We start from the raw sequence: 576,716 nt of genomic DNA, 5'->3' as shown, positions 1-576,716 counted from the left end.
CCCCCTTTGTTGCACCGATTGCGTAGCGGGGGGGTCACAAGGGGTTTGAGGGGTGAAGGTAACCCCCCTCTATGGCGAACCTACCTATGGTTTTGTGCATGATTTTTCACACATGGTTTTGGACGCAATGGTTTTTGGTCCATGGTTTTGGACGTGATGGTTTTCGGTCCATGGTATTGGATGCTTCGGCATGTATAAATATGTATTGTAACATTGAAAGGAACATAATGAAAAATCAAGCTGGTAGTCCCGGTTTTGGGATCCAGCGGAGAATCTCTATGGATATGTATTTTATGTGTTATGCTCTCGCATTGTTTATTTTCTGTGTTTTAGAATTCGTATGAAGGTAATTTCTGTACGGGGTTAAAATCTACAAAGACCCTCAAAACATAAATGCGAGAACAAGAAACAAAAAGAATAAAACCATGAAACACCAATAGCAACACAACACCACAAACAAAGTGGCAAGGCCTTACAATAGACATAAACAAAGCCGCAATCAAGCACAACAAATCATAAAAAACCAAAAGCACAAGTTCAGCAAAAAACACGATGACTCAATCCCCATGGATCCCAAGGAAAATTCAACCTGATCCTTCTTCAATATTTCACGGTAGCCCCTTTTGCCATGCAACCCTTTGCATCATACTGCCATAAACACATAATTGTCAGCGCATAAATAAATACAACAATATACCAATTATCTTACCTTTTTGTGCCAATCACACCGCCTTGTAACTAAACACATCCATGCCATCTCTCAAGGGACTCTAATTCCCTTGACGAATCCAACTATAACTAGAAACTAGCTAATATACCTGTCAAGTACATGTTTTGAATCTAGCACATATCCACATAATGTCAAATGAAATCAAGGTTAAGAAGACTTCTTGTATGTAAAGCTCTCATTTGTTTGGATTTATGGTTTCAAAACAAAGCCAAAGGAATTCTTACCCAATTCCTTTCCTTTATGATTTACCTTGCTATAATTGAGTCTTACTATGTATTGTCACATCACCCGACTGTTAGTTATATAAACGCATCAACTATTACCTTGTCATGCTAATACAAAGCATGTTTCCCTGCAATTGTTCACACATGTTAATCACATGTTGCAAATATCAAGACAACATATCTATTAATTTAAAATCAACCTTTACCAAGCCTAACAACATGTTACAGTCCACAATCAATTCACATTCATCGATCATAATACGTAATGCTACAACTATCACCTTCTTGTACATATCAGTTGTCTCAACACATAATGTGTCAACACAACCATCTTAAAACAAAATCATTACCTCATGTAATCTTATAGACACATACTCATGTCATGCAATTAATCAAACATTCAAACAACAGATAGACGACATAATAGACACCAAACACTCAAACACCAATAGATGACATAATCAAACATTCAAACACCAAGTAGACAACATAAGTAAACTCATACCTCAATGTATCTTAGGGGAGGCTATCATGTTTGCATAATCAATCTAGATTAGCACGATATAACTTCACAACATATCAGTTCAAACATAAATAAGGTCATGATATCCATAATAGTAACTAGCTAGCACGTTCACATCATAAACTCATAAACAATTGTCATTCATGCCTAACAATCACATATGCATAGTCAGTCTAGATTAGTATAACACCATATCACAAATATGTCGTCTCATACCTGAATATCGTAGCCATAACCATCTGTATATGCCAATATAGGTTAACACAATACATATAACATCAAGATCTTAAATGTAATAGCCCTCAACATAAAATTAACTAACATATAACAACAACAATTTATCATATAACCTACTCATCAACAACATATAACATAATCATCAAGTTAACTGACATAAAACAATAAGAAGTTATTACCATGCATGACTATACAATACATGTTCATATGATTACACTAATCAACTAGCATCTACCATGCATGTAACCATAACAACAATAGAATGACAAGTATATAAGTAACCCTAATTCTTATAACAACCATTAACCACATACCTGCATGCCCAACATACAAATCTATATGACGATCTGCTCTTACCTCGAAGTCTAGTGTTGCAACCTCGCTTTGATGATCTACATCTCCTGCTCTATCTCAGCCAACATATTAGCATCATAACATACCAATAGCATCATGATGACCTAATTGCATACAATGACCTCACGATGCATTTCTAACCTACTATACATGCATAAACATAACCATGACAATGCATGCATAACAACATGTAGACATTGACATGCATAACAAATGCATATACATCCGACATGCATTCATGAAAAACACATTCTAACAACAACATCACCAACTTGTACATGGAAACACAACTGCAACAATGACCACCACCATGCATACACAACAAATACATAAACCATAAGAATAAAGAGCACATATGCAACTTACATGTATGCATGAAAAACACATTCCACCCATCTAGTCCAAGTGTTGAACCATGCTCTGATACCACTCTGTAACACCCTCCTCCCACATCTACCCAAGTAGTTGGCCAACCAGGGTAAACATGTGATGAGAGGCTACTATGATATGATTCAACCTTTTGGGTCACCTTAAGGAAGTGGAATCGGAAAAACACAACCAAATTGGCCATCCACACATCCAATAGAACCTCCAAGAGATACCCCACCTTTCCAGGTGACCAACCCCTGAGGAAACTCAGTAGTTCAAGGACCTAGAGCCCCAGTATCTCCTTTGCCAAGCCCTCCAAGCAACTGAGGGTCCCAGTTGCTACCATGAGCCTGTATGACTGTGACTATAGCCTTTTTCTACTTGTTCTATGCGAGCAACTGCGAGATTTAAGACTAAATTCCACAGCTAGGACCCAGTGATTGCCCAGAACTTCATGAATTTCACAAAAATGAAAAGAAATGTAAGATAATGATGCCAATGCAAATTCCTAAACAAGGACTTGACTGGACCCCTACTATCCATGACAAGCATTTCGTCAAACATATCACAATTATGCATTCTATGGGTTTAAACAAGAGATATGAGCATAAGGGTCTCATACTAATCTAATAATCACTAAGAAGCATTGGTGCCTTATCACATTAGCTGCATTATCATATATTATGTCATATATTCATTCTCATTCATTCACAATCAAAACGTGATGACAACAATACATTTTCACTGTCATAAAACATATTCATAACCGACATATAAACAACATAAGTAATAAGGATACAATAGCCAAATAATCCACATATAAACCAATAAATTTGCATATGAAATACCAAGGAGAAGGAACTCTTATTAATGAATGCATAATGCAACCAGGGTTGGGACTTCCATGTTCCACCTGTCCATAGATTGGCTAAGCCAAATCTATCTTCATCCAATCACCTCCTATGCCATATTCCAAGCATGAGTGTGGGACTCAAACCAAAAGAACCAACCAAGGATTCCTGAGGCTAAACCACCTCAACCTCATCAATAGAATTAGGATTACCGCAATCCTCACTGGATCACTAGGCCATAAACAAGCATGGATGCCATTGGATTTCTCCACCTGCACCGTGAGGAATTTTCATATCTCCTAGTTTATAGGATTTATCGCAACCCACGGTCTAATCTAGGGATCACTAGCCCATAATCAAGACACCACCCTCCGAGATTTATCATATATCTTGCCATTCACTGACAAGGATTTCTAGGGTTGATCAATGGCAACCAACTCTAGGCTTTACTGTATATCCCAACACTCACCAATCAAGGATTCCTAAGCCCATCGAGGCACACAATACCTAGCTTTATCGCAACCGATAGTCCGTTTCAGGAGTCACTAGGCCAGTGGATTTACCGCAATCCAAATTCTGGTTGAAGGATCACTAGTCCATGTGTTCTTTCATTTAGAGATCCACCTCACTCAGATTCGAATCCATCTGTCAATCCAACTCAACCAAAACATGAGAACCACATCTCACCATGTCTATCTAGAAATGGCAAGGCAAGGCTGAAGAACACCTATCACACCTAGAAAAAACAATGTCCATGACAATAAGATAACCAAGAACACACATGCATAACCATGCATGCCAAATATAGCAAGGAAATCACACATGCAAATAGATACATGTAAGTAAACCCGTTGAAGTTGCTTGATCATGCTCTTCCTTCGTTGATTTTTGCTTCCTCTTTTCTTTCCTTGCCTTTCTTGATCCCATGTTGAAGTGCTCCAAGAAAACTCTAAGTGTCCAAGAGTGAGAGAGAGAGAGAGAGAGAATACAGAGAGAGCTCCAAAACTGAACTAACAAAAGGTACCAACTGACCCTCATAAGCATTTTTATTAATGAGGCCTCTATTTTCTTCATTTTCCATTATTTTCCTTCAATTTCCTCCTCACATGCAACCTGTCACCTTTCACCTTCATTTTCTCCTAATTTCCATTATTTTCTTAAATAAATGCCACTTTGTCTTTCCAAATCCTTTTTCATTGCCTTTGCCAATTTTCTTTAGCCATAATAACCAAATGGAACACGCACACTACAATGTTTTTTCCCAACATTCAGCTTGGAATAAGTGTCCCATGATCGTGGTCTTATAATTTTTTACATGGATTTTTAACCATGGTTGTTATAGGCGGAGTCTTAATACAGGAAGGGCAAGTAGTATGTTATGACTCCAAGAAGTTAAAAGAACATGAGGTGAATTATGTAGCTCATGATTCAGAATTGGTTGCACTCATTCATGCTTTGAAAATTTGGAGACATTACCTCCTTGGCAGAAAATTTACACTCATGACAAACCATAGTGTACTCAAGTATTTCTTTGGGCAACCCAAGTTGAATGCTAGGAAAGTAAGATGGTTGGTGTTATAGGTCATTTTTTTGCATCCAATCAAATGATCCTGAACCTAGATCTATAATCATCCATTCACACTTTCCATCAATCCCCTGCAAATCCAAAAGCATTCTCTTTCTAGAAGTTACAAGAATCCTGGATTAGATTAGCTAAAAATCCCATTTTAGTGGATAATCACACTTAAATTTAAGACAGACTGTGCTGATGCAGGTTGCACACATGGAAACTGTGCTGACCATCACATCTTGCTTTCCAAAAAAGTGCGATGATAGTGGGAAATGAGTAAAAAATAAAAATTAATTTTGAAGTTTCTCTTTCTAGAAGCTTCGGAAGTGGTTTCAACCATTTACTGTTGGATCAGATCTTGAACTCCTACTATTGAGGTCTTATCTCTTATCTCCTATAACTTACCTCCCTCTAATGTGGATTTAAGACCTAGAATGGTAAATCCCAAACCACCTCATTTACCCTATAAATTCACTACCTCCCATAGAGTCTAGGTTGGCTTTTGGAGATTGAATTATGCCCTTATGCTTCTTATTTGTGTCTAGAGGTCCATAAACCATCCATGTGCTTGAGGTGTGATTGAAGGCTTACTATTGTAGAAAAGGAAGGACAAGATAACTGGGAGAAATTCACATGGTCAAGGCCTACAAGGGTTGTAATCTTTTGATCCAAAATGGATCCAGTTTTGCCTCCAGATCAAAGTATTCAAATGCATATGAAAGTAGGATCAAGTCGAAGTGCTCATCGATATGATTTCAATAGTGCGAACGGCACGTAAATCCAAGTCCGGATGAAGAAGTTAAAGCCAGTCAAAGTTTTTGGAAAAATTAGGGCAAAAGTCAAAAATTCAAAGGTCAACAGTCAACGATCAACGGTCAACAAGATGATGTCAGCAAGACACGTGTCATCCCGGGAATACACCACTTGTCCAAGATGATGTCAGCAGGTTGATGATGTGTCGCAGTGTGATTGGTTGATATGGGCCAATCTGGTGCTGACACGTGGCAACCCAGATTTTGCCTAATGTGGCCTTATTTCCAAAATTTTTGGGATCAAGGAGGATTGAACCCTTGACCTCCCAGAATGGCTAAGTTTTCACTGAAGGGCCGCACCGAATGGGCTATGATAGGTCTAGTTAACAGAGTTGATGAAGTTGTATTTATTGGTTATGTGGGAAGTGGTCGGAAAAATGCCGAACAGTCGGGATCAACCCCATGACCGCCGAACCTTGATAGATTAGTTATTATATAGTCCGCCGAACATATCATATAATCCATATATCACCGCCAATATATACCAAATATAATGTATTACCATAACCAACGGTGGAAGGGTAGGCGGGGGTTTCGAACCTCCAACCCACCAAAATATTATTTGTGCAAGCACTTTCACACATTCGGCTAACCAAAATGCCAAGGGCGGAGCTTGGTAAACCAAGCCTCTAAAAATTTATTTAAAATTTATGCATGTGCCAAACCAGCCAAACCACCAACACGTAGAACGAGACAGTTTTTATCAACAGAAAGTGGTTTTGCAAGGGCAGAGGCAATTTTGGATTTCTCCAAGGGGTCTGGAGGTCACAGTGGCCAAATATGGTCAAGTTTATACTTTTTTGACTCGAAATTTCGAGCTGAACGCAATGGTGAGGTCCATTTTCTCATTTGAGTCTCTATTTTGGAGCTCATACATGTAAAAGAATTTTGAAGACAAAATAAACGGTCAGCACTGGAAGCTAAAGGACCAGGAGACGTAGCTAGGAAGTCTGGTGAACTCCTTTATTAAATTTTGCTATGTAGATGTGATTGAATGTGTTTTCAATTCTTTTATGTGTTTATGTTATTCGCAATCTTTTCGATCCATTGCACTAAGTAACATAAGAAAACTTCACATAAATTCTATAATACCTTTTTCATTAACAGATCAAGTGGTATGAGAGCAGCAAGGTTTTTAAGGTCTAACAAGATTGTGTGAATATTTGAATGCTTACTAGGTTAAGGCTTCGATGAGGTGAAGGTGAACTTGTTGAGGTGAATCCAGAGATTGGAAGGGTCTTTTCACAAAGAAGGATGGTGGATGAAACCCACTTGGGTCAGAATCTCAATTCCTGGATAGTTTCATGACGATATGTGCAATGGTGGAAGAGATGTATCACAAGTTTAAGAAGAACAAAGATGAAGGCACTCCATCACCTAAAGACCAAGAAGATAGGGAAAGGGAGAAATGCTTCATCTACCATCTCCTCTGTCATCACCATCATCGTCATCATCATCCTCTTCTTCTCATAAATCTAGTCCTTCTAAATAGAAAAAGAAGAAATCCTCTTTGATCAAATTAGATGTAAAATTTGATTTGCCAATTTATGATGGAGAACTTAATGCTAAAAAGCTTGATAATTGGATAAGACAAATTGAAGTGTATTGCAGGGTGCAGAAAGTTGTTTCAGAAAGGAAGAAGATCCAGCTTGCTAGCCTTCGACTTGGAGGAACCGCACTTGTATGGTGGGAAGGCAAGACACAAGCAGATCTCAAAAAGCATGGTAAAATCATTTCAACTTGGAATGAATTTGTTTTTGCTATTAAAAAGCAATTTTATCCTTTGGCTTATATGCAACAAGCAATGATGAGTTGGAAAACACTACATCAATTAAAAGGTCAAAGTGTTCAAAGTTATACTCAGGAATTCCGTAAGAGAGCTTTAACATTAGGCATATCATTGGACTCACTAGAGACATTGTTGAAATACATAGGTGGTCTTCATAGTTATTTGAGGCATACCATACTTATGTTTAATCCAACTAGCTTAGATGATGTATCGGTCCAAGCAACTCATCTAGAAGCTAGAGGCAAAAATGTAACCCATGATGTTGGGAAATCATCCAAACCTATTGAAAGAAAGAATAAAGACAAGAAGAAACTTAAATGGAAGGAGAAGAAAACAAACACTGTGAATAAAGATAAACCTTCATGCACTCATTGTAAGAAGGAAGGCCACGATGAGGCACACTGTTGGTCATTGCATCCGGAATTGAAGCCTAAGAAGTGTTGAAAATGACAACAAGAAATGCTAAAAATAGCAGTTCGGGTACCAGTGTTGGACATAGCAACAAGGAATTAAAAATGGAAGTGCTAAAAATATCATTGCTATAAATAGCATTTCAGGATGGATTCCAGTTTTAGTTAGTCCCTGAACTAAAATTGAGAAGTAAAATTTGAATTTGATCTTAGTAGTTTTTTGTAAAATAATTAATTAATTCATCTTGAGTTAATTAGTTGGAGAAAATCAAACATGAAGTCTATGTGAGGACATGCAACAGTTTCTCCATTGATTGAGGATTTATCCATCGATTAAAGAGAAAAGGATGAGTTGTAATATTGAGTTGTAATTAGTTAGCTCAATTAACTGAGTCAAGTCCAGTTAGATTAATTCAAACAATTTGTTGAATTAGTTGTGAGTTCAGTTAGTTAATGCTTGCATGCATGTAACTGCTGCACTTCAGATAACTGAATATTCTCTCATAAATAAATCATGCATGTCAGTTTAGTCAGAGACCCAGTTGAGATCAGAGGAAGGGACAGTGTACTATCAGTTGGAGGGTTTTTCCTATATAGGAAACTCATCCATGCGGAAGGAATTATCTCCTTCAGGTTTGTGCAGTTATTTCATAGGTCAGAGCAGTGTGTGAGGGATTATTACACACAGGTGGCAGCTTGAGGATCCACAAGAAATTGCGCAAGGAAATAAGAGGCTTGGAGGGCATAGGAGAAGGTTTGTGAGAAGCCTTTGACTGTCTATGAGTAGCAGTTGTATTGCACAGAGAGCAAGATAGCTTGTGAGATGATTCTTTTTGTAATATGAACATATTTCCACTTGTATGATAATACAAAGATTGGGGTTTTAGGCTGAGGCTTTCCCCGGGTTATTTCTTCTATGTTATGTGTGATTGATTTCTCATTCTCAGTTATATGTGTTCTCATTGATCTTTCACATATTCGATTAAGCTTCCGCAAAGTTTGATAGTAGAAGTAGATCAAGTATTTTTCTTTAGTACGTTGCATAATCTATTGATCTACAATGGGAATTTCTACATGGTATTGGAGCTAGCTGATTTGTAGAAAAATTCTACATGGTATCAGAGCTAGCTGATCCATAGAGAAATTTCTACAAGAAGTTTGGGAGTAAGGAGCGGAAGAATGTTGCTACTATTCAAAAGGACTTGGGATCAAATTCAGGTGACAAGACAATGATTACAGCTACAGGTATAAAAGGTAAAGATTCTAAAGCATCTACAAGTACTTATTCACATTCTGTTGATAATGATAATGAAGAGAGGAAAAGAAATGAGCTATTTCACATTAGAGTCATTTCCAAGCATACTAAAATTGATACTTTATTTGATAATGGGTCACAAGCTAATTTGATTTCTAAAGCAATTGTAAAGAAGTTGGGTCTAGAAACAAAACCTCATCAAAAGCCATATCCATTAGGTTGGGTGTGTGATAAAACTAAGCTACAAGTTACGAAACAATGTAAACTTCGTTTTGCTATTGGATTAAAGTTTGTAGAAGAGGTTGAGTTAGACATAGTCCCATTGGACATATGTGGAATTGTATTAGGAAGTCCATACTTGTACGATAGAAATGCCATATCTATCGAACTGAAAATAAGTATCAACTCACTAAGGATGGAATTGAATATATTGTAAGGGCTCATAAACTCAACGATAACTTCTCTCTCATAAATTCAGGATAGATGAAAAGAATTGTAAATTCAAGTAAGTAATTTTTACTTATGATTGTAAAAGCAAAGGATATTGATAAATCTGATGCTTTCCAAGGCTGTAATCCTAAACAAAAAGCAGATCTAGTTAAAGTTGTTTCTGATTATGATATTTTGTTTCAAGAGCCTAAAGGGCTTCCATCCAAGCGAGAGATAGAACATGAGATTTATTTGTAGCAAGATGCTCCACTACCTAACATTGGAATGTACAGGTTATCGGCTCTAGATAATGTAGAGATAAAGAATCAGGTATAGGAGTTTCTCAATCAAGGGTTTATTCGACCAAGCACATCACCGTGCGGATCACCTATTGTTTTAGTACAAAAGAAAGATGGTTCATGGAGAATGTGCATTGATTTCAGAGCATTAAATAAAATCACAATAAAGAATCATTATCCTCTTCCTCGTATTGATGATTTGTTAGATCAGTTAAAAGATGCAGTTTACTTCTATAAATTAGACTTGCGAAGCAGCTACCACCAGATCAGAGTTGCAGAATAGGATGTATGGAAAACTACTTTTAAAACAAAGAAAGGACTCTATGGATGGATGGTTATGCCTTTTGGCTTAACTAACGCTCCAGCTACATTCATGCAAGTCATGAATTATGTATTTAGACCATTCATTGATGATTTTGTAATAGTCTATTTAGATGATATTCTTGTTTTCAGTAGAACATGGGATGAACATGTAAAGCATGTAAAGCAGGTTTTAGATGTTTTGAAAAGAGAAAATCTCTATGTAAAACTGTCAAAATATGAATTTGGCAAAACATCTTTGAATTATTTGGGTTATATTGTAGGGGTGGTGAACTGAAGATAAATCCCTCTAAGGTCGAAGTCATTGTAAATTGGCCTAAGCCCAATACTGCTATAGAAGTTAGAAGTTTCTTAGGGGTAGCACAATATTGGAGAAAGTTTATTGCTAACTTTTCTTTGATTGCAACTCCTTTACATGCTTTGACAAGTGTGAAACAAGTGTTTCAGTGGGGAGGCAAACAGCAGAAAGCCTTCAACACATTGAAGGAAAGGATCAGTACAGTACCAATACTAGCACTACCAGATCTTCAGAATCCATTTGAGATCAAGATAGATGCAAGTGAATATGCCATGGGGGCAGTGTTGATGTAGCACAGAAAGCCTATATGCTTTCATTCTGAGACATTCACATCAACAGTAGTTAACTATCCTACATATGATAAAGAATTGTATGCATTAGTTTAGAGTGTTAAAAAGTAGAAATTTTACATAATGGGTAAAGAAACAATCATACACACAGATCATCAACCACTTCAATATTTACACTCACAAACTAAATTGAAACCATCAAGAAACTATCGGTGGATGGGTTTTCTACAGAAATTTCATCTTGTTATCATATATAAGAATGGCATACATAATAAGGTTGCAGACATGTTATCAAGACCAATTATAAATGCATCCACAATACTTAAGCATAATTCAGTAATTCATGAAAGTTACATTGAACAATACGCTCAAGACATAGATTTTAAGGATGTATATGCAACTTTAAGCCATGGCAAGCAGGTAGAAGAATTGGATTATTTCATAAAGGACAAACTCTTATATCATTTGGGAAAGTTATGCATTCCACAAACTGAAAGAGGTAATATAATTCGAGAAGCACATACTTCTCTCATATCAGGTCATTTTGGTGTAAGTAAAACAGTTGCACAATTACAAAGATTCTGTTATTGGCCACAAATGAATGAGACAGTTTCTAGATATATTAAAGGATGTACTATGTGTGCTACAAGCAAGCCAAGTAATAGAAAATTAGTCTTGTATACTCCACTTCCAATTCCTTCTCGTCCTTGGGAAAGTGTTTCCATGGATTTTCTTCGAGGATTGCCAAATTCTAGAAAGGGTCATGATTATTTGTATGTAGTTATGGATAGGTTTAGTAAGATGTGTATTTTGACACCATGTAATAAACAAGTCATAGTTGAACAAACTGCAAAGTTTTTCTTTCAAAATGTATGGGTTCATTTTGGGTTACCCACTTCTATTGTATCCGATTGAGATTCTCGATTTGTTGGGAAATTTTGGTCAAGTCTATGGGAGTTAATGGACACAAGGTTAAAGAAGAGCACAAAATTTCATCTACAAATAGATGGTCAGACAGAAGTGGTCAACAGGACAGTGATACAGTAAGATCGAGGATATTGTAGCAAGCATCCCAAACTTTGGGATGAGCATTTGTGTTATGTGCAGCATGCTTACAACCATGCAAAACATTCTTCTACTCAGAGATCTCCTTTTGAGACTTGTTTTGGTTTTATACCAAAGTCTCCCTTGGATTTTGTCTTTGGTAAAGACATAGCAGTTGATGGACATAGTGATGTGGACAAAGCAACCAAGTTCATTGAACAAATCCAAGAAATTCACCAGGTAGTACAGGAACAGCTGGAAAGAAGCCAAGCAAAGTATAAGGCGTGGCATGACAAGCATTGAGTTGAGCATAGTTTTCAAGTTGGTGATCAATTCGATACATCAGCAAAGAAAGACTTCAAGGGGAAGGTAAGAAGTTGAAACCAATTAGATATGGTCCTTTCAAAATACTTGATAAAATTGGTGAAAATGCTTTCCGCCTAGATCTACCAGCTTATATGCAGATCTATTCCATCATAAATGTTGAAAACTTGTGATTGTATGAGCCTTCATTGATTGAAGATCTTGAAGAGAAAGTTCAGTTACCTTCCATTGAAGATCTTTTGCCCGAGTATCTCAATGAGCTACAAGAAGACACAGTTCTTGATAGGAGGATAAGGACTTCGCGACGAGGAAATGTTGAGTATCTTCAAGTGGGACTAAAAGGTACAAATCCAAGTAAAGCACAATGGATAGAGATTGGAAAAGTGAAGTAACTTTATCCTCACTAACTCGACAACTAAAACCAATTTTTGGTGGTCCAAAAGCTTCCAGTGGGGAGGAGTGATCCAAAATGGATCCAGTTTTGCCTCTAGATCAAAGTCTTCAAATTCAGATCAAAGTAGGATCAAGTTGAAGTGCTCATCGATATGATTCCAATGGTATGAATGGCGCATAAATCTGAGTCCAGATGAATAAGTTAAAGTCAGTCAAAGTTTTTGGAAAAATTAGGGCAAAAGTCAAAAAGTCAAAGGTCAACGGTCAACAGATGATGTCAACAGGACACGTGTCATCTCGGGAATACACCACTTGTCCAGGATGATGTCAGCAGGTTGATGATGTGTCGCAGTGTGATTGGTTGATATGGGCCAATCCGGTGCTGACACGTGGCAGCCTGGATTTTGCCCAATGTGGCCTTATTTCCAAAATTTTGGGGATCAGGGAGGATTGAACCCTTGACCTCCCAGAATGGCTAAGTTTTCACCAAAGGGCCGCACCAGATGGGCTATGATAGATCTTGTTAATGGAGTTGATGAAGTTGTATTTATTAGTTATGCGGGAAGTGGCCGGAAAAAGGTCGGACGGTCAGGGTCAACCCCATGACCACCAAACCTTTGATAGATTAGTTATTATATAGTCCACCGAACATATCATATAATCCATATATCACTGCAAATATATACCAAATACAATGTATTACCATAACCAACGACGGAAGGGTGGGTGAGGGTTTCGAACCTCCGACCCACCAAAATATTATTTATGCAAGCGCTCTCACACATTCGGCTAACCACAATGCCAAGGGTGGAGCTTGGTAAACCAAGCCTCTGAAATTTTATTTAAAATTTATGCAGGTGCCAAACTAGCCAAACCACCAGCGCATAGACCGAGGTGGTTTTTGTTAGCAAAAAGTGGTTTTGCAGGGGCAGAGGCAGTTTTGGATTTCTCCAGGGGGTTTGGAGGTCACAGTGGCCAAATATGGTCAAGTTTATACTCATTTGACTCGAAATTTCAAGATGAACACAATGGTGAGGTCCATTTTCTCATTTGAGTCTCTATTTTTGAGCTCATACCTGTAAAATAATTCTGAAGACAAAATAAAACAGTCAGCACTGGAAGCTAAAGGACCAGGAAACGTAGCCAGGAAGTCTAGTGAGCTCCTTTATTAAATTTTGTTGTGTTAATGTGATTGAATGTGTTTTCAATTTTCTTATGTGTTTATGTTATTCGCAATATTTTCGATCCATTGCACTAAGTAACCTAAGAAAACTTCACATAAAGTCTACAATACCTTTTTCATTAACGGATCATCTTTTCTTGACTTTATTAATACAAAAGTGCATTGTTTCTCCTATAGTTATGTCTTATTTATGCATATGTATAACATGAATACCTGACTTCTTATATGTTATTTTGTATGTTTTGGTTCTATTTATTTCTTTGGATGATTTGTAGGTTCCACTTATAGAAATTGGAGTTGGAGCTAGAGCTAAGAAGCTAGGAGAAGGAGGAAGCTTGCATTGGATTCCAAGTAGGTTTTGTTCCCATATTTCAAACATATCTAAGGAAAAGCAGCCCAGTTTTGTCTTTTTTTTATAGACTAATCCATTAGTTCTAGGGAGATTTCTTCTGTCCACAAAAGGAATTTATCCACAAAATAACTTGGTGACTCCACTAGGGAATGAGATGTTCTTTAGTGGTTTTCTTTTCCTAGCCTTTTAAGACCTCTGAAATTGACTCTATTTGGCTTTTCAGATTGTTATTGGACTTAGGAAAAACTCTATTTCAAGCTTGGTTAGGCTTTTCCTTTTGTATTTTAAGCGAATTAGCCCCATCACACTTTTTGTTCTGAGATAGAGCATTTTACTGCATGTGTCACTTTATATATGTGCGATGACTCGCACAGGTTCTCATACAGTACCTACAATGATCCTATAAGTGCAAAAAAAATCATTTTCCTTGCCTTTCTTTGAATTATTTTTTGTTTGTAGTGTCTTCCCGAGTCTCTAGTCTATGTAATGTCTCTGTAAAGTTAGCAACTTGTTTGAAATTTAGTGCAATTTCCTTTTTTATGAGAGTTTGTTTATTTTTGTTTCTTCTTATCAATTAGGGTTTTAATCATTTGGCTTAGTTATTGATTTATAAAAGGATTTTCGTATTACAGTTCTAATCTAATTGGATTCCTTTTGATTCAATAATCTAGTCATCTTTTCATTTTTGTTTATACTTGCAAATTGAAAAGAAAAAGAAAAAGAAAATTGTTTTCTCATGCATTAGGGCTTTGAGTTTTTGAATTGGAATAGTAGAATTTGAAGATCTTGTTTGGAACTTATTGTTTTCTACATCATTGTTTGAAACTCCTTCCCTTATTTAGATAGATCTTCATTGAATGAAAAATAGTTTTTTCTCATACTGGTTGCATTTTAGGAGTTCAAGTGAATTCATTTCAATCTGTGAAACTGAAACTTTAATCAAGATCAACATTAAAATTTCTCACTGAACCTAAGGAGCGTTTGAAACATTAAAGAAACATTTAGTGGCTTAGGCTAGAAGACTTGATTCGATGTCTCTAAACATAGGATTTTTCATTACTTCCTAGTGTTACATCCCGGGGATGGTTGATTTTCCACGTATGTCGGAGTATATCGGAAAGTTCTTCCACGTACCTTTAGGTATATAGGACGATGCTCCACATACAACGAGTATATCATAATGTCGCCATCATACGGTTACGCATCAGACATCACTACTACAAATTGTGCTTCCACATACCTCCAGGTATATTTTGGAAGTCCCTATTAGGTTGCAAACCTACCATAGGTAACTAAGTCGACTGCCTTGTTAATTGTGATACATTGAACACAACATTCGGGGAGATTTCCTACATGTACTTAACTGTATATTTCAATTCATAGTGGCTTGGTAATCCTTTTTATGCCTAGTTACCCCTTTTTATTTATTTGTGTTTTTACTTTTCAAAATCAATTAATTAACCGTAGAAGAACACCTTCATTGTTTGCGTAGAATACAAACATTTCATCCTTTACCTCTAGAGGAAACACTTCGACGTCATAAAAATAATAAAATGCAAACTACCAAACATGCTACATTAGAAGCTACCCCATTTGGAACTACATCCAAAATTAATCAATCAAAATCATCACTTCCTATTAATATCGAACCTAAAGTTACATCCTTAGAAATTGGTGAGTTAAAGACAGTTGAAACTTCTTAACCATAAGTTTTTGAGACTATAGAACCTGAAGTTATATAAAGTGAAATTGTAGACTCGTAAATCTTACAACCTGAGGTAATTCAAACTAAGAAACCACAAGTTACCAAAATAATCACTTTACAAACTTATTCCTACACTTACTGCCTTTCTCTTATCCTCAACCTTTGTCTTCAAGCGCTAAAGAATAACCACTTCCGCCTGGTTTATTGAGTATAGAGGAAACCATTGAGGAAGAGCCTACTCAACCTAAAACTCATGTTCACATAGTAGGAACTCCTCTCTATCAAACTCTTCCTTTTATTACCCCTGATACTCAACTACAGGATCCTTTACATCAAAATCTGTTGAAAAATGCAATAAGAAAATCCTAATTTAATTTTGTCCTTGAATTAAATTAGGAATTAAAGTGTAATTCTAATTCTCATATAAATTTGTAATAGTTAACTAAGATAATTTGACTTATTTGACTCAGTTAATTTGAGTTGGGACTCTATCTAGAGTCATGTAGAGTGGTTCCTAAATTTTGGGGGCCCAGGTTGAGTTCTTTTGAGTTGTAATTTTTAATTCAGTTTAACTAAGTTAAATTCAATTAAACTAGTTCCAACGGATGGAGGAATTAGTGGGAGATCCAGTAGTAGGTGTAACCTATAGTAGTGGGGTGTAACCAACACTGCTCAACCAGTAAACTGAAGATTCACTCATAATTAACCCATGCATGTCAAATCAGAGAAAGACCCAGTTGAGATTGGATTTTAGGGATAATGTACTATCAGTTGTAAAATCATCTAAATTAAACTGATGGTGCATGCAATCAGAGGAAGGACTATGATGGATTGTGTAGTTATGGATGAGGAATTTCCCAATTAAATATGGGCTAATTCCCTAGGAAACTGCGCAAGGAAATAGGAGATTGGTAGGAAACAGATTTGGCGAAGTATTGGTTGGAGATTTTTTGTGAAGCAGTGAGATAGATTAAGATTTTGCAGAGGTTGCTCGGGCTTGAGAAAAGAATTGTAATCTTCTCATATTTTTTTATTAATGCAATATACAAATATAAGGGGTTTTTAATTGTGGATTTCCCCAGAAAATTATTGTGTTATGTGTAATTGAATTCTTTATTTTTTATGCTTCATGATTTCATCGATCGTTTATTGTTTCCACTAATGAGTAGGGTAGATTCAAGTCAATTTTTTTAGCATATTACAATTTGTAGTTTGAATCTAAAATGAATTTATACATGGTATCACAGCTAAAATCACTATAGAAGAGGATAATGTGATTTTTTCTTTTGTAGGAGAAATTAAATTTGCAGTATCATACTTCAGAGCAAGCAAGATGTCGTTCTATATATTGAGACTTGAATATGCCCTTGAGGGTAGTTCAAACCATATTTCTTGGAAGGATAGGATGGAGGTAGTGTTGGAAGACAATGATATTAAGGAATTCATATACAAATACATTCCTAAGCCAATTGATGCTTAGGATCTGGAAGAGTGAAGAAAGTGTGTGGCAAAGGCGAGAAGGATTATCCTAGAAGGAGTTCGAGATCATATTGTATCGAACCTCCAAAGGAAACTCCATTTGCAATGTGGAAGGCCTTGACATACTTGTTTAAAAACAATAGTGACCATAGGAAGCTAGCACTGAAGGACGAGCTCAGAAAGATCGAGACGGAGAAGGGCGATATAATACCGAAGTACTTGACCAAGTTCACCCAATGTCAGGATGAGCTTGGAAGTGTCGGTGTTATAGTTGCTGAAGATGATTTGGTGGGCCTAACACTTCTAGAACTTCCCAAGAGCTGGCACATTTACCATGACTCAATTAATGGGAGGGAGAAGCTACTAGAGTGGGAGCAATTGTGGTCTGACTTGGTACAAGAAAAGATTCAGTGGAACACTGGAGATGGATCCTCGTCCAAGCATGATGATGAGGAGAATTGTGCCTTAGTTAGAAAGGAAAAGAAAGGGAAGGGAAAGTCATCCCATTCCAAATAAGATTCTAGTCATGGTGGCAAGAAGAAGGACATGTCAAATATTAAATTTTTTCATTGTCACGAGCTGGGACACTGTGCCACAAAGTATCCGCACAAGAAGGTCGGTAAGAAACCCTTAGGCGGAGCGGCAAGTGAATCTCTTGCTTCAAAATTTGAACGGGATGTCACCCTCATCACTTGCATGGTGACATCAGTGATGAGTGGTGTGTGTTATCTAGATAGTGGAGCCTCATTCCATATGATTGACAACAAAGAACTCATCAATGAATTGGAGGAGAAGGACCTCCAGATGCACACCGAGATGGGAGATGATGGGAGGTATAGCGCGACCAATATCGGTACTATTACATTTCAAAGGGAGTTCGGTACTCCTCTCACATTGAAAGATGTCATGTATGTTATGGATTTGAAGAAGAATTTAGTTTCATTTTCCATGTTGGAGGACCATGGATACGATGTGATATTTAGTAAGGGAAAGGCTTTCCTTTATCACATAACCTCAGGACAGGTGAAGGAGATTGAGGTTCGAGTGAAGAACCTCTAGAAATTAGATGTAGAAGACTGCGCTGCTTTGAGCATTAAAGCAGAGAAAGTGCGAAGCCAAGACATCCGTGGGTTGTGGCATAGAATATTGGGTCACTTGCACCAGAGAGCTTTAAATATCATGTAGAAATTTCTACAAGACTTCCCAAGGGTACACTAGAGAAATTAAACACATGCAAAGGGTGTACATTGGGGAAGTACACCAAAGCTTCATTTCATGACAAAGAAAGTCGAGCATAAGTGATCCTTGATTGATTTCACTCAGATGTGTGTGGACCGTTCTCGAAAACATCCACGACCAAGCACAGGTATTATGTAATATGTGTTGATGATTTTTCCCGTAATTGTTGGATTTTCTTCATGCAAAAGAATGATCATATGTTCGCTAAATTTTGTGAATTTAAAGCACTTGTAGAGAAATATATTGGCAGAAAAGTTAAAGCTCTCAGAAGTGATAACAATAGAGAATATGTGTCGAATGAATTCAAGAACTTATATGCATCAGAAGGCATTTGATGGGAGTTAACAGCACCTCATAACCCACAACAAAATGGCGTGGCTGAAAGCAAGAACATAAGTATTGTGGGAGCGGCATGGGTGATGTTACATAATCAAGGCCTATCGTTGCACTTGTGGGTTGAAGCATGCAACATAACTGTTTATTTGTAGAACAAAAACCCTCATCGAAATCTTGAGATGAGTACACTAGAAGCAGATTTTTCAAGTAAGAAATCAGATGTGGCACACTTCAGGATCTTTGGTTCATCAATCTACTGCCATGTTACCAAGGATGCATGGAAAAATATAGAGTCAACAACTCAGTTGGGTACATTTGTGGGGTACATTGATACACCTCACAATTATCAAGTGTACCTTCCATCCAACAGGATGACAATGGTTTGTAGAGATGTGAAGTTTGATTAAGAGAAGGCATTCATATGTTCCCTTGAGAGGGAACTTCAGTTACATGAAGATGAGGAGCTTTTAGCTCCTAAGGAGGAACCTTAGGATGATGTGGAGAAACCACATGGAGAGGAGCAGAGAGTGGAAGCACCCACTCATGCAGAGACTTTCAGAGATGGAAGGAAGTGCAACAGAGAGGCTGAAAAATCGATGCAAGATGCTAGAGAGAATGTGGGAGCTCCCACATCACAACGCAGGAATAGGAGGTCACCAGATCGGTACACTAGCTACATGGCTCTTATGAGCAAGAGTGTAGAGGTTGAGCCATCCTAATTTGAGGAAGCAGTGCAGTAACCAGTATGGCTTGATGCCATGGTTGAGTATGACTCCATTATTAGAAATAGTGTTTGGAAAGTGGTCCCAAGACTAGTAGACAAGTTACTGGTGAGTTCTAGATGGATTTACGAGTTGAATCAAGCAAGAGACGGGAGTGTGGAGAAACAAAAGGCCAAATTTGTGGCTAGAGGGTTCTCTCAGGTGGAGGGAATTGATTACGAGGAGACCTTTGCTCCAGTGGCAAGGTACTCTTCAATCAGATTTATTCTATCACTGTCAGTGTGGATGGGATGGAAGATACATCAGATGGATGTGAAGACAACATTCCTCAATGGCATGATTGAGGAAGAGGTGTATATTGAGCAGCCGAAAGGATTTGATACCTTCAAAAGAGATTCGCATGTGTTCAGATTCAAGCGAGCATTGAATGGACTAAAATAAGCACCCCATGCTTGGTGCACTATGATTAACAGTTATTTCATCGGGTTGGGCTTCACTAAAAGTGAAGTAGATGCGAACCTTTACCATATTGTGGTTGAAGGTAAATTGTTTATTATAGTATTATATTTTGATGATTTGATTCTAACAGGTGTGTTGTAGCAACTACAACCACCCTCCAAAATTTTTCCTTAGCATGTTTTGGAGCCTCCCCTACCAACCTTACACAACACTTTATCTTGCTTCGTCAAGTACTCAAGCTTCAGTAATTTCCTCACACAAAGGTAGCTGTGGATCATTGTCAATCCATTCCCCTCACAGGTTGCTCACTTAGACTTGGTCTAGCTGCAGGCTAAGCATCTTCCCCTTGAAAATTGCGCATTCCTGGAGGGCAACCATCCGTCCCTCCAGGAATTGCATAATCCTCTCTGACAGCCTGCTGGTCTCCAGGATTGCGCAATCCTTCCATCCAACCCTCCCAACAGGGTTTGCACAATTTTTCTCAACCGTAGGCTGTTCAGCCCAGGATTTGTGCAAATCTGGGCAGCAGTCAGCTGCTCTACCCAGGAATTGTGCAATCCCCTTGGGCAGTCAGCCCAGCTTACAGTCAGGAAAATGCATTTTTCTCAAGCAGTTGAGCACTGGCATGCATGGACAGTCTGGTTAACTAGCTCCACCCGGGACCGAGGAAGCTTGACTTGCATGCATACATGACTTGATCTTCCTGAAATAGCAAGAGACAACATTCAAGAGGCATCTCATGATTTAGGGATCTATTTTTAGCAGCCAGGGGTTACATGAAAAGTTGTTTTAGAAGTTTCCCTCCAAGTGTCATTTTTTCCTAGATTTGTGGTATGTGCGTCATGAGACCAAACTTATTTATTCAACACATTAGAGCTCATTCATTCACATCAATCTTGGAGCTATGACATCCCACAGCACATCCAAGACTCTTCAACACATCCGTCTCGGCTATTCACAGGTAAGTGGCCTCAACTTGTCTTGTTTAGCATTTCTATCGCTTTTTGTGTATTCGCTTGTGTGAGTATTTTTGCTTGATTTCTTTGAATTGAACGCCTATTGTCATTTACATATATTCTAGATTTTCCTAGCTCTATTTCAATTTTCATTGCTATCTCACTATTGTCGCATGCATGAAATTGTTTTGCATGGACGTTCACCCAACTGGCGAACGACCTCACCCACATGCATGTTGATCTGTTTGTTGAATCTTCCATTCATGTTTTGCATGCACTGTTTATCAATTCTGCTATCACTTAGTGTCGCCATGCATTTCATCGACTTACTTTCTTTCAGTTTCCCATCGGCAAGTCGAGCCAACCTTGGCCCGGTCTCTACCTTCACCAAGGCTGCATTGCACAATCTGGAGAAGGAAGGCTCACCTTCCTCTCCAAATTTGTGCATTTTGGCCTAGCACTGGCCTCCTGGACTATTTTTCGCATTCCTGGAGGGTAGTGGCTGCTTGGCCCAAGAATTTGTACAAATCTATCCCTAGGCCAGCAGTCCTTCCTAGCTGGGATTGTGCATTGCGCAATCCCAACAGCCAACTGCCCAACTGGATTGTGCATTTCGCAAATCCAACAGCTAGTCCAGCCTCCCAACCAGTCCAGACTGCCTTTTGCATAGTTCTGGAATCCAGTCACTCAACCTCCCAGTGAAATTTCCGCAATCTTGCTCATCAGTTTCCCAGGTATATGTTGTGTCCTTCCCCAAATTTTCTTTGTTTTCACTGACATATTTCTTTCCAGGCATGCTGCTTGTTTCCAGGTCTTTCAGGTGTTCATCTATCTTAATGGTTTCCAATAGAACAGGATCTTAGGACACTTATGGTATGGCAGCTAGAGCAGCAGTTGAGCAGGTGTCCTCTGGTCTGTCGATCTATGAAGATATGAAGTTGTATCTAGACAAGGACATCAAACTGAAGTGGCAAGAGGTGAATGAAACATTCACAGGTACTTTTGGGGAAGACCTTGAAGACCGTCAGGTGTACATGAACATTCATAAGTCTGGCTTATACCGGATTGCACGCAGATACCCCGCGTTCCCATGCATAGACATGATTAACTGGATCGTCTCTCACACTGACACCGAGACGATGACCTTGAACAACATCAGTGGAAAGAAGCTTGCAACCTTCTAGGCACGAGATTATGATGAGATGTATCAGATGGACGAACCCATGACTGTCATGACCCCTCTATTCAGCTTGCCCAACAACAGAGGCCACTCCAGAGACATTCTGAAGGATTGGATAAAGGAGCCAACTCGTTTCAGGATGACACCCAATCAAATCTATAAGACAAAGATATTGAGGAAGGCATACCAATACTTGGTCATATTCGCATGTCGACTGAGTGGCCAAGCAAGCACTGAGACCTTCCCTGGTTGTGCTAGACCAACTAGCTAGGGAAGGAAGACCATGCAACTAGTCCAACATACTAGCTCATCAGCTGAAGGATAAAGTCACGAAGGCTTGACAGTCACTCGAAGGAATGCATGCAGAAATTTACATGTCCACCTACATTCTAGATGCAGTCTGTGCTTGACATGAGTTCCCAGGCTTAGAGTGGGCATGGTCACCGACGGACACTGTTGTGAACATGTATTTCAAGCTATTCTCCAAATGCAATTTCAGAGGAGTAATTATACGGCTGTTTGACCATCTTGTCACCCTAGTGCACAGGTTGATATTCAAACAGGATCCACCCTTCATGTCAAAAGAAGCGATGAAGGCATTGTTAGGCATTGCAGATTGGTATGCCTCACCAGATGGCACGTTCATCCGAGTGTTCTATGCAGAGAAGCCTCTACATGTTCTGCCAAAGTTTTCTTTGGACGTTCTTGTCATGCAGGAAGTAGTGTATCATATCTCCGCAAGGTTAACAACTAGGCTACATCGGAAGAAGAAGGCACCTTGGACCACTCTTCCATTGTGGGTTGGGTTATACGAGATCTGGAGCATCATGCAAGTGGATGTCAAAGTTGAACACATGAAGAAGTACCCATTCGACCTCCAAAGCTTCAACCCACATGACCCACATTGCATTGTGAAGGAACATTGCATGAGAGTTCAGCTCAATTGGATCCATGGGGCATGTCATTGGGCCGAGGAGGACTCACGGAGGTATTGCTTCAATTCCTGTAGACCTAATGAACAAGTCAGTTTTGCCATAGAGTGGTTAGCACATCAGCATGAAGCAGCATCATAGAGAACACCAACGGTAGCAGCAACAACATAAACAACAGAGCCAAGCATACCTGTGTGTGACAAAGTGAAGAGAAAGATTGTCGATCACATGGAGGAGGAACAAAGCTGCAAGTTACGAGTAGATCCACTTGTAGAACAAGAAGTTATGGCTATTCAATAGAAGAAGCAGAAGCGCAACAAGCGAATTGTGCGAAGGAAAAGGGATAGGAAGAGAATGAAAGAAGCAGAGAAGGAGTTGCATGAGCTAAGGGGGCAACTCTGGAAAGAACAAGAGTTGCGCCAACATGAGAAGGAAGCACAACAGTAGCAGATTCAGCAGGGGGCACATTATGTGCAGACAGACGAAGCAGTGCCCATACAAGTAGTTGATTCTTCTGAATAGTTGGCATCAGGCAAACAAGGTGAACCCTCGCAGGGGCAAGTCTTTGCTCATGAGATAGAATGGGCTCTTGAATAGTTGGATGCGGCCATGGAGAAGCAGGGGTTGGAATATGACACTGACCTCATGCCTCACCGAAGAGAGGTCGACTCACCTGCTTCAATGCATCCAGACGATGAGCAAGTCTCGGATGACCAAGGAGGCACTGAGATCCTTGGTGGTCAACCGGAAGCAGAGAAGTACAACATCTCCTTTGACAAATCTCATCACAGAGTTGTGCAGTCCCATAGATACCGACTCTGGAAGACCAAACATCCCCTGCGCAATTTGAAGAGAAATTCATCGTGACTGATGTGCACAAGCATCCAGCTGCATTGGCCAATGCAACTAGAGTGTATGCCAAATCCACTAGCTCAAGTGTTTGTTTTCTCATAGCTGAGAATGAGCAAATGGCGAAATAACTATAGGTGGCCAAGCAGGGAGGAGACTTGGTGACAATGTCCGCCCGAGATGAACTAAAGAAGGCAATACTAGATGAAGTGTTGTCCTTGGACATAGTTATGCGAGCATTGTACTCTAAGTTTGGTACCATGCTTTAAGCAGTCATTCATCTCAACGGATGGCAGCAACGATGTGCAAGAAGAGTACGCATCTTGAAGAACATACATACTGTCATTGATAACATAAGATCATGGATGATGAAGTACAAGGGAGCCCCACTTCACTTGCCAAAGGTGATGAAGGCCAATGTGTTCGACCTGTAAGCACATATCCAGAGTCAAATCTAGAACTATGAATACCTACTACAACTCATCACTAGCATACAAGCTTCCCATGCATGAGTTTTCAAAATCATGTAGGTTACTGTGCACACTTATGTGATCCCATCACTTGGGAACCTCACTCAAGGGAAGACCAAGAAGCAGGTCCAACAGGAGCTTGACTCATACTTCGACGAGCTGATGTGCACTGCCACCAGTCGAGACTTACCTATCAGTGCAGAAATCATGCGCAAGTACGTTGTTGGTCCAGCCACACTAAATACAATGATGTGCATGCTCATAGACTAGTTGGATAGAAGAGCCTGAGCAGTGTACCCAGATGCTATGGAGGCAAGGTTCAGGTTTCAAATGGATGTCACAGCAGAACACACAGACACTCTCAAGGACTACCAATCTTGGCATCAATATGTCATTGTTGATCAGCGTGAGGATGTCGAGCAGTTGGACTTCTATGGTTGTCTAAGTTCGAATGATGTCTAGTGTGGCTTGTCTAAGCCATTTTTCACATGGGTACATGTGAGTTGTAATGTTGAGTCATGTCAAGTGTAAGTCAAGTGTCAAGAGTGGGTATAACATTCATATAGTTGGTGAAGAGTCATGAGGGCAGTTGAATGGTCACAAAGGAGAATGTCAAGGGTCACCCCACCCTTTGCTATAAATAGTCCCTTATAACTCATTTTATAGGCTTTTGGTCAGCCAAGCTTCTACTAAGACTATCTTGAAGAAGGCTTGGATAGTATGGTAACGTGCCTTGGCTTCTCCACTTCATGGAGCTAGTACATCTCTTTGGAGGAGCAGGCGGATGTGGATGTAATGTTCCACTATTAGGGCTAGCAGGTTTACATGGATGTATTGTATGATTGTGAGTTACACTTCTTTATATAATAAGAGCCAGCACATTTTCATGCATATGTTGTTATTGTAGTTGGACTATTCCGGTTGCCTTAATGATATATGTTGTTTAACTTACATACTTGTGTATGAACTGATTTGTATGCAATTATATGAATCTTGTTGTTAATGTGTTGCATATGTTATTAATGTTGTCACCGTCCGTGTCGACTACTTTGCCAGACACCAGAAAGACCTTTCTCATAAACCTTACTATATCAACCGTCACACTCGTCTCGGACTGATCAGTGAGTGTTGTTCGTGTTATCTTACCTCATATGTTGTGACTTCCGCATCTGAGTGGATTGCTCCGCCGGAAGCTGTGCATGTCCTTTATGTGGTGTGTTCCTAGCCGAGTTGGGACTGATCCCTTTCAACTTGGAACTCACCTTCACCTTCCTCTCCCTTCGAAGTTTTGGAACCTCTCGTACACATTCCTTGACTCTCTACATCAGTCACACCCTTGCTATTGACAGACTTATCTTACTTGCCTCTATGTGACACCTAGGTCAAGGCATTACCTTACGACCCACTACTGGGACTCATACACCAAACGGTCTGAGGTCGAATTGGGACTTCTTACCAGGGAGATCCCCTTGACATGTTGGTGGGTCGAGCCTAATGACAAGCAGTGTCCTCTCATCTAGTTTTCAACCTTTGTATATCTTTCATGGAGTCTTGCATTCTTCTTCCCCCGAGGTGTTTTTCGAATCGTGAAGATGTCTCCATCTCAGGGAAGATTTTCAATCTCTTGTCTACTCACACATATGATGGTGAAGGCGAAGTGGCCTAGCCTGAGCACTTACATAACTTTCTTTCCATGATTTATGAGGAAGATGAGTTTACTAACGAACAAGTTGGGTTACTGCTTGCATACACACTTCGTGAATATCCATTTCGTTGGGTGCTCAGCCTACCGACTAACACCGTGCACTCATGTGAGCACTTCTGTGATCTTATTGAAGACACGTTCTATCATTTTGATCTAGACCATCTTGACTAGAAACTGTTACAGCAACGGAGGGCTCTGCATGAATCCGTTATTGATTTTTGGCAGCGCTTCCGTGACTTGTAGTTTCAAGCTCCGAGGAGCTAGATGAAGTTCGCTTATCTTTGGGACCGGTTCGAGTATTGTCTTAAGAAATCTGCCCATCCCAAGAGAAAGCTTGATGTCAAACCTCGCTCAACCTTCTCTGTTGGTGGAACTGCGCAATCCCTTGTGGGATAAGGCACTGTCTCAACAGACTGTCCACCTCCCTCTCATTCAACAATTTCACCATTGCCTTGTGATGTTGAGGATCATGTTCACACATCTATTCACCCTTCGCACCCTCCCAACATCACTTCATCTTCGTACTTAGGTGTTCCTCCGGATGATGTTGTCTTGTGTTCGTTCATTCCAAACTCTTCACTTGTTGTGAACAAGGAACAACCCACTGACGGAGTTGGTGTTGCACAACCAACATGCGTTGTCATTCATGAACAGTATGAGTGGGAGCTTGAACATCAACACTCAGCGAAGGATGACTCCCTTCCGTCCGAGCCCCCTCCATTCTTTCCTAGCTTCTTTGGTGAACCTGCCATCCATGATTTTGTATGTGTGTCTTCATCCATGGATGCACCCATTGTTGATCACTCGCAGGAATCACCGGATGTTAGTCCATCATTCAAAAATAGAGAGGATAAGTTATCCATTGAAGATCCACTTGATCCTTCATCTGTCTTTTCCAGAAACACAGAGGATGAGTTCGTTCGATTTTCATCTACCCCTCTGTTTGATTCATCTGATCATGAGGATGACGAAGAATTCATTGACTTTTTTTATCATAGCAGTCGTGATCCATTTGCTTCCAATTTTTATCATGATCATGAATCTATCGTAGTTTATTTTTTAAAGCCATCAGTGTATGATGATCTACTTGATGAGGAATTTGAGACACCCAAGACTTTCGAGGCACTTCAGCCTAAGCTGATGGTTATGTCAAGCCCTTGCTCTCTTGGGGTTAGTCTCACTTCCGATCATGAAGCTGTTCAATCACCCAAGGCTCCTCATTACTCATCTATATGCATTGAAGATCCATCTCACTCACAGATCACACTTCCTCCACTTGAACTGCATGATCCCATTGCTCATGAATTAGAGGAGTCTTACATTGCAAGCACTCATTTGTGACACAAGTCATCTTTGTTTCTTTCGTTTTCTTTCTTGTCTCAGTGAAGAGTTTTCTTTTGCTTCAAAGTTGCACGTAGTGTCACACAGCACCATGACAAGTCCACGGACTATCGGTCATGCACATGCAATCGCTTATGTCCCGTGGGCACTTTGAAACATGAAGTGCGGCTGTCTTCACTGTTATATCCTTCTTGTATGCTGGTCCGCACAACTGGGTTACTTGCGGACTGAGCCTTCACCCACATGGGTCTACCAATGTGTCGGTGGCTACATTGGAAGTATAACTTCATGTGATTAGGCCCATGCACAGTTAGTGTACGAGTAGGAGTAGTGTTTGCTTTCAGTTTTTTGCTTGCATGCTTTTTTTCTTTCATGCTTTGTTTGCTTGTTTGTTTGCTTTCTTTGCTCTCATTTTTACTTCCGCTTTTGCTTGGCTTTGTTGTTAGTTCGTTCACTTGCTTCGTTCGTAGGTTAGTTCACATCAAATCATGTGTGACTCATTAAACGAGCTAGATAAAGTACAAGAGGGTTTCTATAGCTATCACTATTTGGTTATCTGTCATCTTATCTCTGTATGATGAACTTGTTACTCTTAGTCCATGATACGTTGAAGGAAAATACGTATTGTTCGAAGTGAACCTTCCTGAAAACACAATGCTTGCGCGCTAACTAGTGTCACATTCTCTAGTCGATTGTTTTTTGGTTAACCCTTGTCAGCTCAATCAAGTAGAGTAAGGTGAGGGGGAAAACCTTAACAAGCACGTCAGAGGTACAATAAACTACTTCTTTGCTGGAACAACCTCTTCTTCTCTCAATAAGTTGAGATCCCTCTTCCACCTCTAAGATGAATAAGTGTTATGCACAGTGAAAATGAAAAAAAAAAATGTCAAAAAATTCAAAATGAAAAATTAATAAGGCGAAAGAAGAGAAAGGCTTCCTACGCAGGGAGGTGATGTAAGTAACTCCGTCAAGGTACTGACCAAGCTCACTGGCAGTGGAACCATGCTTGTGTTCCTATGTGTGGAGCAACACCGGAGATGAAACTAAGACTCTGACGACTATACCACTTGTGCACCTATATACCCCTCAACCCCAATCAAAAAAACTGTGTTTCCTTGGCTTGGAATGTGTGTCAATCGTCCAAGAGTCAAGCATATGCTACATCTTACATCAAGCTAGTGTCACGCCAAGATGAGCTAAGAACTGAACAATACTTTCGGAGGTGTTAGACTCGTTTTCACAAACAAGGTCCATTCAGAGAGTTGGAGTTCTACCAGTGTGTCACCAAGTGTTGTAGCGGCTACAACTATCCTCCAAAATTTTGCCTTAGCCTATTTTGGAGCCTCCCATACCAACCTTACACAGCACTTTCTCTTGCTTCGTCAAGTACTCAAGCTTCAGTGTTTTCCTTGCACAAAGGCAGCCTGTGGATCATGGTCGATCTGTTCCCCTCACAGGCTATTCACCCAGACTTCGTCCAGCTGTAGGCTGAGCAACTTCCCCTTGAAAATTGCACATTCCTAGAGGGCAACCAACCTTCCCTCCAGGAATTGCACACTCCTCTTTGACAACCTGTCTTTTTCAGCATTTATGTCGCTTTTTGTGTATTGTCTTGTGTGAGTGTTGTTTGCTTGATTTCTTTGAACGCCTACTGTTGTTTACATATATTCTAGCTTTTCCTAGCTCTGTTTCAATTTTTGTTGCTATCTCACTATTATCGCATGCATGAAACTGTTTTGCATGGATGTTCGCCCAACCGGCAAACGACCTCACCCACATGCATGTTGATCTGTTTGTTGAATCTTCCATTCATGTTTTGCATGCACTGTTTATCACTTTTGCTATCACTTAGTGTCACCATGCATTTCATCGACTTACTTGCTTTCAGTTGCCCATTGGCGAGTCGGGCCAACCTTGGCCCGGTCTCTACCTTCACCAAGGCTGCATTGCACAATCTGGAGAAGGAAGGCTCACCTTCCTCTCCAGATTTGTGTATTATGGCCCAGCATTGGCCTCCTGGACTAATTTTCGCATTCCTGGAGGGCATTGGATGCTTGGAGCAAGAATTTGTGCAAATTTGTCCCTGGGCCAGCAGTCCTTCCCAGCTAGGATTGCACATTGCACAATCCCAGTAGCCAACTACCCAACTGGATTGCGCATTTCGTAGATCTGTCCACCAGTCCAGCCTCCCAAACAGTCTAGACTACCTTTTGCACAGTTATGACAACCATTCACTTAGCCTCCCAGTGAAATTTTCGCAATCTTTCTCATCAGTTTCCCAGGTATGTGTTGTGTCCTTCCCCGGATTTGCTTTGTTTTCACTGACATATTTCTTGCCATGCATGCTACTTGTTTCCAGATCTTTCAGGTGTTCATCTGTCTCAATGGCTTCCAAGAGAACAAGATCTCAGGACACTAATGGTATGGCAGTTGAGCAGGTGTCCTCTGGTCTGTCGATCTATGAAGATACGAAGTTGTATCTAGACAAGGACATCAAACTAAAGTGGCAAGAGGTGAATGAAACATTCATAGGTACTTTTAGGGAAGACCTTGAAGACCGTTAGGTGTACGTGAACATTCATAAGTCTAGCTTGTACTAGATTGCATGCAGATACCACACGTTCCCATGCGTGGACATGATTCACTGGATCGTCTCTCACACTGACCCCGAGACGATGACCTTGAATAGTGTTAGTGGGAAGAAGCTTGCAACCTTCTAGGCATGAGATTATGATGAGATGTATCAAATGGACGAACCCATGACTGTCATGACCCCTCCATTCAGCTTGCCCAACAACAGAGGCCACTCCAGAGACATTCTGAAGGATTGGGTAAAGGAGCCAACTCGTTTCAGGATGACACCCAATCAGATCTATAAGACGAAGATATTGAGGAAGGCATACCAATACTTGGTCATATTCGCATGTCGACTAAGTGGCCAAGCAAGCACTGAGACCTTCCCTCAGAGTTGGGTGGTCGCGCTGGACCAACTGGCTAGAGAAGGAATACCATGCAACTGGTCTGACATACCGGCTCATCAACTGAAGGACCTATTCACAAAGGTTCGATAGTCGCCCGAAGGCATGCATGCATAAATTTACATGTCCGCCTACATTCTAGATGAAGTCTCTACCCGACACAAGTTCCCAGGCTTAAAGTGGGCATGGTCACCTGTGGAGACTGTTGTGAGTACATATTTCAAGATATTCTTCGGACGCAGTTTCAGAGGAGTAATCATATGACTTTCTGACCATCTTGTCACCCCAGTGTACAAGTTGATATTCGAACAGGATCCACCCTGCATGTCAGAAGAAGTGATGAAGGCATTGTTGGGCATTATAGATTGGTATGCCTCACCAGATGGCACATTCATCCAAGTAATCAGTGCGGAGAAGCCTCCACATGTTCTGCCAAAGTTTGCTTTGGATGTGCTTGTCATGCAGGAAGTAGTGTATCATATCTCAACTGGGTTAACACCTATACTGCAATGGAAGAAGAAGGCACCCTAGACCACTCTTCCGTTGTGGGTTGGGTTATACGAGATCCGGAGCATCAAGCAAGTAGTTGTCAAATCTAAATAGATGAATAAGTACCCATTTGACCTCTGAAGCTTCAACCCATATGACTCACATTGCATTGTGAAGGATCATTGCATGAGATTTCAGTTCAATTGGATCCATGGGGCATGTCATTAGGCTGAGGAGGACTCATGAACGTATTGCTTCAATTCCTGCAGACCCAATGAACAGGTCAATTTTGTTGTAGAGTGGTTAGCACAGCGGCGTGAAGCAGCATCACGGAGAACGCCTGTGGTAGCAACAACAACATAAACAACAAAGCCAAGCATACTTGGGCGTGACAAAGTGAAGAGAAAGATTTTCGATCGCATGGAGGAGGAAAAAAGCTGCAAGTTTCGAGCAGATCCACTTGTAGAACAAGCAATTATGGCTATTCAACAGAAGAGGCAATAGCGTGACAAGCGAATCGCACGAAGGAAAAGGGATAAGAAGAGAATGGAAGAAGTAGAGAAGGAGTTGCATGAGTTAAGGGAGCAGCTCCGGAAAGAACAAGAGTTGCGCTAACATGAGAAAGAAGCGCAACAACAATAGATTTAGTGGGGGCGCATCACATGCAGACAAACGAAGCAGCGCCCATACAAGTAGAAGATTCTTCTGAACAGCAAGCATCAGGCGAACAAGGTGAACCCTCGTAGGGGCAAGACTTTTCTCATGAGATAGAACAGGCTCTTGAATAGTTGGATGCAGACATGGAGCAACAGGAGTTGGAATAGGACACTAACCTCACGCCTCACCAAAGAGAGGTCAACTCACCTGCTTCAATGCATCCAAATGATGAGCAAGTATCGGATGACCAAGGATGCACTGATATCCTTAGTGGTCAACCAGAAGAAGAGATGCATAACATCTCCTTTGACGAATCTCATCATAGAGTTGTGTAGTCTCAGAGAGTACCGACTTCGGAAGACCAAACATCCCTTCTGCAATTTGAAGAGAAAGTAATCCTAACTGATGTGCACAAACATCTAGTTGCATTGGTCGATGCAACTAGAGTGTATGCCAAAGCCACTAGCTCAAGTGTTCATTTTCTCATAGCTGAGAATGAGAGAATGGCGAAAGAAATAAAGGTGGTCAAGCAAGGAGGAGACTTGGTGACAATTTATGCCCGAGCTGAACTGAAGAAGGCAATATGGATGAAGTGTTTTCCTTGGACATAGTTATGTGAGAATTTTACTCCAAGTTTGGTACTGTGCATCAAGCAATCGTTCATCTTCACGGATGGCAATTGCGATGTGCAAGAAGAGTACGCATCTTGAAGAACATACATATTGTCGTTGATAACATGTGAGCATGGACGATGAAGTATAGGGAGCCTCGCTTCACTTGCCAAAGATGATGAAGGCCAATGTGGTCGAGCTGCAAGCACGTATCAGAAGTCAGATCCGAAACTATGAAGACCTACTGCAACTCATCACTAGCATACAGGCTTCCCATGCACGAGTTTTCAAAATCATGGAGGTTATAGTGCACACTCATGTGATCCCATCATTTGGGACCCTCACTTAGGAAAAGACCAAGAGCAGGTCCAACAGGAGCTTGACTCATACTTCGATGAGCTGAAGCGCACCGCCACCAGCCAAGACTTGCCTATCAGTGCAGACATCATGCACAAGTACGTCACTGGTCTGGACACACTAAAGATGATGATGCACATGCTCACAAATGAGTTGGATAGAAGATCCTAATAAGTGTACCCAGATGCTATGGAGGCAAGGTTTAGATTTCAAATAGATGTCACAGCAGAACACATAGACACTCTCAAGGACTACCAATCTTGGCATCAATATGTCACTATTGATCAGCATGAGGATGTCGAGCAATTGGACTTCTATGGTTGTCTAAGTTCGAATGATGTCTAGTTTGGCTTGTCCAAGCCATTGTTCACATGGGTACATGTGCATTGTAATGTTGATTCATGTCAAGTGTAAGTCAAGTGTCAAGAGTGGGTGTAACAGTCATAGAGTTGGTGAAGAGTCATGAGGGTAGTTGAATGGTCACAAAGGGGAATTTCAAGGGTCACCCCACCCTTTGCTATAAATAGTCCCTCATAACTCATTATATAGGCTTTTGGTCATCCAAGCTTCTACTAATACTATCTTGAAGAAGGCTTAGACAATTCATAACGTGCCTTGGCTTCTCCACTACACGGAGCTAGTACATCTCTTTGGAGGAGCAGGTAGATGTGGCTATAACGTTCCATTGTTGGGGCTAACAAGTTTACATGGATGTATTGTATGATTGTGACTTACACTTCTTTATATAATAAGATCCAGCACATTTTCATGCATATGTTGTTATTGTAGTTGACTATTATGGTTGCCTTAATGATATATGTTGTTTAACTTACGTACTTGTGTATGAACTGATTTGTATGCAATTATATGAATCTTGTTTTTAATGTGTTGCATATGTTATTAATGTTGTCACCATCCGTGTCGACTGCTCTATCGGACATCAGACATACCTTTCTCATGAACCTTGCTATATCAACCGTCACACTCGTCTCGGACTAATCCGTGAGTGTTTTTCGTGTTATCTTACCTCATATGTTTTGACTGCCACATCCGAGTGGACTACTCCACCAGAAGTTGTGCATGTCCTGTATGTGGTGTGTTCCTAGCTAAGTTGGGACTGATCCTTTTCAACCTAGAACTCACCTTCACCTTCCTCTCCCTTCGAAGTGTTGGAACCTCACATACACATTCCTTGACTCTCTACATCAGTCACACCCTTGCTGCTAACAGAGTTATCTTACTTGCCTCTGTGCGACACCACAGTCAAGGCATTACCTTACAACCTCCTGCTGGGACCCCTACACCAAACGGTCTGAGGTCTAATTGGGACTTCTTACCGGGGAGATCCCCTTGACATGTTGGCGGGTCTAGCATTGTCAACAAGGTGATGAGAAGCTGATAAAATATTGCAAAGAGGATCTTGTAAGAGAATTCGAGATGAAGGACTTGGGGCTCATGCATTAATTTCTTGGCATGGAAGTATGGCAAGGAGATGAGGAACTATTTTTCTCTCAGGGCAAGTATGTCAATGAGATTCTGAAGAAGTTCCACATGGAGAGCAACAAACCCATGGAGACTCCTCTAATAGGTAATTGGAGGAAGGAGGATGCTACTTCAGGTGAAGTAGTGGAGGCTACTATTTATAGACAGCTTGTGGGTTCACTTATGTATTTGGTGAACACACGATTGAACATGTGTTTTGCAGTTAACCAACTTAGTCAAGCCATGGTTAAGCCAACCAAACTTTATTGGAAGGCAGCTAAACATGTGTTGAGATACCTCAGAGGCACCACTTAGTTTGGTCTTTGGTATAGACGGACAAAGGGAGTGAAGCTTCAAGGCTTCATAGATGCAGATTGGGCAGGGAGTCCATCCGACAGGAAGAGCACATCAGGGGGAATCTTTAGTATTGGGTCAACAACAGTTTCTTGGTACAACAAGAAGCAGAGATCATTTGCACTCTGTTCAACAGAAGTAGAGTACATGGCTTCTAGTCAAGAAACTTGTGAGGCTATGTGGATGAGGAAGAACCTTGTTGGGTTATTTGGTAAGTAGATGGATCTGACCGTGATTTACTGTGACAAATAGAGTTGTATCAAACTCTCGAAGAATCCATTTTTTCATGATCGGTCCAAGCATATCGACATTCGGTATAACCATCTACAAGATTGTGTGCATAGGAGAATCATGTTGCTAGAATACATTCCTAAAGAGGAGAATGATGTAGATATTTTGACAAAGGAATTATCAAGATGAAAATTCGAATTTCACAAAGGCAAGATTGGGGTAGCAGATAATCCCTTTCTTGTTGAGAGGGAGTGTTGAAAAATGTAATAAGAAATTCCTAATTTAAATTTGTCACTGAATTAAATTAGGAATTAAATTCTAATTCTAATTCCCATAGCAACTTGTAATAGTTAAATAAGTTAATTTGACTTAGTTGACTCAGTTAATTCAATTTGGGAGTCTATCTAGAGTCATGTAGAGTGGTTCCTAAATTTTAGGGTCCCAAGTTGAGTTCTTTTGAGTTGTAATTATTTAATTTAGTTAAACTAGTTCCAATTGATGGAGGAATTAGTGGGAGATCCAGTATTGGGGTGTAACCTACAGTAGTGGGGTGTAACATGCAGTAGTGAGGTGTAACCAGCACTTCTCAACCAATAAACTGAAGTTTCACTCATAATTAACTCAATCATGTCAAATCATAGAAAGACCCAGTTGAGATTGGAGTTCAAGGACGGTGTACTATCAATTGTAAAATCATCTAAATTAAATCAATGGTGCATGTAATCAGAGGAAGACCTATGATAGATTGTGCAGCAATGGATGAGAAATTTCCCAATTAAATATGGGCTAATTCCCTAGGAAATTGCGCAAGGAAATAGGATCTTGGTAGGAAGTAGATTTGGCTAAGTATTGGTTGGAGCTTGTTTTTGAAGCAGTGAGATAGATTAATATTTTGCAAAGGTTTCTTAGACTTGAGAAAAGCTTTGTAATCTTATCATATTTTCTTATTAATGCAATATACAGATAGCGAGGGTTTTTAGTTGTGGCTTTCCCCAGAAAATTATTGTGTTATGTGTGATTGAATTCTCTCTCTTTTATGCTTCATGATTTCATCGATCGATTATTGTTTCCACTAATGAGAAGAGTGGATTCAAGTCATTGTTTTAACATATTACAATCTGCAGTTTGAATCTACAATTAATTTATACAAACTCCTTGATTTAATTCACTCTTGAACTCCCCTTGGAAAACTCATCCACACACTCCTTTGAGAGCTCTAACTATGATGGAATCAATGACAATCACCCAACCTGTATCTTTCATTATGGGTGAATCGACTAAAGTTGCGACAACCTATATGTTCGTCACTTCACTAGAAACTCACATATATGGTGGTCCATCAGTACCACCTGGATACTAGCCATTGTCAGGAACATTTTCTGATGTGTCGACTAGTCCTTGGACTTCTCATTCACCTTCATTATCTGGAATACCATATGTTTTATCTTTACCAAACACCCCACCACCTATCCCACCTATTGCACCCAAAAATCCTTTGGATCAACAATATGGATTGTTTCTCGGTGAATTAGGACACCCATAACAACCCACTCCATATTTTAATGGGTACTCTCCCCTTGGGGGACAGTGACCTCCTTTCACTCCTTATCCTCTTGCTAGGGGACAACTTGTTGTTGGAATGTTCCCACCTACTGATCAGATGTTACAAGTTTGTGTTCCATCTATCATGATTCCTCTTCCTATTGGTGCTCGATTTCTAGGAATGGTTGCCATTGGAATGTTACCCTACTTGTGTCCGGTCAACCTATTTAGGTATTCACCCAAGTTCCAACCTGACAAGCTGTCTAAGCCATGCCTCAGGTTCCTACTTGTCAACCTATCTATTCTATATCTCATATTCGTATCAGTTAACCTGTCCAAGTCCCACTTCAAACAACTCAACCTGTTCAAGTTGTATCTCGAATACAAACTAGTCAGCTGGTATAGGGAATCTCTCAAATATCATCTACCCAAACTATTCAAGGCGTATTACAAACCTCATATAATCGACTTGGTCAAACTATACCACAGGTACAAGTTAGCCAACCTTCTAGAGCATAACACAGGTACAAACCATCCAACCTATTCTAGGAATTATGCAAATTCCATCTGGACAACCTTTACAAGGCATACCAAAAATCCTTGTTGGTTGAACAAAAACCATACCGCAAGCACCTTACAAAGGTAAATACATCCAAGGGAAGCCTTTCCAACCTTATCAAGGTTTTCCTAGAACTGGGAAACCTGGTATGGGCTATCTTGCTTTTCAAACTCCTTCTTATCCTAGTGGAATGAAAATGCCAATGGCTCAAACCATTCCATATTATCGAGGATATCCCCCACTAGTAGTTAACATTTATCCACAAGGTTACCAACCCCTACAAACGAACTTCAATAGGCAGTTTCTATTTATCGCAACATTAGAATTACCAAATCTCTCCCAGCTTACCAATGATCTAATCTTTCTCCTTGGTGGTTGGATATTCCAGCTAAATTGTCGAGTGATATTCCCAAGTTCAACGGGAATCTTGGAGATGACCCATTAAACCATATAATGAATTATCATTTATGGTGTTCCTCGAACTCCTTAAATGATGATTCCATTCGTTTTCATCTTTTCCAATGAACTCTTATTGGCCCCATAGCAAAATGGTATGCCAAATTACCAAGAGCTTCATTTAACAACTTCAACTCATTGGCAACAACATTTCTAACTCATTTTCAGTTACCAATATGTTATGAAACCGGTACGAAACTTTTGACATCCCTAAAGCAATCCGACTCTACTCACATATCAGATCATATACAAGAGTAGAGATGTCGTCTTCGATTGGTCAAAACCTATATTTCATATTAGTTGCTAGCAAAATGGTTTGTCAAATCATTACTACCTGACATAACTGAGGGTGTTTTCAAAGGAGGAGTCGTTACCAAAGAGAAAGTAAAAAAAAAAAAGAGAATGAACAGTAAATAAAACCAAAAAGAATTTATTTTTTTATTAAAATAGAGAAGAATTGTAAAAGCTACATTGTGACGGACAACATGTCATTTTACAAAATGTGACTTGTTACTTATAGTCTTTTTTTTAGTTACAACACCATGAGTAAATTCCATAGGTGGGTAAACATGGGTGAATGAATACCATGGGTAGATTCAACTTACAATACCATGGGTGGATGTCACTTACAATACCATGGGTGAATGAATACCATGGGTAAATGCCACTTTCCATTCAGATCATATTTAGACCTAGTTTATACCCAATCAAGCACGCTCTACCAAACAATATCCAATTCTATGTGACCATATCATATTGTTCCACCTCCTCCCTTGAAAGAATCATATGCCACTAATGGTGTGATTGGTTTTGTCAGTCAACAGTCAACAAACAAGCCTTCTGGTCAATCTAACTCGAAGTTTGATCTTACTACGACCAATCAAAGCTCCTCTCCTAATGCTCCTATGAATACTTCTGAGATTAATATTGTTCAATATACCAAAGGAAAATCTCAGCAACCTAGAAGTAAAAAGAAGGGTAAAGCCAAGGCCAAACAAGAAAACCTTTCACAAGACAGACAAAAAAATCATTCTCATCTGCAATGAAGATCATTTCACCAAGGACTGTTGCATCGAGCATAAATTAATTGATTCTTGAAAGCTACATCTACTACACATGTCGTGTTGACAAACCCTTTCCTAAACCATGAGACGAATATGGTTGCACAAAACACATCCTCCTCTTCCCAAAACACTTCCACCATACCGATGTTAACGGCTACCCAAAATAAGGACTGCCAAGAAAATTTCTTGGTGGCTACCAGGAATAAGGACTATGGTAACCCGATCAACTCAAATAGAAAGACCACTAATCAACCTTCTAGTTCTACTCCACCTACCTCTAGTCCTCTACAAACTGAGAAATCTGTTGCTAAACTAACGATCAAACCTCCTCCCAAGGGAATTATTCATAAATCATCATTTAACCCCTATGCGAGAGCTGCATAGAATTATATCATAGTTGAGGATCTAGCTCAGGATCCTTTGGCTATGTCAACTCTCGAAGTTTTGCAGAATTGTCCTCCATAGAGGAAATCCTTATTAGCAACAATTGAAGGAGTAGATCCTTCAAATTTGGGGGTTGTCATGTTTAATCATGAAAACCATATGCCCAAACTTCCACCTCAACTTGCATTCATGATCCAAGTCGATGTTAGAGGAAACCATATTTTTCGCACGATAGTGGATGAAGGTGCCTCTACTTGTATCATGTCACTATCATGTTGGAAAGCCTTATATTCTCCATCGCTTAACCAATCACCAACGACCTTTAAAGCCTTTCACAGATGAGGGTTCAAACCTTATGGGATCCTAAACTCATTATAAGTGGAATTAGCAGGTAAGACAGTCTTAGTAAGTCATTGATGGGCCGTTAGATTATAACATCTTATTGGGTCGTTGTAATGACCAAAAGTCGCATACGCAACGGAAATATTTAAAATACTTCAAAGACATAAATGTCCATTGTAAGACATGTAACTTTATATTGAATATTATACATTGAATTGATGTAAGATATGAGATGATTACAAATGAGAATGAGGGTATGCTTATATACCGTAGGAAGATGCCCCTTCATGAATGGTTATGTCTCTAAAACATGTCTTGTCATTACTAACTAACTAATCTGAATGGAAACTAGCATCCACCCATGGTATTTATCCACTAATGGAATTTACCCATGGTAGTGACATCCACCCATGGTATTTTCAGTGGCATCCACCAATGGTATTGTCAATGGCATCCACCCTTGGTATTCATCCTCCCATGGTATTTATCCACTCATGGAATTTACCCATGGTATTATAAGTGACATCCACCCATGGTATTTACCCACACATGGAATTTACCAATGGTATTGTAACAAAAAAGGTTGTAAGTAACAAGTCGCATTTTGTAAAAGGATAGATTGTCCATCACAATGTAGCTTTTACAATTCTTTTAGATCTTGCCCCCCCCGCCCAAGATCCGGATCGGTGGTATCAGATTCAAGTTACGACTCCATGGGAAAGAGGGTTTGACGCCTATTTCAGTTTCAAAGTTTTACAACAATCTTCAAAAAACTTCATGTATGTGCTACGACCTCCACAAAGCACTTTCTTGGGCAAAGTGGGAATACATTTTTTTCATTTTTTTGCAAGATTTTTTTTGACGTTGCGTTTGCAAATCAGATCTAAAACTTTTGGTGAAAATTTTACAAAAACAAATAACATATCTGAATTCCTTGCGAAAAAATAATCAAATTTAAAAAAAAAAATCCATCAAATCGGAGTCGAGATGAGGGAGATATCATTGATTTAAAATCAACTATGTTGCAAAAAAAAATTGACGACAATTCGTGGACGATGACTCTCTTATCATTTTTTACAATTTTTATGCAGAATTTCAAAAAACTGATTGTAGATACGATTTTCTCTTAAAAAATCAACCAATTTCAAAAAATAAATTGGTCAAATCAGAGTTTGGATGAGGGAGATATTGTTGATTTAAAATCAGCTATTGTTTCAGAACTTTTGTCATAGCAGGACAACTACAGTGCCAATTGGAGTCTCTAGAGTGTCCAGATAGGGATTTTAGTCACCTGGGAAGATGCAGAATATTCATTCTATTTCCAAAAACAGGTTATAATAAATATTTGAGTTTTATTGACCAATTTATGCTCATTTTAAATTAGTTTTATATCTGGAGCAACATTCAGAGCGAGTTCCATTTCAAGATGTGCCCTCCCACCCCTCTTTAGTAGGAACCTTCTTCACATTCATTAGTTTCAACATAGCAACATCCATCTTTGGTTCTTTGGAGATGTTCCCTCCCACACCAAGCTACGTAGACACCTGCTACTTCATCAATAGTCAACATCGAGGTTATACGTCAACCACACAAAACTCTTGTCATCGAAGTCCATTTGTTAGGCCGCACACTGTTAGTATCACAGTTGGTCACAAACACGGGTATCTCTATCCTCAGATCTTCATTTTTCATGGTTATGGATCATCCAAAAACCCACTTTTCATCGAAGTCCATTTGTTAGACCACACACTATCAGTATCGCAGTTGGTCATAAGCATTACAGGGTATCTCTATCCTTGAATCTTCGTTCGTCATGGTTATGGGTTAACCATACAAAACCCTTCTCTTAAGTGGTTCTTCATATTCAACAAAGGCTTCTCACAAGGAAACTTCATGGAATGAGTAACATTTCTTATTAAGAAGGGAGGAATGATCTAAATGGAAACTGACATCCACCCATGGTATTGTAAGTAGCATCCACCCATGCTATTCATCCACCCATGGTATTTATCCACCCATGGAATCTACCCATGGTAGTGACATCCACCCTTGGTATTCATCCTCCCATGGTATTTATCCACTCATGGAATTTACCCATGGTATTGTAAGTGACATCCACCCATGGTATTCATTCACCCATGGTATTTACCCACGCATGGAATTTACCTGTGATATTGTAACAAAAAAATGTTATAAGTAACAAGTCACATTTTGTAAAGGACAGATTTTCCATCACGATGTAGCTTTTACAATTATTCTCTATTTTAATGGAAGAAGTTTCTTTGTGGTTTTATTTATTGTGTGTTATCCTCTTTTCTTCTCGCATTTCAACTTTTTTAGATCTTGGGGGTCTCTCCCCAAGATCTGGATAAGTGGTACCAGATTCAGTTTACGGCTCCATGAGAATGATGGTTTGATGCATATTTCAGTTTCAAAATTTTGCAACAATCTTCAACAAACTTCATGCACATGCTACGACCTCCACAGAGCACACCCTTAGGCAAAGCGGGAAGATTTTTTTTTTCATTTTTTTGCAAGATTTTTTTGGGCGGCGAATTTGCAGATCAGATTTGAAAATTTTGGTGCAAAATTTACAAAAACAAATAACATATCTAGATTCCTTGTGAAAAAATACTCAAATTAAAAAAAATGTCTGAATTGGAGTCTGGATGAGGGATATATCGTTGATTTAAAATTAGCTATGTTGCAGAAATTTTTGTGACGACAATTCATGGACGGTGAATCTTTTATCATTTTTGCAATTTTTATGCATAATTTTATAAAAATAATTGTAAATCTGAGCTCCCCTTGAAAAATCACCTAATTTCAAAAAAACTATTGGTTGAATCGGAGTTCGGATGAGAGAGATATCGTTGATTTAAAATCAGCTATTTTTTCATAGCTTTTGTGATGACAAGACAACTGCAACACGAATATGAGTTTCCATAGTGTCCAGATAAATATTTCAATCACATGGGAAGATGCAAAATAGTCATTCTATTTCCAAAAATAGGCTATAATAAATATTCTGAGTTATATTGACCGATTTATGCCCATTTTAAATTAGTTTTTATATCTGAGCAACATTTGGAGCAGGTTCCCTTTGGAAACATGCCCTCCCACCCCTCTTTAGCAGGCCCCTACTTCACATTCATCAGTTTCAGCATAGCAACATCCGGCATGGGTTCTTTGGAGATGTGCCCTCCCACCTGAGGCTATGTAGGCACCTACTACTTCATCAACAATTAGCATCAAGGTTATGGGTCAATCGCACACAACCCTTGTCATTGAAATCCATTTGCTAGGTTGCACATTGTTAGTATCACAGTTGGTCACAAGTATTACATGGTATCTCTATCCTTAGATCTTCATTTTTCATGGTTATGGGTCATCCACAAACCCACGTTTCATTGAAGTCCATTTGCTATGCCGCGCATTGTTAGTATCATAGTTAGTCACAAGCATTATAGGGTATCTCTATCATTGGATCTTCGTTTATCATAGCTATGGGTTAACCACACAAAACCCTTCTCTTCAGTGGCTCTTCATATTCAACAAAAGATTTTCAAGAGGGAACTTCACGCAATGGAGACCCATTGCTTCTTCAGGAGGGAGGAATGATCTAAATGGAAATTGACATCCACCCATGGTATTATAAGTGGCATCCACCCATGATATTTATCCACCCATGGAATTTACCCATGGTAGTGACATCCACCCATGGTAGTGGTAGCCACCCATGGTATTGTAAGTGCATTCACTCTTGGTATTCATCCTCCCATGGTATATATCCACTCACGGAATTTTCCCATGGTATTTTAAGTGACATCCACTATGGTATTCATTACCCCATGGTATTTACCCACACATGGAATTTACCTATGCTATTGTAACAAAAAAAGGTTATAAGTAACAAGTCGCATTTTGTAAAATGACAAATTGTCCATCACAATGTAGCTTTTACAATTATTTGAACAGTGTAGCTTTTACAATTATTCTCTATTTTAATAAAAGAAGTTTCTTTGTGGTTTTATTTTCCATGTTCTATTCTTTTCTTATGACATTTAAATTGTTTTAGATCTTGAGGGCCTCCCCCCAAGATCCAGATCAAATGTATGTCATTCGAAAGGTCTCGACGAAACAAACCCAACGATGCTATTTATTTTAAGTTCTGAGAAAGTTGAAATGGGTGGGAAAATTTAGACCCTATTTCCATAATAGTACCATGGAGATTGGGTCAGCATAGTGACAATCTCCTTCTAACTTAGTTGGGGCAGCGGATTAGGAGGGGGTGCATTACACCTGTTATTACAACTATAAACTTAAAGCTAAAAAGAGCAACGTATAAGTGAAAGGAAAGTAAACATAAACCACCATCCAACCATGGGGAGTCCCATTCCTCTACTGCAAGTGGTTCTTTGTTGCTTCCCAGTGAGCAGCCTCAGTTTGAAGGGAGGCCCAAATGACCTTCAATGTATTGTAGATGCCCATAAAAATCATGTATAGAAAGTTGAATTCCATCAAGTATAAGGATGATCTCCTCCTTGGCTTCATTATAGTTCGATAGAACACTCCCCAACAACATCTTTAGGTATAAATAGATATCCACATTGTACATATATTAACTAAAACAACTACAGGTGTGGCCAGCATCAGGAATCCAATTAGTGATTTCACTTTCCACCTTAGTATCAATTAAGAAACCACGTTCACTGGAAATTTTCTATTTAGCCTCAACAATTCCATCTTAAAAGAACTAGGGCGGATGAGAGTAGAAGAGCCTCATGGAGGATTTTTCCACCAACTAGGCACCTTTGCCACTTTGGTCCTTGTAATAGGTGATACAACATTGGCTTTGGGCATGCTTCCATGGCATTGCTTCCAGCACCACAAGAACCAAACGAAGTACAATATTTAAGGGGTTAAGGCAAGAAATAAAAGCAGGAGGTTGTGTAAGAAAACCAAAAAAGGTGAGAAATGAAGCTAAGTGAGTGAAGACGAGAGAATGGAGCCATGAGGGATCAAGAGAGCAAGGCATGAGGAGAGTGACTCAGTGGCTAGGAGAAAGAAAAGGCTTTACAACAAAAAAATGAACAAAGAAGAGGCGAGGAGGCAATGCCTATAGCATAAGTTGGAGGCTTTCAATGAAGAACAAAGAGTGAGAGTGGTAGAACCAATTGAGAAATGATGAGAGGACAGAGCCACAGGGTTTGAGAGAGTGAGGAACAAGGAGAGGGTAAGAATAGCTAGGTAGGGTAGAAGGTAATGCAACTAGAGATGGAAAGTAGAGAGTCAATAAAAGATAAGACCAAAAAAAAAACTTACCTAAGGAGCATGTCAACCAAAGACCAAAAAGAAAAACTTGTTCTATAAGGAAACAGTGGACCAAAGCCAACAAGCATGGAGATTGAGAGAATTTATCCATAATAATAGCAATTTCATGCAATAAACTCAATGTGCAAAGGAGTCGGGAGCCGTAAGTGGCTATAAAACCTTCCACATTCAAAACTTGTAAAATGAAATTACCCTTGATGTGTGCAAAATTTCACGTTTGTATCAACTATGCATCCCACTTTTATGAGAATGAATAATCAACCTGACGGAAAGGGGAGGTAGAAAAGCACATTAACAACACCCGCAACCCACCACTCTCGTTTATAACTATCATACTAATTCTCAAACATAGCACCATTAAACGAGAGTCACCACTCTTTTGAACTTACATTATTCTTTTGTGTGTGAACATCGGTCTCACATCCAAGACGTGATGCTTAGTTGATGGCACTAGGAATCACGTAGCCACATCTATCACCATCAATGCTTATTGGGACAATGGAAGAAAGTTATTTCTAGTCTCCTAGGAACTACTTGAAGCGGAACCATAAAACAATATAATTACAATAATTATATAACTCTACATATGATTATAATAATCATAGAACTTTGGTGAATCTAAGTGTCCATGAATACCATGGGTGGATAAATACCATGGGTGAATGAATACCATGGGTAAATGCCACTTTCCATTCAGATCATATTTAGACCTAGTTTATACCCAATCAAGCACGCTCTACCAAACAATATCCAATTCTATGTGACCATATCATATTGTTCCACCTCCTCCCTTGAAGGAATCATATGCCACTAATGGTGTGATTGGTTTCGTCAGTCAACAGTCAACAAACAAGCCTTATGGTCAATCTAACTCAAAGTTTGATCTTACTACGACCAATCAAAGCTCCTCTCCTAATGCTCCTATGAATACTTCTGAGATTAATATTGTTCAATATACCAAAGGAAAATCTCAGCAACCTAGGAGTAAAAAGAAGGGTAAAGCCAAGGCCAAACAAGAAAACCTTTCACAAGACAGACAGAGAAATCATTCCCATCTGCAATGAAGAGCATTTCACCAAGGACTGTATGCATCGAGCATAAATTAATTTATTCTTGAAAGCTACATCTACTACACATGTCGTGTTGACAAACCCTTTCCTAAACCATGAGACGAATATGGTTGCACAAAACACATCCTCCTCTTCCCAAAACACTTCCACCATACCGATGTTAACGGCTACTTGAAATAAGGACTGCCAAGAAAATTTCTTGGTGGCTACCAGGAATAAGGACTATGGTAACCCGATCAACTCAAATAGAAAGACCACTAATCAACCTTCCAGTTCTACTCCACCTACCTCTAGTCCTCTACAAACTGAGAAACGTGTTGCTGAACTAATGATCAAACCTCCTCCCAAGGGAATTATTCATAAATCATCATTTAACCGCTATGCGAGAGCTGCATAGAATTATATCATAGTTGAGGATCTAGCTCAGGATCCTTTGGCTATGTCAACTCTCGAAGTTTTGCAGAATTGTCCTCCATAGAGGAAATCCTTATTAGCAACAATCGAAGGAGTAGCTCCTTCAAATTTGGGGGTTGTTGTGTTTAATCACGAAAACCATATGCCCAAACTTCCACCTCAACTTGCATTCATGATCCAAGTCGATGTTAGAGGAAACCATATTTTTTGCACGATAGTGGATGAAGGTGCCTCTACTTGTATCTGTCGCTATCATGTTGGAAAGCCTTATATTCTCCATCGCTTAACCAATCACCAACAACCTTTAAAGCCTTTCACAGATGAGGGTTCAAACTTTATGGGATCCTAAACTCATTATAAGTGGAATTAGCAGGTAAGACAGCCTTAGTAAGTCATTGATGGGCCGTTAGATTATAACATCTTATTGGGTCGTTATAATGACCAAAAGTCGTATACGCAGCGAAAATATTTAAAATACTTCAAAGATGTAAATGTCCATTGTAAGACATGTAACTTTATATTGAATATTATACATTGAATTGATGTAAGATATGAGATGATTACAAATGAGAATGAGGGTATGCTTATATACCGTAGGAAGATGCCCTTTCATGAATGGTTATGTCTCTAAAACATGTCTCGTCATTACTAACTAACTAATCTGAATGGAAACTAGCATCCACCCATGGTATTTATCCACCAATGGAATTTACCCATGGTAGTGACATCCACCCATGGTATTGTCAATGGCATCCACCCTTGGTATTCATCCTCCCATGGTATTTATCCACTCATGGAATTTATCCATGGTATTATAAGTGACATCCACCCATGGTATTTACCCACACATGGAATTTACCAGTGGTATTGTAACAAAAAAAGGTTGTAAGTAACAAGTCGCATTTTGTAAAAGGACAGATTGTCCATCACAATGTAGCTTTTACAATTATTCTCTATTTTAATAAAATAAGTTTCTTTGTGGCTTTATTTATTGTGTGTTCTCCTCTTTTCTTCTGGTATTTCAATTCTTTTAGATCTTGGGGGCCTCCCCCCAAGATCCGGATCAGTGGTATCAGATTCAAGTTACGACTCCATGGGAAAGAGGGTTTAACACCTATTTCAGTTTCAAAGTTTTACAACAGTCTTCAAAAAACTTCATGTATGTGCTACGACCTCCATAAAGCACTTTCTTGGGCAAAGTGGGAATACATTTTTTTCATTTTTTTGCAGGATTTTTTAGGGCGTTGCGTTTGCAAATCAGATCTAAAACTTTTGGTGAAAATTTTACAAAAACAAATAACATATCTGAATTCCTTGCGAAAAAATAATCAAATTAAAAAAAAAGAATCCATCAAATCGGAGTCGAGATGAGGGAGATATCGTTGATTTAAAATCAGCTATGTTGCAAAAAAAATCTGACGACAATTCATAGACGATGACTCTCTTATCATTTTTTACAGTTTTTATGCAAAATTTCATAAAACTGATTGCAGATACGAGTTTCTCTTAAAAAATCAACCAATTTCGAAAAATAAATTGGTCGAATCAGAGTTTGGATGAAGGAGATATCGTTGATTTAAAATCAGCTATTGTTTCAGAACTTTTGTCATAGAAGGACAACTATAATGCCAATTGCAGTTTCTAGAGTGTCCAGATAGGGATTTCAGTCACATGGAAAGATGCAGAATAGTCATTCTATTTCCAAAAACAGGTTATAATAAAGATTTGAGTTTTATTGACTAATTTATGCTCATTTTAAATTAGTTTTTATATCTGGAGCAACATTCGGAGCGAGCTCCCTTTCGAGACATGCCCTCCCACCCCTCTTTCGTAGGAACCTTCTTCACATTCATTAGTTTCAACATAGCAACATCCATCTTGGGTTCTTTGGAGATGTTCCCTCCCACACCAGGCTACTTAGACACCTGCTACTTCATCAATAGTCAGCATCGAGGTTATAGGTCAACCGCATAAAACTCTTGTCATCGAAGTCCATTTGTTAGGCCGCACACTGTTAGTATCATAGTTGGTCACAAACATGGGTATCTCTATCCTCGGATCTTCATTTTTCATGGTTATGGATCATCCAGAAACCCACTTTTCATCGAAGTCCATTTGTTAGGCCACACACTGTCAATATCGCAGTTGGTCACAAGCATTACAAGGTATCTCTATCCTTGAATCTTCGTTCATCATGGTTATGGGTTAACCATACAAAACCCTTCTCTTAAGTGGTTCTTCATATTCAACAAAGGCTTCTCACGAGGAAACTTCATGCAATGAGGACCACTGCTTATTAAGAAGGGAGGAATGATCTGAATGGAAACTGACATCCACCCATGGTATTCATCCACCCATGGTATTTATCCACCCATGGTAGTGACATCCACCCTTGGTATTCATCCTCCCATGGTATTCATCCACTCATGGAATTTACCCATGGTATTGTAAGTGACATCCACCCATGGTATTCATTCACCCATGGTATTTACCCAAGCATGGAATTTACTTGTGGTATTGTAACAAAAAAAGGTTATAAGTAACAAGTTACATTTTGTAAAATGACAGATTTTCCATCACGTTATAGCTTTTACAATTATTCTCTGTTTTAATAGAAGAAGTTTCTTTGTGGTTTTATTTATTGTGTGTTATCCTCTTTTCTTCTCGCATTTCAATTTTTTTAGATCTTGGGGGTCTCTCCTCAAGATCTGGATAAGTGGTACCAGATTCAGGTTACGGCTCCATGAGAATGATGGTTTGACGCTTATTTTAGTTTCAAAGTTTTGCAACAATCTTCAATAAACTTCATGCACATGCTACGACCTCCACATAGCACTCCTTTAGGCAAAGCGGAAAGTTTTTTTTTCATTTTTTTGCAGGATTTTTTTGGGCGACGAATTTGCAGATCAGATTTGAAACTTTTGGTGCAAAATTTACAAAAACAAATAACTTATCTCGATTCCTTGTGAAAAAATACTCAAATTAAAAATAAATAAATAAATGGCTGAATTGGACTCTGGATGAGGGAGATATTGTTGATTTAAAATTAGCTATGTTGCAGAAATTTTTGTGATGACAATTCATGGATGGTGAATCTTTTATCATTTTTGCAATTTTTATGCATAATTTTATAAAAATAATTGTAAATCTGAGCTCCCCTTGAAAAATCACCTAATTTCAAAAAACTATTGGTTGAATCGGAGTTTGGATGAGAGAGATATCGTTGATTTAAAATCAGCTATTTTTCATAACTTTTGTGACAACAGGACAACTGCAACACGGATATGAGTTTCCATAGTGTCCAGATAAATATTTCAATCACATGGGAAGATGCAGAATAGTCATTCTATTACCAAAAATAGGTTATAATAAATATTCTGAGTTATAATGACCGATTTATGCCCATTTTAAATTAGTTTTTATATCTGAGCAACATTTGGAGCGAATTCCCTTTGGAAACATGCCCTCCCACCCCTCTTTAGCAGGCCCTTGCTTCACATTCATCAGTTTCAGCATAGCAACATCCGGCATGGGTTCTTTGGAGACATGCCCTCCCACCCGAGGCTATGTAGGCACCTACTACTTCATCAACAATTGGCATCAAGGTTATGGGTCAATCGCACAAAACCCTTGTCATCGAAATCCATTTGCTAGGCCGCACATTGTTAGTATCACAGTTGGTCACAAGTATTACATGGTATCTCTATCCTCAGATCTTCATTTTTCATGGTTATGGGTCATCCACAAGCCCACGTTTCATTGAAGTCCATTTGTTATGCCGCATATTGTTAGTATCGTAGTTAGTCACAAGCATTACAGGGTATCTCTATCATTAGATCTTCGTTTATCATGGCTATGGGTTAACCACACAAAACCCTTCTCTTCAGTGACTCTTCATATTCAACAAAAGATTTTCAAGAAGGAACTTCATGCAATGGAGACCCATTGCTTCTTAAGGAGGGAGGAATGATCTGAATGGAAATTGACATCCACCCATGGTATTGTAAGTGGCATCCACCCATGATATTTATCCACCCATGGAATTGGTAAATTCCATGGTAGTGACATCCACCCATAGTAGTGGTATCCACCCATGGTATTTTCCCATGGTATTGTAAGTGGCATTCACCCTTGGTATTCATCCTCCCATGGTATTTATCCACTCATGGAATTTACCCATGGTATTGTAAGTGACATCCACTATGGTATTCATTAACCCATGGTATTTACCCACACATGGAATTTACCTGTGCTATTGTAACAAAAAAAGGTTATAAGTAACAAGTCGCATTTTGTAAAATGACAAATTGTCCATCACATTATAGCTTTTACAATTATTCGAACAGTGTAGCTTTTACAATTATTCTCTATTTTAATAAAAGAAGTTTCTTTGTGGTTTTATTTTCCATGTTCTATTCTTTTCTTATGGCATTTAAATTGTTTTAGATCTTAAGGGCCTCCCCCCAAGATCTAGATCAAATGTATGTCATTCGAAAGGTCTCGACGAAACAAACACAATGATGCTATTTATTTTAAGTTTTGAGAAAGTTTAAATGGGTGGGAAAATTTAGACCCCATTTCCATAATAACACCATGGAGATTGGGTCAACATAGTGACAACCTCCTTCTAACTTAGTTGGGGCAAGTGATTAGGAGGGGGTGCATTACACCTATTATTACAACTATAAACTTAAAGCTAAAAGAGCAACGTATAAGTGAAAGGAAAGTAAACATAAACCACCATCCAACCATGGGGAGTCCCATTCCTCTACTGCAAGTGGTTCTTTGTTGCTTCCCAGTGAGCAGCCTCGGTTTGAAGGGAGGCCCAAATGACCTTCAATGTATTGTAGATGCCCATAAAAATCATGTATAGAAAGTTGAATTCCATCAAGTATAAGGAGGATCTCCTCCTTGGCTTCATTATAGTTCGATAGAACACTCCCCAACAACATATTTAGGTGCAAATAGATATCCACATTGTACATATATTAACTAAAACAACTACAGGTGTGGCCAGCATCAGGAATCCAATTAGTGATTTCACTTGCCACCTTAGTATTAATTAAGAAACCACGTTCACTGGAAATTTTCTATTTAGCCTCAACAATTCCATCGTAAAAGAACTAGGGCAGATGAGAGCAGAAGAGCCTCATGGAGGATTTTGCCACCAACTAGGCACCTTTGCCACTTTGGTCCTTGTAATAGGTGATACAACATTGGCTTTGGGCATGCTTCCATGGCATTGCTTCCAGCACCACAAGAACCAAACGAAGTACAATATGTAAGGGGTTAAGGCAAGAAATACAAGCAGGATTTTGTGTAAGAAAACCAAAAAAGGTGAGAAATGAAGCTAAGTGAGTGAAGACGAGAGAATGGAGCCATGAGGGATCAAGAGAGCAGGGCATGAGGAGAGTGACTCAGTGGCTAGGAGAAAGAAAAGGCTTTACAACAAAAAAATGAACAAAGAAGAGGCGAGGAGGCAATGCCTATAGCATAAGTTGGAAGCTTTCAATGAAGAACAAAGAGTGAGAGTGGTAGAACCAATTGAGAAATGACAAGAGGACAAAGCCACGGGTTTGAGAGAGTGAGGAATAAGGAGAGGGTAAGAATAGCTAGGTAGGGTAGAAGGTAACGCAACCAAAGATGGAAAGTAGAGAGGCAATAAAAGATAAGACCAAAAAAAAAAATTACCTAAGGAGCATGTCAACCAAAAACCAAAAAGAAAAACTTGTTCCATAAAGAAACAATGGACCAAAGCCAACAAGCATGGAGATTGAGAGAATTTATCCATAATAATAGCCATTTCATACCATAAACTCAATGTGCAAAACTCAATGTGAAAAGGAGTAGGGAGCCATAAGTGGCTATAAAACCTTCCACATTCGAAACTTGTAACATGAAATTACCCTTGATGTGTGCAAAATTTCACGTTTGTATCAACTATGCATCCCACTTTTATGAGAATGAATAATCACCCTGAGGGAAAGGGGAGGTAGAAAAGCACATTAACAACACCTGCAACCCACCACTCTCGTTTATAACTATCATACTAATTCTCAAACATAGCACCATTAAACGAGAGTCACCACTCTGTTGAACTTACATTATTCTTTTGTGTGTGCACATCGGTCTCACATCCAAGACGTGATGCTTAGTTGATGGCTCTAGGAGGCACGTAGCCACATCTATCACCATCCATACTTATTGGGACAATGGAAGAAAGGTCTTTCTAGTCTCCTAGAAACTACTTGAAGTGGAACCATAAAACAATATAATTATAATAATTATATAACTCTACATATGATTATCAAAGAACTTTGATGAATCTAAGTGTCCAGAACACATTGGAGCAATTCCTGCCCACTGTATTATGCAATTCAATCGGTGGATACCTCTGGGAGTTTATGCAATTCAATGGGCGGATACCTATGGGAGTTTGTTTATCGAAGATAAGAGTAATTGGGAGAATTTTGCTTGGATTGTTGGGGATGCCACAGCTCACCGTTCCTCCAATTTCTCCTTCACTTCTGGATCACGGAATTTGCCGCAAGACAATCCCCATAAAACAGCAGTTATCATCGGCTAAGGAAGTTATCTGGGGGAATTCTGCGGGTGATGGGTAGGCTTGAAAAGGAGATGGGTGGCCTTTGTACCGCAGTGGGAGCCAATTGTTTGCTTGTTTATTTTCCCGGGCGAATGATGCAGTTGATGCAGCTGTTGTTGCTCGGCCCCGGGAGATTAGAGAAATTGAAGCAAAGGGGCAGGTGTGGTCACAGGAGGAAAGGGAGGCGATGGAACACCATGTTTCAGGTGCTTCCCAGGAAGAAGAATGCGGGCATCCACGAGGAGGCCGCAGAGGAGGAGCCTTCTTCGCCCGAGGTCACATGCATGGGGCAGGTGAGAGATAAATCGAAGCAGCAGAAGGGGAGAGAGAGGTTGAAGAGATGGGGTGGTCAGGTGTTTGGTTTCAGGAAGGCGGTTTGTAATGGGTTGAGAATATTGGGTCTAGAGTTAGACAGTTTTTTACCCTGCAGCAGATCAAGCCCAAAGGAGGAGGAGCATGGACAGCAGCAGCCAGCTTGTTGGGGTACTGTGCTGGCTAAGTGGTTCACGATTTTTCAGGTAGGGGAGGAGAAGCAACATGGGAAATTGGACCTGGAAGCCAGAATACAAGAGAAATCTGGAATTGATGGACCCATTCGAGCTATTGAAGAAGCCATATGTGAAGAAATCAGGAGTAAAGGTACCCAGCTGATGAGAAATGGATCCAGATAGCCAAATTTGGGGAAGGAGATGCTGTGGGTTATTGCAGGAAGATATGTCCATGGTGGTGTTGATGAAGAAATGAAGAACCCATTTTGTATTCCCCCAAAATTCTGGATGAGGTGCTGTATGAAGAAAGAAAGAAAACATTTTGTATTCCCCAAGATTTGTTGGTGAGATGTAGATCTGAGCCTCTAAGAGTATACTTATACTCCAGGCTTTGGATGGCCCATTCTAATGGTAGTGATCCCCATGAACCCTGAAAGGTCTGTGTTTTTCAGCATTCAAACAAAGGTAAGATGGCTTCCCCTTGAACCCCAAAAGGTCTGTGTTTTTCAGCCTTCAAACAGAGGTAAGATGGCTTCCCCCGTCAACCCCAAAAGACCTGTGTTTTTCAGCATTCAAACAGAGGTAGGTTGGCTTCCCCATGAACCCCAAAACATCTGCGTTTTTCAGCATTCAAACAGAGGTAGAACGGCTTCCTGTTATGGAGATGAGGCTTCTGATAAATAACCTAGAGGAGTTCATGATTCAGAAGCCACAGCAGAGTTCAAGAACTCCCTCTCATGCATTGTCAGCCAGAGCTCACCAAATTTTCCCTGGAGGTATGCAATGAGACATGGGTGTCAAGCAGAGACTTCTTACAGAAGCCTGTGGTGAACCGAAATGATGACAGGAGGAAGTTGAATAAGGAGCGCAGTGGTCAGAAAGGGTAAACCAGTAGTGCTGTGTGGATGAGTAAAATGCTTGGAGAAAAATTCAGGCCTTTTGAAGCTTTCATGTTAACAAGGTGCACGCCTGAACCATTCAAGCTTTATGCGAAGCTTTTGCACCAGAAGCATGCCTATATTCTGAAGCATTCTGTAAAGCTTTCAACAGAAGCAAGCATAGGAAGGTTTAGCAAGGAGAGCAGCGGTCAGAAAGGGTAAGCCAGCTGTGCTGTGTGGATGAGTAAAATGCTTGGAGAAAAATTCAGGCCTTTTGAAGCTTTCATGATTTTGCACCAGAAGCATGCCTATATTCTGAAGCTTTCTGTAAAGCTTTCAGCAGAAGCATGCATAGGAAGGTTGAGCAAGGAGAGCAGTGGTCAGAAAAGGTAAACCAGCAGTGCTGTGTGGATGAGTAAAATGCTTGGAGAAAAATTCAGGGCTTTTGAAGCTTTCATGTTGACAAGATGCAAGCCTGAACCTCAAAGCTTTATGTGAAGCTTGCATAGAAGAAATTTAGTAGTGAAATGACAGTCAGACATCAGCATTAACCATGTTCTTTCTATAACATGTATGTTAATTATGTTGAAATTAACAAAATCCATAGCTCTATATAAATGTGAGGAAATGAAATACCACTTCACATATAATTAGCTACCTCCTCTTTATCCATATATTTGGTTGTATTTTTCAGATGCTCATGGTATATTTTCTAGAAGTGGTATTTTCCCGTATAATGTACAGTCGATTAGTTTTAACAAAAAGTGTTAATTTAAGATTAAGTTTGTAATGTATCATAGTGGTATCTAATGGAAATAATTTTGTTCGAAGGATTATATAATTTTAATTGTTTTTAAAATTAAAATGTTTATTTTATGATACATGTTATATTGTCAAGATTTTAAAAAATTATAAAAGTTAATTAAGAAGGACATGAAAATATTGAGCATCCAATATGTGACATGACAACCCCCAAATCATGACACAAAAGACACGTTATATATATCTATGTGTGTTGACAAAACTTCTATTTAGAAACCAAAACATGTGTATCATGATGATACACATTCAATCATACATCATGCATGCAATCATCAATGATACAACTAGTACGAACTACTATCAAGAGTATCACCATCATTAAAAGTGACAAGCTATAGCACTGGCTCATTAAGATCCAAGTTGGTCAATGCCAAGTCAACATAGCAATCCAAACCCATATCATTAGGAAACACATCCCATATATTTGTCTGGCCTTTCAACCACTATTCTCTCTACCTGTAAATAAAACAAAGGTTGGTGTGCACATACACCATTATCTCTACCCTGGACTACTCAAGCTTGTTCTTCTTCAAACTATATAGATTCCCATGTGCTCCATTGTTCCTCTCACAACAAGAGGATGAAGTAACTTAAGAGAGGAGCATCATGGCTAATTGTTGTAGATGAGGGTATGTTGTCCCATGAGTTTCCCACCAAGCATGGGCTTCTTAACCCTGTCTCTAATTACATTAGAGCCTCCAAATCTCCCAGTGCTAGTGGAAAACTATGCAAAGGCATCCTCCACCTCATTAAGGGATGCTCTATCTTAAAATATTTGTCTAAATGCATCCTTCCTCCCCTGTGAAATATCAACATCCGTGTGAGGAGGGAATTTGCGTGGAGGTCCACCATTGAGCCACCCATTACTATAGTATTTTGGATTCAACGAGTAAGCCAAGTAATGCAAAGGTGTGCAATTCTTGTCCAATTTGCTGACAAAAATATCATGTATGGTGGTGAAGGCCTCCACTAATGTCTCATACTTGGGGCACTCATTTTGAAAAATAATGGTCCTCACAAACTCAATCATGGAATCCCACCCCTTATAAACCTCTCTTAAGATGGGTTGGTTTATGTCTGCAAATCGTAACAAAGCAATGGTAGGGTCCATGATCTTAATAGTAAGATCTACCCTCTCCTACCAAGCATCATCTATCACTGTATCATTGAATTTTTGAGGTTGCTTCATCTGTCTTTCTCTAAAAAGACCAAAACTATGAGATAACCATGGCCCTAAGAGTGGTCTTCACCTCCCTCAACCTCTTCAACATGATGAATGCAGAGCAAACCATGTATCTACAATATTCAACAATGACAAATATTTTCTTTTTGTAGATTGTGAGGGCATTGGTATGATTTTGTACAAAGTTGCAGATATGACACGAATCTTCAATAAGTTTTCCAATCCATGGAACATCAAAAGCAATAGATTTAAGTGTTAAATTCAAAGAATGGACAATGCAAGATGTCAAAAATTGTGGATATCTACCTTCCACAATCATGCCAACAACCTTGTAAACAAATGCATTGCCTATTATGATTTGCATACAAGAATCAACACATATATCTTCAATAACTTTAATGAACAACTCATCCATATATTGTGCATCCTTGTATTTTCCAAGAGCATCCACCACTTTTAAGAAAACTTGTTCATTCAAGGAAGACACCATGAAGTTGATGAGTGGACAACATGTTGCATTTTTCCATCCATCAGAAATGATACTAACCCTAGATGATGACCATGATGATTTAATAGGCTCAAGCATTTTATCCACCTCCTTTTTTGCCTTAACCAACAATATGGTTCTAAGCTTCTGTGGACTAGGAGGCACATACCCTAATGGAGTCCCTTAAGCTAAAGATCGACACATCTCAATAAATAAAAGTGATCATGCAACATTAAATAATATGATGTTGAGATAGAAAAAAAAAAAATCTGATGGTAAGATTAATCTCTTCTCACCTCTATTGTTGAAATATCTTGTCCATTGGACCAAGTGCCCTCCTTTTTGTTGCTTGACTTGCACCCCATTAGAACTCCCAATTGGGTAAATATTTTTCCTCAATAATGCAAGAGGATCCTCATTCTTGTTTTTCTTAGATGATGCAACCACCATTGCCACACCAACATGGTCCTCTCTTTCTAGTTCTTTCCTCTTAGATGCATCCAATGCTGAACAAGCTCCAAGTCCATAAGATGTGCCTAACAAATGCCCTTTCACACAAAAATATGTGCTTTTAAATTGATGGTTGCAAAAGATGCATGCCCAAAGCATTGTCTCCTTCCTTTAAATTGTTCCCTGGCCCTTCATGTCTTCTAACATATTCCACGAGGGATATATATTCATTGAGCCTATTGTCTTGCTAAAAGGATGTTTCTCTCAACATTTGAAGTTATTGTTGCAACCCCACCCACAACAGATGAAATACTTGCAGAACCTAATGAAATTGAAAGTTGTGGTGGGGGGGGGGCGTTATGCGAATTATCAATGGGAGCATTCCTCCCCTTCTTTTGCCCCTTTCTTGTTTCCCTTGACTAAGACATGATTGTTTTGAATATAAATAAAATAGATTGTTGTAAGGTTGTGCTTGTAAACAAAAATGGATTGGCAGACCGTTGTAACAAAACTAAAAAAAAATGGAAGAGAAATCCACTTATGTGCACCTTAAATCTCCTATAGAACTCGACTTCCTCCTTTGTTGGTCGTCTGCATGTTCATACAACTCCAAAATAGCGAACAATGGTAACAGAAATCAACCTAAAACCGACTTTTAGAAGTGCGCGGGGTCAATTTTCATCTGACACGTGTCACAAAATTGGGACACGATTTTGGCACATACCTGACATGATTCAAACTCGTTTCAAGCATGTGTCATTATCATGTTATGCCCAACACAAAAGATTTGCGACATGGCCAAGGGGAAGTGTCATGTTAGCACAACCATATAAATTAAATGGTTGGTACATCAAAACACTTTTTTTATGATACATCTCCTAAAAAATATAAAAATTAATTAAATTATAACTTTTAAATTATTACCAGCTAGATCCATCTTAAATCTGAATTTACCAAACACGGAGAGGGATCAAGTCTGTAGTTAAGATAGCTCTAAGTTGATACTCTTGCATTCATAATGGATATCCTTAAGGCTTTACATATGCTTTATCATAACAAATGCATTCCATAATAGATTTCCTCAAGTCTTTGAATAGACTCATCATAACAAATAATATGGACTTGTAAACCATGTTAATTTTGTAGTTTAATTTAACTTTTTTATTTATAGTTAAAACTATAGTTATTATAATTATTGTTTTAATAATTTTAAATATCAAGAGATTTGTGCCTTTTTTTTTAATATATATATATATATATATATATATATATATATATATTTTAATTTTATTTTTTTTTTGTTCAGAGAGAAGTTTTTTTCAGATTAATCACATATGTCTTTTGGCGTCAACTTTTGAAACCCTCAAAATGTTTATGTTGACATTACAACATTGTTATAAGAGGGATCAAATTTTTTTTCACACTAAAAGAGATTTACACATAAAGAGAGAGATTTGATCCCTTTGGGTTCTTGGTAGATTTGGAGTTAACATGGATCTAGATTGGTTTAATTATTAGCCTTTAAATAGGCCACATTATGTTGGCATTATGATTCAGGTGTTGTCCTTGATGGCAAACCCATTCAGGTGATAAATCAAGAAGGACGCAGGAAATATGTTCAGCAAGTGCGTCCCCGCAGGCATACCATGCAGAACCCGCGTCCAGGGACGCAGGCCAGCCGTTCAGGAGGTGCGTCCGCCCAGTGCACACATTTCAAGGCAGAGAAAAGCACGTGGGGGTTTCTTGTGTGGTATCTAGCCGACGGTTTTGTGTTTCTATGGTGTCGGCTCGTGATATTGTTCCATGTTTTGGGGAGAAGCTTGCCTATATAAAGCAGAGGAATTCATTTGGATTAAGCATCATCTTGGTTGAATATCTCTTGGTGAGATCTAGTCCAGATCTATAAGGGCGAATCTTCTAATGGACTATGATCTTTATGGCGCATGATCAGATCTGTGGATCTGAGAGTTTGGGTTGGTTCTGAAGTCCTCATATTTCTTATATCTGAAGGGACGCAAGTTCAGTGAAGGGCAAGTGCGCCGGGACGCAGTACAGTAAAGGCTCAGGTGCGTCTCTGAGGCAAAGGACGCGGCGCGACTGTGTTATTGGGTGCATCTCTGAAGCGAAAGACGCGGCGCGATAGTTATTCTGGGTGCGTCGGTCGCAGCAAAGCATAGAGGAACAGTGCGTCTGCACGCAGAACAGCAGAAGGTAGACTGCGTCCAGTCGCCGGCCACAGAAAGAAAATATGCGTCCCTGTCTTAAGATGATCTGTTGACTGTATATTTCTGTTCATAAAGTGTTCTGGGTTGTCTCTGTAATTATTGATCTGATATCTGTAGTAGACTGTATCTGTTGTATACTTGTTGATCATTTGATTCTTCATGAAAAGAAGTAGGGGGTTGTAGCTCCCTTCCAGGAGAGACTGGAAAACGAGAGAGAGTTGTAGCTCTCTGCATGTTGCAGCCTGCGTGCTGGTAAAGGACTGCACCAGTACAAAATCATTGTAAAAAGAATTTCTTGAAAGAAGATAGAGACATATTGCAGCAGGTGGTTTTCTCCCACATTGGGTTTCCACCTTACATCTTGTGTTCTTTGGTGTGACTGTCTATTTTCTTTATTCATGCTCATTGTTTTATGGTACTGATATGCAAGAATAATTCAAAAGATCAAATAAGGAAGATTTGGTAAATTGCTAGATAATACTGATTCACCCCCCCTCTCAGTATTATTTCCAACAATTGGTATCAGAGCAGGTCCTTCAGAAAAGCTTGATCGCTTGAAGGTAGATCGTTCATCATGAGCAACTACGAGAGAGAAGCATCAATCAGGCCACCAGTTTTTGATGGGACAAACTTCAATTATTGGAAGGTAAGAGTTACTGCATATCTTCAATCTCTTGGTACTGAAGTTTGGGACATTGTAGAAACAGGCTATGCTTTTCCTTCAGCTACTCCTACAGATCCAGCTGAGAAAAAGAAGTATGAAACAAATGCAAAAGCAGTCAGTACTCTATTAGGAAGTATATCCCAAACAGAATTTATGAAGGTAATGCACTTCAAATCAGCAAAAGAAATATGGGACAAAATGATCACAAGCTATGAAGGAGATGAACAGGTAAAACAAGCTAAACTTCAAACTCTCAGGATTCAATATGAGACTCTCAAGATGTATAATGATGAAAGTGTGGCTAATTATTTTCTTCGGGTAGATGAGATTGTAAATTGTATGAAAAATTTGGGTGAAGAAGTAAAGGAGTCTATAGTAGTTCAAAAGATTCTAAGATCATTATCCCCCAAGTTTGAATCCAAAGTATCTGCAATAGAAGAAAAAGAAAATCTCCGTGTTCTTACTATGTCTCAGCTACATGGAATTCTAACTGCTTATGAAATGAGAAAGGGAGGACCATCAGACAGAAGGGAGGCTGCTTTTAAAGCATCAGGCAAAGAAGATTACTATGAAGCAAGCCATGATCCAGAAGAAGAAGAAGAAGAATCAAATTTTGTCAGAAATCTTCAAAGAGGTTCTGGAAGGTTCAGAGGTAAGCTACCTTTCAAATGCTTTGCTTGTGGAAGAGTAGGTCATTATGCTGCAAAATGCTCTTATAAGGATAAAGGAAAGGAACCAGTTAGATGGAACAAGAAACAAAGTGCAAATAAGAAAAGCTACTACACCCGTGAAGATAGTGATGGCTTATCAAACAGTGATGAAGATGAACAAGGTAATAAATATAGACTGTTAATGGCATTTGAAGATGATGATTATGAGGATGCTGTAGATGTGGATAACCTTTATGATGAAATTACTAGACTCAAGAGATGTATAGAAGAAAAGAACATGATTATTGATACTCTACAATTCCAAATTGATGAAAAGGAAAAACATCTTGAAAAATTAGAAGGTGAAATTGTTGGTCTTAGAAAAGAAATTGAGAAAACAAAAACTATTAATCTCAAGTTTGTCAAAGGATCTGAAACTTTGGATGAGATTATCAGTGTGCAGCGGTCTCCACTAAATAAGACAGGTTTGGGCTATAATGGAGAAACTTCTCAAGCATCCACTTCAAAAAGTTATCTTGATGCAGCAAGAAGAAATGAGCAAGAGCACAAGGAAGATCATCAGGTAAAGCAGGGACAAATGTCAAACAGAAACTATCAGGGGCAATCCAGCTTAAGGGTGAACAAAAGCCACAACCAGCCACAGGTAAAATCTTCTCAATTTGGTTCAAGAATAGATGAAAATAGAAATTACAATCAGTTGGCTGGTAGATCCAATAATCGCAGAAGCTTCTTCAATGGACAATGCTTTTCTTGCCATAACTTTGGTCACAAAGCAGCTCAATGTGTTGCGTATAAAACAATCATGACTAGGGAAGCTCAAAAACAAAGAAGTATGACAGGGATTGCAAAAAGGACCTATAACAACTTTTCAGCTCTTGAAAATGAAGTTGAATGTTCTATTTGCAATAATTTTGGACATGAAGACTTTGAATGCAGAAGCAGGTTTCCGGAAAGAAAGGTACAAGAACAGAAAAAGGAACAAGCCTCAGGCACCAAAACATGGAGAATAAAGGAACCTCAAACAGAAAGATGTGGGATAGCATTTTATGCAGAAGGACAAGAAAATCTATGGTACATTGACAGTGGATGTTCGAAGCATATGACAGGTGATAAAGAAAAACTTGAGTCTTATTCTAATTTAGAAAAGGGAAAGAAAGTCTCTTTTGGAAATGATACTCCTGCAACTATAAAAGGAAAAGGTATTGCTCCTTTAAAAGAAGATGTTAAGGCTGGAAATGTTTTGTTTGTTGATGGACTGAAGCATAATCTTCTAAGTGTCAGCCAGATGTGTGATCAAAGAACCGAGGTTATATTCAGATCAAATGGATGTCTTGTTCGTGATCTTGATACAGGTAAAACAGTTCTCAAAGGAAAAAGAACTCCAAATAATCTATACATATTTGATGAAGGACAACAACAATGTTATCTAAGCAAGGATGAAGAGCACTGGTTATGGCATCGAAGGTTGGGACATCTAAGCTTCTCACAAATAAGGAAAGCTTGCAAATATCAGGCAGTTCGCGATCTTCCAGATATCAAAATTCCTGACAACACCATATGCAGATCATGTCAGTTTGGAAAACAAACCAGAACTAACTTTCCAGAGAAAGAAGGATCAGCCAGCATGCCTCTTGAGCTAGTACATACAGATGTATGTGGACCATTCAGAAAAAGAACACCTAGAGGAGAGGAATACTTGATATTATTTATTGACGATTTCTCCAGGTTTGTTTGGTTAGGACTTATGAAGCACAAAGATGAAGCATTCGAAAAATTCAAATCCTTCAAAGCTTTGGTTGAAAATGAATCAGGTCACAAAATTAAGTGCCTCAGATCTGACAGAGGTGGGGAATTTACTTCAAATGAATTTTTCGATTTCTGTGATGAACATGGGATAAGGAGAGAATTCTCTACAGCTAGAACTCCTCAGCAAAATGGAGTAGTTGAAAGAATGAACAGAACAATCCAACAAATGGCTCGTGCTATGCTCGATGAATCAGGAACTCCCGCAACCTTCTGGGGTGAAGCTGCACATGCTGCGGTTATTATTCTCAACAAAACAAATGTCCGAGTGAACAGCACTCAAACTCCTCATGAGCTCTGGAGTGGTAAAACTCCTTCGGTAAAGCACTTCAAAATCTTTGGGAGCAAATGCTATATCAAGAATACTGAGGAGCAGCTTGGCAAACTTGATCCTAGAGCAGATGAAGGTATTCTTCTTGGCTACTCTCCACATAGCAAAGCATACAAATGCTACAATAAAAGACTTGGCAGAATTGTTGACAGCATTGATGTAGTGGTTGATGAGAAGGGATACATTCCTAGGCAAATACATCGTGAAGACATCGAAGAAGATGAAAGCTACCCTCAAAGACAGAATGATGAAGAAGAAGAACCGCAAGAACAATCTCAAGAAGAACCTCACGAAGAAGCAGAAGAACGAACAAGAATAGAAGAAAAGACTCCATCCAGATATGTTCAAAAGAACCATCCAGAATCTCAGATCATGGGACAGAAAGAAGCAGGTATACAAACTAGAAGAACAGTTGCAGAAGCTTCAAGTTATTTGGCATTACTCTCCTCTACTGAACCACAAAATGTGAAAGAGGCATGCAAAGATGAATGTTGGGTGAAAGCAATGGATGAAGAACTTGAGCAAATCGAAAAGAACAACACTTGGGAGCTGGTTCCTAGACCAAAGGATAAGAATGTTATCGGAACAAAATGGGTCTTCAAAAATAAATTGAATGAAAATGGAGAAGTAATTAGAAACAAAGCCAGACTTGTTTGTAAAGGGTATGCACAGCAAGAAGGAATAGACTTTGAAGAAACTTTTGCTCCTGTTGCAAGACTTGAGGCCATCCGAATGTTCCTTGCTCTCTCAAGTTCTCAGAATTTCAAAGTATTTCAAATGGACGTAAAATCAGCCTTTCTGAATGGAGACTTGGAAGAAGAAGTGTACATTGAACAGCCAGATGGGTTCATTCTTGGAAATGATCCAAATCTTGTATGCCGATTGAAAAAGGCTCTCTATGGTCTCAAACAAGCCCCAAGGGCTTGGTACTACCGGTTGGACAAATATCTTCATCAACAAGGTTTTTCAAAAGGTTCAGCAGATAGCAATCTATATATAAAAATTGAAAATGACAAATTGCTAATACTTGTTGTGTATGTAGATGACATTATTTTTGGCAGCAATGAAGAAGCTATGAGTCAAAGCTTTGCCTCAGTCATGCAGAAAGAATTTGAAATGTCCTTGCTAGGAGAACTGACATACTTTCTTGGTTTGCAAATCCAACAAAAGGAAGGAGGAATCCTTTTATCTCAAACCAAGTATCTCAAGCAGATTTTGAAGAAATATGGCATGGAAGATGCAAAACCAGTATGTACGCCCATGGTCACAGGATGTAGTCTCAGTGCAAATGATGAGTCTGCAGCAGTACATCAACCAACCTACAGATCTATGATTGGAAGTTTACTATATTTAACAGGTACCCGACCAGACATCATGCATGCAGTTGGAATAGTTGGAAGATTTCAGGCAAATCCAAAGGAGACTCATCTTCAAGCAGTGAAGAGAATTTTCAAATATCTTCAAGGGACTCAAAATTATGGCTTATGGTATCCTAGAGATACAGATCTCACTCTTCATGCTTATACAGATGCAGATTGGGCCGGAAGCGTGGATGACAGGAAAAGCACAAGTGGTGGTGCGTTCTTTATGGGTCCCAGACTGGTATCTTGGTTCAGCAAGAAACAGAGTTCAATTGCCTTGTCTACAGCTGAAGCAGAATATGTTGCTGCTGCATCTTGTTGCACCCAACTCCTTTGGATGATGCAGACTTTGCAGGATTATCAAATCACTTGTACACCTCCAATCCCTATCTTATGTGACAACACAAGTGCAATCAGCATCTCAAAGAATCCGGTTATGCATTCAAAAACCAAGCACATACCAATCAAGTACCATTTTCTCCGGGAACAAGTACTTGAACAGAAGGTCAAGTTGGAGTATGTTCCTTCGAAGGAACAAGTTGCTGATATTTTCACCAAACCGTTGCCCAGGGACACTTTTGAATACCTCAGGCAAAAGCTGGGGGTTGTTGATGCATCATCCTATTATTGATCATCTTCCTATTGGTGGTATAGGCTCAGGGGGAGCACATAATGCATTGTTGGCATTATGGAGAAGGAGATCTTGGAAATAGCTGCAATATGTCTCTATCTCCTTCATGATGGATTTCTGGTTACAGATCTGGAGAAGCATGAGCATAGGGGGAGCATACCCTTTGCCCTTGATGTCAAAGGGGGAGAATGAAGCTGAAGTTTATATGGTTGCCATCAAGTCCAAAGGGGGAGATTGTTGGCATTATGATTCAGGTGTTGTCCTTGATGGCAAACCCATTCAGGTGATAAATCAAGAAGGACGCAGGAAATATGTTCAGCAAGTGCGTCCCCGCAGGCATACCATGCAGAACCCGCATCCAGGGACGCAGGCCAGCCGTTCAAGAGGTGCGTCCGCCCAGTGCACACATTTCAAGGCAGAGAAAAGCACGTGGGGGTTTCTTGTGTGGTATCTAGCCGACGGTTTTGTGTTTCTATGGTGTCGGCTCGTGATATTGTTCCATGTTTTGGGGAGAAGCTTGCCTATATAAAGCAGAGGAATTCATTTGGATTAAGCATCATCTTGGTTGAATATCTCTTGGTGAGATCTAGTCCAGATCTATAAGGGCGAATCTTCTAATGGACTATGATCTTTATGGCGCATGATCAGATCTGTGGATCTGAGAGTTTGGGTTGGTTCTGAAGTCCTCATATTTCTTATATCTGAAGGGACGCAAGTTCAGTGAAGGGCAAGTGCGCCGGGACGCAGTACAGTAAAGGCTCAGGTGCGTCTCTGAGGCAAAGGACGCGGCGCGACTGTGTTATTGGGTGCGTCTCTGAAGCGAAAGACGCGGCGCGATAGTTATTCTGGGTGCGTCGGTCGCAGCAAAGCATAGAGGAACAGTGCGTCTGCACGCAGAACAACAGAAGGTAGACTGCGTCCAGTCGCCGGCCACAGAAAGAAAATATGCGTCCCTGTCTTAAGATGATCTGTTGACTGTATATTTCTGTTCATAAAGTGTTCTGGGTTGTCTCTGTAATTATTGATCTGATATCTGTAGTAGACTGTATCTGTTGTATACTTGTTGATCATTTGATTCTTCATGAAAAGAAGTAGGGGGTTGTAGCTCCCTTCCAGGAGAGACTGGAAAACGAGAGAGAGTTGTAGCTCTCTGCAGGTTGCAGCCTGCGTGCTGGTAAAGGACTGCACCAGTACAAAATCATTGTAAAAAGAATTTCTTGAAAGAAGATAGAGACATATTGCAGCAGGTGGTTTTCTCCCACATTGGGTTTCCACCTTACATCTTGTGTTCTTTGGTGTGACTGTCTATTTTCTTTATTCATGCTCATTGTTTTATGGTACTGATATGCAAGAATAATTCAAAAGATCAAATAAGGAAGATTTGGTAAATTGCTAGATAATACTGATTCACCCCCCCTCTCAGTATTATTTCCAACACATTAGACAAGAATATCTTAGGAAAAATATGGGTTGAAATCCAAAAATGTTATTTTATTTATTTATTTAGTTTTATTTTGGCCAAGTCAAATTGTTAAACATTACCACATCTCTACCATATTGCTCCTATTGGCACAATTAATTATAAAAAGAATATATATATATTAAACATGTATACATTTAAAAAAAAATATGAAACAAGATTCTTAACCATGGAGATTTACCTCTACTTGACAATGGACATTTTAATTTGTAAATAAGCTTTGTTACAATACCATGGCTTATTAATACCACAGTTCCAAAAAACCGTAAGTCACTTCATATCACACATGTTCATATGATATTAATTTTAATTAATTAATTTAATTAAAAGGGTAAAATTAAATCTCAACCTTTGATTTGGGTATACTACTAAAAATATTCTAGAATATTTCATGGAGTTAAATACCTACTATTCAGCTAATAATTATTAATAATTAAATTAAAATTGTGGAAGTCAGAAATAGACACACACTTAACTATTAATTTTAAAAAAGTTAAACACACACACACATATATATATTTCAAAAAACTTATAATAAGATTCTTAATGATGGAGATTTTACCTCAACTTTAACCAAATGTGGTTCATCCTTGGGACAAATATGAAAAATTTGATATTCAACTATGTTAAAATTAACAAAATGATATGATTACAAACTATTGCTTTGAAACCTTAAATAGAAAAAGGCTTAACAACTAGAAGTTAAAAAATATTATTAAATTGATAACCATTAAAAAAAAGAGAGTCAAGGTAAAAATTAATATAAATAATTCAACATAAAAATATTAAAAATAAAAATAAAATATATATAATAAGGAGAGAATTGAAAGAAAAATAAAGAAATTAGGAGTTAAAAGTAGAATTAATGAAGTTAAGAAATAAATTAATTAAACTAATAAGGAGTGTGAAAATTATCCACAAAATTTTATTGATTTTTTTAATGATATTAATTTTAATTAAATTTTCCCCGGATGCGGGTGGTTGCTAGACACATAGAGACTAAGGCTCGTCCGCAGGGCAGGTGTCCGCCCGGACAAGCCACGCATGCCAGGAGGACACACCCTAACTACACCAGCACGCAGCATTTAAGGAGGGCAGTTAAGGTTGATGGCAGTGGCGTCCCGTCGACATTCATTGCGCGTCTTGAGAAGCGAAACATGGTGCATCATAGCTGTAAACTCTCGGACATTCTCCCGCATTTCCCGTCTGCTCCTGTTCTGGTCCTGAAGGAGGTGACGGAGGTTCATCGCTTCGGCTCCCACTCAGGCTCTGAGAGCGATTGTGCCAGTTTAGCAGCCACAGAGTTAGGCAATTGGCGGGCCTACGTGCAAGCTAGTTGCGAACCCGAGAGTTTGGTGGTGCTGCGTACTTGGGAGACTGGAGGTGTTACAAACCCGGATCTCTCGTCGGCTCCTGTTCTTGTTTCGAAGGAAGTGGTGGAGGTTCATTGTCTCGGCTCTCATTCAGGCCTTGAGAGTGACGGTCAAGGTTCTGCAGCTACAGAATTGGGCAATTGGAGGGCTAGAATTCGGTCAGGCAGTGAACCTGTGCAAATAGTGGTGTTGCAAACCAGTCATCCGCAGTTTCGTTGGGGAATTGAACGTCCTGTACAGAGGAACAGTATGCAGCGTAATCGTGGAAGGGGTAACAGTGGAAGGGGCGGCTACAGTGGAAGAGCCCCTTCGACTTCTTCCTCAATTGAAGAAACCTCTGAGCGCAGAAGACCGAGAGGAAGGCCCTCGGGCAGAGGCAAAATGGTGGAACCTCCTGCGAGAATGGATTGTGGGCACACGGAGCACCCAATGGTTAGATACCGCCTTCCTTGTACCTTGGCCAATTCCACTTTTTTCGTGACTGTTTCAGTGGAGCACTGCAACAATCCTTGGGAAGATGATGAAGGCAATCCCCGTGCCAACCCTCAGCGTGTTCCTGGGATTGTTCCCACTGTGGAAATGGAATTCCCTGCTGTTGAGATGCTGAGGCCCATACATGACCCGGGAGCAGGCCCGAGTGAACCTGTTCGTGACTATGGTGCTGGCCCAAGTGACCGTGGAACGCGCAATCCTGGTAAGGCTATCCTCCAGCCTCCCTGCTGCAAGACGGAGGATGAACCGCAGACAACTGAGGAAGACTAGCATGCCCAGCTCGCGCTCCAGGTTTTACAGCAAGAATTTTTCTCTGTCAGCTCCCTTCGCGGTCATATATGTGTCTGTCACTCTGTCACTATGTAATTGTGTCGGTTATCTGTTATCTCTGTTCTGTGTTGGTGTTCTTCACGTGTTTATGTTGTTTTTGTCCATGTGTCAGCTACATGAGTGTTGCTCTAAGTTTCCATCCTATGTAATCCTGGAATGAATACTCCTGAGTCTACTGTCAGTCCCAGGACAAGTCTTACAGGGCCGCGGCCCTGTTGTAATTTTGATGATGTAATTTTGCTCTTGCTGTAATATAATAGTTTAGCCTTACTTAGAAAAAAAATAAATTTAATTAAATTTTATTAGATCATATATTTTATTTTTTATTAATAATAATTTTGATTAAATTGTATTGTATTACCAATTTTTATTTCTAGATCATATATTTTATTTTTCATTAATTTTAATTTTAATTAAATTGTATTGTATTACCAATTTCCATTTTTATGGATGTTAATTTTATTTAAATTTTATTAAGTTAGCAAATTTATTTTTTATTACATTAAAAAAATATATTTTAGAATATATTTTATTTAATATTTTAATATAAAATATATATAATATAAATAAACAAATTTAATATAATAATATTATCATTATTTTTTATAATGAAAAATAATATAATCTCATAAAATTCAATTTGAATTTATCAAATATAAAGAAAATCGATACATTACAATATACATTTCACAAATTTTCATATTTCAAAAAAATTACCCCATAACTCAATTTACATATTTTCTTTATTTAAATTGAAAATAAAAATACATACATTCATTGCAACTAAAGCTATAAACTAAATCCATATGCAATGAGTCTAACCATGAATTATATCCATATACAATGAATCCATGACTTTGTCATATATTGACTCTATGATTTCTCATGGCTATGCAATTAAAGCACAACCACACACAATTGCCCAATTAAAGCTCAATGCTCTCATAACCCCTAGGATGCATAATGCTCAAAACTCTTTGAATTGTTTATTCTTTCTCATATATATTTATATATTTAAGGGCCATCTTAATCAGATTGCTCTGTATACAATCTATTTGAAGCTTCCATTGCCACATAAAGGTTTAGAAAAATTAAAGTTCCCCAGTCCTTAAAATAGAATATTGCTGGAAAAAATAAAATTGTGTGTAGGTTAATAATATAATTCTTGGTCCAATCTAGGAGAAGCTTCCATCCTAACTCTAGGGTGGCTTTAAAAGGTTGAGACAGATTTAGGTTTTTTGATTTAAAAATGTGGTAAATATATTTAGGGTCACTTTCAAAATTGTTAGTCCCATTGGTTTTGTCAAGACAGTGAAAGAGGTCAATGGACAAAACCAATGTGGTGGCACAAAACCCCTTGACAAAAGCACAAAGGTCAAAGAAAATACTTATAAAAATCAATAAATTAGTTATATATGAATGTTTTTTAAACTATATTTGTTTTTTAACTTACATAATTACTTTTTCTTATTGGATATATGTTTAATTTGAACGAGCTTTATGTGGGAAGGAGACAAGGATCATTATTAGAAAGGACTATTGTACGGAAATAAAATGAGAAAGTCGATGTATATTGAAAAATAATATCATAATAATTTAAATATAATTTTGGAAATCAGTGAGTTACGTTTTAAGAAAAATGAATGAAATGAATTTTAATAATTTTTATATTTATTTTTTTAATCAGTTTTTGTTTGAAATTTATTCAAAATATGTTGAATGATAAATTTGAGTTGTTTTTTAAAGTTTAGTAAGATTGTATTTTCATTAAATCTAATTTTTTATTTCGATGAGGGGATAGCATAAGAGTTGAATCCAAGATTTCAAATTCGATGAGATTTCATTTTCACAATCATTACCAATTAAACTATCTCAAACAAACAACAAATTTGAATTGTTTTTTTTGGTAAGTAAGCATCCACAGGGGATTTGAACCATTGACCTATCAGAAAGAGTGCCTTAACATTGCACCGATTCACTGTCAATCCAAAACCCGATGAACTAATAACAAATTTAAATTATTAAATCTATAAAAAAAAAAAAATTAATATTTTTTTTAAATATATTTTTAATAAATTTTATCCAAAATCTAATAATAAATTTAAATTATTAAATCTGTATAAATCAAATAAAAGATGATAGAACAAATGGAAGACGAAGCTCTGCAGGGGTATTCGGAGCCAGAGATGGATGATTGGGAACAATACTTACCTGATCCTGGACACACCCGCGGTCGAATGTCACTATACAAATAGTCGCTGCATGTGTATTGGGGGATGAAACGTTTATTAGCTAAAGCCATGGAACAGGTGGCTCTCGAGATGGCAGAGCTGATTCAGGGAATTCCTACTACGAAAAAGGAGCTGAAAAACATTCAACTCATTCTCATGATGCAAGAAAAGAAGATGGACGATATTGTGCAGCTGTTGCAGGCGGGAGGTTTGGGGGTCAAGCTGGAGAAGGAGGGGCAAGAGGATCCAAAGCAGTAGCTTACAGTAGCAGCAGTCATATGTTACAGCAGCAGTGCAGCGGCTTTTTTCAGTATGGTTGGTTTTCTATGTTTTGTTTATATATATGCTGATGGGCAAAGACTCTAAATTGTTAGTAAAACTAGATGTTTATATTGCATGGATAGAAAGACTGGTTACATTTTGTTTTTGGATGGCTTTCAAACATTTCAGATGGTAAGCCTGGTTTCCCTTAAGGGCGGGCGATGACCTGTCCATGTTTTGTAATTTTCAAATGGTTTTATAGTAATGGCAAATAGAGTACCGCACTAGCTTACAAAAAAAAATAAAAATTAATTTATAAATATATATTAATAGAAAATTCAAATCACAAATAATAATAATAAAATTATATCATTTAAAAACAATGAAAACAAAGTTGCTCAACACTTAAATATTAAAATAATAATTTATAATTTTCTAAATATTAATATATAAAATATGTTTTTAATTATTTATTTTTAATAGGTAGAGGTTTTATTTTCCATGTATTTGGATAAGAGTAAAACCTCTGACATTGTTGTTAATGTGCAAATGTCAAAACGTTTATTTATATTTATAAATTTTCAAGTTCTAATATTTTGTTGAATTGAGTTTTCTGTGATCCATATCAATTTATGAGAGATTCTTCAGCGTAAATCACATAGAATATCATTTGTCGACACGTTTCAAACCAACTAGTGTGGTTCATCGTCAGGACAAGCTGAAGAAACAGATCCAGCTTAGCATGTTAAATAGACTGAACAGAGTCTCCAACAGCTAATTCGACCAACGGCTAATTTTGACTTTAGGACCAGGGTCAAATTATTAATATTATTATTACTATTATTTATTTATTTATTTATTTATTATTATTATTATTATTCATTTTTAATAAATAAAATAAATCTAATTGGTGTTAATGGTTAGTTAAAAAATTAATTAATTAATTAATTTAATAATTAATAATTATAAAGATTATAATAATAGGTTGTTAATAAAAGTTTGTTAGAATTAATAAAAATATAAGAACGAGGAACTTAAAAAATAAAAATAATTGGAATGAGGTAATAAAAATAAAAATAAATAAATAAATATTAATGTATGTAAATTAAAGAAGCTAGTTATAAAAAGTAATAAAATAAATAAATAAATTAATTAATTAATAAAATAAATTAGTTAATTAATAAAATAATAATAATAATAATAAGTAACAAGAAAATATTATCAAGTTAAAAAAGTTAATTAATAAAAATCATAATCCTTCAATATCTTTAATAAAAATCTAATATCTTTTTTATTTTAAATATTAGGATGTTTAAAATATATATTTATAAAGCAATTATGGATAAGGGTTTTCTATTAAAATGACATTTTAAAAAGGTTTAGTTATTTCAGTTTTGGATTTTTCCTTATAAATGGGATGATATAAAGGTTGTAATTTTTTCTAATTTAAGTATAATAAATTTAGTTTTTTGAAAAATATTAAAGGAATTTAAATTGTGTGGATTATAAAATTTAAATTCATTATTTTAATTTAGTTAGAAGTGTTTTTTAGTGATTAAATTTATTTTGTATTTAAAAATTTATTTTAAGTAATAAAATATTATAATTTCATTTAAAATTGTATCACTAGATTTCAACATAGAAAAATTAAAATGTCAAATAATTAAGTTGCACTTGAAAAATTTAGTCTAAAGATTATAATTATATCAAATTTAAGATTTCAACAAATTCATAGTAGATTGACATAACTCAAGCATAGGATTCCAAGAAATCCTGTCAGATTTACATTTCAAATTTGGGATTCCAACAAATTTCTACCAGATTTATATAGCTCAAACTTGTGAGTCCAACAAATCCTTGCCAAATTTACACAACTCAAACTTGTAATCTTAACAAATTCCTATAACATTTTGAGTAATATCAACATGAAAATATAACTATAAAAAAACCAAAACTTCCAAAATAAACTACACTTCCAAAAAAATTCTTCATTATTATAATTCTTATTTTTAAATGACCATCAAAGAGTTAGATTATACTTTTTTAAAATAAGTTATTCAATATTATAACTTTTATTTTTAAATTAAAAATAATAAATAATATTATCATTATTTATATTTAAAAAAAATTACTCATCACAATAATTTTTTTACTCATAAAATTTAAATTTAATAAAATAATAATGACTCCTCTCAATATTTAAAATAAAATTAATTAATTAATTAATTTAAAAATATAATCTAATTATCTTACCTTCGATAATTAAAATATACCTAAATCATTTAAATAAAATTTAAAAATTCTGATTTTCAAATTCAACCATTACTTTTAATTATCATTCTTTATTAGTAAAGATCACTGTATTTTTTAAATTTTTTATTTCAATATAAAAACTGAATAGGTTTCGTTTTCTATCAGAGTGTACTTAATTTAAGGAAAAATGTTCAGAAATTTCCCATCCCAACTCACAAAAATAATCTCATTAGATTTTTCTATATATACTAAGAAAGCAAGGTCAATGTTCATTTATGGTTCCAATGTTTGACTATGCTCTCACCGGGCATGAAAAACCTTGGGATGGGCATTTGACCAGTTTTTCTTATATATATTTATAAAATTAAACACATCGGCCACACTACATGGCGATGATTTATTTTATTAACTTAAAATTCTTTTGAATTTGATATAAAGGATTTCTTAAAGTTTTGTTTCTCTCGTAATTTTAAACCTATATTAAAGAAACTCCTAAGCATAATTATTATTATTTTTTAAATTATTATAATTAAATATTTATATTTAAGATTTTAGTTTTACTTATTTTTAATTAACCATTTATATATATTTTAAATAGAATGGCTAAAACCATTTATATGTAATTTTAGACGTTTCGATATTCTAGTATATCTATGACAAAATTTTCTTGGCTCCGCACGCTTAGTGGACCACAATTTTACATTGGAATCTCCTATATGCTCATGCGAAATTGTCCCAAAAAGGGTATACATATAATTTGCAATACATAAAAACACATGAAAATTAAAAAAAAAAAAACCAGAGGGCCTAACTTCTGTTGTAGGATCCAGATTTCCTTCTTTGTTGTGAGACATGTCTTCACCAATTACATTGACACCAACTTCAGTTGCCTGGTCATTGATTCCTTATTTTGAATTGTTCAACTTGAGTCCAAGTTTGCCTTTTCTGAGGGCATCCCCACTAGCATGCATTTTTCAGCATAAGCAATTCAACCTCCAGACTTGCAAATTTTTTGCCCATTCTCAGTTGCAACCATTTGCATCACTTCTCCAATAGATGAAACTTGGGTTCCTTCTCACTTTCCACCAACTCCAACCTTTTGGTTGAAATTTCCACCATTCCCATTAAAACCTTGAACATATTTTCAACAAATTGTTTCTAACGCTCTAGCTCGATCTTAGGAGCATGACCTTCAGAGGCGACCATTTGCAATATTTCCAAACTCAAACTACGAGACCACTATAAAAGTCGTGGAGCAGAAGAAAATGATGAGGAATTCCCATAGAGCTCATGAATATATAACAATTGTTCATCATACCTCTAGTGGCGATGCCTACAAATGGAAACATTAATTATAGATGAACTCATATTCGAGAACCTACAAATGGAATGGAATTTTCCATGAAATTAAAGACCAAACCAAGAGAGCAGAGTGAGGCATTAAAGCCCGACATCATGGAGAAGTGAGGTCAGATCATCGACATGGATTTATATGTCAATTCCCATTTAAAACGAATAAAAAAACCTAGCCATTTGTCTGATCAACAATATCTTAACTTCAAATGATGAGGTGTGTTGTACTCACCACCTCCACGCATTGTAATCGACTTCATGCCTGTGCCAAGTGTGGGGACAAAAGGACTGTTATAACTCTATAAACAAGACCTTCGAGTCAGATGCATCTCTCGCGGGTCAGGGAGTGACCTAATCGGTTTGCCAATTCATAAGAAAACATGTGGATGTGACTCATGGAAGCAGGGAAAAAATCCTCTGGCCTTGATTTAGTTCTATTATACCTTGCCCAAGCGCTACCCTGCAATTAGCAAGTTTGTTTGCTTCCACATTTAGATGTTTGAATATGTGGAAGAGATAAATATCCTCAAAATTTTCCAATTGCAAAGCTATCATATTCGAAATAGTGGTATTGGGGGGATTTCAAACTTATATTTGGAGATTAGCCTTATGATAATCATTGAATCCCCTATGACCTTTATTCTCCTTATACATTTTCTTGTGGCGAGCTCCATACCTTTCCATAAAGCCAAAAATTTATCCTAGTTATTTGTTGTACATAGACCCCAAGCATATCTGATTTTTTAGTATTCTTTGGAGAAAAATATCACCCCTCCTCCGGCCACCAAAATATATATATATATATATATATATCTATATATATATATATATATATATATATATATATATATATATATATATAATTAATTAAATTAAAAATTTTAAAATTGCAATAATAATTGTATAAATAGATATTTGAATTTTCACATATATATGATGTTGAGAAAGAATGTTTATTAAAAGCAAACTTGTGTGTGTGTGTGTGGAGAGAGATGATTAACGTCTATTAAAACTGAAGAAAGTAAGAGATCACATGGAAATTTTTTGAGTTTTATTTATGTGCTCAAAAAGCATTAAACAAAAGCATAGATCACCCTAGTTTTGTTGATTTAAAAGGTCAATAAAATTGGTGGCTTGACAAATATTTTGAAATTTAAGTCGAATGTGAATATATATGGGACACTTTAGAGGGATATAACAACATATGAATGTGGCAATAATAGGAGCGAGCGGAGAAGCTAGGGTTGGAGTTGAAGATAGGGTTTTGGATTCAGGGTACCATGGCGGGGAGTGCAGGGGAGAGTGTTGCTCCCTCCTACAACCAAGTAGTCTCAGGAGGAAGTCAGGACACGGGAAAGAAACATTTCAAAAAACCTCTGGACAAGATCTCAGAAACCAGAAGTCAGGGGACATCTAGAAGAAGCGATAATCAGGATCAGGAAGGGAATCAACAGGAAACGAGAAAAGAAAAGGAGAATGGAGGCAGTAGTGAAAAACCGGCTTCCAAAAAGACTACTGGAGTCTGCAAGCCCAAGTCAGGCATTATTCCTCGGGTCGTATTGAGCAACCCAACGATACAAGCTCATAGAGATCATATGACGGAGCATGCAATCATATGCAAGTTCATGGGGCTATGGCCGACAGAAAGGGCTTTACATGTCTGGATAAGGAGCCATTGGAAGCCAAAGGGAGAAATACATTTACATCTAGGTTCTAAGGGCTTTTTCACAGTAGTGTTCGCAAGCCTAGAAGACAAAGACAGAGTGTTTGAAGGGGGACCCTATTTCTATGCTGCGGCAGGACTCTACATGTGGTCATGGATGATGAACTTTGTCCTGGAACGTGAAACACTCACATCAGTACCAGTTTGGATCAGACTATATTCCCTTCCTCTCGATTATTGGTTGTCGAATCTTTGAAAACCATAGGCAACAAGCTAGGACATTTTCTAAAACTCTCAGAGGCAACTCTGAAAGGAAGATATACCTCCTTTGCCCGAATATGTGTGGAAATGGATCTATTTGGAGCCCTACCGGAAGCGATCATTTTAGAAGTATATGATGAAGAATGGGTGTAGACAGTGGATTATGAGCACATATCATTTATATGCCGCAAATTCCATGAACATGGGCATCTATATAGAGATTGCCCCACAATCAACAGGGAAGATAACCAAAAAACCACTGGGGAGAGAGACCACGAGGGTTTCACCAAAGTCGGGAGTAAAGGAAAAGGAGGAAAGCATCCACATAAGAAGGAAAATGAAGACAGACACACAAGACAAAACAGCTTCAAGATCCTGGAGGAAGAAGAGGGGAACAAGGAGACAGTCTAGGACATGGAGAATGTAACAAAGGAACAAGATAGGGTAGCTGACATGGAGGATATCACAGTAGACAACCAGAAAAAGGATGATCTACCAAGCCTAATGGAGATCAGTAGGGACTAGGAGATGACTCCAAGTGAAGCAGGAACAGAGGACCATGAGTTACAGGAGATTCTGGATAAGGAAAATCTAGATCTAGAGAAATTTCTGGAACAAGGAAAAAAATAGGGGTGGACTCCCTGCCAAAAGAGGACTATGATAGAGTACAACAACTCTTTCTCTGGAGGTCACAAGCGAAGGGAGCTGGAGTCAAAAGAAATCATGAAAGCCAGGAGCCAAGTGGGGTCAAGATGATGGAGAATCCTTAGGCACAATCTCCAAAGAACTTAGGAAGGAAAAGAGGAAGAAAGAGGCAGAATGAATTGCTGAACGAATGTGGAAAACTGTTGATCAACTCAGGTAAGATGAAAGATCTTACCAGTTATTCCTTTACTAACCTTTCTTAATGAAGTTCACAACCTGGAACATTAGAGGAATAGGGAATAGAAGGAAACAAAGAAATCTTAGTAACAGAATGAAAGAAGAAAAACCAGACATGGTTTTTATTCAGGAGACAAAATGTTCGATGGAAAAGATAAGAGATATTCATAATAAGTGGTTATTCAAATATGAGTATTTAGAGGTTAAGGCAAATCACTCGGCGGGGGGATTCTCACTTTGTGGGACCCACAGAAATTGGGAATTTTAGATGCTGAAGCATCCAGGAACTATCTCTCCCTAATATGTCAACCTGTAGGGGACAAGGAGATATACATGATTACAAATGTTTATGGACCTCAAAAGCAAGTAGACAAGCTCAAGCTTCTCACTTCCCTGGAGGAACTAAGAGCAAGACATCCCATTTTGCCCTGGATCATTGCAGGAGATTTCAATATGATAAGATCTCTTTCGGAAAAAAAAGGAGGCACTAGACAACTAGGCAAAGACTCCATGGCCTTCCAGAACTTCATTATGAACATGAGGCTGGTGGACATTAAAACAATTAATGGAATCTTCACTTGGAACAACAAAAGGGGAGGGGCCCATCAAGTTGCTTCCAAACTTGATAGATTCATGATTTCAGAGGACCTCTTTCTCTCAGGACCTGCCATGACAGCCTCCATTCTACCCTTTGGAGGATTAGATCATTGGCCTGTACAGCTAGAAGCCACCTTTATGGGCACTCCGAGAAACAGACCTTTCAGGTTTGAAAATGCCTGGCTCTCACATCCTAATTTCACTAATAACGTTGAGACATGGTGGAGAGAGGAGTTGAATATTTAGGGCACAAAGATGTATATGCTCTAGCAAAAACTCAAACATGTCAAATCCCGTCTTAAGGTTTGGAACAAAAATGAATTTGGAGACATCTTCAAAGCTAAAAGAGAAACTGAACTGAAGCTCCAAGAGATCAATCAAATCATCATCACAGATGGCTTCACTGAAGAGTGGAAAAAACTAACTGACTCTCTGTAGGAAGAATGGGAGAATCGATGCTTACAAGAAGAAATTTTCTGGAGGCAGAAATCAAGAATACAATGGATTAAAGAGGGAGAAAGAAACACAAAATTCTTCCACAAAACCACTATGGCTCACAAGGCACACAACAGAATCACAAAGATCAAAGATTCTCAAGGCATTGAGCTTGTTTCTCACAGTGATATGGAATCGGTCCTTGTTCAGCACTTCTGCAACATTGCAAAGGAGCCTCTAGAGGACAGATCTAGGTTCATTGACCATTTCACTCAGTATATCCCTCAGCTAGTTACCAGAGAGGACAACCACAATCTCAACAAGCCAGTTTCAGAAGAGGAGGTTAGTGAAGTGATTAATGAAATGCAGAGTGGAAAAGCACTAGGCCCAGATGGATTCAATGTAGACTTCTTCAAGGCTTGTTGGGAAACTGTCAAACATGATATCCTCGAGGTTGTGGAAGACTCAAGAAGATCCAAAAAGGTTCTAAAGGCTCTGAATGCATCCTTCATAGCTCTTATTCCAAAGCAGGAAAATGCCATGACTCCGGATGGTTTTTGGCCCATAGCCTTATGTAATGTGGTGTATAAAATTATCTCCAAAGTAATAGCCAATCGACTCAAACCACTTCTACCCTCTCTCATATCGGAGGAGCAAACATGCTATGTGGAGGGAAGACAAATCCTCAACAATATCATCCAAGCTCATGAGGTGGTACACTCTCTCAAAAGCAACAAACAAGCTGGCATGATCATTTAGTTGGACCTCACGAAAGCCTATGACAAATTGAGCTAGGCTTACATAAGAGCAATTCTAAAAGCCTATGGTTTTGATCAGAATTGGATAAGATGGGTTATGGCATTAGTTACCTCAACCAGTTTTTCCATACTGCTTAATGGAGCTCCATCAAGGACCTTCACTCCCTCCAGAGGGCTCAGACAAGGAGATCCGCTTTCACCATTCCTCTTCGTCCTCATGATGGAAGGGCTAGGTAGAGCGATTAAAATGGCAAATGTTGAAGGAAGAATTCAGGGTATCAAACTCACCGCAGATGGAGAGGCAAACACCCATCAACAATTTGTAGATGATACTATGTTGCAGGGCATACCTACAGTCAGGGAGGCCAGAGCAATCAAAAATATCTTAAATGACTTTGCTATGGCAACAGGCACTGAGGTAAGCCTTAACAAGTCCAAAGTTTTTTTTGTAGAAATTTTGAATAATTTAACACATATTCACAGAGATTATCCTGATCATACAATTATAAGAGGAACATGTATAATACATAATCTCCTCTACGTTGATCATCAATTTACAGAAGCAGAAACATTCACAGGCACACATAGAAGCATCAATCAAACTCATTAACACAGTATGTATCCCGGGGAAAGCATCTCGCTAAAAACCCCACACTATCTGTATATTATATTGATTGAATCATGTAACAATACACATCATAATACTTCTCACAAGTATCTCCACCTGTTACACACAATACAGCTCAGATCTGATCTCCAAATCTATTCCACTGCTTGCCCGCCTCCACTGCTCAATACCTGCTCAAGAACTGATGAGAATGGCTTCCCAAACTCGTATTTCACCTCAAAATAGTCACTCACACTTTGTTGGATGTCAGCAAAGGCTACAATACTGGGCAAATACGTGAGAAAACTCATTGGCATACTCAATCCCTTGATTGTGCAAGATCTGGTGCACAACTATAGTCACAACTGATAGCAATCTGATTCTCTACCACCTGTCCCTGTTGAATTGAACATGCACTGACATGCAACTGAGTTAACTGATGTATTCTATAGTTGCATTATGAGTTAATAACTTGTGAATTAATTAATAACTAATTCACCCAACTCATATCTAGTCTATTGATCAGTTAGACTAAATACAACTAGTTTAACAAAGCTAAACTGAACACAACTCCATCAACTGCACCTCCAGTCCACTAAACTCAACTCACTTGAGTTCTAACTGAAGTCATGCATGCAACAACTCAACTGACTCATAAGAAAAGCGTATTTCCTTCTGACAGCTACATCTATAGCTCAAATTGAAGTGCTCCAAGAGAATAAGATCAAGTTTATAGTCCAAATATTATTATGAGATAATAATATTTGACTTTTCTATTTTTGACAGCTAGTCTAAAAATAGACTTTGATCACTCACACTGTGATCACTCACACTTTCATCAAAAATAGAAGTCCATCTATTTTTCCCAACTTGACCAATCATCCATAAACAACAACCTGCAATCCATAGACATGATCCATATGTCTAAAAATAGACTTGCACCAAAAAATAGCCTGCGGGCCCACTTAGTGAAGGCGACTCTTTTCACTAAGCTCCATCATCTTGTTGCAATCTCAACAAGCATTTCTTGTTGCACACTTTTCAACACTCCCTCTCAACAAGAAAGGCTTCCTCTCAAACCCGATCCTGTAACTCTGGAATGTTCTCCATGCAACACATCTGGCCGGTCCACTTGCTCTGTCATCAAAGTCTCTGACTGCTATTGCCTATGTCGACTGAAACTCTGCATCTCTGTGCTCTTCAGTATCTGACTGCTCTAGCCTCTGTCACTTTGATCTCTGACTGCATCCGTGCTGCTGCTGGTTCTATCTCCCAGCATTGCATCCGCACTACACCTCCCAACTGACCTCCCTGTTGGGATAGAAACATCCTCTGATGCTGAAGCTCTACCTGCTGCTGACAAGTGCTCCCTCTCTGAAATCTGCGCTACTGCAACATCTCCATGCATCTCGCACCATTGCACACCTCTCTGTGCCACCTAGCACTGTGCAAAACACTTGTGCCTCTCGCATTGCTACAGCCTGCTAGCTATGTGCTGTCCTGGGATTCCCTGCACTGTCGCTCTCTCTGCCGCTCCATCCACATCTGTCTCTACCCAATCAGTCAGTTCCTGCTACTACACATCGGGGCTCCCGTAGCAAGGTCTCATCCAAGAGGTTGGGTACCTCAAGGATCCTGCCCCTCCTCCTTGGGACAATCAATCCACATCACCCCACCTCCTACCTGGAGGTATGCCTGCATGCGATCCTTCAGCCCATCTGGCTCGAAGTTTCCCCCTACTGGAGGTCTCTGGATGAGTAGATGTCTCTACTCTATCTCCTCTCAGCTTCCCTTGTTGTGGCTCCTCCACAACCTCTTGAAGCTGCTGCACCAATCGTGGCTCCTCCACAATCGTCTGAGACTTCTTCTGGCTCTGCATGTTGAGAGGTAATATACGCTCCCTCTCAACCACCAAGTCTCCATCAGTTGCCTCGCTGCTCAAGGCTTTGCATGCATCTTGAACCTCAAGAGCATACAGGTTCTTGACCCGTGAACTAATCTGCTTCACCTGTCTAGTGATGATGTGTCTAAGGAAAACCTTTCCCTTACTAAAGACCACATCATAGCCTCTGTCTTCCAACATCGCGATCGACACCAAGTTTCTCTTCAGTCCTGGTACATACTTGACATCGGTCAAGGTAAGGCGAGCTCCATGCTCCCTCTGAAAAATAACCATGCCTACACCTGAGACACTATACTTCTCATCATTACCCATCCCTATGAGTATCTGGAGATCTTTCTCCTCCAAAGTACTGAACAAACTTTTGTCACCGGTCATGTGGAAAGAAGCTCCACTGTCAAGAAACCAACCACTTCCCACCATGGATGAAACCATGCATGCGAAGAGTGTGAAGTCCAACTCAAACTGTGAAGCAAGTGAGGCTGCCTCACCTTCAGATCCTTCCCCGGATCCCTTCTTGGACTTCTTCTTTGGGAAATTAGTAGCATAATGACCCAACTCATGACAACGAAAGCATCTCACCTTCGCCTTGTCAACATTCTTCCCATCATTGGAAGAACTGGATTCGGAAAGAGAAACCTTCCCCTTCCCCTTCTTCGCCTTACTCACTAAGGCACAGTTCTCCTCATCCTGCATGGATGAAGAACCGTCTCTGGTGCTCCGTCTAATCTCCTCTTGCACAAGATCTGACCAAAGTCTCTCCCATCCTGGCAGTTTCTCCCTTCCATTCACCGAGTCCTGGTAGCTATGCCAACTCTTAGGAAGGTCAAGGAGTGCTAGACTCACCATCCTCATCCGACAGTCACCCCCACACTTCCCAGTTCATCCCGGCATTGGGTGAACTTCGTGAGATACTGGGGCATATTGTCTCCATTCTCACACTGAATGTTTTTGAGTTTATCTCTTGCTTTGGAATTAAATTCGAATTCCACCAGCTCAAAACTCAACCGCTTCCGATCTAGAATTCGTGAGAACACAATATTTCTTGTACAGAGATCGAATGTATGGGCATTCACCGGATATTTCACCTTCCAAAAGAAGGATGAATCTAGAGGCTACCTGGCCCGATTACAGACTCTGCCTAAAGAAATAAAATGTAAACACTACCTGAATAATAGATCGATGATCAATCCTCGCTTGATATCCTGTAAAAATCTCTTCTACAAATCAAGCAGCTCCGATACCATGTAGAAACTTTTTCTACAATTATCTAGCTCGCTCTGATACCATGTAGAAATTTTGAATAATTTAACACATATTCACAGAGATTATCCTGATCATACAATTATTAGCGGAACATGTATAATACATAATCTCCTCTACGTTGATCATCAATTTACAGAAGCAGAAACATTCACAGGCACACATAGAAGCATCAATCAAACTCATTAACACAGTATGTATCCCGGGGAAAGCATCTCGCTAAAAACCCCACACTATCTGTATATTATATTGATTGAATCATGTAACAATACACAACATAATACTTCTCAACTGTTACACACAATACAGCTCAGATCTGATCTCCAAATCTATTCCACTGCTTGCCTGCCTCCACTGCTCAATACCTGCTCAAGAACTGATGAGAATGGCTTCCCAAACTCGTATTTCACCTCAAAATAGTCACTCACACTTTGTTGGACGTGAGCAAAGGCTACAATACTCGGCAAATACGTGAGCAAACTCATTGGCATACTCAATCCCTTGATTGTGCAAGATCTGGTGCACAACTATAGTCACAACTGATAGCAATCTGATTCTCTACCACCTGTCCCTGTTGAATTGAACATGCACTAACATGCAACTGAGTTAACTGATGTATTCTATAGTTGCATTATGAGTTAATAACTTGTGAATTAATTAATAACTAATTCACCCAACTCATCTCTAGTCTATTGATCAGTTAGACTAAATACAACTAGTTTAACAAAGCTAAACTGAACACAACTCCATCAACTGCACCTCCAGTCCACTAAACTCAACTCACTTGAGTTCTAACTGAAGTCATGCATGCAACAACTCAACTGACTCATAAGAAAAGCGTATTTCCTTCTGACAGTTGCATCTGTGGCTCAAATTGAAGTGCTCCAAGAGAATAAGATCAAGTTTATAGTCCAAATATTATTATGAGATAATAATATTTGACTTTTCTATTTTTGACAGCTAGTCTAAAAATAGACTTTGATCACTCACACTGTGATCACTCACACTTTCATCAAAAATAGAAGTCCATCTATTTTTCCCAACTTGACCAATCATCCATAAACAACAACCTGCAATCCATAGACATGATCCATATGTCTAAAAATAGACTTGCGCCAAAAAATAGCTTGTGGGCCCACTTAGTGAAGGCGACTCTTTTCACTAAGCTCCATCATCTTGTTGCAATCTCAACAAGCATTTCTTGTTGCACACTTTTCAACATTTTTCTTTAACACTAATATTGATATTCAGAGAAATATTACCAAAATTCTTGGATTTCAAAGAGAACAGCTACCTTCCAAATATCTTGGTATTCCTCTTATTGACAAACCGCTAAGCAAGAAAGTGTGGGAACCAATTTTAAATAAACTTCAGGACAAGGTCAAAAAATGGACATGCCGATCACTAAATTTGGCAAGATGCCTTGTGCTCACACAAGCGGTCTTGCAGGCCATTCCCATTTTTATGTTTTTAGCTCTTCCTTCTCCTTAAGGTATTAAGCAGGTAATAAGAAGCATACAAAGGGACTTTCTGTGGGGCAGAGGGGAAGAGAAAAAGAAGTGGGCTTTAGTAGCCTGGGACAAACTCTGCAAGCCCAAGAGCCATGGTGGATTGGGGCTTCATGATCCTGAGACCCTCAGCAAAGTCTCGGGAGCCAAGCTTTGGTGGAGATGGATTAAGGAACTGAATGCCCCCTAGGCTAAGCTTTGGAAACAAAAATATGCCAAGCACTAGCAGGAGAAGGATCACATTAGAATGTCAGGGAAAATTAGGGGTTCCCATATTTGGAACCTTGCCTGGGAAAATAAAAACATTGTTCAGCACCATTGTTTTTGGGAAATTCGAGCAGGGGATCTTGCTCGATTTTGGGAGGATAACTGGCAACAGGAACCCAACCTCTATAGGGATGAATTTGCAGATCTCAAAAATGACACAAACAACAAAGGTATGGTTCTGGTAAAAGACTTCTGGGATCAGGGAAGGAATAATGGAAAATGGAGGGAGTGGAAGGATCTAGGATACAATGATGAAAACCAGCTGAAAACCAAGGCAGAAGCCCTAACCTAGGAGCTAGAGCATAGAAGGATTCTTGTTTCTTCCTCAACAGATCAATTCAGATGGGGAAAGAACACTAAAGGCAACTTCAAAGAGGCCAAACAGGAAGTCACAGGATTTAACTTTGTGAATACTGATCAGATCTAGAAGAAGCTTTGGCAAAGTCCGCATTGGATGAAAATAAAGCTTTTCATCTGGTTAGTGCATCAAAGGAATATATTAACTTGGGAGAATCTCCTCAAGAAAGGCTTCATTGGTCCTTCCAAGTGTTACCTTTGTGGCGCTCATGAGGAGACGATTGAACACCTTCTCAACCTCTGTCCTTTCACTTCAAAGGTGTGGGACTGGGTGGCTGCTATTTTTAGACAAACTGATAGGGATAGTCTCAGCATATCCAACACTCTAAAGAACTGGAGGAAGAACTTCTCAGGGAATGAGATAGTTAATAAAGCTTGGATTCTGGTTCCAGGTTTTGTCATTTGGCATGTGTGGAAAGAACGCAACAGTCGAATCTTCAAAAACAAAACACACATGCCCCAACACATAATTGAGCAAATTCTAAGGCAGCTCAAAGACACAGTAAGAAGCTTGCTGAGGACCCTTCCTAAGGATCCTCCCTTGCCCCATGAGGAGAGAATTTTACTTCACTTGGGTCTCTAGTCTATTAATCCTCTAGGAATAATGAAGACAATGAGCATTCTAAACACGTGTGCTACCATCTAGAAGCTTCCTCCATATGGTTTCTTAAAGGTTAATATTGATGGAGCAGCTAAGGGCAACCTAGGATTAGCGGGCTTTGGGGGTGCCATAAGAGACGATCAGGGACAAATATAGATAATCTTCCATGGCCACTTGGGGAAGGCCACAAACAACATGGTTGAGCTCATGGCATTAGAGAAATGCTTGGAAATCCTGGTGAATTCAAGTTCACACAATGTTATAATTGAAGCGGATTCAGAATTAATTATTAGAGCTGCTAAGAAAATTAGCAATGGAACCTCTCCAGACAAAGTGTCGAAGCACTGGAAGCTCTTGCAGGTTTTTTACCGCATCTATTCTCACCTACAAACCCTTAAAACTATCAAATTTTCTCATGTGAAAAGGAAGGCTAACATGTTAGCGGATCGTTTGGCGAATGAAGGAGTCACAAATAGGGACAGGGATTCTAGGTATGCTTGGGATTCGCTTCCCCCAGGTAAATTGCGGGAGGACTGTCTATGTCACGCTACCCAAGATATGGAACTATGGACTAACAAGTTGGATCAGAGGAACCCTGAAGACCAACGGGAGGTTGGAGGACTCCACACAGTCTAACCCACCATGGTTCAATTATTCCAAGGTCCGGATCCCCTTTGATTGAATGATGAACGGTTTGACACAGATTGCTCCACAGGGTGGGGTAGCCCTCATCATTTGGCTTAGGTGGTGGTTGATAGAGAATCCAGGTGAACAGGATTGGCTCAGGTACAGCCCAATGGAAGGAATCAAGGGACAACATGTGGTGAAAGGATGTGTTTGTTTTTATGCGAGTCAATCGGTCCAATACCACAAGCAATATATCGAGCGGGGTCTGAATGGTTTCTGGTTTTTCTATGTTTGGCTCTGATTCCACTCTTTGAGCGACACATGGCGGAACAAGGAGAGAGAAAACTGCCCTCATCAGGCGATTAACTCTCGCGTTTCTCTACTTCCGATATCCACGATGACCGTTGGATCTTAATCAGTGGATCAACGGTGGCGATTGTTTGTGCATTTTGGTCGGACCCGAAAAATGTTTAGAGTGTTATGCTTTAACTTCCGTCGGGTCCGTTTGTCAATTTTCAGTTTGACTTGTGGTGGGACCTCTTGTGGATCCATGGCGAGTTATGAACTTGCCCTCCAAGGTTTTCTTGGCTCCCTGTGCTTTGTTTGGTGGTTCTCCCCAGTTTTCCGGTTCAGGTTCTCTTAGTTTTGGGTGATTGGTGGGTTTGGCCTGCTCAGCTGACTGTTGAAGTTTCGCAAAATGGGTGTGGCTCCTTGTAATTTATGTACATTTGACTAAGTTTAATGGAAGGTCCTACTCTTACTTGATAAAAAAAAAAGAATATATATGGGACACTTTAAGAGAAGTGTTTTTCAACTTCAAACCCTACTAGTGCCACAATGATAATAATGTCTTTCAACCTAGGGTATTATGGGAATTGGACAACACCCAATTTCACAATAGATTTCATCAAAAGTTTTCCTTATTTTTAACAATGATTATTTTCTTTTTTACATAGCCCAGAGAAAGAGACACTTTTGATTTTAAAGATAGGGTTGATCACCTCCTTATAATATCTTGGTTTCTTTTTTCCCTCCAACTCTTTATCACCCCACACGTTCTTAAATTTTAACATAATATATTTTGAATGGTATCCTTATGTAAATTAATGATCTCCTCATTGACATATAATTTATTTTATTTTTATTTTCTAATGCTTTTAATATAATTTTAGGTGACTACATTTTCCTTATACCAAATTGCAAAACATCTCACTACTCTCATGCAATTATCTAATACTTTTAATATAATTTTACGTGATAACATTTTCCTCATACCAAATTGTAAAACATCTCACTACTCTCCATCCAATTCTCTTATATGAAAAACTGAATTTAAAAAATACAACACTTTTAATACTTTGCTTTGTTATCATAAACATAATAAATTAATTCTTAAAAAAAACCTATATAAAATTAATAACAAGTCATGAACTCGCTATAAGAAAGTTCATCCTATCACTTACGGAAATTGAATATAGATGGAGAGATTCATAATCATTCCTTCCAACTGCTTAAAATAAACTCAATTCACATATTTATAAATTATTATCTTCATATTTGAAAAATAAATGCATTATATTATATAAAAATAGACTATTTCATCAAAATCACCCCTACTTTATTCTTAATTTAATTATCTATTCATAAATTTATAAAAAAGTGAAACATTACAGGTAGCATAAAAAACACTAGCTCAAACATATAAATTAAATGGTTATGGATAGGGATCAACCCATGATATGCATAAGACATTTACCCCAAGATGCATCTCACATTGTTGATATTTAAAAAGATCATAAAAATTAACTAAGTTATATCTTTATTTTAAATAATTATGATTACAATTAATTATAAAAAATAATTAATATGATTTTTGAGATTGTTTTCTAGATTAATCACATCTTTGTCTTGATGATGAACCATAGTAGTACGTTGCCCATAAAGGGTGATTATGTGATTAATCCAGGAAACAATCTCAGAAACAAGATGAATCACATAAGCCTAAAATCAAAGAGAATTAATATGTGTTAAATATATAGACATTTAAAAAACATGTAACAACAAAAATTTAATAAAACAATAATATGCAATAATGGACATATCATTTTTTTTAAATTTAATTTTTTTTGTAGAATTTTCTCTACAAATCATCTAGCTCACTGATATCATGTAGAAATTTCACCTACAGATCAGACTGATATATGTAATGTACTAAAGCATAATACTAGATCTACATCTACCATAAACTTTGCGGAAGCTTAATTGAACATGAACAACATCAATAAGAACACATATAAATAATATGGAGAAATCAAACACACATAACACAAAAGATATAACTAGGGGAAAGCACTAGCCTAAAACCCCATCTCTGTATTATCATACAAGTGGAAATATGTCTGGATTACACAAAGCCTTAGCTCAGAAGCTATCCAACTCTCAGTACAATCCCTTTGCTGCTCATAGACAGTCAAAGGCTTCTCACAAACCTTCTCCTCTGCCCTCCAAGCCTCCTATTTCTATGCATAGTTTTTCCTGGGTCCTCCAGCTGCAACCTGTGTGATTCTCACCTCACACACAACACTGACCTCTGAAATAATTGCACAAACTTGAAGGAGATAAATCCTCATCATGGATGAGCTTCCTTTATAGGAAAAATATTCATCCAACTGATAGTACACTGTCCCTTCTCTGATCTCAACTGGGTCTCTGACATAACTGACATGCATCAGTTATCCATGAGTGAATACACAGTTATCTGAAAATAACAGTTGTCACATGCATGCAAGCATCAACAAACTGTATCTCATTAATTTAACAACTTGTTATATTAATCTAAGTGAACTTGACTAAGTTAAATTAAGTCAACTAATCCTCTCAATATAGAACTCATCCTTAATTCCTCAATCAGTGAAGCAAATCAAGGACACATTCCCCAATCAGTGGAGAAATTATTGCATTCGAATTTTACTTCCTATTTTAGACCAAGGACTGTCTAAAAATAGGAAGCCAACTTGAACTGCCAAAAATAGAACTTCTATTTTTAGCACTTCCATTTTTCATTCCATGTTGCCCAATCCAGCACTGATGCCAAAATGCTATTTTTAGCAGTGCTATTTTAGCACTTCTATTTTTAGCAATTTCTTGTTGCCAATTTTCAACATTTTTACTCTTTTTTTTTTTTTTTCTAAGTTATAACTTTATTTTAAAAATCAAATCTACCAAACTAGAGTGATCAACTCCAGAGTTAATTTTTAATTTTAATTATATATAATTGAAACATCTGTTGGGTTGTAGAGTTCTAGAAATTATTATTTTTATGATTAATTAAAAAAAATTACCAACCTAGTTCTATCTTAAGTCTGGATCTACCAAGGGTGCCGAGAGGGATGAAATATCTTTTCAATCTAAAAGAGGTTTGCATGTCAAAGAGATTTTTATCCGTACGGCTTAGTAGATCCTGAATTAAATGGATCTAGATTGATTTAATTTCTCCCTTTAAATAGGGTATTCCACATGAATACCATGGGTCTTTTTTATTTTTATTTTATTTTTACAGGGTTATTTTTATTTTTATTTTATTTCGATGGAGTTCGTTACACCATCTCTACCATACTTGGTTGGAGTAGAGAGTGTCTATTAGCCCAATGATATATATATATATATATATATATATATATATAAGCAATAAGAGTTTAATGATGCTTGTGCAGACAACATTTTTTTAATTTAAATTTTCAACTATTTGAAGTAAAAGGGATATAAGTATCTTTGAGATAACTTTCAACCCTCCATCTAGAGTACTAAAAATATTTCATGGATATTCCATGGAGGTTAAATCTCGACTATCCACCTCATAATTATTGATAATTAAATTAAATTTTGGAATCCGTTATCCAAATAAACACACCTATCTCAGTCTAATCAGTCAAGAGGTAGGGTTTAGCTTTGACCGAACTATTTCTTTTTCAAGCCCATTACTAAACATGTCATATTATGACACAAATGATATTATATTTTCAAAACAAACATCTTCTTATTGAATTTAATCATAGTGTATGGTAAAATGATATAATTTGATGAAAATAGTTTAGATTTACATTAGTCACATTGTGTCACATACAGAAATATTATTACGTTGCTAAATGTTTGGAATAAGGTTTCTAGAATTTTAATTTAATTATCAATAATTATGAGGTCCATGAAATATTCTAGAATATTCTTAGTAGTATTCATAGATCAAAGTCTAAGATCTATCTCAAAAGTAGTTATACCCTTTTTTCCTAAGTAAATTGATTAATAATAATAATAATAAAATCCCATGAACATGTGTCATATGAAATGAGTGATGGTTTTTTGGGCATATGGTATTGATAAGTCATGGTATTGAAACAAAAACTATTTACTAGCATGACCATATAAATTAAATGGTTAGTAAACGCTTATGGGCATCAATCCATAATAAGCATTAGAATGGTTAACCATGATTCATCTCACATTGTCCAAATTAAAAATAAAAAATAAAAAAATAAAAAAAAAATAAAAAAATAAAATAACATAAAAATAAAAATAAAAATAAATACATAAAAATTAACTAAATCATAACTTTATTTTAAATTATTATTATTATTATTATAAAATGAATTAACATATGAGTTAAGCATAGATAAAATTAAAAACATGTAACAATATTCTTAACCATGGAGATTCACCTCACTTTATCAAGGAAATTATTATCTTATAAATAACTTTTGTTATAATACTATGGACCAATGTCGTGGTTTATCAACAACATATGTCCAATATGACGTGTTGATCTGATATTTTCTTTAATTAATTAATTTGAGATCAATTAATTGAAAGAGCATAACTAACTTTAAAATATTAACCTTTGACGTGGGCATACTGCTATTAATATTTTGGCATATTTTATGAAGGTTAAATCTCTACCATCCACCTAACAATTATGGATAGTTAAATTAAAATTTTGGAAGACATATTTTGAAATAGACATGCCTATTGACATAACAAGTTAAGAATCTCCATGGTAAACTAGGGATGAATCTCCATGGTTAAACTAACGTTACATATTTTTTTAAGTAAATATCTTTAACTTATATACTAGCTCATAAATACTTTGAGATAAATTAATTAAAATCTTAAACTTTGAATTGATAATACTACTATGACTATTAAATCATATTCCATGGACGTTAAATTTCTACCATCCACCTAATAATTTCTGATAATTAAATTAAGATTCGGAAGGCCTGTTTTGAAATAGACATGTCTATTAGTGTAGCCATATATATTAAATGGTTGCATGAATATGCATCAATACATGATAATGATCAAAACACCTACCCTATGGCTATTGGCCTAATTAATTTTTTTATAATAATAATAATAATAATAATAATAATAATAATAATTTAAAAGAAATGTGTATTTTTATTTATTTTTTTACGAATTTTTTAAATCTTTGTAATGTGAGATTGTAACATCCATTCATGAGACACAACATTTTTTTTTGGAACATAGTAAAACATTGGTTTCAAAGTTATCATTATGTGAATTTAATTGCTCACCATATATTTTATAATATATGCCATGGGCTTAATACTTAGGTGAAAACTTATCACATCGTGGTCCAAGCGACACTATATATTTGTGTTTTCCGTTCAGAACATAGGCTTCGGGGGGTAATATCTTTACATACTTTATACATATAATGGAAATATTTGTGTTGAGTTGTCGCTCTACCATTTCCTACATTTAATGAGTCTGTTATAAGAGGGCTTCTAGACTATTCCAAAGGCACTTGAAAATCCTTACCACAAACACTTGGGGGTGGATTCGTTGTTAATTATTGGATTGGATCTGATGGTCGCTATGGTCAAAAGTTAGTTTGGGTTAACTACCCCTTACCCTCGGACAGTACCTAGGCCCATTCTACTTGCTCGACTTCATTGTGGCTTCAAACCCTACCTAGATATGTCACATTATTCTGCTTGCAGTATCAGTTCCTCAGGTAATTCTCGCACCTTGGTTACTGGAAAACTTAATGAATTTATTTTACAAAAAGTTTATCTGGGATTTATTAGCAGTGAGGAACTGATTACAAGTCGGAAAAGGGATGTCTCAGTTGTACACACCTTTCTTCTATTTTGACCTTTCTCCGCCAATCTGCCGGATAGGTAAATTATGACACCCTACTCTTATCACTTGCAATTCTTTTCATCTTAAGTTTATTCCTGAATGTTAATTCTCCTCGACATGGTACATGAAGTTCTGATTTCACCAGAACTAACAATACAAGTAATGGAATGTTATCGACTTGGCCTTTAGAGGAACCTTATTTCTATTTCCACATGGCATGTTACTAATTTATATTGTTCTGTTGATTCTGAATGTAGCTTCCTCTCTCTTGAGTGAATGAATATTCCGTTTTGGGACAAGGGTCTTGGGGTTTTGTAGGTTGTGCACCGACCTCTAGTACTCATGCACCACCCTTTCTAATTACAGGTTCCCATCGTTCTCTTATAGTCTTTTCTTTGATAATCTAAGGTTATATAATCCTCTACAATTTTGATGCTTTCTCTCGGAGTTAGATTTCTCTGTTGTAATGTTGCATTAGAATAGTTGAAGACAACCCTCCAAGCATTTAAGTTATTTTAACTCATGTTTCATCTCATGAACAGAGTTTCCAGTAGGACTTGTTTACTCTATCCTGTGCAATTTATTGGGCGTAGTTGTTCTTTGTACTTAACTAGATTACAATCACTGAATCACCTTACGCATAGTGAATATTTGTATCTTCTTCCATTCTGCTTGCGCTTGGAAAATAATGGAAAATATTGTCTTTCTTTTTAATCTGTTGCGATGTATTTCCTTATTTCTATTATTACAGTAGCATGATTTAGGGTTGGTAAAACCTTAATTTAATTTTTGCAAAATATGAACATGCCCATGAATACAATTTAACAGTTTTCCGCTTTGGTTAAGCCATGCATCTACGGTTGCATTTGTTTCTCTCAAGTACTATTTTTTGTTGTTGTTATATGACTCTTGAGTAATATCTTAAAATGTAGTTGTTATTATGGGTTTAGTTTGTTGACTCTAGACTGTACATGCAATTGTTTGGTTTTCCAACTTAGCCTTATGTTTAGCTAACACCAACAACTATTTGCTTAGCAAACAAATTACCTTCTAATATTGTTTATGAGTTTACACTTCCAACATGTATTTTCAGTTCTATAGTTGAGCATTCTCTTTTAGAATCGTATCAGTATTCAAATTACAGTTACTCTCATAATTTGGAATTCAAGATTATTTATATTTGCACTTATATTTTATTTTCCACCGTCTAATACAAATATTTAATTAGGTTCTCAATGTCTTCACTAAGAGAGTCTATCGATACTTGCTGTAAGTGAAACCTTACAGATACTTAAGTGTGTATATGGGTTGAAAACTAGACTGTTCCAATGACGGGCTCTAGTTCATCGGTTGGAACTAACCGATTCTGAACCTATTTGTTTTATTATTACTCTAGTGGTTATAAGTTTCCCTCACCACCTAGGTTTTCCCTGAATCTCAAGTTCTCTTCTTCTACTGGTATCAACTACAGTCAAACATTCTTTAAATTTAACCTTTATTCTCCACATTATGTAATTACATAAATTTCCCACATAGAAATGGGAATGACATTTATGGTTAAAGACCCACAAGTATCTCTTTTCTTTTACAAAATCATGACCTTATCATGATCACCAAATAAAAATAGGAAAAAATATTCTACAACTTACTCTGTCGTAGTATCTACAACTTGTCATTTCGTATATTCTCCTTTCATAGGCCAATAAAGCTCTAAAAAATTCATTCATTCTTCTTCCATTTCATTCACCGTCCATTCAACAAATTCACAAATCATTAGAAATTATTTAACCTTAAACATTAAATAATTCACTAAAAATCTGGAAAGTTTTATCTGTACTTATTTGAATAGAATTAGGCAGCAATGGAATTCCACTAGGAGAAAGACCACTCCTCCCAACCAATGAGATTGGTAATCACGTCCAATTCTCCCCCCGAGCCTTTTCAATTTCTAGAACAATATATTGGATAGTGATCTATCTGATTTTATCCTCAAGCATTAAGAATACACCAGTCTAGCCTAGGAACTCACAAACTACGAAGTCTTTCTTTGGGTTTCCACTGGTAACCAACCAGCTTAAGAATTCCGCAACCGGTAATGTTTTTCCACCCTCAATAAAGTCTTTTCTGAGGGTCACAAGCTTACAACTGACTATCCTCTCTTGCACCTCCTCCAACCAGGTGCCAAGTCTTCAAAGTAGCCTTAGGTTTTCTTCCCTCTCACCCTCTTAGCTTCTTTGTCTCAACTAAGATTATTTATCTCTAGGGAGAGGAACAACTCTCTTCTAACTGTCTGATAAATGAAAATTTTCATCTAGGGTAGTTTTTAGTGAATTCCAAGGCTTGCCTTAACCATTTTAGAACAAATTAAAAATACAATTTAAACATTAAAGTTTTCTACTAGGCTTTCCACTTAGCCCATGATTTACCAAGTTTGTGCCATAAAGTAATTAAAATATTTACTTTTCACTGAGGGGTGTTACATCTTCCCCCCTCGAGCGAAACATCATCCTCGGTGTTTCTTGGCCTTCAAAACGATCTACAATATGCTTTGCATATCAAATTTTATCCTTATATTCCAGGTATCCTCTCCTGGTTGAAGTGTTAGGTAACCACTTGCTTTTGTAGCATAATTACCTCCTGATCGAGAATGCATAGAAGTTTGACCGAAATTGCTCCATCCAATTGACTCTACATTCACAACCATTATGGTTATTAGTTTTTCCATCAATCACTATTTAAGAATGTATATATAATGTTTCAATATTCGTTACAAACAATATATGTTATTACTTTTATACCCAACAAGGTCATTAGCATGCATTACAACTCAACAAGGTCAATAATTATGCAATTAATAAGAGTTAGCAACATCATTATAAACTCTCCATTGTAAATTATTTTACTTACCCAATGGCTATGTCCATTGACAAAGACCCCACCATGTTGTTTCATTATAGGTCTCAGACTACAAAGTTACGAGTTGTGTCTACACTATTTACTTTAGCAATAGTAACATGTTCAACACCATTTTCTGTTCTAGGCTTTTATGAGAGATTATAACTAGTGAATTTTGTACTAAATAGTACTACTATACTACTATATTAATTCAAATGTTACATATGCATTAGTCATACATAAGTATGGTTTAAGATAACTTCTTGTTCCTTTCATATTCAAGATCGCCATAATTTTGTCTACTTTATCTACGTAAACTTAGTTATGCCCACTACGTAAACTTAGTTATGCCCATCTTGGGCTACTTTACAATTTTTCTTTAGTGCAAACCAAAGGTCATCTTTACAATTTTTCCAACTTTGGCCCCATTATTCTTTTTTATATCAATCACAACACAATATTACCAAGTTCTAGGGTAATTACTTCACTTACTGCTTAGTAAAAAAATCTTATGTAGGTGTAGGAAATTCAATATTTAGGATAAACTTCATAATTGTTATTCGTGCAACTTTAACTTATATCATTAACCCTTGACCTTAGTGACAAGTAAATGAGATATTTATGTAAGGTGGCTTGTCCTTATGCAAGTAGACCCATCATGTCCATGTCACTTATCCACTAGTTGCTTCAAACAAAGAAAAAAAGAAAAATCATGGTTATAATTCAGTCGATTTTGTTTACTATATCCTTTTCCTTCTTACCATTCCCAGTAAGTTGTTGAGGTTGAAAGCACACACGGTAACATTAAACTAGCTTACTATAACCACTCAAGGGCCTGACCTTTAATAGCACAACATACTTACAATCCACAAAATCTAATCAAAGAATTTACATTACCAAATCTTACCACCATTTCTTTTCGACATGCCTCATCTATGAGTTTCCTCAATTCTTTTCTCAGGGGAATGCATTCCTCTCAATTCCACAATTTATTAACTAGGGTACCTGGAGGTCCTCTTATTGTCGAAGTGATACCAACTATTTTTTTATTAACACCTCGTATATTCATGCTTCTCAGCTGCCTCAACACACTATGTTAGTGTGGTTATCTTGACATAATAATTTTATAATCATATGTTTGTTCTACCCAATTCCTTGACGAAAATTTATTTCTAAAATCATTGGAAGTTCTTGAAGGTACTTATAAGGGGTACCAATTGTTGGTGGCATGCTACACTTTCTATGCAACACATCATACAACTACAAGCATAAGTAACACTTGTGCCAATATGTTATCAACAATTTTCCTTATCATTTGATTAAATGACACATTTTCTTGGATTACCTTACTCGAATGTTTCTTGTTTCAGATCACATCACACGTATGCTCATTATCAATCCTTCGTGTCACATTAAGACAAAAACCTCGTTAGAATATTAATTATGCATATTCATTTGTGAACCTAGCACACATACACACACACATATATGTTTCCTCGGGCCTTTTAAAAAAAAAGTAAAACATCGGAGTTTTTCTTGTCGTAATTTATGATTGTATCATATATATGTATATATGTTTTCCTACAATTCTACTAAATTTCCCAAGGTATCTCACTTGCATCTGTTCCTGTTCATCTCAGTGTACAACAGTCATTTCAATTAATCAAAACTCTCTTGTCATCCTGATTTTGGTTAGACTTAATTTTTCAAATTATGATGCTATTATAAAATAAATCAATTAGTGAATCCTTCCATGATTTGATATTACAAGTCTATAACTCATACCATTTCTCCCACCCTTATGCCCTTAAGGTACATGAAATTGAAAAGTTGTTAGCGTTCATTTTTTTAAAATTATTTTAGGGATCATTGCATACTTTTCCCAAAAAATTCTATATTCTTGAAATTAATACTTATTAAATTTAATGTAAAGTTTATATCCTTTTGAGTATCAACAACAATATTCCGATGTAATTTTGTACTTATTTGATGTCTTGGAGTAATGAAAATACTATTATCATAACACTTTCAACTTAGAAGTCTCATATATAGCACTTACTTCACTATTTCCAAAATTAGTCTCCTTTCCATTCCAAACTAATATGATAACTTATCTTAGCTTACTTCTTTTCCACTAAATTTTAAACATATATTTTATCTAGTGATTTTATTAAAATTCTCAATTACTTGACTTTTACAATCCTACATGCTAGGATTTGTGCCAATTATTCTACTGCTATAACTAGTCTTTCTATGGCTCCACTTTGTTCATGGAGAGACTTTCGAATGAGTAAGTTTATTAATTCTCTTATTAATTTGTTTTCATCAATCATGAAATATGTACCAGCCAATTATCATTTACATATAAGTTCTATCCTTTTTTTTTTCCATCATAGTCGATTTCCATCATGTTCTTTTTTGATGCTTGGGTGGAAGCGATGTCAGTTATCCTTACCAATAACCCAAAGTATCTCCAATCAATTCCATATTCATACAGGCTTTCCATAATTGTAAGTGTCCTACATCCCATTTCAACAGTTATTTAGTTTAGCCAAATTGCCTCCTCGATACACCAATACACCATATACTTGGATTTATGCATTTCAAGGTTTTCAATCCCTTCCATTCCTATATGCACTTTATTCTGCACATACCCTTTTTTTTTACACATACAATATACTTATTATTGGGAGTGTTTCACAATGTCACTATAAATTATTTCCTTTTTAAATTGCTTCTATTCACAAGTAATATTGCTTCTTCTATTAGGATTGAGAACTACCAGGTATTCCTTTTCATTCACTCCCTCCACTAGGTTCTTGGTCAACATCCAGTATATGCACGAGGAGGTAGTTGATTCCTAATTAAGTAGTTTCTTACCAATGATATCTTTGCTTCTTTTATACTTTCCTCTTCTTCAACTGTCCATGTTAGAAGTTTAATTTAAGACATATAATTATATATCGAAACATAATATATAATACTGCCCTTTTTTTTTCAAAAAAGGGCTTGCAACTAAGAACATATAATCGTCTTGCAGATAACCCTGATCTTTGTAGGGTAATTTCATATGCAACTCCCCACCTTCTCATTAAACACACCCATATGATACTTTATAATTGGTTGGATTCAATACTTCATTTATACATGTATGTGTCTCTTAATTATTTACCCATGCACTTCCCTATCATTATAAATCATAAACTTCTCTCTATTCATTATCCCACAATCAAATGGTATGTCTTATGCAACCAAATCACAAAATAGAAGAAGAGATAGATCAACGACTTCAAAATTAGCCTCTTCGAGGGGGAAACCTCCTTTACATTATACAAATGAACAATTCTTGGATGATTCAAATGACGAAACCTCCTTTCTATACATAGGAGTCTAAGGGGTCACAATATAATCAGAGTCGACACAACATTAATAATGTAAGGGCACAACAATAACAATAGTGGGATTCTATGAGGAATAATAATAATAATATGGGGACTACATGGGCACACCAATAACAATAAGGGGGCTACACTGACAATAACATTGAGGGAATACACTAGTATTATAGGGACCTAACATGCCCCTCTCCTTAAAAAAAGTGTTGTCATCAAAGCTTGAGTAGTTCTGGATGCTTCTGTATAAAATTCTCATCCTCCCATGTGGAATCTTCAGCAGGTAAGTCCTTCCACTTGATGAGATACTCTAAAATTGATCAATTTTGTAGCTGTCGAGTTCTTGTTTCTGTGACTATTTCAGGTTCCAATATGATTTTTCCTTCCTCTTCAAGTTTTGGAAATATTGTTTGAGTTGGGAGATTGTTGCCTAAAACCTTCTTTAAGTATGAAACATGGAAAACTGGGTGCACTCGGGAAGATATAGGAAGCTCCAATTTGTATGCCATAGTACCAATCTTTTGCAACACCTTGTAAGGACCATAATACTTTGGTAATAATTTATTATTCTTTTTAGCTTCCTTGAAGGACATTTTTTGTATGGTTGTAGCTGTAAAAATAGCTAGTCACCTACATCACCTACATCAAAACTTCATTCATTGTAATGTTGATCTGCCTGTTGTTTCATTCTATTCTGCGCCAAAGTGAGGTTATCCTTTAAGAGTTGGAGACCTTGTTGTTGATGCTCGATGTGATCTTCCACTGTTTGAACCTTATAATGATTATCCAAGACCTTTTGGAGTTATGGAGAAATAGATGATTTCGATTTTTTAACCTCCAGTGAACATAATTGTGCAATTATGCCCCGTTGTTCTTTCTTTAGAAGCTTTGTCATGCCATTAAATCTTATTATCTTTCCTGGTTTCCCTACAATACACCCTAATTCAACTTCCTTTCCTTCCCAAAAAGAATTTAAGAAAAGTTCTTGGAAATTAAAAGTTATTGTACCCAAAGATTGTAACCATTGGACTCCGAGTACAGCATCAACACCACCCATTGGAATGGAAAGCATTGGATGATTCAATACATATTCTCCCATGGATAACTTTATATTATGACACTTTCTAGAGCAATTTATGGTTCCTCCATTTGCAACCATCACTTGACACTCTGGTGCTGGATATAGGAAGCAATTCAATTCCTTGGTTGTCTTACAATGAATAAAAAAATGGGTACTACCCGAATCAATCAAAACTATTACCTTTTTCTTCTTGATATGTCCTTCTATCTTGAGAATTTGAGGAGTGGTAATTCCTATCAATGCATTACAAGATATGGTCAGATTCATTTATTCTTTCTCTAGGGTTGGTTCCTGGTGTATATCCTCTTCTTTTGACGTTTCTTGTTCCTTTTCTTCCTCCTCTTCCCAATCTATGTAAATTAATTTTTTCTTAGCACACTTATGACCTTTAGTGTATTTTCTATCACAATTGTAACAAATCCCCTTTTCTCTTTTTTCCTCCAATTTTTGTGGTGTCAACCTTGTAGGTTGTGGAAGGCTAGGAGCAACAACACTTCCATCTTTATAGTTATGAGTGGTAGGCTTCCTTGTTGCCATAATTTTGCTTTCAATTTTTCTTGCCAACTTGAATGCATTCTCCAATGAATCAGGTTCCCAAAGGCGAACCTCATGTTGGATGTTATCCTTTAAAGTCTCTATGAAGACATCAATCCTATGCTTTTTTGGAATATCATTTACCCTTATATTCAATTTTTGGAAGTACTCAATGTGCTCTACCATTAAACCCTTTTGTTTGAGATTTATCAATTGGCTAAAGAAGGTGTTACTCTTTGTATCCTCATAATGTGCTATCATTTCCTCCATAAAAATTGACCAAGTGACAATTTGTTTACGAGAGCAAAGTCATCGATAACATACAAACTGATTGGGTTCTAAATATAAAGTTACAATACGTACCTTTTGTGTGTTTTGCACATTATTGAGATCAAAATATTGCTCCATTTGTAGTATCCATGTTACGGGATCCTTGCCATCAAACTTCCTCATATTGACCTTTAGAATATGGAGGTTCTTCAATCCAAAGTTAGATTCTATGAAATCATGATTAACATTTCTTTTGTTCTTTTTTTTTGTAAGCTTAGGTAGGACCCTCTCATTTTCCAGTTTTTACATGTCCGTTATTCACCCCATTTCCAAGGGAGGTAGCACAAGAATCGAACCCAAGATCTCCGGTTCGGTGAGACTTCATTCCAGGGCCATTGCCACTTGAGCTACCTCATGCGGACAATATTTCTTTTGTTCTTATCATGAGTTTCCTCTACTACCTTTTCGCCATTAGGAATCCTTTCTTGTAGCAACTTTGTTAAACCTTCCTTTAGACCTTCCATGTCTTTCTTTAAATCTTCCATGTTTCCTTTCATTTTTTCTTCTATACCATCGATCTTAGCTTCCATGCCATTCTTCAAACCATTGATCTTAGCTTCGATTCCATTATTCAAACCATCCATCTTAGCTTCTGTTACTTTTTGTGAGAGTGAAATTTGTTGCACTTGGTCTCATAGTTTTGATATATCATATTGCATTTCTTCCTCTTCTTCATGTGTCATGGTAGAGATTTCGGGTTGCTTACTAGGTGTTTCCATTTTCTTTCTTTGGGGCACCAATTAATGATAATTATGCTTCACTATGCCCTTTAAATCACTTCAAACTAATTTTTCAAACATGCAAATTTTAAAAAACTACACACATTTATTTTTTCGCTTTGTAGGAGCTCAATATTGAATCTGTTGTATCTCTGTAATTTCAGATCTCCAAGGTCTGAAATTTTATCCTGTGGTAGCCTTTTGAGTCTTTCCTCCAACCCCATAGTCAGACCAATATTGGATTCTTCAATAAATGGTTATGCAAAATCTCCTACGATGACCTGAATATGGACTAGTTCAGTAGAGCAAAGTTGTACGAGATGCCATGTGTCACTGTTTCAACCTTCAGCCTTGAAATTTCTTCACGAAAAAATAAATTCCATGCAATTTTAGTCACTTTTTACAGAATTCAAATCTGATGCCTGAAACGCAAGTTATGACGATTTTCCCTAGATTACCTGTTTGAGACAAAAATATGGAGCCCAAAAAAACCCTAACTTTCTCAGAGAATATCTCCTAAAATATAGAGAACCAAGATTTGAAATTTTTATAAGATGTTCTCTGCGATATTGGCTCCACATGGTAAAAATTTCAGCTTCTGAATCCTCGTAGAAAAAATGTTATGATGACTTCCCTAGGTCACCTGTTTGAGACAGAATTTTGGAGCCCAAAAAATCCTAACTTCCTCAGAGCATATCTCCAAAAATGTAGCGAACCAAGATCTAAAATTTTTACATGAAGTTCTCTGAAATTTTGTCTCCACGTGGTAATTTTTTTAGCTTCTAAAGCCTCATAGAAAAAAAGTTATAGAGAAAATTCCAAGATGACCTGTTCGAAGAAGTGAAACCCTAGAATCCAAAGCTCTAATACCAAATGTTATGCAACAAACTCACAAAATAGAAGAAGAGATAGATCAACGACTTCAAAATTAGCCTCTTCGAGGGGGAAACCTCCTTTACATTACACAAATGAATTTTTTTTGAATGATTCAAATGACAAATCCTCCTTTCTCTATATAGCAGTCTAAGGGGTCACAATATAATTAGAGCTAACATAACAATACTAATGTAAGGGCACAAAAATAACAATAGTGGGTTTCTATGGGGCACACTAATAACAATATGGGGACTACATGGGCACAAAAATAACAATAAGGGGGCTACCCTAACAATAACAATGAAAGAATACACTAGTATTATAGGAACCTAATAGTATGATTTACTAATTAACATGAGTTAATGTTTAAGTTGTCAAAACACACCCATCAGATCAGTTCTTGTAGGTAAGAGTATCAAACAATAATCCAATCGATATTCAATAGTGTATCTTTCATAATAGATTTTTTTTTTAAAGTACCCATACTAGGACTCTTCATTACCTTGGTTTTATAACACAACAAAAGACCATTGGTTTTCTCATTTGTTGGTCATTGCAAGTGCTTAATTAGTAGTTTCTGCCTTCAAATCCGCAACACTGTCTAAAACAACAATTTTTTTTGTGCCCACATTTGGTTTAGGTAAGGGTACGAAATTTGGTCCCAATTCTCCATCACTATGGAACACAATAGAGTTTTGGTTACTATTTTCCCTTAAGCAAGCCACAATGTTGAAACCTGCGACTTTAATACCACTTGTAACATTCATTCATGCAACACAACAAATTTCTTTTTTTTACCATAGTAAAATGTTGGTTTCAAAGTTATCATTATGTGAATTTAGTTGCTCGCCATATATTTTATGTCATGGGTTTAATGCTTGGGTGAAAACTTATCACATCATGGTCCAAGCGACACTACTATATTTGTGTTTTCGATTCAGAACATAGGCTTGGGGTAATATCTTTACTCTCTCTCTCTCTCTCTCTCTCTCTCTCTCTCTCTCTATATATATATATATATATAATATGGAAATCTTTGTGTTGAGTTGTTGCTCTATCGTTTCCTGTATTTAATGAGTCTGGTATAAGAGGGCTTTTGGACTATTCCAAAGGCACTTGACAATCCTTCCATAGGCACGTGGTGGTGGATCTACAATTAATTATTGGATTCGATTCAATAGTTATTATGGTCAGAAGTTGGTTTGGGGTAACTACCCCATACCCTTGGGCAGTACCCAGGCCCATTCTTCTTTCTTGGCTTCGTTGTGGCTTCAAAACCTACCTAGATATGTCATGATATTCTACTTGCAGTATCAATTCCTTGGGTAATTCTCACACCTTGGTTACTGCCAAATTTAATGAATTTATTTTACTCAAATTTTATCTGGGATTTATCAACAATAAGGAACTATTTACAGGTTGGAAAGGGGATGTCCTAGTTGTACATGCCTTTCATCTACGCTGACGCTTCTCCACCAATTTTCTGGCTAATAGGTAAGCGATGACTCCTTACTTTTATCACTTGCAATTTTTAACGTCTTAAGCCTATTCTTGATTGTTACTTCTCCTTGACATGGTACATGAAGTTTTGATTTCACCACAACTGACAATACAGGTAAGGAATTCTATCGACTTGGCCTTCAAAGGAACCTTATTGTTATTTCCATTAGACTTGTTGCTAATTTCTCTTGTTGTGTTGATTCTGTAGGTACCTTCCTCTCTCTTGAACGAATGAATATTCAATTTTGGGACAAGGGTCTTGGGGTTTTATAGGTTGTGCATCGACCTCTAATAGTCACATGCCACCCCTTCTCATTACAGGTTCCGATCGTTCTATTATAGTATTTTCTTTGATAATATAGGGTTATACAACCCCTGACAGTTTTGAAGCTTTCTTCGGGAGTTAGATTTCTCTGTTGTAATGTTGTATAAGAATACCTAAAGGCGACCCTCCGGGCATTTAAGTTAATTGATCTCATGTTTCATCTGGTGAACAGAGTTCCCTGTAGGATTTGTTTACTCCATCCTTTGCAACTGATTAGGCAAAGTTGTTCTCTGTACTTAACTGGATTATGGTCACTAAATCGCCTTACGTACAATGAATATTTGTATCTTCTTGCATTATGCTTGTGCCTAGGAAATAATGGAAAATACTGTCTTTCTTTTTACTATGTTGCGGTTATATTTCCTTGTTTCTATTATTACAGTAGCATGATTTAGGGTTGGTAAAACCCTCATTTATTTTCTGCAAAATATGAACATGCCCATGAATATAATTTAACAATTTTCTGATTTGGTTAAGCCATGTGGCTAGGGTTGCATTTGTTTCTCTGACGTAGTGTTTTCTTGTAGTTGTATGACTCTTGAATTATATCTTAAAATGTAGTTGTTATTATGGGTTTAGTTTGTTGACTCCAGACAGTACATGCAGACGTTGGGTTTTTCGGCTTGATCGTATATGTAATCGACACCAACAACTATTTTCTTAGCAAGCAAATGACCTTGTACTATTGTTTATGAGTTTATACTCCCAACATGTATTTTTGGTTCTCTAGTCGAGCATTATCTTTTAGAATTGTATTAGTATTCAGTTAACAGTTACTTTCGTAATTTGGAATTCAAGATTATTTATATTTGCACTTATATTTTCTTTTCCACCATCTAGTACAAATATTTAATTAGGTTCCCAATGTCTTCACCAAGAGAGTCTATCGATACTCGTTGTAAGTGAAACCTTACATATAAGTGTTTATATGGGCCGAAAACCAAATTATTCCAATGACGTTCTCCAATTCGTCGGTTGGAACTAATCGATTCAGAATCTATTTGTTTTATTATTACTCTAGTTGTTATAAGTTTCCCTCACCACATAGGTTTTCCCTTAATCTCGAGTTCTCTTCTTCTACTAGTATCAATTACAATCAAACATTCTTTACATTTAACCTTTACTCTCCACATTATATAATTACAGAAATATCCCACATAGAAATGGGAATGACATTTTTGGTTAAAGACCCACATGTATTTCTTTTCTTTTATAAAATCATGACCTTATCATTATCACTAATTATTCTACTACTTACTTTAACATAGTATCTACAACTCATCATTTCATATACTTTCCTTTCATAAACCAATAAATCTCTAAAAAAAATATTCATTCTTCTTCCATTTCATTCCGTGTCTATTCAACAGATCCACAAATTATGAGCAATTATTCAAGTTTAAACATTAAATTTTTAACTAAGAATCTGGAAAGTTTTATCTGTACTTATTTGAATAGATTTAGGCAGCCAGGGAATTCCACCAAGAGAAAGACCACTCCACCCAACCAATGAAATTGGCAATCATGTCCAATTCTCCCCCCGAGCCTTTTCAATTTCCAGAATAGCATAATCAATTTCCAGAATAACAAAATGGACAGTGACCTATCTGAGTTTTTCCTCAAGCGTTAAGACTACACTAGTCCAGCCAATGAACTCAGAGACTAGGAAGTCTATCTTGGGGTTTCAACTGGCAACCAACCAACTCAAGAATTCCCCAACCTACAGTGTCCTTCCTCCCTCAACAATGTCTTTTTTGAGGGTCACAAGGTTATTGACTATCCTTTCTTGGACCTCCTCTAGGTACCAAGTAATCAAGGTAGCTAGAGGTTTTTTTCCCTCTCATAGTCTTGGCTTCCTTGTCCCAATTAAGATTATTTATCTCTAAAGAGAGGAATAACTATCTTCTAACTAGATGGTAAATGAAAATTTTCATCTAAGGTCTTTTTTAGTGAATTCCAAGTCTTGCCTTAGCCTTTTTAGAATAAATTAAAAATAAAATTTAAACATTAAAGTTTTCTACGAGGCTTTCCAAGTCTATGCCATAAAGTAATTAAAATATTTACTTTTCAGTGAGGATTGTTACAAAGATTTATCACAAAAAAATATTTACTCATCACTGAGGGGTGTTACATAGATTTATCACAAAGAAATATTTACTTATGATTTGATATATATAACTCTGCTAGTTTAATTAAAATTGTGAATTTATATAATTTTATTTAAGTAAATGACTTGAAATATTTGATTTTTGAACCAATAGAAATATTTTGTTATTTAAATTGTATTTGTTTAATGTAAAAATAAAGTAAGATTCTAAAAACTCCTTAATACTTCAATGGATTGTGTAAATAGACAATTTAAAATTATGATTTATCCAATTTCAACTAAATTATCTATTAAACAAAACTAAAACAACCGTCTTATTAAATTATTCAACTATTGTTTTTAAATTTAAAATGTTTAATAATTAAAATAACATTTTTCTTTACACTATAACAAATTTAAGGATTATCGGCCTGGAGTATGCCGTAAAACTGCTTCTGCTTGGCTAAGAGCTCGTCTTCCTCGGACGTAAGGAAACAGGTTAACGGCCCAAGACCCAGAGGCATCTGGCAGGAGTGATGAGCCTGCTCCCTTACGGACCACCAGCGGGTTATTTCAGGTGGCGTGGTTTTCCTATCTAACTATGATGAGTCAAACCGACATTCGCGGATAGCAGCCAGAGATGGCTGTCTTCACTGTTGGTTTTGACACCTGAGTTGATAGGTTTTTCCACCTAGGTGAAAAAAAAACAAATTTAAGGATTAATGATAATGAGTCAACTTCTATTCAATATCACAAATTTAAATTTTGAATAATAGTCCTACCTAAACTTAAACGTAATAATGATAAATGAGCTTAATATTGATAATTATCCACCACTAACTTAATGGTGATAGTTATCCACTACTAATTTAGTAACTAAATTATAATAATTGTTTTATTATATAAAATCACAAATTAAAACCCAAAATCTCCGAAAATGACCAATTAAAATTAATAAATTCCAATTTGAAAAAATAAACTTTAACCCGGGAAGGGCCGTCGCTTCTATCTTTTAGCGGCGTCGAAGGGAAAGATGAGGCTGGTGACTGTGAGAGAGAAAATCAGTGGGAAGAGCCTATAAAATGATTCCAGCCAACACTTGCGCTATTTATAATGCAATTCAATTGCCGGGTACTTCTCGGAATTTGTTTATAGAAGATAGGAGCATTCAGCATTTTGCTAGGATTTAGGGGATCAGGGAAAGCCGAAGCTCCCCGTCCCTCCAATTTCTCCAGTAGCTCTTCATCAATGAATCCGTTGTAAGAGATTCCCCATAAAACAGCAGTAATCATCGGCTGAGGAAGTTAGTGGAGGGCATTCTGTGCAGGGTGTGTGGCTTTGAAAAGGAGATGGATGGAAGGAAACAAAGGATACCCGAGTGGGAACGACTTGTTCGTGTGTTTTCCTTCCCGGGCATCAATTCGAATGATGCAGAGGTCGATTCTGAGCCCCGGGAGAATAGAGAAGTCCAAGGAAAGTGGCTTCGGTGGTAGCAGGAGAAAAGGGGGCCATTCGAGCCCCATGTTTCCGGTGCTTCTCAGTCGCAAGAATGTGAGCAGCGGCGATTTGTCGGCAGAGGAGGATGAGGAGCCTTCCTCGCCCAAGGTCACATGCATAGGACAGGTGAGAGTTAAATCGAAGCAGCGGAAGGGGGCTGAGAGCTTGAAGAGATGGGGTAGTCTTATGATTGATTTCAGGAAGGAGGTTTGTCATGGGTTGAGAAGCCTGGGTGTAGAGTCAAGCTGTTTTTTCACATGCAGCAGATCATGCTCAAAGGGGGAGGAGGAGCATGGGAGGCAGCATTCAACTTGTGGGAGCACTGGGCTGGCTAAGTGGTTCATGGTCTCGCACGAAGGAGATGAGAAGAAACATGGGAAATTGGACCCGGATGCAGAAGAACGAGAGAAAAGCGTAGAATTCATGGACCCATATGAGGAATTGAAGAACCCATGTGCGAAAAACAAGGAGAAAATGTACCCAGATGATGAGGAATGGACCCAGATAGGCAAATTTGGGGAAGAGGATGATGTGGGTTATTGCGGAAGAAATGGCTATGGTGGTGGTAATGACGAGGAAGAAGAAGAACCCACTTGTATTCCCCCAAGAAATGCCCTTTTGTTGATGAGGTGTAGATCTGAGCCTCTGAGAGTATACTCGAGGCATTGGACGTCCGATTCCAATGACAGTGAACCCTATGAACCCACAAAAGGTCGTGTTTGTCAGGATTCGGACAGAGGTAGGATGGCTTCCAGTTATGGAGATAAAGCATCTGATAATGATAAAGAGCCTAGAGAGGTACATGACTCAGAAGCCACGGCAGAGTCCTTGCCTCAAGCACTGGTATTGATGCGTTGCCAACCAGAGCTCACTAAACTTTCTCTGGAGGTATGCAAGGAAACATGGGTGTCAAGCAGAGACTTCTTAAGGAAGCCTGTGGTGAACCGAGATAATGATAGCAGCAACATGATCAAGGGGAACGGTGATCAGGAAGGGTCCTCTAGTGGTGCAGAGGGAATGCGTAAAATGCCAGGAGAGAAATTCAGCCCTGCTGTTGAAGCTTTCATGTTGAAAAGATGTAATTCTGAACCTCTCAAGCTTTCTGTCAAGCTTGCACCAGAAGCATGCCTTTGGAAGAGAAGAAATTTGGGTCAGCCACTGGCTCTCAATATCTGACGAATTAACTCTGGAATTTGCAGCTGCTTTTAAAGAGTTTATGTACAGAGTATATGGGGATAGCTATGGGCCTTATTCCACAACAATGCATGAAATAAGTGATGAGATCAGGTTTCCTTGTGATTACAGAAGTTGCCAACCAACTCAACAGTTCATATTTGGGAAGATGTTGCAATTTGCCCTTGTTAGAGAAAAACTGTGTGGTAGTCTTGAGTTTTATACAGATATTATACCGTGTTAGAGATCTATATCATTTTGTAAAAGGGATATTACAATTAGAGTCATGGTGTTCTTTTGTCCGCAAGGTTGTATCCCTCCATAAGAAGCGTTTTTTTGATGCTGGTAGACTGCTCTACCTTCCATGGCACTCAATGGGTGAACACTTCGTTCCGGGGTTCGTGAACATAGACAAAACAATCCAATTTGAGATCTTTCATGCCTCTGCTGCGCAGGTTTTAGGCCGGAGTGGACATACTGCCTGGAAAAAAGCCTGAACAGAAGAATATACTTTGTGCAGGTTTACTTCTTAGTTAGTAGATAGTCCCGTGGTGGGGCAATGGAATGGATTGTTATATGTTATTGAGTAGAGACTGTTATATAATAATTAGACAAACCAATATTACTCTCTGGATCTTTGGACAAATGGGGTTTTCGCTTTGCAACAGTTGACATGAGTATTCTTCCACTGCATCTAGATGGAGATTTTGTGAAAATCTTTCCAGTTGGAACAAAAAATGCATTCTGTAATTGTTTTCTATTTGAAATTGGTTATATTCACTGTAAATGCTGCCACATTCCATACTTAAGTGCTAAAATCTCTGGGATTTCAAGTTTCTGGTCACCAGAACCATAAAGGAATGAAAATGGACACAAGTATTGATATATTGGTTCCATCATTCCAAATATAGTTTGTGTTGGTTTTTGATACCTTAAGACGCTGGGGATCGATTTCTAATTCTCGTTTAAGTTGACTCCATCCTTATTGAATTAGATTTGTCTAGATTCTTATCTACAAGGGCACGTTGTGTAGTGTTGTGTGTGTTGTTGTGCATCTCTTTCTGTGAATCTCAAGTTACTGTACAAATGTGGTTGCCTTGTAAGCTTAATGAGCTTGGAGTTACGCTTTAGGAAGCATACAGTTACAATTGAGACTTAAGATCTGCCATCTTAAGATCAATATCCATTTTCATGAGCTGTATTTTGATAGTGTTTGGATAAGATCTATTTTTATAAATAACCCTCATGACTTACATGTTAAGTTGTATAAATAATCCTTACGACTTACATGTTAGGTTTCATGGAATTCTTACAGCTTCATATTTATAAAATTTTTATAATAGCTTAACTGTATTTTGAGCTGAGGCTTATGCTTTGTTGCAAAGCAACCATCACTTATGCTATAGCTTATTTAGATGAATGAACAACATCATTTAATCGATTTGTCAAGAAGGAATGCTGGTTTTTCGCGGCAAAGGATGCCTATGTCATCAATGAAGTCCTGTGATCCTCTGAATGATTCACTGTTATTAGAAACTTCCTGTTTTCTTGGTTGCCTAATCCATCTGGATTTGAACCAGTAACCTATTCCAAGGAGTGCACTTACCCATTCACAGTCAATCCAAACCCCCTTAGAGTCTGAAAACTCTGCCAATATCAAAATTAATGTCAATCCTACCATGCTTTCCCACCTGCAAACCGTGTTACTAATAAATATTAAAATCAAGCTCTTCACCCTCTGGAGACAAACAAAAACATGAACGGTTGGCTTTGCACATTATTGATCGGCTGTTTTGAATTGGGGATGGTGTTTAAATACAACCTGTGTGTTTCACTTGTATGATAAGTCATAGTTCATGGCTTCATGGACTTGTAAAGCGGGGACCAAAATTATAAATTTCTCCTCTCAATCGTCACTGAGAGCCAATTTCATCATGTTATATGATGTAACTTCATGTTTATGAAGCATGTATGTTTTCACCATGGATATTGTGGATTGTTTTTGAATGATGTAAATATTCCAGACTAATTTTGTTTCATATTTGACTGCCTCATATCATTAAACAATTCAAGTGGGTTTCAAGGAGGCTGTCTAACTGCATGCTTGTCATGCTTAAGCATCTGAGTTATAACGGATTGCTTTTAAAGAATTTGATTATTCAGTGCCATGCTTTGACTCTAATGCAAAGGAAATGATTTTCACTCCCACTAATCAATAAGAACAATTCAAAAGAAAGATTTGCATGGGAACTTTTCTTAGTAAGCAGCCATTTGAGATCCTATTCCCATTGATTATCTACAATTCAAAAGAAATATTTATTTCATGGAAGCTCTCCACAGTGAGCAGCCATTTATTCCCATTGATCAATATGAACAAGTAATCACAAAGAAGGCAACTTCCCCGGGCTTAAAGAGCAGAGTGATCTTGGAGTGAAGAAACTGGTTTAGATCTCTGACCCTAAGTTGTGTTTAGGATGCAAGTCCATGAAGAAGAACGGAGCTAGCATTCAAAGTACTATTCTATAATGTCAGGAGAAGTTTTGCTCCAGTACCTATACCTATACTCTTTTACAGTTTCACATACACAAGTGGAACTAGTGTTAAAAAGGGAAACGGTATATATAGTTGTGCTGTCTTCTCACCATTTGCTTTATAATATGTATAGAGTACAATTGTTCCTGTTGGATGGTGTGAAATTGACTGATGCCTTGGGTCAGTTGGCCTATTTATTTGTCCAAAGTTTCCTTTGGCAGTGCATGAGGTGCATGTGACAAGAAATACTTATGGCTTGAATTTTGAAGCAATCTCCTGCCAAGTTTGGACCAACCACTCATTCCAGGTGATTTGAATTAGTTTTGTTTTGGAGTCAGCCACTTGAATTTGTTTTTAGTTTGAACCCAACCTCTCACTGTAATTGATTTCAATTTGTAATGTGTATTTGTTACACGTTGGGTACATGAAGGAAAAATGCCATGAAACCAGTTGATGTATAATGACAATACCGACATAACTGAGACCTTGTGGGTTGACATATTCCATCATATCAGGTCACGTTACTCCCCTCGGAAACCTTTGAGCTTGGCTTGAGCTGACATGTATGATGTTGTAATTTTATAATTTAGTGCATAGGAATACAACAATATGGATTAATAGTTGCATAATTCTGGGATACTATGTCGAGACAAACAAGATTTTTTTGGTCTTTCTTACTAGTAGATTTTGGGAATATTTTGAAATCCAATAAATAAAAATAAACAAAAATCACCCCAAGTCAAATAATTAGCTCCTTTATTCAAAATAATATTTTGTAAATCTACAATAGTTAAATTAACTGGATTTTTCAGACCAAACATTAATAGATGTGTAACTATTTTGTAGGTTTGCTGACAACATGATATATTATGTGAAAATTATTGTTGAAAGAGAATGATTGCGAGACAAATGGATAAATTGCCCAATTTTCGTGCCACTGGGGACAGTACATTATTGCAAGTATGTATGTTTCACATTGAATGAGGCAGATGGGTGCAGAGACAAATCAAATCAGGTGCAGGTGCCATTCAAAAACGCCATATTGGGATAACATAGCGCTGAATTTGAGCGTGATGCTTTGGCCGTTGGAAGGTGCTAGTAGTAGTGAAATGCAAGCGATTTATGTGAGTTACAACAAATTAAGATGCAACTAGTTTGATTTAAAAGGACACTGTTACACGGAAGTGACAAACAACAAACTACTCTTTCCTGTGAATTAAGTTGGAGTTTTATTTTGGGTAAAGACTGACTGCACTGAAAGGGTAGTTTGTTCAGAAAATGTAAGGACTGAAAGGGTAGTTTGTTCAGAAAATGATGAATATGTGGGACACATACCCGTGCACCGCATTGAGTGGTGTTAGTTCACTGGGTTGACAGCACACAGAGGCACACAGAGGCCGTTCTGACGAGTACTAAATCCTGCTGCTCTTCCTAGGACTTGTCCTTTTGTAAACCACGGGTATGGAATCTGAGAGGGTATGGAATCTGAGAGCTGAAAATAAGTCGTTTGCTAATTGGAATGGGGGGTTTTGGCATTAAATGAGAATGAGAGGGGCTGCTCGCTCACGGTTGGATTTTGGATTTTGGCAGACTAGTAATTTAACGATGGACGTATATAGTTTCGATGAGTGTATATAGTCCTGCTCAATTATGGGCGTATACAGTGTCACTCATTTAATACTTATGGGTAATTTATTTATTTGTTTTCGACTCTGAAATTCGTTTTCCGATGGGCAGACCAGACGTATATAGCCTCAATGAGCGTATATAGCCCGGCTCAACTATAAGTATATACAGTACCACTCATTTAATACCCATTAACAAATCACTTATTTGTTTTCTACTCTAAAATCCTTTCCAAATGTTCCATTTCAAAAAAAATAGCAGCTACCAACCTCTACTTAAATTACATAGTGAGTTCATTGCTATATTGGGAGCTATACTGTTCCCTGGGTGATATACTATGGGGGCAGAGGGTAACTCAATGTTGAAATTTAACATTATGCTTTATTTTGAAGGTAAACTGATTCACAGTAAATTAAAATTGCAAAATTGCAAATTATCTATTTTTATATGTAGAAATTATTAAAATTTTATATATATATAATTGAAAATTAATAAAATTATAAATATGCTGAAATTAATAAAATCTTATATATAATTTTAAATGTTTAATATTTTGTAAAATTTGTAGATTAGATTAAGGAGATGATATTTTAAATATTGGAAATTTAAATATTAATATAAAACTGATTATTTAAATTTTTAAAATATATTTTATTATTTGAAAGAAAAATAATTTTAAATGTTTTTTTTAATATTTTTAATAATAAAAATAGTTTATATATATATATTATTAATGGAAAATAATGAAGTTTTAAAAAAGATTATTTTAAGTTTGTATTACTTACAATTATGTTGAAGGCATTTTTTTAGGGAGTGGTTATATTGAGGGTTTCGTCTTCTATTCATAATAGCCACTGAAACCCTCTCTCATGTCCAAACAAATCATTATTGCCCTTCCTCATCATTTGTTGATTCGACTGTGGAGACTCATAGTGGTTAAATTTGATGGGTATTTACTCCTATATTGTTTTGTTAACTCTCAAATACTTGTAATTTTAGAATCTGCATGTCATCATTGACGTTTACTTAATTTTTAAAATCGTCAATTTGATTGGTGTGTTCATTTTACATGAAACTCTGCAACTACTTAGATGAATAACTGAAAATTAAAGTCTAGTTAACTTTCATCGAGATACAAAGTTTCTTAACAATTCATAAGCAATGTGATAAAAACACAGATAAAAACACATCACACAAATTGACACACTTGGTTTTCTTAGGAAACCCAACAAGGAAAACCTGTTTATTTAATGTGGTATTTTATTCATTGTCTTGGAGCAATTGAATCTACTACAAAGCAATCTGTCTCTCTTGAGAAAGTGTTTTGCTTCTCTCACAAATCTCATTTAATATAGTTGATCTCAATTTGCCTTGATCACTGCTTGATCTCGACCCTGTAGCTCGCAACCAATCCTTTGTTGCCTCCTTGATTTGCTCTGCAAATTCACCGATCTCTTGCTCAATCTTGCTCTTCCTTGCGCACTTGGCAACACTATTCTCTACACAGTTTCCCTATTTCTTAGCACGCTTCAGGTCCTATTTTCTAGCGCACTTGTGCCCTATTTCTTAGTGCACTTTATGCCTCCTATTCTTTAGGACCGAACTCCTATTCTCTACACGCAACCAACTCCTAAATCCTTACGCACTTGTTCCTCCTATTTCTTTGGAAACAATTCACGCACTCTCCACAATCAAGACTCTTCTAACAAACTCGTGACTTGTCTTGTCTCACAAACCTTGTGCACAAAACTTATGAATTATTTGTGCCTTCATCCTCCTCTTTATAGGGCCAATTTGAACATGCAAGGAGGCCCAATTCAAATTTAGAACTCGAGTTCTTGATTGACACGTTAACTGAAAGTTCTTCTCATCCTTTCTTCAATCAACATTAGAGCTCTTAACTCATCCTCTCCCCAATCAACGCTAGAGATCTTAATTTTTTCTCTCTCCAATCGATACTAGAGACCAAATCACTCTAATTGAACTTGTAACTGCCACCTCGTTCTATAGTCAAATAGATGAAGACTCCTCTTTAAATGAAGCTCCAACTCTACGCATGCTAACTTGATGATTTTTCCAGTGAAATGGAAATAACTCATCCTAACTAAGTTTACTCATGAAGACAATTTGAGGTCTTCACTGGCTAAGGCACAAGCTAGAAGACCTTACTACATTTTAAACACTCCCTCTTAGCGAGGAAGATACTTCTAGAAGAACCCCGTCCACTTGGCTCTGTCTTCAGCACCACCATGTTATCTGTCGTTGTAGCTACTCTCTCTGAAATAGAAGACTTCCTTGCTTCCTACTTTGTTATTTTATCTAAGGATCGATTCCCTCCAACCCTGCTCCTATGACCCGAGTCTATCACCTCAATTATAAGTGCCATGTACCTTGTGTATCTTTGTGGCTGCTTACTCTACTTGCATGTAGAGCTAGGAGGTTCAACATGCTCCTAGGCCTCCTGGATCAACTTGTCGGCCCGCATGGATCTCTTTCTCCCTGTGTCAGGAGTCTCTAACTAAGTAGTTTCGTGCTCTTGTTTTGGTCTCTCCTCCTCATCATTATGCTGTGCATCCTATTGTGTGACCCTCTTGCCAGTTGGTTGAGACTCAATTTGTGATCCTCGTTGAGGATCCTGCTTGGGAGAAAGTGGCCCCTCCTTAGGTATTGCAACCTGCTCTCGCTCTTAGGACTCCCTCAAAGTGATGTCCTCCTCAAACCTCACGTCCACCTAATAATTGTCTTCTTGAGTGATGGAATATACACCTTGTACGCTTGAGATGTCTCAGTGTAACCCACGAATATGCCCTTCTCTATTGTGGGCTCCAACTTCTTCCTGCTATCTTTGGACACATGGTAGTAAACTTTTGTGCTAAAGATACAAAAGTGTGAAACATCATGCTTCTTGCCTGTGAAAGCCTCCTCTGGTGTAACTCATCCAAGAACCCTATGTGGACTGTTGTTCTACATAAATACTACAATGTTGCATGCATTTGCCCACAAGAACATAGGAAGTCCCTGATCATGCAACATGGTCATGGCCGCTCCAACTATGTTGTTGTTCTTCCTCTCAGCCACCCCATTCTGTTGAGGGTTATGAGGTGTTTTCAACGCTCTCTTAATGTGCTCCTTAGCACACAAGTCCTTAAAGGCATTGGAGATATATTCCCCACCATTTTCACTCCTCACTGCTTTGATCTTATTCTCGGTTTGGTTTTCTACTAAGGCCTTAAACTCCATGAACTTGGTTAAGACCTCATCTTTCTTCATAAAAAATATCCAAGTTTTTCGAGAATGATCATCTATGAAAGTAACATAATACATGTGTCTCATAAGTGATGGAGAAGAGAAAGGTCTGCATACATTTGAATGCACCAGCTCCAAAATCCCTTTGGCTCTATTGTCTTGGCCCTGAAAAGATGACTTGGCATACTTTCCAAGTGTGCATCCCTTGCACACTCCATTCTTGTCAAGACTATACTGTGGTAGCCTTGTGGCTATCTATTGTAGGATCTTCAACGCCCCATGATGCAAGTGTCCCATGCACCTGTGCCAAATTTCTCCTACATATCTACTTTGCACACCTATTGCCTTGCTGCTCAAGGATGAACATCTCTCAACCTACAACTTGTAGAGATTCTTCATCCTCACACCTATCTACTTTACTGATCCGGAAGCTAGATACTTGAGATAATCATTACCTCTGCTGAAGATGACATCATAACCCTTGTCCTCTAGGGTTTCCATTGAAACAAGGTTCTTTTTCATGCCTGGAACATAGGGGACATCTCTGAGATGGAGAGAGCTCCCAAACTCCCTCTCAAAGCTGATAATACCAACTCCCCTAGTCGCGTACTTTCAATTGTCTCCTAGCTGAATATGAACTTGCATGTCCTTCTCCTCCAGCTGGGTGAAATACTCCATATTCCCAGTCATGTGGAAGGATGCACCAGAATCAATATGCCACGTGCTATTTCCTTACTGAGCTTGCCATGAGAGCTATCAATAAGAAGTCTTTCTCTAACTAAGAAGCAAACCCATCTACCTCAACTGATGTAAACACATGATCCTTACTGGACCCCCTCTTCCTATTAGGACACTTAGTGGCATAATGCTCGAACTCATGGCAAATGAAACACTTGATCTTACTTAGATCCTTCTTCTTCTTCTTCTTGTCCTTCTGACTATTCTCGACCTCTCCTTGGCCCCTTTTCCCCTTGGCTTTACTACCTTTGCCTGCAAGGGAAATTTTCTCCTCGTCCTCTTCCGGAGGTGATCTCCCAAATTTCGTTCCTCTCCAGATCTCTTTTTTTTTTTCTATGTTAAGACTAACCTACGAACCCACGGGGGATTTGAACCGGTGACCTATCGCAAGGAGTGCCTTAACAGCGCACCCATTCACCGTCAATCCAAAGCCCCGTGGGCCTCTCCAGATCTCTTCTTGAACATAATCACTCCATAGTATTTCCCAACTGGGAAATATTCTCTCTACCACTTACTGCATCATAGAAATTTTCCCAGACTTATGAAGTCCCAAAAGCACAAGACTCACAGGGTCACTTTCTACTACAGTCACACTACACCACCTAGCTCATCCCGAACCTGGGTGAACTTTTAAAGATACATGATGATGGGCTCTCCTTTGCTCATCTGGATACTCCTTAGATTCTCCTTGAGAACAAGCTTCTTAGGATCACTGGAACCCTGATACAGATCTAAGATGGCTTTAAACATCTCATATGTTGGCTTCTTCTCATGGAGATGAGGAATAATATGATCTCTGATCCCCTAAAAAATTATCCTCCTTGCCTTGGTGTCATTCTTGTTATGTTGGATCAACTATTGGGCATCTTGAGGTTGAGATATTACCCGCTTCACATACTCGAGCACTCCATTATCTTCCAACACCATTAAGATCCGCTCTTTCCATGAGCATAAATTTGAGGCTCCCTCTAAACTGTGATCTGACCTTAGTTCTTGGAATGCCATAATGTTGTCCAAATAACTACACTACTCTTCAAACTCTAGTGCAAGCCTTCTTCTTTATCTACATTGTCCACTAAATGATCAATTTGGTGTTGGTCTTTATACTAATCTCTGCTTTGATACCATGTTAAATTTCCATGAAACTCTACAACTGCTTAGATGAATATCTGGAAATTGAAACCTAGTTAACTTTCACCAAGATATAAGTTTCTTAACAATTCATAAGCAGCGGAACAAAAAATCAGAGATAATGTGACATACCCAACCCCTCGAATGCTGTTAGAGGCATGGGGTAAAATTCCCTTTTTTATTTTTTTTTTCCACTGAATTGTAAATAGGCTTCCTGAATCATCATCAAAACATCACAACTAGAGATTTCACTCTGCATGCTTACACACACACACATATATATGGCCTTGCCAAATGCAACGACCTCTACTTTCCACATCAACCTTTCAAACATAGCAACCTTATCCCTCTAGAGTGGGTCCCATTGGACATGTGACCCCGCTTACCTTAACCTAGCGATTGATAAGATCATTCCTTGTTACTCTTCGGGATCTCCCTTCCATACTTACAAGGATGGTGGGACCACACAACCTTCTTCCTATTAGTCACTCCCACTACTTATACCACATCATCCCGCCCCTTGGATCTCGATGCTCTCCTTTGTGTGCCTTTTGGTATCTCTGAATTCCGAGCCTACATGGACCGGTGGGTCTCACCTCCACACATTAATTCTCCTCAGTTCTCCATGCGGCTAAGTCCCCACATCATTCCATTGCCTAGGCCTTGACGTCTATTTGTACACTACCCCTTAACCTGTCGAGTGGGTCCCTTAGGGACACAACATCCCTCTCTTTCCCACACACCTTTGGGAAGTTTTGGGATCTCACCAACGAACTCTCTTGTCACGTGGCCCACTTCCCCACTAATAGTAGCCTCTGCCAGTGCGGGCCCTGCCACACCCCCACCCTACATCATCCCACAAGGTTTACTCGACACTTCCCTTCACTGCTCCTCTTGCACCTCCAGGTGAGAACTATCGGGCTTACTTGGCAGGTAGGTCTTTCCACACTAATCTCACTGTGCCTGGTGTACATGGAGCCCCTCCTCGCCCGAGCCCACCAACTCAACTTCGACCAATGACATAGCAGATGGGCACATGCTGTCCCACTTTCCTGTCTTGGTACCTTCTTACTCGAATCCTTGTTCATTCCCCTAGATTGTAGTAGTGGTTTGAAATGTCGTGGGTCCACCAGGAAGTGTAACTAGGTTTGGTCTTCATTAATGTACTTTTGATATTTGTACTTATTCAAGAAAAGAAATATTATTCTTATAATATATATCAATGAGTTTCTTACTCATTGAAATAGGTCTAGCACATGTTAAGTGCTATAGGTGAGTCAAATAGTCAAAAGGAAATGTTGAAGGCCTTAAGGGCATGTTACACCATGTATTAGGGTCAAGAGAATACATCCAAGCAAAGTCAAGTACCCTCCTATGCAAAGGCACCTTCAAAGAAGCTCCTTTAAGCATGTTACACCACCAAAGATGCCATCCGAAGCAAACACAACAAGCCGGCCTAAAAGGAGGGACAATCCTCTATATATATAGGTTGTCCACTCCATCAAAACACACTCACTTACCTATGAAATCGGCACAAAAAGTGAACAAGTAGAGGGTGAAAAAGAGACGAGAAAGGGAGCCTCTATTGCACCATCGAAGGAAGGAAGAACAACGAATCTTAAAGGATTGTTTCTAGGGAAATCTATAGTCACACATGGGAGGACAGGGAAGGTTGCCTGTGGTCATAACATTAGAAACCCACAGTTGGCATATCTGTCCAATTGGGCTAGGAAACTAGACCTATAAGGTCTCCCAATGAAGCAAAGGAGAAGGACACACAAGCGAAGGAAGAAAATATCTTACCATATCAAGGAAATCACCACAAGTGAAGAAATCTATGGCTGCAGGACAATCATATCAAGTCTACACCTACACCTTGAAGAAAGAGCTCATTTGGTCAAGTAGAAGAAAGGGATCATCACAAGAAAATGGACTTATCAAAAGGTGTATCTTCTAGAGCAAGTGCAACAAGGTCTATCAACAATTGAGATAAGAACGAAGTGCTGGAAGAAGGAGGTCGAAGTGCTAGAAGGAGGAAGTGTCGAAGAAACAAAGTACCAGAAGGAATTGACTTGTGCTTGGAGGATATTCAAGTCAGGGGTCTAGGGTTTGTCATTGATCAATAATAAGCTTCAATAAGAGAAACTTACTAAAGGGTTTTCCTCTCAAGAGAAGAGAGGCTTTGGTCCTGGAAGAGAGCTAGCATCTTGTGTCCTTGTTCTTATGTTTTGGTAGCAGTTTGATGAAGTACACACACATGCATTAATAATAAAAAGAATAAGATTAAGTTAACAAGAAAAAGTAAAAAGACTCCACAAATTGTTATCAAGTAACAAAGAATCACACTACACCTATTTTCCTTTGATTCTTCAACATGGAATCAAAGCTAAGGTGACAGATCAAAGAAAGGGAAACTCAAGAACACTCATCAAGGAAATACATCTACAAGGTTGAAGCATCAAGCCAAATCTACTCAAGGAGAAGAAAAGCCTTACATTAAGGCACCTACAAAGAAGAGCAGATCGATGCAGGACCTACATGAAGCGACAAGTCATCAAGCAAATCTCATCATCAAGCAAGTCCACTTGGAGAAGGAAACTTGAAGAACATCAAGATCTTAGGAAGGCAAGCCATCAAGTCTTCAAGGAGAAAGAAAATCCACTACATTTGAAAATCTATCAAGTAAGTATATGTCCCCTTCTGAATATACATCAATTTCTTTTTGCAAGGAAATAAACAAATTGGTAGGTACCAATAACTTTCTTGCATGGAAGAAGAGGATTGATTTACTTCTCAAGGAGAATGAACTCCTAGAACATGTCAAAGGGAATATCACTATCCCTGCTAAGGAACAAACTCAAGCCTTAGCTAAGTACAATAAGGATGAGACAAGAGATCAAAGGATTCTAATAGAATCAATCAAAGACTCACTCATTCCTTATGCCTCCAAATTTGAAACATCAAAAGAAATTTATGATAAGATAGTAGAGCTATTCTCGATATCCACAGTTACCAGAGAAGTAATATCTCTAAGGAATGAATTGTACAAGATGAATATAACAAAGGAAGGTTAGCTCCCTACTTCATGAAAATCTCTGAATGACAGATCAACTTCAAGAGCTTGGGGAAGTTATGTCTGATAGAGAGATGACAATTGTAGTACTAAATGCTCTACCCGAGGATTGGGGCAACTTCACATCAAGCATACATGCCAAGAAGGAAGCAACCACACTTAGTGAAATGCGGTCTCTATGCAGGACAGAGGAAACCAGACTTAAAGTAAAGGAAGATGTGGGATCAAAGGAGAAAGAATTTTCTACCATGGCCAAGAGAAAGGGAAAATTTGGCAAATTTTTCCACGAAGAACAAACAACAAAGACATGTCCAAAATCCAATGCTATGGATGTCAAGAATATGGACACTACAAAAGGAACTGTCCTAAGCTTAAGAAGGACAACAACAAAAAAATAAAGAGGGAAGAATCTCACATGACTCAAGAAGTGAAAGAAGAAGAAAAGAAGAAAAACAAGGAATATCCTTCGGATCTCTACTATGACTAAGTCAAGCTCTTTACTTCAAGTCTTCTTTCAAAATTTTGAGTAGGATAGGAGCATGTAGGAATAAAATAAAATTGCATAGCTAGAAACATCTTCTAGAATCTAGAAACATGAAGTACATAGAATTATAGATACTCATGTAGAAAGAGCATTTATAAATGAGAACAAAATGCATAGTTAAAACTATATTCTAGAATATAAGAGCATGATGGACATAGCTCAAGATATTCATGTAGAAGGAGCATACCTAGAATAAGACCTCATCCACTATGAAATAAATTGATCATGAATAAGAATCTTAGAATACCTCCACCATAAAAAAGAAAGAAACATTTGCAGGGTAAGGGTCTTCAAGATCCTATGATGGAATCTTCAAAAGAATATTCATGAATAAGAAGCATATGTCTCATTGGGAATCCCATTCATGGGATTCAAGAAAAGGATGATATGCAGACAAGCTAAGATGAAGCAAGAAGGGCCACACCAAGGACAATCGAATGATCAAAGGAGAATCAAGATGAGGTATGTATGCATCAAAGTTTAGTCATGTTATCATTTGTATATTATTGAGTCATGTGAATAGTTCCATAACATGATAAAGTATGAAAGAATCTCTTTCACCAAGGACATGCTCGAAGGCATGTACTCTAGTGCAATGAAGGTCAACAAAAGAATATGCTCACTGACGAAGCAAGAAGAAATGCTGACTAGCCCAGGAAGCAAGCAATGAAGAAGTTCTCTCACAAGAAGCATAAGATGGTTTACCTATATATCTAAGAAGAAGAAAATGAGGAAAGATATCAAGCATGTGAATAACACCATGATCACCGAGAATCACTATCTGACAAGATACTTTGAAGATATCTCCCGAAGGAAGGCAGGACAACTCTGACAAAGGAAGGAAGGACCCTTGACACCTATGAAGGCCTTGGAGCTATAAAAGATGCAAATAAATTATTCTACTCTACGAAGATGTCATGATGAAGAATCCATCTAGCAAAAGAAAAAGCAATGTCAGGATGAAGTCATGGTGGGCTACTAGGTCGAAGCATGTAAACAAGCAGGTACAACGAAGCATCCATGAAAAGAGTATTCCGAAGCATATACAAATGACAAAGGAGTAGCTAGATGATAAGAAAACCTGATGTATGGCAAGAAAGCCACTTTCCACAAAGGAAGAAATGACATGAAAAAACAAGAAGGAAAGTGATCAATGGATGGTGCCCTACCTAGAAGAAGTTCGAACAAAGACTTCATGACATCAAAGAAAGGAAAGAGATCAAGCAGCTGAAGGACCCACGAAGAAGAAGTTGTTGATGAATGAAAGAGTCCCTAGTTAAGAGGGAGCTCTGAAAGGTCCCTGATCAAGAGGGATTTTTGGATCACCCTTGATTACAAAGAAGTGACAATTGTGTTTTTCCATTTCATGGGTCATACACTAGACCGGGACTAACAACCGTAAGTCTAGATGAAGTCCATGAATGGAAATATAGACACAAGATAGACACAACACTCTTGTCTTCACTTGGGAAGAAAGAATGGGAGGATTAGGTAATCATCTGGCATTCGATACTCTTTGAGGATTTGTAGGGCATCCAAGACAAGAGTAGGCAAGAGGACCGATATTCTTTGAGGGCTAGGAGCCCAAGATAAGAATATTCCTAGAAGGTCATACTCAGTGAACACCCGGGTGGGTATGTACCTTGAGAGAAAATGATGAATGTGTCTATAAATCATTGGTCTCGCCAACATTGTAGCTCATGATCTCATGAAGAGATGGAGCTGTTAGTCAAGGCCTTGCATTATGAAAATGTGATTGATATGATGCTATAACAGATCGATTGCAAATCCAGTTTCTCTTATGTGAATTCTTTAGAAATTGATAATAGCCAAACACGTTGTAATATTGTATGAATACCTCCCTATTTAAGAGGGAGTGTTGGAGGAAATGTAACTAGGTTCGGTCTTCATAAATGTACTTTTGATATTTGTACTTATTCAATAAAAGAAATATTATTTTTATATTATATGTCAATGAGTTTCTTGCTCATTGAAATAGGTTTAGCAAATAGTCAAAAGGAAATGTTGAAGGCCTTAAGGGCATGTTACACCATGTATTAGGGTCAAGAGAATACCTCCAAGAAAAGTCAAGTCCCCTCCTATGCAAAGTCACCATCAAAGAAGCTCCTTCAAGCATGTTATACCACCAAAGAAGCCATCCGAAGTAAACACAACAAGTCACCCTGCAAACTGTCCTCAACTTAGCCTTCTAGTTGGCCTAAAAGGAGGGTCAATCCTCTATATATAGAGGCTCCCCACTCCAAAAAAACACACTCACTTACCTATGAAATCAGCGCAGCAAGTAAGCAAGTAAAGTGTGAAAAGGAGACGAGAAAGGGAGCCTCTAGTGCACCATCGAAGGAAGGAAGAACATCGAATCTTAAAGGAGTGTGTCTAGGGAAATCTATAGTCACACATGCGAGGACAGGGAAGGATGCTTGTGGTCATAACAATAGAAACCCACAATTTTCATATCTCACCAACTGGGCTAGGAAACTAGACCTATAAGTTCTCCCAATCAAGTGAAGGAAGAAAAGAGCTTACCATATCAAGGAAATCACCACATGTGCAGAAATATAGGGCTCTGGGACAGGCATATCAAGTCTGCACCTACACCTTGAAGAAAGAGCACATTTGGTCAAGTAGAAGAAAGGGATCATCACAATAAAAGGGACTTATCAAAAGGTGTATCTTCTAGAGAAAGTGCAACAAGGTCTATCAACAATTGAGAGAAGAACGAAGTGCTGGAAGAAGGAGGTCGAAGTGCCGAAAGGAGGAAGTGCTGAAGAAACAAAGTGTCGGAAGGACTTGACTTGTGCTTGGAGGATATTCAAGTCAGGGGTCTAGGGTTTGGAATTGATCAATAAGAAGCTTCAATAAGAGAAACTTACCAAAGGGTTTTCCTCTCAAGAGAAGAGAGGTTTTGGCCATGGCAGAGAACCAACATCTTGTGTCCTTGTTCTTATGTTTTGGTAGCAGTTTGATGAAGTACACAAACATGCATTAATAAGAAAATGAAGAAGATTAAGATAACAAGAAAAAGTAAAAAGTCTCCTCAAATTGTTATCAAATAACGAAGAATCACACTACACCTATTTGCCTTTGATTCTTCAACAACTTCCACTATCTGTACCATATCATCCCACCCCTTGGATCCCGATGCTCTCCTTTGTGTGCCTTTTGGTGCCTCTGGGGTGAGACTTCTGGGCCTACATGAACTAGTGGGTCTCACCTCCACACATTGATTCTCCTCATTTCTCCATGTGGCTAAGTATCCACATCATTCCAGTGCCTAGGCCCTAACGTCTATTCATACACTACCCCTTAACCTGTTGGGTGGGACCCTTAGGGAAACAACATCCTGCTCTTTCCATACACCTTTGGGAAGTTTTGGGATCTCACCAACAGGCTCTCTTGTCACGTGACCCACTTCCCCACCAATAGTAGCCTCTGCCAGGGTAGGCCCTGCCACACCCCCACCCTACATTATCCCACAAGGTTTACCTGACACTTCCCTTTGTTGCTCCTCTTGCACCTCCAGGTGAGAACTATCAAGCTAACTTGGAAGGTAGGTCTTTCCACACTAATCTCACTGTGCCTCATGTACATGGATCCCCCCCTGGCCTGAGCCCACCAACTCAACTATGACTAATTATATAGCGGATTTGCACATGTCATCCCGCTTTCCTGTCCTGATGCCGTCTTACTCGCATCCTCCTTCCTTCCTCTAGATTGTAGTAGTGGTCTGACATGTCATGAGTCCACCTTCGACGAATCACAGGATCGTCAGGCTTGGGTTTCATCCAGCTCATCTAGACTGATGTCATCGCACTCAATCCTTTTGTTGCACAATACAAGTCTCCAACTAATCCCTCTAAGTGGAAGTTTGCAGGCCACACTATCAGTTACTCATCCAATCGCTTGAGGAAAAGCCAAACATGCCAACATGAGGCTTTCAAAACTAGGGATTTGATCGGTGCAAGGATAAGGTTTTCCATGTTTTCATTATAAGTTTAAGGATTTCCTTCCTGTGTCGTATAAAGCTTTCTCTTGACTCTACCATGGCCTGACCAAAAATACCCTGTCAAACTTTGAGTTATGAGCCCGCTCAGGATTTCGACCGGCAACGTGAGAGCTCACATCAACTCATCACATATCACTTCTCACTGGTCATTCCAACTAGGGCTTTGCCAAAAGGGTTCAGTAAACACTGTGAATGACATCACCACTCATTGACAACAGTGATGAAAGTGGCTTGCTAATGCACCCCACAGTGCTACCTCTTAGCTTGGGAGAAGGCCTCTCCAACGAGTTCCTGGATATTCGATATTCCTTGTATTGAAGTAGGGAATTCTCCAGCGTGCCGGCGTAGGCACTCATGCAACCGTGTCCTGCCATGGGTCTGTAGTGAATCCCTGAAGGGCTTTACCTCTCCTTCCACACGATAAGGATTTATGACTTCAATGCAAGACTGCAAGAAACTCTATGGCGCTAGGCAAAACCGTTTGATACCCTACTAGTGACTCTAGGAATTTAGTGGAAGAAATCCAGGCTACTAATAATGCAAGGGGGACTAAGTCTTGACACAAAGGATTCAACTATCATTGTACTTAAAAAATAGAGTAACTATTCTCGCGTTTAAGCAACACTTGCTATGTAAAATCATAGGCTTGTAGCTATACAAATAGTTATATGTATGTAATATCCCTGGTGAAAATTCCATGTAATAAAAGATAATAAAGGAAAAATAATAACCACGGTTGATGGGATACTTATTCCAAGATGAATGTTGGGCAAGGCATCCTAGTGTGGGTGTTCATTCGTTTATTAATGGCTAAGGAAATTGCCAAAGGCAATGGCAAAGACAAAATGGAAATTTTGGCACATTTATTTATGAAAATAATGGAAATTGGGAGAAAAGGAAGGTGAAAGGTCACAGGTTGCATGTGAGGAGGAAAATGAAGAAAATAGAGGCTTCATTCATAAAAACGCTTCTAAGAATCAATGCATAGAATTTTGTAGTTCTCTTCTGGAGCTCTCTCATTATTCACTCTCTCTCCCTCATTCTTGGATACTTAGAGTTTCTTGGAGCAGTCTTGGAGCATGTGGCATACTTGGATTTTTGGAGCAAGAAGGAAAGGGAAGAGAAGGAAGGTGTAAGAGGACATCGGGATCAGTAGCTACAACGGGTTTTGCTTGCAGGTACCGAGTTGCATTTATGTTTTCCTCACTAGTTTTGGCATGCATGGCATGTGCATGTGGTTTTTTGGTCATGATCTGTCATTGGCATGGAGGATGGCCGAGGCTGATAGTGAATTTTCCTAGCCTTGCCATTTCATGGAGAGCCATGGTGATTGTGGATTCATTTCCTTGTTTTGTTTTGGGTTGGTTCTCTTGTTTCCTTAGCTTAGGTTGAGTTACTAGTTCCTGGAGCACTAGTTGGAAAAATTCTCTGGAGCCCTGTGTCAGCTTGGGTTGAGTTACTAGTCCTAGAGCCTTGGTTGGACAAACGTTCTAGAGCCCTTGGTGGGTTGAGTTACTAGTCCCGGAGCCTTGGTTGGGCAAATTCTCTAGAGACTAAGATAAGCTGTGGGTTGAGTTACTAGTCGTGGAACTTGGTTGGAACAAATGCTTTGGAGGCCTGGAAGGCTTGGATATAGACCAATTTGATGATGCTTTTGTGATGTACGACTGTGAAATGGAATCATTGTTTGATGGGTTGAGGTGGTTGACCTCTAGGAGCCCTAGATGATTTTGGATTGATGTGTTATATGAGATCCCACATTCATGCTTGGAATATGGCACGAGGTTGAATGGTTGAAGAGAGATTTGGCTCATCCATTCTATGGTCAGGTGGAACGTGGAAGTCCCATCCTGGGTTTGGATTTTGCATCATAAATATGAGGTTATTTCTCCTTGTATTTCTATGAGTATTATACTGGTTTATATGTGGATTATATGGTTATGATTTCCTTAGTATTTCTGCTACTATTATGCTGGTCATGTATATGTATTATAACAGTAGCTACGTATGTCTCTCATCATGTTTTTAATTGTAAATGAATGAACAATGTATCTATGACCTAATGGATGAAATGGAAGATAATGTGTTGAGGCATCAATACCTCTTAGCGATTCTTAGCTAAGTATGAGAACCCTATGCTTATATATGTTATTTACACTTGTAGATTACATATTCATTATATGTTTGACGAAATCTTTATCATGGCTAGAAGGGGTCCAATCAAGGTCTTGTTCAAGTAATTGTACTTGTACTATCATTTCCCTGTTATCTTACTATTTTGAAGGTGTCATTCAATTCTGAGTAGTGACCTAGGCTCTGGGCCTGAAAAAGTGGCTAAAATCCTGGGGATGTTGGCACAACACTAAGAAAACCAGTCCTTGGAAGTTGGCATGCATTGTGATGAGAGCATCCAGAGCCTCCTGGACATTGGAAGGCCTATAACATAGGAGTGTCCAGGGGTCAAATGGTCCAAAATCTCAGTGGGACCCAAGGGCTGGTTAGTAGAAAGGCTGGGATGGTTCCTGAGGGTCCTAATGATGATGTTGAAGGTCTGTATAGCGTGTTTCCATTGGTTCCACTTCCTTAACGTGACTTAGGAGGTCAAATCATATAATAATGGTCTCTCGTCGCATTTTTACTCTAATTGGCCGGTTACTTGGGTAGATGTGGGAGAAAGGTGTTACAAAGTGGTATCAAAGCATGGTTCACCCCTCAGACTAGATGGGATGTGTGTGTTGTTCATGCATTCATGTCGGTTGAATGTGTGTATCTTATGCCTATATTTCGTCTGCTTGTTGCATTTGCATGGTGTTGATCATGGTTGTAGTGATGTCGCCATGTGGAAGTTGATGGTGTTGTTGTGGGATGCATTGTCATGAGTGTATGACTAGTTACATGTCATTATATGTCACTTACATGTATCATTATTGTATGCTTGGTTACATTCTTGTATGCTTGGTTACATGTATCATTCTTGTAGGCTTGGTTACAAGTATTGTTCATTTATGCTTGATTATATGTGTTTATGCATGTGTGTGGTGGATTACGCATTGCTTATGCATGTTAATGTTTGCATGTGGTCAAGTGTACAATGATGTAATGGTGGTTGTCATGCATGAGGTCGTGGTATGCGTTGTTGATAAGGTCATGCATTGATGAATAGACCCTAGCTAGAATGATGGTTGCATGGTTATATGCTTATGTGCTATGTTCTATATGCTGTCATGATTATGTTATACATGTATCACACTGGTTTGCTGATCTTGCAGACAAGATATCCTCCCCGAACTATACTAAGGTACATTGGTTTATTGTGATTTGGTTTAGCTGACATGATATACCTTGCAGGAAGAAATATCCAATAGCTAGCAAGGTGGTAGACTACAAAGACTCTCCCTATGAATGAGTTGAGTAGTATGGTGTTGGGAATTCTTCTGATTTGGAAGATTGTTGGACACTCTGGATAGGAGAGGGGATAGACACAGGTACCATTCTAGTTATGGTTCTGACAGGCATAATGATCAATATCATTATCATCCGCAGAGGAGGAGGATAGGGGATACTTACCAGATGAGTTTAAGGAAGCAAAGGCACCAACATTTTATGGAAAGATGAAGAAATTGCAGGATGCAGAGGCATGAGGAAGTTCTTAAGGTTGCATGACTATTCAGAGAACATGAAAGCCATAGTAGCTACATTTAGTCTCAAAGGTAAAGCAGACACTTGGTGGGAAGATGTGAAGAATGTTAGAGGTATACATGAGGAAGACTTGACTTGTAGTGAGTTTGAGCGACTATTCAAGAGGAAGTATATATTAGAGAGATACTTTGATAACATGGAAAAATAATTCTATGAGCAAAAGATGAGATCTATGATAGGTGATGAGTACATTAGATAGTTCTCAGATCTACTGAGGTATGTGCCTTACCTCAAGGAGGAGAAGGCCAAGATTCATAGATTCACTACTAGGTTACTGATGGCATTCAAAGACAAAATTGAGTTTGATGAGCCTAGATCATTGGATGAGGCCATTCGAAACCTAAAACATTGCTACGAACAATCGAAGCGCAAGTCTGAGACTAAGCTAGACTGGACAGGTAATGCAAAGAACAAAAGGAAAATGGGACAAGAAGTGAGTAAGACCACATGATTCACGTAATAAAGAGAATGTTGCACCACCTAATAGGTTCAATACATCTGACAAAGGACATGGACATCGATCTGAGGAGCAAGATAAGGAGCTCGTGCAGTGTTGGACTTGTGGAGGGGATCATCGCAAGAGAGATTGCCCATAATATCAGGGTGGTAGGCCTCAGATATATAGTGCGCAGGAGGCACAAAATGTTGGGGATGTTGGTCAGAGCATTCCTCGTATTTATGCAGCATTGGATAAAAAACAAGCAGACCATCATGCATCTATCATTGAGATGGATGGTAAGCTTTGTGATCAAGTTATTTCTATTTTTATTGACCCTGGATCTAATTATAGCTATGTTAGTCTTGACTTGGTGGATAAGTGTGGTTTGAGTAAGGAATTGCATGTATAATCTTGGTTAGTGCAGTTGGATACATGTACAAAGAAGTGAGTTCATCATTGGGTAAGAGCTTGTGCATTTGATTTGAATGGTATGCCTACTGCAACACATTTGAATGTATTATTGTTGGGATCTTACAATATGTTGTTGGGAAAGGATTGGTTGTACCTTCATAGAACCAAGGTCGATTGTAATCACAAGGCCATTGAGTCCTTGGATGACAATGGAGAACCAAGGTTCTTACAAGGAAAGAAGAAAGCCACATCAGTTAGGATGGTGACAACTATGCAGGCAAAGCGCAGTTGCAGGAAAGGGTGTATGTTATTCACAGTGCACATTTCTAGTGACAAAGGTAAGGAAGTTGAGGATGCAGATGTTTTGAGCAGGTACCTAGTTCTACAGTAGTTTCAGGATGTATTTCCTGAGGACATTTTAGAGTTGCCACCTCATAGGGAAGTAGACTTTTCTATTGAGTTGGTGCCAGGGGAAGTTTCGACATCCAAAGCACCTTACATGATGAGCACACCTGAGTTGGTAGAGTTAAAGTTGTAGCTAAAAGAGATGCTTCACAAGGGATACATTAGGCCAAGTGTATCACCTTGGGGAGCACCGTATTGTTTGTGAAGAAGAATGATGGTACTCTCAGATTATGCATTGACTACAGGCAATTGAAAAAAGTGACCATCAAGAACAAGTATCTATTACCAAGGTTTGATGACTTGTTCGACCAGTTAAAGGGAGCAACAATTTTCTCAAAGATTGATTTGAGATCCAGATATCATCAAGTACGCATCGAAGAGGAGGACATTTACAGGAAAAACTTCGAGACTAGGTATGGGCATTATGAGTTTGTTGTAGTTCCATTCGGTTTGACTAATGCTCCAACTACATTTATGTGCTTGAGAAATAGTGTGTTGCGCATGTACTTGGATAAGTTTGTTATTGTGTCCATTGATGTCATATTGGTATATTATAAAAATTAGGAAGAACATGTTGAGCATTTAGTAGTAGTGTTGAGGTTGTTGAGAGAGAATTAGTTGTATGCTAAGCTCAACAAGTGCAGTTTCTTCCAAATTGAGGTACATTGCTTGGGACATGTTGTCTCCAAGGAGGGAATTGCAGTAGATCTAGAAAAGATAAGGGCCATCATGGAGTGGGTAACTCCTAGGAATGTAGATGAGGTGAGGTCTTTCATGGGGTTAGCAGGTTATTACAAGAGGTTCATTAGGAACTTCTTACAAATTTCTTATCCTATCACATCGTTGCAGAGAAAGGGTAAGAAGTTTGAGTGGACAAAGGACCGTGAGACTAGTTTTGAGTAGCTTAAGAAGTTGTTGACACATGCACCAATGTTAAATATTGCATATCCAGAAAAAGAGTTTATAGTATGCACATATGCTTACAAGAAAGGACTTGGTGGAGTTCTTCTATAGGATGGACATGTGGTCTGTTATGAGTCACGAAAAATGAAAGAGCACGAGAAGAAATACCCCACACATGATCATGAGTTGGAAGTGATCATACAAGCATTGAACATGTGGAGACACTATCTTTTGGGCAGGAGATTTGTGTTGATGAGTGATCACAGTGGGTTATGGTATCTATTTTACCAACCAAACTTGAACGGTAAGTAGGCTCGGTGGTTGGCCACGATCAGTGAGTTTGATTTCGAGATCAGATATATCAAAGGTAAAGAGAATAGGGTGAAGGATTCTCTTAGCAGGTGGATACAGATAAATCACTTAGAAGCTATGAGATCCTATGGGACAAATTCACATGATAGGATCTTGCAAGAAGGTCAGAAAGATGTCAGGTATATGGAGATTATGCACAGGTTGCATCAGAGTACAGGTACATGTGGGAGTACAGGTATAGGTGCAGGTGCACAAAATGTGGACTATTGTCTTACAACAGATGGATTGGTTAGATTCAGAGGCAATATATATGTGCCAGATAGTAGTGAGATCAAGAAAGTGATCTTGAGGGAGTTTCATGAAAAACCATATTTAGGTCACCCAGGTTATTAGGAGACACTGAAAACACTAAAGAAATTTTATTATTGGCCGAATTTGAAGAAGGATGTAGCAGAGTTCGTGGCTAGGTGTTTTGATTGTCAGCGTGTGAAGGAATACTGTAAGAATCTAGGGGGACTGCTATAGCCGATTGCGATTCCAGAATGGAAATGGGAGGTCATTTCCATTTAATTCATCACAGGTTTGCCGAGGGCAGTGAGACAACATGATTCCATCATGGTAGTGGTGGACAGGTTGACAAAGGTTGCACACTTCATTCCAGTGAAGTGTACATTATCAATGAGTGATGTAGCACAGGTATTCATCAAAGATGTGTTCAGATTTCATGGTGTTATGAAGAAGATTGTGTCAGATAGGGGTGCGAAGTTCACTTCTAAGTTTTGGAAGGAGTTATTTGTAGGTTTGGGCACAAAGTTGGCCTTCAGTACAACTTATCATCTACATAAATATGGACATACAAAGAGGGTCAACATGATATTGGAGGACATGTTGAGGATGTATGTGATGCATCAACAACGAAAGTGGAAAGAGTATCTTCCACTAGTAGAGTTCGCTTACAACAATGGGTATCAAGAATCTTTGAGGATGAGTCCATTTAAGGCATTATATGGGAAGAGTTGAAATACTCCTATCAGTTGGAGTGATCCAGTTAACAGGGTGTTGATTGGACTAGACATGTAGGCGGACATGGAACAAGAAATGCATGTTATAAAGAAGAATCTAAACGTAGCACAGGATAGGTAGAAAAGTTATGCAGATTGAACAAGTTGTTTAAGGAGTTCTAGGTTGGGGAACATGTGTACTTCCGAATCAAACCGAAGAAGAGCTCCTTACGGATTAGATCATGTGCCAAGATGGCACAGTTTTGTGGACCCTTCAGTATTGTTGAGAGGATTGGGCCAATAGCCTATTGACTTGCACTGCCTCCGATAGTGAAAGTCCATGATGTTTTCCATGTTTCGTTTCTTAAGAAATATGTTAAAGATGTTGATCATGTGATTGACTGGTCTGTATTACACGTGGAACCAGATGGATAATTCCAACCAGAGCCTCAGTTTATATTGTAGAAAAAGGTGCTCATGCTCTGGAACCGAGCAATTAGGTAGGTTAAAGTGCAATGGAAGCACTTTGGGCTCGATGGAGCTACATGGGAGATGGTAGATCAGATGCAGGCTATGCATCCTTCTTTGTTTTCCGGTTGAGGCAAAGCAATTTTGGTATGGTGTTTGGGTACATGTTTCAGTGATATTTGGTATATGTGCATATGCATATGGATGTAAAGACTGCCTTGAGCTGTGTTATAACGTTCCAATAAGCGGTATGGGTGTCATGTCATTATGATGTTATGGTTGTTATGTTTTCATGTTGGTTTTCTTCTCAGTAGGTTGATCATTGTAAATACTGCAACGAGCTAAGTTAGAAGGCTCCATTAGAAATATGTTTTTCTTACAAAAATATTGTGGTTATAGGTGTTGTTGAACACCGAGGATGATGTTCTCCTAAGGGGGAGGGTTTTGCAACAACCCTGGTGAAAATTCCATGTAATAAAAGTTAATAAAGGAAAAATAATGACCACCGTTGATGGGACACTTATTCCAAGTTGAATGTTGGGAAAGAAATTCTAGTGTGGGTATTCATTGGTTTATTAATGGCTAAGGAAATTGGCAAAGGAAATGGAAAAGAAAAAATGGCATTTTTGGCACATTATTTATGAAAATAATGGAAATTAGGAGAAAAGGAAGGTGAAAGGTCAAAGGTTGCATGTTAGGAGGAAAATGAAGGAAAATAATGAAAAATGAAGAAAATAGTGGCCTCATTCATAAAAAGGCTTCTGAGGATCAGTACACAAACTTTTGTCAGTTCAATTTTGGAGCTCTCTCATTATTCTCTCAAGAAGGCAAAGGAAGAGTAGGAAAGTGCAAGAGGATGTCAGGATCAACAACTACAATGGGTTGTTCTTGTAGTTACCTAGTTTCATGTATGTTTTCCTCACTAGTTTTGGCATGCATGTGGTTTGTTGGTCATGATCTGTCATTGGCACGGAGCATGCTAGGGATTGGCAATGAATTTGCCTAGCCTTTCCATTTCCTAGATAACCATAGTCATTGTGGATTTATTTCCTTGTTTTGTTTTCGGTTAGTTCTTTTGTTTCCTTAGCTTGGTTTGAGTTATTAGTTCGTGGAGCCTTGGTTGGACAAACACTCTGGAGCCTTGTATCAGCTTGGGTTGAGTTACTAGTCCTGGAGCCTTGGTTGGAAAAACGCTATGAAGCCCTTGGTGGGTTGAGTTACTAGTCCTGGATCCTTGGTTAGAAAAAACGCACTGGAGCCCTAGAAGGCTTGGATATAGACAAATATGATGATGTTTTTGTGATGTCCGACCATGAGGTGGAATCAATGTTTGATGGGTTGAGGTGGTTGGCCTCTAGAAGCTGTGGATGATTTTAGATTGATGTGTTCTATGAGATCTCACATTCATGCTTGGAATATGGGACGAGGGTGAATGGATGAAGAGAGATTTGGCTCAACCATTCTATGGTCTGGTGGAACGTGGAAGTCCCATCCTAGGTTTGGATTTTGCATAATCAATATGAGGTTATTTCTCCTTGTATTTCTATGAGTATTATACTGGTGTATAAGAGGATTATATGGCTATGATTTCCTTGGTATTTCTGTTTCTATTATGTTGGTCATGTATATGTTTTATGACAATAACTATGTATGGCTGTAATCATATTTTTACTTGTAAATGAATGAAAAATGTATCTATGACCCAATGGATGAAATGCAAGCTAATATGTTGAGGCATCAATGCCTCTTAGTGATTCTCAGCTAAGTATGTGAACCCTATGCTCAGATCTATTATTTACAGATGTAGATTACATATTCGTGATATGTTTGACGAAATGCCTGTCATGGCTAGTAGGGGTCCAATCAAGGTCTTATTCAAGTAATTGTATTTGTACTGTCATTTCCCTATTATCTTATTGTTCTGAAGGTGTCATTCAATTTTGGGAAGTGACCTGGTCTCTGGGCCTGAAAAAATGGCTCAAATCCTAGGGACGCTGGCACAACACTGAGAAAAATAGTCCCTAGACATTGGCATGCCTTGTCATGAGAGCATTTAGAGCCTCCTCGATGCTGGTAGACCTATAACATGGGAGTTTTTAGGGGTCAAGTGGTCCAAAATCTCAGTGGTACCTTGGGGCTGGTTGACAGAAAACCTGGGACAGTTCCTAAGGGTCATAATACTGATGTTGAAGGTCTGTATGGTGTGTTTCCGTCAGTTCCACTTCCTTAACGTGACTTAGGAGATCGAATCATATCATATTGGCCTCTTGTCGCATGTTTACCCCGGTTGACTGGTCACTTGGGTAGATGTGGGAGGATGGTGTTACAATGCATGAAGCCACAAACCCCTCCAAGTAGACAGTTTTCCATGTAATATTTTAATAATAATAAAAAGGGTCTATATGCCCAAGGTTTCCATGTTGTATTCCAGGCCCTTATGGATCCTTTCGCAGCCTGTGGAAGTCATGGCGTCTTTAAGTTATTATCATATATTCTGTTAGCAACATTGTTATATATTTCATAAAGAACAAGATTCCAGTGTAGAGGTGTGGCATAATCTCTATTATCAAGTTTATTCATTTACATTTTGTTGCATATTGTAGGTTATGAAGACACTAGAAAATGCTTCACATAACACCTCTTTCTAGTCCAAAGGCACATGCTTAAACAATTCATTTAAAAACAACAATAGTTTCAGAAATGTAACACATACATATATCTATGCATATTTTTCATAACCATAAAAGCCATCTCCACATAGAGGTGTGACTACATGCTCATTACATCCAAAAAAATATTACAGTGGAGAAAATCTAGAGCTATTTCAACAAAAAATGCGTCATAAAATAACCAACGTGTAGAAAAGCACAAATGGTTACTTATATTTAAATTTACAAGGAAATTAAGTTTGGGAAAAGGACTCTCCACCCAACCATAGACAATTGCAGCCACACTTACTTGTAGCTTTCACCCCTGAGCTAGATTCCAAAGACCGAGGGGCTTGCTTGAGGGATTAGAACATCGATTTCGCACTGAAATAGGGAATCTAGATGACCTCTTCCTCAATCCCACCAGTTGACCACTGCCATCTTCCTAGCACAAGGAGTCCAGAGGTTCTCGCCTCACCATAAGTGCATACAAAGTGATTCTCTCCCTTTCATGGAGTACAGAATCAACTATAACGATAATGTAGTAACCATAGTTCTTAAATCAAGTCTTCCTTTGATGATGCTTCAGTATTGGCCTCTTCCCAAGCTGTCTAGAGCTCTAGATTATGTTATCTCAACCCACATCATCCAAAGGACATAAGTTGTTATAGGGCTCCATATATTTCATCCCAACCCACAACCTTCAAGGACTCAAGTTGTTATAGGGCTCTAGAGACTTTGTCTCAACCCACATACTCCAAGGACCCAAGCTGTTACAGGGCTCTAGAGACTTTGTCTCAACCCACAAACTCCAAGGACCCAAGTTGTTGTAGGGTTCCAAGGATCCTATCTCAACCCACAATCTCCAGGGAACCCAAGATGTTACAGGGCTCCAGAGACTAGCAACTCAACCCATAGCCTCTAGAGAACCAAAGAACAAATCCCCTTATCTTCTCTTCTCCTTTGTTCTCTGTTTCCTGCTGATTGAAGAAAAGTTAACTTTTTTTGTTGCTCTCTTATCCTATGTTCTATCCTTCCTCTAACATGAACTCAAATACCATTCTTTTCCTCCTCCAACCTCTTTTCCTGAGATGACATTTACTGCCCTCTCCTCCCTTTCTTTCCCTGTGTAGTTCCCCTCTTAATTTCTTATCCCTTTTTCCTTGTGAAGGTTCCCAAGTGCATGGGTCTATGTACCTTCCTTGCAACTCATTCAATTTTAAGAACCCATTCATTAATTCATACACCAACCAAATTTTAATGGTTGTCCAAAAATTTAGTTTTTTTGCAAAAGAAAACCTCTGAAACATCCCTAGGAAGCAATACTCCTCCTCAACTTTGGAATCCGTGTCCCTTTGACTCAACCCTTTTTAAATCTTATATTTGTAAAAATATTTACAATGAATTTTATGAGAGAACCATAAGTTGGGTTGTCCCAGACCCCTCCCCCTTGAGGGAACACTGGCCCTAGCGTTTTTTTGTCCATACACAATACTAGAAATAAAACACAATTACATACTAGTTTATGGAGCTTTACATACACAACTCTATACAATATTTACAATCATATACACATTTGCCTTAACCAACAAACAAAAAGGGATAATTAGCTTTGATGGCATCAACCATTTCCCACGTTGCTTCCTTTGGCCAAGGTGCTTCCACTGCACTTTGACTTGCTCTATGGCTTGATTCAGAGCATGAGACTCCTTCTGTCTAGAATGCATGTTGGTTTTGGATGGAATAGTTAGAAATTAATTAACGAAGCAATGAAATACATAAAATATTTCAGAAACACAAATACAAATACACATACAACAAAAGAGACAAATATCTACGGGGTTCATCTAATTTGGGCCACATCCACCGAGAAACAACCAATCCTTCATTTTAGATTATTCAGCAAAATGAAGAGATACAACCCACAACAAATCCGCTGTAATTTCCTCTTCGCTCCCACACAACCTCCTCTCTCTCTCTCTCTTAGAATAATAATAAGCACAACCACAATACAATTCCCTCATACAAATTGAGGGTTACCTTCTAAGGAAAAAAAAACCCTAAATCAAAATAACCTCTACTGTTAGATCATTCGCGTAATGAACGACCTAGATTAACTACAAAATTAATCTTTTACAGGGAAAAATTTCATTTATTTTTAGCTTCGAGGGCGCTACCCCCAATCCCCCCAGGGTTCGCTAGCCCACAGACTCGCCAATCGAGGGGGATGGTCCCCCCACGCCCCCCTGTGTGGAGGGGTATACAATATACATGGGTATACATCCAACTGAAAACCATGGAAAATTTTAGGGGCGAATTTTAGCCCTTAGGCGAAATTAAGGGGTTTTAAATTTTTAGTGGGCGAATATTTTGTATCATAGTAGGAGTTACAACCTTCCATTCGCCCTAATTTTCAAGAATAGGTTTTATTTAGGTGAATCCTATGGGCCAACTACCATATTTATAAAAGAGGTATGGTAAATTAATAAAAATATAAATAAATGAGAGGTATGGTAAATAAATAAAACATTTTTTTATATTTACTCCATAAGTCACCTTATATACATGCAAGGGTGTAAACAAATAAAAATATAAATAAAGTGGAGGGATGGTAAATAAATCAAACCTCTTTTTATACTTACTCAAAAGGTATGGTAAATAAATAAAAATATAAATAAACTAGAGGTATGGTAAATAAATAAAACCTCTTTTTATATTTAGTCCATAACCCTCTTTCTATTTATGAAGGCTCAAAAAAGAGGTTTTATTTAAGTGAATCCTATGGGCCAAATACCATATTTGTAAAAGAGGTATGGTAAATTAATAAAAATATAAATAAACGAGAGGTATGGTAAATAAATAAAACATTTTTTTATATTTACTCCATAAGTCACCTTATATTTATGAAGGCTCAAAAAATGCGTTATATTTATGTGAATCCTATGGGAAAAATACTATGGGCCAAATACCATGGGCTAGATTATTATTAATACCATGCAAAAAAACATTATTAACCCTAATATTATTATTAGTAAAAATAAAAATGGCACATGGTATTGACCCATGGTATTCAGGTGGAATGTAGCCTATTTAAAGGGGGGAATTAAACCAGCATAGATCCATTTTTACTCTGGACCTACTAAGCCCCAAGAGGGATCAAATATCGTGATATGCAAACTAACATAGAGTGAAAAAATATTTGATCCCTCTGGGGGCTTGGTGGATCAAGAGCAAAAATGGATGTTGTAATTTAATGTATGTTAAACATTTTAACTTGGTTAAAATAAAAAATAAAAATAAAATAAAAATCAATTATTAATTTTTATAAATTACTAATAGTAATTTTTAAGCTCCAGGTTTATGATAATCCATGGTATTGACCCATGGTAATACCATGGTATTCATGTGAGCATAGACTATTTAAAGGGGAAATTCTATCATCTTAGATCCATCTTAATTCTGGGTCTACCAAGTGCTCAGAGGGATAAATAGATTTCATCCATCTAAGAGTGGTAGATGTGGAGTTAAGATGGATATAGGTTGGTTTTTATGATAATGAAGATATTAAATAGACTTAGGAAATTATATTGTAAAAACATCTTAAGGTGAATGGTTAAAGCTACATTTAGTCACTTCACAAAATTTAGTAAAAAATACCAATATCTCCATTAATATTGGTTTTTCTGATTTAACAAAAAAATTCAAAACAGTGAAACCTTATCACTCTTTCTGCATCACCCTTGCAGAAGATTTCCCACCATTTTTCAAACATTCTCAATCACTCTTTCTGCATCACCCTCGTAGAAGATTTCCCACCATTTTTCAAACATTCTCAATATGATATCTTCATGAAAAAGTTTAGGTACTGATGTTGGATTAGTTGTTTGAAAAATAAGCTGGTTTGTACAACCTTTCATCTTCTATGCTATTCTTAGTTTGTCCTAATGATCTATAGGGGTTGGAGCCACTGCACCATATTTTCCTAAAAGGTGGAGATTGTTCACCAAAAAGGAAATTAATCTACATGTTACAATGCTATTAAAAAATGCGAGACATATGAGGGTAGTGAATTATGCTAATAAGCAATTTGGATTGGGAGAGCATAATTAAATTTTATTATTTAATTGAAGATTTCAAATTAAAATAATAATAAATCTACATTTATATATTCATATATTGATTGGAAGGCTTCTCACAATGGTCACTTCTTTCAATTAGATCCCCTCCAAGCCCTTGGGATACCTAATACTTTCTTATATAATATAGTTGGGGCTTGCTACTTGTTGGCGTGTTGGGGTAAACAAACTTGATGTGTTTTTTTTATCTTGTTGTTGGAGTCTATGGAATAAGAAAGAAATTTGATAAATTGAAAAAAGGGGTAGCTTGAAAAAAGTTATAGAGAAAAGATTAATCTCTCCTACCTTGACAAAACTCGTGGTCAATATACCTACAAGAACTTTGTTGTGGAATATTATCAAAACTAATAGAAGGATATGAAAGAGTGTATTGTAAGAACCTTTACAAACACAACCACTGAAACTTGGAACATTGTTTGTAGGAAGAGAAAATTATGTTTCCTTTTTCCAAACATGTATGTTAGTATATTACAGTTTAATGAATATGTTTTCTTATTATCATATATGGTTTCATACTTTAAAAAAACATTCGCCAAGACTTCACAATGTTTTATTATTTAGTAAAAGATTTGCCAAGATCTTACAAGATTTTATAATTCAGTGAAAGATTCTCCATCACTGTACAAGATAGTATAATCTAGTGAGAGATTCGCCAAAAAAATTATATATACATATTATATTATTGATAAAATCGCCTCCCATTTTTCCTAGGTATCATGGGGATTAGCCCATTTATTATACATATAAATTTAGGGTGGTTCTTAAAATTTTCCCTGTTGAAAACAAATACCTCTGAATCAGGAACATAATCAAGCTCCACACCCAACAATCTCCCACTTGGAGATTGATTATAGCAACTCCACCACTGCTTCATTTGGTGAACAATGCTTCCACTTTGGATCTGGCTGTTTCTCATCTTCACCATCATACTTGAAGACCAATTGAAACTGCTCAGAATCTTAGTTTCTCCATAGTTACAATTTTTGCTAACAGATCTATAATATTCTGGCTAGTGTGTATCTTTTCCAGCTTCAACTGTCCATCTTCTAACACCAATCATATGAAATGGTACTTCATTTTTATATGTTTAGTCTTGGAATGAAAATCTAAGTTCTTTGCAATATGAATGACACTCTGGTCGTCACTTTATAACTTTCCCATCTCCTGCTTCTTTCCCATTTCATCCATAAACCTTTATAACCAAATCATTTCTTTACTATCCTCTTGTAGGAGCAACACATTCTTCTTCCGTTGTTGAAAGTGCAACAATGTTTTGCAATTTTGAAACCCAACTGATAGTTGTTCCACCTAGAGTAAACACATACATTGTCATTCTCCTCCTATTATCTATATAACCTACCATATCTGCATCAACATATCCATGTAGAGTAATGTTTGAACCACCAAAGCATAATGCTTGATTTGTGGTACCTCTCAACTACCTGAGAATCCACTTCACTTCCATCCAATGTTATTTTCCTAGATTGTTCATATACCTGCTTACAACTCCCACTGCGTGTGCAATACCAGGCCTTGTGCAGACCATTGCATACATTAAGCTTCCAAATGTTGATGCATATGGAACTTTACACATATAATGCATCTCTTCCTGGGGCTTGGGACACATCTCCTTGGTTAGTTTGAAATGGTAGGCCAAAGGTGTACTAACTATTTTTGAATTTTTCGTATTAAATCTTTCCAAAACCTTTTCTATGTACTCTCTCTGAGACAATGTTAATTTGCAATTTTCCCTATCTCTAGTTATTCTCATACCAAGGCTTTGTTTTGCAGCACCCAAATCCTTCATTACAAATTAATTTTCTAATTTTCTTTTGAGCACATTTATTTCTTGCATGTTAGATCCTGCAACAAGCATGTCATCTACATACAATAGAAATATAATATAGTTGTCATCATTTTGTTTTTTAATATAAACACAATGGTCAGAGTGACATCTAATATAACCTTGTTCAAACATAAATATGTCAAATTTTAGATACCACTGCCTTGGTGCCAGTTTTAATCCATACAATCTCTTCTTCAATTTGCGCGCTAATTTCTCCTTCCCTTTGACCTCATACCCTCGTGGCTGCTGCATATATATGTCTTCCTCCAAATCCCCATGGAGAAAGGAGGTATTTACATCTAACTACTCAAGATTCAAATCTTCTACTGCCACTAGACTTAAAATAGTTCTGATTGAAGTCATTTTAACAATAGGAGAGAACATTTCATCAAAGTCTATACTTTTCTTTTGTGCAAACCCCTTCACCACAAGTCTAGCCTTATACCTCTGTTTTCCACCATCTTCTTCCTTCAACCTATAAACCCATTTATTTTGCAATGTTGTTTTACCTACAGACATCTTGACAAAGTCCCAAGTCTGGTAATGCATCAAGGAGTCCATCTCTTCTTCCATGGTTTTCTCCCACTTCTTGGTTTCTACCTGCATTGCTTCTTCATATATTTTCGGTTCACTAGAATCAATCACCAGTACATAATATAATGAAGGAGAGTATTGTTGAGGGGGTCTACTTATCCTAGTAGATCTTCTAACACCACTTTCAGGTGTTTTAGGTGTCTGTTCTTGTTGTGGTTGTTGTTTTTGTTGTGGCTGCTGATCATTATAATTTTTAGGCACCTTTACTTTTTCTGTGATCTCATCAAGCACTGTGTATTCTTTGCTTTCATTTTCCTGTTTCTTTCCTGCATATGATCCTTATACAAGAAATTTTCATAGAATATGACATCTACACTCCTAATGAATTTGTGATTTTCATAGTCATATAAGCGATAACCAAAATCATTAACACCATATCCAATAAAGGTACATTTCTTTGATTTTGCGTCAAGATTTGTTTTATTTTCTTTATTAATGTGGACAAAGGCTTCATAACCAAAAGTATTTGAAAAATAGTAGTTTACCTTTTTACCTGTCCATGCCTCCTCTAGAATACCACCATCCAAGGAACTTGAAGGCCCTATGTTTATTAGATAAACACTAATAGCTACAATACCTGCCCAAAATTGTAAAGGAAATCCTGCATGCAATCTCATGCACCTTGCACGCTCCATGATTATCCTGTTCATCCTTTTTGACACACCATTTTCCTGTGGTGTTTCTAGAACTATCTTCTTTCTGGGAATTCCATGCTCCGAATTGTAGTTATCAAAATATTTGCTGCAATATTCACCTCCATTGTATGACCTAAGACACTTCAATTTATTTTCTATCTCATTCTCAACCAAATCTTTCCATTTCTTGAAAGTATAAAATACATCAAATTTATTTTGAATACAATAAATCCAGGTTTTCCTAGTTGCATCATCAATAAAAGTAATATAATAGCGGAGATGATTCCTGAGCAGGTCCTGATAAATATGTATGCACAAACTCTAATTTTTCACTCTTCTTTTCTTTCCCAGCTCTGATAAATATGACTCTCTTCTTCTTTCCATAAACACAATTTTCACAGAAATCCAAATCAACATGCTTCAAACCTGGGAACAAATTTCTTGAGTGAAGAGTATGCATCCCCTTCTCACTCATGTGCCCAAGCCTATAATGCCACAATGCATTATCTAATGTTGTGGAGGTTAATGCACTAACAGAATTAGAAATACCATTACATAAATACAAATGTACCAGCCTTTTCTCCTTTTGCTATTAGCAGGGGTCCTTTAGCGACCTTCCAGGTTTTTTCTATGAATGTAGTTACACAACCTTCACCACCTAACTGCCCGTTGAAATTAGAATTTTCTTTGGATCTTGAACGTTCCTTACCTCCTTCAATAGCCACTGGTTTCCATTTTTTTTCTTTATAAAAACCTTACCCATTCCAATGATTTTACAGGGTTTATCATCACCCAGAAAAACCTTTCCTAAATCTCCTTGAACATCGTAATGAAAATGTTTCCTATGTGGCATGGAATGAGGCCCTTGACTCTAGTACCCAGACATCAATAATATTCTCTAATGAAAGAATCAAAGCATCTTGCAACAAATCACCTATCACGTTCACTTCATGATTTTTCTCTTGTTGTCCATCTCCTTATTTTCCCTCTCGATATTTGTAGCCTTTCTTCCCTCATTTCTAGCACAGTATCCCTGATCTGGATTTGGATCTACCTTTTCTTTATTTACTATGATTTCTTGAGCTCCTTCCTGTTTTCATTTTTCTTCCCCTAGTCTCTGCAGTCAAAGAATTACTTGATGTCTCACCAAAGATTTTCCGTCGCATTTCCTTGCTAAGGATGGCACCAACAACATCATCAAAATTTAATGTACTAGATCCAGAGACAAAGTTACTAATAGTCATATGTAAGCCATTCCAACTTCCTGGTAATGAGAACAGAAATAACAGATCCCTAACTCCATCATCAAAATTTATCCCTACAAAAGTTAACGCTGCGCTCAGGAGGCCAGCGCTGTGCTTAGAAGAACTGCGCTGCACTTTGGAACTGCGCTCAGGAACACTGCGCTGCGTGCAGGATAGAGTGCCCCGAAATCCTTCAAAACTCTCCCAAATTTCATTTTTTCAATTGAAAGCTTGATTTTACTGACTTCTAAGCTAAGGAACAAGTAAGTACACCATCATCATCCCTCTTTTGCTTTTCCAATTTCATCTCATGTCAATGATTCTTCAAGTTAGGGTTTGTAGCGAAATTTGCATGGGAAATGATAGGGTGAAAATGGCCATCATTATTTTTGATTTCTAAAACATGTAAAATGATATCCTACACCTGCATACATGTTTAATAAGCCATTTTAACCATTTTACCCACCTCAAAACAAAGTTTTAACACTCAAAAAGCAAAACCCTAGCTCATTCCTAGAGGTTTTTGGGCAAGTTTCATTATAAACCCTGTTGTTTCTGCCTGCAAGAAAATCATTCTTCCACTGTTTCTCCACTCATTTTCATCAGCTTCCAAAGTCCTTTCACCTTTCCCAAGACCCCTCCATCATTTTGTCAAAAAATCACCTTCATATCACTTCATTTCCATTCACACCTCACATTTTATTTTTCGCTTCCTGCTGCTAGGGCTTTGTGTCATCATGGAGGCAGAATCTTCGCCAGAAAGAAAAAGACAACATAAAGGAGGGAAGATCCTCAGATATGAACCATCAGACTGCAATACAATCAACTCCTATCCTTTCATCAAACAATGCTTTGAGGATGTCCATTGCCTGGAATTTTGCAAAAGGGTGAGCGAGGTGGGATTTCATGAGCAATTAATAGATTGGGTGGCAACTCAACTGAAAGGAGAAACTGTTGTCATTGCTAGTGTTGAGTTCAGTTTTTTAGTGGCCTCCATCTCAATTGCAACAAGGTTACCGGACAATGGTGAATATTGGTTCAAAGGAATGAGCCTAGATCTTGAATACTACAAGCCTTTCTTAAAGACGCCATACAGAGAAACACATACTCACCTCATGCCTTTTAGATATTTATTGGAGAAATACGCCCCTTTGATGAAAACTGTCATGAGATTCTTCACTTGTGAAGGTAGATTCTCCAGGTTGTATGCCTATCATATTCGCCTCCTGATGCATTTCACCTCTCAAAATCCACTCAACATGTGTAATTATCTATTTAGGAGCATTTACCAAATGTTTGAATAATACAATTAAAGGACAAAGAGAACTCCCCAAGCTTGTTTCATCACAGTCTCATCAAAACCATTGTCCTTCACCAGCTGGCAGAGAAAGGTATGGCTTGGGAAGCCTTTTTGGAAGCAACCTTGAAATGGCATGAGAAAAATGCAGCATCTCAGTCTCCTAGTGCGCCAAAACAACAAACAGAGGTGGGGTCATCTAGCAAAACAATGGAGAAGACTCAACTACCCAAACCTGAGGTGACTAAAGTGTATAAGAAAGGGCAGAGGCTTGTGTTTTCTTCTCACAGAGAGAAAGGGGCCAAGCCTTCTTCATCAACAAAGCATGAACCAACATCAAAAGAGAAATACATAGTTGAGCATGAGTTTGAACTAGTTGATCCAGAGACTAAGGATCAGACTTCAAACATGCGACAGACAATCAAGGATAAGGACTATCAAATCAAGGAGCTAGCAATCAATTTGGAAAGAGAAAAATATGTCATATCATTCCTTGAACAGGAAAACAGTCAACTCAAAGCAAAGGAGTTGATCCTATAAAAGGAAAAAGCCAAGTTATTGCAGCAAGTTGGCAAAGGTAAGGAGATCACAGAATCAAGCGAGCCTAAAGCATCAAAGGGGAGAGCAAAAAGGAAAAGACCAAGAACAAGAGGCCTCAAGAAGGCTTTGCAAGAAGAGCAAGAACAAATTCTGTTGAATGAGGACCTTGACCTAGAGGATAGGATTGCCCTAGAGGTTCATCAAGATAAGGAATATTGGCTAAATAGGGTAAATGAACACTTGGAGAAGCTCTTTGAGAAGGAAAACATGGATAATTAGTTGCTCAGACACATGCTGCACCACTACTGATCTCAAAACATGATCGCCAATGTCAAAGTAAAGCAACTTGAAAATAAGCTCAAGGAGGCCAAAAAATACCCAAAGGATGAGGGGAACTTAGAGATGATTGTTGAAGCATCAATGAAGCTATAAAAAACATGTTTCTACACCTTCCCTCCAATTTTGAGAAATGATCATTTTGAGTTTTTTGAGAAATTTTGGTCCAAATTCAAAAATTCAGCTGCTCCAGAAGCGCATCGCCTTAGCGCTACGATTTTTCCTCAGGCCTCCATTTGAGGAAATTTATACATTTGTAGAAATATCTTTCCATCCTCTAAAAACCCATTTGCTCAGATTTTGCAGAGGTGGCTCAGTTTTGAAGAAAAAGGAAAAAAAGTGGCAAAAAACTAGCATTCTGGACCATTTTTTGACAGGCGCTGCGCTTCTGGAGCGACCTTGGGAGAATAGACTTTTTAAGGCCTTTCCATGGTCAAAATTTAGAAATTCAAACTGTTCTAGAAACTAGACTTGAAGGGCTAGTTGGCCGTTCTCTCAGTTTTGAATTTTGACCCCTTTAAATCACCTGAAAATCAGCTCAAATTTGGCACCGCGCTTCTGCACTTTTCTATGTTTCAAATTGTAAATTACACTGTGTAAATTTCTAGTTTCTAGTTTGACTTAGTCAAAGTCAAGATTCTCTATGTAATGGCACTAGTTTCAAGGCTAGGTGATGTAGGCATGAATAAATGTACATCATAGGTTGTTTTTGATGTTTATTAGGCCTCATAAAAGAAGAAAACTCCTAAACAAACTCTCCATGAAGTGTTTGAGTTTCACCTTCTCACTCTCACCTGTTGGTTGAGAGAATCTTGGAGTCAGTTCCTCCACCAAGGAATTCGACTCCTGAAGGTGGGAAAGTGGTCTAGGAGAGTCTATATGTATCATTTCTCCTCAGGAGAAGAAGGTTTAACTTTTTGTGAAGGAAGCTTGCATATGAGACAGGTTGCAGCTATTTTCAAGGAACTCTAGCCTAGTGAGTTCGTGGTGCTTGTACTTCATTCTTTTTGTTTTCTAATGATCTAAACATATTTATCTACATTATATCTCTTCTTTCTATGGATGCATTACAATAAAATACACGAAATTCTTGTTTTTCAAGCTCTGTTATATGGTTTTCATAGTTATGTGTATGTCTTCTTAAGCTAATGAAATCATGTTTATTTATGCTTATTAGTTTCTTCCACACTATATCCTCTATAATACACTAAAAATACTCAAAATACACCATGGCTTATGATATCTAGCTCCTTCTCATATTTGCTCCTGCACTCCTATAGCCTAGACCTATTTGTGGCTCCAAACCCTAAGTTCAGCAAACCCTAAAACTCAAATTTTCAACAAAAAAAAAAAAATACACATATGTAGCCTAAAATTCATTTGATTTAAAGTCATATCACTGATAAGAGACTTAGAGAGATCCCTCTCATGCTCAATAGGGCTAGCTACTGAGCTAAGGTGGTTTGAGGTTACCCTTCTCGATTTCCTTTTCAGCCTAGGAGATTGTAAAGACTAACATTTTTGGTGCCATTGCTGGGGAATGATGGTTAAATTATTCCTGGGAAATATCTTAAGAGCTTTCAAAGAACTGGTTCTGTACTTCTCAGTTTCTAGTATTCAAAGATAGGCTGAATTCATAAATTTCATCAGTTTAGGGTGTATACATTTTGGCTTCCAAAAGGCATACCAAGTCAAACCCTGACCCAAATCCACCCTTTATTGTTGAAGATCCAGAAAGACTGCTCATAAAACTTAGATTACCCATCAATAAAAGTGCAGTTCATAAAATTAAAAGAACAACTTCTCTACCTAAATTTTTTTCGCCTTTGAGCAAATTCCTTTTGATGAGTAGATAGAATTATCTATTACAAGGTCCAAGTCTGACTCTTGTATCTCTGAAATAACATTAGAACCTTTAAAGGTTGAGACTCACTGTATATATTCAGAATATTTTTCTGCTAAAACTGATCATGAATTGTGGTTGAATTTTGATAAGCTTCAAAGCCTTGCTGATCAACTCTAGATCACTACTGAAAAAGATTTTGTTCAATATCAACTTGAATACTTGGCCACAACTTCATCTTCTATTTCACCTCCAAGCACATCTGCTACATCTCCCAAAGTTTTAGTTTCATCATCTTTCATACCTCCCCCATTTGTTCCATCTTTTCCTCTAAAACCAATTGTAGTAGTTCCATCATCCTCATTAGTATCATCACCCTTCCTTACACAATCCATTGTAGCACCTCCACTATCTCCAGTAGTCATGGCAAGATTTTCACCTCTTTTACTGCCTACTCAACTTGCTTCTTTGCCTCAGAATTATGGTCAAAGACTCCCTTTGTTTGATGGAAGTGTAGAAATTACAACTCAGCAACATGTTGACAAGTTAATAGATTTCATTGATTTAGAAGAAATTGATGAGGAGAATGCCAAGATGAAGATTATAGCTTAGAGTTTCTTAGGAGATGTTAAGAAATGGTTTCGAAGTATGGCTGCTAATTCTATTAACAATTCTCAAAGATTTATTTAATTATTCTTATCTCGTTGGGAAGAGAAGAAAAATCCATTATAGATATTGGATGAGTATAACTCATTGAAAAGGAACCCAAATGAAACAGTTCAAGAATTTACAACAAGATTCAATACAGTGTACAATTCCATACCCAATAATATGAAGCCTCCTCCTAGTTTGGCTCTTCTTCATTATCCTGATGCTTTCGATCCAGACATGGCCTACCAGCTCAGAGAAAGAGACCCCACTACTCTTGAAGAGATGTAGCAGAATGCGGTTAGTGTCGAAGCCAATTTGCTCATTAAGAAGTCAAAATCAAAGCCAGAGAGGGTAGAGAAGAAAGTTGTCTTCAAAGAAGAGCTTGCATCATCTTCTGATGCAAATCTTGACAATCTACTAAAAAATATGGAGAGGATGATGGATAGAATATCCGTAATTGATTGACAAGTTGAAGCTTCAGTGAGGAATCCTAACTTTCGCGAACAACAACAATAATAGTTCAGAAATCGACAGAAAGAGCAGCGAAACCAAGATCCTCAAGGTCAAGTAAGAGCTCCATTCCAACAAAATTACACTGAAGGTCAGGAAGAAGATGAAGAAGAAATTGTAGAAGCAAATCACTTCTTTCAAGAAGATGAACTGCCTACTTTCCTAACAAAGGAAGATCAGTTTTCTGAAGACTCTCTCATACCAAGTGATCAACAATTTGTGTTCGCAAGCGAAGATCTGTGGGCTATTCAAATTGAAGAGTACCAAAGAGGATATTAGAATGCCCTCAGTCATCTCCAAAAGCAGTACAATTTGAGGAATAGAAATGTACCTGTCACTCTAACTTAGAAAAGACAAAATCTACAAAAGGATGCACCAAGCAAAGAAACCACTCCTGTAGGCCAGAATAAGGACAAGGATATTATCATACTAAATCGGGATAGAACAAATGAAGCCTCCACCAGCAATGTGAGGAAAGATAAATAACTGCAAACTGAAAGTCACAGGAAGGAACCTCAAGCTAAAGGCCAAACAAAAAGGAAGGACATCACTGCAAAAGAGGCATAAAAACAATCTAATATTTTTAGTTTGGAGAATGAAATTTATAAATTAAAAATTGCCATTCCCCTCACCGAATTGGTAAGGAATGACAAATATAAATTTCAGATTGTAAAGATGCTTAAGGTTTTCCAAATGTCTGATACAATTAATGTGGCTGATGATGAGCCATCAATCCTTTTTGGTCCAGCCTTAGAAGGAGCTCCTGAAGATAGTGAGATCCCTCCTTTTTATATGAGTCTTAAACTTCAAGATTTTATCCTTCATAATGTTATGCTAGATTCTAGTGCCTCCCATAATCTGATGCCTAAAGCCATCATGGATAAACTAGGATTGAACATCACTTGACCTTACCATGATCTTTATTCCTTTGATTTTGGAAGAGTGAAATGCCTTGGTCTATTAAAGACATGGTAGTGTCCTTGGACCAAATCCAAAACAAAAATGTACTCATGGATGTCGTAGTTGCCGATATTCCTCCTAGGTTTGGCATGTTGCTTTCAAGGTCGTGGGGAGCAAAATTAAAGGGCACTTTGCAACTTGACTTTTCATATGCCACTATCCCTGTTTTTGGACAACTACGGAAACTTTATAGGGAAAAGAAGATGAAATTTATGATCAACAATAAGGAGAAGCTAGTTAATCATCCTATACGTGTTGTTCATACTAATCTTGATTCTTTCATTCTGTTTAGTGATATAAATTCTGTTGATGATGAAAGTCAGCTAGTGGAAATTTTAGAAGTTCCCAAGGTAATGAGCAACATACATGAAGCTATTACTACAGAAGGTAAAGAGGTTGGTGAAGAATGTATGCAGCCTGCAAATCCTATTGAGGAAATTCAAAGAATAGGGCAAAAACCAGAAAGTTTTGATATAGGTGTTCAAAATCCTAAAAAGCAAAAAGTTTAGTCCTCAGAAATCCTTTTTCTAGATGAAGAAAATGGTCTTTGGACCATGGAGTTCGATGGTGCATCGGGAAGAGGAGGAGCAGGTATTGGTGTCTGGATACATGGTCCATTACATTAGTCAAATAAAATCCCTCGAAATGTGAGAATGAGTTCTTACAAGTTGGGTTTTGAATGTTCAAACAATGAGGTGGAGTATGAGGCATTGATTGCTAGCCTCAAAATTCTGAAAAAGTTGGGAGCAAAGAAGATTTCTGTTTATGGCGACTCCGAATTAGTAATCAAGAAAGTCAAAGGGGAATACCAGGCCAAGCACCCAAGAATGAGAGCTTATTGCAATGTTGTACTTGATATTCTCAAGACTTTTTCAAAATATACTTTATATCTTATTCCTAGAACTTAGAATGTCATAGCTGACTCACTCGCCAATGCAACAAGTATGGTGAAGATTTCTATTCATCCTAATCAGAAGTACTCCATCCATATTAAACATCACCCAACTGTCCTAGATAACATGAGATTTTGGCAAGTGTTTGGCGATGATAAACAAATAGATAATTTTCTGCAATTGGAGGGAGAATTTCAGAATTCTCATATTGATGATGCATACAACTTTGATGATCCAAACATCCACTCAACTGACATTGAAGTATTACAGCTCAAGGAAAACAACATTCCAAGAGGCTTGGTGCCTTTGGAAGAGTTATTTGACAGAGATGATGTCGCCAAGAAGCCCACCATGGTTCCTACAGAAAAGGGAGTTGAAGATGTAAACATTGGCACAACTCAAAATCCTAAAATGGTCAAGTTATCAAAGTCCTTATCTCCTGAAACAAAGGGTAAGTATATGTCTTTAATGAAGGAATTTGCTGATGCATTTGCTTGGGACTATTCAGATCTGAAAGTTTATGACAAAAGTATCATTCAACACACCATTCCTATAAAGCCCGATAAAAAGCCATTTCGCTAGAAATTGAGGAGAATCAATCACAAGTTGCTGCCATTGATTGAAAAATAGGTAAATAAACTTTATAAGTCTGGAATCATAATCCAAATTCGGTTTTCTAAATGGATGTCTAATCTAGTACCTGTGAGAAATAAGACTGACGAAATTCGTCTGTGTATTGATTTTAGAAATCTCAATAAGGTGTCCTTGAAAGACAACTATCCCTTGCCCAAGATGGATCACATACTACAAAGGGTGATTGGATCCTCTAGGATGTCATTGTTAGATGGATACTCTAGATACAATCAAATTTTACTACACAAGGATGACCAGCTCAAAACAACCTTCACAACGCCATGGGGTACATTCATGTATGCCAAGATGCCTTTTGGGTTGAAGAATGCAGGAGCTACTTTTCAACGGGATATGGACATAGCTTTTGCAAATGAAAAAGATGTATTTCTGGTTATCTATTTAGATGATCTTACAGTGTTTTCAAAATTTGATGAAGATCATTTGCATCACTTAAGAATTGTTTTTCAAAAATGCAGAAAATTTGGCATCTCACTTAACCCAAAGAAGAGTTTGTTCACCATGGAAGAAGGTAAGCTACTAGGACACATCATCTCTAAATATGGCATCCGCATTGATCCTGCAAGAGTGGAGGCCATTCAACAACTAGACTTCCCCAGGAACAAGAAAGAGATTCAGTCTTTCAATGGGAAAATTAATTTTTTGAGAAGATTTATTCCTAATCTAGCTGAGCACTTGAAAGAAATGACAAACATGTTGAAGAAGGACAGTGAGGTAAAGTGGTATTTGGAGGCTAAGAAATCATTTCATGCTGTAAAGTTTGCATTATCTACTGCTCCTATTTTGATTAGCCCAGATTATACTTCAGACTTCATCATCTTTTCTTTTGCTTTTGAGCATACGTTAGCAGTAGTCCTAATGTAGAAGAAAGATCAAAAAAATGAGCAGCCTATAACATTTTTCAGTCACACTATAAGAGATGTAGCACTGAGATACAATATCATTGAAGCAGACATTTGCGCTGGTAAAAGCCCTCAAGGATTTCTGAGTTTATATTCTACATTCTCATACCATTGCTTATGTTCCTACTGCAACAGTAAAAGAAATTCTTGTGCAGATAGATCCTGAAGGCAGAAGAGGAAAGTGGATTGCAGCCATGCTGGAGTCATGGAAAATTTTAGGGGCAAATGTTTGCCCTTTGGCGAAATTAAGGGGTTTTAAATTTTTAGTGGGTGAAAATTTTGTATCATAGTACATTTTTACAAATCGCGTCAAATTGCCCACCTTATTTTAAGGGAAAGGGTAAAAAAGGTAAATTTAGCCCTTGAAATTAGGAGTTACAACCTTCCATTCGCCGTAATTTTCAAGAATAGGTTTTATTTAAGTGAATCCTATGGGCCAAATACCATATTTATAAAAGAGGTATGGTAAATAAATAAAACATTTTTTATATTTACTCCATAAGTCACCTTATATAAATGCAAGGGTGTAAACAAATAAAAATATAAATAAAGTGGAGGTATGGTAAATAAATAAAACCTCTTTTTATACTTACTCAAATAAAGTGGAGGTATGGTAAATAAATAAAACCTCTTTTCATATTTACTCAAAAGGTATGGTAAATAAATAAAAATATAAATAAACTAGACGTATGGTAAATAAATAAAACCTCTTTTTATATTTAGTCCATAACCCTCTTTCTATTTATGAAGGCTCAAAAAAGAGGTTTTATTTAAGTGAATCCTATGGGCCAAATACCATATTTGTAAAAGAGGTATGGTAAATTAATAAAAATATTAATAAACGAGAGGTATGGTAAACAAAGAAAACATTTTTTTATATTTACTCCATAAGTCTCCTTATATTTACATTTACGAACACTAAAAAACACGTTATATTTATGTGAAACCTATGGGCAAAATACTATGGGTCAAATACCATGGGCTAGATTATTATTAATACCATGCAAAAAAACATTATTAACCCTAATATTAGTATTAATAGAAATAAAAATGGCACATGGTATTGACCCATGGTATTCACGTGGAATGTAGCCTATTCAGATGGGGGAATTAAACCAGCATAGATCCATCTTTACTCTGGATCTACTAAGCCCCGAGAGGTATCAAATATCGTGATATGCAAACTAGCATAGAGTGAAAAGATATTTGATCCCTCTCGGGGCTTGGTGGATCAAGAGTAAAAATGGATGTTGTAATTTAATGTATGTTAAACATTTTAACTTGGTTAAAAAAAAATAAAATAAAAATCAATTATTAATTTTATTAATTTTTATAAATTACTAATAGTAATTTTTAAGCTCCAGGTTTATGATAACCCATGGTATTGACCCATGGTAATACCATGGTATTCATGTGAGCATAAACTATTTAAAGGGGAAATTCTATCATCTTAGATCCATCTTAATTCTGGGTCTACCAAGTGCTCAGAGGGATAAATAGATTTCATCCCCGTAAGAGTTGTAGATGTGGAGTTAAGATGGATATAGGTTGGTTTTTATGATAATGAAGATATTAATAGACTTAGGAAATTATATTGTAAAAACATCTTAAGGTGAATGGTTAAAGCTACATTTAGTCACTTCACAAAATTTAGTAAAAAATACCAATATCTCCATTAATATTGGTCTTTAACTTTTTCTGATTTAACAAAAAAATTCAAAACAATGAAACCTTATCACTCTTTCCGCATCACCCTCGCAAAAGATTTCTCACTATTTTTCAAACATTCTCAATATGATATCTTCATGAAAAAGTTCAGGTACTGATGTTGGATTAGTTGTTTGAAAAATAAGTTGGTTTGTACAACCTTTCATCTTCTGCTATTCTTAGTTGGTCCTAATGATCTGTAGGGGTTGGAGCCACTGCACCATATTTTCCTAAAAGGTGGAGATTGTTCACTGAAAAGGAAATTAATCTACATGCTACAACGCTGTTAAAAAATGTGAGACCTATGAGGGTAATGAATTATGCTAATTATAAGCAATTTAGATTGGGAGAGACGTAATTAAATTTTATTATTTAATTGAAGATTTCCAATTAAAATAATAATAAATCTACATTTATATATTCATATATTGATTGGAAGGATTCTCATAATGGTCACTTCTTTCAATTAGATCCCCTCCAAGCCCTTGGGATACCTAATACTTTCTTATATAATATAGTTGGGGCTTGCTACTTGTTGGCGTGTTGGAGTAAACAAACTTGATGTGTTTTTTTTTTTTTTTTTATCTCGCAGTTGGAGTCTATGGAATAAGAAAGAAATTTGATAACTTGAAAAAAGTGGTAGCTTGACAAAAGTTATAGAGAAAAGATTAATCTCTCCTACCTTGACAGAACTTGTTGTCAATATCAACACCTACAAGAACTTTGTTGTGGAATATTATAAAAACTGATAGAAGGATATGAAAGAGTGTATTGTAAGAGCCTTGACAAACATGACCACTGAAACTTGGAACATTGTTTGTAGGAAGAGAAAATTATGTTTCTTTTTCTAAACATGTATGTTAGTATATTACAATTTAATGAATATGTTTTCTTATTATCATATATGGTTTCATTCTTTGACAAAACATTCGCCAAGAGTTCACAATGTTTTATTATTCAGTAAAAGATTTACCAAGATCTTACAAGATTTTATAATTCAATGAAACATTCTCCATCACTGTACAAGATAATATAATCTGGTGAGAGATTCGCCAAAAAATTATATATACATATTATATTATTGATAAAATCGCCTCCCATTTTTCCTATGTATCATGGGGATTAGCCCATTTATAATACATATAAATTTAGGGTGGTTCTTAAAATTTTCCCTGGTTGGAGTATGACTTGGAGATAAATCCTACAAAGCTCATCAAAGGACAAGGGTTATCCAAACTCATGGCCGAATCAAATCTCCATGCACTAGACATCAATTTGATTGCTGCACTATCTGAGGAACAAGAAGTAGACGACCCTTTCCTGCAGGTGCCTGATATGTTCATGTCCTCACCTTGGTATTTCAACATTGTTTATGTTTTGCAACACTTGAATCCCCCTCCAGAAGTCCCCAAAGGTAAAGCTAGATCACTGAAACTGAAAGTTTCACTGAAACTGAAAGTTTCAAAATATTGTATTCTAGATGGTGTTTTATTTTGGAAAGGTCTCGGAGGTGTGCTGCTAAATTGTTTGGTAGAAAATGAAGCTAAAGATGTAATGAAGGATTTTCATAAAGGATATTGTGGTGGTCATCACTTTTGGAAAACTACAACAAATAAGATCTTAAGAGCTGGCTTCTATTGGCCCACCCTATTTTCCAATGCATACAAAATAGTCATGTGCTGCCATGAATGTCAAATTTTTCAAGGAAAGAGGAAACTTTTGCCATTACCACTACAAACCATTTTAATTTCAGCTCCTTTCCAGCAATGGGGTCTTGATTTCATTGGCGAAATCCATCCTTCATCTTCAACACAACATAAATGGATATTAATAGCCACATACTACTTTACAAAGTGGATTTAAGCTATCCCAACCAGACAAGCTACTGATTCTGTCATCATTCAATTCCTGGAGTCTAATATTTTGTCTAGATTTAGATGCCCACAGAAAATAATTACAAACAATGCTGCTGCTTTCAAATAAAAAATAATGGTGGACTTTTGTGCCAAATATCATATTGTGCTAGGACATTCTACTGCTTATCATTCGCAAGGGAATGGTCTTGCCGAATCTTCCAATAAATCCTTGGTTAATATCATCAAGGTCCTAGAGGTAAACAAGAAGAATTGGCATAAAAAACTCATCAATTCCTTGTGGGCGGACAGGGTCGGCACTAAAAATCAATAGGTATGTCTCCTTTTCTGCTGGTATATGGAGTTGATACATTATTTCCTTCATCTCTTATTGTCCCAGAAATGAAAATTCTATAGGAATTGGATAGTGAAACTAATGACATACAAAGGAGGATAAATAAACTAATTCATTTATAACAGACAAGAGAATAGGTTTTTCAGAACACATCCAAACTCCAGGAGAAGATTAAAAAGATTTATGACCACAAAACCAAGGAAGACAATTTCAATCTGGGAGATGTGGTTCTTCGGTGGGATGCTAGAAATGAAGAAAAAGGAAAACATGGTAAGTTTAAAAACTTATAGAAGGGGCCCTACAAAATTTCTGCCTTCAGAGGAAAGAATGCTTTCTTGTTGGAAGAAATAGATGGAAGAGATTATTCAGGAGGGGCGACCAATGGTAGGCTTCTCAAGCACTACTATGTCTAAAAAGTCCTGAAAATTCATCATCATTGTACATATCGGTGCGTATTTTACTTCCATCATTTTAGATGGATGTCATAGAAGTTTGAAGCCCGAAGTGAAGGCCCTAAGGCTCTTTAAGTCAACACTATTTTCATTTTTATTGTTCAGTTTTTTTGTCGTGTCGAAAGGTCAGTCATTTTTAAGTCAAAAGTCTGTTTTATGCATGTTGACTCCATTGCCCAATGAATAAGGCTACTTGGTCTATGGTGTTCTTGACACCTCCAAGGAGTTGCCATCCCCAGTTGGAGCCAATGTTAGTGTCAGTCTTGTTAGCTTGTCACTTGGATCAAATATGCTTTTACTATGTTTTTTCGAGACTTTCAAAATCAATTTTTTTATGTTACTAGGTTTACATAACAAAATTTGGTCATTGTTTGGTCTGTCTAAAGATGAAGTCACTCTTTAAAAATTCACTCATACTGGTCAACTATCACACTTTATGGAGGTGTCACAGTAAAACTGGGTTAATGATCATCATCATTCCATTTGGTCTCAGGTCATCCATTAGGTCGCTAATGTTTCCAAGGTCCATCATTTTCATGAATAAAAACAATAGTTAATAAAACATTACAAAGAACTTTTGGGAGTTGATTTTGAATTTTCACACACTCCTCATACTCTCATGTTCCAAAAGTTCCAAAAAACGAAGCTCCAACACTCAGGAAAGTAAAGGACATCTCGGGTTTTCAATGGTAAAGATAACTCTGTTTTCATAAAGTGAAAAATCAGTTTTCAAAGAAGGGTGGGTTCCATTTCTTTTTGAAAAAGTGAAGAAAATTTCCCTATATAAAGTCAAAATCCCCCAAAATCCTTCATTCACCTCCTATTCACTCTTTGTTATCAAGCTATCCCGTCCAAGAGAGAAAAAAAGGTCGGTTTCCTAGGTAAAATTGGAAAAACATTTTAGGTGCTGCACTTAGAAGCACTGCATTGCGCTTAGGAGGCTGGCACTGCACTCAGAAGAACTGTGCTGCACTTTGGCACTGCGCTTAGGAACACTGTGCTGCACGTAGGACAGAGTGCCCCGAAATCCTTCAAAACTCTCCCAAATTTCATTTTTCACTTGCAAGCTTGATTTTACTGACTTCTAAGTTAAGGAACAAGTAAGTACACCATCATCATCCCTCTTTTGCTTTTCCAATTTCATCTCATGTCAATGATTCTTCAAGTTAGGGTTTGTAGCGAAATTTGCATGGGAAATGATAGGGTGAAAATGGCCATCATTATTTTTGATTTCTAAAACATGTAAAATGATATCCTACACCTAAATACATGTTTAATAAGCCATTTTAACCATTTTAATCACCTCAAAACAAAGTTTTAACACTCAAAAAGCAAAACCCTAGCTCATTCCTAGAGGTTTTTGGGCAAGTTTCATTATAAACCCTATTGATTATGTTTGTAAGAAAATCATTCTTCGATTGTTTCTCCACTCATTTTCATCAGCTTCCAAAGTCCTTTCACCTTTCCCAAGACCCCTCCATCATTTTGTCAAAAAATCACCTTCATATCACTTCATTTCCATTCACACCTTACATTTTATTTTTCGCTGCTTGCTGCTAGGGCTTTATGTCATCATGGAGGCAGAATATTCACCAGAAAGAAAAATATAACATAGAGGAGGGAAGATCCTCAGATATGAACCATCAGACTGCAATACAATCAACTCCTATCCTTTCATCAAACAATGCTTTGATGATTTTCATTGCCTAGAATTTTGCAAAAGGGTGAGTGAGGTGGGATTTCATGAGCAATTAATAGATTGGGTGGCAACTCAACTGAAAGGAGAAACTGTTGTGATTGCTAGTGTTGAGTTCAGTTTTTAGTGGCCTCCATCTCAATTGCAACAGGGTTACTAGACAATGGCGAATATTGGTTTAAAGGAATGAGCTTAGATCTTGAATACTACAAGCCTTTCTTAAAGACACCATACAGAGAAACACATACTCACCTCATGCCTTTTAGATATTTATTGGAGAAATACGCCCCTTTGATGAAAACTGTCATGATATTATTCACTTGTGAAGGTATATTCTCCAGGTTGTATGCCTATCATATTCGCCTCTTGATGCATTTCACCTCTCAAAAGCCACTCAACATGTGTAATTATCTATTTAGGAGCATTTCCAAAATGTCTGAAAAAATACAATTAAAGGACAAAGAGAACTCCCCAAGCTTATTTCATCATAGTCTCATCAAAACCATTGTCCTTCACCAGCTGGCAGAGAAAGGTATGGCTTGGGAAGATTTTTTTGAAGTAGCCTTGAAATGGCATGAGAAAAATGCAGCATCTCAGTCTCCTAGTGCGCCAAAACAACAAACAGAGGTGGGGTCCTCTAGAAAAACAGTGGATAAGACTCAGCTACCCAAACCTGAGGTTACTAAAGTGTATAAGAAAGGGTAGAGGCTTGTGTTTTCTTCCCACAGAGAGAAAGGGGCCAAGCCTTATTCATCAACAAAGCAAGAACTATCATCAAAAGAGAAAGACACAGTTGAGCATGAATTTGAACTACTTGATCCAGAGACTGAGGATCAGTCTTAAAACATGCGACAGACAATCAGGGATAGGGACTATCAAATCAAGGAGCTAGCAATCAATTTGGAAAGAGAAAAATATGTCATATCATTCCTTGAATAGGAAAACAGTTAACTCAAAGCAAAGGAGTTGATCCTAGAAAAGGAAAAAGCCAAGTTATTGCAGAAAGTTGGCAATGGTAAGGAGATCATGGAATCAAGTAGGACTAAAGCATCAAAGGGGAGAGGAAAAATGAAAAGACCAAGAACAAGAGGCCTCAAGAAAGCTTTGCAAGAAGAGCAAGAACAAATTCTGTTGAATGAGGACCTTGACCTAGAGGATAGGATTGCCCTAGAGGTTCATCAAGATAAGGAATATTGGCTAAATAGGGTAAATGAACACTTGGAGAAGCTCCTTGAGAAGGAAAACATGGATAATCAGTTGCTCAGACACATGGCGCACCACTACCAAGCTCAAAACATGATCGCCAATGTCAAAGTAAAGCAACTTGAAAATAAGCTCAAGGAGGCCAAAAAAGACCCAAAGGATGAGGGGAACTTAGAGATGCTTTCTGAAGCATCAATGAAGCTATAAAAAAATGTTTCTACACCTTCCCTCCAATTTTGAGAAAATTCTGATCATTTTGAGTTTTTTGAGAAATTTTGGTCCAAATTCAGAAAATTAGCTACTCCAGAAGCGCAGCGCCTTGGCGCTGTGATTTTTCCTTAGGCCTCCATTTGAGGTAAGTTATACATTTTTGGAAAGCTCTTTCCACCCTCTAAAAACCCATTTGCTCATATTTTGCAGAGGTTGCCCAGTTTTGAAGAAAAAGACAAAAAAAGTGGCAAAAAACTAGCATTCTGGACCATTTTTTGACAGGCGTTGTGCTTCTGGAGTGACCTTGGGAGAATGGATTTTTGAAGGCCTTCCTTTGGTCCAAGCTTAGAAATTCAAACTATTCTAGAAACTAGACTTGAAGGGCTTGTTGACTGTTGTTTCAGTTTTGAATTTTGACCCCTGAAAGGAACCTGAAAATCAACTCAAAGTTGGCGCCGCACTTCTGCACTTTTGTGTGTTTCAAATTGTAAATTACACTATGTAAATTTCTAGTTCCTAGTTTGACTTAGTGAAAGTCAAGATTCTCTATGTAATGTCACTAGTTTCGAGGATAGGTGAAGTAGGCATGAACAAATGTACAACATAGGTTGTTTTTGATGTTTATTAAGCCTCATAAAAGAAGCAAACTCCTAAACAAACTCTCCATGAAGTGTTTGAGTTTCACCTTCTCACTCTCACTTGTTGGTTGAGAGAATCTTGGAGGCAGTTTCTCCACCAAGGAATTCGACTCCCAAAGGTGGGCAAGTGGTCTAGGAGAGTCTATATGTATCATTTCTCTTCAAGAGAATAAGGTTGAACTTTTTGTGAAGGAAGCTTGCATGTAATCATCTTTTCAGCTAATACGGAGACAGGTTGCAGCTATTTTCAAGGAACTCTAGCCTAGTGAGTTCATGGTGCTTGTACTTCATTATTTTTTTTTCTAATGATCTAAACATCTTTATCTACATTATATCTCTTCTTTATATGGATGCCTTACAATAAAATACACAAAATTCTTGTTTTTCAAGCTCTGTTATCTGGTTTTCATAGTTATGTGTATGTCTTCCTAAGCTAATGAAATCATGTTTATTTATGCTCATTAGTTTCTTCCACACTATATCCTCTATACTACACTGACAATACTCAAAATACACCATGGCTTCTGATATCTAGCTCCTTCTCATATTTGCTCCTGCACTCCTATAGCCTAGACCTATTTGTGGCTCCAAACCCTAAGTTCAACAAACCCTAAAACTCAAATTTTCACCAACAAACAAACAAATACACATATCTAGCCTAAAATTCATTTGATTTAAAGTCATATCATTGATAAGAGACTTAGAGAGATCCCTCTCATGCTCAATAGGGCTAGCTATTGAGTTGAAGTGGTTTGAGGTTACCCTTCTTGATTTCCTTTTCAGCCTAGGAGATTGTAAGGACTAACAGGGGGCATTGCCCTCGAACCCCTCCAGGGGCCGCTAGCCCTCAGACATCTTAGCCGAGGGGGATGGTCCCCCTCGGAGCTCCGCGGGGAAGACAAGTCCCCTCGCACCCCTTTGCATTGAGGGGTGTATAATCTACTTGGAGTATACATCCGACTGAAAATGATACCTCTGAATCAGGAAGATAATCAAACAGGAACTCTCCCTCTGGTTCCACCTGTAGCACAAACCAATCAATCACATGATTAGAATCATGTACATATATTTTAAGAAAAGAGACATGGAAATCATCATGAACTCTAATTGATGGAGGCAAATCCAGTCTATATGCCACTGGTCCAATGCTCTCAAGGATCTAAAAAGGTCCACAATACCGTGGTGCCAACTTGACACATGTCCCAAAGTTTAGGGAAATCTTCTCGGGTTTAATTCTTAGGTAAACATGTTCCCCAAATTGGAACTCTTTGTGCACCCTATGCTAATCTACATAGCTCTTTCTCCTAGCCTGTGCCACTTTCAAATTCTGCTTTATTATCTGAACTTGCTACTCCATTTAATTGAGAATATAAAGTCCAACAATGACCTTATTCACTGGATCACTCCAGCTAGCCAGAGTGTTGCAACTCTTGCCATATAATGCCTTAAATTGGCTCATCTTTATGGATTCTTGGTATCCATTATTGTATGTGAATTCCATAAGTGGAAGATATTCTTCCCACTTCTTGGGCTTATTCATTACGTACATCCTTAACATGTCCTCAAGGATTTTGTTAGTCCTCTCTATTTCCCCTTTAGTTTGTGGGTGATATGCTGTACTAAATGCCAATTTTGTTCCCAATCTTGCAAATTATTCCTTCCAAAACCTGGAAGTGAACTTAGCATCTTTGTCTGACACAATTTTCTTAGGGATACCATGTAGCCTCACAATCTCCTTTATGAATATTTGTGCTATGTCACTTGCAGAGTTAGTGGACTTGACTACCACAAAATGAGCCACCTTGCTTAGCTTATCAACCACCACCATGATTGCATCATGCTGGTTGGTGGTTCTAGGCAATCCAGTAATGAGGACCATAGAAATTACCTCCATTTTCCATTCTAGAATGGGGATAGGATGCAACAATCCTGTCAGATGCTTCCACTCAACCTTTACTTGCTGGCATTCTATGCACTTTGCCACAAAATTGACAACTTCCTTTTTCAAATTCGTCCAATAATAGTAATTTTAAATGGTTGCAAGGGTATTATGATATCCTGGATGGCATGAATAAGGATTAACATAGAAATCCTTCAGTGTCAGTCTTTTGATTTCATCACTATTTGGCACATAAATTCCATTTTTAAACCTGACTAGGTCAGCCTCAGTGAGGAGATATTCTTCATCCTCACCTCCTTGCAACATTTTCTCTCTCACTTGATGATATTTTCATATTGCTTCCCAACACTTTTGACCTTTTCTACCAGGTTCGTTTTATAAGAAATTAGCTGCTGCCAAGTGATTTACTTGAATTATTTTTCTCAAAGCATCGGTAACCTAATTTTCCTTGCCCTTTATGTACTTAATTTCAAAGTCAAATTCACTGAGCATGACCAACTATTTTGTGGATAAATTCCTTATGTAGACAGAAGAAACCTCCCTAGACCTAGTGGCTTAGTCTAGAAACAACTAAGACAAAACTATAACAATTTTCCTTAGAGATGTTTGAAATATGGGAAGAAAACCTACATGGAATCCAATGCAAGCTTCCTCTGTCTCCTAGCTTATTAGCTCTAGCTCCAACTCCAATTTCTATAAGTGGAACCTGCAAATCATGAAAACATACAAAATATCATATACAAACAACTCTAAACAAGAATTCAAGGATTCATGTTATACATATGCATAAATAAGACATAAGTATAGGAGAAACAATGAACTTTTGTATTAATAAAGGCAGGAAAATATTACAACCCTTGTAGGCCTTGACCATGTGAATCTCTCCTAGCTATCTTGTCCTTCCTTTGCCACAATAGCAAGCCTTCAATCACACCTCAATCACATGGATGGATTATGGACCTCTAGACACAAATGAGCAGCATAAGGGCATAATTCAAAGTCTCCAAAAGCCAACCTAGATTCTATGGGAGGCAATGAATTTATAGGGTAAATGAGGTGGTTTGGGATTTACCATTCTAGGGCTTAGATCCACATTAGAGGGAGGTAAGTTCTAGGAGATAAGAGATAAGACCTCAATAGTAGGAGTTCAAGATATGATCCAACAATAAATGGTTGAAACCACTTCCGAAGCTTCTAGAAAGAGGAACTTCAATTTATTTATTTTTTACTCATTTCCCACTATCATTACATATTTTGGGAAAGAAAATTGCGTTGGCAAAAATATTTTCCATGTGTGAGACTCACGTCGGTGCAGTATTTCTTAAAAGTAAGTGCAATGATCCACAAAAATAGGATTTTTAGCCAATGTAAGCCAAGATACTTGTAACTTCTGGAAAGAGAATTGTTTTGGCTTTGTAGGGGATTGATACAAAGTGTGAATGGATGATGATAGATCTGGGTTCAAGACCATTTGATTGGATGTGAAAAAATGACTTGTAACAAATTCCCCCCTAAAGTAAAAAGTTAGAATTTGTGGGTAAGGACTGAAATGATTTACCATGCGAAAAGTCCAAATCAAGAATTGTTTGGTTGAGATCATCATTTGGCTGTTACAATACAATATCATCATGATATCACTGCTGAGGTAGGCATATCCATACTCACTGTATAAGACATTTTACATGATCAAAGTGACATCCAGTGACGATATATTATGGACCCATGCTTGGATGACTTTTTGTATGACCATAACCATCATACTTTGTAGATCTTGTATGAATCCTGAAATTGCAACCCGGATGGATGAAACTAGATTTGGGGTCTTTTACCTCATCACTCAATAGTATGAGTCTAACCATGTGAATAAATATGCTAGAGTTGAACATGGTAGACAACATCTGATTACTGGCCAATGATGAAAACCATTAACAGATGTGAGAGGAACCATCGATAATGATAATGATGCTCAAGACACTAAGAGAAATCTATGAGGTGTGAAGAAATCAATAGAAGTTGAACACCACACAAAATATCTTGGTTGAAGTTCTATGATGAGAACCTGTGGCCAAAAGTGAGGAAAATCACTATTGAGGCATGCAAGTTCCAAGGCATTGAAATGAACTTCTAAGTCAACTTCCTAGATAATGTGTTGATGTTGATAGGAAGTGACTTGCCGTAGGAGGGCTTGATGTATCCCCCATCAACGGCATCTAACGTGTATCCATTATTGAGATAGAATGTGATGATTTAAAGCTGGTTCAAGGGTGATGAGCATGAACAAGTTCTTAAGGTATTGTAGCAGATGTCAACTGAGGGTGGACTTCTCTTGAACATATCGGTGACACTTTTATGGAGTTACTGACATTGACTCAAAGACCCATCATGAAGGCTTTCATTGAGGTGTAATCAACATAGAGGCAAACATATTCCCCAACCCAAAGCAGTCATGAAGGTGAAAGAGTGTCATGTTCAAGAGAGACTTGCTGCCATAAATAGGTTTTTATGTATTATTTCCCCAATTTCCCCACCATTTATAGCAAATACCTCGTTATTTTTGACAAGCTTGAGGAGAATAACATATTCTTGATCTATAAGTTCATCCTTTGGATGAATCCTTTTGAGTATTTTTAATGAAAACTAAGAAGGAGTGGTTTGGTCCCATCATGCTTGATGGGTCCTATGTCGTTTATATTTTTATGAGTCTAGCAAAGGTATAACTTGACTTCTTTTTCATGTTTAGAGAGGTTGAAAAAGAGGCTAAAAAATAAAACTCCAAGAGGTTCCTTTTCACAAATGTAGTCCCTTGGGCCTAAAAAGGCATAAAATAATACACAGGAGAATCTTTTAGCTATGTTCAACTAAATTATTAATTTTTCATAAAAAGTCTACCCACTCCAGAAAAGAGTTAAACTTATACTGGGCAGACATCATTTGATTTACTTTTACAATTTCGAAAAGACAAGTACTTGACAATATTTTCATATCCTAGGAGTTTGAAAAGAGCTTAATGAGGACTCCAGGGTGTTCCTTTTTTGTAAGTTTTATGAGCTCGAAAAAGAGTTAAAGTTTGCTTATTTACCAAAATGACCTGCATTAAATATTTCAATTTATAACTACATTATGTCTTCCAGATGTCATTTAACCTGCTCAGAAAATAGTAACAATATAAAAAATATATGATAAATGACAAAATTAGGTAAAAATATTGAAAAATATTTAAATAATGACTCATTTTTTCCATAAAAGGAGTAAAAATAACTTTTATTTTTACTATATGACATTTTACCATTTGGGAGAGCTCTAAATGGTTTTCACCTTGATTCTTTAGTGGACAATTGTGGCCAATTCCATGGATGATTTTCATTGCCATCAGTTCCAGGTAAGATATCTATCCTTTCTCTACATTTTCATAGTTTTCGTTTTTATTTTCATGCATTTTTTGGGAAATTTTTAGAAGTTTTAAGAAACTAGATTTCACCCTCGGCCCAACACACTCTTCCTATATCGGGAGGTGTGATGGTTCAATCTGGTTTACACTGCAAAGTGTGGCCCAACACACTTACCCTCAAGGATAAGTGTGCTAGGTCACACTTTTCGTCAATAAATAGTGTGATGGGTGCAAGAAGGGTTTCAAAATTTAAAATTTAAGTTAGTTTTTCCAAAAATCTTTCACATTGTTGATATTATGTGTTTTTTCCTTTATTTTTGCAAGTATTTGCTAAGTGAAAATGATGCTAATTTAGAGAGAAAGGGGACATGAAATGCAAGATTTAATAGTAGAAAATGATCCAACAATAGTTAATGCATTATGGAACTATCGTTTGTTGAAGTTTTTTCAAATCCCGAGTATGAGTGCCCAGATGGAGTTGCTGCAGTATCTAGTTAGGGCTTGGGATGTATAGGGGAAATTATTCAGGATTGGTGAGAATATGGTCACCATAGATGTTGAAGACATCTATTTCCTGATAGGGTTTTTGTGTAGAGGGGCTCCTATTTCTTTGTTTGGATATAGGAAAGGAAGAGATATAATAGAAGAATATATAGCTACCAATTTTCAGCCTACCTGTCAGCCTAATAAGGATGGGAATATTGAGATTAAAGACTTTCACCAACTTCCCCTTAAAACCGTTCTATTCACCATTACACTATTGGATGATAGCATTGCTCCTCACATGGCTACCAAGTCCTAGATGCAGTGTGCGTTGGAGTGCATAACACCTACAATGTTTAATTGGCGTGAAGAGAATTTGATCAATGTAAAGGAGCATTTGAATAGGGAAAAAAATAGGTAGTTAAACAACTTTAGGCATGGTTTCATTATAGTTTCATTTACTTTGCAGAGGTACCATTATTGCATCCTTAGAGGATATCATGAGAACTGCCTAGACCAAGGGATCCTTGGATGAGACAGTGGGTAGACTTGATGGTTTGTCAGAGGGGAGGACCTATAATGAGGTTCACCCCTACGTTGTTCAGATGGTTATGAGAGAAACTAATCATGATCTAGGATTATCACTATGCTAGAGTGAATTTCGAGGGTGATCCAGATCTCATCTTACTTGAGGGTGAGCAGTGGGATGACGAATGTAAAAAACACTATCAGCTTGGGTTTTTAAGGTTTACAATTTTTTTTGTTTTTCAATGTGTCAGAGACTAACTATCAATCTTTCATGTAGACATTGGACCGGTGAGACCAGTGGGCATGTTCCCACTCCATCAATGAGCACAACCACATTTTAGACAGGTTAGAGCTGGTGGGGCAGAGATGGAATAGCTAGGAGATCCAGATCTAACGGAGACACTAGTTGAGTTTGAGCACCATGTAGAGGGTCTGACCCATAACATTCCAGATACAAGGGTTGATGACATCCCAATCAGTTTATAGAGATACACCATAGGGGTGTCGACTTAGATTAGTCGACTGATATGACAAGTTGCTCGTGCGGTCGTTTTCTATGATGATCATCACCGTGATTAGCCACCTAGGGATTGTGAGCCACATTTTTTCTTTGGAATGTATTCAGATATTGTAGGCCATGAGACATACGTGTCTCAGACACAATTTTTGAAAAATTCAAATACTATTTACAGTTTCTAAACTATGGATGTTTTCTACTTATTTTTCTATCTTGTACAATGTGTATTGATGATTGCATCTTTACAAATGTTGCAAATGTCTATCTAAAGCATAATTAGCTAATGCATCTGTCAATGCATTTAGACTTCTTAGAACATGTTGATATTCAATGTAATAAAAATGTATCTCTAAGAGGAGAACTCTCAAGAACATATGTAACATAGTTGGACTCGTTACTAAATAAATTTTGTTTAAATGTAGCACCACGAGTTTTGAATCAAGTCTAACAACTAGATGATGAATACCACGTGAAATGGTAGTAGACAACAGTTCGATCACAATGCTATATTCATAGATATTATTAGTTGAGTGTTTGATGCATGTTCCTTGCAAACCCACTAACTCGTCAATAGGAGCATAGATTTCCCACGCTGCAGAGGAAAGGTTCTGGGTACTATGAATATTGCCATTTGCATAACTAACATATGGTTGAGAGAATGTTGACATCTGAAAATCAAATTTAATCTCAGATAAGCATAAGCAGTAGAAAACTCTCAGGAAAATTACATTGCAAACAAACCAACAAACCGATATAGTATGTACACAGTGACTATGTATAAAAACTCTAAGCATAGTATTTTTTGAGGTACAATCCATTGCGAGGTTGCACCAAGGGAATTTCATCAAAATCTACAAGCTTGGAGGCCCCTTTCACAAGTATGTGTTTAACTATGTATGGACCTAACCACATGGGTTCTAATTGATCCAGGTGGATCTTCAGACACAGTGGCATGGGAAAAACTCAAAATTCAAAGTGGTGGAAAGGCAATGAACTTGAAATCAAATCAAAGTGCTCATCGCCCTGATTCCAATGGTGTGAATGACACTCCAATACGAGTCCGGATGAAGAAGATAGAGGCAGTCAAAGTTGGGTTGACTTTTGATGGCTGGGCAGGATTAATGAAGGCACAATTTGGAATTTTCCGGCTGAAAAAATCCAGCCAACTCTGGCCATATTCTAGGAAAAATTGTGGCCTCATTAAAATGACCCCTTCGGTGCAAAACCGAATTTCCAAAAATGCACATTTTGTTTTATATAACAAAAAAAAAAATGAAAAAAGGGGTGGCGGGTCACCAACTTCGCCACCCCAACTCCCAACCGAATCCACACAAAATTAAAATAAAATAATTGGTGGAGAGGAAGGCCACGACCCCCTGCCCCTCCCACAGGTCCCTCACCTCACACTACAGAACTCTGCTGCTCCCATGGGGCTACGACAACCCGACAACGTTATTACAAAGTGGGTGGTGGGTCGGCCCTTGGGGCATGGACCCAACCACGCCCAAGAAAACATACCAAAACCATTAATGAAGGGGCGTGGTCATTGAAAAGGAGGAGGTATGGTGGGCGGGCAGGCCAAGGCGGGCCCAACCCAACCATTAAAGTGTTTCTTTTTTTAAACAATTTTTTTTTTTAAAGATCTTTTTGTTATCTAAAACGGAGGAGGCGAGGTTTGATTGCCCGACCTCCTCCATATTAATGGGATCCCCAACCAACTGACCTACAATGAATTTTTTGAAGAATCTACCGACATTTTTTTATTATTTAAAACATAGTTTTCAGTGCGCTCAGGCAGAGGAGGCAGTGCATGCAGTTCGAGGCAAAATTTTGCAGGAGGGCCGAATTTTCATTTTTTTCAGAATTTGTCAAATTTTATATGTTTTCAACACTTCTCGACGCCACGAATGCAATGGCATTGTCCTTTTATCCACCAAAGTTCTACATTTTTCAGCCATTTTTTAGTATGAAGGTATAAAACTCCTTTTTGTAATTGATGCTTGTACTCTTCTTTCTCATGCCATTTAATGAATGAAGGCCTCCCCATTGATCGAGTAGGGCCCGGAGATGTTGTCCAAGACGGACGAACTCCGTTATCAAGTCTTGCTATATTCTTTCATGCTTTATGTGTTTCTCCTCTTGTCTCATGTGCACATTAAGTTTTCACTGTTAAGCTACAATTTATGCATGTAATTCTTTAACACATCTATAAGCAAAAGATTTTGGATCACTAATTTGCCAAATCCTAACTTGTAGGCTTCTTGGTCATACAATAGGACCAAATCACCTTCTGAGAAGACATAAGGTTTGACATTTTGATAAAATTGTGTTTTGATACACTTTTTATGAGCCTCATTGTCCACCGGGGCATCACGACGAGTCTTGTCTAGGCGTGCTAGATGAAAAAACATTATTCTTTGGTAGAGGTAGTGGGAAGAAGTATGACAACTAGCTTCAGTGAAGGAATTTCACATATGATGGGAAGGACAACTTCTAGACCATACACTAGATGGAAAGGTATGAATTTGGTAACAGTACGAACAAAGGTACAATATGACCACAAATCTGAAAAAAGGATGGTATGCCAATTTGATTTGTGAATCCCCATAGTTCGTTGAAGCATTGTTTTTAAGACTTTGTTGATGGCTTCTACCTAGACATTGACATGCATGTAGTAGGGATTTGAGTTGTTATGCTACAAGCCCAACTTGGCAGTAAATTTCAACATCATGTAATTATAGAAATGTTTTCCATGGTAGGTGACTATAGCTTGTGGTACACTAAATCTCGCAATAACGTGGTTAAAAAGGAAGAGTGCAACAATTTTTAATCTATTGTCATATGTAGGCATTTCCTTGGCCCACTTACTGAAATAATAAACTGTAATGATTAAATAACCATGCCCCACGGTAGAGTCAGGGTTACATTTCATGAAGTCAATACCCCATTTGGAAAATAGGCCAACAAAGACAACTGGATGCAATGGAGCAGGTGGAGCACAAGATTTACGGTTATGAATCTGGAATGCATGACACATTTGGACAACTAAGATACAATATCTGAACATAATAGTCCAAAATTAACTGACATGTAAGATCTTATGGGTGGTATAATATCTATACATATGTCTGCCGCACACTCCGACATGACAATCATTTAGAGATTTTCTGCATGTGTGAGACAACGCCTAAAATTATATCAACACCATGACGATAAAGAGTATCACCTATTATGATGTAATTACGAGCTTGGTATCAAATACAACACTGATTAGAATGAGTGATCTCAAGTCGAAAATTCTGGTTTTGGAGATAAATTATTATATATCCATACCACAGATCATAGGAATCAATAAAAAACAATGTTTCATTATGAACAAGATCAACAATTGTTGGTTCTGAACCAGGAGAGGGAAGGTTGCATATCAGTTCTGCAAAGACTAAATATTTCTTAGATTTGGATTTAACAAACTTCAAATTGAACTCTTGGAGGATCACAATCCTCTTCAAGTACTTCCCCCACGTAATTAACGTGACAACATGAATGTCATGGGGTTACAATCAGAAATGAAAATAGCCTTGTCAAATAGTATATAGTGGTGAAAACTTTGGACAACTTGTATGACTCCCAAAGCTAAATTTTCAACATGAGAATACTTAGTCTCAATATCTGTTAGGTTACAACTCAAGTAATAGATGAGATGTTCGTCACCCGAGTGATCTTCTTGTACCAATACCATGGTGATAGTGGTAATAAATGCATCAAGATATTAGAAATAATCCTAGAGTTAATCAGGGGGATACAATAATGATGCACGAGGTAATACATTCTTTAGGGCATCAAAATATTTTTGGGTAGTATCATCCCCATGAAATGGAACCCTTTTTTCAATAATTGGGTAAAACCTTTAGTAATATTGATGTAATTAGGGACAAACCAATGTAGAAAGTTAGCCTTCCTTTATAGATATTACAAATAAACTAGAGTTGAAGGAGCCGTCAAATCAAGAATTTCCTGGATTTTAACGGATAATATAGATCCCTTGCTTGGACACAACGAATCCCAAGAGTTGACCAAATTTGACATAAAATACACATTTATTTGGATTAATTTGCATCTTATAGTGTCTGCATCACAAGAAGATTACTCTGAGATGCATAGGATGATCTTGATAATGTTTAGAATGAGTAGGAAGGTCATCAAAATATGGTTGCACTATATGCTTAATGTCATGAAAAGCATAATTCATAGCTCGTTGGAAATTTGCCACCACATTCTTAAGACCAAAAGAGAATTTACAATAAGCAAATGTACCCCACGAATAGATGAACACAGTTTTATGTTGGTGAGAAGGGAGTATGTTTTTCTGATTGTAACCAGAAAATCCATCCATAAATGAGAAAACTTCACTTTCGGCACAATCGTCAACAATTTGGTCGATAAAGGGCGTTGGATAGTTGTATTTTGGACAAGCTCTATTAATATCTTGGTAATCGACACATAGTTGTATTGTACAGTCATATTGTACCATGTTTCTTCATTATGGGAATGATGTTTGATACCCAATTGGTTAATGGAACAGGATAATTGAAATCAAATCTCAAAATCTTCTCAAATTTTGCTTTAGTTGTGGTAGATTTCTTTGGATGCACCAGGCGTAAACATTGTCGAATATGTTTGGCATCCGGGTATGTTTTAATTTCATGCACTACTATATTGGGTTGATTCCTGGCATCTCTTCATAGGACCGAGCAAACACCTCCTGAAATTCTTGAAATAGGGCCTTGTAATTTAATGTCATTTGGAGAACAATAAGCACCTATGTGGATGTTTTCAACAATTCTAGGTTTGACTGAGATATCGAGGGGAAAAATTTCTTTGATATTCTCGAATTTTTTCTTAGAATTGACCTCATAAATGGATATGGGACTCTAAAGATTCTTAGTAATCTTGGGTGAGAAGAAGTCTTTAAAATTATTCTCAATAATTTCTGGTTGGGGTAGAAAAGAGGAATGATAATTATGTTCACCCCAGGGTTTTCGTTCTAGTTACAGAATCTCCATGATGCTTTTTGTTGGTAGGAAAGGTATCAACGAAGGGGTCAAAATGTGAAACTAATCCTGAATCTTGAGAATGATGATCAACCAAGTTCACTAAGTCATTTATTTTAATAATTGTCGGGCAGGCGAGGTGAATAGCCTCATAAGCTAACTCAACAGGACTGAGCAGTATATGGTCGCCATAAGACTCAATATTGGAATTTTCAGGTATTATCCAAGGATTATACGGAATGGTACTAGACGAAATCATATTAATTGGAGAAACCGTAATGGGAAAATCATGAGGAGGGAGCATGAAAGTTCCCATTAAGGATGAATCTTTTAATAATCCTACTCCAACATTATCATAAGGAAGTGGGTTTTTACCCAAAAGTGATATGTTACCAGTATTCTTGGAATTAGCAGAAAAATAATGCAAGCTGATTAATAGCCACAATTCCCCCTTGATGAGGGAAATAAATCATCCGAAAATAAAACAAGACTACAACTTCCATAGCATAAAACCAAGTACAACTGTTATGAATATAATTCATATAAAAATAATAAATATAAATATAGGTATAATAATAATAATAAATAATAATTAATTAACTAATGTTAATTTAGTGATCTAGATCTTGAGGGAAGGCCCCTAAGATCTGAAAAGTTAAAAGGCCAGATTGTAGGGGATGATGATTTCGAGCTCAACATTCCACCATTCCTTGCTTTGCACCTAGTGTTCAATGTGGACCGCCTTCGACCATACTTTCCAGTAGTGTAGGATCTGACGTAAAAGGATATATTTTCCATCACAAAGTATCTTTTACAATTATTCTTTATTTTAATAAAAGAAGTTTCTTTGTGGTTTTATTTACTGTGGTTTCTCCTATTTTCTTCTGGCATTTCAATTTTTTTAGACCTTGGGGGTCTCCCCCCAAGATCCGGATCAACATTTCACCTCGATCCAACTTATGAATCAAAAGATATGGTCAATAGAAGGTAATATAGTACTATCTTTCCACGTCATCAACACTTCCACATGGCACCCAATAAAGCCTCGCATGGTGCTTGACACGCTTGCTCTGCCACCGTGTACGAACCAACATGGATAGGCACACCCTCTAATGAAATCAGAGGTCAACCCATCCGGTATTATGGCGTATTAAACTAAGTGATGGGGTTTGACCCCCGACCTTGAGGTTGGCTCGACCTCCATCGAATATTTCTTCACCTTGGCCTTGGACAATCGACCCCAACCCAGTCGACCGACCTGATCCCCGACCAAAGTGTTGTAAAGACACCTCCCACATTTACCCACTTTCACTGGCTTGCCAGGGTAAACATGAGCAAAGGGTACTATGACATGACTCAAATCCATAAGTGTAGTTTGTTGGAAATAATACTGAGAGGGGGGGTGAATCAGTATTATGAGATCAATAAAACTTTTTCAATGCTCAGAAACATATACGCTACTTCAGTTAAGTGAACCAGCGTGTACACGCTACTATGTCTAAAGAAACCAGCGTATAACCATAAATCTTATAATTCAGTTAGTTTATCTTCAGTTAAATGCATCAGCACATTATTCATCATATTAAGAGTAAACAGATGCAGTATAGCAGAACAGATCATCACACAAAAGCCACACACATGAACACCATGATATAAGGTGGAAACCCAGTGTGGGTGAAAACCACCTGCTGCAAGTCGTCTCTATCTTTCTTTAATAAGAACTTCAGTTTACAATATTTTGTACTGGTGCAGCCTTATACCAGTACGCAAGCTACAACCTGCAGAAGGCTTCAACCTTCTCTCGTTCTCCAAACTTCCTTGGAAGGGAGCTCCAACCCCCTTTGCTCTTGTACTAGCTAAGATACTAGTACGTAGGTGCTGGCCTACAATCTTCTTTCCTTCAGGTACCACTTTTCATCAATTTTCAGACTGGATACTCCTGAAGCACAACATTACAACCTCAAGACCATGATTCATTCATAAATCATTGAAGCATAAAACAACCAATACTAGCATCATCAATCTTTGAATCACTGAACCACTGAAACCCTGTCAAACCCAGTCACCAGAACACAGAGCAGACTACAGAACTCTGCAATAATAGTCAGATCCAGCTGCAACCCAAAAATCAAGCTCCAAAAGATATACGCTACTACAATGAAGGCAACCCGCGTATACACGCGGTTTTACCGAAGACAACCTGCGTACAGATCTAAAAATAATTTTTCATAACTTGCAGCTGTACCAGATTTCAGTTATACCCAGAACATAACATTGCGTCAGTATGCAGATCTAGAAATAAGCATAATCAACCATATAAAGATAGTTCATTTCAAATCATTTGATCCCAATCTCTCCTTAGATCTTGTTCTCTATCAACCGGTGAGATCTCTCCTTAGCTCAGATCAAGCAATGCATCATCAACCCATAACCTGCATACTGGATCTAATACTTCATCAGATATTCAAGACATTTTTTGGATACCATTGCCTAATGATCTTCTTCTCCTTATATAGCCTTAGGCCTTGCTCAATACCACGGGCCAAAACCATAGAAATCCAATACCCTTAACTTCAAAACTAGGGATCAACACGTCCGTCGAGACACCAAGGTCCAAAACCATAGGCACAACTTCCAAGGAATAACCGCCGTGGACCAAAGATAAGTTTTCCACATACACGCGCTTTTACTGAAGCCAACCACCGTGTACACGCGACTTGGTATATAGCGAACCAGCGTGTATATATTTTTCTTCATACTTGTAGACTGATCATCAATTCCTTGCTGCTATCCTTCTGCACTATGATTTGTTATCAGTGTGATTTGCCATCAAGGACAATACTTGTCTCATAATGCCAACAATCTCCCCCTTTGGACTTGATGGCAACAACAACAAATCAAATCACTCTCCCCCTTTATCATCAAGGGCAAAGGGCTATGCTCCCCCTGAGTACATGCTGATATCTTTGCTTGGCTGTGCTGAAACATGCTCCCCCTGACTGTAGGCAAGATCTGCAAAAGATGTTCTTCGAAAGAACCAAGACTTATACATCATAAGGGACCTTCCTATCACCAAAAGGCTCAATACATACATCCATGCTCCCAACCAAGAGGGGATACATTAGAACCAACCAATTATATTACATCATTCATCCCAGGCATAGTGGGGAAATCAACATAGGCCGTTACATGACCTTGACATCATAAAAGAGATATCACAGAAGAGATACATGGCATAGAGACAACAAATCTAGACCAAGACTTATGAAAGTCACAAGCAGCATCTGATACACATCTTTTAGATCAGCAACCAAGATTTCCTTCTGAGCTCCTGCTCCTGAAACCAACAACAGTTGTGTACTAGAACCAAAAGCATCTAAATGCCAACAATGCTTTATGAGACTTTAAGCTGCTTCCCCTGAACCTGTGCCTGCTGCACCCCCTGAAACTGTGCCTGCTGCACCCCCTGAAACTGTGCCTGAAGAATTCTGGCATACCCATCTCAGACCTTCTCCAACCGGAGTCTGCCCTTGCTGTTCAGAACTCCATATACGCAACTTCTCCTGCATAAAACAGCGTATGCACGCGGATATTCTTTCTGCAACACGCGTACACCATACACGCGACTTTCCCATCATAAATCGGCGTATATACGTGGATATCCCTTACGTAACTTGCGTATACCACTTTTCTGTAGAACAGACAAGCTTCAACAGCAGGATGAAGCATCAACTACTCCCAGTTTTTGTCTGAGATATTCAAAAGTTTCCCTGGGCAGTGGTTTTGTGAGAATATCAGCAACTTGTTCCTTAGAAGGAACATACTCCAACTTGACCTTCTGCTCAAGCACTTGTTCCCGAAGAAAATGGTACTTGATTGGTATGTGCTTGGTCTTTGAGTGCATGACTGGATTCTTTGAAATGCTGATTGCACTTGTATTATCACATAAGATAGAGACTGGTGGAGTGCAAGTGATTTGAAAATCCTGCAAGGTCTGCATCATCCAAAGAAGTTGTGTGCACCAAGATGCCGCAACCACATATTCTGCTTTAGCTGTAGATAAGGCAATCGAACTCTGTTTCTTGCTGAACCAAGATACTAATCTGGAACCCACAAAGAATGCACCACCACTTGTGTTCTTCCTGTCATCCACGCTTCCGGCCCAATCTGCATCTGTATAAGCATGAAGTGTGAGATCTGTATCTCTAGGATACCATAAGCCATAATTTTGTGTCCCTTGAAGATATTTGAAAATTCTCTTCACTGCCTGAAGATGAGTCTCCTTCGGATTTGCTTGAAATCTTCCAACTATTCCGACTGCATGCATGATGTCTGGTCGGGTACCTATCAAATAAAGCAAACTCCCAATCATGGATCTATAAGTTGGTTGATGAACTGCTGCTGATTCATCATTTGCACTGAGGCTGCATCCTGTAACCATGGGTGTACATACTGGCTTTGACTCTTCCATGCCATACTTCTTCAAGATCTGCTTGAGGTACTTGGTTTGAGACAAGAAGATGCCTCTATTTTGTTGGATTTGCAATCCAAGGAAGTATGTCAATTCTCCAAGTAGTGACATTTCGAATTCTTTCTGCATAACCAAGGCAAAGTTTTGACTCATAGTCTCTTCATTGCTGCCAAAGATAATATCATCTACATAAACAACAAGTATTAGCAATTTGTTATTTTCAACTTTTATATAGAGATTGCTATCTGCTGATCCTTTTGAAAAGCCTTGTTGGTGAAGATATTTGTCCAACCGATAGTACCAAGCCCTTGGAGCTTGTTTGAGACCATAGAGAGCCTTTTTCAATCTGCATACAAGGTTTGGATCATTCCCAAGAATGAAACCATCTGGCTGTTCAATATATACTTCTTCTTCTAAGTCTCCATTCAGAAAGGCTGATTTCACGTCCATTTGAAATACCTTGAAGTTTTGAAAGCTTGAGAGAGCAAGGAACATTCGGGTGGCCTCAAGTCTTGCTACAGAAGCAAAGGTCTCTTCAAAATCTATCCCTTCTTGCTGTGCATACCCTTTACAAACAAGTCTGGCCTTGTTTCTAATTACTTCTCCGTTTTCATTCAATTTATTCTTGAAGACCCATTTTGTCGCTATGACATTCTTATCTTTTGGTCTAGGAACCAGTTCCCAAGTGTTGTTCTTTTCGATCTGCTCAAGTTCTTCATCCATTGCTTTGACCCAACATTCATCTTTGCATGCCTCTTTCACATTTTGTGGTTCAGTGGAAGAGAGTAATGCCAAATAGCTTGAAGCTTCTGCAATTCTTCTTCTTGTTTGTATTCCTGCTTCTTTCTGCCCCACAATCTGAGATTCTGGATGATTCTTTTGAACATATCTGGATGGAGTCTTCTCTTCTATTCTTGTCTGCTCCTCTGGTTCTTCTTGAGGTTCTTCTTCTTCTTGAGGTTCTTCTTCTTCATCATTCTGCCTTTGAGGGTAGCCTTCATCTTCTTCAATGTCTTCATGATGAACTTGCCTAGGAATATATCCCTTCTCATCAACCACTACATCAATGCTGTCAACAATTCTGCCAAGTCTTTTGTTGTAGCACTTGTAAGCTTTGCTATGTGGAGAATAACCAAGAAGAATGCCTTCATCTGCTCTTGGTTCAAGTTTTCCAAGTTGCTCATCAGTATTCTTAATATAACATTTGCTCCCAAAGATTTTGAAATGCTTCACTGAAGGAGTCTCACCACTCCAGAGCTCATGAGGTGTTTGAGTGCTGTTTACTCGGACATTTGTTTTGTTAAGAATAATAACCGCAGCATGTGCAGCCTCACGCTAGAAAGTTGCGGGAGTACCTGATTCATCAAGCATAGCACGAGCCATTTGTTGGATTGTTCTGTTCATTCTTTCCACAACCCCATTTTGCTGAGGAGTTCTAGCTGTAGAGAATTCTTTTCTTATCCCATGTTCTTCACAGAAATCGAAAAATTCGTTTGAGGTAAACTCCCCACCTCTGTCAGATCTGAGGCACTTAATTTTATGTCCTGATTCATTTTCAACCAAGGCTTTGAAGGATTTGAATTTTTCGAATGCTTCATCCTTGTGCTTCATAAGCCCTAACCAGAAAAACCTGGAGAAATCATCAATGAATAATATCAAATATTCTTCTCCTCGAGGTGTCCTTTTCCTAAATGGACCACATACATTTGTATGGACTAGCTCATGAGGTATGCTGGCTGATCCTTCCTTCTCTGGAAAGTTAGTTCTGGTTTGCTTTCCAAACTGACAAGATTTGCATATAGTGTTGTCTGGAATTTTGATATCTGGAAGACCACGAACTGCCTGATATTTGCATGCTTTCCTTATTTGTGAAAAGCTTAGATGCCCCAACCTTCGATGCCATAGCCAGTGTTCATCATCCTTGCTCAAATAGCATTGTTGTGGTCCTTCTTCAAATATGTATAGATTATTTGGAGTCCTTCTTCCTTTGATCACTATTTTACCTGTATCAAGGTCACGAACACAACATCCATTTGATCTAAATATTACTTCTGTTCCTTGATCGCACATCTGACTGACACTCAGAAGATTATGCTTCAATCCATCAACATACAAAACATTTCCAGCTTTGACCTTCTCTTTCAATGGAGCAACACCTTTTCCTTTTATGGCTGCAGAGATATCGTTTCCAAAAGAAACTTTCTTCCCCTTTTCTAATGCGGTATATGACTCAAGCTTTTCTTTTTCCCCTATCATATTCTTCGAACATCCGCTGTCAATGTACCATAGACTTTCTTGACCTTCTGCATAAAAGGCTATCCCACATCTTTCTGGTTGCGGTTCCTTTATTCTCCATGTTCTGACATTTGAGGTTTGTTCCTTCTGAGTTGTCTTTCGGAACCTGCTCCTGCATTCAGAGTCTTCATGACCAAAGTTATTACAAATAGAGCATTCAACTTCATTTTCAAGAACCGAAAAGTTGTTATAAGTCCTTTTCATGGTTCTAGTCATTCTCCCTTGCTTTTGAGCTTCTCTAGTCATGATTGTCTTGTAGGCAACACATTGAGCTGCTTTGTGACCGAAGTTATGGCAAGAAAAGCATTGGCCATTAAAGAAACTTCTGCGATAATCAGATCTATCATCCAACCGATTGTAGCTTCTATTCACATTCATTCTTGGAGCAAATTGGGAAGATTTTACCTGAGGCTGATTGTAGCTTTTGTTTGTCCTTAAGGCAGTTTGTCCCCGAATTTCTTGATGGTCTTTATTTGTTCTTGAGGTAAACTGTCCCTGATTCACCTGATGACTTTTATTTGGCCTTTGCTCGCTTCTCCTTGCTGCATCAAGATAGCTTTTAGAGGTAGAGGCTTGAGATGTTTCTCCATTATATCGAAGACCTGTCTTGCTCAGAGGAAATCACTGCACATTGATAATCTCATCCAAGGTTTCAGATCCTTTAACAAATTTAAGATTAATCGCTTTTGTTTTCTCAATCTCCTTTCTAAGACAAACAATCTCACATTCCAATTTTTTAAGATGTTTTTCCTTTTCAGCTAGTTGACATTGTAGATAATCAATAATAGCACTCTTCTCTTCTAAGCAAACTTTGAGATCTTTCATTTCTTCAAAAAAGCCTTCTACATCTATGGCATCCATATAGTCATCATCTTCAAAAGCCATTAACAATTTATATCTATTACCTTGTTCATCTTCATCACTATTTGAAAGACCATCACTATCTTCATGAGTGTAATAGCTTTTCTTATTTTCATTTTGTTTCTTGTTCCATTTAACAGGTTCTTTTCCCTTGTCATTCTTATTTTTGTGAGGACATCTGGCAGCATAATGACCTACTCTTCCACAAGTAAAGCATTTAAAAGGTAACTTACCTCTGAACCTTCCAGAACCCCTTTGAAGATTTCTGACAAAATTTGATTCTTCTTCTTCATCTTCTGGCACGTGACTTGCTTCATAATACTCTTCTTTGCCTGAAGTCTTGAAGGCAGCTTCTCTTCTGTCTAATGGACCTCCCTTTCTCATTTCATAAGCTGTTAGAATCCCGTGAAGCTGAGACATAATAAGAATTTGCAGATTTTCCTTTTCTTCTATGGCAGACACTTTAGATTCAAACTTGGGGGACAAAGATCTTAGAACCTTTTCAACCACAATAGCCTCTTTTATTTCTTCACCCAAGTTTTTCATGCAATTAACAATCTCATCTACCCTAAGGAAATATTTAGCCACACTTTCATCATTATACATTCTGAGAGTCTCATACTTAATCCTGAGAGTTTGAAGTTTAGCACGCTTTACCTATTCGTCTCCTTCATAGCTCGTGACAATTTTGTCCCATATTTCTTTTGCAGATTTATAGTGCATTACCTTCATGAATTCTGATTGAGATATACATCCCAATAGAGTATTGACTGCTTTCGCATTTGTTTCATATTTCTTTTTCTCGGCTGCATCTGTAGGAGTAGTTGAAGGAAAGGTGTAGCCTGTCTCTACGATGTCCAAAACTTCTGTACCAAGAGATTGAAGATAGGCAGTAACTCTTACCTTCCAATAATTGAAGTTTGTCCCATCAAAAACCGGTGGCCTGATTGATGCTTCTCTCTCGTAGTTGCTCATGATGAACGATCTACCTTCAAGCGATCAAGCTTCTCTGAAGGACCTGCTCTGATACCAATTGTTGGAAATAATACTGAGAGGGGGGGTGAATCAGTATTATGAGATCAATAAAACTTTTTCAATGCTCAGAAACATATACGCTACTTCAGTTAAGTGAACCAACGTGTACACGCTACTATGTCTAAAGAAACCAGCGTATAACCATAAATCTTATAATTCAGTTAGTTTATCTTCAGTTAAATGCATCAGGACATTATTCATCATATTAAGAGTAAACAGATGCAGTATAGAAGAACAGATCATCACACAAAAGCCACACACATGAACACCATGATATAAGGTGGAAACCCAATGTGGGTGAAAACCACCTGCTGCAAGTCGTCTCTATCTTTCTTTAATAAGAACTTCAGTTTACAATCTTTTGTACTGGTGCAGCCTTATACTAGTACGCAGGCTACAACCTGCAAAAGGCTTCAACCTTCTCTCGTTCTCCAAACTTCCTTGGAAGGGAGCTCCAACCCCCTTTGCTCTTGTACTAGCTAAGATACTAGTACGTAGGTGCTGGCCTACAATCTTCTTTCCTTCAGGTACCACTTTTCATCAATTTTCAGACTGGATACTCCTGAAGCACAACATTACAACCTGAATACCATGATTCATTCATAAATCATTGAAGCATAAAACAACCAATACTAGCATCATCAATCTTTGAATCACTGAACCACTGAAACCCTGTCAAACCCAGTCACCAGAACACAGAGCAGACTACAGAACTCTGCAATAACAGTCAGATCCAGCTGCAACCCAAAAATCAAGCTCCATAAGATATACGCTACTACAATGAAGGCAACCCGCGTATACACGCAGTTTTACCGAAGACAACCTGCGTACAGATCTAAAAATAATTTTTCATAACTTGCAGCTGTACCAGATTTCAGTTATACCCAGAACATAACATTGCGTCAGTATGCAGATATAGAAATACGCATAATCAACCATATAAAGATAGTTCATTTCAAATCATTTGATCCCAATCTCTCCTTAGATCTTGTTCTCTATCAACCGGTGAGATCTCTCCTTAGCTCAGATCAAGCAATGCATCATCAACCCATAACCTACATACTGGATCTAATACTTCATCAGATATTCAAGACATTTTTTTTTTGGATACTATTGCCTAATGATCTTCTTCTCCTTATATAGCCTTAGGCCTTGCTCAATACCACGGGCCAAAACCATAGAAATCCAATACCCTTAACTTCAAAACTAGGGATCAACACGTCCGTCGAGACACCAAGGTCCAAAACCATAGGCACAACTTCCAAGGAATAACCGCCGTGGACCAAAGATAAGTTTTCCACATACACGCGCTTTTACTGAAGCCAACCAGCCTGTACACGCGACTTGGTATATAGCGAACCAGCGTGTATATATTTTTCTTCATACTTGTAGACTGATCATCAATTCCTTGCTGCTATCCTTCTGCACTATGATTTGTTATCAGTGTGATTTGAGGACAATACTTGTCTCATAATGCCAACAATCTCCCCCTTTGGACTTGATGGCAACAACAACAAATCAAATCACTCTCCCCCTTTGTCATCAAGGGCAAAGGGCTGTGCTCCCCCTGAGTACATGCTGATATCTTTGCTTGGCTGTGCTGAAACATGCTCCCCCTGACTGTAGGCAAGATCTGCAAAAGATGTTCTTCAAAAGAACCAAGACTTATACATCATAAGGGACCTTCCTATCACCAAAAGACTCAATACATACATCCATGCTCCCAACCAAGAGGGGATACATTAGAACCAACCAATTATATTACATCATTCATCCCAGGCATAGTGGGGAAATCAACATAGGCCGTTACATGACCTTAACATCATAAAAGAGATATCACAGAAGAGATACATGACATAGAGACAAAAAATCTAGACCAAGACTTATGAAAGTCACAAGCAGCATCTGATACACATCTTTTAGATCAGCAACCAAGATTTCCTTCTGAGCTCCTGCTCCTGAAACCAACAAAAGTTGTGTACTAGAACCAAAAGCATCTAAATGCCAACAATGCTTTATGAGACTTTAAGCTGCTTCCCCTGAACCTGTGCCTGCTGCACCCCCTGAAACTGTGCCTGAAGAATTCTGGCATACCCATCTCAGACCTTCTCCAACCGGAGTCTGCCCTTGCTGTTCAGAACTCCATATACGCAACTTCACCTGCATAAAACAGCGTATGCACGCGGATATTCTTTCTGCAACACGCGTACACCATACACGTGACTTTCCCATCATAAATCTGCGTATATACGCGGATATCCCTTAAGTAACTTGCGTATACCATTTTTCTGTAGAACAGACAAGCTTCAACAGCAGGATGAAGCATCAACTACTCCCAGTTTTTGTCTGAGATATTCAAAAGTTTCCCTGGGTAGTGGTTTTGTGAGAATATCAGCAACTTGTTCCTTAGAAGGAACATACTCCAACTTGACCTTCTGCTCAAGCACTTGTTCCCGAAGAAAATGGTACTTGATTGGTATGTGCTTGGTCTTTGAGTGCATGACTGGATTCTTTGAAATGCTGATTGCACTTGTATTATCACATAAGATAGAGACTGGTGGAGTGCAAGTGATTTGAAAATCCTGCAAGGTCTGCATCATCCAAAGAAGTTGTGTGCAGCAAGACGCCGCAGCCACATATTCTGCTTCAGCTGTAGATAAGGCAATCGAACTCTGTTTCTTGCTGAACCAAGATACTAATCTGGAACCCATAAAGAATGCACCACCACTTGTGCTCTTCCTGTCATCCACGCTTCCGGCCCAATCTGCATCTGTATAAGCATGAAGTGTGAGATCTGTATCTCTAGGATACCATAAGCCATAATTTTGTGTCCCTTGAAGATATTTGAAAATTCTCTTCACTGCCTGAAGATGAGTCTCCTTCGGATTTGCTTCAAATCTTCCAACTATTCCGACTGCATGCATGATGTCTGGTCGGGTACCTGTCAAATAAAGCAAACTCCCAATCATGGATCTATAAGTTGGTTGATGAACTGCTGCTGATTCATCATTTGCACTGAGGCTGCATCCTGTAACCATGGGTGTACATACAGGCTTTGACTCTTCCATGCCATACTTCTTCAAGATCTGCTTGAGGTACTTGGTTTGAGACAAGAAGATGCCTCCTTTATTTTGTTGGATTTGCAATCCAAGGAAGTATGTCAATTCTCCAAGTAGTGACATTTCGAATTCTTTCTGCATAACCAAGGCAAAGTTTTGACTCATAGTCTCTTCATTGCTGCCAAAGATAATATCATCTACATAAACAACAAGTATTAGCAATTTGTTATTTTCAACTTTTATATAGAGATTGCTATCTGTTGATCCTTTTGAAAAGCCTTGTTGGTGAAGATATTTGTCCAACCGATAGTACCAAGCCCTTGGAGCTTGTTTGAGACCATAGAGAGCCTTTTTCAATCTGCATACAAGGTTTGGATCATTCCCAAGAATGAAACCATCTGGCTGTTCAATATATACTTCTTCTTCTAAGTCTCCATTCAGAAAGGCTGATTTCACGTCCATTTGAAATACCTTGAATTTTTGAAAGCTTGAGAGAGCAAGGAACATTCGGATGGCCTCAAGTCTTGCTACAGGAGCAAAGGTCTCTTCAAAATCTATCCCTTCTTGCTGTGCATACCCTTTACAAACAAGTCTGGCCTTGTTTCTAATTACTTCTCCGTTTTCATTCAATTTATTCTTGAAGACCCATTTTGTCCCTATGACATTCTTATCTTTTGGTCTAGGAACCAGTTCCCAAGTGTTGTTCTTTTCGATCTGCTCAAGTTCTTCATCCATTGCTTTGACCCAACATTCATCTTTGCATGCCTCTTTCACATTTTGTGGTTCAGTGGAAGAGAGTAATGCCAAATAGCTTGGAGCTTCTGCAATTCTTCTTCTTGTTTGTATTCCTGCTTCTTTCTGCCCCACAATCTGAGATTCTGGATGATTCTTTTGAACATATCTGTATGGAGTCTTCTCTTCTATTCTTGTCTGCTCCTCTGGTTCTTCTTGAGGTTCTTCTTCTTCTTGAGGTTCTTCTTCTTCATCATTCTGCCTTTGAGGGTAGCCTTCATCTTCTTCAATGTCTTCATGATGAACTTGCCTAGGAATATATCCCTTCTCATCAACCACTACATCATTGCTGTCAACAATTCTGCCAAGTCTTTTGTTGTAGCACTTGTAAGCTTTGCTATGTGGAGAATAACCAAGAAGAATGCCTTCATCTGCTCTTGGTTCAAGTTTTCCAAGTTGCTCATCAGTATTCTTAATATAACATTTGCTCCCAAAGATTTTGAAATGCTTCACTGAAGGAGTCTAACCACTCCAGAGCTCATGAGGTGTTTGAGTGCTGTTTACTCGGACATTTGTTTTGTTAAGAATAATAACCGCAGCATGTGCAGCCTCACCCCAGAAAGTTGCGGGAGTACCTGATTCATCAAGCATAGCACGAGCCATTTGTTGGATTGTTCTGTTCATTCTTTCCACAACCCCATTTTGCTGAGGAGTTCTAGCTGTAGAGAATTCTCTTCTTATCCCATGTTCTTCACAGAAATCGAAAAATTCGTTTGAGGTAAACTCCCCACCTCTGTCAGATCTGAGGCACTTAATTTTGTGTCCTGATTCATTTTCAACCAAGGCTTTGAAGGATTTGAATTTTTCGAATGCTTCATCCTTGTGCTTCATAAGCCCTAACCAGACAAACCTGGAGAAATCGTCAATGAATAATATCAAATATTCTTCTCCTCAAGGTGTCCTTTTCCTAAATGGACCACATACATCTGTATGGACTAGCTCAAGAGGTATGCTGGATGATCCTTCCTTCTCTGGAAAGTTAGTTCTGGTTTGCTTTCCAAATTGACAAGATTTGCATATAGTGTTGTCTGGAATTTTGATATCTGGAAGACCACGAACTGCCTGATATTTGCATGCTTTCCTTATTTGTGAAAAGCTTAGATGCCCCAACCTTCGATGCCATAGCCAGTGTTCATCATCCTTGCTCAAATAGCATTGTTGTGGTCCTTCTTCAAATATGTATAGATTATTTGGAGTCCTTCTTCCTTTGATCACTGTTTTACCTGTATCAAGGTCACGAACACAACATCCATTTGATCTAAATATTACTTCTGTTCCTTGATCGCACATCTGACTGACACTCAAAAGATTATGCTTCAATCCATCAACATACAAAACATTTCCAGCTTTGACCTTCTCTTTCAATGGAGCAACACCTTTTCCTTTTATGGCTGCAGAGATATCGTTTCCAAAAGAAACTTTCTTCCCCTTTTCTAATGCGGTATATGACTCAAGCTTTTCTTTGTCCCCTGTCATATGCTTCGAACATCCGCTGTCAATGTACCATAGACTTTCTTGACCTTCTGCATAAAAGGCTATCCCACATCTTTCTGGTTGCGGTTCCTTTATTCTCCATGTTCTGACATTTGAGGTTTGTTCCTTCTGAGTTGTCTTCCGGAACCTGCTCCTGCATTCAGAGTCTTCATGACCAAAGTTATTACAAATAGAGCATTCAACTTCATTTTCAAGAACCGAAAAGTTGTTATAAGTCCTTTTCATGGTTCCAGTCATTCTCCCTTGCTTTTGAGCTTCTATAGTCATGATTGTCTTGTAGGCAACACATTGAGCTGCTTTGTGACCGAAGTTATGGCAAGAAAAGCATTGGCCATTAAAGAAACTTCTGCGATAATCAGATCTATCATCCAACCGATTGTAGCTTCTATTCACATTCATTCTTGGAGCAAATTGGGAAGATTTTACCTGAGGCTGATTGTAGCTTTTGTTTGTCCTTAAGGCAGTTTGTCCCCGAATTTCTTGATGGTCTTTATTTGTTCTTGAGGTAAACTGTCCCTGATTCACCTGATGACTTTTATTTGGCCTTTGCTCGCTTCTCCTTGCTGCATCAAGATAGCTTTTAGAGGTAGAGGCTTGAGATGTTTCTCCATTATATCCAAGACCTGTCTTGATCAGAGGAGATCGCTGCACATTGATAATCTCATCCAAGGTTTCAGATACTTTAACAAATTTAAGATTAATCGCTTTTGTTTTCTCAATCTCCTTTCTAAGACAAACAATCTCACATTCCATTTTTCAAGATGTTTTTCCTTTTCAGCTAGTTGACATTGTAGAGAATCAATAATAGCACTCTTCTCTTCTAAGCAAACTTTGAGATCTTTCATTTCTTCAAAAAAGCCTTCTACATCTATGGCATCCATAGTCATCATCTTCAAAAGCCATTAACAATTTATATTTATTACCTTGTTCATCTTCATCACTATTTGAAAGACCATCACTATCTTCATGAGTGTAATAGCTTTTCTTCTTTTCATTTTGTTTATTGTTCCATTTAACAGGTTCCTTTCCCTTGTCATTCTTATTTTTGTGAGGACATCTGGCAGCATAATGACCTACTCTTCCACAAGTAAATCATTTAAAAGGTAACTTACCTCTGAACCTTCTAGAACCCCTTTGAAGATTTCTGACAAAATGTGATTCTTCTTCTTCATCTTCTGGCACGTGACTTGCTTCATAATACTCTTCTTTGCCTGAAGCCTTGAAGGCAGCTTCTCTTCTGTCTGATGGACCTCCCTTTCTCATTTCATAAGTGGTTAGAATCCCGTGAAGCTGAGACATAGTAAGAATTTGCAGATTTTCCTTTTCTTCTATGGCAGACACTTTAGATTCAAACTTGGGGGACAAAGATCTTAGAACCTTTTCAACCACAATAGCCTCTTTTATTTCTTCACCCAAGTTTTTCATGCAATTAACAATCTCATCTACCCTAAGGAAATAGTTAGCCACACTTTCATCATTATACATTCTGAGAGTCTCATACTTAATCCTAAGAGTTTGAAGTTTAGCACGCTTTACCTGTTCGTCTCCTTCATAGCTTGTGACAATTTTGTCCCATATTTCTTTTGCAGATTTATAGTGCATTACCTTCATGAATTCTGATTGAGATATACATCCCAATAGAGTATTGACTGCTTTCGCATTTGTTTCATATTTCTTTTTCTCGGTTGCATCTGTAGGAGTAGCTGAAGGAAAGGTGTAGCCTGTCTCTACGATGTCCCAAACTTCTGTACCAAGAGATTGAAGATAGGCAGTAACTCTTACCTTCCAATAATTGAAGTTTGTCCCATCAAAAACCGGTGTCCTGATTGATGCTTCTCTCTCGTAGTTGCTCATGATGAACGATCTACCTTCAAGCGATCAAGCTTCTCTGAAGGACCTGCTCTGATACAAATTGTTGGAAATAATACTGAGAGGGGGGGTGAATCAGTATTATGAGATCAATAAAACTTTTTCAATGCTCAGAAACATATACGCTACTTCAGTTAAGTGAACCAGCGTGTACACGCTACTGTGTCTAAAGAAACCAGCATATAACCATAAATCTTATAATTCAGTTAGTTTATCTTCAGTTAAATGCATCAGGACATTATTCATCATATTAAGAGTAAACAGATGCAGTATAGCAGAACAGATCATCACACAAAAGCCACACACATGAACACCATGATATAAGGTGGAAACCCAATGTGGGTGAAAACCACCTGCTGCAAGTCGTCTCTATCTTTCTTTAATAAGAACTTCAGTTTACAATCTTTTGTACTGGTGCAGCCTTATACCAGTACGCAGGCTACAACCTACAGAAGGCTTCAACCTTCTCTCGTTCTCCAAACTTCCTTGGAAGGTAGCTCCAACCCCCTTTGCTCTTGTACTAGCTAAGATACTAGTACGTAGGTGCTGGCCTACAATCTTCTTTCCTTCAGGTACCACTTTTCATCAATTTTCAGACTGGATACTCCTGAAGCACAACATTACAACCTGAATACCATGATTCATTCATAAATCATTGAAGCATAAAACAACCAATACTAGCATCATCAATCTTTGAATCACTGAACCACTGAAACCCTGTCAAACCCAGTCACCAGAACACAGAGCAGACTACAGAACTCTGCAATAACAGTCAGATCCAGCTGCAACCCAAAAATCAAGCTCCAAAAGATATACGCTACTACAATGAAGGCAACCCACGTATACACGCGGTTTTACCGAAGACAACCTGCGTATAGATCTAAAAATATTTTTTCATAACTTGCAGCTGTACCAGATTTCAGTTATACCCAGAACATAACATCGCGTCAGTATGCAGATCTAGAAATACGCATAATCAACCATATAAAGATAGTTCATTTCAAATCATTTGATCCCAATCTCTCCTTAGATCTTGTTCTCTATCAACCGGTGAGATCTCTCCTTAGCTCAGATCAAGCAATGCATCATCAACCCATAACCTACATACTGGATCTAATACTTCATCAGATATTCAAGACATTTTTTTTTTGGATACTATTGCCTAATGATCTTCTTCTCCTTATATAGCCTTAGGCCTTGCTCAATACCACGGGCCAAAACCATAGAAATCCAATACCCTTAACTTCAAAACTAGGGATCAACACGTCCGTCGAGACACCAAGGTCCAAAACCATAGGCACAACTTCCAAGGAATAACCGCCATGGACCAAAGCTAAGTTTTCCACATACACGCGCTTTTACTGAAGCCAACCGGCGTGTACACGCGACTTGGTATATAGCGAACCAGCGTGTATATATTTTTCTTCATACTTGTAGACTGATAATCAATTCCTTGCTGCTATCCTTCTGCACTATGGTTTGTTATCAGTGTGATTTGCCATCAAGGACAATACTTGTCTCATAATGCCAACATAGTTAAGGAAGTGAAATCGACCAATAAAAACTTTATCGGCCTTCCTCTTGAGCTACAGGACCCCCAAGAACTGAACCACCACTCTAGGTACCCAAACCCAGAGTCAAATTGACTTCTTAGTGACCTGGACTCCCAGTTTCTTGCATGAAAAGGTAAGCCAACGACTGTAAGCCTCTAGTTGCATCGATGACCCTCCCTCCCAACGAATGCAGTCAAAATTGCCTAGTTCTAAGACCATGACCCCGAAATCTAAGCCATCTTTTTAGGGCCTAAATCTCAACTACTTCCCATAAACTAATGACTTTCAAAAATCATAAATGACGCTAGGAAAAAGCCATTGACACAAAATTTAGACAAGGAATTTACCTAACTAGGCCTAACCATGGAAGTCATTTCGTCAAACACATGGTGAACATGAAATCTACAGGTCATGAATGAATATCTGAACATAGGGGTATCATACTTATCTGTAAATCATCAAGAAGGTCTAATTCCCTCTCACAATAGCTGTAATAACATTTATTATTTCATGCATTCAATAACCATTCATTTACCAATCAAACATGATAAGATCCATAACTGGAATATGTCATAAAACCATGCTTATAACCAACATATAACGTGAATAATAACAATGATAGAACAACCATCAAAGCTACATTAGAACAAGTACATTTTCACATATAATACAAGAGGGAACTAGCTCTTATTAACATATGCAAAAGCCAAAAAAGTCAGGGACTTCCATGTACCACCCGACCATGGATTGGGCTGAACCAAATCCCTCTTTCAGCCAATCACCCTCGTGCCATATTCCAAGCATGAAAATGGGATCTCATGGGATAAATGAATGCATAAAAAACCAAGGGAATCTAGGTTAAACCACCTCCACCCTCACACTACTGTGATCTCACCTAAACTAGTCCCAAGATCACAAAACCAAACCAAGCTCAGATACCTTAGAATTCCTTCACCATCCCTTGAGGAATTTTCCTATCTCCACCCACTTATTGAAGGCTTCCTGTGGAAAACCATCTCCACCCCCAACCCTTGGGATTTTCCTGAGACCACCTCACCCAGTTCCAAAACCTTTCGGAAATCCAAATCTCAACCAAGAATGAATCCCATCACACTATGGTTATCTGGAAATGGAAAGGCAAGTCTGAAACCACAGGAAAACTTGACAAAACCGATGCCAATGACAACAAGTGAAATAAATACACACATGCATGTACCATGCATGCCAAAACCAGCTAGGAAATCATACATGCAACATGTTACCTACAAGTATTCCCTCCAAAGCTGCTTGATCCAACTTTCTCTAGCTTTAACTTTACTTTCCTTTGCTTTCTTATCCCTCCTTTGCTTGCTTGCTTTCTTTCTCCTCTTGGTGCTCTTCTCCTCTCTAAAACCAATTCCAAAATTTAACTGACAAAATTTTGTGAACTGATCCTCATAAGCCTTTTTATTTATGAGGCCTCTAATTTCTTCATTTTCCCTCTATTTTGCTTCAATTTCCTCTTGATGCAAACATGTGACCTTTCAGCTCCCTTTTCTCCTATTTTCATTTATTTTTGTAAATAAATTCCAACAATTTCCACTTTGCCTTTCCAAAGCCTTTACCGATTTCCTTAGCCACAAATAAACCAAAGTGAACACCCACTAGGATTTTTTTCCCAACATTCATCTTGGAACACGTGTCCCATGACCTTGGTATTATTTTTCCTTTATTAACTTTATTACATGAAATTTTATCCCGACGTTTTTATAGACCACTCCACCATAGGGGAACACCATCATCGGTGTTCTATGACACCTACAACTAGCAAGACCGCTTAAACCCAAAACATACTTCCCATGGAGCTTTATAACTTAGCTCGATGCAATATTTACAATGAAAAACCTACTAAAAGGAATTCCATCATGACAAACATGACAACATGACAACCATACCACTTATTGAAGCTTTATAATACAACTCATTGTGGTATTTAAAATGGAAACCATACATAAATATGTATATATACCAAAACTCATTTGCCTCCACCGGAAAATAATGAAGGATACATAGCCCACATCTGATCAACCATCTACCATGTAGCTTCATTGGGCCCAAAGTGCTTCCACTTCACTTTAACTTTCTCAATTGCTTTGTTTCAGAGCATGAGTTGTTTCCACTGCAATATGCACTGAGGTTTTAGTTGGAATTATCCTTCTGGCTCCACCTACAATATGGACCAATCAATAACATGATCAACATCTGTTACACAACATTTTGTCACGCCTCCTGCACTTCCTTGTGACATACCCTGAAGTGCTCGAAACATGATCATTATACAGTATACTCATCCATGTATTTTTGGATCTATCCCTCCTTTAGCTTTGCTTGGAAAATCTCTAGAGCTTTCCCTGAAGAAATGGCTCTTGAAATCCTAAAATGAGGGTCATCACTCTTATGAAGCTAAAAAATGCAATGATCACCTATTGCAACTTGTTAAGCCAGTGATGGCATCGATCTAGTCTCAAAAAGGAAGTTTTCCCAAAGAGGATGAGAAGATTCATGATCTAGAAGCTTCCAGAGTGGCAAGCTGGAGGTGGTTTCACATAGATGAGGTCGAATCCTCCTAATTTGACCTCTTGGTCTCATCCCTATGAGCCACCTCCTTGAGATGTGGGCCTAATCCTATCTTTGGAGGAGGCCTAACTCCCTCTCCTTGCCTATAAATCCCCCCTCTACCATTTCCAAATGGTTGATCTATGTCCATTTGCACCCATATGCTGAGCTTCTGCTTAGAGGCTACTCATTAGACTTGGAGAAGGAGTGTTGGAGAGTTTCTTTGCTTGGACTTGGATTACTACTCAAGGAGATCGTTTCAACATCAAGGCTATGGTTGTAAGCTTCCCCTTTATTCTTTAAATAATAGTACAACTGCTGGTTCATCTTCCCAAAATATATATGTTCATGTATGTATTGGCTTGGCATTCCTTGATCAACTAAGTAGGTTGTTATTGGATTTTCTATTGGTTTTGGTATGCTTTGTTGTCTCTTGGTCATTTGTGTAGGTACATAAGCACTGGAAGAAGAGGAACAAGTTCGTGACACAAGAAGTTAGAGGATCTCAACAAACGAAATCAGATTAGAATCAGAGCAAGGCAGGCCACCTCTCTTGTTCTACTTTTCAATTATAATATAGGAAGATGTCTAGTTGATTGTCCCTTCAATTGATAGACCCACTCATTGGGCTAGAGGGATCGTCTCTATCCATAGAGATGATTAACCTTGTCAACAAAATGGCGACTCCATTGGGGAGCCTATGACCCTTTCCTTCGCTTCCTTCACCTTGTCTTTTGACGAATTTGATCAAACATTGATTTTTAGACTTCATTGCTTGTTTGTAGTCAGTGTCACCGTCTGGTAGATCCTAAAGATTGTTAACTTGAGATGTTTTTGAATATTTTGGATTTCTTTTTATTTTCCTTGACCATCACAGATTTGACCTTGATAGTCGTGATGATATTGCAAGTTTTTTATTTACAGTAGCGATGATCGCTACTTTACTCCTGACAGGTGTGATGATTGCAGAAAATTAAAAATTTTAGGGTTTTCTCTCTTATTTTTAGTTCTAGTTGTCTTCTCCCTATGATTTACTAGTGTGTTCGTCATTGACTTGCTCATTGTCTAGTTGCAATTGTATTTTAACTTAACTTGAGCATACTTGAAGTTTGATTAGCCTTGTAAGGTTCTAGGTATTCTAGGTCAACCTTCACCCACTCCTTGATCTTCCCATCAAAGATTAGAGATCAATTTATTGTGTTAAAGAGTATTTGTGTGTTCAAACATACTTTGAGATCACTTTTTGGTTATTGTGCTTTAAGTTGTTTTCATTAGTGGATATAGTGAAATTTACTTAAGCTTCATTTGACAAACAATAGATTACAAATCGATTACCTCATTGGAATCAAAAGGAAGTGTTTGAGGTACATGCTGTCTAGTCTACCACAATAGATAAGGCCTCTAAAGGTAAAAAGAAGGGAATAGGTAAAGCCAAAGCTGATGCCCCAAAAATGACCCTCCTAAATCTTCTACTGACGATCCTTCTCGAAGAAAGCCGAAATACCCTTGCCTCATTTGTGAGGAGGATCATTAAACTAAGGATTGTCCCAGATGATCTGAAGTTAGTCGCTTGCTGAAAGGGACTCTGATTGTTTTAAAAGAACCCTTTCCATCACAGCAGACCCAATTGGTAGACCAACCTTAGTCTTATGCTTCCTCAGGTTTCCAAGTGTTCATGATGCAAGGTTCATCACCTATCTCAATCGCTACTTGAACTAAGCACTATCAAGCTGCATCTAAGTAGACAATGGAGAAAGAAGCCACTGATGCTCCTTCTACTTCTACTCCATCCTCTTCTGGTCCACTCCATATTGAGATCCCTAAGAGTGAGTCCGTCATCCTGCCACCCCCCAAAGGTGTTCTTTGGAAGTCATCTTTCAATCCGAATGCTAGAGCTACGCAACATTACAATATTGTTGAGGATTTAGCTCAAGAACCTTTGGTGATGTCTACCTTGGAGGTTCTTCAATCCTGTCCAATGTAGCAGAAGTCATGATTGTTTGCTATAGGTGCTATCGATCCTTCTGATTCAAGTATGATTACTATCGATCTAGAGAATCATGTACCTCATCTTCCTCATCAGATTGCGTTTCTGATCTAGGTCCTTATCAAAGGAAAGATGATTCATCGAATGGTTATTGATGAAGGTGCCTCGACTTGCATCATATCAGTTTCTTGTTGGAAAGCCATTGACTTTCCTCCTCTTAACCAATCTCTAAACACCTTGGAAGCCTTTGATGGTAGAGGTTCATGACCATATGGTATTCTCACGAACTTGCTGATTATATTAGAAGGAAAGACTATTGAATTAGAAGTAGGAGTTGTAGATTCCAATCTCAACTACAACTTTCTTGTCAGGCGAAAATGGACTCACACCATGTTTTGTATGGTGTCTTCTTTGTTATGCATATTTTGTTTTCCTCGTGAAGGAAAAATCATCACGGTTGATCAACTGCCTTTATTCTCTTTTGGCTCATACAACGGTAACGTTCCTTATGTTGGAAATACTAAGATTCCTTATGAGGGTGTGGGAGAAGGTCTCTTAAAAGAATCTACTTTAATGGGTACCTTTTCTCTCTCACCTCCAAATGTTCATTCGGTCAATATGATCTTGGATTCTACGGATCCTTTGATTATCCCTACTGACGATCAATATGACTCTTTTGGCGATGCTATGCCTTTAAGTCCATTGGAGATAAATTATCAAGAAATTGTTTTAGCTTCGATGGCTATTTCAGAAAGTCATACTGTCTTCAGTATGAACCTGGACACTTACGTGCCATCTCCTTGGCTTGGTTCTTGGGATTCTTCAGATCCTTTGAACGAGACATTCCCCATTGAAAAGAGTATCATGGAGGTCATGTATCTGGATGAGGTTCCATGGAACGATCTACATCATCGTTCTTCCTTTCTCTCTAGCCTCGATGAGATGCCTTCTTGTCTTGAAGTGTTTATTTCTTTTTATCCTACACCTCCACTTTAGACACCTATCTGGGTACATGAAGTCTTTTTAGAGGGTCATATGGGGAAAATCAATACTATGATGCCTTTCGACATTTCCGTTAAATCGGGAATCATCGAGAACATCCATATTGGGGTTTGTTATTCTCTAGATGAGATCAAGATTTATACTCAACTCTTTAAATAATTTCGAGACGTTTTCGCTTGGTCATACGAGGAGATGCCTAGTATAGATCCAACCATAGTGGTGCATGAGATTTTGACTTATCTTGGTGCTAAGCCTATTCGGTAACCACTTTACCCCGTGCACCCTCGAAAGGCTACTGCTATCAAAGTAGAAGTAGAGAAGATTTTGAAAGCAGGTTTCATTTATCCTATTCCATTGACGAATTGGGTATCCAATGTCGTCCCTGTTGCCAAAAAGCAAGGCACGATACGTATTTGTGTTGATTACCATGATATCAATCGCACGTGTCCTAAGGACAATTATCCTACTCCCTTTATCGACCAAATCATTGACAAATGCACAGGGAGTGAGGTTTTTCGTTCATGGACGGTTTTTCTGGCTATAACCAGTGTTAGAGCCTAAATCCGCCTTAGGCTAAAGGAAGGAAAATTTCAGGGTAACCACAAACCATGCCCAGTCTGGTAGCTAGCCCTACTAGAACAGGAGAGGGCTCTCTCCGGGTCACACTCAGTAAAAATAAACAATAGGGTATGAGATGACTCAAAATGTATGCTGATTTTAGGCTAGTAAATAGATATGAAAGAGATAATTTAATGAATGACTGAATCTTCTGGGATGTATGGGACCAAAGGACCACTTGAGCTGGGAAATTAAATCAAAGACACAGAATATTTCGTGAGGAAAGATAGGCAAGAGGTTTAGCAGTCAGATTTGAAGTAATATGGAGTGGAAAGACTGTTGAGAGGTTGAAAAGGGCATAACGAATGAATCCTTTTCAAACAGAAGAATAAACACAAAGCATGAATACCTTTCCAAGGCAGAGCAGTGAACTGGATTCCACCTTTCTTACTTAAAAGCATTCAACTGTAACTAATTACGAATGGACTGTAAAAACATAACAAAGACACATATGAAACAACAAGAAGAAAAATCTGCTAAACTCATACCACATGAATCTCATGAATCAGAGCTGCATCATTTTATTAATTTCCTGGCCAGAATGTACAGTGCAGAGCTGATTTTTCTCTCCCACCGTTTCCTAGAAATTCCAACCCTCTACAAATGATTTTTCATACGATAAATAAACTCTATCGTAAGGAAATGGATCGACCAAAACTAAGGGACTGTTTAATCATTATTAACCAACAGAAGCTGGAAAGCCAATCATCTGTTTCTGAGAAGGAGCCACATTACAATTTCTGCTCAAATCTGCTGATGACCAATGAAATCTGTAGCGTAGACCTTCTGAGTTGTAACTGAAGCCAAAAATAAACCTCCAATACTATTTCTCTGCCATGGCAGATATCTACGTTTTAAATCTGGGCGTTTCGGTCTTTGACTGTTCACCTTCCTTTTTGCCGTTTGAATAAAACTGTCAGTTTGAAACCTTTCAGCTCCAGCACACAAAAGCATCTTGTTAATACGGGGATCATGGAATGGCTACAGCCGAACACACAGATGGAACGCGTCCTTTATGGCATCCTTAGTTACAGGGGCTAAATCGTCCAGTATTTTAACTGACCCTGATAATCTACTGAGAAGATTTATTAATGTAGTCACTTCATTTCTTTGTAACTGCAGTTGTGCCGATTAGTTTGTCAAGTCATTGCCATCCTCTGAGAAAACTATTTTCCTAGCTATTCCGAGACCAAGGATTCGAAGCTTCCCCCACAGCCAACACTTTTCACATCCAACACAGTCCACCAAAGCGCTGATATTCCTGGACTGCGACTAAATTTGAGTTTTACACATGACGTTTAAACACCAATACAAACATGTAATTTTCCCACAATTACCTTCAATTCCAGATTTTTGTATGTCTGGTGTGCGTTCACACTTATTACTCCAGCACAATAATCTGCTTGGCAACTTGCTTACTATGTTCATCAACGAGAATCCATTTTCAAACCGAAGCTTTTCATGACCATCATAAGCACTTTAATCATGTTTTCGTTCTAGATAAAATATGTACACTGTATTGACACTTGCTTCTTCCAATCTGAAGAAATCCATAAAGTAGTATACTTCAACCAATGTCTCTTGATCCATGTATGCGTTTGCCGAGATTTGACCGTAATTTTGGTATATGATCCTCCCTTTGTGCACGAGTAGGAATTTTTTCAATTTCTATTTCACCACCAGGCTCATAGCTTTTGATTGTAGTAGGAGGCACCATGATATCAAAAGAAATCTGAGATCCTGACCATATTGGATTTCTTTTGTTGTATGTAGATCGAGTTATTTGGATTTCTGGAACAAAGGTAAATTTTTTGTGTGTGTCGGCTCTGTGCGCCGCGTGCAAACCCAGTGCGCCGCGTGCAAACCCAGTGCGCCGCGCCAGTTGAAAAATGCACGGTGAACCTCGGCTATATGCGCCGCGTTCTGTGGGTGCGCCGCGCCGTATCCCAATGTGCCGTGCTCTGTCAATTACACATATTCCGGCCTTTCAAACACAACTTTGCTTTCATCAGAATCACTCTCAAGCAGAAAATCACAAAATTTAGTTAGGTGTTCATCAACTAGATGGCTCTGAGCACGACTAAGATCTCTGGGTAGCATATCATTGGTGTTCATTGCATGCATCTGAGAAGTTACAAAAGTATCTGCAGTGTTCTCTCTCGTATTAGTTGTCAACAATAAGTTTATAGCATCCCTCTTGTGCTGCAAACTATCTACAGGAGCCAACCGACTTCTACTTGATCTTTGGATCGAGGTTCCTTGCCTATGGACACCTAGACTTGATGCATTTCTTTTGAACAGAACTTCCAAATCTACTTCCAGTCTGGCCAAATCTTCTATTTTGGCTAGACACGTAATTTATATAACGAGATGGGATTTCTATACTTGCAGTATGGTTTCCAGTGCTTCTTGAAGTCAAAGACCTGCATTGATCTGGTCTTGTAGATAATGATGATTGTCTAGCATAAATGTTGAGATTTGAAGAAACCGACAGAAGCACACCTGTACCTGCTTGATTGCTTCTACTGACTGGAATTGAAAACCCGCGTGTTTTCTAATGAGAGTATGGCATCGAAAGAGTTTGGTATAGCCATTGAGGGGGCTTTCTGCATCTTGTGGAAATTTCTTAATTTTGTTCACTTCTCTTCTTTGTCTGAAGAATGACAGTGATCGTTATTGGCGGTCCATTTGAGTGATTTGAACAGATTTTGAGCCTTTTTTAGGCCTCTGGCTATATGCGCCATGCGGCAGGCCTAGTGCACCGCGCCTCACCAGTGCGCCGCACCCGTGCAATTTTACATTGCGGAAAATGTCCCTATGCGCCGCACGCGCGCAGTGCGTCATACCACTTAGCCTATGCGCCGCGCACCCAAATTTACACACATTTTTGCCTTCAATTTGATTGTGTTTCTCCTCCACATTTTCCACCTTGGCTCTTTGATGTCTTTAGTATACAGAATGAACTCTTGTAACACAAAAAAGGATACATATGCCAAGAACTTAACTCTTTATTTCAAAACCAATTGTCATGTTACAAACTTTGACACTTTCACGATGTACTTTGTTTTCTTGTTTCCTCTGACTTTAGGACTGATGATGAACTTACTTTGTCTGTTCTTTTGCAGGGAATGGATGGCTAGAATTTTGGCAAAGGATGACCAGAGGCAGCTTTTGAAGTACTTCATGGCGGAAAACTTTACATATTTATTACAAACATTAATTTGACGATTTCCTCTTCAAAACAAAGTTTTGAAGAGGAATCAACCTTGAGCATTATTGATGATGAAAATTTGGAGATGAAACTTATTGAACCTCCCTCCGGCCTGCTGGAATTATTGGGAATTTTGAGGACTAAATCAACTAAACCCTAGACCTAGTGACTGAAATGACTTGCTGATCAAGAGACTAAAACAGGACTATAAGTGACTTTAAGACTTGATTTTAATAAAGCAGACCTGAGCCAGCAGGGCAAGGCATGAGGGGTAATGAATAACAAGACCCTTCTGTCAGATTATGGCATGCCCCTAGCGGAATTCAGATGAATAAATGGAATGAGACACCTAAAAATGAAATGCAATAAAAGAGGTTTTGATCTCTGATGGAGCGATAAATAGACCAACTCTAACATTGGCTCCAATGGGGATGGTAGCTCCAGCTCCTTGGAGGTGCCAAGAACTGTAGATCTTTGGGAGAGTAGACAGTGCCTTCATCCATTGGGCTATGGAGTCATTATTTCGAAAAACCACACAAAACTCTTGACTCATTTATTAACTAAAACTTGACTCAAACTGACTCAAATTTGAACTTAAAATGACTCAAAGACTGACTTGACAAACTCAAACCAAAAATGAAATACAATGGTATTTACAGTGACAATGGAAACAATAGAATTTTTTTAAGAAATGGTACCATTTGAGCAGCCGACCATTGATCGGCCCTTCTGGACAATCTTCCCCGTTCATTTCCTTCAGAAGAAAGGCATTCTGACCCTGATATGCTGCAATATTCAAGGGACCTTTCCAGAGATTCTTGAACTTACCATGCTTACCCTTTTCCTCATTCCTTGCATCCCACTTCAGCACCACATCATCCAACTGAAATTTGTCCGCCTTTGCTTTTCTGTCATAAATTTTCTTAATCTTCTCCTGCAACTTGGATGTGTTTTGGAAAACTTCTTCTCTTGTCTGCTGCAAATGGATCATTTGATTCAATCTTCTTTGCATAGGATCGTCTTCACTGCTGGCTTCCTGAAGAAGTTTGACTACCGGAGCTGCGAGAGAGGTAGGAAACAATGTATCAACTCCATAAACAAGCTCAAAGGGGGACATACCAATGGATTTCTTCTGACTGACCCGATCTGCCCAAAGTGCATTGACCAACTTCTTATGCCAACTCTTCTTGTTGATTTCCAGTAGCTTCTTAATGATATTGACTAAAGATTTGTTAGAAGATTCCGCCAACCCATTGCCTTGTGGATGATAGGCAGTTGAGTGACCCAAAATGATTTTATACTTGTTACAAAACTCAATCATCTTCTTTGATTTGAAAGCTGCTACATTATCAGTGATCAACTTATTCAGGCAACCAAAACGAGACAAAATGTTATTCTCCAGGAATGAAATAATTACCGCATCTGTAGCTTGTTTGGTGGGAATTGCTTCGATCCATTTCGTGAAATAATCTGTTGCCGTGAGGATCCACCGATGCTGACCGGAAGAAGCGGGATGAATTTCACCAATGAAATCCAACCCCCACTGCTGAAAAGGGGCACTCACCTCAATGGGCTTAAGCGGCAAAGGCTATAATTTCTGTCTCCCTTAAAAAATATGACATTTATGATAGCTCTTGACAACCTTATGTACATCAGCAAACAATGTCGGCCAATAGTACCCCGCTCTCAAAATTTTATTTGCCATTGTTTTCCAAAAAAGGTGACTGCCACAATCTCCTTTGTGGAAATCCTCCATGACCTGCTTTGCTTCTTCTTCCACCAAACAATTCAACAGAACGCCACCGGGATATTTCCAATAAAGTGCAGAATTCAGAATGCAAAACTTAGCAGCCTTTAATTTGAGAGTTCTACTTTTGTTTCTAGTCATGCAGGGTGGTGGTGACAAATTTTGAAGCACACATATGATATTTGAATACCACGGAGAAAGAACAAACATTTCAGATACCTGAATTGATGAACCTTCCTCATTCTCATCGGACATAGCAGCGATCAGATTTATGTCTAAGGCGTGCAAGTTTGATTCGGCCATTAACTTTGCCAATCCCTGTCCTTTAACAAGCTTTGTGGGCTTTATTTCCACATCATACTCCAACAAAGCTGCAATCCACTTGCCTCGTCTTCCTTTCGGATCTATCTGCACTAAAACATCCTTGACAGCAGCATTAGGAACATAAGCCAAAATATGAGAATGCAGAATGTATACCCGAAAATATTTCAATGCTTTCACAAGTGCAAGGGCTTGCTTTTCAATGATGTTGTACTTTAAGGCTGCATCTCTTATAGTTCGGCTAAAGAAAGCAATTGGTCTTTCGTGCTCATCCTTTTTCTACATTAACACAGCTGCCATAGTATGCTCCGAAGCAAATGAAAACAATATAAAATCCTGAGTGTAATCCGGGCTGATTAGAACTGGAGCTGAAGAAAGAGCCAATTTGACTAAATTGAAAGATTTTACAGCCTCTTCCGTCCACTTCACTTGGCTGTCCTTCTTAAGCATGTTTGTAATCTCTCTTAGGTGTTCAGCAAGATTGGGTACAAAGTGGTGTAAAAAATTCATCTTACCATTAAAATATTGAATCTCCTTCTTATTTCGGGGCAGATCAATTTGCTGAATCGCTTGTACACGTGTTGGATCAATACGAATGCCATCTTTCGAGATAATGTGCCCAAGTAGTTTGCCCTCATCCATGGCAAACAAGCTCTTTTTTGGATTCAGCGACAGACCATATTTTCTGCACTTTTGAAAGAAAATTTTCAGATGATACATGTGTTCTTCATCTGATTTGGAAAACACCGTCAGATCATCAAGGTACAAAACCAAAAAAACATCCTTCTCATTTGCGAAAGCCAAGGCCATTGTCCGCTGAAATGTGGCACCCGCGTTCTTCAATCCAAAAGGCATTTTAGCGTAATGAAAAGTTCCCCACGGAGTGGTGAACGCTATTTTGTCTCGGTCATCTTCATGGACCAAAATTTGGTTATATCTGAAATAAACATCGAGTAATGACATACGAGATGCTCCAACTACTCGCTGAAGTATATTATCCATTTTGGGCAATGGATAGTTATCCTTCAATGACACTTTATTGAGATTCCTAAAATCAATGCACAAGCGAATCTCGCCTGTCGTCTTTTGTACGGGCACCAAATTAGAGATCCAGTCAGAAAATCTGATGGGAACAATGATTCCTGATTTATACAACCTGTTTATCTCCTTTTCAATTGATGGCAGCAATTTTGGATTTAGCCTTCTCAACTTCTGTCTGAAAGGTTTCTGATTAGGCTTAATGGGTATAGTGTGCTGAATTATATTGGTATCATATGTCTTCAAGTCAGAATAATCCCAAGCAAACACATCAGCAAAAGATGATAGAAAACTGATATATTTGGCCTTTATCTTTTGTGGCAATGCTTTAGACAGTTTTACCATTTTTGGATTTGCAGCTGTTCCGATATTGACCTCTTCAACACCCTTCTCTGTTGGCTGCAACGTTGGTTTGCGGGCTACGTCATCTTGATCAAAGAGTTCTTCTAAAGGTATCAAGCCTTTAGGAATAATATTATCCTTAAGCTGCAACACTTCCATTTGATTAATCTGCACCTTGTCTTTACCATCATCATTTTCCACATCAATTGAGGTATCTTTGAACTTACCTTTGTTTTGCAGAAAATCATCAATCTCCTCATCATCTTGGAAAACTTGCCAATACCTCTGATTGTCCAGGACAATCGGACGATGCTTGACATGGATTTCGAACTTATTACTGGAGTTCATTGGAATCTTCAAGCTGCTTGCTCAATGCCATTTTGAATACGAGGCACACACGTCAAGGTATACTCTGAAAACAATTTCAGGATGTCTAGGACTGCATTTCGGTAAGCTCGCATCTGAGGATGTTTTGCTTGATACTCGCCTTTAACTTGCTTAATCACCAATTCGAAGTCGCCATATACTGCAATCCTCTTAGCATTCAACTTTCTTAGAATTTTTAGGCCAGCAATCAAAGCTTCATACTCAGCCTCATTGTTCGAACAATCAAAAGCTAACTTGTAAGAACATACCCGCACATTACTAGGCACTTTTTTCAGGGTGAAGAAAGGACTGCGTACCCAAATACCAATTCCAGCACCATCATTTCCCACTGCTCCATCGAAATCCATGGTCCACAAACCTTCTTCCTCTTCTTGCAAGTGCTGAAACTCTGTTTGCTGTGCTTTTTCTGCTTGCTGTCCATTACCTTCAGCTGATTGCTCAACGGTGTTTTGCTGTTCTTGTCCTTCTTTCTTTAAAACTCCTTCGAAATTTTCTGCTATTTCTGGAATACTTTCTGCTTCTACTAACTGACTGTCAATATCATTGAAACTATCTGAATACAAAACAAAAGACTCTAGATCTGTATGTACATAATTAATCGGATGATTAATTGGTTTCTCCTTGCTTGTAATCATGTATTTCATTTTTTGTTCCCGATACAGTTTCCTCATTTGGCCAAACACAGGAATCGTTGCATAGGAGAAATCTAGTTGTAGTGTCCCTTTCAATTTTGTTTCCCAAGACCTGGAAAGAAGCATACTGAACTTGGGAGGAATATCTGCCACAACAATATCCATCAAAACATTTTTCATTTGGATTTGATCCAGACTTACAACCAAGTCTTTGATGAGCCTGATGCATCTTACTCTGCTGGAATCAAATGAATAGAGATCATGGTATTTCTTGGTGATGTCCAAACCCAGCTTATCCATGATAGCCTTTGGCATAAGATTGTGGGAAGCTCCGGAATCGAACATGGCATTATGTAACACAAAATCATGCAATCTTAAACTGATATAAAAAGGTGGCACATCACTATCTGGAGACTCACCATTCAATGCTGGCCCAAAAATCATTTCAGGTTGATCATCTTCGACATTCACCATATCAGACATTGGATCAAAATTCAAAATTTTAGAAACTTGCCCTCTATAACTGCTGTTCCTCATTATTTCAGTCAAGGGAATGGATACCTTCAATTTAGAAATTTCATTCTCTAAACTAAAAGTTGAAGTCTTTTCTATCTCTTTGACTGGGACATCTTTCTTTTCCCTTTCTTTCGATACAATTGGTTGATTCGATTTTTCTGCTGATGGTGATTTGCTGATATTGGGATCAGCTGCCTCTTTTCCTTTCTTTTGTACAACAAGTGAATCGTTCATTGATGCTGAAACTTCCTTCCTCTTCTGAATTGGGTTAACAGACACATCTATGTTTCTAAGTGAATATTGCCGCTGCTGAGCGGACAGAGCATTCATATAACCTCTTTGATACTCATCTGATTCTTCTTCCAAAACTGTGTCATTTGCTAGAATGAAATCTGCATCTTTGTGTGCGGCTGAACCTTCTACATACTCCTCATCTTCAGTAATATAAATAGGCAAATCATCAGGAGTAAAGAAGTGGTTTTCTTCCCCTATCACATTCTCTTCCCCATCTGACTCCGGTCCATGCACAAAATTTTGCTGCAAAGGTGGCTGTACTGGCTGTTGTGCTGTCTAATCTTAGGCTTGCTGCTCTCTCTGTCTTATTCTATATTGTGGCTGCTGCTGGCCACGAAAGTTAGGATTTATAACTTGTGGCTCAGGTTTGTCAAGTTTCACCCTTTCAAACATCTGCTCTACCTTCCGGAGTAATTGATCTATCGAGGAAGACTCTTCTTTTACTATGACCTTCTTTTCTGTTTTTTCTCTAGCCCTCTTGGCCAGTAGATTTGCTTCAACACTGACCACAATCTTCTGCATATCTTCCATTGTGGCCGGCTCTCTCTCTCTTAGCTGATAAGCCATGTCAGCATCAAAACCATCTGGAAACTTCATCATGGCTAGCCCCACAGGTGGCCTTAGATGATCAGGAATTTCATTATAAACAGAATTGAATCTAATGCAGTAGTCTTGGACCGACTCACCAACGTTTCGCTTGATCTGCTCATATTCAACAAGAATTTGAAGAGGATTCTTTTTCACTTCCCAGCGGTCTAAAAATTGTCTTTGTAGGTCGGCCAAGGTAGTGATACGTGCAGCCGGCAAAGCTCTGAACCATTTCCTAACTTCACCCGCAAATGTTTGTACAAAGAGTCTCATTGTCACATTTTCTGCATCGATCTCATGAAGGTCACAGAAATCTGCCATTCTGTCCACATGTTGCTGAGTGGTAATGCTGTGAGGAGTGCCATCAAACAAAGGAATTTTTCTTTGATAATCTGTGGGCATATCATCCAAAACTTGAGGCAGCACAAGAGGTGCAAAACGAGTAGCCATCACTCTTGGTGGATTTGGTCTTGGGGGTGTTGGAGGAGTGGGTGCAGCTGATGTGTGAGGTGTATGAGGAGGGGTGTGCGGGTTTGAAGTCACAATTGAAGTTTGAAGCTGTGTCACAATATAATCATCAATTGACTGGTTAGCCCTTTCAGTTTCTAGGTCTACAAGAAAATGCGGATTGGGGACAGTAGAGTCAACAGCCCTTTCGGATTTGGTCTCAAACAATGATATTTCAAACTGCTCATCAAAATCAAGCTCTTCAAGATACTCAAAAATGGCAGGACATGAATGGGATTTGAACATGGGAGTTATAGAGCTCTCTTGACGAAGAAGTCTCAGAATCAAATTGGGATTTTCGTAGATGTGAGGAGGATCTGGGTCTAGATTAGCTCTGGTATATCTTCTTAAAGCCAGCGTGCTATTTTCAAAAGATCAAAAGGACATAAACAGCTCACTTAGCCTATCAAATCCTAAACATATCATCCGGAAGCTTAGAATTATCAGAAGTATGGGGTGTTTGTATGTTAAGCCTGCCATTTACGCAACGAAGAAGACTAACAAACAAAGAATTTCCGTCCCCAGTGGAGTCGCCATTATGTTAGAGCCTAAATCCGCCTTAGGCTGAAGGAAGGCAAAATTCAGGATAACCACAAACCACGCTCAGTCTGGTAGCTAGCCCTACCAGAACAGGAGAGGGCTCTCTCTGGGTCACACTCAGTAAAAATAAACAATAGGGTCTGAGATGACTCAAAATGTATGCTGATTTTAGGCTAGTAAATAGATATGAAAGAGATAATTTAATGAATGACTGAATCTTCTGGGCTGTATGGGACCAAAGGACCACCTGAGCTGGGAAATTAAATCAAAGACACAGAATATTTCATGAGGCAAGACAGGCAGGAGGTTTAGCAGTCAGATTTGAAGTAATATGGAGTGGAAAGACTATTGAGAGGTTGAAAAGGGCATAAAGAATGAATCCTTTTCAAACAGAAGAATAAACACAAAGCATGAATACCTTTCCAAGGCAGAGCAGTGAACTAGATTCCACCTTTCTTACTTAAAAGCATTCAACTGTAACTAATTATGAATGGACTGTAAAAACATAACAAAGACACATATGAAACAGGAAGAAGAAACATCTACTAAACTCGTACTACATGAATCTCATGAATCATAGCTGCATCATTTTATTAATTTCCTAGCCAGAATGTACAGTGCAGATCTGAGTTTTCTCTCCCACCGTTTCCTAGAAATTCCAACCCTCTACAAATGATATTTCATACGATAAATAAACTCTACCATAAGGAAATGGATCGACCAAAACTAAGGGGCTGTTTAATCATTATTAACAAACAGAAGTTGGAAAGTCAATCATCTGTTTCTGAGAAGGAGCCACGTTACAATTTCTGCTCAAATCTACTCATGAACAATGAAATCTGTAGCGTAGACCTTATGAGTTGTAACTGAAGCCAAAAATAAACCTTCGATACTATTTCTCTGCCACAGCAGATATCTACGTTTTAAATCTGGGTGTTTCGGTCTTTGACTGTTCACCTTCCTTTTTTCCGTTTGAATAAAACTGTCAGTTTGAAACCTTTGAGCTCCGGCGCACAAAAGCATCTTGTTAATATAGAGATCATGGAATGGCTACAACTGAACACGCAGATGGAACACATCCTTTATGGCATCCTTAGTTATAGGGGCTAAATCGTCCAGTATTTTAACTGACCCTGATAATCTACTGAGAAGATTTATTAATGCAGTCACTTCATTTCTTTGTAACTGCAGCTGTGCCGATTGGTTTGTCAAGTCATTGCCATCCCCTGAGAAAAGTATTTTCCTAGATGTTCCAAGACCAAGGATTCGAAGCTTCCCCCACAGCCGACATTTTTCACATCCAACACAGTCCATCAAAGCGCTGATATTCCTGGACTGCGATTGAATTTGACTTTTCAACATGACATTTAAACACCAATACAAACATGTAATTTTCCCACAATTACCTTCAATTCTAGATTTTTGTATGTCTGGTGTGAGTTCACACTTATTACTCCAGCACAATAATCTGCTTGGCAGCTTGCTTACTATGTTCATCAACAGGAACCCATTTTCAAACCGAAGCTTTTCATGACCATCATAAGCACTTTAATCATGTTTTCGTTCTAGATAAAATATGTACACTGTATTGACACTTGCTGCTTCCAATCTGAAGAAATCCATAAAGTAGTATACTTCAACCAATGTCTCTTGATCCATGGATGCGTTCGTCGAGATTTGACCATAATTTTGGTATATGATCCTCCCTTTGTGCATGAGTAGGAATTTTTTCAATTTCTATTTCACCACCAGGTTCATAGCTTTTGATTTTAGTAGGAGGCACCATGATATCAAAAGAAATATGAGATCCTGACCATATTGGATTCCTTTTGTTATATGTAGATCGAGTTATTTGGATTTCTGGAACAAAGGTAAATTTTTTGTGTGTGTCGGCTCTGTGCGCCGCCCGCAAACCCAGTGCGCCGCGCCAATTGAAAAATGCATGGTGAACTTCGGCTCTATGCGCCGTGCTCTGTGGGTGCGCCGTGCCCTATCCCAATGTGCCGTGCTCTGTCAATTACACATATTCTGGCCTTTCAAACACAACTTTGCTTTCATCAGAATCACTCTCAAGCAGAAAATCACAAAATTTAGTTAGGTGTTCCTCAACTAGATGGCTCTGAGCACGACTAAGATCTCTGGGCAGCATATCATTAGTGTTCATTGCATGCATCTGAGAATTTACAAAAGTATTTGCAGTTTTCTCTCTCATATTAGTTGTCAACAATAAGTTTATAACATCCCTCTTGTGCTGCAAACTATCTACAGGAGCCAACCGACTTCTACTTGATCTTTGGATCGATTTTCCTTGCCTATGGACACATAGACTCGATGCATTTCTTTTGAACAGGACTTCCAAATCGACTTCTGGTCTGGCCAAATCTTCTATTTTGGCTAGACACGTAATTTATATAACGAGATGGGATTTCTATACTTGCAGTATGGTTTCCAGTGCTTCTTGAAGACAAAGACCTGCATTGATCTGGTCTTGTAGATAATGATGATTGTCTAGCATAAATGTTGAGATTTGAAGGAACAGGCAGAAGTGCACCTGTACCTGCTTGATTGCTTCTACTGACTGGAATTGAAGACCCGCGTGTTGCTAATGAGAGTATGGCATTGAAAGAGTTTGGTATAGCCATTGAGGGGGCTTTCTACATCTTGTGGAAATTTCTTAATTTTGTTCACTTCTCTTCTTTGTCTTAAGAATGATAGTGATCGTTACTGGCGGTCCCTTTGAGTGATTTGAACGGGTTTTGAGCGTCTTTTAGGCCTTTGGCTGTATGCACCGTGCGGCAGGCCCAGTGCGCTACACCTCACCAGTGCGCCATGCCTGTGCAATTTTACATTGCGGAAAATGTCCCTATGCGCCGCGTGCGCCCAGTGCATCGCGCCACTTAGCCTATGCGTTGCGCACCCAAATTTACACACAGTTTGCCTTCAATTTGATTGTGTTTCTCCTCCACATTTTCCACCTTGGCTCTTTGATGTCTTTAGTATATAGAATGAACCCTTGTAACACAAAAAAGGATACATATGCCAAGAACTTAACTCTTGATTTCAAAACCAATTGTCATGTTACAAACTTTGACACTTTCACGATGTACTCTGTTTTCTTGTTTCCTCTGACTTTAGGACTGATGATGAACTTACTTTGTATGTTCTTTTGCAGGGAATGGATGGTTGGATCGGCAAATGATGACCAGAGGTAGATTTTGAAGTACTTCATGGCGGAAAACTTTACATATTTATTACAAACATTAATTTGACGATTTCCTCTTAAAAACATAGTTTTGAAGAGGAATCAACCTTGAGCATTATTGATGATGAAGATCTGGAGATGAAACTTATTGAACCTCCCTCCAGCCTGCTATCATTATTGGGCATTTTGAGGACTAAATCAACTAAACCCTAGACCTAGTGACTGAAATGACTTGCTGATCAAGAGACTAAAACAGGACTGTAAGTGACTTTAAGACTTGATTTTAATGAAGCAGACCTGAGCTAGCAGGGCAAGGCATGAGGGGTAATGAATAACAAGACCCTTCCGTTAGATTATGGCATGCCCCTAGCGAAATGCAGATGAATAAACAGAATGAGACACCTAAAAATGAAATGCAATAAAAGAGGTTTTGATCTCTGATGGAGGGTTGAACAGACTGACTCTAACAACCAGATTAACATTTCACCCGTTGATCAGCATGAAACAACCTTTATCTATCCCTGGGGTACTTTCACTTACAAAAATATTCCTTTCGGTCTGAATAATTTTGGCGCTACCTTTCAGCAAGAAATCTCTTATGCATTCCATGACATTTGACACATTGTTTAGCTTTACCTCGATGACTTGCCTGCTCATTCGACTAAATGTCATGACCATTCGGATCACTTAAGAGCTATCTTTTTACGATGTCGACATTATCATATCCATCTCAATCCACAAAAGTGTGTAATTTGTGTCGAGTCTGGCCGACTCTTAGGTTTTGTGCTGTCTCATGAAGGTATCATGATTGATCCTTTGAAAGTTGAGGCCATAGTCAGTCTACCGCCTCCTTCATCACTGCTGTAATTGTAGAGCTTGCAGGGAAAAGCTAATTTTTTCCATCGATTCATCCCTAATTATGCCGAACTTTCCAAAGGTTTTACTCGCCTACTTAAGAAGGGGATCCCTTTTATTTGGGATGAATTTTCCCAAAATCCTTCAATGCTTTAAAGAAAGCCCTGATTAGTGCTCCTTTATTGCATTCCCCTGATTACCGTTGCGATTACTTCTTGTATTTAGCTACAACTGATACCACTATTGCTATGGTGTTAGTTTAGGATGACGATGATGGAAACGAGCACATGGTTTATTATCTGAGCTGAAGCCTTCTTGATACCGAGTCTTGATATTCTCATGTCGAGAAGCCTGCTTTGGCGGTGGCTCATGTCGTCTAAAGGTTTCGACACTATATCCTTTTATGGAAAACCACTGTAATTTCTGATTGCAACCCCATGACGTATATACTAAATTGCTAGTTACTTGGGGGCAAATACTCCAAATGGATCATCATCCTATAGAAGTTTGATTTGGAATTTACTGCTGCCAAATGAAAGAAATCGCTCGTCTTTACTGAGTTAATCTGTGATCTTCTGTCTACAAGCACCCCAACTGATTTCACTGAGCAGATACCTGATGAAACTTTGTTTCTGATAAGCACTCTTGACTCCTGCTATGGAGACATTATTGTTTATCTCCAAACCCATAATTTCTGATCTGAGTTGTCCCGATTTGACCGACGCTGAATCTGACATCGGTCACAACCCTATCGGATCATTGGTGACACATTGTATCAAGTCGGTGTGGACTCTATCCTTCACAGATGTCTCAGCCTTAAAGAGGCTGAGTAGGTTCTAAATGATTTCCACTCTAGTTCCTATGGTGGTCATATGTCTAGATATGCCACTACTCAGAAAATCCTTCGTGTCGGTTATTTATGGCCTTCTATCTTTAAATAATGCATTCTAGCTGTCAAAAAATGCCATGAATGCCAAATTTTCAACTGCAAGCAGTGTGCCCCACCGACACCCCTACACCTAGTAATTACCATTGGCCCCTTCGCCAAATGGGGCACTGATTTCATGATATGTAACCCTCTCTCAGCCGGGGGGAATGGTTATATCATCGTCGCCATTAACTATTTTACGAAATGGGTCGAGGCAATGCCTACATACAATGCTAACGGTATTACTACTGCGCAGTTCCTTTTTAACCACATCATAGCATGTTTTGGTGTCCCTCAAGCTATCGTGACTGAAAATGCATCACATTTTTGTCAGCACATGATGGGCCTTCGACATGATAGCTCAAATCCTTATTATTCACAGGCCAATGGCCAAGTTGAAGCAGTCAATAAGGTTTTGATTAATATGCTTCAATGTACCATTGTGAAGCACAGAAAGGAGTGACATTTAATGATATTCTCAACTCTTTGGGCTTATAGAACTTCTGCTAAGATGGCCACAGGATTCACTTCATTCCAACTGGTGTACAGTTTAGAGGAAACCCTTCTAATCGAATGCGAAATCCATTTGCTTAAGATAACTATCGAACTTCTTCCAAATACCTTGCCTGAAGAGAAACGACCTCTGTATCTTGAGAGACTCGACGAGACTCATCGTATTGCTGCGATGGCCATTAAAGCTCAAGATAAGTGCGTCAAAGCTCATTTTGACCAAACCGTTTCTCCTCGCACTTCCGCTGAAGGCAACTTGGTCCTTCTCTACGATGAAGCCAACGATTAAATGGGGGCAGGAAAGTTCGAACCCATGTGGAATGGGCCCTACATTGTCAAGCACGTCTTACAAAAGGGTGCTTATGAGCTATGTGATTATGAGGGAAATGCATTGTCACAGCCCCGTAATGGGTTGTATCTCAAAAAGTATTATGCGTGAAATTTGTGTAATAAGTTTTATACATTAGTGTGTTAATTCATTAGTGTGTATTTTTTATTTTTTGGTGTGTTTGTTTGCTTCGCAGACATATGTTTTTATACTTACCCTATGTTCCACTCGGTTTGCAGATGTCATCAGGTCATTACATTGGTTTTTCTAATGGTGGTTGTTGTAGCACACAGAACCTCTCTTCCACAGCATGGGTACTCTATGACCCTAATGGCGAGCTAATTAACTTAAAAGGTATCTACCTTGGTCGAACAACCAATAATATTGCTGAATATAGTGCAGTTATTGAACTCTTGTCAGAAGGAGTCGCTCTTGGCATTAGAGATTTAGTTGTCAAGCTGGATTCACAACTCGTTGTGTTACAATTAAACAATCATTACTTAGTGAGAAATCCATAAATATTGCGTATATATCTACGTGTTAGATTGCTGGAAATAAATTTTGATTACATTACATATCAATATATTCCACGTAATTTAAATACATTAACCGATGCATTAGCAAATTTTGTTCTTGATAGATATTTGTGTCATTTGTAAAACCAAATCATGTTATGAATGCATAAGTAGAAATAAAACATGCATATATACATATACATATACATATATATCACATCTGCCAGAGTGTTTACATCAAAATGTCAAAAAATAGAGTGTTCTGGGACACTTGGCTTTCAAATCCTACAAAATGTGTAAAATACTAGATAAACTATCAAATTGCAAGGTGCTCATGATAGCACGAGACCGCCCTGATCACTCGGCCTAGCGGCTGACATAGTATTGCAGAGACTCCCATGGTATGTCTCTGCCAAGGTAGTGGAACATCGTCAATAGTGGCATAATCTGGAACCCCTCGGGTGATTGCCTCTAGATTGCATTCCATCTTAGTTAAGGGGTTAGCCCCTTCTTCGTAGTCCGCACCCACTATTGGATGGCAAGCTCACCATGCTATGGACGACATGCCTGGTGGTCTCTTTGGTCCCACTTCTGCACATTTATCATAATTTGAGTCTTAGTTTACACTTTTATAAAAATCATAAAACTTCAAAAACTTCAAAAACAAGTTTTTACCTGCACCGGTCCACTGTTCACTTGGTGGCAGAGGTAGATATGGATCCCCTCTGAAATCTGGGCCAACATAAGTGTAGTCATCTACTACGAGGAGTTTTCATTCAAGCCAAATGAAGAACTATGGTGGATAATGCATATGTTGACTTGTGCCTCCTCGAGGCATGAGATGGCTCCATCTCATGAGCCTCAAATCTCGGGCGGTAGGATGTGGTACTTCTGCCCACTAATACCAGAAGAGGGGCACTCTCTCCAAAATAAGGTCACCAGTATAGAGCCGAACCCAGATTGATTTAGGTGTCTATGCTTACCCTTGGTCAGTTGGCGCTTCATATTCATTGTTATCACCCCAAGAAACTCTCCTAGGTTGTAGCTCGGAGATGCTCGGGAACATTACAAATTCAACTTATTGTTGCAAATGGATGAAGGGAAGGAATAATGCTTGTTCAAGCCAGATAACCACTTCTACCTTGCTTAACCCCAGACATGCGTGAACACCCCTAGACTACAAGGCTTTAAACCACCAATTACTCACAGTTTAAGGATTGGGTGAATATGGAGAATACTGACCACACCAATAGATGCACAAGACCATGTGATGGTCGACTGCAACCAGTAATAAGTTTGCAAATCTAATTCCCTAATACATAGATAGGATGATATCTCTCTAGCATTAGGTGAAAAGAACCCTGAACAACTCATTCACTGATACATACAAGACTTTAACACGGAGATAGGATGACAGCTTCTCTAATGCTAAACATCAAGAGCTCAGAAATATAGCATATCAGGCACAACTTAGAAAAGAAGATACATGAAAAGTGAGCAATTAACAGCAAAATAAGCTTGTATTAGCCGAAAATGAAGACCAGACGTTGCAGGTATCAAAGTAGTTACAGTCTCCAGAAGTTGAACCTTACATCAATCATCAAACATCAACCCTGATTACATCTTGTTTGTGGGTATATATAGAGTTTGAATACAAAGGCACTTGGCCATTCTAAGTATGGAGGGGTCATAATTCACCACCAACTGCTTTAACTGCCGGATGGAGCTTCTGAGTGCGTTTGCTTGCTGTAGTGGATGAATGTGATCTTTTCCTGTGCTTTGCTGTCCTCTCAGGTGGCTGGAGTGTCATATAGGATGAAGTTCCATAACTGTTAAATGCATTCACTTGCTCAAGCTCTGTCCTTTTCTTTCTCAGCCATACTGTCTATGGAATGCGGTTGTGGAGGAGGAAATGCCCCTGGTACAGGTAGACTGGTCACCTTCGTCGTTCGGGTGCACGGAACGGGCGAGGGACGTGGACTACATGGCGAACAGGAAGGTTAGATGAAGGAGGAAGATCAACCGTTGGATTGAGTGGATGGATGGCAGATATGGCTTAGCGGGGACTATCGGGAAAAGCGGGGCAGAATGAACGTGGGCCGTTGGATCTCAGGTGGATAGATCCAATGGTTGTCGGGCGGTAGAATTGCGCGGGCGTTAACGGGCGGTGATGGAGGACGGGCAGTAAGTGGTATTTCTTGCACCACCGTTGATCGTTGGGCGGTAAAACTACAATGGCGGGCGATCCCACTCGCCGCATGACGTGTGGCGGTGGAGGGGAGGGGAAAACCACCCCCCATCGAGCGTTAACGCCCCAACACTTTGTGGACACAGGGGAAGCGATTGTTGTCCGATCACGGCGGAGATGATAGGACAGCGGGAAAACAATTGCGCGGATCACTGCGACAGGGGCCGTTAGATCAGTGAGTGGATATCGACAACGGAGGTTATGGGGGAAAGGTTTGTGAAGGCACACAATCGTATGGGCGCGGATTTATGAGATAGGGGTTTTAGCGCTTGGGGATTAAGAGCCGGGGATTTTTATATGAGTTTTAAACAAAAAGCACGGGAAGTGGGGATAAAGGGAGGCATAAAGAGGTAAAGGAGAAGGTGAGGATAACCATTCTAGGCCTTCTTTGAGCACGAACAAGGAACAAACTTGCTTGCAGCCTTTGGAGGATCCATGTTATATAGCAGGGCTAACACTGGCTCCTTCTGGGGATAAGATCCTCCTTGTGAGGTCTCAAGAACTGCAGACCATTGCCTTTCCTGTGAAAACCAAATCAGTAAAACTTCCTAGTGTTCCATTGGGCATGGAGTCTAATTGAGCCTATACTAAAACTGATAAAAATGACATATTTACAAAATTAAGGCCAAAGACCTTAAATAACATAAACATTTGATGTACCTCTGCTAAATCAGTGATCCTTTTTGCCATGTCTTCTTGTATGACTTTGCACAGGGAGGGTTAACTGAATTGGGAATACAGCCTCAGTGTCATATACCAACTTGAAAGGAGAATTCCTTGTGGATTTCTTTGGTGGTCACTCTGTTAGCCCACAATGCATACTTGAGCTTAGAATCCCAATTCTTTTTATTGTCTTCCAATAGCTTTTTAATTACCTTATTAGACTTTTGTTGGAAGATTCTTCTAGACCATTGCCTTGAGGGTAGTATGAGGTGGAATGAACTAGCTTAATGCCCATTGAGTCACACATGTCCACCAATTCTTTTGCCTTGAAGGCTGCTGCATTGTCTATAACTAATTTATGTGGACAACCAAATCTGGTGAAGACATTCTCTGTCAAGAACCTCATGACCACATGATGATCAACGTTTCTGGTAGGGATGGCCTCAATCCATTTAGTGAAGTAATCTGTGCCTACTGAGATCCATCTGTGCTGGCCACTGGAATGTGGATTAATTTCTCCAATAAAATACAAGCCCCACTATTGAAAAGGGCCACTAGCATGTATGGGTTTTAAGGGCAGGGACTTCAATTGCTATTTCCCTTCAAATCTTTGGCACCTGTCACAAGATTTAACAAATGAAAAGACATCAAAAAACAAGGTGGGCGAATAGTACCCAGCGCTGAGGATTTTGTGAGCTGTAGTTTTCCAATAGTGATGCCCTCCACATAGGCTGGAATGAAATTGCTGCTTCGCTTCCATGGATTGTTCTTTGTCTAGACACCTCAAAAGGATTACAGAGGGGTCTCTCCAGTAGAGCAGGTTTTCATGAATGCAATATTTAGCTGCCCTAAGCTTAACAGTTCTTGCTTGGCTTGAACTAAGGCCTGTAGGAACTCCTAACTTCAACAATAATTGGGCTATTGTAGAGTACCATTCACAAGAAGCTAGATTTTCTGCCAATGACTGATTTTGCATCTGTTCAACTGTTCTTTCCTTTATCTATCCATTTTCTGAAATTGTGCTTATGAGATTTATGTCCAGCTTTCTGCAATTTTCTTCAGCCATCAATCTAGCAAGGCCCTGACCTCTGACTAGCTTTGTGGGCTTCAGTTCTATGTTAAATTCAATAAGCTTTGCAATCCATTTAGCTCTTATTCCATCAGCATCTGGCTACGTTAGGACATCTTTAACTGAAGCAAAGGGCACATATGCAATTACCTTGGAATGCAGAATATAAATTCTGAATGCTTTTAAAGATTTGATAAGAGAATATGCTTGTTTTTCAATGATGTCATATCTCAGCTCAGCATCCCTTAAAGTTTTGCTAAAGAATGCCACTGGATGTTCTGAGCTTTCTTCATTTGCTTGCATCAAAACTACTGCAAGGGTGTCATAAGAGGCAAATGAAAATATATGGAACTCCTTGCTGTAATCTAGGCTGATTAAAGTAGGAGCTTCCATAATAGCTTTCTTAATGGATTCAAAGGACCTTCTTGCTGCATCAGTCCATTTTATCTCTGACCCCTTTTTCAACATGGAGGTGATGTGCTTTACAAGTTCTGCAAAATTTGGGATAAATCCCCTCACAAAATTTATCTTGCCTAGAAAGGACTGGATATCCTTTTTTGATCTCAGGACAGACAGGGTATGTATTTCTCTTACTCTTTCTGGGTCAATTTTGACACCTGCAGCAGAAACAACATGTCCTAACAACTTGCCTTCTTCTAAAGAAAATTGTGACTTTTTAGGATTGACTGAAAGCCAAAACCTTCTGCACTTCAGGAACACTTTCTTCAAATGCTGCAAATGGTTTTCATGACTGCTGGAATACACTGTTATATCATCAAGGTAGATAAGGACAAATTTGTCCTTCTCTCCCACAAATGCTATATCCATAGCTCTATGAAAGGTGGCTCCAGCATTCATCAGCCCAAAAGGCATCTTGGAATACATAAAAGTGCCCCAAGGAGTGGTGAAAGTAGTCTTCTTTTGGTCATTTGGATGTACAGTAACCTGGTTATCCCCTGAAAATCCATCCAGGAAAGACATCACTTTGGCTCTTGAGACCTTCTGCAACAAATGCTCCATCTTGGGTAGAGGATAATTGTGTTTCTTAGAGCATTTGTTTAAGTTTGTGAATCAACGCAGAGCCTGATTTCTCCACTTTTCTTCCTTACCAGTACCAAATTGGCTACCCATTTTGAATATCTGAGAGGGACTGTGATTTTGGCAGCCAGTAATTTCTTGATTTCTTTTTCAATCAGAGGGAGGAGCAAAGGATTTATTGGTCTTAACTTCTGTTTGAAAGGGATGGTGTCTTTCTCCAAAGGGATTTTATGCTGGATGATATTTTCATCATATGTTTTTAGGTCACTATATTCTCGGAAAAAACATCAGCAAATTGCTTCATTAAATTGCAATACTCAGAACATTTGGCAACAGATAGATGGGTGGACAGATTTACATATCTTGGATGATCTGGACTCCCTATGTTATGCCTATGGACTGCAAATTGGTCTTCTTTTTGGGTAGCCTTATAAGGCACATCATTCTGGTCAAACAAATTTTCTAAAGGAACTAGGCCTTTAGGTATGTAATTACTGGATAGTTGGACAATGCTATCTTTACCAATTTTGCTTCTAAGCTGGGACTGGGAATTTTCTTCCAATGCTTCATTCTCTTGGTCGATTTGCATTTCAGAGAATTCATCAATGAATTGCAGAAATCTATTTACCTCATCATCATCCTCAAAAACTTTCCAATGTTGGACATTATCAGGCAAGGATGGTGTATATTTCATCTGGACTTCATAAACTAGTCTAGGGGGCATGGGAGGGATAAACATGCTAGCAGACACAACAAGGGAATTAGCAAGCTGGTTTTTGAATCTAGGGATGTCTGAGATACAAAAATTATCAAAAGAATCTTTGAGTTTCCATACCTCATCTCGATATGCTTTCAGTCTTGGGTGCTTTTCTTGAAAAGTTATGTTTATTTGCTGAATGATAAGGTCAACATCTCCAAACACCTTTATGTTTTTGATTCCTTTATCTTTTGCTATGTTTAGACCCAATATCAGCACCTCATACTCTGCTATATTGTTGGTGACTTGGAAAGCCAGCTTAAAAGACAGATGTGTGCTTTCTTGTTTTGGAGATATTAGCACCACCCCTGCTCCTGCAGTTTCCCTTGAACATGCTCCATCAAAGAACATCTCCCAAACCTGAATTCCTTGCTCCCCCTCGGGCTGAACTATTGGTTTCTTGAGCTGTAATGAGGCCTTCTAGGATTCTTCAATTTGGAGGATACATGCTCCAAAATCAGTGTCCACAGCATAAATGGGATGATTAGAAGGATTCTTCTCATCACTGATGATGTAGGCCAGATGTGCTTCTCTGTACAATCTCCTTCTTCCCCCTCCAAACACTGGGACAGTAGCATATGATAAATCATTTTGTAATGTCCTACCTAGTCTCTTAATCCACCCTCTGGACAACAACATGCCAAACTTAGGGGGAACATCTGCTACCACAATATCCATAATCATGCTCTTTATGGGTAGCTGGGTTAGGGTAATGGCTAGGTCTTTGATTAACCCTAGGAATTTTACTTTCCTCGAATCAAATGAGAATAAATCATGATATGTTCTAGTGATATCAAGGCCTAACTCTTCCATGATAGCTTTAGGCATCAGGTTGTGGCTGGCCCCCGTATCTAGCAAGTAGTTATGGAGGGTTTTGTCTTGAATGGTCAAGGAGACATAAAATGATGGGGAATTATCATCAGCAGGTTCAGTCATTGGGCTAAGTACAACTACAGGCTTATCATCTTGCAAATTGACATAGTTGGTGGGGGCTTGTATGGCTTTTAACTCAAGGGCATCAAGGATAGGCTTTCTAAAAACTTTACTCTTTACAAGTTCTATCAGAGGTACATATATTTTTAATTTCTGGACTTCTGATTCAAAGCTGAAAGGGAAAGGGGACCTGTCAAGACCTCTTACCTCTTGAGCTGGTGCTTTGAGGATGACTGGCTCGACTACTGACCTTTTATTTTTGATATTCTGATGCTCTGTGGGGACAACAGTTCTTTGGGCAGGATTCTCCTTAACATTGTTTGTTCTTGACCTCAGATTATATCTTTGCTGTTCACCAGTCTACAGAACAGCCTCTCTGTCCCACTCTTGACTAGTTTGGTCTTGCAACAATGATTCTTCATAGGCAGCCAATGTCAAAAAGGCAGCACTCCCTTATTTTCCATGCAATGAATTTCATCCTCTTCTTCAAACTGCTCCTCCTCCATGACTACATTTTGAAAAGTAGCCTTAACCTTTTGTTCTTTGTTTGCCTCTTTACCCCTCTGAATTCTTTGCAATTGTTCATTTTATCTTCTGAATGGGTGTGGGTTTCTTGGAGAAAATGTGTTTGGAAGCCTTCCCTTCCTAGAGCTCTGCTCAACCTTCAGCTTAGACATTTCAGTTGTCAATGACTCTATCATTTTAGTCATTTTGTCTAATTTAGGTTCTAAATATGAAGTAGAGGAAGAGGAAGCCTCACCTCTCTGTCTCCTTCTATCAGCATGACTTTTGAGTTTTTCTACAGCCATGATATTAGATTCTACCTCTAGGGCTACATCCTGCATTTTAGCTAGAGTGGCACATCTTCTTTCTCTCAATAGTAGGCAGAAATCATAATCAAAAGCATTGGCATATGTGAGTTTGGCAGAGGTGGGGGTAGGCTTTACTTCAGCTAGTATCTTACTATACATACGGTTAAATCTTTTATTAAAATCAGACAATGATTCCCCATTTTCTCTCTTCAGGTTACCAAACTCAGTATGATAGTATAGCAGGTCTTTCTTATCTCCCCAATGCTTTAAAAATACATCATCTAAGGCTTCAATGTCTGCTATAGACCTAGGGGTCAATTCTATGAACCACTTTCTAACCTCTCCATCAAGGCTCTGGACAAAAACTCTCATCGACACATCATCTTCACTGATGTCTAGGTTATCAGCATAACTATAAAAAGACTCAAGGTGCTCTTTAGCAGTCACTCCCTCTGTACCAGTGAAATTGGGCATGTACTTCTGATACTCCCCTGTAGGCATGGAATTCAAAGGAACAGGCAAGACGAGGGGTCCATACCTAGCAGCTATGATCCTTTCCATCTTTGTGGGTGCTTGTTGGCCTGCCATGACTGGGATATGTGGAAGGATACTGGCAGATTGAACGGTATGAAGCAATGAAATAGATGATAGAGACAAAGGACTATGATGAATTGTATGGGAGGCTTTCTTTGGACTGAGGTCCAAAGGGGAACTAAATGAACAAGGAGATTTATGAATCTCTGAGGGTGTTTCTTCACTAATAATGTTAGTCTCTAAATCCTCAAACCGTATATTCTCAGCTATAATCTTCCCTTATAGAGATACATAATATTTTTTGGGCTTGCCTGGTCCTGATGCTCCTTTTTGTGATGTTTTCCTCTGTCTAACAATCTTCTCAGGGTCAGGCATTGGGTTAGCTAGTGATTTCTGAGGATTTCTTCGAGTATGCCTCACAAACTGAGCTAGAACTGTAATGTGGAGTCGCCAGAGGTTGGTCCTCTAGTAGAGTCGTCAGATAGATGATTACAACCAAAAATGTGTCCAGACTTTGTCTATCATCAAAACTGGAGCTGTGTCATTCTCCCAGGGAAGCTAAGCTTCAATCTCCTCTCCCCGGCAACGGTGCCAATTAATGTTATAACCCAAAGAAACTCTCCTAGGTTGTAGCTCGGAGATGCTCGGGAACATTACAAATTCAACTTATTGTTGCAAATGGATGAATGGAAGGAATAATGCTTGTTCAAGCTAGATAACCACTTCTACCTTGCTTAACCCGAGACATGCGTGAACACCCCTAGAATACAAGGCTTTAAACCACCAATTACTTATAGTTTAAGGATTGGGTGAATATGGAGAATACTGACCACACCAGCAGATGCACAAGACCATGTGATGGTCGGCTACAACCAGTAATAAGTATGCAAATCTAATTCCCTAATACATAGACAGGATGACAACTCTCTAGCATTAGGTGAAAAGAAACCTAAATAACTCATTCACTGATACATACAGGACTTTAACACGGTGATAGGATGACAGCTTCTCTAATGCTAAACATCAAGAGCTCAGAAATACAGCATATCAGGCACAACTTGGAAATGAAGATACATGAAAAGTGAGCAATTAACACCAAAAGAAGCTTGTATTAGCTAAAAATGAAGACGAGATGCTGCAGGCATCAAAGTAGTTACAATCTCCAGAAGTTGAACCTTACATCAAACATCAACCATCAACCCTGATTACATCTTGTTTGTGGGTATATATAGAGTTTGAATACAAAGGCACTCAGCCATTCTAAGTATGGAGGGGTCATAATTGACCACCAACTGCTTTAACTACTGGATGGAGCTTTTGAGTGCGTTTGCTTGCTATAGTGGATGAATGTGATCTTTTCTTGTGCTTTTCTGTCCTCTCAGGTGGTTAGAGTGTCGTATAGGATGAAGTTCCTTAACTATTAAATGCATTCACCTGCTTGGGCTTTGTCCTTTTCTTTCTCGGCCATATTGTCTGTTGAATGCAGTTGTTGAGGAGGAAATGCCCCTGGTACAGGTAGATTGGTCACCTTCGTCCTTCAGGTGCACGGAATAGGTGAGGGACGTGGACTGCATAACGAACAGGCGGGTTGGATGAAGGAGGAAGATTAGCCATTGGATTGAGTGGATGGACGACATATATGGCTTGGCAGGGACTATAGGGAAAAGCGGGGTAGAATGAACGTGGGCCATTGGATCTCAGGTGGACAGATCCAATGGTTGTCGGGCGGTAGAATCGCGTCGGCATTAACAAGCGGTGACAGAGGACGGGTGGTAAGTGGTATTGCTCGCACCACTGTTGATCGTTGGGCGGTAAAACTACAATGGCGAGCGATCCCACTCAGCACGTGATGCGTGGCGGTGGAGGGGAGGGGAAAACCACCCCCCATCGCGCGTTAATGCCCCAACACTTTGTGGACGCGGGGGAAGCGATCGCCATCTGATCGTGGCGGAGATGATAGGACGGCGGGAAAACAACTGCGCGGATCACTGCGACAGGGGCCGTTAGATCAGTGAGCGGAGATCGATGGCGGAGGTTACGGGGGAAAGGTTTGTGAAGGTGCACAGTCATATGGGTGCGGATTTATGATATAGGGGTTTTAGCACTCGGGGCTTAAGAGCCGAGGATTTTTATATGAGTTTTAAACAAGAAGCACGGGAAGTGGGGATACAGGGAGGTATAAAGAGGTAAAGGAGAAGGTGAAGATAACCATTCTAGGCCTTCTTTGAGCACAACCAAGGACCAAACTTGCCTCCAGCCTTTGGAGGATCCATGTGATATAGGAGGGCTAACATTCACCAAAATGCCTCCACACCAGTTGAATATAATGGGGGTCAAGCATGAGATATCATACTAAAGCTGAGAATTGGAAGCCTCATGCAAAGCTTGTGTGCCGGATACATGCGCCATGGTGAACAAAATTTCTCTCAGAATGAGGTTGTTGGTGATTGTTGCGATCTTCACCTTACCTCCGTTGGTTATCTCAGCACCAGGACAATATCTTTGGACTAGATTCCTGGTACTCTCACCTCCTTAGTGAGATCAAAATAATTGAATTGCTTCTCCTCAGTGGTATAATCTCATGATGAAATAGATGTCCATCTCCTCTAGTTCCAGTTCTTTCCCTTTGATGATGAAGATCTCTCGATCTACATCCCAAAGGCTGATTAGATAAGGTAGTAGCTCCATCTGAGCCCTCAACCCTGTGGTCCTGAAGAATTTTAGTAGTCCACAATCCCTCAGAGCATTTATGCATGCCGGATCCTGAGATGCTTGGAAATCTTCGGCCTCATGGCCTCTTTCTTTCCACTCCAAGACCATATTCTCCTGCAAAACAACATTTAAACACTTATTAAAGCTTTTTACCTGGAGAAAAATCAACATTCTTTTCTTTAAAGAGAGCTTTTAATCTCAAAAAATCACTCTCGGCGCCATCACGCCTATTTTTCGAAACAATGTGATGGAATCACGTGAACCTTTGGGCTCGATCACGACCATCATGGGTGTGATGGCCATACCCGCGATGGTCGCTGATGACCTAAAATTTAAAAATCCTCCTTTACGGCATAAAATTCACCGTTTAAATTACATAAAACAATAATGAAATGCAAGAGTAGGGATGAGGCTCTTACTTGTCATAGACGGGTCGTGAAATGGTACCCTGGATCTCCCACAGCAACCACTGGAAAATCAAGAGAATTAGGGCACAAAAACACTTTCAGAGCTCAGTTTGGTAAAATGGTAACAAATGAAATTACTTTTACCTATTTATAACTTTTGAAAATTATTTTGTCAAATATTTTTGAATATTTTAATATTTTTTCTCGATGTCGTTGATGGATGTATTTCTTGTGCAGTTACAGGTGCCCTTAATGTGAACACTGATCATTATTCACTGATTCTAGGAGTTCTATTTTATCTCTTTTTCAGACTCATTAAATAAACAAAAAAGGAACCCCTCTAGAGTCATCTTTCAACACTTTTCTGACTCTCAAAAATTGAAAAGATTTCCGAGTACATGTTGTTTCAAACTCGTTAAAGTAAATGAATCAACGTCACCTCAGTATATGTTTACCCCTTTTCATGCTGAGATTGACTATTTATGAAAAAGGTACACCTTGGTCGATATGGTTAAGAGGTTCCCTCGGATATTGTTTTCGACCTTTTCAGGTTCGAGGGAGAAATTACAAAAAGGGACATGATGGAGTTTTCTTTTCCGTTTCTTTTTCAAACTCTCTAAACATGAAAAATATGTTGAGTTATTATTACGTCAAACTTGTTAAAACTTTACGATGAAATACTCGTCACCTTGATGAGATCGAGCTTCTCCTTCCTAAGGCTCGTAAAACATACTAGGATGGATTCATTCAAAGAATGAACTTACATAACAAGCATATGCTATCCCCTTCAAGCTTGTGATAAAAATAATTGGGGTAATCACTAGAAATAGTGGGGAAAAATGAAGATGAGACATCCTTTGTATAGGCAGCATGTCGCTCTTGAACATGACACTCTTCTGATCTTGTGTCGGGTTTTGGATATCCTCACTCAGTCACTTGTCCTCCCAGGTTTGGGTGATCCATTTTGCCTCTTATTTGACTATTCCACACTGTCATCATGACCTTTAGTCCCATGTTGAGTCAAATGCTTCCACACTCCAGAGTCGTGTCGCCAATATGTTTAAGAGAAGTCCAATCTATAGTTATTTACCTATACATTGTTTGAGTCATTTCTACACTCCTGGATATCATTCCACTTTATTCCTTGTTTCGTTTCGATGATGGGGGATTCATCATTGCTCTCCTTCGACGGGTCACTTCCTATCGACTTCAGCTCATTATCGAGGAAGATGACTTAGGAACTCCCTTTTAGTACCTTAGAGTTGGCATGCCTTAATGGCCAGTTCTTCGCATCCGATGATAGGTCTTCATTATTGGATTTCGATTAGGTGATTCCACAAATGTTTGACCTCAACTTCATTATCAAATTCACTAATTGTACTATTGCACCTTGAGAGCCATTGTCATTATTGGTGGGTTCTCTCGTACCTATTAACGGTTCACATCATTGGCTGGTAATCAAGTGGTTTTCTAGCATGTTCGACTTCAACACATTTATTTTCCTGCTGGAATTCATATATTGATCGGGTTGGGATGGAGCTCAAGACCCTGAGTCTTGTCTGTTATGGCTTAGGATGCATGTAGTTTTATGTTATTCATGATTGTACACATGTTTCTACTATACGGATGGTTGTGACCATACCATGAGACTTAATATTTATACTGATCCTTGTTATCTAGATGGCTGCGCCCATACCATGGATATTTTTATCTAGTCTTTATCATCTAGATGGCTCCGTCCATGCCATGGATTCATGTCTTCATCTCAGATATGTATATGTATATGTGTCCTTGATTTTCAGGTCTCCTCACAATGCTTTTCCTCGTCCTTGCCAAAAGGTCGTAAAGCATCTCAGCCATCGCTCCTCGTTCTGCCTTCATGCTTTAGGGGGCATCTATTACATAGCATTTTTTCACGCCTGCTACACTTCCCTGTGACATACCCTGAAGTGCCCAAAACATTATAATTATACAGTATACTCATCCATGTATATAGCTCAGATCCCTCCTTTAACTTTTCTTGGAAAATCTCTGGATCTTTCCTTGAAGAAATGGCTCTTGAAACCCTAAAATGAGGGTCATCGCTCTTAGGAAGCTAAAAACCATGATGATCCCTTGTTTCACCTTGTTAAGCCAGCGATGGAATCACTATGTTCCCTCTCATACTCACAATGGTCTGAAAAAGGAATTTTTGCCAGAGAGGATTAGAAGCTTCGTGATCTAGAAGCTTGTAGAGCAGCGAGATGGAGGTGGTTTCACGTAGATGAGGTCGAATACTCCTAATTTGACCTCTTGGTCTCATGCCTATGAGCTACCTCCTTGAGATGTGGGCCTAATCCTATCTTTGGAGGAGGCCTAACTCCCTCTCCCAGCCTATAAATTCCCCCTCTATCATTCCCAGATGGTTGATCTATGTCCATTTGCACCCCTATGTTGAGCTTGTGCTTAGAGACTACTCATTAGACTTGGAAAAGGAGTGTTGTAGAGTTTCTTGGCTTGGACTTGGATTACCACTCAAGGAGAGCCTTTCAACATCAAGGCTATGGTTGTAAGCTTCCCCTTTATTATTTAAATAATAATACAACTGCTGGTTCATATTCCCAAAATAAATATGCTCATGTATGTATTGGCTTGGCATTCCTTCGGATGAGCACCAGTATTGTAGCAAGAATGCTGCAACTCCTGGGGCTACCAACTTTACTTTATCAGCCCGAGGTTTGTACAAACTTGGAGGTGACAATGATGTATACACAAGTAGTTGAAATGGGTCCACTCTTTGTCACTGCTGAGCTAGCGATAGACCACTAGAGTTTCTCAAACCAGCGTTCTATTTATTTAGAAGAAGTTTGATTACCAATGGAGAAAGGGAAATTTTACCCTAATTGAGAGAATTGAAATGTTGTATACTGTAGTAACGAAAGACTGAAATAAATGCTTTAAACACACCACTCATCTAACTATTTGCTAAGAGATCTTGCTTTAGAAGAATTCTAAGCTAACATGTGTGTAATCCTAACTATCCTTGGCATGTAATATGCGATAATCAAACCCTTTATTGCTGTGCATATGAATGAAAACAATAACCTTTTTTCCTTTTTGTCCATTTTGTAAAAATATGACTGCTAAATCTTCTTGGTGGTATGGAAGGTCGGTTAGAGATGGTTGTGAAGGGTCAGATGGCTTGGGAGGCAAGCAGGGGTCTTTTCCTAACTTTCTGGATGCATTTTTCACAAATCATCCTCAAAACAGGACACTACAGGTTGTCCTACAGGATGTCCTAATGCACCTATAGGATGTCCTAATGCTCCTATTGGATCCCTTGTATTCCTACAGGATTCGGCTAAAAGCATAAGGAGTGGTTTAGAAAGTGGTATAGGGATTAGCGAAGGTAAATGATGGAAGAAATAAGGCAAGGGAGTGGCTAAGACTTCCTCAAAACTCAAATCCAAGTTTGTAAGATGGGTCGATTTGCTCAACCAGCATGGAAAGTTGTTCTTATGGAATGATACATTGGTCGATGGACTTAGTGGCTTTTGATGATCATGGATGGATGTGGTTAGGCTAAGACTACTGACATGAGATCTTCATGCACTATTGAAACTCCTGCAATACACACATAACTGGAATTGACCCATGAATCATGTTAAACAAGAAAGATTCCCAATCAATATAAGAAAAACAGAATTCCATTATTTAGTTGCCTAGTTAATGCATGGAAATACTTGCAGAATATTGTGAAAAACCATGAAATCTAATACAAAGATGGAGATATCAGAAATGAAAACTGAAACCTATTCTTGAAAATTGAAAAGATGTTGGCCTAATTAGCATAAAATCCTAAATTCCATAAGAAATCAAAATTCCATCTTTTTGGGGTTGAATGGGAGTTTTTCCTCAAACCATGCTCCTTGAAGGGAGGAGTGAGGAAAGATCCACCTAGTATGAGACTTTTTGGTATTCCTTTATCTCTCTAAATCCACTACTAAATCTATGCACAAATGGAAGCAAACTAATCAAATTCACCACTACTTTCAATGAAACAATGCCAAACTCAATTCAACAATTAATCTATGAAATAACCTAGGCATACAAGTACAATAAGAGGAACCTCTACTGCTAGGGTTGGGCACTAACCCAAGAGATTCATCCCTCTGAGTCAACTCAGTGTTGGATCAAGGAAATTCTCATTCTCATTACCATATAAAAAAAAATTACATAACAGTGTTTTGCCACAATCCTTTAACTTGAAAATGCTTAGTGCTCTTACATAACTCGGTTTCTTGCAACTCCGAGCTAGTGTGATTTGATTGAGGGATGTTCGAATGAGTGAGGATTTAATGAGGAAGATCCATCTCCTATAATATCTCCTTCTTGTCTCATTCAAGTTCCTGCACCTTAATTAGCCAAAATTGCCATGAATTGCTCCAGAAAAACTTGCAATCAATGCACATTAGACCACTAAACATAACATCTTCATTTTACTCGTCTCACTAAGAAAAATACAATTAAAACATGTAAGAAATTATGAGAAGAGTTGATTTTAGTAAGCTTGGAGGTGTATTAAGGTCCATATAGTTACCCAATGATGAGGCTCATCATCACCCCCCTACTGAAAGTGTTTCTCATCCTTTGAGCAACTTAATCTATGTCCATGTCCTTCATTGCTCTAGTGGCCTCCCTGACATCCCATGATTCTGTCGTGGTTTCTTCTTCCTGTGAATAAAATCATGCCTTCCTCTCTTTATCTTCCCATTGATTTCTTTCTTCTTCTTCTTTCTTTCCTTCCAAAATTCCTAAAATTCCTAAAATCAGTGGTGGATTGAGTCTCAAGCCAATCCAATTGACTTTGAGTCTTTGTAGAGCCTGCTTATACATGGGTTTCCTATTTAGTGCCTTTCTCATTCTTTGAGGAGAATAGTATTCTTTTATTTGTAGGTTGTAAGGCAAGGTGTTCCACCTCCTTTGTAAAGCTTGCATGATGTCATATCCTAGCAATCTGAACATGTCTTCAAAGTGTGTGTCTGCTTGTTCTTGTGTAGCAAGGTACCTAGGTGCAAGCTTGTATCATTTGCAATGAGGCTGTGGGTGTTGATGACAGCCATTAGGTTAGATTGTTCAACTCTGATCATAATGGATTCTATCTCTTCTCTTGCCATTAATTTTTTCATCTATGTAGCTCTTGCCTCGTCATGATTCATCCATGATGCTAAGGCCATCAATTTCAGGTCTCCTAGTTTTGAATTTGGGTCCCACACATTCAAATCTGTCAAGGCCAAGTTGTGTAGGTAAAACTCAAACATTTTTGCTCTATCTTCCAAGGTGATTTTGTCATAGGGATCGATGAATTGTTTATAGTATTGGAAGGGCATTGTGCCTCTATATGTTAAAGTCTTGATTTGGAATTGTAGTAGTTGTTCCTTGAGATACAAGGCATAAGACTTTGCTGATATCCTGCACTGGATTGACTCTAAGGATAAACTGGCCATAGTTGCCAACTGGATTTCCCTTTCTTGTTGCTGTCCCCTTATCCATGCATTCTCTGCTTCTAACTGAGATTTCATCATTTCCTCTCTGTCCCTTATGCTGCTCAATTCTTTGCCCATTTCCTTCAATTTTTCCTCCATGTGGCCTACATCCTCCACTCCTTTTTATTTAGTAATTTGCATCCACCTGTGTGTCCTTGCCCTCTCTATTCAAGTTCAAAGAATAAGGGAACGAAAATTTTTTGTGGGATTACCCTACCTCCTTCAATGAATTTGTAGTAGGATCTGAGGTTAGGTTGTGGACTAGGTTCCCTCAGTTCTTTGTCTTCTTCCTTTGTTTCTTGTGGAGTGATACCTTCTTGGTCCCTTTTCTATACATCCTATAGGTTTGATAGGGTTTCCTGTAGGATGGCCTCTGCTTCCTATAGGTCTGCCTGTGTCTCTTGTAGGAGACCTTTTCCCTTTGATGAGGTTGACCTTGTGAAAGACCTCCTAACATAAGTGATGGGAGATTTGGGAGAGGCTTGTTATGATGATCCTTCTCCTTGAATTTTCTCTAGAGGAGATGCATTTTCTTGCTACTTTGGTGAATCCTCAATGACAATTGGATTTTTTGTGGGGGTTTGAGGTCTCCCTTGTCTAATTATGGTGCTCTTTCTTGTCTTGAAGTATAATGGGGTTTGTATTTTCCTCTTCCCTTTTGACTTGATAGGTGTACTTAGGGCAGTGAGAGCTGATGTTGCCTCTTTCTCACTGGGTTCTGGAGATACCCTTGGTGATTCTTCCCCTTCATTTCCTCATACTGTAGTCCTCTGTTCTTCCTTCTATTTTGTTTCCTTTTTTCCATTCTTCTTCTCATTCTTATCTTCATATTCCTCTTCTTTCCTCACTCTGCTCAACTGTCTCTTCTTTTGTTCCTTCTTCCGTCTCTTCTTCATTCTCCTCCTCTTTTTCTTCCTCATTTTCCTTCTCCGTTTCTTCTTCATTTTCCTCCTCTATTTCCTCTTCATTTTCCTCTTATGTTTCTTCTCCCCTCTCACTAGCGATGGGGCTTCTGTCATATTCAAGAGTTTGAATTGCTCCTCCTGCCTACATGTCTCTGAAGGTTGTCCATATAATAGGGAGTCTTAGGTTTTGTAGAGCATCTCCGAGGATGAGTTTGATCAACCCATGATGGGCTAGTTGCTGATGCTTTCCCTCCTGTACTTTGATGCTCATGTCAATCATTGATTTAAGAAGAAAGTAGGGTATTCTTAATATGTTTTGAGGAGGTGTGTCTTCTCCAAATCTCAGTTCTTGGAGGAGTCTTAAGTGGTATCCATACACCACACTGTATCTCCCTTCACATGATATGTATTTAATGAGGTGGTAACTAACTTCATTCCAAGGGTATGGAATGATTTCCCTTCTAGCCCCATTTTTTTCCTCCATTGGCTCCTCCCCTTCCAAAAAGAATTTATTCTTTGCAAGGGTGTTGTTACCCTTATCTTCTTTTCTCCATGGTAACCATAAAGGGAGTGTAGTGATTCTGCTTATAACTTCAGGGGTAATTACTATTGATAGGCCTTTCACCACAACAGTGGCATGGGTCCTAGTGAGGGGTATGAGTGAGAGAGCAAAGTCTCTGGCCACCTCATCATCGTATCCTCTCATTCTCTCAAAGAATCCCATCCAATTGTGCCTTATGAAAATTTCTACTACAGGAGGATGCTGGTGGATTCTTACTGTGTTTGTGGGTTCTCTCTTGTTAAAACCTCTTGTCATCTTTCCCTGGTAATTGTGGAGGCTTGTATGGATACAATTCAAGAATTCTGGTAGGTGAGAGAGGTTTGAATGTTAAATTTTCAATACAATTCTCCTATACTGCAATTTCCTTAATCAAATTGAGGTTTTTCTTCTTTCAACTAGAAAACATGGAAGGTATAACTCCTACCTCACTTGTTACGTTCTGTTGAGGACAACCTTTGATTTCTCCTCCCTTAGTGCTCATTGACAATCCTCTAGGTTGATTCCTCTGTATCTTTTAGGTTTTCCTGTAGGATCTTGTAGGTTTTCTTGTGGGATCATGTAGGTTCCCTGTGCTGAAAATGCTAACTCTCTCCTGTAGGTGCTACTTCAAGAAGGCCGAGAGAAACCTCTTTTCAATGAATTCTCAAGATTGCTAATGCTCTCTTTGTATGGGAATTAGTGTTTTATTTCCATATATGGATGATCATGTGGGATGGTGTGCTAGATGTCTAAGTACGAGCACCTCCTTTTGGACCGTTGGTCCCACTATCAGTCCATCATTCCACCTTACCTTGTAATCATCTCCCACTTCGTTCCTTCATAACTTAACCATTTTTGGCCTTATCCCCTTTTTCTTCTGATTTGACTGTTGCCACATGTGGAGTGGTCTAACTGTTTTCTCCTCGTTGACTGGCTGAAGGTGGCCAAGTTAACTGGCCACCTTTACTTATAAAACCAACTCTCACATAATCCTACAATTTTGGTCATATCGTACTAACGAGAGAGCATGAGTAAGATGACATACCTATGGGTAAGATGCTTTGATGATGATATATGCTGGAGAGTGATGCCTTTGTGCTGTTTTGCTACATATTCTTCTATGTATTGGCATCTTTTAATGCTTGTTTCTTTTGATGTGTAGGTGTTGGAAAGTGATGTTGGTGATCTTGCTGCTGCTGCTATGATTTTGAGGAGATTCCTCAACCTTGAAATCATTGTGTTGAATATGGCTGTAACCTTGTGAAATTTCTTTTGTGGGATAGGCTGCTACAGGATTTCCTACAGGATACCCTGTAGCTACCTCTCCCCTAAAATTTCATACTTTTTCTCACTTATGGAGCATGTAGGTTGTTGACATGAGTAGAGAAGGGTTGTAGGGAATGGTAGGTGAGAGTTGTGGTATTTAGGTATTGTCCTCTTTCCTCCTTATCTCCCCCTTCAATTTGTTTTTTTTCTTTTCTTTTGTAAACTGTAGTTTTTTGAATTGACTTATTGGATGGATGTAGGGGTGACATGGTGATGAAAGACATGGCGATGATGTGGTTGAGTGAATATTTTTTTTTGTTTTTAGACATAGGCTTGTCATCCCCTTGCTCTAGGACCACTTTTCTTGGGATTTTTAAGGTCGATGTAATTCCTACAGGAAACTCCTGTAGGTTTACAGGGAATCCTGTAGAAAACACAGAGCCTATGTAAATTGAGCTGGAGGGGTTCATAAATGGAAAAATGGATGAAATAATGAAAAATATGAGATGGAGGGATTGAAATATGGATCTTATAGGTCCTTCTGTTCCTCTCAAGCTGTGCTTATCCTGTTCCTGCTAACTTGCAAATAAAATTTCCATTTTTTTTTTTTTACCTTTTCTCTCTCTCCTTTTTTTGAAAACAACTAGTCTGCCTCCAAGGAGGTTTTCATACTAGTTTCCTGCCCTAGGTGCCCCAAAATGGGTTTTCACCTAGAGATATTTTTATTTTTTCTCTTTTTTCCAACACCCTTGGGTTGCCTCAAGAGGTTTTCAACCCAACAGTGGGACTCAGGTGCCTCATGGAGGTTTTCACTTGAGTCTCGTTATTTTTCTCTCTCTATCTTTTTTTTTTTTTTTCTATTTTCTCTTTTTTTTTGAGGGACTTGCGTGGAAGCTGAGGCTTGCTCCACCACCATCACTGTCTTGCTGACGCCATTGATGAATTCTTGCTTTGAAAAGGGCTTCTTGTAGACCTCAAATATATACCCATTGACAAGTAAGGAGATAACCTCCACATCAATGGTTCTTATCTGTACAACACCATTATCATGACATTTTTCTATGACATAAGGCCCTAACCATCTATTCCTTAACTTAGCTTTAAAATCCTTGTACCTAGAATTATATAACAAATCCCAATCACCTTCTTGAAATTGTTTGTCCTTTATATTCTTGTCATGCCATATTTTCCTTTGAACTTGAGTCACCTCTGTGTGCAGAAGGGCCTACATCCTAAATTCATATAACCCATTCAGTTGAAGCAACCTTTCTTGCTATGCCCTGGTGAGATCTAGATCCAGTTGTGCTACCATTCTTAAGGTGTTGTATTCAAATTTAATGGACATCATGGCTTTCTTCCCATAGACCATCTCATAAGGAGTGAACCTAGTGGTTGTCTTCCAGGTGGTATTGTAGGCCCAAGTGGCCTCAAATAATATATCTGTCCAATCCTTTCTTTTGTTGCTAATCAATTTGGTCAGAATGCCTTCCACTGCACTATTTGTCACCTCCACTTGCCCATTAGCCTGTGGGTGGTAAGTAGTGGATGTTTTCTACTTGATCTTGTGTTGGTTTAACAAATTCTCAATCATGTGAGATGTAAATTGATTGCCTTGATTAGTGACCAATTCCCTAGGGTACCCAAACTTATAAAACACATTTTCCCTTAAGAATTCAACCACTTTTTCTTTTGTTTCTACTTTGATGGCCTTTGCTTCAACCCACTTGGTTAAATAGTTAGTGCACACAATGATGTACTGCTTTTGCCTGGATGGAGGGTCATGGGTCCAATGAAATCCATGCCCCACTTGTCAAATGGCTCGAAATTCACTTGAGGTTGCAGAGGAATTTCATCCCTTGGGGTAGGTTTCCCCATCCTTTGGCATCAATCACACTAACTAGTATACTTCCTCACATCTTGGTGAAGAGTGGGCTAATAATAACCAACTTGTAGTACCTTGAATGTTGTTCCTTTGGTTGCAAAACAACCTCCACAAGGCCCATCATGACAGATCAGAAGGATGTCAAAGAATTCGTCCTCCCTGACACATCTTCTCAGAATTTGATCTGGACCTAGTTTGAAGTGGTTAACCCCAATCCAAATGAATGCAACACTCTTCCTTACAATCTTTCTCTTCTCATTGAAGGACAAATTTGGTGGAAACTGTGCAAACACCAAGTAATTTGCTATGTCAGCAAATCATGGAGAGAGAACTGAAATGGTGAATAAGTGTTCATTTGGTAATTGATCATCAACCATTCCTTCCTCCACTGCAGGCAAAATCAATCTGGATAACAAATCTACAACAACATTCTCCTTGCCAGGCTTATCAATGATAGTTAATTCAAATTGTTGCAATAAAAGTAACCATCTAATAATCTGGGCATTTACGTTAGGTTTATTCATTAAGTATTTAATTGAAGCATGGTCAGTATGTACAAATGTTTGGTAACCAGTAATGTAATGCCTAAATTTATTCAATGAATGTACAACAACTAGAAGCTCTTTCTTAGTCACTCTGTAGTTCAGCTCGGCTTTTGACAAATTCTTACTGATGAAATAAATGGCATAAGGTAGCTTGTCATCTATATAGCCTAGAGCTACTCCTATGGCTTTTTGAGAGGCATCGGCATTTATATGGAAAGGAAGAGCCCAATTTGGGCCTCGAAGAATAGGTGCAGTAGTCAACTTGTCCTTTAGGGTGTCCAAGGCTTCTCGACATATTTCTGACCATAAACATTCAGAGTCTTTGGCCAATAACCCAAATAAAGGAGAAGCTAACTTGCTGAAGTATTTTATAAATCTCCTATAGTATCTGGCTAAACCTAGAAAGCTTCTGACATCCCTCTGTTTTTGCAGGGCTAGGACCCTTTGAATGATGGCTATCTTATTTGAGTCGACCTGCAGTCCTTTCTAAGATATTGAGTGACCTAGAACAGTCCCTGTAGTCATCAAGAACTCACATTTTTTGGGACTAAGGGATAAGTTCATCTCAATGGATTTGTTCAGCACCTTACCCAAGTTGGAGAGAGCCTCTTGGAAATCACACCCATAGGGTGTAAAGTCATCCACATATATTTCCACTGCATCATGGACTAGCTTGGCAAAGATACTCAGGACTGCTCTATAGAAAGTGGTAGGGGCATTACATAGACCGAAAGGAAGGACCCTATAAGTGAAAGTACCCCAAGCATAGGTGAAGGTGGTTTTATCTTGGTCCTCTGGGCTCATCTGGACTTAATTATACCCATTGAACGCATCTATGAAAGATAAAAACTTTTTCCCTCCCAAGCCATCTAACACTTGGTCAATGAAAGGTAGAGGGAAATGGTCCTTCTTTGTTTCTTTGTTTAAATCTATTTAATTAACACAAATCCTCCACTTCCCATTTTTATTTGGAACCAACACCAAAGGAGAAACCCAATCACTATCCGAGATAGGGTAAATGAATCCTGCATCCATATGCTTTTGTTGTTCTTCTTTGACTATTTCCTTGAGAGCTGGATTCATTCTCCTTTTGGGTTGTTGGACTAGTTTGCAACATTCTTTGATATAAATGTGGTGAGTACACACTGAGAGGTGCACTCCCTTAATCTCTTTGTAGCTCTAATTAAAGGCATCCAAGTGTTCCCTTAGCATGTTACATAACTCTTCTTCTTGGTGTACAGAAAGAGAGGGGTTGATTTTCAAAGTTCTTTCAGGGCTGAATTCTATTGTCTTGACATGAGTATGGTTTGACTCTACTAAGCATAGATCAATCTGATGGTTGCTCTTGGTTTCCTTTACTACTTATTCTAAGGATAGGGTGTTGGGAGTTGGATTTTGGAGGATGTGTTCAATCAAATCATCTTCATCAGGTTGTCCTCCTCCCATGGTAGTTTCTACGGTATAGAGTTGAGCTGAGTAAACTTCATCTTCTTCCTCCTCTTCTAGCCATAAAGGTAAATCATGTTCTAAATATGGATGAGAAGGAGGGTACAAGATCAACTACTTGGATAGATGCCCATTTTTGATAGTCATGTTTCTAACCTGCAGTTGATGTAGTCATCGATAGTGGCTAACCAAGGCCTCCCAAGTATGAGAGGATAACCATTAAGCTTGGCCTTAGGCTGGAGAACTAGGAAGTATGCAGGGTACTCCCAGGAGTCAATGGAGACCATCACATTCTCAACAATCCCCTCAGGGGCTACTGTGGATTGGTCTGCAAACTACAAGACTGTCGTGGTTTTTCTTAATGAACCCTGGAGATTTGGCTTGAGCATGGTGTCCTTAGTCATCACATTAATGGAAGCCCCAATATCAATCAAGATGTGTGGGACAATGGTGCCATTGATGTGCACATCTACTACAGGGCTTTGAGGGTCTAAATACTTTGGGCAAACTACCCGCCCCAACATTAAGTTGGACAACTGTCCAAAGACATTAATGGTAGGGGTGTCTCTTTTTCGCCTCCCTGGATGTTTGAAACACTTCTCTTTAATCAGTTTGTTTTAAATATGTACATCCTTAATGGCTTGGAGAAGTGGAATTTTGACACAGAGATTTTTCAATTCACCCAGAAGCTCATTCTCTTTTGGGGTAGGCTGTACTGGATGAGTTAATCTTTCAGGAAAGGGTGGTGGATTCACTCTAGGCATACTTTCCTCTCTTTCCTCCTCACCCTCCTTCGGTGGAGATGGAGGTTGGTTGTTCGAGAGTACTCTCGTAGAACTCAGGTTAATTTCTTGAATTTCCACAGCATAAGTAGGGTAGGATGTTTCTCCACTGTAGACCTGTTGTGCCTGTCTATTGTTTGAGTTCGAATTTGGTTGGGTAGGCATCTAAGGTTGTTTAGGTGGAGAAGGGTGTAAAAGTTGTGGTTGAGTAGGAGGTGAAGACAATAAAGCTAGAGCATTTTTCTATGGGGGCCTCCACCCCTAGGGTGGTGCATTCCACTGAGGCTGTGGAGGAGTATATGGCTGAACTGGTTAGTTGTTCGGCTGGGAATGGTACTAAGGTGCAAAATACCAAGGAGAAGGTGTAGACCACGAGGGATGAGCAGGGGGCCCCCAAGAGGGAACGGATGTGTTTTGGTTAGGCTTGTAATATGCATAGGATGACCCTTTCATGCCCTACTGATACGGTCGAGGCCCATGAGGTCTCCTTTGATTTATGTAGCAGAGTTGTTTAGTCACCCCTTCAGTTCCTTGATACACAACTTTTAGTCCAGGTAGAGAAGGGCACTTGTCTGTGGAGTCGTTTTCTTCACAGATCGAGCAGATTTCTATAAGGTTTAATGGATATTCATTCCTAGGGTGCCTCCTTGTGCATCTGGGGCATAAGATGGCCAATGCTCTCTCTGATTCCTCCTGCTATCTCTTGATGTGCATAGTGTCCATTTGTAGGGCAAGGGTTTGTAGCATTTCACTCTTGAAATCTTCCAACAGATTTCCAATTTCACCTTTTATAGATGTGTTGGAAGAGGATGATGTTGAGCCCAAAAACTGGCTCTTTTTCAAGCAATTTCTTCACCCTTCTTCCTCTGTTTTCCCATGCCAGTGCATCCTAAACCATCAAAAGTCATTGCATTTTGATTCCAGGAGTACATTTTAGTGAATTTCAAATTATATTATTATGTGTGTTATTTGGATAAGGTTTTGTTCTTCAACTATGGAATGTAGCCACTTTCCGTAGCTAACTAGCAATTCCACAACCATCTTTATACTTTTGTAGGTTACAAGTGTCGAGAAGAGGAATGAGCCACATGGGTAGCTCAGGAAATGTCAACACATAGATAGAGTCCTATTCATTTGATCAGATTCGAAGGAAAAGACCCCGGTCAAAGGGGAGTCAACGGAGAAGTTCTACAGTAGTTAGAACTCTGTTTTGGCATGCAATTGAGTCCGGGGCCTGTTCTTGAAGTTGAGGATTCGTTTTGCCACCTGCATAACCAAATCCAACACCCACTATGCAGAGATTTACTATTTATGCCAACTGGAAGGCTAAATCCTTAGATGCATGACCTGTTCACGTGTCTACCATAGAATATTTTCCTCTTAGAAACAACTATGATTTTTTCTTATAAATTCTAGCGTTGAAACACGGATCAAGTTAATGTTTTTACTGCTGAAGTAGTGTGATTTCCGTTTGTAATCAAGAGACACACAATCCTCTGTTTTCATAATATAAAAACTCTGTTTTCATATATGGCTACCTGAGCGTGTGAAGTAGATTTACGTTGCTAATCCAAGGCTATGCATAGGGTCCATGCGTGGCTGAGGTTCGTTTTTCATTTCTGTGCATTTACATTTGTTGTTTACCTTTTGTTTACCTGTATATTTCTTGTGTTTTGTTTATTTCCATAATTGTTTTAACACTATATATATATTGCAGCTTGTCACTTGTTTTTACTAACCCTGATAGATGCATTTCAGAGTAGCAATAGTTCTTTAAGTTTGTTTATGCTCGAGCTTCTTAGTTGTAGTTTTGAACTTGCATGAAGTAGCATTTTTAAACTCACTTCTTCTGCTGTTCTTTAGTTTCCAAGTTCTAGTTGTTTTATGCTTTTGCTCAATAGGACAGATACTCATTACATAAGCTAATTGGCAAAATATGGAGTTTATGAATGAGATTTTCTTGCTGTTCAGTACCTTTTCTTTCTTAATATAGTCACTCATTTTATAAGATAATATTTCTGGAGCCTCTAGTTGATGAATTCAAGCTAATTGGCAAAGTGTTATGTTTATAAATGAGTTTACTTGCTATTCATTAGTGTAGAGTTAGATAGTTTAAATGTCATTCTCTCATGCTATAAGCTAATATTTCCAGAGCCTTTAGTTGATGATTGATTTTCAAGCTAATTGGCGAAGTGTTATGTTTATGGATGAGATTACTGGCTGATCATTAGTTTAAAATCAGTTTCAAGTTTTACTTTTGCCTTTTGTTTAATTGCAGTAGTTCATTAGACTTTAAATTTTGCAAATAGAATAGACAACAGAAGTAGTAGTTTTTCTTCTAGTATTTCATTCTTAGTTTGATATAGATAGATGCACTTCCATTTTCTCATTCAAATTTTGATTTTGTAGATAGCAGTTTTAAGAGTCTTTTAAGCTCATATTTTGGAAACCACTATAATAGCAAGAAAATAAGCTTTGTCTTCATCTTCTTGAAAAATCCACTTTCAAGCTTAACCTAAAAAGCGCTTTTAAACTCCCACTTCAGCAGTAGATTAAGATTTCAATTACAATGCGGAACTTTAGGAGGTCAAAAGAACAAAACCCCAAAACAACATAAACTTGAAAATAGTGAGGTAAGAAAGGGTTATCTAGCACATATAGTGCACTACACTTCATTAGTTTATGACACCCAGATTGATAATTTATGTAGCAATTTAGGACACTAAATTGACTAAACATTTTGGCGCCGTTGCTGGGGAAGTGTAACTAGGTAGCTTGTCTCTTACATTCATAAAAAGAAAAAATAATAATTTCTTGAGTATGCTCTGCTCTTTCACTTTGTGTGATCTGGAGGACCAGAAAGAGAATTGTTATTCCAACTAAAAAAATAAATAAAAAAAGAACAACAAAAAAAAATGACATACATAGAGAAAGCGATTCTAGGGGTAGATTTATAGCTAGGGGAAAAAGTTTGATTTTCACAATTCCAACTACTCCACCAAGGATTAGAAAGGACACACCTCCATCCTAGACTCATACTCCCAGCCTTAGGATTCCTGGAATTCAAGGGGTAACAACTCAATTAGAGGATTCTCCCACTTCATCTACTAAACCGGATCTAGGAGAGGAACCCTTTTTCACCTCTATAGGGGAGCCTATTGTAGTTGAAGAAGTAGGAATACCTAGAGAAGAATAAATAGAAACTCTCTCTCATCAGCCATTGATAGAAGAACCAAAAGATTCTAAGGAAACTATCATGGCAGAAGAAGAGCAAGATGGAGAATTTTCACTATTTGGAGGAGGGGGTAGAGGTAGAGGTAGAGGAAACAATGGAGGAGTAGAGGTAACAATGGAGGAGGTAGAGGAAATAGGGAAGGAGATAACTCATTTGGATTCCCTATAGTAGACGAGGAAACACATACCACAATGGATTTTTTTTTACCATCCATCCTCCCAAACTTTTATGGGCTGAGAAGTGAGGATCCTGAAACATTTTTGTTTGAGTTTTAAGTCTTATGTCGAACTTATGACTATCTAGAAGACTCTCAAAAACTCAAATTGTTCCCTTCACCACTAAAAGGGGCTGCTCTGAAATGGTTTATGGGATTAGTCACTCAATCCATTAGGACTTGGAATGATATGAGGTAGGCATTTTTGGATAGATACTTAAATTACTGTATGCCTACCAATCATAAGGATGAGGTATTCAAAATGATGCAAAAGGAAGATGAAAACTTAGAGGATTTTCTTGAGAGATTTAACTACAATTTGAAAAGAGCAAAAACAAACAATTTAGATGAAGAGACCTTGAAATCTCTTTTTCTGAAAGCCATTAGAGATGAATGGATAGATATATTAAACATGATGGGGAAGGGAGACATCTCTCAACTTCCATTGAGTGACATAGCAGAATTATGTGTCCATCTCTCAAGAGGGAAATCTAAAACTGGGAAAGGACCTAGAGATCCTTCTCTTATTAGAGCAAACAAATCTGCAACTGGAATTGTAAGTAGGTAAGAAATTAGCAATACGCTCGATGAGTTCAAAACTGATATTTTAGAGAGCCTTAGTGAGCAGCTAGACACCCTCAAAATCCAAAACAAGCAGAAAACAGGAGCTCGTGCTTTAGCCATCTTTTGTCCAAAATGTAGAAAGAAACATGCCCTAAGGGAATGCCCCTTAGATGCAAGAGTTGTAGAAACTTGGATGATTTGTTCAGAAAGTCATGAGACAAAGGATTGTCCTTCAATCCCAGGTCTTAAGGCTATCTTTCAAGAAGAAGTAGCCCCAAATTCTATAGAACCTCTTTGTTTTGTTACAAGAAGACCTTGGCAAGGGCCAAAAAAACAAGGATTGAACAATCCAATGAATTTTTAGCCCCCACCAAATTGGAATTCTTGGAAACAACCGTGGCCTCAACCTCAAAATCAGTATCAATCTCACCCGTGGACATAAGGGGTACAAAATCCTTATGGAAGATTTGATCAATATTATCAATATCCTCCATCTTATCAGAGCTATCCTCCCCCATAAAATCAACAGCAAAATCAACAACCACAACTTCCAAATCAAAGCCTTCACCTTTTATTGCCATTTCCACAAAAACAACCTCCACGACAGAGTCAAAATCCTCAACTCTTACTTCCATTTCAACAAAAGCCAAATCAACTACCAGCCCAATCATTGCCAAACCCCAATAATAAAAGTCCTCAGAATGCTTATATGGTAGAAGGACAACAATTTCCTACTTACATGAATGTTCCTCTAGATCTTAATGATGTTCAACTTAGATCTGGTAGGATTTTAGAAAAGGAAAAACCTTCTATAGATATTCAAGAGCAAGATGCTTCGGAGGAGGACTCTGTTGGAAATAATACTGAGAGGGGGGGTGAATCAGTATTATGAAATTCTTTTCAATATATCTTCCAGATTTATACTTTTAATTTATTCTTCAGATATTGATCATTAATTTGTATGTCAGTACCATATAATAACGAGCAAGAACAAGAAAAACAGATAGTCACACCAAAGAACACCAGATATAAGGTGGAAACCCTATGTGGGTGAAAACCACCTACTGCAATATGTCTCTATCTTCTTTCAATTAGAAACTTCTTTTACAATGATTTTGTACTGGTGCAGTCCTTTACTAGTACGTAGGCTGCAACCTGCTGAGAGCTACAACCCTCTCTCGTTTTGCAGTCTCTCCTGGAAGGGAGCTACAACCCCCTTAGCTCTTGTACTAGCTGATCTACTAGTATGTAGGTGCTGACCTACTTCTTTTCTTCCAAGGACCACGTTTCATAAATTTTCAAACTGGATTCATGAACATCAAATAATCATCAAGTACATGTGAATCAACCAATCTCCTTTTACAATCACCCAATGAATCAACCAATAACTTCTCAGAATGAAGTAACCAGAAAAGCAATACTAGTAATATAAACCCAGAACTCTGCAGCAATAGATAAAAGGCAGCCAACAAATATTTTAAGAAAAGTCCGCAACTTAACCAATAGAAACTTGCGAATATCTGCAGTTCTTCTGTGTCTGGACTATGTAGCTCCGCACCTACACTGTCTACTCGACAGGGTACCTCCGCACCTGCGCTTTCTGCTGCTCTGCGTACCTTCGCACCTGCACCTTTTGCTGCTCTACGTACCCCCGCACCTGCGCCTTCTGCTGCACTGTAGATCCCTGCACTTGCGCCGTTTGCTACGCTGCGGACCCCCGCACCTACTCCTTCTGCTGCGCTGCGGACCCTCGCACATGCGCCTTCTGCTGCGCTGCGGACCCCCGTACCTGTGCCTTCTGCTGCGCTGTGGACCTCTGAATAGAGCCAAGTTAACAGTCCTCCAATGTGCCACAGACAGTCAGATCCACAGATATGATCATGCGCCAGAGAAATCACGACCTATCAATAGATCCGCCTTACCATTTATAGATTACACCTTGATTTAGATCTAGCTTTTCAAACCGATCACCCAAAATTTCAGATCTTAAGATATTCAAATTTCACGAGTGACTAGCCAAGTGATCTCCTTTCTTTTTTATAGGCAAGCCCTTATTCAAACCATGGAACAAAACCATCGAAAACCAATACAAGGGATCCAAAACCGGGGTTCAATAAATTAGATCCTATACCACGGACCAAAACCATAGGATCATGTACGTCGGACTAAATACCATGGACCAATCATAAAAATTCCCATGTGTGCGCGCTTCTCTGCATTGAAGTGAGTGAATTTGATGCCTGCACCTTTTGTTCGGAGAACCTGTGGGTATGCCCGCACTTCTTGTTCAGGGCACCTGCGGGTCCGCAACTTTTCTTAAGCTCAATTGCGGGTATCTCTTTTTCTATGATTTTGAGAGCTTGAATAGAGATTTTCCACCTGAGTGAGTTGCCATCAAGTACAACACCTGTGTCATAGCACCAAACCTGAATCATAATGCCAACAATCTCCCCCTTTGGACTTGATGGCAACCCTAAGATCCTCAAAGTCATTTCCCCCCTTTGTCATCAAGGGCAAAGGGTTGTGCTCCCCCTGAGTACATGCTGAAATCTGTCCTATTGTGTTGACCATGCTCCCCCTGACTGTAGGCAAGATCTGCAAAAAGATGTTGTTCAAGAAGAACCATGACTTATACATAAAAGACCTTCCTATCACCAAAAGATTCAATACATACATCCATCACCCAACCAAGTGGGGATCATCCACCCAACCAAGTGGGGATACATCAGAAATTTACATATGTCAACCAAGTACATTACATATTCATCCCAGGCATAGTGGGGAAACCAAAATAGGCTGTTACATGACCTTGACACCAGAGATATAAGACATAGAGACAAAACATTAGCAGCAATATTCAGATCAACATCCTTCTGAACTTTCTCCTCCAAGATCTTCTACAATAATGCCAACAATGTATTATTAGAAGAATATATGCTCCCCCTGAACCTGTGCCAGATGGTCTTTGACCAATCCATAAACCAGCGAATGTACGCGTATACCCCATATGAAACTCGCGTACAACCAACAATCTCAGATAAGATTCAACAACAAGATGATGCATCAACTACCCCCAGCTTTTGCCTGAGGTATTCAAAAGTTTCCCTGGGTAGTGGTTTGGTGAGAATATCAGCAACTTGTTCCTTAGAAGGAACATACTCCAATTTGACCTTTTGTTCCAACACTTGTTCCCGGAGAAAGTGATACTTGATCGGTATGTGCTTGGTCTTTGAATGCAATGTGACTGGGTTCTTTGAAATGCTGATTGCACTTGTATTATCACATAATATGGAGATAGGTGGTGTACAAGTGATTTGAAAATCCTGCAAGGTCTGCATCATCCAAAGGAGTTGAGTGCAGTAAGATGCAGCAGCCACATATTCCGCTTCAGCTATAGATAAAGCAATCGAACTCTGTTTCTTGCTGAACCAAGATACTAATCTGGAACCCATAAAGAATGCACCACCACTTGTGCTCTTCCTGTCATCCATGCTTCCGGCCCAATCTGCATCTGTATAAGCATGAAGTGTGAGCTCTGTATCTCTAGGATACCATAAGCCATAGTTTTGAGTTCCTTGAAGGTACTTGAAGATTCTCTTAACTGCCCGAAGATGAGTTTCCTTGGGATTTGCTTGAAATATTCCAACTATTCCCACTGCATGCATGATGTCTGGTCGGGTACCTGTCAAATAAAGTAGACTTCCAATCATGGATCTATAGGTTGATTGATGCACTGCTGTTGATTCATCATTTGCACTGAGGCTGCATCCTGTAACCATAGGGGTACATACTGGTTTTGAATCTTGCATGCCGTACTTCTTCAAAATCTACTTGAGGTACTTGGTTTGAGACAAAAAGATACCGCCTTCATTTTGTTGGATTTGTAGGCCAAGAAAATATGTCAGCTCTCCAAGTAATGACATTTCGAATTCTTTTTGCATCACCAAGGCAAAGTTTTGACTCATAGTTTCTTCATTGCTGCCAAAGATAATACATCTACATACACAATAAGTATTAGCAATTTGTCATTTTCAATTTTTATATAAAGATTGCTATCTGCTGATCCCTTTGAAAAGCCTTGTTGATGAAGATATTTGTCCAAACGATAGTACCAAGCCCTTGGAGCCTGTTTAAGACCATAAAGAGCCTTTTTTAGTTTGCATACAAGATTTGGATCATTCCTAAGAATGAAACCATCTGGTTGCTCAATGTACACCTCTTCTTCTAAGTCTCCATTCAGAAAGGCTGATTTCACGTCCATTTGAAATACTTTGAACTTCTGAAAGCTTGAGAGAGCAAGGAACATTCGGATGGCCTCAAGTCTAGCAACGGGAGCAAAAGTTTCTTCAAAGTCTATTCCTTCTTGTTGAGCATACCCTTTACAAACAAGTCTGGCCTTGTTTCTAATTACTTCCCCATTTTCATTTAACTTGTTTTTAAAGATCCATTTTGTCCCTATGACATTCTTATCTTTTGGTCTAGGAACCAACTCCCAAGTGTTATTCTTTTCGACCTACTCAAGTTCTTCATCCATTGCCTTGACCCATCATTCATCTTTGCATGCCTCTTTTACATTTTGTGGTTCAGTGGAGGAGAGCAATGCCAAATAGCTTGAGGCTTCTGCAATTGTTCTTCTTGTTTGTATACCTGCCTCTTTCTGCCCCAAAATTTGAGATTCTGGATGATTCTTCTGAACGTACCTGGATGGAGTCTTCTCTTCTATCCTTATCTGTTCCTCTGGTGCCTCTTGAGGTTCTTCTTCATCATCAGTCTGATTTGAAGGATGGTCTTCATCCTCTTTGATATTTTCATAATTTACTTGCCTAGGAATGTTTCCTTCTTCATCAACCACTACATCAATGCTGTCAACAATTCTTCCAAGTCTTTTATTGTAACACTTGTATGCTTTGTTGTGGGGAGAATAACCAAGGAGAATTCCTTCATCTGCTCTAGGTTCAAATTTGCCTTAATATAGCATTTGCTTCCAAAATTTTTGAAATGTTTTACTGAAGGAGTCTCACCATACTAGAGCTCATGAGGAGTTTGAGTGCTGTTCACCCGGACATTTGTTTTGTTGAGAATAACAATCGCAGCAAATGCAGCTTCACCTCAGAAGGTTGCGGGAGTTCCAGACTCATCAAGCATAGCACGAGCCATTTTTTGAACCGTTCTGTTCATCCTTTACACTACTCCATTTTTTTGAGGAGTCCTAGCTGTAGAGAATTCCCTTCTTATTCCATGTTCTTCACAAAAATCAAAAAATTCATTTGAGGTAAACTCCCCACCTCTATCAGACCTGAGGCACTTAATTTTGTGATCTAATTCATTTTCAACCAAGGCTTTGAAGGATTTGAATTTTTCAAAGGCTTCGTCTTTGTGCTTCATAAGTCCTATCCAAACCATCCTGGAGAAGTCGTCAATGAATAATATAAAGTATTCTTCTCCTCGAGGTGACCTTTTCCTAGATGGACCACATACATCTGTATGGACTAGTTCAAGAGGCCTGCTAGCTGATCGTTCCTTCTTAGGGAAGTTAATTCTGGTTTGCTTACCAAATTGACATGATTTGCATATTGTGTTATCTGGAATTTTGATGTCTGGAAGACCACGAACTGCCTGGTACTTGCATGCTTTCCTTATCTGAGAAAAGCTTAGATGCCCCAACCTTCGGTGCCATAACCAGTGTTCATCATTTTTGCTCAAATAGCATTGTTGTTGTCCTTCTTCAAATATGTATAAATTATTTGGAGTTCTTATGCCTTTGATCACTGTTTTTCCTGTATCAAGGTCACGAACACTACATCCATTTGATTGAAATATTACCTCAGTTCCTTGATTGCACATCTGACTGACACTCAGTAGATTATGCTTCAAGCCATCAACATACAAAACATTTCCAGCTTTGACTTTTTCTTTCAACTCAATAATGCGTTTTCCTTTTATGACTGCAGGGGTATCATTTCCAAAAGAAACTTTCTTTCCTTTTCCTAAAGCACTATATGATTGAAGTTTTTCTTTATCACCTGTCATATGCTTCGAACATCCACTGTCGATGTACCATTGATTTTCATGTCCTTCTGCATATAAGGCTATCCCACATCTTTCTGGTTGCAGTTCCTTCATTCTCCATGTTCTGGCATTTGAGGTTTGTTCATTCTGAGTTGTCTTCTGAAACCCACTCATGCATTCAGAATCTTCATGACCGAAGTTATTACAAATAGAACATTCAATTTCACTTTCAAGGGTGGAAAATTTGTTATAGGTCCTTTTCGTGATTCCAGTCATACATCTTTGTTTTTGAGCTTCTCTAGTCATGATTGTCTTATAGGAAATACATTGAGCTGCTTTGTGACCAAAGTTATGGCAAGAGAAACATTGGCCATTGAAGAAACTCCTGCGATTATCAAATCTATCAACCAACCAATCCATTCTTGAGGCAAATTGGGAAGCTTTTACCTGTGGCTGGTTGTGGCTTTTGTTTGTCCTTAAGGTAGATTGCTCCGGATTTTCTTGATAGAATTTGTTCATTCTTGAGGTAAACTGTCCCTGATTTACCTGATGATTTCTATTAGGCCTTTGCTCGCTCCTCCTTGCTGCATCAAGATAGCCTTTGGAGGTGGATGCTTGAGATGCTTCTCCATTATATCCCAGACCTGTCTTGATTAGTGGAGAACGATACACATTGATAATCTCATCCAGAGTTTTAGATCCTTTAACAAATTTAATATTAAGAGCTTTTGTTTTCTCAATCTCTTTTCTAAGACCAACAATTTCACATTCCAATTTTTCATGATGTTTTTCCCTTTCAGCCAGTTGACATTGCAGAGAATCAATAATCACATTTTTCTCTTCTAAACAAAATTTGAGTTTAGAAATCTCTTCATAAAGACCTTCTTCATCTATAGCATCCATGTAGTCATCATCTTCAAAAGCCATTAAAAGTTTATAATTACTACCTCATTCATCTTCGTCACTATTTGAAAGTCCATCACTATCTTCATGACTGTAATAGCTTTTCTTATTTGCATTCTGTTTCTTGTTCCATCTAACAGGTTCCTTCCCCTTGTCAATCTTATCCTTATGAGGACATTTGGTAGCATAGTGTCCGACTCTTCCACAAGCAAAGCATTTGAAAAGTAACTTACCTCGGAATTGTCCAGCACCCCATTGAAGGTTTTTGAAAAATTTGATTCTTCTTCTTCTTCTGACACGTATCCTGACTCATAGTAATCTCCTTTGCCTGAAGCCTTGAAGGCAGCTTCTATCCTGTCTGATGGTCCTCCTTTCCTCATTTCATAAGCAGTCATAATTCCGTACAGCTGTGACATGGTAAGGTTTCGTAGATTCTCTTTCTCTTCTATTGAAGAAACTTTAGATTCAAACCTAGGGGACAAAGATCTTAGAACCTTTTCAACCACAACAGCCTCTTTTATTTCTTCACCCAAAATTTTCATACAATTAACAATCTCATTTACACGAAGGAAATAATTAGCCACACTTTCATCATTGTGCATTCTGAGATTTTCATACCGGATTTTGAGGGTTTGAAGTTTTTCTCGTTTTACCTGTTCATCTCCTTCATAGCTCAGAAAAATCTTGTCCCATATTTCTTTTGTGGATTTATACTGCATAACCTTCACAAATTCTGATTGAGATAGACATCCTAATAGAGTATTGACAGCCTTTGCATTTGTTTCATATTTCTTCTTCTTAGCCGGATCTGTAGGAGTTGCTGATGGAAAAGTGTACCCTGTGTTTATGATGTCCCAGACTTCTGTACCAAGAGATTGGAGATAGGCAGTAACTCTTACCTTCCAATATACGAAGTTTGTCCCGTCAAAAATTGGTGGCCTAATAGATGCTTCTCTCTCGTAGTTTCTCATGATGATGGATCTTCCTTCAAGCGATCAAGCTTCTTCAGAAGGACCTACTCTGATACCAATTGTTGGAAATAATACTGAGAGGGGGGGTGAATCAGTGTTATGAAATTCTTTTCAATATATCTTCCAGATTTATACTTTTAATTTATTCTTCAGATATTGATCATTAATTTGTATGTCAATACCATATAATAATGAGCAAGAACAAGAAAAGCAGATAGTCACACCAAAGAAAACCAGATATAAGGTGGAAACCCAATGTGGGTGAAAACCACCTGCTGCAATATGTCTCTATCTTCCTTCAATTAGAAACTTCTTTTACAATGATTTTGTACTGGTGCAGTCCTTTACCAGTACGCAGGCTGCAACCTGCTGAGAGCTACAACCCTCTCTCGTTTTCCAGTATCTCCTGGAAGGGATCTACAACCCCCTTAGCTCTTGTACTAGCTGATCTACTAGTATGTAGGTGCTAACCTACTTCTTTTCTTCCAAGGACCACGTTTCATAAATTTTCAAACTAGATTCATGAACATCAAATAATCATCAAGTACATGTGAATCAACCAATCTCCTTTTACAATCATCCAATGAATCAATCAATAACTTCTCAGAATGCAGTAACCATAAAAACAATACCAGTAATCTAAACCCAGAACTATGTAGCAATAGATAAAAGGCAGCCAACAAATATTTTAAGAAAAGTCTGCAACTTCACCAATAGAAACCTGCGAATATCCGCAGTTCTTCTGTGTTTGGACTGCGTAGCTCCGCACCTGCACTGTCTACCCGACAGCGTACCTCCGCACCTGCGCCTTCTACTGCTCTGCATACCTCCACACCTGCGCCTTCTGCTGCTCTGCGTACCTCCGCACCTGCGCCTTCTGCTGCGCTGCGGACCCCCGCACCTGCGCCTTCTGTTGCGCTGCGGACCCCCGCACCTGCGCCTTCTGCTGCGCTACGGACCCCCGCACCTGTGCCTTCTGCTGCACTGCGGACCTCTGAATAGAGCCAAGTTAACAGTCCTCCAATGTGCCACAGACAGTCAGATCCACAGATCTGATCATGCGCCAGAGAAATCACGACCTATCAATAGATCCGCCTTACAATTTATAGATTACACCTTGATTTAGATCTAGCTTTTCAAACCGATCACCCAAAATTTCAGATCTTAAGATATTCAAATTTCACAAGTGACTAGCCAAGTGATCTCCTTTCCTTTTTATAAGCAAGCCCTTATTCAAACCATGGAACAAAACCATCGAAAACCAATACAAGGGATCCAAAACCGGGGTTCAATAAATTAGATCCTATACCACGGACCAAAACCATAGGATCATGTACGTCGGACTAAATACCATGGACCAATCATAAAAATTCCCACGTGTGCGCGCTTCTCTGCATTGAAGTGAGTGAATTTTATGCCCGCACATTTTGTTCAGAGAACCTGTAGGTATGCCCGCACTTCTTGTTCGGGGCACCTGCGGGTCCGCAGCTTTTCTTAAGCTCACCCGCGGGTATCTATTTTTCTATGATTTTGAGAGCCTGAACAGAGATTTGCCACCTGAGTGCGTTGCCATCAAGTACAACACTTGTGTCATAGTGCCAAACCTGAATCATAATGCCAACAGACTCTTTGAAAGTCAATAAAAGTTTTGAGGGGACATCCCTTCAAAACCAAAACATTCAAAAAGAAAAACAAAAAGAGTCAATCAACACAACTCCTATAGTTGAGCAACCTGGATCTACTTCCACACCTCCTTTTCCTGAGAGATTACAAATTGATAAAGGAGTGGAAAAATAGATCTTGTTGACCAATTATGATTTCCTAGATGAATTAAAGAATGTTTGTATCAATATTCCCTTGTTACAAGCCATCAGAGAAATTCCTATTCTAGCAAAAACAATAAAGGAGTTGAGTATCAAAAGACCAGGTAGAAAACCAAAAGGCACAAAAAGAATTCACCTGGTAGGAAAAATAGTAGATATCATGATGGGAAAGATTACCATGCAGAAATATGTGGATCCAGGAAGTCCAATTGTCAAAACACACATAAATGGGATTGAAATTCCAAATACATTGATTGACTTAGGGGCATCTATAAACATTATGAGTAGACAGACTATGAAACAACTTAAACTTCCTGATCTTCTTTACACACCTACCTTACTGCAACTTGCAGATAGATCAGTAATCAAACCAGATGGTGTGTTAGAGGACATTTTAGTCTCCTTAGACTCTTGGGAATATCCTGTGGATTTCATGATTTTAACTCCCAAGAATATTCTAGGAGGATACCCACTTATCTTAGGAAGACCTTGGCTGGCCATAGCTGATGCCTTTATTAGTTGTAGATCTAGTGACATGTACATTTCTGATGGTAGTTCAACAAAGAAATTTACTTTGTATCCTCCAGCAAAAGAAATTACAGAAATAGTTGACAATGAATGGGTCGATGATGAAGATGTTATACAACCCATCTTTACTATATCGGAAATTAGTGAGGATAGTCAAATTTTGAACACATTAGAAAAGTTTGAAACTTCTTCAGAATATGATCATGCACAATTTCAGCTAAATTATAATATTGAAAACTTGTCATCTAGGAAGATGTCTCTTTATTCTATGGAAGAGTTTGGAAGCTCTGTAATTGAAATTTTTCCAAGTAGAACATTGAATATAAATAAAAAATTGGAGAAATTACAACAAGAGGAGCTAACCAAAATATTACAAAAACATTCTGCTGCATTTGCATGGGAGTATACTGATATGAAAGGTATTGACCCTAAGACTTGTATCCATCGTATCTATATTGAGGAAAACATTAGACCAATCAAACAACCTTAGAGAAGGATGAATCCAAATCTTAGGGAGATTGTGAAAGAAGAGCTCCAAAAACTACTCAATGTAAACTTCATTTACCCAATCTTAGATAGCCAATGGGTTTCTCCCTTGGTAATTGTGCTTAAAAAGAACGGTAAGTGGAGGGTGTGCATTGATTATAGAGAATTGAATAAAGCAACCTTGAAGGATCACATTCCCTTGTCCTTTATAGATCAAGTATTAGATACATTAGCAGGTAAAAAGTACTTTTCATTTTTGGATGGTTTTAGCGGTTATAATCAAATTCAGGTAGCACCTGAAGATAAGGATAAGACCACATTTACTTGTCCATGGGGAACTTTTGCCTACCAAGTGCTTCCTTTTGGATTATGTAATGCACCCACAACATTCCAAAGAGTAGTACTAGGAATTTTTTCTGATCTAATACATGATTGTGTAGAGGTATATATGGATGATTTTACAGTCTATGGTAACACATTTGAAGAAGCCTTGGAAAATTTGGAAAAAGTCCTTAAAAGATGTAAAGAAACAAACCTTTCTTTAAGCCATGAAAAGTGCTTTATGATGTTTACAGAAGGTATTGTTTTGGGACATCACATTTCAGGAGGTGGGATTAAAGTAGACATATCTAAAGTTGAAGTCATATCCAAGTTACCAATTCCTAATTGCCAAAAAGATGTTAAAAGTTTTCTAGGATTTACAGGATATTACAGAAGATTCATAGAAAACTTTACTAAAATAGCATCTCCACTCTTCAAATTGCTTACAAAAGATTGTGAATTCAAGTGGAATCCTAATTTCCAACTAGCATTTGAAGCCTTGAAAACAAAAATATCTGAAGCACCTATCTTAAGAGGACCAAACTGGAAACTTCCTTTCCATATTTCTACAGATGCTTTAGATACAACTCTAGGAGTTGTACTGGGACAAAAATACTTGATTCATTATGCCATTTACTATACAAGCAAGAATTTGACTCCCACTGAGTTGAATTATACTGTGAGTGAAAAAGAGTTCTTAGCTATTGTTCATGCAATTAACAAGTTTAGACATTATATAACAGGCTATGAAACTTTTGTTCATACCGATCACTCTGCAATTAGATATTTGATGAATAAACCTATTACTAATGGCATAGTTGCAAGATGGCTTTTACTTTTGCAAGAATTCAATATTATTGTGCTAGATAGACCTAGAAAACAAAACACAGTTGCTGATTTCTTGTCTAGGATTCAGAAAATCAAAGAAGACTCTCCAGTTGAGGATACGTTTCTTGATGAATACTTATTTGCAGTAACTACTCAAACTCTTTGGTTTACAGATGTTGCTAACTATTTGGTTATAGGGAAGTTACCTTCACATTTATTTCCTAGAGAGAGAAGAAGGATTATTCAAGATAGTTCAAGATATTCATGGATTTCTAACGAATTGTATAAAACAGGGCAAGATTTTGTGATCAGAAGATGTGTCAGGGAAGATGAAATGCTTGATATTCTTAAAGAATGTCATGATGAGCCATGTGGTGGACAATTTGCTGACAGGAGGACAACCTATAAAATCCTTTCTTTAGGATATTATTGGCCATCCATCTTCAAAGATGCAAGAGAATATGTCAAAAGGTGCGACAACTGCTAAAGGGTAGGAAAACCTGCTCCCTCAAATGAGATGCTCTCACAACCTCAGGTACTTATCAAACCCTTTCAAAAATGGGCTTTAGACTTTATTGGACCTATTAGTCCTCCATCCAAGCAGAAAAAGTATATATTGATATGTACTGATTATGTCACTAAATGGGTAAAATCCAAAGCATTATTTTTTGCTAACGAAACGACAGTAGTTAATTTTCTTTTTGAGGATATTTTTACTCGCTTTGGTGTTCCAAGAGAAATTGTGATAGATCAGGGAGCTCAATTCACATCCAGAATGATGGAGAAGCTTATGGAAGAATACAAGATCAAGCATAGGAAATCCACTCCCTATCATCCACAAGAAAATGGTCAAGTGGAGTCCACAAATAAAGTGAATGAAGGAATCATCACCAAGACTGTGCATCTACATACAAGAGATTGGGCAAAAAGGATTCTTGAAGCCTTACAAGCCTACAAAACTACATGGAGGAATACAACGAGACACACACCTTATGAACTTGTTTATGGAAAGCAAGTTCTATTCCCCATTGAGTTCCAAGTTAAAACTTTCAAGATGGCAGTTAAGTTGGGAATGGATCTATTAGAAGCTCAAAAGCATAGACTAGAGAAGTTGAATGAACTTGATGAAATCAGACAAGAAGCAGTTCAAAGGACTGGTCTAGTTCAACAACAGAGAGCTAAGTGGCATGAAAAGTACATTAAGGACAAAAGGTTTCAAGAAGGAGATTGGGCATTGCTATTTGATTCTAAGTTCAAGGATTTTCAAGGTAAATTTCAAACTCATTGGCTTGGGCCATATGAGATTGAAAAAGTTTTCAGTAATGGAGCAGTAAGAATCAGAACCATAGATGAGCATCAAACTCCTCTCCTTGTGAATGGTCATAGATTGAAGATTTATCAGAAGCCAATTTCAAAGGAGGAGTTTATCAATATCTTTCAAAATAATTCTGAAATGAAGTTTGTGAAGAAGAATCATTCTTCTCCACCAACCTAGTCTTTTTTCTTTTCATCATTAAAAAAAATAAAAATAAAAAAATAAAAAATTATAAGCTTGAAAACAAATCATCGATTGGCATTCTTATACAGAAAATATAGGGTGAAAATCAGAAGTCTCTGACACCCTATATTTTCCAAAAAAGAGAAGAAGTTCTTTCATTTTATTCATGGCTTGTTTTATTCCATTCCATTTCATTTCTGCAAACTCCATTTCACCACCACATTCCATCAATAAACTTTTTTTTTCAGTATTTCTTCATATCCACTCTGCCATGTTTCATCCATACAATCATTTTCTATTTTCATTCATTCATCAAGTCATATTTCATTCACTGTGTTACAATTCCATAGCTGTTTTCTGATTCCGCAGCTAATCCTGTTACTCTGCAGTAACAGTTGGATTATTAGCCAAAATAAAAAATAAAAGCCAGATGCAGGTATTGAAGGAGAAATCTTTTGAAGACACATCAGCACCTAAAGCACCTATAAGAGAAAACAATCAAAGGTTAGCAAATGGAAAAGGTATGGTTCCAAAGGTGAGAATAAAACCCATTTCAAATAGCACTATAAAAGCATAAGTTGTATAGTTTGAATAATCAGTACTCCTTAACATGTCATGATGTGATTTGATTGTTGTCATAACTCCACCATGCCCTCTGATTTAATCCTTAACGGTCTCATGACTTGCCTCTGACTTTAACTCGTACTTCATCATACATACTTACTCCACCTATTTAAACGTCTAATTATGTGAACGTAATCTAGTTGAATACGACTCTTTCACCCACTGAGTTTTTCGTGTTCTTACTCCCGCAACCTTCTTATGAACGCAAAGCACTCGGGCTCCATTCATTTTTTTAGTTCTGTGCATGAGTAATACTCTGCCTCCATGCAGTCTGTGTTTGCACCGAACCTTACAACGTCTGTACGGTTCCTGTGCATACAATTTTATGGCTTTCCATGATTCAAACTCATACTCATCGTTTTCCCAGTTCCATACCCAGTGGCGGGGGGACCAACCGGTCCAGGGGCCAGCATTCGCCGGGCGGGGGTTCGGGGGCAGCGCCCCCGAAGCTAAAAATAGATGTAAAATTGCCTTGTAAAAGTCTAGTAATTTCTAGTCAATCTGGGCTGTTCATTAGGCGGATGATCTGATGGTAGAAGTTATGTTTAATTTAGGGTTTTTTGCCCTAGAAGGCAACCCCTCACCATATATGACAGAATTGTATTACGTCTATACATATATGTATTCTAAGTGGGGAAGAGAGAGGAGATTGAGAGCCAAGAGGGAGTTACAATGGTTCTGTTGTAGGTTGTATCTCTTCAGTTTGCTGGATAATATAATAAAAGAAGGACTGGCAGTTTCTTCGTGGACGTAGCCCAAACTGTGTGAACCACATATATCTGTGTCTCTCTTGTTTTATGTGTTTTCTGTGTTTATATTTCTGCAATATTTTATGTGTTCCATTGCTCTGTAATATATAATTTTCTAACAATTGGTATCAGAGCCGAAGGTCTATTTGGCTAATAAACTCGCAGGAGAGAAGGGTTCCTGGTTCGAGTGGGAGAAATGGCGGAAGATGGTAGGTTTAGGGTTGAAAAATTTAACGGCCAAAACTACCAGCTGTGGAAGATGTAGATGGAAGATTATCTGTATCAGAGAGATCTGTACCTACCATTGAGCGGAAAGAAAAAGAAGCTGACGAGTATGACAGACACAGAATGGGACATTCTCAATAGAAAGGCACTTGGAACAATACGGCTGTGCCTATCGGTGTCGGTAGCATTTAATATTTCAAAGGAAATGACAATAGAGGGTTTAATGTCGGCATTGGCCAAACTATATGAAAAACCCTCAGCCTCAAATAAGGTATTTCTTATGAAGCGTTTATTTAATATGATGATGTCAGAAGGTGGATTTGTTGCAGACGATTTAAATGATTTTAATACAGTTACAAGTCAGTTAAGTTCTGTAGGGGTAAATTTTGATGATGAAGTTAGGGCTCTGTTATTTCTATGCTCATTGCCAAAAAGTTGGAATGGTTTAGTTATGGCCATTAGTAACTCTGTCTTTGGATCTAGTACTTTAAAGTTTGATGATGTTGTCGGTGTAATCCTTAGCGAGGAAATGCGATGGAAAAGCTCTGGTGAGACATCAGGTAATGTTTTGACTGCAGAGACTAGGGGAAGAAAAGTGGAAAGAGGAAAGAGCCCAGGATATCGCAGTGAGTCAAGAAAAGGCAGATCCAAGTCCAGATCGGGGATAGTGTGTTGGAAATGTAGGAAGAAAGGACACCTAAAGAAAGACTGCAAGTCTCGGAAGGGAAGAGAAGGAGGTGCGCAGCAAGAAAAAAATCATGAAGCGAATGTAACAGGTGATGTGTTGCAAGATGCTTTGATTCTTTCATTAGAAAATATTATTGATGCCTGGGTGGTAGATTCAGGGGCCTCATTCCATGCCACACCTGATAGGAAACATTTTCATGATTATGTTCAAGGAGATTTTGGATAGGTTCGATTGGGTGATGATAAACTGTGTAAAATCGTTGGAATGGGTACAATTTTTATAAAACAACAGAATGGAAATCAATGGCTATTGAAGGAGGTAAGGCATGTTCCAAATCTGAAGAAAAATTTGATTTCAACAGGGTAGTTGGGAGGTGAAGGTTGCGTAACTACTTTCATAGATAAAACCTGGAAGGTCACTAAAGGATCCCTGGTAATAACGAAAGGTGGAAAGGTTGGTACATTGTATTTATGCAATTATTTTTCTAATTCTATTAATGCTTTAACCTCTACAAGAGAAGATACGACATTGTGGCATCTTAGGCTCAGGCACATGAGTGAGAAGGGTACGTAGATTTTTCACTCAAGAAATTTGTTGCCAGGTTTGAAGCATGTTGATTTAAAATTCTGTGAAAATTGTGTTTATGGAAAACAGAAGATTCAGATTCCTTAGAGTTGGGAAAGAAAAGAAGAGCAAAAAATTAGAGCTTGTGCATATAGATGTATGGGGACCTACTCAGGTATCATCTCTTGGTGGATCTCATTATTATGTTACTTTTATTGATGATGCAACCAGAAAAACCTGGATTTATTGTATTCGAAATAAATTTGATGTATTTGATACTTTCAAGAAATGGAAATCTTTAGTTGAAAATGAGACAGGAAAAAGGTTGAAGTGTCTCAAATCAAATAATGGAGGTGAATATTGTAGCAAAGAGTTTGATAGGTACTGTTCAGAGAATGGAAATCTTAGAGAGAAGACAGTTCCAGGAACACCACAAGAAAATGGCATGTCAGAAAGGATGAACAGGACAATCATGGAGCGTGCAAGGTGCATGAGATTGCATGCAGGATTGCCTTTACAATTTTGGGCAGACACTGTAGATACTGCTGTTTATCTAATAAACATAAGGCCTTCAAGTTCCTTGGATGGTGGTATTCTAGAGGAGGCATGGACAGGTAAAAAGGTAAACTACTATTTTTTAAAGACTTTTGGTTGTGAAGCCTTTGTCCACATTAATAAAGAAAATAGAACAAAGCTTGAGGCAAAATCAAAGAAATGTACCTTTATTGGATATGGTGTTAATGATTTTGGTTATCGCTTTTATGATTATGAAAAACATAAAATCATTAGGAGCAGAGATGTCATATTCAATGAAAAGGCTTTGTATAAGGATGAGCTACAGGAAAAGAAACAGAAAAAAGAAAACAGAGAATACACAGTGCTTGACAAGATCACAGAAAAAGTGATGGTGCCTAAAAATCATAATGATCAATAGCCAGAACAACAACCACAAAAACAATAAGCACTTCAAACACCTGAAAGTGGTGTTAGAAGATCTACTAGGATAAGTAGACCCCCTAAACGATACTCTCCTTCATTATATTATGTATTGTTGACTGATTCTGGTGAACTAGAATGTTATGAAGAATTAGTGCAGGGAGAAACCAAGAAGAAGTGGGAGCAAGCCATGAAAGAAGAGATGGACTCCTTAGCACATAACCAGACTTAGGACTTAGTCAAGTTGCTTGCAGGTAAAACAAAATTGCAGAATAAATGGGTTTACAAGTTGAAGGAAGAAGATGGAGGTAGAAAAAGGTATAAAGCTAGACTTGTGGTGAAAGGGTTTGCACAGAAAAAGGGTATAGACTTTGATGAGATATTCTCTCCTGTTGTGAAAATGACTTCAATCAGAACTATTCTAATTCTAGTTGTAGCTGAAGATTTGCATCTTGAGAAGTTAGATGTAAATACAACCTTTCTCCATGGGGATTTGGAGGAAGAGATATATATGCAGTAGTGACAAGGATATGAGGTAAAAGGGAAGGCGAAACTAGTGTGCAGGTTAAAGAAGAGCTTGTATGGCTTAAAACAGGCTCCAAGGCAGTGGTATCTAAAATTTGACAGGTTTATGTTTGAACAAGGATGTACTAGGTGTCACTTTGCTCATTGTGTTTATCTCAAAAGGAAAAATGATGGCAACTATATTATATTGTTATTGTATGTAGATGACATGCTTGATGTAGGTTCTAACATGCAGGAAATAAATGTGCTCAAAAGGAAATTGGTAAACTCATTTGCAATGAAGGATTTGGGTGCTGCAAAACAAATCCTTGGTATGAGAATAACTAGAGATAGGAAGAATCATAAATTAACATTGTCTCAAAGTGAGTACATAGAAAAGGTGTTGAAAAGGTTTAATATGCAGAATGAAAAACCAGTTAGTATACCTTTGGCTAGCCATTTCAAATTAAGTAAGGAGGCGTGTCCCAAGACTTAGGAAGAAATGGCTCTTATGTCTAAAGTTCCATATGCATCAGCAATTGGAAGCTTAATGTATGCAATGGTTTGCACAAGGCCTGATATTGCACATGTAGTGGGAGTTGTAAGCAAGTACATGAACATTCCAGAAAAAGAACATTGGATGGCGGCGAAGTGGATTCTCAGGTATTTGAGAGGTACCACAAATCAAGCATTATGCTTTGGTGGTTCAAACATTGCTCTACAGGGATATGTTGATGCAGATATGGTAGGTGATAGAGATAACAGGAGGAGCACTGCAGGATATGTATTTACTGTAGGTGGATCAACTGTTAGTTGGGTTTCAAAAATCCAGAGTGTTTTTGCACTTTCAACAACAGAAGTAGAGTATGTTGCTGCTACAAAGGCTAGTAAGGAAATTATTTGGTTACAAAGGTTTCTGGATGAATTGGGTAAGAAGCAGGAGTTGGGCAGGTTATACAGTGACAGCCAAAGTGCCATACATCTTGCAAAGAACTTTGCATTTCATTCCAAGAATAAACATATACAGCTCAAGTACCATTTCATACGGTCAGCATTGGAAGATGGACAGTTGAAGTTAGAAAAGATACACACTAGTGATGAGCCCAAAAAATGTACAATTATTTGGGCTCATTCAACATCCTAATTTGACTTAATCCACCATTCTCATTAGTTTATTGCATGTTTTTGATTATATTTATGTTAATAGAGTGAATTTGGTTAGTCATTATGCCAACAAGTCTAATGGGTGCTTTGTGTAGCCTTTTTGGTCAACTTGGAGACAAAATTGAAGGTCTTAATGAGCACTTGGCAGCCAAATTCGTGGGAGAACAAGCTAGAGGATTGGTAGGAAGGTGTCCCCTTCATTTATGGGCCCTTACCTCGAATTCTCCACCATCAGCTCGGAGTTCAAAGGCCACCAAATCAATGAGCACAAGGGCAGCCGAGCAAGTCAAGTAGGACTGCTGTTAACTACAAGTCTTGGGCAGCCAAGTCCCTAAATTTTAGGAGGACTGTTGGGTCCTCAAATTGTATAAATAAGAGGGCTTAAGACCTCATTTCAGTTAGTCAATTTGGTTAGCCAGTTAGTCATTTTGTTTTAGCCATTAGTTAGCTAGTTTGTAGTTCGATTTTTATGCAATAGATTAACTTTGCTTTCAGCTCATGTTCAAGTTCTCCTTGTGGACAGTTTTGATGTAACTCTTCATTCTTGTTTAATAAAGATGAATCCAGCTTTGCACCAGCTCTAAATCTATCTTGGGAGGCTGTAGCTCTTGGGGTTGGGCCCATCTCAAGCACCTAGTACCTCCCTTGTTTATCTTTATGTGTTTTGCTGCATTCTGAGAATAAAATCTGCTATTTTGTTTTGTTATTTAGTTTGTTTTTTGATGAGTAAAATAGTTTTTCATGCTCAGATTTAGTTGATAGGTTGTTAACAGAAAAAGCTTCAAGAAAAGGGCCAACAAACATCTGTGGTTTCACCTCTCCCTTAGTGGGATCAGGAGCTGTGACTAGGATGACTTTGCTGCCCACAAAAACACTGATTTTGCTTTGCCATGCAATCACTAGCATTTGACTTTCATGTGTAGAAGTTGGTTACAAGTTCAAACTTTCATTTGCTTATTTGCATGAGTTAAAATACATGATTTCATTGCAGGTCACACTTCTGTTCATTCTCTTTACTAACAGCTAGCAAATTAGGTCAACGTAATTAGGTCTTTGAATTCATAAGTCTTTGTTGGTTCAGATTGGAAAAACGACTTGCAGAGCACCTGTACCACTCCTTCATCTGCTTATTCTCCATCAGCACCATCCACTCCACCCTCTACTTGGAACCCTTGCTTCACGTTTTCCATTCGCTCCCAAAACCCTAATTTTTGTGCAAAATTGTTTCACTCTCCCTTGAACAAATTGAACCATCCTCGCCATTCCTTAGCTCCATCCATCAGTTCCTAGGCCACTTCAGACCCCTATCCTACCTCCATATCCACTCATGCATCTTCCCTCACTCACCCATGCTCCAAAATCCCATTTCAGAACATCCTGTAGAAATCTCTGAACATCCTGTAGAACCCCTGTAGACTTCCTGTAGAAGCTCATAAACACGGTTTCGTGGCAGCCAAACTTTGCGAGACTCTCTGGAAGGGTGTTAGGGACCCCTTAGACCCTCTCTGAACCTTCCCAACCTTTCCCAAGCATTTCTCCTCCTTGATCCACCTCTGCACAGTGAAAAGCTAGTTAAAAGCACATGCATGATAATTCTAATAACTTAATCAAAAATACAAAAATATGTTTTCTTCAGATAGTGATAACTTAGACACATGCATTTTACCTTCCTAGAAGTAATGGCATCTCTTTCAGTAGTTTGCATGCTCTCCTTTGCGTCAGTAGGACTAGCTGGTAGAATTAGGGTTTGCTAGGGTTTGCGTTTGTTTTTGGCTTTCAGTTTCTTTTTGCAATTAGATTAGCTTCCTTCGAGTTAGCTTTCATCCATCAATTAAAAAGCTTCTTCTAAGAGCTCATAGAAGTTGGCTTAAGCTCCTAGCGGACTTGTGCCAGTTGACCAAGTGACAGCTGCGGCAAGAGCTAGTACTTGTGCATACAACACCGTCGCTTCCAAGTTTGTTACAAACTACCGGGTTGATAAAATTAAAGAAGGGAGTTCCAAGAGTTGTAGCATTATTGCTACAATACTGGGGCCCACCATCTTTTTGGCACCATTTCCGGGGAAGCGTCAGAGTATTAGTAATTGTTGCTTTTCTTCTATTTTCTTACTCTTGCCTTCTGCTAAGTAGTTTATTTCATTTCCATTCTGCAAAAGTAGCATAGACATTTCCTGCTTTCGTAGATTAGCATTTCCTGCTTTCATAGACTAGCATTTCCTGCTTTCATAGACTAGCATTTCATTTCTGCAAGCGTAGATTAGTGTTTCCATTCCTACAATTTCATTTGAGCAAAGTAGAGTAGTCCTTTCCTGTTTTCATTTCAATTCCGCATTTTCATTTTAGCAAGATAGTTAGTTGCAGTTCAATCTATTTCAGTTTTGCAAGTAGAAGTAGAAAAAAGAAAAGCAAAAATCAACCAAAAATATTTCATTTCATGTCTTGTAGGAGTAGAGATAAGTTAGAGAAATGATTGCACAACACCCCCACTGTTTCACACAGCCAACGTTCTCTCTTCTTCGATGGCTGTGATTAAAGAACCCCTGGGTGGACATCAAGGCATATTTAAAGAACCTCTAGGGGAGAAGAAGAAGAAAACATTCCTCTGGAGCAAATGGCTACAAGTAGAAATGTTGGGAGCAACATCTTGTCCAAAGATGAATTTGAAAATCAGATCGAGGATTTCAAGAGTGATATGAGGCAGTTTCTTGCCATGCAATTGGATACCCTGTGGATCCAAAAGAAGCAAGAGGAAGCCAAGAGGGCTTTGGTCATTTTTTGTCCTAGGTGCACTAGAAAGCATCCTAGGAACGAATGTCCATTGTACTCCATAGAAGTGTGTTTTATCTGTGAGGAATACCATCCTATAGATCGGTGCCCTTCCTTACCCAGATTCAAAGCTGCATATCAGAGAGCCAAAGGAGCCACTGAATCACTCTATTACATGAACCAAAGTTGGCCGCATGGACCTAGATATTACTAGCAGGAACTGCAAGGGACACCCGAGACCTATTATGACCCCTACCAAGCCACTTTCATGCCTTCTTGGGGTCCCCCTGCTCATCCTTCCTGGTCTACACCTCCTCCTTGGTCATATTCTCCTTGTTCCTTCACAGTTCCATATTATGCCCAACCAGCTGCTCATTCATTTCACTCTTATGCTCAGCCACAGCCTCAGTGGAATGCACCTTATCAGGAGTGGAGCCCCCAGTACAACTCTCATCCCGCTCATTTTCCTCCACCACCTGCTCATCCACAACCATCGCCTCCTCCTCCACCAAGGCAACCCCAAATGCCTACCCAACCACAATGCCATCCATCTCCATCTCAATTTCACACCTCGACTCAACTACCCGTACCATTTCCAAAGCCATACAATGGGGTAGCTCAACCCAATTGCAAAGCTGAGGCACAACATGTGCAAATGACTCCTTTTGAGCTCAATGATGTTCACCAAAGCTCAGGAAGAGTGTTGCAAAACAGAGATTATATTGACAACATTGAAGTACCAAAGGAAAAACAAGATTCAAAAGAGGAGATCAAAGAACCATGGGCTGCACTTGGTGAAGAGAAGAGATCAGAATCAGAGATCGAGAGAGTTCCCTCATGGTTACCATCAAATCCTCCACGTACTCAAGAGAAAGATCAGCAAAAGGAGGAAGATGAGAAAGTCATGATAGAAAGTGACATGAAGAATGATCCAGATCAGCAAAAGGACCAAGGATATCAAAGCTATATTGAGACATGGTTCCAGACAGTCACTAAGTTGCAGCAATACTCTCTTCCTCAGCTATGTTTGATCCCTTCAAGGTCAGATCATTTGGTCCCTGAGATCTGGATACCTATCCAAGCATGCATTTCGAGCCTCCACATCATTTTGTCTCTAATCTTGATGTGCACATGGCTCCATTGGAAGTATTCTTATACTTGAGAATGATTTTGTTTTTCAAGTAGCGTAGGGTAGAAAAAAAAGAAAAAAAAGAGAAAAAAAGAGAAAAAAAAAAGAAAAAGAAAAAAATGAAAAAAGAGGAAAATAGAAAGCTAAGGTGAAAACCTCCTCGGAGGCGCCTTAGATTGGCTCATTGATTGAAAACCTCCATGAGGTGGTCAATGGGTTGGGAAAAAAAAGAAAAGAGAATAAGATCTTTGGGTGAAAACCTCCCTTGGAGGCGCCCAAGGCAGGCAATTAGGGTGAAAACCTCCATGAGGCGCCCTAGTTGTTTTTCAAAAAAAAAAAAAAAAAAAGAGAGAAAAAGGAAAAGAAAAATAAAGCTAATCTCCATTGAATAATTTCATGTTGCAGCAATGACATTGCAGGTTGAAAGAAGGACATTTCATGATAGGAGGAGCACTCAAATCAAGGTTAAAGGAATCTTTCTTGTGCCTTCTACAGGAAGCTCTGTATTTCTACAGGAAACATCCTGTAGAACCTTTGGACGAGCCAAATCCAATTTCAAAAGTGAATCTAATGGTGGGAATCTGTTGATTAGGCCTACAAGCACTTGTGTGTCCATCCCTTGCCTTTCTCCATCATTTTTTCCACCTCATTGTGCTTCTCATTGTGCTCCTACAGGAACTTCCTGTAGAAATTGTGGGAAACTAGACATGGATTTCAAAAAGAGGTTTGGCGAACATTGTAGCTTCCTCAAGGGTTCAGAAGCCCTCATGCAATCTTCCAACTCCTCCTCCATCATCTCCATACCTGCATAAAAGCCCAAGCTCAGTTTTCCCTTCCATGCAAACACATGCAAAGTGCCTTGAAGCAAAAACACATAGGACAAAATTTGTTTTTGCCATAACTTGAAAACCATGCATCCATTTGACAAACCATTTTATGGGGAATTGTACAAGGGTGATGGCAACATGCTTGAGTAGTTTCAGCCAATTCTGGTGCATGGTTTCCAAGAAATTAGCCTCCATCACCATCAGCCATTTTTGCATTTTCTCCATATCCGTGCTTCCGTTTTAAAACCTGTTTCATGGGGAGATGCACATGGGTGATAGTAACCTACCCAAGCAGTTTCAGTTGATTCCGATGCACGGTTTCCGAGAAATTGAGCTCTGAAATCTTCAGCCATTTTCCATTTTTCTCGAAATCCGTGCATCCATTGATCACGATTTTGCTATGGGAGATGCATAATGATGATAGGAACATGATCACCGCGTTTCAGATCAATCCGGTTTACCGTTTGAGAGAAATGGCGAAAACAAGTTCTGGTTTTGTGACCATGCAGCAGCAGCAGCTTGAAGGTGCATATCTGAACGTGGAAACAATTGCATGCAGCTCAGATCCGGCCAGAGGACACCTGCACAAGGAAAAGCAATAAAAAATCATCATCCAAGCCCTCATGCAATCAAAGGATCCAAGCATGCAGCAGCAGAATCAGAGCATGCAGCAACAAAATGCTTCACAAGCAGCCGTTTGACTTCAGGTACGTGACTAAACCTTGTTCATCTATTGCATGAATCTAGTCTAAGCATTGCATGAACGAATGGAATGGTGAAATTAAGCCATGAATGTAGCAAGACACCCAGTTCTCTAGCGCTCAAGGAAAAATCACGCAGCATACATGTATGGTCATTCATGAAAAATTTGAAAAACACAGTTAGTGGTAGATCTGTTGAACTCCAGTGCACAGGACATCAGCTGATTGACAGATAGATGAAGACATGCAGTTCATAACATCACTGCAGTTCTAAAAAGCCAGCGCACACGTTTTTCCACCTCACTCCACCAAAAATCACGCAGAATTAATGAGCGCTCAGCTGAAAGTCATGAACTGTTAGTCAACTTGCACTTGCATCATGTTAAACTGAAGTATACATCCTCTGCGTCCACAATCGGCTTAACCTATCGTCCTCCGCTGAGTTTCCTACCTGTTCTCGAATTTCACTCGTGCATCGGGCTCACTCAAAGGCAGAATCACACTCTACAGGAAACGGGTGGGGTCTTCTACAGGAAAGTGCAGCAGAGACTTCCAGAGCAGAGAAGCCTAAGGTTCTTCATCCAGTTTGAAGCTTGAAGAAATGCAGTCAAGCTTGTTGCAAAACAAATACACCCCAGGAACAAATGGATTGCTTCTCCGCAGCAGAGTTTGGATAGACTAAACAGGGATAGAGCGCGAAGTCTTGAGCACAAGAAGCACTTGAACGATCAAGTAAAAAAAAAAAAAAAAAAAAGCTCAAGATATTGATGGTAACTGCTTATCTGTACTTTCATCTGAAAGATCTATTCAGGATGGCTCCGACAACTCTAAGGTCAATATAACTAGCAATGTTGTAGATCCAGATAAATGCAGTAAATCTGGACCAATGGAGACAGGTTGGCTTCGGCACAGAAGCATTAAAGCTACTGCTAAGATTTGCCCAAAATCTCTTCATCAGAGACAGAGTATGAATGATTCGAATAAGAAGGAAAACACGTCTTCCATTTTTGATCAAAAGGACCATCATCAAGTTCACATGGAAGAAATTGGCAGAGATACATTGGGTGTTGCCGATGATCCTTGTGCAAAGAAAGTAAGAAACAGAGGGGATTCCCCTTCAGCTGACTCATTTTCTAGACCAACTCCCTGTCAAGAGCATGGCACATCTGCGAATTTAGTAAATCCAGAGACTCAGAGATACATGGAAGGCTTAGACAGTCATAAAAATGTCTTGAAGGAAGCTCATAGGAAATCAATCCATGCAAAGATATTCAACCCAAGCATCTGGAAGAAGCGAAGAAACGAGGGCATGATGCAAAAAGGTGATTGTGCAAAAGCAGATTGTCCAAGGAAAGACACCTTGAAGCAAGATTTTTATCAGAAGATTCAATCTTGTCCTCCATCCCCTCAAAAGGTTTCTAGGTTTTCCCCAACTTCAACTTCTTCCGGCCAAGGCAGAAAGCCCAAAATGACACCTGTGCAACCTTTGAGGACAAGAACCATGGAACAATGTTTGCTCAAGGAACTTCAGTTCAACAAAAAAATCAAACAGATCTTTTGAGAGTACGGACAACATTTTGACCTCTCCTGAATCAAAGTTGTATCTTCCAGATGTGTTCTGGTTTTTGAAGGGTTGTACATCAACGAATTAACAGATTATTCCTCCTTGAAATGAATTTAACCGAGAATAATCCAACAAAAGCAGGTGTAATGGCAGTATTTATCTCTATGTTGACTCAGATCAAATATGCTTAAGTGAAAAATATTACCTTCTAGCATTCTAGTCCAAAATATGGGTCCTAAGAGTTAATTTTGAAGTCTGCCAGCACTGTATTTCAGCTTTCTGCATTATCATGCCACTGCCCTATGCTTGCAATTACTTCTGTCACTTGTCAATACAGCGTATTGTCTTCAATGCCTGTGACATTTCCTATCAATGATCTTAAGGAAAGCTCTGTTTTCAGCACCTGAATTGGGGCATTTGAATTCAGGAATACATTATATTGTTTCTGTTGCCCTGTGTGAAATTTTCCAACTATGATAGGAAAATACAGCGTATAGAAAAGAGAGCACTGATATTGGGCACCTGATTTCTCAGCAATACACAGCATGCTATTTGAGACATATTTCAGAAACACGGCATACTGTATTTGCTGCCTGTGATGTTTTCCGATTATGATAGTAAAAAGAGCACTGATTCAGTCTCTAGATTTCTTAACATTATGCATACTGTTCGGGGCATCTGATTTTTCAGCATCAATTCAGGGTATATGATTTTTCAGCAGTAAGTCATAATACATATTTCATTGCCTGTGATATTTCCAACTATGAAAGTAAATAGAGGATAGGTCAATTTGAGGCACATGATTTCTGCACAGGAAGCCAGAACTCAGCTACAGGACTGTTTCTACAGGAAGACAGAGAACTGTTTCTACAGGAAGCCAGCGAACTGTTTCTACAGGGAGTTTGAAAAGAGGGAAGCCAAAGGAGGAATCGGCCGAGATGTTAGCCAAAGAAGCCACCAGGGCCATCAAAGAGGAGGAGAGAGATTGGTTGCTCAGAGGATGAGCAACACTTTCAGTAGGGGGGTGATGATGAGCCCCAAAAATGTACAATTATTTGGGCTCATTCAACCTCCTAATTTGACTTAATCCACCATTCTCATTAGTTTATTGCATGTTTTTGATTATATTTATGTTAATAGAGTGAATTTGGTTAGTCATTATGCCAACAAGTCTAATGGGTGCTTTGTGTAGCCTTTTTGGTCAACTTGGAGACAAAATTGGAGGTCTTAATGAGCACTTAGCAGCCAAATTCGTGGGAGAAAAAGCTAGAGGATTGGTAGGAAGGTGTCCCCTTCATTTATGGGCCCTTACCTCGAATTCTCCACCATCAGCTCGGAGTTCAAAGGCCACCAAATCAATGAGCACAAGGGCAGCCGAGCAAGTCAAGTAGGACTGCTGTTAACTACAAGTCTTGGGCAGCCAAGTCCCTAAATTTTAGGAGGACTGTTGGGTCCTCAAATTGTATAAATAAGAGGGCTTAAGACCTCATTTCAGTTAGTCAATTTGGTTAGCCAGTTAGTCATTTTGTTTTAGCCATTAGTTAGCTAGTTTGTAGTTCGATTTTTATGCAATAGATTAGCTTTGCTTTCAGCTCATGTTCAAGTTCTCCTTGTGGACAGTTTTGATGTAACTCTTCATTCTTGTTTAATAAAGATGAATCCAGCTTTGCACCAGCTCTAAATCTCTCTTCGGAGGCTGTAGCTCTTGGGGTTGGGCCCATCTCAAGCGCCTAGTACCTCCCTTGTTTATCTTTATGTGTTTTGCTGCATTCTGAGAATAAAATCTGCTATTTTGTTTTGTTATTTAGTTTGTTTTTTGATGAGTAAAATAGTTTTTCATGCTCAGATTTAGTTGATAGGTTGTTAACAGAAAAAGATTCAAGAAAAGGGCCAACAAACATCTGTGGTTTCACCTCTCCCTTAGTGGGATCAGGAGCTGTGACTAGGATGACTTTGCTGCCCACAAAAACACTGATTTTGCTTTGCCATGCAATCACTAGTGTTTGACTTTCATGTGTAGAAGTTGGTTACAAGTTCAAACTTTCATTTGCTTATTTGCATGATTTAAAATACATGATTTCATTGCAGGTCACACTTCTGTTCATTCTCTTTACTAACAGCTAGCAAATTAGGTCAACGTAATTAGGTCTTTGAATTCATAAGTCTTTGTTGGTTCAGATTGGAAAAACGACTTGCAGAGCACCTGTACCACTCCTTCATCTACTTATTCTCCATCAGCACCATCCACTCCACCCTCTACTTAGAACCCTTGCTTCACGTTTTCCATTCGCTCCCAAAACCCTAATTTTTGTGAAACATTGTTTCACTCTCCCTTGAACAAATTGAACCATCCTCGCCATTCCTTAGCTCCATCCATCAGTTCCTAGGCCACTTCAGACCCCTATCCTACCTCCATATCCACTCATGCATCTTCCCTCACTCACCCATGCTCCAAAATCCCATTTTAGAACATCCTGTAGAAATCTCTGAACATCCTGTAGAACCCCTGCAGACTTCCTGTAGAAGCTCATAAACACGGTTTCGTGGCAGCCAAACTTTGTGAGACTCTCTGGAAGGGTGTTAGGGACCCCTTGGACCCTCTCTGAACCTTCCCAACCTTTCCCAAGCATTTCTCCTCCTTGATCCACCTCTGCACAGTGAAAAGCTAGTTAAAAGCACATGCATGATAATTCTAATAACTTAATCAAAAATACAAAAATATGTTTTCTTCAGATAGTGATAACTTAGACACATGCATTTTACCTTCCTAGAAGTAATGGCATCTCTTTTAGTAGTTTGCATGCTCTCCTTTGCGTCAGTAGGACTAGTTGGTAAAATTAGGGTTTGCTAGGGTTTGCGTTTGTTTTTGGCTTTCAGTTTCTTTTTGCAATTAGATTAGCTTCCTTCGAGTTAGCTTTCATCCATAAATTAAAAAGCTTCTTCTAATAGCTCATAGAAGTTGGCTTAAGCTCCTAGCGGACTTGTGCCAGTTGACCAAGTGACAGCTGCGGCAAGAGCTAGTACTTGTGCATACAGCACCGTCGCTTCCAAGTTTGTTACGAACTATCGGGTTGATAAAATTAAAGAAGGGAGTTCCAGGAGTTGTAACATTATTGCTACAATACTGGGGCCCACCATCTTTTTGGCGCCGTTGCCGGGGAAGCATCAGAGTATTAGTAATTGTTGCTTTTCTTCTATTTTCTTACTCTTGCCTTCTGCTAAGTAGTTTATTTCATTTCCATTCTGCAAAAGTAGCATAGACATTTCCTGCTTTCGTAGATTAGCATTTCCTGCTTTCATAGATTAGCATTTCCTGCTTTCATAGACTAGCATTTCATTTCTGCAAGCGTAGATTAGTGTTTCCATTCCTGTAATTTCATTTGAGCAAAGTAGAGTAGTCCTTTCCTGCTTTCATTTCAATTCCGCATTTTCATTTTAGCAAGATAGTTAGTTGCAGTTCAATCTATTTCAGTTTTGCAAGTAGAAGTAGAAAAAAGAAAAGCAAAAATCAACCAAAAAGATTTCATTTCATGTCTTTTAGGAGTAGAGATAAGTTAGAGAAATGATTGCACAACACCCCCACTGTTTCACACAGCCAACGTTCTCTCTTCTTCGATGGCTGTGATTAAAGAACCCCTGGGTGGACATCAAGGCATATTTAAAGAACCTCTAGGGGAGAAGAAGAAGAAAACATTCCTCTGGAGCAAATGGCTACAAGTAGAAATGTTGGGAGCAACATCTTGTCCAAAGATGAATTTGAAAATCAGATCGAGGATTTCAAGAGTGATATGAGGCAGTTTCTTGCCATGCAATTGGATACCCTGTGTATCCAAAAGAAGCAAGAGGAAGCCAAGAGGGCTTTGGTCATTTTTTGTCCTAGGTGCACTAGAAAGCATCCTAGGAACGAATGTCCATTGTACTCCATAGAAGTGTGTTTTATCTGTGAGGAATACCATCCTACAGATCGGTGCCCTTCCTTACCGAGATTCAAAGCTGCATATCAGAGAGCCAAAGGAGCCACTGAATCACTCTATTACATGAACCAAAGTTGGCCGCATGGACCTAGATCTTACCAGCAGGAACTGCAAGGGACACCCGAGACCTATTATGACCCCTACCAAGCCACTTTCATGCCTTCTTGGGGTCCCCCTGCTCATCCTTCCTGGTCTACACCTCCTCCTTGGTCATATTCTCCTTGTTCCTTCACAGATCCATATTACGCCCAACCAGCTGCTCATTCATTTCACTCTTATGCTCAGCCACAGCCTCAGTGGAATGCACCTTATCAGGAGTGGAGCCCCTAGTACAACTCTCATCCCGCTCATTTTCCTCCACCACTTGCTCATCCACAACCATCGCCTCCTCCTCCACCAAGGCAACCCCAAATGCCTACCCAACCACAATGCCATCCATCTCCATCTCAATTTCACACCTCGACTCAACTACCCGTACCATTTCCAAAGCCATACAATGGGGTAGCTCAACCCAATTGCAAAGCTGAGGCACAACATGTGCAAATGACTCCTTTTGAGCTCAATGATGTTCACCAAAGCTCAGGAAGAGTGTTGCAAAACAGAGATTATATTGACAACATTGAAGGACCAAAGGAAAAACAAGATTCAAAAGAGGAGATCAAAGAACCATGGGCTGTACTTGGTGAAATGAAGAGATCAGAATCAGAGATCGAGAGAGTTCCCTCATGGTTACCATCAAATCCTCCACGTACTCAAGAGAAAGATCAGCAAAAGGAGGAAGATGAGAAAGTCATGATAGAAAGTGACATGAAGAATGATCCAGATCAGCAAAAGGACCAAGGATATCAAAGCTATATTGAGACATGGTTCCAGACAGTCACTAAGTTGCAGCAATACTCTCTTCCTCAGCTATGTTTGATCCCTTCAAGGTTAGATCATTTGGTCCCTGAGATCTGGATACCTATCCAAGCATGCATTTCGAGCCTCCACATCATTTTGTCTCTAATCTTGATGTGCACATGGCTCCATTGGAAGTATTCTTATACTTGAGAATGATTTTGTTTTTCAAGTAGGGTAGGGTAGAAAAAAAAGAAAAAAAAAAGAAAAAAAGAGAAAAAAAAAGAAAAAGAAAAAAAATGAAAAAAGAGGAAAATAGAAATCTAAGGTGAAAACCTCCTCGGAGGCGCCTTAGATTGGCTCATTGATTGAAAACCTCCATGAGGCGGTCAATGGGTTGGGAAAAAAGAGAAAAGAGAATAAGATCTTTGGGTGAAAACCTCCCTTGGAGGCGCCCAAGGCAGGCAATTAGGGTGAAAACCTCCATGAGGCGCCCTAGTTGTTTTTCAAAAAAAAAAAAAAAAAAAGAGAGAAAAAGGAAAAGAAAAATAAAGCTAATCTCCATTGAATAATTTCATGTTGCAGCAATGACATTGCAGGTTGCAAGAAGGACGTTTCATGACAGGAGGAGAAGAACACAACAACAGAACAGGGGATTTCATCTAACCAGCCAATTACATCACAGGAAACTCTGATTCATTCACTAAAGCAAGAAATCTATGAATTATAGGTCTTAAACAGGCATATCCAGAGGGAAAATGAAGCTTTGAAGGAGAAAAACAAGCTGGGAAAAATCATTCATGACAATACCATGCTTCATTTGGGATTATGGCATAAGAAAAATAGAAAATTGAAGAAGAAAAATAGGAAGCTAAGTAGGGCTTATGAGGAAGCCTAGAATGGCAGTGGCAGCAAGGAAAAACAAGAAAAGGTTGGATGTTCTAGCAGAGGTCTTAGAGCAGATACAGTAGAAGAAGGATTGTTACAATTTTGGTTGCATGAGGACATGCAACAACTTCACAATGGGGGTATGTTAAGCCCCAAAACTGCCTCTTTTTCAAGAAATTTCTTCACCCTTCTTCCTCTGTTTTGCCATGCCAGTGCATCCTAAACCATCAAAAGTCATTGCATGTTGATTCCAAGAGTACATTTTAGTGAATTTCAAATTATATTATTATGTGTGTTATTTGGATAAGGTTTTGTTCTTCAACTATGGAATGTAGCCACTTTCCACAGCTGACTGGCAATTTTGCACCCATCTTCATACTTTTGCAGGTTACATGTGTCGAGAAGAGGAACGAGCCACATGGGTAGCTCAGGAAATGTCAACATATAGATAGAGTCCTATTCATTTGATTAGATTCGAGGGAAAAGACCTCGGTCAAAGGGGAGTCAACAGAGAAGTTCTACAGCAGTTAGAACTCTGTTTTGGCATGCAATTGAGTCTGAGGCCTGTTCCTGAAGTTGAGGATTCGTTTTGCCACCTGCATAATCAAATCCAACACCCACTATGCAAAGATTTACTGTTTATGCCAACCGGAAGGCTAAATCCTCGGATGCATGACCTATTCACGTGTGTACCGTAGAATATTTTCCTCTTAGAAACAGTTATGAATTTTTCTTATAAATTCCAGTGTTGAAACACAGAACAAGTTAATGTTTTTACTGTTGAAGTAGTGTGATTTCCATTTGTAATCAAGAGACACACAGTCCTCTGTTTTCATAATATAAAAACTCTGTTTTCATATATGGCTACCTGAGCGTGTGAAGTAGATTTGCGTTGCTAATCCAAGACCGTGCAGAGGGCCCCTCTGTGGCTGACGTGCCTTTTTTGTTCTGTGTATTTACATTTGTTGTTTACCTTTCGTTCAACTGTATATTTCTTGTGTTCTGTTTATGTCCATAATCATTTTAACACTGTATATATATTGCAGCTTGTCACTTGTTTTTACTAACCCTGATAGATGCATTTTAGAGTAGCAATAGTTCTTTAAGTTTGTTTATGCTCGAGCTTCTTAGTTGTAGTTTTGAACTTGCATGAAGTAGCATTTTTAAACTCACATCTTCTGCTCTTCTTTAGTTTCCAAGTTCCAGTTGTTTTATGCTATTGCTCAATAGGATAGATACTCACTACATAAGTACATGTTTCCGTAGCCTTTAGTTGATGGTTTACCTTCAAAGCTAATTGGCGAAATATGGAGTTTATGAATGAGATTTTCTTGCTATTTAGTACCTTTTCTTTCTTAATATAGTCACTTATGTTATAAGCTAATATTTCCGGAGCCTTTAGTTGATGAATTCAAGCTAATTGGCAAAGTGTTATGTTTATAAATGAGTTTACTTGTTGTTCATTAGTGTAGAGTTAGATAGTTTAAATGTCATTCTCTCATGCTATAAGCTAATATTTCCAGAGCCTTTAGTTGATGACTGATTTTCAAGCTAATTGGTGAAGTGTTATGTTTATGGATGAGATTACTGGTTGATCATTAGTTTGAAATTAGTTTCAAGTTTTATTTTTGCCTTTAGTTTAATTGCAGTAGTTCATTAGACTTTAAATTTTGCAAATAGAATAGACAACAGAGGTAGTAGTTTTGCTTCTAGTATTTCATTCTTAGTTTGATATAAATAGTTGCACTTCCATTTTCTCATTCAAATTTTAATTTTGTAGATAACAGTTTTAAGAGTCTTTTAAGATCATATTTTGGAAACCACTATAATAGCAAGAAAATAAGCTTTGTCTTCATCTTCTTGAAAACTCCACTTCCAAGCTTGACCTAAAAAGCCCTTTTAAACTCCCACTTCAATGGTAGATTAAGATTTCAATTACATTGCAGAACTTTAGGAGGTCACAAGAACAAAACCCCATAACAACATAAACTTGAAAATAGTGAGGTAAGAAAGGGTTATCTAGCACATATAGTGCACTACACTTCATTAGTTTATGACACTCGGATTGGTAATTTATGTAGCAATTTAGGACACTAAATTGACTAAACAGATGAGATGGCCATTGGTTGACTACTCCAACCCTTTTTCCTAGCTACCCTAGAATGGTTCTTAAAGATGGTATTGATATCTTCATAGGGTAGCTGGTAGATGTCCCCTCCTGATAGCAGGCTTAGGGTATCCAAAAGATATTCCCTGACCCCCCTAAGTAGGACTAGCTTTAGTGAGTCAGGATCAAGTGTGCACCTGGCCCTTTTGTAGTTGAGTTGAAATCTTTCCTCATAATCTTCTAAGGACTCATCATGCCCCAAGGTCATTCTACAAATTTCCTCTTTAGTGTCTTTGGACCTATAGTAGTCCCAATGCTTGTTGTTGAAGGATTGCTGCATCTGAGCTTAGGTGGTGATGATATCCCCAGGTAAACCCATGAACCAACGTAGAGCTGCATCCTTGAGAGTGGATGGGAATAATTTCAACTTCTGATCATTAGTGGTGTAATAATAAGTTTTGCATAAGACAACGAACTCAAACATAAAAGTATCTGTATCTTCTGAGGTGAGGCCATGGAGGTGAGGAAGAGCAAATGGGCTTATGTTTTTCATCTTGGCATTCCCATTGGTTTCTTTGATGGGAAAAGCACCCTCAATTCCTTCTCTATCTACTCTGTCATTTCTATTTTCATCCATAGACAAACTTGGAGGTGATAGTGCTATATACACAAGTAGATGTAATGGGTCCACTCTTTGTCACTGCTGAGCTGGCGATAGACCACTAGGGTTTCTCAAACCAACCTTCTATTGATTTAGAAGAAGTTTGATTACCAATGGAGAAAGGGGAATTTTACCCTACTTGAGAGAATTGAAATTTTGTCTATTGTAGTAATGAAAGAGTGTAATAAATGCTTTAAACACACCATTCATCTAACTATTTGCTAACAGATCTTGCTTCAGAAGAATTCTAAGCTAACATGTGTGTAATTCTAACTATCCGTAGGCATGTGATATGAGATAATCAAACCCTTTTCTGCTGTGCATATGAATGAACACAATGAAATTTTTTCCTTTTTGTCCTTTTTATGAAAATATTAATGCTAAATCTTCTTGGTGGTATGGCAGGTGTGTTAGAGATGGTTGTGAAGGGTCAGATGGCTTGGGCAGCAAGAAGGGGTCTTCTCCTAACTTTCTGGATGCATTTTTCACAAATCGGCCTCAAACAGGCCACTACAGGTCATCCTACGGGATGTCCTAATGCACCTACAGGATGTCCTAATGCTCACAAGATCCCTTGTATTCCTACAGGATTCGATCGAAATCATAAGGAGTGATTTGGAAAGTGGTCTAGGGCTTAGGGAAGGTGAATGATGGAAAACATAAGGCAAGGGAGTGGCTAGGACTTCCTCAAAACTCAAACCCAAGTTTGTAAGATGGTTGGATTTGCTCAACAAACATGGAAAGTTGTTCTTATGGAATTGTAAATTGGTTGATGGACTTAGTGGCTTTTGATGATCATGGATGGATGAGGTTAGGCTGGGGTTGCTGACATGAGATCTTCTTGAACTATTGAAACTCCTGCAATACGCACATCACTGGAATTTACCCATGAATCATGTCAAACATGAAAGATTCCCAATTAATATAAGAAAAACAAAATTCCATTATTCCAAAAAAACCTGTAATCAATGCACATTAGACCACTAGACATAACATCTTACTTTTACTCATCTCATTAAGAAAAATACAATTAAAACATGTAAGGAATTATAAGGAGAGTTGATTTTAGTAATATTGGAGGTGTATTAAGGTCCATATAGTTACCCAACGGCGAGGCTCATCACCTTGATCAGCTAAGTAGGTTGTTATTGGATTTGCTATTGGTTTTGGTATGCTTTGTTGTCTCTTGGTCACTTGTGTAGGTACATAAGCACTGGAAGAAGCAGGAACAAGTTTGTGACACAAGAGGTTTGAGGATCTCAACAAAGGAAATCGGATTAGCATTAGAGCAAGGTAGGCCACCTCTCTTGTTCTACTTTTCAATTATAATCTAGGAAGATGTCTAGTTGATTGTCCCTTCAGTTGCTAGACCCACTCATTGGGCTAGAGGGATCGTCTTTGTTCGCAGAGAGGATTAACCTTGTCAACAACATTTTCACATATATTTTAAGCAATGAAACATGGAAAACATCATGGAATTTCAATTATGGAGGCAATATAAGTCTATAGGCCACTGGTATAATCCTCTCAAGGATCTCAAAAGACCCACAATATTGCAATACCAACTTGGCACATGATCCAATCCTCAAGGATATCTTCTTGGGCTTGATACGCAAGTAAAAATGCTCCCCAATATGAAACTCCTAAAATGCGCTGTGTCGATATGCATAACTCTTCTGTCTATCCTATTTTTCCTTTAGATTATTCGTTATAAATTGCATTTCCTATTCCATATTTTCCAACATTTCTAGTCCAATAAGTACCCTATTACTTAGATCACTCCAGCTGACGAGAGTATTACAACTCCACCCATAGAGTGTCTCGAATAGACACATCCTTAGTGAATTCTAATACTCATTTCTGTAATCAAAATCCACCAGTGGAAGATACTCCTCCCACATCCTTTTCTGGTGCATAACATACATGCTCAACATGTCCTCTAGAATCATGTTGACCCTTTCCATTTTTCCATCTATCCGCGGATGATAAGTTGTATTGAAGGTGTTGTAGCATTTTTTGGTTTTGGTAAGTTAGTATCAATTAGTCAAAAAATGAAAATATATTTCAAAAAATGTTAAGTTAGGATATGGACAAAAAGAATATTAAATAAAAAATGTTAGGGATATTTTTATGAATGAGTCCATATCAAATAAAATGTTAGAATAGATGCCCTAAAAAATGAAGGCAAAAATAAAATGTTAGGTTAGAAAGAAAAGAAAAAATAATAAACTCTGAAAGTGTTGCAAATCCAAATGCCACTACTCTTAGTCCAGTTTAGTTTTCCAAATAAAAGTTGTGTGCAGATTGTTTAAATGCCACACTAGTTCGTACAATCCAATTGTACAGTTTAATCATGATTGGATTTCATTTAAATTAATTGTCAATAGGTAGAAATTAAAATTGGCTCAACAGTTTAATCTGAGCCAATGGAGGAAATAAGGGATAGAAGTAGATTAGTCATTAAAATGAAATATTGAGTTGCTAGTCTAAATGCACTCGGAGAACTAAGTGAGAAAATGTTAGCAAAGATAAGGGTAGCCAGACAAATGGAATACAATTGGAGCATGGAAGGATTTTATCCTAAGTTATAACATTGCAAAGATGTGCATATGGTACGGGTTTTAATTAACCATAAATCCTAATTATCAATGTAATTATAAAATTATTCTAACTCCATCCATTCATTTGCCCACAACCCATAATTGTCACATCTGCCATAAATCCTAACCCCACCATCACTTTCCGCCTCTGTTGTTAAATCTCTTTCATCTCACCTTACATCCTGCACACTCCCCTAAGATCCGATGGCCCACATCGCTCCTTGGCCCTCATTTTCCATCTGAACTTTATTGGCCGGGAGGGGAGGGGGGTTTCCGCAATGGGCAGTTTTGGAAACCACCCTCTTAAAACACTTTCACCACATTCTAGTCTTTCAGGACTTAAAATCCTGAAACAACTTAGCACCCGAAGTTGCTCCTGAACGTGGTTTACATTCGACCGTTTACCATCGCTCCAATGTCAATGTCCATGTCCACTCCATGTCACTTCCTCCGTCCAATCAACTTTCACATATCCATTATTAATTTAATTCGCAACTCCCACGAATTTATGCCCCATAGACCTGTTTATCAGTCTCGTTAGATAATTAATGAGGATTTAGCCGTTTATTAAACAACACTGCTCCATTTTTGTTCATTATAAGCCTTGTTCCTTCATGAAAACCATTACATAGTATAATCCTAAAACTCAATTCATCACTGGAGATTTCATGCTTACAGCTGGATGGAGGATCAATTAATTGATCAGATAGATGAAATAGGACTTTGGGACTCCCACCTTCCCCACTACATTTTCCCTTAGATACATAGAGCACCTGAATTTGTCAAGAAATGCCATGAATCCTATGATATGACTCAAAGAGAAATCATTTCACCCACAGGAGAAATCCTCTATTTCATCAATGATGAGTCCATTGAAAAGATGTTGCAAGACCCAACTATTGCACCAACCCATCCTTTTTCTCATGAAAGCCTGATAGAAGCTTATCAAAAGATAGATTTTACTAAAAGATCCCAGACTCTTGAAATTTTCCTAGCTATAGATAGTCCTCTGCCTAAAAGAAACCCTCCCTATGATTCATCCACATTCCCTGACAAAACCAAGCAAATCACTACTATTTTGTCCTATCTGCTTGGTTACAATTCTGATCAATATGTTAATGAAGCCATCCTAGGTTTCTTGTTAATCTTTTCTACTAGTTCCAAACCCACTTTTCTTTATAACTTTAGCCAATTCCTAGTTGAAACCCTTGTTGGCTTGTTGGGGCCTGACCCAGGTTCATAAGTGATTTAGACAAACAAATCCCGAAACTACCGACCCTTTCAGCAACAGTCCATGGTGTGGGGATTGAGGTCTCACCCGAGGTAGTACGGGAGGGTACTGGAACCAAGTTTCCGCACCTTAGGGATGTCTTGATGAAGTCTAGGAAGTTCGCGAACTGAACTTGTGCGCTTGTGCTGCTCCAAACAACTGCCTGTCCCTTGCAACTTGTGCAATTGCTTCCGCAAAGAGGTGCTGTCTGGATCCTTTATCCTTACTTTACTATTATTACAGATCTTAACTTAATTGTGTGGGCCCAATGTTCTTATTAATCATTCAACATTCATAACAAGTGCGTGCAATCATGAAACTGTAAAGAGATGCATAAATATAACAGAAGCATAGACACGCAATATTTCAGAATCAACTTATCTTTTATTAATTCTTTGTCCAAGTACAATCCCACCTCTAACTTGTGCACTCAGTTGCAGGGGTCCGCACACACAACTACGGACTCTACCAGGCCTCTGCGCACTCAGCTGTAGAGCCTCTACCTACTACTACACCCAAGAATCAAACTTATAGACTCAAAGCGAATTCATCGTCCAAAACTAAGACTAACTTTACACTTAGAGCCTCGCTCTATTTATACAATCCCATGGTCCGCAGACCATGGGTAGGCCGACACACTTTACATTAAATTACATTATCTTAGGGTGGACAACCTTAGACTCTTGCACTCCGCACTTGCATTTTGCAGGGTCTTTACATTACACTTGACCAAAATTCAGGCTTCAAGCCCAAAAAACCTGTTATGGGGGGGATCCACTGCCCAACAGGCCCCCAACACAATCATCGTGACTTGTCCTGAGTCACTCTGTTGGTGCGGCGATCTTTGCGTGAAGTTCTTTTAACTGTGTTTGGGCTACCACGACCCTTGTTTCGTCCCGATCCAACGTGCAACCTCCATCTTGCGCATCTCCCATACAGACTCTTTTATAGTCCCACGCTCTCTTTCAACTGCTTGGAGCACTGAGAATGTGCTCCCTATGGATAGTCAGGTGGTCGCACCACTGGTGCAAGGCTTCAAGTCACCTTCCAACCATCTCTGCGGTCCTTCCTTAATTACCGTCGCGCTAGTTAGTGCCTCGCGTTCTTATTTAGATGGTGTGCTCCCTTGGTTACTTTGTCTGATAAGGTGCGATCACAGCCATGGTAGCAGAGCCAAAAATTCTTGGTGACAATCTTCTAATGCGAGGGTATGGCTGCCCGTATCTTGTCCTGTCCTTCTATTGATGCGACACGCTTGTGCAATTTCGGTTTCTAGTTTTCTTATTTCCGCATCTATTATCATGCTTTTTGCTTCAATTGTACCCAATCTTCTTTGAGTTCGCGAAGTTTCAAGTTCCCTTGCCGAATGGATTCCTGTAATTGCATAATTCCTTTACTTGGGTCCTCGCGTAGTGTTCCAACTGTGGAAGTTGTTTTAGGGGGATTCTTCTCTGCTCTTATGGTTTGGTCTCTCCTCGTCAGTGTTGGGATCACTTCTGTGCTTCGGTTTTTTCTTATGGCTCTATAGGCCCATCGAACCGCTGGTATGCACAGGTCCTAGTGAGTTCATCTCACCTGGTGAGCTCTGTTCATGATTTTGCATAGCTCCTTGAATGCTCCAACGTGGAATATTTGTGGTATGCGTTGCTTTTCTGGCTGCTACGTCTGGTTTTTATTTTTGATCCTTAGTGTGGGTTGTGCTTGCACAACACACGTCTGCACCCATCGACATAGGTGGGCGTACAAGCTGCTTTGTCTTGGCTGCCCGACTCTCGTTCAATGCTAGGGCTTCCAAACCGTTAGCGCATCCGTCTCTTACATTCATGCCAGTTTACAATGGTCTTTTGATGTGTATTCCACCATCGTGAGTTGCGCGTAGTGCCCATTCTAGTGCACTGTACCGCTGCTGTTCCGGTATTGTGCTTTCAAATTTTTCCAGGAATTCATCCACAGATGTCACTCCATCATATGTTGGCAGTTACCTTACCTCTGTCATGACACAGCGCAGTGATCTAATCATCATGTTGCAATTCAGCGTGGTTACTTCGTGCAATCGGTTTTGCCAGCATTCTACTTCTTCATCTGAATTCAAAGTATAGGAGCTGTCACGCTCCCACAAGATTCTCCCATTTGCAGTGGGGTTCACCCAATCTTGGTCTCACGCTATTATCTAGTAAATAAAATCTAGCTCATCGTCGCACACTGGTTTAGTGTAGCGCGCTCCTTCGGCTGGATCTAGTGGAACTACCACGCGTAGGGACTTTTTCTCGAATATCATCTTCCGCTTCTTTAGGTTGATGACTCCATTCATATCAGTGGCCTAGTCTATTCCTAGTAATGTGGGATAAGGATTGCTGTCATCGACAATATCTATTACTTCAAAGTCCGTCTGTGTGCTCACACCTTCGATATCAACTGTTACCCCTTGCAACCTCCCCATGGGAAAAATCTTCTGTTGGTTCGCCATTCATAATTGAATAGGGAACCACTGTAACGCGGGCCTGCCCATGCGTTCCCATGTCTGCTTCGGTAATACATTCACATCTGAACCCAGGTCTAGGATTACCTAATCCATTTCATATTCGCCAATCTGTGTCATCAATCTCATTTCCCTCCCAGTGCACAATGTATGCTTCCCCAATTTCTGGACTATGCACAGTTCCCCTGACCCTGCGCACATGGTGATCAATTCCCGTAGTCCCTTAACTGCCTTATTATTGTGCAGCAATTTGATGCATGTCTCCAAGAAGGTATTAAGCATATAAGGATCCATCCCTGGCTCTGGTTGATCCTTACTACCTGAGGTAGAGGCCTCTCTGAAGCTCTTCTTAGATTCCATGAACATCTCCTTTGCAAATTCTAAGTCAAACTCAGGTTCCTTTGTAGGAGCCTTGCGAACCCATGTATCTTCCTCGGGCTGCTTCCCCTTATCCTCCCCTATGGTCACACCACTTCTAAGCATCATGTTCACATTTGGGTCTTCTTCGTGTGGTTCAGACCTTATCATTTGGATATTCTGAGTTGAAGGAGGCTGGAGTACCCCTTTCTTGCACATATGTGCGATCAAGATAGGATAGTTTATCATTTCATGATCAAACTGAGCACAGTATGAATAAGATATTCTCGTCGGGTTGGTACAATTGTGGGCACAGTTCCCTAGTCCTCCGCAATTGTAGCAAATTAACTGTCTGTGATCCCTTCCTGGTCCCATTCCTCCTTGTCCTCGACCTCGCCCCTAAAATCCAACGCACGACATCCCTGTAGCTGGGTCGAGGGCTCGTGTTTCTATGTACATCTTATATGCTCGGGTCTGATCCATCATTAACTCGTAGCTGCGACAAGTACACTCATTGTGGCCTACTGACCTGCAAAAATTACGAAACAACTACTGGGGGGTCTGCGTATACTTTTGCAACACATGACAATTATCCATCATGTGTTTTCCACCTATCTGACAGACTGTACACCATAACGCGGGTGTCGCACTCAGCCCTGCCTATGCCTCTGGTCTCAACGGCATTGGTCCCCCTCCTACCAAGTAGTTCGCGAATACTAGACAATGATCCTTGTCATGGCCCTGGCCTTTGCATTTTATGCACCATACTTCCTCACATGCCTCTGGCCATGGTGCGCTATCCTACTTTAAGCTCTACATTCCTAGGAAAAGATTTTGTAGTTGCGCATGGATTTGTTGAACTCCCAGCCCCGGATCCTGTATCGGTGTCTCATGCAACCTCATCGCCATTTCCAACACTTCAGCCTGGGTTGAAAGCTTCTGTTGTGACAACGCCATCCTCAGGTGTGGTGTCAAAGATACCACAAACCATGCGTGGTGCTGCACATCCATTAGTGTCATATTAGCCTCGCGGATCGTACTGCTCAGCCACTGATCCAAATCTCAGGGGGTCTCACTGGAAGCATTGCGATCTCTTTAAATCCAATGATTGACTGTGTCTCTAATTTCGGTCTGCTAAATTCTCTATTCAGTGCATTCTAGATCTTTGCTATTCCTGCATTTGGGTGATCAATAGAGTGCTTGATATACCATGTCAACGCGCGATCCTACATCATGCTCACCAATATAGCCTTCTTAATGTTGTCGTCCGTGACCCCTTGCGCTTCCCACACTGCTCTTACCACGAACCAGAACTAGTTTGGATCCTCATTCCTTACTCCTCTGAACACGGGTAGCTTGATCGCATATTCCATGCTGAACTGCGGGGTTGGTGGGGGTGGAGTGGGTGGAGATGGAGGTGAAGGAGGTGAAGCAGGTGGTGGCATGGGTGGAGGTGGTAACTGCGGAATGCACTGCCTTATCAAACTGATCACACTTCTCAGAGAGACCCGAGCAAGCTCTTCCTTGCTCTCTCGCAAAGGTGAAATTAAGGGACTATTCCCTAATTCCCCACTACCTTTGTAGATATTTCCACTTCGCATCGTTCCAAACATTAATGTATTCGCATAACCTGCTTTTCACATAACAACATCTTAATCCATGTATTCAAAGATTTAATGTACTTACCACGCAATCCCTTGAGAAAACGTCATTTTTCTTCATTGTAGCTCACGGTTGTGTCTATCGCAAAATCAATGATAAATCCCCATATTATCTAGTCGAGCCAATGGTCCATAGCTCGCGTGATCTTATCTTCTGATGCCTCTAGTCTGTGCACTAATTCTGAAGTCCACACTATCGGTTGGTCGAGCTTACACCTTCCTGGGCTGTCGGCTAACCTCGTGATCCACTCATACAGTTCAGAAGGAAAGGAAACGAAGAAGATCTCGTGGATTTCCGTATATACGTAACGATCCAGCCACCTTTTCTCAGATACCTATGGAGTTCTGTTTTCTTGTGTCATGAACTCATGAATCTTCTTGTCCAACCACTCTTCAATTTCCTTCTTTATTGGTTTCTAGTGGCACGACATCAGAAATCCCTTTGGCAGATCTCGGTCCCAACAACGGAACCATTTGTTGGCTTGTTGGGGCCTGACCCAAGTTCAGAAGTGATTTAGCCAAACAAATCCCAAAACTACCGGCCCTTTCGGCAACAGTCCGTGGTGCGTGGACTGAGGTCTCACTCGAGGTAGTACGGGAGGGTGCTGGAACCATGTTTCCGCACCCTAGGTATTTCTTGATGAACTCTAAAAAGTTTGCGAACCGAACCTGCGTGCTTTCGCTGCTCCGTGCAGCTGTCTGTCCGTCACAACTTGTGCAACTGCTTCCGTGCAACTCTGTAAAGAGCACAAAGAGGTGTTGTTTAGATTCTTTATCCTTACTGTGCTATTATTATAGATCTTAACTTAATTATGTGGGCCTAATGTTCTTATTAATCATTCAACATTCATAACATGTGTGTGCAATCATAAAACTGTAAAGAGATGCATAAATATAACAGAAGCATAGACACGCAATATTTCATAATCAACTTATCTTTTATTAATTCTCTATCCAAGTACAATCCCAACTTCGCCCTGTGCACTCAGCTGCAGGGGTCCGCGCACACAGCTGCAGACTCTACCAGGCCTTTGCGCACTCAACTGTAGAGCCTCTGCCTACTACTACACCCAAGACTCAGACTTACAGACTCAAAGCGAATTCATCATCCAAAACTAAGACTGAATTTACACTTAGAGCCTCGCTCTATTTATACAGTCCCGTGGTCCACAAACCATCGGTAGGCCAACACACTTTACATTAAATTACATTATCTCAGGGTGGACAACCCTAGACTCTTGCGGTTTGCACCTGCATTTCACGGGGTCTTTACATTACACTTGACCAAAATTCGGGCTTCAAGCCCCACAAACCCACTATGGGGGGGATCCACTATCCAACAACCATACATGAGAAATTTGTCCAGTTTAACGCTGAAGAAGTATTCAAGTATGCTTCAGTACTTGTATACCTTTTTATATGTTTTCAGGTAGATAAGTTTCCATTCAGCTTACAGAAGCTAGATGAGGAAGGCAACGAGCAATCAATGATGTTTTGGACTTCAATGGGAATGAAGGAGAAAGAAGAATTTACACATAAACAATTAATAGAATTGTTTATTCATCTATGTATTAGTCTTATGAGTAGCACTCAAGTACCAAGAATCGGTGATGAAATTATGAAAGTGTTGCAGCTAGTTGATTAAGCCACAACAAGAGATTGGTATCTTTACCAAAACTATACAGAAATCAGGGTTTATGGTTGTGAGCTTCCACCCTAAAAACTTCCCAAGTACCTCCCCATTAGAATCTTTGCATTGGAATATATTAGGCAGAGGATAAATGCAGATGAAGTAAACTTTGTGGTTGCAAAGAAGAAATCACAATTCAAGCTAAAAGATCAAGTCGATCCATTCATCTGCAACACTGGAGCAACAAGAGAAGAAGCAGACAGGTTATTAAAGGAAATGAATTTTGGTCTCAGTTTCACTTGGTCTTATGATCCAATGGGAGTGATTTCTAAACTCAGGGTTGAAAATGAGTTTACTACATATCACCAGGCAGCTAGACCTGAAATAGAGTAGTATAAAAATCAGTTGGAATGGAAAGAGAACACCCTTCAAGAAGCTGAAGAACAGGCAATTTCTACTTCAAATGTGCAAACTCCACTTGCACAGGAAAATACAACTAAAAGAGGAAGTGAAGAATAGTCATCCCCTACAACTGAAGCATCAAGCCAGGGCTTTAGGATTGTGCATAGAAAGAAGAGACCTAGGATCTCTGTGATTGTTGGAGCAACAAATGAGTCTCAAAAAATAACATTTGATGGACTTGGAGAGACTGTGCTCTATATACAGTTTGGTGGACAGTCTACCCAATCCCCAACTCATTCCACTACTTCTCATGAATAGCAGGTAATTCAGACCAGTGGAAGCATTCAGAAGGACAAGGAGGAGGACATCTTTCATGTTTTCAGTGAGATTAAAAAGAAGAATGAAGAATTGAAATTGAACACCTATACCCAATTTTGGAAACATTCCTCCAACTCTCAAGCCAGACTTCTTTCAGTCTTTGATTATGAGAAGGGAAAAATGCAGATGGATTTCCTGCAAGCTCAAATTCCATAGCCTAGGACTCATGCAAATTATCAGAAGCAATCCTCATTTGAGTTTAATGTAAAAAATGTGCATCCAAATGATCAAATTTAGATGCACAAAAAAATTGGTCAGATGATTTCTTCCACTTTAACTCATATTGCCATGAGTTTTTCAAAGTTATAGGTCACCTTGGCCAATACATAGTCATAGCTCAAGTTTGAAAAAAAAGTTTCCTCACTAGCAAAGGACACCAAGATCAAATCCTTGGAAGATCTGGTGCTAAATATGGGATATGATCCCTCAAACATAAATGCAGCAGAAGAACTTATTAAGAAGAAAAATGCTGAGCTCACAGCATTAAGGAAGCAACTCAAATTGCCATCTTCTGAGGACCCAATGACCAAGGAGATTGAAGAAACCGAGACTTAGAAATATGACATGATGAATCTCATTACGAAACAAAATTTGCAAATAAAACAGATGGAGGAGGAAATGGAAAAATTGGTCAAAAAGAAAGAGGAAACTATCAAGAGGACTCAAATTCCAATGGATGTAGTTCCTCTTTCGGTAGTCTCAATAACCAAAGTTTCTACTTCAGGCACAACATCCATTATAGGTACAACAGAAGGAGCTGAAAAACTTGCAAAAGATATTCAGAATTTGTCCATTTAGATAGTTGAAATGAAGAAGTTGCAGGATGAACTGAAGGAATTAAAACATATGAAGGCAGTTGCAGATAGTTCACATGCAGCCAAGTTGCAGAGGATAAAAAGTCAAATTGAAGTTTTGCAGAAGGAAATCAAAGAGTCTTACCTTGGAAACAAACTAGGTTTGGCAAAGGAGATTCTATGGAAAGAAATTACTGAATCAGTCAAGGATATCTAGCCCTGTATCAAGATAATCTTTGATAAAAAATACCTGTTGGAGAAATCTCAAGAAGTTGTTGAAACTATTTCTAAAGAACTTGAGGACAATGCCAGAAATTGCTTATGAAATAATCAAGTTTCTGAATTCTAAGGACAGCTATGAGCTTGAATAATTGGGTATAAATGACAGGACAACAATTATACTGGAAGTGAAGAAGATCATTACCAAGAAAAACCTCATCCTTCAGTTGGAGGAAAAATGCATCAATGTTAATGTCATAGTTCAAAGATTTTGTAGTAGGTTAGAAGCCTTGACCAGCAAGGGTTTGCCCTCTATTCTTGTGATAAATGAAAAATTAATGCCCATTGAAGATTATGTTCAAAAGTTTACAGAGGTGGGTACTAATGCAGCTTCATTTTCAAACATAAGAGGTGCGACAACACCAAGGGTTGTGTTGAATGCACTCAGAGATTCCTTTTTCATTCTAGATAAAATCAAGCATATATTTCCAGCAAAAACCACTTTTACTAAGTATACATAGATGGATAAAGTTTATAGAAGGGTAACTACATTATCTATCCTAGATAAGAAACATTGGGAAGAATTAACTGATTTACTTGACTAAAAGGGTAATCAAACAACATTCAATATTTACATGAACAATCATCACCAACTCAACAGTTCTTAGTTTTTCCGGCAACAATCTTCACCAACTCAACATTTCTCAGTTTTTCCAGCAACAATCATCAACAACTCAGCACCAAAAGAGTGAAAGATCGACTATCAGTTTATATTCCTGATTTTTCATTTATCTATTTTTGTAAAGAAGTTTAATATATTTTCTCAATTCTAAGGTTGTATAAATAACTCTCTTCCATGAGTTATTAAGGGTTGAACCCTTGAAGAAGCATTTCTAAAAATTAAATGTACTTGAGTTTTTTGAATCATTAATATAAAAGAAAAGGATTCTAAATTCTGATTCATACAGTTTTGTTTTTACCGTAAGTTTTTCCAGTTTTATTTCACAGTGTTTTCTTCATGTTCTTATGTTTTACAGAGATAACCAAGTAGGAGTAATTGTGTTTCAATTTATTCCTATAAGCTTATGAAGTGATCATCTATAAAGATAATGAATTATATAAACATTTTGTTTAATTATTTCCATCTAAATTATATAAACATTTTGTTTAATTATTTCCCTCTAAATCATAAAATCATCAACATCTTTTGTAAGCTTAGGCATATTTTGTATAAACTTTTGAACATAGTTTAGAGGTTTTCTCACTTATGATTATTTAATTTTCAATTTGAATACTGTGATAGTCATATCATCTCTCTATTTCTGCTCACCACCATACAAGCTATATCACTGTGTGAATTTTAATATCACACCTCTGTTTAAACTTTAATACTATTCAAAAGGTTAGGCATCACTGTTTTAAATCTATTTCATACATTGGTCCTCCAAATTAAAACAAAACCCCTAAAACAAACATCTTATATGCCCTGGCATGATAGTTGATCATTATCATCTTAGAGATACAATAGAAGGCCAACTCTATTCTCAAACTTGCAAATAACTCTTTCAAAAATCGGGAAGTGAACTTGGCATCTTTGTTTTAAACAATTGTCTTTGGAACACTATGCAACATCATTATCTTCCTGATGAAGAATTGTGCTACCTCAATAGTTTAATAAATAGTCTTCACTTGAATGAAGTGAGCTAGCTTGCTCAACCTATCAACCACAACTATGATGGAATCATCTTGCTTCGATGTCCTCGATAAACCTATAATGAAATCCATGGAAATTACCTCCCATTTCCACTTTGGAATCGGAATAAGCTGTAACAAACCAGCTGGGTGCTTACACTCAACTTTCACCTGTTGACAATCTAGAAATCTAGAAACAAACACCGCCACTTCCTTCTTCAAATTCGGCCAATAATAGAAATTATTCACAAATTTCAACGTCTTCTGATATCCTGGGTGACCTGAATATGGATTGACATGAAACCTCCCTCTAGATAAGCTTCTTGATCTCACTACCATCCTCCATAGATCTTATCCCTAAATCTCACCAAGGCATCTGTTGTGAGATGAAAATCCACATCATGTTCACTTGTACCCTGCTGTTGTAACCTGTACCTATCATCCTGCTTTCTTGCCTGTAATATCGGATCCCATAAATCTATCCCATAAGATCTCAAAGCTGCAACATGGTTTACTTGCACTCTCTTACTTAGAGCATATGTAACCTTGTTCTCCTTTCCTTTAAAGTATCTGATCTGAAAGTCAAACTCACTAAGGGTAGAAAACCATCTAGCCATCCTAGAATTCAGATTAGGTTGGTCAAAAAAGCACCTCAACACACTGTGATGGCTCATCAGAACAAACCTCCTACCAAGAATATATTGTCTCCGCATCTTCAAGGCATGAATGATTGTTGCCAAATCAAGGTCACCTGTCATATTTCTTCTCGTGATCATTTAATTTCGTTAACTCATAGCACACCACCAGTCCCTCCTGGAACAGGATGCCACCAAGTCCTCTCTTGCAAGAATTTGTGCACACTACGAACTCTTTATATGGATTTTCAATATTTATAACTGGAGCATTTGTAAGGAATTTCTTCAACTGCTCAAACTTGTTGCACATTCCTTTATCCATTCAAATTTCTCTCCTTTCCTCTGCAATGATGTAATATGATATCAAATCTGTGAAAATTTACTGATGAACTACTTGTAGTAACCTACTAACCCCATGAACGATCTGACCTCATCCACATTCCTAGGAGCTACCCATTCCATGATAACTCATATTTTTTTGGGTCCACTACTATGCCCTCCTTGGAAACTGTAGCAACCCTAGTCAAAATTCCATGTAATAAAGTTAATAAAGGAAAAATAATGACCAAGGTGACGGGACACGTATTCCAGGCTGAGTGTTGGGAAAAATATCCTAGTGGGTGTTCATTTCGGTTATTATGGCTAAAGGAGAATGGAAAGGGCAATGACAAATGCTTTGGAAAGGTAAGAGGCATTATTTGGCATTTTACTTATGAAAATAATCGAAAGTAGGAGAAAAGGAAGGTGAAAGGTCACAGGTTGCATGTGAGGAGAAAAATGAAGGAAAATATTGGAAATTGAAGAAAATAGAGGCCACATTAGTAAAAAGGATTATGAGGACTAGTTGGCAACCTTTTATCAGTTCAATTTTGGATCTCTCTCTCTATTCTCTCTCTTTCTCACACTCTTGGGCACTTTGAGTTTTCTTGGATTACTTCAACATTGGATCAACAAAAGCAAATAAGGCAAGAGGAAGCAAAGATCAAGCAAGGAAGAGCAGGATCGAGCAACTATAGCGGGATTATTTACATCTATCAATTTGTATGTGTGAATTAATTGCTAATTTTGGCATGCATGGTTATGCATGTGTGTTCTTGGTTCTCTTGCTATCATTGACATGGGTTTTTCCAGGTGTGATAGTGTTCATAGCCTTGCCTTGCCATTTTCGGATAGCCATGGTGTGATGGCTCTCTTGGTTTTGGTTGAGGTATATTGCGAGATGGATTGAAAAATAAGTGAGATGGTCTCTGAAAGAAAGAACACATGGCCCAATGATCCCTAAATTATACTGTGCATTGTAGTAAATCCTTGGCCTAGTAACCTGTGAATCAGACTGTGGGTTGTGGTAAAACCAAATTTTGTGTTACCTCGGCAGGCCTAGGAATCCTTGACCAATGAATAATGAGATATATGGAAAATCCTAGAGGTGGATGTCATCAATAAGGCCTAGGAATCCTTGGCTGATGAATGGTAGGATATACAATAAATCCTAGAGGGCGGAGTCTCAGTTAGGACATACTAATCTGGTGTGGATTGCGGTAAAGCCTAAATACTAGGAGACAAGAAAATTCCTCACGATGTAGGTGGAGAAATATTGTGGAATGCATGATTTCTTAGAGCCTAGTGATCTAGTGGGGATTGTGGTAAATCCTGGTTCTACTTATGAGGATGAGGTGGTTTAGCCTAGGCTTATTTTTGGTTATGAGTCCCCTATTCATGCTTGGAATATGGCGCGAGGGTGATTGGCTAAAAGAAATATTTGGTTCAATCAATCTATGATCAGGTGGTTCATGGAAGTCCCATACCTGGTTGGCTTATGCATTCATTCCCTCTCCTTGATATTTCATGTGTAAATGTATTGGTTTATATGTGGATTTTATGGCTTTTTTATCCTTGTTATTTCTATTGGTTATATGTTGTTTATGAGCATGTTTTATTACAGTGATAATGTATGGCTCTCATCATGTTTTGATTCGTAAATGAATGATCAATGAATATATGACCTAATAGATGATAATGTAGCTAATCTGATAAGGAAACAATGCTTCTTAGTAATTCTCATATAAGTATGAGACCCCTATGCATAGATCTGTTGTTAGGACCTATAGAATGCATATTTGTGACATGTTTGATGAAATTCCTATCATGGCTAGTAGGGGTTAGATCAAGTCTCTATTCAAGTATTTGAAGTAGTATCATTGTTTCGATGTTACTTTTCATTCTTGTAGGTTTCATGGAGTTCTAAGAAGTGGCCTAAGCCCAAGCCCTAAAAAAGTGGCACATAATTTGGGGTATCTCGCTCTAAAATAGATGAAAAAGTCTCCAGTCGCTTGCATGCCCTTGCTATGGGAGCGACTGGAAGGTGCTAGTCGCATGAATTCCCATGTCATGGGATCGACTGAGGTTATAGGTCAGTAAACGGTTAAGTTTCCTCAGGGGTTGGTCACCTAGAAAGGTTGGTTGGCTCTTGAGGTTCTATAACATGTGTAGAAGGTTAGATTGGTTGTGTTTTGGTAGTTCCACTTCCTTAACTATACATGGGGAGTTGAATAATATCATAGTAACTCCTTGTCACATGTTTGCCCCAGTGGACTGGTTAGCTTGGGTAAATGTGGGAGGAGGGTGTTACAGAGTGGTATCATAGCATGGTTCAGTGCTTGGACTGGATGGGCAGAATGTGTTTTTCATGCATACATGTAGGTTGTACATGTGCTTGATGTGTATGAATGGTGATGGTCATTGTTATAGTTGTGTTGTCATAATGATGTTTTTGTCGGAATGTGTTTTCATGAATGCATGTTGGTTGTATTGTTATGCATGTTAGTGTCTATATGTTGTTATGCATGCATTTTCATGGTTACCATTATGCATGTATGGTAGGTTAGACATGAATTATGATGTCATTGTAGGCATTTTAGGTCATCATGACATTGTTGTGATGTTATGTTGCTGATGTGTTGGTTGAGATAGAGAAGGAGATGCATATCATTAAAGCGAGGTTGCAGCAATGGACCTCAAGGTAAGAGAAGATCACCATACATGTTTGTATGGTGGATATGAAGGTATGTGGTTAATGGTTGTTATAAGAATTAGGGCTACTTATATGCTTGTCCTTCTATTGTTATTTTGGTTATATGTATGATAAATTCCAGTTGATCAGTGTAGTCATATGCACATGTGTCGAATAGTCATGAATGATATTAACTTGTTGTTGTATGCATTGTGGTAATGTGCCTAATGATTATGGTCATTGCAACTAAGATCTTATGTTATATGTATCATGCTAATGTGGATTGGTATAGGAAGATGATTGTGGTTATGACATCTAGGTATGAGTTGGTGTATTTGTGATATTGTGTTGTACTAATGTGGGATGACGATGCATATGTGATTGTTATGCATGAATGGAAATTGTTTACGAGTTTATGATGTGAACATATTATCTAGTTACTTTTATGGATATCATTACCTTATTTATGTTTGAGTTGATGTGTTTTGGAGTTATATCATGTTAATTTAGATTTATTGTGCATATAAGATAGTCTCCCCTAAGATACATTAAGGTATGAGTTTGCTTATGTCGTCTACTTGGTGTTTGAATGTTTGATTATGTCGTCTATTTGGTGTTTGAGTGTTTGGTGTTTATTATGTCATCTATTTGATGTTTGAATGTTTGATTAACTACATGATATGAGTATGTGTCTATGAGATTGCTTGAAGGAATGATTTTGTTTTAAGAGGGTTGTACTAACACATATGTGCTAAGACAACTCATATGTGCTTGAGTGTAAGTAGGTGCTAGTTGTAGTACTATGAGTAATGAATGTTAGTTGATTATGATATGGTTGTTAGTCTTGGAAAATCTTGATTTAAATTAATAAACATGATGTTTTTATCCTTGGAATATGTGGCTGACATGGGTAAAGAATTATAGGGAAACATGCTTGGTATTAGCATGAAAAGATAATAGTTGAATTATTTATATAACTAACATCAGGGTGATGTGACGGTACATAGTAAGACTTGATTGCAGTAAGGTAAATAGGTAAAAGAAGAGAATTGGGTGAGGATTACTTTGGATATGTTTGGAAACTACAATTCCATACGAATGAATGCTTTGAATACAAGAATTCTTCTTAACCTAGATGTTGTCTGACATTTTGTGGATATATGCTATATTTATAAACATGTATTGAACAAATATATTAGATAGTTTCTAGTTATAGTTGGATTCGTCGAGAGAATTGGAATCTCTTGAGGAATGATAGGTGCAGGTGTACAATGTGGCAACGTGTTTGAAAAAACAAGGAAATATAATTGGTATATTGTTATATTTATTTATGCACTGACATTAATGTGTTTATGGCAGTATGATATAGGGAATTTCATGGCAAAGAGATTGCCATGAAATCTTGAAGAAGGCTCAGTTTGAGCTTTCCATTGGAATATTGGGAGCCATGGGGATTGAGTCATGGTGTTGTTGTTTGTTTGCGCTTTTGGCCTTTTGTGATTTGATTTTACTGTTTTGCAGTTTCGTTTATTTCTAGTGTATGGCCATACCACTTTGTTTGTGGTGTCATATTGTTATTGGTTTTTCATGGTTTTCTTCTTGTTTGTTTCTTGTTCTTGGCTTTTGTGTTTTTAGGGTCTCAGGAATTGGTTGGGAAGGAGGACGTTAATTGAGCTCGAGGAGAGATGAATAAAACCCGACAGGCAATGTAAGACCTGGATGAATCTCAGTGTATGTATAATGATAGCTAAAGGCAAGAATATGACAACCAGTTGGATTGGTGGGGTCCATTGAGGTAAATGGACAATGGAAGGGTAGTAACGAGAAAGGTAATAGGAAGGGCAGTGTGAATAGGCTTGTGGCATAAGATGCCTTGGCTATGTCGGGAACTGTTGTTCTCAATGTTGTTCATGCTATGCACGCATAAAGGGAGTTCTCTTAACCTATACCTTAATATATTTGGTAATTATGTTGTGACTATGATTATGTTGATGTTTATATATGCATATATGTATGTATGTATGTATGTCGTTGACTGACAGGGTCATTAGGATTGTTTTGTGCTAATGTTCACATGTATATATACATGTATGTATTCCATTTTCTGATAGGTTCGTTAGGGATCATGGTTGTTTTATGTTGATGCTTATATGTATATATGTATGTACGTATGTTGTTGTATGATAGGGTCATCAGGAATCATTCTTGTGAACGATGATTGCTTATGCAGGTGAATGGAATGAAGAGGTTCCTGGCTTATGAGGAATCAAGTGGGAAGAGTAACCCTAATAGATCTACAAGGTCAGTATCATGTGGATATGAATTGATATTATATTCTTGTATTATGCCTATGTTTATGCTATGGACAGGTAATGTTGAGGGATACATTAGCGGAATGAAAGCAGTGTGATCTGCGACATGTTGGGACAAGCATGGATGGTGGAAATATATTAGAAGCAGGGTTGCTTGGTGGAGATAGTGTGGTACTATTGTTGTGTATATATTGTAAATGTTATACATGTTGCACCTATGATGTTGTGTGCATGCGAAGTTGTGTATATATGGTGTTGTGTACATGTTGTTTATGCAGTACTATGTACAGATGGTGTTGTGCACATGTTGGATATGCGGTGCTATGTACATATCATATTGTGCGCATGTTGTATATGCAGTGCCATGTGCATTTGCTGTCATGCGCATGCTGGATATGCAGTGCTATGTACATATGGTGCTTTGTGCATGTTGCATATGTGGTGTTGTGTACATATTCCATGGTGTGCATACTATGCATATGGTGCTATGTACATGAGGTGTTGTGTGTATGATTATACATGTGGTGCTGAGTGCATATGGTGTCGTGTACATGTGGTCTTTTGTGGAGGTGGTGTTGTGTACATGTCCTGAATGTGGTGTTGTGTACATGTCGTGCATGTGGTGTCATGTACATGTCATGCATGTGGTGCTATGTACATGTGGTGTTGTGTACACGTTGTACAGGTGGTGTTGTGCACATGTGATTTTTTTCACACGTTGTGTAGGTGGTGCTATGTATAGGTGGCACTGTGTACTTGTTGTACATGTGGTATTGTGTGCATGTCATACATGTTGTGTTGTGCACATGTGGTATTTTGTGCATGTTGTACATGTTGATTTTTGTACGTGTGGTACTACGTATGTGCATTGTGTAGTTGTGGTATCATGACATGTGTATTCGTTGTGTTTTACTTTGTGTACGTATATGTATTGTGTTGTACACTTAGTGTAGGTGTATGTATTATATTGTGTTGTACACTAGATGCATGCATATGTGTTGTGTTGTACGTCCGGTGTAGGTGTATGTGTTGTATGTCAGGTGTAGGTGCATGTATTGTGTGGTGTTGTATGTTGTGTGGGTGTATGCATGTGATGTACACTATGTGTATGTGTACGTGATTGAAGATAAGAAAAGTCATTGGGTGTTTGTCGGGTGTGGAAACCAATCCGATGTGCGTATAGGTAGAAGCTAAGGATCGATTAAAGGATAGGTATTAGTATTTTAATTCAGTTTTAACTATGCATATGATCTATGATTTTGGTTTATAATGGTTACATGTGATATATAACTTTGATTTTTATGGTTGAGTTTTGAGCTAATCAAATGTGATAAGTTTATACATGATGATTTGATCAAACAGTTAGTTTGACTTGTTGTGATAGGAAGTGAACAAAATTACAAGAGTACCTTGTTAACGAGCTACTGATGAGGTATGATGTGAATTTATTTCAATTTATTTTGACTCTAATGGGAATTATGTGCTTGGTAAAGGAGGCACAGAAATGCACGATTGGTTGGTTGAAACTGACTGCAAGCATGAGCATCAACAACAAAAGGAATTGGAACAAGCAACAATATGCTAGTAGAGAACTTCAGGAGCAGGGCCATTGTGGGACACTAGTACCCAATAATTTCCATTGATTTCCATGAGCATGCTATGAGTAGTGTTAGAACTTTGTAATTTCCTTTAGGTTGAGAAAGGATTACAAAGATAACCTTAGACCACTTTTAGGCTAGGATCCAACCTTACTAGCCTTGGAGAGGGCTCTCTCATTGGGGATTTTCTTAGTCAACTTGATGACTGAATGATTTTTTATCTTAGGCTAGTTATGAGGACTAGAAGAACATATTTGATTTATTGTTTTGAAGGCAGGTAAGAGAAGAAATACCCACTCAACATAGAACTAGTTTCATTTAATGATTTCAAGTGAATAGGGACAGTGAAGGTGTTTTAGGTAGGGGATGGATAGGAAATTTTGCTAATAATATAACTTCGATTTGGGTTCAAGGAGGGTGAATGTAGAATCATGAGGATGGAAATAAGAGAATCAAGTCACAAATGAATTTGAATTTCCATTAAGAGGAAAAAGACACATAAAATGTTTAGCTTATATAAAACCGAGCACAACAATGAATCTTGCAATATTTACTCTTAAGCTAAAACATGAAGACATATGTTTAAACCATGGAACCATAAGATAAAACCGATAGCACAAAGGAAAACATACCAAAAAAGGTATGACACAAGAATCCCTTTCAAACTCCTTCTGCTTTCTTCTATTCACTTGAGAAATTGATACAAACTAACAACCGTCCTTCACACTCACCAACCAAACCTTTTTCTTAGTTTTCTACATATTATATACATAAAAAATATTTGATTCCCAACTAGTAGGGTTAAATGTTTCAAAAGGAAGCTAGTCAATAGCTAGATACATTGCATTTTCACATACTCTGCTGAAAAATAGGAACTAATTACCTACTACCAATCTATGCTAAATACACCATCAAAGTTGGAACATTCACAAAAAACCATTAACCATACCATCCTAAATATTAATGACACCTAACAACATGATTAAAAAACTTATGGAACCCAAAAAAATTGGATTTACAAGGAAAAATCAATAATGTGTCAAAAACGCAGCATTTGCTGCGGATCTCCCAGTTTCGCAACAACTTTCGCAACATTTCAAGTTCTGCATATTTGCAGCCTTCCTTTGATAGAATGGAGCAACTGGGTAGTCTCAAAATATTTTTGTGATTGTAATGAACTCTTTAAACATCCTTCAAAATGATTGCAGACTTCCTGATAACCTGACTCCCTTTGGCTGGCAATGTAGTAGACTTTCATAGTAAAACTGCCACTTTCGCAACAATTTCAAAACTCTGAGCATATGATTGATTTATTCTAATACAGAGTGGCTGAGGAAACTCCTGCCTACTATGATATATTTATAACACCTCACAAACCATTTTAAAACTTCGAAAATTCATCACTACATCAAAATAAAGGACTTTGTAATTTGCGTAGTGAGTCCTTGCTACGTTTTTACAACTTTACAAATACGACCTGCGTTGACTTCATGAGAAAAAGGGTAAAATTTAGGGTTTAGTGGCATCCACCTGATGAAATTAAACTTTATCCTGCTTCTGCAAGTATATCTAACTTTCCCCTCTTCCTCTTTCTTCTAGATTACCTGGCTTCAGTCAACTGTTGTTTTACTACTTCAAGTCTCCTTTTTAAGACCAAATTCTGTGTATACATATTTCTCACTTGCATATGCAGAGGCAAGGTCCACTTCAAATTATGTTTGGCCTTATCAAAGACATGTTCAACAATTTGTAATTAATTAAATAATCTTAGCTTATCCCTTTTATCTTTCTTTGCATGCCAATCTACTTGCCACTAAACTCCTTGAAGCCATTCCAATAGTATTTCAAACTCTTTCCTCTCATAAAATACCAACTTATGTTTTGGATGAGTAGTCTCCTTCATTTGTATCTCCATCTTGGCAGAAAATCTAGTTCTAGATCTTCTTGACTGTTCAACTATCACCTTCACATCTTATACATCTATGCTTTGTTTGCCTTTGTCTTTAATGACATGTACCAATTCTCTCCTTGATGGTTCTCCCTCACTAGGCTGGGCAACTTCTTGTGATATTTTATGCTTGAGTTCTCTATTTTCATGCTACAAGTATGCTACCATTAGATGAGCCTTGTCCAACTGATCTTGCAGGTTCTTAATTCTTTGATCCCTTTCATCAGTTTCCACTTCTTCATGTGCACTCTTTGATATCTCAATAACTTGAACATGTGTAAGGTCTACAGGAAATCTCTTGGCTGAATCTCTTGTTCTCGGTCTCCTAGCCACTTGTTCTACCTTAGGTGAGAAGTGAAGTTTCTTGGCACTTCTTTTGTCCACTGATTTTTCCTTAATCAAAGGTTTTTTCATTGAGCCAACTGCTGCAGATGAGACCTCTTTGGTTGCAACTGATGGGGTATCTCTCTTACTCTTTTGGCTGTCATAGGACTGTGCCATCCACCCTGAAGAAATAAAAAATTCTTGCCATGAATTATCCCTCTTGTCAAGTTATTTTATCACCAATATTTTAATCAATGAAACATTGAATAAAGTAGGTTCAATCTGACCCCCCTTTGCTGGAACTCTGTTAGCCATTTTTATGAGACTCTTAAACAAATAATAAGGAAGATTCAAGGGTTTCCTACCTATAAAATGTAGTATAAATCTAATGTGGCACTGATAGACTTTGCTAATCCTCCCTTCACATGTAAACTACCTTTGAATCACCTTCAACAACTTACTATGGTGGTCCTGCAGATAACTGCTCGGGATAGTAGACTCATACCCCTCCTGGTATTGTGGCTTAAAAATGTCTTTGAAATGAGCTAAATCCAACTCCATACCTTTAAACCATTCTTCACCATGTAAAGGGATATTATTGGAAGAAACTATTGATTTCCATGAGACAAGAAACTCCAAATTTCCAACTTTTACTTCCTTCCCTTTGAAATTTAGTGCAAACTATTTAGTGAGTTGCAAATGGTGAATCTGACCCTGAGTCTTCTCACATAATGCATTAAAACCATCTTGTTCAAATGATACTTTAATGGCAGGGTCATAGTTCACTAAACTAAGGACTTGGGGATGTTATCACACAATATTTCCTCCTTTTACCTTTTTATTTCCTTCCGGGGCCTCCATCATCAAATATACAAGTTCTATAATCTCCTCAAAATAGGATATGATGCTGTAGAAAAGTGGAATATGCAGCACGTTAAAGGCAGGGCACTTTTGCAACAAACAAAGGAGTTTTGTAACTACTCTGACCCGAGCTTCTTTGAAGGGGAAGATGAAGCACAGATCTTATCAAATATGTTCAATTGGCATTTAAAAAGGATGTGTTTAGAACTCAAAACAAATTGGTACACATTGAAAATGAGCTTTATATAACGAGAGAGATGAAAAAGGCCTTTACATAGTAGAAGTCATTGTATTCGTAGGTTTGAATAGATCGGGTTTCTTTTAGACTCAGACCAATTGAGGGATACAATAAATATCACAAACAATTTGAAAAACCCCATAGGAGTCTAAGAGAACCTTACTCAGAGTCATGATGAAAATTTTCTCAAATGCACAACAACACTTTGACTTTTGCAACAAATAAGGAAAATACACAAAAACAATGACTAGGGTTTGGGAAGCATCAAACAAAGATCTAATTGGTGTCACTCGATTGGAGTTCAAAGGAAAAATATGTATGTTTCACAAGAATTTTGAATGCAATAGGAAAACAAAATGTGTGCACAACGAGAGGTGCCAAATGTTTTTCATAGAAATTTGCGCAACAAAACACATGACAACTATAACCTCATAGGAGTGAGAGGAACCCTTTTTCATGATCGACTTGACAATTCTTTGAAATGCGTAGTGATTTCCTCAATTTCGTAGCATCCTCCAGCTTGTGAAGTAGAACTATAACTTGCACAATAGTTTGAGCTTGAAGATATGCATCACTCCTTCCTTCGACCTTCATAGTGTTTCAGATCATGTGCTTCGAATGAGAGAGATGAGAGTAAGAAAGCACATTTAGGATGTTCATATATTTCAAAGATTTTATTTTAGGCTAATGATTATTCACTTTCTTGATATGGAAAATAGATAAGTGACTTTTTTGTAATGATGACACTATGACATCATGACATGAATGACCATAGATTCCCATAACTGACAAGACTAAACTAATTAAATCATTATGACCAAAATCTTTCATGACATGACATTTAAATACCCTTTCATGGTGATTAATGACCCCTTATGCTTACCCTTTTAATGACGATACTTCATGAAATTACACTTTGAATTATGACAAACAGACCCATTTTGAGTCAATTTGTTTTACATGACACTCAATCCAAAGCTATACCCTTTTTGACAATATACCCCTCTAGACCATATCACTCATGAAACCAAGACTAATATTTATAAAAATGGATTGAAATGAATAGTAAGACATAAATGATTGAGATTCCTATAATATAGGACCCTAACAACCAATATGATGATTTGAGGCAGGGATATGCCTTGGTTTATGGACCTTCTGATACGAGGAAATCTTTCCAAGGGATGGATCATGCAGGATAGGGGATGTCAAGGAACTTGGAAGGTGAGTGACTGAACAGAAGGGGATGACCAGATTGCCTGAGAGGTTGTGTAGTAGAGAAGGGAGGGTCGAGGAATGGATCTGTTTTTTGTCATTAACATTAGCAGATGGAATTAGATGCTCATTGGGAGTGTTACCTTGAACAATGTCCTGGTAACTGTTCACTGAGAAGTCAAGTGGTATAGGAATGTAGTGCTAGACATTAGATGTGGATTTGATCTTGAAAGTGGATTCTAGAATTCCTGGGAAGGAGGTGAATTATGGTACTACTTTTGAGGGTGGAGGTATGAGCCTCTGGATTCCCTTTTCGTGGATGTAGGAATCATATCCTTTTAGTTGCTGGTTGAGAAAATGTGCATATGTGTATATTATTATAAATACCGTATCGAGTTGGATTTATAAATCTCCATAGATGGTATGATTATTTGGTGGTTGAAGAAAATGTGCAAAGGTATATGTGGTTATTGTAAATACCATAATGAGCTATGTTATAAAGTTCCATGGGAATTATGTTTTTCTTTTTAGTGGTCTTGATGGTTGAATGTGTTATTGAACACCAAGGATGGTGTTCCCCCAATTGGGAGGGTTCTCTAACAACCCTAGTCAAAATTCCATGAAATAAAGTTAATAAAGGAAAAATAATAACCAAGGTCATGGGACAAGTATTCCAAGATGAATGTTGGGAAAAACATCCTAGTGGGTGTTCATTTCGGTTATTATGGCTAAAGGAAAATGGCAAATGCAATGGAAAAGGATTTGGAATGGTAAGAGACATTATTTGGCATTTTATGTATGAAATAATGGAAATTAAGAGAAAAGGAAGGTGAAAGGTCACAGGTTGCATGTGAGGAGGAAATGATGGAAGATAATGGAAATTGAAGAAAATAGAGGCCACATTAATAAAAAGGCTTATGAGGATTAGTTGGTAACCTTTTCTCAGTTCAATTTTGGAGCTCTCTCTCTATTCTCTCTCTCTCTATCACTCTTGGACACTTAGAGTTTCTTGTAGCACTTCAGCATTGGGTCAAGAAAAGAAAAGAAGGTAAGATGAAGAAAATATCAAGAAATGAAGAGTAGGATCAAGCAGTTACATCCGGATTATTTGCAGGTATCGATTTTCATGTGTGATTTCCTTAGTATTTTTGGCATGCATGTGTGTTATTGGTTCTCTTGTTTTCATTAAAATGGTTTTTTTCTAGGTTTGACAATGTTCTTCAGCCTTGCATTTCCACTTCTGTATAGCCATTGTGGGATGGGTTCTCATGTTTTTGGTTGAACTGGATTGCGGGATGGATTCAAAACTGAGTGAGGTGGTCTCTGAAAGAAATAACACATGGCCTACTGATCCATGAATTAGATTTGGATTGTGGTAAAGCCTTGGCCTAACAACCCTTGAAATGGACTGTAGGTTGTGGTAAAGCTCGATTTTGTGTTACCTCGGTGGGCCTAGGAATCCTTGCATAGTGAATGGTGAGATATATGGTAAAGCCTAGAGGTGGGTGCCCTCAATTAGGCCTAGGAATCCTTGGTTGGTGAATGGAAGGATATACGATAAATGCTGTAGGATGGAGTCTCGGTTAGGGCCTAGTGATTCGATGTGGATTGCAATAAATCCTAGAGACTAGGAGACAAGCAAATTCCTCACAGTGTAGGTGGATAAACCGATGACATCCATGCTTGTTTAGGGCCCAATGATCTAGTGGGGATTGTAGTAAAGCCTGGTTCTATTGATGAGGGCGAGGTGTTTTATCCTTGGGAAGCCCTGAGTGATTTCTAGTTGAGTCCCACATTCATGCTTGGAATATGGCATGGGGGTGATTGGTTGAAAGAAATATTTTATGCAACCAATCTATGGTCGGGTGGTTCATGGAAGTTCCATACTTGGTTGGCTTATGCATTCATTAATAATATTTCCCTCTCCTTTATATTTCAATTGTAAATGTTCTTGTTTATAGGTGGATTTTATGGCTATTGTATCCTTCTTATTTTTCTTGGTTTTATGTTGGTTATGAGAATGTTTTATGACAATGATAATGTATGGCTCTCATCTTGTTTTTATTTGTAAATGAATGATCAATGAATATAGGACCTAATAGATGATAATGTAGCTAACATGATAATGAAACAATACTTCTTAGCTATTCTCATATAAGTATGAGACCTCTATGCTCATATATGTTGTTCTGACCTGTAGATTGCATATTTGTGACATGTTTGATGAAATTCCTGTAATGGCTAGTAGGGGTAAGATCAATTCTTTGTTCAAGTATTTGTGTTAGTATCATTGTTTCGATGTTACTTTTGATTCTTGATGGTTTCATGGAGTTATGGGCAGTGGATTGAGTCCTAACCCTAAAAAAGTGGCAAAAAATTCAAGGTCACTGGCTCTAAACTAGTTGAAAAAGCCCCCAATCGCTTGTATGCCCTTATTGTGGGAGCAAATGGAGGGTCCCAGTCACATGCTTGCCCATTTAATGGGAGAAACTGAGTCTCTAGGTTAGTAAAAGTTTAATTTTCCTCAAGGGTTGGTCACTTGGAAAGGTTGGTTGGTTGTTGGAGGTACTGTAACATGTGTAGAAGGTCATATTGGTTGTGTTTTGTTGGTTCCACTTCCTTAACTATACATGGGGAGTTGAATTAGATCATAGTAATTGTTCACCACATGTTTACCCCGATGGACCGATTAGCTTGGATAAATGTGGGAGGAGGGTGTTACAAAAACCACATGTCCCAAGTAATGTACATCTATCTAAACGAAGATGCATTTATTAAGCTTGGCATACAATTGATGCTCTCATAGAAATCTCAATACTACTGCTAAGTGTTATGGACGCTCTCCCTCATTCTTAGAATATATCAATATATACTCAATGACTATAATCACAAAATTTTCTAGATAAGTACACAACGCACTGTTCAACAAGCACATAAAAGTAGTTGGAGCATTAGATAAACAAAAAGCAATCACAAAAAACTTATGATGCCCATACCTGTTTCAGAAAGCAGTCTTGTAGATATCCTCTTCTTTGGTGCACCTAATGATATCCTAATCTAAAATCAATCTTCGAGAACACTGCTGCTCCCTTCAATTTGTCAAAAAGTAATCAATCCTTGGCAATGGGTATCTGTTCTTGATGGTCACCTTGTTCAACTACATTAATCAATGCATAGCTTGAGAGTACAATCCTTCTTCTTCGCGAACAATAATATTTCACCCCAAGGCAATTCGCTTTATTTAATGTATCCCTTTTCAAGCGTTTCCTTCAAATGCAACTTCAATTCAACCAACTCTAGAGTGATAATATTGTAAGGTGCCTTTGATGCTAGTATTTCTCATGTTACCAACTCAATAGAAAAGTCCACTTCCCTGTGGGGAGGAAACTATGAAATCTTTGCTGGAAACAGATCCTGAAACTACTCCTAGATAATGTATCTCTCGAGGACTTCCACATCCTCAACATCCTTACCCTTGTCACTAGAAATGTGAACTGTAAATAGTACACACCCCTTCCTGCAACTGTGCTTAGCCTGCATAGTTGTAACCATCTTCACCGATGTAGGATTCTCCTTTCCCTACAAGATCCTTATTTCCCCATTATCTTCCAGACAATCAATAGGCTTGTCATAACAATCTACTTTGGTCCTATGAAGATACAGCCAATCCATACCCAAAATAATACTTTATGATCCCAATGGAATCAGATTTATATGTGTTGATGTTGGCATCTCAAATGCACAAGCTCTTACTCAATGATGAACTCTCTTCTTAGTACCTATAGCCAACTGCACCAACCAAGAATTTGCATGCACTTATTTTCTCAAATCACACTTATCCACCATGTTAGGATTAACATAACTATAATTTGATCCAGGGTTAATCAAAATAGAAACAAATCAATCACAGATATTAACTTCCTTCTGAATAATGGATTCCTGGTCGTCTGCATGCATGTTGTCCAGCATTGCATAAATCCAAGGAATTCTATGGCCAACATCCTAACCTGTCTATGCCTCCTGAGAACTATAGATATGAGGCCCACCCCCTTCATACAACAAACATTACTTCTTGCGATGATATTTTCCACAAATCCAACACTGCAATGATCCCCTACCATCACCTCTATTCTACTTCTCTCCATGCCGAGACCCATGTCCCTTCTAATTTGCATTAAAATTCTTGTAAGGAGCAACATTTTCTTTCTCACTTGCATCCTGAGGTCTTCCGTGCTTCGATGGCCACTTCACTTTAAATTTCTCATTACTTTCAAATAACACTTAAGCTTAGCTTTACAATTTGAATACTCATAACAATGCTTCAACTTCTTGGTGGCTTCCTCTAGCGACCGAGGCTCATCAAACTCAATTTGGTATCTATATGCTGCTGGAAACCACCTGATGAACCTTTGAATCTCCGATTTCTCATCCTTGAGGTAATGCATATACCTCAAAAACTCCAGGAACCTGCTAGTATACTCATCATCTGTCATGGAACCCATCTGCAGCTCATAAAAATCCTTAACTTTGTCATCATAATACCTTTCAGATAGGCACTTCTTCTTAAAGAGTCTCTTGAACTCATCCCAAACCAACTCTTCTTCTCGAATGCCTATAACATTATTCACATATTCCCACTAGATATTTGCTTTCCCTTTAAGACGAAATGTAACTATTTTGGCTTTCATGTTCAATGAATAGTTATGTAATCTAAATAATTTCTCCATCCCAAGCAACCATGCCTCTACATCTTCTAAATTCTTCATCTCTCCATCAAATGTAGGAGGCTTGAATTTATTGAAATCCTATTGAAAGTACTCATTCCTCCTATAAGGATGATGGTGGTGATGATGGTGATCATGACTCTTGGATGAGGAACTAGAATGAAACCCATACATACCAATCCTCATGTCAGGTGTATCCAATGATCTTCCACCTCTGACTGTGTCCCCTATATCCAACCTATATCCTTACTGAGACCTACTACCATATGACCCATTAGTATTCTCTTCTTATTCTTGAATAATCCTCAACTGTCCCTATCTCTTCAAGTTTGAAAAACTTTGAAGGATCACCCCATTAACCTTTTCTTTCTTTTCATGAGCCCTTGCAATTATTTCCTGAGCCTTAACCAAACTATCATTGTCTGCCTTGCAACTTTTGATCTATGCCCTCAAACTCCTCAATGTGTCTGCTATATAAGGAGAATGCTCATCTCCTTGTTGCCCAACTAATTTGTAGGGAGAGTCACATGATCTGTAGTCCACCATTTTTCTCTTAATATTTGATTCTCTTCTTCCTGCAAGTATACCATGTTAGATAAACCAAAATATAAACATAATAAACATACCTTAGTGAATTTCAAGGGAGGTTACCTTGTCTGCAAAATTAGTCTATCATGTATAATAATCATATCCATATTCCAACATCATGCATGACAATAACAACTACATACCATGACCTCATGCATGACAACCATAACCATGACAATGCATGCATAACCACATGCATCTAGCCCATATGGTCTAAGTCTTTGAACCATGCTCTGATACCACTCTGTAAAGCCACCTCCCAAATTTACCCACTTTCACCGGTATGTTGGGATAAACATGAGCAGAGGGCTAATATGACATGACTCAACTCCCTAAGTACAATTAAGGGATTGGAATCGACTAACCAAAAATTTGTTGACCTTCCTCAGTAGCTACAAGACCCCCAGGATTTGAACCACCACTCCAGATGCCCAAACCTTGAGTCAACTTGACTTCTTAGTGACATGGAATCCTAGTTGCTTGCATAACAAGGAAAGCCAGTGAATGTCAGCATCAAATCACATGGATGACCCTACATCCCAATGACTACAGTCTAAATTTCCAAGTTCTGAGCATGCGACCCCAAACTCTGAGCCACCTTTTTAGGGCTTGACTCTCAACCATTGCCCAAAACTTAATGATAATTTCAGAAATGATAAATGACATTTTATGAGGAAAAATATTTCGGCGTAAATCACATGATAGTACATTTGTCGGCGCATTTCAAACCAACAAGTGTGGTTCATCGTCAGGACAAGTTGAAGAATCGGATCATGGCTATATCTTAAATAGGAAGATCCTACTTACCAACAGCTAGGATTGACTGAAAAAATGGCTATAATAGACTGGACTGGGCTAACGGCTATAATTGACCCAGAAACGACTATATTTAATTAAAATAATATTATTATGTTGAAAAGTATTTAATTTTAAAAATTTAATAAAATGAAATAAATTGAACATATAAATAGATAAATAGTTCTGACTAATATGATAGAAATTGTATTATTATTGATAGAATAATTTTTTTTTTTTTGAATTATTCTTATGGCAAGGGTACCTCCTTAATATAAATTAATTAGTAAAACCCTAATATATTAGTGTGTGAGGTTTTAATAATTATATATTATAAGGTAAATTATTATTCCAATCCTAGAAAATTTAAGAATCATTTTAAGATATTTCATTAATTGGTTAACCAGAGTTACTAATTGAAAAGAATTAGATGTTAATTAAACTAATGATAATTAATGTTATATTATTATTGTTAATCTTATTAATGAAGGTATTTAATATCGAGGTTATTTAATAGGAATAAGTATTACTATATCTAGGTATGTTAGTAAATAGTGGGGTTCTAGTAATAATATTAATTATTGTTATACTAAATCAATGTTTGGATTAGTGAAGAAAAGGTAATATCTATATTAATATTTAATGGATATTATTAGTAATAATAACCAAAATAATGATATTAGTTATTATCATATTCTAGTTATAGTATTATTCTAATTATTAATGGTTAGGGTAATTAATAGTTTTAGGAAATTAAGTGATAGTAAGGATCTAATGTGTTATTATAGTAAAATTATTAAATGAAGGGTAACCCAATAATATGAATCTATAAGTAATGTTGTATTATTCCTTGTTCCTATGTAGCCCCCTACATTCGTGAGACTGGTCGCTCTACTAATCAAAGGATTAATGAGCATGTAGCAATCCTTAGACACAGGAGAACCAAATCTTCCACATTAGTAAAGCATGTGGAAAGAACCAATCATCATGTCTGTATTGAGGAGGCCAATGTTATTGCTAGGGTTGCGTAGTTCCATCACCGTACATTTAGGGAAGCCATTGAGATGGAAAGAAGACCTAGCAATCTCAATAGAGACAACGGTTGGAAGATCAGTAGTTGTTAGATTCCTGCCCTCTCATCCTAATCATGTCTCCCGTTCCTCTCCCCTCCCTCTTTTCATAATGGTTTTAATACATTTCCCCCCCCTTTTTACCCTTAGCTTGCTTTCTTGAACCTTGTTCCATTGATCCTCTTAATTATGTCTCCCTTATTTATATATTTTCAAATAGTCCATTTCATATCTATTTAAACAGATTAAATTATCAAACCTTTGATTTGTTTACAACTTTACTTATAGATTCATATTATTGGGTTACCCTTCATTTAATAATTTTACTATAATAACACATTAGATCCTTACTATCACTTAATTTCCTAGAACTATTAATTACCTTAACCATTAATAATTAGAATAATACTATAACTAGAATATAATAATAACTAATATCATTATTTTGGTTAATATTACTAATAATATACATTAAATATTAATATAGATATTACCTTTTCTTAACTAATCCAAATGATTTAGTATAACAATAATTAATATTATTACTAGAACCCCACTATTTACTAACATCCCTAGATATAGTAATACTTATTCCTATTATATAACCTCGATATTAAATACCTTCATTAATAAGATTAATAATAAGAATAATATAACATTAATTATCATTAATTTAATCAACATCTAATTCTTTTCGATTAATAACTCTGGTTAACCAATTAATGAAATATCTTAAAATGATTCTTAATTTTTCTAGGATTGGAAAATAATTTACCTTATAATGTATAATTATTAAAACCTTACACACTAATATATTAGGGTTTTACTAATTAATTTATATTAAGGAGGTACCCTTGCCATAAGAATAATTCTAATTAAAAAATTATTCTATTAATAATAATACAATTTCTATCATATTGGTCAGAATTATTTATTTATTTATCTATTCATTTTATTAAAATTTTATTAAATTAAATACTTTTCAACATAATAATATTATTTTAATTAAATATAGCCGTTTCTGGGTCAATTATAGCCGTTAGCCCGGTCCAGTCTATTATAGCCGTTTTTTCAGTCAATCCTAGCCATTGGTAAGTAGGATCTCCCTATTTAAGATATAGCCATGATCCGATTCTTCAACTTGTCCTGATGATGAACCACATGTGTTGGTTCGAAACGCATCAACAAATGTACTATCATGTGATTTACGCTGAAATATTTTTCCTCATAACTTGATATGGATCACAGAAGCCTCAACTCAACTATGATAAATGACACTAGGAAAAATCCATTGACACAAAACTTAGACAAGGACTTGACCTAACTAGGCCTAGATGGAACAATTAAACTTGTACACTGAATTTTCCAATCGAAGACACATCGATGCACATAATCTCTCTCTCTCTCTCTCTCTCTCTCTATATATATATATATATATATATATATATATAATGGATGATTTACAAGACCTTAGGAGGTTCTCCTTTATTGGAGTTGACTGGCCACAAGGTTAAGACACAAATTTTGACATAAGTGTCCTTTCATAATTAATTGAGCAACTTAATTTAATTTAATTTAATTATTAATTATAATTAATGTATATTTATTATTATTTATTATTTATTTAATATATTATATAGCTATAAATATTTTATTCATAACATTGCCTCTCCCTTAAAAATGCTTTGTCCTCAAAGCATAGACAATGTTGGGTGTTGTTGGAAAAAATGTTCTATCTCCCATGATGAGTCTTCTTATGGTAGTATTTTCCATTTGATAAGATATTGTGTAATAGTCTTGGATCGTAGTACCTTCTCTTTGGTGTCAAGTATGCCTTCAGGTTCCAATATGATCCTTCCTTCTTCATCAGTCTTTGGTATCTCTGTTTAATTTTGACCAAGTACCTTTTTGAGGCTTGATACATGAAATGTGTTGTGGATCCGACAATGGTCTAGTAACTTTAATCCATAAGCCACACTACTTATTCTTTTCATTATTTGGTATGGTCCATAATACTTAGGAGATAACTTATTTTTCCCTTGTTATTTTAATGATAACTGCTTATAGGGTTCAAGTGTGATGAAAACCCAATCTCCTTCTTCAAAATATATTTCGTGCATTGTTCGTTGGCTTGTTGCTTCATTCTATTCTGTGCCACTGTTAGATTTTCTTTTAACAAGTTAATAATTCTTTGGATTTCTTCTAAGTCGTTCTTTACTGCATGAAATTTAGAATTGTGCAGCACGAAATGCTTCCACCTAGGTGGTTCATAGCCATATAGGGCTTGGAAGGGAGTCATTTTAGTTGAAGTATGATAATTGGTATTGTACCACCATTCTGCCAGGTGTAGCCATTGAAACCATTTATTTGTTTTTCGATGATGAAACAACGGAGATATGGTTCCAAAAATTTATTTACAACTTCAGTTGGACCATCTGTTTGGGGGTGATAAGCCGAACTCATGTTGAGAGATATTCTTGATTGGTGGCAAAAATGTTTCCAAAAATTTCCTTTACATTTTGCATCTCTATCACTGGAAATAACTTTGGGAAAACCATGTAGTTTGTAAATGTTTTTACAAGACACTTCCGCAATTTGCTTGATTGTGTCAGTTTTCCTGATTGCCATGAAGTGGGAATATTTGGTGAGTCTATCGACTATGAAAAATATCTTATCCTTACCACCAAACATAGGAAGTCCTTCAATGAAATCCATTAAGATTTCCTCCCATTTTTTATTTGGAATGTGTAACGGGTGTAGTAAACCAGGAGTTGGAATATTTTCACCCTTATTTCTATGACAAACATCACATTCAATGACATACTTTTGGATTTCCTTACCCATACCTTTCTAGTAAAATGATTGCCGAATGTTGTAGTAAATTTTGAAGAATCCAACATGCCCAGGTGCAGGAGAACTATGAGATTTCTTCAGAATTTTCATTATAAAATTGGATGATGGGATTAGGTAAATTCTACCTTTGTACCATAATATGTCATTTTTCCATTCAAAATGGGCATATTGAATGATATTTTCAATCATAGAACCGTAGTCCAAATATTTGGTCTACTCAATTCTTATTTTGTCTAACCAGTCAGGAACAACTAACAAGGCGACACATGTTATGTTGTCATCATCCTTCTGTGAGAGTGCATCATGTATGACATTTTCCTTTCCCTTTTTGTGCATTATTTCTAGGTTGAATGCTGAAAGTTTCTTCATCCACTTTTGTTGTTTTGTTGAAGTAGGAATTGAAGACTATTGTGATCGGTTCAGATTGAGAACTTTCTTTTGAGAAGGTACTGTCACCATTTAGTTAAAGCATGTATGATGGAAAGCATCTACTTTTGGTAAGTTGATTTCAAGCTTTCTCGTTTTTTAAGCTTCCTGCTTTCAAAGGCTATAGGGTTGTTGTCTTGCATTAACATTGTTCCAATCTCGAACCCTGAAGAATCACATTCGGCTATGAATGGTTTCGAGAAGTCTAGAGGTGCCAATACTGGTGTGGTTGAAATCACTTCTTTTAGATTCTTGAAGCATTCATTTGGTTGGTTATTCCATTGAAAAGTGTTCATTTTCAACAAGTTTGTCAAGGGCATTGTCAAATGTGCATAGTTTTTTATGAACCTTTTCTAATACCCAGTTAAACCTAGAAATCCTCTGAGTTTTGATATGTTCTTGGGTTTGGGTCGTTATTTAATTGCTTTGATTTTCTTGGGGTCCATTTTGACTCCTTCCTTGGATATGACGTGTTCGATATATTCAACTTCCCTTTTCCCAAAGGTACATTTTGATAACTTGGCATAAAATTGATTCTTCACTAATACAGAAATTACTTCCTGTAGATGCTTGAGGTGCTCCTTCTACGTTTTACTGTAAACGAGGATATTTTCGAAGAAGAATAATACAAATTTTCGCAAGTATGGATGGAAGAGTTCGTTCATGGTTGCCTAGAAGGTGGCTAACACATTTGTTAAACCAAATGGAATTACCTTAAACTCATAGTTCCCTTGATGAGTTCTGAATGTATTCTTTTCGATGTCATCTAATCTCACTCAAATTTGATTGTAGCATAATCTCAAATCTAATTTTGAGAAAAATTATGCACCATGGAGTTTGTTTAACATCTCATCAATGAATGGAATATGAAATTTGTGTTTAATAGTAATTTTTCTTAATCCTCTATAATCTATACACAACTAGAAAGATCCATCTTTCTTCTTGACTAATACTACTGGTGTAGCGTATAAACTTCTACTTTTCATAATGACTCCATGCTTTAACATATATGGTATCAATCATTTTATTTCCGTTTTATGATGATGGGGGTAGGGATATGGATTTACATTTACTAGTGTTGAATCTAATTTGACTTCAATGATATGTTCAATTTTCCTTTCAGGGGGTAATTTCCTCTATAAATCTTGAAAAACCTTGTCATATTTATGGATTAGGGATGAAAATTCAGATTGTTGGTGAACCCCTTCCATCAACAATAAATCTAACTGTTGACATTGTGTGACAAATACCAAGGCTCCCATGCGAATATGCTTCTTCATTTGATGTGCAGAAATGAGTTGGGTAGGTGGGGCTTGGAGTTTGAACAACTTATACTTCCTTACATCCATTTTGAACTTAATGAACTATTTTTGGTGATTTGCTGAATATGTCCCCAGTGTTTGCAACCATTGTACTCATCAGATGGATTCTACTCCTCCTAAAGGGACCACATAAAAATTTGACTCCATTTCGTATTCGTTCAGTTGCATTTTAACTTTATGGCACTTTCCTACTCCATCTATTCAATTTCCATCTTCCATCAGAACTTTTAAATATGCCATGGGATAAAGTTGTGTGTACTTCTTGAATCTATTAAAATGATAATGTTTTGTTTCTTGATATGTCCTTTAAGCTTCAATTTTTGGTTGAGATATCCCTGTGATAGCTGCCAGAGAAATTCTTGGCATAATTTCTTCTTTTGGATCTGGATTAGGGGTCTCATTTTATTCATTGTTTTCTTCATTAGAGATATTCTCTAAATATTCTTCTTCTTGTTCTGCTTCGTAGTTGTAAAGTTTTTTCTTAGTGCACCTATGCCTTAGGGAATAATTATCTCCACATGTCCAACATTTTCCATCTTTTTTCTTTTCGAAATTTGACTGTTATTTTCCTCCTTCGCGCATTGATGGGGGAATGTACTTACCAATGTTTTATGAAGACGAGTAGCTTGATTTCCCCTTTGAGTAGTTTGATTTTTCATTACTAGCATATCGAATTTTATGGAGCTTATATTTTCACTCAATGATTATTGCTGCATGTCTAGCTTCTTGAATGGTTTGTGGTTTATATAGTTTTAGTTATTCTCAAATATATTCTTTAAGGCCACATCAGTACATTTTCTTCATTTGAGAACACCCTTTTCCTTATAGCTAATACTTCCCACTCATGGGTGTATTCTCTTACCAATCCCTTTTGTTTGAGGTGAACGATTTTTTCATAAACATCATCTTCTTCTTCGTCATGAAACCTTTTTAGTAGGGCGTTTTTAAAATTTTCCCAACTGAACAAACGAGCTGCACATATGTTGGACCACCATAGGAACCAATCATATGCTTCAAATTCCAGGCTATTGGATGTGGTCATGACCTTATCTTGTTCAACTATTGGCAGTTTTGCTTTGAAAATAGCATCCATTTTATTTACCCATACAATGGCGCCCTTATGGTCCTTACATCATACTTAGGTAATTCTCTTTTAATTTTAAGGTAGTCTCTTTCAGGAGAATTTGTATGGTACTAACTTCATTTGAACTGTATATGTGGTATTCGTGTCTTTTCGTGCATCGATGGAAATTCATGACTTGGGAAAATTTCTCCTTGCGAAGTCTTTGGACTTTGTGTGACTGAAGGATTAAAAGGTGGATTGGTCCCTCCCATAAACCAACTCATCTTGCTCTTCAATTCTTTGATATTATCTACCATTTTTGTTCTTGAGTACTGATTATCTTCTCTTGGCCTTTTCTGAATTTGTCTTTCTTCCTTTCGACATGGTCAAGGTGCTTGCACATCTTATCGAGTTCTTCTTGGATTTTTATTTTTATTTTTCCTCATTATTACTCCCCATTTTGTTCTTCTTTCTCCTAGCAGACCCAATTATATATATATATATATATATATAATTAATTAATTAATTAATTAATTAAATTATATAAATAAATTAATTAAATTGTAAATTTGTAATATATCGAAATTTATATAAAACATGACTTTAAAAAACACGTGTGATTTGAAGGCTCGGGTTACTCAAACGACATGCCTCAAGACTTAACAACATATCGTTGCTAGACATGATTAGTGGCTACACTATTTGACTGATTCAACAGTTAAACATGGAGGGTGTTCGAACGGACAAGAGCAGTGGTGGATGAAGTCACTACGTAGGGTCCACACCATTTTGACACGGGGTTGCCTGTTGACTGTGGCACACAAACTACTAGTTGGGGTCAGATGATAGGCGTGTCGGGGAAGGGTATGTGGCACAAGGGTGACGATGGAGGCAGGGTGTGATGGAGTCGCATCGGGGGTTTTGGCGTGGTGTGGAGCGGATAGACGCAATGGTTGGGTGAGGACACAATGGGGGATGGAATATGGTACAATGGTAGTGCAGAGGGAACGATGGTGCATGATGCAAAGGGGGGGTAGTGGAGTGGCAACACTAGGAGGAGGAGTGTGGAATGTAGTGGAAAGGGCTTATGTGGAATGTAGCGGACAGAGAGATGTGGACTGATAGATGGTGAGTGAAACCAACATAAGCAGAAGGACTCGTTGGGATCTGATACCACTGGAATAGTTAAACTTGTTCACTGAATTTTCCAATCGAAGACATATCGATGCACATAATAAATAAACAAATAAATGTATTATTCAAGTAATGGATGATTTACAAGACCTTGGCTGGTTCTATTTTATTGGAGTTGACCGGCCACAAGGTCAAGACATGAATTTTGACATAAGCACCCTTTCATAATTAATTGGGTATCTTAATTAAATTAAATTAAATTAATTAATTATTAATTAATTTATATTTATTATTTTATTTAATATATTATATAATTATGAATATTTTATTAATAACACTAGGCATGACATGTTCATTCTATCAAATACATGGTGAAGATGAAATCTATAGGTCACGAATGCATATTTGCACATAGGGGTCTCATACTTATTTGAAAATCATCAAGAAGGTTTAATTCCCTCTCACAATAGTTGTAATAACATTTTTTAGTTCATGTATTCAATAACCATTTATTGACCAATCAAACATGATAAGAGCCATAACTAGAATATGTCATAAAACCATGTTTATACCCAACATATAACCCAAATAATTACAATGATAGAATAACCATCAAAGCCACATCATAACAAGTACATTTTCCCATAAAATACAAGATAGAATTAGCTCTTATTAACATATGCAAGATATAACCAAGTCAGGGACTTACACGTACCACCTGACCATAGATTGGGCTAAACCAAATATCTCTTTCAACCAATAACGCCCATGCCATATTCCAAGCATGAATGTGGGATCTCATGGGATAAACCAATTCATAAAAAACTAAGGGATTACATAGGTTAAACTGCCTCCACCCTCACACTATCACGATCTTAACTAAACCAAGCCTGAGATCACAAAACCAAACCAACATTAGATGCCTCAAAATCCCTTCACCATCACTTGAGGAATTTTCCTGTTTCCACCCACCTACTGAGGGTTTCCCAGAGTAAACCATCTCCACCCCCAACCCTTGGGATTTTTCTGAGACCACCTCACCTAGATCCAAAAACTTTTGGTAATCCAAATCTCAACTAAGAATGAATCCCATCACACCATGGTTATCTGCAAATGGTAAGGCAAGGCTGGAACCACTGTCAAGCCTGGAAAAACCCATTCCAATGACCATTAGTGAATCAAATACAAACATGCATGCCCAAACTAGTTAGGAAATCATACATGCACCTATTACTTTCATGCATTCCTGTTGAAGCCACTTGATACAATTTTCTATTACTTGATCCTTTCTTTCCTTTGCTTTCTTGTTCGTCCTTTGTTTTCTTGCTTTCTTTATCCTCTTGGTGCTCTTCTCCTCTCTGAATCAAATTCCAAAAATTAACTAACAAAAGGTTGTGAATTGATCCTCAGAAGCCTTTTTATTAATGGGGCCTCTAATTTCTTCATTTTCCATCTATTTTCCTTCAATTTCCTCCTCATGCAAAACTGTGACATGTCATCTCCCTTTTCTCCTATTTTCCTTTATTTTCATAAATAAATGTCAATAATTTCCACTTTTCCTTTCCAAATCCTTTACCAATGAATTTTCCAATTTCCTTAGCCATAAATAAACCGAAGTGAACACCCACTAGGATTTTTTTCCCAAGATTCAACTTGTAATACATGTCCCATGACCTTGGTCTTATTTTTCCTTTATTAACTTTATTACATGAAATTTTAATCCAGGGCTGTTGTAGGCGCCCAATCTAATCTAGTCGAACTCCTAACTTGCGGGCCCTAACAAAGGTTGTGTCTGTGTACTTGGGATCAACTATAACTTCACTCAATGTTCGGTTATTCCACCAATCTTTTGACCTTCCAACCCTCAACTTGGTGGGTCCTACAAGAGACTTAAATCTTGTTATACAACCTTTCAATACTTGTAAATTTTTGTGAGTTTATCTCCCTAGTATACTAAGATGTTGTAACATGAAAATATTCATCTTGAGAAGTCATGAACTTCATGAATTCTCCACGGTTCCTAGTACCTTGACGTCATGGAAGCCATGGTACTTTTGTCGTGACTTACAACCAAAGGATCTTGAGAAAAAGGATATTTACAAGGAGTTATACCCAACAAATGCACATTCAAGTGCAATCTCTTGAACCCACAAGGAACTTAAGCAACTCCCACCCACATGCTAACGATTCCATTCTTTTAAAAAATCAACTCACATACATAGAGCAATTAAACAAGAAGCAAGTAGGTCATGATTTTCAAATTAATGAAAGAGAACACAGTAACTCATGCTTATGAACCATTTATAGAACTCAATCATTCCTTAACCATCCATATAGATAAGCCAATGTCCCTTATCATACATGAATCACATTCCTTAACAACAACATAAGCATGAAACCAATAAGATAACTTGTACCTAATATTCAAATTTGTGAAGTATGAGAAATACTTATCTTATACAACCAAACAAATAGGTAGCTAAGATTGGGTCTTCAACTCTCCACCTAACAATAGATGATACACAACCACTATCACTTGTAGTTGTCCCCCCGGAGCTAGATTCCAAAGCTTGAAGTGGAGTGTTTTTAGAAGGTGCTTCAACCAAAGAAACTATTGAAACATGACGTATCAAGGCCAATATCCCTTCATCCATAAGATACACAACTTTACCAAAAGAAAAATTGAAATAGGATGTCTCAAGGCCGCTCTTCCTTCATCCACCAACTACATAAATCTCTCCCTCAGTCCTCTTAGAAATTTCCATACATTATAAACATCCATGCAAGGATATCACAATACAAAGAGTTCAACTCACTTTCAAGAGAAGAGAGTCCACAAGAAGGAAGGTTAATCAATGGATAAACTACTGATAGGTGGAAGAATTTACCTATCTAGGTGGTTCATCTATGATACAAGCATGAAAGCTTCAACCCCCAAGGCAACTCCTGGTGGTTCAATGGACTCACATGCACTCAAGTGATTCTTCCCAATACATTAGGTTCTTCAATCCCAAGATTCAAGTGGATTCTTCAGCCTTTAGGAAAGTCTCTACTCTCTATAATATTTTGAATAGCAAGCTTCTCTTAGAGGATTCTTCAGCTGGTGCTCTGAGTCGATCCAATGGCAAAGATCACTTCTTTCTTCTTTCAGCTCCATGCTCTTCCACTACAACTCTGTACGCTTCCTTCAATACATATGCTTCCACGCGTGCATGAGAAAGAAAACATGTATGAAAAATGAATGAATCTGTGAAGGTCCTCCTTCCTTTCCAAATGGACTAGCTGTTCTTCCCCCCCACCCGATCACACAATAATCAACTGCTTGATAGCACAACCGATGCCTGTATATAAATATTTTGTCCTCCTCTTGCTTGTGGTTGGAGTTAAAGGATACCCAGACCTGTCCTCATTTATTTAATTAATTTTATTGCACAATAATCTCTTTTAATATTCTCATCCAACCCATGGTTGATATTTAAAACAAGAATTCCATCAAGCAATCTCCTTAACAATGAGAGAAATATTAACTAGGGGATATCATAGTCCCCTCGCCAATGAGAAATGCATTAACCAGGGGATGTAGCAATAACCTCCCCCTTGAGGGGGAACACTACCCTTAGTGTTTAATGACCATATATATAAAACATGATTTAGACCAAGAATTGCTTCTTATGTAGCTTTATATACATAACTCTGTACAACATTTACAGTGTATTTTCATTTGATCTATTCAGAAAATAAGAAAGGGTATGTTTCTCGCATCAGGTTAGCCATTTCCCACATGGATTCCTTGGGCCCAAAGTGCCTCCATTTAAATTTGAATTTCTCTATTACTCGATTTTGGAGTGTGAGCTAACTGTGATTCTAGGATGCATACAATTTTCTCTTGAAACTCTCCCTCTAGTTATACCTGTAACATAAACCAATCAATCACATGATTTTAATCATGCACATATCTTTTAAGCAATGAAACATGGAAGACATCATTTACTCTAATGGTTTGCAGTAGAGCCTGCCTATATGATACTAGCCCTATCCTTTCAAGCACTTCAAATGGCCCAGAAAACCATGGTGCCAGCTTCGCACATGACCGAAATTTCAAGAAACTCTTCGTGGGTCTAACTCATAGGAAGACGTGTTCCCCAACTTGAAACTCCATGAATTTGATGTTTATAAACATAGCCCTTCTTCTTTTCCTATTCCACCTTTAAATTTATTTTCATGGTATACATTTGCAGCTCCATCTCTATTACCATATCAAGCCCCATAAGGACCCTATTCACTGAATCACTCTAGTTGATAGGGGTATTACAACTCCTCCTATAATGTGCTTCAAATGGGCTCATTTTCAATGATTCTTGATAATCAATATTGTATTAAAACTCCACAAGGGGAAGATACTCTACCCACTTCTTGGGATGGTGCATCACATACATCCTCAACGTGTTCGAGGATTCTATTTGTCCTATTTGTTTTTCCATCCATCTATGGATGATAAGAAATACTAAAAACCAACTTTATTCCCAAGCCTGCAAATAATTATCTCCAAAATTTTGAAGTGAATTTGGCATCTCTATCGAAGACAATATTTTTGGGAACTCCATGCAATCTTATGATTTCCTTTATGAAGACTAGTCCCACTTCACTAGTTGAATTTGTAGATTTGACAGACACAAAGTGAGCCACCTTGCTCAATTTGTCAACCACTACGATGATTTCATCATGTTGTCTTGGAGTCCTTAGCAACCTTGAAATAAAATCTATGGAAATGAATTCCCACTTCCATTCAAAAATAGGAATGGGCTGTAACAAACCAGCTAGGTGCTTGCACTCAACTTTTACTTGCTGACATTCTATGCACTTGGAGATGAAATTTGCCACCTTCCCAATTTATTCAAGATAGAAATAAAATGTCTTGATAACTGTAAGAGTCCTTTGGTAAGTTGGGTGGCCAAAATATGGATTGGCATGAAACTCCTTTAATACGAGTTTCTTCAAGTCATTGTTATTGGGTATATAAATTCATCCTTTAAATTTAATCAATCTTATATATGTAAGGCAATAGTCCTTATCTTCATTGCCTTGAAATACTTGCTATAACTTTCTTTTAATTGTTGGTACTTTTCATCTTATTGCCCAATTGTTTTTAATCTTTTCCTCAAGTCCAAATCCATAGGAACTTATGGCTGCTAAATGGTTTAATTGCACCCTTATGCTGAGTGCATTGGCTACTATGTTTTCCTTTCCTTTTATATATTTAATTTCAAAATCAAATTTGTTGAGCATGGCCAACCATCTAGCCTACCTTGCATTTATCTTGGGTTGTTCAAATAAACATTTCAAATCTCCATGATAAGCCATTAGGGTAAATTTTCTACCAAGATGGTAGTGTCTCCACATCTTCAGTGAATGAATGATGGCATCTAAATCCAAACCATGAATTACATAATTATTCTCATGCTCATTTAAATTAAAGGTTCATAGCACACCACTTGACCTTCTTTCGGATTAAGACTCCACCCTGTCCCTCCTTGCAGATATATATGCACATAATGAAATCATTTTTAGGATCTCATATCCTCAATATTGGTGCATTGGTCAACAACTCCGTCAACTGATCAGAGCTTGTAGCACAATCAACTTTCCATTTGAATATCTTCCCTTTCTTTTATAGGGTATTAGTTGGACAACCAATCTTGGATGAATTCTTAATAAACCTCCTGTAATAGCCTACAAGTCCCATGAAGGACTTAAATTCAACCACATACTTTGGTGTTGGAACTTCCATGATAACCTTAGCCTTTTCTAGATCAACTACTACTCCCTCCCTTGAGACAATGTGTCCCAAGTAATGAAATTGTGATTTGAAGAAATTGCATTTACTAAGCTTTGCATAAAGCTTACGCTCTCTTAGAAATTACAATACTGCTAGAAAATTCTCTTTGTGCTCCCCAGTCTTTGAATAAACTAAAATGGCATTGACGAAGACTATGAGAAACATATCCAAATAAGGGTGAAATACATTATTCATAAGACACATAGAGGTTGCAGGTGCATTGGTAAGTCCAAAGGGAACTACCACAATTTCATAATTCCCATACCTTATTCTAAAGTTTGTTTTATGAATTTCTTCGTCCTTTGTATGCACCTCGCGATAACCTATACTCAAATCAATCCTGGATAAGACTAGTGCTCCTCTCAACTGGTCAAATCAATCATCAATTCATGGAAATATATACATGTTTTTAATGGTCACTTTATTCAATTGCAGGTAATCAGTGCAAAATTTTAGTGTGCCATCCTTCTTCTTTATGAATAGAATTGGTGCTCCCCATGACGACACAATTGGATGTATTTAGCCCTTATCCAACATCTCCTTGAGTTGTATCTTTAGATCAACTGGTTCTAGAGTCCTAATTTGATATGGTGCCTTGGATGCCATAGTTTCTCCTAGTATGAATTCTATAGAGAAACCCACTTCTCTATGAGGAGGTAGACCAAGAAATTCCTCAGGGAATACATCTGAAAATTATCATAGAATAAGGTACTCCCTTAAGATATCATTGTCTTTATCCTTAGTACTGTAATCAACTTCAAGGCTATTGGATATTTGTATGGAAAATAGAAGGCATCCTTTTTGTGGCTTCTCTTGGCTTGCATAGACGAAATTAATCTCAGAGAGGTGGGTTTCAACTTCCTGCATAATAATCTAGAATTCTTAGCTTTATCCAAGCATTCAATGATATTTGCAAAGTAATCAACCTTAGTTTGATGTGCATATAACCAATCCATGCCCAACAATATGCTATATTCTCCCAATGGTAGAACATTGATGTTTACCACTATTGGCATCCCATTTACTTTGATGGGGAAAGCCTTCACCCAATGCTCAACTCTTCCTTTAGTCTGAGTGGCTAGTTGAACTAGACAAGAATGATCACATGCTTCCTTACTTAATGTGCATTTCTAAATAACAGTGGGACTAATGTAACTAAAATTCGAACCAGGATCAATCAAAATCGAAATTCTTTGGTCACGAAGCATACCTTCCATCTCTATAATTTTATCCTAATGATCAACTAGGTGATTATCCAATACGCAATTCATTAGTCTCTTTTTTCCTCTTTCCTTTGAACTTGGCACATCTTTTGGATTTCCTATCACCTTTGAACTCTGGCTTGTGTTTGGATGGTGGATAATAATGTTTCAATTTTTTGATGGCATCTTCTAGTGTTTGAGGTTGATGAATTTCATATCAATCTTCGAATGATAGGGGAAGCCTGCTAATAAACCTTTGAACTTTTTCCTTCTCGGCTTTGAGATATGGCACATATCTCGGGAATTCTAGGAACTTGGTGGTATATTCTTCATCTGTCACTTGTTGCATTCTAAACTCATAAAATTATTTTGCTTTACTGTCATAGTAACTGCAAGATAAACATTTATTTTGAAGAGCAATTCAAATTCATTGCAAGTCAACCCCTCTTCATTTATGCCATTGACATTCTTCAAATCCTTGTACCATATGTCTACTTTTTCTTTTAGACTATAGGTGGCTACTTTTCCTTTGATGTTCTCAGAATTGTTTGGGTTCTAAAGAAGAAATTTGTTCCAAGTAAATGAGCTTTTGCATCTTCAGATTTCTTCATCTCTCCATCAACGATGGGTGGTTTGGCCTTCTTAAATTCCTCTGGAGTATGGTCACCTTCTCTCATTCTCTGATGATGATTATGATGCCTCATAGCAGTAGATCTAGAGTGTCTACTAGATTGATGCCAATAAGTGTTAGACCTTCTCTCTAAGGTACTCAATGGTGCATTCCCTCTCACGGTGTCTTCACTTTTCCCATTTATGCTTCTTTCTGTACCTACTACCATCTACCCCATTTTTTCTCTTTTCTGATTCTAAAGGGCTTTTCCTATCTTTATGACTAGCTGCCAACTCATGTCGCCTCTATCTCTGTAATTTAGAAAGGATTTGCAATATGAATACATTTATCTCAACTTTCCTTTCCTAATCCCTTACCAACCTTATAGATTCTAATCTTGGACCTTAGGATCCTCAAGGAATCCATTAAATCAAGAGAGTCTTCCCCTCCCCGTTAGTCAACTGATGTTTCTTCTTGCCCATGTCGTGTGTGGTCAAAACTATATTTCACCATCTTGTTGTTCATTTTTTGGTCTTTAGGATTTATTTTGTACCATCCTTTTCTATTATGGGTGATCTTCATGTGCTGTCATGCACACACACACACACCTGTTAGACTTAATAAAACTCAATATACATGGTGAAGGTTATAACATTGATTCGTCTCAGGAGGATTCTGATATTTGGTTGGCTAAACCAATCATATCAGGTTAGAACATGAATATCAATAAAACCACAACAGATCATTAGCATATATCACAATAAGATCAGGTCATGGATTAGTGTTCTATTACATAATCAAATCAAAAGGAAATCGTAAAAACATACCCACAATAAATCAACCACAGACCAAAATTTAACACCTAAACATCTTATTTATGTAGTATCTGCTGGTTGATTTTCCATGTAAAAAATATATATAAGACCAAGGTCATGGGACACGTATTCAAATCTGAATGGTGGGCAAAAAATCCTAGTGGGTGTCACTTTTGGTTTATTTAAGGCTAAGGAAATTGGCAAAGGAAAAGTGGCATTAATTGAGATTTTATTTATGAAATAAAGGAAAATAGGAGAAAAGGAAGATGATAGGTCACAAATTTGCATGAGAGGGAAATTGAAGGAAAAATGAAGGAAAATGAAGAAAATAGAGGCCTCAATGTTAAAAAGGATTTTGAGGATTAGTTCATGGCTATTTTTCAGTTTAGTTTTGGAGCTCTCTTCTATTCTCTCATTCTCTCAAACTCTTGTACACTTAGAGCATTCTTAGACCATGCTTGGAGCACTCTAGTTTTCACTTGGATTGAAGAAAGAAGGAAAACTAAAGAAGAAGAGCTTAAGGGAGTAGGTGGATCAACAAGTACAACTAGATTGTGTGCAGGTTTCGAGTTGCATGTATGATTTCCTTGCTAGTTTTGGCATGCAAGGTATATGCATGTGGTTTCTAGGTTATGTGTTGTCATGGGCATGGATATTTGTTTGGATTGATATTGGTTTTAGCCTTGCCTTGCCATTCTTGGATAGCCATGGTGTTGTGGGTCTTTCCACTCTTTTTTCCTTTGCTTCATGCTCAGGTTCCTTATGGATGTGGGTTGAATTACTAGTTCCTCGAGCCGTTGGTTGGAACAAATGCTCTAAAATCCCTTGAACAACTTGGGTTGAACGACTAGTCCTAGAGTCTAGGTTGGGAAAAATGATCTGGAGCCCTTGGTGGGTTGAGATACTAGTCCTCTAAGTCAGTTTAGACAAACGATCTAAAGCCCTGGAAGGCTATGGGTTGAGTTAATAGTTCCTGGATCCATGATTGGAACAAATGCCCTAGAGACCTAGATAACTTCGGTAGAGACTGATCTGGTTGGTGATATTGATGTCTGACCATGAGGTGGAATCACTGGTTGAGGTTTGAGGTGGTTTGGCCTCTATAAGACTGATGAGCCTCATCATTGGGTAATTATACGAGCCTTAATTGGCCTTAATTCACCTCCTAGCTTAGTCAAACCAACTATTCTCACAACTTATTGCATACTTTTGATTATATTTTGTTTATGAGATGAGTTAGAGTTGGATATTTTGATTTGTGGTCTAAAGTGCATGTAATGCAGAAATAAAGGATAAAAGCAAGGAAAAATGCAGGCATAAAGGATAAAAGCAAGGAACTATGGCAAAGACCTTGGTCAAAACTCGAATGGGACAAGGGAGAGTAATTATAGGAGGTAAATCCTCCTCATTTACTACCCCTCCATTCAAATATTCCTCCATCATCGGAGTGCAAACATCCATCACTTTGAAGACTAGAAGACAGCTGAGCAAGTGAAAGTGACAGAAACCAGTTTATTAGATGTATAAGTAGAGAGGCTTAGGACTTCATTAGGATTCAAACTTCTATTGTAGAAACTCTGCTTTATTTCTGAGCTGCAAGACTTGTGACAACTTGTTCTGTAATCCATGGTTTTCATAATGAGAATTAGTTTTGTTTAAGCCAACTCCGAGTTAACTCAGAGGGCTGAATCTCTTGGGTTAGGTCCCGACCCGAGCAGCCAAAGCTCCTCTTTACTATACATATATGCTAGCATAGAGTTCTGTTTTATTTATTTGCTTAAGTAGTTTTATGGTTTTCACTATTTATTTGCTTAAGTAAGTTGCACTTTCATTACAACAATATAGCATAGATTATTCATGGTTTTCCTATTCATTTGCTTCAGTAGCTGCATTTGCTATAGTTTACTTCCATTTATGCCTTCTTTCAGTTCACAGGTTAGTTAGAGGAAAAATATCACTATCAGGTTGTGCGCAGGTGTCTCGGCCTCATCTCCTCCCTCTAGGACCATGACTTGAGGAAGAGACCCTTCAACAACCCCAAAAACACAGGTTTCTAGTTCTTGCATGAGCTATGGAGTTCATTGTTTGATGCAGTTATTTTTTCACCTTCACTGGTTTTCTCTGTCATTTTCCTTTGAAACCACCTTCAGCATGTTCTTCATGCATTGCTTCCTTGCCATCCGATCCACAACAAGCCTTCACAATCACCGTACGATTCACTATTTTCTCCAATTGTTGCCTCGCATGGATTCCACCACTTACTTTATGCACTTTAGGTCCCCATCGTTGATCTGCCTCACCTGATCTGACGACTATCACGTCACCCAATCACTTTAGGCACTTTAAACCCCCATTGTTGATTTGCATTGCCTAATCCGACGGCTATCACTTCACCCAATCGCCAACTATCTTGGCTGATCTCCACCATTGATCAACCTTACCTGATCCAATAGCTATCGTGCAATCTAGCGCGGATTAGTGCATGAACATTATCTGATCAAGAGCATGCGAGAAAAGTGGTTTTCTCATGCTACGTGTTGTGTAGTAAGGCTAATCATGTGAAATTTCAGAATTCCACTTACTGCCTTGAGGGCGCACAAGAAACTACTTACCGCCTTAGAAACCCGGTCCATAATTTCCACACGTTTCTTTTACCCGCGATACGATCTCTTCCATCCATATCTTGACTTCACCCGTGTGATAAGATCCCAGTCGTTCATCAGTCTTGTTATCATCGTCCGTCCATCTCTTGACTTCACCTTTGTGATTAGATCTTGACCATTCATCTCCTATTAACCTTGTTCGTCCATACACTCACTTAAGCCTTCACGATAAGATCTCCACCCTTCATCCTGTTAGTTAACGTTGTTCGCCCATCTATCTATGTAACCTCCTGTGGTCCGATCTCGTCCATTCATTTGCCTTTCACCCGACTGATCCAACAGTTCTTATGCACTGTTGCTCCCTCACGTCCTCCTTTCACTGATTTCATCCTTCGACTGCTCTTCCACTTGAAAGACGAGTTAGCTTAGTTCTTTGCTTACACCTTAGTCTAGTTTTGATGCTCTTTACTTCTGTAGCTTATATAATTAGAATTAGGTTAGTATTGATTTAGAAAATCTATTTACGCATAGTTGTTTTACTAGTTAGCTAGGGTATGGTGTGATTTAATATTACATGTTGATTTCTTCGTTACTGCAGTAGAGTAGCTCTCCCTTAGGATAAATTTTCTTTTCTTCCATAAAAAACAAGCTTCTTCTGACCTTATAGAAGACTGGCTTGGAACCCCTTGGGTCTCTTGCCAGATGAACAGTGACAACATGTAGTACCTTCACATTTACTTGTGCATATCGCACTATCACCTCCAAGTTTGTACGAACCCCGAGTTGATAAGTAAAGTTGGCAGCCCCAGGAGTTGCAACATTCTTGTTGCAATACCTAGGCTCATAATTTTTTGGCATTGTTGTTGGGGAGGTGTCTAAGTAGAAGTAATTACTGCTTTCTTGTATTTTCTAGTCTCCAACTTTCTTTTCTTCTACTTCTAGTCTTCAATTTTCTTCCATTAGTTTATTTATGCAAAAGTAATATAGTAGCTTCGTTTCTTTCATTTTTCATTAGCTACTTTCCTTTCCATTCTACAAGTACTTTCTAGCTTTAAAGAAAATCTTACAAAAGCCAACACAAAAAATTTTCCTTTCATGCCTCGTAGGAATAGGGACAATTTAGGGAAATTATTGATAAATAGCCCCACAACATCCAAGAGTCAACCTCCTCTCTTCTTCAGTGACTGTGAAGTGGAAGAACCTTTAGGTGAGTAACCTTACATATTTGAAGAACCTACAAGGGAAGAAGAAGAGGAATAACCCATTCCTACTGAACAAATGGTTGAAAAATTAAATGATGGAGGAAATAGAGAGAGAATTGAGAGTGCCTTCCCCATCAGGGAAACCAATGGGGACACTAATATGAAGAATATAAGCTCCTCTACTCTACCTCATTTCCATGGCATAACCACAAAGGACCCTGACACTTTCCTATTTGAGTTTGTTGTTATATGCTGAACCTATGACTATACATATGATGAGAAAAAGTTGAAACTATTTCCATCTACCCTCAAGGATGCAACATTGCGCTGGTTCATAGTTTACTTGGAGATAGCATCACAACTTGGGCTCATATGCAACAGACTTTTAACCACAAATATAGGGACTACTATAGGTCAAAGGATACTAAAGAAGAGATTTTCAGGATGATCATAGGCCATGATGAATCCCTAGAAGACTATGAAGAAAGATTCCATCTCAGTTACAAAAGGGCCAGGTGCACACTTGACCCTGAGTCACTAAAGTTGGTCCTGCTTAGAGGAGTAAGGGAGGATCTTCTGGATACCTTACATATGATAGCAGGAGGAGATGTCTACCAATTACCCTATGAGGATATCAAGACTGTCTTTAGAAACCATTCTAGGTCAGCTAGGAAAAAGGGTAGGGGTAGTCAACCTATGGCCAGTACATCATCCTCCAACTTATCCATCAAGGGTGAAATTGGAAATATGTTGGAAGATTTCAAAAGTGATATGATGCAAACCCTTGCCTTGCAATTAGACACCATGAACATCAAAAGGAAGTAAGAGGAAGCAGATAGAACCTTGGCCATCTTTTGTCCTAGATGCACTAGGAGGCATCTTAGGAATGAACGTCCATTGAACTGTATTAAAATTTTCTCAGTCTGTAAAGAAAACCACTCGACAGACAAGTGCCCTTCTTTACCTGGATTCAAAGCTGTATATCAAGGAGCTGAAGGGGTCACTGAGTAGTTTTGCTACATTAACCAAAGGAGACCTCCTGGGCCTAGACCATACCAGCAGGGTATGCAAGGGTCATCCCATGTATTTTACAACCCCAACCAAACCACAACTAAACCTTCTTGGGCACCCCCTGCTCATCCTTCCTGGTCTACACCCCCTCCTTGGTCCTATGCATCTCAATATCATTCCCAGCCAGCCAACTAGTCATTTCAATCCTATGTTCAACCACAACGTCAGTGGAATACACCACACCAGGTGTGGAGGCCGCAATTCAACATTGTTCCAGCCCTATTGCCTCCACCGCCTACCCAACCACAACTCATGCACTCTACTCCACCCAAGAAACCCTAGATGCCTGCCCAACCAAATACGAACCCAAACAATAGGCAGGATCAACAAGCATATAGTGGAGAGACATCATACCCAGCTTATGATGTAGAAATCTAGGAGATCAACCTAAGATTTGGGAGAATTCTCCCTGATAACCAACCTCCCTCTCCACATGGGGAGGTTGAGGAAGAAAGAGAGGAAAGAAACCTTAAAGTAAATCCACCCTTTCCTGAGAGATTAACCCAACCACTCCAGCCTACCCCAGAAAAAACTGAACTTCTAGGAGAATTGAAAAGTTTATGTGTAAAGATCCCCCTTCTCCAGGAAATCAAAGATGTCCCATTTACAATAAGTTGATTAAGGAGAAATATTTCAAGCATCTAGGAAGAAGGAAAAGGGATGCCCCTACCATTAATATCATTGGGCAGTTGTCTGACTTAATGTTGGGGCAAGTAATATGTCCAAAATATTTGGACCCTAGAAGCCTTGTAGTAGATGTGCACATCAATGGCACCATTGTCCCACACACACTGATTGACCTTGGGGCTGCCATTAATGTGATGACCAAGGACACCATGCTCAAGCTTAACGTCCAAGGGTCATTAAGGAAGACCACAATAGTTCTACAACTTGTAGACCGTTCCACAGTCACCCCCAAGGTAATTGTGGAGGATGTGATGGTCTCCATTGATTCTTGGGAGGACCCTATAGATTTCCTAGTTCTCTAGCCTAAGGCTAAGTTTACTGGTTACCCTCTCATCCTTGAGAGGCCATGGTTGGCCATAAATGATGCTTACATTAGTTGCAGAGCTAGGAATATGACCATCAAGAATGGGCATATGTCAAAATAGTTAGTCTTATACCCTCCTACTCAACCTACCCTAGAGCATGATTTACCTTTATGGTTAGATGAGGAGGAAGAAGATAAGGTTTATTTTGCCCAACTTTATGCTTTAGAAGCAACCATAGGAGGAGGACAACAAGATGAGGATGACTTAATTGAACACCTGTTCCAAATTCCAACTCCTAGTTCATTACCATTAGAAGAGGAAGTAAGGGAAACCAAGAGCAATCATCTAATTGACTTATTCTTGGTCAATTCCAACCCACTCCGTGTCAAAACCATAGAATTTGGCCTAGAGAGAACTTTGAAAATTAACCCATCTCTTTTTGCTTTAGAAGAGGAAAAGCTATGCAACATGTTGAGAGAATACCTAGAAGCCTTCGCTTGGAGTTATAAGGAAATGAAGGGAATACACCCCTTAGTGTGTACTCACCACATATACATCAAAGAAGATTGCAAGCTAACCAAGAAACCACAAAGGAGGATGAATCCAACTCTTAAAGACATAGTCAAAGAAGAATTGCAAAAACTGCTAGATGTAGGATTCATTTACCCTATCTCAGAAAGTGAGTGGGTCTCTCCTTTAGTGTTGGCTCCCAAGAAAAATGGTAAGTGGAGGATTTGTGTTGATTATAGGGAGTTTAACAAAGCCACAAAGAAGGATCATTTTCCCCTACCCTTCATTGACCAAGTGCTAGATGGCCTAGCAGGGAAGAAGTTTTTTTCCTTCCTAGATGGATTTAGTGGGTACAACCAAATCCAAATCTACCTAAAATACCAGGATAAGACCACATTCACCTATCCTTGGGGAAATTTTGCCTATAGGGTCCTTCCTGTTGGCCTATGCAATGCTCCTGCCACTTTCCAGAGAGCAATCTTGAGAATTTTTGTTGAATTAGTACATGATGCAGTGGAAATTTATATGGATGATTTTACACCTTATGGCTATGATTTTCAAGAAAACCTGACTAACCTAGGAAAAGTATTGCACAAATGCATTGAAATGAACCTGTCTCTCAGTCCAGAAAAATATGAATTCTTAATGGTTGAAGGGACTCTTCTAGGTCATTTAATATCTCAACAAGGATTGCAGGTGGACCCAAACAAAATAACAATCATCCAAAGGGTCCCACCTCCATAAAAGAAGAGAGATGTCAGGAGTTTCTTAGGGTTAGCTGGATACTATTGAAGGTTCATAAAAGACTTCAACAAGTTGGCCTCTCCTTTGTTTGGGTTGTTGGCCAAAGATTCTGAGTTTATATGGTCAAAGAGTTGTGAAGAGGCCTTAGACATTCTAAAGGGTAAGTTAACCACTGCACCAATCCCTAGAGACCCAAACTGGGCCCTCCCTTTCCATATTCACGCTGATGCCTCACACAAAGCCATAGGAGTAGGCTTAGGTCAGGAAGAGGAGAAATTTCCCTATGCCATATATTTTATCAGTAAGAACCTATCAGAGGTTGAGCTAAACTCTACTGTGACAGAAAAGGAACTCCTAGCTGTTGTGCGTTTATTGAACAAATCAGGTGTTACATTACATGCTATCAAACATTTGTGCATACTAATCATGCTGCAATCAAATATTTAATGAATAAACTAGATGTGAATGCTAGAATCATAAGATGGTTGCTTTTATTACAACAGTTTGATCTAACTATTGTTGATAAGCCTGGTAAGGAAAATGTTTCTATCTAGGATGAATCTGCTTGTAGGTGAAGAAGGAACGGTGGATGACTAGTTACCAAATGAGCATTTTTTTGCTATTTCAGTTCTCTCCCCATGGTTTTTTGATATAGCAAACTATCTGGTATCATCACAGTTTCCACCGAACTTTCCCTCCAAAGAAAAGAGCAAGATAGTCAAAAAGAGCACCCCCTTCACCTGGATTGGGGGCAATCTATTCAAACTTGGCCCAGATCAAATCTTAAGAAGGTGTGTAAGGGAAGAGGAAGTCTTTGACATCATTATGACTTATCATGATGGGCCTTGTGGAGGTCAATTTGTAGTAAAGAGGACAACATTCAAAGTGTTGCAAGCAGGCTATTATTGACCTAATCTTCATCAGGATGTGAAAAAGTATATTAGTTAGTGTGATCAGGGCCATAGGATTGGAAAGCATACTCTAAGAGATGAAATGGCCCTACAACCTCAAGTGACTTTTGAGCCATTTGATAAGTGGCATATGGACTTCATTGGGCCTATTAACCCTCCTTCAAAGCAAAAACAATGCGTCATTGTGTGCACTGATTATTTGACTAAGTGGGCTGAAACCAAGGAAATTAAGGCAACAACAAAAGAGAAGGTGGCTGAGTTCCAAAGGGAGAAAATATTCTACAAATTTGGGTACCATTGAGAGCTAGGCATAGACCAAGGCAGCCAATTTACCTCCAGCATGATTGAAGAATTTCTCAGCCATCACAAAATCAAGCATAGGATCTCTAGTCCCTATCATCCACAAGCTAATGGGCAAGTGGAGGTGAACAATAGGGCACTAAAGAACATCTTAACCAAGGTAGTGAGCAACAATAGAAAGGACTGGGTAGAGAGATTAGTTTAGGCCACCTGGACCTATAATACCACATGGAAGACCACCACTGGATTTAACCCTATGAGCTGGTCTAAGAGAAAAAATATTTGTTGTCCATTGAGTTTGAATCTAACACATTGAGGATGGAAGCCCAACTAGATTTGGATCTCAGCCATGCACAAAAAGAAAGATTGTTACATTTGAATGGCTTGGATGAATTCAAAATGCAGGCCCTCCTACATACAGAGATAGTTTAGCTTCAGAGGAAGATCTGGCATGACAAGCACATCAAGGAGAAGAAATTTCAAGAGGTATACTGAGCATTGTTATATGATTCCAGGTTTAAAGACTTCAAGGGAAAGCTAAGAACAAGATGGATCAAACCTTATGTGGTGGAAAGATGCCATGATAATGGTTCAGTGAAAATCATAACTGTTGATGAAGAAGCCATTCCATTGCTAGTTAATGGACACTGATTGAAAATGTACAAGAGGCCTTTATCAAAACAAGAGTTCATTTACAGTATCAATAAGACAGTGATGATGGAAAAGCAAGTTCCAGCTCCTCCCTCATCAGGTCACTGAAAAAGGAAAAAAGAATAAGGATTCAGGTGAAAACCTCCATGAGGCACCTGAGTCCCATCTTTGGGTTGAAAACCTCAAGAGGTGGGCCAAGGATGAGAAAAATGAAAAGGATAAGAAGATCCCTGGGTCAAAACCTTCCTTGAGGTGCCCAGTGCAGATATCTAGGGTGAAAACCTCTCTGAGGCAACCTAAGTGGTTTTAAATATATATAATAATAATAATAAAAGAAAAAAACATAATTTTTATTTGTAGCTGGGTGAGAAAGACAAGAAAGGAGCAAAGAAAATATCCAAAGGGAACCCTGCCTCACATATATTCATTTCCTCCACTCCTTACCATGCATCCCTCCATCAATTCCATTATTTTTCACTTCATTGCTTCAATTCAGGTGAATATTGTGTTTTCTACAGGATCCCTTGAATGTTAGATTGGTTAGGTCCCAAAAATTCATACTAAACATGATATAACCAATCACCTCATCCATTACCATCATCCCTGCATCCACACAAATTCATACTCCCTCTGTCCATTCATTACAACATCCTTAGAGCACTAGCCAGCAACATGATCAAGAAGTTATAAGGGAGACACCAAACATTTCCAAGTGGTGATCCAGGAGCTCCATAGTAGCAACATCAGATCCAGGAGCTCCACAATAGAAGCATCATATCTTGAATCACAGACAGCTGCAAAAGCTAATAAATCATCAACAGACATCATAGGAGGAAGAAGAATGACCATCAACAACACCTCTGATCTTTGACAACCGCAGCATGGCATCAAGACCATAGTTAAGTATCCCACTCACTCACTCATATGCATCATTTGATAAAAAGTTGTAAAGGTTAAGAGGTGGTTGGTTTATAAGTGAAAAGGTAGCAAAAAGGAAATTCTTTAATAAGTCAAAAGAGAACACAAGAGTCCATATATACAATATTGTTATGGCAATCATTTGAGAATGCTTGAAGAATTAAGATTTGGGGTAGAAACACCAGTTCACCAAAGACTCAGCATACCCTATTTCTTGATGCAATCACTCATAGACTCCAACAACAAAGTAAAGGAAGGGAATTCCCTACAGTTGGCCCACCATGGGTTAATCAGAATCCTCATTAATGATGCCCTATAAAACTTCAGGATCCCTATAAAATGGTCAGTCTTCAGAGACTTACTAGTATAGGATGACATCAAAACCCTCACCTATAATGTTAGTCCTTTTGTCAGTAAGGAGGAGGCAAAACAACAAGAAGAAGATACAGAGCTAGATAGGGATGAGATGGATGAAGAAGAAACTAATACAGAGGAGCATACAAAACACAAGGAGGATGATGCTAAAATAGAGGAAGAAATTGATGGAGATGAGATAAGAAAAATAGAGAGGATAGTTGCAGGAAAAGGAAAACTAGCTAGCATGTATGGCCAACCTCTCCTTGGAGGCCATCCAGTGTAGGATGGCAGCGAAATCCTATGCTCCTTACCTCAGAGAGAAATGGTTGCAATCTCAGATTAAAACACTAGCACAAAGGGACACCATGCCATTTCATCACTGCAATCAGTTTATTGATCTTTGTGATCAAAGTGCACTAGAGGATGGGGCCAAAATGGCTGATTTGTACTTGCATAACATGGCCCTCACAGACATGAATATTTGGGATCCTAATGCAGAGGTAGGAGATCTGTAATTAATGGCTTTGGCATCATCGATGAACCATGGGAAGTCAAGGGCTGCAGAGATGAAAATAATATTGGCTAGAGAGAAAAATGAACTTCTTTTCATCAGAGTTGAACAATCAAATCCCATTGCCCTAATCAGCACCCATAATCTAATTGCAAATGATCCTCAGCTGGCACCTAGATATCTTGTTGCCCGAGAGCAAGAAATTTCACATTTTGAGGATATGTTTAGGCTGCTAAGAGATGATAACATACATGCCTGCTAAAGGAGATGGAAAATAGTGCCACACAGCTTAAAGATAAGAGAATAGCACTCCCCTCAAAGGTTTAGAGAGGCACTCAACATGACACCTATGTATAAGCAATCAATGAAAATGTTGAAGGTCAATTGGATAGGCCTAAAACGTAGTCCACCACTACTCCTAGGGATGCTAGAAGGGAGAAAAGAAGAAGAGGAAAAGAGGCAGTGGGAAGAAGTAGAAAGGAATGCAGGCTTCTATGAACAAGAAGAAGAGACCACAATAGAAGCATGGGATGTCATAAAGGCTACTAGATCCATGAAGGATATGGACATTGACTAAGTTGCTCAGAGGATGAGCAACACTTTTAGTACAGGGGTGATGATGAGCCTCATCATTGGGTAAATATATGGGCCTTAATTGGCCTTAATTCACCTCCTAGCTTAGTCAAACGAACTATTCTCACAACTTATTGCATACTTTTGATTATATTTTGTTTATGATACGAGTTAGAATTGGATATTTTTCTTTGTGGTCTAAAGTGCATGTAATGCAGGAATAAAGGATAAAAGCAAGGAAAAATGCAGGCATAAAGGAAGTAAGGAACTATGGCAAAGACCTTGGTCAAAACTCAAATGGGACAAGGGAGAGTAATTATAGGAGGTAAATCCTCCTCATTTACTACTCCTCCATTAAAATATTCCTCCATCATCGAAGTGCAAACAACCATCACTTTGAAGACTAGAAGACAGCCGAGCAAGTGAAAGTGACAGAAACTAGTTTATCAGATGTATAAGTAGAGAAGCTTAGGAGCTCATTAGGATTCATACTTCTATTGTAGAAACTCTGCTTTATTTTTTAGCTGCAAGACTTGTGAAAACTTGTTCTATAATCCATGGTTTTCATAATGAGAATGTGTTCTATTTAAGCTAGCTCCGAGTTAACACAGAGGGCTGAAGCTCTTGGGTTAGGGCCTGACTCGAGCAGTCAAAGCTCCTCTTTACTATATATATATGTTAGCATAGAGTTCTATTCTATTTATTTTCTTAAGTATTTTTATGTTTTTCACTATTTATTTGCTTAAGTAAGTTGCACTTTCATTACAACAATATAGCGTAGATTATTCATGGTTTTCCTGTTCATTTGCTTCAGTACCTACATTTGCTATAGTTTACTTCCATTTATGCCTTCTTTTAGTTCACAGGTTATTTAGAAGAAAAATATCACTATTAGGTTGTGCACAGGTGTCTTGGCCTCATCTCCTCCCTCTCGGACCATGACTTGAGGAAGAGACCCTTCAAAAACCCCAAAAACATAGGTTTCTAGTTGTCGCATGAGCTATGGAGTTTGTTGTTTGATGCAGTTATTTGTTCACCTTCACTGGTTTTCTCTGTTGTTTCCTTTGAAACCGCCTTCAACACGTTCTTCATGCATCACTTCCTCATCGTCCGGTGCATAAAAAACCTTCACAATCACTGTTTGATTCACTATTTTCTCTAACTACTACCTCGTGTGGAGTCCACCACTTATTTTATTCACTTTAAGTCCCCACCATCGATTTTCCTTGCCTGATCCAATGGCTGTTGCATCACCCAATCACTTTAGGTGCTTTAAACCCCCACCGTTGATTTGCGTTGCCTGATCCGACAGCTATCGCTTCACCTGATCACCAACTAGCTTGGCCGATCTCCACTATTGATCAGCCCTGCCTGATCAAATGGCTATCACGCAATCTCACGCGAATTAGTGCACGAACTTTATCCACCCAAGAGCATGTGAGAAAAGTGGTTTTCTCGTGCTAAGTCTTACACAGTAAGGCTAATCATGTGAAATTTCAAAATTTTGCTTACTACCTTGAGGGCACACAAGAAACTACTTACTACCTTAGAAACCCACTGCATCATTTCCACACGTTTCTTTTCCCTGTAGTACTATCTCTATCATCCATCTCTTGACTTCACCCTCCCAATAAGATCTCAGCCATTCATCTCTCCTGTTAGCCTCGTCTGTCCATCTCTTGACTTCAACTGCGCGATTAGATCTCGACCATTCATCTCCTGTTAACGTCATTTGTCCATCCACTCACTTAAGCCGTCGTGATAAGATCTCCACCATTCATCCTGTTAGTTAACCCTAATTGCCCATCTATCTACATAACCTCCTGCAGTCCGATCTCTGCCATTCATTTTCCTTTCACTCGACTAATCCAATGGTTCTTATGCATTGTTGCTTCCTCACGTCCTCCTTTCACTGATTTCATCCTCCGACTGCTCTTCTGCTTGAAAGAAGAGTTAGTTTAGTTCTTTACTTACACCATAGTCTAGCTTTGATGCTCTTTACTTCTGCAACTTAGATAATTATCATTAGGTTAGTGTTGATTTAGAAATCTTGTTTAGGCATAACTGTTTAACTAGTTAGCTAAGGTATGGCGTGATTTAGCATTACATGTTGATTTATTTGTTACTGTAGTAGAGTAGCTCTCCCTTAGGATAGATTTTCTCTTCTTCCATCAAAATCAAGATTATTCTGACCCTATAGAAGACTGGCTTGGAACCCCTTGGTTCTCTTGCCAGATGAATAGTGACAACATGAAGTACCTTCACTTTTACTTGTGCATATAGCAGTGTCACCTCCAAGTTTGTATGAACCTCGGGTTGATAAGTAACGCTAGTAGCCCTGGGAGTTGCAGCATTCTTGTTGCAATACCTAGGCTCATCAAAGACCTGGGTTTGGTTTTATTTTTTCATTCCATGAGATCCCACATTCACGCTTGGAATATGGCATAGGGGGTGATTGCATGAAAGAGAGATTTGGTTCAGCACAATCTATGGTGAGGTGGTACATGGAAGTCTCATACTTGGTTGGTATTTTTCCTATGTTAATAAAATCTATTCTTCCAATATGATTTATGTGTATTTATTGAAAATGTGTTGGTGATATTATGGCTGAGTTGCCATGGTTTATATGCATGTTATTTCCTGGTTATATGCTTTTCATATTATGTGTATCTCCTATGGATCTTATCACGAAATTATTAGATATTGATGAGTGATGAATGTATGGGACAATTAATGGTGTTGCAACAATGTGGAGAGGTTATAGGTCCTTGTCAATGTTTCTCAGATGAATCTTAGAATTTTATGATAAGATATGCATTTATGACTTGTATCTTACTTGTTTGCAATATGTTGGACAAAATTCCTGTCACGTTCTAAGAAATAATGGTCAGGTTCTACCTTCAAATTTGTATATTTGGAAATGTTTTCATGCCATTATTGATTATGGAGAGTCTCATTGAGTCCTGGGTAGTGGCCTGGAGGGTGACCTAGAATTTATGCTCAGAATCCATGACCGCATGCTTTGAACTTGACATTTTATGCTCTAACCATATGGATGCAGGCTTGTGCATGTGGATGGAGGCTTGCAACCACATGGATGGCGTTTTCTGGGAGCGGTTGGGGGACCAGGTAAAAAAAAGGGTGTCCATCTCAAGTTTTGGCCACTTGGGATGGTTACTCAGCCTTTGAGTGACTAGTAGCCCTGTAGGATGTTCTGAGATGTTATTTTGTCTTCCATAGTTGGCCCCACTTATTCAATGGGATCTAGGAGGTTGGGTCATGTCATAGTAGTTCATCCTCTCATGTTTACCCCAGCAGGTTGGTGAAATTGGGTAAATGTGGGAGGTGGTGTTACAAAATGGTATTAGAGTTCCCAGGTTCAACACTTGGACTGGATGGACGAAATGTGTTTGTCATGCATGTGTGTTAGTTGTCAATCTGATTGTTATGCATGCAATTTATGGTCATTGTTGTAGTTTTTTGTCTTCATGATGCTATTGGTATGTTATGATGTTGATATGTTGGTTGAGATGGGTAGGATATGCAAATCATCAAAGCGAGGTCGCAACAATGGACCTCAGGGTAAGAGGAGATCGTAATACATGTTTGTATGTTGGGCATGAAAATATGTTAGTTAAGGGATGTTATACATGTTATGGATATGTACATGCCTTTCAATCTATTGATGTTGTGGTTACATGCATGATAGATATTAGTTAATCAATGCGGTCATATGCACATGCATCAGATAGTCATGAATGATAATAACTTGTTGTTATATGAATTGCAGTCATATGCATGATGATTATGGTCATTGCAATAAAGATTTTGATGTTATATGTATCATGCTAGTTTGGATTGGCCTATGCAGATGATTATGGTAATGATATTCAGGTACGAGTCGATATACTTGTGATATTGTGTCATACTAATCTAGACTGACTTGTCCAAATGTGATAGCCTCCCTTGACATACATTGAGGTATGAGTTTGATTATGTCATCTATTCAGTTTATATGACATGATATGTTTGCAAACTTTCTGAATGTTAAATTAGTTGCATGATATGAGTTTGTGTCTATAATATTGCATGAAGGAATGATCTTGTTTTAAGATGGTTGTACTAACACAATATGGGACGAGATAACTTATATGTACTTGAGTGCAAGTGGGTGTTAGTTTTAGGATTATGACTATGAGTGTGAGTTGATATTGATTAGGACGTGGTTGCTAGCAAAGGTAAAGGTAAATTGCAAATTAATAGAAATGAAGTCTTGATATTTGGAACATGTCACTAACATGTGTGAAGAATTGCAGGGTAACATGTTTGGTATTAACATAAAAAGGTAATAATTGATTTTTTTATATAACTAAAAGTTGGGTGATGTGATCGTTCATCATAAGATTCAATTGCAGTAAGAATAAGGGTAAAAGAGAGAATTTGGGTGAGAATTCCTTTGGCTATGTTTGGAAACCACAATTCGAAATGAATGAGTGCTTTCCATGAATACAGTAAGTCTTTTTAACCTTGATTTTGTCTAACATAATGTAATTCCAAGTCCCACATTTACCCACTTTCACCAGCCCGCTGGGAAAAAAATGAGCGAAGGGCTACTATGAAATGAATAAACTCCCTAAGTACAATTAAGGAAGCGGAATCGAAAATTTGAAACTTTACTAACTTCCCTCGAGTGCTACAGGACCCCTAGGAGCTAAACAACCACTCCAGGTGCCAAAACCCTAAGTTAAATTTCCTTTTTTGTGGTCTAGAGCTCCATTCACTTGCATAATAAGACAAGTTACTGTAACCCTCCAGTCACATGGATAACCCTAAATCCCAGTGATTGTAGTCTAAATTGCCAAGTTCTGAGCCCGCGACCCCAAAATATGAGCCACCTTTTCAGGGCCTCACTCTCAACCACTGCCCAAAACTTAATAAGACTTTTAGAAATGACCGATGACACTAGGACAAGTCCATGGACATAAAACTTAGAAAATTAATTGGTCTAACTAGGCCTAACCATATAATCATTCTGTCAAACATATGATGAACATGAAGTCTATAGGTCATGAACACAAATCTGAACATAGAGATTTGAAGCTTATCTAAGAATCCTCAAAAGGTATAATTCCCTCTCAAAATATCTGTAGTAACATCTATTAGGTCATGATTCAATAACCATTCATTTAGCAATCAAAGATTATAAGAGCCATAACTAGAATCTGTCATAAAACCATGCTTATAACCAACATATAACATGAATAATAAAAATGATAGAACAATCGCCAAAGACACATCTAACAAATACATTTTCTCATTAAATACAAAATGAAATTTTCTCTTATTAACATATGAAAAATCCAACCAATTCAGGAAATTCAATGTACCACCCAACCATAGATTGGGTTGAACCAAATCTCTCTTTCATCCAATCATGCTCGTGCCATATTCCAAGCATTAATGTGGTATCACATGGGATAACCAATACATAAAAAACCAAGGGAATCTATAGGTAAAACCACCTCCACCCTCATACTACTCCAATCTCACCTAAATTGGTCTCGAGATCACAAAACCAAACCATGCTTGGAAGCCTCAGAATTCCTTCCCCATCCCTTGAGGAATTTTCCTATCTCCACCCACCTATTGAGGGCTTCCTGGAGAAAGCAATCTACACCCCCAACCCTTAGGATTTTCCTGAGACCCCTCACCCATATCCAAAACTGTTAGACAATTCAAATTTCGACCAAGAATGAATCCCATCACACCATGGCTATCCAAAAATGGCAAGGAAAGATTGAAACCACTTTCAAATAAGGAAAAACCCATGCCATTGATATAAAATGAACCAAATACACACATTTGTACCATGCATGCTAAAACCAACTAGAAAATCATACATGCAACTCATTACCTGCAAGTATTCCCGCTGAAGCCACTTGATCTAACTTTTCCTTGCTTGATCCTCACTTTACTGTTATTTCTTGTCCTTCCTTTGCTTGTCCTTTCTTTTATTTTCTTTCTCCTCTTGGTTCTCTTCTCCTCTTTGAAACCAATTCCAAAACTCAATTGTCAAAGGACCCTAAAATGATGCTTTGATGCCTCTAATTCTTCATTTTTCAATTTCCTGCTCATATGAAACCTGTGACCTTTCACCTTCCTTTTTTCCTAATTTCCTTTATTTTCATAAATAAAATGCCAATAATTCCTTTTTTCCTTTTCAAATCCTTTTCCAATTCCTTTTCCAATTTCCCCTTAGCCATAATAAACAACAAGTGATGCTGACTAGGATGTTTCACCCAACATTCAACTTGGAATACATGTCCCGTGACCTTGGTATTATTTTTCCTTTGTTACATTTATTAAATAAAATTTTAAACCAGGGTTGTTATAGACCCCTCCCCCTCAGGGGAACATTGTCCTCAGTGTTCTGTGATACCTACAACTAGCAAGTCCGCTAAAACCTAAAACATACTTCCCATGGAGATTTATAACTTAACTCAATTTAATATTTGCAATGAAGAAACTGATGAAAAACAAAACCATCATGACAAACATGAAAACATGACAAACATACTACTTATTGGAGCTTTATAACATATCTCATTGCGGTATTTACAATAACAACCATACACAAATATGTATGTATGCCAAAATTCATTTGCCTCCACTGAAAAATAATGAAGGATACATAATCGACATCTGATCAACCATCTCCCATGTTTCTTATTTGGGCCTAAATTGCTTCCACTGCACTTTAACTTACCCGATTGCTCTGTTCCAAAGCATGAGCATGTTTCACTGCAAAATGCACTGAGGTTCTAGCTGGATTCCTTCTGGATCCACCTGCAATACAAACCAATCAATAACATGATCAACATAATTTACATATATTTTAAGCAAGGAAACATGGAAAACATCATGGGCTTTCACTATTGGAGGTAGTGCAAGTCTGTAGGCCACTAGTTCAATCCTTTCAAGGATCTCGAAAGGCCCACAATACTGAGGTGCTAACTTGGTTCATGAACCAATCCTCAAGGAGGTCTTCTTGGGCTTGATGCAAAAGTACACATGCTCCCCAACATGAAGCTCGTTAAATTCCCTATGCTGATATGCATAAATCTTATGTCTATCCCGTGCTGCCTTTATATTCTTCCTTATAACTTGCATTTCCCATTCCATCTCTGCCAACATGTCTTGTCCAATAAGTACCCTATTACCTAGATCACTGCAACTGATTGGAGTATTTCAACTTCGCCCATAGAGTGCTTCAAATAGACTCATCCTCAGCGACTGTTGATACCCATTGTTGTAATAAAAATCAACCAATGGAATATATTCTTCTCACCTCCTCTACTAGTGCATAACATACATCCTCTACATATTCTCTAGTATATTGTTGACCCTCTCTGTTTGCAGATGATAAGATGTATTGAAGGCCAACTCTGTACCCAAACCTGCAAATAAATCTTTCCAAAACTTGGAAGTGAACTTGGCATCTCTATTTGATATGATATTCGTAGGAATACCATGTAATCTCACTATCTCCCCAATGAACATTTGTGCTACCTCGCTGGATGAATCAATAGTATCTACTGGAGTGAAGTGAGCTACCTTGCTCAATCTATCAACCACAACCATGATGGAATCATGCTTCTTCGATGTCATAAGCAAACCTATAATGAAATCGATGGAAATGACCTCCCATTTCCACTCTGTAATCGGAATAGACTGTAACAAACGAGATGGGTGCTTGCACTCAATTTTTATCTGCTGACAGTCCAAGCATCTAGCAACAAAATTTGCCACTTCCTTATTTAAATTATTCCAATAGTAGAACTTCTTCACAAATTTTAATGCATTCTAATATTTGGAGTGACATAAATATGGGTTGACATGAAACTCCCTCAAGATAATCTTCTTGAGCTGACTATCATCTGACACATATATCTTTTCCCTAAATCTCACCAAGCCATCTATCATGAGATAATGATCCACATCCTATTCACCTGTACCATGTTGCAACCAATGCTTCAACTATTGATATTGGTCATCCTATTGTACTTCTTGCAAGATCTGATCCTGCAAATATGTCCCATAAGAGCACACAATTGCAATAGTGTTTACCTACACTCTCCTACTTAGAGCATTTGTAACCATGTTCTTCTTTCCTTTAACATATCTGATCTCAAGGTCAAACTCACTAAGGGTGGCCAACCATTTAGTTTACCTGACATTCAAATTAGGTTGTTCAAATTGATACCTCATTCCACTATGGAGACTCATCAAAATAAATCTCCTGTCAAGAAGATAATGCCTCCATATCTTTAAGGCATGAATAATAACTGCCAACTCAAGATAATGAGTCACATAGTTCTACTCATGCTCATTCAGTTTCCTTGACTCATAGCACACCACCTGTCCCTCCTACATTAATATGCCACCAAGTCCTCTATTGAAAGAATTTGCACATACCACAAACTCTTTCTCTGGATTTGTAATATTTAAGACTGGAGTGTTTGTACACAACTTCTTCAACTGCTCAAAACATGTTGCACATTTCTCTGTGCATTCAAATTTCTTTCCCTTCCTATGCAATGATGTAATAGGGTATGAAATCCATGATAAGTTTTTTTTGAACCACCTGTAGTAACCTACTAACCCCATGAATGATTTGACCTCATCTACATTCCTAGGAGTGGCCCATTCTATGATAGCTATGATCTTTTTCAGATCCACTGCTATGCTTCCTTGGAAACAACATGTTTGATCTGAATGGAAAATGACATTCACCCATGGTATTCATCCACCCATGAAATTTACTCATGGTATTGTAAGTGGCATCCACCCATGGTATTCATCAACCCATGGTATTTATCCACTCGTGGAATTAACCAATGGTATTGTAAGTGGAATCCACCCATGGTATTGTAAGTAACATCAACCCATGGTATTCATTCAGCCATGGTATTTACATGCCCATGGAATTTACCTGTGGTATTGTAACCAAAAAATGTTATAAGTAACAAGTCACATTTTGTAAAAGGACAGATTGTCCACCACAATAGAGCCTTTGCAGTTATTATTTGTTTTAATAAAAACAAGTTTCTTTATGGATTTGTTATTGTGTGTTCTTCTCTTTTCTTCTAGACTTTCAAATTTTCAGATCTTGGGGGCCTTCCCCCAAGATCCATTTCAATTTTTTAGATCTTGGGGGCCTCCCCCAAGATCCAGATCAGTGGTATCAGAACCAAGTTATGATTCCATGGGAATGAGGGTTTGATGCATATTTTAGTTTCAATTTTTTGCAGAAATATTCAACAAACTTCAGGCATGTGCTACGATGTACACACAACACTTTCTTGGTCCAATTGGGGAGAATATTTCTTTTTCATTTTTTTGCAGTATGTTTTTTGGTGGCAAGTTTGTAGGTCAGATATGAAACTTTTGGTGCAAATTTTACAAAAAAAAAAAAAACATATCTAGATTCCTTGCCAAAAAATACCCAAATTTGAAAAACAAATTGATCGAATTAGAGTCTAGATGAGGAAATATCACTGATTTAAAATCAGCTATGTTGCAGAAATGTTTCTAATGATAATTTGTGGACAACAATTCTCCTATTATTTTTTCGCAGTTTTTATGCAAAATTTCATAAAAATGATTATATATCTAAGCTCCTCTCAAAAAATCACCTAATTTGAAAAAACAAATTGGTCAAAATAGAGTTTATATGAGGAAGATATCACTGATTGAAAATCAACTATATTTTTCAGAACTTTTGTGACGACGAAACAATTGCACTGCGAATCTAAGTTTCCAGGGTCTCCAGATAGGGATTTCAAATACGTGGGAAGATGAAAAATGGTAATTCTATTTCCAAAAATAGTTTATAATAAATATTTGATTTATATTGATCGAGTTATGTCCATTTTAAATCTGAAGCAACATTCAAAGTGGGTTCCCTTTGGAGACGTGCCCTCCCACCCCGCTTTAGTATGCATCTGCTTCACATTCATCAATTTTAGCATAGAAGCAACTGGTTTGGGTTCTTAAGAGATGTGCCCTCCCATCCTAAGCTATGTAGGCACCTACTACTTCATTAACAGACAACATCATGGTAATGGGTCAACTGCACAAAATCCTTGTCATCGAAGTCCATTTGCTAGGCCGCACACTATAAGTATCATAGTTGGTCACAAGCATTACATCATATCTCTATCCTTGGATCTTCATTTTTCATGGTTATGGGTCATCCAAAAACCTACACTTTATTTAAGTCCATTTGCTAGGCCACACATTGTTAGTGTCAGAGTTGGTCACAAGCATTATAGGGTATCTCTTTCCTCGGATCTTCGTTCATCACGATTATGGGTTAACCACATAAAACCCTTCTCTTTAGTGACTCTTCATATTCAATAAATACTTCTCAGGAGGGAACTTCACGCAATGGGGACCACTTCTTTTTAAGGAGGGAGGAATGATCCGAATGGAAAATGGAATTCACCCATGATATTCATCCACCCACGAAATTTACCCATGGTATTGTAAGTGTCATCCACCCATGGTATTCATCAACCCATAGTATTTATCCACCCATGGAATTAACCAATGGTATTGTAAGTGAAATCCACCCGTGATATTTATTCACCCATGGTATTGTAAGTGACATCAACCCATGGTATTCATTCACCCATGGTATTTACCCACCCATGGAATTTACCTGTGGTATTGTTACAAAAAACTACTATAAGTAACAAGTCACATTTTGTAAAAGGACAGATTGACCACCACAATGTAGCCTTTATAGTTATTATCTATTTTAATAAAAAAAATAATTCTTTGTAAATTTGTTATTATGTGTTCTCCTCTTTTCTTCTATCATTTCAATTTTTTAGACCTTGGGGGCCTCCCCCCAAGATCCATTTCAATTTTTTAGATGTTGGGTGATCTGAAATGGAGCAGATTAGTAATGATGTGCTAATTCCTCATTCAGAATAAAACCCAAGATTCTTACCATTTTCTTATCAATTTCTTAAAGATTCAATATTTTTTCTTAATTAATTGATTCCCATGAGAGTTTCTTACATAAATGTTAGAAACAATTTAACATAAAACATATGTTGAACATCCACAAACTAAAAACAAAGAACATAAAAATACAACACACAACAAGCATATGATAAAGGAGTTCACCCCTCCTAGGCTACGTCTCCTTTGTCTAGCTTCCAATGGTTTGGCCCTCTCTATTATGCTCAAATTACAACAAAAGTGTGTTTACAATGCTCAAATGCCTCTAAAACCTATCTCAATGAGTTCATAATACTAAAAAATGGCTATTTAGCTTCATTTTGCATCCAATTTGGATAAGAATTGAAGAAGTTATGACTTCTCCTAGTTCTCCCGCTATTTGTTCCACAAATGCTCCAAAACTGACATAATCCCACAAATTCGCTTGAAAATCCACTAACTGAGAAAGAATTTGGCCGTGTCACGGTATATAACATGTCATCCATATCGTAAATCACAATCGGTGGAGTCATGTGGTCTTATGGACTATGAACTAGGTGGGCGATATGCAATTGCAATATGATGAACCCACCAGGAGAATTAAACTTAACATATAAATTATCGCATCTGGGAACCCAATCGCAAATTGCAATCGAAGATTTCCATCGGCGGATACCAAAACCTATACCATTGATGACCCACCAGGATTATCAAACCTAGTCCATAAAATATTGGGTCTGGAGCCCCATCGCAAATCGCAATCAGCATTTTCCCTTGACAAGTATTAAATTCCATACAACTGCGATATCAACGGACCCATCGGGCTATGAAATATAGTGTATAACATATTGTGTCTGGGGACCTTTCGCAATCAACAGAGTATTGGGGTTAACATAAATATAAACGGGGTTTTGGTGCGATATGCAATTGTGATTATCGCAAACCACAACCCAACCTGTTGGGGGCCGATTCCCATAATACCTTCCACCTGCGATATGCAATTGTGATTAGATCGCATCACAACTTTTTTGTGCCGAGGCTGATTCTTAACCTGCATCCTCTCTTTTTCCACAATATGTGACATGTGGGACCTAGTGGCAACCAACCACTTGGTGCTTCCCCATTCGCTGGAATCTTTTCCATGTTATCCAATCCTGCCATGTGTCCAAGTCAAACCTGAACTTTGACTTGCTCTAACTTTTGCATATGAGCTCAGATTTGAGTGTCATTCACACTGTTGGATTTAGAATGACGAGCTCTTCGATATAAGATGAGTTTGACAAAATTATAACACTTTGATATTTGAGCATAAATTTGAGCACCTGATCACTCCTCCCCATCAGAAGCTTTTTGGACCCCAAAAGATTATATTCAGTTATTAAACAAATGAGGGTATTTTTCCCTCACCTTCTCCTCTTCAATCCATTTGAACTTTCATGGATTTTTACGTTTGAGACCCACTCGAAGATAGTCAAAATTTCCCCTCTTTGATGACCTCGTTCTTCTTTCAATTATGGTGTCTTGCTGAAGCTCATCAAGTAATTCTAGAGAAAAATATTCAACTGATGGAATATGTAAACCTTCTCCTTGATATTCATTCAAAGGAGGCTCATACAATCTCAAATTTTCAACATTAACAATGGAATAAATTTGCATATATGAAGGAAAATCTAGCTTAAAAGCATTATTACCAATCTTTTCCAGAATTTTAAATGGACCATAACAGATTGGTTTCAACTTTTTACCTTCACCTTGAAGCATTTACTTGCTAATATAAAGGAAAACTTCATCACCTACTTGAAACTGATGATCCACACGATGCTTATCATGTCTTGCCTTATACTTTCCTTAACTCTTTTCTAGTTGTTCTTGAATTGTTTGGTGAATCAACTAAATTTTCTCAATGAATTTCTTTGCGCTGTCTATGTTGCTATGTCCATCTACAACTACATCTTTCTCAAATATGAAATCCAAAGGTAATTTAGGCAAATAACCAAGACATGCCTCAAAGGGAAAAGTTAGAGAAGAAGAGTGTTTTGCTCAGTTGTAAGCATGTTGAATATAATGCAACTGCTCATTCCATGACTTAGGATGTTTGCTGCAATATCCTCTTAGAAAATGAATAACTGTCCTATTAACCACTTTGTTTGACCATGTTTTTGCGGATGGAAGGCTGTAATTTTCTTCAACTAGGTGTCCATTAAGTTTTGTAAACTTGACCAAAAATTTCCAACAAATTGGGAATCATGACCACTTACAATAGAAGTAGGTAATCTAAAATGAACCCATACATTTTGAAAGAAATGTTGCGCTATTTGTTCAGTTGTAATCTGTTTTTTATAAGGCATTAATATGTACATCTTGTTGAACCTATCCATAATTATATACAAATAATCATGAACTTTTCTTGATAAAGGAAGACCTTCTACAAAATCCATAGAAACACTTTCCCATGTACATGAATGTACTGGAAGTGGCCTGTACAATCCTAGTTTCCTATTACTAGGCTTACTAACTGCACACAATGAGCAACCTCTGATAAAAAGTGACACACTTTCAAGCATACCAGGCCAATAAAAATACCTCTAAAGATTTGCCACAGTTTTACTTACACTGAAATGTCATGCAATAAGAGAAGTGTGTGCTTCCCATGTGACATTTACTCTCTCTCCTCATGGAACACAAAGTTTTCCCAAATGATACAGCATATTATCATGTACATGGTATTCTAATTCCTCAACTTGGTGGCCTTGACTCAAGTTTATTGAAAGTCAGCGTCATTTGTGTATTGTTCAACATAAATTTTAGGCAAAACATAATTATTCTTGGGTAAAATGGCTACATTAACGACCAGTCTAGAAATCATATCAACAACTTTGTTATAGATACCTTTCTTGTACCTGATTACCAAGTTGAATTGTTGTAAAAATCCCATCCAACGAAAGTGCCTTGATTGCTGCAATTTGTTTGAGATTTTAGATATTTCAAAGGTTGATGATTGGTGTGAATAATGGTTTCTTTACTCGTCAAGTAATGCTTCCATTTCTTCACACTTTTCACCAATGCATAAATATCTTTATCATATGTAGGATAGTTAATAACAAAACCATTAAAAATCTCAGAATGAAATGAAATGGGATTACCATGCTATAAAAGAACTAAACCCATGGTGTAGTCACTTGCATCTGTTTGTATTTCAAATGGTTGTTTCAAATTCGACAATGATAAAATTGGGGCTGAACTAATCTTTTGTTTTAAAGCATCAAATTCTTTTTTTTGTTTGAATTCCCACTGGAAGACAACCTTCACACTGGTCAAAGCATGTAGTGGAGCTTCTATGGAAGAGAAATTGGAAATAAACTTCCTCCAGTACCATGTTGCTCCCAGAAAACTACTTACTTCTGTGACTGATTTGGGTATTGGCCAATTCAAAATGACTTAAACTTTAGGGGGGTCAATTTTTAGCTCACATCCTCCATCTATATGGCCCAAATACACTAAGGAATTTTTCCTGAATTCACATTTAGAAATATTTAGAAATAATTTTCTTTTCTCAAGACATCCAACACTTTCCTCACATGCTTGACATGCTCTTCTCGTGATTTGCCAAATATCAAAATATCATCTAAATAGAAAATTACAAACTCATCAAGAAATGATCTTAAAACATCATTCATAACTCTCATGAATATTGTTGGAGCATTGCAAAGACCGAAAGGCATAACCAGCCACTCAAACAATCCATTTTTGGTTTTAAAAGTAGTCTTCCAAATATCCTCCTCAGCTATTCTAACTTGATGATATACACTTCTCAAGTCTAATTTAGTGAAATATTTTGCATTCTTCAAATGATCTAGCAAATCATCTATTCTGGGCAGTGGGTATCGATTCTTTATGGTAATTTTTTTCAAAGCTCGATAATATACACACATACGCCAAGTTCCATCTCTCTTGGGTACTAAAACAATTGGTGAACCACATGGCAAAGTAGAGGGACAAATTACACCTTTATCTAACAATTCAAGGACTTTTTTCTTAATTTCTAAACTTTCCAAAATTGACATTCGATACATACCGATATTTGGGAGTTAATAGTCTTGATGTAGCTAAATTTCATGCTAAATTCCCCTTTTTGATGGCAATCCCTTTGGTTCTCGAAACATGTCTCCATATTGATTAACGACATCAACCAATTCAGCTTTCAGCTTCACGTCACAACCTACAAATGATTCATGTTCTGTGTCATTCTTCTGCTTGATCATAAGAATCAAGAGACTCTTGCTGGAATTGACCAGTCGTTTCATTTTCCATGCACTTTCCAAAGAAAGATTAAGCTTCCTACGATGGGCTCTCACAATATACTGCACTCTGTCCCTGGAAAAATGATATTTGTTGTCAAATCTATGGAAAACAACTTTCCTGTCATACATATACAGTCTTCCTAACACAATTCTAGAAATATCCAGCGGCACTACATCTAATTCAACTTCATCAATGAAATTGATAGTAATTGCAAACTTGAAAACACATTTCCTTGTGACCTAAATATTTTCATCCTTGGTTATCTAACCCAACGGATATGGTTTATGATGAGGCATGGTTTCGAGATTCAATTTCTTGACCAAGTTTGTAGAAATTAAATTTTCCTAAGATCCGCTGTCAAACAACGTATCAATCTTGGTGTGTTTGGAAATAACTAGAATATGGACCAACTCAATTATGTTTTCCTCATTTGAAGCGTTTTTTGATTTATTTGTTGCACTGGTAGTTGCCACAAGTTCCTCTTTTCTTGATTTTCCTTTAGTGATTGTGGTTGCAATGTTTTCTTCATCACCTGAGTCAGAACCAAGTCTTGTTGTACAACAACATTTATCTTTTGTTTCCCTTTATTGTTAGATTTCTTTAGTTGTAATTCTGGATGAAGCTTCCAGTAATGCACTTCATCATGGCCCTCTTTGGAACAATTATTGCAAACAAGTTTCTTCCCTTCTTTCTTAACATAAGAATTTTTCTTATTCTTTCCTTTAAATTTCTTCCCTTTTTCACCATTCTGGAATGGCTTCTTCTTACCTTTTTCTTGTACATTTTTCCCTCTTGCTTCAAGATGTGTAGCTTGAACACATACCTCATCAAGATTCATAGGATTAAACATAAGAATGGTATGTCGAAGATAGCTATGCAAACCTCGTATATATTTCATCAAAGTATCTTGTCACTGTAAGTATACTCCTAGCATAAGATCTCTTCTCCTAAACTCTTGAGTATACTCTTACACATTTTGACCTTTTAACTATCTGAAATTTTGCCAATTCATGATAGCTTTTTGCATATGAGATAAAGGGTAGAACTGTCTTTTATAGCAGCAATGAAATCAAACCCAATAATAGATATCTTACCATGTTTTTTGATCTCGTCTTGAGTCCTTGATTCCCACCATACAAGTGTTGCACCCTCCATTCTCAAGGAAGCCAACTGAATCTTGATATCGTCCTCTTGAAGGTTCTGAATTATACACTACACATCCAACTCACGAATCGAGTTATCCAACTTCTCTACATTCACTTCACCACTGTATGAGTATGAGTAAGGGTTGTATTAGTGCAAGAGTGTGAAGATGCTTGTGAAGTAGAAGATGAATAAGATGGTGGAGATGGTGGAGACTTGTCTCCATTCCCATTACCTCATTTTCCATCACCTCCTCCTGAAGAGCCTTCTCCTTTGGGAGGTTTGGAACTTCCTCCTTACAATCATTCCTCTCTTCATAGAGGACCTTCACCATCTCTGTCATATCAAAGAAAGCCTTTCTGAAGGTCTTCTCATCTTCTATCATGGTAGGTTTTCCTTTATGAGACGTGATCTCTAAAGACTTAACTACAACTTCTGCAACTTGAGGATGTACTGGTGTAGAATAATTTATCAAGCTTTCTCTTCTTCCACTTGACCCAACTCCAGGCTTCCAACCAACTTTCCTTCACCTCTTTTGAGCTTTAACCTTGTAAGCACGACATAAACTTGCAAACAATTAAATCCTTCTTTCACAAAGAAAATATAGTAAGCAAAAACCAGTGCTCTGATAATAACTTGATCTGAAATGGAGTAGATTAGTAAAGTTGTGCTAATTCCCCATTCAGAATAAAACCCAAGATGCTTATCATTTTCTTATCAAGTGTTTAAGGATTCGATATTTTTTCTTAATTAACTGATTCCCATGAGAGTTTCTTATGTAAATGTTAGAAACAATTTAACATAAAACATGCCGAGCAATAGAAAAATAAAAGAAAGGAACATCAAAATAAAACACACAACAAGCACATGATAAAGGAGTTCACCCCTCTTGGGCTACGTCTCCTTGGTCCATCTTCCAATTTCTTGGGCCTCTCTATTATGCTCAAATTAAAACAAAAGTGAGTTTACAATGCTTAGATGCTTATGAAACCTGTCTCAGTGAGTTTAGTATACTCGAAAATGGATATCTAGCCTCTTTTTGCATCCAATTAGGATAAGAATTGAAGAAGTTATGACTTTTCCTAGTTCTCCCACTATTTGTTTCACAAAATGCTCCAAAACTGACATAATCCGACCAATGCACTCCAAAATCCACCTACTAAGTGAGAACTTGGCCGTGCCATGGGCCATAACCTATCGGCCATATCACAAATCACAATTGGTGGAGTCTCGTGGTCCTATGGACTTTGAACTAGGTGGGCGATATGCAATTGTGATACAGCGGACCCACCAGGAGAATTAAAATTAACATATAAATTATTGCATCTGGGAACCCAATCGAAAATCACAATTGGTGCTTTCCATCGGAAGATACCAAAACCCATACCATTGCGGATCCACCGGGATTATCAAACCTAGTCCATAAAATATTGGGTCTGGAGCCCCATCGCAAATCGCAATCGGTGTTTTCCCTTGACAGATATTAAAGTCCATACAACTGCAATATCAATGGACCCACCGAGCTATGAAATATAGTGTATAACATATCGTGTCTGGGGACCTTTCGCAATCAGCAAAGTACCAGGGCTAACATAAATATCAGTGGGGTTTTGGTGCGATATGCGATTGCAATTATCACAAATCGCAACCCAACTTGTCAGGAGTTGATTTTTATAATACCTTCCACCTGCGATATGCAATTGCTATTAGATCACGTCGCAACTTGTTTGTGCCAAGGCCGATTCTTAACCTACATCCTCTGTTTTTCCGTGATATGCAACGTGCGGGACCCAGTGGAAACCTGCCACTTGGTGCTTCCCCATTCACTAGGACCTTTTCCATGTCATCCAATCTTGCCATGTGTCCAATTCAAACCTGAACTTTGTCTTGCTCTAAATTCTGCATATGAGCTCGGATTTTAGTTTCGTTCACACCGTTGGATTCAAAATGAAGATCTCTTCGATATGAAGCTAACTTTGAAAAATTTTGGACACTTTGATTTGTAAGCATAAACTTGAGCACTTGATCATTGGGGGCCTCCCCTAAGATCTAGATCAATGTCCCAAGTAATGTACCTCTATCTGAAAGAAGCTGCATTTATTAAGCGTAGCATACATCTGGTTCTCTCTTAGGAATCTCAATATTGTTGCTAAGTGTTCTTCATGCTCTTCCTCATTCTTAGAATATATCAACAATGAATACAATCACAAACTTGTTCAGATAAGGATGTTTTTCACAAACTTGTCTAGATAAGGATGCAACACATTGTTCATCAAGCACATGAAAGTAGCTGGAGCATTAGTCAAACGAAAAGGAACCACAAAAAAATCATAATGCCCATACCTGGTCTAGAAACTAGTTTTGTAGATATCCTATTCATTGATGTGCACCTGATGACATCCTAATCTCAAATTAGTCTTCGAGAACATTGCTACTCCCTTCGACTAGTCAAATAAGTCATCAATCCTTGGCAATGGGTACCTATTCTTGATGGCCACTTTGTTCAACCGCCTGTAATAAATGCATAACCTAGGAGTACGATCCTTCTTCTTCACGAACAATATTGGTGCACCCCAAGGTGATACACTTGGTCTAATGTATCCCTTGTCAACCATTTCCTTCAACTGTAACTTCAATTCTACCAACTCTGCAGTGCTCATCCCGTAAGGTACCTTTGATGTTGGTGTTGCTCCTAGTACCAACTCAATATAAAATTCCACTTCCCTGTGGGGAGGCAACTCTGAAATATCTGTGGGAAACACATCCTGAAACTATTGCAAGATAGGGTACCTATTGAGGCGTTCCACATCCTCAACATCCTTAGCCTTGCCACTGGAAATATGAACTACAAATAATACACACCCCTTCCTACAACTATGATTAGCCTACATAGTTGTAACTATCCTCACCGATGTCAGCTTATTCTTTCGTTGCAAGATTCTCTTTTCCCCATTATCATCCAGACACTCTATATTCTTGTCACAACAATCTACTTTGGTGGTATGAAGATACAACCAATCCATACCCAAAAGCATACTATATGATCCCAAAGGAAGCACATTCAGATGTGTTGATGTAGGAATACCCTTCAACTCAAATGCACAAGTTGTTACCCAATGATGAACTCTCTTCTTAGTAACTATATCCAACTGCACCAGCCAAGACTCTGAATGCACTTCTTTTGTCAAATCACACTTATCCACTAGGTCAGGATTAACAATAACTATAATTCAATCTAGGATCAATCAAAATAGAAACAGCTCGATCAAAAATATTACCTTCCATCTCAATAAAAAATGCCTGGTGGTCTTCTTGCTTGTTGTCAGCTGCTACATAAGTCTAAGGAATGTTATGTCCAACATCCCCAATTGTTTGCGGCTTCTGAGTATTGTAGATCTGAGGCCTACCACCCTGATACAATGGACAATCATTCTTGTGATGATCTTTTCCACAATTCTAACACCACAAATGTCCCCTACTATCACCTCTATTACGCTGCTCTCTAGGATGAGACCTGTGTCCCTTCTCAACTTCATTAAAATTGTTGTAAGGAGAAACATTTTCTTTCTCACCTGCATATTGAGGTCTTCCATGCTTTGTTAGCTACTTTCCTTTAACTTTATCACTCCCCCTAAAACCATTCTTAGGCTCAAATTTACGATTTGACTACTCATAACAATGCTTCAGTTTCTTGATGAATTCCTCCTGTGACCAAGGCTCATCAAACTCAATTCGGCCTCTATATTCAGCTAGAAACTCACTGATGAACCTTTGAATCTTCACTTTCTCATCCTTGTGGTAAGGCACATACCTCAACAACTCCAAGAACCTTCTAGTATACTCATCATCTATCATGGAACCCATATGCAACTAATAAAACTCCTTAACCATGTCATCATAATACCTTTTAGATAGGTACTTCTTCTTGAAGAGTCTCTCGAACTCATCCCAAAGCAACTCTTATTCTCGAATGCCTATGAAATTATTCACATCTTCCCATCATATATCCGCTTTCCCTTTAAGATTGAAGGTAACTATTTTGGATTTCATGTTCTTTGAATAGTTATGAAATCTAAAGAATTTCTTCATCCCAAGAAACCATGCCTCTGCATCTTATGATTTCTTCATCTCTTTATCAAATGTAGGAGGCTTGGCTTTCTTGAACTCCTATGGAAAGTACTCATTCCTCCTATAAGGATGATGACAATGATGATGGTGATGATGTTCCAGAAAGAGGAACTAGAATGAAAACCATACATACCAGTCCTCCTGTTAGGTGTATCCAATGATATTCAACCTTTGGTTGTGTCCCCTCTATCTAACCTGTATCTTGATCGAGATGTGGTACCATATTCCCCATTAGTATTCTCTTCCTTTTCTTGACTAATCCTCAACTGTCGTTATCTCTGCAAGTCTGAAAAAATTTGATGGATCACTAGATTGACCTATGCTTGCTTTTCCTGATCCATTGCAAGTATTTCCTCACCCTCAACCGACATGGCATTTTCTACCTTACAAATTTTTATCTCTTCCCTCAAACTCTTCAATGTGTCTGTTATATCAGGAGAATGCTCATCTCCTTGCTACCCAACTAATATGTAGGGAGAGTTACGTAAACTATATTCCACCATTTTTCTCGTCATATTTGATTTTCTTCTTCCTGCAAGTATACCATGTCAACTAGACCAAAATATAAACTTAATCAACATACCTCGGTGAAGTTCAAGGGAGTCTATATTTTCTGCAAAATGAGTACAAATTAGCAAAATACATGTATAATCATATTCATATCAATATGGAAACATCATCCATGACAATACCAACTACATACCACGACCTCATGCATGACAACCATAATCATGATAATGCATGCATAACCACATGGATCTAACCCATCCGATTGAAGTGTTTGGACCATGCTCTAATACCATTCCGCAACACCACCTCCCACATTTACCCTCTTTCACTGACTTTCCAGGGTAAACATGAGAGGAAGGCTACTATGACATGACTCAATTCCCTATGTACATTTAAGGAAGTAAAATCGTTAATCTGAAACTTCACTGACTTCCCTTAGGTGCTACAAGACCCTTGGGAGCTAAAAAACCACTCTAGGTGCCCAAACCCTGAGTTAACTTTCCTTTTTAGTTATTTGGAGCCCCATTCAATGGAAAAACAAGGAAAGACAATGATTGTAACCCTCTAGTCGCATGGATAACCATGATTCCCAACGACGACAATATAAATTGCTCTATTCTGAGCCTGCAACCCTGAAATATGAGCCACCTTTTCAGGGCTTGATTCTCAATCACTTCCCAAAACTAATGAGACTTTTAGAAATGATACATTACACTAGGAAAAATCCATTGAAAATTTTTTTAGACAAGGACTTCACTTAAGCAGGCCTAACGATGACAGTCATTCCATTAAACACATGGTGAACATGAAATCTATAGGTCATGAATGCATATATAAACATAGAGATTTGAAACTTATCTAATAATCATCAAGAACATTTAATCCCCTCTCATAATAGCTTCAATAACATCTATTAGATCATGCATTCAATAATCATTCATTTGCCAATTAAACACGATAAGAGCCATAACTGGAATATGTCATAAGACAATGCTTCTAACTAGCATATAACTTGAATAATAAAAATGATAAAACAACCATCAAAGCCACATAATAAAAAGTACATTTGATCATAAAATAAAAGAGGAAATTAGCTCTTATTAACACATGCAAAAGCCAACCAAGTCAAGGGTTTCCATGTACCACTCAACCATAGATTGCGCCGAATCAAATCTCTCTTTCAACCAATCACCCCCGTGCCATATTCCAAGCATGAATGTGGGATGTCATGGGATAACCAATACATAAAAAAGTAAGGGAATATAGAGGTTAAACCAAATCCACCCTCATCCTACCATGATATCATGTAAAATAGTCTCGAGATCACAAAAACAAGCCAAGCTTGTATGCCCGAGAATTTATTCACCAACCCTTGAGGAATTTTCTTGTCTCCACCCACCTGTTGAGGGATTCTCAGAGAAAACCATCTCCATCCCCAACCCTTGGGACTTTCTTAGGACCACCTCACCTGAATCCAAAACCTTATGACAATCCAAAGCTCAACCAAGAAAGAATCCCATCACACAATGGCTATCTCGAAATGGAAAGGCAAGGCTGAAACCACTTTCAAACCAATAAAAACCCATGCCAATGAGAACAAATGATCCAGATACACACATGCACGTACCATGAATGCAAAAATCAGCTAGGAAATCATACATGCAACTGGTTACGTGAAAGTATTCTTGCTAAAGCCACTTGATCCAAATTTTCCTTGCTTGATCCTTTCTTTCTTTCGCTTTCTTGTCCTTCCTTTTCTTGTCCTTGCTTTCCTTTGCTTGCTCCTATTGGTGCTCTTCTCCTCTCTGAAACCAATTCCAAAACTGAACTGACAAAATGCCCCAAAATTATGCTTTGATGCCTTTTGATTATTAATGCCTCTAATTTCTTCATTTTCCCTTAATTTCCTCCTCACATGCAACATGTGACCTTTCACCTTCCTTTTCTCCCAATTTCATTTATTTTCATAAATAAAATGCCAATAATGTCTTTTTTCCTTTTCAAAGCCTTTGCCAATGCCTTTGCCAATTTCCTCTTAGCCATAACAAACAAGAAGTGATTCCCACTAGGATGTTTCACCCAACATTCAACTTGGAATACGTGTCCCATGACCTTGATCTTATTTTGATTTTATTAATTTTATTACATGAACTTTTAACGTGAGGTTGTTACACATCATATGGATATGTGTTAGATTCATGAATATGTATTTGATAGGTATAACAACTAGTTTCCATTTATGGCTAGATTTGTCAAGGAACTGGAGTCCCTTGAGATATGATATATGTACATGTTCAGTTAGAAGGCAACATGCTTATGACAACAAGGTAAGGTAACGATACATTGTTATGTTTATTTATGCACTAATATTTGTGTGCTTATGGTAGTATGATGCAAGGGATTGCATGGCAAAGAGGCCGCCATGAAACCTTGAAGAAGGTTCAGGGTGAGCTTTCCCTTGGAATCAATGGGAACCCATGGGGGTTGATTCATAGTGTTTGTTTTTGGTTCTATACTTTCAGTGATTTGTGATTTGTTGTGCTTGATTACTGTTTTGTTTATGCATGGTGCATGGAAATGCCACTTTGTTCGTGATGTTGTATTACTATGGTTTTTCCATGGTGTTCTTCTTGTTCTTTCCTTTTATGTTTGAGGTCTTAAGAATTAGTTGGGAAAGAGGAAAGTTAATGGAGCTTGGAGAAAGTTGAATGAAATGCAATAGATAATGTGAGACCTAGATGAAGCCTGATGCATGAGTAAAGGCAATTGAAGGTAAGAATATGACGACCAATTAGATTAGTTGGGTCTATTGGGATAAATGGACGGTGGTAGAACAATCATGAGAAAGGTAACATGAGAGGTAAAATAAAATAAATTTGAGGCATCAGATGCATTGGGAATTGTTTTTCTCAATGTTGTCCATATTGTGCACGACAAAAGGGAGTTCTATTAACCTTGAACTTATGATATATGGTAATTGTGTTGTGATTATGATTATGTTGATGTCTATATATGTATATATGTATGTCATTTTATGATAGGGTTGTCATGGTTCATGATTGTTTTATGCCAATGTTTAGATGTATATATCTATGTTTGTATGTCATTGTCTGACATGGTCGTCAAGGATCATACTTGTGGAGGAATGATTGCTTATGTAGGTGAAAGAAATGAAGAGGTTTCTGGTTTATGGGGAATCAAGTGGGTAGAGTAACCTTAATAGATAATTGAGGTTAGTATCATGTGGATATGATTTGATATTATTTTCTTATACTATGCCTATGTTTATGTTATGGACAGGCTATTCTCAGGGATACGTCAGTCGAATGAAAGCAGTGTGATCTACGACATGTTGGGACAAGCATGGATAGTGTAAAGGCACTAGATGCTAGGTTGCTTAGTAGATTCAGTGTGGTCTTTGGATGTGCAATAATACTATTGTATATGGAGTCTTGCATGTATGGTGTTGTGTACTTGCTGTATATGCGACGCTGTGTACATATGGTGTTGGGTACATGTTGCATATGAAGTGCTATGTATACATGGTGTTGTGTACATATTGTATATGCAATGTTGTGTACATATGGTGTTGTGTGCATGTTGTATATGTGGTGCTGTGTACATATGGTGTTGTGTACATGTTGAATATGCAGTGTTGTGTATATATTATGTTATGTGGTGTTGTTTACATATGGTGTTGTGTAAATGTTGTATATGTTGTGCTATGTACATATGGTTTTGTGTGCATGTTATATGTGTGGTGTTCTATACATATGGTGTTAAGTGCATGTTGTATATGTGGTGCTATGTACATATGGTGTTGTGTGCATGTTTTATGTGCAGGGTTGTGTACATATGGTGTTGTGTGCATGTTGTATATGTGATGTTGTGTACATATGGTGTGGTGTGCATGTTGTACATGTGGTGTTTCGTGCATGTGGTATTGTGTATAGTTTGTGCAAGTGGTGTCATGTACATGTGGTGCGATGTACACGTTGTGTAGGTGGTGTTGTGTACACATTGTGTAGGTGGTTCTCTGTACATGTGGTCTTGTATACACATTGTGCAGGTAGTGTTGTGTACAGGTTGTGTAGGTGGTGTTATGTACATGTGGTATTATGCACATGTCGTACACGTTGTGTTGTGTATATGTGCTACTGTGTTACATGCATTGTGTAGTCATTGTATTGTGACATGTGTATTCATTGTGTTGATATTTGTGTATGTATATGTATTTTTTTGTACACCGGGTGTAGGTGTATGTGTTGCATTGTACATCAGGTGTAAGTGTATGTGTTGTGTTGTACACAAGGTGTAGGTGTATGTGTTGTGTTGTACACTGGGTGTAGGTGTATGTATTCTATGGTACACCATGTGGGGGTATATTTTTTTATGTACATTGTGTTTATGGGTATGTGATTGAAGAGGAGAGAAGGCACAGGGTGCTTTTCAGGTTTGCAAATCAATTTAGTGTGTGTGGGGAAAGGACAAGGAACAAAGGTAGAACCAAGGAATGATTAAATAATAAGTATATGCAGATTTGTCTTGTAAATTCAAATTGAAGACTGTGATATGATAAAACAATTGACTTGAATCTACTCTACTCATCGGTAGGAAAAATAAAAAAAATAAAAAAAAAATTGATCAATGAAATCACGAAGCAGAAAAGGAAGAATTTCAATCACACATAACACAATAATTTTATGGGGAAAGCCTCAGCTAAAAACCCCTGCTATTTGTATATTTCATTAATCAGACAATCTGAGAAGAAAATACAATGCTTGTTCAGCCTGAACAATCTTTGCACAAGTACAATCTCACTCACTACTTCATAGACTAGCTCAAGCCAATACTTAGCCAAATCTGCTGCCTACCAAGCCCCTACTTCCTTATGTAATTTCCTAGGGAATTAGCCCATATTTAATTGGGAAATTATTCATCCATAAGTGCACAATATATCGTAGGTCTACCTATGATTACATGCACCACCTGTACAATTAAGGTGATTATAACACTAATAGTACATTGTCCCTGAACTCCAATCTCAACTGGGTCTTTCTCAGAACTGACATGCATGAGTTATTTATGAAGGAATTATCGATTATCTGATTGATCATTGCATGTGAATTATATCCAAATTAATTCACTTGACCTCTTACTAGTTCATCCATCAGTTAGAGCTGGTTTAACTGAATTTAACTCAGTTAAACTGAATTAAATAATGACAACTCAATAATAACTCAACCCGAGCCCCTAAAATTTAGGTATCCCTCTACATGACTCTATATAGACTTCCAACTCAAATATACTGAGCCAAATAAGTCAAATTAACTTAGTTAACTATTTAAAGTTGCTATGAGAATTAGAATTACAATTTAATTGCTAATTTAATTCAAGGACAAATTAAATTATGATTTTTCTTGATGCTATTTTAACATTTCTTGTTGCTATTTTTCAACAATATCAATATTTTATTTCAATTTTATTATGCATGTGATCTATGACTCTGATTTATGATGGTTGCATTTTGAGCTATCCGAATATGATGTGTTTATACATGATGATTTGATCATAGAGTTGGTTTGACTTGTTGTGATAGGAAGTAAACAAAATTGTAAGTGTACCTTATTGATGGGCCATGAATGAGGTGTGATTTGAATTTATTTCAATTCATTTCGAATATAATGACAATTATGTGCTTGGTACATGAAAGCATGAAAAATTCCCAGTTGGGTGGTTGAAATTCTTGGTTTGGGGGGTTGGAAATGATTGTAAGAATGTTGGCAGTAACAGTGAAAGGAATTGGAACATGCAACAATATGTTAGTAAAACACTTCAAGAGTAGGTCCATTGTGGGACACTGGTACCCAATAGTTTCCATTGATTTCCATGAGCATGCTATGGAAGACATGATGTTTTTGAGGCAGTGATATAACTTGGTTTTTGGACCTTTTGATGTGGGGAAACCTTGCGAAGTGATAGTTCGCCCAAGGGACTGTGTAGCAGAGAAGGGGATACCAATGGAACTTGGAAGGTGTGTGTCTGCACAAAATGGGGTGACTGGATTGCTCGAGGGACTGTGTAGAAGAGAAGGGAAGGCTAGGGAATGAATTTGTTTTGGTCATTAGCATTGCCAGATGGAATCAAAAGAACATTTGGAGTGTGCCTTGGAGCAATGAGCTTGTAACTCTGTTAGCACCTAAATCTGCCTCAGGCTGAAAGAAGGCAAAATTTAGGGTAACCACAAACCACGCTCAGTCTGGTAGCTAGCCCTACCAGAACAGGAGAGGGCTCTCTCTGAGTCACACTCAGTGAATAGATGAACGAAAAGCACTGAGATGACTTTCCAACGAACAATTTATCTTAGGCTAGTAAGTGAAAATGAACATAAGGAGGGATTTTTATGAATGACTGTGTTTATGGGATGTTATGGGACCACTGGACCTCAATGAACAGAGAACTTAACATAAAGGCACAAATTATTTCGTGAGGCAAGGTAGGCGGAAAGCATAGCAATTTTAGTTTTAAGATATGGCGGAATGGAGAGATTGATTAAGAAGGTGAAAAGGGCATGGACAACATGAATCCTTTTCAACAGAAAAATGAACACTATACATGAAATTTTCCCAGAGGTAGAGCAATAAAATTGAATTCTACCTAATCTCATTCGAAAAATTTCACCAGAAATGAATATGAAATGAAATATGGAACATAACAAGATACATATGAAACATAAGAGACACACTTGCTAAACTCACAACCACAGGAATCTCATGAAACAGAGCTGCTACCTTTCATTAATTCTCTATAAAAATATACAATGCAGAAACAAAGTTTGTTTCCCACAGTCTCCCAGAAGTTACAAGCCAACCAACCAATTTTTTTTTTCTTTGCAAATGGTTTGCTTACAATATATAGAATGTGCCATGAAGAGATAGAATGCCCAAGGGTCACAAAATGAAGGTGGAGAGCCAAAAATCAGGTACAGGTGCAGCACCAAAAACATGACACATGGCTTGGGTGACCCTTTGCCTTCCTTTGCCACTTGTATAACTGACCATATGGAGTGAAAATATTTATAAAACCGCTGCTCTTCTCCTCCTGTGCGTCACGCTCTTTTCCAGGTGACGTTTGGAGGTCTTCCCAATGTCAAAATTGAGCACAAGATAGTTTTTTCGAAAGGTATTTGAGTATAATTTCCAACCCAACCAGAATATTTCGATTTGGAGTTCATTTTCTCTGTCAAAAATCAAATCTCTCAATACTGGTCGAACTGTGCCAAATGAGGCTGCCTCAAGGCAGAGTGCTGTTACAGTCAAATTTTGAATGTCTTCCTCAACTCCAAATTGCACTTGTGATAGCTAATTGGAAATCCTGTCCTGTCTACTTTCCTTCCCAACCAGAATTTTTCAATTTGGAGTTCATTGGCCCTGTCAAAAATCAAATCTCCCAAGACTTGTCGAACTGTGCCAAATGAGGCTGCTTAAAGGAAGAGTGCTGTTATAGTCAACTTTTGAATGCCTTCCTCAACTCCAAATTGATCTCATGATAGCTCATTGGAAAGCTACTTGTCTCTAGTTATCATTTGGATTATCAAGCAAGTAATTTTTCCAACCGTGCTAGGAGAAAAATTGATTTTCCTGAGGTCACTCCAGAGGTGCATCAATTCTCCCAAGGCAACTGTATTTTTGACATTTCCTCAAAACCATAACACCTATGTAAAAAGTGAAGGAGGTTTTTCTTCCTTGGTATTTTATGGACAAAAATTTTCTCAGTTTTCCCAAATTCATCTTTGATTGCTCAGAAACATTATTTGAGTGAAACATATCCCGATGTGTGGGATAAGGGATTTGCCGAAATGAAGTGAAATGAAGGGGATAGGGAGCTTCTAAATTCTTGAGGAAATTTTGGGAAGTATGGAGGGATGTTAGGAAGTAGGGGAAAGTGGAATCTCAGAAATTGAGTGAGGGTAAGGGGTCCAAAAAGGCAAAACACAGGCCCAACCATAGAAAATTGCCAGGTTGTAGCAAGAAACTAGGATTTGTGTGAAAATGAGGAATTTGGGGGATCTCAGTGATGGGAAGTGTTTGATAAGGTATTTTAAGGATAGGGGAAGGTGTATGAACATCAGGATACAAGATTTTCCAATGATTTGACCATCCAAGAGATATTAGCTTCAAAACCCTAGGAGAGGGAAATGAACCTTGCCTAGGCGCAACTGAAGCATGAACAAGGTGTGAATGACCCAATGGAACTTGGCATGATGATGAAAACCTTCTGAATGATGGTAGACTCATCTAAATGGTGACATGGAACATCATTTTGACAACTTTGACAAGGGTAAAATCACACCCTAGACCTAATGCATAGTGACCAAATTTTACTTGAAGATTCACTGAAATGATAAAATTTGACCTTGACACCTTAAAATCACTTGTCTAAGAGCATGTTTGATCATTGGAGGAAGGCTGCAAATACTGACACTAACATTGGCTCCAATGGGGGATGGTAGCTCCTTGGAGGTGCCAAGAATAGCAGATCTTTGGAAGAGCTAGACAGTGCCTTTTGTCCATTGGGCTATGGAGTCCATTGTTCCGACAAACCAACATGACTCAATTTATTGACTGAAACTGACTCAATGCAAACTGACATGACTAAAAAAAAAATTGACTCTGAACTTAAAACTTAAAGCTTGGTGGTAGAGCATGACCACCTTTATTTCTTACAAGACTATATATCATCAAACTATATCAAACTGCCAATGTAACCAATCAAGAAGATGGCTTCTTGACTGATTCTTCCGATCAGATCTTCTAGTCAACAATTGATATTGGTAACTGGGCATCCAAAAACATAATTGGCCATGATCTCCCTCATCACTGAATACTGCAATAATCACCTTCACTGTTGTCCGCAACAAATTTGCCATTCGATCATGAAAAACATGAAGATTTACCTCCTGCTAAAGAAACAAGATGTCTTTTTCTTTTGATTCTGATCTTCCTTCATTTTCCACCGTACAAAGATCTTTATTTTGCTGCAAATTTTCTTGAGCATCTTGATGGGACTCCTCTAGTTTCTCTTCAAGTTTCTGAAATGGATTCTCATACAAGGCTTCCATGATATCATCCTCCATAAAATTATCATCCCCATAGTATTTTTCAAGGCTCTCAATAAAACCATGAGCATGCTTGCAACAATCTTGAACTAAATTTAATGATGGATAAGATTCTTTATACTTCTCAAAGAATACTGAATGAAAATCCTTTAGACAATAAATGGAAGCAGGTGGCAAACTTTCATACCAAGATCGGGCTTCGTCTTCTAGAGTGGCCATGAATATCTTCATTAAGCAATCTTAAGGAAAATCAACCTTCAACTTGCGAATATGCATGTGAAATCGAACTAGGTGTAAAGCAGCATCCTTCTTACCATCATCTTTAAACGTAGGCAAATTCTTTGACCAATCTACCTTCGGAATTTTATTTGGGAAGCCTGGGATGTGATCTCGGCTCATGGGAGCATATCTTCTTGCAATCTGATCCATCGTGAATGGAGTCACCAGGTGAATGATTTCAGCCATATTCTTATGTCTGATCGTTGTTCACCATCAACATCAAATCTGAACTTGAGATATGTCCTGAGACAAGACAATCTACAAGCAAACAATTTTGTAATCAAGTTTCCCAGTATGGTTGCCACTATGATAGCACCTGAATCCACCTCAGGCTGAAAGAAGGCAAAATTCAGGGTAACCACAAACCACGCTCAGTCTGGTATCTAGCCCTACCAGAACAGGAGAGGGCTCTCTTCGAGTCACACTCAGTGAATAGATGAACGAAAAGGACTGAGATGACTTTCCAACGAACAATTTATCTTAGGCTAGTAAGTGAAAATGAACATAAGGAGGGATTTTTATGAATGACTGTGTTTCTAGGATGTTATGGGACCACTGCACCTCAATGAACAGAGAACTTAACATAAAGGCACAGATTATTTCGTGAGGCAAGGTAGGCAGAAAGCATAGCAATTTTAGTTTTAAGATATGGCGGAATGGAGAGATTGATTAAGAAGGTGAAAAGGGCATGGACAACATGAACCCTTTTCAACAGAAGAATTAACACTGTACATGAAATTTTCCCACAGGTAGAGCAATAAAATTGAATTCTACCTAATCTCATTCGAAAAATTTCACCAGAAATGAATATGAAATGAAATGTGGAACATAACAAGATACATATGAAACATAAGAGACACACTTGCTACACTCACAACCACAGGAATCTCATGAAATAGAGCCACTACCTTTCATTAATTCTCTGTAAAAATATACAATGCAGAAACAAAGTTTCTTTCCCACAGTCTCCTAGAAGTTACAAGCCAACCAACCAAAAAAAAAATTTCTTTGCAAATGGTTTGCATACAATATATAGAATGTGCCATGAAGAGATCACGCCCAAGGGTCAAAAAATGAAGGTGGAGAGCCAAGCATCAACTACAGGTGCAGCACCAAAAACATGACACATGGCTTGGGTGACCCTTTGCCTTCCTTTGCCACTTGTATAACTAACCATATGGAGTGAAAATATTTATAAAACCGCCGCGCTCCTCCTCCTGTGCGTTGCTCTCTTTTCCAGGTGACTTTTGGAGGTATTTCCAATGTCCAAATTGAGCACAGTATAGCGTGTTGGAAATTTATTGGAGTCTACTTTCCAACCCAACTATAATTTTTCGATTTGGAGTTCATTTGCTCTATCAAAAATCAAATCTCCCAAGACTGGTCAAACTGTGCTAAATGAGGCTGCCTCAAGGCAGAGTGCTGTTACACTCAACTTTTGAATGCCTTCCTCAACTCAAAATTTTTCTCATGATAGTTCATTGTAAATCCTATCCTATATAATTTCCATCCAACCAAAATTTTTGAATTTGGAGTTCATTTTCCCTGTCAAAAATCAAATCTCCCAAGACTGGTCGAACTGTGCCAAATGAGGCTGCCTAAAGGCAGAGTGCTGTTACAGTAAACTTTTAAATGCCTTCCTCAACTCCAAATTGATCTCATGATAGCTCATTGGAAAGCTACTTGTCTCTAGTTATCATTTGGATTATCAATCAAGTCATTTCTCCAACCGAGCTAGGAGAAAACTTGATTTTCCTGAGGTCACTCCAGAGGTGCATCAATTCTCCCAAGGCAACTGTATTTTTGATATTTCCTCAAAACCATAACACCTGTGTAAAAAGTGAAGGAGCTTTTTCTTCCTTGGTCTATTATGGACAAAAATCTCTCTCAGTTTTCCAAAATTCATCTTTGGTTGCTCAAAAACATCATTTGAGTGAAACATATCCCGATGTGTGGGACAAGGGATTTGCCGAAATGAAGCAAAATGAAGGGGATAGGGAGCTTCTAAATTCTTGAGGAAATTTTGGGAAGTATGGAGGGATGTTAGGAAGTAGGGGAAAGTGGAATCTCAGAAATTGAGTGAGGGGAAGGGGTCCAAAAATGCAAAACATAGGCCCAACCATAGAAAATTGCTAGGTTGTAGCAAGAAACTAGGGTTTGTGCGAAAATGAGGAATTTGGGGGATCTCAGTGATGGGAAGTGTTTGATAAGGTATTTTAAGGATAGGGGAAGGTGTATGAACATCAGGATACAAGATTTTCTGATGATTTGACCATCCAAGAGAAATTAGCTTCAAAACCCTAGGAGAGGGAAATGAACCTTGCCTAGGCGCAACTGAAGCACGAACAAGGTGTGAAATGACCGAATGGAACTTGGCATGATGATGACAACCTTCTGAATGATGGTAGACTCAGTTGAATGGTGACATGGAACATCATTTGGACAAATTTGACAAGGGTAAAATCACACCCTAGACCTAATGCCTAGTGACCAAATTTTACTTGAAGACTCACTGAAATGATAAAATTTGACCTTGACACCTTAAAATCACTTATGTAAGAGCATGTTTGATCACTGGAGGAAGGCTGCAAATACTGACACTAACAAATTGTTCACTGAGGGAACAATTAGCACAAGGATCGTAGTGCTAGAAATTGGATGCATGTTTGACTTTGGTAGTGGATTCTGGTCTTCCTGGGAAGGAGGTGAATCTTAGTATTACATTGAGGGTGGAGGTGTGAGCCTCTAGATTCCCTTGTTGTGCATGCAAAAGTTTTATCCTTTTATTTGTTGTTTAGAGAAAATGTGCATATGTATATATGTGTATGTTCTTGTAAATATTGTAATGAGATGGACTTATAAAGCTCTAGTAACAATATGATTATTTTCTAGTTGAAGCAAATGTGCATAAGTATATGTAGTTTTTATTGTAAATACTGTAATGAGTTGTGTTATAAAACTCCAGTAAACAGTGGGTTTATTTTTTATTTTTTTAGTAGTGCTTATTGTAAATATTGCAACAAATTGTGCTATAAAGCTTCATACAAAGAATGTTTTGTTTTCAATGGTTTGCTGGTCATGAGTTTCATTGAACACTAAGGATGGTGTTCCCTAAGGGGGAAGGGTTTGTAACAAACCGTGGTTGATTTTCCATGTAAAAAAAATATAAGACCAAGTTAATGGGACACGTATTCCAAGCTATGTTGGGAAAAACATCCTAGTGGATAAGTTCATGTTTTTTTTTTTTTTTTTTTCCATGGTGTTATGGGCCTTTACACTTGTTTTTCTCTGATTGGTGTGAAGGTTCCTTATGGATATGTGATGAGTTACTAGTTCCTAGAGTCGGTGGTTGGAACAAACACTTTGGAAGCCTTAGAACAACTTGAGTTGAGTTACTAGTCCTAGATCCTAGGTTGGGACAAATTATCTAGATCCCTTGGTGGGTTGAGTTACTGGTCCCTAGAGCCAGGTTGGAAAAGTGCACTGGAGCCCTATACAACTTGGGTAGAGACCGATCTGGTTGGTGACATTGATGTTCAACTATGAGGTGGAATCACTAGTTGAAGGTTGAGGTGGTTTGGCCTCTAGAAGCCCTGGGTTTGGTTTTGTTTGGTTCATTCCATGAGATCCCACATTCATGCTTGGAATATGGCACAGGAGTGATTGGATGAAAGAGAGATTTGGTTCAGCCCAATCTATGGTCAGGTGGTACGTGGAAGTCCTAGACTTGGTTGGTATTTTTCCTAATGTTAATAAGAGCTATTATTCCATTATGATTGATGTATATTTATTGGTAATGTGTTAGTGATATTATGGCTGGTTTTCCAAGGTTTATATGTTGGTTATTTCCTGGTTATATGCTATTCATATTATGTGTATCTCCTATGGCTCTTTTCATGAAATGTTTAGCTATTGATGAGTAATGAATGTATAGAATAATTAGTGGAGTTGCAACTATGTGGAGAGGGCATAAGGCATTCTTGGTGATTCTCAGATGGATCTTAGACTTTTATGATTAGATATGCATTTAATACCTGTACCTTGTTTGCAATAATTTTGACGAAATTCCTATCATATTCTAGGCAGCCTAGGTCAATTTATGCCTTAGAATTTGTATGTATGACATTGTTGTCATGTCATTATTGATTCTAGAAAGTCTCACTGAGTTCTGGGTAGTGGTTTGGAGGTTGACCTGGAATTTAGACTCAGAATTCAGAACCATATGCTATGAACTACACATTTTAGGTTGCAACTACATGGGTGTAGGCTTGTGCATGTAGTTGGAGGCTTGTAACCACATGGAGGGATTTTTGTGGGAGTGTTTGGGGACCCAGGTCATAAAAAAGGGCATCCAACTCAAGTTTTGTCCACTTGGGGTGGTTACTCAACCTTTGAGTGACTAGTAGCCCCTGTAGAATGTTATGGGATGTCAGTTTTTCTTCTGTAGTCAGGCTCACTTTCTTAATTGGATCTATGAGGTTGAGTTATGTCATAGTAGCTCCTCCTCTCATGTTTACCCTAGTAGTGATCTAAATTTGAAACTACTTGTAAATGGTTTGCAAGGTATTCAATTCAGATATATACATGTTTAAAAGATGTCCATGTCTTGCAGAAAAGAAACAAATGAAATTTTCAGTTGTTCATGACCCATTTAAGTATAGCAGATTTATTTCCTTTTACTATTTAACACACTAAAACGAATTTGTTCTGCAAAATAAATCAACCACAGATGCAAAAGAAGTTGATGAAGCAGTTCACCCCTCTTGGGTTACGTCTACTAGGTCCAAGGCTCCCAAATGGGCCTGTCCTTGTTTTAATTAAATGCTCAAATTGAATATACAACTGAATAGAAGCATCTACAGGTGGAATAGATGGTAAAAACAGATTCAAAACACTTGAATCCTTCAGAATTGACTACTAGTTCACCTCAAATGGGTACCTGCAACCCTATAAAGTCTTCCCAATACTGGGCCCTAGTGGCTCCTAGAACTTCCACGGCTCCAAAACCTCTACAAATGACCTCAGAATTCTATAAGACCTGTGCCAATGGCTTCAGAAGGTCAAAAATACCCAAAAAAAAAAAATCGTCCTAAACCGCCTTTCCTAGCGAAAGTTATGGCTCATTAAAGATTCCCTCCAGTTTGGCATAAAAAAACTCTAGCTAACTGTAGTGGAAGTCCAGTTAGCACCACCAATTATGGCAGGACCGCCCAAATTTGGCGGTCCACCAAGAATCCTGCCAAACAAGCCGCGTGTTTAACTGACTGTTTTAATGGCGCATGTGAACGGTTTTAACAGCTGGCCGTTTTCCTTGGATTGCGCACCAGCGGTTTAGGGATAAAGCCCACGGTTCAAGGGCGGAGGTCACATGGAATGGGGGCTGGCCGTTAGGGGCTAGCCCCCTTAGGGCCCCGCCCAAACCAAATTTAAACTTCTTATAAATTTTTCTCCGCCCATATATCATGAAGTGCTTCAATGGCCTAACGGTAAGGTGTGGGAGTGTTAGAACGTAGGTCGTGTGTTCAAACCACAATCCGACCAAAATTTAAAAAACGCACATACCCTTGCTGACGTCACCTTGGGCCATGTGGCAGCCTCCAAGCTTGCCACGTGGCAACTTGTGATTGGCTAACCAAAAGGAATATTCCAAGGAATATTCTGTGGAATATTCTTTTTTAATTTTTTTTTTGAAAAATTCAAAAATTAAGGGTTATTGGGCGATTTTGTTTTTGGCATAACTTTCTCGTACGGCGACCGTTTTTCGAACCATTTACGGTGCTAGAATCAGGAAGACGAGAAATTTCCAGTCGTTCAACTTTGAACTAGTTCTAAGCACTTTCATTTTTGGGCATTTTACGACACTTAGGACACGAGCACCTGATCACGCCTCCCCATTCGGAAGCTTTTGGACCCCAAAAGCCTTCAATTACCTGTTAAAGAGGTGAGGGTACAGCTCCCTCACTCTATCCACCTCCATCCACTTTGCCTTGTTCGGTTTGCTGCCTTTGAAACCAACCCGAACATAATCTACATTGCCCCTCCTTGAATTGCGTGTACTTATGTCAAGGATTGTATCTTCTTTCAGCTCATCTAAGAATTCTGGCGAGAAATCTTCTATAGATGGTAGCTGAACAACACTTTCATGATCAGCAATCAAAGGAGGTTCATACAAACGTAAGTTCTCCACATTGACAACAGAATACATTTGCATGTAGGAAGGCAAATCTAATTGAAAAGAATTATTTCCAACCTTCTTGAGGATTTTGAATGGACCATAACGAATAGGCTTCAGCTTTTTACCTTCTCCTTGCATCCTTTCCTTACTAATGTACAGCCATACCTCATCCCCTTCTTGAAACTTGTGATCGACTCTATGCTTGTCGTGTCTTTCCTTGTACTTGCCTTGACTCTTCTCAAGCTGTTCTTGAATTTGCTGATGTATTTGCTGAATTCTTTCAATGAATGAAGGAGATTTGTCAATATCACTATGTCCCTCAATGGCGACATCTTTCTCAAGAATGAAATCAAGAGGTGATTTTGGCAAGTAACCAAAACAAGCTTCAAACAGTGAGGTGTTTGTGGTAAGCATGTTGTATGTAGTGCAAAGGTTCATCCCAAAGCTTGGGATGCTTGCTGCAATATCCTCTCAAGAGGTGCACAATGGTTCTGTTCACAACTTCAGTTTGTCCATCTGTTTGTGGATGGAAAGCAATACTTTTCTTCAACTTTGTGTCCATCATCTCCCATAGGTTGGACCAAAAATTTCCCACAAATCTGGAATCCCTGTCACTAATAATGGAAGTAGGCAAACCAAAGTGAATCCATACATGATGAAAAAATAATTCAGTAGTTTGTTCAGCAGTTATAGTTTTCTTACAAGGCATAAGTATACACATTTTGCTGAAACGATCAACTACTATATATAAATAATCATGTTGCTTTCTAGATTTTGGCAAACCTCCTACAAAATCCATAGAGATGCTCTCCCATGGTCTAGAAGGTACCAGAAAAGGAGTATACAAGCCAAGCTTCCTATTACTAGGCTTGCTTGTAGCACATAATGAACAACCTCTTATGAAACTTGAAATAAAATCTACCATGTGAGGCCAATAGCAATACCTTTATAGATGTGCAACTGTTTTGCTTACACCAAAATGGCCAGCAATAAGAGAAGAATGAGCTTCTCTTATGACATTTATTCTCTCCCCCTGTGGTATACACAACTTTCCCAAATGAAACAGCAAATTGTTATGCATGTGACAGTCATTTTCCTCTACATGATTCCCTTTACTCAAGTTAGCATACACATCTTTAAATTCATCATCAGATGCATATTTTTCTATGTAACTATCATGTACAATGGAATCATTCTTAAGTAAAGTAACAACACCAATAATAGGCCTTGAAAGCATATCAACAACTTTATTCAAAGTACCTTTCTTGTACCTTATTACCAAATGGAACTGTTGCAAGAAGCCCATCCATTTGAAGTGTCGTGACTGTTGTAACTTGCTTTGTGATTGCAAGTACTGTAAGGGCTGATGGTTGGTATGTATAACAGTTTCTTTGCCCATCAAATAGTGTTTCCACTTTTTGACACTTTGTACCAACGCATACAACTCCTTATGATATGTAGGATAATTTACAACAGCACCATTAAAAGTTTCAGAATGAAAAGAAATAGGTTTACCATGCTGTAGAAGAACTGCACCCATGGCATAATCACTAGCATCGGTTTGTATCTCAAATGGCTGTCTCAAATCTGGTAATGTGAGGACTGGAGCTGAACTAATCTTCTCTTTCAAAGATTCGAAAGCTTTTTGCTGCTTTCCTCCCCATTGGAAAGCATTCTTCACACTTGTCACTGCATGCATAGGAGCTGCTATAGAAGAGAAGTTAGAGATGAACTTCCTCCAATATTGAGCTGCACCCAAAAAACTTCTTACCTCTGTTATGGATTTGGGAGTAGGCCACTTCACAATATCCTCAATCTTAGCAGGATCTATTCTCAAAGCACCTCCTCCTACTATGTGTCCCAAATAAACCAAAGAAGTCTTTCCAAATTCACACTTTGACATTTTAAGAAATAACTGATTCTTTTTCAAAACATTAAGTACTTTCCTAACGTTCATGACATGATCTTCGCTAGACTTGCTGAAAATTAAGATGTCATCTAAGTAGACAATAATGAAATCATCAAGAAAAGGATGCAAGACATCATTCATTACCCACATGAAAGTTGCAGGTGCATTGCACAAACCAAACGACATCACAAGCCATTCAAAGAGTCCTTGTTTGGTTTTAAAGGCTGTCTTCCAAATGTCACTTTCTTCAATTCTTACTTGATGATATCCACTGCGCAAGTCTAACTTAGTGAAATATCGAGCATCTTTCAGCTGGTCTAGCAAATCATCTATCCTTGGGAGTGGGTAACGATTCTTTACCATTATCTTGTTCAAGGCCATGAAATCAACACACATACGCCAAGTGCCATCTTTCTTTGGAATCAATACAATCGGTGACCCACATGGCGAAGTACTTGGCCTTATGAAACCCTTGTCCAAAAAGTCCTTGATTTGCTTCTTTATTTCAGCATTCTCCATAATAGACATGTGGTACATGCCTATGTTTGGAAGAGGACAATCTGGATGGAAATGGATTTCATGCTGAATCTCCCTCTTAGGAGGCAAACCTGTTGGCTCCTGAAACATCTCATGATATGCATCAACTACATCATACAGTTCTGACTTAAGTTTTGGATCGCAATTGTCAAATGACTCATGATTCACATCAACCTTGGGCTTAACCATAAGAAGAACAAAATTCTTACTTGAATTGACCAACCTTTTTACCTGTCTTGCATTCACCATCGCTATATTTTTCTTCTTGCAATGAGCTCTAACAATGAACTCCTTGCCATCTTTGAAAATATGATATTTGTTTTCATGGCGATGAAAGATAGCTTTCCTGTCAAACAAGTAAGGACTTCCCAAAATAATTCCTGCTATATCAAAAGGTACCACATCAAGTTCAACTGTGTCAATAAAATGTGCAGTAATTGCAAAGCGCAATGTGCACTTTCTTGAAACTTGTAAATTTGTATCCTTGCAAATCCATCCAAGTGGATATGGCTTCGGATGTGGAACAGTCTCAAGTTTAAGCTGCTTGACCAAGTCCTCTGATATAAAGTTTGCTTGTGACCCACTATCAAAAAGTGTGTCAATTTTAGTATGTTTTGAAATCACCCTCACATGAAACAGTTCAATTCTTTCTTCCTCATTAGGAGCTTGTACATGACAGTTTGAGGTACTAGTGCTGGCTTGAGTTTCAATTTCTTTTCCCTTCAAGTTTTTCAAACCCATGGCTACAATTTTGGTTTCATCACCTGAATCATCCCCTAAATCTTGTGGTGTAGATGTGGTAGCAGCAGTTTTCTGTTTCCCTTTGGATTTGTTAAATTGAGGTCTTTTTTCAGGATGTAATTTCCAACAGTTTTTCTCCTCATGGCTTGGTTTAGAACAGTGTTTACAGATCACTTTCTCACTCTCCTGTTTGACAGATGCATTCTTTTTGCCCTTTCCCTTGGAGGCTTTTTCTTTGTTTTTCCCCTTGGGGGGCTTGTTTCTACCCTCTTCAAATGTGTTTTTTCCCCTTGCCTCTAAATGGGTAGCTTGGACACAAACCTCGTCCAGGCTAGTAGGGTTAAACATCAAGATGGTGTGTCTAAGGTAGCTATGCAAGCCACCAATTTATTTCAGCAAGGTTTCCTGGGTCTGTAAATCTACCCCTAACAAGAGAGCTCTTCTCCTGAATTCTTGGGTGTAGTCTTGGACACTCTGACCCTTAAGTTGTCTGAAACTTTGCCAGTTCATAATGGCTTTCTGCATGTGAGCAAGAGGATAAAACTGTTTTTTAATGGCTAATAGAAATTCAGGCCATGTTAAGGTAACCTTACCAAATTTCTTGATCTCCTCTTTAGTCTTGGCCTCCCACCAGACCAATGCTTCTCCATCCATTCTCAAAGAAGCCAACTGAATCTTTGTGGCATCATCATGCATATTCTGGATCCTCAAGTAAACTTCCAACTGCCTAATCCAGTTGTCAAGCTTTTCTGCATTCACTTCACCATTAAACATAGGTAATTCAAATTTTACATCAAGCTTCAAAAAAGGACTTTTCCCAGAGGATCTATGCTTATGCACAGAAGAAGAAGACGAGGATGAAGAGGAAGAAGGTGACGATGGGTGTGGTGGATCACCATTACCTCCATGTCCTTTCTTGGAATGATCATCATCCTTCTTACCTCCTGAAGAGCCCTCTCCTTCATGTGGATGTTTGGACCATTCTCTAGCTAATTTCTCATTTCTTTCTTGGTACAATATCCTCACCATTTCAGTGAGGTCCAAGAAAGCCTTTCTGAAGACTCCTTCTTCTTCTTTTGGATCCATGTCTACAGGAATTTATCCTTCATGTGCAGACGTTCTTGAAGCTTCTGCTGAGACTCTTGAGGGTGAAATTGAAGGTGGAGGTGATGGCTCTCTAGCCTTCCTTGACTGAGGATTCTCTCATTCTCTAGTCAACTGTCCTTCCCCTCTTTTAAGTTTCAACTTGGTAAGCATCAATACTTGCAAGACAGTTAGAAGATCTTTGCACAAAAACAATCAAAAGACAACTACACCAGAGATTGATTGAAAGAGCATTTATCTACTTTGCAATTGTATAACAAGAGCATTTTGAAGGCTTCCTGGCTCGTTTCAAGCTCTGTCTATAGTTTATTTGACTGCTTTTGATACAAAGAAACAACAACATAGCTCTGATACCAACTTGATCTGAATTTGGAACTACTTGTAAATGGTTTGCAAGGTATTAAATTCAGATATATACATGTTTAAAAGATGTCCATGTCTTGCAGAAAAGAAACAAATGAAATTTTCAGCTATTCATGACCCATTTAAGTATAGCAAATTTATTTCCTTTTACTGTTTAACACACTAAAATGAATTTGTTCTGCAAAATAAATCAACCGCAGATGCAAAAGAAGTTGATGAAGCAGTTCACCCCTCCTGGGCTACGTCTGCTGGGTCCAAGGCTCCCAAATGGTCCTGTCCTTGTTTTAATTAAATGCTCAAATTGAATATACAGCTGAATAGAAGCATCTACAGGTGGAATAGATTGTAAAAACGGATTCAGAACACTTGAATTCTTCAGGATTGACTACTGGTTCACCTCAAATGGGTACCTGCAACCCTATACAGTGTTCCTAATACTGGGCCCTAGTGGCTCCTAAAACTTCCACGGCTCCAAAACCTCTGCAAATGACCTCGGAATGTTATAATACCTATGCTAATGGCTTCAGAAGGTCGAAAATACCCAAAATAAAAGAAAAATTCGTCCAAAACCACCTTTCCTAGCGAAAGTTATGGCTCATTAAAGATTCCCTCTAGTTTGGCCTAAAAAAACTCCAGCTAACTGTAGTGGAAGTCCAGTTACCGCCGCCAATTATGGCGGGACCGCCCAAATTTGGCGGTCTGCCAAGAATCCCGCCAAACAAGCTGCATGTTTAACTGACTGTTTTAATGGCGCATGTGAACGGTTTTAACACTTGGCCGTTTTCCTTGGATTGCGTGCCGACGATTTAAGGATAAAGCCCACGGTTCAAAGGCGGAGGTCACATGGAATGGGGGCTGGCTGTTAGGGGATGGCCCCCTTAGGGCCCCGCCCAAACCAAATTTAAACTTCTTATAAATTTTTCTCCGCCCATATATCATGAAGTGCTTCAATGGCCTAACAGTAAGGCGTGGGAGTATTAGAACATAGGTCGTGTGTTCAAACCACAATCCGACCAAAATTTTAAAAACGCACATACTCTTGCTGATGTCACCTTGGGCCACGTGGCGGCCTCCGGGCTTGCCACATGGCAACTTGTGATTGGCTGCCCAAAAGGAATATTTCGAGGAATATTCTGTGGAATATTCTTTTTCTTTTTTAATTTTTTTTTGAAAAATTCAAAAATTAAGGGTTTTTGGGCGATTTTGTTTTTGGCATAAATTTCTCATATAGCGATCGTTTTTCGAACTTTCTAAGCACTTTCTAGTCGTTCAACTTTGAACCAGTTCTAAGCACTTTCATTTTTGAGCATTTTACGACACTTAGGACATGAGCACCTGATCAAGTAGGGTGGTGAAATTTCTAAATTTGAATACAAAACCTTTCAACTCCGTCAATTTTGTAATAGAGTACCAATTGATTACCAAGGCTTGGAAGAACCTTAGCCTTTACTTTTCCCATGATAGAACCCATCCAGTCAACTGTCAAGAACCTGAATGCTTTGATACAACTCTATAACACAACCCCTCTCGATCCCATGTCCCAACCATTTTAGAAGGAGTTTGTCACTATGCTAACCCAATATCCATGGTACGGTTATGGAAATGGGGTGTAAATTTTCTGACCCATTTCAAGTTTCTCAGAACTTAAAATAAATAACATCGTTGTGGTTGTCTCACAAATACCTTTCTAACAACATAAATTTCACCTCATTCAAACTTATGGATCAAAATATACCATCAATAGAAGGTAATCCAATACTAACTACCCACGTCATCAATGCTTCCATGCGGTACGAAAAAAAGCCTCACGTACCACCTAACATTCTTGCTCTGCCATTGTGTATAGACCGAAGTGGACAGGCACACCCTCTTAGGAAATCATAAACTAGCCCATTTGATACTATGGTAAATTAAATTGAGCAAAAGATTCTAACCCTTGACCCCTAACCTTGAGGTCATCTTGATCCCCATTGGGACCACTTCACCTTGGCCTTGACCAACTGACCTCGACCTAGCCGGGTGACTTGACCCCTATGGGGGCATCCAACTTGACCTGATGTGAATCCTAATTTGTGGATTGTAGTGAAGGGTTGCACCTGCATACTTGTGATTTCCACTTAGATATGAAACTTGTGACCTTTCACCTCATTTTCTCCTAATTTCCATTATTTCATAAATAATTGTGCCAAAATGCCATTTTTCCTTTCCAAAGCCTTAGCCATTGCCTTTCCAATTTCCTTAGCCATAAAAAACCAAATGAACACCCCCTAGGATGTCTTTCCCAACATTCAACTTGGAGTAAGTGTCCCATTCATTTGTGGTTATTGTTCTTAACTTTTATTACATGGCATTTTCACCAGGGCTGTTACAAAACCCTCCCCCTTGGGGGACATAGTCCTTAGTGTTCAATTGCTCATATGCCTCAGCAACGTGTTGAAAGAGGACATACCACTCATGGAGCTTTATAACATAACTCAATGCAGTATTTATAATGAAAGCTCTTCTCAAGAGAAAAACATCATGACAACATGATAACATACCACATAGTGGAGCTTTATCTCAAAACTCATTATGGTATTTACAATGATCATTATGTTGAGTGCCAATCCACATGACATCATAGCATCATGATAACATAACCACAGAGTAACATAATAACATGATGACATAACCATCATGACATGACACCCATACCGCATAAATGGAGCTTTATAACACAACTCATTACGGTATTTACATCCATACAAATGGGTAGACATAGAAACATCACCATAAATATAGATACCAAATCATATGCCAAACCATATACCAAAACATATATCAAACATATACTAGTCATCATATCTAAGCACATATAAAAACATCATATAGCATATATCAAACCATCATAAAGCATATATCGAACCACCATAAAGAAAATACCAAACCACCATAAGTAGATACCCAATCACCATAAGAAAGTACCAAATCATCGTAAGAAAATACCAAGCCACCATAAGAAAATACCAAACCACCATGTCAAGCTTCTTTGCCTGAATCGGAAAACAAGGAAGGATACATGGTCTACATCTGATCCACCATCTCCCATGTAGCTTCATCGGGCCCAAAGTGCTTCCATTGGACTTTGAGCACATTTTCCTATAATATACACTAAGGCTCTGGTTGGAATTCTCCATCTGGTTCCGCTTACAATACAAACCAGTCAATCACATGATCAACATCCTTAACATACTTCTTAAGTAAAGATACATGGAAAACATCATGGACTTTCACTGTTGGAAGAAGTGCAAGTTGATAGGATACTGGCCGATTCCTCTCAATGATGTCGAAGGGTCCATAAGACCGCGATCTGCAAGGAGCTCTTCTTGAGTTTGATGCACAAGTACACTTGTTACCCAACCTGGAACTCCTTGAACAAAATTTTCTTGTCTGCATAACTCTTTTTCCTATCCTCTACTACCTTGAGATTCTTCTTGATCACCTACATCTCTTGTTCCATGTCTTCCAACATATCTGGTCCAATCAATACTAGACTAACCCAATCAGTCCAACTAATGGGAGTGTTACAACTGCACCCATACAATGCCTCAAAAGGACTTATCCTTAGTGACACCTGATAACTGTCATTGTATGCAAAATCTACCAAAGGGAGATACTATGCCCACTTCCACTCCTGATGCATCACATACATACTCAACATGTCCTCTAATATCCTGTCGACCCTCTCTATCTATTCATCTGTTTGTGGATGATAAGTTGTACTAAAGCCCAACTCTATACCCAAACTTGTAAATAAGTCCTTCCAAAACTTGAAAGTGAACTTCACATCCCTATTTGACACAATATTCTTCGAAACACCATGTAGTTTAACCAAATCTCTAATGAACACCTGTGCCACATCACTAGCTGAGAACGTAGACTTCACTGAAATGATGTGTGCAACCTTTGTTAACCTATCCATAATGACCATGATGGAATCATGTTGCTTCACTGTCTTCGCAACCCTGTGATGAAGTCCATGGAAATGACTTCCCATTTGAATTTTGGAATTGCAATCAGATGTAGCAGTCCACTTGGATGTTTACACTCAACCTTCACTCACTGACAGTCAAATCATCTACCCACAAACCATGCTACATCCCTCTTCAAATTCTTCCATTAGTAATATCTCTTCACTATTGTCAGTGTCTTCTGATAACCTAGGTTACCTGAATATGGTTTCACATGAAACTCCCTCAAGATCACCTTCCCGAGTTCGCTGCTATCCAATACATATATTCTATCTTGGAACCTGACCAGTCCATCTATTGTAAGATGATAGTCCATGCCTTGTGCACCTATACCTGTACTATCACCCTACTGCAACCTGTGCACAACCTAGATATGCCTGACATCCTATTGTCCTGCTTGCAAGATCCTATCCTATAAGTCTGCCCCATAGGAGCTCACAACTGCCAAGTGATGTACTTGTACTCGTCTACTGAGAGGATCTACCACCCTGTTTTCTTTACCTTTGATGTACCTAATCTCGAAATCAAACTCGTTAATTGAGGCCAACGATCTAGCTTGCCTGGCATTTAGATTTGACTGGTCAAACAAATACCTCAATCAAATGTGATCACTCATAAGAACAAACTATCTACTAAGAAGATAGTGCCTCCACATCCTCAGTGCATGTAATCGCTGCTAACTCAAGATCATGTGTAAAGTAGTTTTTCTCATGCTCATTTAGTTTCTAGGACTCATAAAATACCACCTGTCCATCCTGCATAGGACTCCACTAGGCCCTCTCTTGTAAGCATATATGCATACAACAAACTATTTGTTTGGATCTTCAATTTGTAGCACTGGTGCATGCGCCAAAAACTACTTAAGCTACTTAAAGCTAAATTCACACTCCTTTGTCCATTCAAACTTCTTACCTTTCCTTTGCAATGATGTAATGGGATAAGAAATCTATGAGAAGTTCCTAATGAACCTCCTATAATAGCCTACCAAACACATGAAAGATCTCACCTCATCCACATTCTTAGGAGCTACCCACTCCATGTTGGACCTTATCTTGTCTCGATCTACTACAATGCCTTCCTTGTATACCCATGCCCCATGTAATGTACCTTAGTCTGAAAGAAACTGCACTTGTTGAGCTTAGCTTACAATTGATGCTCTCTCAACAACCTCAATACTACTGCTAAGTGCTCGGCGTTCTCTTCCTCATTTTTAGAATATACTAGTATATAATCAATGAACCCAATAACAAAGTTATAAAAATATGGATGCAACACATTATTCATCAAACAAATGAATGTAGCTGGAGCATTAATTAAGCTAAATGGAACAATAAAAAACTCATAATGCCCATACCTGGTCTTGAACGTAATCTTGTAAATGTCCTCCTCTTTGATGTGTACTTGATGGATTCGAGATCTCAAGTCAATCTTTGAGAACACTACTGCTCCCTTTAGCTGATTGAACAAGTCATCAATACTTGGCAAAGGGTACATGTTCTTGATAGTCACTTTATTCAACTTCCTATAGTCAATGTGTAATTTGAGAGTACCATATTTCTTCCTCATAAACAAGACTGATGCACCCCAAAGTGATACACTTGGCCTAATGTATCCCTTGTCCAACATTTACTTCAACCAACTCAGGGTGGTCATCCTACAAGGTGCTTTCAATGTTGGAGCTTCCCCTGGCACTAACTCAATTGAAAAGTCTACCTCCCTGTGAGGTGGAAACTCTATAATTTCCTCAGGGAATACATCGTGAAACTATTGCAACACTGGATATCTGTTAAACACATATGCATCCTCAACCTCCTTACCCGTATCACCAGAAATGTGTACTGTAAATTGCTTTCACCCTTTCTTGTGGTTATGCTTTTCTTGCATAACTGTCACCATCCTAACTGATGTGGCTTTCTTCTGACCTTGCAAGACTCTTGGTTCTCCATTGTCATCAACACACTCAATAGCTTTGTCATAGCAGTCAACCTTGGCTCTATGTAGATACAACCAATCCATGCTCAACAACATACTGTATGATCCCAAGGGTAACACATTAAAATGTGCTGTTGTAGGCATACCATTTAAATCAAATGCGCAAGCTCTTACCCAATGATGAACTTGGTTCTTTGTACCAGTAGCCAACTACACTAACCAAGACTCTGCATTCGATTCCTTATTCAAACCACACTTATCCACCAAGTCAGGACTAACATAGCTATAATTAGATCCAGGGTCAATCAAAATAGAAATAACTTGATCACAGAGCTTACCATCCATCTCAATGATAGATGCCTAGTGTTTTGCTTACTTTTTGTTCACTGCTACATAGATATGTGGAATACTTCAGCCAACATCCTCAATAGTCTGTGCTTTCTGTGCACTGTATATCTTAGGCCTTCCTCCCTAATGTTGCAGAAAATATCTCCTAAGGTGTTCCTCACCACATGTCCAACAATCCAACCGACCAGTGCCCTCACCTCTATGTTGCTATTACTATTGTTGTGTCCCATGTCCTTGTCTAGCTATATTAAATCTCTTTTGTTGAGCCACATTTTCTTTCCCATCTACATGTTGAGGCCTTGTCCTCTTAGGCTACCATTTAGCTCTACCCTTGTCTTTTTCCCTTCCATGCATGCTGAGATTCATTCTTACACTTTGATTTCTCATAGCAGTGATTCGATTTCCCAATAACTTCCTCATGTGACTGAGGCTCATCATAATCAATCCAATCTCTAAATACTAATCAAAACCCACAAGAAAAATATATGAAGTTTAGCCTTCTCATTAGTAACATATGGTACATACCTCAATAGTTCTAGAAAATTGGTCGTGTACTCTTCATCTGTCAACTCATAGAATTATTTAGCTTTATTGTCGTAGTACCTTTCTGGAAATTAGTTCTTCCTGAAAAGCCTCTTGAATTCATGCCAAATCAAGTCATCTATCCTGATGTCTGTAACCTGCTTAACATCTTCCCATGAGATGTCTGCTTTACCTTTCAACCTAAAGATAACTATTCTAGCCTTCATGTTTTCTATGTATTCATGCAACTCAAAGAATTTGTTCATCTCAAGTATCCAAGCCTCTGCATCTTTCATCTTCTTTACATATCCATCAAAATTAGGTGGTTTTTCTTTCTTGAATTCATTCGGTAAGTATCCCCTATCACACTACTTATAAGAATGATAATGACACCAATCATGATGTCTATTAGAAACAAAATTAGAATAATACCTATACTCATCGCCTCTCCTTTCCGGAGTGCCCAAAAACCTTCCATCTCTCATTGTGTCATATCTATCCAATCAGTGTCTACCAGGAGATCTACTACAATATGCTCCATTAGTCCCATCCTCATGTGCATGGCTGATTTGAAGTGGCCCTTGTTGTTGCAGTTTTGACAAAATCTGAAGGAGTATAACATTGACCTCTACTTGCTTCTCTTATGCCTATATGATCTGATCATTATCTGCCTTACAACTCCTTAACTATTCCTTTAAGCTTTTCAATGTATTAGCCAAATCACAAGTATGCCCCATACCACGCTGCTCATCTAATGCATAGGGATATTCTACGTAATCTACCACCTTGCTAGCCATTTGATCTTTCTCTCCCTACAATGCATAATATGTCAGATAAACCAAATCACAATAAACCAACATACCTTAGTATAGCTTGGGGAGGATACCTTGTTTTCAAGATCACCAAATTAGTGTGATAGATGTATAACATAATCATAACAATGTATAGACATTCAAAAGTAATTGTGTCAACACATAATCATCACTCTAGTTAGGAACCAGTCCTCAATGCAAGGCCATATCAACAATGCATGCTATGACCTCAGGCATGAAAATGACCATTACTTCATTATACACATTGCTACATGCAACCGAAAATATGCATAAGAAATGCCTAGCTAACTACAAATACGCATAAATGCATGTAGTTGAACATAATTGATTAGTTCTTGCAATCAACCTACAAGATTGATACATGTAATCAAAGTATTCAAAATGTAACGTAACATACAAGGATGTAAGTAGGTGACATAAAATCAACATGTAATCAACAAATAACCATATATAGTCAGTCACATACTCATGTCAAATACCCTTCACGAAATCAACATCAAATTCTCCATGATAACCATACTACAACTCTAATCCAACATCAAGCAATAGTAACAGGTATATAAATGTAAGAGACACGCATGCAATTGACATGAATGCATGACTAACACATTCAACCCATCCAGTCTAAGAGTTGAACCATGCTCTAATACCACTCTGTAACATGCTCCTCCCACATCCACCCAAGTAACCATGCCAATCGGGGTAAACATGAGACGAGAGGCTACTATGACAATATTCAACCTCCTAGGTGACCTTAAGGAAGTGTAGTTGATGAAACATCACACATGGTCATCCAACATCATAAAAAAAACCCTCAGAAGTCAAGTCAGCCACTCAGACAACCTGTCCCTGGGTCCCACTACTGTTCTGGACCTCTGAAGCCATAATCACTCTCATGCTATGGGCAAGGGAGTGACTAGAGACCTAAATTCGCTCTCATAGGCCTGCATGCCAGTGACTATGGACCAAACTTACCAGTTTTGTGCCATCAACCCTGGGATTTAAGGCACTTTTTGAGGCCTAGAGCCAAGGCCACTGCCCAAAATGTAATGAAAGCCCGAAATCAGTAAAAGTACAGGGAAACGACGAAGCAAAAGAAATAAACTCAACAAGACCTTAACCAGACCCCTACTAGCCCTAGAAAACATTTCATCAAACATATTGTCAATAGGTAACCTACAAGTGTAAACAACAAAATTAAGTCTAGGGATCTCATACTTATTTGAGAATTGCCATTGTTCCCTCATGTAATTTGCTACATATTCATATATTAGGTCATAGACACATTATCCATTCACATACAAGTAAAAACATGTTGAGATCCATACATAGATGATGTCATAAAATGTGCATATAACTAGCATAATAGGATCATAAATACAATAATCACACCAGCCATCAAAATCTGTATATACACTAGTAATTTTACACATGAGAATCAATGGAATGAATTTATCATTAATCAATGCAATGAACCAACTAGTGATGGGACTACCATGTTCCACCTGATCATAGATTGGCTGAGCCAAGTCTCTCGTCAGCCAATAAACCCTGTGTGATATTCCAAGCACAAATGTGGGATTCATAGAATGCATCAAAAACACTAATCAATGTGGTTTCCACCAGAGTTCTCCACCTACATCATGAGGAATTTGAGTGCTTCCTAGTCTCTCAGGCTTTACCGTGCATCCATAGTCTAATCCAGGGATCACTAGGCCCTACACCGAGACATAGTCTCCACACTTTACTGTTCATTTAATTCCAGAATCACTAGGCCCAAGGGAGAGAAAATCCACCTCTTGGATTTACCGTATATTCTGCCATTCAATGAAAAGGATTCTTAGGCCCACCGAGGAACATAATCTAGATTTACCACAACCCATAGTACGGTTCACGGGTTACTAGGCCATTGGCTTCGTGCCTCCTCAGTCTGATTCAGGGACCAATACACCATGTGTTTGTCAATTCAGAGATCCACCCCACTCAGCTTCGAATCCAATCTGGCCATCCCACATAAACCGAATGAGAGAACCCATCTCATCAAAGCTATCAGGAAATGGCAAGGCTAGGTTGAAAATATTGTCACACCTAGAAAAACCCATGACATGGTAGAAAATAAACACATGGAATCCCATGTATGCAAAATATAGCAAGGAAAATACACATGCAAGTCGACACTTGCAATGAAGCCTGTTGTAGTTCCTTGATCCTGTCTCTCCCTACTTGATCTTTGCTTCCTCTTGCATTATTTTCCTTTCTTGCTCCAATGCCAAAGTGCTCCAAGAAAACTCTTAAGTGTCCAAGCGTATGAGAGAGAGAGAGCATAATGAAAGAGCTCCAAAGATAAACTTACAAAAGGTTACCAGCTGATCCTTGTAAGTTTTTATGAATGAGGCCTCTATTTTCTTCATTTTCTATTATTTTCCTTCAATTTCCTCCTCACATGCAACTTGTGACCTTTCACCTCCTTTTCTCCTAATTTCCATTATTTTCATAAATAATTGTGCCAAAATTCCATTTTTCCTTTCCAAAGCCTTAGCCATTTCCCTTGCCCATTTCCTTATGTTGGGTTGTGTTATATTCTTTCCATGACTAGCCCACATAGTTAACCGAGGGGTTAGAGGGGGGGCAGAGCCCCCCCTTCATTGCGCCGATTGCATAGTGTGGGGGGGGGGGGGTCACAGGAGGTTTGAGGGGTGCAGGTAACCCCACTCTATGGGGTCCAGAAACTTTTATTTTTGGACCATATATTAGGTTGGGCAGACCTACCTATGGTTTTGTGAATGATTTTCACACATGGTTTTGGACACGATGATTTTTGGTCCATGGTATTGGATGCTTCGGCATGTATAAATATGTATTGTAACATTGAAAGGAACATAATGAAAAATCAAGCTGGTAGTCCCGATTTTGGGATCCAGGGGAAAATCTCTGTGTATATGTGTTTTATGTGTTATGCTCTCACATTGCTTATTTTCTGTGTTTTAGAATTCGTATGCAGGTAATTTCTGTACAGGGTCAAAACCTACATTTGGTATCAGAGTTGTTTTTGGCTTCAAGGGGACACCTTTGTTGTTAAATGGTTTTGCGCGTGCCTATGGTAGACCCCATTTAGTGGGAGATCTGTGAGATTGATTCTGGTGGTGAAAGAAGATGGCTAGAAATGGAAAGATAGAGATCAAGAAATTTAATGGTCAGAGTTTTGAGTTGTGGAAACTCAAGATGGAGGATTTGTTGGTGGATAAAGATCAATGGATCGTGGTATATCTAGGTTTTAAACCAACGGGAATGTCTGATGAAGAATGGAAGAAGTTGGATCGGAAGGAAAAGAGCACAATACGATTGTGTCTCAGATTTAGTGTTTTTGAATGTATCAGGGGAAGTTACTGTGAAGGATTTGTGGGAAAAGTTAGGGACTTTGTACCAATCTAAGTCTCTGGTGAATAAACTGTTCCTATGGAAAAAGCTATATAGCTTGAGGATGAAAGATGGATACTTGGTGACAGAGCATCTGAACACATTTAATACTGTCGTAAGTCAATTATCATCTATTGATATTAAGATTTCAGATGAAGATAAGTGCATCAGTTTGTTGTGTTCTTTACCAGATTTGTGGGATAGTTTGGCTATTGCAATGAGTAGCAATGAAACTACCTTGTAATTTGATGAAATAGTCTCATCCTTACTGACAGAGGAGATGAGGCGGAAAAATATGGAGAGCTAGATTGCTGATGCCTTGTCTGTATGAGGAAGGTCCCAGAAAAGAAACAAAAATAAGTCATCGAGTAGGAGATCTAAATCTAGAGGGAGATCTAAATCTCCAGGAAAACCTGTAAAGGTGGTGTGCTAGAAATGTAGAAAGGAAGGGCACTATAAAAGGGACTGTAAATCTAAAGCTCCTAATAAAAGAAAGGGATCTGATGATGCTCCTTCTACAGAGGTGAAAACCACCTCAAATGAAGGTGAAGATGTGTACTTGGCTTCTTCAAGTACACATGTAGATCATGAGGTATGGTTGATTGACTCAGGTGCATCCTTTCACTTCACTCCCAATAGAGAGTGGTTCTGCGAGTATGAGAAATATGATGGTGGTGGTGTCTTCTTGGGGGATGATAGGAAGGCTAGAATCGTTGGTCGCAGAAAAGTAAAGTTGAATTTGCAAGGTGGAAGGGTTATAACACTTCTAGGTGTTCTGTATATTCCTGCATTAGCTAGAAATCTAATTTTTGTAAGCAAGCTGGATGATGCAGGTGTAAAAACAGTGTTCGAGAAGGATGCCTGCAAGATGGTTCGGGGAGCACTGGTATTGATGTGGGGAGTTCGGATTGGAAATATATACAAGCTGCAAGGTAGCACTTTTGTTGATGGTTGCAATAGCTCTGTGGTTCCTGAAAGTGGAGTAGAAAATCTAGTGGTCTCTGGAGAGAAGACCATGTTGTGGCATCAAAGGCTTGGACATATTGGAGTGAAGGGCCTTCGTATACTTCATGGTAAAGGTATGGTATAAGGTATGAGTAATAGCTCTCTGGATTTTGATTTATGTGAAAATTGTGCATATGGGACGTAGAATTGGGTGAGTTTCTTGTCTGGTGGTAAGAGGGCGAAACATATATTAGAACTTGTGCACAGTGATGTGTTTGGACCTATGAAGGTTCAATCATTGGATAAGTCTGTGTACTATGTATAATTTATAGTTGACTTCTCAAGGAATACATGGATATATTTCCTTAAGAAGAAATTTGAAGTCTTTGACATGTTTAAAGAATTTAAGGCTCTGGTGGAAAAGAAGACAGAGAAGAAGATAAAGGTGTTGAGGATAGATAACGATGGAGAGTTTTGCATTAAGGAATTTGAAGAATTTTGTAAGAATTGTAGTATAGCATGACAAAAGACTACTCCATACACACCTGAGCAAAATGGAGTTGCAGAAATAATGAATAAGATGTTGATGGAAAGGGCAAGAAGCATGCTCAGTGGTGCCAGGTTAGGACAGTAATTGGGCAGAGGCAATGGAGACAACATGTTACCTAGTCAACAGATCACCTTCATCAGCGTTGGAGGACAAGACTCCACAAGAGGTATGGATTGGTAAGAAACCCTCTCTTTCACATTTGAGGGTATTTAGATGTGATGCATATGTACATGTTCCAAAGGAGAAATGAACCAAGTTGGATAGTAAATCTGAAAAGTGCATCTTTATTGGGTATAAGGATGGTTTAAAGGGTTATAAGCTTTGGAACCTAGTAACAAGGAAGGTCGTGTACAATCGAGATGTGATGTTCAGAGAGGTAAAATATGTTATTAAAAATGAAGTCCAACCAAAGGAACCTGAGAAGATAGAGTTTGAGCTTAAGGAGGAAGAATCAGACACTACAATAGAGGAGGAATCATAAGATGAAGAACCACAAACTCTGGGTGTGAGAAAATCAGTTCGAGAAAGAAGGTAGCCAGAAAGGTATAGTCCATCTACTTTCTGAACAAATTTTGCTTTATCTGTTACTGATGATGATCCCAGAACTGTGAAGGAAGCAATAGATTCAGAGGATGGCAAACCCTAGAAAGAGGCCATGGTTGATGAAATGGCGTCTTTGCACAAAAATGAGGCTTGGGATTTGGTGGAGTTGCCGGCTAGAAGGAAACCCATTGGCAACAAATGGGTGTTCAAGAAGAAGACAAATGCAGAAGGAAAGGTGGAGAAATACAAAGCTCGGTTGGTAGCAAAAGGTTATTCCCAGGTGTCAGGAATTGATTTTGGTGATATTTTTTTCTCCTGTTGCCAAGGTAGATTCTATTAGATTATTTTTATATGTTGTTGCTGCTTTTGATTTTGAGGTAGAACAGATGGATGTGAAGACAACATTTCTTCATGTGGATCTAGAAGAGGAGATGTACATGAAGCAACCAGAAGGCTTTGCAGTGAAGGGTAAGAAAGAACTGGTATGCAAGTTAAAGAAGTCTCTATATGGGTTAAAACATTCACCAAGGATATGGTATGAGAAATTTGATACATTTATACGGGGACTTGGCTTCACCAGAAGAAAAGCAGATCACTATGTGTATTTTAAATTACTTAGTGACTGTGTTATTTATCTGGTTTTGTGTGTGGATGATATGTTGCTGGTTGGAAATGACAAAGAAATTATCTAGGATTTGAAGACCCAATTGTCCTCCAAGTTCGACATGAAAGATCTTGTTGTTGCAAGCTATATTTTGGGCATGGAAATTAAAAGAGATCGAGCAAAGAGGAAGCTCTGGTTAACCCAGAGGAAGTATGTTGAGACAACACTGCAAAGGTTTAATATGTAGGATGGTAAACTGGTGAAGGTTCTTATTCCTTTAGGTGTGAAGTTATTTTCTAAACAGTGTCCCAAGACACAAGAAGAGGAAGAGGACATGTCCTGTGTTCCATATGAAAGTGCAGTAAGTAGCCTAATGTATGCAGTGGTTTGTACTAGACCAGAAATTGCACATGCAGTGGGAGTATTGAGCAAGTTTATGTCAAAACCAAGGAAGGAGCATTGGACATCAGTGAAGCGGGTTTTCAAGTATTTGTGTGGCACTAGTGATTATGGTTTGTGCTACCAAGGAAGACCAAGATTGGATAGAGTGTTTGATATTCGTGGCTTTGTTGATGCAGACTGGGCTGAAGATCTGGATCAGATAAGATCTACAAGTGGGTATGTGTTTAACCTATTTGGAGGTGCAAGCAGTTGGATGAGTAAGAAACAATCCGTAGTGGCACTATCAACTACAGAGGCAGAATACATGGCAGCCACCCATGCAATCAAGGAAGCAGTTTGGTTGCAGAGATTGTGTTCAAGTATGGGGTTAAGGATAGATTGAGACAACAAAAGTGCAATTTTCTTTGCAAATAAACCTGCATATCATTCAAAGACCAAGCACATTGATGTTTAGTATCACTTTGTGAGGGATATCATAGAATACAAAAAGGTGTTGCTGGTAAAGGTGGACATTTTGAAGAATACTGCAGATGCATTGACAAAATATGCGAGCTATGAGAAGTTCTCTTGGTGTAGAGAAACAATGGGCATTACAGGGTTGGATAAATGACTAAGCTCTCTTACGTCCCCCTATGGAAAGTGTTAGGTTCCTATACCAATAAGAGTCATAATTTTTGAATGTCTGAGATTAAAACTGTAATATATACATACCTTTGATTTTTGCAAATGTTTTCCATATTCAAAAAATTAAAAAATGTAAAGAGGGTGTGTCCTAAAAGAAAAATCAAAGGACAAAAATAATAAAAAGGTCAAAAAAGATGAAAAATATGAACCTCAAGAAAAGAAAAAGGACCATGAAAGTGAGCAAGCCAAAATGCCACTCCTATTTTACTTTTATGCAGAATATAATGATTGTGTGCAGCTTGTTATTCATGCCACAGTCCATGGTAATCAAACTATTTAATCTTGATTATGCCATGCTTTAAATTTCATGTTGATAGTTAGAGAATAAAAATCTGGCCAAACAATGTAAACTTGGCAGATAATTAGATAGGTAGAGTAAATAAAAGGAGCTCAACTATTTAATCTGAGCCCTTGGATGTAATAAGGTTGGATTTAGTTAGTTTACTATTGTAAAAAGAAAGAAAAATGTTTGATAATTGTTTGCTAGCTCAAATGCACCCTAATAAAGAGAAGTGAAAATGGTAGGATGGGTAGATGGGTAAGTAGAAGAAAGGTTGCAGAAGTATGGTGATTGATTAGACAAAAGCATGTTTATCATATTTTCCACCATGAAATTTCTATAGAGAAATGAACAATCAAGCATGAAATTAGATATCAAAGGCAATTAATTAACTTCCCTCATTCATTTCACCTTTTACTTAACTAATTTCCCACAATAAAGTTCAAAGTACTTTAAAAACCTAAGTCAAAGAGGCTCAGAGCATTTCTTTGACTTTGGGAAGGATTGAACCCTCAGCTCAATAACTTATAGGCAATAAGTAATAAAAACCCCCTCATCAAAATTCATGCCCCCCTTCACTTCATTCATTTTCCCTAATAATACTCCTTTCCTAAGGTTAAAATACTTTTACCTAGGAAAAGTATTTATTCCCTTGCATAAATAATTTTCATATCAAAAACCCACAAAAACACCATATCCTAAGTATTTATGTTATTATGGGAAAATCATTAAAACATGAAAAATTGTATACTTAGGGTATTGTGCCCCTTTCCATTCATTTGATTAATTACTTACTTTTATTTATTAAATCCCAAACAAGAATCCTTTTTCCCTGTATATATTTAACTCCTACATATAAATTAATCCCCCCAAGTTTAATTATATAAACTATGATTTTCAACCCAAACCTGACGAACCCACTAACTAATCGATCCATGATTAAGTTAGGTAAAAACCCAATTAAACCCTCAGCTAATGACCCCGACAACTTAACCTTGCTTTTATCTCTCATTAATCCAAAAACTGCCACACTTAAGCGCTTGCTGGGCCCCCCACTACCCTCCATGCAACTTCCCCACCTAATCACTGTACGATCACTTCCCTTCACATCTGAGGGCCCTTATCCATTTCGGGCAGACTTGACGTCCAACATTACCCACCTGAAAAAACTGTTTTCTGTCGGGCCCCTGATGCTACATGTCATTCAATGTATGGAATTGGGCAGCCTCCCCCCAATACCACCGAGCACCCAAAAGCAGTAAGATGGAAACCATTTACCACCCACCTGTTACACGCCAAAATGGCTACTGTTTACCTCGCTACACGACAAACAACCACTGTTCACCCATACCCCCCAAAATTGACTTTCGCACATAAAGCCAAAAAGCCCCAAATCATTTGGTTTTATCATTTTTTCAACTGTAAACCTCCATGCACGCACCTGCGAATGTTGAAGATGTCAACCTACATCCAATTGCACCCTAAAGATGCCACAGAGCACTTAGTTCACCTTCCAACTTACACAGAGCCTTTTCGACCATTCATAGTTGCCAACCGACTTGTTCAGATCTAGATTTCCTTAAATTCCAGGTATTTAAGCCATAATTCACTGGAAAACCTGTCAATTTCAGAACCAATTACTGAGTTTTATTAGTTAAAGTAAAAAATTAATTAAAGAAACTCTAGCAACTCAAAACTATTCTGTACTAAACCACCATTGCCCTAAAAAACTGAAAATCACCTCACCCACTCTCAAATCCACAAGAACTAAGAATGGTTGCCCCAATTGCCATGGATGTTAGACCTATTTCCACTCCTCATCTGGACCTAGACCACCTCCCCCTGGCTGATAAGGATTTCCAGATAAAGGACACCTCTGTCCATGAATCCCCTCTCAAACTATACTACCAATACAAAGACCAATACCTGAACCATGATGATAAAATTAGTTTTTGGGAGTCCAATTTGCCCAAGTGCCAATTCCCTGAAGTTCACATTTTCCCAGAAATTGTCCATTACTACCATGCAAATTATATCCCCAGTCAAAGAGCAGTGATGTCCCCTAACCAAACCATACTTTTCACCATCACTGCTGAATCAATCAATGAAATGCTACAAATCCAGCCTAGCCAAAACTTGACTCCCCTCTCCATTGGAGATCTGTTGGACTTATTTCCCAAGCTCAGCCCTGCAAGATTGGCCCAAATAATCCAAACCTTCATTGTAGAAGAAAATTATACCCCTAAAGAACCCCCTCCATATGTGTATACCATATTTTCCCCATTTGGCCAGGACATTGTAGCAATGATATCCAGTGTCCTAGGTTATACCACCAGTGAGTATATAGATGAAATCATCTTGGCTTTTATGTCCATATACACTCTAGGACAACCTCCTGCTGTTATTTATGATTATGCCAAGTTTATAGCCGATAGGATGCATGACCAGTTTCTCAGAATGAGCAATGAGAGAGTCTTCAAATACTCCTCTGTTTTGTACCACCTTTTTCTATATTTCTAGTCAGAAAAGTTTCCATTCACCCTGCAGAAGCTTGGTATAAAAGTTCAACCCATATCAGTGATTTTCTGGACTCCATTGATCCGTAAATATCACTCCCCATATTCATATATAGACTTCATAGACCTATTTGTACATCCGATTGTGACAATGCTGATAGGAAGCCCTCCTCCAAGAATCAGTTCAGATATAAAGAGAATCCTGCAACTCTCAAAACAATCCAAAGTGGGTGATTGGTACTTGTACCAAAACCACACTGAGATCAGGATTTATGGCTGTGAGTTGGCCCCATACAAACTACCTAAATACCTCCCAATGAGGTTATTTTCTCTAGAGTACTATAGGCAGATAATAAATTCAAATGTGGTACACTTTGTTAAAGCCAAAAAGAAAGCCCAACTCAAGATCAAAGAGAGAAGCTAGAAAGGAGGCAGACCTAATCCTTCAAAGATTAAATCTAGAACAAAGCTTCATATTGAGATATGATCTCTTGGACTTCATCTGCAAAAGAAGGCAGAAAAACAAGATGGATCCCTATATTCATCATTGCATCCCAAAAATAGAAAAGTATGCCAACCAATTGCAATGGGTGGAAAATACTTTAGAGGACAGGGATAGTACTGAAGTTGTTGTGGAAAACACATTTATTGACCTATAGAAACAACTTGATGAGGGTTCTTTCCTGGAGGTGCCAGAAGGATTAGAGGTACCAGAAGAATCAGAAGCACTAGACCTATTAGAGGTACTAGAAGAATCATACATACCAGGGAAATCAGAGAAAAAATATAGACCAGAGGCCACCATGAGTAACCCCCAGTCTTACAGGCTCCTCTAAATGAGGAGAAAAGCCTCAAGAGAAATAGGGAAGGGGCCACTACTTTAGAAAGAGCAACATCACAAGCCTATGCAGAGACAAGCCAGGCTAAGAGACAAAGAGTCAATCCTGTCTTTGAAAAGGAATATACAGAGGAGACAACTGAGGTTACAAGAACAAAAAGAGATGGGAATAGGCTTGCCACTCCATATGGAGACACTCTAGAACCTTCCACATCACACACTCAGATGTTGGAAAGGCAATAAAATGTTGAGGTATCCTCTTTCAGAATGCGAGCAGATAAAGACCAAGATATCAAGGAGAGATAAAAAGAAATAAAGGCTAGAAATGAGAAGCTAAAAACCCAAATACTATGCATAGTATCTGAAAATGACCCCTACCAATCAAACAAGGATTATGTCAGCCTATGATGTTAAAGAGGGGAAAATGCAGATGAAATTCGTCAAGCCGACCACTCAGCAACCAAGGACAACAATAGAATTTTAAAGAGTGGATTTTGAAGTATTGGCAAGGGATATTCATCCCATTGACCATATTGAGCTGCATAAGAAAACAGGTGAAATGATTCATTCTACATTGACAGGGAAAACCATAGCAACCCGCCAGTTACAGAACTTTTTAAACAATATGTCAGCTCAGTTTCAGTTGGAGAAGGCCTCCTCACAGGCCAAAGATACAAGAATCAAGTCCTTAGAGGACTTAGTGATAGAGTTGGGGCATGATCCCAAGGATGTGAAAGCAACATAGCAGCTAATTAAAAATAAGAATGATGACATTGCTACACTAAAGAAGCAGCTCAAAATTCCCCAGTTGCATCATCCTCAAACAATGGAAGTCCTAGAAGCACAAAAATGACATGAAGAGCTTATGGACCTAGTCCTAAAGCTAAATGATCAGCTTAAAGAAACAGAGAAGGAGTTGGACACTTTGATTCAATCCAAGCAAAGTGACTTGGCCACAACTTCCACAACTGCCATCCCCATAGTGACAACAACAGTTCCTTCCACAATGACAACATCATTGGCACCTATAGCTCCACCTACCACAACACTACCAATTACAATTGAGTCCACTATAGCAGTAGGTACTTCAAATGAGAAAACAACAAAACTAGTAAAAGCTATGGAGGAAATGCCCATCCAAGCTATAGATCTCAAAAGATTAAAGGAGAAAGTGGCAAGTTTAGAAACTGACCGTAAACTTTCCAAATTCAGCAAAGAGAAGAAACACAGAAAGCCATAAGGATGGGTGAGAAAATAAAAGTCCTAGAGAGAGATTTGATATTGCAGAAGCCACTAGGACAGACTAAAGAGATGCTGTGGGCCAATATCATTGACTTTGTCAATGGTATTTGGCCATCAATCCAAGTTATATTTGAGCAGACAAAATTAGTGAAGGTCACCACTGAAGCTATCCAGAAAGTAAGGGAATAATTAGGAGATAAACCTGAGGATGCAAATTGACTCATCCACTTCCTGAACAGTAAGAACAGATATGAGCTCCATGAGCTTGGCATAGAGGATAGGACTGAAGCCATCCTAGAGATTAAAAAGGTTCTTTCCAAAAGAAACCTCATGCTCAACTTAGAAGAAAAGTGTCATAACATGCAAGTAGCCATTGACAGGTTGATGGCTAAGTTTCAAATTTTGAGGGACAAAGTCCTTCCTAGTCCTATGGTCATCAATGATAAACTCATGACCCAATTGGACTATAGTGATAGACTTAAGAGGTTGGCCAAGGAACAAGCCAGCTCTTCAAGCATTAAAGCCCTGCCAACTGGAAAAGTATTGTATGATACTTTGGAGAACCTGTTTTTCCTAGAACATGAGGTGAAACATTTGTTTCTCACCAAACCAAATTTTGCAAAATACACAGAGGCAAATGAAATTTACAGAAGAATGTTGAAAATGAGATTGCCTGAGACAGAATGGTGGGAGAAAATGACAGATTTACTATGAAAAATTTTTACATCAGAAAGTTACCACAATAAATCTAAAGGTAGCCAGGTGATATAGGTGAAAGACTTATCAACAGGGGCAAAGGGTAATAGAGTCAAAGAGTATTAGTAAAATATCAAAGTAAAGAAGATTCTAGTGTAGAAATACCACAACTATCAGCTAGCTTAAAGGGATCCAACTCAACAGAAACAACCAACAACACCATAATAAAAGGGACAACAAGAAGCAATTTTACATCTATCTCTATCTTCAAGCAAGAAGATATTTTTTTTCCCGAGATTAAGTCACAAGTTGTTTTGAGATATTTTGTAAATATTTTTGTATAAATACTTCACACTTCGAAGTATGTAGGGTGGATTTCAAGACATTTCTATAGACTTTTTCTCTCAAATAAAAATCCTATTGTATCAATGATTGGATTGGCTTGCTGAATCAAGGAATAAAGAATAGATATTTTACAGGATTCTTGTGTAAAGCGAAAAAAATAAGTATTCTTCCATGTTCAATATTATTTTTCCTTATGTTTTTTCCATAATCTTATTTGTTTTTCTAAAATATAAATGTATAACAAGGAATGATATTTTAGAAATTGCTTGAATGCACTTTGTCTTGACTGTTTTACATTTTGAATGTTTTCTCCTAAACTATCTTAGCTAGGGAATTCTTAACTGCTCCTTAGCTTCCATAGTTTTTCCTCTGGTCTATAGCAAATGATTCTTAATTGCCCTTTGTTCAATGTCACCCTCTGTTCTTCATTCTGATCCCGCTCCAAGGATTCTTAAGTTCCCTTTCACCCTGGTTAGAATCATTTCATCCATTAGACCTGAAGATTTGCCTTTTTCTTTGCTAGTCTGCCCTATGAACATTCCCTTTAATGATCTGGTCAAGTTATGCTATCGATTTATTGACTTCATAGCCCAATGGATTGAAGACCAAGCTCTATCCATCTGCTCTAATAATTCCACCACCCAACCTTCAATTCAAAACAAAACCCCATGAACACTAAGAACTAGCCCAAATCCCATAAAAACAAAGCTAAGTTATAAAGAGAGAGCCCTCTCTAGACTTACGTTGGCTAGAACCTAAGCCTAAAATATTGGTTTGTGGTTACCTCAAATGATTCCTTCTTTTGATAACTTCTAGGGAAAACTTCTGAGTGATAACATAGTGGCGACCATACTGGGGATTTCAAACCCTCAGTCCTAATAAACCTTTGAGAAAATTTCAAATCTATGTTTCGAGCCTCTTAAAGGGTTTATTAGAAGTTATTTACAAAATTTCACAAAAATAAAGTAATTAGAAAAGCTTGAGATTCTAGCTTTAAGGAGAACTCACTATACTAGGGCCAATCCAGATCCAAACCCTGCCCCAGTAGTGGATGATCCCATCCTGATTTCGAGAAGATCCCAAAGAAAAGAAAGTTCAATAAGTCCAACACCTTCAATCAAAGTAGATTCATGCCTTGATGAGTGGTTGTTTTTAGAATATCTCCCCTTTTATGAGGCATTTGACCTTTCCCTATTTAGAACCAGGTCTGAAAGTGCACTTGACGACATAGTTCTAGATCTAGAATTTATTGCAGATCTTGAAGTCCAAAAGGCAAACCAATCAATTGATGAGTATATTATAAATTCCCCTCAGTCATCCCTTAATACTGCTAAGATCCCTGAGCTTTTTGAACCAGTGTCAATTACCCTTAGTTCACCATTATTCCTTCCACCTCTAAAGTTCATTCCTCACCTCCATTTATACCTTCACTTCCCTACCAACCTATCATTACCCATCAATCACCTATTACTTCCAGTTCTCCATCAACCACTGTATCATCTCCTGGTACCCCAACCCCACTTCTTAACTCTTCCCAACTTAGAGCCATGGCAAATAGATATGCTCCTCTTGTGTTACCTGCCCCACTTGGTGCCATGCCACAAGATTACCAAAAAAAAATTGTCCAATTTGATGGCATAGGACCTTATACAGTACAACATCATGTAAACAAAATGACAGACTACTTTGAATTACATGAAATTGATAATCGAGATGTTCAGATGAGACTTTTTGCTCAGACTTTACCTGTTGATGTAAGGAAATGGTTTAGATCATTACCTACTAATAGCATAGATAGTTTAGATATATTTTATCAACAATTTTTAAATAGATGGGAAAAGAAAAATAACCCTCTACAGATCCTTTCAGAATACGAAAACATCAAAAGAGGACCAAATGAAATAGTCTAGGATTACTATACCATATTTAAAAATATATACAATGCAATACCAGTTAATCTTAGACCCCCACCTGACTTAGCATTGATAAAGTTTCCTGATGGGTTTGATATTGATATGGCCTTCCAACTCAGAGAGAGAAATCCTCCAACTTTAGAAGACATGCAGAGTGTAGCAGTTAGTGTAGAAGCCAACTTGCTAGCAAAAAGAGCTAGGGTTAGGAATGAAAGGAGAGGACTTGTGAAAGATGAAGCCTCACCCTCTGACCTTAAAATAGATGTTCTAACCAAGGGTATGGAAAAACTTATGGATAGGATAGAAAACATTGAGAGGAAGCCTCAATGGGATAATCAATAGGCATCTCCAGTGAGAAATCCAAACTTTAGAAAGAATCAAAATCAAAATATTGGAAAGAATGGACCTGATCAGAATATTAGGCCTCCCTTTCAAGAAAACTATGCTGAAACATCCTATTCAGATGAACTTGAACAAGACACACACATTAACTTGATGGGATTAGATGATGAGGAAACTGTCTTCTTGACCCAAGATGAGCAGGAACTACATATGCTGCAGCAATTGCAGACCCAATTCAGAGAATCATTTGATTATAAACAAGGGTATAATTCTGCCATTTTTGAAGTACACAAAAAATATAACTTGAGTAGTAAAACGAATTCTGATAGTCCTGACCAAACCAAGAAAACAGTGCCAAATCAACCCAAGAAAACCAAAACACCTCCAGTGACTAAACTCTTCAAATTCTCCCTAGACCAAATTAGAACCCTCCTGGTCCCACCATTGTAGATATAACATATGACTAACCCCCTAATGATCAACCATCCACTTCAATCCCCTCCAAGGAAACAATGGAGAAATCTCTAGACACCATATTAGAAAATCCACAGAAAAATACCTCAAATGCAGAAAAAGAAGAGCAACCTACTCCAATTCCTGCTATGAAAATTCCACGCACTCAAACAGAAAAATCCCCTTTTCCTTTCAATTTAGGAGCAGAGGTAGCTAAACTAAAAGTTTCAGTTCCCTTAACAGAGCTGATTAAAAGTGAAATCTATAAATCTCAAATAAACAAAACCTTAAACTTTATTGAGAATGAAGACTCTGTCAGCTTGTTTGATGATCAACTTGAGCTTATATTCAGTCTTGATGTTAATGGAAAACCATTAGAAGGATGGATACCACCCTTTTATATTAGCCTTAACATTCATGATAAAATCTTGCACAATGCAATGTTAAATGCAGGAGCTTCACACAATTTAATGCCTAAATCAGTTATGGAAAAATTAAACTTGGACATTACTAGACCTTACAATGTCTTATTTTCATTTGACTCAAGTCAAGTAAAATGTCTAGGGTTAATAAAAGACCTATGTGTTTCTCATGGATATAATAGTCACTGACATCCCACCTAAAAATGGAATGTTGTTGTCTAGATCATGGGGGGCTAAACTCCAATGGTCTTTGCAACTTGACATGTCATACGCTATAATCTCAGTCTTCGGACAACCTAAAATGCTATACAGAGAAACCCTAATGAAATAGGTGGTGAGTAGCCGGGATAGACCTCAAAACTTTCCTATCTACTCCCTGCATTCTGACATTGATTCTTTTATTTTGTATAATTCTTAAGAAACACAACAAACCACTGTTCGCCGAATAAATCGATCTTGTGGACAAGACCGATCTCCCTAGTATCAGAAGATAGTCTAGCAACAAACAAACAAACAAATCTATCTTTCTCTAGACATATGTGATTTTTACTGTAGAGGTGTTAAGACCCTACCTTAGATCCAATGCTTGTTTGTAGTAGCTATCCTTCAATCCTTTGAAAAAGTTACCTTTGAGAACCTACAATCACAAACAAGCAAACATTAAATAGTACCTACATAGCAAATATCATAAATCATGTCTATTATGGTGATCAAGGAATCCATAAAATAAACCATGAATCAACAGCTTATTAAGAAAAACGAACTTATTTGTATTAACTTTGAAGTAGAAGAACCTTATGACCTTTTCAGCCTTGATGTTGAACAAGCTCTTCCTGGGGTCTAAAACAGGAATTTCCTTTACTTTGACAAGCCTTTCACTCCTCCAAATGAGATCTTAGAGGTATGTAATCTCTCCTCATAAAAACTCAACTAAAAAGACTAAGTTCCAGCAGCATTTCACCTCAAAAATATTCAGCTTTCAACCTCCCATGTAACCAGCCCAATGCTTCATTTTATAGTGCAGAGGAGGAGGTTACAGGTCCACCTATGAAGGGATAGAGTCCTTCTTCAAAGGGATAAGCTCCTCACATCAAGAGGTTAGCTCCTTAAGGCATGGGATGCATGAAGCTTAAGAGAGCGAACTTGCCACCTCAATATTCCTTCCAGAAGCTTCTAGAAATGATTGAAAGTGAGCTTTTTAGAATATACTCGCACCTTTTTAAATTTTATAGGGGTACGCACCCATAACATAGAGGCTGAGCGGTGAGGTGCGCATGATCCATGACCACTAGGTGTGGGACCACAGGTAACGCAAAGAGAAAGTGCGGAACCAAAGTTTTAGAGACTTTTGAGGGCTTTCTCTTATGTTCAAGGCTTGATATGAGGAACTGAGGCTTAAGACTTGCAAATGAGGAAAGTCTGAGTGGTAATGGACTCACACAGATTGTAGAATGTCAAGGTGACAATTTTTAGTGCAACAGATTGCCCCCTAAAGTGCGAGTCTGTAATAGATGAAGATAGAGTTTGTCATCTATGAAGAGTGAAGTACTTTATCATTTCAAGGATCATCCTATGGACACCCTAGTTGGAACTTGTAAAAACATTCAATGCAATATATATATATATATATATATATATATATATATATATATATATATATAGATAGATAGATATAGATATATGTGAACATATCATCGCTGAGGTAGGCATTCCCATACTCAGATCTAAATTGACTAGAAAATTGACTAAACTGTTCTGATACAGGAATGATTTTGTAATACATCAAGAGTATAGACATATGTAGACATAGTATGGGCGCAGCCATCTATTGATGAATAGTCCACTATATAATGAATAACAAAATTCCTCGTAGCCTGGATGGTAGAAACTAGATCCAGGGTCTTGATTTCTGCTTCCCGAACTAGTACGATTCTATCCATGTGAATAAATGTGTCGAAGTCGAACATGGTCAAAACCACTTGATTACCAATCAATGATGTGGACTGTTAACAAGTGTGAGAGAAACCACCAGTAATGTCAATGGCTCTCAAAGTACTCAGTACAATCGATGAAATGTGAATAAATGAGTTGATGTCGAACATGTCATAGAATCCTTTGATCGAAGGTCAATGATGCAACCTATCGTCGAAGGTGAGAAACCTACCACTAGGGCATGCATATTTCAAGGTACTGACGATTTCTTGATCGTCTTTCTAGATAATGAGCTGAAGTCGATAGAAAGTGATCTGTCATAGGCAATCCCACAACACGAAATCATAGATCAAGTTTTGAAGAAATATATTGGCAAGGACTGACTCAAGGATGGTCAAAATGGATGACAGATATTTTGCAAATGAATGGTTTGTTTGAACTGATCTCTTGAACACATAACGACATTACAGATGGCTTGGTAACAATTGACCCAAAGCTAATACCCAGAAACTGGTTGAAGACTTTCAATATGGTTTGATTAACTGTTAGGCAAAGGATTTCCCAACCCAGGTGAACAAAAAATGTCGTGTTCAAGAGTGGTTAACGGCTTTTCTAAAACACAAAGTGTAACAAACAGGTTCATTTTTCTCTCTTTTCCCCCACCATTTCTGGCAAGTACCTCTTTATTTTTGACAAGATTGAGGAGGATAACATTTGCTTGTTTATAAGCTCATCCTTCGGATGAGTGCAACTTAGTTTAAAATTCGAACCCTAAGAAGGAGAGGTTCGTTCCTTTTTAAAATTGAATAGGTCATTTACTGTTAAATTTTAACAAGTCCAGTATAGGAAAAACTTGGTGTTTTTCAATTTTAGGGAGTTAGAATAAAAACTTAAGAAAACTCCATGGGTGTCCTTTTTCGTAAATTTGTGTCCCTCAAGCCCGAAAAAGTATAAAATAATACTTGAGAGAACCGCTTGACCATTACGATCAAGGAGTACTTTTCATAATTAGTGGCTCCGATCTGAGAAAGTAAAAAATCAATCGAAGACACGTCGTTTTATAACCAATATCGAACTTGAAACGATAAAATTCCGGCGATCTTTTCATGTTTATACGGTCAGAAAAGAGCTATAAGTGGATCGCCCTTTTAATTCCGTTTAACGAGTTAAAAAAGGAAAAAACTTGGCAATCTTTTCATATTTTATGAGTCAGACAAGAGCTTAAAGAGGACTCCAATGTTTCGCTTTCTCGTAAATTTTGAAAGAGTCCAAAAAAGTGATAAAAGTCCTCTTTGTTGAAAAATGATCAATTTTCCCCGAAAAGTCAAATATTTTGCACAAAAACTCAAAACATTACTCATACTTGTTTAAGATAAATAAAAACGTATTTAAAATGTTACCTTTTTAAAGTGAAAAATAAATAAATTAAAAATTCATTTATTCAAAAAATCTTATAAAAAGAGCTTTTCTAAGTTCATTTTTACCATTTGATTTCAGAGTGAGAAGTGAAAGCTTTTGGGTAAAAAAATTCCTGTGAAGATTCTAGAAAATCCTTCCGTTGGACTCGAAAACCGTCAGCTCTAGGTTATCCACATCCTCTTTATCTTGCATTTCAACTGTTTACATTTCATTTTTAGGCTTTAATTTTGATTTTTGGAGGAGAAATTGGTTTAGGAAATTGCTCGCGGGGGTCTATTTGTAAGCAGTAGGTGCGAACCCCGCGAAATGGATTTGAAAAACATAAATTTCTCCAATCTCGCCTAAATTTTTTTAAACTAAATTGTTCTAATATGTCTTTTTTGCATTATAGGACACTCAAAATGCTTATTTGGCAAGAATGCAAGCATGAGGATGTGGACCTTGCCGCAATAAATCATCTGCCCACATTGCAGGCATTACAAGCATGCAGACTGTTTAAGTTCTGGGCCATACCAGGCATGAGGGCCCAAGTAGACTTCTTGCAATGGCTGGTAGACAGGTGGAACATACAGGACCAGTGTTTCGTGATTGGTGGCCACCGGCTTGAAATTGAGCTAGAGGACATATATTTTTTGACTGGTTTTCCCAAGAGAGGCAAATGATTATCTCTTTTCAGGACTAGGCCAGGTGGCCAGTCTGTCGCTAGTCTCCGATTGGAGTTTTGCAATGATCAAACAAAGGACAAATGGATCGATATTAAAACTATCGACTGTCCTGAACTTAAGGTTATTGCATTCATTGTCACCAGGCTATGCGGGAGTGTAGCATTGCATGTGGCTACTGGATCCCAGATGCAGATGGCTGTAGACTGTTATCGAGGCACCATATTCAACTGGTGCGAGGCTGTGTTGGCAAATGTAAAAGGCCAACTAACCAGAGCAAAGAACAGACAACTGAAAAACTTTGGATACAGTTTCATCGTTGTCAGCTTTGCTCTAGAGAGGGTCCCTATGCTAGTCCCATAACAGCTTTCTGTTGATGCTGGTCTTCCTCGAGAGCCTAGGATAATGCGTTGGGTTGCTTTGATGGCCCGTCACCCTGAGGAGGGTTTAGAGGTCGTTCAATTTCTGCCGGAGTATTTTTGTTGGTTGAGCAACCAACTTTTTGTGATTCAGGATTTTCCATATGTCAAGATGGATTATGACGGTGACCCAGACATGATTCTTCCACCAAGAGAGTAGTGGGATGATTCAGGTAAAATCATTTTCAACACTTTCTAAGTTTTAACTAATTTTTTATTTTTTAAATCATCCAAAACTGAAAATTAAAAGTTTTAAATGCAGATGTGGGTCCACGACGACCATCTGCTCTCCAGCCTTACGAGAGGAGGCATCCAGCTGCAGTAGTACCAGCCCCACATGACCAATTAGCAGAGATCCTGGCTGACTTGGAGAATCATATAGAGCGCTTGACATCAGATATTCCAGAGACTGGCATAGATGATATTCCACTTAGGTTACAGCGATATGTGATTTGGGTCCCAAGACCTTTTAGGAGGTTCCTTTGTAGGGTGGCTCGAGCAGTGGTTTCTTATCGTGATCATCACTAGGGATAGGATGATCACTTTTGTAGACTCACACGACATTTTTGTCTTTTTGTACTATCATTTTTGCTGATCATAAGGTGTTTTTCAACCTATGATCGAAGACGATGTATATTTTGACACACTTCTTCTATGCTATGATATATCATTATTACTGACTATCTTGTGTAACATGTTATTGAATGTTTTTAAATTTACTATTTTGATTATTGCAAATGTCTATTTATCATATGAGAAGAAACTGCATCTGCTAATGTATTTAAATGTCTTGGAATATGTTGATATTCAATGTAATCAAATTCACGTTCCAAGAGACGAACTCTCAAAAATAATCTTAATAACACTGGATTTCTAATGGCATAAACCCTGTTAAGCTGTAATACAACGAGTTCAGAATCTAACCTAACAATCAAACTCCGAATCCCAAATGAGATGGATTCAGATAATAACTCAATCACTGCACTATACTCTGCAATGTTATTCGTTGTTTGACCAAGGCTTACCCCATGCATAGATACTAACTCATCAGAGGGTGAATAGATAACCCAAGCTGCGGAAGAAATGTTTCGTGTACTACGACAAGCACCATCAGCAAAACCAATGTATGTTTGAAGAGACGTCGACATCTGCAATATCAAGAGTAAAATCAAGATAAGCAGGAATAGAGATGAAAGCACTCTCTAAACTAGGCACACTTTTCTAATATAAAACACACTAGCTATAAAGAAACTAATCTAAAAAAAATCTCCACACTGAAATTTAAGCATAATATCTCTTCAGATAAAGCCCATTTCTGGGTTTACCCAAAGAGACACCGTCAAAATCTACCAATTCATAGGCCCCTTTTGCCAGCTTTCGCTTAACAATATAAGGACCATGCCACATAGGTACAAATTTTCTAGCCCCTAGCTTATCGTTTGCTTGATCATATAGTAAAACTAGGTCTCCTTCTAAAAAATTACGAGGTGTAACATTTTAGTCATACTGAGCTTTTTTTTGTTTGGCATGAGTCTCATTTGCTATTGCAAGAGTGCGTCAATTCTCATCTAACTAAGCTAAGTACAAAAAACGTTTCTCCTCTTCAGAAGTAGCTATGAGTAATTCTATGGCTAATTGTAATGATGGAATTTCGCATTCAATAGGTAACACTGCGTCCAAACCATAAACCAGTTGAAAATGAGTGAAACCAGTTGATGTTTTCACTGAGGTCCGATATGCCCAAAGCACTGAAAATAGCATGTTATGCCAATTCGACTTATGAATACCATTGATTCGTTGGATCATAGTGACTAAAAATTTATTGATAGCTTAAACTATACCATTAGCCTGCGGGTAATACGTAGTAGAGCTATTGCGACACAGGCCAGGTTGATCTGTTAGTTTAGTCATCATGATGTTTCGAAAGTGATTTCCATGATCAGTTATAATAGCTTGAGGAACACCGAATCTAGGAATTATATGATTGAATACGAAATTTTCAGTAGTCTTCCCATCTGCCAAAAATGTAGGCATCAACTTGGCCCACTTAGTAAAATAATCTACTCCTAGGATGATATACACATGCCTCCTGGATGAGTGAGGGTTACATGTAATAAATTCAATACCCCACTTTGCGAAAGGACCGATAGCAATTATAGGGTGGAGAGGAGCAGGTGGAGCACGCATCTTACGATAAAAAATTTGACAATTGTGGCATTTTCAGACTGCATAGATACAATCTTTGAATAAGGATGGCCAGAAATAACTAGCGCACAATATCTTTTGGGCTGTGGCATACCCAGACATATGACCGCCACATGCTCTAGAGTGACAGTCATTCAGAACCTTTTCAGCTTCTTCATGAGTTAGACAACGTTGGAAAATAGAATCCACCCCACGACGATAGAGTGTATCACCAATAATATTGTATTGTTGGGATTGGAAACGTATTTTCCGTCACTGAGATCATGAGATTTCAGGTCAAAAATATTGGGTTTGGAGATAAACAATAATATCTCCATACCATGGATCAAGAGTACTAATAAGAAACAAGGATTCATCCGCAATGGGCTCTTCTGCCACAGTTTCAGTATCAGTACGCGGAAAATCACACATCAGTTCGGCAAAAACCAAAGATTTCTTTGCCTTGGATTTTTCGAATTCCAATTCAAATTCCTACACGATAACTATCCATTTGGAATACTTGTCCCCTAGCAATTGTTTGGTCAAGATATACATCATAGGGTTACAGTTAGAAATTACCGTGGTTTTGCATAATAAGATGTAGTGACGAAATCTTTGGACAACTTGGACAACTTCCAATGCCAATTTCTCCACATGTGAATATTTAATCTCTGTCAGATGCAGAGTTCAAGTAAGATAGTAAATCACATATCCTTTGTTGAATTCATCTTCCTGAACTAAAACCATGCCAATGGTGGAATGAGAAGCGGCGAGATACAAAAAGTAATCCTGGTTGTAATTAGGAGGATGCAGTAACGGCGCATGGGTTAATGCGTGTTTAAGTGCATCAAAAGATTTGTCAGCTATCTCATCCCAAAGAATAGAGTATTCTATGTCAACAACCTGGTAAAACATTTCGTTATCTCGGCGTAGTTAGGAATGAAATGACGTAAAAAAATTTCTTTCCCTTGCAAACTTTGGAGTTAACGAAGAGTCGAAGGAGGAGGTAGATTGATGATAGCCTCAACCTTCGAAGGATCGACACGAATGCCAGCTTTTGAAATGACAAATCCCAGTAAACAACCCATTTCTACACAGAATACACATTTGTGTGGATTCAGCCTAATTTGATAATGCCTACATCTCATAAAAATAGCTCGTAAATAAGTGAGATGATCGGCTCTGCACAATGAATGGGAAGGTAAATCATCGAGATAAGGCTGCACAATGTGCTTGATGTCATGAAATGCATAAGACATAACCCTTTGAAAAGTTGCTCCAGTGTTCTTCAATCCAAAGGGTAATTTGCAATAAGCAGATGTCCCCCATGGACAAATGAAAGCTATTTTAGGTTGATCAGCAGGGAGTATGTTGATTTGATTTTAACCGGAAAAGCCATCCATAAAGGAGAACATTTCACTGCCGGCACAATCATCAATAATTTGACCAATATAGGGGGTTGGATAATTGTCTTTAGGACAAGCTCGATTAATATCCCTATAATCGATACATATTCTTATCATTCCTTGCTTTTTGTTAACAAAAACAATATTCGATACCCAATCGGTTAAAGGAATTGGATAAATGAAACCTACTCGAAGTAATTTCTCAACTTTAGCTTTAATAGTAGTGGCTTTTCTTGGATGTATCTGACGCAAACGTTGACGGACAGGTTTAGCATCCAGGTAAGTTTTAATTTCATGGACAACTATTGATGGATTGATTCTTGGCATTTCTTCATACGACTGGGAAAACACGTCGTGAAATTCTTGAAATAGGGCTTTATAAGTTTGGATTTCATTGTCCGTACAAGAAGCACCTATATGAATGTTTTCAATAATTCCGAGTTTAACTGAAATGTCAATAGGAACCATTCGAGAGATATTTCCCAAATTTAACTCAGAATCAGGATGTTGCAATGGATTCTGTGGTTCTTTGACATAGTCAGTAGTAAAAATAGATGAAAAATCATTTTCAAAATGATCAAGCTCAGGTAAAAATGAAGATCAATGATGAAGATCTTCCCATGGTAGATCATCAACAGACAAAAGTTCACGAATCTGCTCATCAGTATGAACAGGATCAGAAAATGTTGTTGAAGCTGAGGTTGATATTGAAAGTGATTCCCCATGGACCACATTCATTGGATCAGTTTCAGTTGAATAAGAGTCAGAAAATGACTGTACAGCCTGATATGCAATTTCAAAGGGACTCAAAGGCATCGCGCCATTAAATGAATCCACCTCAGAATTGGAAGGTACGATCCAAGGATCATCAAAAGCAATAGTGCTCAATGAAATCATATGAATGGTTGCAATAGAAGGTGACACGTTAGGAGGAGGGAAGGAAAAAGTTCCTAGTAAACCAGAATCTTTAATCAAACCTACTCCAACATCCTTGTAAGGGATAGTTGTTTTACCGACGTGCTGAATACTATCCAAAGAGGCTGGGTCGGATGAGAAATAAGTCAGCTAGTCTATTGTAACGATCTTTCCGTTATGAGGAAACTTGATAAGCCGAAAGACTGATGAAACAATAGTAGTCATAGTATAAGACCAACTGTGACCCAAGAGAAGGTTGTAATCTAGAGGGGCATCAACCACTTCCACATCTAGATTTACGGTTTTACCTTCGACCCCTATAGGTAAATCCTGCAAAATACCAAAAGGATGGAACCCTCGACCATCAAAAGCCTTTAGAATCGTTGGAGACTGATTGAGTGTGGGAGAACCAAGTGAACTCCAACACTGGATCGACATAATACATTTAGAAGCTCCTTCATCAATCACAGTCCGAAAGCAAGGTCTGTTTTTTACTAACACTAGAATCGGGAAAACCATTTGATGAGGTAGGCGGGGTGTACTATTCTCTAAATCGAAGATTATTAGGTTTAAATCCTGAATATCAACAGCTCCTATAGCAGACAATAGTAATTTACGCTGTGCTAGGCATGATTGCAGCACTTCCAAAGCTGACATTTCTGAAGGGGAAATAGCTAAATCTTCAACAATGTTATAATTTTGAGCAGCTCTCACATGTGGATTGAAATCTGATTTCCAAAGTATACCTTTAGCAGGCGGTTTGATTACTAAGTCAGGGTTGGGTTTCTCGATCTGTAGTGGACCAGAACCAAGAGGAGTTGTAGTTGATGTGTTTGAATTATAAGATTTTGCTTCTTTACCACGATCAGGAATTTTACTACCATAATCTTGCGATCGCGTCGCAATCCTGACATGAGACATCATCATAATGGGTTCTTCTGAGGCATTCGAGGAAGAACCAATCATCTTACTATCTTGATTAGGAAAAGGATCTTTCAAGACAACAGGCATTTGAGAACCCTTAACGATTTTTGAAACCTTTGCTCGATGTGGGCAGTCTTTGGTGAAATGATCCTTGTCGCAAATGAAACAAGGATAGTGAGGTTTATGTTTTTCATTAGTAGATTCATTTTTCTTAGTTTTCTCTTTCGATTTTTGTTTGTTTTTCTTCTTCCGTTACCACTGGATTTTGGTTTGGCTGTAGATGATTCTACGACATGGATATCGGCGGGAATTTCAGTGGAAGAATCTCCTATTGGGGAATCAAGTAGAGTTATAATAGGAGAAGAATTCCTTGAAGATTTCTTCTTGCTTTTAGTACTAACTGAACCAATCATACCATCAGCGGCATGAGACCCTGAAGGAGCTGCAGTTATTTGACTGTGTTTTGGAAGATCAGGGATTTTTTCATGTAAAGTACCTGACTGCGTATAGACAAGGTCAAGGTATTGAGCCTGAGCAATGACTTGCTCTTCAGGTAAAAACTCCTGCCTTAGATACATCTTAAGTGATTTTAGGTAACAATGATTTAATGAACCATTCCGCTAAAATTTGATCCAAGATGAAAACTTTCACCAAACACCTTCTACATCGCCATTCATGAATATGATTAGAAATATATGTGGACGTGGGTTGTTTTAGTGAAGTTAACAGTTCTGTGCCATTGTTGTATCTGACAGGCAACTGAAAATGAGTTAAGAAAGAAGTGGCTAACTGACTGAAATTATAAAAAGAGCCTCATGGTAACTCAATGTACCATTTGGTAATAGAAGGAACGCCATATAAGAATGTTTTTGGTGTTTGGGAAAACATAGATGACTGTCTTGACATATTTATGGAGGATAATAACCTCTTGATGTAGGATGAAAAGGAATTCGAGGTGGTGAAAAAATAAGACCCGGGTTTTCTAAAATTTTTTTCGATGATACGTACCAAGCGTCACTCCTAAAAGGACTATAGAATATTGATTCACGCTCCCTAAGATTTAAAGTTGGTTGGTTTTCGGGAAGAATTACGTCTTCGTCTGGACTAACAAGTTCTTCAATAGAAATGAGGCCAAAAGGAAGATTTTGGGTAATGATATTTCCTACCCTGGATGAACCAGGACCACTAGAAGTTGGAGAAGCAAATCCTGAAGTTGGAGTAGCAGCAGGTTCAGTTTCAGGCTCAGAAATTTCAGGTTCTTCAGCTAATTCACTGGTAGGAGAAATACTACTAGTAACTTCGGAAAATGAAATTGGCTCAGAAATATACTCTATTGTTTGAACTTCATAATCAGGATGAAAAATTAAAGATGACTCTCCGGCTTCTGGTGATCCAACTCTACTATCACTAGGTGATACAAGAGCTTGTAGCCCTCTAAGCTGACTTGGTGTGTACTCAGGAGGTTTCCCCTGAAGTCTACGAGATTGTCTCGGTAATTTAGCCACGATTAAATATTTAATTAATCACACGCAAACAAAGAAAATTTCAATAAAACCACCTAAAGTCTCTAAAGAAACAAATAACTGAATCACACACCTAAAAAATCTAAGAGTTCAAACCACACACAAACAGTAACTTCCCATACTAAAAACACTAGTTGGTGATGAAATCCAACATCGTAGAATTTTAATACAGAAAGGGCGGTTGGAACAGTTACCTCGACAACCTGCTTAATGAAACAGACTAGCACAAGTTTCTTCACAAAACCATCTCGAGTGAAGAGAACCCCCCAGAGAGTCCAAGTGAGTCTAGTCGATGTCTGCTCCAGGTACAGTGAGACCCGTCCTTCACCGTCACCTTAGGAAATAATCTTAAGTTTATGGACACTAAGGTTACCAACAACAACAAATACAACTGGGGGAACAGTCTACGATCCAAGCTACGGGCAAGGGTAGAGTAACAAAGCTCAGTCCCCTTGAAGGCTCCTCGACATGATAAATCCTAGGTTTACCAACAAGTGATCCCAGGCTCCTCGAAAATGGTTAATTTGAGGTTTACTGTTTATAATACGTGCAAATCTTCTATCTTTCCCAATGAAAGAGACTTGACTGTCTCAAAGGTTCGGACATGATCTCGTGATTGACTCCTTTAAGAGAAGCTTCCCAGAATGTATCAATTACAATTGGATTTATTTCCTACCACACGATATAGCTACTTGTTTGTTTTAACTATCTTGGAGAGTTGATTACTCCCTACTCCAAGATACTAGCCTAAGCTATATTGGTGATAAGAGCCCTCGAAATAAAAAAGATTGCTAGATCAATTTTAATTAAGCATTGCTTTTATGGGTTGTTCTTTAAGTCAATATGTATGGAAATGAAACTTTGATGGTGTGAAGACTCAACTCCAAAACACTAAAAAAATGCACCTAAAATGATAAGCAATTCGTTTTTCTCTCAATGAAAATATAACTAAAAGAAAGAGTTCAAGAATGCAATTCTTTAAGAAACAATCCTTTCTTTCAACATGGAAATGGAAAGAAAATGTTTTTGTCTTTTTCAATGAAAACTCAAAACGAGACTACTAATTAATGCTCACAATAAATCCCTTTCCTTTTTCAAAACTCGAAACTACAAAAAACAATTTGCTTCAAAAGAGATCTACAAGTTCTAGAAAACACTCAAAACTACAAAAACTAATCTTGAGATCTAAAAACTTCTAAAAACCTAATTGAATAAAAGCTTCAATTCTTTTTTAGGACATTTTACTTAGTTGTTCAGTAAACTAAGGATTCATTTGTTCAGAATAACAAATCAATCAAAAAACATCCAGGTATGTTTTCTTTTATAAAAATGAAATTCAAAACTTATGACAAAGCTCGTTCAAATATTTGCAAGCAGAAAACTGAATCTATTTCTCACAAAGGATAGATTTCCCAAGAAAGTCAGACTCATCAAGAAGACGAAAAGACACCAGGGTAATCTAAGGTTTCTCAAGATTCTGATCTTTGAGTCACTATAGAGACCAAGTGAAAACCACTCCGGGCATGCAAAACTTCTAGAAAATCATCTAAAACAAAAATACCAATGGAACTCACTCACAAGAGGTTTTTGACAGGAAAAATGTAGATCTGGGTAGACAATAAAACCTTAAATGAAACCTAAAATTAACTGGAAGAAAACATTTTAGGTTTTTCAAAAAAATTTACAAGGTCTACAGGCTTCCAAAAGAATTAGGTGTAGTACCGCTCTGTTTACTAAAGGAAGAGTGCGGAGATGCCCACACTGTCTGTAAAGAGAAAGTGCGGTCCCTTGAAAACTTCAAAAAAAACAAAAAATTATCCAGATTCTAAAAACTACCCAAGCCAACATACATCAATCAAAAACCAGAAATGAAAACAAGTTTCTCAAGTCAAAGACAAATGAAAACCAAAGACCAAATTTAGATCCCCAGCGGAGTCGCCAATTTGTTGGTCAGATAAATCAACCTTGCGGACAAGACTGATCTCCCTAGTATCAGAAGATAGTCTAGCAACAAACAGACAAACAAATCTATCTTTCTCTAGACATATGCAATTTATAAACAAATACTATAGAGGTGTTAAGACCCTACCTTAGATCCAACGCTTGTTTGTAGTAGCCATCCTTCAATCCTTTGAAAAAGTTACCTTTTAGAACCTGCAATCACAAACAAGAAAACATTAAATAGCACTTGCATAGAAAATATCATAAATCATGTCTATTATGGTGATCAAGGAATCCATAAAATAAACCATGAATCAACAGCTTATTGAGAAAAACGAACTTATTTGTATTAACTTTTAAGTAGAAGAATCTTACAACCTTTTTAGCCTTGATGTTGAACAAGCTCTTCCTGGGGTCCAAAATAGGAATTTCCTTTACTTTGACAAGCCTTGCACTCCTCCAAATGAGATCTTATAGGTATGTAATCTCTCCTCATAAAAACTCAACTAAAAAGACTAAGTTCCAGTAGAATTTCACCTCAAAAATATTCAGCTTTCAACCTCCTAAGTAACCATCCCAATGCTTCATTTTATAGTGCAGAAGAGGAGGTTACGGGTCCACCTATGAAGGGATAGAGTCCTTCTTCAAAGGGATAAGCTCCTCACATCAAGGGGTTAGCTCCTTAAGGTATGGGATGCATGAACCTTAAGAAAGCGAACTTGCCACCTCAAGATTCCTTCCAGAAGCTTCTAGAAATGACTGAAAGTGAGTTTTTTAGAATATACTCGCGCCTTTTTAACTTTTACAAGGGTTTGCACCCATAACACAAAGATAGAGTCGTCAAGTGCGTAAGATCCATGACCATTAGGTGTGGGACCACAGGTAATGCAAAGAGAAAGTGCGGAACCAGAGTTTTAGAGACTTTTGAGGGCTTTCTCTTATTTTCAAGGCTTGATATGAGGAACTGAGGCTTAAGACTTACAAAGGAGGAAAGTATGAGTGGTAATGGACTCACACGGATTGCAGAATGTCAAGTTGACAATTTTTAGTGCAACAACCACTTCAAACAATATTATTTCAGAACCAAAAGAAATTGCAGTTACAGCTAAAAAAGAAACTGTCCAAACTCAAGAGATTTCCAATAAACAAGATAATCAAGATGCAGCTAACAAGGAAAATTTTCTCCCTCCTGACAGTGAAAATTATGAACATGAGATATTATGGCACCTTGAATTTGATGAAACGGTGAATAAGTTAGGAGCAGGAGCAGGAGTGTGGATATATAATCTAGAGAATGATCACTCAGAGGGCCATGGTTCTTGACTAAATTTCAAATGCACTAACAACATGGCTGAGTATGAAGCAATTCTTTCAGGTCTTAAATTACTTAGGAAGCTAGGAGCTATAAGAGTTTCTATCATGGGAGACTTTGAATTAGTGATAAAACAGATCAAGGTTGTATATATGACCAAAGAACCTAGATTAAGTTGTTACAGAGGAACCATTATAGAAATACTAAACACTTTCATAGAAACCAAGGTTGCTGTAATTCCTAGGAAACATAATATGCAGGCTCATAGTTTAGCAATGTTTGCCAGCACTTGTAAGTTACCATTTCAACCTAACCATTAGTACACTGCTGAGGTCAGGCACAAACCTGCTATTCCAGATGACTTGAAAAACTGGCAAGTATTTGTTAATGACCAACAAATAAACAATTTTTTAACCTTAGAGGAAGAATTTATAAATAGTAATATAGATACTGATGTAACATTAGATCCCGATTTTAAATATGAAATAGAAATTAATGAAATAGAAGATGAAAATATAGATAGATTCCATCCTACTAACTTTAAAAACTTTGATGTACAAAACCTAAAGAAAGTTGAAATTGATGAGATAATTAACAAAGACTCTGAAATCATTAATCTCAAAGACAACTTTTTTCCCAAAGGATCAACCCCTTTGGAAGACTTGTTTGATTCAAATGATGTCCCTAGAAAACCAAAGATGGAACCCTTAAAATCTGATATAGAGGAGTGTAATATAGGCACTAAGGAAAACCCAAAATTGATCAAACTTTCAAAGTCCTTACCTCCTACCGAAAAATTGGAATACCTTGAACTATTAAAGGAATTACAAGATGTCTTTTCTTGGAGTTATGAGGACCTCAAGTCCTATAACACCAGCATCATACAACACACTATCCCCATAAAATAAAACCAGAAACCTTTTAGGCAGAAGCTTAGGAGGATCAATCCCATCCTAATGCATTATATTGAAAAGGAAATCCGAAGAATGTATTAGGCCAAGATAATAGTACCAATTAGATTCTCTGATTGGGTTTCAAATTTAGTGCCAACAAGGAAGAAAACTGGTGAGATCAAACACTGTGTTGATCTCAGAAATCTTAATAAAGTTTCACTCAAAGATAATTAACCTCTCCCTAAAATGGATCATATCTTACAGAGAGTAGTTGGATCAACCAGAATCTCATTATTGGATGGGTTTTCTGGTTACAATCAGATTTTAGTTCACCCAAATGCCCAGGCTAAAACTACGTTTACTACTCCTTGGGGCACATTGATGTATGGGAAGATGCCTTTTGGATTAAAGAATGCAGGGGCCACTTTCCAAAGAGCCATGGACATAAATTTTGCTAAGGAAATTCATGACTTCCTATTAATATATTTAGATGACATAATTGTATTCTCAAAATCTGATAAGCAACACTTAGATCATCTAAGGCAGGTTTTCATCAAATGCAGGAAGTATGGAATTTCTTTGAATCCAAAAAAATCTTTATTTGGGTTAGAAGAGGGAAATTTATTAGGCCATATAATCTCTAAAGATAGTATCCGAATATATCCTGCAAGAATTGAAGCCATCTTACAGAGACAACATCCTAGGAGAATTAGGGAATTACAAGCCTTTTTAGGGAAAATTAACTTTCTTAGGAGATTTATTTCTAACTTAGTAGAATTAATTAGATCATTAAACAATATGTTGAAAAATGATTCTACCATAAAATGGACCATTGAGGCTAAGAAATCCTTTGAAAATATTAAGCTAGCCTTAACAAAAGCACAGGTTTTGATCAGTCCAAAGTTTGATAGAGATTTCATTATATTTTCTTTTGCCTCAGAACATACAATTGTTGCAATGCTACTACAGAAGAATAATGAGGGTTATGAACAACCTATTGGATTTTTTAGCAAAGCGTTGAGAGACGCCCCTTAAAATACAATATAATGGAAAAGCAAGCCTCTTCTTTGGTCAAAGCTATCAAAGAATTTAGAGTTTACATTTTATATTCTCATATAGTAGCCTATGTCCCCAATTCAGTAGTCAAGGATATCCTAACTTAGGATGGTCCAGATGGAAATAGAGGGAAATGGATTGCTACTATATTAGAATATGACCTAGAAATCAAACCAACAAAGTTAATCAAAGGCCAAGGTTTAGCCAAGCTCATGGCTGAATCGAACTTTCAGGCCTTAGACAAAACTTTTATTGCAGAAATGGATAATGGAGAGGAGATGGCGACTCCACAATTCAACCAGGCCTTTATTGAATCATCATGGTATGTTGACATCATATATGTTTTACAAAATCTACAAACTCCTCCTGAATTATCCAGGACCAAAAGCAGATTTTTAAAAATGAAATCCTTAAAATTTTGTATAATTGACAATGCTTTGTTTTGGGGGAATCATGAAGGTATCCTTCTTAACTATTTATTGAAAGAAGAATCAGACAAAGTGTTACAAGAGTTTCATGCAGGTGATTGTGGAGGACATCTTTCCTGGAAAACCACTGTTGACAAAATTCTTAGAGCTGGGTTCTATTGGCCTACTTTGTTTTCTGATGTAAAGAAATTTGCAACCTCATGTCATAAATGTCAAATTTTTGAAGGAAAGAAAAAGCTTTTAGCCCTGCCCCTAAAACCAATTTTGGTTGAAGGACCTTTTCAACAATGGGGTCTTGACTTCATTTGTGAAATCCATCCACCTTCCTCTGCCCAACAAAAATGGATCCTCACTGCTACAGATTATTTTACCAAATGGATAGAAGCCATACCATCAAGGCAAGCCATTGACATTGTTATAATAACCTTCCTTGAGGCCAACATCCTATCAAGATTCAAGTACCCAACCAAAATCATCATTGATAATGCAGAAGCTTTCAAATCTAGAAGAATGATTGATTTTTGTAACAAGTATCATATAACCCTGGGCTACTCCACAACTTATTACCCTCAAGGAAATGGACTAGCAGAGTCCTCAAACAAAAGTCTGGTAAATATCATCAAAAAATTGTTAGAGGATAACAAGAAAACATGGAACAAAAAGCTAATAAATTCCTTATAGGTAAACAAGCTAACCACAAAGAAATCCATTGGTACTAGTCCTTATCAATTAGTTTATGGAATGGAAGTTGTTTTCCCATCTTCATTGAGAACACCAGTGATGAAGCTGCTCCAAGAGTTGCAGGTTGAACCAAATAACATCCAAAGAAGAATGAACCAAACAATTCACTTACAACAAACCAGGGAAGAAGTGTACATCAAATATCAAGTTGTGCAGGAAAGGATCAAGAATACTTTTGATAAAAGGACTAAGGCAGAAGATTTTTACCCAAGGGACAAAGTTTTAAAATGGGATTCAAGGACAGAGGATAAAGTTAAACATGGGAAATTTGATTTCCTATGGAAAGGCCCATATATCATTTATGCTTTTAGAGGTAATAATGCTTTCTTCCTCAGAGAAATGGATGGCACAGAAGCAGAAGGAGGACCAGTGAATGGTCGAATGCTTAAACATTATATTGAACCTAGTTACTGATTTCACTGATCATTTAGACATACTTTGCTTTCAAAAGTCTAGATTTGATTGGATGGTGATTTTTGAAGTTGAAGCCCGAAGAGAAGGCCCTAAGCTTCAAAAGATTTACTGTCATAAATAGTAAATAATGAAAAAACATGAAAAGAAAAAATTCCAGGGTAACATCACAACAATTCAGAAGGCCATTGGTATACAAAGTTTTTGACATTTCACCAGGAAATTCCATCCCCAAGTGGAGCCACTGTTAGGTTCCTATACCAATAGGAATCATAATTTTTGAATCACTAAGATTAAAACTGTAATATGTACATACCTTTTCTTTATGCAAATGTTTTCCATATTCAAAAAATTAAAAAATGTAAAGAGGGTATGTCCTAAAAGAAAAATCAAAGGACAAAAATAATAAAAAGGTCAAAAAAGATGAAAAATATGAACCCTGAGAAAAGAAAAAGGACCATGAAAGTGAGCAAGCCAAAATGCCACTCCTATTTTACTTTTATGCAGAATAAAATGATTGTGTGCAACTTGTTATTCATGCCACAATCCATGGTAATCAAACTATTTAATCTTGATTATGCCATGCTTTAAATTTCATGTTGATAGTTAGAGAATAAAAATTTGGCCAAACAGTGTAACCTTGGCAGATAATTAGATAGGTAGAGTAAATAAAAGGAGCTCAACTGTTTAATCTGAGCCCTTGGATGTAATAAGGTTAGATTTAGTTAGTTTACTATTGTAAAAAGAAAGAAAAATGTTTGATAAGGGTTTGCTAGCTCAAATGCACCCTAATAAAGAGAAGTGAAAATGGTAGGATGAGTAGATGGGTAAGTAGAAGAAAGGTTGTAGAAGTATGGTGATTGATTAGACAAAAGCATGTTTATCATCTTTTCCATCATGAAAGTTCTATAGAAAAATGGACAATCAAGCATGAAATTGGATATCAAAGGCAATTAATTAACTTCCCTCATTCATTTCACCTTTTACTTAACTAATTTCCCACAATAAAGTTCAAAGTACTTAAAAACCTTAAGTCAAAGAGGCTCAGAGCATTTCTCTGACTTTTGGAGGGACCAGACCCTCGACTCAATGACTTATAGGCAATAAGTACTAAAAAACCCCTCATAAAAATTCATCCCCCCCTTCACTTCATTCATTTTCCCTAATAATACTCCTTTCCTAAGGTTAAAATACTTTTACCTAGGAAAAGTATTTATTCCCCCACATAAATCATTTTCATATCAAAAACCCACAAAAACACCATATCCTAAGTATTTATGTTATTATGGGAAAAGCATTAAAACATGAAAAATCATATACTTAGGGTATTGTGCCCCTTTCCGCTCATTTGATTAATTACTAATTTTTATTTATTAAATCCCAAACAAAATCCCTTTTCCCCGTATATATTTAACTCCTACATATAAATTAACCCCCCTAGTTTAATTATATAAACTATGATTTTCTACCCAAACCCCGACAAACCCACTAACTAATTGATCTGCGATTAAGTTAGGTAAAAACCCAATTAAACCCTCCGCTAATGACCCTGACACCTTAACCCTGCTTTAATCCCTCATTAATCCAAAAACCGCCGCACTTAAGCGCCCGCCGGGCCCCCCACTACCCTCTGTGCAACTTCCCTGCCCGATCACCGTAAGATCACTTCCCTTCACATCTGATGACCCTTATCCATTTCAGGTGAGCCTGACGTCCGACATTACCCACCCGAAAAAGTTGTTTTCTGCTCGGACCCTGATGCTACGTGTCGTTCAATGTATGGAATCGGGCGGCCTCCCCCCAATACCACTGAGCACCCAAAAGTGGTGTGATGGAAACCATTTACCACCCGCCCGCTACATGCCAAAATGGTTACTATTCACCCCACTACACGACAAATGACCACTGTTCACCCGTAGCTCCCAAAATTGACTTTCACAAATAAAGCCAAAAAGCCCCAAATAATTTGTTTTTATCATTTTTTCAACTGTAAACCTCCATGCACGCACCTGCGAACATCGAAGCTATCAACCTATGTCCAATTTCACTATAAAGATGCCACAGAGCACCCAGATCACCTTCCAGCCTACACAAAGCCTTTTCAACCATTCACAGTTGCCAGCTGACCTGTTCAGAGCTAGTTTTCCTTAAATTCCAGGTATTTAAGCCACAATTCATTGGAAAACCTATCAATTTCAGAACCAGTTACTGAGTTTTATTAGTTAAAGTAAAAAATAATTAGAGAAACTCTAGCAACTCAAACCTACTCTGTACTGAACCACCATTGCCCTAAAAATATTAAAATCACCTTGCCCACTCTCAAATCGACAAGAACTGAGAATGGCTGCCCCAATTGCCATGGATGTTAGACCTATTTCCACTTGTCATCTCAACCTAGACCACCTCCCCTTTCCTGATAAGGATTTCCAGATAAAGGACACCTCTGTGCATGAATCCCCTCTCAAACTATACTGCTAATACAGAGACCAATACTTGAACCATGTTGATAAAATTGGTTTTTGGGAGTCCAATTTGCCCAAGTACCAATTCCATGAAGTTCACATTTTCCCAGAAATTGTCCATTACTTCCATGCAAATTATATCCCCAGTCAAAGAGCAGTAATGTCCCCTAACCAAACCATACTTTTCACCATCACTGTTGAATCAATCAATGAAATGCTACAAATCTAGCCTAGCCAAAACTTGACTCCCCTCTCCATTGGAGATCTGTTGGACTTATTTCCCAAGCTTAGCGCTGCAATATTGGCCCAAATAATCCAAACCTTCATTGTAGAAGAAAAGTATACCCCTAAAGAACCCCCTCCATATGTGTATACCATATTTTCCCCATTTGGCCAAGACATTGTAGCAATGATATCCAATGTCCTAGGTTATACCACCAGTGAGTATATAGATGAAATCATCTTGGATTTTATGTCCATATACACTCCAGGACAACCTCCTATTGTTATTTGTGATTATTCCAAGTTTATAGCCGATAGGATGCATGACCAGTTTCTTAGAATGATAAATGAGAGAGTCTTCAAATACTCCTCTGTTTTGTACCACCCTTTTCTATATTTCTAGTCAAACAAGTTTCCATTCACCCTGTAGAAGCTTGATACAAAATGTCAACCCAGATCAGTGATTTTCTGGACTCCATTGATCCATAAATATCACTCCCCATATTCATATACCAACTTCATGGGCCTATTTGCACATCCGATTGTGACAATGCTGATAGGAAGCCCTCCTCCAAGAATCAGTTTAGATATAAAGAGAATCCTATAACTCTCAAAATAATCCAAAGTGGGTGATTGGTACTTGTACCAAGACCACATTGAGATCAGGATTTATGGCTGTGAGATGGCCCCATACAAACTACCTAAATACCTCCCAATGAGGTTATTTTCTCTAGAGTACTACAGGCAGATACTAAATTCATATGAGGTACACTTTGTTAAAGCCAAAAAGAAAGCCCAACTGAAGATAAAAGACTAATTAAATCCCTTTATTTGTAATAGCAGAGAAGCTGGAAAGGAGGCAGACCTAATCCTTCAAAGATTAAATCTAAAATAGAGCTTCATATGGAGATATGATCCCTTGGATTTCATCTGCAAAAGAAGGCAGAAAAACAAGATGGCTCCCTATATTCATCACCGCATCCCTGAAATAGAAAAGTATGCCAACCAATTGCAATGGGTGGAAAATACTTTAGAGGACAGGGATAGTACTGAAGTTGTTGTGGAAAACACATTGATTGACCTAGAGAAACAACTTGATGAGGGTTCTTTCCTGTAGGTGCCAGAAGGATCACAGGTACTAGAAGAATCAGAAGCACCAGACCTATCAGAGGTACCAGAAGAATCAGACATACCAGAGAAATCAGAGAAAACAGATAGACCAGAGGCCACCATGAGTACCCCCCTAGTCTTACAGACTCCTCTAAATGAGGAGAAAAGCCTCAAGAGAAATAGGGAAGGGGCCACTACTTCAGAAAGAGAAACATCACAAGCCTATGCAGAGACAAGCCAGGCTAAGAGACAAAGAGTCAATCCTGTCTCTAAACAGGAATATACAGAGGAGACAACTGAGGATACAAGAAAAAAAAGAGATGGGAGTAGGCTTGCCACTCCATCTGGAGGCACTCTAGAACCTTCCACATCACACACTCAGATGTTGGAAAGGCAGCAAGGTGTTGAGGTATCCTCTTTCAGAATTCCAGTAGATAAAGACCAAGATATCAAGGAGAGACACAAAGAAATAAAGGCTAGAAATGATGGTTGAAAGCCCAAACCTGTGCACAATATCTGAAAATGACCCCTGCCAATCAAACAAGGCTTATGTCAACCTATGATGTTAAAGAGGGGAAATTCAGATGACCTTCATCAAGCCGACCACTCAGTAGCCAAGGATAGCAACAAACTTTAAAGGAGTGGATTTTGAAGTATTGGCAAGGGATATTTATCCCATTGACCAGATTGGGCTACATAAGAAAACAGGGGAAATGATTTATTCTACATTGACAGGGAAAGCCATAGTATCCCACCAATTACAGAACTCTTTAAACAATATGTCAGCTTAGTTTCACTTGGAGAAGGCCTCCTCACAGGCCAAAGATATAAGAATCAAGTCCTTAGAGGACCTAGTGATAGAGTTGGGGCATGATCCCAAGGATGTGAAAGAAACATACCAGCTAATTAAAAAGAAAAATGATGACATTGTTGCACTAAAGAAGAAGCTCAAGATTCCCCAGCTACATCACCCTCAAACAATGGAAGTCCTAGAAGCACAGAAAGGACATGAAGAGCTTATGGACCTAGTCTTAAAGCTAAATGATCAACTTAAAGAAACAGAGAAGGAGTTGGACACTTTGATTCAGTCCAAGCAAAGTGACCTGGCCACAACTTCCACAACTGCCATCCCCATAGTGACAACAATAGTTCCTTCCACAATGGCAGCATCATTGGCACCTACAGCTCCACCTGCCACAACACTGCCAATTACAACTAAGTCCACTACAACAGTAGGTACTTCAACTAAGAAAATAATAGAACTGGTAAAAGCTATGGAGGAGATGTCCATCCAAGCTACAGAGCTCAAAAGATTAAAGGAGAAAGTGGCAAGTTTAGAAACTGACTGTAAACTTGCCCAAATTCAGCAAAGAGAAGAAACACAGAAATCCCTAAGAATGGGTGAGAAAATCAAAGTCCTAGAGAAATATTTGACACTGCAGAAGCCACTAGGATAGACTAAAGAGATGCTCTGGGCCAATATCATTGACTCTGTCAATGATAATTTTCTGTCAATCCAAGTTATATTTGAGCAAACAGAATTAGTGAAGGTAGCCACTGAAGCTATCCAGAAAGTAAGGGAAGAACTAGGAGATAAACCTAAGGATGAAAATCGACTCATCCACCTCTGAACAGTAAGAATAGATATGAGCGCCATGAGCATGGCATAGAGGATAGCGCTGAAGCCATCCTAGATATTAAAAGGGTTATTTCCAAAAGAAACCTCATGCTCAACTTAGAAGAAAAGTGCCATAACATGCAGGTAGCCATTGACAGGTTTATGGCTAAATTTCAAATTTTGAGGGATAAAGGCCTTCCCAGTCCTATGGTCATCAATGATAAAATCATGACCCAATTGGACTATAGTGATAGACTTAAGAGATTTGCCAAGGAACAAGCTAGCTCTTCAGGCATTAAAGCCGTGCCAACTGGAAAAGTATTGTATGATACTTTGGAGAACCTATTTTTCCTAGAACATGAGGTGAAACATTTGTTTCTCACCAAACCAAATTTTGCAAAATACACAGAGGCAGACGAAATTTACGGAAAAATGAAAATGAGATTGCCTGAGATAGAATGGTATGAGAAAATGACAGATTTACTATGAAAATTTTTTACATCAGAAATTTACAGCAATAAATTTGAAGGTAGCCAGGTGATACAGGTGAAAGACAGATCAACAGGTTCAAAGGATAACAAAGTCAAAGAGTATTAGTAAAAGATAAAAGTAAAGAAGATTCCAATGTAGAAATACCATAACCGTTAGCAAACTTAAAGGGCTCCAACTGAACAAAAATATCCAACAACACCATAATAAAAGGGACAACAAGAAGCAGTTTTACATCTGTCTCTATCTTCATGCAAGAAGATATTCTTTTTCCCTAGATTAAGTCTCAAGTTGTTTTGAGATATTTTTTAAATATTTTTGTATAAATATTTCACATTTCGAATTATGTAAGGTGGATTCCAAGACATTTCTATAGACTTTTTCTCTCAAATCAAAATTCTATTGTATCAATGACTGGATTGGCTTGTTGGATCAAGGAATAAAGATCAAATATTTTATAGGATTCTTGTGTAAAGCGAAAAACAAATAAGTATTCTTCTATGTTCAATATTGTTTTTCCTTATGTTTTTCCCATAATCTTATTTGTTTCTCTAAAATATAAATGTATAACAATGAATGATATTTCAAAAATTTCTTGAATGCACTTTGTCTTGACTGTTTACATTCTAAATGTTTTCTCCTAAACTATCTTAGTTAGTTTCCGTAGTTTTTCCTGTGGTCTATAGCAAAGGATTATTAATTGCCCTTTGTTCATGATCACCCTCTGTTCTTCATTCTGATCTCGGTCCAAGGATTCTTAAGTTCCCTTTCACCCTGGTTAGAATCGTTTCATCCATTAGACCTGAAGATTTTTCCTTTTGCATTGTTAGTCTGCCCTATGAACATTCCCTTTAATGATCCGGTCTAGTTATGCTATCCATTTATTGACTCCATAGCCCAATGGCTTGAAGACCTAGCTCTATCCATCTACTCTAAGAATTCCACCACCCAACCTTCGATTCAAAACAAAACCCCATGAACACTAAGAACTAGCACAAATCCCATAAAAACAAAGTTAAATTATAAAGAGAGAGCTCTCTCTGGACTTAGGTTGGCAAGAACCTAAGCCTAAAAGATTTGTTTGTGGTTACCTCAGATGGTTCCTTCTTTTGATAACTTCTAGGGAAAGCTTCTAAGTGATAACAGAAAGAAAACAACAAGTGGGAGAATGTTGGGTTGTGTTATATTCTTTCCATGACTAGCCCACGTACTTAACCGAGGGGTTAGAAATGGGGCAGAGCTCCTCCCTTCATTGCGTCGATTGTGTAGTGGGGGGGAGTCACAGGGGGTTTGAGGGGTGCACGTAACCCCACTCTATGGGGTCTGGGACAACACCCCAGAAAATTTTGTTTTTGGACCCTATATTAGTTTGGATGGACCTACCTATGGTTTTGTGTATGATTTTCACACATGGTTTTGGAGGTGATGGTTTTTGGTCCATGGTTTTGGACGCGATGGTTTTCAGTCCATGGTATATGTGTTTTATGTGTTATGCTCTCACATTGTTTATTTTCTGTTTTTTAGAATTCTTATGCAGGTCATTTCTGTACAGGGTTAAAACCTACACCTTACCCATAAACGACCAAATGAACACCCCCTAGGATGTCTTGCTTAACATTCAACTTGGAATAAGTGTCTCATTCATCCATGGCTATTGTTTTTAACTTTTATTACATGAAATTTTCACAAGTATGTTACATTAGACTCTTTGTGCAGTGAGGATTTTGGCCAATATATCCCATATCAGATTATCACAGAACATTTTGTAGTGTCAAGACTTTGGGGATTTTTCTACTAAAATCCAACCCCAATTTTTGTAGGATTTGGCAGTATCAAGCATTTTGGATTTCGACCACCACAATGTTGATCAGTTGAAGTAAAAATCCTTGTTTGGGGCCATCACGTGATGCTTGCAAAAGAATTAGCCCATAATATTCAGGATGACGAGTTGATCGCAATGCTACCATTCACCTGTAAGCCTCCCAATTTTCATGCGGTCCCAATTTTTTCCTGATTCAACTTCAAGTAACCCACCTCACTAGACTCATAAGTTTTCCCTCTTTCCAACCATACTACTCTTAAGTAAGATCAAACTTTGACAGGGCTAGTGTAGGCAAGGTACTAGGTCTAAAGTTATGGCTGTAGAGAGACTCAAAGCCCTCGAGAAAAAATTCAATGACTTCCAAGAATCCTTTAATCACATAATCACAAAAGTATTGGAATCCTGGAGGACATCTCACGAACCCATGAGGGAAGAACACAATGTTTATGCAAATCTAGAAGAAGAATCCAACCATCACATTCATTTCTATGGAGGTCACCAATATTCGAGCCACTAGACACCCAAGCTAGACATGTACAATTTTGATGGCTCTAACCCAACATAATTGGTGGCACAAAGGGAACAATATTTAAACCTTAATAATATATGGGATGATGACACTAAAATACATGTGGTGGCTCTTTACTTGGACCAAGAGCGATGAAAGTGGTGGTAGTGGCATTAAAAATGCTATCCAGGGAGCCAAACTTGGAACATATTCTCAAAATCCATTTGTGATTGCTTTGATTGGGGATCTCACTTTCTGGTTCGTCTCACTAAGCTTAGGCAAACAAGTATAGTATAAGACTACATTGCAACTTTTGAACAATTGTCCAGTTGGATTAAAGGACTAGGAGATGCCTTTTACTTGGAATGTTTCATTAGTGGCCTAAAGGAAGCCATCCAAGCCCATGTCCAAATACATCACCCAACTCCTTGGTTGGAAGCATGCAACAAGGCCTTAGAGGTAGAATTTGCTTTAAATTCCCAATCCAATCGTCCAAATTTCATCTCATGGGAAAGTTCCACCCTGGATTCAGGTCCCACCCAAACACTTAAGGTTTAAAACATGTCTTTGACAAAAATGGCCGAAAGAAGGAAATAAGGAATCTGCTACTACTGTGATAAAAGACTCCATGTGACATAAATTTAAGGGACCAAAATTCTTTGAAATCAACGCTCTTAAAAATAGATCCAACGATGAAGCTCCATCCACTAAAGTGCTTGAGGAGGAAGAAGGTGAACCCTAAACAACCTCAGACACTGATACTACAACTACACCAGATGAGCCAATTATCTCACTTCATGACTTGTGTCGAGCGATAAAAAGGTGTCTTTTTAACTCCTAATTATCTTCACATTAATTGTCAACCCAGGGACGACTTTTTATTTCAAGAGTGTACTCAGTTTGAGGTGGCTATTTACTTAAGAGTAATGTTATGAAAGATGTAGTACAGTGCTCAAAATACAAGAGTAAACGGATGCTCAAAATGAGATCTACTTACAGCAAAGCACTTTAAGACTTAAATCATGCATTCAGAAAACTATAGCAAATGATCAGTCAAGGGTACAATAACAGTAACTCATCCCTTTGTAAACTGATGTAGCTGAAGATAATCAAGGAACAAATCATCAATCTAGGAACTAGACAACAAATGTCAATGCCCACTACAGTTTCAGATCGTTCTTCACACCAAAGCAAAGATAATGCGAATAACAGGAAATGAAACAACAACTAGGAAATGTAAACAACAACTAATTCTTATAAACAACACCACCTTAATCTACAAAAATAAGTGTAGCAAGTGTATCCTATAGAAATCAGATAACAATCTTTACTCTAAGAATAAATCGGACAGCACACGGAAATAGAATAGAGACTAATTAGCAACAGCACTCAGAGCCAAAAAACCAAGATGAATAACACACACGGCACACCTTAGTATTGAGAGAAATAGTAATCTGATCTGGTAATCCAATTATCAGTATTAGTTATAAAGAATACGATTGTATTTTGTAATGGAACAACAACATCAATAGATTCAACAATCGCAAGGAAATATAATCTCTAAGATGAATCCAGTAATACCAATTAATAAGTGTTACAATACAGATACTCTGTAATCAAACAACAACAGTATTATGTAAAAACCAGTTATATCAGCACTTAAAGGAACAACAATGCATTGCAAATTCGATACGATATTTCTGTCTCAGAACATGAGATTACTCGATAGATCAAACGTCACAGAGTTGTGATGTAAAATAACAGAACATACCAGATTACTGAATAAAGTTGATAAGCAAAACCATGCATGAACTATAGATATAATATACAGTAGCAGCACAATCCACCAGAGGCTGGGCCCTTAGCCGCCAGTGGATGCCGTTGGGCTACTTCAGATCAGGTGAATGAATAGCAACTCCCAAATCATATATTAATCATCAAACTGTGAAATCATTACAACAGCTGAAGCTTTGAGAATTACAACATGCAACAATCCCTTTTTCCTCCTATCCTATCATGAATCATGAATCCTTAATTATAAATTTCTAATTCTCAAATCATAATTTTGAATCCATCATTCCCAATTCTACATTCTCTCAGCCATCCTCAATTCTGAATATCTAATTCTTCAATATTTTTCCATCATTTTTCCATTCATTTTTCCATCCGAAATCATCATTTTTTCATCCCCCTCTCTGATCTTTGTTTTCATTTAAATAGAGAGAGATCAGAGAGAAGTTACAATAAATATAAGTACAACATGATTTCTATTACAAAATTTGTTTGCTTCTAACCAATTGATCAACAAGAGCAAGGCGAATTTGGCTTTGCAACTGAGATTTGGAGGACGACTGCAACAACAAATCTGAGAAAATTGTGCTCAAAGAACCCTGTGTTTCTCTCAATAAAATCCGATTTTGAGAAAAAAGTTCTTCATTAAAGTTAATTGGGTCTGTTCTGGACAAAACCCATGTTTCATATTTTCCAGATTCTGCTTCATTTGCTCACAATCGCAACCGTAAAACTATCACTTCTTATTCCAGCGAATTTCTGAGTTGACACTTTTAATGATCAAATCTTCAATCTGGAAATTAACTTAGAGGCTAAAAATGGTGATATAATGTTACAACCAATTTATTGAAACTATCATTGATAAAATCATGTACAATCATCAATTTATTAGAAATAAAGGAGAATAAATAACATTTGTTCATCAGAGCATAAATCATCATAAAATGGATTTATATAATAAATTATAACAAATGACATTATAAAGAAGAGTAAAAATGGATGAAATAAGTGTTTAAAAAGTTATAATAATAATGGCATATTAACGGCCCAACACCTTGGCTGACATTTCTTCTCCCCAGACTCTCAAAATCTGAGTTTTTATTAAACATCAACTAGTAGTGGTGCTAATTGATAGTGGAAACACACATAACTTTGTCTATAAGATAGTAGAAAATGTCGTTCATTGTTTTTCAGGGTAGTATCTAATTTCTAAGTCCTTATCTCTGATGGGGGTACCATGAAATGTGAAGGACACTGTGAAAATATTAAGCTTCAAATGGGGGATTATCACCTCAAAACCCACATGTTTTCCATTGAAATGGGTAGTTGTGACATTTGCCTTGACGCTAAATGGCTCTGCACAATAGGCCCTATCGCAATGGACTTCCAAGAGTTATATATGAGCTTTAAGTAGAAAAACCACACTCATATACTACGGGAACTCTAGGCAGGTGCTCCCACTATCATCAGCTCACATCAAATGGAAAAGCTTTTAAAAAAGGGCCATCATAGGATACTAGAAAAATTTAATGTCATCCATGCCATTAAATCCACTTCTCTTAACATTCATCTTGATATGAAACATGTATTTGATCACCACTAGTGGGCCTTTCACAAACCCAAGGAGATCCCACCCTCTCAGTGTGAACATGATCATAGAAATGCTTCACTTTAGGGTACCCAACCTCCAAATGTCTGCCCCTATCGATATATTTTTTCGCAAAAGAATGAAATTGCAAAAATCATCATGGATCTCCTCAAATATGGTGTTATTCATCCTAGTACTAGCCCTTATTCATCTCTAGTGGTCATGGTTTTAAAGAAAGATGATGAATGGCGCATGTGTCCTGACTTTAGGGCCCTAACAAGCTCACTATCAAGGAAAAATTTCCTATTCTAGTAGTTGATGATCTGCTTGATGAAATGCATGGTACCAAATTTTTACGAAGCTGGACCTCTGCTTGGGCTATCACCAAATATGAATGAAGGAAGTTGACATTCCCAAGATAGGTTTCCGAACTCATGAATGCCATTATTAATTCTTGATCTTGTCATTTGGTCTCTATAAGTCCTCATCCATTTTTCAAAGCCTCATGAACTTCCTTCTGAAACCATATCTCAGAAAATTTTTCATGGTCTTTTTTGATGACATTCTCATCTACAACATAACATGGGACACACACCTTCAACATGTTGACCAGGTATTGCAATTTCTCCAAGATCACAAATTATTTGTTAGATTATCCAAGTGTTCCTTTGGCATGGAAGAAGTAGAGTATTTGGGACACATTATGGGTCATGAAGGAGTGAGGGTTGATCCGAAAAATATTCAGATAATGCAAGATTGGCCCCAACCAAAAAACTTGTAGAGTTTGAGGGGATTCTTGGGTCTCATGGGCTACTATCACAAATTTTTCAGCAATTATGGATGCATTTCTTGACCCCTGACTAATCCTCTCAAGAAAAATTCATTTCTTTGGACGGATGCAACTCAATAGGCCTTCTTGGCTCTCAAATAGGCCATGTTCTCCACTCTAGTATTAGACTTACCAGACTTCACAAAAACTTTTGTGATTGAAAGTGATGCTTCAGGTATGGGCATTGGTGTAATATTAATGAAATAAGGTAGAAAAAATGCTTTCACCAGTCAACAACTCAATGGAAAACATCTGGGTCAATATACATATGAGAAAGAAATGATGGAGATCTTAAATGCAATAGACACATGGCGACCATACTTATTGGGGCATCGTTTCTAAATCCACACTGACCATCATAGCCAAAATATTTCCTAGAGAAACGTCTATCATCACCACAACAAAATAAATGAGTCACAAAAATGTTGGGATATGATTATGAGATAATTTACAAGAAGGGGTGTGAAAATGTAGTGGTCGATGCCTTATTACGCCAATTTGAGGAAGAGGGCACTCTGTTATCCCTCTCTCTACCCATACTAGATTGGATTGAAGAAACCCATCATGAATGGTTCTCCCACCCCTCTCTATCCAAACTCATTAACAAATTATGAGTAGATCCTAATTCCCCAGAGGATTACTCTTGGAAGGATGAGGTATTTCGCTATAAGGATAGAGTAGTGCTATCCCCAACCTCCACAGTCAAAACCCACATCTTGGAAGAGCTGCACTCCTCTCTAGTTGCCGGACATTCAAGCTTTTAGAAGACTTGTGCAAAAGCATGATGCTCTTTCTTTTGGACCGATATGAAGCACGAAATTCTTACTTTTGTATCTGAATGCATAGTATACCAACACAACAAAGGGGAAATGATCAAGCTGCTAGTAACCTTACAACCTTCACCACTCCCTGCTTATGTATCGATAGATGTTTCTATGGATTTCATTATAGGTCGCCCAAATTCATGCAACAAATCAATCATCATAGTGGTTGTTGACAAACTTTCCAAATATGCTCATTTTTGTGCTCTACTGCACCCATTCACCCCAACATTGGTGGCTCAAGTTTTCATGGATCAAATATTCAAACTGCATGGCATGCCGAATTCCATTGTGTCTGATCGAGACCCCACTTTCACCATCAATTTTTGATAGGAACTTTTCAAGCTACAGGGTACGCAACTCCAACTAAGTACAACTTATCATCCCCAAATCGATGGTCAAACAGAAGCAGTCAATAATTGTTTGGAGACCTATCTACGGTGCTTCACTTTAGAAAAATAACACCAATAGGTATAGTGGCTTCCTTTAGTTGAATCGTGGTATAATGATAACTATCATGAAGCCACCAAGATGTTGCCATATGAGGCAGTGTATGGCCAACTCCCATGTCTAATAGCATCTTATATCCCTAGATCTTCCAAAGTACAGGAAGTTGATAAGCTCCTGTAGAACTGTGTCGACATGATCGCTCATATGAAAGATAATCTACATCAAACGTAGAATCAAATGAAGAAATAAGCCAACCAACACCATTTAGAGAGGTCATTTCAAGTAGGTGACCATGTGTTCTTGGGACTCCAAATTTATAAGAAAAATTATCTCAAACAAAAGGGCTACCAGAAACTAGCCCCAAAATTCTATCGACCTTATTAGATACCTCAATGTATAGGATTAGTTGCTTACAAACTAGCCATGCCGACTACTTCAAAAATCCACTCAGTCTTCCATGTATCTTGCCTCAAGAAAGTTGCGGAGAACAATTGCAAGCTTCAAACAAATCTACCAGAATTGAATGAGGAAGGTTCACTTCGGCTTCGACTTGAACATGTCCTCAATACTTGTGAAAGACACATATGCAACAGCACAATCAAGGAAGTCCTTATGAAGTGGAAAGACATCTCTATAGAGGATGCGACATGGGAACCAACCATTATTCTTTACCAGTTTCTACAACTTCAACCTCGAGGACAAGGCTACTTTTGATTTTGGGGGGGGGGCATATGAGGGTCCAACACTAACCCCTTTATTTATGCAGTGAGCCCAAGGGGCCTCCTCAGAGTCATAGTTAATTAGTTGAGTCAATAAATCCCATAAGAGATTATTCACATTAATAATAATTATAAGTGGCTGACACGCATTATAGAAAAAGGACCACAATTAGTTATAAATGGGCCAAAATTAATAAATAAAGTGGTTAACTCGTATTATGCAAGGGGCCCCTAGTAGTAATGGTTTTAGATGTCATAAAGCTATAAATAGTCTTAGAAAGTAAGGGAAGAGGAATCAAGTTTTATTGTAATTGAGCTCTGCTCTGTTGGAGGTTGCCCACTCGAAGAGGCAAGTGAACACTGTATTATGCTCATGAATAACAAAATATCTTCGCAAATTTTCTCAATTCATGTGATATTTATGTGTTTATGGAATTGTTACATATTTATGAATTTTTGTTATTCTCGTAGGTCAAGTGCATAAAAATTGTTGGAATGTTATGATGTTGATTTGTTGGCAACGATGGAGGAGGAGATGTAGATTATCATAGAATTGTTGTAACATTGGACCTTGGGGTAAAAATTAGATCAACATACATGTTTGTATGTTTGGCATGCATGTATGATAGTTAATGGTTGTTATATGCATTGTGGTTATATGCATGTCTGTAATTTTATTTATGTTGTGGTTACATGCATGATGCATGTTAGTTGATTAGTGTGGTTGTATGCACATGCATCATATAGTCATGAATGGTAGTAACTTGTTGTTGTATGCATTGTGCTCATATGTATGATGAGTATGGTCATTGCAGTTAAGATCTTGATGTTATATGTATCATGCTAATATGGATCAACCAATGCATATGGTTATGGTTATGATATTAAGGTATGAGTCAATATATTTGTGACATTGTGTTGTACTAATATGGACTGACTTGTGCCGATGTGATAGCCTCCCGTGAGATACATTGAGGTATGAGTTTGATTATGCCATATGTTTGGTTTATCTAACATGGTATGTTTATAGGTTGTTTGAATGTTTGATTAATTGCAAAATATAAGTATGTGTTTATAAGATTTCATGAATGAATGATCTTGTGTTAAGACGATTGTACTAACACAATATGTGCTAAGACAATTGATATGCACTTGAGTGTGAGTGGTTGCTAGTTGTAGTATTATGACTAATGATTGTGAGTTGATTATGACGTGGCTTTTAGTCTCTGTAAAGGCTGATTTAAAATTAATAGACATGATGTATTGATCTTTGGAACATGTAATTGACATGTGTGAACAGTTGCAGGAAAACATGTTTGGTATTCACATGACAAGGTAACCGTTGATTTTTTATAACTACAAATGGGTGATGTGATAACACATAGCAAGACTCAATTACAAAAAGGAAAAAGGTAAAAGAAAGTAATTGAGTGAAAATTCCTTTGGCTATGTTTGGAGACCACAGTTCCAAACGAATGAGTGCTTTGCAGGAATATAGGAAGTCTTCTTAACTTTGATTTCTCTGACATTATGTGGATATGTATTACATTCATGAACATATATTTGATAGGTATAACAACTGGTTTCAGTTATGGTTGGATTTGTCAAGGAATTGGAGTCCCTTGAGAGATGATATATGTATGTGTTCACTTACAAGCTAACATGCTTAGCACAACAAGGTAAGGTAACTAGTGTATTGTATATTTATTTACACACTGGTAGTTATGTGTTCATGTCCATATGCTGAAGGGTATCGCCTAGAAAAAATGACTACCGTGAAATCTTGAAGAAGGCTCGACTGAGATTTCCTTTGGAAGTACTGGGAAGCCATGGGGGTTGAGTCATGTCTCTATTTATAGTTTTGTGCTTTTAATATTTTGTGATTTGTTTACATTTGATTTGCAATTTCATTTTTGTCTAGTGCATGGTCATGCCGCTTTGTTTGTGGTGTCATATTTTTATTGGTTTTTCATGGTTTTCTTCTTGTTTGTTTCTTGTTATTTCCTTTTATGTATGTGTATGTGTTTTACAATGTGATGGGACATGATGGTATGGGACTATTTTGACCCTTATTGCTAATATTGAGGGTTGAGGTGGTTTAATCTCTAGATTCCCTCGTTGATATTGAGGGTTGAGGTAGTTTAGTCTCTGGATGCCCTTGTTGATATTGAGGGAGGAAGAAATTTGGTCTTTGGATTCCCTTATTTCTTGAAAGGAAGAGAAGGCACTAGGTGCTTTCCAGGTTTGGAAACCGACCCAGTGTGTGTATGTGGCTAAAGAGAAGAGAAGGAATTGGGTTCTTGTCGGGTTTGGAAATTGATCTAATGTATGTATGTGGTCAAGTAGAAGAGAAGGAACTGGGTGCTTGTCAGGTTTGGAAACCGCTTCGGTGTGTATATGGAAATGACAAAGAATAAAGGAATAAGCAAAGGAATCATTGAAATATAAGTATCAATATTTTATGTCAATTTCAATTATGTATGTGATCTATGGTTTTGATTTATGATGGTTTCGTTTTGAGCTAATCGAACTTGATATGTTTATACATGATGATTTGATCAAAGAGAAAGTTTGAATTTTTGTGACATGAAGTGAACATAATTGCAGGTGTACCTTATTGACAGTCCATCAATGAGGTAAGATTTAAATTTATTTCAATTCTTTTAGTCTAATGACAATTATGTTCTTGGTACAAGAAAGTAACAGTAATGCCCGGTTTGGGTGGTAGATGTTGAAAATGCAACAAGAAAATCCTAATTTAATTTTTTCCTTGAATTAAATTAGAAATTAAGTTGTAATTCCACATCTCATGACAACTTGTAATAGTTAACTAAATTAATTTGACTTAGTTGACTCAGCTAATTCGAGTTGGCAGTCTAACTAGAGTCATGTAGAGTATCTCCTACTTTTCAGGAGCCCTTGTTAAGTTTATTTTGAGTTGTAATTATTTAATCTATTTTAACCGAGTTAAATTCAGTTAAACTAGTTCCAATTGATGGACGAATTAATGGGAGATCCAGTAGTGGGGTGTAACCAACACTGGTCAACCAATAAACTCAAGATTCACTCGTAATTAACTCATGGATGTCAGATCAGAGAAAGACCCAATTGAAATTAGAATTAAGGTATAGTGTAGTATGCGTTGTATAATCATACAAATTGTACAGGTGGTGCATGCAATCATAGGAAGGCCTATGAAGATTGTGCAATTCATATTTGTAAAATTTTCTAATTAAATATGGGCCGATTCCTCGAGAAACTGCGCAAGGAAATAGGAGTTTGGTAGGCAACAAAATTGGCTAAGTATTGGCTTGAGCCTGTCTGTGAAGCAATTAGATAGATAGAGATAGTGAAAAGGTTACTCGGGATTGAGAAAAGTATTGTAATCTTCTCATATTTTCTGATTAATGTAATATATAGATAGCAGGGGGTTTTAGCTATGGATTTCCCCATAAAATTATTGTGTTATGTGTGATTGAATTCTTTCTCTTTCATGCGTCAAGATTTCATCGATCGTTTATTGTTTTTGCTTATGAGTAGACAAGGTTCAAGTCAATTATTTTAGCTTATTACAATTTTCATTTTGAATCTACAAGGAATTTAGACATGTTATCAGAGCTGAAATCACCATAGAAGAGGAGAATACGATTTTTTCTTTTGCAGGAGAAATCAAATTTACAATATCATAATTTAGAGCCGACAGGATGTATTTCTATAGATAGAGACTTGAATATGACCTTGAGTGTATTTCGAATTATATTTCTTAGAATGATAGGATGGAGGTAGTGTTGGAAGACAATGATCTTAAGGAATTCATAAACAAAGATATTCCTAAGTCCGCTGATGCTCAAGATCTGGCAGAGTGGAGAAAGTGTGTGGAAAAGGCAATAAGTATTATTCTAGAAGGAGTTCGAGATCATATTGTCTCAAACCTCCATGGTAAGGAGACTCCATTTGCAATGTTGAAGGCCTTGACATATTTGTTTCAAAACAATAGTGACCACAAGAAGATGACATTAAAGAAAAAGCTCAAAAATATCAAGATGGAGAAGGGTGACATAATACCGAAGTACTTGACCAAGTTTACCCAATTTCGGGATGAGCTTAGAAGTGTCGGTGTTATATTGTTTGAAGGAGATCTGGTGAGCCTAGAACTTCTAGGCATTCCCAAGAGCTATCACAACTATCGAGACTCAATTAATGGGAGGGAGAAGCTACCAAAGTGGGAGTGACTGTGGTCCGACTTGGTACAAGAAGAGATTTAGTGGAACACCAGAGATGGATCCTCATATAAGCATGATGATGAGGAGAAATTTTCCTTTGCTGGAAAGAAAAAGAAATAAAAGGGGAAGTCATCCCATTCCAAATAAGATTCCATCCAAGGTGACAAGAAGAAGGACATGTCAAAGATTAAATGTTTTCACTGCCACGAGTTGGGACACTATGCCATAAAGTTTCTGGACAAGAAGGCCCGTAAGAATATCTCAGGAGTGGAAAGTGAAGCTCTTGCTTCAAAATTTGAACTGGATTTCACACTCATCGCTTGCATGGTTCCACTGGTGATGGGTAGTGTGTGGTACCTCGATAGTGGAGCCTCATTCCATATGATCATAAACATATATTTCTTCAGTGAATTGGAGGAGAAGGACCTCTAGATGCACATCGATATGGGAGATGATGGTAGGTATAGTGCGACCGAAATTGGTACTATTACCTTTTAGAGGGAGTTTGGTTCTCCTGTCACATTAAACGATGTCATGTATGTTCTAGGTTTGAAGGATAATTTTGTTTCAGTTGCCATTTTGGAGGACCATGGATCCGATGTGATATTTATCAAGGGAAAGGCTTTCCTTTGTCACATAGCCTCAGGATAGGTGAAGCGGATTGAGGTTCAGGTGAAGAACCTATACAAATTATATGTAGAAGACTATGCTACTTTAAGAACTAAAGAAGGAAAGGTGTAGAGCCGAGACATCAACGAGTTGTTGCATAGAAAATTGGGTCACTTGCACCACAGAGCTTTGAAGATCATGCAACAAATTTCTACACCACCTCCCAAGAGTAAACTAGAGCAGAGAGAGACATGAAAAGGGTGTACATTGGGGAAGTATAACAAAGATTCCTTTCATGATAAAGACAGTTGAGCACAAATGATCCTTGATAGAGTTCACTCAGATGTGTGTGACCGTTCTCGACAACATCCATGACCAAGAACAAATATTCTGTAATATTTGTTGACGATTTTTCTTGTAAGTGATAGATTTTCTTCATGCAGAAGAAAGATCAAGCATTCTCTAAATTTTCTGAATTTAAAGCATTTTTCGAGAAATATATTGGAAGGAAAGTTAAAGCTCTCATAACAGATAACAGTGGAGAATATGTGTCGAATGAGTTCAAGAACTTATGTGAATTAGAAGGCATTAGAGGAGAGTTAATAGCACCTCATAACCCACAACAGAATGGGTTGGCTGAAAGGAAAAAAAAAATCATTTTGGGAGCAACACATATGGTGTTACATGATCATGGCCTACCATTGCACTTGTGGGCTTAAGCATGCAACACAACTGTTTATTTGTATAACAGAAGCCCTCATCAAATTCTCGAGATGAGTACACCAAAAGACACTTTTTTAGGTAAGAAGCCATATGTGGCATGCTAGAAAAATTATACTTATGACAAAGAAAACTAGGGAGACACAGATATACATGGTTCACCCAGTTTGGGCTACGTCCACCCCGAACAACTAGTCCTTCCTTTCTATTATCCAAAAAACTGGAGAGACACAACCTACAACAGAACCGTTGTAATATCCTCTGTTTTCTCTCACAGTCTCACCTCTATATTTCTCGCTCTAAGAATACACATCTATTACACAACCTCAATATAATGCCCTCATACAAAGAGAGGGGTTGCCTTCTAGGGCAAAAAACCCTAAACTAAACATAAATTCTACTGTCAGATCATCCGCCTAATGAACGGCCTAGATTGACTAGAAATTACTATACTTTTACAAGGAAACTTTACATTTGTTTTTAGCTTCAGGGGCGATGCCCCCAAAACCCCTGCTGGGGGACCATTGGCTCCCAGACCCTTGCGGGGGGAAAAATTCCCCCCCGCACCCCCCCACGTGGAGGGGTGTACAATCTTCCTGGGGTATACTTCCGACTGAAACAAAGACCTCTAAATAATCATGCTCCACACCCAACATGGCACACTTTAGGATCTTTGGTTCATCAGTCTACTATCATGTTACCAAGGATGCACGGAAAAATCTAGAGCCAACAACTGAGTTGTGTATATTTGTGGGGCACACTAATACACCTCACAACTATTGGGTGTATCTACTATGCAACATGATGACAATGGTTAGTAGAGATGTGAAGTTTGGTGAAGATACTTCCATGAGATGTTCCCTTGAGAGGGAGCTTCAGTTACATGTAGATGAGGAGATTTTAGCTCCAAAGGAGGAACCTCAGCATGATGTGGAGCAGCCACATGCAAAGGAGCAAAGAGTGGAGGCACCCACTCATGAATAGACTTCCATAGATGGACAGAAGTGAACTAGAGAGGCTGTCAAACTGATGCATGATGCTAGAGATAATGTGGGAGCACCTACATCATAGTGCAGGCAGAGGCATTCACTAGATCGGTACACTAGCTAAATGGCTCTGATGAGCGAGAGTTTCGAGGTTGAGCCATCCTCATTTGAGGAAGCAGTGTAGAAACCAATATGGGTTGATGCCATGATTGAAGAGTATGACTCCATTATCATAAGAAATGTTTTGGAAATGGTCCCAAGACTAGCGTACAAGTCAGTGGTGAGTTCCAGATGGCTTTACAAGGTAAAGCAAGTAGGAGATGGGAGTGTGGAGAAACACAAGGCTAGATTTGTGGCCATAGGATTCTCTCAGGTGGAGGGAATTGATTACGATGAAACCTTTTCTCCAGTAGCATGGCACTCTTAAATCATATATTTTCTAGCACTATTAGTGTATATGGGATGGAAGATACATTAGATGGATGTGAAGACAACATTCCTCAATGGTATGATTGAGGAAGAGTTGTATATTCAGACGCTGTAAGTATTTGAGACCTTCAACAAAGAGTTACATGTGTGTAGACTTAAGCGAGCATTTTATGGAATAAAACAAGAACCGCGTGCTTGGTACAGTAGAATTGACAGTTATTTCACCGGGTTGGGCTTCACCAAAGGTGAAGCAGGTGCAAAACTTTACCATATTATGGTTGAAGGTAATTTTTTTATTATAGTATTATATGTCAATGATTTGATTCTAATAGGTGATGAGAAGATGATAAAATATTGCAAAGAGGATATTGAAAGAGAATTCGAGATGAAGGACCTTGGGCTCATCATCATTGCTTTCTTGGAGTGGAAGTATGGAAAGGCAATAGTGCCCTATTTGTCTCTTAGGGAAAGTATGCCAACGCGATTATGAAGAAGTTCCACATGGAGAGTAGCAAACCCATGGAGAATCCTCTAGAAGGTAACTGGAGGAAGGAAGATGCTACTTCAGGTGAAGATGTGGAGGCTATTATTTATAGACAACTTATGGGTTCACTTATGTATTTGGTGAACACATGACCAAACATGTGCTTTGGAGTTAACCAACTTAATCAAGCCATGGTTAAGCTAACCAAAATTTATTGGAAGACAGCTAAACATGTGTTGAGATACCTCAAAGACACCACTCAGTTTGGTCTTTGGTACAAACATACAGAGGGAGTGAAGCTTCAAGGCTTCACAGATGCAGATTGGGTAGGGAGGTCACCTGACAGGAAGAGAAAAACAGGGGGAATCCTCAGTATTACAACAGGAAGCAAAGATCGCTTGCACTCAGTTTAGCGGAAGTAGAGTACATGGATGCTAGTCAAGTAACTTGTAAGGCTATTAGGACGAGGAAGATCCTTGTTGGGTTATTTGACCATCATATGGATTCTACAATGATTTACTATGACTACCAAAGTTGTATAAAAATGTCCGAGAATACAGTTTTTCATGATTGATCCAGGCATATCGACATCCGATATCACCATCTACGATATTATGTACAAAGGAGAATCATGTTGCTGGAGTACATTCCTATAGAGGAGAAGGATGCAAATATTTTGGCAAAGGCATTGTCAAGATGTAAATTTGAGTTTCACAGAGGAAGGATTAGGGTAGCAAATAATCCCTTTCTTGTTGAGGGGGAGTATTGAAAATGCAACAAGAAAATCCTATTTTATTTTTTTTCCTTGAATTAAATTTTAATTCCACATCTCATGACAACTTATAATATTTAACTAATTTAATTGGACTTATTTGGCTCACTTAATTCGAGTTGGGATTCTAACTAGAGTCATGTAGAGTATCTCCTACTTTTCAGGATCCCTGGTTGAGTTTATTTAGAGTTGTAATTATTTAATGCAGTTTAACTGAGTTAAATTCACTTAAACTAGTTTGAACTAATGGAAGAATTAGTGGGAGATCTAGTAGTGGGGTGTAATCTATAGTAGTAGGGTGTAACCAACACGGATCAACCATCAAACAAAATATTCACTCATAATTAACTCATGCATGTCAGATCAAAGAAATACCGAGATGAGATTGGAGTTCAGGGAAAATGTACTATCAGTTGTATAATCAACTGAATTGTACAAGTGGTGCATGCAATAAGAGGAAGGTCTATGAGGATTGCACAATTCATATTTGTGGAATTTCCCAACTAAATATTAGCTAATTCCCTAGGAAACTACGCAAGGAAATAAGAGCTTGGAAAAAAACATAATTGGCTAAGTATTAGCTTGAGTTTGTCTGTGAAGTAGTGAGGTAGTGTAGAGGTTTCTTGGGAAAGCATTGTAATCTTCTCATATTTTCTAATTAATGCAATATACATATAGCAGGTTTTTTTAGTTGTGGATTTCCCTAGAAAATTATTGTGTTATATGTGATTGAATTCTTTATATTTTATGCTTGATGATTTCATCGATCATTTATTATTTTCACTAATGAGTAGAGTAGATTCAAGTTAATTGTTTTAGAATATTACAATATGCAGTTCGAATTTGCTAGAAATTTCTATAGTTGAAAATAACTGCAAGAATTAGAAGCAAAAACAAAAGGAATTGGAATAGAAAAAAATATCCTGGTAAGGCGTTGAGGAGCATGGCCATTATGGGACACTAGTAACCAATAATGTCCATTGATTTCCATTAGCATGTTATGACTGGCATGATGGTGATCCAGATTTAAACAGGAACGCAACAAATTACAGAGATAACCATATACACAAAGATGCAGCAAAAATAATACTTCATTTCATCAATGGAAAATATTGAAATATGCTTACAACCAGAAATGGAAATAAACCAGCTAGGGCGATGGTAGCTTATCTCTGAGAAGAGATGTGATGGCTACATGCCTCTGAACTGTATTACAATGAGGCTCGAAGGCCTATTTATTGTTGAGAAACAATGGAAAAACCCTTCACATTCCAAAACCTAACCCTAGGAGATGAAACGCCAAACTGTGGGCCCCGTTTGGGGTAAATTGGTACATCAACTTCCCGGGGTCGTAACTTTGGCATATGATCTCCGTTTGACGCGTACAATAGCTCATTAGAAAGATCTATCCGAGCACTATCATTGTTGGAATGGGCAACATCGGTCCATTCCATGGACCCATGTTGCCCCCGGATTCCCCAAAAAATGTCGTTTAGGGCCTCAAAACGGCTCCGAAAGTTCAGGATCCGAAAAACTGCTAAAAATAGTAAGTTGTGCTACAATTAAGGAAACTGAAAATGTAGAGAAAGACAATGGTGGGGGTCCAGGTGGACTTGGCAGGTGGCCACCAATATCCACCTGGATCATTCCTCCCCCCTTAGGAAGCAATGGTCCCCATTGCGTTGAGCTCCTCCATGAGATGAGGGAACTTCTGCTGAACTTGTTCCCTGGTGAGCCACTTGCCCTGCTTGTTCCATGCAATCTGGATTCAATTCTGTGGGTTTGAGCTGTTCTGCAATGTCAGATGTGTCTAGCAATGGTGGAAAGTACGGCCGAAGGCGGTCCACATTGAACACTGGGTGCAGGCCAAGGAATGGGGGAATGCTGAGCTCAAATGCATTGTCTCCCATAACCTTAGTAATGGTGTAAGGACCATATCGGAGTGGTCTCAATTTCCGATAGGCTCCAGTAAGGCGTTCCTTTTGCAAATGCAACCAGACTTTGTCGCCCACCTGAAACTTGTGTGGCACCCGATGTTGATCATGTCGCTGCTTGTACTTGGCATTTGATTTCTCAAGAATGTCATGGACCTGCTGGCGAATATGTTGGATGCGCTCAATGAAGCTGGTGGCCTTATCTGTTTCGGACTGGACATGAGCTGAATTCATGTGAGTAGCTGCAAGTGGCATGGCCACATCAATGGGGTATAGTGGCTGGAATCCCAAACCCACCTGAAAAGGGCTATGGCCAGTGGAGCTGTGAAGAGCTCGGTTGTAGCTGTGCTGAACGTAGGGGAGGCTCTCGTCCCATGTGCGTGGATGCTTTGAGTTATACATGCGCAGGATGTGCACAATCATCCTATTGACAACCTCTGTCTGGCCATCAGTTTGAGGATGGAAGGCTGTGGACTTCGTGAGTTTGGTGTCCAGCATTGACCAGAGACTGGACCAAAATGTGCTGAGAAACCGACTGTCCCGATCTGAGATGATAGACTGTGGGATCCCAAAGTGCACCCACACTCGTTCAAAGAAGAGTTTAGCAGTGGCTTCTGCTGTGATATTCTTCTTGCAGGCCACCATAATGGCCATCTTCGAGAACCTGTCGACGACCAAAAAAACACAGTCATTTCCATGCTTAGTGGAAGGAAGTCCTGACATGTAATCCATGGAGATGGATTCCCAAGGTCGACTAGGGGTAGGCAACGGGGTATAGAGGCCTTGCTTCTTAATGGTCGGTTTGGCAATGGCACAGGCAGTACATGATCGGATGTACTTCCCAACATCCTGTCGAAGATTCGGCCAATAGAAATAATTTTGTAGTACTGCCACTGTTTTCTCGACCCCGAAATGCCCAGCAGCCTGACTGTAGTGTGCTTCCCAAATCATCTTGGCACGCTCGCTTGAAGGAACACAAAGGTGACCGAGGTGGCATAATAGGGCATCCTGGAGGTGAAAATCTGCAACATGCCGACCCTCCAAGAGTGTCTGGTATGTGTGGCCGAATTCTGGGTCGCTTTTGTAGAGAAGTGGCCAATCAGAAGTCTCGTGCCCACAAGAGTTGAGCACGGTGGTTAGCGCCATGATCGGTGGTCGACTGAGGCAATCTGCAACATTATTGGTGCTGCCCTTTTTATACTTGATATTCAAGTGAAACTGTTGCAGGTATGTAGACCACTTCTGATGGCGATCATTCTGCAATTTCCCTTGGGTCTGTATGAACTGCAGGGGTCGGTGGTCTGTGTGGATGACCGTTTCCTTCCCCAAAATGTAATGCTTCCATTGTCGGCAGGCCTGTACAATGGAATACATCTCTTTATCATAAGTGGGGTACTTCCGGACTGTGTCTGAAAGTGTTTCACTGTGATATGCCACTGGATGTCCATGTTGAGTAAGGACTGCCCCAATAGCATAGTCAGAGGCATCTGTCTCGACCTCAAATGGTTGTTGTAAATCTGGTAACGCGAGCACTGGTGCCGTGCAGAGGCGATCCTTCAACTCCCTGAATGCCTTCTGTTGAGATTCAGACCAAAAGAATTTGGCTTTCGCCCCTCCCTTGGTGACTTGACTCAAGGGCCAAGAAATATGAGAAAACCCCAGCACAAACCTGCGGTAGAAGTTGGCAAGACCTAGAAAGCTGCGGAGCTCTGTTAGAGTGGTTGGAGAGGGCCAATCCCGAATGACTTGGACCTTGGCTGGATCGACATGCACCCCCTGTTCATCAATGATGTAACCCAGATACTGAACCTCGGTCATGCCAAAAGTGCATTTCTCCAAATTGGCACATAGCTTGTGTTGCCGCAGTGTTTGGAGAACCTGTCGGATGTGGTGGAGGTGCTCTTCCCAACTCTGGCTGAAGATCAGAATGTCATCCAAGTATACTACTACAAAGGAGTTGGTGAATGGCCGCAAGATGTCATCCATTAGCCTCATAAAGGTTGCAGGAGCATTCGTCAATCCGAAAGGCATGACCAACCATTCGAAGAGGCCCTCCTTGGATTTGAAGGCAGTCTTCCACACATCTGAGGGTTCGATTGGTACCTGGTGATATCCTGACTTCAGATCGATCTTGCTGAAATATTTCACCCCCTTTAGTTGGTCTAGGAGGTCATCAATCCGCGGGATCGGGTACCTATTACGAACAGTGATCTTGTTCAGCGCCTGATAGTCAATACAGAGTCTCCACGTCCCATCCTTCTTCTGTACCAACACGATCGGGCTCCCACAGGGCGATGAACTCGGACGGATGTGACCTTTCTGCAGGAGCTCCTGAATCTGCCTCTTGATTTCATTGTTCTCTAGAACGGAGCGCCGATAAATTGGTCCATTGGGTAGCGGCGCACCTGGGGTCAGATCGATGGAGTGCTTGACCTGACAGTGCAGAGGAACCCCTGCCGGGGAGGTGAAGATGTCTTCGTACTCCTCCACAATCTTGTCCATCTGTAGCTGTCGTGCAGAGGGACCCCGTTTGGAGGCCGCGACCACTGTCTTCTTCTTCCCTTGAGGGCGTATCATCAGGAAAACAAATTTCCTGGTTTTGGAAATGATCTTACTGCATTGTTTTGCAGTAATCAAAGAGATGGCGGCAGGTGGTGCTACCTCTGGTATCCTGAACAACTTTTTCCCCAATGTAATAATAACAGCACGGGGCCTTGATTCATACACAACATGTCGCTTCCACAAGTATGGTTGTCCTAGTAATACATCACAAACTTCAAGGGGAGCAATGTCACACAATACCTCATTCGTGAAGGGCTTGATGTTGTATGGAAGGCGACACTGCTGGCTCACGCGAAGATCTCGCCCTTGGTGAAGCCACCCAATGGTGTATGGTTGTGGATGTGCTGTGGTCGGTAAGCCCAACCGCTTCACGACCTCTGCCGAAATGAGGTTCTTTTGACTCCCGCTATCAACAATGAACTGTATCGGGGAGCCCTTTACCCACATCTGGGAGTGGAAGAGACGCTCCTCCTCCTCTGGATCTTCGGGTTCATTTTTCTGGATCTTTGCAGTAGCAACAGTGGCGCTGGGATCCGCATCAATGATCTGCTTCCCTTTTTCATACCCCTTATCGGGTTCTGACTCAGAGTCGGAACATGCATCTGATTCTGAAACCTTTAGCTCAGCCACCAGTGACTGCTTGGCCCGACACTCACTTGTGTTGTGAGTGGAGCTCTTATGGAACTCGCACCATTTTCCAGTGTCCTTTCTCGGCTTCGCGGCATTGTTCTTTGCTTGCAGCTTCGGCTGGTTGTCTTGGGCTGTCCCGCCTTGGCTTTGTCCTTTGTTCTGTGGTTTAGGGGCACCTTTCCCCTGCTTTGGATTCGCAGATCCAAAGTCTCGCTTCTTTTGTTTAAACTTCTGCTCGACCTTGACGGCATATCGGTATGCTGCGCCGAGCGAGGGGATTTTTAGGAACTGTATTTCTTCCTGGATGTACTTGTGCAGGCAGCCACGGTATTTGAGTATCAAATGTTGCTTCGAATCCTTGATACCCAACTTTTTGCGAAGGGTATGGAAAAGATTGGTGAACTCCGACACGTCTTGGTCCCTTCCCTGCCGCAGCGTGGTCCACTTTATGTATTCATCCTCATAGCTTCCGACAGGGTAGTACTACTCCTTGATGGCATCTCGGAATGAATCCCAGGTGGGTGCGGCTGAAAATAGTGAGCCAGTACTTTCATCCTTCTGCTCGCAGTAGGTTTCCCACCAGTCCTTAACGTGGGGGGCTGCTTTGAGAAGAGAAAAAACAATCTTTTCCCGACTCGAAAATTCATGAACAGAAAAATAACCCTCTAGCAGATTTAACCATTTATCTACGGCATCAGCGTCTATCTGACCCTCGAATATGGGGATTTCAAAATTAACTTGTACCTTAAAGGGTGTGTCGTTTCCAGAGGAGCTGCTGGAAGCCGATGCGCCGCTTCTGGGTAGCTGCTGAAGGATCTGGGCAAAGCTGTCCATCATCGCGTTCCGTTGTCGCTCGAAGGCTTCTTCGAGCAAGATTTTGATGGGATCTCCTGCCCCCTCGTCTTTCTTCTCGTCCGCCATGGGAGGCCGTCGGGATTTGTGAGGCTGGTCTTGCAAAGGTTCAACCAGTTCAAGCCCTAACTCCTTATATCCCGACCTTGTTGGGGACATGCAAAGAAAAACAAAGAAAAAGTAGACCACTCTGATACCACTGATCCAGAGTTAAACAGGAACGCAACAAATTACAGAGATAACCATATACACAGAGATGCAGCGGAAATAATACTTCATTTCATCAATGGAAAATACTGAAATATGCTTACAACCAGAAATGGAAATAAACCAGCTAGGGCGATGGTAGCTTATCTCTGAGAAGAGATGTGATGGCTACATGCCTCTGAACTGTATTACAATGAGGCTCGAAGGCGTATTTATTGTTGAGAAACAATGGAAAAACCCTTAACATTCCAAAACCTAAACCTAGGAGATGAAACGCCAAACTGTGGGCCCCGTTTGGGGTAAATTGGTACATCAACTTCCCGGGGTCGTAACTTTGGCATATGATCTCCGTTTGACGCGTACAATAGCTCATTAGAAAGATCTATCCGAGCACTATCATTGTTGGAATAGGCAATATCGGTCCATTCCATGGACCCATGTTGCCCCCGGATTCCCCAAAAAACGTCGTTTAGGGCCTCAAAACGGCTCCGGAAGTTCAGGATCCGAAAAACTGATAAAAATAGTAAGTTGTGCTACAATTAAGGAAACTGAAAATGTAGAGAAAGACAATGGTGGGGGTCCAGGTGGACTTGGCAGGTGGCCACCAATATCCACCTGGATCAGATGGTTTTGGGGTAGAGATATGCCTTGGTTTTTGTACCTTGTGATGCGAGGAAACCTTGCCAAGAGATGGACCTTCTGAGGGGATGTGTAGTAGAGAAGGAGATGTTGGGGAACTTGGAAGGTGAATGAATGCATGGAAGGGGGTGACCATATTTTTCGAGGCACTGTGTAGTAGAGAAGGGAAGACTGGGGAATAAATTTATTTTGTTCATTAGCATTTCTAGATGTAATCAAGAGCACATTAGGAGTGTGCCTTGGAACAATGAGATAGTAACTTTTCATCGAGGGAACAAGATCGTAGATATGGACATTGGATGCAAGCTTGAATTTGATAGTGGATTTTGGACTTCCTGGAAAGGAGGTGAATCCTGATACTACTTTTGAGAGTGGAGGTGTGAGCCTCTAGATTCCCTTGTTGCTGATGCATGTATCGTATCCTTCGATTTTCTGGTTAAAGAAAATGTACATATGTATTATGTGTATATTATTGTAAATATTGTATCGAGTTGTGGTTATAAAGATCCATAAACAATATGACTATTCGCTGGTTGAAGCAAATGTGGTTGTTATTGTAAATACCATAATGAGTTGTGTTATAAAGCTCTAGTAAACAATATGTTTGTTATGTTTTCAGCAGCGATTTAAAAAAATAATAAAACGAGTTGTTTTATAAATATCCATAGGAAATATCTTTTGTTTTCAGTTGTTTGCTAGTTATAAGAATCATAAAACACCGACGATGGTGTTCCCCTAAAGGGGAAGGGTTTATAACAACCACAGGTTAAGTTTCCATGTAAATAAAAATAAGACCAAGTTGATGGGACACATATTCCAAGCTGAATAGTGGGGAAGACATCACAATGAGCATCACTTTTAGTTTATTAATGGCTATGGAAATTGGCAAAGGAAAAGAGGTATTAATTGTAATTTTATTTATGAAAATAAAGGAAAAGAGGAGAAAATGGATTTGAAGAAACACAAATTTGCATGCTAAGGAAAAAAGAGGAGAAATAAAGGAAAATGAAGAAAATAGGAAATAGGAAAGGAAGAGACTAGACATCAATGATAAAAAGGCACTTGAGAATAGGTTCATAGTTTTTTCCCATATTTGGAGTAGGTGTAGCAAAGGAATGTGGACAAGCACTTGGACAAGAAACAAAAAGGAAGGAAAGGGAAAGCAAAGGTCAAGCAAGAAAATAAAGGAGAAGGGTGGATCAAAAACTTTAGCAGGAAGATTTTGTAGGTAACACGTTGCATGTGTGATTTCCTAGTTGATTTTTTCCTCTGGGAAAATCCGTAATTTTTCATTATATTGGAAAAATTACATATTGTAGATGCTTTATGCATATGTCGTTACCACTGTGAACAGTGATCATTCTTGGATAATTACATATAATGAGCTGTATATGTCCATCTTTCAGATATACCGCGCAGGGCAATCTGTTATATTTCTCTGATATGTACTGTCAAAAAACTGTATATATTTGGCCTTTCTAGGCTTATACTGTGTCTTATCAAAAAATATGCATATGTGTTTGTCAAAATAGAGAGCAGTAATTACAAAACGAAAAATAACACCCAGTATTTAGTGACCAGGTGCGCGCTGATAGCTCTGATCTATGTATGGCCGGTGGTAGTATTTGTATTCATTTTGTCCTTGCACCTCTGTAATCTCCCATATACCCCTGTTCATCAGCGCGGCCTCCTTGGATAATTTATTAGCGTTGCAGTTATGTTCCTTGTAAATATGAGAGCAAGAGATGTTGTTAAAAGATGCTTTGAATACATATACTTCATTTAAAATGATGCTGAGTGATTTCATAGTTGATGTGTGAATGTATGGTACATTAATTTTTTTATTTGGTTCATTTGTTGCCATTGGCATGGGTTTTACTAGGTTTAACCATGGTTTTGGTCTTGCCTTGCCATTTCCTGGTGAGACATGTTGTGATGCGGTTCATTCTTGGTTGAGGCTTGGATTACCGAAAGGTTTTGGAATTGAGTGAGGCAGTCTTAGGAAAATTCCCAAGGGTTGTTGGTGGAAATGGTTTTATCCAGGAATCCCTAGATAGGTGGGTGGAGATAGGAAAATTACTAAAGGGATGGTGAAGGAATTTTGAGGCATCCAAACTTGTTTTGGTTTTGTGATCTCCTGACCACTCTTGGCGAGGGTGTAGTAGTTTGAGGGTGGAGGTGGTTTAACCTATGGATTCCCTTGGTTTTTTATGTCTTGGTTAAGCCCATGAGATCCCACATTCATAATTGGAATATGTCACATGCGTGATTGGATGAAGGAAATATTTGTTTAAGCTCAATCTATGATCAGGTGGTATGTGGAAGTCCTTGACTTGGTTGGATTTTGCATATGTTAATAAGAGCTATTTTCCTATTGTGATTCATGAGAATTTATACTTGTTATTATATGATTTTGATGATTATTCTTTCATGGTTAATATTTTGATTATATGCTAGTTATAAGCATGGTTCTATAATATGTTCCAGCCATGGATCTTGTTTATTCTTTGATAAGTTAGTGAATGGTTGATGAATGCATGGGATAACAAGTGTGGTTGTAGCTTCTTGAGAGGGAATTAGACCTTCTCAATGATTCACAATTAAAGAAAAAATATCTACATTGAGATATGCATTCATGTCCTATAACTTACATGTTTACCATGTGTTTGACGAAATGCCTAGTATGTTTTGGCCAGTCTAGGTCAAGTTTTTTACTCAAGTTTAAATTTTTAGCTTTGTTGTCATATCTATTATGATTATGGAAAGTCTCAGGAAGCAATGTTGTGCACGTGGTTGGAGGCCTTCAAACGCACCCAATCCTTATCATGCATGAAGTTGGGAGCCTAGGTCAATAAAACGAGCCCCAACCAAGGGTTTGGTCACCTGGGGTGGTTTTTTTCCCCTGAATGTCCTGTAGCCCTAGGGATGTTGTGAGTTATTAGTCAGTGGTCAGTTTGTAGGTCCCACTTCATTAACTAGAGCTTTGAGGCCGGGTCATGTCATAGTGGAACCTCACTTCACATTTAATTGGGTGGTTTGTAAAAGCAGGTAAATGTTGGAGGGGGCATGTTACATGAGTTACAAACACTATAACTTGTAGCTATCACCTCCGAGCCAAATTCCAAAGCCTTAGGTGGAGTTCTTTCAGAGAGAACTTCAACCAAAGAAACCACTGGAAGAGGATGTCTCAAGGCCACTCTACTTTAATCCACGAACTGCATAACTCTACCATAAAAGAAACTGACATAAGATGTCTCAATGTTACTCTACCTTCATCAACTAGCTACATAAATCTCTCCTTCAATTCTCTTAGACATTTCAATACATTATAAACATCCATGGCAGGATATCAAAGTACAATGAGTTCAACTCACTTTCAGGAGAAGATAGTACACAATAAGGAAGGTTCATTAGTGGATAAACTATTAATAGGTGGAAGAAATAACCTCTCTAGTTGGTTCGTGAGTGAGACAAGAACCAAAGATTTAGACCCCAAGGGAACTCTTGGTGGTTCACCAATGTCACATGCACCCATATGATTTTTCCAAATGCAATAGGTTCTTCAATCCCAAGCTTCTGGTGGGTTCTTCAACCTTCATGCAAGGCTCCACTCTCTATATTATTTTACCTAGAAAGCCTCTCTCATAGGATTCCTCAATTAGTTCTCTATGTTGATCCAATGATAGAGATCACTTTTATCTTCCTTTAGCTCATCTCTTCCATTGTAGCTCTAGACACTTCCTTCTCTGCGTATGCCTCTGCACGTGCATGAGTAAGAACATAAGTATGAAAAACTAATGAATGTATGAAGGTTCTCCTTCCTTTGCAAATATACTAACTTCCCATTCGCCCTCCCCCACCCCCCCCCCCCCACCACATGATCGCACAACAATCAACTCCTTGATAGTGAAACCCATGCTTATCTTTAAACTTTTTGTCCTCTTCTTGCTTGTGCTTGGAGTTAAAGGACACCTGGACCTGTCCTCATTTCTTCAGTTAAATTTAATGAAAATTAAGCTCATTTTATTTTCTCATACAACCCATAGATGATATTTAAAACAAAAAATCCCTCAAGCAATTTCCTTCCTCCAAAAATGGAATATGTGTCCCTCTCTCAACCTTCGTAAATAATTACAACTGTTTACAATGAGAGAAATATTAAGTAGGGGATATCACAGTTTCCGCCCCCCCCCCACACCCACCCACCCACCCACCCAATGAAAAAAGTATTAACAAGGTCGTGAGAAGAATGAGCAATACTTATCTTATACAACTAAACAAACAAGTAACTAAGATTGAGACTTTAACTCTCCACCCAACCATAAATTAGCTACATTCACTATCACTTGTAGCTATTACTCCTGAGCCATATTCCAAAGCTTTTAGTGGAGTGCTTTCAGAAGGAACTTCAACCAAAGAAACTATTGAAATAGGATGTCTAAAGGTCACTCTGCCTTCATCGACCATCTACATAACTCTAACAAAACAACAAATCACACATGATGTCTCAATGCCACTCCCCTTCATCCACGAGCTACATAACTCTAACAAAACAACAAATCACACATGATGTCTCAATGCCACTCCGCTTCATTGACCAACTACATAAATCTCTCCTACACTCCTCTTAGATGTTTCCATACATTATAGGTATAAATGCCAAGATATCACAATATCGAGAGTTCAACTCACTTTTAGGAGAAGAGAGTCCACAATAATGAAGTTTCATCAATGGATAAATTACTGATAGTTGGAGTAAATCACTTCTCTAGGTGGTTCATCAGCGAGACAAGCACAAGAGTGTTGGGTCCCTATAATACTAGTGATTACCCCATTACTATTGTATTTATACCCCTTATTAATATTGTTGTGCCCCTATTGCCCCCATATTGTTACTACTGTGCCCCATAGAATCTCTCTATTGTTATTTTTGTGGCTTCATATTATTATTGTTAGGTCGGCTGGATTATATTGTGACTCGTTAGACTCCTATATATAGAAAGGAGGTTTTGTCATTTGAATCATCCAAGAATTGTTTATTTTTTGTAAAGGAGGTCGCCCCCTCGAAGAGGCTGAATTCTAAGGCGTTGATCTATCTTTTCTATCTTTTCTTGAGCTGGTTTCATAACATTTGGTATCAGAGCTTTGGATTCTAGGGTTTCGCTGCTCCAAACAGGTCATCGTGGAATTTTCACTATAACTTTTTTTCTGTGACGTTTCAGAAGTCACAAAAAAACCCATTTGAGAAGAAATCACACTAAACCTTGGGTCTGAATTTCAGAGCTTTTCGTGTGATATTTACGGAGATATGATCTGAGGAATTTGGTCTTTTTGCAGACTCCTGAATTACATTCAAAACAGGTGACCTGGGGAAAATCGTCATAAATTTCTCTCTGGGGATTGGATTGAAATTTTGTAAGAAGGTATAGAAAGAGGACGGACTTTATTTTCTTGTAAGCATGTTTCAGATCCAAAGGTAGAAATAGTGACTCGTGGCACGTCGTACAAGTTCTCTCTACTGAACTAGTCTATAAGCAAGTCACTGTGGGAGATTTCACATAACTCTTCCTTGGAGAATCCAATTTGGGTCAGACTTGTGGCATTGGAAAGAGGACACAAAGGGCTACTATATCTCACAAATTCAGAACTAGATGATTGGAAAGTACAGAGATACATCAGAGGCAATATCGAGCTCCTACAAAGTGAAAAAAGGTGTGTAGATTTTCTTAAATTTTTTCTTAAGCTTGGTTTGAAAATTTATTTTGAAGGAATTCAAAGGGCATAGTAGAGCATTATTATCGGTAACTGATGCCCCGAGAAAGAAAATGCAAACACCTAGTAAGGAACCTGAAAGCTCTAGCATGACTCATGAAGAAGAGGAAGAAATGCAACATGATATATCAAAATTACAAGACCAAGTGCAACAACTGTCCCTTGCACAAAAAAGAACAGAATCTAAGATGGATGGTTTAAAGAAAGATGTAGAAGCTAAGATGGATGGTTTAAATAAAGGTGTAGAAGCTAAGATGGACTGTTTAAAGAAAGGCGTATAAGCTAAGATGATTGACGTGGAAGCTAAGATGGATGATTTGAAGATAGATTTGAAGACAGACATGGACGAATTGAAGATAAATATGAATAAGTTGCTACAAGAAATGGTCCCTAAGGGTGAAAGGGTAGTAAAGGAAACTCATGATGAGAACAAAAGAAATGTTAATCATGATTCCATAGATGCTAATGTTGGATCGAAGACTCACCATATTCCAAAAATCGATATGAGGAAGTTTGATGGCAAGGATCCTGCCACATGGATATTACAGATGGAGCAATTCTTCGATCTCAATAATGTGCAAAACACACAAAAGGTACGTATGGAAACTTTATATTTGGAACCAAATCAGTTTGTATGGTATCAATGGCTTTGCTCTCGTAAACAATTTATCACTTGGGCAATTTTTACGGAAGAATTGATAGCACATTATGAGGATACAAAAAGCAACACTTTTTTTAGCCAATTGATAAGTCTCAAACAAAAGGGTTCAATAATGGAGCACATTGAGGAGTTCCAAAAATTGAACATAAGGGTAAAAGATATTCCAGAGGAGCATAGGATTGATGTGTTCATAGGGTCTTTAAAGGATAATATCCAACATGATGTTCGCCTTTGGGAACCTGATTCATTAGAGAAGGCATTCAGGTTAGCAAGAAAAATGGAAAGCAAAATTATGGCAACCAGGAAGCATACCACTCACAACTATAAAGACGGAAGTGTTGTTGCCCCTAGTCTTCCACAACCTATAAGGTTGACACCACAACAATTGGAAGAAAAAAGAGCAAAAGGGCTTTGTTACAGTTGTGATAGCAAATACACTAAAGGTCATAAGTGTGCTGAGAAGAAATTATTCTACATAGATTGTGAAGAGGAAGAAGAAAAGGAGCAAGAAAGGTCAAAAGAAGAGGATATACTCCAGGAACAAAGCCTAGATGAAGAACAAATAAATCCGACCATATCTTGTAATGCATTGGCGGGAATTACCACTCCTCAAACCATCAAGATAGAAGGACAAATCAAGAAGAAAAAGGTAATAGTGTTGATTGATTCAGGAAGCACCCACAATTTTATTCATTGTAAGGTAGCAAAAGAATTGAATTGCTTCCTATATCCAGCACCAGAGTGTCAAGTGATGATTGCAAATGGAGGAACAATAAATTGCTCTGGAAAGTGCCATAATATCAAGCTATCCATGGGAGAATATGTATTGACTAGCCCAATGCTTTCCATTCCAATGGGAGGTGCTGATGTTGTACTAGGAGTCCAATGGCTACAATCCTTGGGTACAATAGCTTTTAATTTTCAAGAACTTTTCATCAAATTTTCTATGGAAGGAAAGGAAGTTGAATTAAGGGGTATTGCAGGGAAACCAGGAAAGATAATCAGCTCTAATGGTATGACAAAGCTTCTAAAAAAGGAGCAAAGAGGTGTAATTGCACAATTATGTTCGCTAGATGTTTCCACATTGGAATCATCTATTTCTCCAGATCTCCAAAAAGTCCTGGACAATCATTCCAAGGTATTTGAGACTCCCAAAGGTCTCCCACCTATGCGTGATCATGATCATGCTATTCATCTGATTCCAGGAAGTGTTCCTCCAAACATCAGGGCGTACAGATATCCCTATGTCCAAAAGAGTGAAATTGAACGTATGGTTGCAGAAATGCTAGAGGCTGGTATAATTCAACCGAGTCAAAGTTCTTTCTCTGCTCCAGTAGTATTGGTGCACAAGAAGGATGGATCATGGCGCATGTGTCTGAATTATAGGGAGCTCAACAAGCTCACTATTAAAGATAAGTTCCCCATTCCTGTCATTGATGAATTACTGGATGAATTGCATGGATCAATTTACTTCACCAAGTTGGATCTTCGTTCAGGATATCATCAAATCAGAATGAAGACTGAAGACATTCCGAAAATAGCATTTAGAACTCATGAGGGTCATTATGAATTTTTGGTCATGCCTTTTGGCCTTACCAATGCACCTTCAACATTTCAAGGTTTGATGAATTCAATTTTCAAACCATTCCTTAGAAAATTTGTGTTAGTATTTTTTGATGATATACTAATCTACAACAAGTCTTGGAAGGATCATGTTGAACATGTTGACAAGGTGCTACAACTATTGAGGAGAAACAATTATATGCAAAAAGATCCAAATGTTTCTTTGGAGTCCAGGAGGTGGAATATTTGGGTCATATTGTATCTCATGAAGGAGTTAAGGTAGACCCTAGCAAAATTAAAGCCATTAAGGAATGGAAAATCCCCACATCCATAAAGCATCTGCGAGGATTTCTTGGGTTGACAGGGTATTATCGCAAGTTTGTTAAGAATTATGGGAGAATAGCAGCACCTCTAACAACATTATTGAAGAAAGATGCATTTTCATGGACTTCGGAAGCAACAAAGGCCTTTGAACATCTTAAAGAGGCAATGTGCCAAGCACCGGTCTTAGCTACACCGGACTTCACAAAAACCTTTATTGTGGAATGTGATGCTTCAGGAAATGGAATTGGTGCTGTTCTAATGCAAGATGAAAGACCCATTGCTTTTGAAAGTCGTCCAATCAAGGGAAAGTTTTTAAGCAAAGCTATTTATGAGAAGGAAATGTTGGCAATACTCCATGCACTTAAGAAATGGCGACCCTACCTAATGGGAAGACACTTCAAGGTAAAAACGGATCATGATAGCCTTAAATACTTTTTAGAACAAAGATTATCCTCTGAAGAGCAACAAAAGTGGGTCACAAAGATGTTGGGTTATGACTTTGAAATCATCTACAAAAAAGGGAAGCAAAATGTGGTGGCAGATGCACTCTCAAGAAAGGATGAGGATGTGGAAGCATTGTTGTGTGCCATTTCTATTATCCAACCAGATTGGATAAACGAAGCAAGGGAGGAATGGAAGAATGACGAAGAAGTGTGGGCACTTATTCGAAAGTTACAACAAGATTCCAGTACGTCTGATACATTTAGCTGGCAAAATGATTCGTTATGGTACAAAGATCGCTTATACCTCTGTAAGAATTCCCAGCTAAAACAAAAGATTCTTATGGAATTGCACACTTCTCCCTTAGGAGGGCACTCAGGATTTTTAAAAACTTACCACAGGGTTAAGAAGGAATTTTTTTGGGATGGCCTTAAATCAGATATTCAAAAGTTTGTGGCGGAATGTTTGGTTTGCCAACAAAATAAAGTTGAAACAATTAAGACACCAGGTCTATTACAACCTTTATCCATTCCAAGCCAACGTTGGGAGGAGGTTTCAATGGATTTTATCACAGGTTTACCCAAGTCTGAGGGAAAGAGTGTCATCATGGTGGTAGTTGACAGACTTACCAAGTATGCACACTTTTGTGCATTATCACATCCATTTAAAGCCAGTACAGTTTCTACTGCATTTATGGAAACAATTCAAAAGCTACATGGAAACCCAAAGATTATTGTAAGTGACAGAGATCCCATTTTCACTGGAAATTTTTGGACAGAATTATTTTCTTGTCTTGGTACTCAGTTAGCTCATAGCTCATCTTATCATCCTCAATCTGATGGGCAAACTGAGATAGTAAACAAATGTTTGGAAGGATATCTTCGTTGCTTTGTATCTGATAAACAGACACAATGGGTCAAATGGTTGCCTCTGGCTGAATGGTGGTATAACACTTCCTTCCATACAACAACAAAAATGACCCCATTTATGGCACTTTATGGGTATCAACCACCATCCATCACATCATATTTAAGAGAAAATTCTAAGGTTCAGGCAGTGGAACATCACATCGAACATCAACAACAAGTCCTCCAACTCTTAAAGGATAACCTCGTGTTGGCACAAAATAGAATGAAACAACAGGCAGATCAACATCGCAGTGAAAGAAGTTTTGATGTAGGTGATTGGGTATTCCTACGGCTACAACCATATAAGAAAATGTCCCTCAAGCAAGCTAAGAAGGATAATAAATTATCACCAAAGTATTATGGTCCGTACAAGGTGTTGCAAAAGATTGGTACTATGGCATACAAATTGGAGCTTCCTGCAGCTTCTCGATTGCACCCAGTTTTCCATGTTTCATGTTTAAAGAAGGTTATAGGTGACAAGCTCCCAGTTCAAACAATATTGCCAGAACTTGACGAGGAAGGAAAAATTATATTGGAACCGGAAGCAGTCACAGAAACAAGAACTCGACAGCTACGAAATCGATCAATTTCAGAGTATCTTATCAAGTGGAAGAACTTATCCGCTGAAGATTCCACATGGGAGGATGAGAATTTTATGCAGAAGTATCCAGAACTACTCAAGCGTTGAGGACAACACTTTTTTGAAGGAGAGGGGCATGTTGGGTCCCTATAATACTAGTGATTACCCCATTACTATTGTAGTTATACCCCTTATTAATATTGTTGTGCCCCTATTGCCCCCATATTGTTATTACTGTGCCCCATAGAATCCCTCTATTGTTATTTTTGTGGCTTTATATTATTATTGTTAGGTCGGCTGGATTATATTGTGACTCCTTAGACTCCTATATATAGAAAGGAGGTTTTGTCATTTGAATCATCCAAGAATTGTTCATTTATGTAATGTAAAGGAGGTTGCCCCCTCGAAGAGGCTGAATTCTAAGGCGTTGATCTATCTTTTCTATCTTTTCTTGAGCTGGTTTCATAACAAAGAGCTTAAGCCCCCAAGGCAACTCCTGGTGGTTCACCAGCCTCACATGCACCTAAGTGATTCTTCCCAATATGATAGGCTCTTCAATGCCAAGTTTATGGTGGTTTCTTCAACCTTTAGGCAAACTTATGCGCTCTATAATATTTTACCCAACAAGAATTTGTTAGAGGATTCCTCAACACATGCACTGAGTCGATCTAATGACATAGATTACTTTTCTCTTCTTTTAGCTCTATGCTCTTTCACCACAAATTTGGAAGCTTCCTTCTCTACATATGCCTCTGAGAATGCATGAGCAAGAATGCATGTATGAAAAATGAATGAATGTATGAAGGTCCTTCATTTCCAAAATATTAACTGTCAATCCCCCACAGCGATCACACAATAGTCAACTACTTCATAGCACTGTCAATGCCCATATTTAAAATTTTTGTCCTCTTCATGCTTTTGGTTGGAGTTAAAGGGCACCTATACCTATCCTCATTTCTTCAGTTAAATTTAATGTATAATTTTCTCATTTAATCTTCTCAGCTAACCTATGGCTAATATTTAAAACAACAATTCCCTCAAGCAATCTTCTTCCTCAAACAGTGGAATCCATGTCTCTCTCTTAGCCTTTTTAAATAATTAAAATTATTAAAAATGAGAGAAATATTAACTAGGGGATATCACAGTCTCCTCCCAATTGAGAAAAATATTAATCATGGGATGTCACAATAGGTTACATGTCTAACAATAAAATTGATGAAATTTTGATTTCTACAAACTGTTAAATTTCGGATGCTATAAAAACTCTAGTTTTATCAGTCATCTAATTTGGAAATCACAATTTGTTTTAATGATCAAATTCAAAAAATGAAAACAACTTTAGTTGAAAAATTACAAAATAAAATTATATATATAAACTTTTAAAAAGTTGTAATATTTATTAAAATGATTGTGTGTGTGTGTGTGTGTGTGTGTGTATAAGATTGTAAGATTTCTATTTTTATTTTGAGTAAATAATGAAATTGGAGGGAAGTATTTCTAAAAACAATTAATAAAGTTGTCTCTATATTCTTTTTACATGCCCTCGTTTTTATTTTTAATTAATATTTGTGTTTCCTTATAATATCATAAAATCAAAATACACCAACTAAATAGCCATAACTTAGCTAGGGTTCTCTATAGGTGGTTTCAATCTGCCTTGAGGGAATCAAAATATTTTTAGCTACCTGCTAAATAAGTAAAATTTCCAAAAAACTACCATATTTAGATGAACAAGCCTAATTGCTACAATTCTATAATAAAAAACTAATATTAAATATTCCAACAAATTAGGAGTCTGAATAAGTGATATGCACAAGGTCTTTGGTGGTCGATCCTAGAGGAGACATAGGGTGAAACTCACATTGGATGTGCCTCTATAAATGTGCTAGCCTTGCATCCAATCTTTCCAAGAAAACATGTTAATTTCTCCAAGCAAGTTTGATGTCTTCTAAAGTAGCAAATATGTTGTACCTTTCCTCCTATTTTTCTTTTAAGATCCTACCCAACAAAGCCTTCATTTTCCAATGAAGAGATATGGTGTTGAGGTATTGTTTCCTTCTTCCCCTGGTATGACCAAGGTGAGGAAACTAGTGAGAAACTTCCTCCAAAATCTATGAACAGAAAAAACTTGATAGTCCATAACAACAAGGGAATTAAGGTGATGAATCTTATTGTGTTTTTAAGGAAGGAAAACTAAATAGAAAGTGTTTGCAACATCCTATTCTTGTTGTTGGGCATGATTCCAACCCTAGGGGCCATTGCCATCCCTTCCCCAACGCAGGGGCTTCATTGCGGGAGCAATACCATACCACATGCATTCATATTGGGGGATATATATTGAGGAAAGAATGACATAATATATTGAGCATCTAATAGGGTTTAAATCGCTTTTATATTGGCAGTTATAAAAAAATGGAGCTCAAAGTTAATCAAAAAATATAAAGGGGTATAAAAAATGTTAATGAAAAAATGGATACCTACAATATCTAGTGAAATTAGGGGTTTTTTAAATTAGGAAGGTTTATTGAGTTTGTATTGTTAGGGGGTTAAATAATGTGTTTTTTAGAGGTATTTTCCGATATGTCGTCAAATTAAGGGTATTGTTTAGTATGCCACGAACGTATGTCATATGTCAGTGGCTCATTGAGTGAAGCCCCTGTGCTCCCCAACAACTGTGTATATGTTGTTGTGACATGTTGCACATAAGAGTCATACCCTAAGGATCCTTGTCAAGAATAACATTGTTAAAGGAATGGAAGTAAAGAAAAACCAAATCAAGTTGAAGGAGGGAATGCAACAGGTAGACATCAAAACACCAACACAGGATGGGAAAAAAAAGAGTAGGAAATTCACCATAGACCAAGGACAATGTCAAATTATTGTCTTTAAGTCTCCCCCCAAGTGATCATAACCACACCAGAGCAATAATACCTAGACAACATATATCATCCAACTTATTGAAATAAAAATTAACAATACAAGTGAAGGAAAATAGAATTATCCTTGATAGAGCGTCCATTGAAGACCCAAAACTTGAATGTTGAAGTTTTGGAGGAAGCGTCCGATGGGCCTCTAAATTAAACATAAATTAAGGCCCATTTAACCTTTCTTAGGTATTTATTGCTATATTAAACCTCTCCGTATACAATTAATAGTGTTTTTTTAGCTTTAATATGTTCTTAGGAAGGTTTAAAGATGATTGCATATTATGTGCCTAATATTATTTATTTTGAAGAATATTGTGAGAATATTGGGCAGATTATGAAGATTTGGAGGTGGAGACAATATAGGGACTTTCTACCTACTACAAGAGGACCAATATTGGATAATAAATGAATAAAATATCATGAAATCATTCACAAATTATGGAGCTCCAGTGATTGACAAAATCTAGGAATGTGTTCCCTGTCATTTAATGCAGATTCCTAGTGTTGGGAATCATATCCATTATTTAAGGGATTTTGGAGGGTAAATATTCCTCCTTTCAAGGAGAATGCTTCCTCATCATTTTGTATAAGTTCTAATTCTAATTTTCCTCTAGAGGCGGGTATTTCTTAGTCTTCTTGTGGAGAAAACTTGTATTTTTGCAACTCTACTTTCATTTCTAGCAGGGATGTATTTGGATTTATTCAAATAATGAAATTTGGTGCCATTTTTAGTTTCTAAATATTGGTATCCTTCATAGGACTCTGAGTATCCTTGGGCTTGGCTATCCCATGAGCCTCAAATCCCTTTTGTATAATTTTATTTTCTTCTTTTCACTTCTTATTCACATGGATCTCTTATTCTTGTTTTTCCTATTTCTGCATTTAGTATTGATGCTTTGTTTGTTGTAGGATTGGGTTAAATTATTGAATCAATTTATTTTGTATGTTATTTATAGATTCACAAGCATGATGCATCATTATAACAACTTTTAAAATTCATATTCATCATTTAGCTAGTTGGATTGGTTTACTAGTTCACAAATCTAGAATTTTTGGAAGTCCCTTATAACAAAATAGTAGTAAATTTCTGCTATTTTTTAGAACGTGTTAATGAGCTTCATTTGAGTTTATTACAATTGTATTAGGTCATAAAAACATTCAATTTAATAACAAAATTTACCCCAATGCATTTTCACTTGATTACGTTAGGCATTTGATAGGTTAACTAGCACACAAGTTCTTGAAGTTCCAGATTTTAGAGTAGTAATTTTCTACTATTTGTTAGCAGGTGTTAACATGGGTATTTTGGAGTGATTCCACTTGGAATGGAAATTTAAAAAATCCTATTTAATAAAAAAATTTCCATCCCTTTTGAGTTTAATTTACTTGGGAATTTACCAAGATTCTCACTCTCATACCCTTATAGGCCTCTTGTAGTAATTTCTTGTAGCAAACCTGTAGCATCACTTTCCTTCACCAGTTTTGATCCCCACTACAACTTTGACTTATTATAGATGAATAATTACCCATAGGATCTAAATAAATGATTTGGGAAGACAAAATACCACTTAGGATTTTCCTTTTTACCCCTGCAACACATCTCAACAATTTGGGTTAATGGACAGATTTATGAATTGGATAACACAATAATGATTTCCTTGATTGCCACATGAAGTATATAATGAACATTTTCAATGGATCTAACCTCTTTGGAATGCAATGATTGATTACATTCTCTTTCCTTCATGCATGTTAGATTAGTTTACTTTCTTTATTCTTAAGTTAAGATTAGGTTTTGTTTTCAAGGCAACTTTCACATCCTACAATTAGGCTAGTGTTTGATTTCCATTTCTGCAATTAGGATTAGTGCTTCTACAATTAGTTAAGTTATATTTCATGATATTCACTCCATTACATTATATCAATGAAGGACACAATGTGCGTTGCACATAAAGACTTGCTGACACCTCTTAGGTTTGTACAAACCCCGGGTTGATAATTTAAGTTGGAAGCCTTTGGAGTTGCAACATTCTTGTTGCAATATTGAGGCTCATCATTTTTTGGTGCCATTTCCTAGGAGGTGTCAAAGTATGCATTGCTTTCTACCGTAGTTGATTCATTTCTTTTACTTTCTGCAAAAAAAATAAAATTCATGAGGCATATTTCATTTCAAAAAATAGAAAATTGCATTGCATTAGCATTCTTATTAAATAATAAAATAAAAGTACTTCTCCAACACCAACCACCCCCCCCCATTTGATCACGTGGTGCATTAAGAACCACATCACCATCCACATTTCCAAGTAGAAGAAGAGGAGTTGGCAGATAAGATAGAAGAAATTGATGGAGATGATAAAATGAAGAAGATCCTCTTGGATTTCTCATTCAAGATATTGATGTCAGTGTTCATATGAAGAACATCCCTGCATCTTTCCTCCCCAACTTACATGGTATGAGGCTAGAGGATACAGAAACCTTTCTCTTTGAATTTGAAATCCTTTGTAGATGTTATGGTTACTTTATAAACACTCAAAAATTGAGATTGTTTCCGACGAAATTCAAGGATAGAGCTCTTAAATGATTCATGAGTTTAGGGACTAATTCAATAAGATCATGGAAAGATATTAAAAATATATTTATTGAAAAACATAAATATTATGATATTAAAGAAGAAATATTTATAATTAATAAAAAATAAGATGAGAGTCTTGAGTATCTAATAGAAAGGTTCATGTATAATGTTAAGAGTGAAAAATTACATCATTTAGGATCTGAAACACTAAAACCCTCTTACTTAGAACAATTATTGATGAGTGGATTGATATCCTTGATCTCATGAGTAGAGGTGATGTATAACAATTATCATTTGAAAAAAGTTGTGAAACATGCAAACACATATCAAGATGAAGGGCAAGAGTAAGTAAATCAACATCAAGATTGGTAAGTCAAGCTAAAATTGGAAATTTGTTTGATGACTTTAAAACACAAATTCTTAACAATATAAGTGAACAAGTAGAAATGTTAAGAATGTAAGATGAGGAAAAAAAAGATGTTGATATTTGTGTTGTCCATACAAAATCACATGCTATTAAATATTGCCCATCATTACCAAGGTTGAAGGAAGTTTACCAAGAGGACAACGGAGCAAGTCAATTGCCAAAGCAACTATGTTATGTAGCTCTAAGAGGAAATGGAAACCTAGTAAACCTAGTTTGATGCAAGAACCTAATTCATAATTTCAAGGTTATGCACATCCATCTAAAATTAATTGGAACACACCCTTTCCTTGACAACCTTGGCCATCTCAACCCCAAAACCAATCTTGGCAACAAGGTTAGAAAAAACCTTATGGGAGAAATCCATAATATCCATAATAGTCTCCTCAATATCCTCAATACCCAACTCCATGATATCCCTACCATCCACCTCCACCACAACCACAACCCCAACCATGTTCATATCAAAGATCCACGCCTAGTCAACTACCTGTACCACCAGTTCCAAATCCACACAAGGAAGTAGCTCAGCCCACTTACAATGCTGAGGTACAACGCTTCCTAAAACCTCCTCTTGATCTAAATGGTATTCATCTTAGTTGAGGAAGAGTATTGCAAAAAGTAGATTCCTTTGCTGTCATTGAAGGACAAAATTCAAAAAAGGAAGATTCAAATGAGAAGACCAAAGAGTCATAGGATGTAGTTGATGAAGAGTAGACATCAGAATTAGAGATTGAGAAAGTTCCCTCACATTTACCATCAGATACTCCATGTGTTCAAGAGAATAATCTACAAAAAGAGGAAGATTTTAATGTCATAGTAGAAAAAGACATGAAGAATGATCTAGATGATCAAGCGAACCATGGGCATCAAAGATATATTGAGGTTTGGTTCTAGAAAATCAACAAGATGGAGCATCACTCTCTTCTTCAATTGTGATTGATATCATCAAAGTCAAAGAATTTGGTCTCTAAAATTAAGGTACATGTCAAAGCATATATTTCGCACCTACACATCAGTTTATTTGTTGTCTTGATGTGTACATGGCCCCATTGGAAGTATTCCTATACTTGAAAGAGATTTTGTTTTTTCAAGTAGAGTAGGATAGTAAAAGAAATAAAAAAAATGAAAAAGTAAGAGGAAAAACAAAATTTTAGGTGAAAACCTCCTTTCAGGATCTTGAGATTGTCTCATTGATTGAAAACCTCCATGAGGCGGTCAGTGGGTGGGAAAAAGAGAAAAAAGAGAAAAAGAAAGATCCTTGGTGAAAACCTCATTTGAGGTGCCTAGCCAGACCTACTAGCTAAAAACCTCATTGAGGCAGCTAGTAGGCCTAAAATAAAAAAATGAAAAAAATTCTTTGCTCCATATATCTCTCTCTGACAAATGAAGGTGCTCTCTAACCTTTGCAAGCAACAAAAACAAGTTAGCACCAAAAGAAAAAGTTGTTCAAAAATCTAGTGAAAGGAAGTCAAACTTGGGTTTTCTCCTCCTTTGCTCAGATTCTCAAATAGGACCAAGGCCATGTCAATCCATCACCCTCATCCATTTCCAACATCCACCCGTTATTCCCAAGCCTTTCTCATGCATTTTCCTCGCTTTCCTAAAAGGTTATAGGAGGGATCTATTTTGTTACAGAAGGCCAAAATACATAGAGCAAAAACTTGTTTTTATCATATCTTGAAACCCGTGCATCAATTGGCTAATATATTTCATGGGGAGATGCATATGGATTATGGTAACATACTGAAGAAATTTCAGTGAATTCCAATGCACACTTTTTGATAAATCGACCTCCATCACCTACAATCAATTTTAATTTTCTCGAGATTCGTGTATCCGTTGGAAAATATTTTTTATGAGGAGGTTCATGAGGATGATGGAAACCATCTCAAAATTTTTTAGGTCAATCCAGTCTACCATTTGATAGATACAAATAAAACAATTCTACTACAAGAGATTGTCCTAAAATGCTACATGAGGGACCAAAATTGCTATAATAGCTCACCTACAATCTCTCCTCTATCCTTAAATCCATACCATCTCATATACATACCCCTCACTCATATAAACATCTCTGTCCACCCTCAAATCAACTAGAAAGTTGAATTTCATCTCCTCACTTTAATGTTACAAGAAGGTCCTATAATGTTATAGGAAGGTCTTGTAATGCCACAGGAGGGAGATCCAAAGAGGAGAACAACCCAAAAGGCCATGATTCCTTGATGAAATGATCAATAATGCCCTCCAATGATTTACTCATCACCCAACCATCACTCATCCACTCCATTTCACCTAAACTTGCTCAAAATGTTCACTCTGTCCTGCCTAAAAAAACACATAGAGACCAATGTTCTCCATTTTTCCATTATTCACACTACCTCCTCATGACTCCAACCTTATTTACATGGATTTTCATCACTACCGTCAACACCACCATGCAAAATGAGGACTATAAGAAAGGATCAAAAGGTTGTTACAAAAAGAAACTCCTCCTTTAACAACCTGTGCAATAAAAAAGAATCTCTGATATTTTTTCTCCCCCACAAATAGGAAGCATGAGGGAGTAATGTTTGTACCCAAGTAGGGACTCACAACCCTAAGAGAAACACTCCACTAGCAGATACATCCCAGTCATGAGATAAACACCTGCACACACACAAGAACATCATCAGTCAACATGCAATCCAGTTCAGAAGACATGCACAACAACCTTACCTTTGTTTTGAAATGACATATGATCAACTACAACACTCACATCAAGAGAATTTCAAGACCAAAGAAACAAAAACAACAAGAAAATCTAGAGGAAATCCAACAAATTATCACATGCAACTTCGGGATCATCAAAGGTAGCCTCCATAGCTACAACAACATCTTGCACAAAAAAACACACTCATGGTAAGACATAGGTATGCAACTCTCTAACCCCACCCTTCAAACCTATTCTAGCTTAAGAAAATATAAAAAGTGTGAGAAGGAAAGGTCTTTTATAGCCAAAATTAAAAGCAAGAGGCCTCAGCCTTATCTAGCAAGTCACTTAACTTTTCTCCAAAGGAAAACCACACATGTGGGAGATAAATGAGACACAAGTGAAAAAAGACTTAAGAAAGAGAGATGTTATCATAGAGTTCAAAAACTAGTTTGGGGCCAACTTTGTTAACTCAAAGCACTTTGAGTTTATTTTGCATGTAATGAAAAAAAAGAGAAAAATAATTGAAAAAATAAAAAATGACGAAAAAAATCAATGAAATAAAAATAAAAGAATAAAAAGGTGGACCCACCACCTCTTGGCATGCAAGGAGTAGCTGCTACAAGATTCGGGTTGGTTTTCATAGGAGAATACAAAGTTCCTACAGGAGGAACATAACAGCTATAGGAAGAACAAATTTTCTATAAGAAGGAACATCACTACTACAAGAAGAACATATTTTCCATAGGAAGCTACAAAGTGCTACAGGAAGGAAATTATTGGCCAGAACAACCACTAGAGCCTTGGGAAGCAGGAGATATCCAAAGGAAAAGTAAGTAAAAATTCCTTCTCTCCAACATGTGGAATAAGGATTCCAAGAGCACCTCAATCATCAAGAAAAATTACTCTACAAATTTACATTTTAGATTCTAGTGAGAGAAAACAATTGGATTGGTTAAGCATTTTCTTAAAAATATGGTGTGTTGAATAGGGCAAGGTTGCATGTTGTAATTTTTCTTTCCTCAACCTTGAAACAAGACTGTCAAAAACTTCTTCTGCTACAACAACCTCCACTACATAGGAACCTACAGGGTCTATAAAAAGTGCTACAGGAAAGTCTCAGGAAACAATTTCCCTCAAACTCTAATAACGAGGAAAGAATCATGAGGGAAAGGGTAAGTACAATTTTTCTCCACCAATACTTGGTATGAAAACCATTAAAACTCTCTCAATTATCAAAATCATACTTTGTAGCTACCACATATTTAAATCTCAGTAAGAAAGATTAGTGAATTTGTGTCATTAAGGATAAAGTTTCTTGGGTTGCATGTTTAATTCTACCTTCTCCTCAGCATCATAAAAAGAACATTTATTCTACCTTTGTTTCCATAAAAACTCTCTCTTGTAGTAGAAAAGAGAAACTCCTTGTTTCACATTGATAAAATTTTATTGAAGTCATGAGAGGAGGAGAATCAACAGATACTTCCAAAATACTAAAACCAAGAGGGAGAATCAAAGGAATGATGGGAAATTGAGATAAACATAAATCTTATCCAACAAGGGCAGTTACATCCACATTAGTATGGGACATCATGAAAGTCATCTGAGGCATAAGAGAAGAACAATAGGGCAAGAAGATGGATAGGTTGCTCAAAGGATGAGCAACAGTTTTAGTAGGGGGGTATGATGGGCCTCTAAATTAGACACAAATTAAGGCCGATATAACATTTCTTAGGCACTTGAAATCTATATTAAACCTATCCTTCAACACTTAATAATGTTTTTTTTAGCTTTAATATGTTCTTAGGAAGGTTTAGAGATGATTGCATATTATGTGCCTAATATTATTTATTTTGAAGAATATTGTGAGAATATTAGGCAGATTATGAAAATCTGGAGGAGGAGATAATCTAGGGACTTTCTCCCTACTACAGGAGGACCAATATTCGATAATAAATGAACAAAATATCATGAAATCATTGACAAATTATGGATCTCCAGTGATTGATAAAATCTAGGAATGTGTTCCCTGTCATTTAATTGAGATTCCTCGTGTTGGGAACCAGATCTAATATTTGAGAGATTTTGGAGGGGAAAGATTCCTGATTTTAAGGAGAATGATTCCTCATCATTTTGTATAATTACCAATTAAATTTTTTCTCTAGAGGCAGGCACTTCTTAGTCTTCTTGTGGAGAAAAGTTGAATTTTTGCAACTCCACTTTCATTTCTAGCAAGGATGTACTTCGATTGATTCAAATTAATGAAGTTTGGTGGAATCTTTAGCTTCTAAATCTTGGTATCCTCCATAGGACTCTGAATATTCTTGGGCTTGTCCATCCCAGGAGCCTCAAATTCCTTTTGTATAATTTTATTTTCTTCATTTCACTTCTTATTCATGTGCATCTCTTATTCTTGTTTTTCCTATTTTTGCATTTAGTATTGATGCTTCTTTTGTTATAGGATTGGGTTAAATGATTAAAGTAAGTTATTTTACAGGTTATTTACAAAGTCACACGAATGATGCATACTTATAACAACTTTGAAAATTCATCTTCATCATTGAGCTACTTGGATTGGTTTACTAGTTCACAAAACTAGAATTTATGGAAGTCCCTTGTAGCAAAATAGTAGTAATTGTCTGCTATTTTTTAGAACATGTTAATGAGATTAATTTGAGTTTATTCCACCTGGATTAGGTCATAAAAAAAATAAATTTAATAAAAAAATTCACCCCAATGAATTTTCACTTGATTACGTTAGGCATTTGATAGGTTAACTAGCACACTAGTCCTTGAATTTCCAATTTTTAGAGTAGTAATTTTATGTCATTTTTTAGCACATGTTAACAGGGGTATTTTGGAGTGATTCCACTTTGAATGGAGACCTAAGACATTGTACTTAATATTTTTTTTTCCATCCCATTTGAGTTTGTTTTACTTAGGAATTTATCAATATTCTTGCTCTTGTAGTGTTACATGCCTCTTGTAGCAATCACATGTAGCAAGCCTCTAACATCACTTTCCTTCACCAATTTTGATCCCCACTGAGAATTTGACTTAGTCTAGATGAATAATGAAACATAGGCTCTAAATCCATGATTTTGGAAGACCAAATACTACTTAGGATTTTCCTTTTTACCCCTACAACACATCTCAACAATTTGGGTTAATGGACACATTTATGAATTGGATATCAAAATAATGATTTCCTTGAATACCAAATGAAGTATATAATGAACATTATCAATGGATCTAACCTATTTGGAATGCAGTGATTGATTACATTCTATTTCCTTCATGCATTTTCAATTAGTTTACTTTCTTTACTCTTAAGTTAAGACTTGGTTCCCTTTCCAATGCAACTTTCACATCCTGCAATTAGCCTACTGTTTGATTTCCATTTTTGCAATCCAGATTAGTGTTTAAATTTTAGCAAGTAGCATTTCCATTTCTACAATTAGTTAGGTAATATTTCATGATATTCACTCCAATACATCAGATCAACAAAGGACACATTGTATGTTGTACATATAGTGTCGACACCTCTTAAGTTTGTTCGAACCTCGGGTTGATAATTTAAGTTAGGAGCCTTGGGACTGAGGCTCATCAACGTCTATGACTCAGTAGCTCGAGAAACACTCCACTATTGACAACTAGCTTTCACAACATAATTTCCTCCTGAGTCATGCAACAAAACCCTTTTTTCCACTACCTTGATGCCAAAATTACATCCAAGCACATTGAGAATACTACAAAGATGAAATCTCGTTCAACGACACTCACACTAGAAAGAAGAAGAGAAATTTTTTCCAAAGTAATCTACAAACAATCAAGGTCTGGTTTTTCATCATTAGTAGTTCCCCTAAGCGTTCCTTCATGCAACAAAAACATAATTTTTCCCCCCAAATCTAGCTTTGAGAACCAATCACTATGCCCAAACGTGGGAGTGAATTGTTACATCTCATTTTTACTTCATGCAGAGGGTTTTCGTGCTTGTGCATGCATGGGGCTAGCCTTGCCACCCCCTTCATTAATGATGCACTTGTCGGCGGGATGGCATGCTTGTCCCCCAAGCCTTCAACCTACCACATCATCCACCCCCATTGGGAATTCTACTTGCCCCTTTATGTAATATTGAAAGTTGGGAAAAAATATTGGGAAAACTTTATCTAATATATATATGTGTGTGTGTGTGTGTGTGTGTGTATTTAATATAGAAAAAATATGTTTTTAATTCTTAAGTTTACATTATTTATAATAATATAAAATTTTCTTAAATTTGTATTTTAAAAATATATTTTTAAATATTAAATTCATTAAAATAAGTATTATAAATATATATAATAATATAATAATATAATAAGTAATAAATAGGTGATGAACCTTAATCTCAAAAATAAAAATGATCTTTCTATCTTGACTAATGTCAAGAAAAAAAATAAGCATTGCTAAAATAAGAATTAATTTTCATGACCTTCATAATGAAACTTGATGGGAGTCAATTCCCAAAGCACCATGAGATAGAACAGCTTGTCACCTTTGTGACATTAAGAGGGTTAAAAATGAAAAAAAAAACTCTCTTAGATTGTCTATCTTGTACTCGCATTCAATCTATTTTTTAAAATATTTATCACAATCACAACCTTCCCAACCTTTTAAGTAAGAAAAACTATGGTGATCTTGGAACGCTTCTTTTAATGTTTTGAGCATATAAATAAATTACTAAATAATTTTGAGTAATCTCTTACCTTCTTAAGGTTTGGTCGACCATATAGGTCTTAGTGGCTGTTAATCATCTCAAAAATCTCAAAAATAAGTGTTCTTTTTAGATCCCATCTCCAAATATCTATCGGCTTCCAATTGTTTTCAAGCCCATAATAAGATTTCCATCTCCATTTATAAATTTGTGATGATTTGATAAAATGATATTTATATATCTTTATTGTTATTGAAGAATGAAGTGGGAATAGCAGATATTTGGTAATATTTTCCTCTTGGGTTTCATGTTGTTTAACTTATTATATATAAGATACCTAGTCATAGGCATGTGTTCAATGGGGGAAAGGCTTCATTCAATTAGGGATAGGATAGGGAGCGTTTCCTTCAATATTGATATTGTAGGTTCTAAACTAATTTTGGATTCATTTTATATTTATCCATGACTCTCTAGAGATATTGAATTCCAATTTTTTTCAATCCCATAGTTTTTTTCCATCCTCCATTTATCCTTTTCTATATGTTATAATTTCACTTGAGCTTGTGATGGAAATTGATTCAAAGATATTAAAGTATGAAGAAATGTCCTCCAAGTAGTTGTTGTCATATGTGAAAGTATCTTATGTGATAATTTTAGATTTACTTATCATGTCTTTAGTTTTTTCAGTATTAACCACAACCATCGTGGAGGATTCTTGATTGTTGTAATGGCTCCTCGCCAAAAGAATAATATCATTAGCATAAAAGAGAAGACGCATGACTATTCCAGTGAGTGTGGGGACAACATAACCTGCATCTTCCAAACACTCTTCTAACTTATCAATGAAAATGCCCAAAATTCTAGGGGATAAGGGACACCCTTGTTTGAATATGATATTGTATTTAATTTCTTCCAACCAACCCTCAATGGTCCTAAACTTGGAAATGGCATTCTCATACAACCTTGTCACAAAAGCCCTCACCTCGAGAGGAATTATTATCTCTTCCACACTTTTATTCAAAGAATCTTGTCATAAGACTTTCTAAAGTCAGTGGAACAACATAAGAGATCAATTTTATTATTGAGACATTCCTCTACAATGATCTTGAGAGTGACTAGGTGATCCCTAATTGAATGATATGTCCTAACCCATCTTGGAATTTAACTCTTTTACCATGGATTTCTAGACATAGGCTAATATTTTTTCCAAAATGATGATTTACACATTGGCTAAAATGTGGCTAATCATAATGGTCCTATAATTAGAGGGAATGCTTTTATCCCTAGTTTTAAAAATAGATACAATGAGGCTTTGCATCTAAGGCCTAGGGAAGTATTGCTGCACTGCCAAAAAGAGAACATGTATGTGAGGATGAGGATACACCCTCTCATTTTAAAAATTTCAGCTAGGTAACCTTAAATATATTTAGCTTTCCCATTAATGAGCTGCTTAAACCCAAACTCAATGTCTTCCAAAGAAAATATACCATCCTCTATAAAGGCTTTCAAAATGTTGTCCATAATGTTAGGGGATTCATAAATGTTTTTAAAATGAAAATCCCAATAACATAAACCTACAAAATGTTAGAATGACTCCATATTATATCATTGCTTAAAGGAATAAGATATTTTAAATCAAATTACTTAAAATTTCTAAATAAAATAAAATTTCGAAGAAACATGCTTTGTAATAATTTTAATATTAAGATGTAAAATATATCTAATTTTTCTAAATGAAATAATATTTTTAGAAACCTATATACATTATGTGAAAAGAAGTTGAAATGTTAGACATTTCAAGCTTACCCATCATTAGGAACAAGAAGCAAAATTCATAAGTGAAGAGGGAAGAGACTTGACCAATTTATAAGGAGTGTGTTAGGAAAGAGACACGAGGAAAGAAATGTTAGCAAATTATTTAATCAATTTTTTTTTTTATCATTCCAAAAAAATAATGATTAATATTAATGTTATTATTATTATAATATAGAATATGTATTATTATTATTATTATTATTATTGAAGATAACAATATTAATTATTATTATTAGTTAATATTATAAATTATTGATAAATTTGTTTTTTTAAGGTGAATTCTATTGATTAATCAGAAATAAAATACATCACATATAATTATTACTCTTTTCCTAGCACATTGTGCCATATACTGATAGGAACATTGTTGAGATGTACGAGACTTAGAATAAAAAAAGGAGACATAGTGGAACAAAATAAACAATTACAAAAGTGAATCCTTTGAATTGGCGACGATCCTCAGAGTGACCTTTCTTTCCTTACGCTTTTGAAACTATGACCCAACCTTTTGAAGGTAGGTTTAACAAGGCAATTTGAAGATTATAATTGCATGATGAAGGAGAATCATTTTTAGAGCCCGAAGAAGCTGACTCATGAGCTCGCTTCATTGCACCCAAAGAAGCATTATTATTCACTATCTTTGTGCTTGCTGAAGGAGCATGGTTCACAACAAGATCCTCAAGAGACTTTTGAGGATATGAAGTTTGGACCTTGTCCATCAAATGCATTTCATCATTAGATCCTTCATCATTATTGTATGAAATAAAGGAAACCTCATCCTCCATAGGAGGTGGTTTGTAGTGATTCCAACTTTTAGCTCTGAAATTTGAAATATTCTACTTTTGGTGAGATTTGAGCAAAGGGAAAGAATTATATAAAGGGTTTTTTTTCTCACAAAATCAACAACGAAAATAAATATTCTAATAGTCCACAACCTAGGTCCAATGAAAGTCACCTATTTTTAAATTGATTTGGATGGAATTCCTTTATTGATATCAATTTCAACACATATTTTTCCACAAGTGTAGATGAAAATATTCCCACAAGAAGTATCAATTGCAAGGAAATGACCCAGGGTGTTTCTAATGCCTTGGAAGGTTGGGTGGTTCCAAAAGTCAGCAGGTAGATTAAGAAGCTGGACCCATATTGAAAATTGGTAATGACTTTTGTGGAAGGGTTAAAATATGGAAACTAGGGGGTTAGGAACAATTAAACATTGGCCCAGAACTAGGGCCCTTCCTATAAAATTTTTTGGTAGTCTTCCTATTTAATAAACGCCACAACGAAAAAACTTGCAACAGAAAATAACATTGCAACTCTTGGTCCCTGAAGAATGGATACCTTGGAAAAAATAGGTCGAGTGGGGCCATAAACCATTACAATGATATATTAAGGTTGAATTTGTATAACTCTATTGGAGGTTCTCAAGAGAAGGGTGAGTGATTTCTATAAAGGGAACATCCTCATATTTTTCAACCAAAAACGACCTAGGAGCCACCTAGGACTAAGCTACCTTTGGGGAGGTTTGTGCATGCAAAACATCTTTAAAGAAAAGGCTCAAGAGGGGGGAGGCTTGCCCATAAACCCTCCCTTGGAAATGCAAGTCCATGGAGGCAATGACACATTTTCTAATATTATAAACTCAAAGAGGGGAAGAATCGTATAATTGCTTAGCTTTGAAAAGTAGGAATTGCATGTTAGAGGGAATACCCACCTAGAGCTCCAAGGAAAGCTTGGGGTCCCATAAAAAATATATGGAGTATACCCCAAGGAGAAGCGAATTCCTAGAGAGAAGCTTGACATAGATTTGATAAGAAATTTGAGAATCCGAGGACTAAGGGTACAAGACCATGAAAGAGCAGTGTATCAGCCTTTCAACATTACCGTAATCACCATTGTTGTAACTACTACCACCACCACCTCTTCCACCATACTGGCCTCCATTGTTGCCTCAATTATTACCCTAGACAAAGGCTCCATTAGTCCCCTTAACATCTAGGGCATTGGATTTCCTAGTTTGCTCATGATTTTCCATGTATTTGATGGCCTCACCCTTGGACCATGATCAGAACCTGTTGGAGTGAATCAAAGTCTGATGGACCATCAAGTCATAAATACCATCATTAGGGGCTATAAAATTGTGACCCTTATTCAAGTGAAACCCCATAACCTTCCCATATTTATTCTCTTGATAAAGGGAATCACTCTTGGTAGCCATATCTTCAAAAGCAGTGGAAAGATATACCCAAGCACAAAATGTCGCATGCTTTGCATGTGATCCAAACTTAAGGAACCTAAAAATTATTCCCACTAGGATTTGCATGAACTTTTATAAATTGTATATGAACTTTGTACACTTGTCCTTCCCTTAAATATTAGGATTATTAGATAATATGAGGGTTTTGCATATCAGAATATATGCACGCCGACCCCTTGCTTCTGCCTTCTTGCTCTCGGATATATTCCAATGGTGCCTATGCTTTTCAGGCCTCAAAATCCCAATGAGATTCAAGAATCATGCAATCTCTTTGCTAGGTTTAGGCTTCCCATTCTGTGATTTGACATAGGCGATGGTTGACACAATGAAGTCTCTTCATTGGCCTTAGCCTCCTCCATTTGATGTTTAGGTAGAGAGGAACACAAAGACTCCATATTTAAGTTTTCTTATTTGAAAGTTTCTAATGATCATAAATTATTGACATTGTTATTTGAATATAAATAATATTAAAATATTATTAATAGTAAATAAAATTATTAGGTATAATTTTATTTTTTTCTTGAGGAAAAATTGTAACTTTCCATTAATTTGAAAAATTACATGTAGTAGATGCCCTTGGCATATGCATATCTGCTGGTTGAAGCCATTCAAGTAGTGAAAAAAATAAGTTAAGGCCGAGACCATTCAAAAAGAGCTAGTGCTATACATAATTTACCATGCAGGGTATACTTGATAAGTCTAGTAACAGAAATCAAAAATATATATACATAAGTTAGCATAGTGAAACTGTAAACTGTTGATAATAACCAAAAAATTTAGGGCCTATCCGCCCTAGGATATGCCCTATCAATGTAGGGCCAGTGATAGTATTGATATTTCTCTTCACCAATCTATTCCTGTATCATCCACAAGCCTCTGGGATGTGTCGTAGCCTCCTTGGATAATTTGTCAGCAGCCGAGTTACGTTCCCTGTAAATATGTTGACAGGTAACAGAGTTAAATTGTGCTTTGAAAACTTGTATTTCATCCAAAATGTTTCTGAGTGAATGTGCATGACAAGTATTAATGTTATTGAACCAATTTATGATGATTTTGGAATCACCAAAAATCTGTAAATTATTGCATGAGTGAGCCAATGCAAAATGCAAAAGATGCTTGAGGGTGATCAGTTCAGCATAATTGTTTGTTCCCTCTCCCAATCCCATTTGAATTTTGTAGTGATGGTGTTCAGATAGATGGATTAAAATTCCACCGCCACACCCCTGAGCTTGGGCTGCGCCATCGAAATAAGCCCAAGGGATGGTGAAATCAATCGTTTCAAGGGATAAAATTCGATTTGTAGGAGAGTGTTCCTCGTCCAGAATCTCATGATAGGCAACAATGATTTTTGCAGTTGCATGCAGCCATCTAGCCTCTTTCCCCTTGAATATAATCCTGTTTCTAATCAGCTAGATTGACCAGCAGACAAGGAGAGGTAGACAATGAGTTTTTGAGTCGCTGGTCGCAGCTCTCCAGAGATCCCAAGCCTCAAATATTGATTGACCCTGCCATCTGGTAGTTTTGGAGAGCATATCTAAGACTTGTATCCATAGCTGAGAAATCATCAGGCAGTGTAAGAATAGATGATCATTGGTTTCCTCAACCTGTTTACATAGCACACACCAATGTGGGTTGTAATAGGATCGATGCATGAGATTTGCTCATGTTGGGGTTTTGTTCCTAAGCACGTTCCACATGAATAATTTCATTCTCGGTGGTGCTTTAAGTTTCCATAGATTTCCCCACCAGTCTAGGAGTGCTAGTGGCTTGCGTGCTGAGTGTAGGATGGGGTAGCCATATTTAGGAGAGTATAATCCATGCTCAACTGGAGTCCAGATGAGATCGTCAGGGCCTTCTTTGATGTGCACATGGGATTCATTCAGGGCATTGATATACCTTTCCCAATCCTGTTGCCAATGTTCAAGGATTTCTAATTGTAGTGCTAATAACCAAGCCTATTCAAAGATGGAGTTGTTCTCCAAGTCAGCAACCTGTGCGATTACTTTGATATTCTGTTGATTTAGAAATAGGATGAGGTCAGGGGGTAAATGATACATATTCCCACCTCCCGTCCATGGGTCCATGCCTATACAGACCAAAGTGCCATTATTTATTCACCAAGATAGCCCCTCTCTGATAGAAGGCAAGGTGTGTAATATTGCTTTCTAGACCATTGATATCCCAGATCGAGGCCAGGAGGGTAGTCGAATCCAGTCCATGAGATGATGTGGCCATATATATTTATGGTAGGAGACTTCAGTCCAGAGGTTTTATGATATGACCAGGATCCATCCTGTCTTTGTAGTAAGGGCATGTGCAAAGACGGATAAGTCCTTTAGTCCCCATCCACCCCATTTCTTGGGGAGGGAAATGTGCTTCCATCCCACCCAAGCAAAGGGTTTGCCCTCCTTATACCCATTCCAAAGGAATCTGCAACAAATATTCTAAACTTGGGAAAGGATTCCTTTAGGGATCCAAGCTAGTGACATCCAGTAAACTACAGTAGCTTCCAAGACAAATTTTATGAGGACTAACTGAACAACTCTGGATAGGAATCTGTGGTTCTAGTTTTGTAAACATTTTTCAATTTTAACCACAAGCCAGATCCAATTAGCTATCCTGTAGCAATGAGGCTTGATCCAGAATCCCAGGTACTTAAGGCCATCCTCCAGTTGATGGCTTTGAAAAGGGAATTTATGTTGTGCGAACCTTGTTTCCTATGGAGATGCATTGGAAAGAGTAATGGTAGACTTTGAGTGGTTTGCTTCCATACCAGTAGCCAAGGCAAATAGGGTGAGAATTTCATGGAAAGTAGAGGAGTCCCTAATGCTTCCATTTAGGAAGATGAGCACATCATCTACGAAAAGTAGATGAGTGAGGAAGAAATGGTTAGACATTTTAAGCCCTTGTATCTGCCCTTCCCGCTTGGCAGATGCAATGAGTCTGCTGAGGCCTTCCATGACAATCAAAAAGAGGAGCGGGGAGAGTGGGCATCCTTGCCGAAGTCCTCTCTCAGCATGGAGGAAGTGTGACATGGATCCATTGATAAGCACACTGAAGGTGGACGAGGTGATACAACACATAATCCAATCGATGAAGGGGGGTGGGAATCCTAGGTGTGTAAGGATCATCTTAATGTATAGCCAACTGACCCAGTCAAAAGCTTTAGCAAGGTCAATATTAAGAATAACCCCTTTTATCTTTTTTGTTTTTAGGGAGTGTAGGGCTTCCTGTGTTGTGCCAATAGCTTCATGGATTTGTCTATTATGGAGAAAATCAAATTTCTTAGGGGAAATGTGACAGGATAGGATGGGCCTGCGATGATTCACAATAATCTTGGCAATGACTTTATAGAGGCAATTACATAGCGAAATAGGTCGAAATTCATTGAAAGATGAAGGAGAGTCGGATTTAGGGATCAGAGTAATGAAAGTGGTGTTGATGGCCTCATGCATATGCCCAGAAGTCCTGCATTCCTCCATCGCCTTGAGCAGGTCCCTACCAATGATCTCATAAAAAGCAAGATAGAATTCAATTGTCCAGCCATCCAGTCCTAAGCTTTTATCTTTTTCGAACCATTTCAGTGCACTTTCTAGTTCCACCTAAGAGACAGGGGAATTGAGCTCCTCGGCCTATATTAGGTATAATTATTATTCTAAAATATCTTATAAATAATAAATTTGAAGAGTTTTATTATTGATATTATTAATAATAATATTATAAGATATTTATTATTAATAAAACTGATGTTGTTAAAATATTGTTATAATAATATTTGTTATTAATAGTGTTAGTTTTTTTGTAAGTTAAATGTGTTTGTAACATCCCCCTGTTCTACCCCTGCTTATTGCAATAATTATTGTGATTGTAATGCTAATGTGGAAGGACCATGACTGGATGGAACTTTGATTAAACATATGATAATAATTGTTATTTTAATTTAATTAACAAAACTGGAGGTTGGATATCCTTACAATTCCTTGGTCTAAGGGAAGCTTATTTCCTATATTTTTTGGTTGAATCCATGTCCCCTAATAGCTGAATTAAAAGAAGAAAGTATTAGTGGTGTGTCAGTAGGTTACACCTGTTACATACTTGTTGAGTACCTATTTATAGCCATGAATAGGCCTGTACTTACTCAAAGAGGAGCAACTTACCATCCACCACTTAACACATGGAAAAGAGGGGATTGGACATGGATATTTCATCTTATACATGAAGAAAAGGAATGGATTCACTCGTAGGAGGATAGGAAAAGACCCAACGGACAAACAAAAGGGAGGTAATTTGAGATAGACAATGTCCATTTTCTCACATGAGGAAAAAGGAGCTTCAATAGGATATTTTTTGGACTCACTCTAATTCTTAGATCCTTGGCTCACACTAGTTCTATTCTCCATCAAAATGTGTTCAAGATTGATGTTGTTTAACAAGTGCACTAGTGGGGCATGGTATAGCTAATTGGGAAAGATTTGGAGTTGATTATTGAGATTGTAACTTGGAGTTGGTGCTTTGTGACCTTGAGCATGTGCTTTATGAATGTGGGCATCGATCCCTCTAACTGTGTTTGAGACCTCATATGTCTAATCCTATGTAGGTTGCATAAAACTAAGTGAATAAACAAGCCACTAGTGTAAACTTCCCTAGTGCAAGCAATTCCTTAGACCTGTATTTTGATTGGGGGCGGTTAGCTTCAATAAAGGTTGCATTGTAGCTAGCATATGGTTGGAAGTAGAGTGGACATCCTTCCTTTAGTTTCCAACCATCTCAGACTAATTCAGATAACTATCCTTGGATTATTCATGTTATCCTATAGATTGTAATATTCCTTATTGGAGTTATGACCAATTATTAATCATGTGCCATTTATATAAGGATGTTTGATTCGCTTTAAGTACAAATATTTAAATTCTTTTGCAAGTTGTTTTATATGGCCTTGATTGTGATCTAATATCAATTCGGACTAATACGTGATTTCATGAGTTTTTTTCATCTTTATAGGTTCATAACTTTGGGCAATTCATTGTCATAATCATTATGGTGGTCTACCTCATTAGGAGTGAAATTTATATATTGAGTGCATGGAATAACTCTATCCTGTGATTTTTTTGAGATCTCTGGATGACCACAATGAATGCTTTACTTTAGATTCCATCATGGTCATGGTTTAACTTATAAATCTATGTGGTTGTTGATATTCTCATGTTTTACATAATTACTTACATGCATATGCATTATTACGTAAGATGATTCAACTAACTTGTTTTGTTATGTGATATCTATAATCCAACATGTTGCAAGTATAATGGTTCATTGCCTTGTTGGAAGCCACAAAAATCCTTTTAGAGGAAGAAGTAGTATAGTGCATGGATGCTTCAAGTTCCTTAGTTGATATGATATAACATGTGATTTTATTCATTTGATATGCATACAAATATAATGGTTCTTTGTCTTGTTTTAGATGGTAAGTTATTCAATAGGTTATGAAGGTTATCCATGTGTTGTATGTTATTCAGGGTTTTGCAGAGTTGATTGTTTAGAGAATTTTGTGAATGTAAACATTTGTATAATGTTGCATTGTCTTGAGCATTCCTAAAGGAAGCATGATATGAGAGAGTTTCCTAATGAAATTTTGTGGATATTATGGATCTCTAACCGTTTAAGACTATTGTCTATCTTTCCTAGTAAAGGAATGAGAACGGTACAATGTATGATATTTCAGTGGATCTAAATGTGTTGATTGGGATTCATTTCATGGTGTAATATGATATTGATGTTCTTAAGATGACAAAGTAGTGTTAATTATGGCTCAATTGCTTTTAGTCTTAAAGTGGGTTGGTTAATGAATCTATGGATTGCATTATGACTAATATAGTAAGTAGAACATTTGGTGATCTTAGATTCGTTATGAGTACGTTACCTTTTCTGTTTAATTATTGGGGCATCTATCTCATATATTTTACTTGATAGAGGTTTTCAAATTTTTATCCATGGTCTCAACTCTCCAACGAGGTTTCTCAGGTCTAATATTGTGCCCTAAAGATTGGGATATGGCTTCTATAGACAATGACCCTTCAATCATTGATAATGCTAGTGGATGCATCCAGGCTGTTGATTTAGAACCAATATTATTTATCCCACATTCATGGTGGAAAAAGGTAATGAGAGTGTTTATATTTTATTTTTGTTACCATGGGTTATGTAAAGCAAAACCTGGAGTGTGTGGAGGAGGGTGCATGAGTTATAATTTTAACCTGGTGTGGAAGACTAACCTCGTGTGAGTTAGAGATTAACAAAATCTGATGGGTGGGATGGTAAAGTTCTTGTTAAGTGTTGTCATTCAGGCCTCCTATCACTGCACCTGATCCTGGACATGGTACAAGTCAATATTGACATAATCCAATGGGCAAGATGGTAATATTCCCATTAAGAGTTGTTTCTCATGCCTCCTGTCAATCATGCCAATGCACCAAGAAATGAAACTTGAACTTGGTGATGACCTAATGGGCACGATAATATGGCATCCCTACCATGTGAATGGATCATGTGGATAAGATGATGACGTGTTGTCTACATGGTATTGACATGTGGCAACTGTAATAAGTATTATTGAATGTTGATTTGGTCAAAGTTGTATGACATGTGGTAGTGATATATGGTGCCACATGGCTCTCGACATGTATTTTATGTGTCAAGAGGCCACATCATCATTGATTTTCATTCATCAGTGAAAATTATAGCACAATGGCACAGTCGTCATAAGGCACTAGATGGGAATCCTTCTCAACAAGTAACGTGGAATTACCATCACATCGTAGAATAAATTAATTTGAGTAGTGGAATGACTTGACATAGGGCACTAGATGAGAGTTCCTTCTGATAGCTGACATAAGCATGTCATTTCTCAAAAGGTTTATGTAGAGCATTTCATAAGGCATGGCGTGATGGAGTTGTGGGACCCAAAATCTGAGACAACTTGGAAAGTGCCATAAATAATTTAGCTATGTTGTGTGGATGCCAGGTAAACATTGTAGATGATGTGGCAAAGCCACATGTATTACACATGGGTTCCATGTGGCAGTATCTTGGTGATGTGGCAAGAAATAATTAACAGGATTTGAAAGGGCATAACTTATAATATTGGGGTTGAATGAGATAAAATTTATTAGTTGAACATGATGGTATATCTATTTTGGATTTTGACAAAATTTGAAAAAAGAGGAATTTAGTAACCCCATCTTCATATTGAGACCACGGAGGTCGATTTGGTTTAAAGTAACACCTCCAGTCAATTAAGAATAAACAAAGGGGGGTTGGATGGAGTGTTATAAAGTGGCATCAAAGCATCTTTAAACACTAAACCTAGATGGGCTTGAGTATAGGAAAAAATTTAAGTTCTAACTTCTAACGCTAATATCTATGCATACAGGTGTATTTGTGTGGAATTATTTTGTTGTATATATGAATACACTAATGTTATTAAATATTTATTTGAGTTTGATTCAACAAGATAAACATGCTTAGTATTACAATAGTAGTAATGTTACCAGGTAGTTGGACCCTTTAAAAAGGCTTCATCCAGAAGTGTTGGTAATGATAAACAAGTAAGTAAGGCAGTAGAAGGCCATGGCAAAAAGGTAAAGGAAAGAAATGGGGTAAGAGTTCATTTCAACTAAAATTGATATTTGTTGTTTCAAATTAATGAATTCCTTGCAGGGATGCCCAAGAAAGGGCATGGTTAAGGCAGGAAGCCTTTGGTATAAAAGATTGTAGTAATGACTATTATAATGTTCATGAACTTAGAGATATACATTTGTCGTTTTAGACTCATTGGTTTGCTAGAATAAATGTTTAATTACATTAGGAAATTCTTGGAATAGATGTGACAAATATGTGTAGTACAATGATATCAACCATTTCAATTTATTTGAATTTAGTTGGAGTGATAGAATTTTCATGAGTATAATAATTATGAGGTCACTTTAGGCTATTGTGAATTTCTTTTGCATTGAAAATATTGTATATATAAGGCATGAAAAGTATTGGATGATTGAAAGATAAAATTTTAGGAAGACTATGGAATGTGGTAGGAGATCAAAGCCAGCATAACAGATTAACACCACCTACTAAGGAGCCCAACAAAATGATCAAAACAAGATCTCACATCTGTGAGATCATGCTTATGAATGAAGCAAATCTGGGATATTTAAATTTATGATTTGAAACTTTTGAGTATATATCATGGAAAACTAAATGTTGTGGCACCAATGAAATGATGGAGCTAGGAGCTCAAGAAGAATACCGTCGTGAGAGAATTGTGGCATGTGGCTCTTTTTTATCTCGTGGGAGAAAGTCATAATCGATACCTTGACCATAAGACTCCATGAGTAGTGAAATGGAACATGCCATATGGGTACTTGGCCATGAGACTCCATGCACATGTCATTAGAGCATGCCCAGAGGGTGCTTGGTTGTAAGACTCTAATGATTAATCCATGCCATAAATTTTTGGGATAGTACACTGCCTAGAATGGGGGTTTCCTAGTTCTATAGATATAGAAGAATATCATGTTGAAAACACCAGAAAGAATCCTCATAAGGATGGACAGGAAGAAAATCTCATAGAAAATCTAGACACCTGAACCAACAACCTATAATGCATAAAGAGACGAGGGAGAATTCCTAAAGCTCTTCGAAGTATTGAAAAGCTCCTTCTTAAACTAGTTATAGGGATGCCGTAATTTTGAGGTTGCTATAAACCTCGGGAAGGATTTTGATTAATATTTTTTGCACATATTGCTAATGAATACCTCGAAAACTAGAATTCTATGGATTGAGTCTGATGGGAACTAATGGATGATGTGAAAGGGAATGTTTTATCTATCTATGTTGTTATTGTTGGTTACAAATTTTCTTTTTTCTTTTGTTTGCTGACTTTGAGCATGACCATGCTGCTTGTGTTGTTGTCGTGTGTTGCTATTGTGGTCTTTCTCTATTTTTTCATTCTATCTTCTTACTTTTTTTGTCACTTGGTAGTAGTTGGTTGTTGGATGTGAGAAAGGACAAAAAAGGAGTTCATGGAGAAGAGATAAATAAAACCCAAACAAAATGAAATACCTTCATTAAACCTTGCACATCGAAAGAATGATAGTGGAAGGCTGAAGAAAGTGACAAAAGGTTCACATGAATAAAATAGACAGTGGCATGACAAGTATAGAAATGGAATAAGAAGGAACTTTTTCCTAACTTTAATCCTATTTGGTAAATGCATATTCTACATTTCATGAATATGTAATGATTAAATGAATGTATGTGATGCCATTTCATTTGAAAAATCATTGTCATGAATCATCCCAGTGGAAGGGTGATTGATTAATGTTGTTTCAAATATGAGGATTATGTGAATGACATATTTGTGATAACATGATGAGTTTATCCAATAAGATCCCTTGTCATGTAAGGGATCCATCGAGAAAGTGTACAAAAATAAACTATTGAGGTTAAATATCATTATGCTCATGTGCTTATGAAATTTATGTGCCCGTGTTTATATTATGTCTATGATAAGGAAATGTTGAATATCACATTGGTGAGCATACTAATAGCTAACTATATTCCTCAGTCAAATCATTTAGCACATGCATCACTAAGTGCTTGCTTATGGTTCAGAAACCACTTAGTGCATATAGATAAGTTATTACCACCACCAAAGTGCTAGCTAGCCATTTATATACTATTTTAACAATAAAACCTTCCTTATTGGAGGTGTGATGGTAGTGGAGGTGTGATGGTAAATAATATATTGTCAAAAAAATACTACTCTGATAGTAGTTCTGACACTCACTAAGGGGTGAGTTAGAGGGGGTGGGTACTTATTGTGACATATATGAAAAAATTGCATGGAGTATTGTATTCACCACTTAGTTCTTCCCTTGGTGGTGAAACTACTAAGTGAGTTGGACTTAAGGATGTACCTATATGAAAATACTGCATGGATCAATATATATACCACTAAGTTCTTACTTATGCTAATAAGCCACCTATTGAGACAAATTTAAAGAAGGAATCTATTGGCGACTACATAGATATAATTATGAAATACCAGGTTGATGAATTTCTCTGTTAAAATTATGGTTTGAACTAATTTGAGATGGTATGGTCTGCTAATGAAAGTATGGTTTAATTTGACTTAAAATTTTCATGATTAATACCATAAGAATCATGTGCTTATGGTGTAGGTGAACTACTAAATTGTCTAACACAAATAATGCAAGGAGCAATATATCTACCACTAAGTGCTTACTTTGGCAGATAAACCAATCATTGAGTTGGATTTAAAGACAAAGCTAGTTGAAGAGTGCATAAAGGAGAACTATTAAATTTCCCAACACAAATATATAAAGCTAAATATGAAAGCAGGTAGCATTAGAATAATGAAGTTGAATACCTTGTAACACGCCCCATATTAACCTTACCAAGACACTGATTAAGAGGAGATGGTTACTATGCTTACTCGAGATCCAAGGTGACATCATGGAAATGGGGTCTAAAAATTTTGATCTTTTCAACTCACTTAGAGCCTTGGTTTGACATCACCATTGCATTCATCTCATCAAATGATTCTAGTGATATAAAATTTTACCTCAATCTGAAGTTTACATCAAGAGATGTGATTGTTACAATTCTGATGAGTTAAAGAGTGCCACATCAACATCTTGGCCATGCGGCTTCTACTTGGCTATACCCAACTAACTAATCTCCCAACACCACTTGGCCATTAATGATTGGTTGCTTACACATTCATGGGTTTGGGTTCCATGACCCTTCACTATGCATCTGGGTAACTCTGCCTCATACATCCAAGTTCTAACCTCTATTACACCCCACTTCATATGTTTGGGGAATAACTTTTGGTGCACCACGCTTCACACACTCGGGGAGTAATTTTTAGTGCACCTCACTTCAAACGTTTGGGAAATAACTTCCTGTGCACCCTGCTTCACACGTTTAGGGAGTAACTTCCAGTACAACCCACTTCAAACGTCTAGGGAGTAACTTCCAGTGCACCCTACTTCATACGTTTGAGGAGCAACCTACGATCTTAGTTATAAAATGGGACACACCTATTACTTGTGATTGGTCCATCCATCTAGTAGCCTTTCCAGCTCTGCCTAGTCCTTGACATCTCGACTCTTCTCTTGAGTGACTTCTTGTGATCATCTGGGAATGAGACCTCTAGGATATATAATCTAGGAAAAATATCCAGGATAGATCTTACAGCTAGATACCCTAGCCCTGTATCATCCCAGGCATTACCTTTAGTGCTCCCTAGGATTTCCTCCTGGGTGGAGTCTTATGGGGTGAGATGTCCCATGGGGATATCCCGCTATGAACCTTCATCAATCCTTGCATCTTCTGTTTCCAACTCTTCCCAACTTTCATCACTCCAGGGGTCCTCCATTGTGATAGAATTCATGTGGCTTCCATAATGCAACCCTCTGTGCTTATGTCATCCCATATTTCATGTGATCCATTGATCTTCTTGCACTCAATATCAACCATCCATTATATAGGCTTCGTACTCGGTTATGTGATGCAGTCATATGGCCTAGCGAATTTTCCTTCAATCCAATCTTTACAAAACCAAATAAATCATGTTAAAAGGGTTTAAGGGTAATGATTTTCTTCCTGATCCATCTGCGATGGTTTACAACCATGGCTTTGCCATGGTGTTTCTCTAAGAGTTTTAAATTGGGGAAAAATATGGTTCTCACCCTTGGGGTCCTATAAAGAACACATGGTGTTATTCCTCTTAAGCATCCTGCAATTAAATCATCTTAGGTTTCTTGATGGATGATATACAAAACATGGTGTAGGGAGTTGTCTATATAGGCTAAGGACTTGCCCATTCAACCTAATAGAGAGAGTCCTGTAGGTTTCCCTTGAGAACAAGATAAGCGTAACAACATTATAATAACACGTGGAAGGCATGCAGTGCCAAGAAGACCACCAAACTATCAACATTCCATGAAATAATAGGTAATCCCTCTTTACAATCCTACTACATATATAAATAATATATATATATAGGCACATAAATCAATATTTTCATAGGCCTACAAGCATTTCATTTCCAGGGGCAGAAATTCTAGACATAAATCTTGTATGGAAAAGGATCATAAAAAAAATCCAAGAAATTTAGTCAACAAGACTCATGCAATAATACCATGCAAGCAATTGTATAGAATTTTCTTTAAATTCACAACTTTCAACTCAGAGCATTTTCAATTACAATTTAGAAAATAAAGGAATTTGAAAATAGGACTTTAGTTTTCTACCTAACCATTGACCTACTGTAGCCAAGATTACTGGCATCAGTGGCCCTAGCTAGATCCATGATCTATGTGGAATTTATTTCTTAGTAACCTTTGCAAAAAGAATTCTTTAGGACATAGAGAATGGGAAATTATGACAATGGGTAGCTTATTAGGTAGTCAATCACAACAAAGTCCATGGTATGGGTGGTTTATCAACTGTGTCAAGCACTCTAAGAGTGGTTTATCAACTCATCGGAAGCACCCATTATGAATGTGGTTTATCAAGCCTAACTAGCACCTTAGATGGTTTATTAGTTGTGTCAAGCTCTCCATGAGTGGTTTATTAGTCCATGACAAGTAGTCAATCCAATTTACTCTTTCTCTTATAGCCACAATTATTTCTCTCAGGGAAATCCCATTCCCTCAGCTCATAACTTATTCTAACTTTTCTCATGAGCTCCACCAAGAAGTGGTCCAACCCCATATTTCTATGCATTCTCCTTTTTATCATTTTCCTAGGGGTGTCTTCATATTCGTCTTAGACTCTTCCTCTTCTTTTTCTTATTATTTACACCATAAAATTAATTTAAGGTGCTAACAAATCCCACTTGGATTCACCTTTCCTCTTCCCTCTTAAATCATGGATCTGTGGTCCCATACTTTAGGCCATTACATTATTTCATTACAAAAATAAGGGAAGCAAGTACTGTGGTTTTCACAAACCCCACCCTCTTAAAGGGAACATCGTCCTTGATGTTCTTATTATCATAAATAAAATAAAAAAGCTAAGATATATCTATATATATATATATATATATATATATATATATATATATATATATATATATATATATATATATATATCTTACCTCTTTATGCAACAAATAAAAGATGGGTACTACGCACTAATTTGCTTAGCCATATCCCAAGTGGCTTCATTAGGTTCAATGTGGTTCCATTGTACCTTGATCTGCTTTATTGTTCTATTCTAGAGTATGATCTACCACCAAGATAGGATTCTTAGTGGTTCTGATTGGAACTCTCCCTCTGGTTCCACCTTCCATTTGAATGATCATTGCTTTCTAGCTTGATTTTTTCTGGAGTTCTTCCTACCTCCAATATCTAGCGCTGCTATCACTACTACATATAGGACTAAGTTGTGACAACATAGTCCGATGATGTGGTCCATATTGTCGCAAAGGTCAAGTAGTTTTAGTGCTCGTGTTCATCACAATTACGAAGGAAAATTTGTCTGAGCCATAATTGCAATCTATGATTTCCAAGGCATAGTTATTGCAACTACAAATTCCATTTATTGCAAGTGAGACTAACTTATTTAGAGTCAGACTTGTGATGAATTGTGTTTGTGATTACATTTTCAATGACCAATGATTTTTTGCACCTCAAGGTTAATGAAGAGAAAATGGGTGGAAATTCTCACTATATGCTTCTAAAAACTTAAGAATAATGAGTTTGGTCTTATAGATCAAGCCAAAAAGGAATCTCAATAAATCAACAATGATTCTCATATTCAGGTGGTGACCTTATATTGATTTAGGCAATCATGTTTATGCAGACATCGAGACAAAGAACATCATGCTTAGAAGGGCCCATGACATATTGGAATATGTCAACTCCATTCATAAAGGCGTTTAAATGTGGGAAACATTTGATCTTGGAGTAGAAGAGAACGTTGCATTTGTGAAAACACGAGATAGTTAAAATTTCCCGGGGATAAGATCATTTCCATTATGGAACTCGATTTCTTTTAGTACAGTTTCATACCTACAACTCAAGTTGGCATTAATGGTGATTGCAATAGTCTCAATTCTCGTTAGGCTCACTTTTCATTATATAGTGGACACTAGTGATTATGTAAATGTATATAGTTTTGGTGCATAATCCTCCTATGTCAAATTAATAGTTGTTGGGTCGTTAATATGCCATTATTATTATCACTTTTGAACACTTATCCCACCCATTTCCACTATTCTTCATCATATCATTTGTTATAATTTATCATTTAAATCCATTTTATAAATGATTTATGCTCTTATGAATGAATATTATCTATTCTCCTTTATTTCTAATAAATTGATGATTATGCATTATTTTATCAATGATAGTTCTAATAAGTTGGTTATAACATTATTCACCATTTTTAGCCTCCAAGGTAACTTCCAGATTGAAGATTTGATTTTTAAATCTGCCAACTCAGAAATTCGCTGGTTTAAGGAGTGACAGTTTTGCGGTTGCGATTCTGAGCAAATGAAGACGAATTTGAGAAATCCGGAACATGGGTTTTGTCCAGAACGGGCCCAATTAACTTTATTTAAGAACGGTTTGCCCAAATTCGGCTTGTATAGAGAGAAACGTAGGGTTCTTTGAGCACGATTTTCTCAGATTTGCAGTTGCGGCCGTCCTCCAAACTTTAGCTGCAAACCCAAATTCGTCTTGCTTTTGTTGAAAGATGAAAAGAAATATATTTTCTTGTTGATCATCTGGTTAGAATCAACCCAAATTTGTAAAAGAAATATTGTTGTAATTATCTATGTTATAACTGCTCTTTGATCTTTCTCTATTTAAATGAAAACAAAGATCAGAGAGGGGGTGATTTTGGGAGACTTCAAGATGACTTTGGGGATTCGAATGATGGCGAATTGATGATTTGAATTAGAGATTCAGAAGCAAGGATTCATGATAGGATAGGAGGAAGGAAGGATTGTTATATGTTGTAAGTCTCAAAGCTTCAACTATTGTAATGATTTCACTATTTAATGACTAATACATAATTTGGGCGTTGCTGTTCACTCTTTTCTTTCTGAAGTAACCCAGCAGCGTCCGCTCGCGGCTAAGAGCCCAGCCTCTGGTGGAGTACACTGCTGCTGCTACTGTATATTATATTCTTTTGTTTTATGCGTGGTTTGCTTATCAGTTTTATTTGGTAATCTGATATGTTATGTTATTTTACATCATAGCTCCGTTACATTTGATTTACTGAGTAATATCATTTCTGAAGACAGAACCGTTATATTAACTTTGCAACGCATTGTTGTTTCTTTAAGTGCTGATATAAATGGTTTTTACAGGATACCGTTCCTATTCAATTATGGAATGACTGTGTTGTAACATTTGACCATTGGTATTATTGAATTCATCTTAGAAATTATATTTCCTTGCGATTGTTGAATCTATGAACGTTGCTGTTACATTCTAAAAGACAATCGTATTATTTATAACTAAGACTGACAAGTGGATTACCAAGATCAGATTACTATATTAGCGTGTTGCGTGTATATATGATTGATCCCTGCTGTTCCATAAAGTATATTCCATCCAGTTTGCTTGAGGAGTGAAGAGTGTTATTTCATAGCAGAGTGTGAGTAAGTTGGTTTTGACTCGCGAGATTTAGTTCTTTTGATTGCTGTTTCATTTACTGTTGTTCTATTTCCTTTTGCTATTTCATTTTACTTGCTGCCATTCCATTTCCTTGCAATTGCTGCTTTGGTGTGAGAGAAGGTCTAAAGCTGTAGTGAGTCAGCAAGTCGCTGCTTAGCTCCCAGATCTTTGGTCCATACTCTATTTTCCTTTCCATCAATTTCTAGAGGAATGAGTTATTGCTACTGTATCCTCGATTGATGGTTGTTTGAATGAATGATTTAGTTTAGAACATTTTAGTTTCTTGTTGTTCCAATTAGATTTATTTTTCAAGCATTCATTTACTTTTGGGTTTTAAGCACTATACTGCAAAACATTACTCTTAAGTAAATAGCCGCCTCAGACTGAGTACACTCTTGAAATACAAAGTCGTCCCTGGGTTGATAATTAATGTGAAGGTAATTAGGAGTTCAAAAGACACCTTTTTATCGCTCCACATTTTGGCGCCGTTGCCGGGGAGAGTGTAGCCATTTCTAAAGAGTAGTGTGAATCTGATGAGTGCCTGCTAGGGAAGAGTTGGATCTTAAAAACGGAAGGTAAGAACCTGCGTACGGAGCATGTAAAAGCCCTGCTCCCCCGTCCGCTTTCCAGCAGGACTGTTAAAGAACCTAGAGTAGAAATAGATGTTTGAATTTTTGTAAAAAGATAGAAATTTTTAAAAAATGAATCACATGATCTCACGCAAGTGGTGATGTAAGCACCACCCATTTCACTAACTAATTGACAGGAACATTTGAAGAAGGAGCCTTGAAGAAACACATGAAGAACATCTTATATTATGGTAAGAAATGGCTCACGTTTCTACTTTTGAATTTCCTATCAAAGATCTAGGAGAAGTGACACAAATGCACATAATTCCCCCATCTTTACCAAATTTTCATGGTTTAGCAAATGAAGATCCAGATACATTTTTATTTGAGTTCGAAATACTTTGTAGAGGATATGATTATTGTACTAATGATCAAAGATTGAAAGTGTTTCCTCTTACTCTAAAAGGAGCAGCTCTCCGATGGTTCATGAGCCTAGGTGGGAATTGCATCCAGTCATGGGAGGACATGGAGAACATATTCTTGAAGAAGTACCAAGACTATTGCAAATCCAATGAAGATATTTTCGGTATTCAAGAGGAATCTCCAAGGCTGGTTCATAAAAATCAAGAATTGGATGAAGTGTTTTACCCTCAGGACCGAAAGGAGCATCTCATAGATACTCACTCTTCCTTATCTAGGATGGAAGTAGCATATCAAAGAGGTAAGAAAGCTGCAACAAGGCCTACAGGTATGGTTCAAAACACATTTTCTCCATTGTCATACTTGCATAATCCATTATGGAATGCTAATGTGTTAGGGCAGCCATGTCAATTTCAATATAACCACCTATCTTGTTTACAAGTTGGGCATGGTTCATCTTATGATGGCATAACTACTCTCCCTCATCTTGTAGCACAAGCACATTCTCCATATTCTCCACCAGCTCTTTCACAACACCTTGCTTGCCCATCAAAACCATTCACACAACCCAATCAACCACATCATCAAAATGCTCCATTCCATACACATTTTCCTGCTCAACTAATTCCACACCCTCACCATAATAAACCAGTACAACATGCTTACAATGTTGAACTGGCAAATTTACACACCCTTCCCACCCATTCTATCTCACATGTGTTATTAGAGAAAACCTACAATGAGATTCAGAATGTTTCAAATGCAAAAATTGTAGAAGCTATGGAAGAAAATGAGGTTTCTTTTACTATGCATCAACAAGCTATTTTAAAAGCTCAAGAACTTCATGATATGATGGCTATGCGAAATCAAGAAAATAAAGGATACATTGAAGATTGGTTTCACTCCATCATTTGTTTGCAACATCACTCCATGCTTCAACAATTTTTGATACCATTTTTTGAAGGGAAGTTGGCTTCTCATACCCTAATATCCATTAACATGCATTTTTCAAATTTGGGTATGTGCATACGTGAAGCCGTATTTCGAAAAAGGCTTCACTGGAAGTACTCATATACGTAGTCATATTCATCCTTCAATCAAAGTAGGTTAGTGAAAAAATAAAATAAAATAAAATAAGGACATAAATAAGTGCATTTTGTTCTTTTGTAAAACTAGTTGTTTTTGTTGCAACATGCTATCGAAATCAACATCGGTGATAATTTTTTTTTAATAATTTGTGTATGTAGATGATTTACAATGGAAATAATAAGTTCTACAAACACTCATTTTCATTTTTATCACCAATTTGAAAAAATGCTTGAATTTCATTTTTTTGGCTTGCGGGCTTGATGAACTTTCTGGAAAAACAGTGGGGACAGTCATGTTTTGAGGGACCAAAAGTGAATATTTCTAAAACCTATTTCTACCCCAAGTAGCCCTTGATGTTTACTTTCTAACCCAATTTGAATCACTCAATTTGGATTTGAAACGAAAAAGTTAGAACCAAAACATTGACAGGGTGTCTAGCGGGCAGCTCAGGAACAGAGTTGGGACAGTCAGTTTTTGGAGGCCTAAATGACCATATTTTTAAAACCTGTTTCTACCCTAAGTATCCCTTGATGTATACTTTCTAACCCAATTTGAATCACTCAATTTGGATTTGAAACGAAAAAGTTAGAGCCAAAACATTGATCGGATGTCTAGCGGGCAGCTCAGGAACAGAGTTGGGACAGTCAGTTTTTGGAGGCCTAAATGAATGAATTTTTAAAACATGTTTCTATGGTAGATTCCCCTATGAATATAGTTTACAATGCAATTGGAATCACTCATTTTTGATATCGTATGGGGAAGTTATGATCAAAATACTGACTGTCTATCGTAAATCAACACTCTTAACACTATGTCTTTCTGGCTGTTCCTTACAGTATTTGACCTATCAATTCTTCTTGTCTTCAAAACCTGTTTCTATTGGAGATAAATAAATGAATTTATTTTCATTTCCAATTTGAATCATTCGAATCCGACATCAAACGAAAAAGTTACGCTTGAAATATCAACTGTTGGTCTAAGCCGGGTAATCGACAATGACTCTATTATGCAGGTTGTTTTAACTAAAATTGACATATCATATCATTGAATCTTTAAAATCTATTTCTAATGGAGATAAATCTTCGAATTAGCTCTCATTTGGCGTTGGAATCACTCAATTTCGACGAAAAACAAAGAAGTTGTGATTAAAACACTGCAGGTTAGTATGATTGGCCACTGCTCTCCCGCAGGTAACAAATAAACTTTACTTTGTTATTCTCTCCAAGGATTTGTTCTACAGAGTAACTACTTGTTAGTTTTTTACATAATTCTTGGATTAGGGGAGCCCACGCACCTCTCTTTCTCCATGATTTAATGTTTTATTGCAGGTAGATACTCGTTTTTTGCAGGTCTTGGGAAAATAAAGAAGGTCAATTTATGGACGAGTGATTTTTGAAAGAAATTTTAAATGAAACAAAGGAATTTCATCCAACTCATTACCCAACGGATTCATAATAGAAGAAATGAAGAATTGATTTCCATTTGAAAATTCATGTCTTGTCACTGTTGCCAAAACATTTTTCAAATAGATCATTTTTTTGACATAACATCATAGCTGTTGTAACTCAATTTATTTATTTAGATACTGTTTTTTGTTGTTTTTTTTCTAATTTCTCTTATATTTTGTGTTTCAGGTGTTGCTTCATTCAAAGTGCAACTCATCCTCAGCATCAATGCAGTGAACAACTAATTCATTCTTTGCGTGTTTGCATTTTATGGTTGTGTATTTTGCTGTTCCTTTTCTGAAGGGACAACATTTGTGTGCATTTTTGTCGTTCCGGCTGTTCCTTTTTCAAAGGGACATCATTTTCGTTTTGCTATTTATTTTCTAAAGGAATAGCACTTTTTGGTTCAGCCATTCATTTTGCTGTTCCTTTTTCACAGTTCATTTTGCTGTTCCTTTTCGAAATGGAATAGCTGTTGTTCCTTTTCGAAATGGAACAGCACTTTTGCACTTTCACGTTTTGCTGTTCCTTTTCGAAATGGAACAACACTTTTTCACTTTCACATTTTGCTGTTCCTTTTCGGAATGGAACAGCTGCTGTTCCTTTTCGAAATGGAACAACACTTTTTCACTTTCACATTTTGCTGTTCCTTTTCGAAATGGAACAGCTGTTGTTCCTTTTCGAAATGGAAAAGCACTTTTTCACTTTCACATTTTGCTGTTCCTTTTCGAAATGGAACAGCTGCTGTTCCTTTTCGAAATGGAACAACACTTTTGCACTTTCACGTTTTGCTGTTCCTTTTCGAAATGGAACAACACTTTTTCACTTTCACATTTTGCTATTCCTTTTCGAAATGGAACAGGTGTTGTTCCTTTTCGAAATGGAACAGCACTTTTGCACTTTCACGTTTTGCTGTTCCTTTTCGAAATGGAACAGCACTTTTGCACTTTCACATTTTGCTATTCCTTTTCGAAATGGAAAAACACTTTTGCACTTTCACGTTTTGCTGTTCCTTTTCGAAATGGAACAGCACTTTTGCACTTTCACATTTTGCTGTTCCTTTTCGAAATGGAACAACACTTTTTCACTTTCACATTTTGCTGTTCCTTTTCGAAATGGAACAGCTGCTGTTCCTTTTCGAAATGGAACAACACTTCTTCACTTTCACATTTTGCTGTTCCTTTTTGAAATGGAACAGCACTTCTGCACTTTCACGTTTTGCTGTTCCTTTTCGAATGGAACATCACTTCTGTACTTTCACGTTTTTCTGTTCCTTTTCGAAAGGGACAACACTTCGACACTTTTCATTTTTGATGTTCATTTTTCAAAGGAACGGTACTTTTGATTTTTGCTGTTCCTTTTTCCAAAGGAACAACATTCGCATTCTCACATTTTTTTTGTGTGTATTTTTGCTTTTTGGTGTGCATTTCCTTTGTTGTTCCCTACAAGGAATAACATTTTTTTGAGTGTTTTTGTTGTTCATTAAAAAAAAAAGCAACACTGTGGGAGTATTTTTGAGAGCAACCCTTTTCTTCCTCTTGTGATATTATTCCTAATTCATCTCAACCACATTTTACCGATTCCCTTTTATGGCATGAAGTACACTACTTTTATTAGGACAAGAATTATGGGTTCTTTTGAAGCAAAGTTAATATCATTCACGTTATAATCTTTAACCGGACAACTCCTTGATGATAGATTTTTTTCAGAAGGGACACAATTATTTATATATCACTTTACTGCATTGTTTTCTGTTGAACATGATATTGATTGACCATCTTAATACCATGCTGGTTCCACCCTTCCTGGTTATAATCTTCTCTGTCTGTAATAAACGAGATTATGGGTATATTTTTTTTTTGACATGTTCAACTTCTTCCACCATCCCTGCTCTTAAGGAGTACTGAGCCTCCTTCTTTTTATCATAAAAATATGTAATAACAACAAAATTTTGTTCGCAGATGGAGGATAGGGGGTCTCATCACGAGCCAGCCTACCATGTTCATAAGGTTGTAAGAAAGTGACATTCCCATTATGGCCACCACACCAGGGTTATGATCCATTGGATAGCCAAATTATCCATGGAACAGGAGGTCTCATCACGAGCCGGTCTGATCACTTTTGCTACATCCTAGTGAATGGCAGTGTGGTTATCTGATTACCATGCCAGCACATTGATCTCTTCTGTAGAACAACACTGAAACTCTCTAGTTATAAATTGAGGATTCTGGCTCATATGGGTTAAAAAGCAACCCTGCCGAGGCTATGGACGTCTGCTGGTAGCAGTGGCTCTGCTTATGGTATTGAAGTTATATCTTATCGTCAATTATTATTATAATACCCTTTTCTTGTTTTTCTTTTTATCAGAGAAGTTATTTCCTTAACTTTTTCCCTGTTTTGAACCTTTATGCATGAGAAATTGTTTTATGATCAATCGCATCATTTTCAGCTAGAATACTATCAGTAAAGCATCTTATTGACATATTGTTGTTCTTTTTCTCTTTTTCATCACTTATCATCAATTCAAAGCGTCCTATCTCTTATTCATAACTATCTTTATACACTCTGCTCTCATTATAACCATAACTCTCGTCGTCCTATCATTGATATGTGTACTCTACTACTGTATTGTTCATTCCCTTGCCTTGCCATCAGCATAACCCCTCTCATACGCTTTATGGTCATGGAATTAATTTTTCAATTAGAGGGGGGGGGAATGTCTGCATTATGGAATTGCATGCGATATGATTACTACACTCTGCCATAACTTGTTGATTTGACAAAAGTTTTTCTGACTGAAAGTTTTGCATGCATCCTATCTATTTCTATTCAAAACTAACACTATGGATTCAAGAACATTGTATGCAAAATAGTGCTTTGTTTACAGGTGAACAAAAAGTATGGGCAAAATTCTATTCGTAGCATGACCACACTATTGCACTTCATAGTAGAGGCTCGCGAACGTGAACAATTCTTCAGACATGCTGTGCTTCCCTGGATTCCACCTTTTGCATCACTTTTAGCACCAACTCTGCCTACATCAGCTTCAACAACTGCCAGTCCATATATGTCATTCCACATTTTTGGAGGTAAAACTTGAGGTAAAATTGCATAGTTTTCTAATTTATTATAAATTTAGGAGAATCTAATGAAAATCCATTTTGAGCATTATTTGTCATCCTTCATTCCACATCTTTACCACTTCCCCTTTTTCAGCAGCATGTCATTTTCGAGTATGGGGGAGTGTTCCTTTCATTCCTTTCTTTCTTATCACCACGCCATTCATATTCTTTATCATCCATTGCTATTCTTATTCACTCTCAACACCTCCCTTATTCCATGTTGTTTTACACCAAGCATAGAATTCAACAACTGGTAGCAACCACCTCTATTTGTTTTCTAGCATCGCATGAGGACATGCTAATTTTTCAGAGAGGGGGAGGAATTGCTATGCATGATGGATGTTTTCTACTTTCTTCCTTATTTAAGGCATACAATTTCATTTTCACACAGTGCAGAAATTGATTTCCACATATTTTTAACACTATGAACTCCATTCTTGTGATCTCTAGGAAACACAGACATACTATTAAAATACACATACCTAGATAAATTCAAGATAAATTGGTTCATAAAAATTTCAGAAATCATGCACTCTCACCTACAACCATTTTGTTTATATCTCATGATCCGTGCATCAAAACAATCCGATTTTTGGATCATAAAGGCATTCATATATTATAAATTTACTTGCCAAATTTCAACAAAAGCTGGGTTGTAGTTTTTGGGAAAATGGTTAATAAAGGTTGTTGTTATTTATATTATATTTTGCTGCAACTTAATTGTTATGCCTTCATCAAGATTCCTAAAATTGAATATTCATTAATTGAGGAAGAATTCATTTGTTCTATCCATTTCATGCGCTGAGATGAACATATTTATTTTATTACTTGGCTAACACATAGGTTTTTGTCTTTGGGGTGCATGAGGACATGCAATATATTCAGTTTTCGTTGCATGAGGACATGCAACATATTGAGTGTGGGGGTATGTTGGGTCGTTAATATGCCATTATTATTATCACTTTTGAACACTTATCCCACCCATTTCCACTATTCTTCATCATATCATTTGTTATAATTTATCATTTAAATCCATTTTATAAATGATTTATGCTCTTATGAATGAATATTATCTATTCTCCTTTATTTCTAATAAATTGATGATTATGCATTATTTTATCAATGATAGTTCTAATAAGTTGGTTATAACATTATTCACCATTTTTAGCCTCCAAGGTAACTTCCAGATTGAAGATTTGATTTTTAAATCTGCCAACTCTGAAATTCGCTGGTTTAAGGAGTGACAGTTTTACGGTTGAGATTCTGAGCAAATGAAGACGAATTTGAGAAATCCGGAACATGGGTTTTGTCGAGAACGGGCCCAATTAACTTTGACAAAGAATGGTTTGCCCAAATTCGGCTTGTACAGAGAGAAACGTAGGGTTCTTTGAGCACGATTTTCTCAGATTTGCAGTTGCGGCCGTCCTCCAAACTTTAGCTGCAAACCCAAATTCGTCTTGCTTTTGTTGAGAGATGAAAGGAAATATATTTTCTTGTTGATCATCTGGTTAGAATCAACCCAAATTTGTAAAAGAAATCTTGTTGTAATTATCTATGTTATAACTGCTCTCTGATCTTTCTCTATTTAAATGAAAACAAAGATCAGAGAGGGGGTGATTTTGGGAGACTTCAGGATGACTTTGGGGATTCGAATGATGGCGAATTAATGATTTGAATTAGACATTCAGAAGCAAGGATTCATGATAGGATAGGAGGAAGGAAGGATTGTTTTATGTTGTAAGTCTCAAAGCTTCAACTATTGTAATGATTTCACTATTTAATGACTAATACATAATTTGGGCGTTGCTGTTCACTCTTTTCTTTCTGAAGTAACCCAGTAGCGTCCGCTCGCGGCTAAGAGCCCAGCCTCTGGTGGAGTACACTGCTGCTGCTACTGTATATTATATTCTTTTGTTTTATGCGTGGTTTGCTTATCAGTTTTATTTGGTAATCTGATATGTTATGTTATTTTACATCACAGCTCCGTTACATTTGATTTACTGAGTAATATCATTTCTGAAGACAGAACCGTTATATTAACTTTGCAACGCATTGTTGTTTCTTTAAGTGCTGATATAAATGGTTTTTACAGGATACCGTTGCTATTCAATTATGGAATGACTGTGTTGTAACATTTGACCATTGGTATTATTGAATTCATCTTAGAAATTATATTTCCTTGCGATTGTTGAATCCATGAACGTTACTGTTACATTCTAAAAGACAATCGTATTATTTATAACTAAGACTGACAAGTGGATTACCAAGATCAGATTACTATATTAGCGTGTTGCGTGTATATATGATTGATCCCTGCTGTTCCATAAAGTATATTCCATCCAGTTTGCTTGAGGAGTGAAGAGTGTTATTTCATAGCAGAGTGTGAGTAAGTTGGTTTTGACTCGCGAAATTTAGTTCTTTTGATTGTTGTTTCATTTACTGCTGTTCTATTTCCTTTTGCTATTTCATTTTACTTGCTGCCATTCCATTTCCTTGCAATTGCTGCTTTGGTGTGAGAGAAGGTCTAAAGCTGTAGTGAGTCAACAAGTCGCTGCTTAGCTCCCAGATCTTTGGTCCATACTCTATTTTCCTTTCCATCAATTTCTAGAGGAATGAGTTATTGCTACTGTATCCTCGATTGATGGTTGTTTGAATGAATGATTTAGTTTAGAACATTTCAGTTTCTTGTTGTTCCAGTTAGATTTCTTTTTCAAGCATTCAATTACTTTTGGGTTTTAAGCACTATACTGCAAAAAATTACTCTTAAGTAAATAGCCGCCTCAGACTGAGTACACTCTTGAAATACAAAGTCGTCCCTGGGTTGATAATTAATGTGAAGGTAATTAGGAGTTCAAAAGACACATTTTTATCGCTCCACAATAGTATCGTTTGCTTTAATTAAGTGAACATGGAGAACGATAATGGTCATGTTGGACATATAATTTCACAAATGATAGGTGCCTTGCAATTATTCATTGAGTCCATTTATAGGCATGAAAATATGAATTTGATGGAGTCTCAAGATCAAAGCAGGCTTCTGTCACAGAGAATTGGCTTCCTGGAGGTCAAACTGGACTGTTTTCAGGTAGCCCATGAAATGATGAACTTTTAGATAAAAAACAAAGTGTTGGATGATGATGTTGAAGCAGGTGGGGTTCCTATTGAAGAAAATGAGGATAGCATGGAGATGTAGGGGAATTTTGTGGAAAATGAAGAAGACAACTCCGCTACTGAACAAGAACAAGAAGTTGCTTCTCCACAGCTTGAGCTTGAAGAACTGAATAAACAGGTCAACCAGAATATGGATGAAATTTAGAGTTTTTATTAGTATTATATTATTTATCATTCTATGTAAATATACAATGCTCTTAGGTTTTTCTATAGAATCTATGGTGAAAATCAGTTTAGGATAGAATCTAATAGCTCAGGGGGTAAGAATGTTAATCCATTAGAGCATTTTTGGACTGTTGTAGAAGAATTTTTGGCATATGATGTACAAGGTTCTAACCTTCAAACCATAATGTTTTTATGAAATACATAACCATTTCCTTAAAAAAAATATTGATGTTTGCTGAATTTTACCAATATTTTCTCAAATATTAAAGTGAAACTAAGATCTTTGCTACAATTTCTTCATAAAAAATTCTACCATCATAAACATCAATGACCAATGTAATAGATAACCTTTAGATTGTTCATTAAATCCGACAAGAGCTTCCACCATAATTTCATAAGGGAAAAGATATATTATAACTGCAATATAAAAACAATATTATAATATTACACATTATTTATCTATATCTAATCATGTACAAGTAGTGCCTACATATCAGTGAATGTAGATGCAAAAGTTTGCATTCAAGGAATGCAACAAGATGAACAAAAAAAATCGTAATGGAAGTAAGATTTTTTTTTTTACTTTGGCGTTGGACATGAATCTCCTCTACATGTGTGTAAGGGAAGCTCCACTAAATTAGTGTAAGTAAAAGATTGAAATAAATATATTATATGGCATACAACACATAAACACAGCGAAAGCAATGCTACATAGTAATCCAACCGAGCAATAATCGATCTGGAATTGATGGCAACAACATTACAAATATACAAGGATACATGGATACCCACCATTTCTGAAATTTCAAATTCAATTTTGTTAAAAAAAAACAAACACAATTCCTTGACAACACTTATGTGGTGGTCAAAATTGCCATTTTTTCATCGCGTCAGGGAAAAAGGCATAACCTACAAACCATGGATATGATATCACATTAAAAAAATATGTAAACAACCAAGCACATTGCATAAATAAATACCAATATGAACTCTACACTTAGATGCATAACACATGAACAATGAAACAATAACACAAAAGGTGGATGCCAAGGTTAGACCAGAGAAAATCCCCAATATGGTAAAATTCATTATCTTCCCAATGTGTGAAAAAACGTATTGTTATCACTCAAAAATTTTCCCTAGAGGTTATCAGAAGAAGGAAAAGACCGAGGTAACCACAAACCAATCTTTTAAGCATATGCTCTAGCCAACCTATGGCTGAGAGAGGGCTCTCTCTATACGATTAGCTTTGTTTGCTGGGATTTTCGGCTAGTTCTTAAAGTTCAGGGGGTTTTGATTTGTATTGAAGGTTGGATGGTGGAATCCTTAAAACAGATGGATAGAATGATGTCTCTGGACCATTGGGCTATGGAGTCAAAGAAGGGTAGCAGAACTGGAATTAACTCATTAAAGGAAGTGTTCAAAGGGCAATCTAGCAGAGTAAAGTGGAGGTCTTTGGGCCGGATAAGTGAAATGATCTTAACCAAGGTGAGAGAGCACTCAAGAATTCTCAAACCAGGATTAAAATGAGGGACAAAGGATAATCATGGGCAAAGGGAAATTAAGAATTCCTTAACTTAGATAATTAGTAGAAAACATTAAAATGCATAATAGTTAAAATAGAATGCAATGACGCAATTTCTGAGATATCATTCCATATTATAGCATTCAAATTTAAGATAAATTAAATATTGTGAAAAACTTTTAAAGAAAGAAAACAACACAAGAGAAAATACTTGTTTGTACTTCGCTCTACACATGAATCCTATGAAATGTCTTATCTTTATTCATTAATCTAGCTTGTTGATCCAAACAGTGATACAATAGCTTACAGTCTTTTTATCAAGAATGTATATAGAAAGGTCTAAGAATCCACCCTTGCGTTGTCTCTGTCTACTAAAGTATTTTCCACCCATTCTATTTGATTTTCATATGCCTATATTTCTGGTATGGGGTGGTGGATGAAAGGTCCTAGCTTGACCTTTTTCCTATTCTTGGTAATGAATTCTAAAGGGTCATATCTCCACACAAAACTCCTTTGGAATTTCATTCTTTGTAGGATCAGCTCTGCCTCTTTCCCCACCTCTCTAGAATTGCATATGAAGGGACCTAATTGGTCTAAGATTTTGAAATAGGCTTTCTTCTTGGCATTGACAAAGTTGAATTCATCTGCATTGATGATCTGTCTATAATATTCTAAGGCAAACAACCTCATAGGGAGGTATCTTGCCAACTTATATGGTGCAAGCAGACAACCATGCATTCTTATTTTTGCGTGATTTTGGTAAAGGTACCAATCACCCACTTTAGTTTGCTTGGAAAGTTGGAGGACTCTTTTTATCTCTAGACTTATCCTAGGTGGAGGATTTCCAGTGAACATAGTCATGATTGGATACACAAAAGAATCTATGAAGTCTGAGTATGGATATGGTGATCCAAACTCATGGAAAAGTGGGGTCCAAAAATGATAGGTCTGGGCTCGCCCCTGGTGTCAAGCTTCTGGAGAGTAAAAAGAAACCTATCCCACTGATAATACAAAAATAGATGGTACAATACAGAGGAGCATTTGAATACTCTCTCATTGCCCATTCTTGTGAACTGCTCATGCATTCTATCAGCTATGAAATTGGAAAAGTCATATATGGTTGCAGGAGGCTGCCCTAGGGTATAAATGGACATGAAGGAAAGAATAAGTTCATCAATGTATTCACTGGTAGAGTAACCCAAAACACAAGATATCATGGTTACAATGTATTGGCCCCATTTAGAGAAAATAGTTGCTACATATGGAGGGGATCCTTAAGGATGTGCTTTTCCTCTCTAATGAAGGTTTGGAACAACTAGGCCAACCTTGATGGGCTTAGCTTGGGATACTGGTCCAACATGTCTCCAATTGAGAGGCAGGTTAGGTTTGGCCCTCGTTGGAACTACAACATTTCATTAATGGATTCGTCTGTGATAGTGAATTGAACCTTTTGGTCATGAGATATTATGGCTTTATGGTTGGGGATGTAGCATGCATAGCACATACAGAAAACTTCTAGAAATATATAAACTTGGGGGAACTGGTATCTGGGTAAATTGGATTCCCAGAGGCCAATATCATCTGTATGGTTTAGGTGTCTCTCTTTTCTTAAGCAAGGAATTTTAAGCAGGAGCTCTATTGAAGTTGTGTCTTTGATTTGGAAATCCCTGGACATCAGCCAGGGGAAGGTGGTACAGGTCTAAGTGTGGAGTGGTAATGGTTCTAACGTCCATGTTGATAAGGGGAACCATAATTCAGTTCTTGTGGATTTGAATTATGGTTTGGGGGGATTTATCAGATGTTTTGAGACTTTTAAGAGGGTTTCGACAAGTAGTTTTCTTAAATTGGTAGTATTCTTACTCAATTTTTAAAATCAAAACACTACACAGGCTAAAGGTTTTGAAATTTGCAGGGGTAAAGGGTAATTCGTGGTGAAATACCTGGAATTGGGTGAATTGGCTCTAAAAATGGTGGTTCACGGCAGCTGCAGTGGTTGGCATGGTCTTGGTACAGACTGAAAAGTCAGCTGGGTTGTCTGCAACATCTTTTGGAGCGGTCTTGAAAGTCTGGTGTTAAATTTGGCGTTTGTAGGAATTGCAATGGTTCTTGGAGTTTACCTAGAGAATGTGTGGAAAAAGGGTGAAAGAGGGCTTCACGGTCTTTTATAGAGAAAATAATTAATTTTGGTGGGTTCACTTTCGGATGAACAATTGATGTTTTTTTGGTTAAGTGGGGGAAGCGGTTTTGGAGGGCCATGGCACCGCTTTTGTGGCATGGGCGGTACTTGGGAGGGGTCAGCCGATGGGATACAATGTTTGACACATAGCATCCGTGGGCTCGGGGAAAACCACCTTATTAGGTGGTTAACATTCAGCCATCAGGCATGGCCGATGTGGTTGTGCGCCATTGGATGGGGGGGGTTGATGATCAATGGTAGTCGGGCGGAAGAGCTGCATGGGGGGAAATGACGGGAGTTGATGGGGGGCCCAGGGATTTAATCACGATGATTTGGGATTAGTTTAGGGATAAATCAGAGGTTTAAAATGATTGGGTCGGGCTTAATGAGGGATTAGGGAGATAGGTGAGTTTAATACTAAGATTAACTTACGTTTACCGGGATTAGGTAAATAAGTAAGATTGTATCAAGATATGGGCGGTTTATATAGTTTTTATGAAAACTAAGGGTCGGGGGTATTGATGTAAGGGAATTAATTTAATATGGTATAATGGGGATTTCAAGGAATTTATATAATAAAGTTAGTGATTAATATGAAAATGTGATGGCAGAGTGGGTTTTTCCTTAGTACAAGGGTAAAGTAAACATTTGTGCACTTAGCTTTTTACTTAGGAAAAAGGCCTTTTTGTGGGTTTTTGTATGAAAGGGTTTTATACAAGGGGTATTATTTTTCCTAGGTAAAAGGTGTTTAAACCTTACGAAAAGGGGTTTTCTTAGGGTAATGAGACGAAACGAATTTTATGAAGGGTAGTGTGTTTTCATGAATGGGGTTCCAGTAGTTGTCCCCCTAAGTCATTAAGCCGAGGGTCTGGTCCCTCCAGAAGTTAGAGAAATGCTCTAAGAATTTTTTATTTAAAGGATTCAAGCACTAGAACTTATTTATGGGAAATTAGTAAAGTAAAGGGGTGAAATGAATGAGGGGATGTTAAATAAACCATATTGTGAACCATTGTCTTTGCTTTTTTTACTGCCTATGCATATTTGAAATATGCATTTAAAAAAATGACATAAGTGCCTTTGTGTAATTACATGATATTTCTGCAACCTTTCCACTACTTACCCTACCATTTTTTCTTCACTTTATTTGGGTGCATTTAGGCTAGCAAAACCTTATCAATCTTTTTCTTCTCTTTTACAAAGTAAACTATCTAATTCTAACCTTATATCATCCAAGGGCTCAGATTAAACTGATAAGCTCCTTTTATTTACTCTACCTATCTAATGATCTACCAAGATTACACAGTTTGGTCAAATTTTATTCTCTAACTATAAACATCAAAATTTAAAACATGAAGTATCCCAGTTTAAACAAATTGACTATCATGGATTGTGGCATGAGTAAAAAGCTACAAACAATCATTTATTATGCATAAAAGTAAATAGTAGTGGCATTTTGACTTTCTCACTTTCATGGTCTCTTTTTGTCTTTGGGTTTCATATATTTTCATTTTTTGACCTTTTCTTATTCTTTTTTTCCTTTGATTATTCTTTTAGGACATACCCTCTTTACATTTTTTAATTTTTTAATATGGAAAACATTTGCAGAAAGCAAAGGTATGTACAATATTAAAAGGCTTCACTTTAGTCATTCAAAATTATAAATCCTATTGGTATAGGAACCTAACAGTGGCTCCACTTTGGGATGGAATTTTCTAGTGAAATTTCAAGAACTTTGTAGATCAGTAGCCCCTGAATCATTGTTGATGTTACCTTGCAAAATGTTTCTCTATGCTTCTGCATTATTAATACTTATGACAATGATTCTTTTAAAGCTTAGGGCCTTCTCTTCGGGCTTCAACTTCAAAAATCACCATCCAATCCAATCTATAATTTTGAAAATAAAATATGCTCTAATGTAAAATGAAAATTAGTAACCAGGTTCAAAATAGTGTTTTAGCATTTGACCATTCACTAGCCCACCTTCTGCTTCTGTACCATCCATTTCTCTTATGAAGAAAGCATTATTACCTCTGAAAGCATAAATGACACCCATGTTTACCTTTGTCTTCCATTCTTGAATCCCACTTGAGTACTTTGTAACCAAGGTAGAAATCTTCAACCTTGGTTCTCTTATCAAAAATCTTTTTAATGCTTTCTTTCACAACTTGAGACCTAATATAGACCTCCTACCTAGTTTGTTGAAGATGAATTGTTTGGTTTACTTTTCTTTGGATACTATTTGGTTCAACCTACAATTCTTGAAGCAAATTCATCATTGGTGTTCCCAATGAAGATGGAAAAACAACTTCCATCCCATAAACTAGTTGATAGGGAGAAGTACCAATTGATTTTTTAGTGGTTAGTCTATCTGCCCATAAGGCATTGACTAACTTTTTATTCCATGTTTTCTTATTGTCCTCTAGTAACTTCTTGATGATTTTTACCAGGATTTTGTTTGATGATTCTACTAGTCCATTTCCTTTAGGGTAATAGGCCGTGGAATGGCCCAGGGTTATATGATACCTATTGTAGAAATCTATCATTCTTTTGGATTTAAAGGTTGTTGCATTATCAGTAATGAGCTTAGTTGGACATCCAAATCTTGATAGAATATTGGTTTCAAGGAAGGTTATAATAACAATGTCTCTGGCTTGCCATTAAGGTATGGTCTCTATCCATTTTGTGAAGTAGTCTATGGCTGTGAGGATCCATTTGTGTTGGGCAGAGGAGGGTGGGTGAATTTCACCAATGAAGTCTAAACCCCGTTGTTGAAAATTTATTTTAGCAGAGATTGGCTTGAGGGGTAAAGGTAAAAGCTTTTTCTTTTCCTCAAAAATTTGACATTTGTGACAAGAGGTCACATATTTATTGACATCAAAAAACAAGGTAGGCTAGTAGAAACTAGCTCTAAGAATTTTATCTACATTGGTCTTCCAGTAAAGGTGTCCTCCACAGTCACCTGCATGAAACTCTTGCAACACCTTGTCAGATTCATATTTTAATAAGCAATTGAGAAGAATGCCTTCATGATCTCTCCAAAACAAAGCATTGTCTAATATACAAAACTTTAAGGATTTCATCTTCAAAAATCTGCTTTTAGTCCTAGATAATTCAGGAGGAGCTTGTAAATTCAGTAAAATGTAAATGATATCAGCATACCAAGGTGATTCAATAAAGTCTTGGCTGGTTAGTGGAGTCGCCATCTCCTCTCCATCATGTATTTCTGCAATAAAGTTTATATCCAAGTCATGATAGTTGGATTCAACCATGAGCTTGGCTAAAACTTGGTCCTTGATTAACTTAGTTGGTTTGATTTCTATATCATATTCTAGAATAGTAGCAATCCACTTTCTCTTTTTTCCATCTGGACCTTCCTGAGTTAGGATGTCTTTAACTACTAAATTAGGAACGTAGGCCAGTATATGAGAATATAAGATGTATACCCTAAAATCCTTGCTGGCTTTGACTAAAGAAAAGGCTTGTTTTTCCATTATGTTATATTTCAAGGGGGCATCTCTCAGGGATTCGCTAAAGAAAGCAATAGGTTGTTCATAGCCTTGGCCATTTTTCTGTAGTAGAATTGCAACAATTGTGTGCTCAGAAGCAAAGGAAAATATGATGAAATCTCTGTCAAATTTAGGACTGATTAACACTGGTGTTTTATTTAAGGCTAGTTTAATGTCTTCAAAGGATTTCTTAGCCTCAACAGTCCATTTTATGGTCGAATCTTTTTTCAACATATTGTTGAGTGATCTAATTAACTCTGCTAAATTAGAAATAAATCTTCTAAGAAAATTAATTTTCCTTAAGAAATCTTGCAATTCCCTAATGTTCCTCGGATGTTGTATCTGTAAGATGGCTTCTATTCTAGTAGGGTCTATTATGGTCGAATCTTTTTTTAGCATATTGTTGAGTGATCTAATTAACTCTCCTAAATTAGAAATAAATCTTCTAAGAAAATTAATTTTCCCTAAGAAAGCTTGCAATTCCCTAATGTTCAATCGGATGTTGTATCTGTAAGATGGCTTCTATTCTAGCAGGGTCTACTCGTATACCATCTTTTGAAATTATATGACCTAATAAATTTCCTTCTTCTAACCCAAACAAAGACTTCTTGGGGTTCAAGGAAATTCCATATTTCCTGCATTTATTAAAAACTTGCCTTAGATGATCCAAATGTTGATGTTCGGATTTTGAAAATACAATAATGTCATCTAGATATATCACAAGGAAATCATGAATTTATTTTGCAAAGGCTATATCCATAGCCCTCTAGAAAGTGGCTCCTACATTCATCAGTCCAAAAGGCATTTTCACATACATAAATGTGCCCCAAGGAGTAGTAAAGACAGTCTTCACTTGGTCATCAGGATGAACTAAGATCTGATTGTAACCAGAAAACCCATCCAATAATGAGATTTTGGTTGATCCAACTACCCTTTGTAAAATGTGATCCATTTTGGGGAGAGGGTAATTGTCTTTTAGTGACACTTTTTTGAGGTTTCTAAGTCCACATAGAGGCTGATCTCACCAGTTTTCTTCCTAGTTGGTACCAAGTTTGAGATCCAATCAGAAAATCTGATTGGTGTAGTTATTTTAGCATCATACATCCTCTGAATTTCCTTTTCAATTGCAGGTAATAAAATAAGATTAATCCTTCTAAGTTTTTGTTTGAAAGGATTTTGATTTTCCTTTATAGGAATGGTGTGTTGTATGATGTTGGTGTTGTAGTATTTAAGGTCCTCATAACTCCAAGTGAATACATCTTGAAACTCTTTCAACAACTCGATGTATTTCACTTTTTCAGTTGGAGGTAATGATTTCGAAAGTTTGATCAATTTTGGATTTTCAACAGTGCCTATATTACACTCCTATAATTAGTTCGATGTCTTCATTGATTATTTCATCAATCTCAACTTGCTCTAGGTCTACATTTGGCTTGGTAAATTTTGTAGGATGAAATCTATCTATTTCTTCACCTTCTATCTGATTTATTTCTATCTCATTTCTAGTGTTAGGATCTATTGATGTGTCAGTATCTATATTGTTATTTACAAACTTTTCTTTTGATATTAAAATGTTATTTATCATTTGTCATTAGAAAATATTTGCTAGGTTTGTGCTTAACTTTAGCAGTGTACTGATGGTTAGGTTGGAAGGGTAACTTGCAGGTGCTGGCAAACATTGCTAAAATATGAGCCTACATATTGTGTTTTCTAGGAAATACTGCAAGCTTGGTTTCTAAGAAAGTGTTAAGTATTTCTACAATAGTTCCTCTATAACAACTTAACCTAGGGTCCTTTGTCATATATACGACATCAATATGTTTTATAACTAGTTTAGAGTCTCCTATGACAGAAACGCTTTTAGCTCCTAGACTCCTAACTAATTTAAGACCTAAAATTAATGCTTCATATTCAACCATGTTGTTAGTACATTTAAAATTCAGTCTGTATGCACGGCCTTCCGAGTGATTATTCTCCAGATTATATATCCACACTGCTGCTCTTGCTCCAAACTTATTGATTGACCCATCAAACTCAAGATTCCATAATATCTCATGCTCATAATTTTCACCATCTGGTGCAACAAACTTTTCCTCATTTATAGCAATTTGGCCACCTTGTTTATTGGAAAGTTCTAAAGTTTGGTTAGTTTCATTTTGTATAGAAACTGCAATTTCTTTTGGTTCTGTATCAATGTTGTCTAACATTTCTTCTGGTGTTTTATCAGCATTATACAGGATAAAGGAATCAATGTCTGAATGTAAAGAGTAGACAGGAAAGTTTCGAGGTCGATCCTAGCTACTTACCATGTATTTCATTAAGGTTTCTCGGTACAGTTTCTTGAGTTGTCCAAAAATAGAGATTGTTGCATATGACATATCTAGTTGTAAAGATCCCTGAAGTTTGGATCCCCATGATCTGGATAACAACATGCCATACTTTGGTGGGATATCAACAACCACAATATCCATAAGGATGCTTTTGGCAAGATATTGAACTAAAGTAACACACAGGTCTTTAATAAATCCAGGCCACTTTATTTGACTTGAGTCAAATGAGAATAAGTCCTTGTAAGGCCTTGTAATGTCTAGGTTTAATTTCTCCATTACTGATTTGGGCATTAAGTTGTGGGAGGCCCTAGAATCCAACATTACATTGTGTAAAATTTTGTCATGGATACTAAGGTTAATGTAGAAAGGTGGTACTCTTCCTTCTAGTGGTTTGCCATTAACATCTGGACCAAATATAAGTTCTGGTTGGTCATCGAACAGGTTGACCGAATCCTCATTTTCAAAAATGTTTAAATTCTGGTTTATCTGTGACTTGTAGGTTTCATTCTTGATTAGTTCTGTTCAAGGAACTAAAATCTTTAGCTTTGCTACCTCTGCTCCCAGATTGAATGGCAAAGAAACTTTTTCTATTTGAACGTTTTGAATTTTCACTGCAGGGATTTTAGTAGGATCGTCTTCTTTTCCTTTATTGGGGACCTCTTTATGTGGATTTTCAAATCTGTTGTTTCGAGGTTTGTCCATTGGTTCTTTAGGGGGAATTGAAGTGGATGGTTGATCATCAGAAGGTTAATTAGGGGTTATATCTGCAATGGTGGGGCCAGAAGGATTCTTGTTCTGTCTAGGGAGAATCTGGAGGATTTTTGAAATAGGGGCTTCTTTGATTTTCTTGGGTTGATTTTTCACTGTTTTCTTGGTTTGGTCAAGGATATTAGCGTTCTTTTTACTCCTTATGTTACTGTTTATGCACTTCAAAGATGGAAGAATCATATCCTTGTTTATAATCAAATGACTCTCCAGACTAGATTTGCAAGTGCTGCAACATATGTAGTTCCTGCTCATCTTGGGTTAGAAAAACAATATCCTCATCATCTAATCCCATCAGGTTAATCTGTGTATCTTGTTTTGGATCTTCTGGCTGGGATGTTTCTGCATAATTTTCTTGAAAAGGAGGCCTAATGTTCTGATCAGGTCCATTTTTTCCAATGTTTTGGTTTTTTTCTGAAATTTGGGTTTCTAACCGGAGGTGCTTGTTGGTTATCCCATTGAGGTTTCCTCTCCATATTGTCTATTATATCCATTAGTTTCTCCATACTTTTGGCTAAACCATCTATTTTGAGGTCAGATGGTGAAGCTTCATCCTTTGCAGTTCCTCTCCTTTCATTCCTAACTCTGTCTCTTTTAGCTAACAAATTGGCTTCTACACTAACTACTACACTTTGCATTTCCTCTAAGGTTGGGGGGTTTCTTTCCCTGAGTTGGTATGCCATGTCTGTGTCAAAACCATCAAGAAACTTTATTAATGCTAAGTCAGGTGGGGGTCTAAGATTAACTAGGATTGCATTATATATATATATATATATATATTATTGAATCTAGTGTAGTAATCTTGTATAGTTTCATTAGGTCCCCTTCTAATATTTTCATACTCTGAAAGGATCTGTAAGGGGTTCTTTTTCTTTTCCCATCTATTCAAAAATTGTTGGTAAAACATATCTAAATTATCAATACTATTAGCAGGTAATGCTCTAAACCATTTCCTAACATCACCAGCTAAATTTTGAGCAAATAGTCTCATTTGAACATCCCCAATATCAATTTCATGTAGTTCAAAGTAATCTGTCATCTTATTGACATGGTGTCGAGCAGTGTAGTGTCCTATGCCATCAAATTGAACAATTTTACTTTGGTAGTCTACTGGAATAGCACCAAGTGGGGTGGGTAAAACAAGAGGAGCATATCTATTTACCATGGTTGTAAGTTGGGAGAGGCTGAGATGTGGGGTTGAGGTACTTGGAGATGATGTAGTAGTGGATATCGAACCAGGACTGGTAGGTGGTGAATGAGAAACCCTAGGTTGTTGAGGGATTGAAGGTATAAATGGTGGTGAATAATGGACTTCAGAAGTTGAAGGGAACAATGGGGAACTGAGAGTAGTGGACAATTGTTTAGAAAGCTCAGCGATCTTGGTAGTACTAAAGGATGATAGTGGAGAAGTTAGAATGTATTCATCAATTGACTTGTTGGCCTTTTGGACTTCAAGGTCTGCAATAAACTCAGGGTCTAGAACAATTTCATCAAGTGCACTTTCGGATTTTGTTCTAAATAATGATAAATCAAATGGCACATCAAAGGGAAGTTCTTCTAAAAATAACCACTCATTAGGACATGAATCTGCTTTAACTAATGGTATTTGGCTAACTAAACTTTCTTCTTTTTTAGATTTTCTTGAAATTAGGTTGGGATTATCAACTACTGGGGCAGGGTTTGGATCTAGATTAGCCCTAGTAAAATGAGTTCTCCTTGAAGCCAGAATTTCAAAAAAAAATAATTGTTTTCTTTTTGTGAGATTTTTAAAATAACTTCTAATAAATTACTTTAAGAGGCTCAAAATATAAATTTAAAATTTTCTTAAAGCTTTATTAGGACTGAGGGTTTGAGTCCCCAGTATGGTCGCCACTATGTTATCACTCAAAAATTTTCCCTAGAAGTTATCAGAAGAAGGAAAAGACCGAGGTAACCACAAACCAATATTTTAAGCATAGGCTCTAGCCAACCTATGGCTCAGAGAGGCCTCTCTCTATATGATTTAGCTTTGTTTGCTAGGATTTTAGGCTAGTTCTTAAAGTTTAGGGGGTTTTGATTTGTATTGAAGGTTGGATGTGGAATCCTTAAAACAAATGGATAGAATGATGTCTCTAGACCATTGGGCTATGGAGTCAAAGAAGGGCAGCAGAACTAGAATTAACTCATTAAAGGGATTGTTCAAAGGGCAAGCTAGTAGAGTAAAGTGCAGATCTTTGGGCTGAATGAGTGAAATGATCTTAACCAGGGTGAGAGAGCACTTAAGAATTCTCAAACTAGGATTAAAATGAGGGACAAAGGATAATCATGAGCAAAGGGCAATTAAGAATCCTTTGCTATAGATTACAGAGAGACTACCTAAACTAAGGAGAAATCAAGAATTCCTTAACTTAGATAATTAGCAGAAAATATTATAATGCATAATAGTTAAAACAGAGTGCAATGAAGCAAATTCTAAGATATCATTCCATATTATAGCATTCAGATTTCAAATACATTAAATATTGTGAATTTTTTTTAAAGAAGGATAACAACACAAGAGAAAATACTTGTCTAGACTTCGCTCTACACATGAATCCTGTGAAATGTCTTCTCTTTATTCATTAATCCAGCTTGCTGGTCCAAACAATGATACAATAGCTTACAGTCTTTTGATCAAGAAGGTCTATAGAAATGTCTAAGAATCCACCCTACATACTTTGAATTGTGAATTATTTATACTAAAAATTATTACAAAATATCTCAAACTAACTTGAGATTTAATCTAGGAAATACAAATATCTTCTTGCAAGAAGATAGATACAACTATTGAATTGTTTCATGCTATCCCTTTTTATGTGGTACTGTTGGCTTTTATGGTTGGATTTGTAGCCCTTTACGCTGGCTTGCAGTTGTGGTCTTTTACACTGGAATATTCTTCAACTCTTATCTTTCACCTGATACTCTTTGACCCTGATACTCTTTAACCATGTTGTCCTGTTTTCATCTGTTTACCTGATTGTTCTTCTTTTTCCTGTGCAGTAACTTTTTACTGTAAATTTCTCATAGTAAATCAGTCATTATTTCCCACCATTCTGCATTAGGCAATTTGACGTTCATCATCTGTATATATATCTCATTAGCTTCAGTATACTTGGAAAAATTGGGCTTAGTGATGAACAAGTGTTTAATCTCATGATGGAGAAAAAACAAGTTATCGAAGGTGTTATACAAAAATTTGCTTGTTGGCAGTGATTTTATAGATGAAGTACTAGCTTGCTCTTTAGCCAGCTGCCTGAGTCTATTATCATAGTCCAGTTGTGTCATAAGTTTGTCATTAATGACCAATGGACTGGGCAATCCTTTTTCCCTCAAAATTTGGAATTTGGCCATGAATCTATCAATGGACACCTGCATGTTGTGGCACTTTTCTTCTAAGTTTAGCATTAGGTTTATCTTGGAAAGGACCTTCCTTATTTCCAAAATGGTTTCAGTCCTGTCTTCTATATTGAGCTCTTGAAGCTCATATATGTTTTTGTTGTTAAGGAAGTGGATAAGTCTATTGGCATCCTCAGGCATGTCACCCAATTCCTCCTTGACTTTCTGAATAGCTATTGTAGCTATCTTTATCAATTTTGTTTTCTCAAAAATAACTTGAATAGATGGCCAAATATCCTTGACGGAGTTAATGATATTGGCCCATAACAGATCCTTGGCTTGCCCAAGGGGTTTTTCAAATGTTAGTTCCTTTTCCAAGGCTTTTACCTTTTCACTCATCTTGTTGGCTTTCTGTGCCTCTTCCTTTTGCATACTTTGGGCAAGTTTATAGTCAGGTTCTAAACTTTCCACCTTTTCCATCAGTATATTCATTTCTGTAGCCTAAATTGACATCTTTTCCATGGCTCTAACTAATTCTGCTGTTTTCTCTCCTAATGTACCTGCTGCCATTGTAGACTCTCATGTAACTAGCAATGTTGTGGCAGGTGGAGCTATTGTTGCAAGTGAATCTACTAGTGTAAAAGGGACTGTTGTAGATATTGTAGGGATGACATTTGTAGAAGTTGTGGCAGTGTTAGTTTGTTTCAATTGTATCAAGCTATCCAATTATTTCTTTGTCTCTCGTAGTTGATCATTGAACTTTAGGACCAAGTCCATCAACTCTTTATGTTTGGTTTGGTTCTCTATGACTTCAAGTGTTTGAGGATGTTGCAGCCGAGGTATCTTCAATTGCTTCTTTAGTGCAACAATATCATCGTTCTTCTTCTTTATCAGCTTCTCAGTAGCTTTTATATCTTTGGGATCATGTCCCAACTCAATAACCAAGTCTTCCAAAGACTTAATCCTCGTATCATTGGCCTATGAGGATGCCTTCTCAAAATGAAACTGTGTCGCGATGTTGTTCAATGAGTTTTGTAGCTGATGGATAGCTATGGCTTTACCTGTGAGGGTGGAGTATATCATTTCTCCAGCCTGTTTATGCAATTCTATTTAGTTTATGGGATGAATATCCCTTGCCAACACTTCAAAGTCAATCCTCTTGAAATCTGATGATGTCTTGGGATGTTGTGCTATAGGTTAGATAATGGACATCTACAAATTTCCTTCCTTAATATCAAAGGCTAACATCAGCCTTGTATGATTTGTGGGAGTGAGATTTAGGTATTAAGCATATGTTTGGGCTTTAAGCCTCTCATTCCTGATTTTGATTTCTTTATACCTGTCCTTTATGTCTCGGTCTTTGTCAGCAGGCCTACTGAAGGAAGACACTTCCACACTAAGCTACCTTTCCAACATCAAAGTCTGTGATGTGGAAGGCTCTTATATGTCTTCAGATGGAGTTTTGGGCCTACTTCTATCTACCTCTATGTTGGTTACCTGTGTTGATCCTTCTATATATTCCTGTTCAGAGGCTAGATTGATCCTTTTCCTCTTGCTCTGACTTATTTCCTATTGTAGTTTAGAGGTGTCCATTCCTGAAGTGGAGGCTCCCTCTCTGTTTCTTTTTGGATTTTTCTCCTCATTTTGAGGAGTCTGCATGATTGGAGGGGTGCTCATGGCTCTTTCTTTCTCTTCTGGTACCTACAGAAAATAGCTCTCATCATGCTTCTTTTCCAAATCAATCAGTGCATTTTCTACATCTACCCTTGTGTTACCTCTGTCTACTAAAGTATTTTCCACCCATTCTGTTTGACTTGCGTATGCCTCTATTTCTGGTATGGGGTGGTGGATGAAAGGTCCTAGCTTGACCCTTTGCCTATTCTTGGTAATGAATTCTAAAGGTTCATATCTCCACATGAAACTCCTTTGGAATTTCATTCTTTGCAGGATCAGGTCTACCTCTTTCCCTACCTTTCTGGAATTTCATATGAAGGGACCTAATTGGTCTTTGATTTCGAAATAGGCCTTCTTCCTGGAATTGAAAAAGTAGACTTCATTTGAATTGATGCTCTGTTTATAATATTCTAAGGCAAACAGCCTCATAGGGAGGTATCTTAGCAACTTATATGGTGCAAGCAGGAAACCATATATTCTTATTTCTGTGTGGTTTTGGTAAAGGTACCAATCACCTACTTTGGTTTGCTTGGAAAGCTGGAGGACTGTATTTATCTCTGGACTTATCCTAGGTGGAGGATTTCAAGTGAGCATAGTCATGATTGGATACACAAAAGAATATATGAAGTCTGAGCATGTATATGGTGATCCAAACTCATGGAAAAGTGGGGTCCAAAAATTGATAGATCTGGGCTGGCCCCTTGTGTCAAGCTTCTAGAGAGTAAACGGAAACTCAGCCGACTGATAATACAAAAATATATGGTACAATACAGAGGAGTATTTGAATACTCTCTCATTGCCCTCTCTTGTGAACTGCTCATGCATTCTATCAACTATGAAATTGGCAAAGTCGTATATGGTTGCAGGAGGCTACCCTGGGGTTTAAATGGACATGAAGGCAAGAATAATTTCATCAATGTATTCATTGGTAGAGTAACCCAAAACACAGGATATCATGGTTACAATGTACTGGCCCCATTTAGAGAAAATAAATGCTACATATGGAGGGGGATCCTTAGAGATGTGTTTTTCCTCTCTAATGAAGGTGTCGAACAACTAGGCCAAACTTGATGGGCTTAGCTTGGGATATTAGTCCAATAGGTCTCCAATTGAGAGTGGGGTTAGGTTTGGCCCTGGTTGGAGCTACAACATTTCATTAATTGATTCGGCTATGATAGTGAATTGAACCTTCTAGTCATGAGACATTATGGCTCTATGGTTGGGGATGTAGCATGCATAAGACATATGAACAACTTCTAGAATGATATGAACTTGGGGGAACTGGTATCTGGGTAAATTGGACTCCCAGAGGCTAATATCATCTGTATGGTTCAGGTGTCTGTCTTTGCTTAAGCAATGAATTTTCAGCAGGAGCCCTAATGAAGTGGTGTCTTGGATTTGGAAATCCCTGTCAGCCACGGGAAGGTGGTCCAGGTCTAAGTGTGGAGTGGTAATGGGTCTAACATCCATGGCGAGAGGGGAAGCCATAATTTAGTTATTGTGGATTTGAATTATGCTCTAGGGGGTTTTATCAGAGGTTTTGAGACTTTTCAAAGGGTTTAGGCAAGTAGTTTTCTTAAATTGGCAGTATTCTTACTCAATTTTTTAAATCAAAACACTGCACAGGCTAAAGGTTTTGAAATTTGCAGGGGTAAAGTATAATTCATGGTGAAATACCTAGAATTGGGCGAATTGGCTATAAAATTGGTGGTTCACAGTAGCTACAATGGTTGGCATGGTCTTGGTATGGACTGAAAAGTCAATTGGGTTGTTTGCAACATCTTCTGGAGTAGTCTTGAAAGTCTGGTGGTAAATTTGGCGTTCACAGGGATTGCAATGATTCACATATTTTACATAGAGAATGCAAGGAAAAAGGGAAAAAAAGGCCTTCGCAGCCTTTTATAGAGAAAATAATTAATTTTGGTGAGTTCACTTTCGAATGAACAGTTGACAGTTTTTCGGTTAAGTGGGGGAAGCAGTTTTGGAGGGCCATCGCACCGCTTTTGTGGCGCGGGCGGTATTCGGGAGGGGTCACCCGATGCGATACAATGTTTGACACGTAGCATCCGCGGGGTCAGGGAAAACCACTTTATTGGGTGGTTAACGTTCAACCATCGGGTGTGACTGATATGGCTGTGCACCGTTGGATGAGGGGGGGTTGATGATCAACAGTAGTCGGGCGGAAGAGCTGCATGGGGGGAAATGAAAGGAGTTGATGGGGGGCCCAGGGATTTAATCATGGCTGTTCAAGATTAGTTTAGTGATAAATTGTAGGTTTAAAATGATCGGGCCAGGTTTAATGAGGGATTAGGGAGTCAGGTGAGTTTAATACCGGGATTAACTTAAGTTTACCGGGATTAGGTAAATAAGTAAGATTGTATTAGGATATGGGTGATTTATATAGTTTTTATGAAAACTAAGGGTCGGGGGTATTTACGTAAGGGAATTAATTTAATACGAGATAATGGGGATTTCGGGGAATTTATATAATAAAGTTAGTGATTAATATGAAAATGCAATGGCAGAGTGGGTTTTTCCTTAGTACAAGGGTAAAGTAAACATTTGCACACTTAGCTTTATACTTAGGAAAAAGGCTTTTTTGTGGGTTTTTTGTATGAAAGGGTTTTATATGGGTGGGGGGGGGGGGTATTATTTTTCCTAGGTAAAAGGTGTTTAAACCTTAGGAAAAGGGATTTTCTTAGGGTAATGAGGGGAATGGATTTTATGAAGGGGGAATGTGTTTTCATGAAGGGGGTTCTAGTACTTATCCCCCTAAGTCATTAAGCCGAGGGTCTGGTCCCTCCAGAAGTCAGAGAAATGCTCTGAGCCTTTTTACTTAAAGGATTCAAGCACTAGAACATATTTATGGGAAATTAGTAAAGTAAAGAGGTGAAATGAATGAGGGGATGTTAAATAGACCATATTGTGAACCATTATATTTGCTTTGTTTACTGCCTATGCATATTTGAAATATGCATTTAAAACAATGACATAAGTGCCTTTGTGTAATCACATGATATTTCTGCAACCTTTCCACTACTTACCCTACCATTTTTTCTTCACTTTATTTGGGTGCATTTAGGCTAGCAAACCCTTATCAATCTTTTTCTTTTCTTTTACAAAGCAAACTATCTAATTCTAACGTTATATCATCCAAGGGCTCAGATTAAACTAATGAGATCCTTTTATTTAATCTACCTAACTAATGATCTGCCAAGATTACATTGTTTGGTCAGATTTTATTCTCTAACTATAAACATAAATTTTAAAACATGAAATAGCCCAGTTTAAACAATTTGACTATCATGGATTGTGGCATGAGTAACAAGCTGCACACAATCATTTATTATGCATAAAAGTAAATAGTAGTGGCATTTTGACTTTCTCACTTTCATGGTCTCTTTTTGTCTTTTGGGGTTCATATATTTTCATTTTTTTGACCTTTTCTTATTATTTTTTTCCTTTGATTATTCTTTTAGGACATAACCTCTTTACATTTTTTAATTTTTTAATATGGAAAACATTTGCAGAAAGCAAAGGTATGTAAAATGCTTCACTTTAGTCATTCAAAATTATGAATCCTATTGGCATAGGAACCTAAGAGTGGCTCCACTTGGGGATGGCATTTTCTAGTGAAATGTCAAGAACTTTGTACATCAATAGCCCACGAATCGTTGTTGATGTTACCTTGCAAAATGTTGCTCTATGCTTCTACATTATTAATACTTATGACAGTGAATCGTTCAAAGCTTAGGGCCTTCTCTTCGGGCTTCAACTTCAAAAATCACCATCCAATCCAATCTAGACTTTTGAAAATAAAATATGCTCTAATGTAAAATGAAAATTAGTAACTAGGTTCAAAATAGTGTTTTAGCATTTGACCATTCACTAGCCCACCTTCTGCTTCTGTACCATCCATTTCTCTTAGGAAGAAAGCATTATTACTTCTGAAATCATAAATGACATATGGGCCTTTCCATAGGAAATCAAATTTCCCATGTTTACCTATGTCTTCCCTTCTTGAATCCCACTTGATTACTTTGTCACCAAGGTAGAAATCTTCAGCGTTGGTTCTCTTATCAAAAATCTTTTTAGTCCTTTCCTGCAAAACTTGAGACTTTATATAGACCTCTTCCTTGGTTTGTTGAAGATGAATTATTTGGTTGACTCTTATTTGGATGCTATTTGGTTCAACCTACAATTCTTGAAGCAACTTCATCACTGGTGTTCCCAACGAAGATGGAAAAACAACTTCCATCCCATAAACTAGTTGATAAGGAGAAGTACCAATTGATTTCTTAGTGGTTAGTCTATCTACCCATAAGGCGTTGACTAGCTTTTTATTCCATGTTATCTTATTGTCCTCTAGTAACTTCTTGATGATGTTTACCAGGCTTTTGTTTGAGGATTCTACCAGTCCATTTCCTTGAGGGTAATAGGTTGCGGAATGGCCCAAGGTTATATGATACTTGTTGCAGAAATCTATCATTCTTTTGGATTTAAAGTCTGTTGCATTATCAATAATGAGCTTAGTTGGACATCCAAATCTTGATATAATATTGGCTTCAAGGAAGGTTATGATAATAGTGTCTGTGGCTTGCCATGAATGTATGGTCTCTATCCATTTTGTGAAGTAGTCTGCGGCTGTGAGGATCCATTTGTTTTGGATAGAGGAGGGTGCGTGAATTTCGCCAATGAAATCTAAACCCCATTGTTGAAAATTTATTTCAGCAGAGATTGGCTTGAGGGGAAAAGGTAAAAGCTTTTTCTTTCCCTCAAAAATTTGACATTTGTGATAGGAGGTCACATATTTCTTGACATCAGAAAACAAGGTAGGCTAGTAGAAATTCTTAAGCCTAATAATTAGCCTTGTGCGGAAACAATGATGTATTTTGATGATCTGGTGATGATGTATTTTGCTCCTGAAGATATGGTAATATAATGAATTTTTTAACCGAAAAAAAAATATAAAACAAATATCCATCATCATTCGTTCAAATTTGAGGTCCTCATACCCTGGTGTGCACTTGCATTAAAAATATATTATAAAGGATCTCAACAATTGCACACACAATACACCTATTTGCTCCTCCTTATATAGGCATCTAATCCAACTTTTACCAAAGGAAAAAAAAATGGATCTCCTACTACAAAATATAGGAAAGTATGATGATAATATTGACCAAATCAATCCATTCATGCACACATAAATCTATGGGAAAAACCCTGGTTGTGTGCCTAATTTTTAATTTTTCCAAATTATATACTTGGACACACACAATATATAGTATTATCAACTATGTACACTCCCACAAGACATCCTTCATTTGGTTGGAGCCCTTTGGATGCATCCACAAGCCAGCCTCCATGCAGTTGGGGTAGAGAATAAGAGAAAGACACCTCCTTCTCAGACCAAAACCTTCCCAACTTTTTCCTCCTACTCAATAACACTTGATCAAGCCTTGTATCACCTTGCATTCCTCATTCATACCAACCTTTTATATCAATTGACATCAATCATACCATCCTTGCACTAGAAAACCACTTAACATTAAGCAATTCTCCATGTAGACATCTTGATAGGACATCAACCATACAATGCACACCAATCCATATAATCCATATATCATATGAAGGCATATTAATACTATACTAACCATACTATGATAGTATACATGACCATCCATGGAGACATATAACCAAATAAACAAGGAAATGATCCCTATGAGAGTTGACACATTCATCAATGTTTCCATCAAGGACAACACCAGAGCCATAATGCCAACAATCTCCCCCAAAGACAAATACATTCCCACATCACATATAGTATAGCTCTCCTCACTCTCCCCTTGGGACTACCGAGAGGGGAACTTTTACTTACAATACACACCCTATGATTGAGACCCTACACATACATATCCCTCCCCATTCTCCACACAACGCGAAGGAAAGCTAGTGTCTTACCTCTTGGACCTGGTGGCAACCTTCTACAAAACACCAAGTCTCTCCCCCTTTAACATCAAGTGGAAAGGGTTGTAGAAGGACTCCCCCCTATCATATGCAACATTATAAGTCTAAATTAAGGAACTTAACTGAACATGCCCTCCCTAAGCATATACAAGGATTAATTAAGCAAGCATAAGTACATTCATAAGCATGATTAACATAACTAATCATCTCCCAAGGAAATATGACCATTCATCCATCAATAAGTAATATCATGATATCCATCAATAGGATCATGTGAAGGATATTAACCAACCATTAACCATGTTTTGAAATTCTAAACTAACCGCGCCAATGAATAATAACATCAATATCTAGAAGCAACCCATTTTTCAATCATCATTAAGGGATGCAAGAAGACTAATAAACAACAATAATCAACAATGACATCAATATAAGAATACTGACAAAACAATAACCATTCATCATCATGAACCAATAATGAACCATTGGAAGCATAGGAGATGCTCCCACTAAACCTATGCCAATCAATACTAATCACAATTATTGTATATATCAACATTCATCACCATAATGCCAACAATGAACTGTTGAAAGCATAAGTGATGCTCCCCATGAACTTGTCATATCTCATCATGTACATCACATATACAACATTAGTATCATAAATCATTATTAATAAGATCAACACATGAAATCATTATCAATGCTAAGCTCCCCCTAAGATCGTGCACCACTAATCCCATGGAACTGATTTCTCCATATGCACTCCTACAGTCCTTTAAGAAATAGCTTCAAATATAACAAACTATAGTGGGGACCATTTTCCTTTATTCTGGATCTTAAGAAGAGGATCTAGACCTCCTCTTTTTGCATGGATTCATCTTTAGTACATAAAATTTATCTGAATTTCAAAATCTTTTTGCTATGACCTCTCTAGTGTCTTCTTCTATAATTTTGCATCTTGTTGATGTAAAGTTAATTACATTCCCTTTATTAGCTACTTGGCCTACACTTAGAATATTTTAGTTTATCTCTTAAACCAATAATACAATAACTTCTCCTCTATTCTTAACATCAATATTAGCATTACCCATGCATAGAACCTTTGCCGATGAACCATTTCCAAGAAAAATCTTACCACTCGTGTTTTTCTTATAAGAGAGATTTTTAATTATTTATTTTCAAACATGTGATGAGATCATATGTTGTTAATGTACCATTGGTCCTCTTCTTCATATGCACATAGAGCAAGGCCACACCTTACTTGTTCTTCTTCTTTCTTCTTAGTATGAGGAGTGTTGGTGGATGCAATAATGTTGTTATCTTTTTGCATGCTTTGTTGTTTATATGAATTCATTGTCTTATTCATGCATTCTTTACATGTCCAAAGTTGTTACACATATAACACCTTACATGACCAGAAACAGAAGTAAGAGAATCATAATATTTCTGCTTCATATTTATTTTATTGCAATCAATAGCTTTGTGACAAAACATATTGCATGTAAAACAATATCATTTAAAGAAACCTAAGTACCTAGGAGCTGATGATCTTCCTGTGAATTTTCTTCTACAATTGGCTGCAATGTCTCCATAATTATGAAAAATAAAAAATTCAACATCATTGATCAAAGGTGAGAATCAATTGTTCATATTACTCAAAACAAATAACTTCTTTTGAAAATTCACTTTCCTTGGTTGTTGGTCTAGTTGGCTTCCTAACTCTTTACTAGGATTATTAAAGTTTTCTTTGTTATCCTCATAATTGGTTTCATAGGCTTGTGAACTGGATTCTCCTTTTACAATTTCATGATAGCCAAGACCAAACTTAATGGATGGGGGGATTTGACTATTAAGTAGATTATCCAATATCTTAGAACTATCTTGAAATTTCATTTGCTTATTTTTTAAGCTAATTTTCCTTCTAACATGCTTACCTTAGCTTCATTTCCACCATTAGTCTTTTCCAATTGAGTTCTCAATTTTATGATCTCATTTTTAAGCTCATTTTCTTGGTCTTGAAGTATCTCCTCATATTGTTTGTTTGGATTTTCAAGATAAGATTTCAGAAAGATGATTTCTGCTTTAAGTCCTTCATAGTAATTGATTCTTTTATTTTTATTTTTATTTTTATTGTTGCATATTTTTTAGTTTTTATTGCCTCCTCTAGTTGGGATGTTTTCTTTATGAATCTACTTCATCATGCCTTATTCAATTCAACTTCCTTTTTCCAGCTAAGTATTTAATATGATAATTCTTCTTTGTAGGAACTCTCCTTATCATCAAAAAGTTGTAGTAACTTTTGATGGTCTCTATTCTCAACTATGAACCTTTTAAAATTTGATTTTAGGGCCACTATTTTTTAATCTGGTTTCTTTGTAGATTGGTTACTCTAATTTATACCCAAGATATCAATTTCAGTTGATTCGCTATCATCATCACTATGTGAGCAAGAAAATCGACAATCATTTATACAATGATCATCACATTTACATTTGAAAAAAAATAGAAACTCATAAATTCCTTGTCACTATCTTCACTCTCTTCTTCATTCTTGATCAACATAAAACAAGGTGCTCCTGAATCTGAATATTTGTTGACATATTTCAATATATTTTGTCCTTGATCTACGAATGCATATATTTCCATGACATCTGATAACTCATTGTCACTACTTTCCTAGGCTTGACCTCTTCCTTTATGATGCTTTTATTTTTGTGATTCCTTCCTATTGTATTTGATTCACTCTCAAGCAGTTAATATCTACTAGAGTCACTTGGTTCTGATACCAATTATTATAAATACTGGGGGGTGGGGTCGAGGGGGGGTGGGGGGGTGGCGGTTGAATCAGTATTTCGTTCCCAATTAAACTTTACTTAACTTATTCTTTCAATTCACTATTGGTTTGTCCAATTATATCATTATCCAAATATTGTGTTATAAATGTGAGATTATTTAATGAACCATGTACAACATCAAGAATAAAACATATAAACCATAAAGCACATCAACACATCAAACACATATGAACATTGATATTTTAGGTGGAAACACAACATGGGATAAAACCACCACTACTGCCAATTTGTCTTCTTTTTATTATAAATAAATATTCTTACAGTTTTGTACTGACGTAGACTCTTGTCAAAACGTAGGCACCCACCTATAGGAGGCTACAACCTCCACACATTCTCCAACACCTATGTAAAACCCTAGCTATAATGTCCCAAGTCATATAACTAAGAAACCTGTCACAATCCCTATTAAGCCAAATAACTTATAAAACAAATAAGCCACACCAAGCCACAACTCTAGCTGTCAGTTACTAAGACTGCTCATCATACACTAGCTATCCAAGATTGTTAAATACCATGCCGAGGTCAATACCCAAGCCAAGCATATCTCATGTTCATCATCCTTCATAACTATATTATTCATAGATTTATGTCAAAAAATATAACTACCAAATATCACAGTCAAACTCCTTAGTCAAAATTCCCAAATAGAGCTCACACTAAAGCACCAAGTTACAACCTGTCAAGCTAATGTACAAATAATTTTCTCCAAATATCACTGCAAAGTAGTAAGTTCATCCTACTAGACAAGATCAAGCAACAACATAATATATATTTCAAATTTATGAGGATCAATTAACTTTCAAACACTTCTTTTCATATACTATGACTGTCATCAAATAAATTCCACAAGCCATCATCATATTCACGATACTAACATATCAAGGTTCCATGCTCATAGGATATTGAAGTAGCATCATTAATATTATCATAGTAGTCTCTGAAATGATATAGCTAAGGACAAGAGCAATATCATGAATACACATAAGAAAAATAATTCACACAATGTTTCACTATCTTGAATACCAAGTTCACTGTAAACCTTGTCAAGAAACCAAAGTGGTCCCTACAAGAATCAATCAACTCAAGCATAAAGTAGTAAGGGTAGATCCAATAGTTCATTGTCATTTCACATTCCCTATATAAATGTGTGTGTGTGTGTGTGAGAGAGACAGAGAGAGAGCAAAATCAAGTATATAATAGTTATACTAATCTTCTCCAAAGACTAGGCCAAAAAAAGTTACTGACATCAAGCTAAATTCTGATCTCTTCAAGAAATAAACATCATAGGTAGGGAAAATCAACCATATTAGTCAAAAGAAACCTCTGCATACATATCATGAAGTCATCATGTTTGTCCTACGTGTTCAATTGACATTCAAAACATAACATAAGAAATAAGCATAGAATCATACAAGCTTCGACTGATTCAATCACACTTAGATCTCTACACTGTCAGATCTAGAAAAAGAAATCAATACCAGCGATCTCTGCAAGAATCAATCTACTTTATCCAAGATCATATACAAAATATGTTCATTGTCACTCCAAAAATGAAATACATGAACAAAGAAAATTTTTCATGCTATTCTAGTAGGATATTCTCCGCAAGCATAATATACATCTCTACATATTATGATAGATATGAGAATATACTAAATTATGTCAACAAGTAGAGGAAGATCATAAAAGCTTATGAATTCAATATGAAAAACAAATCATGGCAAAAACAAACATTTCTCTGTCCCAAATCACAGGTTTCTATTGCTACAATTGACAATATTCAGTTATGAATCTCTAAATAATATTCATCCTCTTCGATATTCATAGTGTTAGTTTCTTAGTTCTTTTATATATCATTGGTTCTCTAATACATCATTAAAACCTGCAACAAAAAACTTTAGACATAGATTAAATAGAAAACAAATATATATCGGAACAAGTCTACTAAAACACAACCAGCTCCAGAGCCCTCCTATGTTTTGGATCCATCAAAGTGCATGGTCCACATATCATCTGTACAGGGACTGCTTACTACACTAGTACTAGTACTACTACTATTACTACTACTTACTGTACAAGTTTAATTTTTGCCAGTTGAACATGGAAGAAGGTTCAACTTTGTGTCTGGTGGGACTGGGGATGGTTCTGCAAGATAACACCCTAATTGTGTCTCTACAAAATAATTTCCGAAACAAGCTACACGAAAGCCAATGGCTCATTATGTCCATTCAAGGGAGTTACATTGTGATTCATGCATTTGTCTGATAGTACTTGGATCTGGATGTTCCTACCCTTATATGGAAGCCATAAGTGTGACCAATCAGTGGAAAAGTATCCTTGTAGCTTTTGTAACATCCCTGGTGAAAATCCTATGTAAAAATATGTAAGACCACGATTAATGGGATAGGTATTCCAAGCTGAATGATGGGAAAGACATCCTAGTGCGGGTGTTCAATTTTTTTTATGGCTAAGGAAATTGGCAAAGGCAATGGCTAAGGCTTTGGAAAGGTAAAATGGAATTTTTGGCACATTTATTTATGAAAATAATGGAAATTAGGAGAAAAGGAAGGTGAAAGGTCACGAGTTGCATGCGAGGAGGAAATTGAAGGAAAATGATGGAAAATGAAGAAAATATAGGCCACATAGATAAAAAGGCTTCCAAGGATTAGTTGGCATGCTTGATTATTTTAGTTTTGGAGCTCTCTTCTATTCTCTCTTTCTCTCTCACTCTTGGACACTTAGAGTTTTCTTGGACCCCTTTGGGGTTGGAGAAAGAAAGGAAAAGAAGGAAAGAGGAAGCAAAGATTAGGTAGGAAAAGGCAAGATCAAGTAGCTACAACAGGCTTCATTGTAGGTATCAACTTTCATGTGTATTTTCCTTTCCATATTTAACATGCATGGAAATACATGTGGTTCTTTTCTATCATTTCATGGGTTTTGGCAGGTGTGACAATGTTCTTCATCCTAGCCTTGCCATTTCCTGGTAGCTTTGATGAGATGGGTTTTTCATATTCAATTAATGTGGGATGGCCAGATGGATTCAAAGTTGAGTGGGGTGGATCTTCAAACTGAAAAACACATGGCCTAGTGGTCCTTGAAGTAGATTGTGGATCATGATAAAGCCACTAGCCAAGTAACCCTTGAACCAAATTGTGGGTTCAGATTGTGTGCCTCAATGGGCCTAGGAATCCTTGCCAGTGAATGGTGGGATATATGTTAAAGCCAAATGGTGGATTTCTCTCCATTGGGCCTAGTAGTTTTGATATGGGATGTATGGTAAATCCTGGAGAGAGTTTCTCGATCTAGGGACTAGTGATCCCTGGATTGGATTGTGGATTACGATAAAGCCCGAGAGACTAGGAGGCACTTAAATTCCTCATGGTGTAGGCAAAGAACTTTGGAAACATCCATGCTTATTGGTGTTTTTTTGGTGTGTTCTATGAATCCCACATTCATGCTTGGAATATGGAACGAGGGTGATTGGATAAAGAGGGACTTGGATAATCTAATCTATGGTCGGGTGGAATGTGGTAGTCCAATCTCTAGTTGGTTTATTGTATTCATTAATGAGAAATTCATTCCCATGATTTTCATGTGTAAATGTACTAATGTATATGTGGATTTTATGGCTGATATGTTTATGGTATTTTTGTCCCTATTATGTTGGTTATATGTATGTTTTATGACAACAACTATGTATGAACCCAACATGTTTTTACTTGTACGTGAATGGATAATGTATCCAAGGAAAATTTTAAGAACCACCCTAAATTTATATGTATAATAAATGGGCTAATCCCCATGATGCCTAGGAAAAATGGGAGGCAATTTTATCAATAATATAATATGTATATATAATTTTTTTGGCGAATCTCTCACCGGATTATATTATCTTGTATAGTGATGGAGAATCTTTCACTGAATTATAAAATCTTCTAAGATCTTGGCAAATCTTTTACTAAATAATAAAACATTGTGAAGTCTTGGCGAATGTTTTGTTAAAGTATGAAACCATATATGATAATAAGAAAACATATTCATTAAACTGTAATATACTAACATACATGTTTGGAAAAAGGAAACATAATTTTCTCTTCCTACAAACAATGTTCCAAGTTTCAGTGGCCATGTTTGTTAAGGTTCTTACAACACACTCTTTCATATCCTTCTATTAGTTTTGATAATATTCCACAACAAAGTTCTTGTAGGTGTTGATATTGACCACGAGTTCTGTCAAGGTAGGAGAGATTAATATTTTCTCTACAAATTTTGTCAAGCTACCACTTTTTTCAATTTATCAAATTTCTTTTTTATTCCATAGACTCCAACAACGAGATAGAAAAAACACATCAAGTTTGTTTACCCCAACACGCCAACAAGTAGCAAGCCCCAACTATATTATATAAGAAAGTATTAGGTATCCCAAAGGCTTGGAGGGGATCTAATTGAAAGAAGTGACCATTGTGAGAAACCTTCCAATCAATATATGAATATATAAATGTAGATTTATTATTATTTTAATTGGAAATATTCAATTAAATAATAAAATTTAATTATGTCTCTCCCAATCTAAATTGCTTATTAGCATAATTCACTACCTTCATATGTCTCGCATTTTTTAACAACATTGTAACATGTAGATTAATTTCATTTTTGGTGAACAATCTCCACCTTTCATGAAAATATGGTGCAGTGGCTCCAACCCCTATAGATCATTAGGACAAACTAAGAATAGCACAGAAGATGAAAGGTTGTACAACCAGCTTATTTTTCAAACAACTAATCCAACATTAGCACTAAAATTTTTCATGAAGATATCATATTGAGAATGTTTGAAAAATGATTGGAAATCTTCTACGAGGGTGATGCAGAAAGAGTGATCGAGAATGTTTGAAAAATGGTGGGAAATCTTCTGCGAGGGTGATGCAGAAAGAGTGATAAGGTTTCACTGTTTTGAATTTTTTTTGTTAAATCAGAAAAACCAATATTAATGGAGATATTGGTATTTTTTACTAAATTTTGTGAAGTGACTAAATGTAGCTTTAACCATTCACCTTAATATGTTTTTACAATATAATTTCCTAAGTCTATTTAATATCTTCATTATCATAAAAACAACTAACCTATATCATCTTAACTCCACAACTAACCTATGTCCATCTTAACTCCACATCTACCACTCTTAGAGGGATGAAATCTATTTATCCCTCTGAGCACTTGGTAGACCCAGAATTAAGATGGAACTAAGATGATAGAATTTCCCCTTTAAATAGTTTATGCTCACATGAATACCTGTAGGAATTTACAGGGTAAGTTCCTCAGACAGAACACCAAAGGACACCGCTCACAAATAGATCACAGATCAATACACCAGTATTTTGACGTGGTTAAAACCCTCAAAGAGGGAAACAGTCCACAGCCTAAGCCAACGCGGCCACTTCAGGCAATTTATTAATAAAAGAATGAAAATTTACATATGCTTCTCTCATAGATGGATTACCCTACAAATGACCCTCCATGCCCTTTAAATAGAGATCATGGACCAATCGGGTGTTAAGCCATGGATCAAGTGTCGATAATACCGAGGAGAAAATGAACCGTCGAATCACTACATATCGTGACCATCAGATTGTAAGTTACAAAATGTACATGGTAAAGAAACACACTTTACCTAACTCTATACTAGACCAAGTTGTACTTAACTATTTCCTATGTGTCGGAATATCCTAAAATCCCCCCTTAAGAACAACTTGGGATAGGATTGAAGGATTTACAAATATGACACAATAGGACAAGGAAGGAGGCACTAGAGCCTATCCCCCCTTAGTGACAACTTCTTGAACTCCAACCATAAATCGAAGTTTAGTGAACTTCACCTCTGTGAGAGCCTTTGTAAAGATGTCTGCAACTTGATCATCTGTTGAACAATATTGCACTTCAAGAACATGGTCGTGAATGAGCTTTCTGATGAAGTGCATGTGCAGTTCAATGTGTTTGCTGCGCTGATGTTCGACTAGATCTTTTCATAGTTGAATGGCACTTTGTTTATCACACCAAAGTGTAGTCGGATGCTACTGCTGAAAGCCAAACTCTGACAGGATCTGACGAAGCCACAAGGCTTCCTTACCAGCTTCTACAGTAACACGATATTCTGCTTCTGCTGAAGAAAGAGAAATGGCACCTTGTTTCTTGCGAGCCCATGTAATAGGTCCTGAACCAAGAGTGAACACATAACCTGCAGTAGACTTCCGATCATCAGGGTCACCAACCCAATCGGAATCAGTGAAACCAACCAATAGAGGTGATGCTTTGGCACTGTAATGAATCCCAAACTGAACTATACCTCGAACATAACGAAGTATTCTTTTAGCTACTTTCCAATGACTTTCACGTGGGTTTTGCATAAACCGAGCAACAAGGCCAACAGCAAAGGAAAGGTCAGGACGAGTATGGGTTAGATACAAAAGTTTTCCTACAAGTTGACGGTATAAGGTAGCATCAACTTCAGGAGAAGTACAAGTGACTGAAAGTTTGACTCCAGATTGAAAGGGAGAAGGGGCTGGCTTACAGTCTTCCATGTGAAAGTTGCGTAGAATATCATAGGCATACTTGGACTGAGAAAGGGAAATACCTTTCTTGGATTGCAAGACTTGAAGACCGAGAAAATAATGTAAGTGTCCTAAGTCTATCATTTCAAACTTCCTTTTAAGGCTAGACTTCACATGGTTTATAAGGTTGGGATCACTACTAGTCAGGATAAGAACATCAACATAAAGAACAAGAATGATAAGAGACTTGCCCACTTTCTTGGTGTAGACAGTATTGTCAGAATGACACCTAGAGAAGCCAGATTCTAAAAGAAAGTTATCCATTTTGGCATACCAAGCTCAAGGAGCTTGCTTGAGACCATAAAGGGATTTCTTAAGCTGACATACAAGGCTGGAGTCTGTTTGTATAAAGCCAATAGGTTGTTCCATATAGATTTCTTCATGCAAGTCCCCATGCAAGAAGGCAGATTTAACATCCATCTGATGGACTTCCCATTTGAAAGAGGCATCAAGGGAAAGAACAAGGTGGATAGAGTTCATTTTGGCAACAGGGGAGAAGGTTTCAGTATAGTCAATGCCTTCAACTTGTGAAAAACCCTTAGCAACAAGACGAGCTTTATATTTATCAACTTTCCCATCTGGTCCATACTTGGTTCTATAAACCCATTTGCATCTAACAAGTTTTCGTCCCTTTGGTAGAGGAACAAGATCCCATGTATCATTTGCCAATAATGAATGATATTCTTCATTCATAGCTGCTTCCCAATCTGGATGGCCTGAAGCTTCTGCAAAGGTGTCAGGATCATAATTCACTGAAGCTTGAGCCAGTAAAGAAGAGGCTCTCTCGAACTGAGAATGTGTACGTCGCTGATCTGTAGGATCACCGGCAAGATAACCTGCTGCATCCCGAGTAGCACGGACCCATTTTGGAAGCTGAGGAGCTGAAGGAGGATCCTGAGAAGGTGGGGGAGGATTTTCATCCTCTCTTTCATCATCTGAAGAAGAAATATTTTCAAAATTAGAAGAGATAGGGAGAGGTGGCACATTCGCCGAACTAGGCTCGCAGGCCGATATATTTTCATCAAACTTTACATCTCTTCTAATGATGACATTTTTGGACTTAAGTGGAATAAGTCTATATCCTTTGACATCTTCAGAATATCCAACAAAAATACATTTTTCACTCTTTGGTTCTTAAGCTTTATGTTTCTCATCTAGAATATGGGCCCATGCTTCGCTTCCAAAAAAACGAAAGTGACTTACATCTGGTTTGTTTGAGCTCCATGCTTCTTCTGGAGTGATATTCTTTAAAACCTTAGTAGGAGTGCGATTTATTATGTAATTTGCACAGTTAATTGCTTCTGCCCAATAATTAAGACTAAGTCCTTTAGATTGAAGCATACAATTAGCCATTTCCTTTAAGGTGTGATTCTTCCTTTCAGCTACACCATTTTGTTGTGGAGTATATGGAACAGTATGTTGCATTTGAATTCCATTCTCAGTGCAAAAGTTTATGAATGTGTTTTTAACATATTCTCCGCCATTATCAGATCTTAGCTTAAGAATTTGATGTCCAGATTGTTTTTCAACAAAGGCCTTAAAGGCCAAGAACATGTTAAATACTTCACTCTTGAGTTTTAAGAAGTATACCCAAGTGCGTCTGGAGAAATCATCAATGAAAGTTAAGAAATACTTGTAGCCAGAGAATGAAGAAACTGGAAGTGGACCACATAAATCACTATGCACGAGCTGTAAAGGGGCTGAGGCATGCCAAGAGGCACGTTTTTCAAAACTGTCCCGATGATGTTTTCCGAGTACACATCCGGAACAAACACCATCTCTGCAAGATACCATTGGAAGACCTGTCACCATATTTCCTTTACATAGATTCTGAAGAGAGCGATAGTTTAAGTGACCAAATCCCTCATGCCAAAGTTTGCTCACTTCATCATTATGAGAAACAAATACTGAGGGAAGATTTGATGACCCAAAGTTGTGAAACTTATAGAACCTTGTAGAATCATCAGCAATGCCAATAGCTAAAACCTGTCTGGGATCTCTTAGGTCCTTAATTACAACATCGTGAGGTGAAAATTCAATGATTTTACCTTCACTTGAATGGGTTATCTGATATACAGATAGAAGGTTGCAGGATAAGGTTGGAACACATAATACATCATTAAACTAACCATTGTCTAGATGAACAGTTCCAGTCCCTACAACACTAAGAGATCTATCATCACCAACATATATATTTTTGGTGTTACAATCATTTAAAGAAGAAAACATGGCTTTGTTTTTGGCCATGTGATAAGAAGCTCCAGAATCAATGAGCCACTCATGAGAATGAGAAGACGAAGATACATTTAGTGTATAGCCAGACCGAGATGCTTGACAACCACATGTAGAAAGTGCCATTCCTGAAGATGAAGTTGAACTTGAAGATTGCTCCAAATGGATGTTATGCTTCTTCATTGCTGCTTCCAAGGCTTCCATCTTCTTAAAGCATTTGGATTCTAAGTGGCCATCTCGATTACAAAAGTTGCAATGTCTATCAGTCTTCTTCCCTTTGTTTTTATTTGTCTTATCATTTTGTTGAAATGATTTTTCATTTTGAAGCTGAAATTGCTTAGGACCCTTGTTTGGTTTAGGACCATTCCTTTTAGGATACAACTTCTTAGGATTCTTTGGATTTGGTTGCTGCTGGGGGGCTAACACTTTCTTAGAAGAGTTTCCAAGATGAAGAAGACCAAGGTGTAAGATTTTTTCTTGTTCTCTTATTAAAGAATCACAAAAGGAATCAAAGGAAGGGGACTTGTAGGTTTGTCCTTGAGAAATGAAGGCTTCTCTTGTAGAATGGAAGGTGGAAACAAACACAGAATAGGCTGGACCCAACTTAGTAAGAATGGAGTAGATAAGGCTACTATCTTCTTTCTTAACCTTAACACCTTCCAAGAGAAGTCTAAGGGTCTTGAACTTGGACAAAAAATCTTCAATGCAAGAAAAATTATTGGGGTCCAATGTAAGCAATTCATTTTCAAGTTGATGGGCTTTAAGTTCATTTTTAATTCCAAAGACTTTAGTAATTTGTTGCAGTGCTTCATCAGGAGTATCAAGTTCTGCAATATGGAATCTAAGATCTAGAGAAATAGACATCCCTATCAACCCACGTGCTTGGTCTTGCCTCTTTTCCCATTTAGCTGCCTTATCTTCATATTTCGGTTTGGTCTCTTGGCCTGTGGCTATTCTGTAAAGACGTTTACTTCTAAGTAAATCCACAATGTAGGACCACCATTGGAAGTAGTTAGTGCTATCAAGAATGACTTGGCATGGACTTTCCATTTTTAACAGAAACTGAAGCCATAAATGTTGAAACTAAGTGTACCAATGGAAAGATCTTGAAAAATTAGGCCGTTTCAAAAAAAACGGTTCTGAAAACGGCTTCCGGATGAAGAAGTTATGGCTTTTTGAAGAAAAAAAAATTGACGAAGTCGCCGACGAAGTGTGGGAATGTGCGGAAATGAAAAAAACCGCCCCCACAAAATGGAGACTTGAACCCAAGACCTCTACTCTCATAAGTTTGAGAGAGAGAGAGAGAGAGAGAGAGAGGTTGATGCTTTTGGTTGCGTGCTTGCTTTGAGAAAGCTCTTTTTCCCTACAGAACAAAAAACACAAAACCCAATATGGACATACAAAAAAAAAATGAACATTGCGGCTGGAAGTTAGCTTTAGCCGGAAACTAAATACTTTCCTCAATGTTTCTGATTTTCCGAGATCACACTAAGGCGCAGCGGAAAAGAGCATACGCATGAGAAAAATACTTCCTTTCGGTTTCTGATTTGCCCAGATCGCACAGAGTCGTAGGGCAAAGAGCATACGTAGGAATGAAAGGTATAGATCCGGTAATAAAAAAAGCTAATAAACCGAAACCGAAATAAACAGAGAGAAAATAACGGTAAACTGCAAATAAACACTGTATACCTCCAGATCTTAAAAATGACACAGCTCCTCACTGGAACAGATCCTCCCAACACAACAGAGCAGTCCTCTCAGCTCGAAAGCAGTCAGAAATAGTAGATCTAGGAAACGGCAGTCGGATGCAGTTCTACCGGCTTCAGATTTGGATCACTAATGGACGCGGCCCTCAAATAGCTCCGATACCATGTAGGAATTTACAAGGTAAGTTCCTCAGACAGAACACCAAAGGACACCGCTCACAAACAGATCATAGATCAATACACCAGTATTTTGACGTGGTTAAAACCCTCAAAGAGGGAAACAGTCCACGGCCTGAGCCAATGCGACCACTTCAGGCAATTTATTAATAAAAGAATGAAAATTTACATATGCTCTCTCATAGACGGATTACCCTACAAATGACCCTCCATGCTCTTTAAATAGAGATCATGGACCAATCGGGTGTTAAGCCACGGATCAAGTGTCGGTAATACCGAGGAGAGAATGAACCGTCGGATCACTACATATCGTGACCGTCGGATTGTAAGTTACAAAATGTACATGGTAAAGAAACACACTTTACCTAACTCTATACCTAACTCTATACTAGACCAAGTTGTACTTAACTATTTCCTATGTGTCGGAATATCCTAACAATACCATGGTATTACCATGGATCAATACCATGGGTTATCATAAACCTTGAGCTTAAAAATTACTAGTAGTAATTTATAAAAATTAATAAAATTAATAATTGATTTTTATTTTATTTCTATTTTTTATTTTAACCAAGCTAAAATGCCCCTAGAGGGATCAAATAATTTTTCGCTCTATGCTAGTTTGCATATCACGATATTTGATCCCTCTCGGGGCTTAGTAGATCCAGAGTAAAGATGGATCTATGCTGGTTTAATTCCCCCCTTTAAATAGGCTACATTCCACGTGAATACCATGGGTCAATACCATGTGCCAGTTTTATTTTTATTAATACTAATATTAGGGTTAATAATGTTTTTTTGCATGGTATTAATAATAATCTAGGCCATGGTATTTGGCCCATAGTATTTTGCCCATAGGATTCACCTAAATATAACGTATTTTTAGAGTTAAGGAATTTAGACTTCTGTGATCCATAACATTGTTTAGATAATCTTCGGCAAAATCACATAACAAATCTTTTGTCGACGCATTTCGAACCAACCAGTGTGGTTCATCGTCAGTTCGTAAATATAAGGTGACTTATGGAGTAAATATAAAAAAATGTTTTATTTGTTTACCATTCCTCTCGTTTACTTCTATTTTTATTAATTTACCATACCTCTTTTACAAATATGGTATTTGGCCCATAGGATTCACTTAAATAAAACTTATTTTTTAAGCCTTCATAAATAGAAAGAGGGTTATGGACTAAATATAAAAAGAGGTTTTATTTATTTACCATACCTGTAGTTTATTTATATTTTTATTTATTTACCATACTTTTTGAGTAAATATAAAAAGAGGTTTTATTTATTTACCATCCCTCCACTTTATTTATATTTATATTTGTTTACACCCTTGCATGTATATAAGGTGATTTATGGAGTAAATATAAAAAATGTTTTATTTATTTACCATACCTCTCATTTATTTATATTTTTATTAATTTACCATACCTCTTTTATAAATATGGTAGTTGGCCCATAGGATTCACTTAAATAAAACCTATTCTTGAAAATTAGGCGAATGGAAGGTTGTAACTCCTAATTTCAAGGGCTAAATTTACTTTTTTCACCCTCTCCCTTAAAATAAGGTGGGCTAATCTCCATACCTAATTTTTTTTATAAAATAAATTTGAGGCAATTTGTAAAAACGTACTATGATACAAAATATTCACCCACTAAAAATTTAAAATCCTTAATTCCCCCTAAGGGCGAAAATTCGCCCCTAAAATTTTTCATGAATGTATCTATGGCCTAATAGATGATAAAGCAACAAATGACATGAGCGAACAAAGGGCAACAAATGACATGAGCGAACAAAGGTTCATAACGATTCTTAGATAAGTATGAGATCCCTACACTTAATTTTGTTGTTTGCACCTATAGGTTACATGCTGATGATATGTTTGATGAAATTCTTGTCATGGCTAGTAGGGATATGCTTGAGGTATTTTTCAAATTATTGCTTTGGTGTCATTGTTTTCATGTTCTTTTACTAATCTTAAGTTATCACTCCATTTTGGGCAGTGACTTGGGCTCTGGGCCTAAATAAGTGGCTTAAATCCTGAGGTCGCTAACACAAAACTGGCAAATTGGGTCCCTAGACGTTGGCACATAAGCAAGTGAGAGTGAGTTTGGGGTTTTGGATGTTGTCATGCCTATAGAATGAGGGCGACTAAGGTCTAATATGGTCAAAACTTCAGTAGGACCCAAGGGAAAGCTATCTAAAGTGTTGGATTGGTTTCTGTGATTCATAAAGCTGATGTTAGATGATTGTGTGTGATGTCTCTGTCAATTCCACTTCCTTAAGGTCACATAGGAGGTCGAATCCAATCATAGTAGCCTCTCATCCCATGTTTACCCTAGTTGTCTAGTTACTTAGGTAGATTTTGGAGGAGGGTGTTACAGAGCGGTATCAGAGCGTGATTGTGCTCTACTTGGGTTGTGCGTTGATCATGCTTTCATGTTGGTTGCATATGTGTTCCTTATGCATGTAGTACATGTGCTTGTTGCATATGCACAATGTTGATCATGGTTGTAGTGATGTTTCCATGTGAAGGTTGAAGGTGTTTTTGTGGAGTATGTTTTGATGTGTGTATGGTTGATTATGCATTGTTTTGCACACCAATGTTCGCATATTATCAAGTGCACATGATATGGTTGTTGTTGTCATGGCTTGTGTAGGTTATGTTATCACTCAGTGTTTTCCCCTAGAAGTTATCAGAAGAAGGAAAAGACTGAGGTAACTACAAAACAATCTTTTAAGTATAGGCTCTAACCAACCTATGACTCAGAGAGGGCTCTCTCTATATAATTTAGCTTTGTTTGCTGAGATTTTAGGCTAGTTCTTAAAGTTCATGGGATTTGGATTTGTATTGGAAGTTTAATGGTGGAATCCTTACACAGCTGGATAGAATGATGTCTCTGGCTATTGGGTGATGGAGTCAAAGAAGGGCAACAAAACTAGGATTAAATCATTAAAGGGAGTGTTCAATGGGCAAGCTAGTAGAGTGAAACATAGGTTTTTAGGTCAAATGGGTGAAATGATCTTTAACCAGGGTGAGAGAGCACTTAAGAATCCTCAAACCAGGATTAAAAGGAGGAACACAGGATGATCATGAGCAAATGGTAGTTAAGAATCCTTTACTATAGACCAGAGGGAAATTACCTGAACTAAGGAGCAATCAAGCATTCCTTAACTTAGACAATTTTAGTAGAAAGCATAAAAAGTGCCTAATAGTCAAAACAGAGTGCAGTGAAGCAAGTTTTGAGATATAATTCCATATTAAAGCATTTAGATTCCAAATACATTTAAGATTATGGAAAAAACTTTTAAAGGAAAGTGACAGCTAAAAAGAAGATACTTGTCTGTATTTTTCACTACACATGAATCTAGTGAAATGTCTTTGCTTTATTCAATAATCCAACTTGCTGGTCCAATAATGATACAATGGCTTACAGTCTTTGATCAAGAAAAACTATAGAAGTGTCCAAGAATCCACACTACATATTTTGAATTTTGAAGTATTTATACAAAAAATCATTACAAAATATCTCAAACAACTTGAGATTTAATCTACGAAATATAAATATCTTCTTGCAAGAAGATAGAGACAGCTAATGAAAAGTTTCCTGTTGTCCCTTTTATTATGGTTGTGCTGGCCTTTATTGTTGAAGCGTATCCCTTTATGCTGGCTTGCAGTTGTAGAGTTTCCCGTTGGAGTCTTCTTTACTTTCATCTTTCAACTGATACTCTTTAACTCTGATACTCTTTGACCCTGCTGCCCTGTTTTCACCTGTTTTACCTAGCCACCTTCATTTTTACTATTTAGTAAATTTTTGCTGTAAATTATCACAGTAAATCTATCATTTTCTAATTTCACATTCACCATTCTCCTGTAGATTTCATCAGCCTCAGTATACTTTGCAAAATTTGGCTTGGTGAGGAACAAATGTTTCACCTCATGCTTAAGGAAAAACAAGTTTTCAAAGGTGTCATATAACACTTTGCCTGTTGGCAGGGCATTTACGGATGAAGAACTGGCTTCTTCCTTAGCCAATTTTTTGAGTCTATCACCATAGTCCAGCTGTGTCATGAGTTTGTCATTGATGACCATAGGACTGGGCAAACCTTTCTCCCTCAAAATCTGGAATTTTGCCATGAACTTGTCAATGGCTACCTGCATATTATGGCACTTTTCTTCCAAAATATGAATAAGGTTCCTTGTGGAAAGGACCTTCCTTATTTATAAAATAGTAGCAGTCCTATAGTCTATATTTATCTCTTGGAAATCATTTTTGTTCCTGCTATTGAGGAAGTGGATGAGTCTATTTGCATCCTCTGGCTTATTTCCTAACTCTTCCTTCACTTTCTAGATAGCTTCTGTAGCTATCTTTACCAACTCTGTTTGTTCAAAAATTACTTGGATTGATGACCAAATATCATTGACAGTGTCAATGATATTGGCCCACAGCATTTCTTTGGTTTTTCCAAGTGGTTTCTCTAGTGCTAAATCCTTCTCTAGGATTTTGATCCTCTCATCCATTCTCTGGGCCTTTTGTGTTTCTTCTTTCTTCTTTAGATGGGCAAGTCTGTAGTCTGTTTCCAAACTTGCAAGATTTTCTCTTAACTTGTTCATTTCGGTAGCCTGGATAGACATCTCTTCCATGGCTTTGATAAGTTCTGCTACTTTCTCTCCTGATGCACTTGCTGCTGATGTAGACTTTGTTGTTGTTGACAAGGCTATTGCTAGTGGAGCTGTAGGTGCCAAAGATGTTACTAGTGTGGATGGAACTATTGTGGAGACTATGGGGATAACATTTGTTGAAGAGGTGGCCACATCTACCTATTTCAATTAGATCAAAGCATCTAATTCCTTTTCAGTCTCTTTAAGTTGGTCATTCAATTTCAAGACCAATTCCATTATTTCTTCATGCCCCTACTGGGATTCTAGGACTTCTAGTGTTTGTGGATGCTGTAGCTGAGGTATTTTTAGTTGTTTCTTCAATGCAACTATGTCATCGTTCTTCTTTTTGATAAGCTATTTAGTAGCTTTTATATCCTTGGGATCGTGTCCCAATTCAATTACTAAGTCCTCTAAGGACTTTATCCTTGTGTCCTTGACCTGTGAGGAGGCCTTCTCCAATTGGAATTTTGCTGAGATGTTGTTCAAGGAGTTCTGTAGCTGATGGGAAGCTATGGATTTACTTGTCAGGGTGGAGTATATCATCTCTCCAGCCTGTTTGTGTAGCTCAATCTGGTCTATGGGATGAATATCCCTTGCCAACACTTCGAAATCTACCCTTTTGAAATCTGATGTTGTCTTTGGTTGCTAGGTTGTAGGCTTCACAAAGGTCATCTGCAGCTTCCCCTCTTTAATTTCAAAGACTAAAATTAGCCTTGTTTGATTGGTAGGAGTCAGCTTTAGATATTGTGCATATGTTTGGGACTTAAGCCTCTCATTTCTAGCCTTGATTTCTTTATACCTTCCCTTGATATCTTGGTCTTTGTCAGCTTTTGAAAGAAGACACTTCAAAATTGAGTTGCCTTTCCAACATCTAAGTTTTTGATTTGGAAGGCTCTTGCATGCCTCCAGATGGAGTGGCAGGCCTACTTCTTTCTACTCCTGTATTAGTGACCTCGGTTGAGTCTTTAGTATACTCTTTCTTAGAGGTTGGATTTAGCCTTTGCCTCTTGTTTGATTCTTTCTGCAAATCAGAGGTGGCCATTCCTAAAGTGGAAGGCCCTTCTATGTTTCTTTTTGGGATCTTCTCCTCATTCTAAGGAGTCTGCATGACTGGAGGGGTGCTCATAGTAGTCTTTGGTCTTTCTGGTACCTGCAAAAAAGAGTTGTCACCAAGCTTCTTTTCTAAATCAATTAGAGCAATCTCTACATCTACTATGGTGTTGTCCTAGTCTACTAGGGTACCCTCCACCCATTCTATCTGATTTGCATAACCTTCTATCTCAGGTATGGGATGGTGAATGAAAGGTCCTAGATTGACCTTTTGTCTCTTCTTTGTGATGAATTCCAAAGGATCATACCTCTAGACAAAACTTCTTTAGAACTTCATATTTTGTAATATCAAGTCTTCCTCTTGGCCAGCCTCTCTAGAGTTGCATATGAAGGGGCCTAGTTGGTCTTTATTTTGAAATTGGCTTTTCTCTTGGCATTGACTGAAGAAGTTTACTTCCTATATAATTTTCCTATATTATTCTAATGCAAACAACCTCATTGGGAGGTATCTTGGTAGCTTGTATGGTGCCAACATCCAACCATAAATCTTGATTTCTGTATGATTCAGGTAAAGGTGCCAGTCACCAACTTTGGTTTGCCTAGACAATTGAAGGACTCTTTTTATTTCTCAACTGTTTCTAGGAGGAGGGTTTCCAGTCAACATTGTCATGACTAGATGTACAAATAAATCAATGAAATCAGAGTAAGAGTATGGAGACTGTAATTGATGGATTAATGGGGTCCAAAAAATAACTGACCTGGGCTGCCCTTGGTGTTCAACTATTGTAGGGTGAATGGGAACTTCTCTGATTGATAATATAAGAACATATGGTATAAAACTGAGGATTACTTAAAAACCCTTTCATTGTTCATTCTAAGTAATTGTTCGTGCATCCTATCAACTATATATTGGGCATAGTCATAAATGATAGCAGGAGGCTATCCAGGAGTGTAGATAGACATTAAGGAAAGGATTATTTCATCAATGTACTTGCTGGTGGAGTAACTCAAAACAGAAGATATCATGGCTACAATATTCTGGACCCATGGAGAGAAAATGACTGATACATATGGAGGGGAGTCCTTAGGGATGTGTTTATCTTCTCTGATGAAGGTTTGGAATAGTTGGGCCAACTTTGCAGAGCTAATTTTGGGATATAAGTCCAACAAGTCTCTAATTGAGAGTGGGGTTAGGCTTGTTCCTGGTTGGAGCTGCATCATTTCATTTATAGACTCAGCATTGATGGTGAAAAGGACCTTCTGGTCATGAGACATAATAGTTTTGTGACTGGGGACGTAGCAAGCATAGCACATATGCACAATTTCAGGAAAAATGTGGACTTCGGTGAACTGGTACTTGGGCAAATTTGACTCCCAAAGGCCAATTTCATCAGCATGGTTCAGGAACTTGTCCCTACTTTGGCATTTGAGCAGGGGTTTTAGGACAATGGTATCTTTTATTTGGAAATCTTTAACCGCCAAAGGAAGGTGGTCCAGGTCTAATTGAGGTGTAGTGATGGGCCTTACATCCATTGCAGTTGGTGTAGCCATACTCAGTTCTTGTGGATTTGAGAGTGGGGGGTGATTTAGAGTTTTTAGGGCAATGAAGATTTTGCAGTGGTTTATAGTTCACAGTGTTAAAATTTAAATAAATTTGATCTTTTTACTTAATTAACAGTGTCAAAGAAGGTGAATTTACTTGGAATTTGAAAATGGAGCTATAATTCCACTGTTAAATACCTGGAATTAGGCGGAATTGATTGTAAATGGAGGTTGAAGGCGGCTATAGAGGTCTGTATGGTACTGGTATGGACTGATGAACAAGCTAGGCTGTTTGCAGATTCTGTGGAGCAATGGCAAAGGTTTGTGAGAAATTAGGTCGTTTGCAATGGTCGCAATGACTTTCTAAGCTCTCAAAGGAAAAATGCGTGAAAAGAGTGAAAAGAGGGGTAAATGAGCTTTTATAAGGAAAACAGTTAATTTTGGCAAGTCTCACTATTTGATGAACAGTGACGGTTTTCAGTTGGAAGGGGAAAGTGGTTTGAGAGGTCCATCACATCGCTTTTGTGGTGTGGGCAGTATTTGGGAGGGGTTGCCCGATTCCATTCAGCGCTTGACACGTAGCATTGAGGGCCAGGGGGAAAACCGCCTTATCGGGCCGGTAAAGAGCGATCGTTGGGCTGGCCCAATATGCTTGTGGGGCATTAGATGTGGAGGAGGGACGATCAACGGTGATCATGAGATGGGATTTGCGTGGGGGTGAATGATGGGATTTTATGGGGGGCTTGGGGACTTAATCATCGATGGTATGTGATTAATTTAGAGCTTAATCTCACCGGGAAATTTTTAACATAGGATTAAGGACTGAGTGCAGGTTTTTAAAGTTTTTTGTGGGATAAGGGGTAGTAACATAGTTAGTAAATAAATTAAGGGGTGGGGCTATTTTATATAAGGGGTTAAATATATACGGAGTAGTGGGTTTATCGAGATTTTTATATATTTAATTAAAAAAGTTAATATGAAGTGAAATTAGAGGAAGGGGCATTATGCCTAGGTGTATGAAATGTTGTGTATTTTCCATATACCTAGTACATTAGGATAATATATTTGGTGGGTTTTTTTACATAAAACATGTTTATAAAGGGGTTTTCCTAGGCAAAATCACTTAACCTTAAGAAAAGGGGTTTTGTGAGGGGGATGAATGAATTATGATGGAATTTAACACCTTTCCTTCTTAAGTAATCAAGTTGAGGGTTCGGTCCCACCAGAAGTCAGAGAAATGCTTTGAGATTTTTTGACATAAAAACTATGTGTATTAATATTTTTCTTATGGAAGGGGAGTTAATGAGTGTCATGGGGGTTAAAATGAATGAGGGGATGTTAAGTAAACCAAATTGTGAACCATTGCCTTTGTTTTGTTTACCACTTATGCATATTTAAATGAAGAATTTGGAACAATGACATAAGTACTTTTTGTATCAAATGAAATGATATTTCTGCAAGCTTTCTACTACTTACCCACTTACTCATCCTACCATTTTTTCTTCACTTTATTTGGGTGCATTTAGTCTAGCAAACCCTTATCAATCTTTTACTTTTCCTTACAAAATAAACTATCTAATTCTAGCCTTATATCCTTCAAGTGCTCAAATTAGATTGATGAGCTCCTTTTATTCACTCTACCTATCGAATGATCTGCCAAGATTACATTGTTTGGTCAGATTTATTCACTACCTATAAACATAAAATTCAAAGCATGAAATAGCCAAGTTTAAACATTTTGACTATCATGGATTGTGGCATAAGTAACAAGTTGCACACAATCATTTATTATGCATAAAAATTAAATAGTAGTGGCATTTTGACTTGCACACCTTCATGGCCTCTTTTTGTCTTTTGGGATTCATATATTTCATTTTTTTTACCTATTTTTGTCCTTTTTGTCCTTTGATTATTCTTTTAGGACATACCCTCTTTACATTTTTTAATATGGAAAACATTTTCAGAAAGCAAAGGTATGTACAATATTAGAAGGCTTAACCTTAGTCAATCAAAATTATGACTCCTATTGGTACAGGAACCAAACAGTGGCTCCACTTAGGGGTGGCATTTCCTGGTGACATGTCAAGAACTTTGTAGATCAATAGCCTTTGAATTGCTGTTGATGTCACCTTGCAAAATTTTCCTCTATGCCTCTGAATTTTTGATACTTATGACAGTAAATCCTTAAAGCATAGGGCCTTCTCTTCGGGCTTCAACTTCAAAAATCACCGTCTAATACACACTAAACTTTTTTGAAGAAAAATGAAATATGTACAATGAGAAGTAAAAAATCAGTAATTAGGTTCAAAATAGTGTTTGAGAATTTGACCATTCACTGGTCCACCTTCTGCTTCTGTACCATCCATTTCTCTTAAGAAGAAAGCATTATTACCTCTGAAATCATAAATGACATATGGGCCTTTCCATAGGAAATCAAATTTCCCATGTTTACCTTTATCTCCCTCTATGAATCCCATTTTAAGACTTTGTCACCAAGGTAGAATATTCAGTCTTGGTTCTCTTGTCAAAGATATTTTTAATCCCTTCCTGCACAACCTGAGATTTGATGTATACTTCCTCCCTGGTTTGTTGAAGATGTATTGTTTGATTGATTCTTCTTTGGATACTATTGGTTCAACCTGCAACTCTTGAAGCAACTTCATCACTGGTGTTCCCAAGGAGGATGGAAAAATAGCTTCCATCCCATAAACTAGTTGGTAGGGAGAGGTACCAATTGATTTCTTAGTGGTTAGTCTATATGCCCATAAGGCATTGACTAAATTTGTATTCCATGTTTTCTTATTATCCTCTAATGAATTTTTAATGATGTTCACCAAAATTTTGTTTGAGGATTCTTCCAGTCCATTTCCTTGAGGATAATATGTTGTGGAGTGACCCAAGGTTATATGATACTTGTTGCATAAATCTATCATTCTTTTGGATCTAAAGGTTGTTGCATTATCAGTAATGAGCTTAGTTGGACATCCAAATCTTGATAGAATGTTGGTTTCAAGGAAGGTTATGATAACAATGTTAGTGGTTTGCCTTGAAGCTATGGCCTCTATCCACTTGGTGAAATAGTCTCTGGCAGTGAGGATCCATTTGTGTTGGGCAGAGGAAGGTGGGTGAATTTGACCAACGAAGTCTAGACCCCATTGTTGAAAAGGTGTTTCAGCAGAGATTGGCTTGAGGGGTAACGGTAGAAGCCTTTTCTTTCCCTAAAAAATTTGACATTTGTGACAGGAGGTCACATGTTTCTTTACATCAGAAAACAAGGTAGGTCAGTAGAAATCGGCTCTAAGAATCTTATCTGCAGTGGTTTTCCAACAAAGGTGTCCTCCACAGTCACCTGTGTGAAACTCTTGCAATACTTTTTCAGATTCATCTTTTAATAAACAGTTGAGAAGAATACCTTCATGATTTCTCCAAAAAAAGCATTGTCAAATATACAAAATTTTAAGGATTTCATCTTTAAAAATTTGCTTTTGGTCTTAGATAATTCAGGAGGAGCTTCTAAATTTACTAAAACATAAATGATATCAGCATACCATGTTGATTCAATAAAGGCCTAGCCCTTGATTAACCTTGGCCCTTGATTAACTTAGTTGGTTTTATTTCTATATCATATTCTAAAATAGTAGCAATCCATTTTCCCCTCTTTCCATCTGGACCACCCTGAGTTAGGATATCTTTGACTACTGAATTAGGAACATAGGCTACTATATGAGAATATAAAATGTAGACCCTAAAATCCTTGATAGCTTTGACCAAAGCAAAAGCTTGTTTCTCCATTATGTTATATTTTAAAGGGGCATCTCTTAGGGCTTTGCTAAAGAAAGCAATAGGTTGTTCTAGTTCTTCAAATTATTTGGAATTGTAGGTATGTGCCTAACTTCAGCAGTGTACTAATAATTAGGTTGAAAGGGTAATTTGCAAGTGCTGGAAAACATTTCTAAACTATGAGCCTACATATTATGTTTTCTAGGAATTACAACAACCTTGGTTTCTAAGAAGGTGTTTAGTATTTCTACAATGGTACCTCTGTAACAACTTAATCTAGTGTCTGTAATCATATATACAACATTAATTTGATTTGTAACTAGTTCAGAGTGTCCCATTATGGAAACTCTTATAGTTCCTAGATTCGTAACTAATTTAAGATCTAAAATTAGTGCTTTATACTCAGCCATATTGTTAGTACATTTAAAATTTAGTTTGTATGCATGGCCTTCTGAGTGATCATTCTCCAGATTGTATTTCCAAACACTTGCCCCTACTCCAAACTTATTCACTGACCCATCAAACTCAAGATGCCACAATATCTCATGTTCATAATTAGCATCATCTATTTCAACCAACTTTTCCTCATCTTGACTACCTTATTTAGTGGAAATTTCTAAAGTTTGGACAGTTTCCTCTTGTTTTGAAACTGCAATTTATTTTGGTTGTATCAACACTGTCTAAAATAGTTTCTTGTGTTTGACTAGTATTATACAGAATAAAAGAATCAATGTCATAATGTACAGAGTAGATAGGAAAGTTTTGAGGCCGATCCTAGCTACTCACCATGTATTTCAATAAAGTTTCTCGGTACATCTTCTTGGGTTGTCCAAAAATAGAAATTGTTGCATATGCCACATCAAGTTGTAGAGATCCCTGAAGTTTGGCTCCCCATGATCTGGATAACAGCATGCCATACTTTGGTTGGATGTCAGCAACCACAATATCCATAAGGATGCTCTTGGCAGGATATTGAACTAAGGTAACACACAGGTCTTTAATCAACCCCAAACACTTCATTTGACTTGAGTCGAATGAAAATAAGTCCTTGTAAGGCCTTATAATGTCTAGGTTCAATTTTTCCATCACTGATTTGGGCATTAAGTTGTGGGAGGCCCCAAAATCCAACATTGCATTATGAATAATTTTGTCATGGATGTTAAGGCTAATGTAGAAAGGTGGTATTCCTCCTTCTAGTGGTTTGCCATTAACATCTGGACCAAATATAAGTTCTGGTTGGTCATCAAACAGGTTAACAGAATCTTCATTTTCAGCAATGTTTAGGGTTTGGTTTATTTGTGTTTTGTAGGTTTCATTCTTGATTAACTTTGTCAAAGGGACTGAAATCTTTAACTTAGCTACCTCTGCTCCCAAATTAAAAGGCAAAGGGGCTTTCTCTGTTTGAGGGTTTTGAATTTTCATAGCAGGGATTTGAGTGGGATGGTCTTCTTTTCCTTTATTGGGGACCTCTTTTTGTGAATTTTCCAATCTAGTATTTTGAGGTGTGTCCACTGGTTTTTTAGGGGGAATTGAAGTAGAGGGTTGATCATCAGAAGGTTGATTAGGGGTTATATCTTCAATGGTAGGGCTAGAAGGATTCTGGTTTTGTCTGGGGAGAATCTGGAGGATTTTAGAAACTGAGGCTTCTTTGATTTTCTTGGGTTGATTTAGCACTGTTTTCTTGGTCTGGTCAGGGATATCATAATTCTTTTTACTCCTTAGGTTATACTATTTATGCACTTCAAAGATGGCAGAATCATAACCTTGTTTATAATCAAATGATTCTCCAGACTGGATTTGCAATTGTTGTAGCATATGCAATTCCTGATCATCTTGGGTCAAAAAAACAACACCTTCGTCATCTAATCCCATCAGGTTAATCTGTGTGTCTTGCTCTTGGTCTTCAGGATGGAATGTTTCTGCATAATTTTCTTGGAAAGGAGGTCTAATTTTCTGATCAGGTCCATTTTTTCCAATGTTTTGGTTTCGGCTTTAGTTTTGGTTTCTCCTAAAGTTTGGGTTTCTAACCGGAGGAGCCTGTTGATTATCACATTGGGGTTTCCTCTCTATATTCTCTATTTTATCCATTAACTTTTCCATGCCTTTCACTAAAATATCTATCTTAATGTCAAAGGGTGAAGGCTCATCTTTAGATGAGCCTCTTCTTTCATCCCTAACTCTAGTTCTTTTAGCTAATAAATTAACCTCTACACTTACTGCTACACTTTGCATATCTTCTAGGGTTGGGGGGTTTCTTTCCCTGAGTTGGAATGCCATGTCTATGTCAAAACCATCAGGGAATTTTATTAATGCTAAGTCAAGTGGGGGTCTAAGATTAACTGGAATTGCATTGTATATATTGTTAAATCTAGTGCAGTAATCTTGAACAGTCTCATTGGGTCCTCTCCTAATATTTTCATATTTTGAAAGGATCTGTAGAGGATTCTTTTTCTTTTCCCATCTATTCAAAAATTTATGTTGCAATACTTCTAAACTATCAATATTATTATCTGGCAGTGGTCTAAGCCATCTCCTAACATCACCAGCTAAAGTCTGAGATAATAATCTCATTTGGACATCCACAATATCAATTTCATGAAGTTCAAAGTAGTTTGTCATCTTATTAACATGGTGTTGTGCAATGTAGTGTCCTATTCCATCAATTGAATGATTTTACTCTAGTAGTCTTTTGGCACGATGCCAAGTGGAGTAGGTAATACTAGGGGAGCATATCTATTTGCCATGGCTATAATCTAGGAAGGGCCAAAATGTGCAATTGAGGCACTGGAAAATGATGTAGTAGTGGAGGATGAAGTAGGACTCGAGAGTGGTAAATGAGTTGTACTAGGTTGGTAAGGGAGTGAAGGTATGAATGGTGGTGGGGAATGGACTTCAGAAGTTGAAGGGAATAATGGTGAACTAAGAGTAGTGGACAATTGTTCAAAAAGCTTAGGGATCTTGGCAGTACTAAGGGATGATTGTGGTGAATTTAGAATGTACTCATCAATTGATTTGTTGGCTTTTTGGATTTCACGGTTTGCAATAAACTCAAGATGTAGGATAGTGTCACAAATTTCACTTTCAGACTTTGACTTAAATAATGACAAATCAAATTGCTCATCAAAGGGAAGATATTCTAAAAACAACCATTCATCAAGGCATGAATTAGCTTTAACTAAGGGTGTGTGACTTGTTGAACTTTCTTTTGTTTTGGATTTTCTTGAAATTAGGTTGGGATTATCAAATACTGGGGGAGGGTTTGGATCTGGGTTAGCCCTAGTATAATGAGTTCTCCTCGAAGCCAGAATTTCATTTTTTTTTTTAATTGTTTTCTTTTTGTGAGAAATAACTTCTAATAAATTACTTTAAGAGGCTCAAAATACAGAACTAAAATTTTCTTAAATATTTATTAGGACTGAGGGTTTTCCCCAGTATGGTCGCCACTATGTTATCACTCAATATTTTTCCCTAGAAGTTATCAGAAGAAGGAAAAGACCGAGGTAACTACAAACCAATCTTTTAAGTATAGGCTCTAGCCAACCTTTGACTCAGAGAGGGCTCTCTCTATATAATTTATCTTTGTTTGTTGAGATTTTAGGCTAGTTCTTAAAGTTCAAGGGGTTTGGATTTGTATTGGAAGTTTGATGGTGGAATCCTTACATAGATGGATAGAATGATGTCTATGGCTATTGGGCAATGGAGTCAAAGAAGGGCAGCAGAATTAGATTAAATCATTAAATGGAGTGTTCAATGGGCAAGCTAGTAGAGTGAAACACAGGTTTTTGAGGTCAAATGGGTGAAATTATCTTTAACCAGGGTGAGAGAGCACTTAAGAATCCTCAAATCGGGATTAAAAGGAGGAACAGAGGATGATCATGAGAAAAGGGTAGTTAAGAATCCTTTATTATAGACCAGAGGGAAACTATCTGAACTAAGGAGAAATCAAGAATTCCTTAACTTAGATAATTTTAGCAAAAAACATACAAAATGCCTAATAGTCAAAACAAAGTGCAATGAAGCAAGTTCTGAGATATCATTCCATATTAAAGCATTTAGATTTCAAATACATTTAAGATTATGGGAAAACAATTTAAAGGAAAGTGACAACACAAAAGAAGATACTTGTCTGTATTTCGCACTACACATGAATCAAGTGAAATGTCTTTTCTTTATTCAATAATCCATCTTGCTGGTCCAACAATTGATACAATGTCTTACAGTCTTTGATCAAGAAAAACTATAGAAATGTCTAAGAATCCACACTACATACTTCGAATTTTGAAGTATTTATACAAAAAATCATTACAAAATATCTCAAACAACTTGAGATTTAATCTAGGAAATACAAATATCTTCTTGCAAGAAGATAGAGATAGCTAATGAACTGTTTCATGATGTCCCTTTTATTATGTTTGTGCTGGCCTTTATTGTTGAAGCGTAGCCCTTTATGCCAACTTGCAGTTGTGGAGTTTCCCACTAGAGTCTTCTTTACTTTCATCTTTCAACTGATACTCTTTAACTATGATACTCTTTGACCCTGCTGCCTTGTTTTCACCTGGCTGCCTTCATTTTTACTGTGTAGTAAATTTTTGTTGTAAATTTATCACAATAAATTTTTCATTTTCTCCCACCATTCTACATCTGGTAATTTCACACTCACCATTCTCCTGTAGATTTCGTCAGTCTTAGTATACTTTGCAAAATTTGGCTTGGTGAGGAAAAAATGTTTCACCTCATGCTCAAGGAAAAACAAGTTTTCAAATGTGTCATATAACAATTTTCCTATTGGCAGGGCTTTTATCGATGAAGAATTGGCTTGTTCCTTAGCCAATTTTTTGAGTCTATCACCATAGTCCAGCTGTGTCATGAGTTTGTCATTGATGACAATAGGACTAGGCATACCTTTCTCCCTCAAAGTCTAGAATTTATCCATGAACCTGTAAATGGCTACCTGCATATTGTGGCACTTTTCTTCCAAATTAGGCATAAGGTTCCTTTTGGAAAGGACCGTCCTTATTTCTAAAATAGTAGTTGTCCTATATTTTGTATTTAGCTCTTGGAGCTCATATCTGTTCTTGCTGTTGAAGAAGTGGATGAGTCTATTTGCATCCTCTAGCTTATTTCCCAACTCTTCCTTCACTTTCTATATAGCTTTTGTAGCTATCTTTACCAACTCTGTTTGTTCAAAAATTACTTGGATTGATGGCCAAATATCATTGACAGAGTCAGTGATATTGGCCCACAACATTTCTTTGGTTGGTCCAAGTGGCTTCTCAAGTGTTAAAACCTTCTCTAGGATTTTGATCCTCTCACCCATTCTCTAAGCCCTTTGTGTTTCTTCTTTTTGCTTCAGTTGAGCAAGTCTGCAATCTGTTTCCAAACTTGTAAGTCTTTCTCTTAACTTGTTCATTTTAGTAGCCTGGATAGACATCTCTTCCATGGCTTTGACAAGTTCTGTTGCTTTCTCTCCTGATGCACCCACCATTGATGTAGACTCTATTGTTGCTAGCAAGGTTATTGCAAGTGGAGCTTTAGGTGCCAAAGATGCTGCTAGTGTGGATGGCATTGTTGTTGAGACTATGGGGATACATTTGTTGAAGAGGTGGCCACATTTGCCTATTTTAATTAGATCAAAGCATCCAATTCCTTTTCAGTCTGTTTAAGTTGGTAATTCAATTTCAAGACCAAGTCCATTAGTTCTTCATGCCCCTGCTAGGCTTCTAGGACTTCTAGTGTTTGTGGATGTTGTAGCTGAGGTACTTTTAGTTGTTTCTTCAATGCAACTATGTCATAGTTCTTCTTTTTGATAAGCTATTATGTAGCTTTTATATCCTTGGGATTGTGTCCCAATTCAATTACTAAGTCCTCTAAGGACTTGATCCTTGTGTCCTTGGCCTATGAGGAGGCCTTCTCCAACTGGAATTGTGCTGAGATGTTGTTTAGGGAGTTCTGTAGCTGATGGGAAGTTATGGCTTTACCTGTTAGGGTAGAGTATATCATCTCTCCAGCCTGTTTGTGTAGCTCACTCTGGTCTATGGGATGAATATCCCTTGCCAACACTCTGAAATCTACCCTTTTAAAATTTGAGGTTGTCTTTGGTTGTTGGGCTATAGGCTTCACAAAGGTCATCTACAGCTTCCCCTCTTTAATGTCAAAGGCTGAAATTAGCCTTGTTTGATTGGTAGGAGTCAGCTTTAGATATTATGCATATGTTTGGGCCTTAAGCCTCTCATTTCTAGCCTTGATTTCTTTATACCTTTCCTTGATATCTTGGTCTTGGTCAGCTGGCATTCTGAAAGAAGACACTTCAAAACTGAGTTGCCTTTCCAACATATGAGTTTGTGACATGGAAGGCTATTGCATGCCTCTAGATGGAGTGGCAGGCCTACTTCTTTCTACTCCTGTATTAGTGACCTCAACTAAGTCTTTAATATACTCTTGCTCAGAGGTTGGATTTAGCCTTTGCCTCTTGTTTGATTCTTGCTGCAAATCAGAGGTGGCCATTCCTAAAGTGGAAGGCCCGTCTCTATTTCTTTTTGCGATCTTATCCTCATTCTGAGGAGTCTGCATGACTGGAGAGGTGCTCATAGTAGTCTCTGGTCTTTCTGGTACCTATAGAAAAGAGTTGTCATCAAGTTTCTTTTCTAAACCAATTAGAGCATTCTCTACATCTACTCTGGCAATGTCCTGGTCTACTAGGGTACCCTCCACCCATTCTGTCTGATTTGCATAAGCTTCTATATCAAGTATGAGATGGTGGATGAAAGGTCCTAGATTGAGCTTTTGTCTCTTCTTTATGATGAATTCCAAAGGATCATACCTCTAGAAAAAACTTCTTTGGAACTTCATATTCTGTAATATCAAGTCTGCCTCTTGGCCAGCCTCTCTAGAGTTGCATATGAAGGGGCCTAGTTGGTCTTTATTTTGAAATTGGCCTTTTTCTTGGCATTGACGAAGTTTACTTCATCTGCATTGATAATTTTCCTAAAGTATCTAATGCAAACAACCTCATTGGGAGGTATCTTGGTAGCTTGTATGGTGCCAGCATGCAACGCTAAATACTAATTTCAGTATGATTCTGGTAAAGGTACCAGTCACCAAATTTGGTTTTCTTAGACAATTGAAGGACTCTTTTTATTTCTAGACTGATTCTAGGAGGAGGGTTTCCAGTCAACATTGCCAAAACTGGATGTACAAACAAATCAATGAAATCAGAGTAAGAGTATGGAGACTGGTATTGATGGATCAATGGGGTCCAAAAAATGACTGACCTGGGCTGACCCTTGGTGTCCAACTTTTGGAGGGTGAATGGGAACTTATCTGATTGATAATATAAGAACATATGGTATAAAACTGAGGAGTACTTAAAAACCCTTTCATTTTTCATTCTAAGGAATTGTTCGTGCATCCTATCAGCTATATATTGGGCATAGTCATAAATGGCAGCAGGGGACTGCCCTGGAGTGTCGATAGACATGAAGGCAAGGATTATTTCATCAATGTAATCGCTAGTGGAGTAACCCAAAACAGAAGATATCATGGCCACAATATTTTGGCCGCATGGAGAGAAAATGACTGATACATATGGAGGGGAGTCCTTACGGATGTGTTTCTCTTCCCTTATAAAGGTTTGGAATAGTTGGGCCAACTTTGCAGGGCTAAGTTTGGGATATAAGTCCAACAAGTCTCCAATTAAGAGTGGGGTTAGTCTTGGTCTTGGTTGGAGCTGCATAATTTCATTTATAGATTCAACAGTGATGGTGAAAAGGACCTTTTGGTCATGAGACATGACAGTTCTGTGACTGGGGATGTAGCAAGCATAGCACATATGTACAATTTCAGGAAAAATGTGGACTTGGGGGAACTGGTAGTTGGGCAAATTTGACTCCCAAAGGCCAATTTCATCAACATGGTTCAGGAACTTGTCCCTACTTTGGCAATGTACTTTGAGCAGGGGTTCTAGGACAATGGTATCTTTTATTTGGAAATCTTTATCCGCCAAAGGAAGGTGGTCCCAGTCTAAATGAGGTGTAGTGATGGGCCTTACATGCAACTGGGGCATCCATACTCAGTTCTTGTGGATTTGAGCGTGGGGGGTGATTTAGAGTTTTTAGGGAAACAGAGGTTTTGTAGTGGTTTATGACTCACAACATTAAAATTTAAGTAAATTTGATCTTTTTACTTAATTAACATTGTCACAGAGGGTGAATTTATTTGGAATTTGACAATGGAGCTAGAATTCCATGATTAAATATCTGGAATTGGGCAGAGTTGAGTGTAAATGGGGGTTGAAGGCAGCTGCAGAGGTTCATATGGTACTAGTACAAATTGATGAAAAAGCTGGGTTGTTTGTAGCGTCTGTGGAGCAATGGTGGAGGTTTGTCAGCGATTAGGCTGTTTGTAGTGGTTGTAATTACTTTCTAAGCTCTCAAAGGAAAAATGAGCAAAAAGAGTGAAAAGAGGCGTAAACGGGATTTTATAGGGAAAACGGTTAGTTTTGACGGGTTTCATTATTTGATGAACAGTGAAAATTTTCGGTTGGAAGGGGAAAGTAGTTTGTGAGGTCCATCGCATCGCTTTTGTGGTGTGAGCAGTATTCGGGAGGGGTTGCCCGATTCCATTCAGCACTTGACACATAGCGTCGGGGGCTAGGGGGAAAACCACCTTATCGAGCGGGTAAAGGGCAGATGTCGGGCCAGCCCAATATGCTTATGGGGAGTTGGATGTGGAGGAGGGACGATCGACGTTGATCGGGAGATGGGAATTGCACGGGGGTGATTGATGTGATTTGATGGGGGGCCTAGGGACTTAATCATCAGTGCTTTGAGATTAATTTAGAGCTTAATATCATCAGGAACTTTTTAACACAGGACTAAGGACTGAAGGTGGTTTTTAAAGTTTTTTGCGGGATAAGGGGTAGTAACATAGTTTATAAATAAACTAAGGGGTGGGGATATTTTATATAAGGGGGTTAAATATATATGGGGTAGTGGGTTTATCAGGATTTTTATATATTTAATTAAAAAAGTTAATATGAAGTGAAATGAGTGGAAGGGGCATTGTGCCTAGGTGTATGAAATGTTGTGTATTTTCCATATACCTAGTACTTTAGGATAAATGTATTTGGTGGGTTTTTGTACATAAAACATGTTTATATAGGGGTTTCCCTAGGCAAAAGAACTTAACCTTAGGAAAAGGGGTTTTGTGAGGGGGATGAATGAATTATGATGGAATTTAACACATTTTCTTCTTAAGTCATCAAGTCGAGATTCCAGTCCCACCAGAAGTCAGAGAAATGCTCTGAACCTTTTTGACTTAAAAACTAAAGGTATTATTATTTCGCTTATGGAAGGGGAGTTAGTGAGTGTCATGGGGGTTAAAATGAATGAGGGGATGTTAAGTAAACCAAATTGTGAACCATTGCCTTTGTTTTGTTTACCACTTATGCATATTTAAATGATGCATTTGGAACAATGACATAAGTACTTTTGTATCAAATGAAATGAAATTTCTACAACTTTTCTACTACTTACCCACTTACTCATCCTACCATTTTTTCTTCACTTTATTTGGGTGTATTTAGGCTAGAAAACCCTTATCAATCTTTGTCCTTTCTTTACAAAATAAACTATCTAATTCTGACCTTATATCCTCCAAGGGCTCCAATGAAACTAATGAGCTCCTTTTATTCACTCTACCTATCTAATGATCTGCCAAGATTACACTATTTGGTTAGATTTATTCACTACCTATAAACATGAAATTCAAAGCATGAAATAACCAAGTTTAAACATTTTGACTATCATGGATTGTGGCATAAGTAACAAGTTGCACATAAGCATTTATTATGCATAAAAAGTAAATAGTAATGGCATTTTGACTTGCACACCTTCATGGCCTCTTTTTGTCTTTTGGGGTTCATATATTTCATTTTTGTTTTACCTATTTTCATTCTTTTTGTCCTTTGATTATTCTTTTAGGACATACCCTCTTTATATTTTTTAATTTTTTAATATGGAAAAAATTTACAAAAAGCAAAGGTATGTACAATATTACAAGGCTTAACCTTAGTCAATCAAAATTATGACTCCTATTTGTATAGGAACCTAACAGGTTATATGGTCATGCATTGATGATTGGACTCTAGCTTGAATGATGTGTATATCGTTTGGTCCTCATTTGTTATGTGTCTATTTGTAGTTGTTATGCATGTATGGTCTTGGTTATAGTTATGCATGAATAGTAGGTCAAACATGCCTTGTGAAGTCATTGTATGCAATTAGGTCATCATGATGATATCGGTATGTTATGATGCTAATGAGTTGGTTGAGATAGAGCAGGAGATGTAGATCATCAAAGTGAAGTTGCAACATTGGAGCTTGAGGCAAGAGCATGTTGTTATACAAGTTTGTATGTTGGGCATGCAGGTATGTAAATGATTGTTATATGCATTAGGTTTATATACATTAGGTTTATGCACATGTATTTTGATGTTATGGTTACATACATGATAGATGATAGCTGATTAGTGTAGTCATATGCACATGTGTCAGATAGTCAAGAATGATAGTAACATGTGGTTGTATGCATTGCTATTGTTGTTTTATGTTAGATAACTTGATGATTATGTTATATGTTGTTGATGAGTATGTTATAGGTTAACTTGTGGTTGTTATATGTTAGTTAACTTGATGATTAGGGTTATAACATTAATATCTTGATGTTATATGTATCATGCTAAATTGGATTGGACTATGTAGATGGTTATGGTTACAATATTCAGGTATGAGCTGGCATATTTGTGATACTTTTCACACATGGTTGCTATGAATGAACGATAAATGATTATAAGATTATTATGTGAACATGTTAGTTGGTTACTGTTATGGATATCATGATCATATTCGTGCTTGAGACAATGTGTTGTAAAGTTATATCATGCTAACTAGTTTGATTGTGCAAACAAGATAGCCCCCTGAGAGACATTAAGGTATGAGTTTTATGTCATATATTTTATTTTTGAGTGTTTGATTACATAATCTAGTTGATTTGGTATGTTTTCAAGTTGTTTGAATATTTGATGAATTGCATAATATGAGTATGTGTTCTAATGATCTTATTTTAAGATGATTGTACTAATACATATGTGTTGAGATAGTTGATATGTACTTGAGTGTAGTAGGTGATAGTTGTAGCATTATGTCTAATGACTATGAGTTGATATGGATTATGACATGATTATTAGTCTTGGTAAATGTTAATTGATAGATATGACTGTCTTGATATTTGGAACATGTGGTTGACAGCTGTGAATAATTGCATGGTAACATTATTGGTATTATCATGATGAGGTAACAATTGATTTGTTTATATAATTAATAGTTGGATGATGTGATAGTGCATAACAAGACTCAGTTGCAGTAAGGTAAAGTTAAAAGGGAAGGTATTCAGAAAGAATTCCTTTTGCTATGTTTGGAAACCCTAATTCCAAATGAATGAAGTGCTTTGATTTCGTTTGACATTATGTGGGTATGTGCTATATTCATGGACATGTACTTGATAGGTATATTAGCTAGTCCCTAGTTACAGGTGGTTTGTCAAGGGAATTGGAGTCCCTTGAGAGATGGCATGGATGTGTTCAGTTGCAAGAAACGTGCTTGGCACAACAAGGAAAGGTAACTAGTGTATTGTTATGTTTATTTATGCACTGACAGTTATGTGTTGATGGTAGTATGATGTAGGGAGTTGCATGGCAAGAGAGGTTGCCATGAAATATCGAATAAGGCTCAGGTCGAGCTTTCCTTCAGAACCATGGGGATTGGGTCATGGTGTCTGCTATTAGTCTTGTGCTTTGGTCTTTTGTGATTGTTGTGCTTGATTTGCAATTTTTATTGTGTCAGGTGCATAGCTATTTCACTTTGTTGTGATGTCATATTGCTTTCATTTTCATTGTATTCTTGTTGTTGTTTTCATTCTTTCCTTTTATTGTTTTGAGTCTTGGGAATTGGCAGGATAGAAGGAAGTTAATGGAGCTCAAGGAGAGATGTGTGGTATCCAACAGGTAATGTAAGACAAAGATGAAGCTCGGTGCATGATTAAGCACAACGGCAGGTAAGACTATGATAATTGGTGGACTGATTGGGTCCATTGTGGTAAATGGACGGTGGCAGTAAATTCATGAGAAAGTTAACCAAAAAAGGTAAAGTAAATGGATTTGAGGCATCATATGCCTTGGCTACATTGGGAACTATTTTTCTCAATGTTGTGCATGTCTTGCATGAATAAAAGAAGTTCTCTTAACCTTTACCTTATGATATCTAGTAATTATGTTGTGATCATGATTATGCTGATGTTTATATGTATACATGTATGTATGTATGTATATCATTGTCTAACATGACCATTATTGTTTTATGCTAATATCTATGTATATGTATCTATGTATCTATGTCACTATCTGACACGATTGTTGGGGACCATTCTTGAGGAGGAATGATTGCTTATGCAGGAGAATGACATGAAGAGTTTCCCGGTTTATGAGGAATCGAGTGGAAGAGTAGTCATGAAAAATATATGAGATCAGAATCATGTGGTTATGATTTGATATTATGTGATTATATTATTTCTATGTTATTAACAAACTATACCAAGGGATACATCAACGAAATGAAAGCAGTGTGGTTTACAGCAGGTTGGGACAAGCCTGGATAAGACACTGGAAGAAAGGTTGCTTGGTAGAAGTAGTGTGGTTTCGGATGTGTGGTATTACTGTTGTACATGTTTCATTTGTGATGATTGTGTGCATGCAGTATTGTGCATATGTAGTTTGTGTACATGTTGTTTATGCAATATTATGTACAAGGTGTTAGTACAGATAGTGTTATATGAATGTTGCATATTCAGTGTTGGGTATAGATGGTGTTCTAGACATGTTGGATATACGGTGTTGTGTACATATTTTATTGTGTACATGATGGATATGTAGTGATGTGTGCATATGGTGCTCTGCGCATGTTGGGTATGCGGTGCTATGTATAGATGATGCTTTGTACATGTTAGATATGTAATGCTATGTGTATGTGGTGTTGAATGCATGTTGTACATGTAGTGCTATGTGCATATGGTGTGGTGTGCATGATTGTACAAGTGGTGTTGTGTGCATGTGGTGCTCTGTACATGTTGTACAAGTGGCACTGTGTGCAAGTGGTGCTATGTACATGTCGTGGATGTGGTGATGTGTAAATGAGGTGTCGTGTACATGGCGTGCATGTGGTACTATGTAAATGTGGTATTGTGTACACATTGTACAAGTGGTGTAGCGAACATGTGGCATTGTGTACACATTGTGGAGGTGGCGTCGTGTATATGTGATGTTGTGCACACGTTGTGCAGGTGGTTTGATGTACATGTGGTACTATGTACATGTGGTATTGTGTACATGTTGTACAAGCGGTGTAGTGAACATGTGGCATTGTGTACACATTGTGCAGGTGGCGTCATGTACATGTGATGTTGTACAAACGTTGTGCAGGTGGTGCGATTGATGAGGTATGATGTGAATTTATTTCAATTTATTTTAAATCTAATGGAATTTATGTGCTTGGTACAGGAATGCAGGAAATGTCTAGTTGGGTGATTTAAATCAATTGCAAGAATTAGCAACAGTAACAAAGGAATTTAAATAGGAAACAACATGTTGGTAAAGTACTTCAAGAGCGGGGCCATTGTGGGACACTGGTACCTAATAGAGTCCATTGATTTCCATGAGCATGTTATCAATAGTATGATGGTTTGAGGTAGGGATATGCCTTGGTTTTTGTATCTTCCGATGTGAGGAAGCCTTGCCAAGGGATGGATTATTGGGGATGGGTGTGCCATTGGAACTTGGAAGGCTAGTGACTACACAGATGGGGTTGACCGTATTTCTCGAGGGACTGTATAGCAGAGAAGGGAAGGTCGGGGATGGATTTGTTTTGGTCATTAGCATCGCTAAATGGAATTAGATGCACATTGGGAGTGCTCCCTAGAGAAATGAGACAGTAACCATTCACTAAGAGGACAAGTAGCGCAAGATTATATCACTGGACATTGGATGCAAGTTCGACTTTGTAGTGGATTCTGGACTTCTTGGGAAGGAGGCGAATCTTGGTACTACTTTGAGGGTGGAGGTATGAGTCTTTGGATTCCCATGTTGTGGATGCAGGCATCATATCCTTTTATTTGATGGTTGAGAAAATGTGCATATTTTTATATGTGTGTATTATTGTAAATATTGTATCGAGATAGATTTATAAAGATCCATAGACAATATGGTTATTTGTTGGTTGAAGAAAATGTGTATGTGCATATGTGTTTATTGTAAGTACTGTAATGAGTTATGTTATAAAGCTCAAGTAAACAGTATGTTTGTCATGCTTTAGCATATGGTCATTGTAAATACTGTAACGTGTTGTGTTATAAAGCTCCATGGGCAGTATGTTTTGTTTTCAACAGTCTTGTTGGTTATAGGTGTCATTAAACATCAAGGACAGTGTCTCTAAATGGGGAGGGTTCCGTAATAGCCCTAGAGAAAATTCGATGTAAAAATATATAAGACCATGGTTTATGGGACACTTATTCCAAGTTGAATGGTGGGTAAGAAATCCTAGTGTGGGTGTTCATTTGGTTGTTTATGGCTAAGGAAATTGGTGAAGGCAATGACTAAGGCTTTGGAAAGGAAAAATGGCATTTTTGGCACATTTATATATGAAAATAATGGAAATTAGGAGAAAAGGAAGGTGAAAGGTCACAGTTTGCATGTTAGGGAGAAATTGAAGGAAAATGATGGAAAATGAAGAAAATAGAGGCCTCACTGATAAAAAGGCTTATGAGAATTAGTTGGCAGGCTTGATCAATTCAATTTTGGAGCTCTCTTATATTCTCTCTCTTTCTCTCACTCACTCTTGGACACTTAGTTTTTTCTTCGAGCCCTTTGGCATTGGAGAAAGAAAGGAAAATAAGGCAAGAAGAAGTAAAGATAAGGCACGAAAAGGCATGATCAAGCAGCTACAACAGGCTTCATTGCGGGTATCGACTTGCATGTTTATTTTCCCTGATAGATTTGATATGCATGGCATTGCATGTGGTGTTTTTCTATCATGGCATGGGTTTTTCCAGGTGTGATAGTGTTCTTCATCCCAACCTTGCCATTTCCTGATAGCTTTGATGAGATTGGTTTCTCATATTCAATTAATGTGGGATGGCCAAATGGATTCGAAGTTGTGTGGGGTGGATCTTCGAACTGAAAAACACATGTCCTAGTGGTCCTTCAACCGGACTATAGATCACGATATCACGATAAAGCCACTGGCCTAGTAACCGCTAAACCAGACCATGGGTTGTGGTAAAGTCAAATTGTGCGCCTCAGTGGGCCTAGGAATCCTAATCGATGAAGGTTAGGATATATGGTAAATACAAGAGGTGGATTTCTCTTCGTTACGCCTAGTAGTCCTAGGATGGTATGTATGCTAAAGCCTGGAGAATGTGTCTTAGTGTAGGGCCTAGTGATCCCTGGATTAGGCTGTGGATTGTGGTAAAGCCTGAGATACTAGGAGACACTCAAATTCCTCACGATGTAGGCAGAGAACTCTGTGGAATCCATGTTTTTTGGTGTTTTTTTGGTGTGTTCTATGAGTCCCACATTCATGCTTGGAATATGGCATGGGGGTGATTGGATGAAGAGAGACATGGCTCAGCCAATCTATGGTTTGGTGGAACGTGTTAGTCCCATCCTCGGTTGGTTTATTGTATTCATTAATGAGAAATTTGTTACCTTGACTTTCATGCGTAAACGTTTTGATGTATATGTGGATTTTATGGTTGATATGTTTATGATATTTATTTCCTTATTAAGTTGGTTATATGTATGTTCTATGACAATATCCATGTATGTATCTCAACATGTTTTTACTTGTAAATGAAGTGATAATGTATCTATGGCCTAATAAACAATAATGTAGCAAATGACATGAGGGAAGAAAGGTTCATAGTGATTCTCAAAGAAGTATGAGATCCCTACATTTAATTTTGTTGTTTACACCTGTAGGTTACATGTTGATGATATGTTTGACGAAATTCCTATCATGGCTAGTAGGGGTCTAGTTAAGGTCTTGTTCAACTTATTTCTTTGGCATCATTGTTTCCTATTATTTTATTGATCTTAAGCTATCACTCCATTATGGGCAGCGACGTGGGATCTAGGCCTGAAAAAGTGGCTTAAATCTTAGTGTTTTTGGCATAGAACTAGAAAATTGGGTCGCTGGACATTGGCACATAAGCTTGTGAGAGTGACTTTGGGTTTCAGGATGCTATCATGCCTATAGCATGAGAGCGAATGAGGCCTAAAATGCTCAAAATTTTAGTAGGACCGAAGGGCAAGCTTTCTGAAGTGTTAGATTGGTTTCTGTGGGTCCTGAAGCTATGTTGGATGACTGTGTGTGATATTTCTGTCAATTCCACTTCCTTAAGGTCACATAGGAGGTCAAATCTAATCATAGTAGCCTCTCATCACATGTTTACCCTAGTTGGCTAGTTACTTGGCTAGATGTGGGAGGAGGTTGTTACAACTTGCTTGACTAGTCTTTGCTTAGCAATACCCCATATGCTTCTGGGATGTCCACAATTACAATATTTATTCATTGATGAACTTGTTCATTAGATGATAACCGGATGATCACATCCTTGATTTCACGAATTGATGGGACACAAGTTATGTCCAGTTGGATGATCTATGCATCTGTCTTACTCCACTAAGCATTTATTTTCTTGGCCACAGCAAGAAGCATGAGATTAACCGATGCACTAGAATCAACCAAGAATTTTTGAACATTTAAGTTAAAGATTTCAACTGAAAACAACAAGAATGGTGGGCATAGACAGTCTTCCTACTCCAGGTGAAGCAGATTAAACACGGATGCGAGAGTGTCAGGAAACCTACTAGGTCCCTTTTCTGAAGAGGTGGCATCACTAGTAGAGGTTTTCCCAAGTGCTCGTAGAAGAATTTCCCATTATTTTGTTATTGTACTCTATTGCGGGAAGACTCACCGAGGTGTCTAGGGGTGGAATTGAATTCATGGTTTCTAGTGGGATGGTTCTATATTTACTTCTCGTGGAAACACTTTTTGTTGAAGTTTTCTTCCCAGACATTATTTGAGTGTTCTATGTTGAGGTGACTGGAGGACCCATTTTCCTTAACATATTTTCTCTGAGTTTTTGTTTTGGTACCTCAATCACAATGGTGTCCCCTTGAATCCTCAAGTTGTATCAGTTATTTTGTTTCTGGGTCAGATGGTCACTCGAAGGTTGTTGGAAATAATACTGAGAGGGGGGGAATCATTATTTTCAATTCAATAACTTTTCATTTCACAATCAGATTTATATATTCTACTTTAGTGAAGTGAACTTGCGTGTGCACGTGACTGTGATTAAGGAAACCAATGTATACCCAGAGAACTTATGATTTAGTTAACTCACATGTGTTGATCATTAATTAGTGCATCAGTACTTTATTATACAGTAACTATGTGCAGTAATAACATAATAAACTATCACACATAAGCAACACACATGAACACCAAGATTTAAGGTGGAAACCCAATGCGGGAGAAAAACCACCTGCTATTGTCATCTTTGTCTTCTTTTTAATATAAAGAAAATCTATTTACAATCTTGTACTAGTGCAGAATCATACCAGTACACAGGTATCCACCTATAGAAGGCTACAACCTTCTCTCATTCTCCAACTTCTATTGGAAGGGAGCTACAACCCCCTAGCTCTTGCACTAGCCGATATGTTTACTAGTACATAGGTGCCAGCCTAGTGAAGGCTATGACCTTCTCTCTTCCTCCAGGGACCATGTTTCATAAATTTTCAGACTAGATGCTCTTGGTACACAACAACAGAATATGAAGGCCTAGTTTCATCAAATTTTCACACTGGACCCATCAAAAACAATGAAACTCAAACTCTATAATAATAAATTCATCAACCAACAATCAATCAATCTGAATAGTCAGATCACTGTCACCAGAACACTGTACTGAACCCAGAAACCTGCATCATCATTCAGAACCAGTTGCAACCTCAAAAATCATACATCGGAATGCATACACTACTTTAATGAACCCAACATGTGTGTATACGCTACTTCCTTTAACCAAACCTGTGAATACCTCCAAAAATACTAAATCATAAAAACTTCTGAATCAAATATGTACCAACAAATAATATTTTGAACATCTACTATCAAATTATGGAGATCTAGACAGTTAGTAGTAAATATCACCTTTCTTACTTAATCAATCAATCAATCAAGCTCTGTTATGAAACCAGCTCAAGAAAAGATAGAAAAGATAGATCAACGCCTTAGAATTCAGCCTCTTCGAGGGGGCATCCTCCTTTACATTACATAAATGAACAATTCTTGGATGATACAAATGACAAAACCTCGTTTCTATATATAGGAGTCTAAGGAGTCACAATATAATCCAGCCGACCTAACAATAATAATATAAAGCCACAAAAATAACAATAGAGGGATTCTATGGGGCACAGTAATAACAATATGGGGGCAATAGGGGCACAACAATATTAATAAGGGGTATAACTACAATAGTAATGGGGTAATCACTAGTATTATAGGGACCCAACATGCCCCTCTCCTTCAAAAAAGTGTTGTCCTCAACGCTTGAGTAGTTCTGGATACTTCTGCATAAAATTTTCATCCTCCCATGTGGAATCTTCAGCGGATAAGTTCTTCCACTTGATAAGATACTCTAAAATTGATCGATTTCGTAGTTGTCGAGTTCTTGTTTCTGTGACTGCTTCCGGTTCCAATATAATTTTTCCTTCCTCGTCAAGTTCTGGCAATATTGTTTGAACTGGGAGCTTGTTGCCTATAACCTTCTTTAAACATGAAACATGGAAAACTGGGTGCAATCGAGAAGCTGCAGGAAGCTCCAATTTGTATGCCATAGTACCAATCTTTTGCAACACCTTGTACGGACCATAATACTTTGGTGATAATTTATTATCCTTCTTAGCTTGCTTGAGGGACATTTGCTTATATGGTTGTAGCCGTAGGAATACCCAATCACCTACATCAAAACTTCTTTCACTGCGATGTTGATCTGCCTGTTGTTTCATTCTATTCTGTGCCAACACGAGGTTATCCTTTAAGAGTTGGAGGACTTGTTGTTGATGTTCGATGTGATGTTCCACTGCCTGAACCTTAGAATTTTCTCTTAAATATGATGTGATGGATGGTGGTTGATACCCATAAAGTGCCATAAATGGGGTCATTTTTGTTGCTGTATGGAAGGAAGTGTTATACCACCATTCAGCCAGAGGCAACCATTTGACCCATTGTGTCTGTTTATCAGATACAAAGCAACGAAGATATCCTTCCAAACATTTGTTTACTATCTCAGTTTGCCCATCAGATTGAGGATGATAAGATGAGCTATGAGCTAACTGAGTACCAAGACAAGAAAATAATTCTGTCCAAAAATTTCCAGTGAAAATGGGATCTCTGTCACTTACAATAATCTTTGGGTTTCCATGTAGCTTTTGAATTGTTTCCATAAATGCAGTAGAAACTGTACTGGCTTTAAATGGATGTGATAATGCACAAAAGTGTGCATACTTGGTAAGTCTGTCAACTACCACCATGATGACACTCTTTCCCTCAGACTTTGGTAAACCTGTGATAAAATCCATTGAAACCTCCTCCCAACGTTGGCTTGGAATGGATAAAGGTTGTAATAGACCTGGTGTCTTAATTGTTTCAACTTTATTTTGTTGCAAACCAAACATTCCGCCACAAACTTTTGAATATCTGATTTAAGGCCATCCCAAAAAAATTCCTTCTTAACCCTGTGGTAAGTTTTTAAAAATCCTGAGTGCCCTCCTAAGGGAGAAGTGTGCAATTCCATAAGAATCTTTTGTTTTAGCTGGGAATTCTTACAGAGGTATAAGCGATCTTTGTACCATAACGAATCATTTTGCCAGCTAAATGTATCAGACATACTGGAATCTTGTTGTAACTTTCGAATAAGTGCCCACACTTCTTCGTCATTCTTCCATTCCTCCCTTGCTTCATTTATCCAATCTGGTTGGATAATAGAAATGGTGCACAACAATGCTTCCACATCCTCATCCTTTCTTGAGAGTGCATCTGCCACCACATTTTGCTTCCCTTTTTTGTAGATGATTTCAAAGTCATAACCCAACATCTTTGTGACCCACTTTTGTTGCTCTTCAGAGGATAATCTTTGTTCTAAAAAGTATTTAAGGCTATCATGATCCGTTTTTACCTTGAAGTGTCTTCCCATTAGGTAGGGTCGCCATTTCTTAAGTGCATGGAGTATTGCCAACATTTCCTTCTCATAAATAGCTTTGTGTAAAAACTTTCCCTTGATTGGACGACTTTCAAAAGCAATGGGTCTTTCATCTTGCATTAAAACAGCACCAATTCCATTTCCTGAAGCATCACATTCCACAATAAAGGTTTTTGTGAAGTTCGGTGTAGCTAAGACCGGTGCTTGGCACATTGCCTCTTTAAGATGTTCGAAGGCCTTTGTTGCTTCTGGAGTCCATGAAAATGCATCTTTCTTCAATAATGTTGTTAGAGGTGCTGCTATTCTCCCATAATTCTTAACAAACTTGCGATAATACCCTGTCAACCCGAGAAATCCTCGCAGATGCTTTATGGATGTGGGAATTTTCCATTCCTTAATGGCTTTAATTTTGCTAGGGTCTACCTTAACTCCTTCATGAGATACAATATGACCCAGATATTCCACCTCTTGTACTCCAAAGAAACATTTGGATCTTTTTGCATATAATTGTTTCTCCTCCAATAGTTGTAACACCCTGTCAACATGTTCAACATGATCCTTCCAAGACTTGCTGTAGATTAGTATATCATCAAAAAATACTAACACAAATTTTCTAAGGAATGGTTTGAAAATTGAATTCATCAAACCTTGAAATGTTGAAGGTGCATTGGTAAGGCAAAAAGGCATGACCAAAAATTCATAATGACCCTCATGAGTTCTAAATGTTGTTTTTGGAATGTCTTCAATCTTCATTCTGATTTGATGATATCCCGAACGAAGATCCAACTTGGTGAAGTAAATTGATCCATGCAATTCATCCAGTAATTCATCAATGACAGGAATGGGAAACTTATCTTTAATAGTGAGCTTGTTGAGCTCCCTATAATCCAAACACATGCGCCATGATCCATCCTTCTTGTGCACCAATACGACTGGAGCAGAGAAAGAAATTTGACATGGTTGAATTATACCAGCCTCTAGCATTTCTGCAACCATACGTTCAATTTCACTTTTTTGGGCATAGGGATATCTGTACGGCCTGATGTTTGGAGAAACACTTCCTGGAATCAGATGAATAGCATGATCATGATCACGAATAGGTGGGAGACCTTTGGGAGTCTCAAATACCTTGGAATGATTGTCCAAGACTTTTTGGAGATCTAGAGAAATAGATGATTCCACTGTGGACACATCTAGCGAACATAATTGTGCAATTACACCTCTTTGTTCCTTTTTTAGAAGCTTTTCCATACCGTTAGTGTTAACGGGAAAAGTGTCTACTCAGAACAACCCTATCCCACTAAGGTGTGACAGTGACCTTAGAAACAAACAGAGAAAACTACTTTCGTATTCTTCTTTATGAACTATAAACGAAAAGGAATAGGATGAACCAACCTGTGTCTTGCGCTAGTCCTTTGATCCAATCTCTCTCCTCTTTGACAGCTTCCAGCTACTTGCTCCCTTACTTGCCCAGCTTCACCAAGTTCCTGTAAGATCACAGAAGAAGAAAACTACACAAAGACATGGATTTATATTCATAAATAGCTTAGGATCAGATTTAAGCTAAACATACAAATGTAACAAACATCAATGATACACAAGCATGTAGGAGAAACTCAAATAGTTTTATTGATATAACAAGAAGATCCAAGAGGAGTTACAACCGATGATTCCTGATCTAGCATCAACCTCCTGGAAAAGGAGTCCCCTCTTCACCTCCAACAAAGCATAAATCACCCAATACTCTGATATCTATCTCAAAACCAACAGCAATTCTCTGCAATGTACAAAATTCCAGCCTCTGGATCTCTAGGATGAGGGATCCATATATAGATGTATGCAAAGAGGATGATTCAGCTTATGATTTGACTAGTGGCTTCTCTCTGTCAGTTCTTGCTTCCACTTGGAGACTGAGAGCCTCTTACTCATCCTTGGTCGAACTCAGTGAGGAAAGTGTCATCGGGGAAGATTCTGGAAGCTTCCATTGTCTGTCCACCTCACGGAATGACACTGCCATTTGTCATTTCCCGCTCAATGCACATTGGTAGTGCATTTAGGTGCGTTGCAATGCACCTAGCTAGTGTACTTGGGTGCTATGCAACGCAGCTAGCTAGTGGAGCAGCTGAAATGATCATGATTTGACTGATTTTGAGCAGTTTCTGGTGGAGAACTTCTAGGAGAAGCTGTAATTTGTTGACCTTGTTCCTTTAGGGGCCGGAACAACACTTTTAGGGACTTAAGATCCCTTGGTTTATGGACATTTCATGCTTAGAGCTGTAAGGCACAAAAATGTCTATAACAGTTACCCCCTAAAGTATGAGGCCATTTATCGGGTGAAATGCTTTATTAGGAGGATCCGAAGTTCTTTCAATGCTGGGAGGAGACCTGTAATAAGATACAATACAATACATTATCTTCATACTATTTTCATGATCTAGCTGAGGCGGGCATTCCCATGCTCAACTTTATAAATTCATTTTCATGTACATAGGATAGACAATCGTCTGATGGTAGACTGATGATTCTGATAGAGCCATCATCCTTTTGGTAGGATGATTATCTGTGCTGCAATGCTGTACATTTCAATGTCTTTATTTTCCTGAATATATATCGCAGCCCGGATGGATGAAACTAGATCCGGGGTCTTCAATCTCGTCTGACCTTCACTCGAAGTACAAGTCGATCCATGTGAGAAATGTTTTGAAGTCGAACATGGAAAGACATCGCTTGATTACCAGTCAATGATGTAAACTGTTAACAAGCGTGAGAGGAATCACCGATAATGATGATGACCCTCAAGGTACTGCAGTACAATTCACATGGTGTGAATAAAGGACTTGGCATCGAACACCACGCAAAATCTTTCGGTCGAAGGTCGTTGATGTATACCTGTCGCCGGAAGTGAGAAACTTGCCATTTAGGCATGCAAGCTTCAAAGTACTGAATGGGGTGTTCCTAGATCAACTTCTTGGATAATGAGCTAATGTCGACAAGAAGTGATCCGTCAAAGGAGGGCCTTAATGAATCCCACATCAATGACACGGAACGGAGCAAATGATTTTGATGGAGGTGAAAACGATCTGATGATATATGGTTCAGGATGGCGGTCATGAAAGAATGAAGTATAATGTATGGTAGTGGATGGGACACGGGTGACTTCTCTGGATGACTTCTCTTGAACATGTCGGCGACACTTATGTGATGGATTGGTAGCATTTACCCCAAATGTGGATGGTATGGTGTGACCATGGTGATGTGGCTGGTGAATGAAACAACCCAACCCGACTCAGGCACGGAATGGAAGTGTCATGTTCAAGAGCGACTTGCTACCAATAAAGATTCTTTGAGTTTTCTTCCCACTTTTTCCCCAGTCATTGCTGACCAGTACCTCTTTATTTTTGTCAAGCTTGAGGAGGATAACATATGCTTGTTCTATAATTTGCCCTTCGGGCAAACCCATCGCTATGTTTTAACGAGCCCAGCGATAGTGAAACTCGTTCTCGTCTAAAGACAAGTTTGTCGCTATTAATATTTTTAACGAGTCTAACGACAAAGATAACTCGGTCCTTTTCATTTTTAGAGAGTCTGAAAAGGTACGTAAAGTTAACTCCAAAATTCCTTTTTCGTCATCTAATCCCTTAAGTCCGAAAAAGTATAAAACAATATAGAAGGGATGAATTTTCGATAGTTTTAACGAGCCGAACAAAACAAGCGCTCGATCTTTTTGTGCAATAATCCCTCAGGTCCAAAAAGATTAAAATCTAGAGGAGGGATATCACTTCCGGTCGCTTTAACGAGCTAGAAGGCCAAAACTCGGCAATCTTTTCATATTTTACGAGTCAGTTGAAAAGAGCTTAAAGAAGACTCGTCTTTTGAGGAACGAGTGATAAAATGGGTAGCAGCTGATTCCAGGTAAGGTTTGGAATTTTCCAATCATGGCAGTGTCACAAGGATGGCTAGTGAAATCACTCTTCGCAGCTGTTCCTCAAAATGGGTAAACAATCAAATGGAGGTGAATGATCGGCCAATGAAAAAGTGGAGGTGACGGTGCAAACACGACCAAGGCTTTAATGGCTGAAATGCTACATTCATGGTGGTTATTTACTGGGGAATAGTTCATTTTTTAACGAGCTTAAACGCGGGTGGAAACATTTGCTCATGTCTTATGTTTATTTTTTAACGAGCTTGAACTATGTGCTAAAACTGCTCGATTAATCCAGTCATATGATAAGAATGTCTCATATAAAATTGGCAATTTTTAGAGTTTTTCCCCACATCCTTTCTTTATGCAAGTTAGGTGACGACTAATCCTACGAGTTTAAAGGGTTAGAGGTCCTAAAAATTTAAAAAATAAATAGCCGCCCCTCTCTTGCACTCCAAAAGGTTTGCATGCCCCCAGGTATAAAATATGGTTTCAAGGTTACCCCTCAATTTGCAGACAAAACATTTGTTCTATCAGGAAAGGCCTACCTCTTACAGGTTACCCAAAGATTGTTCTATTCGCGGTGCAAACAAAACACTTCTTCGGCAATGTCTACCAAGATAAACAAAGGTGAGTGACTACGTCTGCCAACTCACATAACTTTGACAAGAGAATCTTATTCTAGAATAACCCCTCTTCCACCGACGGATGGGGTACAGACTAGTCATATTCTCCCGCGGAAACCTACCCTATACCCGAAGTTTTCCTGCCGAAGCAGACCAGGATGCATGCCCCCTGGGTTTCAGTCATATCCCTCCGAATTACTCACGCTCATCAGGAGGACGGACTGGGGATTGAGACATTTCTTGCGTGAAGAGACCATTTAGGGATGGTATATGACTATTTGCTATGCGTGGTCCAGGAAATGAAAGCTGGTCCACGAGCTTCACCACTCTTCCTTCGTGCAGAAAACACATTACTCTAAAGAGTGAGGAGACGATGGCTCCCATGCAATAAATATAGTCTCGTCCAAGGAGTAGATTATAATCCAAGGGTCCTTGAACTACCATTACATTCATTTGAACTGTCTTCCTTCTCAATGTTATGGGCACATCGGGAAGGATCCCTAAAGGTCGATTGGTTCCTTTATCAAAGCCTGTCAGATTTCTCATCTCAGGCAATAGGAATAGCAATGGTGAACCAAGCGCTTTCCAAGAAATAGAGGAAAGGATACTCACAGAAGCCCCCTCATCTATGATGGTACCAGCCATGACCATTCTATATATTTGAACGATAATTCGGAATGGTATGCTTGCTGGTAAACGGGGTCTGCCTAGTTGATTCCAGTTGAAGGAGAAAACTAAGTTGCTTGGAGGTGGGACCGAGTAGACGGCCGGGTATGGCTCTGACGAACTTCCTTCCTGCGGTAAAGGAATGGGTAGATTACCCCCATGTTCGTCGGAGTCTGTGTTGATGAAGAGAATTTGGACAGTGTCATCCTTGTTCTCTTCAGTGACTGTATCATCCGAAGATAAAACCTCTGAAGGCAAGACCGGGTCAACTACCGCCTCAACCTTTTGACTTTCGTCTGGTATGGATTCAGATGGTTTATCTTCAATGATAGGTGCTTCAGCCGACCACTTGAGCGGGCCAGCTGGATTCTCAACTAGCGACGGACTCGGCAAGAGTTTTTTATATCCAGGAGGGAGTCGTAACGGTGAAACCGGACGATCATCCAAAACTCTTTTCGCTTCGTCTAAGAAGGGACAATGGTGGACAGCATGATTGCCTTCGCACAGTTTACAAGGAAATCTAGCTTTCCCTTTTTGTCCAGGGGCTTCACTTTCGCTAGTTGACGGTGTGCTTTCAACATGATCATCAGAGGTTGATGACACTGGATTGTGCAAATGAGGAGACCAGTTCCTTAGTATCCGAGGGATGCAAGGACAATCTCTGTGAAAGTGGTCTCCTTTGCAAATGACACATGGCGATTTAGGCCTGGTCGGGGCAATGTGTGGATTTTCATTAGACGACACTCGTTTTCCCCCATTCGCCTTTGGCTCCTTCTTCTTCTTCTCTTTCTTCTTCTTCTCCTTCTTCTCCTTAGGAACTTGACTTTTGGCTTTGCCAGCCCCATCAAGCGAAGAGGAAGGAGGAGAGGAAGAATTAGAGGAAGTAGAAGGTTGGTGGGCAACTCCGGACTCGTCTAATTGCTGATTCGATTGTTCAGGAATGGTGGTGTTCTGAACGACATTGGTTGAGAAGAGCCATACTGGCAAGCCAATTGTCAGTCCTGGAAGTGACAATGTGGCCATATGGGGTGCACCAACATCTCCCCAAGAGGAGAAGGGACTAGGATTTCCACCAAGGGGAATTCCTTGGTTGGTAGACTCCATTTTCTCAACCTAAGATCAACGTAGTAAAGGGGTATGAATATTCCGTTTAAAATAAATTTTTAGACGCTTTGACACAACTTGTTTTTTCAGTTTTTAAGAGTCGAGAAAAAACAAAAAATGACTCTAGTCTCCTTCGATTTTTAATGAGCCTGAAGTGACAAGTGCTCAGATGGACCTTTTCCGTTAAGGAGTCTGAAAAGGAACGAAAGGGACTGCTATGGAGATATAGGTAGAGGGAGTACCAAACCAATCGCAAAACTGCAGAATACTTTTTACTGTACGACAGTCAATCTTCCCAAATGTTGTGTTCGGTGCATTGCGATCAGTAGGGCGGCCGACACGGCTTCCTATGGATAAAAGGTTTTAAGCCTATAGGGATCTCCCAATATATACTCGACGGTACGTGGGAGTACAAGTCCGTACTGGAACTTATCGTCTCAAAGTGGAGGAATCACCCAACCATCAGTGAGGACAACAGTTACCAGGCTTTACGACGCCGGAATACGTCTCTAGCCTAGACCTCTAAATGTTGTGCGTTAAGTTCCAAAGTGTTGTTAGATTCATTCAATTTATTTTAAGTTGATCTTTCTTATGAAGTTTTCCTTTTGGGTTCACCACGATATCTAGATGTAATTCCTAAAATGCAATCTAAAGATGATAAGCAAACTTTTATCTCTTTTCAGCAATGAAAATCCTAGCTACAAGGGGAAAAGAAAGACACAATCTTTTCTCAAAGAGCAAAGAGCACACTGTAAATGCACTTTTCCTAAATCAAGCCAAACAGACTGTCAATATGCAAATGCACATGTGCATGTATTTGTTTTCACTTTCTTAATATTGATGCCTAAAAAGAAAGTTGATGTACAAATCTGAATTTGCTTTCAAGTGACAAACACAAACAAGCTTCTTTTCGAAATCAAAAGGTAGAGATGATTACGACACTTTATGATTTTGAAATAAATACTCATTTCGACACTAGAAAGTCACAAACTCAAACCAAAGGCAAAAGTAAAAGCATAATCGACTGTCAACAACAAATAAACTTTCTCCTATGATCAAAATCGACACTTACGACAGATCTAAATCAAAGGACGACAGTATGACTATTCTACTTTTTCAATGGAAAACTGTAAATGATGAAACAAACACACAAAAACATCTACAATCTTTTTGTACAAAGGAGGCGGAATTAAGGCAAATAAAAGGGGTTTTTAAACAGACACGTACACTGATCACAGGCTGCAAAAATCAGAGACAAAACTGAAAAAATGAAGCAAAGAACCTCAGTTGCACAAGGCTAGGCTGATCAGCGCACCTGTTATACAGAGAAACTGGATTGCAGCGCAGGTAGCCCTCTCGGGAACTGCGTTGAAATGCAGAATCTCTTCACAGAGCCTGCGCTGGGGCAGAAACGAGAATTCTATCCGGGTTCTGGGTGACAGTTTGCAGTTTAATCTATGGCTTTTGGCCGAGTAAAAGTAATCAGTAATGCACAATCAGAGGGTAGATTTAAAGGAGGTCTAAGAGCTATCACAAAGGGCAATCAGATCATTTGTGAATCAGCTGTTCAAATCATAAACAGATCCAGTGAATGGATTGAAGTAGCAGATGTCTACTTTGCATTTGTTAATGGCAAATGCAGTTCGATTGCTACATCTATGTTTATGAAACAAACAACAAGAGAAACACAAATAAACTAATTAGACACGATCCCCAGTGGAGTTGCCATTTTGTTAATGGGAAAAGTGTCTACTCAGAACTACCCTATCCCACTAAGGTGTGACAGTGACCTTAGAAACAAATAGAGAAAACTACTTGCGTATTCTTCTTTATGAACTATAAACGAAGAGGATTAGGATGAACCAACCTGTGTCTTGCGCTAGTCCTTTGATCCAATCTCTCTCCTCTTTGACAGCTTCCAGCTACCTGCTCCCTTACTTAACCAGCTTCACCAAGTTCCTGTAAGATCATAGAAGAAGAAAACTACACAAAGACATGGATTTATATTCATAAATAGCTTAGGATCAGATTTAAGCTAAACATACAAATGTAACAAACATCAATGATACACAAGCATGTAGGAGAAACTCAAATAGTTTTATTGATATAACAAGAAGATCCAGGAGGAGTTACAACCGATGATTCCTGATCTAGCATCAACCTCCCGGCAAAGGAGTCCCCTCTTCACCTCCAACAAAGCATAAATCACCCAATACTCTGATATCTATCTCAAAACCAACAGCAATTCTCTGCAATGTACAAAATTCCAGCCTCTGGATCTCTGGGATGAGGGATCCATATATAGATGTATGCAAAGAGGATGAGTCAGCTTATGATTTGACTAGTGGATTCTCTCAGTCAGTTCTTGCTTCCACTTGGAGACTGAGAGCCTCTTACTCATCCTCGGTCGAACTCAGTGAGGCAAGTGTCATTGGGGAAGATTCTGGAAGCTTCCATTGTCTGTCCACCTCGCGGAATGACACTGCCATTTTTCATTTCCCGCTCAACGCATCCTGCTAGTGCATTTAGGTGCGTTGCAACGCACCTAGCTAGTGTACTTGGGTGCTATGCAACGCAGCTAGCTAGTGGAGCAGCTGAAATGATCTTGATTTGACTGATTCTGAGCAGTTTCTGGTGGAGAACTTCTGGGAGAAGCTATAATTTGTTGACCTTGTTCCTTTAGGGGCTGGAACAACACTTTTAGGGACTTAGGATCCCTTGGTTTATGGACATTTCATGCTTAGAGCTGTAAGGCACAAAAATGTCTATAACAATTAGAGTTGATTATCTTTCCGGGTTTCCCTGTAATACCCATTAATTCAACTTCCTTTCCTTCCATAGAAAATTTTATGAAAAGTTCTTGAAAATTAAAAGCTATTGTACCCAAGGATTGTAGCCATTGGACTCTTAGTACAACATCAGCACCTCCCATTGGAATGGAAAGCATTGGGCTAGTCAATACATATTCTCCCATGGATAGCTTGGTATTATGGCACTTTCCTGAGCAATTTATTGTTCCTCCATTTGCAACCATCACTTGACACTCTGGTGCTGGATATAAGAAGCAATTCAATTCTCTTGCTACCTTACAATGAATAAAATTGTGGGTACTTCCTGAATCAATCAACACTATTACCTTTTTCTTCTTGATTTGTCCTTCTATCTTGATGGTTTGAGGAGTGGTAATTCCCGCCAATGCATTACAAGATATGGTCGGATTCATTTCTTCTTTATCTAGGCTTTGTTCCTAGAGTATATCCTCTTCTTTTGACCTTTCTTTCTCCTTTTCTTCTTCCTCTTCACAATCTATGTAGAATAATTTCTTCTCAGCACACTTATGACCTTTAGTGTATTTGCTATCACAACTGTAACAAAGCCCTTTTGCTCTTTTTTCTTCCAATTGTTGTGGTGTCAACCTTATAGGTTGTGGAAGATTAGTGGCAACAACACTTCCGTCTTTATAGTTGTGAGCGGTATGCTTCCTGGT

General features: G+C 37.9%; 1 protein-coding gene across 1 annotated transcript; it reads left to right on the top strand.

The window, feature by feature from the left end:
* The first annotated feature begins 106,789 nt into the window (after window positions 1-106,789).
* LOC149237620 (uncharacterized) lies at window positions 106,790-109,050 on the top strand. Its single transcript, XM_089372719.1, has one exon. The coding sequence runs from the start codon at window positions 107,102-107,104 to the stop codon at window positions 108,419-108,421; it is 1,320 nt and encodes a 439-aa protein (XP_089228845.1). The 5' UTR covers window positions 106,790-107,101; the 3' UTR covers window positions 108,422-109,050.
* The last annotated feature ends 467,666 nt before the right edge of the window (window positions 109,051-576,716 follow it).

This window comes from Pinus tabuliformis, chromosome 8 (assembly GCF_031772625.1).
Source record: "Pinus tabuliformis cultivar Carrire ecotype Pingquan chromosome 8, CPIR1, whole genome shotgun sequence".
NCBI lineage: Eukaryota > Viridiplantae > Streptophyta > Pinopsida > Pinales > Pinaceae > Pinus > Pinus tabuliformis.
This window is presented reverse-complemented; position numbering and strand designations above follow the sequence as displayed.

Bases quoted from the DNA above. Each gene is read 5' to 3' on its own strand.
- LOC149237620 (XM_089372719.1), top strand. From the start codon at position 107,102: ATGGAAGGAAACAAAGGATACCCGAGTGGGAACGACTTGTTCGTGTGT.